The following is a 576,716-nucleotide window of genomic DNA, read 5'->3' as shown; positions in this document are numbered from 1 at the left end:
TTTACTTTCGTTAACAATATTTCTTCGCCCCTTTCCTATGTCACTTCCGGCGTGCCACAAGGTAGCGTGCTTGGGCCGCTACTATTCTTAATATACATTAACGATCTTCCTAATAACTCAACATCCCGAGTGCGAATATTCGCAGATGACTGCATTATTTACCGCCCTATAACCAGCCCTGATGACCACCTCATTCTTCAAAACGACCTTCATCTCATATTCGATTGGTGTACACTTGGTTAATGAATTTTAATTTGTCTAAATGCAAAGTAATGTCTTTCATCCGTAAACACTCAATCTCTTCTTTCCAATATAACGTAAATAATAAGCCAATTTCTGTAGCTACTTCCTACAAATACTTAGGCATTAATCTCGCACCAAGCCTTTCCTGGGCCCATCACATTACTACTATATGTGCTAATGCTTCAAAATCACTGGGGTACTTATGCCGAAACCTACGTAATTCGCCCTCTAACATCCGTAAGCTAGCTTACAGACGTTTGTTCACCCCCAGCTCGAATTCGCCTCCCCAATCTGGTCACCCCATCATAACAACCTAATCAGCTTATTAGAATCAACTTAAAATAGGACCGCCAGGTTTATCTCGCGTAACTACACCTACAATTCAAGGATCTCACAAATAAAACTTGATATTTCACTTCAGCCACTAAGTACTCGACGCGATTTTGCACTCATATCATTATTTAACAAGTATGTTCATGCGGATAGGAAATCTTTTTTACTGCTTGAAGTCGCACCTTTCACATCTCGCAGATTACATAATCACCTCAGCTTCAAACGCATCTACGGGAACACACATGCATTCAACTGGTCGGCGCTTCCTCGGTGCCATTCGATTGTGGAACGCTCTTCCTGATTTCATCGTCTCCGAACCTAATCCCGATAAATTCCCCCAGCTCATCAATTCATATTCCACCGCCCAACTTCAATGAAGTGCACAATGCCTTTTTTTCAGTTATGTGCTTTCTTGTTTATGAGTTCATTTCGCTTATTATTCTTGTATTTTTAGTATTGTTTAGTATTTGTACTGGAGTGTGTGGGGATGCGCGACTCTCACGCATCCCCTGATATATTGTTTTCCCGCACGGCTCGCATGGCCTGGCGCCCGCGGCGGTCGGAGTGGTACAAGCGTGGTGCGAGAGATGGCGCGAGTGTCGCGCCGCTGCGGGGTTACTTGGGTGCGGGTAAGACAAGGCGCTCTGTCTTGGATTCGGGACAGCGAGCGGGACGGACGTGCCGCGCGTGCGCCGACCCATGCTTCTGCGAGACCGTCTCGCGTGGCCGCCTTGGAATGCGCCACCGTTCGCGTGACAGTACGCGCGAACGACCAGGCGTTGGGATCCAGCATGGGGCGAACATATTCGCTCGCTATCCGGTCGCGGTGAGTCGGACTTCTAGATTTGTCGCGCGCCCATCGGCATGTTTTGTGGATAGGAACTCGGCTAGCTGGCATTGATCTATGAAAGGTGCAATAAATGCCCTTGTGATTGTTTGCACTACTGTGTTGTCGTTCCTTTGTCCCAAGAGCACGGAGGAGAATCCCACAAGTGGCAACATTATTTTTCATTGTTTATTAAAGGAACTGTGTCGCTTGTTTTTTTCTAACATGTACATTCCGGACCCTGTTATTTTGTACAATGCTTTAATACTTGTATAAGACGTGTATACATTTTTCCACTGTCAATTAAGAATGTACTTCTATTATGTTTTGTTATATGCTCTATATACTCTTAATCCTATTGTAACGCCTCCCTTACCCAATGCCTCATACGAGTCCTGTAAGGACATTGCTAAATAAATCAATATAAACACTGTGCTAAGGTCATAACATGCCAACAAGTCCTAGTGCGCAGGCTATGCACGACCAACTACATATGCCTTGAATTCGGACATTGCTCATTGTAACTAACCAGGATGGAGTGGACAAAAAAAAGAACAGCAGCTCCATAAATTTGGTTTCACTGGTATCAACAGTGTTCTGTAAGTGCACATTGTCATACTCCCCAATGCCTTCTTGGGTGACATCAGTAAGGACCAGCTTGAGGCAAGAGGTAAAAGACGTCTTTACAAGCTAAAAATGCATGCATGCATGGAGAGCACATTGTGTCCAAAAAGTAGGCACTTCACAGGGGCGCTGGAGAAGGAACAGATTATTAACATTGGGCAAAGACAAGCTACTAAACACCCAACACTGTTGCCATGTAATGACCTCTGAAACAATCCCTCTTAAAGAGGAAATCATCTTTGTGAATCCATAAAGAGGGCAGATGGGCAAAGCCCCTTCAGTAATGCTGCCAGCTACAAAAGCCCACTTCGCACATCCTGAATGCTTCCTTCTTACGACTTTGCTGGGTACAAGCATTCTACTGTCCAAAAGCTGTCATTGAGAGCACTGTTGGTTTGGTGGCAATACAGTTCAGAAGCGATTGCAACAAACCTCCCTTCCTAGTTGGCCTGGATGCTCACGGTGCTTATGAAGCAGCATCACGAGGCAAGCAAGGTGAACGAATGCCTCCATGCCCTTGTTTGTTTATCACACTGTTCTGTTAGTAACAACCATGAGACTTGAAACCAACAAGCTCAAGTTCGGCACTCGCGTGGTTACTGCGGAGGATCCATAAAAAGTACAAAAACAGAAAACTCACGGGAAAGGATAAAGCACCATTTAACACTTAGTATTGCTGCAGCCCACCCCCTTCTTTTATTTTGTCTGGTCGTGCTACATCTTTTTACTATAGATAGGCATGAACTTAGGTGATGTTCCTAATCAGTGTCCAATTTTTATATACACTATGTGCTGGTTCAAAGAGGCTCAAAACACTGCAATGGAAACTTCAAGTAGAAAAGGTGCCTGGAAGAAAAAAAAAGCTGTGCTGCAAACATCTCGGCAACATTTTGTCCCCTTAATAAAAATTTTGCTTTCATATCAACTTGAGCCCTCCAGTTCAGAGTAAAGTACCAGTGCACTTATGAACAATCAATGAATTCTCAAAGAGCATGTGCAGTCCAGCCAAAAGCAGGGGCAAGAATCCGCATTGTGCTCCTGCATTGAAGGTGAATAACACGTACCATAATGGCGAATGTGCTTTATTAAGCTTCCCTGCAATACGAATTTGTAATGTACAAAGAATTGTCAATGAAGCTTACCACGAGCACAGATGCACTTGCAAATTATCTAACAATTGAAAATAATGAGCACAGTGTAAACCCATGTGCCCTTTCCACTCTTAGTATGCTTTACTGCACGATGCTTATTTACACCCCTGTATTGCGGTGTAGCAAGCTACAATAGAAACGTTGCATAATTAGGCTTTTTACGATTATCTTCCTCGCAATACACTAATATTTCGCAATGAAGCCTAAGCAATGTACTGCGGCGAAGCATACTAAAAGTGAAAAGGGGCCACTGTCACTGGACATAATAAGAGTTCTTTAATTATACACTCGCGCACCCGCCGCCTCTCAGGTCGCGTAAGTGGACAAAATATGCTGGCTGATAGCGGCCCCCTCCCATTTTTAGTATGCTTCACCGCATAACTAAGCTGTACTGCGGCGAAGAAGCCGCACATTCGTAATGAGTGAATAAACAAATGGTTTTTACAACAGTACAGAAATAAACGCGCACCATGCGTCAGTCTACCACACGGACGAGCGTCGCAACATACAGTAGCTGATTCACACAGGGCGTGTAGCCCACTTATCAGTCGTAAAGGGTATTATGGGTAATTCAAAATTTCAGACACACATATGTGTTTATGTTTACGTTCGCACTCCTTGCGTAATAAGACTCCAAGAACTTCCACAATAGAAAGTGAGTTACACCACACAAACGCAAGGCACACAGACATATGTCTTGTTTTCAACTCCGCCGTCATGCAAATGACATATAGCACGGAAAAACGTGAACGTGCTGTGTGTTAGCGTCGTAAACTTCATAGTAGGCAAGGAGCTAGCACACCACAATCCCGCGACAGCCGCTAATGAGACCAAGACGGGAGCACATGTCTGTGAACGCGCAAACGGAGCCCCTAGGCCACTCTGCTCCTCCGCCACCCCCGCTGCACGGCTGCACCACTCGTTTCATGCGCAGCACACCAAACACACATTCAACGCTGAACAGTGGGCCGTCGATGCAGTTGCATTTACATGACTTGCAGCGAGCAGCACATTCCGCGATGTCCGTAAAGCGAAGTCGGACACGGCGACTCCACATCGCGGTTCGCAGAACTTCGCTTCCGAGGCGCCAGGCCACTTCGATATTTCAATTGTCACCACCGCCGAGTTCTCAAGAAAGCACGGGTCACACAACGCAGATTCTGTACTGCCAGAGCTCACCGAGGCCAAAGCCGCACTGCCACTACTCACGGCTTTCCGCCAAATAAAACAGAACCTTCAATCAACACACAAGCAACGCACGCACAATCACATGAGCAATGTTTAAGAACGCGCGGTCCAGAGAACGATCGCGTGCGTCTATTTGTCGTACAAAAATCCCTCATGTGACCTGATCCTAGGTACCTAGGGACAGCATCATTTAGGGATTTTTTAGAAGGCGCGATGGGGTAGCACACTCTCAAGTTCAACAAATGGCCACAGAGGGCGAAAAAATCGACCGCGCGCCGCTGCTAACAAAGCCGACGTCACGGAGGAAGGAAACTAAGGAGAGGCCCTGACGTCACTCTTTGTGAAGCAAAAGTGAAGCCGGAATTTGGCGTTGCTCATGGCGATGCTCCGCCTTTTGGGCCACCCTCCTCTCTTGTTTACATCTTTCGCGAAACCACGCCGCGCTGCGCGTGGTGTCGCGCGCGCTCGCGCAACATCTGGCAGAGCACGGTGCAAGTAACACAGCACAACAAGACACAGTGATTAACGCAAACCCGCCCACTCAGCGCCTTTGCCACGGCCCGAAACCTACCAGAGCAACACGTGTGAGCGCTCAAAACCATAACAACGCCGCCATTGTGACCCAAAAGGCGTGGCCATAGAACAAAAAAAATAAAAAAGCAGCAAAAAAATGAGAACCTACTACGTCATTTCCGCCACACTTTTCTCCGAGCGCGCGGAGGGGGTAGGGCCTCTACTTAGTTTCCTTCCTCCGTGGCCGACGTAGTAGCATCACTTCGGGATGCGTTCGTTAGTTCCAACATTTCCCGGTAGAGGCGTCGTAATAAGCGCAATTTTATCTTACAAACTTTCTCTTGCAATTACCGAAGCATTTTCTTTTACATAAAAACAGGGCAAAATTATCATTGCTAATTAGATATTGTACTCTTTGTTAGTAAGTTTATTGTTTCTTCGCCATTATAAACGCAAAGAGCGTTCAGCATCATCGATCTTTCACGTGACCTCTGGCCTGGATTTAAGCGTGCGTCTATTTGTCGTACAAAAATCCCTCACGTGACCTGATCCTAGGTGCCTACGGACAGCATCGTTTAGGGATTTTTGAGAAGGTGCGATGCTGGCGCCGAACGACGCCGTGGCGTGTTCGTCCTCGGCATGATCGTTCTCTGGACCGCGCGTTGTTCAACATTGCACATGTGATTGTACGTGCGTTGCTTGTGTGTTGGTTGTAGGTTCTGTGTTACTTGGCGGAAAGCCGTGAGTAGTGGTGGTGCGGCAGGGCGGCTTTGGCCTCGGTGAGCTCTGGCAGTACAGAACCTGCGTTGTGTGACCCGTGCTTTCTTGAGAACCCGGCGGTGGTGACAATTGAAATAATGAAGTGGCCTAGCGCCTTGGCAGCGAAGTTCTGTGAACCGCGATGTGGCGTCGCCGTGTCCGACTTTGCTTAACGGACACCGAGGGATGTGCTGCTCGCTGCAAGTCATGTAGATGCAACTGCGTCTACCGCCCACTGTTCAGCGCTGAATGTGTGTTTGGTGTGCTGTGCTTGAAACGAGTGGTGCAGCCGTGCAGAGGGGGTGGCGGAGTAGCAGAGCGGCTTATGGGCTCCGTTTGTGCATTCACAGACATGTGCTCCCGTCTTGGTCTCATTAGCGGCTGTTGCGGGTCTGTGGTGTGCTAGCTCCTTGCCTAGTATGAAGTGATATGAAAGCACAATTTTTATTAAGGGGACAATATGTTGCCGAGATGGTTGCAGCGCAGATTTTTTTTTTCTTCCAGGCAGCTTTTCTACTTGAAGCTTCCATTGCAGTGTTTCGAGCCTCTTTGAACCAGCGCGTAGTGTATATAAAAATTGGACACTGATTGGGAACATCACCTAAGTTCATGCCTATCTATAGTAAAAAGCTGTAGCACGACCAGACAAAATAAAAGAAGGGGGTGGGCTGCAGCAATACTAAGTGTTAAATGGTGCTTTATCCTTTCCCTGAATTTTCTGTTTTTGTGCTTTTTATGGATCCTCCGCAGTAACCACGCGAGTGCCGAACTTGAGCTTATTGGTTTCAAGTCTCATGGTTGTTACTAACAGAACAGTGTGATAAACAAACAAGGGCTTCGAGGCATCCGTTCACCTTGCTTGCCTCATGGTGCTGCTTCATAAGCACCGTGAGCATCCAGGCCAACTAGGAAAGGAGGTTTGTTGCAATTGCTTCTGAACTGTATTGCCACCAAACCAACAGTGCTCTCAATGACAGCTTTTGGACAGTAGAATGCTTGCACCCAGCAAAATCGTAAGAAGGAAGCATTCAGGATGTGCGAAGTGGGCTTTTGAAGCTGGCAGCATTACTGAAGGGGCTTTGCCCATTTGCCCTCTTTATGGATACACAAAGATGATTTCCTCTTTAAGAGGGATTGTTTCAGATGTTACATGCAACGGTGTTGGGTGTTTAGTAGCTTGTCTTTGCCCACTGTTAATAATCTGTTCCTTCTCCAGTGCCCCTGTGAAGTGCCTACTTTTTGGACACAATGTGCTCTCCATGCATGCATGCATGTTTAGCTTGTAAAGACGTCTATTACCCCTTGCCTCAAACTGGTCCTTGCTGATGTCACCCAAGAAGGCATTGGGGAGTATTGCAATGTAAACTTACAAAACACTGTTGATACCAGTGAAACCAAATTAATGGAGCTGCTGTTCTTTTTATGTCCACTCCATCCTTGTTAGTTACAATGAGCAATGTCCGAACAGAAGGCATATGTAGTTGGTCGTGCATAGCCTGCGCACTAAGACTTGTTGGCATGTTATGGCCTTAGCACAGTGTTTAGATGTAAAAACCTTCTGATGTGTTGATGACTTCCTTCTCTTTATCATACTTTGCCTGATGGAGCCAGCCAGTGGGTCAACCAGATGTTCAACAGGCTTCCCACTAGTTTTCCCAGAGTCTCCTTTACCAGGGTGCTGCTCATAGATATCTGTTTTCTTGACCTTGCACCACACTTCAACCATGGCCACACCTGCTAAACCTATGGCATGCGATTAAAAAAGTGCTATAAATCATGTTCCTCCTAACTCGTGACATGTGCTACAAGGCCTTGAGGAACACCCTCATTTATTTACGCCCTCATCATACTGTACGAAGCTTCGCATGATAAGTGCGACAATTAACATCTGCTGGTTTTTCAGTGTTATTCCTGTCCAGCTTGCTGAAAGCTATCCTGAGTGTTTCAAAAGCAAACGACCGCTACTGGCCAAGTGCTTAAAACAAGGGTCGCTATAACCACATATGTCACACGAAATGAAGAAGGCCACTGAGTATATAGGTGGTTTACTTCATATCCAACAAGCTTGGTTCTCCCTTTGCTAGTGAGTGAAGTTGCCCCGAATACATGGCCTGTGACAAACTATATACCAGATGCTGTGTCCCCTGCATAGCTGAAGATGTGTATGAGATCCTGACACCCTGCAGCACCTTCTACACTGGGCAACCAGGCTACTATAAAAACGACTGCCTTTACTAATATGCTAATAACATGAAAACGGGCAGAAATTTGGCTATTAATTGGACCCAACTGCAGGTGCAAGCCACTCTTCCACCAGATGTGTGTTGTTCACAGAAACTGCAGCTATATAAATGGAGATAAAAACAATGATGTTTGAAAGTAGCAGAGTTGAACTATATTCTGCAGACAGTGCTACCTGCAGTGCTGGTACCTTATAGCCACAATTCATGGCTGCATCACCATGCAAAGGCACTATTCTTGAATTATTAACTTCTATTGTATTTATGGTGGCCATATATAGCAATTACATATCATCCACATTGTGTGCAATATGGTTAAATGTCAATTGTGATAGCCATTCCTAATCTGAAATGCAACAAAAGAGCAAATATAGGCAACAAATTGCAATTCAAAGAGAGAACCAGTGCACAGGATAAGTGACACACTTCCTTTAATGGCAATTTTCTCATTGACACTTTTAATCTAGCAATATTTGAGAAGCTGATTAATTAATTAGGACTAATTATGTATTTAGGTAGAATGAAAAAGAAGTAATGTGAGTATCTTCAAGTGTCGGCAAACAACATTACCTTGGTTCTGTCCAGCTGTGTGGCATTCGCACATATTTAAACTCTGTCCAAAGTTAGCTGGGACACCCTATATATCAGTGAAGGGTTCAATCACAGGATTCAGCAGTGAATTGCAATTACAATAATTGGAGAGTTAGAATTGCCCCACGCAAGGCAATACTGATATAATAAATTCGGTAGGGACACTTATGACTGCTTATGTGGGAATGCGAAAGCATTAGTCCTTTTGCTGAAATGCTTTTTTTTTGTCCACATTCCTTGTCTGTGCAAGCTCTCGGCCGCTTTTCTGTGCCTTGGTGAGACCAAATGAAAATGTGGCAAGCATCTTAGTGTCCTCATATGCCCACAAGGAGTTCATAATTCAATAGACCACTCAGTGACGTTTAATTGGACATTAATGCTTTTTATTATACGCACTCACTTTATACACTCGTGACGTGGCGTCACCTCCTACCCATTGGCTGCACTGCCACGTGCACGACGCACGCACTAGCGCTGCGACGTGCACAAGGATGCACACACTGGGCGCTCATTTAGCCCATCAGAACCGTGGAGCAACCGTGGCAGTGGGGAAGTGTGCTTGTCTCGCACTCCAGAGGCCCGGGTATGATTCCCACCCATACCAAAATTTACCTAATATTCTTTTCAAGAAATGTCACATGTGTCATGCCACCAGCAGTGGGTAGCAATCTTTCAAGCTTGGTTGACAGAGGCAAAACTTAGCAAAATGCTACAATCACGCTGTAAAACGGCCTTGGACACAACAAAAAACTACATCATAGTGTACATAATGAAAGGGCAAGACTTCATCTAAGAACAGTCTATGGCACCTTATACTTGACATGGTGTAAAAAATGTTGACATGCCCTACCCATAATGAAAAAGCAACAAACACAGAAAACACGCCTTAAATGCAATGTGCAGAGTCTGAAACCAAGAATAAACAACCTGGAAAAGGCTTCGTTAAGGCTTTCAGTGATTAAAATTGTCAAACTGTCTCATCACTTCTTAATGAATCTGCACAGGTGAAAATGAAGGAAGGAAAGCCCAATAGCAGGGCTGCAGAAAATGTCACCGAATAAATATACTTTGCTTACCAACGATACCTGTGGTTTAGTTGTGGTCTGTGTATAAACTAATTGTGTATAAACTTTTCTTGTTTAGAATGGTTTAGGAGATAGGGAAAAAATGACCATAAGATCACCAGAGGTATATATGCATAGTCTACGCACGAAAAGCCACTGCTTTCTTACTTTTATTTTTTTCTCTCTACTTCTATGCATGAGTATTTAAGTGCCTTAATAGCACTGCTAACATCCTACTGCAAAACACAAAATTGGGCAAGTTGTGGCATAAAGAAAATTGCAGTTTCACTCAATGTGAAACAATGATGCAGTAGCTGGTGAAATATGCGCAGGCAGCTTACTTCATGCAGCATTTGTTAAACACTTGCCAATGCAAGTCGGTAATCTTAAAAAGTAAAATAAGTAAGAGTCGTATTTATTTGTGGGAGTTGTGCCTCCCAGTGTTGAAGTGGAAAGACTCGGCTTTTCTTCCTCCTCTTTCATATCCAGACTTGGCCACTGCTCTACACCGAAACAACCCTTCAGCTTCTTACTGGTGAATTCGTTTTGGTGTTCTTAAATCTATATTTGGGCTACCCAGTGCTAGGTCTCGCGCTTAATCAAAGAATGAATCAATCAAATGAATCATTTCTCAAAGAGCATGTGCAGTCCAGCCAAAAGCAGGGGCAAGAATCCACATTGTGCTCCTGCATTGAAGGTGAATAACACATACCATAATGGCGAATGTGCTTTAGTAAGCTTCCCTGCAATATTAATTTGTAATGTACAAAGAATTGTCAATGAAGCTTACCACGAGCACAGATGCACTTGCAAATTATGTCACAATTGAAAATAATGAGCACAGTGTAAACCTATGTGCCCTTTCCACTCTTAGTATGCTTTACTGCATGATGCTTATTTACACCCCTGTACTGCGGTGTAGCAAGGTACAAAAGAAACGTTGCATAATTAGGCTTTTTACGATTATCTTTCTCGCAATACACTAATATTTCGCGGTGAAGCCTAAGCAATGTACTGCGGTGAAACATACTAAAAGTGAAAAGGGGCCACTGTCACCGGACATAATAAGAGTTCTTTAATTATACACTCGCGCACCCGCCGCCTCTCAGGTCGCCTAAGTGGACATACTATGCTGGCTGATAGCGGCCCCCTCCCACTTTTAGTATGCTTCACCGCGTAATTAAAATGTACTGCGGCGAAGAAGCCGTACATTTTTATTGAGTGAATAAACAAATGGTTTTTACAACAGTTAAGCAATAAACGCGCACCATGCATCAGTCTACCACACGGAAGAGCGTCGCAACATACGGTAGCTGATTCACACAGACATGTGTTTATGTTTACGTTCGCACTCCTTGCGTAATAAGACTCCCAGAACTTCCACAATAGAAAGTAATTTACAACACACAAACGCAAAGAACACAGACATACGTCTCGTTTTCAACTCGGCCGTCATGCAAATGACATATAGCGCGGAAAAACGTGAACATGCTGTGTGTTAGCGTCGTAAACTTCATACTAGGCAAGGAGCTAGCACACCACAATCCCGCGACAGCCGCTATTGAGACCAAGATGGGAGCACATGTCTGTGAACACGCAAACGGAGCCCCTAAGCCACTCTGCTGCTTCGCCACCCCCTCTGCACGGCTGCATCAATCGTTTCAAGCACAGCACACCAAACACACATTCAGCGCTGAACAGTGGGCGGTCGACGCAGTTGCATTTACATGACTTGCAGCGAGCAGCACATGCCTCGATGTCCGTTAAGCAAAGTCGGACACGGCGACGCCACATCGCGGTTCGCAGAACTTCGCTGCCGAGGCGCTAGGCCACTTCGATATTTCAATCATCACCATCGCCGGTTCTCAAGAAAGCACGGGTCACACAACGCAGATTCTGTACTACCAGAGCTCACCGAGGCCAAAGCCGCACTGCCGCACCGCCACTACTCACGGCTTTCCGCCAAGTAACACAGAACCTACAACCAACACACAAGCAACGCACGTACAATCACATCAGCAATGTTGAACAACGCGCGGTCCAGAGAACGATCGCGCCGAGGACGAACACGCCACGGCGTTGCTCGGCGCCAGCATCGCGCCTTCTCAAAAATCCCTAAACGATGCTGTCCCTAGGCACCTAGGATCAGGTCACGTGAGGGATTTTTGTACGACAAATAGACGCACGCTGGATTTAAAATGTTTACCGGTATTTCCGAGTGCACGGCGGCACGGATTCATTCGTTCGTACACTCAAGACTGGTTGCTTCTTTGTTTCTAAAACTAGTTTCTTGCGCTTCGATGTCTCGCGTTATTTAACTTGGGGTGAAGTTACGTGTTTGCGAGCGGACATGTAAGCCCGGCAGTTGGGTTTCGGTCGTGAGCCATTCGGAAAAGGTCTGCATCGAAACGGGAGCTGGATTTTGCTGCGGCTGACAACGGCAATAACGGTGAGTCGTTTAACACCGCTGCTTGAATCGTTATGTAATATCCGTCTCATTACCTTCCAGGCGGGCACAAGTTAACGAACTAGATCTTGCATTACATATGGGCAGTGAGGATCTCAGTTGCTGGTTCCTAAATAAACCTTTACTTGCGACGCTGTCGTTTGGTTTACAGACACAACCAGGAAAGAAAGAGCGATATCGGAACGCGCGTCTCATTTTTCATGTTATTGTAGCCGTGGTTGTAGGTGACTGAGTAGCCTTATCAATATACATATTAAACCTTTTTTTCGAGTCGGCCGGCAACGTCTTTCGTCCACAAACCCGAAAAAGCCTTTGGTAAAATGAAGTGAAAGTACAGAATTTAATGTATTAAACAGTTGCAAGCATGATAATTCACCCATATTTCGTACTTGTTGGTTCCAAATGTTCTTGCTGTTCAGATTGGTTTACCGTAGGGTATTTATTTTTGCAGCAGTGAAGCGGTGCATCACGTTCGTGCAGAAAAATAATGCATCAGTTCTAATAGCTTCATGACTTTCATGCGTTTGCTTGTGGAACTAGCAGTGTGATCACTTCTAGTGTATAAATAAACCCACAAATGTTCTCATTTGTGATCTTAATAGTACTCGCGCTGTTGACATGCATTGCAGTTAGGCAGACATCAATTTTATGGACAATAGCAATATTTATTTAACATGCTGCTTAAGCACCCTAGAACAGACAGTGTACATTTGCATGTGTTCTGTAGTCGCAAATCATTACAACATATATGTCACACCTTTTTGCATTTCATATTGCAAAACTTTGCATTTTCAATTTCTGATTCAGTCAAAATTTCTGTTCCAGACATGCAGTAATGAGGACGGCACCAGTATAAAGCAACACACTCCACGCACTAAACAGAAGCTGCTGCCTGCTACAACAAGGTCATTGTGTGGACATTGGCTACTACTACAAGGTAAACAACACATGGTTCAGAAATAAATATGTTTGATATATGCTGTATTGGCTTGCTGTTTGCAGCAGATATGAATGTTTGTTCATATTTATGGTTCAGTATAATTGGTTCGAACATATAAAGCACACATAAATTTGGCTAATCTGTGCTGTATCTCATGTGTCACCGTTTTGCCCCAACAGTCTATGCCATGCACATCTTGGTCATCACAGGAGCTCCTATCTGCGCCAACAGGAAGGGGCTGGAGCCGAATTTGCAAGGCTTTTACACCAAGAACAAAGAAGCACATGCAGAAGAATATGAATGAGATATCAAGTCTGCAGAGGACTGTGTCAAGACTGAAAAGAGCTTCAGCCACCATTCCACCAGCACGGACATTTGGCTGAGTCATCCAGGTAACTCAAAAAGGACTTTCTAGGAATTCTTCGTCTTCAGATGCACCTGCAACATCTGACCAAGCACGGACGACGCTGGCCAAAAGATTGAGTTCCATCAGTTTGCCCTTAATCAGCTTCCTAGCCATGTTAATTCCGTTTGTGCCAAGTGTAATTTTTCTTCTATAAATGCAAGCTTTCTCATTGCCCATTTTTGTTAGAGGTCATTCATCCTCATCCAAATATAAAGGTCAACCGATTCTTCGCTGATACTTAATACCAGTCACTGTCTAGCAGCCTAACATATCTGTAGCAGTATCTTCTAGTGTATGTTGTCATGTGCAATTCCTCTCCTGAAATAGCGGATGCAGCATCGGCATGCGTCTTGCATTAACCTATGCACATGTGCTATGCACCATTTTACTTTTCTTGATGTTTTTAGCCTTCAATGCTTGCAGAGCAGAGTGGCTTCTCTCTTGAATGCAAGCTTTCTCATTTTCCATATTCCTAGTCTCGTTGATGATTGCTCCTCTTCCTTGATAGCCTGGGTCTTTGTGCAAGCTACAGTGAAGTGATTGATTGCAGAATCTGGTTTTGCTGCCACACTTGGTTGTGGTAACTGTGTTACGTTTCTCAGATGTGGGGGCCTGGTCAGTTGCATTGGTAAGCAGTCCCTCGAGGTAAGCATTTGCTCCTGCAGTCCGCAAAGCGACATAGACTCCCAGTATACACACACCGTAATTGGTGCGCCCCGTTCGTTCTGGCCTGCTGCAGCCATGGGCAAATTGTGTTTGTGGCCTACCTCGGCCATGATTTGCTCAAAACGGAGACCAGCATATGTGCTTACATGGTTCGAAGTGTATGAAGTTGATAGCCGTATGGGTGGAAAGGCCCGCAAGAATGGCTGCCGAAGGTGGTGCTCACAAGAGCGACTTGTCCACATTGCGACAAAGTGGGACACAAAGTGTGAGCCACACATAGCGGCCCCCGAAAGAAAATAAATGTGCAGGTTGGAAAGGAGTTAACGCTAAAATGCCGGGGAGTCCATGTCGCTGTGTTGGTTGCGGCAGCAGATGCCTGCGTCACCTGATTGCTTCGCAATGGAAATTGCTCATCTTCAACGGCAACTGTTGGTTCAAACAGGCTCTGTCCAATCTGTTTGTACCGCAGGTTGTCGCTCGTTACAGACCACCACATGTGACAAAGGCAAGCATTATGCCTGTAAGATGGTTCGTAGCCAATGTATAATGTATTGTCTGAACCTCATGCGGTGACTGATCGCTGTTTAATTTTGCTGTTATGCCACTTGGTTATGGTCGGAGTGTTATGTTTTTCGAATATTTCGGCCTGGTCGGTTGCACTGGGAAGCAGCCTCTCGAAGCAAGAATATGATCCTGCAGTCTGCACAGCGACATAGACTCCCAATTTACGCACACCGTGATTCGTGCTCCCCGTTCACCCTTTCCTGCTGCAGCCATGGGCAAATTGTGCCTCTGGCCTTTCTCGGCCGCGATTAGGCATGAACGGAGACCAGCATAAGTGCTTACATGGTCGGACGTGTATGAAGTTGGGTGGAAAGGCCCGCAAAAGTGGCTGATGAAGGTGATGCCCACGAAAGCGACTTGTCCATATTGAGACGATGTGGGACACCAAGTGTGAGCCACACATTAGCGGCCTCCAAAAGAAAAGAAACATGCAGGCTGGAAAGGAGTCAATGCTAAAATGATGGGTAGTCCATGTCGCTGTGTAGGCTGCGGCAGCAGATGCCTGCGTCACCCGATTGCTTTGCACTGCAAGTTGCTCATCTTTAACAGCGACTGTCGCCGCAAACAGGTGGGACACTCTGTCCAATCTGTTTCTGTTGCTGGTTGTTGCTCGTTAGTAGACCACCACGTGCGACGAAGGCAGGCACTACGCCTGTAGGTAGGCAGCTCAATGTACCCTAAGAGACCCGTGTATGTGAATGCTCACTGTTGCCATATGGTTCGTCGCCAATGTATAATGTATTGTCTGAACCTCATGCGGTGACTGATTGCTGTTTAATTTTGCTGTTATGTCACTTGGTTATGGTCGCAGCGTTATGTTTTTCGAATATTGCGGCCTGGTCGGTTGCACTGGGAAGCAGTCTCTCGAAGTAAGCATTCGCTCCTGCAGCCTGCACAGCGACATAGACTCCCAATTTACACACCGTGATTCGTGCTCCCCATTCACGTTCAGCCTTTCCTGCTGCAGCCATGGGCAAATTGTGCCTGTTGCCTTTCTCGGCTGCGATTAAGTACGAACGGAGACCGGCATACGTGCTTACATAGTCCGACGTGTGTGAAGTTGGGTGCAAAGGCCCGCAAAAGTGGCTGATGAAGGTGATGCCCACGAAAGCGACTTGTCCATATTGAGACAATGTGGGAAACCAAGTGCGAGCCACACATTAGCGGCCCCCGAAAGAAAAGAAACGTGCAGGTTGGAAAGGAGTGAACGGCTAAAATCTGGGGTAGCCCATGTCGCTGTTTAGGCTGCGGCAGCAGATGCCTGCGTCTCCCGATTGCTTCGCAATGCAATTTGGGCATTTTTAACGGCGACTGTCGCTGCAAACAAGTGGCACACTCTGTCCAATATGTTTCCGCTGCTGGTTGTTGCTCGTTAACCTGACCACCACGTGCGACGACGATGGTGGGCCGTTTACGAGCTCGCGTCAATGATTCCAGCGTATCTCGACATGCAAATTTTATTTCTGCTATTGCACGAGAATGTACACTGCTTGTCTTCTGCCAATAAAGTCGCGCGTTCTGTTCACTCACTTGTGGTTTGTTTGTATGGGCGTCAGTATAGGCTCTTGGCAATTAGAACGCACCAGCTACGCGGCAGCGAAGGCATTGAGGCATGCCGCATAGCCTGCAGGGCAAGCACGGCGCGTACCAGCGTACGCGACCGGCAAAAAACGGCCATATTGAATTTTGCTCTAAAAAAAAATTTGCACTTCCGCTTCCGGATTGAGCAACGTCATCTGGCGTCCGCCAAAGTAAGTTCCATGCGCTGCCGCTGCTTATTTTCGAACCACGGTGGAAGGTACAGTTTCCCTTCTCTAATAGCGTCCTCGATCACCTTGCCCCGGAGTTGCCCCGAAACCAGAATGGTGCGATTTGCACCGCCGTGGTGGCGCACTGCGGAGGGTCAACATCGAGGACAAAACTGCGCCCCGTGCTGGGTGCTTGCCTGCAGCGCTACATTGCCCCTGGCGCGAAAAACGTGCGCGAACACGCGCGCGCGCACATTTTATTGTTTGCAGGTGCTGAGCATCTGCGGCAAGCGCTCGAACCATGTCAAACTGCGTGCTCCGACATACCTGGTTGCAAGCAAACACCAATGGATTTTATAATTAATCCTTACGACCCGTTCCTGACGACCCGTTCAACGAACCTGTCCACTTTCGGCCGCTCTTCACCACATTGTTTTTGGACGAGGTCGATCAGCACGTCGTCTTCGCTGTCAGACGAACTTGAAAAAAGCTCATCTATTGCAGCAACTAGGAGCGCTTCCTTTCTCATTGCCGACATCTCCACTAGCTAACTCCGTCAACTTCGTTGCAACCGCAGCTTGCGCAGCTATCGGGCCAGAGCGTCCGCGGTTCTGCAGTCGGCAGTGCGCGCGCGCGTCGCACGTCCCGCAGTGCTTGCTGGGATTGCACCCCGGCGCACCGCCGATTTTCTCGGTGCGAGACGGGGCAACGGAAAACCGCTCCAACAGGGTGCGCTTCCGGTGATCGAGGATGGTCGGTGCTCACCAGTGCGGTTGATCGAGGATGAAAGTGCGCACCAAGGCGCCCCGGTGCGCACCGGTGCGGGTGATCGAGGACGCTATAAGTTTGTTCTTTATTCTATGGCGCGATGCTGGCGCCGAGCGACGCAGTGGCGTGTTCGTCCTCGGCGTGATCTTTCTCTGGACCGCGCGTTGTTCAACATTGCTCATGTAATCGTGCGTGCGTTGCTTGTGTGTTGTTTGGAGGTTCTGTGTTAAGGCTGTTTCACATGCTGCGACTGCAACGACGAAAATCGGTGCTGTCGCACGCGTCGCAATGCGATTTTTAGAGTGCTCATTTCACATGATTGCGATTTCAACAATGCGACTGGTGCGACGCCCAGGGTTGCTTACTGACAGGTTTCGTGGCACACGCTGCATAATTCTTTTATTGTAGTGAATAAAACGTTTAAACTATAATGTTATTGACTTCTCTTGATTAGAAGCAAATAATATGTACGTTTACTAATTTAAAAACGTTAGTTAAGATTTGTCTTGGGGTGCGCGACGGCGGTTTCTGTAGTTCAGTGCGACATCGCGCACGTAAACAGCTGTTCGCAGGTGGTTCAGCGGTTCTTTATTCTATGGTTCAGCGCTGTGTGTTCTCTTATCTACCTTCTATTACCGTTTCGTTCTGCCTGCGCTACAACAATCTACAACATGACCTATCGACAAGTTCATATAGCTACCCTCACCGCATATGCAGTATTCGGAATTCGGCTGCCACGAAGTTGTCGTGTCAGCCCAACAAGATCCTCGCGCTACCCGTGCTCGGCGTCAGCTTCTGGAGAAATTATGCGTGTATATTGCCCGTAATTGCGCATATGTGGTGCCTGCTCCTAGCCATATTCTTACGCCAAACGCAACAAGAAGCATCAACCCGAATGCCCGCGTGTGCCCCTGAACGAAGCCTCAAACGATCTGTGGGATTACGACGTGGAATGAAAATTGTGTTGTGAAATTCAACCTTAGCGCTAGCCTGGTTCGTCCATCGCCGTGCTTGCGCTGCGAATATATATATATGGGAGCCCTCTCTAAATATGTCTAAAGGCGCAAAAGCCGACGCATCAAATGTTTCGAGCAGTTACCGTCACTTTTGTAGAAACCTGTACGTCGTAACATAGCATTCTAAAAGACACGCTTCTCGTCCACTTCAATTGCTGTCCCGTGTCTCGCGCTGGTAGTATACTCGGAACTTCTAACAAGAAGACCATATCAATACGCGCTATTCATAATGCAGGATCGTAGGCCCACGGCAGGCGCACTTGCCGTAGAATTTTTCAGCTTTCTGCTCAGCCTCGCACGCCTCTCAAAGTTAGCCTGTTTTGTGGAAATAAACATTATTATTATATTATTAATGTTATTAGATATTATAGTTTCTTCCCTGTAATTTATAGCAATCATCCAGATTCCTTAAGCTATTCATGCATTTAACCTGTATTAGATCAACATTGTTACGACATGCTTATGGGAGTCATTTCAAACTAGATTGCTCAGCCAGAGAAAGTACAAATGCAAGCCTCAATGTTTATTCCAATTTGGTATTCCTAAACAGATTATATTGGCAGAATTTTATGCCTGCTTGCATTTCCTGCAATTCAATGTTCAGAGCTGGAAAAACTGATTCGTTTTCTTGCTGTCGAAAGGCTGTTTCAGTGTCGATAGCAAGCTATAATTATTCATTTCAAAAGCGTGAAGCAATGACTATATGTCTAAGCTTATCAATGCATTTTTGTTCCATGAACAAAATGAATGAATGACGTGCTTAAGTACTTATTTATTTATATACCTCGCAGGCTGCAAGGTTGGAGTATTATGCAAGGGGGAATAAAAAAGTTGTTACAAAAGGAACAAGGGCACTACATTAAGAAAAAAAAAACAGCAAGAAATGCAGTACCAATACATTGCACCAACTAGCCCAACGTGTTTTACTGGCACAACATTATACAATACTTAACAAACAATAACAGAAAAAGTTACTGCCCATGCACCCTGTAGAGACGGTAAACCAGCGAAGCTGAAATGTGCGGCCCCGATGTTTATCACTGGGTTAATTCCAATGGTTTATTCAAGTCTTTGTATATTATTGTTTATGTCTGTGTTTCTTAATGAGGTTATGCACATGTTTGGCTTGGATTTATCACACTGTTTATTTGGAATGCCACACATTGCACTTTGCAAGATCACCATCATGGAAAGTGCAATGAGTGGTTCATTGTGTTAATCCAGCGGGTCCATCAAAGTCTTTCGGAATTATGTTATGCACTTGTGTTTTGTAATGTGTTAATCATAATGTTTATGACTCAGTTATGCACTGTAGTTACGAAGTGACACACCGGGGCTGCACATTTCATTTAGTTAAATACAGGGACACATTTTCGAACCTATTGGGAAGTCTGAGAGACTGCTGCATGCGCGCTCTGCTGCTAGAGAGAAACGACGTCACTATCGGTCTAGCCAATGGCCCACCACACCTTTGCTGTGAGATAATAATGACATCATGATCTTGTCTTAACCCCATCCCCCTCTGTGTCCCTTCCCTGCAATAATACGCAGATAAATGTATGTTTGTAATGCATAAGCATTTCTATGTCTGCCCAACAAGAAATGTCTCCGTCCATCATGCAAGACGAAGGCAATGGCTCACACCCCCTTAAACAATGGCTCATACCCCTACACTAGGGTTTTTGGGATCGGACCATGAGTGTTTCGCCTAGGCATATACAGCTTCACTGTAAAAAGAATGAACGCCTTTCTGCTAGAGACCAAGACAATCATGAAGTGTATTAACAAATGAAAGTTTATTGAACATGCAGAGTAAATGCTGTTCGACAAGCAATAAATAGAATTTACACAAAAAGCAGAAGCAAGATCTGATGTGTGTCCATACAGATCCCCACAGGAAACGCATCCACCTCTGAAAGTGTAACAGCGGCCATGCTGACACAAGATTCTCCCAGTGTATTTGCATCTACAGCATCCATAATTTCTCTAGGCAGCCGATCTCCACAGAATGCTAGCTTCTTCCTCTACAATGCACTCTCCACATCTGAGCGTGCATTGTAGAGGAAGAAGCTAGCATTCTGTGCAGAACGGCTGCCTAGAGAAATTACGGAAGCTGTAAATCTAAAAATGCTGGGTTAATCTTGTTAGCACGGCCTCCGTTAGAAATGGATGCATTTCCTGTCAGGAAACGCACATGAATTTTTGCTTCTCCTTTTTGTGTATGTTCAGTCTATTGCTTGTCAGCGAGCATTTACTCAATGTGTACATAAAACTTTTTGTTGTTAGATCATCTTGGTTTTCTTGTTTGTCCTATGCGTTCTCTGGTGCCATTTGCAGCCAGGCTATTCATTTTTTTTAGACTGCTACAAGTCACTTTAATGGCCCTCATGATACCTTATAAAATCTTTTATTTGGCCAATGTAGCAAGAATGTACAGTGTGAAGCAGTAAGAACAGGGTATGCTAACTTCTTAGTCGTCTTTGCATCTCATATGCTAGCTGGCATAGTATCTTGGGACGAGGTTCTGAGCTCTTGAGACAAAGAATTTGTGCTGCAGGCTGCAACTCTACTCTGTCTAGGTGCTTGTTCGTTAGCTCTTTCTCATAGAGGTCTTCAAACATGGTACAGTTGGAAAGACCTGTTATTACTACCCGATGCCTGTATTCGATGAGTTGTCTTTTTTGTGTGCTGCTGGTAATTCATACCGTACCATACCTTGGACACAAGCACAGCATCTGCGATTTTCTGTAGTATCCACTCGTCCACCCCCATTATTTCGAGATTATTCTTTTCACCAGGTGTGGAAGTTGCGTCCAGGCATTGCATAATTGTTTCACCCACGTGCTGGCTCTGCCGTCATGGGCTTACACTAGCTGAGGATATGTGGATGTTGACTTGCGGGCATATTTGTCCAGCTATGTGGATCACAATGTGAAATCTGGGGTAGTTCTTGATTCTAGTCTTTCTTTTTTTTCCGACGTCGATATGAGCTGACTTATCAGAAAGCGAGAGGCCAGACTGGCCAAGAAAGCTGTTGAGGGCTTGTTGCATCATTCTTGATTTCTGTATAAGATAGCTTTCCCATAGACTGTAATACACCATAGGCTGTAGTGTTTCTTGTAGTATGCCCGTGTTGTCGGTGTGTGTGGGCCTAATGTACCTCCAACTCTCACCTGGAATTTTCTGTCTTTCAGAAAGTTACTGTTTAAGTGCTCTACCAGAAATGTTTTTGCTCATCGTTCCTCTTATTAGAGCAGCATGAGGTACTGCTGTTAAAAGCCTCTTCACTCTCTTCATTCTTTCATAAGCGGTATTACACAATGTCCTGCAATAAAGTTTCTGCTGCTTATGGCCCACTCATATCTGCCAGAAGGGACAACTCTTGAAAAAGGTTTTTTTTGTGCTATGTGTGCGACGTAGTATGAGCATTCATGCCTTGACATTTATACATCTGTAGAACCAGCTTCCTGACAGAGTACTTGCTATACTTGATCGTGCTTATTTGTGCAGTGCTGTTGAATAGTACATATTGATGCAATGAATATTTACACACTCGAATTATCACGAAAGATGGTTGTTTTACAATTCTGCCCTTTGCTTTCGATTGGTGTTAGATTTTGCATAAGCATGCCCCCCTATGCAATAGTATTTTGAAGTGTAAGGGTTCAATAAAAGGCGATGAACTAAATCTAAGTGCAAGAGGTTTTTTTCTCACCTATGACTCCCACCGAAATGCGACTTCCATGGCTGGCAAATCAACCCCTCGCCTTGTGTTAGCAGCAGATTTCTATAGCCACAGTGGCAGGTGAACAAATTGAAGAACAATATTTCTGTGTATAATTTTTTTTCTTCCCTGTATGTAAGTAGTTTGGAATAAGTTTGTCATTGCAAAAAAAACCTGTTTGTGGTCTTTTATTGAATAAACCACATATTGTGTATAGTTGAAATGCCGAAATTTGTTCTAAAATCCTCGGGTGATATATGTTCTTGCAAGTAGCATGGTATTTCATTACTCATAAAGATAGTAATCGCAGCGGATATCGTTATATGGGTTTACACACTAATGTGTGTGATCACAAACTTATTAGAAACTTACTAGAAACATGCAAGGCATCAATGTTTCTGCACACTTGATCAGCTGTGAACGTGCAAGAACTGCTTGTACTGGCTGACTTCACTGCACAGTTTTGATTTACTTTTCTTCAGCGTGTCGTTTTATACTGTTTTATTCCCACAAGAACAGGACGTTTGCCTGCTTTTCGCATTGTTGCACGAGTTCTACATAATTGTGCAGGAGGGTACGTTATCACTTTGCCACTATAGCAAGCAATTTAATTAATCTACTAGCTGTACAGTTAATTACCTTGCCGAGCAAGTGTTCATACAGATGCAGTAAGGATACAAAGTCCGCAACATAGTGTATGTTTACTGGTTTCTGTGCAAGAAAAAAAAATTCTCCAGAGAAGAGGTGCAACTTAACATGCATGTAATATTTTATTCAAGCCACGGATTTAATGCTATCGTAGCAAATTCATTACGATAGCCTACACTTTTGCTCTGTCAAATTTAATAAGAGGCAAGATAAGCTTTCAAGATGCATCGGGAAATTCATGCTTGAAAACCAACAAGAAAATGCAACTGAACGGTACCGCGTTCAGCGCAACGTTGAAACTTCGGGTACTTTGCTGTCTTGTCATTTGCCCTTGCCGAGGTTGAAATAATACAAGCTGCTCCGTAAGCGCAATTTTTGCATGCTACTCAACAAAAGAAAATTGTGACGACCTCGTCGTCTGCTGGGGATCGAACACCTGTTAGCACTGACAACTCGCAAAGGCGTACGAAGCAAACGTGAAAATGCACTTCATTTGCTGTGTAGCGTGTCAACAAACGCATAGCAATCGGAGAATGCAATCTGCGGTACAAGTTTTTTTTATTCTCCCTTCGCGTACGTACCGAATTCGACGATCCACGTCTCCGCGCATTGCACTTGTCGTACGAGACGCCATTTTCCAAAACAAACCGGCGAAATAGCTCCGTTGACAGCTCTCCGCGCAATTTCGACGGAAAATCGCAGCGATCGGTGCGACGGTGCGACTGTGCGACCAACCGGTTGGTCGCAGCCGAAAATCGGGTGGTCGGCACTGCGACGGCGATTTTCATCGCAAACGACGGAAATCGCACTTTCGGTGCGACGAAAATCGCATCATGTGAAACAGGCTTTACTTGGCGGAAAGCCGTGAGTAGTGGCGGTGCGGCAGTGCAGCTTTGGCCTCGATGAGCTCTGGCACTACAGAATCTGCGTTGTGTGACCCGTGCTTTCTTGAGAACCCGGCGGTGGTGACAATTGAAATATCGAAGTGGCCTAGCGCCTCGGCAGCCAAGTTCTGCGAACCGCGATGTGGCGTCGCCGTGTCCGACTTTGCTTAACGGACATCGAGGGATGTGCTGCTCGCTGCAAGTCATGTAAATGCAACTGCGTCGACCGCCCACTGTTCAGCGCTGAATGTGTGTTTGGTGTACTGTGCTTGAAACGAGTGGGGCAGCCGTGCAGCGGGGGTGGCGGAGGAGCAGAGTGGCTTAGGGGCTCCGTTTGCGCGTTCACAGACATGTGCTCCCGTCTTGGTCTAATAGCGGCTGTCGCGGGATTGTGGTGTGCTATCTCCTTGTCTAGTATGAAGCTTACGACGCTAACACACAGCATGTTCACGTTTTTCCGCGCTATATGTCATTTGCATGACGGCCGAGTTGGAAACGAGACATGTAGTGTTCTTTGCGTTTGTGTGTTGTAGATTACTTTATATTGTGGAAGTTCTGGGAGTCTTATTACGCAAGGGTGCGAACGTAAACATAAACACATATGTGTGTCTGAAATTTTGAATTAACCATAATACCCTTTACGACTGATAAGTGGGCTACACGGCTTGTGTGAATCAGCTACCGTATGTTGCGACGCTCTTCCGTGTGGTATACTGATGCGTGGTGCGCGTTTATTTCTGTACTGTTGTAAAAACCATTTGTTTATTCACTCAACAAAAATGTACGGCTTCTTCGCCGCAGTACATTTTAGTTACGCGGTGAAGCATACCAAAAGTGGGAGGGGGCCACTATCAGCGAGCATAGCATGTCCGCTTAGGCGACCTGAGAGGCGGCGGGTTCGCGAGTGTATGATTAAAGAACTCTTACTATGTCCAGTGACAGTGGCCCCTTTTCACTTTTAGTATGCTTCACCGCAGTACATTGCTTAGGCTTCACCGCGAAATATTAGTGTATTGCGAGAAAGATAATCCCAAAAAGCCTAATTATGCAAAGTTTCTTTTGTAGCTTGCTACACCGCAATACAGGGGTGTAAAAAAGCATCGTGCAGTAAAGCATACTAAGTGTGGAAAGGGCACATAGGTTTACACTGTGCTCATTATTTTCAATTGTGACATAATTTGCAAGTGCATCTGTGCTCGTGGTAAGCTTCATTGACAATTCTTTGTACAATACAAATTCATGTTGCAGGGAAGCTTACTAAATACATTCGCCATTACGGTATGTGTTATTCACCTTCAATGCAGGAGCACAATGCGGATTCTTGCCCCTGGTTTTGGCTGGACTGCACATGCTCTTTGAGAATTGATTCATTAATTTGTTCATAAGTGCACTGGTACTTTACTCTAAACTGGAGGGAATGGTTAATATGGAAGCACAGTTTTTATTAAAGGGACAAGATGTTGCCGAGATGGTTGCAGCACAGCTTTTTTTTTTCTTCCAGGCACCTTTTCTACTTGAAGCTTCCATTGCAGTGTGTCGAACCTCCTTGAACCAGCACATAGTGTATATAAAAATTGGACACTGATTGGGAACATCACCTAATTTCATGCCTATATATAGTAAAAAGATGTAGCACGAGCAGACAAAATAAAAGAAGAGGGTGGGATGTAGCAATACTAAGTGTTAAATGGTGCTTTATCCTTTCCCTTGAGTTTTCTGTTTTTGTGCTTTTTATGGATCCTCCGCAGTAACCATGCGAGTGCGGAGCGTGAGCTTGTTGGTTTCAAGTCTCGTGGTTGTTACTAACAGAACAGTGTGATAAACGAACAAGGGCTTGGAGGCATCCGTTCACCTTGCTTGCCTCATGGTGCTGCTTCATAAGCACCGTGAGCATCCAGGCCAACTAAGAAGGGAGGTTTGTTGCAATTGCTTCTGAACTTTATTGCCACCAAACCAACAGTGCTCTCAATGACAGCTTTTGGACAGTAAAATGCTTGCACCCAGCGAAGTCGTAAGAAGGAAGCGTTCAGGATGTGCGAAGTGGGCTTTTGAAGCTGGCAGCATTACTGAAGGGGCTTTGCCCATCTGCCCTGTTTATGGATACACAAAGATGATTTCCTCTTTAAGAGGGATTGTTTCAGAGGTCGTTACATGGCAACAGTGTTGGGTGTTTAGTAGCTTGTCTTTGCCCACTGTTAATAACCTGTTCCTTCTCCAGTGCCCCTGTGAAGTGCCTACTTTTTGGACACAATGTGCTCTCCAGGCATGCATGCATTTTAAGCTTGTAAATATGTCTATTGCCCCTTGCCTCAAGCTGGTCCTTGCTGATGTCACCCAAAAAGGCATTGGGGAGTATGGCAATGTACCCTTACAAAACACTGTTGATACCAGTGAAACCAAATTAATGGAGCTGCTGTTCTTTTTTTGTCCACTCCATCCTTGTTAGTTACAATGAGCAGTCCGAACAGAAGGCATATGTAGTTCGTCGTGCATAGCCTGCGCACTAAGACTTGCTGGCATGTTATGACCTTAGCACAGTGTTTATATGTAAAAACCTGATGTGTTGATGACTTCCTTCTCTTCATCATACTTTGCCTGATGAAGCCAGCAAGTGGGTCAACCAGATGTTCAAAAGGCTTGCCACTAGTTTTCCCAGAGTCTCCTTTACCAGGGTGCTGCTCATAGATATCTTTTTTCTTTACCTTCCACTGCACTTCAACCACTTCAACATGCTATACATCATGTTGCTCCAAACTCGTGACATCTGCTACAAGGCCTTGAGGAACACCCTCAATTATTTACGCCCACATCATACTGTACGAACCTTTGCGTGATAAGTGCGACAATTAACATCTGCTGGTTTTTAGTGTTATTCCTGTCCAGCTTGCTGAAAGCTATCCTGAGTGTTTCAAAAGCAAATGACCACTGCTGGACAAGAAGTGCTTAAAACAAGGGTCGCTATAACCACATATGTCACACGAAATGAAGGCCACTGAGTATACGGGCGGTTTACTTCATATCCGACAAGCTTGGTTCTCCCTTTGCTAGTGAGTGAAGTTGCCCCGAATACATAGCCTGTGACAAACTATATACCAGATGCTGTGTCCCCTGCAAAGCTGGAGATGTGTATGAGATCCTGACACCCTGCAGCACCTTCTACACTGGGCAAACAGGCTACTATAAGAACGCCTTTACTAATATGCTAATAACATGAAAACGGGCAGAAATTTGGCTATTCATTGGACCCAACTGCAGGTGCAAGCCACTCTTCCACCAGATGTCTGTTCACAGAAACTGGAGCTATACAAATGCAGATAAAAACAATGATGTTTGAAAGTAGTAGAGTTGAATTATATTCTGCACCAGCAGTGCTATCTGCAGCACTGGTACCTTATAGCCACAATTCATGGCTGCACCACCATGCAAAGGCACTATTCTTGAATTATTAACTTCTATTATGTTTATGGTGGCCATATATTGCAATTACATATCATCCACATTGTGTGCAATATGGTTAAATGTCAATTATGATAGCCATTCCTAATCTGAAATGCAACAAAAGAGCAAATATAGGCAACAAATTGCAATTCAAAGAGAACTAGTGCACAGGATAAGTGACAGAGTTCCTTTTATTGAAAAAGAAATGTGACATGTGTCATGCCACCAGCAGTGGGTAGCAATCTTTCAAGCTTGGGTGACAGAGGCAAAACTTAGCAAAATGCTGCAATCACGCTGTAAAACAGCCTTGGACACAAAAAACCTACATCATATTGTACAGAATGAAAGGGCAAGACTCCATCTAAGAACAGTCAATGGCACCACATAGTTGAAATGGTGTAAAAAATGTTGACATGCCCTACCCATAAAGAAAAAGGAACAAACGCAGAAAACACGCCTTAAAATGCAATGTGCAGAGTCTGAAACCAATAAAAAACAACTTGAAAAAGGTTTCGCTAAGTATTTCAACGATTAAAATTGTCAAACTGTATCATCACTTTTTAATGAACCTGCACAGCTGAAAAGGAAGGAAGGAAGGAAAGCCCAATAGCAGGGCTGCAGAAAATGTCACCGAATAAATATACTTTGCCTACCAACGATACCTGTGGGTTTGTTGTGGTCTGTGTATAAACTTTTCTTGTTTAGAATGGTTTAGCGGATAGGGAAAAATGACCATAAGAGCACCAGCTGTATGCATAGTCTATGCACAAAAAGCCACTGCTTTCTGACTTTTTTTTCTCTCTACTACTATTCATGAGTATTTAAGTGCCTTAATAGCACTGCTAACATCCTACTGCAAAACACAAAATTGGGTAAGTTGTGGCATAAAGGAAATTGCAGTTTTACTCATAATGTGAAACAATGATGCAGTAGCTGGTGAAATATGCACAGGAAGCTTACTTCATGCAGTGTTTGTTGAAGTGAACACTTGCCAATGCAAGTCAGTAATCTCCTTAAAAAAATTAAATAAGTAAGAGTCATGTTTATTTGTGGGAGTTGTGCCTCAGTGTTGAAGTGGAAGGACTCGGCTTTTCTTCCTCCTCTTTCATATCCGGACTTAGCCACTGATCTACACCAAAACAACATTTTAGCTTCTTGCTGCTGAATTCGTTTTGGTTTTCTCAAATGTATGTTTGGGCTACCCATTGCTAGGTCTCGCGCTTTGCTTGAGGAAAACAAGACACCAACAGTTCCATCCAGTAAATCTGAGAAGCCAAGCACTAGAAGAAGATTAATGAAGCAGATGCACCCAATCATTGTCATCACATGTAAAAGGAAAATTTAACATAGGACTGCCTTCACAAGCGGGAAGGTGATGTGTAAGAACTTGAAGGTGTGGATGCCAGCTCTATATACAGTACGCAGACACTGAGCAGGTGTTAGCCAATCATGGCACTTGTTGGCTAGATGTAGAAATGTAGAATTGTGGACTGCCACTCTTTTGATCGTATGTTTGAATCCTCGCAGCACAATGAGAACTTTATTTGCAATATTCTAGCAAGAAATTCGGGAATTCCAGTGACAACACCAGTAGACATCAGAACAACCAGGGCAGTTAGCCCATACCAGCTATTGCTGTAAAAAAGAAGACTGGCATAAGCACAAGAATTGAGATGGGTATACTACATGCCTTTGTTCTGGTAGTGGTCCACTACTTTGGTGCCACAGTTAATGATCTCCACTGACACTGGACATAAGAGTTCTTTAATTATACAATCGCGCACCCGCCGCCTCTCAGGTCGCCTAAGTGGACATACTATGCTGGCTGATAGCGGCCCCTCCCACATTTAGTTTGCTTCACCGCTTAACTTAAGTGTACTGCGGCGAAGAAGCCGTACATTTGTACTGAGTGAATAAACAAATGGTTTTTACAACAGTTCAGAAATAAACGCGCACCATGCATCATTCTACCACACGAAAGAGCGTCGCAACATACGGTAGCTGATTCACACAGGCCGTGTAGCCCACTTATCAGTCGTAAAGGGTATTATGGGTAATTCAAAATTTCAGACAGATTATGTGTTTATGTTTACGTTCGCACTCCTTGCGTAATAAGACTCCCAAAACTTCCACAAGAGAAAGTAACTTACAATACACAAACGCAAAGAACCACTATATGTCTCGTTTTCAACTCGGCCGTCATGCAAATGACATATAGCGCGGAAAAACGTGAACATGCTGTGTGTTAGCGTCGTAAACTTCATACTAGGCAAGGAGCTAGCACACCACAATCCCGCCACAGCCGCTAATGAGACCAAGACGGGAGCACATGTCTGTGAACGCGCAGACCCTAAGCCACTCTGCTCCTCCGCCACCCCCGCTGCACGGCTGCACCACTCGTTTCAAGCACAGCACACCAAACAGACATTCAGCGCTGAACAGTGGGCGGTCGACGCAGTTGCATTTACATGACTTGCAGCGAGCAGCACATCCCTCGATGTCCGTTAAGCAAAGTCGGACACAACGACGCCACATCGCGGTACGCAGAACTTCGCTGCCGAGGCGCTAGGCCACTTTGATATTTCAACCGTCACCACCGCCGGGTTCTCAAAAAAGCGCGGGTCACACAACGCAGATTCTGTAGTGCCAGAGCTCACCGAGGCCAAAGCCGCACTGCCGCACCGCCACTACTGACGGCTTTCCGCCAAGTAACACGGAACCTAGAACCAACACACAAGCAACGCACATACGATCACATGAGCAATGTTGAACAACGCGCGGTCCAAAGAACGATCACGCCGAGGACGAACACGCCACGGCGTCGCTCGGCGCCAGCATCGCGCCTTCTCAAAAATCCCTAAACGATGCTGTCCCTAGGCACCCCTAGGATCAGGTCACGTGAGGGATTTTTGTACGACAAATAGACGCACGCCCACTACTCACGGCTTTCCGCCAAGTAACAGAACCTACAACCAACACACAAGCAACGCACGCACGATCACATGAGCAATGTTGAACAACGCGGGGTCCAGAGAACGATCACGCCGAGGACGAACACGCCACGGCGTCGCTCGGCGCCAGCATTGCGCCTTCTCAAAAATCCCTAAACGATGCCAGGTTTAGGACCTGAACATCGGCCCCGAGGGCTCCGTGGTCGCTGCGCATGCGTTAGCTGAGAGAAGGTGAGAAAGGAGGACAAGTTGACTTTACCGGATGTGACGTCACATTGTTTGTTTTTGTTTTTATGAAGTAACTACTCTCGAACTCAGACGGCATGGCTCTCGTCTCGTTCGCGCGCGTACGTATGGATGTGGTCCGCTTATTGTTATTAGCGAATGCTTAGAAGCTTCAAGTTGCGGACACTGCGGTGGGCCAGGGCTTGATGACATTTGTTGCCCAGCTGCTGGTGCTACCGCGACGTACTTGGAGCAACGGTAAGTGTCGTGCGATTACCCGTTCTCTTGCTGACACGTAAAAAACCGGTTGCGCATTCGAGCTGTGGTCGATGTGATCTCGAAATTCGAAGCAACACTAAACGGTTGTCGCAGGTCCCGCAGTGATCGCAGGATAATTTATTCGTTCGTGCCTTCAACACTGCAGTTCCTACGCGTTGCACCGATGTAAACAAAAGAACAAAAACACAGCGACATCTTCCACGCGCCAGAAATGCATGCACTCAACTAGCGTGGATGTCGACCTTTGATGTTTATCGCGTTCCTAAGTCTATTTTTCTCTATCTCTATAGGATGACTACGCTATGCCCTTCTTATTTACCCATGCAGCGCATGGCTGCATTTAATTACCTTTCTCACTGCTGACCGCGGTATGGGCGTCAGAGGCTTTCATTCGTTGCAGTGAGATAACGATCGAAAGCGTATTTCCTTCACTTAAAGCTTCTTAGTAGCTCCTTTGCGAGCCGTGGAGTTACATCATACAATGCGTACGTTGTGAGCGAGCTGGTAAACGAACCCACTTTACTGCTGCTGCTACTATTGCTTTTACGGGAACTTTCATAATTAAACATATATTAGTATGAATTGGCTCACCAAGCTTTATATGCACGTCCGTTGCTTTCGGTCATAGATCATGTGCGTAGCTTTGCAACCGTGACCGATATTGTAAAAACAGCAAGAAGACGGATGACACAAGTAATGTGCCTGCTTTAATTGTTGTCTGTGCTGTTTTTAGAATGTCAACCAACTCCGCGAAGTCGTGCTGTTTACAGCTAAAACGTGTTTCTTCTTGTTACATGAGGAGCGTTTGCTTCTAATTGTGGCAGTAACGTTGTGAATTGTCCTCGGCCCAGATCGCTGACTGTGTGCAAACTTGTCTAATTTGTTTCACTTTGCTGCTGTCTTTACAGCTTCTGCTTATTTCCTCTGCCTACACCTTATATTTGTTGTGTTTATCGAGACCTAGCCTGTTTCTGCCTCGTTGAAGACAAATGGACACAAGTACTGATTGCTGTTGGTTTGTTTGGTTTGCTCAGTCTGAGCGTGGTATGTATATCCATTTGCTAAAAGCGTATGCTGCTGCGTCTAATGCAGGCACTGCTCATCTAAAGGTAGATTTAATTAGTAGTGGTTTGAGTGATGTATGACACCAGAGAGTTATTGTTCTAGAAAGGTGACAAAGCTGGTCCACAAATTTAAGGTATGGAGATGCTTAACCATTTAAGTGTTCTAAGTTGCCATGAAGTATTACACACATTTAAAATTTCAGTTGCAAAAGACATAGTAGAAGAAGAATCCAGAGGATTTGCTGCCAGATGTCTTGAGACAATAAATTGTAGAGAAAGCATTATAGTGTGAGCTGCCAATGATTGTCATCAGCTCTAACCAATTTTTCTATATAGTCACTGTTGCTTCATTGTCTGTTGCCATCGCATGCTTGTTATAAACAAAAATTGAGCTGCATGATTCCCCTGATTTTTCTCGCTCATAAGATACAAATGCTTTGATTTTGGCTGCCTTGGGGCCTCATGGTAGAAAACGAGTGTTTATTAGCCAGTTGCCAGCTTCTAAGATCATGTGCTTTGTAATGTGGGTGTTTTAAAGGATACTACACATCTGTCATCATAACTGTGAGCGCTGCTGCCTAGCACTCCCACGGCTATGCTTAGTACATATATGCGCAGCTATCCAAGAAAATTGACATTGGGACAACTGCCGTTGAAGCTCACTTGGTAGAGCATTGCAAGCACAAGGCAGAAAACGTGGGTTCAGCTTCGTTGTCTCTTATGCAAAGCATTATCATGAGCTGTCTCCTGGCTTCTTCGTACATCCAGACAGATAGGCTCAATAATAGTTAGTAATGTGCCTGATGGTGGGTCGTTAATCTGGGTTCTTAGTGCAGCAGCCCAATTCTTTACCCATTAGGCTAAAGATGCATGCATAGCGCGCCAGATTAATCTCATTGGTTCTCTCGTAGCAGCTAATTCTTTCAGATGTTATGTGACACAGTTTGGGATTCACCCGTTTCAGCTCAGATGCAACAAAGCAGGTGTTGTGTCTATTTCGGTGAGAAGTGTGTGCAGTTGTTTTGGTTTCTCTGTGTTGACATGTTGTACTGGCATTGGAAGTTAGGCATTACCTCAATTGCAGCTTCAATGCTGTGCCCATAAAAACAGTTGTAGGTAGGTGCTCAGGAGTAACGGGAAGCTAATTCTTCCTCATTCTTTCTTGCATACAGCAGGTAGTGCATCCAGTTTAGTGCCATGCACCTGTGTGGGGCATTTCCTTGTTCTTAGTCTACTGATGTGTTGTACATAGGGGGAAAGTCAATCCTCTACATCATGGTTGTCAGTGCCACTGAATACAGTGCAGTCTCAGTCTCGCTGCCTTGAAATTTTATAAGAGGTGACATCTGGGGGTAAAGTAGTATCTTGCTGTACCTTGTCATCGGGCAAAGCCAAGGTTGTGGTTGTGCAACCCAAGGAACCTGGAACTTTCTGTGGGACCAATGGCACCGATGTTGAAAAGTGGGTGGCTATGTATGAACGTGTGATTGGAATCAACAGATGGGACCCCACGCATGTGCTAGTTAACCTGTTGTTCTACCTAAGAGGCACAGCAAAGGTGTGGTATGAAAACCACGAAGAGGAGCTAACCAGCTGGGACCAATGCAAAGAGAAGTTGACAGAGTTGTTTGGCAAACCAGCCGGCCGTAAAATTGACGCAAAACAGGAACAGGCCTCCTGTGCCCAATCCCCCACAGAGTCCTATCTGTTGTACATTCAGGGCATGCTGGCACTTTGTCGTAAAGCAAACCCGATCACGACATGACAGAAGCTGAGAAGGTTGGGCATGTGCTTAAGGGCATTGCTGACGACGCCTTTAATCTGCTCATGTGCAAAAGCTGCTCTACAGTTGATGTTATCTTTAAAGAGTGCCGACAATTCCAGCACGCCAAATGCCGATGCGTCTTGCAACCATTTGCCAGACTTCCCACTACTGCTGCAACGCCGACGTGTGAAGATCAACCCACACAGCAGCATGCGTCGCCATTGGAGGATGTGGTGCGAATCATTGACGTGAACTGGATGCGATGGCGCCTGCATTTCTGTTCGCCTATCCCTGATGCTACAACATTTTCAGTCCCCTTCTTACAAGCCATCATTCACCAGGAACTTGAAAACATTGGCTTACGTTCTGTCTGTGCTGTTGCCAATCCCAGAGCTAACAAACGGCCTTCTACTATTTTTGCTCCACCCCGACGCTTCTCTCCGCGTTATCGCAACCCGACTGAGTAGAGAACTGCGGACGACCAGCCAATATGTTTCACCTGCTGCTGCATTGATCATGTCGCCTGATACTGTCAAACTCATGGCCCTTAACACTTCGCGTGCCAACCAACCTGAGCCGTTTTGATGAAAATGCCTGCAATGTTTCGCCCACTGCCGAATCTAACAGCGCCAACTCTGCTAGAACATGTGGTACAGTCGCTCACCATCGCCGCACGGACACTAGTCTCGTTCACCGCAAACATGTCACCCATCTTCGCGTTCGCCACAGCCACGTCGCCTTTCGTCCCCTGTGGCGTTTGGCCGCACCCGTTCGTAAAACTAAGAAATGCAGCCCTCGGAGGTGGTGCTGCATTGCCTAATGTTGCAGCAAATCCTCTGTCTATGCACACAAGGAGAAGTGTAATTGGTGTTAAAGTAGACAGCATAGCTGTCCAAGCACTCATCGACAGTAGAGCCCACATACCTGTGATGAGTGCTAGCCTTCTGTACGGCCATATTTGTACGGCTGTACATTTTCGGTCGTTACAGACCACCACGCACTCTGCCGGCTGTCTTCCCTCCGGGACCCGACAGGACGGCTTGGTCGCTGGGCTTTGTGGCTCCAGGAATTTTCATTTATTGTCAATTACAAGACTGGATGCCTCCACAAGGACACTAACTGCCTCTCGTCGCCCCGTGGATCCACCTTATCCTGCTGTGCATGATCCGGTGACCTGCGTGATGGCTTTCACTGACATGACTGACATGCGCACCGAACAACAATGCGACGAGTCCTTACAGTCCATCATTGCCGGAGTGCAATCACTCCGGCAGCACTGACGGCACATGTTGCATGTTCTTGCCGCACAACGGCATCCTCTACCACCGCAATATGAACGCTGATGGCCCTAAGTTGCTCCTTGGCCTTCCTCGTCATCTGCAATCCGTTGCTCTTGAACAACTTCACGATGCACCGACGGTGGGACACCTTGGAGTTTTGCGTACATACGATCACGTGTAACGCCGGTTCTTCTGGCCAGGTCTCTACTGCTTTGTGCACTGTTATGTCGCAGCTTGCGAATTGTGTCAGTGCGGGAAGAAACCTCCCCTACCACCTGTCGGATGACTCCATCCAGTTGAAGTTCCCTGTGAACCGTTCTCTCGCTTAGGCCTTGACTTACCTTGCACTTTTCCGACGATGAATAGAGCTAACAAGTCGATTGCCGTCGCTACTGATTACATGACATGCTATGCGATAAAGGCGTTGCCGACTAGTTGTGCAACAGACATCGTTGCTTTTTTTCCTCCACGACGTCATTCTTCACTATGGTGCACCTCGACAGTTATTACAGACCGCAGCTGCTCATTCTCATCTAGTTGTCGACGACCTCGTCCGCTCTTGTGCCACTGAGCACAAGCTGTCCACCGCCTACCACCCACAAACAAACGTTCTTATGGAATGTCTCAACCGAACAATCGCAGAGATGCTGTCGATGTAGGTCTCCAACGATCACCGCGACTGGGACACCACGCTGGCCTACATGCCGTTTGTGTATAACTTCTCCCGACGTGACACTGCAGGATAGTCACCCTTTTATCTTTTGTATGGTTGCAACCCCACTTTGCCCTTTGGCATCATCATCCCTTCTGTGCCACGTGTTGTAACTGACCATGCTCACGAAGTCATCGATCGCGCTCCCAGGGCATGTCAAGTCGCCAGATCTCGTTTATTAGCCCCACAGCAATACCAAAAGAGTTATGACTGATGCCATCGCGATGTTAAGTTCGCACCAGGTGCTTGGATGCTCCTTTGGTCAACATGTCGTCGGGTTGGCCTCTCCCAGAAGCTTCTCTCTCGCTAAACAGGGCCTTATGAAGTCCTAAGTCAAGTTACCGAGGTAAATTACGAGATTTCGCCACTGCAGTTTGATGCATCCTCAAGTCTGACGCCTGTTGACGTCGTGCATGTTTCGCGGCTGAAGCCATACTTCGCTCGCGATTCTTTGCCTACCATGAGCCGAGACGGCGCTTCACCACCCGGGGGTCCTGTTACGGAAGGACGAAAAAAGAGAGGAAGACCGCAGGACGCTGGCTGCTGCGTGCTGTTGGTGGTCAGCCATCTTAACTACTCTGCCTCATCTTGTATATTGACACGTGTACTTCTTTATTGGGCGACCACTTCTCGCCGCCTAACAAATGTTATCGCACAGCACAGGACGCGCCTGCATGTAAAAGAAGTTTCTGGAATGTTATCGATGGTTCCGTCCACTGTCTTTCACCGCAACTTGTGTTATCTGATTGCATGTGTGCGCGACGCGAATAATGTGTAACTTTGTGGAAGGCACGCGGGTCCCAGCGATTGCTCTGGAACATTCTACGACATATGTATAAAAGCCGACGCGCTTGACCCGCTCATCAGATTTTCGACGACCGCCGATCATGTTCGCCGCTACCATCCTTCTTTGAGTGTAGCCTCTTTTGAGGGCGCAAGTTCGCCCAATAACACGCTAGTTTCGTTAATCATAGTTTTGCTGCCTTTTCAACCGTCACTACCACGTGACAATATATATTGTAAATACAGTCTTTCTATACTCCCAACATCCCCGTAACAGTATGCTTTGCCTCTGGCATGTTCATGATCTCCGATGGTATATAAAACAGTGATGCAGACTAAGCTTCACAAAGAATTAATGTCCCGTCTCTTCCTTACAGGCTGCTGTGTTTCAGCTAAATCTGCTTTTCCTGTGTCCAATGGTCTTGTAGCTCAATTAGTGCTTGCCTATTTCTGTTACACTGCAACCCACTAATGTTAAAACGTGATACTTCTCCTCTCTTCCCTTGTCCTCCTGTCCTTTTACACTGCTGCAAACTTTTAGATTTCAATACTCGAATGATTAATACAAAGATTGATGCTACCATATTATATGTGACGGCTGTCATGACGGCAATAATTTAGGTGGACCTAAAACTAAATGAAAAAAGAAACAAAAACAAAACAGGCACGTGTGAGTAGGAATAAATTCCTTGTGACAAAACTGGCTCCACGCTAAACTTTGCCTCAAGGAAATTGGCTTAAAAGTCTCAAACCCATTTGCGCATACTGCATAAGCCAAGTTTTCCACTCGTCAAAACAGCAGCTGCCACAAAGTGTTAGGAAAGAGGCAAAGAAACCCTGCCTTTGCATTCGTACTCTCCTCACAAAGCTTGTGTCATATATGCAATCACTCACCATACACAAACACATTGGTCAACACTGCAATGTTTGGAAGAACCCGAACCAACACTGTGTAGCCATTTACCTGCAGTATGCCTCCTGTAACATAAATCCCCACTGTGCTTGGAATCTACATAATATTTTTTTAATTTCTCAGGCATTTGGTGGTAGAGGCCAGTACATTAGACAGAAATCCTGGTAGACTGCAACAATGTTCAGAATGTAGTATGAGGTACTCTGTCTGGCTGGAAGTTGAAGATAGAAATTATATTAGTCGTTAAAATATAGTAGCCAGTATTAAACTACACATGCACTCAAGGCTGAGCCACATCATGAGAACACGGAAGAGCAGACACACACGGTGGTCACTTGAGCTGGCATTGTGTAGCTTTACCAACAAGCCCAGCTGTACACTGAAGTAAGGCATGTTTTGGGCTAGTCAGCTCGTAGCTTCAGCAAAATTTTAAACTCTGCGAGGAAGACAAGACATGAACAAAAACATAGATGCATGCACAAAGTGTAGACTTCCGACTGGCTTTGTTTGGTGAAGGCAGAGAGTTTATAAGGTTCTTCAAAATGGCAGGACAAAGAACGTTCGCAAAGAAATTGTGCACGAGGCAGTGACGAAAAATAGCAAGGCCACCTGTGCATTAAGAGCACAGTAGAGTCCCAATGTGCCCATCTAAGAATTCTATTTATTTCCTTGATAGGGATCAAGAAGGTGAGCTAACTTAGTTGTCACACCTTTTAGCGATGTGGAATGCCTTGATGACTTCTCTTTCTGTTCTTGAGTTTGCCTTCGAAAGGAATTTATTCTGTTCCTCATAAGGCAGGCAGCTTTTGCTGTCGCAGCTCCTGCACTGCAAGAGGAGATTCTCAAGGAAAGAATTAAAGTCTTAGATGGGCACATTGACTCTCCTGCACTCTTAATGCATACATGGCCTTGATATTTTTCCTCAATGCCTCATGCACAAATTATTTACAATTGCTCCTTGTTTTGCTATATTGAAGTACCTTATATATTCTTTGCTTTCACGAAATAAAACCAGTTGGAAGCCTGTGCTTTGTGTGCGTCTATGTTTCAGTTCACGTTCTGTCTTCCTCGCGCAGTTTAAAATTTCGCCTAAACAGTTGTATAGCTTGTATATACGATGAGTAATTAATATTATGATGACTGCAGCACAGCAATTGTCTAGTGGCATAGTGTAGACATAGTATAGAGAAGGTACTAAGCTAAAAATTTGGAAATGCCATAAATTGTGCAATCAACCCTTATCCCTCGGTTTCCTACAGCTGCAGAGCACTTGACCACTGCAGCAGTCAGGCATGCTGTATATTGGGGAGTGCCAGGAATTGCGAGATCGAGACAGGCTGCCACTAGAAGTTCCTTGGGCCAGGTGATAACTCAAATACATCCAAATATTTCTATATTTCACTATATAAACCTTTGTAGAATGAGGAACTTTTCAAGGGTGAAGTTGTTTCACACAAAGGAAAACTATTACTAAATAGTACCAGTTTCTTTTGTTTTGTAAGCCAGATTGCATGTATTTGACATTGCTTACTGACTCTTAATTATTCTCGCTGTCCGATACAAGCATATGCACTCACATATGTTTTCAAACAAAACTATAGTGTGGAGCCATGTTTGTGGTGGAATAAAATTGGTCCCAATACAGAGCTTTGTGGCACACCAGATCTTACTGGCGATCGCGGAGAAGAAAGTTATTAGTAGTTACAAATTGGTACTGATTAGTTAACAATTTACTAATCCAATTCGTAGTCCTGTCAATTCGAAGTTTACTGTCGTTTGTGTATCCGACCAAGTCGATCTCTCCTGGCCTGGGCGGACCCTGGCGCTTCACCTAGTGATGGCCTTTGAAAATAGCAGTGTGGCACCAGTGGTTGCATCAGGATCTAGGCTCATGAAGATAGACAGCAACGTGCACAGGGCAAGGAGTTCGGTGGCCTGGTACTCGTCACATTTGTGGAGAACACCATAGTTTTTGCGAGTCCTAGCCCCTACCTAGGGTACCAGTCTGTGCACTGCGTGTGTGTGTGTGCGTGTGTGTATATATATATATATATATGTTGTGCAGGATTGCTCGTTGGCAGCACGTGCTCATGGAGCAGCTGATGGGCCTTCGATGAGTTTCGCCCTGGTAGTGCGGTCGTCTTTGTGGTTTCTAGAGATGCGCTGGCATTGCCCAAAAACAGGATATATCGGCATGGTGCAGAATGGCAGAGTGGGGGCGCTCCCCCCCATTCTATTCCCACTTCATTCCTTCAGAGTTGTGGTTTATGTGATTCCAGTCCTTTTAACTCGTCGGAGTTCTGACAGTTGAACCATTCCCACTCCTTGAGTGGTCAAACTAATCTACTCCAATCCTCTAATTACAGTAAATAAAGCGCTTTCTCTATAATTACTTACTACTTGCGCCCCGATGCAGTGATAGCTTAGAGGTAGAGCGTCTGCCTCACGTGCGAAAGGACTGTGGTTCAAATCCCGGTGCCACGCAATTTTCCACTGGGTAAAAGAAAATCCACATGTTGATACAGCTGTACAAACAGGCCTGGTGGCCTGACCCCGGTGACCAGAACCGGTAATGCACTCCCTCACCAGAGCAGGATTGGCCACAACCTTCTATATGAATGGAACAATCAAACCCCGGCCCTCAGTCCCCAGCAGCTGCAAAGCAACTGACCATTGCGGCGATCAGACCTGTGACGCAGCAGAGGGTGCTAAGAATCTCTGGATCCGGACAGGCCGCCATTGGAATCTGAACCTGGCAACGTTTAACGCTAGAACGTTTTCTAGTGAGGAGAGTCTAACAGTGCTATTGGAGGAATTAGCGGGCATTAAATGGGATATAATAGAGCTCAGTGAGGTTGGGAGGACAAATGAAGCATATACAGTGCTAAAAAGCGGGCACATCCTGTGCCACCAGGGCTTAGTGGAGAGACGAGAACTAGGAGTCAGATTCCTGTTTAATAATGATATAGCTGGTAACATACAGGAATTGTATAGCAGTAACGAGAGGGTGGCAGGTCTTGTAAAACTTAATAAGAGGTACAAATTGAAGGTCATACAGGTCTACGCCCCTACATCTAGTCATGATAACCAGGAAGTCGAAAGCTTCTATGAAGATGTGGAATTGGCGATAGGTACAGTCAAAACAAAGTACACTATACTGATGGGCGACTTCAATGCCAGGGTGGGCAAGAAGCAGGCTGGAGAAAAGTCAGTGGGGGAATATGGCAAAGGTTCTAGGAATAGTAGGGGAGTTATTAGTAGAGTTTGCAGAACGAAATAATTTGCGGACAATGAATACCTTCTTCCGCAAGCGGGATAACTGAAAGTGGACGTGGAGGAGCCCTAATGGCGAGACTATAAATGAAATAGACCTCATACCCTGTGCTAACCCTGGCATCATACAAGATGTGTACGTGCTCGGCAAGGTGCGCTGCAGTGACCATAGGATGGTAAGATGTCGAATTAGCCTAGACTTGAGGAGGAAATAGAAAAGACTGGTACATAAGAAGCCGATCAATGAGTTAGCGGTAAAAGGGAAAATAGAGGAATTTCGGATCAAGCTATAGAAGAGGTATAGGGCTTTAACTCGGGAAGAGAACCTTAGTGTTGAAGCAATGAACGAAAATCTTATGGGCATCATTAAGGAGTGTGCAATAGAAGTCGGTTGTAACTTTGTTAGACAGGATACCAGTAAGCTATCGCAGGAGACGAAAGATCTAATTTTAATACCAACCCTTATACATAGCTTTCATTGATTACAAGAAAGTGTTTGATTCAGTCAAAACCTCAGCAGTCATTATGGAATTGGGGTGTAGACGAGCCATATGTAAAAGTACTGAAAGATATCTACAGCGGCTCCACAGCCACCGTAGTCCTTCATAAAGAAAGCAACAAAATCCGAATAAAGAAGGGCGTCAGGCAGGAAGATACGAACTCTCCAATGCTATTCACAGGAGGTATTCAGGAGGTATGTTTACAGGAGGTATGTTTACAGGAGGTATTCAGACACCTGGATTGGGAAGAATTGGGGATAAGAGTTAATGGAGAATACTTTAGTAACTTGCGGTTCGCTGATGATATTGCCTTGCTTAGTAACTCAGGGGACCAATTGCAATGCATGCTCACTGACCTGGAGAGGCAAAGCAGAATGGTAGGTCTGAAAATTAATCTGCAGAAAACTAAAGTAATTTTTAACAGTCTCAGAAAAGAACAGCAGTTTACGATAGGTAGCGAGGCACTGGAAGTGGTAAGGGAATACATCTACTTAGGGCAGGCAGTGACCGCGGATCCGGATCATGAGACCGAAATAATCAGAAGAATAAGAATGGGCTGGGGTGCGTTTGGCAGGCATTCTCAGATCATGAACACCAGGTTGCCATTATCCCTCAAAAGGAAAATGTATAACTGGTGTGTCTTACCAGTACTCACCTACGGAGCAGAAACCTGGAGGCTTACAAAAATGGTTCTACTTAAACTGAGGACGACACATCGAGCTATGGAAAGAAGAATGATGGATGTAACGTTAAGGAGATAAGATGAGAGCAGATTGGGTGAGGGAACAAACGCGAGTTAATGATATCTTACTTGAAATCAAGAAAAATGGGCAGGGCATGTAATGAGGAGGGAAGATAACCGATGGTCATTAAGGGTTATGGACTGGATTCCAAGAGAGAGGGGAAGCGTAGCAGGGGGTGGCAGAAAGCTAGGTGGGCGGATGAGATTAAGAAGTTTGCAGGGACAGCATAGCCACAATTAGCGCATGAACGGGGTAGTTGCTGTTTATTCAAGCATTTTGCAAATGCGGCTCGCTTTTAAGCACCCCTTCCTATGCCTAAAAAAAAACAAATGAACATCCAGTATTCTTTTTTAACTTTCACTAAGTTTATCATATAGCTCAGTGTTAACATACAGGTTAACATACAGTATTTACAGGTGAGGTTACAGAAAGCAGTAATAATTGACAGTAAACACTGCTTGGATGGTGAAAACATGGGAATCAGGTCATTTTATTTTTGACAACCTTTTTTGGCATAGGAGGCTAAGCAAATGGTGATGTAGCAACACTGTAAAGACTGAATAAGATGGATGTGGAATGCCTTGATGACTTCTCTTTCTGTTTTTGATTTTGCCTTCGAAAGGAATTTATTCTGTTCCAGATAAGGGAGGCAGCTTTTGCATCTGCAACAGAACATCGGTGGATGTTGTGTGAAGCACTTTTTCCATGCTTTTTCACTACCTGAGCAAGGTAACTTTCTTGGTGCTTCATCACACAATTTATACAGTCAACTTACATTAATTCTACCCTCACGAGACTGACAGGTCGAATTAAGATGCAAAAACCTGCTGAAGCACCGTTGATTCATTTGGCAACATGTGCTTGAGTAACATGCCTCTGAAACGAACGTGCATCAAATTTCTAGTTGTCCACAGTATAAAACTAAAGTAGAAATGACTTAACTGCAAACCAAAGTAGAAACCTACGCGTACCTGATTTTTTAGAATGGCAGCTGATTTTCTAAAGCCAGCTTGGCCGTATTACAGCCATGATGTGCGGTAAAGCATATGAATGCTACAACCACAGTTTTAGTTTCGCAATCGATTGCACAGCTAGGCAATTTTTGTCTCAATGTCCTTCGAAAACAAAAAGTGTTCGTTAGAATCAGATAAGTGCCACAATCGGACATTGTCAGCTACCATTACTGCTTGAAAATCTTTCTCGGGTGGGTCAAAAATAGGCATTTCAGAGAGGAGATGGCATTTGTTTAACGCATTCACTGTCCCCTAAGCTCTACTGAGACATACGCTGCCACTAAAAGGGGTCATTATTGGGGTCTGGTCAAGTTCGCATTATCCGGCGAATGCCAGTTTTAGGATCGAAATAACAAATGTTTAATCCCATGGAAATGCATGGCCGTCGGCCAGGATCGAATTAACTGAAAAAATTAAATTAACCGGAGTCAGATTATTGGAAGTTTACTATACACCCTTTTCTGTTCTCCAAGAAGTTGCTATTTTAATATGTAGTTTTCTTCTATCAGTGTGGCAATGGTGCTAAATTTAGCATTTGTTTGAATCATCCGTTGTTCCAAGGACACGCTACAAAATAGGGGCACACTTTGAGACTTGAAACTTTTCCACATATAAAGGCAGGGCATGTTAACATCTGTACAATTAACATAAGTTGGCTGTATTGTCTACATAGCATGTGGTTGCTTTTTGGAATGTGGTCTTTCTGTAAAACAAAGTTGCATTTGTTTCAAATAAATTGCTGAACTATTGCTTGTGTGTTTTCCTGTGCTCTCTGTGCTGATTGCGCTTTTGAAAGTGCAGTGAGCAACTGCAGACTGAAATGTGCAAGGCTTCACTTTATCATGCCGGGAAGCATTTTGGCTTGACAAAGGAGCCTTAATCAACCCCTTCCATGCACACACTTTTTTGTATAAACACATCAAATGAAAGACAGTGACCTCTTCTCATGTCTTTTAAAGCCTGGCAGTGTTAAAGACAGAGTGAAGTTGTACAAATACAATTTACTGTTAAGTATTGCTGCTAAAACCTCATGCTTGTGTATAGTATGTGCATGCAGTGCTGGCTATGTCATGGTAGAGCCGTGAAACAGCTTTCACCACACTGCTTGCTATAGCATTGCTGTGTTCTGCAACCTGAGTTCAAAACTATATATCTCTAGAAGTTCAGCAGCACAACTGACAACTATTTCCGTATGTTTGATGCACTCCTGGCCAGGGACTTTTCGTCCTGTAGGCAAAATAGATGGCTGCCTCGGACGCTGTTTTGGAAAGAGCGCAGCGTACCTCGAAAGCTTCCTCACAATGCTTCACCAGCAGGTTTTGCCAGCGAGAGTGGAGGGGGGCACAATAATTTGACTTTACATGGTGCGGCACAATACCTTAAAATGCTGCTGCTTCTGGCTTCCACTTGCTATGACATGCTGGTGCACCTCAACATGGAGCAACCCCATTTTACTAAACTTCTGAATTCTTCTACCAACATGGTGTGGTGTGGCTATCTATCATCACTGTATAAAACCGGGGCAAAGAGCGTGTCTAAAAAGTACAAAAGCTGGTATAACTGTAATGAATGACCTGCAGTCATCCGAAATGTGTAAAATCGCAATTGGTCAAACTCAAACACTGCAGAGTTTTAGTCCTGGCACAATTTGTTTCTTATGCGTGTGTAGCTGTCATTCAGTTAACTACACTGCAAAACTTCAAATTCCTTCTATGCACAACAAATATATCCTTAACGAAAACATTTAAACATGTTCCAAAGGCAGTGTGGCCCCATAATCTGGTGACAACATTGCATGGTAGGTCACAAACAAATGATGCATGCTGCAGTTGTTCATGAGTAAGCCATGCCATTATTAGGTCATTGAAAACTGAGCATGTTAGGACCACTATGCAGTACAACATTGGTCTTCCTGTCTTGGTGCACACTGTGCAGTGGGTGCATGTTAAAATCCTCAGGCGATTAAAGTTAAGCCGGAGTCCGCAACTATGGCATGCCTCGTAATCTTATCGTGGTTGTGAATTATAGAACACTAGAATCAAATTAATCCTTATTTAAGAATCGTTCATTACATTAAGAATCGTTCAAAGCACATGCAGCTTTCAGTGGTATGGTGTGGTCATAAAAGCTGCCATTTGGAACCAGATTAATAAAAAAAAATTCAGTCCAAAAGTTTAATGTCAGTGCTCCTTTACATGTAAGCATGAGGGACACATCTTTAAAGGCATCATCTAAATCCTGTGTAAGTATTTATTGGTGAATATCAAATGGCCCTACATCTAAGGAAGTAGGGTGTTATAACAGGAAGCCACAAGATTCTTGGTATGCACTCTTCCTATAGAGACAATATAGGGCAGCAACAAAATAGTTGGGCCTCGTGAAGAATTCATTCAAGATCCTTGCCAATTTGGCAGGTTCACTATTACTAGAGATAATGAAGGCCAATCACCTTGAAATGCTTGCCCAAACCTCATCAGCATTGCATCTATTATTTTAAATAACTTTCATTTTGTTATTTTGCGAGACTAAAAGTTCTCAAAAACCTGCTTGACTGGTTTCAAGAACTTTTTGAGAACAGTCTGGTTCCATTCGAATGCAGCATTGTCAGTCTTTAGTGAACTAGACCCATCTTTACTGATATGCAATTAGGTAGATCAAAGCAGATGCTGTCAAAGTGCATGTGACAGAGTGTTTGTAGTGGGCATTCCTGGGTGATGTTGCCAAGAAGGGAGTTTTGAGCTTAATACACACAGCAGCTATAGCATATGAAAACCAGCACTTTACTCATTTTTTAGATACCGCAGGGCTTGCGCTAATGCTGGTCATGGTCTACTATAATTTCTAGCATATATGGCCCTTGTCATGACAAGTTATTTTTATTGTCCTACAATATATTCCCTCTGTGTACAATCAACATCTCTGTCAAGGACAACAGAAACAGTATGATTGGAAACTGCAGAATTCTCCATCTGCGGAGGTGGCTGGCTGATTGCCGTATTATATGCTTTGTGAGCTGGCATTGATGTGTAAATCTCAACTCATCTGTAAGCATACAAAATAGGCTTTGGGATACTTTTACCGCAAGAAGAGAGACTAGAATGACTATCGCCTGTGACATATGGCACATACCCATGACGAGGGATCGGCTAGGATTCTCCATGAATACAACGTCAAATAGCTTTATATTCCCACTAACTTGATAGTACATAATACTGATATGTAACAAAAATAAACAACAAAGTAACTGAAAATCGAACAGGTCTACTACGATTGAGCCACAAGGGGAAAGATGGAAACATTTGTGTTAATTGTATGAAAAAAATGTGCCTAAGATGTCATCTTCCCAGCAGCAACAATATGATCATGCACAAACTAGCATTGCTCTTCAGACACACCCCAGCCTGCTCACACAATTTTCTACAAGATTTGAAGCCCAACAGGCAGAAGGGGTGAATACCTTCAGCATAAAATAAGAAAGTTATTCTATTCCATATCCTCGCATGAAACACAGCAATATTGTTACACGCCATTTTCACACATTGAAGGCATGAGCAATGTGATGAAGACAATTGAAGAAGCACTCATGTTCTTATTTCCATTGCAATACAAACCTACACTTGGTCACATGAAAGTGCATGTGCCAAATTCAACCGTGTACTGTTATGAGGCACATGGAACAGACATTCCAAGGAAGTGAAATATTTGTAATGCAGTTACTTAATTTGTCCGGTCAGAAGGGCAATGCGCTAAATACAAAAAAAAACCTACAGGCCCACTATGCAATGCTTTTGCCGAACTATCCAAAACTTCAATGTGTGCAAGTCCACAATGACCAGGAACACAAGTAAACAAATTTCTTGGATGGAATGAAAAATAAATGTTGCGACAATTGAGAAATGAGTTCTTTACTTTCTAGTGGCACACAGATAGACAGTCGGTGGGCACAATTTGAACTTGAACTCATGGCAGTGTTGCAGGGGCAAATACCACTCATACTTCTGAGAAACGTCGGTTACAATGCTGAGTTGGAAGGGAAACTTTGCAAATACTTCTTCGGAAGTTCAAGCATCTGACCAGTAAGTAGTTGAGCATGACTAGGGGAAATATAATCAATTTCACAAATAGCGCCATTCCAAAAGAACTGGCACACTGCATTGATTTCTCAGGTGACAACTTTTTACTTTTTTTTTTTAACCCCTTGAGGAAAAAGTTTGAAATCACTTGATGTTTGTACCACTCCTGCCTGGGCTTCCAAATGGAAGCCGGCAGTATTCTGAAATAAATAAATAAATAAATAAAATTTTTCTAAAAGTCTCTGCGCGCGTTAATACAACCTGAGACAGCTTAAATCTAGGTCACATGGAATCGAAAATTAGAGCAGCGGGTGTAACACTTAAATTTGCTATCTCGTGAACATGAGCGAAAACTTCAATTTGAAAAGGTTTGCTCGAAAGGAAAACTCACGGCCGTAACGCTGCTGCCCATCGCCAGTTGTGTGAATAAAAAAAAAAAAAACATCTGCACGATCAATAGACACTTCGTCGATATTTGAAGCAGATCGTCAGTGGATATCAAGAAATGTGCACTGGATAAGAGCGAAACATCTAACCGACTGACTGACGGAAGTAAGGCTCACAGGATAAGTTTTCTCTATCTGCACCGATAATGCAGCACGTATTGTGCAATTAAATCGCCCGTAATGCGCAGCAATTACCGCACTCGATTGAAGTCGCCATCGCAACGACGCGCTATTTATTTCAGGACCACGAAAAACAAGGTATTCACCTAAGTACAGTGGCGGTTTGCCTGTCGGCAAGTCCCTAACTCGCATATGACGAAAGCAAATGTCACGGAGTCCAAGCCCACGATTGCTCAAGTCAAACTGCGCTCGCACAAATATCGCGCACGTCGACACGCACGAAAGCGCGCCAAGCGCGCGCAGAACGTCTTGCAGCCGACACGACGGCAATGGCTAATCTACGTTCGAGAGTAGCTCTTCCAAAAAAGTAAGAACAAGCAACAATGTGACGTCACATCCTGCGAAAAAGAGTTGTTCTCCTTTCTCACCTTCTCTCAGCTCACGCATGCGCAGCGATGACGGAGCCCTCGGGGGCGATGTTCAGGTGTCTTTGGCCGGCGTTGGGTGCACGCGCATGGCAGCAGACGACCCCAAGTGGAGTCCGCTGCTGCCACGCATGATGACGTCACAAAAAGAAAGCTTAATAAAAAATACATGAAATGCTAACGTTATCGTTTTTTCGGTAAATGCACTACGCCTAAATAAATAAAGCATTTATTTTATGCTGCGTTTTAAAATCGAAAATGACTGTAGGCGCCTACACACGCGTGCACGCAGTGGGAGGACCGTTGTGATTCCTTGTGGCCGTGTGGTGTGTACTGTAGTATTGGATCACTGTGTAATATCGGCGAGTACGAATAACGTTGTCGTTACGGAGCTACAGCAGCTTCGAACGAACTGTGCTGCATCCACGAAACAGCACGACATGTCGCCTCATTTGGACTGTCGGTTTCCAAGAGTCGTGGTAACACGGCGCCAACTGCATATGGTGCCGACACGGATAATGCATATTGCAGGGTGTGTCATATGTAGCGATTCTTTAAGTTGTGTTTACGCCTTCTGGCAAAGCCGGATGCCTGTTTGGCCTTGGTTTCACGTCGACACACTGCTCACGAGCTCGAAAACGCAGAAGTGGTGCGCGTCGGCATCGACGTCGATGTAGGGTGCACACACATTTCCAAATCGCTTTGCAAAGTAAGGGCGCCTTTTGTCGATGAGCAAAGTGCATTCAAACATTTCGCGTCGCCTTACGCACGCAGAAGCCTAGTAACGAAAGCCTGGACGTGAAACGCGAATCTAACAGAAAGGCCTGTTCCCGCCTGAAGGCAATGTCAGCAAGTGTCCGTGACGAGTGTCAAGTGACTCACACGAGGCTGGGCGTTGAACAGTGTGTGGAGTGCCGCTGCTTCAGACTGGCCAGGGTCCAACCCGCTTTCATGAACCATTTGAAATGCCCAGTGTATTAGTTGCTATAGATTGTGGTGCAGTGAGACAGCCATTCCATAGCAGCCATGAAAATTACCTGTGGAAGTAATAGTAATGCGATAGGCTTTCGTGGTGATTGTCATTATGTATCACATGCATCGGAGTGCGATCATTTACACCCTGTGCACGTGTTTAGATAAATGCTTTATCTTCTGAAGATACGGTACAGCACCTGGATCTTGAGTGGATCTTTCAATGTACAGGCTATACCAAAACATCTCTACCTTTGTGTGCTTCATTTTTTGCCAACTGTCTTTGCTCTACAAAGAAGGCCAAGTTTCTCTTGTGCGACTTGCAATCAACAGGGGTCAAACACATGTGGTAGAGCATTAGTGGTACAATATTCAATTGGGGGCCATTGTACATGCACCCCTAGGGAATCATTTGCTATGGCAAATACTAACGTAGTGGCATTTCTTTTTTAAATTTGTATGCCTTAATAATGTTGTTAAAATATAGAAGTATGTCTGCAAATTTAATAAATTTTGAGATCCTGATGTAATTCCTAATGCATGTTGGTACATTATATTATTCCCAACGGACGCCTCAGTATCGCTTTTATTTCTCAGCATTCTCCCATAACAGGTATAGTTCTTTCATCTTTGAAACAAACGAAAGTCCTCCCGCTTTTCAAATCTGGTGACTAAGGCATTTGTAGCTATATATAGATTGATCTCCTTAGCCCCTTATTCAAGTAAAATGTTAGAATACATAGTTTATAAGCATACTGTTGAATTCATTGAATCGCATAATGCCCATGTAAGTTCTAACATGGCTTTTTGCATGGATTTAGTACCATGTCGCAGTCAACTCATGACGTCACTCATGCTTGTGTTTTCTAGCAATGTCAATCATGATTAATAGCTTGCACTTCATTTGCTTGCTTTTTTTCACATTGCATGGTGTGTGCATATTGTTCTTGTATGTATACCTGAATAAAAAATTCAGTTGCAAGTCAGTGCTCTTGTTGCGTTTTCACTGTCCTTCATACTTTGTGCACTGTTTCTACTCTTCCAAAAACGCACTAACTCGTCCAGCTCTCAGTATGGAAGTTTAAAGTCAGCTGTTAAAATGAGAATCCAATAAACATGGAAACTGTCTGTAGGACAATATCAATGATTTTACTGTTTGCAACATGCAGTTTGTACATGTTGCTACAAGAATATTTCAAAGAGATATACAGACTGTTACAGTGTGCAAGGTTGAGTGGTCCCGTCCCTGCCATGAATACTGCAATATCATCATAAGCGTGCACAGGTCTTGCACTGCAAGCCAGAGACTTGCTCGAGGGCCTTCTTATTCTATTAAGTGTCAGCTGCTTGCATTCATAACGTGGTTGGCAAAGTGCTTACCTATTTCCCATCTAAGTTCCCTGCATTTCATTCTGCTGTATTCATCAAATTATTTTCAGCACCTTTCTTTCAATGACATTAAGGGTTACATTCATTTTGTGTCAAGGTGTTTTCTAATGCACCAAGATTAAAGATTCTGACAAGTTTTCAAAGCTGACGCAATGGCAAAAATATGCTCAGCCATAAAGTGTGCTCATTGAGACACCAGGCACCTCGTCCCACAAAACATCAATCAATTCTATTTTTAGATAAAAGCACATCAGTTTCTTACTTGTCAAGCTACATCTCTAGGCGCCACATGGTCTTTCCAAAAAGAAGGTTGCACAAGTATTTAAACGCACTGTTTAAAAGTTTACTGTTAAGACCTGTGTTTCCTTCATTTCAGTTGCAATATGTGACGTAGCAAGAGTGTTTAGCTTTAGTGCATCTGCTGTTGATAGAGCTAAGCTGACATGAAGGTGAAAGGGCATCCCTACATATATCAACCCAACGTAAAGGTATGGCTTGATAAAGACATGTTGTGCTGGAAAGGTGAATTAAAGGTCACAGGATTCTCTGGTAATGTAGCACACACAATACACCTGGGATACAATATGCAGATTACTTTGCAATTACTCATTTGCTTTCTTGGTGTTGCATGGCAGGAAAGAAAGCTACAGCGTAAGCATGCATGCTATAGTGTTATTTATCTTCATAACATCATAAAAAAATTGCAATTCATTGCTCCACCAAAGGCACCATCAGCCAGCTAAGCCATTCTTGACATAGAGCTTCTCAGCCTGGTCTCTACATATGTTAGCTTTGAGAATGTCTTTTCACACAAACTTGTCACAGGAACTCTCGAAAGGAGGTCAAGAACGCAACATAAATCTTTGGAAACTGATTTGTCCAGCCCAGTATCATTTTACGGTCCTGGCTTTCTTGATGCCAGTTTGGGACTTAAGAAGCTGCAGCTTAGCATGCAAGGTGTCGAATTATACATATTTCAGAGGAGTTAGACTTGAAAAGCCATTTTATTATCCCCCACATTAAGGTCCAAAAGGCTCTACATGAAAACTATAAGATAAGCTTGCGTAAATCCCATGCAATGTGGGAATTGATGTTATGTGAAATATTTTACAGGTAGTTGGCTATGCCAAAGTGAGGTGTTGCTATCGGTCATTCCGAAATGAACATTCGTGTGAAACTTGCTTTTCAATCTCAAATGGAGGCGACCAACAACGGGTGGGTGTGCTACTGCTGAGACACCTGGATCTTTTCATGTAAGCCATCTGGTTCCAACGCAGGTAGCGTGAAAGTTGCATGACAAAGCTGGAATGACGACAACGCAACGAACACGATGGCATCACAAACACAACACATCCACACATCTAGATAGTGGCACAAGCTAATATACAACTTGGGCTATTGGGTTGGCATAAAAAAATGTAAGAGTAACAACCCCATTATTGAAATCTTTCAATACAAACTATAACAAAAAATTTAGTGCTTTGTTGCACCTATAAAACTACATCAAAAGGTCGTACACTAACATAAGCAAATACACAATAAAAAGTCCATTACAGCAAAAGCAATATTGTATTACTTATGCGACTTTATCGATGAGGCCATGAAAGTAGAAATGCCAGGTGATAACACTTTGCCAAAGCACAAGCAAATGTCTCGTTTAGTCCACTTCCTTTTTGGTGGACTTCAATTTGCTGGTCATTGATGCTTGTACATGTTGACATACCTCCTGCCAGTCGTGGCAAAAGCTGATTTTTCATGGCATGCAGTTTTTCAACTCCAAAGTCCAGCTGCTGCTCTTTTTTTTAGCATAGCTTCCTTCAGTTGCAGCAATAACATAAAGTTAATATGTTTTGGGCCAATGTACAGATATTTCTGTACTCTTGCATGTCATCCTATCTTTTTACTTCTCCCATTTCTGCCCAGAATTATGCAGTTGATTCGATTTCCAAGGTTGCTTTTGCATTTCTTGTAATTAAGCTAGGAAGGCAGCATTCTCGACTCTTTTTCTGTCCTTGCTGGATTAAGCAACAAGCGAGAATACTGCTTCAGGTGGCGCAGTGGTTGCTTTATTTTGTCCTCCAGTGTAATAGCAGTTGCTACGAACTTAGCAAGAACCTGGTCCAGATGCCAGCAGTCCTTTCTTCACCTTCGTCACAGATGTCTGACAATGCAAATTATTGGCAGAAAATTTGCAGATCATGCACTTCAACTTGCTCACCAGCTTCAATGCATATTGCTAGGCAACGCTTGCAGTAATTTATCCAGCTGACATATTCCACTGCCAACAAAACTTGTGTGTCTGTATCAGCATCACTCTTTTCGCTGGTGTTTGGTTGGATGAAGTTCTGCAAGAGAAGAATCTGCCTAATCATCGCACGAATTCCTGAGTATACATTAACCAAAATATTAATTGAATTGGTTTAAGCAATGTAGGTAGTTGGGTGAGTTGGTTCAGCATTGCAGGCTTGTAAAAGTATATAAAATACAAAGACAAAAGAAAGGACAAGAATCAGTAGTGCATGTGCTACGTGTATGTTTTCCTTTCTTTTGTACTTGTATTTTAGGTGCATTTACACGTCTGAAATTGTTTAAGCATGTCGCATCTTAGTTTCAACAGGTATGGCTGACTAGATTTCGTGTGGTTTTTAGTTTTCCTGCATGGGGTTTACATCTGAGAGAGAAAGAAAGGAACAAGGAAGGCCGGGTAGGTTAACCAGACGTTCATCCAGTTGGCTACCCTGCATGGGGGTGAGGGTATGAGGGGTTAAAAGAAAAAAAAGGAGGCAAATCGAGACAGTTCACTTGCACAAGACAGATGGTGTCTATAAGTATCTTTTCAGATTCGTTTATTTTAGAAAGTCATAAGAGCATATATGCATAGCTTTCTTCATTAATATGGCCAAGCACCCAGGATCCTAGCCTCTGTGAAAGGTCAACTATCTAGTTGGGTGGGTACACTCTAAAAGGGCTGACATTGGACATCAAAGACTGACAGGGGAGGTGTTCAATGGTCTTTTTGCAGTTACAGTGGTCACATTTAATAACGAAGGACAGTGAATTTGTAAAGGCACTTGATCAAGTATGCCTCTAAATACCGGGGGTTACAAAGAAGGCCCACATGACATAGACAGTTCTAATAGAGCTTTCTCTCACCTCGAAAGGGAGATGGTGATGTTGCAGCAGGTGAAAGCATCTTTGAAAGTGGAGGCTAGTGAGTAACAATGGTTCTTGAAAATGTAGCCCGAGAGCTCATCACTTTCAAGCAAACAAGATGGTACTCAAGCAAGATGGTGGAATGTTGAATATGTGCTCTGAGACCTTTAGTATGTATAGCTATGTAGGCCGAGATTAGGTCTCTCTGCTGATTGCAATTGTAGCAATTCAACTGTCAACAATCGCGAGTGTATTTTACACACAGTAGATTCAAGAAAATGCTACCTCGAGACCATGGCTATATCACCAATTTAACCAGTTCAGAGCTAATCTTACATTTCAAAATGCTAAAGGTCTCGTTAACGGCCATGCGCTTAAGAGGGATTTATTTAGAATTATTTGTCCAGCATGCCATACATGTACCCACCTGTTGTGTTGACTAGGACAGGGACCATTGATTTATATTTTCAGAGGCTTTGTAACAGTGAGGGCTGTCCTTAGGAATTCAGTAGCCACACAATACACGATTTGTGGTGCAACCAAAAATATATCTGAGCTGTGCTCCACAAAGGCAATGAGAAAGTCACTTTTGTGATAGTGCATTTCGCATGGATGTAAGTGTAAGTCAGTGTGCTTTTTTCTTTTTTTTCTCACTTCCTTTCTTTAGTCCTTTGCCGTCTAACATGGAGAATAGTTTTCCAAGCCTGGGGCTGGGGCTTATCTAGATGCAATTAAATTTTCTCTCGAAAGAGAGAGAAGAGCAAGATGTTGAAGATTTCACAGCCACTGACAGTCCACAGTACACTCTAAAAAAAGTTTACGCCCTTTGGGGCTTGTCTTGTCCTACAGCGATAATCGTCATATCTGCCTTACTTGCATATTTCCTTTCTTGAAAACTCGGCGCTCTATACTTTACTGTCGAGAGGGCTGTGTCAAGCTGATTACGCACAAGCCGTTCGTCACTAGGAAGTACCGGCCTCGCAACATTAAAAAAAGGAAATGCGGGCATGACAAATGATGATTATTGTTTGGAGACAAAATACAACCCAAAAGGGGTAAACTTTTTTTAGAGTGTAGTCATAGCTTACATAAATCCACACGTGGGCAAGGTCTTGTATGCATCTCATAATGGTCGACAAATTTGCTTTAATTAGCTTCACCACAACATAGACATTTTATGGGCTCAATTGTACAAAATGCAGTGCAGGGAAGCATATTGCCACGACAAACTTGGTGACATTCAAGTTGCGCGCCCTTTGCATTGGGCACTGTGCACGCCGTACAGTGGTGTTGTTCAGCAACAACAGGAAGCGATCTTCGTGGCACGGGCAGCCAGTTGGACCCGGCTCGCATGCGGCACGCGCACGAGGTGTCACGCGAGGAGAGGAAGACGGTTCGAGCCCAGTTTGAGAACGCGACTGCCGCGGATTCCTGCACGACCGCAGTGACTTTTACTTGTGGGCACAAGTTCGCCTTTAATAAATATCCTTGTTTTACTAACATCGTTACATTTCTGGTGGAGGTGCTGGGTATGAGTCGAAGCCCCACGAACGAAAGTCAGCGTAGCCCCGACAACCCGCGAGTCCATCCCGTGGAACTGACACACACCAGCGGACCAGCCGCCGTCTTCGAGGTGACTCGCCCGAATTCGGCCCTCTTCTCTTCTTGCCAAGAGAAACTCCCACAACGGACGCCGCCACAATGACTACCCAGGTAACACCGGCACAGCTAGTCGTAAGCCAACCTCGCAAGCCGCCAACATTCCATGGTGACTCGTTCGAAGACGTGGAAGATTGGTTGGAACTGTTCGAGAGAGTGGCGAGCTTTAATGAATGGAATGAGAGACAGAAGCTCCGTAACGTATATTTCGCGTTGGAAGACTTCGCAAAAACGTGGTATGAAAACCACGAACCCTCTTTGACCTCTTGGGAGGAATTTCGACGACAACTGCTAGCAACGTACGCCAGCACGGATCGTAAAGAAAAGGCTGAAATCGCACTTCAAGCCAGGAACCAGCCCACAAACGAGAACGTGGTGATGTACATCGAGGACATGTCCCGCCTGTTCAAGCGTGCTGATCCCACCATGAGTGAAGATAAGAAGCTGCGCCATCTCATGCGTGGGGTAAAGCAGGAACTCTTCGCAGTTCTCGTCCGCAACCCACCGCGCACGGTTGCCGAGTTCAGATGTGAAGCAACGACCATCGAAAAGACGCTGGAACAGCGGGCTCGGCAATACAACCGTGAGGCAAGCTGCGCACCTGTCCATGTCTTCCCTGGAGGCCTGCCAAACGGCCTGGAAGCCCTGCGGGAGCTTGTCCGGTCAGTGATCAGGGAAGAGCTCAACAAGTTGCAGATACCTCAGGCTCCAGCTGCACTATCTATCGTCGACGTTGTCTGGGACGAACTCAGGAACGTCATACGGGATCCAGAGCGTGAGCCACAGCCGACGCGGCGCACCCCAACGTACGCCGACGTACTCAGGCAACCCGCGGTACACAGTAGTGGAGCAGTTGCGACGACCGTTCCCTACCCGTCGACAGTACGCAGTGCACCTCGTCTACTGGAACCACCGGCTGCCTATCAGCCTTCAGCACGTAGTGCACCTCGTTTTGTGGAACAAAGGCCCCGGAAAAGTGACGTCTGGCGTGACCACGAGCGCAGGCCTCTGTGTTTCCACTGCGGAGAAACGGGTCACCTGTATAGGTTCTGCCCGTACCGTCAAGTTGGGTTAAGGGGTTTTCCCTTAAGCGCACCATGCCCCCGAAACGGTGAACGGCCAGCGGAGATCGAAGAATACCTGTCGACGCGCCAAAGCCCCGTTACTCCTCGCCAACGTCAACCACGATCACCGTCGCCCATGCGCTACCGATCGCCTAGCCCACGCGCGTCTCCAAGATTGCCTAGGCGTCGTTCACCAAGCCCACACCAGGAAAACTGAAGCAAGCGACCTGTGGAGGTGAGGCCGCTGATAACCAGAGTTACGAAGATCCTCCAACGCGATTCCAGTGCGGTGACGAGATAATTCCAGTCTACAGGTGCAGGAACGAAACGATTACGTCAGATTTACGGTTGATAATAGACGGATGCGAGCTGAATGCCTTAGTCGACACCGGCGCTGATTATTCGGTAGTAAGCTTCAAGATGGCGAAGCACCTTAAAAAAGTTGTGACGAAGTGGACTGGTCCGCAGATACGCACGGCAGGCGGCCATCTTATTACGCCCCTTGGCCGATGTGCGGCAAGACTTACGATAAAAGGCTTTACTTACGTTTCTGACTTTATTGTACTGCCAGAATGTTCACGGGAACTTATATTGGGAATGGATTTTCTACAAGCTAACGGCGCCATAATTAACCTACGTAGGTCCAGTGTATCTTTCTCGACAAAACAAGCTATACCTGTGGAAGAATCGGAGGAGCGACGTCTCGCTGCACTGCGCGTCGTTGACGATGACGTAACTGTGCCGCCACGCTGCAGTATAATGGTTCTTGTGGAGAATGAAAGATTTTCCGACCACGAAAGCACAGCGGATGGAAACATAGAGCTCCTTTTCAACAAAGGTATTTGCGTGGCTCGGGGCCTTGTTCACTTAAGCGATGGCCGTGCAAATGTCGCACTTACAAATTTCGGTAATGAATTCCAACACATCGCACAAGGAACAGCTATTGCCTATTTCCACGAGTTCTGTGAAGCGACCGAATTATGCAGCCTAACTACGTCAACTGCCCTGCCAGGAACCTGCAGTGTCGACAGATCAATTACCGTCAACCCGAGACTCCCTGAAGCCCAAAAGAAACAGATATATGCCCTGATAAAGGATTTTTCTGACTGCTTCTCCACGTCCTCGAAAGTACGGCGCACGTCTGTTGCGAAGCACAGAATCATAACAGAGGACGCCACAAGACCGGTATGCCAGCACCCGTATCGAGTGTCACCAAAAGAAAGGGAGATCATCAAGAAGCAAGTAGAGGAGATGCTTTCAGATGACGTTATTCAGCCTTCCAGCAGTCCATGGGCGTCTCCGGTAGTGCTGGTTAAGAAAAAAGACAACACACTTCGATTCTGCGTCGACTACCGTAAACTGAACAGCGTAACCAAGCGAGATGTGTACCCCCTTCCGCGTATCGACGATACCTTAGATCGGCTCCGATGTGCAAAGTTTTTCTCCTCCCTGGATCTCAGGAGTGGATATTGGCAAATAGAGGTGGATGAACGGGACCGTGAAAAGACAGCATTCGTGACCCCTGATGGCCTCTACGAATTTAAAGCACTTCCATTCGGCCTCTGTTCCGCACCCGCAACGTTCCAGCGAATGATGGACTCTATGCTTGCAGGATTGAAATGGCAGTCATGCTTAGTGTATTTGGATGATGTGGTCGTATTTTCCACCACATTTGACCAACATCTAGAGCGCCTGCGACTAGTATTAGAAGCTATTCGCGCAGCAGACTTGACAATTAAGCCGGAAAAATGTCAATTCGGCTTCGATGAACTTCGCTTTCTCGGACACGTCATCAGTGCTGAAGGCGTCCGACCAGATCCCGAAAAGACAGCAGCTGTTGCGAGGTTCCCGACACCCACAGACAAAAAGTCAGTGCGACGTTTCTTGGGTTTATGCGCATACTACAGAAGATTTGTGGAAAACTTTTCAAACATTGCTGAGCCCCTTACAATACTGACAAGAGATGAGATCAACCTTTCATGTGGAAAAGCGAACAACAAGACGCCTTTGACGAGTTAAGGAAACGCCTGCAAGCTTCTCCAATCCTTGCCCATTTTGATGAGACAGCCGACACTGAAGTTCATACCGATGCGAGTAACGTCGGCCTCGGTGCCATACTAGTGCAGTGGAATAACGGCCAGGAGAAAGTAATTGCTTATGCCAGCCGTAAGCTCTCGAAAGCAGAGGCAAACTACTCCGCAACCGAGAAAGAGTGCCTTGCAGTCATTTGGGCAATATGTAAATTTCGGCCCTACGTGTATGGTAGACCATTCAGAGCAGTCAGCGATCACCATTCGCTTTGCTGGCTGGCGAATCTCAAGGATCCATCCGGACGACTAGCAAGATGGAGCCTTAGGCTTCAAGAGTATGACATTACTGTCGTATACCGATCCGGGAGGAAACACAGCGATGCCGACTGCTTGTCACGCGCACCCGTCGAGACAACTGTGTCAGAAGAAGAGGATTTCCCGTTCCTTGGCATTGTTGACGCGTCACAAATTGCTCAACAACAACGAGATGACCCGGAATTGCTTCCACTTATACAGCGCCTGGAGGGACTGGACGTTCAACTGCCGCGTATTTTCTCTAGGGGGCTATCCTCGTTCTGTCTGCGAGGAAGTGTCCTCTACAAGAGAAACTTCGAGAACAGCGAGACAAAGTTTTTACTTGTCGTACCCACATCTATGCGAGAAGAAGTTTTGCATGCATGTCACGATGAGCCGACGTCTGGACACATGGGCGTGAGCCGTACAGTCGCTAGGATTCGTCTGAAATACTACTGGCCCAAGTTATTAGCCTCAGTGCAGCACTACGTCAAGACTTGTCGCGAGTGTCAAAGGCGCAAGACTCCATCCGTAAAACCGGCCGGCCTCCTCCAGCCAATAGAGCCACCAAAAGCCCCATTCCAACAAGTCGGTATGGACCTCCTTGGACCCTTCCCAACATCATCTTTAGGCAAAAAGTGGATAGTTGTGGCCACGGACTATCTGACCCGTTACGCAGAAACTGATTCCCTGTACAATGCAACGGCTGTCGAAGTTGCAAAATTCTTTGTCCACAATATCGTGCTCAGGCATGGCGCTCCCGCAGTTATTGCCGATCGTGGAACGGCCTTTACTGCGGACCTAATGAAATGCTTGTTGCAAATGACACATACTGATCATAGGAAAACTACGGCGTACCGCCCTCAGACAAACGGTTTAACTGAACGCCTTAACAGAACACTGACCGACATGCTTTCGATGTATGTCGACGTTGAACATAGGCTGTGGGACGAAATTTTGCCATACATCACCTTCGCATATAATACGGCCGTTCAGGAAACAACACGAGTCACCCCGTTTGAACTTGTATTCGGCCGAGCAGTAACCACAACTTTGGATGCTATGTTGCCGTTAGATGAAGAAAACCATCACTCATCTGACCTAGATGATTTCTTGCAACGAGCCGAGGAGGCACGACAGATGGCAAGGTACCGAATACGCCGCCAACAACGCAGCGACACCAGCCGGTACAACCAGCGCCGTAGTGAAGCTCATTACCAGCCCGGTGACAAGGTGTGGGTATGGACCCCAGTGCGACGCCGTGGACTATCTGAAAAGCTTCTGTGCCGATACTTCGGCCCTTACGAAATACTTCGTCGTATAAGCGACGTCACTTACGAAGTGAAATCCGCTGGACACGAGAGCCCACGACGGCGCAACTCCACTGAAGTTGTGCATGTTGTCCGCATGAAACCCTACCAGGAGAGGTCATGAACAACAACAACAACAACAACAAAAAAAAGTGAGAGCCCACAGGAACCCCTACTTCCTCTCACGCATCGGGCCGATGCGGCAAGGAGGGGGATAATGCCACGACAAACTTGGTGACATTCAAGTTGCGCGCCCTTTGCATTGGGCACTGTGCACGCCGTACAGTGGTGTTGTTCAGCAACAACAGGAAGCGATCTTCGTGGCACGGGCAGCCAGTTGGACCCGGCTCACATGCGGCACGCGCACGAGGTGTCACGCGAGAAGAGGAAGACGGTTCGAGCCCAGTTTGAGAACGCGACTGCCGCGGATTCCTGCACGACCGCAGTGACTTTTACTTGTGGGCACAAGTTCGCCTTTAATAAATATCCTTGTTTTACTAACATCGTTACAATATGTTCTAATATATGTGTATACACACACACACACACACACACACACACACACACACACACACACACACACACACACACCTACACGTGGGCAAAGGTCTTGTATGTGTTTCTTAATGGTTGTTGACAGATTTGCTTTATCTTCACCACAATACAGACAAGTTATGTGGTGAGTTATACAAACTGCATTGCTGTGAAGGATATTGAGATTGCAAGGGGGCTCAGTTCAACTCTCACGGGGACTATAATAAGAGTCCCTAATTACACACGAGCGTACACGTCGCCTCCGGTCACAGTATGAGCACTGAACCATATAATATGTGTACCCACATGCATTCAGAGGTGTTTCTGGTGTGGTGTTTTAAGCCGTTGTTTTGCCTTCAGGATTCCTCTCTGTTCGCGCCCTCTTTATACACAACCACTCGCGAACAACAATAAAACCAATAAACCCAGCTATTCGCTGCAATGCATAATTATTTGTCTGCAAATGGGCTTTACAGCAGCATTAAGTATTATGCAGTGAAGCGCTGTCAGAAAAAAATTTAAACTCCGGTAAAGACATTGCGCTTCATCATGTTTTCGCAATGTTCAGTGTCTCGCAGGTAGCCAGATATATATATATATGTGCAAATCAAGTTTTTACGATATGTTCTCAGCAGTTGCAGTGGAAGCGATGAACTTTTACGCCAAAATCTATCGGCTTCATCGCATAAAATTTGTGCTGCAGTGAAAATGTATTCGACGTGTACTATACATATCCGACTGCACTGGTACAATCAACCATCCGCAAAATTAAGCCAATAGCTGTTTAGCTTGAGTTTCGTCGTTTTAGTGTCTTCGTGCGAGTGAGATGTTTCCAACTTTCTAGTTTTTTTGTCAGTGAGGTTCATCATTACGTTGTACCGCAAAGAAGCTGCATGTCAGAAGTACATATTCTTTACTCGTTGCGCAGTGACTAACAAATTAGTGGTTCTCGCCATGAACTGCTGTCCATATTCACAATGGTCACAGTGATCTGACAACTAGTCCCTGCAAATCATTACTCATTCCGCTCATACTACGTGTCTTTTGGTGTGCGCTACCAATCAGTGATTCGATCATTCTGTCTGCTGTTTTCAGTCGTCCATTAAAGCTGTATGTGCTAGTATTTAGAAACTTGGACAATGTGCAATGATTTTCTCATTTTTATGTTTTATATTTACATTTTTTTTATTTTTTCTCTTGGCTTCTTCCTGTCTCAGTACTGCAGCCATACAGAACGAAAACTCGTTACGTGCAAGGCAACTGAGATTTCCCCCGTAGCACAATGTGTGGCAACTATATAACGCAAAATGAAAATGAAAACTTGAAAAGAAGGCAGAGCCCACATTCCGAAATATCCTAAATATCCTCCGCTGACATTGCCAATGGGCTAGGTAACTGAGTGAGGTTAACGATGGAGGACTTGTAAAAGATAGCGCTGTTTTTTGAACACTCTAAACATGCATGGTTTTGAATCTGGCTTTGATTATATGTGTAAAAGGCAGGAACTGCTTTTCACAAAGGCAGCCCTGTTGGAATAACTTATTCTTATGTGAGAATAAACCAAAGTTATTGTTGAAATGTTCTTTCCCATACTCACTTGAATGACTGAGATGCCCTTGTACTTAACTAGAGATGGCCAGTTGGTAAGCACACTTAGGCAATGGCCTGGCCAACTAGGGTACCACTTTGCCAGAAATTAATGGTGGCTTTAAATTACACCTTAGTGTGCAAGGTTTTGTGTCTAGCAAGTAGAGCACCGCACAATAAATTAAATGACTGACAGTCACTGAACAAGAGAATCTTCTGCCTGGAGTCAATGTTCAAAGGGACTTGCCTTATTAACAACTGATTTCCACATAGCTCATCGCTCGCAAGGGTCGAGGCGGATAAGCAGGTGCGTAAGAGTAAAATGAAGGCTATGGAAGCTTTGAAGGCAAGGATTAGTTTACGATAGTAAAAGGGGTGTGCTAAGGGTTCTCCCAAGTGGGATGACGAAAACAACCCACAGAACTTCAAATGAACCATTACATACAAGTAGGCGTCAACCTACTGTGGCAACCTTTTAGGGAAACCTTCTAATTAAAGTAAGGCTTGCAATGTCAACTCTGTGGACAGCTGAAAGTATCTCATAATCATTTCACGTAATGTCCTGGCCATGACCAAATATAATCTGCAGCTCCTACTGTTCCACTTGCCCTTTGTATTTACTATGATATAGTGTTACCTGAAAACACATCTTTCTTGATGGACGGCTTTTAAACTTGCGAAGCCTTTGATCACTTTAACATACTCGTGCTTCTTAAGCACGATGTCAATTTTATGAGCTTTTTGTCAATGGGTAACTGTTCTAAGACCTGTGGTGTACAAAATTTATTTATCTTCCGATGGTTACTTGTTCAACATCTCCCAATATTACACATCATTTAATATTTAAGACAACAGCAGTTATAGTGGACTAAGGAGGGCTGTATTGACTGATGGAACTACCCACATGAAAATATTTCACTTTTAGTATACTCTTAAGAGTTCAGCATTTGAATTGTTGAAACATTCAAATGTGGTCAAATACACTGGGTTACAATTATTGGATTGTGTCTGCATTAGAAAGAAAAGAATGTAACTGCTGCCATGTCATGTATGGAACACCTGGCTTATAAATTAAGTCATGAACCCAAACCCTAGCAGGAACATGGATTTTGTTTTTTATACAACAATGAATTTTTCGTGGGATCATTTCTGATCACTAACTCAGCCACGCTAGCACCTATGAGTGGTATATATGACGGCTAAATTAATATTTGGTACGTTATATTTTAAGCTTGTTTTTTTAACTAGTATATGCACTTGAATTGACTTGACTTATGGTTGTGCAGCTTTGCTAATGTTCACTTCTTTATATATTGGATACGCGTTTAACGGGTTCACAGCAACTCTATTTTTATTAATCACTCTGTTGTGGCAATCTAAATGTACCAACAACCATCATCTTGCACTCATTTCTCTCCTTCCAAGTTGAAAAAGAGGCACAAAAGAAAGAACCATGGTCACTAATAAAAATGTTTTGCCCTCAGTGTACATATATGACTAAACCTGTATTCCATACATACTAATACAACTATAGGAAGACATTACAGCATGGAGCCCCTCTGGTTGCTTGAAAGTTCCGAGATTCGTGCAGCTCTAATTATTATCAATATAAGTGACCTTTCCTCTGTATACGTTCCAAGTAGTACCTAATGAACTGGATTGTGGAAATAGGCCTAATGCTGATGCTATTAAGCTAATTTGTCAAAAGACATTGCTACCTGATTTGTGTGAAGCCTGTCTGCAGCTCCTTTTTATAAATTTAGGTGTATAAAAAAGGGTAATATTATAAACCTGATGATAAAGTAGTCATTGTAGAGAGAATCTGGTTCATATTTTAATGTTTGGAACAGGAGCCAGAAATACCACCGATGTCACCTGCCATTGTTAATGATGTGTGGCAGGTCCTACATACATTATTCTTAATCTGCTACTGAGCCCCCCCCCCCCCTTTGCTTTAAATCATTGTCCAAACAGAAAGAGCATGTAGGTGGCTGTGTTAAGACTTGTTCTTCATTATTGCCTTTCACTGAAAGCCATGACCCAAGCTCTTAACAGTATTCCTTTGTCTAAGCAATGCAATTTTGTGTCATCAAGCTTAGTATTAAAAAGAACTGGTCTGCCAAAGGCATTTTCATAGTAGCCTAATAATTTACCTGCAGTTTCTTTGCAAAAGCTACCCAACATTTTTCACCGCATGCCTTGCATTCTTAGACTTTTGTCCTTGCTGTCTAGTTTTGGAATCGCTGATGTACATCATTTCAGGCGTGCTTTCTAGCAAGATTGGTAGACTTAGCTTTCCGTCAATTGCACAAGCAATACTTACCAGGTGTGCAGCTTGTGTTCCCCTACTTGATTCTGAAATGAAATACTTCTACACATTGTGGTATGTTTAACATTTTCCGTGCCTTCGATGAGCTAGGTTAGTCCGTGGCTTTTTGCTAAAAACGGCCAAAGACAAACTCAGCTCATAAACAGTACTTTGCATTCTCTAGCAATGCCATAGACAAGCCAAGATGTGTCTCAATGCTTAGTCAGGCTTTTGATCGAAGGCAATGCATAATCCATGGGACAGCACAAGAAGCAAATTTATTCTTTCTGACCAGGTAAAACACGTTGCCAACTAAGGTTTTAAATATACGTTAGCCACTTCTCGTCAGAATGAAATGAATTGTGGGGTTTTACATGTCAAAATCATGATATGATTACGAGGCACACCGAAGTGGGGGATTCCGCATTAATTATGACCATCTGGGTTTCCTTAATGTGCGCCAAATGCACAATACATGGGTGTCTGCACTTCACCCCTATCGGGGTAGCAGTGCGACATGGAAGGGGATAAAGAAGCGTTTGATAGTACATACTGCACGAGTGTGCTTAACTGAGCTGGTTAGTGCACGTTTATGATTGAATTTAACAGTGCTGAAGATGGGTGGAGTGAAGACGACAGACAGCATTAGAGGGGTGAAACCTCAAAACGCTGTAAATAATTTAATATAGTAGCTTCTTTACAGCCAATTTTGTTTGCCAGGAGGATACTATGCCCTGATGTCACGATGCAGTATATGGTCATGTGGGAACAGGACATTGCGATGTTACGACACTCGCTCTAGCTCATTCAGTCGTCCGCTATATGCTGCTACATTGGTCTTCACAATTAGCAGCGCACAAGTCGACTGAGCTAGCCGGAGGCCTCAAGAGAGTGTCAAAACGTCGCAATGTCCTTCTCCCACGTGACCACATACTGTGTTGTGATGTCACTACAGTATCCTCCTAGAAAACAAAACCGAAACCGGCTCTGGGAAAGCTAAATCACGCCACTCCAAGGTTTATTATATTTTTAGAGCTCGAAAGCCTTAATTTAACGAAAAAAAAAGGAATAATTGAAGATATCATGTCAGTACCTCTTCAAATGGAACTTTGCAGACGATGTTCGGCCTAAAGTGTATCGGGTGCTTTGAATAAGCATTTATGGTCTGAGGATGTGTTGTAAATGCCAAAGAAAAGTCGAAGGGGGATAGCCCCCGGGCATAGCTTTGTTGGTGAAGTACCTTATTTGAAAAACCTGAAGGAGCTAAGTAACATTTTCTTGGTGCAAATATTGGCTTGCATAGCTGTAACTGGCACAAGAATTGTTGAAGCTTGAAGCAGCATCGACTCTGTCATGGGCACTCAAGCAGAGGGCAATCCTTCTCTGGACAAAGACCTAGAGTGAGGGGGCAGGGTAGAACTGAAAAATATTGCCGTCCAGCATGAATGCAAGGACATTTTATTTATTTATTTACATAATACTGCAGACCTCATGTGGTGCAAGCAGGAAGAGCAGATAACAAGGCATATTTACAAACACCATAAAGTTATTACATAGACAAAAGGTTTGACACATGACACCAATGAGCGAAACAAGTCAAAGAAAATAATACATTGCACATCAATCTGCACATCAAAATTCATTGCTAAGATTTCTTTCAAAACTGTCACTTGAGACAATCTGTTCAGGCAGTGCATTCCAATCGTTTATTGTGTGCGGAAAGTATGAGTACTTAAACAAGTTTGTTTTCGCAAAATATGGTGTTAGGGCATGGGTATGTTGGTGACGTGTTTTTCGTATAGTTGAAAGTGTAACATAAGGTGAAGAAGAAATTCCAAACTTTCCCTGGATGAGTGAATGAAGAAACGTTAATCGAGCAATTTTCCGTCTCATATGAAGAGGTTTCATTTCGTTGGAGGCCATTAAAGCAGATGGGGAATCAGTTCTCTTGAATTTATTGTAAATGAAGCGCACAGCCCGTCTTTGCACGTTTTCTATTTTTGCTATATCTTTTTCGGTGTACGGCTCCCACACTATAGCCGCATACTCAAGTTTGGGCCGAATAAGAGAGTTATAGGCTAATAGCTTAACGTGACTGGGTGCTCCTTTGAGCTTGTGTTTCAAAAATACAAGTTTTTTTAACACAGATGAACAGATGTAATCAACATGGTCGCTCCAGTTAAGCTGTGAATTTATTAAAACACCTAAATATTTGTATTTTTCGACTTCCGAGATAGTAGTGCCGTAAGCAGAGTAAGTAAAGTGGATAGGACGTTTCTTTCTTGTCATGCGCAAAAGCACAGTCTTATCAGAATTGAAGACCATTCCTGATCTGTCACACCAGGCCACAATTTCGCGGAAAGCATCATACAGTAATATTTGGTAAGCCACAGAACTTATTGGGGTGTACAGCATGCAGTCATCGGCAAATAAACCAATTTTAACATTTCTATCAATGGAACACACGATGTCGTTTATATAAACCAAAAATAACAGTGGACCTAGGACACTTCCTTGAGGCACGCCAGATGTCACTGGAAGTAACGTGGAAGAGATGCCACCGATATCCACAAACTGTGTTTGATTTTGTAGGTAGGAAGCAATCCAGTTTACTAAGGTCAAGGGCACGCCTATTAATTTCAGTTTTTCAAAAAGTTTATTATGGGGAATTTTATCAAACACTTTGCTGAAGTTTAAAAAATTATGTCCAGTTGTCCAGATTTATCTAATACGGAACTAAAGTTATGGATAGCAGTAACCAACTGCGTGACAGTTGAAAAACCTTTCCTGAAGCCGTGTTGAAATGGAGACAAGCATCCTTTAGAGTTTAATATTTCAAGTATGTGGTTAGCGATAATGTGTTCGATTAGTTTGCAGCAGGTGCTCGTCAAAGAAATCGGACGGTAATTGCTTAAACATGCGCGGTCCCCTTTTTTGTGCACAGGCACAACTCTGGCTGTTAGCCAGTCGGGGGGCAATGAAAAAGACGATAAGGATAAACAGAAAATTTTTGTTAAGAAATGAGCTACTGATTCAGCATAACGGTGTAAGAAGGCGTTTGGTATGTCATCTGGACCATGCGAACTTTTGGTATCTAACCGGAGTAGGGATTCAACAACACCTTCGTAGGATACAGTGATTGATTCTTCAGGTGGAAGGTCAAACACAGGTTACTGGCACTTTCTTCAAAAAATACAGAATGAAAGTAGGCATTGAAATGCGTAGCAATTGATTGAGAACACGTAATCACGTTGTTATGCATAGTGATTTGATTTATTTGCCTGTGGGAAGTTCGAAGGTGATCCCAAAATTTATGGGGATCATTTCGCATAAATTGTGGAAGACTCTCTGTAAAGTAATGTTTTTTTTTTTGCTGATTTAATGCTAGAAGAAAGCTCTTCTGCTAAAATAGCTAACTGACTAGCACTGGCGTTCTTAGCTTTTTTCAGCCGTTTAAGCCTTCGTTTTAGGTGAATAATGTGGAGATTTACCAGGGATTTGCTTTCTTTAAGCGCTTCTTCTTATCGGGTATGAAATTTGATACGATATTTACAGTGTTCCTTGAATGTGTTCCATAACTGTGTGACACTGGTTCCCTCAAAGCTTTCATAAGCCAATTCCAAGTAATCAAGGGTGGATTCATCCAGTGCTTTTGAATAATCTTTTACGTTCTTATGCTTTGCTTTTTCTATACGTCCGTGGACTACAGGTAAAGATACGATTACTAACTTGTGATCAGATATCCCGTCATGAACAGATACTGTGTAATCACAAAAAGAGCGTTTTATGAATATTAAATCTAAGATTGACTCAGTAGAACCATATGTATTCTAGTTGGTTCGGTGACTATTTGCTGAAGGTTGTGGGACAACATTATACCATAGATAGCGTCAGCATTTTCAGAACATCCAAGGTTTTCGTTAGACCAGTTTATGGTTGGCAGATTGAAATCCCCTGCAAGTATCAATTTTTTATTTCTGTAGTTGAACAAAAAATCCTGCTGCTCATGCAGATAGTCCAGATCTGAATTAGGGGGCCTAAACCGTGCACATAAGATGAAAGTGTAGCCAAGATATGTGATTTTCAGGGCAAGGCTTTCATGGTTTTCTGGTGAATTTAGAACTGTAGCGGAAACATTCGGTTTTAGTAAAATGGCTACGCCACCTCCTCGTGACCCCCTATCATGCCTATATACAGTGTATGGTGGAGGAAAGATGCAATCATTAGTGATATCACAGAGAAGCCAAGTCTCGGTTATAACAACTATATCAGGGCTGTGAGTAAACAGAGCGATCTCAAGGGCAGTTGCCTTGTTCACTATGCTTTGGGCATTAATGTTTAATATAACAAGGTCACGAAGAGCTGGGTTATCTAAGGTGGTCTGTCAATCAGAGTTACTAGAAGAGAGGAGAAAGGCTAATCCGTTGTTCAGTTGAATCGTTCCAAGCGTACATGCTGTTGCCGATTTTGAGCTTGTCATGAACGAGATAAGCCTTCTTTCCATCCTTCCTTTCGGTTTTGCAAGATTCCCAGACCAATTTTCGTTTTCTTAGTGTCTCCTTAGAATAATCATTTTGTATGGAAAAAGCCGAACCTTTAAGTTTATGAACATTTGCATACAAGGCCTTTTTTTCATTAAAATCTTGGAAGAATGCGATTACAGGTCGGTTTGAGTTGTTATTTGCTTTTCCTATTCTATGTATACGGGCAATGGATGACGTTGAGACACCAAGGTGTTTTTCAAAGACCTCAGAAATCACCTTATTTTTAAGTTCCTCTTCAGTTTCAGAGGTATCTTCCATTATGCCATGTATAATCAAATTCGAGCGACGACTGCGATCCTCCAGGTCAGTGAGCTTTTGATGTTGCTTGGAAAATGACTGCTTTATCGAATTCATATGCTGTCCGATTGGAGCAAGTGGTTCAATACCGGCCTTGAAGTCGCCAAACAGATGTTCTATGCGATCTAATCTAGTTGCTAAGGAGCTGAGAGATATATCTAGCTTACTTTGGAAAGCTTTCAATTCCGAAATTTCCTGCTGTATGATGGTTTGGGATTTCATGATTTTATCGAACATTTCCTGAACAGGAGGGCCAGGGTTGCTTTCTACATCACCGCATAAGAGCAGTTTGCACACAATTAAGCATTCATATGCAATACACATCAAACGCCGTGGGCACGGCAGCACCAGCAACATACGGTTATCGCTTCTGCATGAGGAGTAGCAACCAACCTTGTGAGCAAATCGGGATGGCCGATTTGCTCACAAGGAACAAATTTTATTCCATCTATTTCAGGCTTTCAGGTTGAGTTTGCACAGTTATGCAATTTTGGAGCTGTTTATAATGTTTTATGTATCGTACAGTGGGGCAGTTATTTTATTATAGTGTTCAAAAGCAAATCCTTTTTTTTAACATGAAGTATTATTTTCACTCTTTTCTTGCATTCGGGTGCTTGAGTTATGTCCCGCAATTTTTCTGCATTCGAGTGCGTGACTCTGTCTGTCCAAGCTGCCAAGTGTCTTCGCTTCATCCTTTTGCTCTTCTTGATGCCTTCAGTATGATGCCTGTCTATTTGATCACACACAAAAGTGCAAAAACTCTCCTTTGACTTATCGTTCTGGTTCTGATCCTAACTGCCACACCTTATATCAAAGAATCCTTGTCTTGTTTTTCTGCAAGCTTCATCCCCCCCCCCCCGCTTTGTTTTGCGTTTTTGTCTTTAGGACAAATGTTTAACATTTCTTTAGCAGTGGTGCCAGATGGATTATCAGTCCCAGTTAAAGGAAAGCTGTCACCGTCTTCAGGGCAGACACAGCACCCATTGACCAACACAGCATAGCAGACCTGCTGACAGAGAACAGAATGGCTTTTGTAGCACAAATTCAGATTCGCCTCTGAGTTTCTGTGCTTTTGAAGCTATGACTGTTGCTCCTGCAACGCATCTATTTGCTGTGAGAATATCGCTACTCAAGTAGTGTTGAATTCTTGCAGCATTCTTTAGAGCGAGTTACTTAGCTTCATCAATGGGCATCCTCTAGTCATGTGAACAAACCCAGCTCTATCTATGGCCTGCTTATTAAAATCCCTGTTGGCATAGGGGATGTGTAACATGCTTTCTTGTCTAATTTGGTCAATCAGACCTTGAGCTTCACCTACTGCAGTAGATGTCCAATTCAATGTATTCACAAGCCTCTACGTCACTCATGTTGAAAGCAAACTAAGTTGAACTTAACAACTATTCGTGACATAGATGCAAGTATTCTATCACTTTTCTTTGATGTCAGTGTGCAAGAATATTCCCATACTTCTCAGCCACTCAATGTCCCATAATTCAGTCTTTTAGGTCCCTAGGGCACTCGTGAGTGCACAGACAAGGATGCTACATAATTCGATTCAAATCAAATCAAATCATATTTTATTCTCCAGCAAGTATCTGGATGGTCACCTGGGCTAAAAGCTGTACGAACAGCTTGATGAAGGCCCAGGAAACCATTACATGGCAGCAGCAGACAGAACGACATAACAATAGCAATACAGAAGTAGTCATCAAATCAAATCAAGTACAGCAATCAAGTACAGCAATAACACAGAAGTTCTCTTAAACGACATATGAAGAAATACGGATTACATGTGCACAAAGTATGTTTGCAGTTGTTTTCGACTAAAACCAGCAGTATCTTTATGTTTATTGAGAAAAAATGGCAGATTCTGAGCAAGGATTGCAGCTTGTAATCGGTTCTAAACTCTAGTAAGGACCAAGTGTCAGTAGAACGAGTGTTAACTATTGGTGTACGATATTCAAGGGAAGTTGTGTGAGGAAATTACTCATACCTGTGGAAGAAAAGTAATTGTAACAAACGAAATTCATATACATTATCTACACGGATCAAATTGAATGATACTATTGTGGGATTAACACTCGACGTTGGTTCAATGTTAACGATAAGGCAAATAATTTTCCTCTGCAATACAAGAAGCTTGTTCATATTTCTTTTAGGTTTTGTAGCCTATATCAGTGTGCAATAGTTAATGTGAGAAAAAAATTGGGCATAATATATTTTTAGTTTAGTGCTTGTGGGAAGAAATGTGCAGCAGTGTGAGATTACACCTGTAACTGCAGACAGTTTTCTGGAGATGTAAACAGCATGAGCGTCCCATTTTAGATGGGCAGAAAAATACACACCGAGAACCTTGTGCTCGGTGACTATTTCTATATGCTGGTCTTGTAAAATGAATTCACCGGAGGAACTGCTTTATTCTGCGCACAAAAAATAACTGCTTTGGATTTAGTTGGGTTTACTTTGATTTTATTTACTCTAGTCCATGCCGATAGTTTAGTAAGGATAGCATTGCATTTTGGCTCTAGTGTGCTAATATTACTCCCACATAATTGTTAGTAAACAGCAGTGATCCTCGCAGTTCCTCCCGTCTTTAACACTGCCATGGTGGTACTGGATGCTTGAAGGGCAAAGCTTCCAAATTTCAGATGGGATGACCTCAGCATTCCAGCCTTGCAAACCTTGGAGTACCCATCACGATGAAGGCGCAGAATATTGGCAGGCACACAGCTGGTGGTTTCAAGGGCTAGGCCTGCACGATTAGCCTTCCGATGAGACTTGCTATCCCAGCCTTGTGAGCTATGGAGCAGTCATCGTTGTGGTGGCGAGATAAGTGTGCACTCTATATGCCGTTCACTTCAAGGGCTAGACTTTCAACGTGGATGTCACTGAAAAAATTTATCGTCCCAGCCTTGCAAGCTTTGCAGTTGTCATTGCAGTTGTCCTTCGCATCGATAGGCAGGTCAGCGGCTGCTCCAAGGGATTAGCTGACAGGTTGTGTCATTCACCTCTGGGGGCATCCCGGCTTTGTGAACTTTAGGCCGTTGTGCCGTTGTGTAAATCTTCACGATTTACTTCCCCTTCCATGGGTGAATTAAACTTTTGTTGCATGTATGCGATGGCCTTATTTTCTTTTGGGTACTATGAGGTTTTGGGCAAGTCACCAATTCCAAATATAAATAACCGACATGATATCTACTGATTATTGGTAGCCATGTGGAAAGCAGGCAAATGCAGTGAATATGTAATGGCTAAAAAATCACTCCACATAGTTAGATGGTCTGTTGAGATGTTTAGGCCTGCAAAAAAGATATAAGAACACGACAGTGCAAGCCATAAAGTACTTAAATTTAGAACAATATACAAAATATTATTCGGTTATTCACTATGTTGACTGTTTATTAAATAAAGACTGGCAGATTTTATTCCGTAATGATGCTGTGAACAGCCATGCAGCTCAGTATAGTTGCAGCCGCAATGGGTCTGTGCTGCGCAGAAATGTATATTAAGTTTATTAATTAAATATTCACATAACATCTGACGAGAACTCTGTTGCCATATACATGCAGCCATGCAGGTAGGTCTGCCTGATCAATCAGTGCAAAAACAATTAGGCCATAAAAATCGCTGAGTGGCTTGTTTTATTTGAAACTGACTTTGCCCAAACTACACACAAATGAAAAATCATCACATATCTGTCTCTAACATAAATGAGGGGGAAAATGGCAAGACAAGGAGGAGAACAAAGCCAGAAAGATTGGGCTTGGTTCGAAACCTGACAGCAGCTTCAAAGCATGGTCAGAAGGTTGGCCCAGGATGCTAGAAAGTATGTGTATGTTGGGAAGAGTTCGAGGGCATTGTGGTCAGCTACATGTTTGATCCATAGTACTATTTGCAATGCGTGTCAATAATTGGCCTCCTGAAAGTTGTTTCCTATGTAAGCATGGCTGTGTATGTTTCAGCTCAAGAACAGAAGTTATAGTTACCTGCTTCTGTGCCTGAATTGACAGATGAGCACGCTTAATAAATCAGGACGTGTCAATAGTGTACCGAGTAGGCGTACGTTAGCAGGCTAGGATTTTCTTTGTCACCAGTTATATTTCACATCATTTTACCTGTTGCACAATGTAGACCGATGAAGGCCCAAGAACAAGAGGGAAGATGAAAAAGTGAATGCATACATAACTTTCTTTAATGACAAAATGAATGTTTTCTGCATTAATGTCATAATACATACCTGCCAACTTTTACAATTTCATCACAAAATGTCAGATTTCTAGAGGTTGCTTATAATTCTTCTATTGACGCAAATAATTATAATGTGGGCATTTCTTAGGCACTTCAGCATCTGCAGATGATGATCATCAGATCGTGTTCTTCATCTTCATCTCTTGTGGGGACCCATCTTAAGATTGATCTGTGCCTTCAGTGTGATCGGTCCACCATGTCTTCGGGGCGTATTAAAAGTCATGCTAAATGCTACGTCACAATAACATTTTTTCATTTGTATCCTAGTAAAGGCAAAAACTGATCTTAACAGATGCAAATATTATCAATGGGCAATTTTCAGAGCCAGACTACTCAGACCCACTCAGTTATTCAGGGTTACTGGCAGCAGTGCCACAATAAAACGGCAGGTAATATTTTGGCTGAAGTTACATGATTATTTTGCAAATAAATATCACAAACATTTGTTTTTCTATGACGCAGATTATGTTTGCTGCGAATATAGAGCAGCATGCCTTTTCATAGCACCTCTACAGAATGAAGTCATGTAAGGTTCCCAAGTGTTGCATAATTCAGTTTCCTAAAATCAGCTTCACTACAATACAGTCTTGTTATGCAGTGAAGCATATGCAATGTACGGCGGCGAAGCATATTATAGAAGTGGAAAGGGGCCACTGTCACGGGACATATAATGTGTTCCTTAAAGGGACATTAAAGAGAAAAATTATTTTTTCTGCATTAGTAAATTACCTTTCTACAACACCAAAAACACCACTCTTACCAGTATAAGACGCTTGGTAGGGCAGAAAAAGCGCAAAAACGAAAGACGGTAGGCATTGCCTTCTTGAAGTTCCCGCACCTGGTCGCTGTGAAGTCATGGATTTGTATTGTATCTTCTAGGGCCTACTTAATTACATAGCGGTACAGACTGTCTACATTGTGTTTTAAAGGAACCAAATGTGAAGTTTCGGGAATTTTTACTCAGCCAACGCCGCACAAATGCAAAAATATACTTTGGAATCTCTGATGTCACACTGACGCAGCTGCGTCAGGGTTTCGGCACGAATTTCAAATACTGATACTTCGAACTTCATTTTCACATCTAATAACCAAACTATTGTTTTAAAATGACTACCTGCAGGGTTCTAAAACAATTCTTTATTAGTCTAAACTGATTTATTGTTTCGCTTTAGTGTCCCTTTAATGATACGTGTGTGCACCCTCCAATTCCTGTCAGTAAAAGCACCAATACACCTATTAATTGTACTAGCAGGCCATCAGAGCTACTTTGGACATGGCTGTGGCAATGTGAGCTCTTATTTCAACCACCTTGAAAGGATGTAGCTAATATTCTAGAAATAATAAACACTTAAAAAACATGAACACTATAAACTTCGGCTTGATAAACAAAACGTTACTTTCTTACGAGCTAGGGCCGCACTTTTCATCCCAGAACATGGGCCTTAAATATCCACAGAAACAGCTTTGAATGGCTGCCAGTACAGTTATTACATGTGTCAGTATTTGTAGTATGACAGGGGACAGTAGGTGTGCGCATGTGTAATTAAGGAACACACATGTCCTGTGACTACGGCTGTATTACGGAAAAACTGACTTTAGGAAACCAAATTATGCAACATTTTTTAGACCCTTGCCCAAAGCCAACCAAATTTCTTGCGCGAAAAACAATTATCAGAATTTTTTACTATATTCCAGTGTTTTCTGTCTGCAATGGTAGTACGTTTTGCATATAAAGTTGAAGAGTCCAATATAAATGGTTTGTGTGTAAATTGTCTATCAGGATAGCTTAAGCGCCAAGTAGAACACAAAAGGAAGATGACATACAACACAGAAAAGCTGAAATTTGGCCTAGACAGCACAAGATAGCGCGAATTTTAGTTCTTGTGTAAATGTATTTTTTTCCATGAGTTGAAAAACCCTGTTCACTTAATGTTGAAGATAAAAGCTATAAGGAAAAGTACACAAATTCTTAAGAAATGAAAATGCACAGGGTAGGCTCATCAGAAAGTATAAGCTTTGCCTTTTAGTGAGAGTTTCTCACAAATTTAAATGTGGTTTGTAATGAGAGCTAATTTTGAATGCTGATAATTCTAAAAATTCTATCACATTGAAGTCATTTAATAAGGATCTAGCTTCTTCGCTTTTTCCTCGAAGTTTGGCGTTGGCATCTAACCAAGTAGACGTAGCAGGATACAGCTGTACAATGGACAGGGAGAACGTGAACATCTACAGGACAAAGGACTCCTGCCAGATAGACTTAGTGGAAGGGTTCTGCACTTACGTGATGGGTGTATTTAATAGCTCATGCAATTCAGAGATGCTCAAACAGTAAACATGTTTAATACCTTGTAGCGGCATGACTGTCACCTCTAACACAGGCGAAAAAGATGAGCTCACATGCAGGTAGCGCGAGAACAGATCATGCTAGCGCACTTGACCAAAGCGGCCGCGGGTCAGCCTGCCCCGAGATCCCGTGGCACCATGGCTGGCTGGCCTAAACTAAAGCCCCTCCATCCACGCGCCACCGCCGTGGCGGTGACGCGTGGATGTAGGGGCTTTAGCCTAAACAAACAGTGGCTACGGCAGCTACTTCGCTCCGCCTCCCTCAAAGTGATGACACAGCTCACCAAGCCCAGCCTTCCCACAACTTAGTGACCAGGACGACTGAGCCCTGCCATGCCAGCATCAGTGCACCAACTTTACCAAGGCGAGTAGTGACGTGGCCTCGCACGGTTTGGCAGACGTCCTGCGATTGTAGGATGCACGGGAATTCTACACTGACATGCTGGACATCTGGTTCATCCCGCTAAACAATCATTTTCTTCTCAGCAAGGTTCCAGGCTCCGGCTCTCAGCCCCTGCTCTGACTTGTACAAGGACTCGTGGGCAGCCGTCCTTGCTCACTATGTCACCTTGAGTGCTCACTCTCCTCCAGCTGGTGCTCCATCACAACAGCTCTCGCCATCTATCGTGTCATTCTGCATCTGGTCGTCCCACATTACCTGCGTCCACCCATGCCGGCCGTCCGCATGCGCCGACCCCAGCATCAAACCTCTACTTGGTCCGTGAGCTTCCTCCCCAGCTCAAAGGCAGCTGCTCGACGATTCTTTCCAAGAAATACACTGGGCTAAATGCAAGCGCTTTCGGCTACTCTACGGCTCTCCTTCCTTAGACGTTCCCACAAGCTGCCTGCTTTTCCACTCGGGGCAACTCATCATCATCATCATCATCAGCCTGGTTACGCCCACTGCAGGGCAAAGGCCTCTCCCATACTTCTCCAACTGCCCCGGTCATGTGCTAATTGTGGCCATGTTGACCCTCCAAACTTCCTAATCTCATCTGCCCACCTAACTTTCTGTCGCCCCCTGCTACGCTTCCCTTCCCTCGGAATCCAGTCCGTAACCCTTAATGACCATCGGTTATCTTCCCTCCTCATTACATGTCCTGCCCATGCCCATTTCTTTTTCTTGATTTCAACTAAGATGTCATTAACGCGCGTTTGTTCCCTCACCCAATCTGCTCTTTTCTTATCCCTTAATGTTACACCTATCATTCTTCTTTCCATAGCCCGTTGCGTCGTCCTCAATTTAAGTAGAACCCTTTTCGTAAGCCTCCAGGTTTCTGCCCCGTACGTGAGTACTGGTAAGACACAGCTGTTATAAACTTTTCTCTTGAGGGGCAACTCACTCATGGCCAATTCAGAGGCTCAGCCACCGACTCAACAAGGCACAAATTTCACTCTCGGTGGCACGGCGTTGCCACAAGCACAACCTTCGTGATGCATTGAGTGACCACTGCAACCCTGATGCTATCGGCATTCGAGATTCCACTGCAAGCAGCAGCAGGCAAGCTTTCCGATGTTGTGCTCACACCTTCCACGGATGCATGGCCTACCGAAGTTTTGCAGGAGCAACTTTGCCATCCGGTTTCTTCAGCTCGAGAATCACTTCTACGTCAACAACATGAGTGACCAACACGTGCGCTATCTCCACGCAAGCCCCGAGCTGCCAGACCGTCTTTTTTTGGAGCTCCGACTTCTACAGGCCCGTGCATCTACGAGTGCCTGGGGCAGGTTGCGATTTCACACTCTGGTATCATTGTGGCTGCGCCTCACTCACAACCTATGCTGCCGATGCTGCCTGGTGTATATCTCTCAGATTGCGTGAACCCGACACTACCAATGACGACACCGTCTGCACACTTTACCTGGGCTTTACCATTGGACTTTATTTCAATTGCACTTCGCACTAGGAGATGGGCTCTGTAGCCGCGCGACTATCGCCACCAACACAGGCAAAGAAGATGGGCTCACGCACAAGCAGAGCAAGAATAGAACATGCTAGTGCACGCGACCTGGACGGCTGCTCCCAAGATCCCGTGACACCATGGCTGGCTGGCTGGCTTGAATAAGCCGTGGCTACCTCTTCATGCTGCCTCCCATAAATTGGTGACCAGGATGACCGAACCTAGCCTTCCCACAACTTCTTTGTACATACACCTCTGCTCACAGTGCTTCTTTCGCAAGTCAGGAAAGATTGCCTTAGCCTGAAAGTCATTATTGCATTCATGTAATTAACCATGAGGACTTGTTAATTTGCATTCCAGCAGAAGGGTTAAACATTTACACAAGTTGGAAATCAAAATGGAGCGACTCCCATGCATTATGGGAACCAATGTTAGGGTAACATTTTGCTGGTAACCCAACATTGTTATGATTAACGTGAAGTGTTGCTAGGCGGACCGACATGTTTGTGCAAAATGAACTGTGTGTAACGAAAGCAAAAAGACGTCAGTGACTATGATTGTGTGACACTGACGGCATGATTTCTACTCTGGCCATTTGAAGTCAGCTTACAACACGCAGACTGTTACGTTCTACATGTGTATACTGGACGAGCATATGAAAGAGAAGCATGGATTGTGAAGTTATCAGTGATTATGTGTTATGCAATCGTACATACCTATGGCTATGTCATGTGATGTGTGTTAAAACAACGATGGCTTCATAGGTTCCTCAGCCGAAAGCAGTTTTTTAAAAACCCATAAGGGATTTCTTTGAAAAAAAAAAGCTTCATAGCTGAAAAAAATTTTCTCCAGGTCCTGGGATGGAACCCAGGACATTGTGCTAAAGTCAGGTTGATGAGAATTTTCCTTTTTGTGAACCTTCCTTGATTTTGCGGGCTTCCACAAAACTGATTTGCCATTAATTGGGCTTAGGAGCAGACAAATGGTCGACGGCCCTAACTTTGACCGCCTAAATGCCTTGGGGTAGCATACAAGAGTTTATAGGCTACTAGCCTGCTTCTAAGGTCACATGCAATTAAAATGAATTATATTAACACATGCAGGATCGTTCTAATAACATATGCCTCCATGAACTCATGCACTGCCCAAGATCATAACACGTGAAAAGCACAGTTCACATTAGTAGGCCTTGCAAAGCGTGCCAAGATGCACACCATGAAATTTATTTGAATTGTTTGAGTGCTTCATAATAAGGTCATTTAATGGGACACTAAAGGCAAATACGAAGTAGATGCGGCCAATTAAAGTAGCATTCCATAAACCTCACAGTGCTTGTTTCGTGCCAAGAAAAGACTTAGTTTACGAGAAAATTGCGTCTGAAGGGTTCGCATACCTAGAGAGCAATTCAAATCACCTGCTCCTGAGGACAGAGTGGCGACATTGTGCCATCACTGCCCTTCACTCCTACTGGTGAGTAAAACAGTACCTTACAGACGGTGCTACAGTTTTCTGCGCAAAATGCATATGCGCGGCCATGGAGCAACCGAGCAAAGACAGAACGTTGGACTCGCCGCTGCAATTGCTCTTGATCAAGTCGCATGGACTGTTCGGGAATCCCGCAACATCACATAAACATCGAATTCTCTGTAACTTGCATTTGTGTGAGTATCGTGAGCCAGAAAAGCCAGCTCAGCACTATGTGATAACGAAACTACTAAAACGTGTAAGCGTGGGCGATGCTTTCAAGGGTAACCTCAATGGGTTCTTTTTTCTAAATATCAAATAGAACTACACGAGTAGCATTTTCTTTCATCTTATAATGCAATGCAGAAATCTTTTTATTACTAGTAGATAAGTCCTAGCGACAGAACTTTAATGAGGAGTGCCTTCATCATCGGGCTGGTACTTTATTGTGCTGGGGCAGCCTCTAATTGTGTCCTGCAGTTACTTCCGTTTATCAATTACTGAAGCTCTGTTCGCAATAACAGTGATGCCTTCGACGTTCTCGAGCACTAATCTATTACTTTAGCTTGGCTTAATAATTGCCTTTAGTGTCCTTTTAGACACTAGTCCCTCTGACCTGCATAGGACTTGCCACAGCAGAGAGGTATTGTGCTGATAACCCCCACAGCACAACACACAAAGTGCTTGGCATGGTTCTTCATACATCCTTGTCTCTCAGTACTCGTGTTACAAAGACACAATTGGGCTAATCACTTCGGTGCGGGAGAAATCACTGGGGCACCATATCTACCAGCCAAGTTTTTCAATTTGTGGCTAATTCTGAGCACATATGGCACGAAGTCATATCTAGTGATATCTGTTCTTCTTATGTCCGATGGTGTGTGCTAGTGAGGAACGCTTCACCTTTCAAAGAACAGATTTGGTAACAGCATGTACAACAAATTGAGTGAAGCTGGATTTCAAATGCCTCTTCATTCAATGAAATCGCATCAACAGGCCACTTGCCCCAATTGGGCAAATGGCCAATAAACCACCGTACACCCTATCTTAGGGCATCAAGGGGCAGCCGAAGTCAGAGCCCTCGAACAGTTGCCTGCGGATGTATTTCATGATGCCTGCAGTTAAGGCGTCTGCTGCTGTGGCTGTGAGTGGTAGTGGCTTATGCCAAGGGAATGGGAGGGTGAGTGCTACAGTAGCTGAATTGGTAAGCCGCCACATGCCGAATGAAGGTGGTGTGGATTCAGCTCCTACCTACAGCAAACTATCTTTTCGTCCACTTTCATTTCCCTTTTCCATACTATTTATAAATCCCGAAAATGCACAATTAATTTACCCTATGCTTTCTCCGAGTTCATTACCTATTTTCATCATCTACTTCAGCTTGGAAGATAAGAACGTCCGAGAAGGCCAAAGGAAGTGACTTGGTCGGCAATTGTGGATACTGTTCAGAATCCGCTTTAAAAACATAGAAGGTTTTCAGCTAAACGCATAGCAAAGACAGTCAATTTGTCATAAAGGTGCTTAGAGTAAATACTCACTAGTGCACTAAACATGAAAGTTTTAGCTAAGTGTGCCCCAATTGCTGACAAGAAATGCGGAAATAAGGTTACTTGTCAATCTAGTATATGCTCCTGACAGTGCAGCTTGCCGGCGAGCGCCGCAACACCTGTCACAGCAGAAGCGCAACTAGGGGACAGATGGGGGGAATACGCACCCTGCAAGACAGTGCAGTTTGCGGCTTTGAAGCTGGTTGGTGCACAGCATGGTATTGGCGTGTTCAATAAAAGCATGAATCTTTTTAAAAGGCGGGAGCTGACGTGTACGCTTTCGATTCCGCGTTGTGGTACTTGTTAAGTGGTCAGTCCTCACATCACCGGCAACTGTGCTTTCCGTGCTCGTATGTTGACATTTCTAACGGCATTGCCGGACATTTGTGTCATTATTGTGCCTGTCCGTGAAGAGGCTTGGTTAAGATGTCTTCTTTGCCACATTAGGGCGAGGCAATTGTTCAATAAAGCAAGATTAACATAAAATACATGTTTTCTTTAGGTTGTTGCTCCGGGTGATCTAGTGCCTCACTTGATTCCCCCCTTCCCAATGCTTCATAGGCTTCATCGCCTCTCTTTGTTTCATGCTGGCGGCCAGACCAGGCTCTAGTTACTTCAGCGTTCAGTGAAGGTATGCACCTGGGAGCTGCTATTTACATGGAGCAGCAGTGCCTGCCTAACCGGACCCTTTAATCTGATTTGCAACTAGAGACAAGTTTTACATTTAAAATAGAGTGAAGCTTGTCACCAAGTTGTGATAGCACCGTGAGGCAGCCCTATTACAAAAATGCTCGTGGCATGTTTTGAAAGCATTGTAAAATCATGTATAGATCGATTTGTTCCTTTGAAAACTAAGAAGAAAAAAACAATAACCTTCCCTGGATGAACCGAGAACTGCTGCACTTATCGCGACGTGCTGGCAGACTTTGCACTAAGTGATCAAACAATCCTCAGGCATGTGTTTTGTACACTCAGGTAAAAAATGAACTGCAGAAAAAAAAGGCCAAAAATTTCTTATATAATGTTCAGTTGCCGAAACTGTTCAAGTCTAACCCCCGTAAATTCTGGTCTTTCTTATCTCCTGGCTCTTCTTCTTCCACATCTTTTAAAATCAACAACAGTGTTGTTAACGATCCATTAGAGATTTCAGAAGCGTTTAATACATATTTTCAGTCAGTGTTTGCCTCGGATGATTCCAGTCTTTCAACACTTACAACTAACGATTCTTATGCAATTGATGATATCAACATTAGCCTATGTGTTTTGAATCTCGTACTAAACTTAGATACTAAAAAACCAGCCGGCCCTGATGGAATTCCGTATTCCTTTTTAGTACGATTCTCGCTATGGATATCTAAATATCTGTTCATTATATGTCAGAAGTCCCTTAATAGCGGCGTTGTGCCTTCTTCCTGGAAAAGAGCTAAAGAGCTACCTTTATATAAACCTGGTGTCACACAGCTCTCATCTAACTATAGGCCTATTTCTTTAACCCCAACCTCATGCAAAATACTAGAACACATAATCTATAAGCATATAATAATGTTCCTTGAAAATATTACCCATTGAACATATTTCAGCATGGCTTCAGGCATGGTTTTAGTACTGTAACCCAACTTGCGGAGTTCACTCATGACCTTTCCCATTACATCGACTTAGGTAATCAGATTGACACCATTTTCATTGACTTTATAGCAAAGCTTTCGACACTGTACTACAATCTAAATTTCTTTTGAAACTCCATAATATTCTAAATAACCCTCAGTTAGTATCTTGGATTTCCAGTTTCCTTTCTATGCGTTCCCAATTCGTATGCTATGATTCTGCGGATTCATCTGTAGTCGACGTCACCTCAGGGGTCCCACAGGGATCTGTACTTGGCCCTCTACTATTCTTATTGTTTATTAACGACCTTCCAGACCACGTTACTTCAAAAATATGCCTCTATGCAGACGATTGTGTTATGTACAGCCCAGCTGACTCACTCGCTGATCATCAGCGCCTTAAAGATACCTTTGTTTCATTTTGTGACTGGTGTGCTACCTGGAAAATGAGCATCAATTTTGATAGAACTGTTATAATGTATTTTACTAACAGAAGCAGGCCCGTATGTTTTGATTATATGTGCAACGGTGTACCACTAACACGAGTTTTTCAATACAAATATTTAGGCGTCATTTTTACACCCACCTTGTCTTGGTCCAAACATATAATTACATTTGTAGTAAAGCGCTAAAAAAACTTGGTTACATCCGCCGTACTTTGTCTGCTGCTCCGAGGGACACTAAATTAGTAGCATACAAAACACTGATTCGCCCAATTTTAGGATATGCTTCCTCTGTATGGAGCCCATATAAACAATGTGAAATTAATTGTATTGAATTGGTCCAGAGGAAGGCTATTCGTTTTGTTTACCGTCGCTTCAACAGACTTTTCACCGTCAGCTGCTTTGCGGAATTAAACCTCCAGTTTCTTTCTAGACGGCGGCACATAGAATCTCAGAAGATTTTCTATTCTTATAAGAACTCTCTTTGTCACCTATCAGATCCCTCCCTTTTAACGCCTGTTTGCTCGACTTCAACTAGAGCTTATCATGCCTCTAATATTAGACCACTCCATCCAAGCACTAACACTTTCAAATAGTTTTTTCCCCCGCATGATTGAACAGTGGAATTTGTTACCTGCCGAAGTTCGTTTGTTACCCATTTCTCAATATTTGAATGCTGTTGCTGATGTATAGTTCCTTTACATTTTTCTATTTCTATGTTCCTGTTTCTGTATATCATAATTAGTTTTACTCGCATGTACATCCACTCCTGCCATAGCCCTAACATGCTGCAGTTTGCATGAAAAAAAAAATGTGTAGTTTGTATGAAAAAACAATGTGTAGCAGACTTCACCAACTTGCCCAAGACGAAGTCCTAGTCAGACTCAAAAATCTCCTTCAGAGATTTTCTTATTGTGATGAGAATTTCTGTCACTGCACGGCACTCTGTTCGAACAAGGCCTTCACTGATAAGATGGGAGAAAAGAAAGGTTATAGAGGCAAAAATTGTCACATTGTCACTCAGATATATTCCCTAACGCAATGCCTAAAAGATTTTTTTTTGTTGGACAAGAGGATCAGGCTAAGGCTCAAGACCTATGAGCATTCTATTGCACAGATGAAGGGATTAACCAAACAAGCCCTGCGAAGTCAAGGAAGATCCATACAATGGAAACTTGGCATTTGCTTGAGAGTGGCATGCATGGAGCTGCAAACCCACACCGGTCATATTAGCATGCATCTCACATCTATAACCTAATGCAGCTTCCTGCAATGAACCTACATCGTGTTTGTAAACAAGTTGCGAGGAACATTTGCGCAAACCTGGTACCTCGCATAGCGCCATCAAAAGAAGCAATACTAAATAGCAGCTTAGCAAACTAGCTGGAAGAAATGCAAGAAAATTTCTTGGTCTAGCCAAGCTTTACAACAAAATTGAGCCAGAGTAGAATTATGAGCGGCTGGGCCACGTTCTGCAATATTTGTCTTCATAGTTTACATTGGGGTTGCTCAACATGTTCCTTTTGAACTGTGGCGAGCAGGTGCTCAAGCAAGTCGCGATTCGCTAGCTGCCAAAATCTGAGATAAACAAGGGAACAGTATGAACATGAAAGACAAGAAACAGTAGAGGTAAATGCGACGTCGAGTGCGATATAAAAATTGCAACAGCTCACTTACTCAGGCAATATCTGCAACAGCAATCCTACAAAGGACGAAACAATTTTTTTTTTTCGCGATCGATGCACAGCACTAAGCGGCAACTGCGGCAACAAGCACTTGGAACGAGTTTAAACGTTTTTACCATAAGAGCAAAAAGTTCTGCCAAACTAAGAGCCCACATATGCCCCATTCACATCAGTAAATTCAACAAACAAGAGCAACAGCACTGAAAAACGTAACAGGAGCTGCACAAGATCACACTACCAACCATAAACGCGTTCCAAGGCATAAGGAAACGAGCTGCTCCAGCGTTGCGCCCAAGTGTGGCTCGAGATCGCAATCTCGAACACCATCCGGTTCTTCCAGCGCAACTAACTAGAACAACATTCTATCACACAACACAGTAAGAAACCGTAAAATTGTGCTTTAGCTAGACTGAACAGCTGAAGGAGCTCCAGCAGCGCGCGCAAAACTATAAACCGGAACACGCCATACTTGTTTGAACAACGTCATCATAACTGTGACGTCACTTCCGTGCGTGGCAGCAGCGTTTTAGTATGGCATTTCGCTTCTACCACGCGCGTGTCACCAGTTACCGCCAAGTCCGGCCATAAACGACCCTGTCCCTAGGCACTTAGGATAACGTCACGTGAGGGATTTTCGTACGACATTTACACGCAAGCCGGTCCGCGCGGCGTGCGTCTATTTGTCGCCTATGGACTTTTGAGTAGGTGCGATGGTGGCGCCAAGTGATGCCGTGGTGCCATGTGGCACGTTGAATCTCCGGCCACGGCCGCCTCGATCACGCGCGCACGGAGCAAGCCCCGCCGTGCGCGCGTGATCGAGGCGGCCGTGCTCCGGCCCACTCTGACTGCTGGTCGTGTGATCCGTATGTCTCCACATTGGGTTCAGTATTTATGGGCAAAAAGTCGTGCAGTAGTAGTGGTGTGGCATGTCGACTTTTGGTCTCGATGAACTCTGGTGGTCTGAGACCCGTATTTCTGTAGAATTCAGTGGTGCTGACGATTGAAATATTCAAGTGGCGTAGCGCCTCGGCAATGCAATTTGCGAAGCGGCGCTGTGCAGCAGCGTCATCACATGGCCCATGTTTTTACTTGACGGGCGTCGTAGGCCGAGGTATTGTACGTGTTCTTCACCACGAATTACGTTACGTAAGTAATATAATGCTTAAGGTGGTGTTTCCTCACAACTGTTCACGCGTCCTTCAAATGGGGCAGCGCATGTTTTCAATCGTGTTCAGCGCTCGTGCGCTATCCGTGACGTCATGTGATTTACTTTTATCGTGGGCTTTACGACAATCATCGCGTAGCACGTGCTGTGAACATAACGGAGCTTTAGTGTACATCACATGGTCTGCCAGAATTCCACGAACTAAAATTCAGATGTTTCATATTATTGGTACTAAGGGCACGATAACCACAGTGAGATGGCCAGCTTAATACTGTGCCCTGTGATGTTCAGCTGCATCTCTGCCCGTTTTTCGTGCTCTTAGTTTTAGCAATGGGACGCAGGGTTCTGTGCAAAGTTGGGACGAATGAATGTGTACTTGCGTCTGAAATAACTTCACCGCAACACATTTGTGTAATGCGATGAAGCAAACAGTGTATTGCGGTGACGGGATTTATGCCAGCCCTAGTCCCAGCTTTGATGTCCCCTGAAGCTACTGCTGCGCCCGCTTTACTATAATCTCAGATGCTCACGAACTCTCTATTTGCCGGTTTTTGTTTTCACATGCTTAATGGTCCCACCGCAATACATTTATGTGGTGAGGTGAAGTTCATTAACTCCATTAACTTAACTTTTAGGTTAAGTTAATGGAGAATACCTTAGTAACTTGCGATCAGACTTACTGCGATATTGGTTGCTTTACAATGAAAATGATAGTATTGGATAAGTGGATGCAAGCTACTCGTGTGCTGCTTGGTTATGCAAATCACATGGGTCCCAGAAATAGCCAAACAGGGTTTTCGTTTATGCATACTGCTTGCGTCCACTAATCTAAAGCTCTCTAATGTCAGCAGTATAAAGAGAGGCTGTAAAAATAGGGCTTTGAACTTCACAACTCCAATTTTTTTTCTTCTATACTCATACAACCTAAACATTACGCTGTCGTGACAGCATCTTCCTTGCTCATTGCCACATTTTGTGACAAAAGCAGTGATCACTCAGAGTTGCCTGTCCTAATATTACTCCAAGAATTCTTTAAACAGTTCATTTTTTAAGCATGAGGCATGTCATGCCCAACTAGAAAATTAACCAAGCAATAAGCTACTAGAAGTAACTAAAAAATCGGCAGTCTTCTGAAGTCAGCTTGATTTGCAGCTCCTAAAATTGGCTATTATCGAATTAGGGCAGGGAAAGAACAGCTTGAATAAACATATGTCTGATCAGAAAGTTGTGGTGGTGTGCTGCAGGCTAAGGCAGTGAAAGGAAGCCGTTTTGGCATTGGTCTATCTCTGTCCTAAAACCAGGCACCGCAGCCGAGGTGACTTCACTTGGCTTTGACATCTTCATTCTGCGTACGGCCAAGAGGATGCCACCTTGACGAAGCAGACTCCACAGACCTCAAATTAACAAATGACACCATCTGCCACACCCTCCATTAAAATCAGATGGGCAGTACACTCACCTAACATGGGCAACTGGGGCCTTCATCCCGAGTGTCAGTGTGACTCTGCCCCAAGAGGCAGCAACCATTATCCAATATAACTCTTGATGTAGGGGTTAAAATGTGCCACATTCACAAAATCAGGGTTTCAGGTTGGGACCATATCTGATGCACTTGAGTCTGCAGAATGTGAAGGTGTTGAAGAATCGCTAGCAACACACATCATTTACACACTGCAAAGAGCGACATGCAAACTAGAGCTTACTGGGGCAACATCCAGCCTTGACAAAGCACCTGCTGCAACTTTGGGGTGAGCAAGCCAAGCTGCATACTGCATGCTTAAATTGTGGCTGCACGCAATAAAACCTGATCAATGTTCTGCATAAGACTGAGCAGGCAAGATGTCATACCAAGAAATTTGCCAAAGACTAGTGGATGGACCACTGCACGTCATTTGAACATATATGTCTCAGTAACCTGTGACACATTCTCGGCTATAACAGGATGAATGAAATACTGTAATACTATTGAAAACATGCTGCTCGATCTTCAGTGCACATCTGAGAAATTTGAGGAACAAGCTGCAGATGCTTTCCCCGACCACCTCACAGTGACTGATCGTCACCAGAGTTGTACGCACCTTAATGACCACTTGCCAAAGAAGGAATGGAAAGCCTCTTTACGATGGCAGAACCTGTCGTTGCTCTCGACCATGTCAACACTTAAAGCGCACGTGGCAAAAATGGAGTCATTTTGCAGATGTTGAGGAATCTCGCCAAAACAAGGAAGCCAAGCACTACTGCTTGTAATCAATGAAACCTGGAACATTGAAGTTCCCCACAGAGTGGGAACACTTGGTCATGATGCCACTACTGAAACCCGGCAGGAAACCCAACATCATAGCCAACTTTTGATCAGTCTCACTCACACTGACAGTGTGCAAATTGACTGAAGGAATGTGTCTCGCGAGGCTTAACCAGCACCTGGGAAAGACAAGACTATTTCCACCTGTACCAGATTGGTTTCTGGCCTAAGGTTGACATGTGCAACAATGGCCTCTATCTGAATCAAAGCATCGCCAATACCAGCCGCTTCAGAGGAAAGATATATGGGTTCTTAGTCACAGTTGAACCAAGAAGGATGTTGAGCAACGAGATGGTACTGGTGGCCTTTCGTGAAGCCTGCCCAGGCATTAGGGTTGCCAGTGTTGCCAAAGCCTCTTATGCAACCAAATGTTTGAAATATAAACATAAAAGTAAACAGCCAAAGACTTTTACCAACTGCAAAGGTGGAAATGCAGGTAAAACCCAGACCAGCACACTTGCTTGCAGGAGTGATTTGCTGATGAGGTAAGAAGGTGACTTAACAGTTCGTGATAAGGTATACCAAATGCAGGTATGTACAGTATGCATATATACTGTTCGGCCGAAACAGATGAATTTTCTCCAAAGCAATATCAAAAGCAAATTTTTTTTCTCAGGATGCCACTCATGTGCTTTAGGTAAGTGTGGACAGGGTTATGTAAAGTTGCATAGGCAAAATGATACAACTAAATACAGCTGTTCAGCATATTTTTTCTGGGCTAAATTCTTGCTCCTTGAACTCATTCGAGATCATTAACTGTAGCACCAAAGTAGTGGACCACTACCAGAACAAAGGCATGTAGTGTGCCCATCTGAATTCTTGTGCTTATGCTAGTCTTCTTTTTTTATAGCAATAGCTGCTATGGACTAACTCCCCTGGTTGTTCTGATGTCTGCTGGTGTTGTTACTGGAATTCTCAAATCTCTTGCTAGAATATTGCAAATAAAAAAAAGTTCTCATTGTGCTGTGAGGATTCGAACTTACAACCAAAAGATTGGCAGTTCACAATTCTACATTTCAGCCACTCTGCTGAAGATGCAGCTCTGCCGAACACTGATCCTGGAGAGCACGATGTCATGATTGGCTAACAAGTGCCATGATTGGCTAACACTTTCTCAATGTCTGTATACTGTATATAGAGCTGGCATCCATGCCTTCAAGTTCTGACACGTCACCACCACTTGTGAAGGCAGTCCTATGTGAAATTTTCTTCTTACATGTAATGGTAGTGATTGGGTGCATCCGCTTCATTAATCTTCTTCTAGTGCCTGGCTTCTCAGATGTACTGGATGGGGCTGTTGCCGTCTTGTTTTCCTCAAGCACAGTGCGAGACCTAGCGATGGGTAGCCTAAATATAGATTCGAAAAAACCAAAACAAATTCAGCTAAAGGGTTGTTTTGATGGAGACCAGTGGCCAAGTCCAGATACAAAAGAGGAGGAAGAAAAGTCTTTCAACTTCAACACTGGGAGGCACAACTCTCACAAGTAGACTCTTACTTATTTTACTTCTTTAAAGGAGATTACTGACTTGCATTGGCAAGTCTGTACTTCAACAAACACCGCATGAAGCAAGCTTCCTGCGCATATTTCACCAGCTACTGCATCGTTGTTTCGCATTGAGTGAAACTGCAATTTTCTTTATGCCACAACTTGCCCAATTTTGTGTTTTGCAGTAGGATCTTAGCAGTGCTATTAAGGTGCTTAAGTACTACCGAATAGTAGCAGAGAAAAAGAAAGTAAGAAAGCAGTGGCTTTTTGTGCATAGACTATGCATACACCTGGTGCTCTTATGGTCATTTTTCACTATCTGCTAAACCATTCTAAACAAGAAATGCTTATACACAATTATTGTGCAACGTCAGACCATAATTATACCAGAGGTATCCTTGGTAAGCAAAGTATATTTATTTGGTGACATTTTCTGTGGCCCTGCTATTGGGCTTTCTTTCCTTCCTTTTCAGCTGTGCAGGTTCATTAAGAAGTGACGAGACAGTTTGACAATTTAAATCATTGCAAGACTTAGTGAAACCTTTTTGGGCTGTTTTTTCTTGGTGCCAGACTCTGCACATTGCATTTTTAGGCGTGTTTTCCGTGTTTCTTGCTTTTTTTTTATGGGTAGGGCATGTTAACATTACTTACACCATGTCAAGTATGTGGTGCCTTAGAGTTCTTGGATGGAGTAGTGCCCTTTCATTCTGTACAATATGATGTCGGTTTTTTGTGTCCAAGGCCATCTTACATTTGAGTGTGATTGTAGTATTTTGCTGAGTTCTCCCTCTGTCACCCAAGCGTGAAAGATTGCTACCCACTGCTGGTGGCATGACACGACATTTTTTTTTCAATAAAGGAAAGTCTGTCACTTCTCCTGTGCACTGGTTGTCTTTCTTCTTGAATTACAATTTGTTGCCTTTATTTGCTATTTTGTTGCATTTCAGATTAGGAATGGCTATCATAGTTGACATCATTTAACCATATTGCACACAATGTGAATGATATGTGCTTGCAATATATGGCCGCCAGAAATATAATAAATAGAAGTTAATAATTAAATATTGCCTTTGCATGGTGGTGCAGCCAAGAATTGTGGCTTTAAGGTACCATCGCTGCAGATAGCACTGCTGGTGCAGAATATAATTCAACTCTACTACTTTCAAACATCATTGTTTTTATCTGCATTTGTATAGCTCCAGTTTCTGTGAACAGACATCTGGTGGAAGAGTGGCTTGCACCTGCAGTTGGGTCCAATGAATAGCCAAATTTCTGCCCGTTTTCATGTTATTAGCATATTAGTAAAGGCGTTCTTATAGTAGCCTGTTTGCCCAGTGTAGAAGGTGCTGCAGGGTGTCAGGATCTCATACACATCTTCAGCTTTGCAGGGGACACAGCATCTGGCACACAGTTTGTCACAGGCCATGTATTCGGGGCAAGTTGAGTTTACTCACTAGCAAAGGAAGAACCAAGCTTGTTGGATATGAAGTAAACCACCTGTATACTCAGTGGCCTTCTTCATTTCGTGTGACATATGTGGTTGTAGCGACTCTTGTTTTAAGCACTTATTGTCCAGCAGTGGTCGTTTGCTTTTGAAACACTCAGGATAGCTTTCAGCAAGCTGGACAGGAATAACACTGAAAAACCAGCAGATGTTAATTGTCACACATTTCATGCAAAGCTTCATACAGTATGATGAGGGCGTAAATAAATGAGGGTGTTCCTCAAGGCCTTGTAGCACATGTCACGAGTTTGGAGCAACATGATGTACAGCACTTTTTTGACCACATACTATAGGTTCAGCAGGTGTGGCCATGGTTGAAGTGCAGCGCAAGGTCAAGAAAACATATATATGAGCAGCACCCTGGTAAAGGAGAAGCTGGGAAAACTAGCGGGAAGCCTGTTGAACATCTGGTTGACCCAGTTGCTGGTTTCATCAGGCAAAGTGTGATAAAGAGAAGGAAGTCAGCAAAAGATCGGAAGGTTTTTACATACAGGCACTGTGCTAAGGTTCTCAGGCAGGTCTCTGTCATAACACGCCCACAAGCCTTAGTGCGCAAGCTATGCACGACCAACTACATATGCCTTCTGTTCGGACAAAGAACTGCTCATTGTAACTAACGAGGATGGAGTGGACAAAAAGAACAGCAGCTCCATTAATCTGGTTTCACTGGCATCAACAGTGTTTTGTAAGTGTGCATGGCTGTACTCCCCAATGCCTTCTTGGGTGATATCAGCAAGGACCAGCTTGAGGCAAGGGGTAATAGACGTCTTTACAAGCTAAAAATGCATGCATGCATGAAGAGCACATTGCGTCCAAAATGTATGCACTTCACAGGGGCACTGGAGAAGGAACAGATTATTGACAGTGGGCAAAGACAAGCTTCTCTGCAACTAACACCTAGCACTTTTGCCACGGAATGACCTCTGAAATAATCCCCCATAAAGAAGAAATCATCTTTGTGTATCTTTGTAATCATCTTTGTGTGTAAGCCCCTTCAGCAATTTGCACATCCTGAATGCTTCCTTCTTAGACTTTGCTGGGTGCAAGCATTCTACTGTCCAAAAGTTGTCATTGAGAGCACCGTTGGTTTGGTGGCAATACAGTTAAGAAGCGATTGCAACAAACCTCCTTTCCTAGTTGGTCTGGAGACTCACGGTGCTCATGAAACAACACCATGAGACAAAGAAAATGACTGGATGCCTCCAAGCCTTTGTTCGTTTATCACACCATTCTGTTAGTAATAACCATGAGACCTGAAACCAACAAGCTAAAGTTCGGCACTCGCGTGCTTACTGTGGAGGATCCATAATCATCATTAGCAGCAGCGACCTAGCTATGCCCACTGCATGGCAAAGGCCCCTCCCCTCCAACTACCCCAGACATGTGCTAATTGTGGCCGTGTTGTCCCTGCAAACTTCTTAATCTCATCTGTCGACCCAACTTTCTGCTGCCCCCTGCTATGCTTCCCTTCTATTGGAATCCAGTCCGTAACCCTTAATGACCATCGATTATCTTCCTCATTACATGTCCTGCCTATGCCTATTTCTTTTTTTGATTTCAACTAAGATGTCATTATTTCCAGAAGAGGGTTGTAGCACCAAAAAACACAACACACAGCAAATGAGATGGGACAGGCGCATGTGTAAAAACCCTCGCTTTTTTGTAAAAACCCTGGCGCGCATGTGTCGTTTTTGCTACCCATCTTGATTTGCCCTTATATTCATTCGCATACGCGGTGAATAAACAGTTGGAAGTTGCGCCTGTCCCGTCTCGCTTGCTGTGTGTTGTGTTTTTCGGCGCTACAACCCTCTTCTGGAAACATGCACCAACTAGCCCCCCCAACAAGTATTACTAAGATGTCATTAACTCGCGTTTGTGCCCTCACCCAATCTTCTCTCTTCTTATCCCTTAATGTTACACCCACCACTCTTCTTTCCATAGCTAGTTGCGTCGTCCTCAATTTAAGTACATGTAGAACCCTTTTCGTAAGCCTCCAGGTTTCTGCCGTCTTGAGTTGCAACTCTTTCTTCTTTTCGTGGTGTTGTATTGTGAATGTGGCTTATACACAAAAGATATGTAGGCATATTCGATCGAACCTTGAATACTAATGTTCGAGCCAAATGGAATACTGAATAGCATAATGTTTGATGCAATATTCAGAGCTATCGAATATTCACACAGGCCTATTATTAAATAAAGAAACTAAGGCATCCTTACTTTACCTTGCATGTACTGCGCTACATTGACATGATAAGCCTTTCTCAAAAGCTCAGAGACGTCTAGGTATTGCTTTGTACACTCATGCCCTTTCTTACCAACACAGCATTTGATAAAATTCAGGAAGCATGAGACAACAATATAATAGTGAAGTGCCAAAGCACTCAGCAACATGCACTAAATGTTTATGCAGCTATAAGAACCGACATTCTCACAAATCACTAATTGTGTACAATATTTTGTTATTGAACAAAAAAGACAATTTATTTTGTTGTGAACAACAAGCACAGACAAACAGCATGTGGCTTTCCAGCCAATTTCGATGATGTGGGTAGTGCAGAAACCATTCATTTACAAGCCATGATGCGACCAACACAACAGTTGTCTTGCTACCTTATACATAGTGAGAAAACATGCGTTGCTGCAATGTGGTTCACTTCAATGGTTGCCACTGCTAATTAAAACACAGAATTCTGGAAACAAGCCAGAAAAGGAAATAGCCCACCAGCCATGCTTGGCTAAGAAGAACACAGCAAAACCATGCTATCTCCTGAGGTGGCAAAACACTGGCAGCAGCTTACAACACTTTACAACAGGCATCACTGCAAGGCACCACAAAAGTAAGAGCAGCTTTATAGGGTGGAGTATTGATAATTTTCTTCACACATCCTGAATACCAGGTGCATCGAACATTTGTCTTTAGGCCAAATTGAAACATTGTAAAGAAGTTGCATTCAAAGATGAGTTCTTAGACCGACAGCACCTGCTACCTGTGTCGCTTGTGGCGCCTATCACCGCTGTGTTCATGATGTGTTCGCTTGCGGCGCCTCTCGTTCATGGCATTACGCGGGTCGTCAATGCTGTACGCCTCCTCGGCATCCATCACGCTTGCGTCTCTTGCCAGCACAGGGCCTTGCTCAGCGAAATGAAGTTGGTGTGACAGCCTGCATTTCAACACAAGCACAACATAAAGTTTCTCCGTTTCCCGGCATGCTAGTGAAACTTAAAGGGTTAACAGCACACACAGATGGGGACAGTGAAGAACAGGGCAAAACGCTGAACTACAACTGGTACTTTATTGGAAGGAGCAACACATATATAGGCTGTGACAGCCAATGGGAAGGCTAACAAAGCCAAACACCAAAAAACACTAAAAAGAAATAGGACACTCATTATATCGCCCTCTGCCCTTTACATAGTGTCCCAGCTACCTCGAAGTGCTTCTCGACGGCCACGCAGTCACTGCCTTAGTCGACAAAGGAGCTGACTATTCCGTCATGAGTGGACCCATTGCCGCCCAGTTGAAGAAAGTTATGACTGCCTGCAAACGCCCTCAAATTCAGACCGCTGGAGGACACCTAATAACGCCAACTGGAATGTGCACCACTAGAATTACCGTTCCTGACTGGACCTACCCTGCCACCTTCGTTATCCTCCAACAGTGTTCATGAGACCTCATTCTCGGCAAGGACTTCCTGAACCAACATGGCACATTTATCGATCTGAAGTCGAAGTTAATAACGCTGTCAGAAGATCAAGCGATACCGCCGAAGAACTCTCGTAGTCATCACGCCATGAGTGTACTCGAAGATCAAGTGAGCATCCCGTCTTGCTCCAGCATTATTTCCGTCGGCACCAAAGCACCTGCCTATGTAGAAGGCGTCATCGAGGGTGACTAACATCTACTGCTAGACCGTGAAATTTGCACCGCAAGAGGGATTGTTCGACTGCACAGAGGAAAAATGAAAGTGTTGCCAACAAACTTCAGCCAGGAGTTCAAGCACATAAACAAGGGCACGACAATCGCATACATAGAGGAAATTGTGGAAACCAGCAATGCGTTTGTCCTCTCGGATTCTGCCACATCTACCCCGACGACCATAGTTCTCGAACCAGACTTTGACATAAATCCAAGTCTCCCCATGAGTAAACAGCGCACATCACAAGTCTGCTCTGACGATACAAAGACTGCTTATCAACGTCATCGAGGATTCGACAAACACCAGTTGCAAACCATAGCATAATAACTGAACAGTGCGCTCGACAACTCCGCCAGAGCCCTTACCGAGTTTAGATGCGAGAATGCGAAGCTAGAAGACAACAAGTCGACAAAATGCTATGCGACGACATTATCCAGTCATTGAAAAGACCATGGGCATGCCCTGTTGTCTTCGTGAAGAAAAAGGACGGAACCCTATGTTTCTACGTCGATTATTGTTGACTGAACAAGATCATCAAAAAGGACGCATAACCCCTACCACGGATAGACGACGCATTGAATCGGCTCTGCAACGCTAAATACTTCTCATCGATGGATCTCAAGTCTGGCTACTGGCAAATAGAAGTCGACAAGAGAGATCGCGAAAAGACTTTCATCATGCCAGACGGCCTCTACGAGTTAAAGGTCATACCGTTCGGACTGCGCTCGGCGCCTGCAACATTCCAGCACGTCATGGACATGGTTTTAGCAGGATTGAAGTAGCAGACCTGTCTTGTCTACTTGGAAGATGTCATCGTCTTCGTGCTATTAAGGCAGGTCTTCGCAGGAAATTTCGGCGATCACCTCAGCGGACTTGTGGCAGTACTTCAGGCCATCATGTCATCAGGGCTCACTCTGAAGCCGGAAAAGTGCCACTTCACCTAGGATGAGCTTCTGTTCCTTGGCCACGTCATCAGCAAATCTGGTGTCTGCCCTGAACCGCAGAAGACAGCTGCCATCGCAATGTTCCAGCAGCCCATTGACAAGAAAGCAGTGCATTGGTTCCTTGTCATGTGTGCTTACTACAGGCACTTTGTCAAGAATTTTTCACACATCGCTGAGCCGCTGATCCATCTAATCAAATCTGATGTCAAGTTCAAGTGGGAAACGCAGCAGGCCGATGCATTTAAAGAACTAGAACGACGCATGCAGAAACCACCGGTACCTGCGCACTTCCACGAGGACGCCAATATAGAAATCCACACTGAAATCCAGAATGCCGCTTTCTTGAGGACGTGTTTACACTGGTCAAACAGGCTGATGTATCAATGATTGCCTGTGAGAACAAGCAAACAAACTGAAGTTGAAGTCGGGCAGCAATATGGCCTTGCACTGTGCCACGTACGGGTGTTCACTTTTTCTAGACAAGGCTGTTATAATTGGGAGTTACTAGTGGCCAAGAGACTTTTGAAGCGTCTCGTATTCAATGGCTTGGCACTAGCTGCGTCAGCGCTCCTTCTGTGATGCTCTCAGGAAAGAACTCGATTATCTGCAATGCTAAGTGATACAGTGCACCAGCTTGTCCGATTAATCTTTTCTATGTTTCTTTCTAGGTCTTTCTTTCCTCTTGTTTTAGATCTTTTGCACAAGCGCTGTCTTTTTGGTGCCTAGGCTTCTTGCACTGCTTTTACCGCCTGTTCTAACTTTTATTCCCTTGGGAAGCATCTTAGCATTTCAGGGGGCTAGTTTGTTTTTATGCAGTTTATGCATTACTTTTTCCGTTCCATCTTCCTTCTTCTGATAAAATCTGCCTTTCTTTTACTTTTTGTTTTCTGGTCACTTTTTTGTTTTCTGCTGTTTTTGTTTTATACTGTTATCACGGTGCTGTTTTCTAAGTGGGCATGGTTTTTATCTGCGAGTGTGCAGCTCGGGCATCACCTCGATGGGCAATGGTGTAAGGTCAATAATCCTGATATTGAATGTTTTCTGATGCAAGCGCTGTGGCTGTACTTTGAATGGTGAATGTATATATGCGGGTTGTCATGAATAATAAATTTAGTTTAAAGTAGCACCAAGGTAAATATACCTGGTAGCGAAGCTTCCATAGAAGCCCATACATTCAAAACACGGTGGTTAATCGGTGGTTCATGGGGCTTAGCGTCATCTGGGTGATGAGGGAGCACTTCCGGAGGAAGAAAAAATAATGTGATGCCATAATAGTTAAAAACAGAAGTGATGTCATTTTGTTCTCAAAGGCATGAAATTTGTTTTTGTGGCTTGCATTAAAGCTGTATATTCAAATGCCCCGCCATTCGACTTGATGGGCATTTCGAGGTTTCAGTGCGAAAAGCTTTGCAGCAGAAGGTCAGCCGTGCGACTGTCAAAATTGCACACCCTGTACAGAAAATAATTTCTTTGGAGGCTGACTAAAGCTTTGGGTGTAGAGTACTAGTCCCATCGTCAGATGCTAAGTCAGATGCTAAGAGAACAGCTAAATTAAACAATTACCTGAAAGCTGTAACTCACTACTTTTGATTGAACACATTAACAAACGATAAAACTACCTGCGCCACCAAATTAAGACAAATGTTGACAAGCAAAACAACATAATGTGTGAAGAGACGTATAGCAACAGGTTAACTTTACGAGCGCACCTTTCCGCACACTTCAGGGGCTGCATTGCATTGCTAGTGATAGCGGCGTGCCCCCTTGTGGTGGGAGCTGAAGAAAGGTATTCATTGATAATGATAAAGTAAAATAGCATGGTTTTTTTCCCTCTGCATGCGTCTATAAAATTGATTAGTCATTTTATTTTTGTTGAATGAATCAATCTGTCTCATTTTAACAAAAAAACATTTTTTCCACATGCTTTAATAAGACAATTTCTTATTTTAATTATCAGCATTGACCTTATGGCATAATGTCTAAAACATAAGTGAAAAACTAATTTATTTTAGGATTACATTTTTGCTTGAACACCAAGACATTGTTAAGTTGCACCCCTTGCCCCACTCCCCTCCCCTTTTCACGAGTTTCGAAGAAAAAATTTGTATATAAGTCACACTGGTACATAACACACACCTATGTTAACTGCACTCGGTCTGCGCTTATTATCCTTTCTTTGCGTCTCTTCTTGTGTTGTGTTCTGTATCTCAATTTTGCACATTTCGCAATCAGTCATTAGAATGAACTAACTACCCTCTCAAGACAGTCTAATTAACTATTTTAATTCAGTTGTCATGATGAAACACAATTATGTGCACTTTTATACTGATCGCAAAATGTCGTCCTTACCCCCATATCGGGGCACTAAATTTCTCTAAACTTAACTTTTATGAACTACAAATTCTAGAAGAAAAAAAAACTTCACCCAACCTTCCTTTTAGTGCCGAAAACCAGCATTTATTGGACTTCACTCAGAGTCATTAAACGCTATGCTACTTTGGCCGGTAGTGTCGACGGCCTCTGCATACCTTTTAAGGACGTTGTAGGCACTTCGCTTGCATTTCGTCTGTGGCATGTCGTGTGTGACAAGCATGTGACGCCCACTCAGGCATCATCTTTGTTGGCCCGCCAGGCACCAGGCGTAGGCAACATTGGTCACCGCACCCAATAAACACCAAAGAGCACAGCTGAGCTGCTCGGGGTCAGTCATCGTTCATCACCACCCGGCGGCGGAGCGCCCGTCTAATGGAGGGTGCCTCGAGCCCTTCCTTGCTCACGAACCCGGGTGGATCGTGACACTGGCGACGAGTATCCACGGATCGTCCCACGCTGCCATGAGCAGTGAAACACTGCCCCCCGTTGCTGCCACCATGCCGCTGAACAGAAGGCTTGAGCTGTTCCAGGGAGATGGGTCCGCCTGGCCAATTTACGAGGAACAAGTCCACGTGTTCTTCCGGGTAAATGACACAGCTGAGGCCAAACAGCGGGACATCTTCCTGGCTAGCTGCAGGACCCGCGTCTTCAGTCTCCTGCTTGACCTTCTCAAGCCAGCCATGCCGCATGTTAAGACACTGGGTGAGCTGCTTGCCATACTGTGCTCGCATTTCAACCCAGCACCGTCCACACTAATGGAGCGTTTCCGCTTCAACAACCGGAGCCGCCGGGAAGGAGAGACCGTCGGGCAGTTCGTTGCTGCGCTACGAGGGTTAGCGAGTGCCTGCGTTTTCGGGGACCAGCTGGACTCACTGCTCCGGGTCCGTTTCGTCTGTGGCATCAACAAATGCAGACGCGACTCCTGGAGCTTCCCGACGTCTCGCTGGACGACGCCGTGAAGGCAGCGCTGGCAATGGAAGCTGCCGCCAAGGCCGCCGGTGAGATTTCCCATGCAACTGGCTCACCGTAGGCGGAAGCTGTGGTCAACGAGTTCGCGACAAAGGGCAGTACCTGCAGTCGCTGTAGTGGTGCCCACTCCCCCTCACAGTGCCAGTTCTCTCAAGCACAATGCTTTACGTGCGGGAAAACTGGGCACCTGGCAAGTGTATGCCGAAGGGGGAAGACGAACAATGGACAACAGCAGCAGCCTGGTTCAAGCCCAGCTACCACACAAGCCTGCGGCCAGGGTAGCTGTCGCAAGGGTACGCGGTGGGGGCGTGCGGCAGCGGGCTCAAGTTCTTCCGCGGCCAGGCTCCACGTGGCCGAGGACCTGCCAATTTTCGACATGTGGCACACAGGCCTTGTACCGTCGTCTGTGCCACCGTACATGCTGACCATCGAAATCTGCGGGCACCTCATTTCCATGGAGCTGGACACAGGGGCCAGCATGTTTGTCGTGGCTGGGAAACGGTTCAAGTGTACCTTCCCCGGCGTGTCCGTCGAGGCTTCGGGCATGATGCTGAGCAGCTACTCCGAGCAGCTCTCCCAGGTCCAGGGTCAGGCACAGGTCAGCGTTCGCTTTGGCGACTGGAAGGCAACCCTTCGCTTTTAATTAACCAAGAGGTCGTCGCTGACGCTGCTGGGTCGAAACTGGATTCATGCACTGGGTGTTTGTCTGCCTGAGTACCAGGAAACCAGCCTGCATGCGGTGAGACATCCCCAGCCTCCTGACCGAGTACAAGTCTCTGTTCCAGCCAGGGGTGAGCAAATTCGCAGGCACAACAGCTGGCATCTATGTACCTGAGGGAGCCCGGCCACGTTTTTTCAAGCCTCACCCACTGCCATTCGCCCTGAAGGACGGGGTCACCCAGGAGCTGCAACAGTTGCAGAGAGAGCACTTCCTGATGCCCGTCAAGACGTCTGAATAGGCTGCTCCCATCGTACCAGTCCTCAAGCGAGACGGCAGTGTCAGGATCTGTGGGGATTTTAAGGTTACCATCAACCCCGTCGCTACCGTCGAGAAGTACCCGCTGCCCCGGATTGAAGATCTCTGGTCTGCATTGTCCGGTGGACAGAAGTTTACCAAGCTCGACCTCAGAGATGCTTACCAGCAGCTGGTGGTCCAGGATGCCTCCCGGAAGTGTCACAATATCAACAACTTTGGGGCTCTTTCAGTACATGCGCTTACTGTTTGGCATGGCCTCGGCCCCAGCCATATTCGAGAGGGAGATGGACAACCTCTTCAGGGGCATGAGGCACGTGGCGGTGTACTTGGATGACATCCTGGTTACCGGCAGCGATGACGGAGACCACCTCCAAAACCTGCACAATGTCCTGGCACGACTGCAGGACGCCGGCCTCAAGCTCAAGCTTTAAAAGTGCATTTTCCTGGTGCCCAGTGTTGAGTATTTGGGGCATGTCATTTCCCAGGCTGGCCTAGCCCCGGCTCCCCGCAAAGTTGATGGTGTGCTCAAGGCGCCTAAGCCCCAAAACAAGAAGGAGCTTCAGAGCTACCTCGGCCTCATGAACTTCTACAGTAGTTGCCTGCCGACCCTGTCGGAGCATCTACAGCCGCTGCATCTTCGGCTTCGAGATGGCCAGCAATGGGTCTGGAAGAAGGAGCAGGACCGGGCTTTCCAGCGCAGCAAGGAGCTAATCACCAAGGCTCCAGTGCTGGTACACTTCGATCCTGCCAAGCCTGTCCTCCAGACCATATATGGATCACCACACGGCGTGGGAGCCGTCCTGGCACACTGGGACAAGGATGGCCAGGAACACCCTGTATCGTTTGCTTCTCGTCGGCTTCATGCTGCAGAGCAACGTTACAGCCAGATGGACAAGGAAGGTCTGGCCCTCGTGGTCAGAGTCGAACGCTTCCACCAGTATCTGTGGGGCTGGAAGTTCGAGGGGGTCACGGACCACAAGCCGCTGCTGGGGCCTGACAAGGCAGTTCCTGTGTAGGCATCATCTCCAGTGGTACGCTGGGCATTGAGGCTGGCAGCTTACAGTTACCAGCTGGTTTACCGTCCGGGAAAGGGCCTGGGACCTGCTGATGCCCTGAGCTGCCTGCCCCTGCCAGAGGTGCCAGATGCTGTTTCGGAACCTGCTGAAGTGTTCATGCTGGAGCACGTGTACTAAGAGGTGCTCTCAAGATCTCCAGAGGAATTGGTTCAGCAGGCCTATAGCCACAAGGTCGCTGAGCTGAGCTTGCAGCAGGGCTGCCTACTGTGGGGTTCCAGGTTGGTGATCACACAAAGTCTCTGGTCCAGGGTCCTGCAGTTGCTGCATGTGGGTCATCCGGCATGGAAAAGACCAAGATGGTGGCCCGGTCCCCATGTTTGGTGGCCTGGCCTGGACCAGGATATCGCTCACATGGTGCAGAGCTGCTAAATCTGCCAGGAGCATCAGCGGGCCTCACGTCATGTGGAAATCACCCCCTGGCCGTTCCCACAGAGACCATGGTCCTGCCTGCATGTGGATTTTGGGGGCCTTTCAAGGGCCACTGCTTCCTGGTGGTGGATGCCTTTTCGAAGTGGGTGGAGGTTCTACCTGTCACCACTCCATCAGCAGGCGTGACCATTGCAGCGCTACGACAGGTCTTCGCCACCCAGGGGTTGCCGGACGTCATCGTGTCCGACAATGGTCCTGCTTTCGCCAGCACAAAGTACCTGGCCTTGCTGACGAAGAACGAAATCCGCCGGATGATGGTTCCGCCGTACCACCCTGCTTCAAATGGTGCAGCCGAGCGGGTGGTGCAAACCATCAAGTACTAGCTCAAGAAGAGCCAGACTGAGAATTTCCGGATGCAGATTGCCCGGATACTGTTCGAGTACCGGACCACCCCCCACGATGTCACTGGCTGTGCCCCCTGTGAGCTGCTGCTGGGTCAGATGGGCAAGACATCCTTACGACGTCTTGCACCCGGACCTCCGATCCACAGTGCTCCTGAAGCAGCTGAAGCAGAAGCTGGCTGCTGGCCGAGGGTGCCGTCCCGGGCCTCTGCCGTAGTCGGGAACTCCAGTTCTGCCAGGAACTTCCGTCCTGACCCACCCTGGTCTGCCGGACAGGTGATGTCCAGCGCTTCATCGCTGCTCGTCTACATGTCAGATGGGCCAAGTGGCACAGAGACGCCGACCATGTTAGGCCTCGCCTCGGGACCTGGCCAGCACCCTCGACTGCCACTTCGGAGTTCCAGCCCGCAGGAGCATTAGCAGCAGCACCAGTCGCTTCCAGCGAAGCACCACCGACCTCGGAGGTGGCAAGTGTTGCCAGTGGTGCGGCACCCGTTGAGCCGGTGCCGAGCTCGGCACCTCTCACAAGGTCGACCACTGCGGACCCTCCGGATGGAGCGAGGCTGGCTCAGGCAGCACCCGGCATTGCCACACCCGGGCTGTCAACACCGGTACCCAGGTGGAGTACTCGATGGCGGAGGCCACCGGACCGTTACTCGCCTGGATAGCAGGCGCTGTCGACCCGGCTAGAACGGAGGCAGAGCCTCGTACATTGATCTTGGAAGTTTTTTTGTTGCCGACAAACAAACTGTGTGTAAGAGGGCATGACAAGCATGTGACGCCCCCTCGAGCATCATCTTCGTTGGCCCGCCAGGCTTGGTGGCCTGCCAGGCTCGGTAGGCAACATTGGTCACCGCACCCGATAAATACCGATGAGCACAGCTGCTCGGGGTCAGTTATCGTTCATCACCACCACGCTGCAGAGGGTCCGTCTAACGGAGTGTGCCTCGAGTCTTCCCTTGTTCACGAACCCAGGCAGATCATGACACGTGCTTGGGAAGAAAAAAATGCTCATAGTGGTCGTACCAGCATGCATGGCCTTATACATATACAAGGTGTCCCAGGTAACTTTAGTCAGTCTAAAAATACGCGGATGCATTCTCAGGCGACGTGACCAAATGCATGTTGCTGACTAGTGTATGGAATAAGTCATACTTTTTTTTATTCTGCTTAATTGCATAATTAGTCAATATTAGTTAGCCAACTTTTGAAGCAATGAAGTTAGGCGAAAATTCGAATTAAAAAGTTGTAGAGTGCTTTGCCAAACGTCTGATTTAACAGTTTCTAACTTTCTATCCATTAGGCATTAAAGTTTTTCCACTTACTGCACATGCCCGCGAAAAAAAAGAACAGAAATACCATGTGACATGTCCGCTTGCAGGGCGTGATATCACAGCTCCCAAGCATTTCTCATACAAACGAACATAGCATCTAGCAGGGTGTGCTGCCACTTAAAAGGCGACAGGGCAGTGATGCAGGCGTTGCCCGTTCAATTTATGCCACCGATGTGCTTCCCTTGCGACGGTTCATGACAGCGGTAAGAAGGCGCCGCGGCAGCATACTCGGCTAAATGCTATGTTCGTTTGTACGCAGAGCGTTTGGCAGCGCTGCAATCATGGCGTGCAAGCGGACATGTCATGTTTTTTTTTTGTGTTTTGCAGGCATGTGCATTAAGCAGAAAAACACTAATGCCTAATAAATAGAAAGAAACTGCCTAATCGGACATTTTGCAAAGCGCTCTACAACTTTCTAACTGCAATTTTTTGCCTAAGCTCATTGCTTCCAAAGTTGTTTAATTAATCTTGACTAATTATGCAATCAAGCAGAATAGAAAAGATAGTGTGACTTACTCCATACAATAGTCAGCAACATGCATTTGACCACGTCATTGTGGATGGCGCATCACATTGTCTGCTCACCACTATGTGTTTACAGGTGCACGTACAGTGTGCTTATTCTTTAGAGACTTCTTGTTCTATAGCAGAAGTGCGGTTGTAAATGCTGGTATGCATTTTTTTATGATGTACGGAAGCATTTGACTTTGCACTGTAGTCTTTGCACTGTAATAAGATTATCGACTGCACTTGGTGAGTGCACAATATGTGACAGTCACACCGTCCGTTCGCCACAAATAATTTTGATTTTGTTGCTGTGTCATGTTTTAGGCATGCTACAAAACTCATTTTGCATTGTTCTGAACAAATGGACTGGTCGCAGTGAGATGCGAGTGTACCACTTCATCATTTTTTTGTGGAAATGTGTTAACGATTCCACATACTTTGCAATACCGTGAAGCATGAAGGGGCATGAAGAGTAGTTAGCAGTAGGGAAAAAAATCTTTGGACTGATATCATATTGCAGAATACACTGTATCTTAGGCGTACAATTGTACGCCTAAGGTCAAATGTAGTGTTGCTGCAAACAGACAGTTAGCCCCCAAAAAGTATATGACGTACCCAAAGAATGCTAATCGCATCAAAATGTATGCAGACAACTACTTCTGCACACCCAGTTTTATGATATTGTTTCCAGCAGTCAAGGGATGAGAGACTCACCATCGGTCTGACATGTCATCTGGACTGTCTTCATCATTTCCTCTGTGGTGGGTGTCATCTTTCACTGACAGGTGCTCGGCCATCTTGGTTTGGAACTGGGCAAGGGCCTCCAGTGTCTGCACATCATAAACTAATATATTAGCCTAACGAGAGTGACAGCCTACTAAGAGGTGGCTGCTGGAGTGCACCACTAGTTACTGACAAAGAAGTGCTTCAGAGTAACCAATGCTTTTAACAGCAAGTATTTTTTACTGAGAGACACCTGAAGCCGAGTCCCTAGCAATGCGCAGCCATATATTGTGAATGATGAAAGAAAAGACTTTCACCACCATTTTGCAGCTGTGAGTCAAGCTTATCACATCTGGAAGAAAGCGACTAGTCCATGAAAGCACCTGCTTTGTGCCTGGATACATGATGCCCTTGCCCAAGTTTTTACAATTGTGTACCTTACAAGATCCAGTGGTACTGCATAGGTCAAGTTGTGGGGTTTCGCATGAGAAGAGTTCAGCCTTGCTGGCATGATTGTGTAACAGGTAATAGGCACTACAAGCAACGGAGACGAAAATGATGAGCATAAGACTAATGCCAACTTCCAACCTATGGTTTATTTGAAATCGAAGCGGACGAGCTTGCGGGTTCAGACTCCACATTTATCCCCAGCTTATCATTCCTACACTTCAATAAAAGCTACAAATAATTTTCCTTGTGATTTCCTTGGCTTCATTATCTGTTGGCTTAACTCTTTCACTGCTGCTCCCGAGTTATCTTGTGTTGCACACACGTACAATCCCCTGCTACTCCTTCAGGTGATTTTCTTCTTTTAGCTGAGCAGTGCGCTCTGTCACCCTGGCGTCTTTCGCTGCCTGCCGTGCCACCTTCAGCCGATCTTCTTCTAGCTAGGCAGCATTCATATGGACCAGAGCACAGTATAGCATGGTACGGTGTGGTGTGGTGTGCCGTTGCGAACATGCACTACACCCATTTTAAGGTTGTCATTAGTATAATCTAGAACCAATCTGCTTTGCTGGTTGCCGTTTCATGCTTACATCTACTCTTGATTATGGGAGAGTCAGCAATTTCTTTAACTCACTCCCTGCCACTCCCGTGACAAGTTGTGTAAAATAACTTGTGGCCATGTCATGCCATCTATGGAAAGGTCGCATAAACACATGGAACTTGTAGGTTAAAATTTTGGACAACAGATGAAGGGCATGTTTTCACATCTGCGTCGCTTCGTCTTCGTCTCAGTAGCACAACCATGGTGAGGCAAGCGTTCTACGTGCATCCGCCCTTTGACGGACAAAGAAATTCAGGAACTGTTGATGAATTCGGACTCGGATGAAAGTGACAACGATGAAGCAGCTCAAATAAATGGTTTGTCGCGTGAAGGTTGCCACCCAAGAATCCGAGCAAGAAGAGAAAACCCAACAAATTTCTGCTGGAAGAAGGAAGAATTCAAGCCCTCAGAGCATGCTTTCAACCGATCTTCAGGAATCTGCAATAGCATCACAGCGACATCCAGTGAGCTCAAGGTTTTTGAATGTTTGTTTACGCTGGTAGTGGGTGAGTAGAAAAACCCAGTAGGGGGTGAAAAGAAAGTTAGAAAGAAACTTGGCAGTGAAAGTGTTAATATGGCTGTGGCTAACAAAAATTGGGCACCTCAGTTCTCCTCATTGATTGCATAATGAGGATCTTGACTCCGGCAGGTTTGATGCCTTCAGGTAGCACACGAGGGTTTATTGGCCAGCTGACCACTTTGAAAAAGTTCATATGCTACGTGAAGCCAATGTTCAAAAATAATGCTCCACATTCGCTGCCGTGGCCTCGAGTGGCACTGGCTAATGCTCCCAGTGTTTTACCTCGTACCGATAGATACCCAAAAATGTGGCCGTGGGAACAACTGCGCTGCAACACAATTGGCAGTTCAATGCAGGCGTAATGTGGAGGTTGTGGGTTCATATCCCACAGGAGGTAAGTTGTTTTTTCATCCACTTTCATTTCCCTTTAGCTCATAACTACTGCACTTGAATTAAAAAGTGCAAATAAATTTCCCTGCCCTTTACTTGGCTTCATTATCTTTTGGCTTAATATAGTTGTAGCTAACAAAAATCGGGCCCCTCAGTTCCCCTTCTTTTCATTCCTTGTTCCAATGCAGCTATCCAAAATATAATTGCAGATTTGGAATCAGCTGAAGAAACTAAATAAGGTGGTCAAATTTCATTTATTTCATCTGAAAATAACAAAAATAGTTTTGAGACCCATGTTTCCTTTTAATTCAACTGGATGGGACTTGGAATGGCAATATTACATAAAGAAAGAAAGAAGAAGGCATGGGTTCCTACAAAGGTCCCTGGTTAACCCTTTCAGATGCTACTCACCATTTGGCGAGAAAAATCTATAGTTTCACAATAAGCCACCTAAGTAATGCTTCAATGAAAGTATATAGGCCAGTTGCAACCAAGAAACTACAATTGTTTATTTTTTACAGTTATTGTGTACAAATCATCATGGTGGTCACCAAATTCAACACTGCATCTCAGGCATGGAAACTGTAGAAGCAGTCATGTTTTTTTTTTTTTTTTTGTCAGACAGAGTGGCACACCCTCAATTGGCCTCTGTAGCCCTCTAACTTAAGGGGAGACGCTCCTCGAAAGAACTTGTTTTTTATTACTTGTACTAGAGGTTTCAAAAGTCAGCCAGTTTTATATGCAGATTACAAATATGTCATTACTTTTTCTGTAGCTGTTATAGTTTTTGAGTTACATGACGCACAATGGCAAAATATAGTCCTCTTTGTGGGCACTTCTTTATGTACTACATTTTCACAAAAAGCATCGTGCTGTAGCTTCAGCTCTTCATAGATTATAATGTGCCGATATCTAGCCAAACAGTGTGTACAATTACTGGAACTATGCAAAAAGATTATAGCAATTCAGCTAACTTTTCTTCTCGATTCTCGGAAATGTAACCTTGTGCTTTCACAACTACTGCTGGGAGATATTGGAATTTTAGGTAGGTATCAGCACTGTACATATCTTCAAGCGTATGTATGCCAAATTTCGTTATTACATGACTATTATAAATGTACAAGGTTATTTTCATGTGATTGTGAAAAATATTGAAGTGTCCTTAATTTTTGTTCTTTTTGCAGCTTCAGTTATTGTAGATGCTGTTTGAATAGATATTGGCACTTAGCAGTCTACAAAGAGCTAAATAAGCTACAGCACAAAGCCTTTTATGAAAACTTATTACACGATAAAGTGCCCACAAAATTACTCTATTTTTCCATTGCAATGCATTCTATTGCGGTGCATTGCAATGCATTGCATTGCATTGCACCGCGCAATTCGAGCGCCTCTCTACCACCAATACGGGCCGCAGTATACTGACGTCCCTGGGTTACAACCCCCAAGCTCCCAGCCGGCAACCGTGCGAGATCACAGATGAGGCGCGGGCCCACATTTACGTGGACCCCATCCCGAAGAACATGCACCCAGAGTACAACCAAGAACGGCGGCAGGCGTGGGCCAAGGCCCTCACCGAACAACACGCCCAAGACCTGCACGCCTGGTACGTGGACGCCGCGGAATATAAGCGGGAAGGCTTCACGGCAGTGGTCGTTGCGGCGGCTACCGGCACCACGACAACGGGTGGTGCCGGTATCCTATCCTATCCTATTGCATAGGATATAACTCAAAACTATAGTGGTCACACAGAAACTAATAACATATTTGAAATCTGCTTGTAATGCTTTATAAGTGGGCGGATTTTCAAATCTCTAGTACAAGTATTTAAAGCATAACTGCGAGTCGGCCTAGTTGGAACAGATCCACCTTAAAACTTTTTGTGCGCAAACAAACAGGGACGAAAAATAGGGGCAACTATTCTTCGTCCCCGTTTGTTTGCGCACAAAAAGTTTTAAGATGCAAGTATTTAAAAAATGTTTTTTCGAGGAGCTCTCCCCTCAGTGCTAGAGGGCCCTGAACTGGCTGTTTGTGGCAGCAATCAGCAAGCTCCTGGCCATGGTCTTCTTTTCTATGGAAGTCATGTTCATGCTCACATGATTTGTTTGACCGTTGTAAGTATTTGTCGCTTCAAAAATAACTTTTAAGATGAAGTCACGCATGTGCCCCAAGAAATCTTTGGCATTTGGGTGAAAGCCTTCCATCAACACTGAGTGCAGTGTTGATGGAAGGTTTTAAAACGTTCTTTCGCAATTTCTTGCACACTAAATATACCCGTAAATTTCCATCTTGTGTATTCTCTTCATCTGCAGAACAGGCAAAATGATCTCTGGAAAAATCATCCTCTCTGGCAACATCACCCTTTTTGTTGTCACTTGAGTCGACATCCAAGAAATTTCTGTCCATTTCTTTCAGCACCTTGTCCACACATTACTTGTGCTTATCGTCGAGATTCTTCTCATAAAACGAGGATCAAGGCAGTGCAACAAACGCTTCAAATATACTGAGCAGTTCATTAGCTAGCCTAATCGTGCCCTGATTCGTACTTCATGCTGCTTTGAGTAGAGTGTTGCGAGAACTTCCACCATTATGCTTTGTACACGTTTGGGACTATATACGTATTCTATAACTGAGGATACCCGGTGTGTGTGGCCATTGTAATTTCATCTCGAGACATTCTCATGATCATCATATCAGCGAGTAGTTTTCTTTAAAGCCATAGACAATGCTGAAAATGCAGCAGAAAAATTATATATTGTTTACTTTGTAAACATAATTTACTGACTGTACTGTTGTGAAGATGAACGCTGACCAATCATCATCACTAGCGCTAGACACAGGTTCGCTGCTCTTGGTTCTGTTCTACCATCGCATTCGCCGCTCTCAATCTCCAGTCAATCACCTCTTTAATTTTGGTGGAAGGTGTGGGGTGCCTTGAAATCGTCTCAATTAGAATATAGATCCAGCACATTGTCAACTATACCTGACGATGCATACCCGTAAGCACCTCCTTATCCATCAGTTGTGTGCTCCTGTGTGCTCTGGTGTGCCTCGCTAAAGGGAGATGTTAAAATGTTCAGCCGGGGTCGTTTATAAGATTCCTTTAAGCTGTGGCAAGGTACATCGGCCAAACTGGCCATTGTATAAAGGATCGCTTTCGAGAGCATGCATTATCGACCAGAAATGGGACAGGCTCGCATTTGCCATGTCATTGCAAAGTGTCCACGTGTGAATGTCTGCTGGAAAACGCATGCATATTCTGGAAAAGGAGATATGGTGGCACGGCAAGAAGCTGAGGCTATGTATATAAGAAAATTTGGAGACCAGTATATCAGCGTTTCGTCATTGTCGCTCTACAAGAATGTGTTTAGTTTTCTTGCTGATAGGATGTGATTAAGCTTGGTATCAATCTCATGCTAACTCATTTGTGTTGTTCTTGTGCACATTCCTGAGGGTATATGAAGCGAAGCATCGGGAAAAATAAAAGATCAGCTGCAAATGTGCGCCTGTCCATGTCTATTCTCTTGTATGTGTCTTATTTCGCACCTAAAACCTCTTCTTCCCTTATAGACTTTTCTCTCCGATTCGTCAACACAACACTCACATACTGCGTCGTCAAGCTCGCCAATTTCGCTATTCGCGATGACCTGCTTCACCGACATAATTATTACTCAGACGGTCAGCAATGGTTATTGGTAATACCACGAAGCCTGCGTCCCTAAATCTGCGCATCCTTCCATGCTGATCCACAGTATGTGCACTCGGGAGTTTTCAATTACCAACGTCTTCGACAGCAGTACTACTGGCGAGGCATGTACAGATATGTTCAAAAGGTTTATTTGCTCTTGCCCCGATTGCCAATGCCATAAATCTTCAGCTGCCCAGTCACCAGGTGTATGAGCCACTGAGTGCTATTCGATTTGCAACTGTTTACGCTGTTACTGTCTGCACACCTAGGCCGATTCAAAGACAAATAGAGAGACAAGAAATGACGAGCGGGAACGTTTGACGTAGTAGTTCTGTGGAAACCCGCAAGGTGGAGAGAAGCAATGAATAAAGGGAAAATCAGACATCCACCCGATCGTAGCTATTGCTACAAAGGACACTGATCTGAAGGCGGTAACGGACAGTATGAAATTCAAGAGGGCCAAGTTCGAGGATACGAAAAAAAAAAACTGAGGGAAGCTTGTCAGGAGAGGTCTTGAGATAAGATAATGACAGCCTCCATGCAAAGTGCAAGGAAAGTGAAGGTGAAATTCAGCAGCTGCAAAAAAGACTTCTTCAGTGTGTGCAGTATTCACACAGGTCCAACATAGTGATAAAAAGACTTGTAGTAAAGAGAAACGAAAATGTCGGTGACCTTGCGAGGGAAATTGATGTGATCGGACAGCCTATTGCTGCCTGAGACGTTGAAGTATGTCACCGAGTGCCTTCCAGGGAATCAGGTAAATCTAATGTTGTACAGTTCAGAAGCCAACAGGAGATAATGTTCCTGAAAAAGCATGAACAACAAGAATAAGCTACAGCCAAGTCGGAATTCCTGAAGATGTGCAGTTATTCATAAACAAGCATCTTTGCCCAGCTCTGAAAAAGCTTTTTTCATTGACTATAGCAAGGAAACGTGAGTCCCAGTGGTGGTTTGCATGGATGAGAAACGGAAAAATCTTAGCGCGGAAATCGGAAGCAGCTAGGGTAGTGCACGTTCGGTCAGAAAGTGACTTGCAAAAAACTGTGTACAATTACAATATCTGTGGTTGCGACTTTTCTTTTTTCAAAGCATAAACATATATCACGAATATCGTTTACCATCTGAAATCACGCTACCTGTGCGCATGCAACCCGTTGTTACTGCAATTCACATAAGTGCTTGCTCTCTTGTACGCAAGCAAGACGACATTTCTGCTTTCCTAACTGGCTTCCATTTTGCTTTCGATGTAATTATGTTTTCCGAAACTTGATACCATGAAGACAGCGACATGTTAGTGATAGATGGTTATGCACATTTTTTTGTAAACAGGAGTGACCTGAGGCGGCGGGGTGGCCAAGCACATTAAGCGCAATATGCTGTGCAATCTTCTGCACGAGTTTACATCTGTCACTACAGATTATGAAACACCCTGTGTAAGCTTTGGCAGCACTTTATTAATGGTTGTGTACCACCCACCCTCCTGAAATGCTGGGCAATTTTTGGAATATCATGAAAAAGTGCTACACTACACTGCCTTGAACTGTTAACTTCTTGGTGGTGAATGGATATTAATGTGCTCGAAACCAACTTATGCGAATTTTCCATCACGCTGAGTGCTACGGTTATTGCGGTGTTATCACCATGCCTATTCGTGTATCCATAAGGAGTCAGTCTAGTCTTGATAATTTTATGGGGGGCGTGGACACCTCGATTCATGCAGCCAGTACCATTAGTTGTGACCACTGTCCAACTTTTGTTGTGTACTGTTAATTCGTTCACAAAATTGAGTCCACCATAACATACAATACCATGTCAAGTAAAGATATCAATTCGTTTCGTGCACGTGCGACCAACTGTGACTGGTCTTCCATATCTGCAAGAACGATGCTTCTAAAGCCTACAGTCAGTTCCCATTGATTTATTGCCTGTATGACATTTCATTTCCGTACGAAACAGCGAAATCGAAAAGAAACATTTGAAAGCATTGGGTGCAATCTGAGAACTTATGGAAAAAATCACTTATCAATGAAAAAGCAAGCTACAGTTAAACTTTGATATAATGAACTTCAATATAAAGAAATTCTCTATATAACAAAGTATTTTACTTTTCATAACCTCTTGTCCATAGAACACCATGTATTTAGATGCTCAATATTAAGAGGTGTGTTTGTACGCAATTTCACAATAATGAAATTTCACTGCCGCTGCAAAGGAATGCTGAGAAAATACATGGAAACTTCCGCAAACGCAGATGGTCAAATGATTGAATTACAAGTGGCTGCTTGCAAACACACCTCTAAAATCACGTGCCGCGTGACAAGGGTGACTGCCAAAGTGGAGCCACGCCTGTGCACTGTGTGCTTTAGGCGCGAGTGAAAGTGTGCGAGGGTGAGACAAGAAAGATGGTGGCTTCAAGAGTGCCGCCTTCCCACGTGAGCAAAGGCAAAGAGGGGAAGGGGAGCGAGCTTGGGGTAATGCAATAAAGTGCAGGTGACGGGGTAGGGGAGGGGGAAATTAAGTTTCTGCATGTCTCTATTCCTGGTGCGTGTCTTGGCCATGGCTACACATGGCTGTAAGCGCGGCTGAGTGCATACACAGCCGCACACCCTGCTTTAGAGGTAATCTGCCACATGTGCAGAGTGGCCGTGCAGAAACGGAGTGGCATCATGTAAGCTCTGTTCTCGCACATCTAGTATTAGAGATTGCATAATCGCGTCTTCCAGTAACCCGCTGGAGCGAGGGGCAGATGAAGCATACGCCCCCGACTGCCAGAGCTTTCATAATAGCGCCGTCCCAGTGCGGGAGACACTATCAGCCACGGGGCCTGAGTGCACGCGAAAGCGTGGCTGGCTTCGCTTAATCCGTACCGCTAATGTGAAAATGTTGTCGACGTGGCATGAAACCGTATTTTCGTCGCTGATTCCCAAATTCATCAAAATGAATCGTTTTCTCATTTAAGTTTTTTTTCTCGATTGCCCAATCATTCAGAAAATTCTTTGGCCCCTTTCCTTGCACGAAAAATAGATCAGTGACTGTACCTATTTGCATAAAATGTCAAATTTCAATACAATGAAATTTTGATATAACGAAGCAAATTGATAATTTTACTGACTTTGTTATATCGAGGTTTAACTGTATTCAAAAAGTTTTTGCGAACACATGAGGCTTGTGACGTTGCAACATTTAAGAAATATAGAAACAAAGCAAACAAGGATTTGAAGAAAGCTAAAGAATCTTGCTATCATCAGCTCTTTTGTGATGCACACTAAAAGAAACCCCAAGAACTTGGAAAATTATTGGACACACTTAAACCAATAAACATCATCTTTGCTCAGTGTCAAATAACTATATAATGAGACAATTTCTGGAAACCCTCAAGCCGAAACCTTTAGTCAGCACTTCACAAGTATGGTAGCAACTACATTGAGGTAAACAAATACGGGGATCATAGACCAGTGCCTGAAAACTGTTTTCTTGGAGCCAACAGACAATACAGGAGTCTGCAGCACATTATTGGACTAAAATATAGCAACGCGATTGACATTGATGGGCTTCAAGTTAGTCCTGCAACATGCATCATCGATCTTATTGTACCCCACTTAACATAAATATTTAACGTGTTCCTTGAATCTGGCTCTTTCCCTGCCGCAATGAAAAAAGCCAAAGTGTCGCGGTGACAAGAATGACTTAGGCATTTACAGACTGATCTCAATACTGCTGGTATCGTCCAAAAGTTGAGCAAAAATCATGTCCTCTTGTCTAAATTGCTTCTTTTTAAAACATCATATATTCAATACATATATATTCAAAACATATAAATTCATATACTTATACTCAATAAAAAGAAAAGAAAAGAGCAGATTGGGTGAGGGAACAAACGCGAGTTAATAACATCTTAGTTGCAATCAAGAAAAAGAAATGGGCATGAGCAGGACGTAATGAGGGGGGAAGATAACCGATGGTCATTAAGGTTACGGACTGGATTCCAGGGGAAGGGAAGCGTAGCAAGGGGCGGCAGAAAGTTAGGTGGGCGGATCAGATTAGGAAGTTTGCAGGGACAACATGGCCACAATTAGTACATGACTGGGGTAGTTGAGGTATGGGAGAGGCCTTTGCCCTGCAGTGGGCGTAACCAGGCTGCTGATGATGATATTCAATAACTGTAAATGTGGATACCACCAAGGGCAATCTATCGAAACTGCACTGCTTGTTCAGAAGTTCATAATCAAAAGTTTAGAATAAGGAAACCTAATGCTCGGCATTCGGGGCGAGGCGGTTTATGCCGCCTCGCCTTTCATTTCACTCCTTTCATTGCCGGTGACCTTACGAGCAACGTTCCCAACTTCTTCACATGCTTGCCCAGTTTCGTTTTTGATGTCGCTCAGCCTACTCTGGGACACACATCAACCGTCAGCCACCACATCATCACTGGCTCCAACGCATCATTGCAGCAGCGCCCTTACCACGTCTCAGCCAAGGAGCGTCAAGGTCATCAGTGCACATGTTGACGACATGCTTCAACATGGCATCATTTGAACCTTCCAATAGTTCGTGGGCATCACTGGTGGTACTCGTCACAAAAAAAGTTCAATTTCGTTCTGCATTAACTATCATTGTCTTAATGAGATAACACGAAATGACGTGTGCCTTCTACTGCGCACTGCGAACACTCTGGACAGCTTCCAAGGCGCTGAATCCTTCTCTTTGTTGGATTTACACTCAGGCTACCGGCAGGTCTTGAAGTCAGCAACGTAAAACCATATTCATTACTCCAGACTGTTTATACGAATTTAACGTGATGCCATTTGGACTATGCAATGCGCCTGCAACATTTGGATGAATGATGAACAATATCTTGCGCAGCCTAAAATTGAGCATGCCTCTTTTCCGCTTTAGGCAAGTGTTGATATCCTTGATCAACGCAACCTCCAGGAAAAAGTGATGACTGCGACCACTGCGACTTCTACGGAAAGGGTGACACCGACTTATGTAACGCTGCTGAACCACCAAGTGCCGACAGCTTTTCAAGGCGACAAATTTGAAGACGTGGAAGACTGGCTGGTGGAGTTCGAGCGCGTGGCTGCGTTTAACCAGTGAGACAACAACGCCAAACTCAGGAACGTCTACTTCAGCCTCCAGGATGGTGCTTGCACGTGGTTTACGAAATGCGGAAGTGCCCTGTCATCCTGGCCTGAGTTCCAGCGCAAGCTACTTGTAGCAAGTATGTGACGCCCCCCAGGCATAATGTTCGTTCGCCGCCAGGCTCGGTGGCCTGCTAAAGCTCGGCAGGCAACATTGGTCACCGCACCACAATAAACACCGACGAGCACGGCTGCTCGCCGGTCAGTCATCGTTCGGTCACGATCCACCCGGGGTGGATCGTGACACTACTGGAGACTTACTCCAGCTCCGATCGCTGGGAAAAAGCGGAACAAGCCCTTCAGTTATGGGTTCAAAAGTCCAATGAGAGCGTCACAATGTTTGTGGAGAACATGACGCGTCTCTTTCAGCATGGCGATCCGAGCATGTCAGAAGAAGGTGCGTCATCTGATGAGAGGCGTAAAGGAACAGCTCTTTGGCGGTCTTGTTCGGAATACACCCAAGACTGTTGCAGAATTTCTCACCGAAGCCACCGCGATGGAGAAGACGCTTCAGCAACGGTCAAACATGCACAACCGACAAGTAAATGCCGCCTGCACTCCGGATACGCCAGTAGGCTTCGGGTGCGATGTCACCTTGCTTTCCGAGCTGATTCGCTCAGTGGTTCGCGACGAGCTGCAGAAGCACCACGGTTCGTCGCCACCTCCAGTCAGCTCCCTTGCCAGCGTCGTACGCAACGAAGTACAGCAGGCACTGCAGGCATCTTTTTCCAGCAGTGAAGCACCACCTCTGCCAAGCGAGCCCCGGTGCAAGACTTAAGCAGAAACATTACTGAGCCCGCCCAAGCATTCGCATCTACTTATGTTGCGTCGCCAGTGGCGTTGCAGTTGGCGCAAGCCGCTCCAACAACTCCACTACCGTACTTCGACGACCGCCGAACACCCATGAGGAAATCAGAGGTTTGGCGAGCACTCGACCGATGACCACTGTGCTACCACTGCAGCGAAGCTAGTCATGTGTATCGAGAGTGCCCCAACTGACGACTCGAACTGCGGGGTTTTTCTATCGATTCGCCTCGACCTAGGTTCGGCCAAAGGCCTCCCGACATCGCAGAATATCTCGAACAGCAGCACAGACCGGGCACATCGCAGAGGCAGTCACGCTCACCTTCACCATAGCGATAGTTCCCCGCTCGTGATACCACCTCAAGGACAACGCAAGGGAGATCACCAAGTCCACGCTGAGAAAACTGACGTCAGCGACCTTCCGAAGCGGGGCCGCTAATACTCGATGCGCTGAAGACCTTGTATCGTGCCAACCGCAGAACAACGAAAACACGACGCCAGAACCAGTTCCCACAAACAAGATTGCACTGGACATACCTGTGTTGATTGACGGCAGAAAAATGAGTGCACTTGTAGATACCAGCGCCGGTTACTCCATTCTTAGTGGCAAACTGGCGAGCGTTCTGAAGAAAGTTACGTTGCCCTGGAATGGGGCACCAGTTCGTACGGCAGCTGGCCACGTCATCACACCGCTCTGCTTATGCACGGCCAGAGTAGAAATTCGCAGTGCTGCTTTTCTTGCCACTTTTCTGGTTCTACACGGGTGTTCGCACAATTAAACTCGTGGCATGGACTTTCTCTGGGAATATGGCGCCATTATTGACCTCCGCTAGTGCTGCATCACTTTCTCGACACAAAGGGCAACAACACAGACTAACGCCATTGGACACAGATTCGCACTTTGCATTTCGGACGACAGCATCACCATGCCGCCGCATGTGTGTGTTCTGGTTCCGGTCAAGTCCGACGAGCTACAAGACGGTGAAGCCATTGTAGAAGGCAACATTTCTATGTTGCTGACCCAAGGTATTTGTGTAGCGTGAAGCCTTGTGGAACTTCGCGATAGCCAGACAGCGATCCTCGTTACCAACTTTACGTTTGAGCATCGGCACATTTTTCGGGGCACTGCCGTCGCCTACGCAGAACCATCAACAGACATCGTTGAGTGCTTTGCATCTGAAATGTACACAGATGACGGTTCGCTCAGAGGCATCGATGTAAACTTTGAGCTTATGGATGACCAAAAGAGCGCACTGCAGAAACTCTTGACCAAACGCCAATCACAAAGCACCGAATAACAACATCTTCCGACGCACGCCCCATCAAACAGCCTTATCATGTCTCACTGAAAGAATGTAAGGCAATTCAAGCCCAAGTCAAGGAGATGCTAGATGATGTGGTCATTCAGCCTTCGCACAGTCCGTGGTCCTCCCCCGTCAAACTGGTCAAGAAAAAAGACAGAACGCTTTGTTTCTGTGTTGATTATCGATGACTCTTTAGACAGGTTGCGGCGAGCTAAGTATTTTTCGTCTCTCAATCTAAAGAGCAGTTAGTGGCAAATTGAGGTAGATGAACGAGACTGCGAAAAAACTGCTTTCGTCACTCCAGATGGTCTTTACAAATTGAGAGCACTTCATTTTGGTCTCTGTTCGGCACCAGCAACTTTCCAGCGAATGATGGACACCATTCTCGTTGGCCTGAAGTGGCAAAGCTGCCTCGTCTACCTCGATGACGTGGTTGTTTTTTCAGCGACATTTAACGACCACCTGAAATGCCTGCAGCAAGTTCTCGAAGCCATCCAATCGGCTAACCTCAGCCTTAAGCCTGAGAAGTGTCATTTCGGCTACAAGGAGCTGATGTTTCTGGGACACGTGATCAGCGCGGAAGGCGTTAGCCCCGTTGCTGTGAGAACTGTCGCTGTAGCCACGTTTCCAGCACCGACCGACAAGAAAAGTGCCTGACGATTCCTGAGCTTTTGTGCATAGTACCGGCGTTTCATCGAAAATTTTTTGAAGATGGCGGAGCCGCTGACTCGCCTCACGAGGGACGATGTGTCGTTTGTCTGGGCCTCAGAGCAACAGACTGCTTTCACTAAGCTTCGACAGCGTCTGATGTCAGCACCAGTTTTGGCCCACTTTGACGAGGAGGCGGACACGGAAGTTCATACAGATGCCAGTAACATTGGTCTTGGTGCGGTGCTTGTACAACGGCAGGAAGGTATTGAAAGAGTGACCACCTACGCAAGTCGCACACTGTCGCGTGCAGAGACCAACTACACCACCATGGAGAAAGAGTGTCTTGGCGTCGTGTGGGCGCTGGCCAAATTCCGAGGTTGCCCAGTTTCTCATACAGAGCATTGTCCTACGGCATGGCACTCCATCGCACGTCATCACAGATCGAGGCAAAGCCTTTGCAGCACAGTTCATTGAAGAGGTTTTTAAACTCAGCTGCACGACCCATCGAAGGACAACTGCCTATCATCCGCAGACAAAACGGCTTGACCGAACGACTGAACAAAATGATGACTGACATGCTGTCTATGTACGTAGATGTACAGCACAAGACGTGGGATGAGATACTCCCTTACGTAACATTTGCCTATAACACTGCTACGCAGGAAAGAACACCCTTCAAGCCGTTTTACCTCGTTTATGGCCGTGAAGTGCAGACTATGTTAGAAGCAATGCTGCCGTGCGACAACATCGATCTCGACCTTGCCCAAGATGTCGAACTTTTCGTGCAACGCGCGGAGGAAGCCCGTCAGCTTGCCAGAGTGCACATAAAGAAACAACAGAGCATCGATGCGCACCATTACAATCTCTGCCATTGACAAGTCGAGTTCCAACCTGGTAATAAAGTTTTGGTCTAGACTCCTGTGCGCCAAAAAGGACTATCCGAGAAGCTTTTGAGTCGCTACTTCAGACCTTACAGAGTGTTGCAGCGAATTAGTGACTTGAATTACGAAGTCCTTCCTGACGTAAGCCAGCCTCCCCGAATTCAACAACCGCAATCTGAGATTGTGCATGTTGTGTGGTTCAAACCGTACTATAGCCCCCAATATTCGACGTTTTCAGTCGCTTAGGTTAGTTTTTGTTGCTGCTCGTCCCTCAGTGCCTTGTGACTATATTGCACAACACAGTGATTGCGACTATGGCATATGTGTTCGTCCTAGGCCATCTCAGCGCTCTCACGTCAAGGCTACGTATGCTTTCCTTTTTTTTTGAAGAGGGGGTAATGCGACATGGTGTGGCACAGCAAGGGGACTGAAGAAAAAGGGAATGAGGTTCGTCTTGGCATCGCGCGTTGACGCTTATGTTTCATAAAGTGCAAACACCTGGATCCTCATCCAGCGTGTATACTACAGCAGGGTATACGCACCAATATGGCCTCTATCGAAACTCTTAAGTGCTGCGAACGACCTATCCTCCTGGTTTCCTGCATGTGACACCGCATTCATGACCTTAAGCTGTCTCCTCATGTCTCTGCCTATACTGCGAGACTACAACCCAGCCGTCCCGATTGAAGTGCATACGATGCCAGTGGGCCTTGGCACATTCCTTGCACAGCGCAAACTTGGTTACTCATTGAGCCAAGCCAAGTTACTCATTTCATTGTCCGGGATAACCTCTTCTATAGACTCAACTAGCAGCCCGATGGATGGAAGTGGCTTCTTGTTATTTCGAGAACTTTGTGTTCCACTATGTGTGTGATTTTCCGCCTCTTTATACTATCGAGATTGTTTGTGAACGTAAGGTTGTTGTCATTTCTAATGCAGTAATGGATTGGAAACCTCATGTTGATGTGCTGGCAATGTTCTTGGCATCAGCAACGCATGCACTGCCCCACTGTCATCATTTCTTTCCTGGAAAAATGAAATTACAAATTTATCAGGCACTAGTTGGGTTGCACATCAACTATTGCATGCTTGTATGGGGCACCACTACGAAAACTAACACACAGAAACTTTTTTTTCTCCAGAAACCTGCACTGCAAATTATAGCTGATGCGCCTTACTTCCACAAAGCACTGCTTTTCATCAAATTTAACATTATCAAAGTGACTGATGTTTACGAATTTCGTTCATTATGGCGATAGCAATCATATCGACACTACAAGTGCATTTCTGCCGTCATCGTGATGCTCTGTATAAAGTCCAAACACAATAACATCATCACCATGAGCCGTACACTGTACCTGCGAGTGGAAGCTCGTGAGGGTCATCCGACAATCACGGCTCAATCTCGTGCGTGTGAGGGAGGAAGGTGGGCGGAAGCACGCCGTCATATGCGCACGAAGCACAGCGGGTGGCCGCCGTATCTTGAAAGCGATCTGCTCTGCGAACAAAGTGCATGCACCGAGTGCCAGCACCTTCGTATGTGCTGTGCTTTCGACATTTAATTTGTGTTGAAGTGAGAGACAAGACGAAGGTCTTTGTTCACTGCTGCTGCCATGCTTCCTAACTCTAGTGTTTTGACAGCAAGTTTCCACAGTCATCGAGCACGATGTGTTCATGTTTACCTATGTGCGCATGGCACCGTGCTTGTTAATTTAGTTAAGCAAATTTTTACAACTTTATACGCCAGATAAAACTACTATGCTCACTTTGTATAGCTGTCCACAAACTTGCTATTGCAACTGATGCTTTGCCTTTCGGGCAAAAGTGCTACAAGTGCAAAAGGGCTACAACGACAGCTAAATGACTTGCGTACCCGCAGCCAGGAAAGGTCGCTTATACAGCATAGTAGACTACAATAGTTACTCGCATAATGATCGCACCTTTTTTGTCAAAAAATTGACGCAAATTCAGGGGTGCAATCATTACGCGGGTTAAATTTTCCACGAAAAGGAACATTTTATATTTTCATCCCGCATTTGCTGCGGGATGACAAGCAGGCGGCTGCCGCTGCCGTGTGGGACACCAAAACAAAAATGGCGGCCGCTGGAGGAAGCCGAACGCGATTATTTTTCTTCTTGTGAGTACATTACGCGCATTGAAACAGTTTCTTCTGTATCAGTAATGAATAATATAATTAATATTGGCAAGTTTGTGACAATAACATAGCCATGTTCACTTTGAGGGGGCAGAAACAGAGATGGGCAGGCTTAGCTGCCAGTGACATAGAAACACATGGTGGGTATGCTGCAGAAACTGCGGCATTTGTCTTCACTGTTACCCTAATACGGCATGTTTCTGCTGAGGGTGGGCGAATATCTTAGCTGCGTTACAAGCGTCAGCATATGAATAGGGTACACTTCTAACATATCAGTGTAAACGTGGCCACTATTGTTGCTGCTAACAATTTGTTGCGTGCCCACAAGTGCAGACGAGAAGAATCGAAAGGCACCCTTATGCTGTTGTTGTTGACCAAAACCATAACGAAGCTTACTAATAATAAAACTGAGGCAAGTTTGGTAGTAGCTTTTTTTTTTCATGGAAGTGCGGAAAGTGATGAAAGGAATGAAATGGGGCATCAACTTAAGGATGTTGGGTATGTGCAAACCGCTTGGTATGTCTTCAAGAGTCATTCGCGTAGTACTCGACAGACGGCAAACGCGATCATCATTAGCTAGACTTGGCACACGACATAGCGCTGTGACAAGTTGAGGGTGCAATCAATTCACGGAAAAGAAAAAAAAACAAATTTTGACGACAACATTCAGGGGTGCGATCATTACGCTAGCGCGATAATTATGCGAGTAAATATGGTACCTTCAAGTGCATACAAACAAGGACAATGAGAGGTAGACAACACAAGTACTTACTTCCAACAGATCATTTGTTCACAAAATTGCATCGTATTGACACCTGTACTTCTTTATGTTTTTCCGGTGACCGCTTTTCACCGGCTGGCAAATGTTAAACCTAATCGCTCAGCGAAAGATATGCCTGTATGATTTGGAACTTACATGAAGATTATCGTTCATTCGATCTGTTGTGTATGTTCTCGCCGTATCATGTATTATTGAATCGCATGTGCGAAACAAATTGTGTAGTAGCTTCTGAAAGTTACGCAGGCACCAGTGATCACACTAGAACCTTCAATGAGTGATGTATAAATGCCGGCATGCTTGACACGCTGATCAGATTCTGATGATCGCCGACTGTGTTCACTGCTATCGTTGTGCTTCAAGTTAACTTGCTTTTGTGGGCACAAGTTCACCCAATAAAAATCAGTTTCATTGTTCACATTTTTGCTACTGTGTTCTTGATAGGCATTACCACGTGACACTATGAACGCTTTCCTTCACGACGTCACAATACCGAAATGCCAACATCAGGTGGCCATGTTCAGAAACTTAGTTTCTTTAGATGACAGAAAAAAAGATGCGCCGACACAACACGCTCACCTTTCTAATGCAATCTGCTTCAATTATGTCCCTAACATACTGGTTCTTATTTCTGGCTACTATCCTACACATGTTGAACGGTTTACACAGCTTCTTGTTCTTTATTCCATACTCGTGACAACGCACAGAAACATTCCCATCATGATGATTAGTGACCTACCTTTTGTGTTCTAAAAGTTTTTCATTCAGATACCTTCCAGTGTGACCGATATACACTCGAACCTTGTTATAATGAAACGGGATAAAGGAAATAACGCATATAACAAAGTAAATCAAATTCCTCTTGAGATCGGCAGAGATCCACGTATTTAAAGCCTCATTTCAACGAAGTGAAATTGGCCTACCAATGGATATAATGAACTAAATTCATCTCCGAAACAAAAAATACCAGATCGTGGCGCGCCAATTACATCGCTTTCAGCGGGGTTCGGCACTCATTTACTGCAGCAGTTCATAACTCCCGCATCAAATATGTATGTCGTCAAGCAACATTGGCCTTTTTCACCGCCGTGCGTAGCTGCACAGCTGCGCATAAGCATCAGCTCACACAGCATAATCACGCACTTCTTCACTAACCGCTCCCTCGTGCGAGCCATGCCCCGCCACGCTGCACGGCTATGCGCAGCGATGGGAAAGATTAGTGCCATAGAGTTTTTAAATAAATACCCGAGAAGGAAATGTGGCGCTAGTGTTTAAGAGGGTTCTTCTGAGCGTTGCCTCAACCTATATGGTAATGATGGGAAGTACAGGCTTCGGATTGACTTCAATATTTAACTAGTGGCGTTTGCTTGCGGCGCAGTAAACAAAGCTATATTCAAATATTATCGCGTAAGATCTAATTTTATTTCTGTAGTGTCTAATATAATGCGCAACACGTTACATAAACTTTGCATGACTGAGATTGAAGCACGGTTTACTATGGTTTACACCAGGACACACCAGCGTATGCATTCTTGTGCAATTATGTTCCCGAGTAATGCGTTACCCTTTGTCATCTATCTTTCTATTGGGTGATTTTAACTTTCTGGGCATCGACTGGTCCTCAGTGCAACCATTCTCCTCTTTGGCGCTATGCAAAGAATTCACTAATTTATGCTCACTGCTCAATCTTACCCAAATTGTTACTCAGCCTACAAGAATTACTGAAGTTACAACAACTACATTAGACCTCGTACTAACAACATGCCCAGAACTGTGCTCAGAAATAACTTACATGTCCCAGTTAAGCAACCATTCTTTACTAAATTTTTCTGTGAACATTCCCATACAAATATCTGCTAGTCACACGAAAATAATACGCATGTATCTTTCAGCGCTGATTTCAACAAAGTTAATAATGAACTAGGCTCTTTCCTGGCCACCTTTCTCGACGAATTCGACTCGCGATCGGTGAACGCAAACTGGCTCTTATTCAAGAACAAAATTTTAGATCTCACCAGCCGTTTCATACCCACTCGCGTAATATCTTACCACCTACATGCGCCATGGTATAATGCGCATCTTAAGCGCTTGTCTAACCGTAAGAAACGCTTCTTCCGTTCAGCTAAAGAATCACACACTGAACATCATTGGTCCCGTTATCGCTCTGCAGCTTACACTTACAATTCTGCGGTCAAGAATGCTAAAGAAAATACCAGAATAGCACTCTACCTGGCATGTTGCTCAATAACCCAAGAAAATTTTGGAGCGTCATTAACCCCTCTGAAACATCTAGAATAATACTAACGAATTCAAGTGATGAACCTATATCTGACACTGCCTGTGCAAATATGCTGAATGATCTTTTTTTCAAGCTTTTTTTTTTCAAGTGGTGAAACTACGGATTTCCCTCAACTGGCTCATAACAACTTTCTCCCAATGTACCCTGTGGTCATCCATAGTGACGGTATAGCTAAAATATTTGATAATCTTAAGATATCTTCCAGTGCTGGTGTTGATTGCATTACTACAAAGTTCCTGAAAAGTACTAAAATGTATTCATCGCTTGCCTTAACTAAAATATTTCAGAAATCATTGGAAAACGGTGAACTACTGGCCAATTGGTAGATAGGTAAGGTGGTTGCTGTGCATAAATCTGGTAATAAACACTCGCCTTTTAACTACCGGCCCATATCTATTACCAGCATCCCACGCAAAATCTTAGAGCACATACTCTTTTCACATATTTTCACTTTCCTTGAATCAAACTCGTTTTTTCATCCTTCTCAGCATGGTTTTAGGAAGTTCTATTCATGCGAAACACAGCTATACTCTTATTCATGCACAAACTTCACGCAATTTTAGACTGCCGCTCGATCACCGACTGCATCTTTCTAGATTTTGCGAAGGCATTTGATGTGTCTCATCAGCTTGTTTACTAAAGCTGCGCATGGTAGGATTAGGCACTAACACTCTAAAATGGCTTGAAGTGTTCCTTACCCATTGTCAGCAATTTGTTACCGTCAACAATGTTAATTCCTTCATTCACTCTGTTCTTTCCGGTGTGCCTCAAGGCACCGTCTTGGGCCCCTGCTTTTTCTTATATTCATCAATGACTTACCCAGTAACCTTTCTTCTTCCGTACATCTTTTTGCCGATGACTGCGTCCTTTTTCCGGAAAGAACAAATGGTAGTGACAAGCACATGATTCAGTGTGACCTTAACCCTATCTCAACATGGTGCACATGGTGCAAAACTTGGAGTAGGACTCTAAATGCTGAAAAGTGCAAACTTATGCACATTTCTCGCGTTAATAGTGAATTACCAGTATATAGTCTCAATGGTGTGTTACTTGATCCTGTTACAAGGTATAAGTACCTTGGAATTCATATTACGTCTAACCTTAGCTGACATGCGCACTTTGAGCACATCACTAACAAAGCTAATCGCATGCTCGGATATCTGAGACGTAACTTTCACGCAGCCCCAACTAGCATCAAACTTCTACTCTATACCACACTCGTACGTTCACAACTAGAATATGCTTCATCAATCTGGGACCCTGGTGTTAAGAGTTTGATTGACCTACTGGAGATGGCACAACACAAATCAGCACGGTTTATTCTCTCTGACTTTCGGCATACATCAAGCATAACCACTATGAAAACTACCCTGGGCCTAACTTCACTTGCATCACAACGCAAAATTGCACGCCTGGGTTGTTGGAGAAGTATGGGAGAGGCCTTTGCCCTGCAGTGGGCGTAACCAGGCTGATGATGATGATGCCTTTTTCACAAAATATTTCATCATGAGTCTATTTGCTACGAGTTACTTCTTCCCCCTTTATATATTTGACGCCGCACAGATCCCATACATAAGGTAGGCATTTCTACATGCAAAACTCATTCTCGGATTCTTTTATTCCTTGCACGTCATATTACTGGAAGCACCTTCCTTTCTCAAATGCCACAATTCCTGACCCTGTATTGTTTAGGACTGCTGTTACCGCTTCAATTGAATGATGTATTGTGTTGATCACTTATTGTAACTTACCTATGTCTTGGTAATTTATTGTTCTCTGCTGTTGTTTGTATTGAGAAGAGGTTTATTGACGGCTCCTAATGCAAAGGCGCAGCGACCGGGAACAGCAAGACAGCCCGAAGCACTGTCCAAAAAGACGCCAGCAATCAACAGCGCAAGCCGAGCTGAGCCGAGCCGCGCGTTGGCGATGCGGCTGTACCGCGAGACGCGTCTTCTTCTTTACAATCTCCCCCCGGAGAAAAAGAGCCATCCTGGCGCTTTAAGAATCGGGAGGCATAGGGTCGTGGTAGGGCTTGAGACGCGAGACGTGGACAATATCTCGTCCACGCCGGCGCAAGTCTTCAGGTGGTGACAGTGGCTCAATTAGAAAATTCACGGGGGATGTTTGCTCCAAGACTCGGTAAGGCCCTTCGAATTTGGGGACGAGTTTCGAAGAAAGCACCGGCGTTTGGAAAGGAACAGACAACCACACAAGAATGCCTGGAGCGTAGGTGGTGTGTGGAAGTGTGTCGGTGTGGTTTTCGTTCTGGCGCTGCTATTGCTCTGCTGTAAAGGAGCGCGCTAGCTGGCGGCATTCTTCGGCTTGTCGGGTGACGTCAGGCACAGGTAGACACTCGGAGGTGTCAGGACGGTATGGAAGGAGCGTGCCGATGGTATGCGTAGGCTCACAGCCATACAGGAGGAAGAAAGGTGAAAATCCCGTAGTGGCCTGGAACGTGGTGTTGTACGTGAACGTGACGAATGGGAGGATGCGCTCCCAGTTACCATGATCAGATGTCACGTACATCGAGAACATGTCACCAAGTGTGTGGTTAAATCGCTCTGTGAGCCCGTTAATCTGGGGATGGTATGCTGTGCTTGTCCGATGAATAATATGGCATTCCGAAAACAAACTTTCGACGACTTCGGAGAGGAAGGCGCTACCTCGATCTCTGAGGAGTTCTCGAGGTGTGTCGTGTCGAAGCACGCAGCGATTTAGGACGAAAGAGGCTGCATCCCGTGCTGTAGCACTTGGTAAAGCAGCAGTTTCGGCGTAGCGTGTCAAATGGTCAACAGCAACTACGATCCACCGATTGCCATCTGGCGTCATAGGAAGCGGGCCGTATAGGTCGATGCCGACGCGATCGAAGGGTGTGGCAGTGCACGGGAGTGGCTGCAAAGCACCATATGGGCGTAAGGGCGGCGATTTGCGGCGTTGACAGTCAAGACAGCACCGAACAAACTTTTGTACAAAATTGTACATGCCGCGCCAGTAGTGGCGGTGAAGAATTAGTTCGTACGTCTTGAAGACTTCGGCGTGGCCACACTGCGGATCGTTGTGGAAAGAGGCACATATTTGTGACCTTAAGCTGCGGGGAATCGCCAGAAGCCACCGACGGCCTCCAGGAGTGTAATTGCGTCAGTGGAGCAGCTGGTCACGAATGGCGAAGTGAACTGCTTGGCGTCGGAGGGTTTGGGATGCACAGATGGTCGATGATCCAGATAGATAGTCGAAAAGAGAGGCGATCCACGGGCCACGGCGTTGTGCGGTGGCAAAAGAGTCCATGTCGAGAGATGACACGGAGTGTGCGGAAGTTCGGCAGGCCGAGTCTGGAGGTAAAGGTGAAGGAGACAGGGCGTCTGCGTCTGAGTGTGTGCGTCCGCTGTGGTATACGACGCGAATATCGTACTCCTGGATGCGTAGTGCTCAACGGGCTAGGCGGCCAGTGGGATCCTTCAAGTTGGCGAGCCAACAAAGCGCATGATCTGTGACCAACTCGAATGGGCGCCTGTACAGGTATGGTCGGAATTTGCCAAGTGCCCATACTAATGCCAAGCACTCTTTTTTTTGGTAACGCTGTAATTGGCCTCAGGCTTCGCCAGCGTGCGACTTGCATAGGCGACTATGTATTCGGGGTAGCCGGGCTTTCGTTGGGCGAGGAAGGCACCGGGACCGACCCCGCTGGCATCTGTATGTACCTCAGTTGCAGCTGACGGGTCGAAATGGCGAAGAATAGGTGAGGAGGTGAGAAGACGACGCAGCGTAGCAAAGGCGGAGTCACATGCAGGGGACCAGGAGGAGAGGGCGGCATCACTGCGTAGAAGCTGAGTCAATGGCGCCATGATCGATGCGAAATTCCAAACAAAGCGCCAGAAATATGAGCATAGGCCCACAAAGCTTCAAAGTTCTTTGATGGTTTGAGGCCTCGGAAACTCTGCAACTGCTTGAAATTTTGCAGGATCCGGTAGAACGCCGTGCTTGGACACAACGTGGCCTAAAATGGTGAGCTCTAGCGCGGCACTTCTTGAGGTTGAGTTGGAGGCCAGCATTTGTTAGACAGGTCAAAACATGTCTGAGACGGAGCAGGTGAGCAGGAAAATCAGGCGAGAAAACCACGACCTTGTCGAGGTAACACAGACATATAGACCACTTAAAGCCACTAAGTGTGTTGTCCATGAGTCGTTCAAAGGTGGCAGGGGCGTTACAAAGCCCGAAAGGCATCACGTTAAATTCATATAAACAGTCAGGCCTAATGAATGTGGTTTTCTGGCGATCAGCCGCAGCCATCGGGACCTGCCAGTACCCTGAACGCGAATCAAGGGACGAGAAGAATTTTGCTCCCTGAAGACTGTCGAGGGCGTCGTCGATGTGCGGCAAAGGATAGACGTCTTTGCGCGTTAACTTATTTAACCGACGGTAGTCGATGCAAAAGCGAATAGACCCGTCATTCTTGCGAACGAGAACAGGAGATGCCCAGGGACTGTGCGAAGGTTGAATAACGTCATGGCGCAGCATATCTTCGACTTGGGTGGTAATGACACGACGCTCTTCGGCAGAGACGCGATACGGCCGTTGACATAATGGCTGATGTGAACCGGTGTCAATGTAGTGCTGCACTTCTGACGTGCGGCCCAGGTGAGGTTGTGAAATGTCGAATGAACTTCTAAACTGGTGCAGGAGATCAAGAAGATCGGCGCGTTCGGCAGGTGTGAGGGTATCGGCGATGGCACTCGAGACCGCATCCCTAGACGCCTCCTCAAGCGTGGAAATCGAAGAGGGTTGGCCGGAGTCGGAATCAAAAAAGTCTCCGGTGACGTCAACCAAAGACGAACAGTCGAGGAGTTCCACGAAGCCAAGGCATTCACCAACGAGCAACGTAATAGGTGCACAGAGGGGATTGTAAAAATATATATTGCTGCAGCTGCCGGCCATGTCAAGCGTTGCGAAGGGTAGTGGGACAGATTTACGGCTCATGAAGATGTCGGACGGTGTGAAGAGGACCGTTGCATCAGGGATGGCATCGCAAGAGACGGGTACGAGGGCGAAGGAGCCAGGTGGAATATCTGTGTCCTCGCGCACGGTAAGTTTAGAAGGGCAGTCACAATCTTCGTCCAAGGGTGCGTCACAAGGGGAAAATTCAACTTGGATGCGTGCGCAGTCGATCACTGCTTTATGACGGGATAAGAAGTCCCATCCGAGAATGACGTCATGCGAGCAGGTGGGAAGAACAATACACTCGACGATGTAAACAATGCCGTGAATAAGCACACATACAGTATAGGCTGCGTGCGGAGTGACATGCTGCACGCTTGCCGTACGAAGCGACAGTCCAGAAAGCGGCGTGGTCACCTTGTGCAGCGAACGGCACAGCTTGGCAGCTATCACAGAAACGGCTGCGCCAGTATCGACAAGGGTGAATGCAGGAACACCTTTCACACAAATTTCGAGCACGTTAGCAGGATAGGCGCGAGGACTTAGACAGTTCTAATGGGGCGCAGTTCTTGCCTCTCGAACTGCGACGTTCAGTTTTTCTGGTCAGGTGGTGCAGGTCCCTGGTGCGGGACGCTTGGGGGCGACGGCGGCAATATTGGGTGGTGTGTCCGGGAGTGCAGCAAGAATAACAGATCGGACGATTGTCAGGCTTCCTCCAAGGATTAATTCTCAGTGTGGTCTAAGATGCAGCATGGGCTTCCGGTGGCACCGGTTGGGACTGGGTCGCGAAAGACGCCGGCGGAGGCTTGCGTACTGCCTGCACATACGTAAGAGGTGCGGCTACAGGCAGCACTGGCTGTGCATAGGTGAGAGGCGTGGCGAGAGGCTGCACTGCCAGCGCAGAGTTGAGATTTGTGGCTGCAGGCGGCTGATGGTGTGCGGAAGGGACAACTTGAGCGACCTCTTCGGAAATGAGAGGGCAGAGCGTGTTTGGAAGATGGGAGGCGGGCTCCTGGGTGAAGGGGACTAAAGAAAGTTGGCGGGCAACTTCCTCACGCACGAAGTCCTTGACCCGCTGAAAGAATGAGGATGGCTTGTACATGCTGTCAAGGCTCGCCAACGAGTCGTCGCTGCCCAGAGCATGCCGAGTCGTAGCGCATTGCTTCCTTAACTCATGCTAACTTTGGCATAGGCTGACGACTTCGGACACAGTGCGCAGATTCCTGGCTAGGAGCATCTGGAATGCGCCGTCATCGATGCCTTTCAGTATATGGTGAATTCGCTCAGCTTCGGGCATTGTGGCGTTGACTCGTTTACGAAGGTCCACGACGTCTTCAATGTAGCTCATGAACGTTTCTGCCGTCTGCTGTGCTCGGGTGTGCAAGCGTTGTTCAGCGCGCAGCTTGAACAGCGGGTCGGCCGAACACTTCCGTAAAGGTTGTCTTGAAGACTGACCATGTGGGTGCGTCACTTTCGTGGTTGTGAAACCAGAGTTGGGCAACACCAGCCAGATAAAAGATGACATGGGTTAACTTCGCTGGATCATCCCACTTGTGCGCGCTCACCCATTCATATGACACAAACCAGTCTTCGACGTCTTCGTCGTCTGCACCGCTGAAGATCTTGGGGTCCTGTTGTCGTGGAACGCCGGTGCAGGTGATGGACTGTGGTGTCGGCGCCGTTTGGGATGAGCTGTCGGTCATGGCAGGCAGTAGCGTTCTTGATCGCAGCTCCAAGGTTCCAGCGCCTCCAACAATTGAGAAGAAGTTTATTGGCGGCTCCTAATGCAAAGGCGCAGCGACCGGGAACGGCGAGACAGCCCGAAGCACTGTCCAAAAAGACACCAGCAATAAACAGCGCGAGCCGAGTCGAGCCGCGCGTTGGCGATGCGGCTGTGCCACGAGACGCGTCTTCTTCTTCACAGTATTTTCAGTGTTTATGTATTACCCACTCCCCTCTGTAATGCTTTGCCCTGAGGGTAAAATAACTAAATAAATAAATAAAAAAGCAATGTGTCACTCGCACAGAAGCAAACATGAACACATCTGACTAGATGACTGGAAACTCGCAGTCAAAACGCTCGACTGAGGAAGCATGGCAGCAGCAGCAGCGAGTGAATTGACCTTCGTGGTGCCTCTTGCTTCAACGTGAACTAAGCGGGGAAAACACAGCACACATGAAGCTATCAGCACTCGCATTCTGTCCTCATCACAGATCGCTTTGAAGATAGGGCCTGTGTGGCGGCGCCATACGCAGCAGTTGTGCGAGATTAAGCCGCCGTCGTCGGCTCACCCTCACACGCTTTCAGAACGATGTTGTCGCCCCTGGACTTTGTACGGAACTTGACTGCGATGGCAGAAATGTGCCTGGAGTGTCCATATAATTGCTATCACAATAAAAACCGATTGGCATATTTTTATGTTATACCAGTGCAGCATTCATTGCTGTCCTCTGGGTCTGCGGTGACATATGGTGACCCAGAAGTTATGTTACCACATCTATTGGACCACATAATTTCAGAACATTTTCCGCTATCATCATGAGCGTCAGCGTGGGAACATACAATCTGATCGTAGTGCCACCGATGTTTGCGGCCTTACAGGAAAGCCTGCACCGTGCTGCCACTCGACCTGCTCTTCCATATTCTAGTTTGCTATAGCTACAGAGCACGCTTCTCCTTTGCGCTTCGTGTGTGTTTCATCATGGTTTCGAAGTGCATTGCCACAGTCCATTATTCTACCAAAATTCATATAGGCCTGCTCCAAATTGATCGAAAATGAAATTTAATCTGTTTCAAGCTGCTCCAAAATGAAAAATTGTCTCCCTGTCTGACCCCTTTTTTTATAGGTATCTTCCTGCTTTTCTTGTGCACAATTAAGGTAGCTGTAGAACCTCGGTAGATATTTTCCAAGGTATTTATGTAAGCATTCTGTACTCCTTGATTACGTAATGCTGCTATGACTGCTTGTATCTCTACTGAATCAACTGCCTTTTCGTAATCTATGAAAGCCATATAGAGAGGCTTATTACACTGTGCGGATTTCTCGATAACCTGATTAATGACATGGATGTGACCCATTGTAGAGTATCCCTTCCTGAAGCCAGCCTGTTCCCTTGGTTCACTAAAGTCCAGTGTTGCCCTTATTCTATTGGAGATTATTTTGGTAAATATTTTATGCAATACTACTGGGAGTAAGCTAATGGGCCTATAGTTTTTCAATTCTTTAACGTCTCCCTTTCTGTGGATTAGTATAATGTTTGCATTCTTCCAGTTTTCTGGGACCTTCGCAGTCGACAGAAACTTCGTACAAAGAACCGCCAGTTTTCGAAGCATTATGTCTCCTCCATCTTTGATTAAATGGACTGTTATTCCACCTTCTCCTGCCGCTCTTCCTCGTTGCATGTCTTGCAAGGCCCTTCTGATTTCATCGCTAGTTATAGGAGTTTCTGTACCCTGTCCATTACTGTTTCTTATTGGGGTATCCCGACTCCTCTGGGTGCTGTACAGGTCAGTATAGAATTTTTCCGCTGCTTTTACTATGTCTTTGAGATTGCTGATGATATTACCCTGCTTATCTTTCAGTGCACACATCTTGGTTTGTCCTATGCCAAGTTTCTTTTTCACTGATTTCAGGCTGTGTCCATCTTTTACAGCTTCTTCAGTCTTTCTCATGTTATAGTTTTGAATATCACTTATTTTCGCCTTGTTGATCAGTTTTGACAGTTCCGCGAATTGTATCTTATCTCTTGAGTTGGACACTTTCATTTTTTGTCGTTACTTTATTAGGTCCTTTGTTACTTGGGAGAACTTGCCTACTGGTTGCCTTGGTGCCTTGCCTCCCACTTCAATTGCTGCCTCTGAAGCCAGCCTCGTTACGGTTTCATTCATTACCTGTATGTCATCATCATCATCGCTCTGTTCTGAGGCTGCATATTTGTTTGCAAGTACCAGCCTAAATTTGTCTGCTTTTACCCTTACTGCCTCTAAGTTGTACTGTTTTTTCTTAACCAATTTTGCTCTTTCTCTCCTCAAATTGAGGTGAATCCTAGCCCTCACTAACCTATCATCACTGCACTTTACCCTACCTATCACTTCTACATCCTGCACTATGCTGGAATCAGCAGAAAGTATGAAGTCAATTTCATTTCTTGTTTCACCATTAGGGCTTTTCCAGATCCACTTTCTGTTGCTATGCTTCCTGAAAAACATGTTCATTATTCGAAGCTTATTCCTTTCTGAGAATTCTACCAGCATCTCTCCTCTAGCATTTCTAGAATCGACGCCGTAGTTGGCTATTGCCTGTTCACCCGCCTGCTTTTTCCCCAATTTTGCATTGAAGTCACCCATTACTACTCTATACCGAGTTTGCACTTTTCTCATCGCTAGTTCCCCATCTTCATAAAACTGATCTACTTCCTCATCATCATGACTGCATGTTGGAGCATAGGCTTGTACTACCTTTAATCTATACCACTTATTAAGTTTGATTACGACTACTGATACCCTCTCATTAATGCTGTAGAATTTGTCAATGTTGCCCGCTATGTCCTTATGGATTAGGAATCCTACCCCGTATTGCTTCTTATCAGGGGTACCTCTATAGCAGAGGACATGGCCGTTATTTAGCAATATATAAGCCTCACCAGTTCTTCTAATCTCACTAAGGCTGATAATTCCCAAACAACGTCTGACAGTTTCTCAATGAGTCCTGCTTAGCTAGCCTCCCTCGACAGAGTTTGGCTGTTAAAGGTTGACAGGGTCAGTTTCCATTGGCAGCCTGTCCGGACCCAGAGATTCTTAGCACCCTCTGCTACATTACAGGTCTGATCGCCACCTAAAGTTGTCAAAATCTGTAGGAGCTCTTTCACGAGGTCACCACCTGTTTCCCATGAAAGTTAAAAAAAAAAATAGTGCATCATTCATTATTTCATTCTCAAATAAGCTGCTGTCATCTTGTGTGAGGAACTGCGGCTTGCATGCACATAAACCCAACTACTATTTCTGCAAAAAAAAAAAAAAAAAGAAGCTATCTGTGTAGTTTCTGGCTCAGATTACCTAGCTACTGACCTAGCTACTGACCTTTGCCATACTTTGTGCTATGACTAACTTGAACTTACCTCGAGCAAAGTTCATAATCCAACTCTCATCAGTGACACCAACGCACACTCATACAAGTATCAGACGTAAAGAGAAATGGCATCTACCTTGGCTTCGCACATGTGGCTCCCAAATGTTGTATTTCTTGGTTCCCAACACACTTAACACTAACAAATTGTGCACAAAAAATACGGAAATAGACAATGATAAAATATCTCGTTATTCACTATGCCGGAATGCCAGACACTTTCTGAAAACAACAACAAATTATGGTAAAGAAACACTTCATATTTCTCAGCCAAGCGGTGTCATTTCTGTATCAGATTTAGGCATTATAAATGTAAGACAACGCGCAAAACTAAATGTCTTCGGTGCAGCTTTCAGTATAGGATTAAGATGAAAATGAAGTGTTAGGACAGTTGAAACTGAATTGTAATTAGGAAATTGTCTTAGAAAGTAGTTGTTTAGAAGCGTCAGTAAGCCCTGCACTTATTTATGTTGCTCGGGGTTTTGATGCAGAAACGACTAGACCAGGTATTTTGGTTCTTAATGCACAACTCTTAGTAAGAGGTTAAAATATTGTTATCACCGACCCTGATATTTTTATCATAGGCGAAAAATCGAAAAAATTAAATTAAGAAAAGTTTTATAATTCAATGGGAACAAGAAATAAAACGTATTGGTGTGGAACAACATACAAGAACGATCATTTAGTTACTGTGTAAGATAAGTGACACAGACAGCACAAAGAAGCATCTGGTCACGAATGCTCCACCATTCACAATGTCAGAACCTTGCTAAAACCATGGCACTGATATAAGAAACAGAAAGAAAGAACATCAAAACATGGGGGATATGCATTGTGGTGCAGGAAACACCAGCAAACTAATGGCAATAAATACAGAATGCATAATCAATTGTTTCTACACACAAGAAAGCGTAAAGCATAAGCATTTCATAATAAATGGCAACACAACTCTTAAACAATTAATGAATGTGTGTTGTTTAATGGCGCAAGGGCCAGATATAGCCAAAGAGTGCCATGACAGTGTTAATGAGCTCGTAGTGGAGTGATGAGTTCTATGAAGTTGATGTGATGTGGCTGTGAAGGGGCCTAAATATAGTCGCTGTGTGTAATAAGATTATGGCAATGACTAATGACGTGTATTATGCAAAAGAATGGTACAATACACAAAATGTGTCAGATGCTGAAATTGGCTGGAGCACCACTGTCTCACAAGAGCCTTTGAAACACAAGGGCCCGGAGACACGTGCTACACAAAACAACTATCACAGCGGCATAGTCTGGAAAGAGGATGCCCTTCGAATGTATTGGGCTTATAACATGCAGGACAACATCATTCAAGAAAGTGAGGACTGCTTTGGTGTTAAAAAGTCGCTCTTTACGAAGGAAACACAGCCGGAACAAGAGGGACACAATAGCAGTATACAAGAAGAAAATGTTTCTTCCTGTCTCTTTCGGCTTCCCGACACTCCACGAAGACGTGGAGGACAGCTAGCCTATCACCTCATCTACCACAGGTTGGAGACTCGTTACCAGTCAACAGAAAGTTCTGAGTGCCATATGTGTGCCCTATTCTGAGATGACACAATAGGATATCTGTCCTTCGTATTTTCCTAGTTGAGGGCCAGAAACCTAACTTTGGCTTAATCATATGAAGCTTATTGCCTGTTTCAGGATCCCATGTGTGGCCTGTGACATCGCAGTTTGCTTCGTAGGAAAGGCTTCAGATCTGTTGCAGGGGCAGCAGCAGAATGACTAATACCTTGCGATGCTATTGATTTGGCAATTTCGTCGGCAAGCACATTACCCCCGATTCCTTTGTGGCCAGGAACCCAGCATATTACTACGTGTCTATGAGATAAATAAATGTTGAGCAAGAGTGTGTAAAGTTAAATAAAAACTGAATTTGTATGCTTTTCAAAAGACATTAACGCTTTTAAAGACTTAATGAGCCTGTGAATGTTATTTTCTCAATTTTTAATTTCTTTAAGTGTTTTACCGCAGACATTACCGCGTAGGCTTCTGCAGTGAAGGCACTTGTTAGGGGGTTCAATGCATCAGATTTGGAAAAAGAGGGACCAACAGCAGCGTAAGATACGCCAGCATGTGACTTTGGCACGACGGTGTAGAATTCACAGCAAGTGTACTTCGACTGAGGTTCACGGAAATGCATTGAGATTTTGAGCTCAGGAGCATGCTTTGTGACCTCTACAAAGGATACACCACATTCTATCACATGCTACTTCCAGGGCGGTAACAGCTTAGCTGGAGGCATTAGGCGATGTTTAAGAAGTGGCACATCCCATTAAGTTCTCTCACACGTAGTGAGTAAGGTAGTCTCATAGAGGGTCGATTACGAAAAAGTGTTGCACAAGGTTAAGTTGTTAACGGTTGTAGAACACGGATGTTCTTGATTAGAGTGCACTTTGAGAAAATAGGTGAAGCTCATATATGTTTTCTGCAAATGGAGTGACCACTCATTTGATTCTACGTATAAGCATTCGACAAGGCTTGTTCTGAATGCGCCAGTGGCCAGGCGGATACCTAGATATGGTGGACGGGATCTAGCATCTTCAGAGCTTGGAGCGGCAGAGTGATATACCATGGCAGCATAGTCCAATCATGACTGCATTGGGCTCTTGCGAAGATTCATTAAACATTTCCAGTTGCTACCCCAGGATGTGCGAAAAGAAATTTTCAGTAAGTTCACTGTTTTTAGGCATTTTACTTCGAGACATTTTGTGTGTGGAAAGAAAGTCAGTTTAGAGTCAAGTATAATGCCTAAAAACTTGTGCTCTTTGTTAACAGGTGTTTGTTGCCCATGCATTTAGACAGTGGTATCAGCAGCAAGCTCTTTCTTCTTTATTGGGAAGAACTCTTGTTGGGAGTTTACTTTGAACTCGTTTTCGTCTGCCCACATGAAGAAAAAAATAACGCCATAAGGAGGCGGACTAAAAGAAGTACATGTACAACGGACAGGTGCTAACTTCCAACTAAATTTTATTTGAAGAAACAGGGTTTATATATATAAATATAGTTTAAATATATATATAGAGAGAGTATATAACTATATATATATTGTTAAGTGTAGAAAGACACAGACGGAAGAGGCTATTTACAAGCTATTTACACTGGACTGGAGCCAGAGCGCCAGGCCGACATTTTCTTGCGCCAAGGGCACAGACCCACTTTGTCGCCGTTCTCGCGGCGGCTCGTCTCTCGGGTATCTACCGATAATATCGTAACACTACCCCCCGGCGGCAAAAGTGCCGTCACGGTGCTGTTAAATATCCAAGGCACGTGGAGAGTTGTAGGGCTTGAGTCGGGTGACGTTGTCACACCGGAGGACGTAGTGGGCGTGGCTAGAACAATTTCATAGGTGACATCGGTCACTTGTCGGAGCACGCGATATGGGCCGGTACAACAGGAAAGCAGTTTCTCACGAAGGCCAACTTTACGCGATGGTGACCAAAGCAACACGAGGGTGCCGGGCGCAAAATGGACATCACGGTGATGGAGGTCGTAGCGTCGCTTCTGTTTGACTTGAGAGACTTGTAGACGAACGCGCGCAAGTTGATGAGCATGGTCAGCACGGGCAATTGCATCACGGGCATAAGCGCTAGTTGAAGCTGAGGTGGAAGGAAGCACGGTGTATAGTAGTAGCGTCGGTTCGCGGCCATACAAGAGGTAAAACGGGGAAAAGCCGGCAGTTTCGAGACGGGAAGAGTTGTATGCAAAGGTAATGTAGGGTAGAGCCAGGTCCCAGTCACGGTGGTCGTCTGAAACGTATTTGGATAGCATGTCTGTAATGGTGCGGCTCAAACGCTCAGTGAAGCCGTTCGTTTGAGGCTGGTAGGAGGTAGTAAATTTATGCTGAATGGAGCAGGCCCGCATGATGTCGTCAATGACTTTCGCCAAAAACGTACGGCCACGGTCTGTTAGCAATTGACGAGGAGCACCATGCATCAAAATTATATCATGTAGAAGGAAGTCCGCAACATCAGTTGCGCAACTGGTCGGCAGAGCGCGGGTTACGGCGTAGCGGGTCGCATAGTCAGCCACGACTGCAACCCACTTGTTTCCTCATGTAGGTTCCGGAAATGGACCGAGAAAGTCTAAGCCAACACGATGGAAGGGCTCGGCAGGGATGTCGAGCGGCTGCAGGTAACCAGAGGGTAGCTGGGAAGGCTTCTTGCGTTGTTGGCAAAGTTCACAAGCAGTGACATAACGTCATACAGAACGGGCAAGGCCCAGCCAGAAAAAGCGGCGACGTACACGGTCATAGGTTCAAGATACGCCGAGGCGTCCTGCCGTTGGTGCGTCGTGAAGCTCTTCTAGAACGGTTGAGCGGATGTGTTTAGGTATGACAAGTAGGAACTCAGAGCCGTCCAGATGAAGGTTACGACGGTACAGAGTACCGTCGCAGAGGACGAAGAGGCGTAGAGTGGCATCGGCCGGAGAGTGTTCAAAACGGTCGATGAGTGCTCTGATGTAGGCGTCACGACGTTGCTCGTCGGCGAAATGAAGCAGCTGTGATACAGAGAATACGCAAGCAGCACTGGTAATATCGGAGGAGTCAGGGTCGTCAACAGGGTAACGCGACAAGCTGTCAGCGTCTTGGTGCAGGCGGCCAGACTTGTAGACCACGGAATATGAAATTCTTGTAGCCTCAAAGCCCATCGACCAAGCCAAGTAGGACCAAGTAGGATCTTTTAGCGATGAGAGCCAGCAGAGAGCGTGATGGTCAGTGACTACGGAAAAAGGGCGACCGTAAAGGTAAGGACGGAACTTCGCAACCGCCCAGACAACAGCAAGGCACTCTCGTTCCGTAATGGAATAGTTGCGCTCCGATGGTGCTAGGAGGCGGCTCGCATAAGCAATAAGCGATCCTGGCCACACCGACGCTGGGCTAAGACGGCACCTACGCCATGACCACTGGCATCTGTACGCAATTCTGTAGGGGCATCAGGGTCGAAGCGGGCGAGAATGGGTGGTGAGGTTAAAAGAGTGACGAGATGAGAGAAGGCGGCGGCTTCTGAAGTGCCCCTCGAGAATTGTACGCCTTTCTTCAAAAGATTAGTGAGGGGTTGTGGGGTTCTCCTCCGGTGCTCTTGGGACAAAGGAACGGCAACACAGTAGTGCAAACAATCACAAGGGCATTTATTGCACCTTTCATAGATCAATGCCTGCTAGTCGAGTTGCTATCCCCAAAACATGGCGATGGGCGCGCGACAAATCTATAAGTCCAACTCACCGCGACCGGATAGCGAGCGAATAAGTTCGCCCCATGCTGGATCCCAACGCCTGGACGTTCGCATGTACGGTCACGCGAACGGTGGCGCGTTCCAAGGCGGCCACGCGAGACGGTCTCGCAGAAGCATGGATTGGCGCACGCGCGGCACGGCACCTCCGCACTGCTTGCTGTCGCGACCCCCAAGAGGAAGCGCCTTGTCTTTTGGCGCCCCAGTCGGCGCCTGTCGGCGGCGTTAGCAGCACAACACTCGCGCCATCTCTCGTACTGCGCCTCAACCACTCCGACCGGCGCGGGCGCCAGGCCACGTGCGCTGTGCGGGAAAACCAACATATCAGGGGACGCGTGAGAGTCGCGCATCCCCACAGGGTCTAGCAATTGTCGCAAAATCTGGAACAAAACGACGAAAGTACAAGCATAGTCCTACAAAACTTCGGACGTCTGTGGCTGTCTTCGGAACCGGAAAATCTCGGACAGCGCGATTTTTGTCGGGATCAGGCTGTACTCCGGAAGCGTCAACGAGATGGCCCAGAAGAGTAAGTTGACGGTGGCCAAAACGACATTTGGATGAGTTAAGTTGCAGCTTCGCCTTGCGAAATACATCAAGTATAGTTGTTAGACGCTCAAGGTGAGTGTCGAACGTTGGCGAGAAGACTATGGGTACGTTCGATTCGCCTGCACCACATGAACCAGTTCGCGAGGTGCTGCACCCTGCCATTCGTTTCAGCGGTGCAGCAATGGCGCCCGCGGAACCACGACGTTCGTTTCAAAAGGTGCAGGGCTGGTTCATGATTTTGCTGCAACCGCTCCACTGTCGGTGCCGACTTGGTGCAGGCATACAGGTGCGAAGCAGACGACGCAGCACACGGGCGCGAGCACCGTTAAAACCCCGCTTACGCACGTCTGATGTGTCTATGCAGCTGTGGTGTGTATTTACACCCCGGAAACCAATCATACCTGCAGTTCAGGACCTCTCAAACTTACGCACTCCGTGCACATTAGTCTGACATAGCATAACGCCTAAACCGCGTCTGCACCTTTGCATTTGTTTCGAGTGTTTCGCTGGGCCTGCACCTCCGGAATCGAGCTGCACAGTTTCTGAACTTTTCGTGAACCGCTGTGAACTGGTTCGCAGTGGTGCAGGCGAGTCGAACATACCCTATATGACGTCGTCGAGGTAGCAGAGGCATCAGCAACACTGGGTTCATGGCAGGTGGCATAGGGAACAGAAGGTCCAAAAGTGCGGGAATAAGTGGCGGCGTATGTCTGAGGAGGTGGTGGCCATCGGTTGTGGCAGTGATGAGCGACGTGGCCGATGCGACAGCAGTGGAAGCAAATCGGCCTCTCATCAGGGGTACGCCATTCGGACGGGTTGCAGCGAGATATGGCAGAAAAGGACTGCCGGGGATGAGGAGGTCCGGTAGAGAACTGGGGAACATTAGGTTGAGACGTTGTACACACGGAGTTCAGACCCATGTTCTCAAATTCCTGTCTGACTACGGCCTGAATCATTGCAATCGTGGTTGCTGGCGGGTCGGCAGGCGTCGCGGCGAAAGCTGGCGAACAGGTGGCCTCGAGCTCGCGGCGAACAATACGGGTGACGTCGTCACAGTTGGTAGCCTGACGTGGTCGACCCTCACATGTCGACGTAGCAGCAGTGTTGGGTAGCCGCGTGATGTAGTGTGTGATACGGCGGCTCTTAGCCTGTTTAAGGCGACGGCATTCTTTAATGATGGCGTTGATTGTCGAGACGTTGCCGAAAACAAGCAAATTGAAAGCGTCGGCGGTGATGCCTTTTAGAACATGTGACACTTTATCAGCTTAAGACATAGCGTTGTCAGCTTTTCGGCATAGAGCCAAGACGTCGAGGCTCTGTAGATGTCTGAACACGAGACGCAAGAACCTTTCTCGCGGCAACCTTGCGGCCAATGGGGTCGCCGAACAGTTCCCTGAGCTTTTCTTTGAAATTGTCCCAACTGGTTATCTCGTCGTCATGCGTCTGGTGCCACAGGCGTGGGGTGCCGCTGAGATAAAAGATGACATTGGCGAGCATAATGGTTGGGTCCCACCTGTTATTAGCGCTGGCATGTTCATATAGCTTGATCCATTCGTCAACGTCCTGTCCCTCCAGGCCAGAGAACACACCAGGGTCGCGATGTGGGGCGACCGTGACGATTGGAGCAGTCGGACCAGCCGAAGCCGTTGCAGAGGTGGGCTCGTCACCGGGAGGCATGGTGACAAGCTCGATGTACCGACCACTCCGGAGTTCCGTGGCGAGGACGGGGATCGCTGAAATGCCGTCTAGATGAATAATGTCTAAACAAATATCGGGATTATTCGTTAATACGTGCAGAAAGAAACAGACGAAAGAGGCTATTTACAGGCTATTTACACTGGATTGGAGCCAGAGCGCCAGGCCGACATTCACTCGCGCCAAGGGCACAGACCCACTTCGTCGTCGTTCTCGCAGCGGCTCGTCTCTCGAGTATCTACCGATAATATCGCAATAATATTGTTACGAAGAGTTGCACAGTATTGTCGCCTTGGCGACAATACCGTGCTATATGGCCTGTGGAACCGCAGTTGTAGCACACGGGAGGGTCGCGGTTCACAGCATCTTCCTCGAAACGGATTCTAGGCTGCTGCGGGCGGCGAGAAAGTTCGTTGTCATGTGGATAACGTGTCTCTGCGCCTCGCTGAAATCCGTTATAGCGTTCATAAGTCACGTCGTGGTAGTAGGGTCGGTGCTCTTCTTGTCGCGGCCTGACAGAAGTCACAGGGCCTCGGGGGTAAAAACGCGGCTGCTCTCGTTGTGGCCGAGCGTCATAAGTAGCGCCTCTGTCGTAGAGACGTGGCTGCTGTCGGGGCGCGAGTTCATAATCCTCGGTGCCCCTCGCCGCAGGATACGGGGAGAAGGATGCCACGTTTGGCTCGAATCTGGTGGTAGGCGAAAGCTATGAGTGCCTGAATGTGTCCCTTGCGCGTGCAGGCTGAGCTCTTCCCGACTATTTGTCGGATCGTTGATGCAAGATCGAGGGGCTGGTTGCTGTCCACGCTTGCAACTGTCGTCACATTGGCTAGCCTGCCAAACTTCGGTGTGATGCGCCTCGTTTTCAGCTGCTCGAAAGTACGACAGTGCCGAATGATGTCAGTGACGGAAGCCAGGTTGTCTTTTGCGATGAGGAAATTATAAACGTCTTCGGCAATTCCTTTCAGGATGTGGCCGACTTTGTCTTCCTCAGACATTCCAGAGTCCACCATCCTACACAGTTTTATTACCGCCTCAATGTAGGTCGTGCAGGTTTCGCCTGGCACTTGCGCACGTTGCAGTAGCGTCTGTTCTGCCCTTTTCTTTTTCGTCGCGGAGTCGCCGAATCACTCTTTGATTTCGGAAACAAATCTTCCCCATGTTGTGAACGTTTCCTCGTTATTATCGAACCACAGCAACGCAGTATCCGTTAGAAAGAACACGACGTTCGAAAGCTGAGAAGCGCTGTTCCACTTGTTGGCGGCACTCACCCGGTGATAATGGATGAGCCATTCCTCGACGTCTTCGTCTGATCTTCCGGTGAAGGGACGCGTATCTCTCAGTTGTAGAACGGAACTTGTCGGCGCAGCTGTTGGAATGGGCCGTTGTTCGTCTGCGTCGTGGGACATATTCAACTCCGGTAGATTCGGTGGGAGTCCAGCAATGCGACGGCTCCGTCGAAGAAGTTCTGGTTCAGCCTCCGTCTTCGGATGTCGATTACCCCGCACCTCCACCACAACTGTTACGAAGAGTTGTGAAGAAATGGTTTTATTTACAGGCGATGAATGATGATCATAGCGTGATAGTAGCGCAGCTCGGCCTCTCCAACTCTTCGTCCTCTTCGTCTTCTCTTCTTTCCTCTTGTCCGTGCCTTTCCTATCTGTTACAATATATATAAAATATAGTTGGAAGTTAGTGCCTATCCGTCATACGTGTACTTCTTTTAGTCCGCGTCTCTGTAGCGCCGTTTTTTCTTTAAGTATATTAAACCAACTCGCCCACATCAAGCTTTATCTGCCCATTTAGAAACTTTCTTCAAGCACTGTTGTACTTGTCTCTCACAACTTGTACTTGTCTCATAGTAAGGTTGCAGGATCTGAAACCTACTTGCATGTCGTCGACGTAGACAGAATAAAAAACAACTGGTGGTAATGATGTACGAAGCGTGTTCATCTTAACGACAAAGAGCGCGCAACTGAGTACGCCTCCCTGGGGTGCCCCAGTTTCCTTTATGATGCACCTGACAGTGCATTGCCTATTTTCATCCAGAATGTACAGTTGTGTATGTAGCTTTCTATAATGTTTAACATATTGTCACGGCTCACTTGAGACAAAGGGGGAGAGCAGTGTTTAATCTAGACAATTAGAACAAGCGTTCAGTTTAGGCTTCTTCTTCTCTAGCACCCTCGCTTGCACATACGAGGTCATCGTCTTCATTGTCAATGTTGTTGGGCACAGATGGCGTCGCGGCATTTGCCCCCCTCCAGAAGGAGCATAGTCCCGATGCTCGGCGGGTAGCATCCGGTGTCCAGCAAACCAGAGAGTGTCAATGTCATTCAGAAAAATAAGGTTTCATGCGCACCACGTGCACAGTCTCAGGTAGGTCCTGACGGCGTCTCGAGCAGGATGGGCTGTCAGGAACGACTTCATAGTTGACGTCGCTAAGGTGTCGTAGAACCTTGTACGGTCCGAAGTATCGGCGCAAAGTTTCTCCGCGAGGCCTCGGCATCGTACTGGAGCCAAAACCCAGACTCTTTGGCCGGGCTGATAGACGACGCATCGATGGTGTTGATTGTAACGTCGGGCATCACGGTCTTGCTGGCTAGCTATGTGAATGCGCGCGAGCTGTCTTGCTTCTTCAGCGCGCTCTGTAAAATCTGCGGTGTCAGTCTCAGAATCGCTGGGATCATGAGGAAGCACAGCATCCAGCATTGTAGTAATTTTTCGACCGTGTAGGAGGCTGAATGGCGTCATTCTTGTTTCTTGCCGAGCCGTATTATAAACAAACATTACGTAGGGTAATATTTGGTCCCACTTCTTGTGTTCCACATCGACATACATGCACAGCATGTCTGCGAGAGTCTTGTTGAGGTGCTCCGTAAGTCCATTGCTTTGCGGGTGATAGGCTGTCGTCCTTCTGTGTGCCGTGCCACTGAGGGCAAGTACAGTTCTCAAAAGTTCAGCCGTGAACGTGGTTCCCCTGTCGGTTACGATGACCGCTGGAGCACCGCGCCTCAGGACGACGTTTTCGATGAAGAACTGTGCGGCCTCGGCTGCTGTGCTGCTAGGAAGTGCCTTGGTTTCAGCATATTGCGTGAGGTAATCTGTCGTGACTATGATCCACTTATTTCTGGCAGCAGATATTGGGAATGGGCCCAAAAGGTCCATCCCAATTTGTGCATACGGTGTTTCCGGCACTGGAACGGGATGTAATAGTCCGGCAGGTTTTGTAGGTGGCACTTTTCGTCGCTAACAGTCAAGACACGTTCGAACGTAGTGCCTCACCTGTGGTGCGAGCCGTGGCCAGTAATACTTTTCTTTGATCCGTGCTAATGTTCTTGTGTAGCCTGAGTGACCTGAGGTAGCTTCATCGTGACAGGCCTGCAAAATTTCATTGCGGAGAGTTTTAGGCACGACTAGTAGGTATCTCTTCCCTGTTGAAGAGAAGTTCCTCCTAAAAAGAACAGTGCTGCGTAGGCAGAATAATGACAGGTGCCTTGAGAACAATCTGGGCTTGTTTGTGGTGCGGCCTTCTAAGAAATCAATTAGTGACGCAAGCTCCTGGTCCTCTTGCTGTTGTTGAGAGATGGTGGTCGCATCAACAACTCCTAAAAATCCTGCGGATTCGTCATCATCTCCGCCTGATGACTCGATCAGCAATCTGCAAAGGCATTCAGCGTCTAAGTGCTGCCTTCCCGATTTATAGACCACTGTCATGTCATACTCTTGAAGCCGTAGGCTCCAGCGTGCCAAACGTGCAGATGGATCTTTCATGTTGGTCAACCAACAGAGAGAATGGTGGTCACTTATAACTTGAAATGGGCGGCCGTATGTGTACGGGCGGAACTTGGTAACTGCCCATACTACAGCCAAGCATTCCTTCTCTGTGGTGGAGTATTTTGACTCGGCACGTGACAATGTTCTACTCCCGTAAGCGATGACTCGCTCAGCGCCATCTTGCCACTGAACAATGACCGCGCCAAGACCTACGTTGCTGACATCAGTGTGGATCATTGTCGGCGCATCCACGTCAAAGTGGGCAAGAACAGGCGGAGTTTGTAGACGGTGCTCCAACTCATTAAATGCCGCCTCCTGCTTCTCGCAAACGTAACACAAACGTAACATCTTCTCTGGTTAAGCAGGTGAGCAGTGAGGCGATGCGTGCAAAACCCGCAATAAATCGCCGGTAATATGCGCATAGGCCCAGGAAGCGTCTGACTGCCTTTTTGTCTGTAGGCCTTGAAAACTTTGCGATGGCTGCGATTTTCTCAGGATTAGGCTTCACACCTGTGTGACTTACTACGTGGCCCAAAAACTGTAGTTCTTCATAGCCAAAAACGGCACTTTTCAGGTTTTAAGGTAAGCCCAGCAGACCGTATGGATTGAAGAACCGACCGTAGCCGTCTGAGATGTTCATCAAATGTGGCAGAATAAACAATGACATCGTCTAGGTAGACTAAGCAAGTCTTCTACTTAAGGTCTGAGAGAACAGTATCCATTAGTCTTTGGAATGTGGCTGGGGCAGAACACAAACCAAAAGGGAGAACTTTGAATTCATAGAGCCCATCAGGCGTTATAAAAGCAGTCCTTTCGCGAACCCGCTCATCGACCTCTATTTGCCAGTATCCACTTTTTAAGTCCATCGATCAAAAGTACCGTGCATGCTGTAATCTGTCGAGGGAATCGTCGATGCGTGGTAAGGGATACACATTCTTTTTTGTAACCCGATTGAGCTTGCGATGATCAATACAAAACCGCAGGCTACCATCCTTCTTCTTAACGAGTACCACGGGCGATGCACAAGGGCTTTTTGACGGCTGGATGACATCATCTTCTAGTATTTTCTTGACTTGCTGCTGATTGCTTCACGCTCTTTCTCAGCCATGCGATACGGATGCTGTCGAATGGGTATTGCTGTTTCCTCCATAGTAATGCGGTGTTTCGTCATTGGTGTTTGACGCACTCGGGACGTTGTAGAGAAGCAGTCCTTAAAATCGTCAAGCAGTTCCCCGAGACTTTGTTTCTGTTGCGGAACTAAACCTGGGTCAACGTCGATGATAGGTGAATGTGGCATCGTATCGGTGGTCGATTCCTCTTTTACAGCAAAGCAGTGTTGAACGTGGTCACTTTCATCAAAGTATGCCACAGTGGTGCCTTTACTGATCTGCCGGTGTTCATTGGTGAAATTTGTCAGAAGTACCTCTGTGCGACCACTGATTAGGCTAACGATACTGCGAGCGATGGCAACACCTTGATGGAACAGAAGTGTAGTTTGTTGTTCGGCTACACCGTCCTTGTTAAACTGTTCTCCGCAACTGACGGAGACAAGACTGCATGATAGCGGTGGTATGGAGACGTCGGCGGCGGCGACACGTAATGATGTACGTTGGTGCTCTGCGCAGCCACGGTTGGTCGTGGCTCGTCGCTGTACTAGTTGACAAGGTTATTTCGCCGTCCCGTATGTTAACCACGGCACCGTACTCCCACAAGAAGTCTATTCCAAGGATGAGTGATCTGCAGCACTCTTTTAAAATCATAAAAGTGGCGAAAAAAGCTGTATTTCCTATCCGGCGTCGTGCAGTACATTTTCCTGTAGGTGTCATTATCTGGCCCCGGCATGTTCAATATAAGGGCCCGTCCATTGCGTTTTGACTTTCTTAAGCCGGTCTGCCAACTGCTCACTCATTATCGAAAAGTCTGCGCTAGTATCAACCAAAGCTGTCACGTCGTGCCCATCAATTGTTAAGAGTAGGTCGGCGCTCACAAATTCGTCAGCGTTCCGTTTCTCCGGGTTGCTCTGCTCGTTCCTCTGTAATGTTGGGGGACTTTCGGCGGTTCGACGATTTGCAACCTTCCCCCCGGAGGTCGCCGATTTCAGTTTCCCCACCGTGGGCTTGGAGAGCGGCCTCTCACCACGTCGGCGAAACTGCGACGGTTCGGCGAAGAATAATGCAACGGAGATGGCGAGCGCGACCGGAGGTTAGCTGGGCTGCCTTGTTCCCGAGTGACACTGTCGTCGAAGCGTCGATGTCTCTCTGGAAACGGTCGCGGAGTGGCAGGTGACATTTCCTGGATGCCATCCTGGCGATGAGGGCAAAAACAATAAACGTGCCCTGGTTCGCCACATTGAAAACACAATGGTCGGCGATCAGCAGTACGCCATACATCGGTCCTACGAAGCTGGGGTCGCCTGAAATGCTCCCTCTGTATCCAGGCAGCAATAGGTGGCCGCTAGTGGTACTGCTGTACCGGCACGGTAGAAAGCAGGTGACGGACAGCGTTTGCGTAGCCATATGTGCGTGGCTCGAAGTGCGGTTCGAAGCGCGGCTCGGGACACGGTTCAGGGAGTGGCTCAGGAGATGCTAATGCTTGCCGAATTTCTTGGCGAAAAACTTCAGCGACCGAAGCAACAGTAAACTCCTTCGGTGTCACAGATTGCTTCGCAATCTCCTCGCACACAATGTCTCTTATCAGTTGATGCAGCGAGGTCTCGTCTGTCACTGTGAGTACTGCGGCTCCTGCAGGCGCATCGTTAGTCAGGCGTTCGTACTGTCGACAACGCTGCTGGAGCACCCGCTCGATTGGTGTGGCTTCCTTAATGAACTCTTCCACTGTTGTAGGCAGGTTACGCACGAGACCAGCGAATAGCTGTTCTTTGACGCCACACATGAGATGGCTCAGCTTCTTTGAATCCAGCATGTTGGGATCCGCGCGGCGAAACAAACGAGACATGTCCTCGACAAACATGGAGACACTTTCGTTGGGCTTCTGAATGCGCAACTCAAGAAGGCGTGCATTACCTCGGCGATCAGTGCTTCCGAAGGTGTCATGTAGCCGACGGCAAAACTCGTCCCACGTTGTCAAATGTGCCTCGCGGTTTGTCCCTAGGCGGAGAGCAGTGTTTAATCTAGACAATTAAAACAAGCGTTCAGTTTAGGCTTCTCTAGCACCCTCGCTTGCACACACGAGGTCGTCGTCTTCATCGTCAACGTTGTTGGGCACAGATGGTGTCGCAGTAATATTGCCACAGCACCAATAGGTCGTGCAGGATTCCATAACGCCAAGCTGTATCGTATGCCTTTTCCATATGAAGAAACACGAATAAGGAGGATTTTTTATGTACGAAAGTGTCGTGAATGTTTGCTTCGATGCGCACAAGGGTCGGTTGTAGAGCGTCATTCTCTAAAACTGCATTGATATGGATCAAGAAATTAGCTTGCCTCAAGGAAGTGTAAAAGGCGACGGTTGATCATTTTTTTCAAAAAGTTTGCAAATGCAAATTGTGAGGGTGATTGGGCATTAACTTGTTACTAATGTGGGGTCTTTGCCTTGTTTCAGAATCTGAACGACAAGGGCTTTTTTCCATGCAGTACGAAGGTACCCGGCAGCTCGCATAGCATTTAAAAGTGCGAGTAGCATTATTTGAGTATCACTGGGGAGGTGTTTAATCATGTTGCATATGATCCTACCAGGTCCAGGTGCAGAGCTCTGACATGCAGTCAAGGAGGCTCTCAGCTCGACAATGTTAAAAGTCAGGTTGTAGGATTCGTTCTGTCTGAATTTGTGGTCAATGGCCTCGCGTTCTGCTACTTGGTTGTGCTTTAGGAATGCCTCAGAATAAAGATTAGAACTGGAAACATGCTAAAAATGTTTGCCAAGAGCATCAGCTCGGTTTTCCAAGCTGTTCGTTTCATCGTTCACTAGGGGCAACCAATGAATTTCTTGTCCCTTTAGCCTTCTTATCCCATCCATACTTTAGCCTCTTGAGTATACGAATTTACACCCGAAAGAAACCCTTCCCAGCTTGCCCTCTTTGCCTGTCGTCGCGTCCTTCTTCCCTCGGATTTCATCATCAGCAGCAGCAGCAGTCGATGTCTCGCAGTCGATGGCGGCGGCGGCGGCAGCAGCAGCAGCAGCAGCAGCAGCAGCCTATTCTTGTCCACTGCAGGACGAAGGCCTCTCCCTGCGATCTCCAATTACCCCTGTGCTGCGCCAACCGATTTGAACTAGCACCCGGAAATTTCCTAATTTCGTCGCACCATCCAGTCTTCTGTTGTCCTCTACTGCGCTTCCTTTCAATCATACCTGATGACTCATGTGGTCGTTCGCATCAGAGTCGAACTGCCAAAGAGCAGGACCAAGGTTTGGGCTTCATGAGATACGCTGGAAGGTCTTCAAAAATCCTTGTGGTGGCGTTAGGCTTCAGTGTCGGCTTTTCATGCTCCAGAGACATGGCGTTGCTGTTTATATTGAAATTGTAGGCAGTGATGATGTCCGAGGCGTCGAAGTGTTTCGCACACACGTGTATACTTGCATTCAAAGTTAAAACTGCCACTTTTCTGCTGCAATATGTCCCGTTTCCATTTCTCGTGCTGGTCCTTGTCACGCCAACAACACATTTCTGGTCGTTCCTTTTAGTCGGAACGGTACCCCAGCATGCAACACTTGTTCCACATCGTCGTGCCAGCCCGCGAATTCAGCTCAACGGTCAAGAACTCAAAAAAAGGCACAACACATGCACAGAACGCACCATATCAATCATTCGTGTCGCACAATGCAAGCGTTTCAGTACGCGAACGATGCCCGCTGAGGCACAGTGGTGCCATGGCATGGCAGCTTTGAGCAGTGTACGAACCTCTCCTAGAGTGTAATGGCGGAGTTTCGTGACCATAAAACATGGAAGGACTCTGCTTGAACTCGTGTGCTGCAAGTGCATACCTTAAAAGAAAATAAACACATGACAAGCTGTCACCCTCATCTGTTGGAATACTGCTTCCAAGAGACTATGAAACTGCATGTACTATGTGGCATCTGCTCCCCCCAGAAGGCAACAAGGTTCGGGATAAACATGTTACGGAAGGTTGCTGTGTGGCTGTACGTTATTTTCCCTGGCTGGCTGACAAGGCTTTGGCTGCAGTATGCTAAAATGTTGCTTGTTATTACGTAAAAATGCGTTCACTAGAACATAAGCACGGAAACTAGAATGGGCCAAAGTTGGAGGAAAGGTGTGTGCTCAACCACTTTCCACAAGAGAATCCAAAACAATGCTCACCTTCTGCTCCCTCTGAGCCCCCTTAGGGAGCACATTCTGCTTCTTCTCTGTGTACACACGCTGCTCCTGTCGGTAGGCACGCATCAGCTGGTTTGTTGGATCATCCCCCTCATCCTCCTTTGCATGACACTCTAGAGGGCACACAATAGTCACTACATTCAACCACCACAGAAACCACTCTTTCACTATTTATTTCCAAGACAAATTTCAAATGGAGGCCGAGGCAAAAAACACGTTTGTGAGTGACAAAGCTTTAGTATGGTGTACTTGAATGGGGCAATGTGTCAAAACAATGGGAGAACCGGGGACGCTTCTGCGATGACATCACCACTAGGGCGCTGCGATAGATCGCGTGCCTAGCGCGTGAAATTTAAACACGTTGTGCAACACTTTCTGCATTCATAAACTAAAATGCTCTCACACCAATTGAAATTAATATATTTCACAAAATACAAATGCTACAAACTGTTAGGATACATCAATAATGACGCCTAAGCTTGCAGGTTTCCAAACTCAGATCATGCAGTGTTCCTGATCGTCTGCTTAGTGTTTCAGTTGCACAAGACAAACAAACATTCATCTACTCGTTCCATTCGGTAAGCATGCATATGTATTTAGCATTTCGAAACACACAATAATAAAAAGCCTGGAAGGAGCACCAGGGGAGGTATTCTGTAAGAGTCGACCTAGTGGGCTGTCCATTTCGGCCGTTCCTGATTGGCTAGGGCCGCTCATCTCCTCCTCGCTCGTACAGCTGCATCCAATCAGCAGCGGCCGAAATGGACAGTCCACTAGATGGGATTCCTTTTATGTTGCACCAGCCAGAAGGGCAGGTGCCAGGTTTCACTGCAGAAAACAAACAAACGTGCACTGACACACACACACACAAACACACACAAGCACACAAAGATATTTAAAAACCCAGTGCTTCCCGTTGTGGGGTTCTCACCCTTGCTCTTGGGACAAAGGAACGACAACACAGCAGTGCAAACAATCACGAGGGCATTTATTGCACCTTTCATAGACTAATGCCTGCTAGCTGCGTTGCTACCCACAAAACATGCCGATGGGCGCGTGACTAATCGCGAAAGTCCGCCTCACCGCGACCGGATAGCGAGCGAATATGTTCGCCCCATGCTGGACACCAACACCTCGTGGTTCGCGCGTATGGTCACGCGAATGGTGGCGTGTTCGAATGATTGCGTTCGTCCTTTCCGAGGTGAGGCCTCGCGAGACGGTCTCGCAGAAGTATGGATCGGTGCACGCGTGGAACGTCTGCGCCGCTTGCCGAACCCCGAGCCAAAGAGGAAGAGCCTTCTCCTTTCTGCGCTCAAGTAACCTGCTGTTAGGTGGCGTTAGCAGAGCCACACTCGCGCCATCTCTCACGATGCGTTTCAACCACAGTGACTGCCGCGGGCATCAAGCCACGCGGCGAAGCCGGATTACAGGAGACAGGAGCTATGCGGGAAAACAACATATCAGGGGACGCGTGAGAGTCGCGCAGCGCCACATCCCCCCAACCTTAAATTACTACATATTCCGTCAAAAAATTTCACACGGTCTAACATCAACGCGTGCTTCGAACAAGGTAGTATATGCAACAGTGGCCGCGTAGAGGAAATGTCCACACGCTGTCTGTAACATGCGAGCCAACATTGTCCTTGGGGTACACCGCTGGCGTCCACTGGTCACAGCAGCAGCTCTGCAGACTCGACAGCATGATTCCCGGCCAGGACTCCGTAAACGGCGGCGCAGTTGTTGCTACGAGCAAGCGTCGCTCACACCGACGCAACCTGCTGGCAAGAGCCGCCATAGCTGTTGGTGACCGCCGGCTCTTTTCTCCGCTGCCGAGGGTTGCGAGCTGGATACAGGTGGCCGCCGAAGTCACTGCGCCGAACTGGCCACAGCATCACCATTGCCCGTGGTGGCTCAATCGTAGTCCGGGGCAGCAGCTAGTGCAGATGATGTGCAGGTGACAGCAAACCAGGGGCGACTCTACTCACGCTGCGCACAATCAACGCACTCGGCAAACACTAAAGCAGTGCAAGGGTGAAGAATTCTCCATGCGCATCGCCCACGTGGTACGATGTTCAACTCGGCTAGCAAAAGATCAGGCGCCTATTCAGATGCTAAGTTCACGTGAACGAAGCTCGCCTCCTTGAGTCGAATGAGTAATTTCAATTCGTGCGAGGCTAAATAGAATGAGGGGAGCAAAGTGCAACACCTTAACACCACGGTCCACCAGGTTGTGTCTCGCCACGTGCAACAGGCAGCTTCATAACGCCTTAGGCCTAAAGCGTCGCTACCCAACAACCGGCATCCAAAAAAACAACACCCAAAATGGGCACAAAACAGGCAGCCGCGACAAGACGTCAGCTCTGTTAGGTGTTCCTACCCCGCTCGTTGCACACAGCATCCGAGTTGACGGCGCCCACCGTCCCAGACGGTATCGGAGCGCCCGGTGCCAGGCCGTAATACCAGTCAGCCCGTAGCGGCACCCATGGCCCGCGGCCACTTGGCTCCCAGAGCCGCGACTTCATCAGAGTCAAAGAGATAGAAGAAGCTATTTACATAAGAAATTCAAACCACCCACGAGGCTTCCGTACTCACTCGCTTCGGGCTTGGCAATGCTCCGCGGGCGCTAAGCCTCGTTCTCCCAGGATGTAGACCACGTGGCTCTCGTACCGACGATTGTCATTAAAACAATCATTTGCGAAAAGGCTTAGCATGTTGAAAAGTTCAAACACACTACAGCCACCGTCGCCTCACCCATGAAAGCACGACGCCAACGCTAGCGATCGAAATCCACGCTAGCCCTACGCTTCGGTTCAAACAAAGGTCTCGAACGAAGCAAACTGTTAAAACTATCGTCCAATGCCCCAAGAGGTCCACGTTGGGCAGCCAGATCTTGGGTTCTCACCCATGCTCTTGGGACAAAGGAACGACAACACAGTAGTGCAAACAATCTTAAGGGCATTTATTGCACCTTTCGTAGACTAATGCCTGCTAGCCGAGTTGCTATCCAGAAAACATGCCAATGGGCGCGCGACAAATCGTGGAAGTCTGACACACCGCGACCGGATAACGAGCGAATATGTTCGCCCCATGCTGGACACCAACGCCTGGTCGTACGCGCGTAGTCACGCGAATGGTGGCGCGTTCGAACGAGGCCTCGCGAGACGGTCTCGCAGAAGCATGGATCGGGGCACGCTCAGAAGGGTTTGAGTGCGAGCTAGTTGGTACGGATCATTCATATTTAAAACAGCGCCAAAAAACACGGAATAGAGAGTGAAAGAAGGGGAGGGGAAGGCGAGTCATCGTCGGTCAACTACTGCTGCGCATGCGTCAATAACATTAAACAATATAAAAGAAACCATAACATGGTGGACACAGGCCAAACTGCTTAACTTCTAAGGAACTTAAGTTCCTTATCACAAAGTGCTATGGAAGGGGAACTAACACAGGTGGCTCCTAACTGACACATCGAAAATGCCTCAAAGATTTCTCTGGCCACCTGATTGCTGTACCTTTTCAACACACGTGTGTCAAGGAGTGGAGAACAGCCACACTTGGCACAATGAACAGCCAGATTACTGCCAGTCTTAATCTTGACACAGTGCACATGCCCACGCAAACGTTCATTGATACAGTGTCCTGTTTGCCCTATGTAAGTGCAGCCGCAAGAGGTGGGAATGGAATACACTACATTGGTACTGCAATCTGCAGGCTTGGCAACATGTTGCTCTTGCCACCACTCGATGTCCAGCAGCCTCGCCAATCAAGTCCAGCGGCTTAAAGCAAGTGGCTATCCTGAACAACTGTTGTCATCCTTGGCGGAAGTTTTATTGCAAGAGGCTCGTTCCTCCAAGAAACAGCGCGAAGCGGGTGATGTTTTAACCAAGACTGTTGCAATCCCGTATATACATGGTGTGTCCCATCGCATCAAGAAAGCCGCAGGCCGGGCTGGTATAAAGGTCGTGTTCACTGCGCCTAACAAGTTGGGAAGGATGTGCAAAAAAATAAACGAAAGCCGGAGAACACCTGGACCGTGCAATAAGCAACATGTCGCCAAGCCTGTAGATTGCAGTACCAATGTAGTGTATTCCATTCCCACCTCTTGCGGCTGCACTTACATAGGGCAAACAGGACGCTGTATCAATGAACGCTTGTGTGAGCATGCGCACTGTGTCAAGATTAAGACTAGCAGTAATCTGACTGTTCATTGTGCCAAGTGTGGCTGTTCTCCACTCCTTGACGACACACATGTGTTGAAAAGGTACAGCAATCAGATGGCCAGAGAAATCTTTGAGGCATTTTCAATGTGTCAGGAGCCACCTGTGTTAGTTCCCCTTCCATAGCACTTTGTGATAAAGAACTTAAGTTCCTTAGAAGTTAAGCAGTTTGGCCTGTGTCCACCATGTTATGGTTTCCTTTATATTGTTTAATGTTATTGATGCATGCGCAGCAGTAGTTGACCGACGATGACTCGCCTTCCCCTCCCCTTCTTTCACTCTCTTTATGCCTGTTGCAAATTGTATATATCTGCGCAGGCTCCAATAAAGGTGTTGTTGGCAGCCAGCGCTTGTCCTGTGTCCTTCCTTGTCCGTGTTTTTTGGCGCTGTTTTAAATATGAATGATTGGGGCACGCACTGAATGTCCGCGCCGCTTGCCGAACAACGAGCCAAAGAGGAAGAGCCTTCTTTCCGCGCCCAAGTAACCCCGCTGTTAGGTGGCGTTAGCAGAGCTACACTCGCGCCATCTCTCGCGATGCACTTCAACCACACTGACTGCCACGGACATCAAACCATGCGGCGAAGCCGGATTACAGGAGACGGGACCTACGCGGAAAAACAACATATCAAGGGACGCGCGCATCCCCACACCGTGCACGTAAGGAATGTGCGGACGGAGCTGCAAAAACCACAGCAAGTAATCAGCGAGCTCTGTACATACATGCATGAACTCCGGAACGATGGCGCTGCAATAGACCGGCGTGCTCCAGCGCCCCCGGCCGTCATCGCAAAAAGAGGCATGTTTTCACCGCCGGACGACGCACTACCCCATTCCAGTATACCATAGCTTTAGCTTGTTTAGACATTATTGTCATGTGGTTGTGACGGTTGAGGACATAGCAACAAAACTGTGAATGGCGAAACTAAATTTATTGGGCGAACCTGTGCGCAGAAAAAACAGGCTACACTCAATGCTCAACGAAAACGGCGAACACAGTCGGCGATCGTCGAAAATCTGATCATCAGGTCAAGCGCGTCGGCTTTTAAACATCAGTCGTCGAATGTTCCAGAGTAATCACTGGGACCCGCTTGTCTTCCACAAAGTTCCAGACTATTTGTGTCGCGCATACATGCAATCAGATTAAACAAGGTTCGGTGACAGACATCGGATGGAACCATTGATAACGTTCCAGAAACTTGAGATACATGCAGGCGCGTCCTGCGCTGTGCGATAACATTCGTTAGGCAGTGAACTGTGGTTGCCCGATAAAGATAAACAAGTACTGTCACGATCCACCCCGGGTCGTGAACAAGGGAGGGCTTGTGGCACCCTCCGAAAGACGGACGCTCCGCAGCGTGGTGGCGCTGACCGATGACTGACCGGCGAGCAGTCGTGCTCGTCGGTGTTTATTGTGTTGCGGTGACCAATGTTGCCTGCCGAACTTTAGCAGGCCACCGAGCTTGGCGGGCGAACAAAGATTATGCCCGTGGGGGCGTCACATACTTGCTACACCCCTTGCCCCCAGTTTGTCAAATGAAAAACAAACGTCCATGTTCACACTATGAGGCTCTGCCTCCACCCTAGCTGGGTCGATGCTGCCTGCTATCCAGGCGAGTAACGGTCCGGTGGCCTCCGCCGTCGAGTACTCCGCCTGGGCACCGGTGTTGATGGGTCGGGTGTGGCAACGCCGGGTGCTGCCTGAGCCAGCCTCGCTCCATCTGGAGGGTCCGTAGTGGTCGGCCTCGTGAGTGGTGCCGAGCTCGACACCGGTCCAACAGGTGCCGCACCACTGGTTACGGTTGCCGCCTCCGAGGTGGGTGGTACTCCTCTGGAAGCGACTGGTGCTGCCACTAGTCCTCCTGCGGGCTGGGACTCAGTGGCAGTCGAGGGTGCTGGCCAGGTCCCGAGGCGAGGCCTGACATGGTCGGCGTGTCTGTGCCAAATGGCCCCATCTGGCATGTGCACGAGCAGCGATGAGGCGCTGGCAGGGGACACCACCTGTCCGGCAGACCAGGGTGGGCCAGGACGGAAGTTCCTGGCGACAACTGGAGCTCCCGACTCTGGCAAAAGGCCTGGGACCGCACCCTTGGTCAGCAGCCAGCTTCTGCTTCAGCTTCTGCGTCTCTGATTGAGCCTCGCGCAGCTTGCGCCTGCTGCGGGAGACCTCGCTCTTGAGCTGCCTGTTGTGGCTCTGCAGGCTCGTTATAATGTGCCGCATCTCCCGGTTGATTGGCTGAGCCTGCTCGCTGGACACCGACGACGCCTCGAACTCAATGCGTAGATTCTCGTACTCGAGACGAATCTGCGCGATGTTGTCCTCGAGGTGGATGACTTCCGAGCGGACCTTCTTCTGGACAACCAGCTCCTCGCTTTCCATCTGCTCAATGTGGCGAAGGTGTGAGTTTTTGACTGTGGACAGCAAGGAGCGACACTCGTCCAGCTGAGTGTTGAGTTGCATGCTCTCGTTGTGCAGCACGGAGAACTGGCTCTGCAGGTCCTCCAAGCGCAGGGAGGCTGCTCCGCCACCACCGCCAGAGCCCCCAAAATCCACATGCAGGCAGGACCAGGGTCTCTGTGGGAATGGCCAGGGGGTGCTTTCCACATAACGCGAGGCTCGATGATGCCCCTGGCAGATTTGGCAGCTCTGCACCACATGCAGGATGGCTTCCGGGTACTCTGGCAGACGAATGCCCAGTACATGAATCCAGTTTCGGCCCAGCAGCGTCGGCAACGACCCCTTCGTTAAGTAAAGGGGAAGGGTTGCCTCCCTGTCGCCAAAACGAACGCTGACCTGTGCCTGACCCTGGACCTGGGAGAGTTGCCCGGAAGAGCTGCACAGCATCACGCCCGAAGCCTCGACGGACACGCCAGGGAAAGTACGCTTGAAGAGCTTCCCGGCCATTACAGACACGCTGGCCCCCGTGTCCAGCTCCATGGAAATGGAGTGCCCGCAGATTTCGACGGTCAGCATGTATGGCGGCACAGACGACGGTACAAAGCCTGTGTGCCACATGTCGAAAATCGGCGGGTCCTCGGCCACGACGTGGATCCTGGCCGAGGAAGAACTTGAGCTTGCTGCCGCATGCCTCCGCCGCGTACCCTTGCGACGGCTACCCTGGCCGCGGGCTTGTGTTGTACCTGGGCTTGAATCCGGCTGCTGCTTGCTGTTCATCCTCCCACTTCGGCATACACGTGCCAGGTGCCCAGTTTTCCCGCACGTAAAGCATTGTGCTTGAGAGAACTGGCACTGTGAAGGGGAGTGGGCACCACCACAGCGACCGCAGGTACTGCCCTTTGTCGCGAACTTGTTGACCGCCACTTCCGCCGACGGTGAGCCAGTCGCACGGGAAATCTCGCCGGCATCCTTGGCGGCAGCTTCCATTGCCAGCGCTGCCTTCACGGCGTCGTCCAGCGACGGGTCGGGAAGCTTCAGGAGTCGTGTCTGCATGGCGGGGTTGTTGATTACGCAGACGAAACGGTCCCGGAGCAGCGAGTCCAGTTGGTCCCCGAAGGCGCAGGCACTCGCTAACCCTCGTAGCGCAGCCACGAATTGCCCGAGGGTCTCTCCTTCCCGGCGGCTCCGGTCACTCCGGTTGTTGAAGCGGAAACGCTCCATTAGCGTGGACGGTGCTGGGTTAAAATGCGAGCGCAGTATGGCAAGCAGCTCACCCAGCGTCTTAACGTGCGGCGTGGCTGGCTTGAGAAGGTCGAGCAAGAGGCTGAAGACGCGGGTCCCGCAGCTGGCCAGGAAAATGTCCCGCTGTTTGGCCTCGGGTGTGTCGTTTGCTCGGAGGAACACGTGGGCTTATCGTAAGTTTTCCAGGCGGACCTATCTCCCTCGAACGGCTCGAGCCTTCCGTAGAGCGGCATGGCGGCAGCAATGGGGGGCGGTGTTTCGCCGCTCGCGGCGGCGTGGGACGCTCCGTAGGTACTCGTCGCCAGTGTCATGATCCACCCCGGGTCGTGAACAAGGGAGGGCTTGTGGCACCCTCCGAAAGACGGACGCTCCGCAGCGTGGTGATGCTGAACGATGACTGACCGATGACTGACCGGCGAGCAGCCGTGCTCGTCGGTGTTTATGGATGGATGGATGGATGGCGGCTATACCCTTTGTAACGGGCGGCGGCTGGCGCCACCTAGCCTTTTGCTCCCCCTCCTACTTTAGTATTCTTTTTTTCCTTTCTTTATATCCTCTTTTCCTTAACCTAGTTTTTACTCCCCTCCCCCCCCCCAATATAACTATCTAAAACAGTAGAGGAAACATTATCTCCCCGATTTATGGTATTATCTCTCCCTCGACTTCCTCCACCAATCCTCTAGCCTCCCCTTCGTTACTGCCACTCTTTTCTCGTCTATTTGCCCTCGTTCCCCGGGAAAACCTAATGCCCCTTCCATATCTGTCACTGTTCCCTCTGCCAGGGTCGGGCGAAAATCTGTGCATCTCAGCACTATATGCTCAGTGGTCTCCATTTCGGCTCCGCAAGCTGTGCACCGAAGGTCCACGTCTTCAAATTTAGCCCTGTATGTTTTCGTTCTCAAAATCCCCGTCCTAGCTTCGAATAATAGTGAGCTGCCCCGCGAGTTATCAAATAAGAGTTCTCTCTTAATCTCCTGTTTTTGTGACCTATACATTGATAGCGCTGGCTTTCCGAGCATTCTTTCTTCCCACATTTTTCTTTCCGTCTCCTTCACCTTCTTTCCCACACTAGAACCACGTTTGACCCCCTCCCTCGGCTGTAGGTATCTATTCCTCAGCTTCCTCATTCTGAGTGTCCACTTTGTGTTCAAACTTTTCATGTACAGATATTTGCACACTTTTTCTGCCCACCTTTTTTCCTCCAGTGCTGGGAGTCTCTGTTCAAATTTTAGCTTACTTATTGCCTCTCTACCTTCGGATGACGTCCATCCCATGTCCCCCTGCACTCCGTCATTAGGGGTGCTCCCGTGTGCTCCTAAGGCCAACCTGCCTACACTTCTCTGTCTCGTTTCCATGCATGCCTGAACTTCCGATTTCATGCACAGTACTGAATTTCCGAATGTGAGGCCAGGTACCATAACCCCTTTCCATAAGCCCCTAACCACCTCGTACCTATTATAGTTCCAAAGTGCCTTGTGTTTCATTACAGCTGAGTTCCTTTTCACTTTTTCAATCATAATTTTTTCCTGTTCTTCCAAGTACTTTTTGCCCTCATTTAGCCATATGCCCAAATACTTGTATTTTTCAACATGATCAATCTTAGTGCTTTGTATTTCCAATGGTTCCCCCTTTTCTTCATTGTATACTATTATCCCAGACTTCTCTCTACTGAATTGCAGTCCCAATTTTTCTCCCTCCTCTCCACATATGTTCATTAGTTCCTGTAGCCCTACTCGGGTGTCAGCAAGCAGTACAATATCATCTGCATACATCAGTCCGGCTAGTACTTGAGCTACCTTCTGCCCTTCCAGCATATAGCCTATGTCAGTTCCTATTGTGCTCTGTTCTAGTCTCTTTTCCATTTGGATCATGTAAATCATAAAAAGCAGGGGAGACAATGGACAGCCCTGCCTGAGACCTCTTCTTATTTTAGCTGGCTTTGCAGTTTCCCCCTCCCATGTTATCTCTACCTCATTATCTGTATAAACTTGTTGTAGGAACTCAATCATCTTTCTATCTAGACCATATTCCCTCAACTGGCTACATAACTTTTCTCGGTTTACATTATCATAGGCTCCTCTAATGTCTAAAAAAGCTATCCATAGCGGTTTCTGCCTGGCTGTCGCTACCTCTATGCACTGTGTTATAACAAATAAATTATCATCTAGCCTTCTGTTCCTTCTAAATCCATTCTGCAGTTCTCCCAAGATCTCTTCACGTTCTGCCCATTCCTCCATTCTCTTTTTCACCATCTGCATTGCTACTCTGTATATGACTGATGTGATAGTTATTGGCCTGTAGGATTTAATGTTGTCCTTGCTTCCCTTACCTTTGTAAACTAATATCATTCTGCTTGATTTCCAGTCCTGTGGAACATCTCCCCCTACTACTATTTGTTCAAAAAGTTGTCGTAATTTTAAGTTACTTTTCTGGCCTAATATGCTTATCAATTTCATAGGTATGCTATCAGGTCCGGTCGCTGTTCCCACGGGGAACTTGTGTTCAATTCTGTCCCATTCCTTACTTGTCATCCTTCTGTACTCCTCCTCTAATTCTGTCCTGCTGTTGTCATTGTTCTCCCTTTCGCTACCCACTTGCTCTGCGAATGCTGCCTCTATTGTTAACCTAATATATTCCTGAGCTTCCTCTCCCTCTACCTTTGTTCCTTCTGGTGTGGTCAGTGAGTGCTGAACCACCTCTGTCTTCTTACTCTGTTGCCTTATGTGTTCCCAAAATTTCTTAGAGGCATTTCTGTCTTTTTTTCGTATCTCTAACATCCACTGTACCACAACTTTTGCTATCTTGGCTTGAATTAATGCCAATGCTTCTCTTTTCATTGCAAGGTAATCCTCCCATTTTGTCTCCACCTCTTCTGGTGTGGCTCCCCTTTTCTTCGCTGCTCTGTGTTTTCTGCACGCATCTTTGCGTTGCTCTATGGCCTTCTTAACTTCTCGGTCCCACCAGCTTTTCGGTTTATATTTTCCCTGCTTACTTCCTAGTTTCCTAATCTGTCCCTTCTCTAGCTCTCGTTTAAAAATACCTAGTAACTCGTCGTATGTCCATGCCCTTTGCGGTTGCTTGGATACCATGCTTTCAATGTTTTTCGCCACTTCTTGTAGCTGCCTGTCATTCAATTTGCTCATACCTTTCCTTTCTTTAGTTTCTACCAGTGGTACTGTCCTTCCAAAACTGCTTTTGATTCGTTTGTGATCACTCCCCAGGCTTTTTGTACCTTCCTCATCAATTTCCATCCATCCCAACCGTTCATACAGCTTGTGGGACATTAGGCAGTAGTCGATTGTCGAGTGGGTGTTATTTCTTTCCCATGTTATTTTCCCGTCGCATTTAATTTCAGTATTAACTATCACAAAATCATGAGCCTCGCAAAAATCTACCAATATCTGCCCTGTTGCATCTGTCGCCCCGTCAAAGTATTCCAAATGTGCATTCATGTCCCCTAGGATGATTGTCTCCCGTTTCATAGCTAACTCCCTGATGTCCTTGGCCATACATTTGAAATGTTTTGCATTCTCCTCTTTCGACTCATTCCCCGTTTTCAGATACACAACTCCCAGGATTGTCTCAACATTCCCTACGGTGCCCTTGAGCCACATGTGCTCACTGCAGCTCTCCCTTACCCTTTCCCAGTCCTGTCCCTTCACTAGCGCCCCAAGGCCTCCTCCTCTGCGTTCTTTCCTTTTTCTGTTGCACCCAATTAACCCAGGTGCATCCCGCAATGAATGGTGGCTCTTCCTCATCTCTTAAAAGGGTTTCGGCAACTCCATACAGCTGAAAATTTTCCATTTGTAAGTGTTCTTCTATTTCGTCCCACTTAATGCGATTTCTTCCCCCCTGCATGTTGATGAACCCCACATTTACTGCCTTCTTCTTCCTCTTCCTCCTCCGTGCTCCTGTCCTGCCCCCCCTCCCCTGTCCTTCATCTTTTACGTTTTGGCTTGCAGGGTCGCCCTGCGTGCCTGTAAAAAAGCCTGAGCCCTACGACCCACCCTCGTTCCTACCTTCCATCCCGCTGGTGTAGTGTAGTGAATGCCATCCGGGCCGAAAGGGGGAAGTTTTTCCCCCCAATCATTCTGTTCACCTCCACCACATCCCACCTGAGGGCTCGCCTCAACTCCCTAATCACTACATTTGCCGCCACTACCTGTTCTTCAATGAAAGGGCCCTGTCCCCTGACCTCTGGGACAGTACACAGGGCAATGTGCACCGCCTCAGAGGTCGCCCTTAATTTCGCCACTCCCTCTTGAATCTGTCTGCCCAGCATTCGCCCCCTATTCTGCAGGACGTCATTCACCCCAGCGTGCAAAAATACCAGGTTTCTTCCCTCTCTGTTTTCACTCAGTTTGCTTTTGGCTCTCTCCGCCACAGCTTCGAATCGAGCCCCCGGCATGCATTCGACCTTCACTCGTCTGTCATACTGCACTGTTCTGAGGAGTGCTGTTTGCATTCGCAATACGTTGGAGCTTCCAACGACCCAGACCTTTTTGTCTTCAAGCAAATCTTGCCTCCCTCCTGTCTCTGTCGGCTGGGTCTTCCCTGCCTCCTCGCCTTCTCTGCCTCCTGTCGTCTCATCCCTCTGTACCTGTGTCTCTCGCGGTCCCCACGTTAACGTGTTTGCCCCCAATTCTGCTCCACTGGGTGATCCTCCTGCTTCCTTTTCCTTCAGTTCCTGCTGTGCCCCCCTCTCAGCTTCTCTCTCTCTCATCTCTTTCAATTGTTTTTCCAATTGCTGCCCTTTCTCTCGCTCCTCACTCCATTTTCGTTCTACAGCCTCCATTCTTGAGGCCCACTCCCTCTCTACCCTTTCCTCAAACTCTGCGCGTTTCGTTTTTTCTTTCTCGAGTTCCTCCTTTGTCCTCGCCATTTCACTCTTTAGCTGCTTCTCCAAATTCTCAATCACCTTACACAGCCTGCACACGAAGCCGTTCCCTTCCGCCTCCGCCACGGTGTTGAATGTCGTTTCATCCAAATAACACCACCGTTCACACCTCTCACACTGGACGAGGTCCCCACCTTCCTCCTTGGCTTTTCTAGCCGGTCGTCCCATGAATTCTCTTGTCCTACTGTTATTTAACAGTGTAAAAGCGAGGAAAAAAATTAACTATAATAAAGACCACTGGGAATCTCTAGAAGAATAAAGAGAGCTAGTAAAATAACCAAACCAATAACCAGGGGAAAAAAGAAAAAACAGAACAAAAAACACACTTTTAGCCCTAACTAATAAACCTTTAGTCCTAACTGTTATGTGTTGGCCATGACCTACTTTATCGCCCTACTTTGGCTAAGTGTTCTCCTGGCTTCGCAGTGCTCCAATTCTCTGCAACCTACGTTTCTATGCTGGCCCTATTTCCATTCAGATTTCCCGCCGCTGCAATTAGAAATAAGAATAGAAATTAAAGTTAGCTGTCGGCATCCGTCCGTCTTGGCTCGCTCCGTCTTTTGTGGTGCGGTGACCAATGTTGCATGCCGAGCTTTAGCAGGCCACCGAGCTTGGCGGGCGAACCAAGATTATGCCCGAGGGGGCGTCACATACTTGCTACAAGTAAACGTGCCATTATTAAATTTCTGCCATGTTTCCACACAACAGTTGGTGCATTCACACACATGATGCCCTGTACAGATGCTATGCTGTGAGCAGTTTGTACTAATGAAACCAGATGGTGTCACCAGTAATATGTGTGCCTCCATCCATTTCTGGCCTTGTGTGAAGCCGAAATGTGCAGATAGTGGCGGCTGGGTGCAGTGCGTACTGGTATTTGTCAGTTGTAGTGAGAAAATACAGCAAGTTGGTAGAAACACAATGTTGTATGAATAGTTGTTTGAATTGCACAGTGCAGTGCACGCAACAGTGTGGGCTTCTTCGATTTTCCACTTCTGGCTACCCGCGGGCTGCCAGAGCCAGCCAGAGCGCCTTCGTTTTTCTCGCGTTGCTCCGCCCACCGCGTGACGCACTTCCGCCGGGCGTTCGTTTTCTAGCCAACGTTTTCTAGCCAACGGTTCTAGCCAACGTTTTTAGATTAGTTGGTTCTAGCCAATGCCTCCTTTACTAGATGCCTGCCACGTGAGCCGAGAAGCTGGTTCGTGCCCCTCTCCTCTTTACTCTTCCCCACCCGGGTAAAACCGGGTCGGCTGCGAGCGCTAGCTGCGGTGGCCGCTGCAAACCTAAATCACGTAGCTCTGCCTCCGAGATTTTAGCGGCGTTTGTTGCGATCTCGGAGGCTGGACCCGCGGTGTCTCGTCAAGCCATTGGTCGAGCGCGTGCCAGCCTAATAATCGTCACTTCCTCCGCAACAGGAAGTGGGTCGGCTGCGAGCGCCGTCTCTCCGCCATTACCCTGAACTACGGGAACCTCCGCTCCAATGGGAAGACTAGCGACGCGGCAGGCATCTAGTAAAGGAGGCATTGTTCTAGCCATAGAGTTTCCTACAAAAAATTACTAGAGGGAACTCTGGCGCTGCAGTCGTTGTCCTACCATGGGAATGATGGGAAGTACATGGATTTGTCTGATTTTCGTGCTTGTGGATTCAGACGTTTTTGTGGCTTTGTATTTTACGCTATATAGATCTTATTGTATATTTCGGCGCAATCTATATTCTTCGAAGTGCAGAAGACGCCGGGAACGCAAAAAATTGCTATTAATTGCAACGATTGAGCTTGTCCAGGTGGCCAAATCGAAACGCGCCAAGCATTTCATTCGCTTGCCGATACATGCGTCCGTGGCTTAATGGTTTCAATATCAGACTTCTGTGCTAGAGTCCCTGTGTTCGAACCCTGCCGTCGGGCAATGTTAATGATGTTTATTTAATTATTTATTGCGCAATATACTGTTGAAAATGACGAGTTTACAAAGTCACAAAGCCGTTTGAAGCCAAAAGGACGAAGTTTAGGCAAATCCATGTACTTCCCATAATTCCCATGCTGGGACAACCGCTCCCATTGCAGCTCTCGTAGACACTAGCGCCAGAGTTCCCTCTAGTAATTCTTGTAGGAAACTCTATGGTTCTAGCCACCGTTTATAAAGCCACCGTTTATTTCGCCATACAAATGCGGAAGGTATGGAACGCCAGCGCCGAGATACACAGACGCTCAATTAGATTCACACGATTTATAACATTGTTTATAGATGTTTTGATCAATAAACTGATTCATAGACAACGTAGTTTTCTACAGCAGTTTTAAAGCGTTTGAACGGATTAAAAACCAAAAGCGTGAAATGTACACGCACGAAAGCGACGATTCTGCCAAAAACGAAATGTAATCGCCGATGCCCACCTTTTTCTAAATCACTGATCGTTTGTACGCATACGTGCGCTAACTCCTAAAGCTTGTACAGCGCAGATAATGACGCCGTGAAGCGTGAAGTTAAGCGCCGTGCGAAAGCACAACGGAGCACTAGGCGCCCATAGCAGACGATACGCTTCCTTGGCGCAAGCTTCGACAGCAGCGCCGCGGTGGCGGGTGCAGAGGCGGGCCGCATACTCGCTGCATGCGCGGCGAGGAGAAGCGGAACTGAAAAGTATCTATACTGTGGTTCTAGCTACCCGCGGGCTGCCAGAACCTGCCAGGACGATTTTGCTGCTCTCTGGAAGTTCTCTGGCTAGCAGACGACTAAAAGAGGCGATGGGCGCTCGCCGCCATCTTTGCTGGGATTTCACGGATTGCAACGCGGGCGCTTGAGGACTCACATTTACCTCGCTCAGCCAACTGTCTACGGTCATCTTCGGGTTTCCTTACTTCTAGCATTATCTTTTTAGGTGCTAACGCTCCGTTCCGCATCGCGAAGCGGTGTGATATGAGCCATGGTGAACCGTTTGAAGCTTCTGTGTGTGTGTATATGTGTGTGTGTCCCCTGATTGCTTCTTCGCAGCGGTGAACAGAGCGCCGCGCTCTCATGCGTGCATGTTAACTGCATCGTGTTCCACGCAAGTTGTAGACGCTCATTCACACATTGCGGTACATTTTGGATTCGTCTTTTACTGGTGGCGTTCCTTTTCACATATCTCGCGTATGTATATCTCTCCAATCTCTGCAATTAGCGAAGGCTTTGCAGCTAGCCCGTGTCCGATCCGTCTCTCCGTCGTATGCTTAGGTGGCAGCTCGAAACCGATATGTGGTCGAACTGCAGGCCGTTGATATAAGAATACACTGATTGCACTCTGTACATTATACACACGTACATTGGCTTATTGCTCTCATGATTGCGACCAATGTTTTTCGTGTGAAACGTCTCGCTGGTCACAGGCGACGTGCATTTTCATGCGCCAGCCGCGTCCCCAGCTCCTTGGGGTCAAAATGAGAAGCACCATCAGCCACAACAAACTTTCTGAAATCGAAGCCCATGCAAGCAGGTTGGCGCGAAATTTTATGCGTATGAGACGTACCCGATAACCTGCTTTTTCATGTCTTGTGATGACACAGCGCCAACTCATCAATGTCGCCGTTGGGCGACGTGATCGCTGCGAACAGGTATCCTCCAACTATCCCTTTCGAGTATACAATCACGATTTCGCGTCTTGTCATCCGCCGCGTCGGGGGCCATCTGTTGCGCTGCGCAAGGCGAGGTTGGCCCAGTACGCGTCCTGCGCCGAGACGCGTGAAATCGCGCGAAAGTGATCGTATTCCTGAATGCAATTATATTGTCACGTGGTAGTGACGTTAAAGAACACAGTAGCAGTACTGTGAAAGACAAAACTAGCTTTTATTGGGTGAACCTGTGCCCACAAAACAGGCTACACTTAACGCACAACGATAGCGGCGAACACAGTCGGCGATTGTCGAAAATCTGATCAGCGGGTCAAGCGCGTCGGCTTTTATACAACAGTCGTCGAATGTTCCAGACTAATCGTTGGGACCTGCATGCCTTCCACAAAGTTCTACAACATTCGAGTCACGCGATGAAATCAGATAATACAAGGTTCGGCGACAACAGACAGCGGATAGAAGCATCGATAACTTTCCAGAAACTTCGGATACATGCAGACGCGTCCCGCGCTGTGCGATAACATTTTGTTAGGCGGCGAAACGTGGTTGCCCGATAAAGATAAGTACACGTGTCAATATATTTTCAAGCTGGTAACGCATAAATGGGCCGACTACGCCGAGCGCGCGCTGGCCTCGCCGGGCGCTGCCATGCTGGTAGCATGTTTACATTTGGCCAGCTGTACCGGCGTTCGATTTTGCAAACTTCGGGCAGGTTCGGGTTGTCTTGGGATCCCAGCCCACGTGACTTCCTGTCAGAACCGGAACTAGCTGGCTGACATCTGGCTGCCAGCGGGCTGCCAGAACTCCGAAAATCGAAGAGGCCCAGTGGTGGTCTGCTGAAAGGGGATGGCATTGACAAACTGCGCTGGATAAATGTTGCCACCTTAAGCTGCCCGGCCTACGCTTGTGGTCCTGGGAGAGCTGAGGTACAGCATGGCCTGTTTCTGTGCTGGCCAAGCCTCTCAAAGCCCTGTTCCCAGTGTCGGGCATGCACCTTGGCCCCTCGCCTGCTGCTGCTGCAATTGTCACATCAGTGTGGGTGATGAGCCATCAGTGTGTGCTATCATCTTGCCTCCATCGGACATTGACTTCTGCGCTGTCGACACTGTGCAGCACATTAGTTCATCCACAGACTTCACTTAATTCATTTGTGTGTTGTGGGGTCTCAAATGTGCTCTTGGGACAAAGGAATGACAACGCAGTAGTGCAAACAATCAAAAGGGCATTTATTGCACCTTTCGTACCCTAATGCCAGCTAGCCAAGTTACTATCCACAGAATATGCTGATGGGTGCGCGACAAATCGAAGAAGTCTGACTCTCCGCAATCGGATAGCAAGCGAAAATTCGCCCCTATGCTGGAAACCAATGCCTAATCATTTGCATGTACGGTCACACAAATGGTAGCCCGTTTGAACGATCGTGTTCATCCATTCTGATATTCTGGTCCTAAGCCTTTTGCAGGATGGTCCTGCAAAGCAAGTCGGCACACGCACAAAAGGTTCACACCGTTCGCTGACCCCAAGTTGAAGAGGAAGAGCATACTCCCTGTTGCACCTGAGTAACTCCGCTGTTAAGTGCCGTTAGCAGCGCAACACTCATGCCATCTCTCGCACTAGTCTGCAACCACACCTACCGCTGCCAGTGCAAAGACATGCACTACAGGAGACGAGGCCATGCGGGGATAACAATATTAGGGGATGCGTGAAAGTCGAGCGTCCCCACAGTGTCCAGTTTTAATGTATGCATCAGTTCATTGTAGTCTGATCTTTGTATCATGTAAAGTCTTTCTCTGTTCGTTAAGCCATTTTAGTATCTGAGGCTTGGGAACACAGCATAAATGATGTTGTCATTTGTACAAGCAGTGATGGGCCTATGAAAGCACAGAGCTTACGTATGTGCAAAAGCCATGGTCGTTTGCTGCACAAAGATGGCCCACATGCAAAATGCAGCAAACAAACAAGCACCTCGATGAAAAAAACTCTTCTGGCCTCGCTCTGGTCAGATTTATGGTGGCTCAACTGAGGTTTGGTTCGGCCAAGCTTGACAACACAGCTTGGGGCCTGACATTGGCCGACTACCATGTGTGACCATCAGCCCCACACTCGTGTGCACGGACATCATAGCGGGGGGGGGGGGGGGGGGGGGGGGGGGGCATGAGCCGCACTGAGTGGCTTAAATTATGTGCGCCTACCAGGCACTTGGTCTGCAGGTCAGATGTGAGCCTCATAGCAGTTCCAAGAACACCCATCTTCAAGCTGCGGGTCTACTGAAGAATTACGCTGCCTTATGACTACTGCAGTTACCCATCCAGGGCCTGGTGGAAATTTCTGGCATATACCTGATCGCCAGGTTTTGTGTGGATTCGAGGTTTGTCCTTCTGCTTGCATGTGATTTTCAATTCAATTGCTTCCGTAAAACTTGACTGGAGGTCAGGTCGCAGAAGGTCTATTGCAGTCTTCAGTTTGCATCCCATCAGTAGCTGAGGTGGGCAGTGCCCTGCGACTTCATGTGGTAACGCCTTATATGTAAATATTATGCGTGAATTTCCATTCACAAATCTCCATAACCAAACTTCGATTTTCTTTTCATCGTTCGGACCGCCCGTTCTGCAGTTTCATTGAATGCTTGGCGGTAAGAAAGCGCCAACATCAGGGCTTATTTTGTCGGTGCATTCTTTGCTTCAAGGCTTTGTCGTGATGGCGGCATCTCGTTGATATGCCATCGTGATGGTCTTTTCAGCGTCTTCAGCTGGGGCAAAGGATCTTTGTCAGTTCAACAAACAGCAACCACACCTCCATCGGTTGCTGCTTTTAGTTTTCCGGATATGGGCTTGCAGACTGGCCCGGGGCTGGGCCAGTGTATGGTCGGCATTGTAGGCACATGTAGCGGCCTGGTGACAGCGAAGGGGACAGTCATCGAGGGCCCCACTGAGTGGCGGCAAGATGGTCGGCGATATCACACGGCATTTCACTTTGCTGCGGGCGCAGCATGCTAACGGCAAAACCTTGCAGTCCCGTCTTGTGACCCACTTCTCTGCAGTGGTACTAGAGTGGGCGGTGGACAGGAGTGTGCCAGACATCTGTCCTCCTTGGGTAGTTGCGCTAAGCGATAGGTGGGCGAGCTGGCGGTGGTGGACGATGGAACTGCAGTGTTACCAGGCCCTAGTGTGGTCGCGGAGGGGTACTTTGTCAGCGGGCGACAGTGGCGTAGGTCATCGCTTCAGGTTGAGGGTGTGGCTCTTCTAGCTGTACTTCGGTAACTCCCTATGACCACTGGATTTCATCTCGGACTAAGTCAGCAATCGAATTAACTTAAGGCTGCAATGCTGCGAGCATCTTCCGAAGTTCTTCGAGCACAACTTTTCTTGCTGTCTTTCAGCACAACTTGTCTGAAGTGCGATTTCAGTCACATGTGATGGAAATCGCAGTCGCAAGAGCCCCCTTCTACGGCTACAACAAACCGGTTGGTAGCACGTCCCAGCGATCGCTGCGATTTTTTGTCGAAATTGCATCGAGAACCACAAGAGCGATTTCGCGGTTTGTTTTGGGAAATGGTCTCGGTCGCTCCACAAGCCTTGAACAATGCAACTAATTCAGTGGAGCCATAGACAGTGCAAGTGGTACGTTACCATCACTATTGAGAAATGAACAAGGCAGATAAAATCTTGTAGGTCAGATTCGCTTCTGCGATTTTTATGCATTTGTTGACCCTATACATTGCTAATCAGGTGATGCATGTTTTTCTTTTCGTTCATTGGCTTCAGCTGCCAATATTATGTACTTTTGCATACCTTTACATTATTTACATGCGCTGTGAGTTGTAAGCACTACTAGGTGTCAGTCAGAGGAAGACATGGCCTTCGGATGTCGTCCCAATTTTCTGGTTTGTTGCACACAAGCTACTCATGATGTACGAAAACATCAGAGTTGTAGCACAGCATGGTATGCTTTTACAGAAGGAACAATTTAGAGAATATGCAACTACGGTCAAGACATGACAGCATAATATCCGACGTGTCAACGTCACGCTATATCCGCAATCATTTTGTTCCAGTCTGTTGGTTTTGGCTTTCACATGTATTGTCCTGGAGAATTCTCTAATTACAAGGTTCGGTAACTTCCGCTGCGAGACGCAACTGCTTTTCAAGCTCGCAAAGCGAATGTGCAAACTATATAGGTTGGCTTCAGAGGCAGGAGGCAAGGCACCAAGGCAATCAGTAGGCAAGCTCTCCCAAGTAACAAAGGACGTAATAAAGAAACCTAATAAAAAATAAAAGTGTCCACCCCAAGAGAGAGGATACAATTTGCGGAACTGTCAAAACTGATCAACAAGGCGAAAATAAGGGATATTCGAAACTATAACACGAGAAAGACTGAAGAAGCCGTAAAAAATGGACGCAGCCTGAAATCGGTGAGAAAGAAACTTGGCATAGGACAAACCAAGATGTATGCACTGAAAGATAAGCAGGGTAATATCATCAGCAATCTCGAAGATATAGTAAAAGCAGCGGAAGAATTCTATACTGACCTGTACAGTACCCAGAGCAGTCAGGATGCCTCAATTAGAGACAGAAATGAACAGGATACAGGAACTCCTCCTATAACTAGCGATGAGCTCAGAAGGGCCTTGCAAGACATGAAATGAGGAAGGGCAGCAGGAGAAGATGGAATAACAGTCGACTTAATTAAAGATGGAGGAGACATAATGCTTGAAAAACTATTGGCTCTTTATACGAAGTGTCTCTCGACTTCAAGGGTCCCAGGAAACTGGAAGAATGCAAACATTATACTAATCCACAAAAAGGGAGACATTAAAAAATTGAAAAAATCAGGCCCATTAGCTTACTCCCAGTATTATATAAAATATTTACCAAAATAATCTCCAATAGAATAAGGGCAAGGCTGTATTTTAATCAACCAAGTGAACAGGCTGGCTTCAGGAAGGGATACTCTACAATGGATCACATCCATGTCATCAATCAGGTTATCAAGAAATCCGCAGAGTACAATAAGCCTCTCTATATGGCTTTCATAGATTATGAAAAAGCATTTGACACAGTAGAGACACCAGCAGTCATAGCGGCATTACGTAATCAAGGAGTACAGAATGCTTACGTAAATACCTAGGAAAATGTCTACAGAGGTTCTACAGATACCTTAATTCCTGGCACAAAAAGTTTTAAGACAAAAAGTTTTAAGATGTACCTAAATTCTACACAAGAAAAGCAGGAAGATACCTATAAAGAAAGGGGCCAGACAGGGAGACACAATCTCTCCAATGCTATTAACTGTGTGCTTAGAAGAAGTATTCAAGCTATTAAACTGGAAAGGCTTAGGAGTAAAGATCGACGGCGAATATCTCAGCAACCTTTGGTTTGCCGATGACATTGTTCTATTCAGCAACAATGCAGACGAGTTACAACAAATGATTGAGGACCTTAACAGAGAGAGTGAAAGAGTGGGGTTGAGGATTAACATGCAGAAGACAAAGATAATATTAAATACCGGGCAAGGAACAAGGGGTAGTTCCTTGCCCGGGGTAGTGACCGGGGTAGTTGGAGAAGTATGGGAGAGGCCTTTGCCCTGCAGTGGGCGTAATCAGGCTGATGATGATGATGATGAAGGAACAAGAGTTCGGGATCGCCAGTCGGCCTCTAAAGTATGTGAAGGAGTATGTTTACCATGCTCCTTCACAAAGCAGGCAAGCACCTTTTTATAAGCAGCAGATAAAACATTAAACAAAATCAAATCAAAGTCGTGCAGTGAAGCCAGCCAATAGTATCTCTTTCTGTGAATGAGTGAATGAGAGCATCTCTTCAAATGTGGATGGTTCTTGCATGTCCACAGCTAATAAAGTGTGCAGACACATGACGACGCATGGGAAGAAGATGGATGCAATGCTGCCCATGAGTTTGCAATTACATGTATTATTGCATAAACTCGTATAACCGTATCAAGTCATTACTGCCTCTATAAAATAAGTATCACACAACTTGCAAGACATACAAAGACAGCATGACATTTGTGTATCTCAATTTTCTTTTTGTTAGATTGTAAGATGCAGCTGCTTACAGTTTTATTCAATGGTGTGATTTAATGGCACACATGTGCAGACTCCCCAAAATTCTACTCAGCCTAGCTCATGTGAACTCAGACTCCACCAAGCTTGCTTGGACTTATATAGACCTCTGAACTCGTTTATCTTTTGCGGGCGAGCGCTTTTTACCGTCTAACAAATGTTATCACTCAGTGGAGGACGCGGCTGCATGAATCCGAAGTTTCTGGAACGTTATGGATGCTTCTAACCGCTGTCTATTATCGCCGAAATTTGTGTAATCTGATAGCATATATACGCGATGCGAATGATGTAGAACTTTCTGGAAGACACGTGGGCACCAGCAATTAGTCTGGAACATTCGATGGCTCATGTATAAAAGCTGACGCTGATGAGATTTCGACGATCGCGGACTGTGTTTGCCGCTGTCACCGTTCTTTGAGTGTAGCCTGTCTTTGTGGGCACAGGTTCGTCCAATGAAAGTTAGTTCAACATTTGAAGATCCGGAAAGCTGGCTTGAGACGTACAAGAGGGCCGCTACATTTAACATCTGGAACAGCGAAGACAAACTGCGACATGTCTTTTTCGCATTGGAAGACACCGCCAAGATGTGGTTTGAGAACCGAGAAGCCACCTTAATGACGTGGGACCTGTTCCGAAGTGGCTTCCTGCAGACATTCACAAGCGTCGTACACCGAGAACGAGCCCAAACTTGACTAAAAACCTGAGTGCAGCTGCCTAATGAGACCATCGTGATCTTCACGGAGTAGATGAGCCATATATTCCGCCACACCAACCAGAAAATGTCTGAGGAGAAGAAAGTTTGCCTACTCATGCGTGGTGTGAAGAAGGAACTTCTCGCTGGAATGATACGAAGCCCACCGAAGACCGTCGACGAGTTTCTTCGTGAGGCCACCAGCTCGAAAGACACTCGAAATGCGGAACCGGCAATTCAACCGCCGCACAAACTCTGCAGCTACGCCGGAGTTCAATCGCTGGCCACCGACGATCTGCGTGAGACTATCAGAGCGGTCGTACGGGAAGAGCTGCAGAAGTTCTACTCTAGGTCGCAGCCTCAAGTGGCCTCAATCGCCGAAATAGTCAAAGAAGCGTTTCAGCGATCGCTTAGAGTTTCTGAGGTGCAAACACAATCACCACAGCCCAGCTAGAAGTAATGAGCTACACCGCCACCGCCCTCCGTCAAGGTCCCCCTCCACGACCGTGCCAGGCCGCTTTAATGCCGCCATTCTGTTGTCCACTGCCGCTGCTGCCAGCACGCCCACCCGTCGCCCAGCACAGCTACGCGAGGAAGACAGACATTTGGCGCGCCCCGACCACCGCCCGCTCTGCTACCATTGCGGGGATGCCAGCCATGTGTACCACCGATGCCCATACCATGACTTGGGACTGCGAGGGTTCGCCATCAATGCACCACACCCTCGGGAAGGTGAACGCTCTCGTGACATCGCCGACTACCTCGCTGCTACTCAGTGGAGCCCTCGACGACCGTTCCGTTCGCCGTCACCAGGCCGCTACATGTGCTCACAACGCCGACCATTACCGGCCCAGCCGCGACCCAGTCTGCAAGCCCATGTTTGGAAAACTAAACACAGCGACCGATGAAGATGCAGTTGCTGTTTATTGAACTGACAAATATCCTCCGCCGCAGCTGAAGACTGCAAAAAGACTATCACGATGGCGTATCAATGGCCGCCATCCCGACAAAGCCTACAAGCAAAGAATATGCCGAAAAAATAAGCCCTGATGTGAAGTTCCAGCTCATATGACGTACAGGTCAACACGATGCAGCCGTAATTCAACGCAAGGCCAAACTGCAACGCAAGACAAAGAACCACAGATCTAGACGTGCTTCTCGATGGCTATGCAGTCACCGCCTTAGTGGACACCGGAGCCGACTACTCCGTCATGAGTGGACCCGAGGGTCCACTCCGTCCACTCTGCAGCCCAGTTGAAGAAGGTTAAGACTGCATGGGAAGGCCCTCAAATTCAGACCGCTTGAAGACACCTAATAACGCTGACTGGAATCTGCGCCACAAGAATTACAGTTCAAGAGCGGACCTACCCTGCCACCTTCGTTATCCTCCAACAGTGTTCAAGAGATATCATTCTCAGCATGGACTTCCTGAACCAACACGGTGCAATCATCAACCTGAAGTTTAAGTCGATAATGCTGTCGGAAGATCAAGCGATACAGCCGGAGAGCTCTCGTCATCATGCCTTGAGTGTGCTCGAAGATCAAGTCAGCATCATGTCTCGCTGGCATGGCCCCTGTTTGCAGCAGTCATGATTGTGGTGCTACTGCGTGGGCTTGTACTTCTTTGAGTCTTGCAAAATATGCACCTTCGTCTCAAGCAACAGAACTTTGCGCTTTGTCGGCACCATCTTCCACTAACTGGGCTGTCCGCTGCTTCGGGGCTGCTTCCGTGGCGCATTTCCACGCTCGCTGACAGAGTGCAGAAAGGGCAGGCACTGTTTCCTTTATTACTTCTTTTTCCCTCTCTCTCCTGATGCTTGGAGCATAGTGGAGCACGATCATGGACAACGCAGACGTGAAGTGGCTGCCACCATCTGGTGGCGTGCTGCACCAACTTGCAACGCTCTCCGTTGCTTTCACATTTGGCGCACAGGCAGGACATGTTGCGCAGTAATAGAGGCGGATACAAACTTGCGTAGGCAAACTTTTCACTCTGTCTCGACATCGTTCGTTTAAGGGGAACTTAGCAATGCAAATGTCAGTTATTCTACATGGGAACCGCCATCCAGAAGGCAAAAGTTTTATAATTATATTCGATATTAGGTAAATTAAATATTCTTGCATATGGTTTTCTTTCTTATAGCCTTAATGCATAAGTTGATATCTTAAGTCAACTCTTTGTTACAGCTAATGTATCCAATCATACCTGTTCATCGCCTTTCCTTTCGCAAAGTAATTCTAAACCTGTATATCCACCACCTGTGCACCCTACTGCGCAACTCAACTGATTTTTCATTCAAACAGTGAATGATTGAAATCATTTGCCCACGAGCGCTGCGCACCACTCCAATCCTAACCACTTCAAGTCATTCATCGAAGACCTCGCACAAATGTAATACCCACCCTTCATGCAAAACCCACACCAGGGGCATTTGAGGTACAAACAAACAAACAAACAAACAAACAAACAAACAAACAAACAAACAAACAAACAAACAAACAAACAAACAAATATGTGGTATCGTTAAAAGTGGACTGCACTGTAGTACGTTTCATTACCCTCACAAATGGCAAAAAGTCATGCATTGTCAGATTGAGCAAATGAGTGTGTCACCCTAGTAAAACTATAACTCTAAAAATTATATAGATAAAATTTTCTTGAATAAATATCTTCTGGCCACCGGATATCACAGGACAGCAGCAACCGCTTGCAATTTTATGCCTTTCTTTTCTATAGAAACTGTAGCACTTAAAAACTAAGGTTCTTTTTCACCTTGTTTTTTATGGTTCTAATGTGATTTAGAAATCAAACTTTTATTGATAGAAACAATTTAGAAATGTAGGATGTTCATAGTCTTGCAGCTGACAATTGTTTGGCCTAAAAATCTTGCCGATTCACTCACGATTGCTTCCGCTTTTAACACCTATTTTCATATGTTCACACAGGATAACTTTTCACTTCCACCTTTTAGCTGTGACTCATACCCTCCTATGGAAGACATCGTCGTCTCTTGTTCAGGTGTTCTGAACATGATCCTCCATTTAGATGTTAAAAAGAGCTGCGGCCCAGATGACATACCCAATTCCTTCCTTGTTCACTACTCACTTTGGACAAGCAGATACCTCTCTGTTATCTTCCGTAAATCATTATCCACCGCCACTGTTCACTAATCCTGGAAGCTTGCTAAGGTCATTCCGATGTACAAATCTGGTAGCGCTTAACTTCTGCAGAAATACAGACCCATTTCCTTAACTGCCCATTCATGCAAGTTACTCGAACGTATAATTTTTAAACACATCAAGGAATTTCTTGAAAGCCACAATATCCTATCCAATCACCAGCACGGTTTCCATCGTGGATATAACACTACTACCCAACTAGTCGAATTCACGCACAATATTTGGCAGTCATTAGATTTAGGCGGACAGATTGATGGCATTTTTGTTGACTTATCCAAAGATTTCGATACCGTCCCACACCCAAAACTTTTCTACAAGTTTAACTCCATTCTAAATAACCCTTCTCTGGTTGGTTGGATACATAGCTTCCTAACCCAGCGTTCTCTGTTTGTGCACTTAATGGCTCTATTTCCTCTCCTGTCAGTCCGGCGTCCCACAAGGTTCCATTTTAGGCCCGCTTCTTTTCTTATTATATATTAATAACTTGCCGCATTGCGTGTCCGTTAATATTCGTCTTTACGCTGATGATTGCATCCTCCATCATAATATTATGTATTATAATATCATATTATATATTATATCATAATATTAACACACTAATGAATCATGATTTACTTAATGACTCATTTGCAAAATTTTGTAGGTGGTGCAAGGAATGGCAAATGAACATGAATTTCTCTAAATCTGTTTCCATGTCCTTTTCCAGATGCCCATCTCCATCACTTTTCACATACTTTTTCCATGGTCAAGATTTAAAAAGAGTAAGGGCCGATTTACGCTCGAGCCGCCCATCACCGCAAGCCACACCGCACGCTTGCGGTCACGCGAAAAATTGCACGTATCCAGCACTTGTGCACAAATTACCATTTACACTGTGTGCACAGTGTATACCTTACACACTGTAAACCGAAATTAGTGCACAAGTGTTTGATACGTGCAATTTTTCGCACGATGCGCGGCTCGAGCGTAAATCGGCCCTAACCGAATTTAAATACCTTGGTCTTCATTTCTCTTATGACATGTCATGGTTGAAACACATTGATATCATATGCAACAAAGCTTTTAGACATTTCAGTTACATCCATTGTTCATTGCGTAAGGCTCCAAAGGATACCAAACTGCTGACGTATAAAACACATATCCGCCCCCTTCTTGATTATGGCTGCATCATATGGAATCCTTACAAGAAATCCGATATTAAAAAATTAGAATCAGTCCAAAAGAAATCAGTGCGCTTCATTTTTCGCAACTATAGTTGAGATTTCTCCCCTTCTCATTATACAGCTACAGGTCTTACAGTTATTTCATCCCACCGCCGCTTAGAATGCATGAAATTTTTACACACGCTGGTTCATTCTGAGCGCCTTGTTACACTAAATAATTATTTGAACTTTAGTCCACCTTCTATCACTAGGAGTTCTCATAATCTCAACTTCACCCCTTTCTTTTGCCGAACGGAGATGTTCAAGCACAGCTTCTTTCCATTGGCCATTGAACTCTGGAATTCACTACCTGGAAGCATCCATTTTTTACCTATGCAAGAATTTTTGGAAACCATTGCATTTACTTGATATTCATATTTTTTTGTGCCTGTATTTGGTTTTCTTGCTTTCCTTTTTTTTCTTCATTCCCTCACTGCCCACTCCTGCAACAGCCTCACCAAGGTTGCAGCATGTGTAAATAAATAAAATAAATAAATAAAAAAACAGTTTTTATAATCGCTTAAACAGCATCGAAACAATTGTTTTCTTAAAAGCGCATACTGGCCAAAAAGTGCCTTGATCAAAAAGTGCAAACTGAGAAAAAATTATTCGAAGTCTTCAAAACATGTCATTTCATTCTCCAGGCAACGGTGCTCAATAAGATGTTTCGGCTCCATAGCTTAGGCCCCCTCCTTCAAATCAAAGCTGCTCAGTGGCAACTGCCTCAAGCTCTCTTTTCTTTTCAGCTTTCGAGCTGTCGTGCTCAGGTTTGTGCTCGTCAGATGCTGGCCTTAGTAGCTTGCACCCTGTGTTTTCTCATTTGGACACCATAGCCAAGATCCACCTGCTCTAGCACTCTCCTGATGCCCTGTACTCTTTTGCTGAACTTGAATATAGCGAAGGATGTTGCTGTTCTCAGAGATGCGAGCTCTGTCTTCGGGCAGTACTGAACGATTCATTCCCATTTCGCATCTGCATCAGCGAACGTCATGTCAGGAGTTCTGGCTTGCTGAGCCCAAAATGCACGAAAAACTAGCTTTCTAACAGGTGAATTGACTCTGCGTTAGGCTCCTCTCCCATCCTACAGCAACACCTTGAAAACAGTGCTTGTAGATGCTTTCAACAGAAAATCCATGTCATCGCCAAGTAAAGAAAAGGACAATTTTCGTTTCTATTGTGTAAATGATTACCAAACTTGGTGATGAGCTTCCTTATATGCTTAGGAATCCAAAACAAACAAAATTAGAAAATGTGTTTTTCGGTGAAAATTGTCTGGTCTAGTCATTTAGAACTCACAAGCGCAGTGCATACAATGCATTGCGCTTGTGTCTGCAAAGTATTATGGCACTACGTGTTGTGAAAAAGAGCTGAAAGTTCATGTCAAATGCCCTTGTGGGTGCCGCACTCCCAGCTGAAGAGTCGACATCAATTGCACAAGTGCACCTATGTTAATTGCAGTACTGTGACATCACTCACAGTGGCACGTGATTGAGAATTATTCGAGGCAACATTTGTTTGATCTCTTGCTTCATATGACGATTTATACTTCAGAGAAACAATAGAATGTACAAACCGAACGTCTGCATGCCTTTGTTTCACTCTGTGCTGTAGCAAGAGGAACGAACTTTCGTTTCGTCTGCTTGTTACCACATCGTGCAGTCGTGCGCGCAGAAAACAAAACTATCTACCACTTTCTACTGGGTTCCAATGCGCGATTGTGCTCTTTGATCCGCTTGCGTCTGCCTCAGTGCTTGTCACTGTGACACTAACTTATACAGATAATCAGGTGTTCTCATGCAGAGCGAACAAAATTGTGCACTGCACGATTTTGCACTGCCACTGGAAGTGCACCACTAAGCAAAAACACGTGAGAAAATAATAATAAAGAAGAGATGGTGGGGCCCGTTACATATTTATCACACAATCCTTCTGCTCTGGTATGTGAGAATGCAAGGAAGGAATTTCACTTGCGAAGGCTAGACGAGGAAAAGTGGAGAGAGTGTCTATGCAGGTGGTGAAGATTGCCACCTATCTCTTACATCTCAGAAGTGGGCAATGTTATCTGCAAGCTGCACATTGTTGAAATTTTCCCCATTGATCCTTACACCTAAGTATTCCTAAGTTGGGCAGCATATTTTGTTGGTACTTAAGCACATTATAAACTTTGTATTTTGTTTTTTCACTTTTTCTAAAAACCAACATGACTTCCAAACGGCACATATCAGTGATGCATTGTTTTGTGGTAAGGTCACTGTACCTGATGACTGTTGGTCTAGCTGCAGCTTGGCTTGTTCCTTGGACCGCATTTGGCGCTTCAGCTCTCTGAACTCTTTGCGGATCTCTCCACTGCAACAAAAGGCGACAAAGATGCAGGTACCAAATATAGCTCGTCATGTGGTTTACTGACACATGAAACACTAGCGACATAAATGAGCAGCATTTAGACAGGACAGTGCTGCAATGGGTAGTGAACCATGTCAACTATATGTGCTGGTTATTCTTTCTAAAACAAATGAGGCATTCATTTTATGCTTTTAATGTTTGAAAGGGGCCCTGCAACATGTTAGAGAAAGCTTGTTGAATGCACCGAATGGCATCGCCCTCAATGTGGCGAGCTTGGGTACTTCGTAAACGGGTTGTGACGAATGAGAGTGCCACTTTGATGATTGGTCAAAAATGTCACGTGTGATATATGTTCACACAGCATTGAGAGTACTGCGACAAAAGGTACAGCATTACATTTTTCAACCATTTTAGGCATCACAGGGCCACAGGTGAGGTGTTGCAACAACGGGAATGACACATCACATACTGAGCACTTTGGCAAGATAAGGTTGCCTCGCAGAAGCTGTTGTAACCATAAAAGTGGCACCATGGCCTCCGAAATCAGACCACGCGCCACACAATCATACAGGCCATGGGAACACCATGGAACAGCATCAGCAGGCTCAGCAGGCTTGGTAACTATGGAGTGCCGACTTCTGCCAAAGCTACGCTGCTATCAGGAAGTACCATATGCCGTCATGGGAGACTGAAATGTGCACCCTAAAGCTGACTTCCGCTTGTATTTTGAATTTTCTCTGACCATAACTTGCATTTGTGTCCGTCAATTTTTATAATTGACTTTGACTTCTGACTTTTGTTCTGTGTTCTATGCATGCTGAGAATAGATCAATAGCAAATATGATGACCTCAAAATGGCGTTGCAGGGCACCTTTAAGGCCTGTCCACACGTGCGCTTGCCTATACGTGCAAGCGCGCGTCTGGGCGTCTATGCCTGTGCAGATGGTGCTGGACGGATTGTATGCATTCAAGTGCGGTACAGATATCAGCGCTCATGCTGCCTCGTATTTCCACGTGCCTGGCTGTTAAACTACAGGGTGGTACAATCAACTCCTATATCTTTCCTTTTTGTGCTGATCTAACAGCTTTAAAGATAAATCAATTACACTTAATAATATTGTAACAGGCTTGTTCGCCTCAGCAACGTGGGCACAGTGTCTGAAAAAGGGCCACTAACACAAGGCAACCACAGTCTGAAAAACCAACAAAGCGAGACACACATGAACGTCAACGTCTTCCTCCATGCTGGCACAGAACTGGCGCCAAAGTGCTCCGGTACAACACTCCCTGGGTAGAAAGGAGCCAACCTGGAGACCTAGGCACAAGACAGCCCAGGCGGGTCGTACCACGGTTTAAGCCATGCAACATGAACTGTTTCGCACCCTTGGAAACAAATGTCGGGAGCTGGCTCGACCGGCTCGATGACATAGTTCACGGGCGACGTTTGCTCTAGGACTCTGTAAGGACCGTGGTACTTGGACAAAAGCTTGGGAGAAAGGCCAAGAGTGGTGGATAGAACCCATAGCCAAATCAGCATTCCGGGGAAATAGTGGGCAATAGATGCAGAAATGTCACGGCGAGATTTTTGATGACACTGGTCTTGCGTGGTAAACGAACGCGCTAGTTGACTACATTCTTCTGCTTAAGCAGCCGCTTCAGAAATAGGTTTCGCTTCAGAAACGTCAGGTTGGTATGGCAGAATTGTGTCTATGGAGTATGATGGTTCACGTAGAAGAGAAGAAAGGTGAGAAATCAGTGGTAGCTTGGGCCGCAATTATACGCGTAGGTTATGAGTGGAAGTACCCGGTCCCAATTTGTGTGATCGTTGGAGACGTACACTGCCAGCATGTAAGCAAGGGTACCATTGAAACGTTCTGTCATGCCGTTAGTTTGAGGATCGTAGGCTGAGGTGGTGCGATGTACAATCTGACATTCCTTTAAGAGGGCTTTGATGATGTTTAAGTGAAACACGCGGCCATGGTAGCTTAGTAGTTTTCGTGATGGACCATGTCACAGAATGGCGTGATGAAGAAGGAAGTAACGTCTTTTGCAGTAGCGGTTGGCAGCGCAGATGTTTCAGCATACCGTGTGAGGTGGTCAATGGTGACAATGACCCACTGGTTGCCATCAGGAGTCTTCGGGGGGGGAACTGAAAAGATGGATTCCAACGCGGTCGAACGGTTGGGCAGGGCAAGGCAATGGCGGTAGAGGGTCCGACGGTGCTATGAGGAGTTGTCTTGCGGCGCTGACATGTAGGGCATGACCAAACATACTGGCGAACGTAGCGATACATGCCACACCAGTAGTACTGCAGGCGAAGATGGGAGTACGTTTTGAATGTGCCAGCATGGCCACATTGGGGGTCATCGTGGAAAACACTGCAAATGTCCGAGCGCAGATGACGAGGAGTAAGCCATCTGCAGATGGTTAAGTAATTGCAACAATACAACAAGCTTTCACGAACGGCAAAGCATGGAGCTTGACGATGAAAGGTGCACGAGGGTGGGTCAGGCGAAGGTCGAGATATATGGTCAAGCAGTGAAGCAATCCAGGGATCTTTGCACTGTTCTGCCGGCATGTCGGTGATGGTAAGCAATGACGAATCGCAGGTGGAAGTTGTTGAGCAGACAGGTTCAGAAGGCAGTGGTGAACAGGAGAGGGTGTCAGGGTCTGAGTGTTTTCGTCCTGAGTGATAAATGACATGGATATTATTTTCTTGAAGGCGTAAAGCCCAGCGAGCGAGGCATCCAGTGGGATCTTTCAATGATGATGATCAAAACAGGCCATGGTGGTTAGCGACAACATCAAATTAATGACCGTAAAGGCAAGTACAAAATTTGCCAACTGCCCAAACAATGGCCAAGCACTCCTTTTCTGTTACGGAGTAGTTTTACTCTGCCTGCGTTGTATGGCTGGCATTTGCCACAACATACTCGTCAAAGCCATGCTTGCATTGGGCGAGTACGGCACCAAGTACGATACCACTAGCGCCCGTGTGTATTTCAGTGGTGCGGTAGGATCAAAGTGACACAGTGTTGGAGGGGATGTGAGGAGTCTGTGAAGCGTTGTAAATGACTCATCACACTCAGGATTTCAAGTCGGGAGGTCAGTGCTGCCGGCAAGAAGCTGCATCAAGGGAGCGATAATGGAGGCGAAATTGCGGATGAAACGCCGGAAATATGAGCACTAGCTGATGAAGCTACAGAACTCCTTTAGAGTACAGGGCTTGGGGTAGTTGGCAACCGTACGAAGCTTCGAAGGCTCTGGTAAGATGCCTTCTTTCAAGACTACGTGGCCTAAGATCACAAGTTTATGAACGCCAAAATGACATTTTTTTCAAGTTCAGCTGTAATCCTACGACAGTGAGATGAGACGCTCGAGAACTTGTTCAAGGCGAGTGGTGTGAGAGGAAAAATCTGCAAAAAATACTACTATACCGTCTAAGTAGCAGAGACAGGTCTGTCATATGAATCCTCCAAGAATAGAGTCCATCATCCTCTTAAAAGTTGCAGGCGCATTGCAAAGGCCAAAAGACATCACATTAAATTCATATTATTACGATATCATCAAGCGATGCTCAAGAAACGAGCCGCCGCGAGAACCACGACGAAGTTGGTTGGTGTGCTTGGCGCGAGCAAGTGTCGGCCTGGCCGCCTGGCACCAGTGAACATAGTCTGTAAATAGCATCTTCTGTCTGTGTCTTTCCACACGCAACATTCTGGTGGAGGTCAGCGATCCCCGTCCTCACCACGGAACTCAGAAGTGGTCGGCAGACCGAGCTTGTCCCCATGGCTCCCGGTGACGCGCCCACCTCTGCAACGGCTTGGGCTTGTCCCACTGCTCCAATCGTCACGGTCGCCCCACATCGCAACCCAGGTGTGTTCTCTGGCCTGGAGGGACAGGATGTTGACGACTGGATCAAACTCTATGAACACGCCAGTGCTAATAACAGGTGGGACCCAACGATTATGCTCACCAATGTCATCTTTTATCTCGGTGGCACCCCACGCGTGTGGCACCAAGGCATGACGACGAGATGACCAGTTGGGACAATTTCAAAGAGAAGCTACGGGAACTGTTCGGCGACCCCATTGGGCGCAAGGCTGCCGTGAGAAAGGCTCTTGCATCTCGTGTTCAGTCATCTACGGAGCCGTACGTTTCCTACATCCTCGACGCATTGGCTCTATGCCGAAAAGCTGACGACGCTATGTCTGAAGCTGATAAAGTGTCACATGTTCTGAAAGGCATCGCCGACGACGCTTTCAATTTGCTTGTTTTCTGCAACATCTCGACTATCGACGCCATCATCAAAGAATGCCGTCGCCTTGAACAAGCTAAGAGCCGCCGAATCACACACCACATCACGCGGCTACCCAACACTGCTGCTACGTCGACATGTGAGGGTCGACCACGTCAGACCACCACCTGTGACGACGTCATCCGTATTGTTCGCCGCTAACTCGAAGCCAACTGTTCGCCAGCTTTCTCCACGACGCCTCCCGATCCGCCAGCAACCACCATTGCGATGATCCAGGCCATCGTCCGACAGGAATTCGAGAACATGGGTCTGAACTCCGTGTGTTCCACGTCTCAACTCAGCGTTCCCCAGTTCTCTAGCTGCCCTCCTCGTCCTCAGCAGTCCTTTTCCGCCACATCTCGCCGCAACCCGTCCGATTGGCGTACCCCTGATGACCGGCCGATCTGCTTCCACTGCTGTCGCATCGGCCACGTTGCTCGTCACTGCCGCAACCGATGGTCACCACCTCCTCGAACATACACCACCGCTTATTCCCGCACCTTTGGACACTCCGTTCCCTATACCACCCGCCATGAATCCACTGCTGCTGATGCTCCTGCTCCGAACCTTCGGTACAGCCGCTCACCCTCACCTCGACACCATCAGTCTCGTTCGCCCCAACCCCGTCGCTTCTCTTCGCCGCCTATCGCCTCCCGAATCCAGCCGGAAAACTAGGCACTGCAGCTTCTGGAGATGAAGCTACGTTGTCGACCCTGCCCTCAAACCCTCTGCTCACGTTACCCACGAACCGAAACCTCCTTGACGTTGACGGCTATCCTGTCACGGCATTCATCGATACAGGAGCACATCTTTCAATTATGAGTGCTGCCTTCCGACGACGACTGAACAAGCTCCTCACCCCGTCCCACCGGCTTTCTTCACCTGCAGCCAAAGTCAATAGCCTACATTGAACTGTTGTCTTTCCCACCAGTTCGTGTTCGCCCCAACCTCGTCGCTTCTCTTCGCCGCCTATCGCCTCCCGTATCCAGCCGGAAAACTAGGCACTGCAGCTTCTGGAGGTGAAGCTACGTTGTCGACCCTGCCCTCAAATCCTCTGCTCACGTTACACACGAACCGAAACCTCCTTGACGTTGACGGCTATCCTGTCACGGCACTCATCGATACAGGAGCACATCTTTCAATTATGAGTGCTGCCTTCCGACGACGACTGAACAAGCTCCTCACCCCGTCCCACCGGCTTTCTTCGCCTGCAGCCAAAGTCAATAGCCTACATTGAACTGTTGTCTTTCCCACCAGTTCCTGATGGCGAGTACCTCGTCACTCCTCTGCCCGACATTCCACTACAGTATGACGTTACCGTGCCTCACAGTATACTTACTATTACTGCGAACCGCACTTTCATGCCTATCTTTAACTTTGGATTGGCAAAGCGAATTCTACCGCAAGGTATTTGCCTTGCCAACGTTGATGGTCTCGGCGACCATCACGTGGCGACTTTATCGACCGATGCTTCTTGCGAGCTTAGCAGGCCCATCGTGCCAGCCTCGGCCGCCAATCCCAAGATACAGAAAATGGTTGCGACGGACCTGTCTTCTGCGCAGGCTGAAGACCTTTATCAAGTATTATCGTCCTAAAGAAATATTTTCGATTTCGACGATCGCCCTTTAGGCCAGACGCTCGCGGTCAAACATTGGATTCGTACTGGTGATGCTACTCCTATTCACAGACGACCGTATCGAGTTTCTGTGTGGGAACGCCAAGTAATTCAAAGCGAAGTGAACAAAATGCTAGACAAAAACATAATTGAGCCTTCTTCAAGTCCCTGGGCGTCACCTGTAGTGTTGGTTAAGAAGAAGGATGGCACGTGGCGCTTCTGTGTAGACTACCGTCATCTGAACAACATTACCAAGAAGGACGTCTACCCGCTCCCACGTATAGACGACGCCCTTGACTGCCTGCACGGTTCCAGCTATTTCTTGTCTATTCATCTTCGTTCGGTATACTGGCAGATTGCTGTTGACAATATGGACAGAGAAAAAACCGCGTTCACCACACCTGATGGCCTATACCAATTTAAAGTAATGCCGCTTTGATTATGCAACGCCCCTGCCACCTTTGAGTGTATGATGGACTCCTTGCTCCGAGGTTTCAAATGGTCCACATGTCTCTGCTACCTCGACGACGTCATCATCTTCTCGCCCACGTTCGACATCTCACCTTGAGCGTCTAACAGCTATACTTGATGTATTTCGAAAGGCGAAGCTGCAACTTGCCGTATTTACACGATTGTAAGTCGACCCCTTTTTTTAAATTTGAAAGTCTGAAGTTGGGGGGTCGACTTACAATCGAAACCGAAACATGGCCCCGCCAAAAAAAAGCGATACCAATGGGAGCTACAACGTAGTTATAATTTTATGTTTGCTCTATGGCCCTACCCGTATCTTTTCGCTATCCCGTGTGTTTGTTCGCTTTTCGGAAGGGTTTTTCAACATTTTTGAGAATTTTACAGTGCATGCAACACTCATGGGGGGGTGTCGATAGTTGATGGAAGCGCCGCTGTTCCCATTTGCGGCTGCACCCTCAGAACGGCGGCGCTTGCGGGGAGTATCGGTAGTTCATGGAAGAGCAGACACCGCTCGCTGGTTTCTCTTTAAGGCATTAGTATTGGCATGGTATTGGTTTGACGCGTTCCACTTGACTGCCGGCTACGTGCTACTTCTATGCTTCCCCAGTCGTCATGAGTGCTCCAGGCCCACTAATCGTTCGGCACTCGTTCACAGCAGCGTTAAAGAGGGCTGCCATCCTTTACGCCGAAGAAACAAATCACTGCACAGCGGGCCGCAATTTCGATGTTTCTAAACGGGTGGTGCGAGAGTGGCGACTGCAGCGAAGCGAAATTTTCACCTGCGACGACAAGTGAGAAATTTCCCACGTGCCAAAGTCTGGACGCTTTCCGCAGCTGTAGGTTAAGCTTGCGGCGTACGTCGCTGAAATGCGTGATCGGTCCGTGCCAGTGAAGTGCGACGTGGTCATGAAACAAGCCCGGACCTTCGCCTTAATTTTAAGGTTCTGCTCCGCCGTGAGTACAACGAGTGGCTGGCGGCAGAAGACTGCGAAATTACGCCAACCGGACCTGTCAAAAGAGCCTCCCTGACGGCTGCGTGTGGTTGGGTGCATTTGGCGTGGGCTGCTGTTCTGCAAGATGTCCTGGTGCGGTTGTTTGCCAAATTTCAAATTTCGCTGGACCACGACGCGCTGTGGGACCGCAGCAACGATGGCGATGGCAGCACTAGTGAAGACGAGTAGCCCAGTGACCATGTCAGCTACTAATAAATTTTCGTTATCGAATGCGCCCTCGGGTACGCTCTCTTATTTCTTTTTTTTCGGTCACGCGATATGGGGGGGTCGACTTACATTCGAGTCGACTTACAATCGTGTAAATACGGTAACTCGTCCAAATGTCGTTTCGGCCGCCGCCAAATTACTGTTCTGGGCCATCTCGTACAGCCTGATCCCGACAAAACTCGCGCTGTCAGAGAGTTTCCGGTTCCGAAGACAGCCGCAGACGTGCGAAGTTTTATAGGGCTATGCTCGTACGTTCGCCGTTTTGTTCCAGATTTTGCGACAATTGCTAGACCCCTAACTAACCTTTTGAAGAAAGGCGTACAATTCTCGTGGGGCACTGGAGAGGCTGCCGCCTTCTCTCGTCTCGTCACTCTTCTAACCTCACCATCCATTTTCGCCCACTTCGACGCTGATGCCCCTACAAAATTGCGTACAGATGCCAGCGGTCATGGCGTAGGTGCCGTCTTAGCCCAGCGTCAGCATGGCCAGGATCGCATTATAGCTAATGCAAGCCGCCTCCTCGCACCATCGGAGCGCAACTATTCCATTACGGAACGAGAATGCCTTGCTGTTGTCTGGGCGGTTGCGAAGTTCCGTCCTTACCTTTACGGTCGCCCTTTTTCCGTAGTCACTGACCATCATGCTTCTGCTGGCTCTCTTCGCTAAAAGATCCGGCTTGGTCGATGGGCTTTGAGGCTACAAGAATTTTCGTATTCCGTGGTGTACAAGTCTGGCCGCCTGCACCAAGATGCTGACAGCTTGTCGCGTTACCCTGTTGACGACTCTGACTCCTCTAATATTGCCAGTGCTTCTTGTGTATTCTCTGTATCACAGCTGCTTCATTTCGCCGACGAGCAACGCCGTGACGCCTACATCAGAGCACTCATCGACCATTTTGAGCTCTCTCCGGCCGATGCTACTCTACGCCTCTTCGTCATCCGCGACGGTACTCTGTACCGTCGTACCCTTCATCTGGACGGCTCTGAGTTCCTACTTGTCATACCTAAACACATCCGCTCAACCGTTCTAGAAGAGCTTCACGACGCACCAACGTCAGGACATCTCGGCGTATCTCAAACCTACGACCGTGTACGTCGCCGTTTTTTCTGGCCGGGCCTTGCCCGTTCCGTACGACGTTACATCGCCGCTTGTGAAGTTTGCCAACGACGCAAGAAGCCTTCCCAGCTCCCTGCTCAGGGATGTCGAGCAGCCGCTCGACATCCCTGCCGAGCCCTTTCATCGTGTCGGCTTAGACCTTCTCGGCCCATTCCCGGAATCTACATCAGGGAACAAGTGGGTTGCAGTCACGGTGGACTATGCGACCCGCTACGCCGTAACCCGTGCTCTTCCGACGAGTTGTGCAACTGATGTTGCGGACTTCCTCCTACATATTATTTTGATGCATGGTGCTCCGCGTCACTTGCTAACAGACCGTGGCCGTACGTTTTTGGCCAAAGTCATCGATGACATCATGCGTGCCTGCTCAATACGGCATAAATTTACCACCTCCTACCATATCCAAACGAACGGCCTCACTGAGTGCTTGAACCACACTTTTACAGACATGCTATCCAAATACGTTTCCGACGACCACCGTGACTGGGACCAGGCTCTACCTTACATTACCTTTGCATACAACTCTTCTCGTCTCGAAACTGCTGGCTTTTCCCCGTTTTACCTCTTGTATTGCCGTGAACCAACGCTACCACTGGACACTGTGCTTCCGTCCACCACAGCTTCAACTAGCGCTTATGCCCGTGATGCAATCACCCATGCTGACCACGCTCGCCAACTTGCGCGCGCTCGTGTACAAGTGTCTCAAGACAAGCAGAAGCAATGCTACGACCTCCGTCACCGTGATGTCCATCTTGTGCCCGGCAGCCTCGTGTTGCTTTGGTCACCTTCGCGTAAAGTTGGCCTATGTGAAAAACTCCTTTCTTGTTACACAGGCCCATATCGCGTGCTCCGCAAATGGACTGATGTCACCTATGAAATCGTTCTAGCCACGCCCACTATGTCCTCCGCTGTGACAACCAGTGACATTGTCCACGTCGCCTGACTCAAGCCCTACAAGTCTCCACGCGCCTTGGATATTTAACAGCACCGCGACGGTACTTTTGCCGCCGGGGGGGTAGCATTACGATATGATCAAGTGATGCTCAAGAAACGAACCGCCGCGAGAACGACGACGAAGTTGGTCGGTGCGCTTGGCGCGAGCCAGTGTCGGCCTGGCTGCCTGGCTCAAGTGTAAATAGCCTGTAAATAGCGTCTTCTGTCTGTGTCTTTCCACACGTAACTATATAAACCGTCAGGGGTGACAAAAGCTGTTTCTGGACATTCAGATTCAGCTATGGGCACTTGCCAATAGCTGGAGAGCAGATCCGACGATGAGAAATATTCGGCTTCTTGAAGGCAATCCAGTGCGTCGTCAATATGCGGTATCGAATAGACATCCTTGCATGTAATCTTGTTTAGTCGGCGGTAATCAACGCAAAACCTGATTGCACCATCCTTTTTATGCACCAACACGACTGAAGAAGCCGGGGGACTGTAGGATTCTTGAATCACGCCACATTTCAGCATGTCATCGACGTGGTTGCAAATAACATGGTGTTCAGTCAGTGATACCCGTTAGGGATGCTGGCGCAGTGGAGCATGGTCACCATTGTCAATACAGTAACCAACCGCAGACGTGCGCACCCAAGGAAGGTTGGTCGAGATCGAAAAACGCACAAAAACGTTCAAGTCGTTGATCGACTTGGCTGCACTGGGCTTGAGTGAGCGCGTTATCTATGCTGCACAACAAGATGACTTGGTCATCTTCGGCGGGTGTGGTGGCAGAAGTGACTGCATCAAGAGGCAGTAGTGCCACATCAGGAGATGCCTGGGCTGGGAAAATGGCATGAAAAGCGTCCATATGGCCAAGACATACACCGTGTAATAAAGTTGAAGGGCAGGGAAAGGGATTGCATGCATAAATGGCACCACAACCATCAGCAAGTTCGATGACTGCAAATGGAAGTATGAGGTTCTGGCGACGAGCATAATCTTCAGACGGCATAAAAAAAGCACTTGAATAGGTGATAGAGCCACAGCGAATGGACACCAAGGCGGCCGAGAACAAAGAAATGACGATTTTGGCAGCGATGACCACATTCGGTGACAGGTATGTAGGGTCTGCGATTATCATACTGAACGGATACAGGGCCAGTTGTGCACGAGCACAATCGACTCCAGCATGATGTTTGGAAAGGAAGTCCCACTCTAGGATAACAACACATGACGCACACGAGTGGATGACAAATTCGACAACATACAGCACGTCTTCAATCAAAACACGAGCGGTGCACGCAGCCAAAGGCTTAACGTGCTGCGAGCTGGCCATACGTAATGACAGGTCAGGAACCGGTATCGTCACTTTTTTCAGTTTGCGGCACAGTAGTTCACTTATTTCAGAAACGGCAGCTATGTCGAAAATAGCTTTGGTCGCGGAACCATCTATAAACACTGTGATTTCATTAGGGGGCAAAGTATGAGGCCTTGAACATTTCAACGACAGTGCAGTTCTTGCCTCAGGAACTGCGGCAGTTAGTTTTCCCTCGGCAGAGAATTGAACCACCGAAGCATGGGGGAAATGGAGCGGCAGCAAGGTGAAGGCGACCGACATGAGCTGAAGGTGGCACGAATACTGAGGCTAATTAAAATCAATTAATGTTGAATTATTAGACCAATCAAAAGTTACTAAAGTTAAGTCAACGGAGCCTAATCAAGAATTAAGGGTACCTTGAGATTAGTTAGAATTAAGTCATCTTAATTATAATTTACAGATACAAACGTCCTCGTCATAACTTTAACTGAGGTTAATTAGATAATTAAGAACATGTCATCAATATAAATAACTAAGCCTGAATAATAAATAACAAAATAATTAAGTTTATTTACCTAAGCTAAAGGTTCACCTGAGTGCACTGCTGTCCTAAACCACTCTGAATCAGGTGTGGTCTACTCATGCTATGGGGGGAGTGGGTAGCCAGGGCTCTCCACTGCAAAAAGTATGCAGTAACTCTGCTGGAGTTGTCAAAGTGTGCATAAGCCTACCCCCAAATTTAGGTTGGCCCACCCCCAACTTTCAACTTGGCCCACTACCAAACTTAAGTTGGCCCACACTCAAATTTCAGATTAGCCCACTCCAAATTTCAAGTTGGCCCACCCCCAAAATTTAAAGCTGGTCCGCCCCCAAATTTTAAGTTGGCGGACCTTGAACTTTAAATTGGCCCATTACCAAATTTATGTTGGCCTACACCCAAATTTCAAGTTGGCCCACCACTACTATAGGCTTCCCAATGCATTTTCTGTGGACCCTATGTACGGTTACTCTCTCAAATCATTCTTTTTTTCAGTTGTTCCTCATTGCTTATAAAGCTACCAATCACCAAAATATTTACACTATTATAATGATTAAATGTTGTAACTTTGCACATTACGCATTTTTGTGCAGATACAGGGCATTACACTTTCCGTGTGGCGGACAGATCTTGCTGCGGTACTCGCCAAACAATGCTTGCGCATTAAAATACGCTAGGAGTGCATATTAACCAGCGGGCATATGTTGGTCCTTCCACGTTGCCAATGTGCTAGCGTGCCGAGTGCGGTTTGATAGCAGCAGATGGTGCGTTGCAGGCCCCGCCTGTTGCGCATCCACCTGGCGTGGGAGGCAGTCCACAGCCGCTTGCCTATCAGCCGTGCTTGCTTATTCCGGCCGCCAATAGACGACGCCACAAGCGGACGCGCTTCCCCTTGGTGCCTGTTGCTGGAGCTCTAAGCAGCCTCCGCAGAGCACAGGCCACGCGTTCGCATGTTCGTTTTCATAAAGGACCACCCTGTATTTGAACTGGCCGTACGGGACGTGACGGCGAGAAGCTGGTGACTGGGCTGCTTAGCGCTGGCGGCAGGCGCACATATGAGTGAGTGACGGCTTCAGCATAAGTGAGAGGCACTGCAACGTGCGGCAGTGCTGCAGGGGATGGCAGTGCCTCAGCGACGTGCGTCTGAATGACACGATGGAGCGAGTTGTCCGATGCGGTAGGGGTCTCGGGAACAGATGTCACAAGGGAGAGCTGGTGGTCCACTTCTTCGCGGATGTACTGCTTAATTTGCAGCAGCAGGGCAGAATATTTAGCTCCAGCACGTGCGGTTTCCAAGGCTGAAATTTTCGTGCGTTGCGTAGTGGTATGACACGTGGAAAGGCGTTCCTTACGCAGCTCATCAAAACTTTGGCGCAGTTTAATTCATCATCATCATCACTATCATCATCAGCAGCACCAGCAGCAGCAGCAGCAGCAGCAGCAGCAGCCTATTTTATGTCCACTGCAGGACGAAGGCCCCTCCCTGCGATCTCCAATTACCCCCGTCCTGCACCAACCGATTCTAACTAGCGCCCATGAATTTCCTAATTTCATCGCCCCACCTAGTCTTCTGCCATCTTCGACTGCGCTTACCTTCTCTTGGTACCCATTCTGTAACCCTAATGGACTATCGGTTATCTAAATCTGCGCATTACATGACCTGCCCAGCTCCATTTATTTTTCTTAATGTCAATTAGAATATCGGCTATACCCTTCATAGTAAAATATTTAGCGCGCACAATTGACAAGGACACAGTGAAGGGGGACACAAGAGCGCTTACTCACAACTATTTTATTTTCGGAAAGATACAGAACATATATATACCCCAGCTATCAGCGCTGAGCATGCGCAACAAGAGTGGTCAGTAAAACAGAAACAGATTAAAAACAGATTAAGAAGGTTCATCCAGTATTTAAAAAGGTAAATTCATTTTCAGTGATTGCAACCGATGGTTGGCTTATGCATTTTTCAGCGCACTTTCTTATATAAAATGCTTCTGTGATTTCCCGTGTTAGTTTGTTTTTATCTGAAAACAAAATGTCAGTGTTAAAAAATACCGGATCACAATGACATATAGTATTACAGTGGTTCGACAAGTGTGAATGGTTTTCTTTACCGAGAGAACGTTCATGTTCTTTTAGACGGGTGTTTATGCACCGACCGGTTTGTCCTATGTACATGTTGCCACAGGTCAACGGAAGCCGGTACACAACACCTATTCTGCATTTGGTGAATTATTGATCGTCTTTTAGGCCGCAGCTGCATTTTTTTACCCTATTGTCTGACTTATTGGAAATAGCTTGGCACAGTTTTTGCACCTTGTTAGAAGCACTGAAAACCACTTCAACGCCATACCGGCTGACAACATTCTTTAGGCTATGGGAAAAATAATAGACGTAAGGTACAACTGCAAGGCGCTTTTTGTTCGTGCTAAGCCTGTTCCTTGAATCTGTGGGTTGTACGCCCTTTACTATTTTAATTACCTTTTCGGCCGCTCTGACTATAATGTGTTCCGAGAATCCCACCAAAGCTAGTCTTGTTACCTGATTGGCAAAGCTTTCTTTTATTCGGTGGCAACAAGATTTTACTAAAGCAGCTCGAAGGCAAGACACCGCAATTCCGCTTTTTACAATCTTCGAATGTCCTGATTTGTACTGTAATATGGGCTTTTTTGATCTAGGGCTGTACATCCAGCATGTGTGATCGGGTAGCAATCGCAGAGGAAGATCTAGAAACTGTAGTTCGTTTTCTTTAGCAATCTCATGGGTAAACTTAAGGCCTAGGCCACATTCATAGAACACTTTCAGTACATTAACCACATTACAGCCATGTTCATTCCCATCAAAAATAACCAAAAAATCAACAAATCGGAAAAATTTTGCCAAGCTTCCTAAAGCACTGTGAATACTTTTGTCTACACGAGCTAAAAAAATGTCGCTGAGTATTGGCGCTACCTTGGAACCTATACATATACCTGATTTTTGCACATACATTGCTTCATTCCAGCCGACAAAAGTAGAACTAAGATAAAAGAATAGTATTTCCATAAAGCTTTCCATGGGTGCTCCGCTGTCATTTCTAAGTTTTATTTCATCATTATCTTCGCAAATACACATTTTAACATTTTTTAACAGCTCTGTGTGTGGAATCGAGTAAAATAGATCTTGTACGTCAACACTGAAGGTGCTGCATCCCTTTGTTTTGTTTTCCCTCAAATATAGTACAACAGCCTCAGAATTACAGATTGCTAACGGACCGGGGATTCTTAACGAGGAAAGCTGTTTCTGGATAAACGACGCTACCTGCTGCTGCCAAGTGCTTCTTTCAGTAACAATGGCTCTGAACGGCTCTCCAGGTTTGTGCGTTTTACATGAGAAAAACACTTCAAGATGCAGGCCCTAAGCTTTTTTCACTGAGGCACATAGGGGCTTTCTAAATTGAGGGAACGCAGTAATTCAATAGCGTGCTGTTTTTGTTTGGCAGGCTTAACATCAATTCTCTTGAAATATTGATCCATAGCTTTACAAGCTTTTTGAGTGAGATGTCTTTATAGTTGCTTGTGCATGCGTGACAACATGCCAGTTAATTTAGTCAGTAATCGAATGTTTACAAATTTATACTGCCAATAAAGCTACTATCCCTACTTCGTACAGCTGTCTAATAATTTGCTATCGCAATTGATGCTTTGCCTATCGGGCGAAAAAACTGCGACTCTTTATTCCAAATCTGCCATTAGCCCTTCGTTAAAGGTCAAAATGGCTCAGGCCTCGCCCATATGGGTACAAAGACATATTGGGATTGTTTTACTTATACTGGCCCTGGGGAGAGAGACACCTGGCTGCAGAAGCCACTGCAGTGCGTGCCTCCCTAATACCTATGTAGCTCGCTGGCAGTGCCCTCAACCTACTCTTCGTTGATTGGCGCCTTGGCTAGGGAGCGCCGCGCTGCTCAGCCCACCTGGCCGCATTCAGTCTAAATACAGCCACCCTGGCCGACAGCAGCAATAACATCCAGGAGTGGCTGCACAGATGCCAGCCACTTGCCAGAAGAGCCGCAAAGTCCAGTGTTATAAGCATGAAAATGACAAGACTGTGCGGGAGACATCATCGCGCGTCGTGCGGAACGTGAATGGCTGTGCTCTTTTTCAAAGAACGAATCTGCTCGCTGTTCATGGCCACTGCCAGAGCATACACACCGAATCTGTTCTGGCGCAGCATGGTGCAGGAATTTGTATTTGTATCGAAATGACGCTATTGGCGCCGGAGTCCCACCCCTGATGACATCACGTATGGCATGTCCATGTTAAGTTTGACCAATTTGGAATGGCTGGACTTGTAATTAAAAATGCCTGCTTTGATCACAGTGAGTAGGCCCAACAAATGTGTGCCCAGAGTAAGGTGATATGAAGGTATAAAAATTGAATGCAATTTCCTTTGGAAAATTCTAACTCTATCACAACACTTAAAAACCCAACTAGATAATCTACTTAGTCGAACTTCCATATACATTCCAAACCACCAGATAGTCATCTATGTACCTGACGACAGTTTTGGTACTGGTTACCCAATCTTTTTTCAATTACACAATCGCCAAAACTACGTAAAATATGGCTCAGAGAGGTCCTGAACCACCCCACGGGCTTAGTGAAACACACAGTCCCCCGATAGCATATGCCGCTGTGATATCATCTCAGCCATATTTTGCATTTGTGCATGGCGTGTGGAGCTCACAAGAGGAGCGTAAAGTCACCTTTCTCTCAAATGCTTTTTTTTAACAGAAGTAGGCTTCTTACTCTTTTCTGGATGCTTTATTTCGTTATATAGCAGATTTCCATACGCGGCTGCGTATGGAAATCTGCTATACTGACCACTGACCAATAGCTTGGGTCACACTGACCCAAGAAGCACACTGACCAATAGCTTGGGTCAGTGTGCTTCTTCATACTCTTAGTGTGTGTACTTATTGACAAAGTTGTTATATTAAAAAGGCTGAAGTAAGCAAAAATCTCCTTTCGAATTTCGATAATAATTACATACATCCAGAAGAAGTCAACTATAATCTGCTCACACTCGGCCGCGGCCCACCTGCATAGGAATTAAACTCTGGCGACCCTGCTTATCGGTGTCGTAGCCATCAGGTCTCCCTAATTTCAACAAGTTTTGAACACTCAATCAACTAGCCTCAAACCACGGGAAACAACATCAAACCACACGCACACTTGCCCACGCACGCTCACTCCTGGCCACTCGTGGTTAGACGCCTCGGCAGACTTTGCTTCGTATTGAGCTGTTGATAGCTCTTCAAAATGCACAAGTTGGATGTGGCTACCATCCATCAATCAAGCTGGTGCAAGACAAAGCCAGTTAGCACGACGTAGCATAGCAAGACTCGAACATATGAGTATGAGCATGCACTTAAGCCCTGTGTTTCACAAAGCAAACACGGTGCATACACGTAGTTGCATGTAGCTGCAGTCTGCTACGTAGCATAGATACTGCGGCAGCCGCGGTGTGCTGTGACAAGTCCCCTGGCACACTATGACTCGCTCAGGACAGAAGTGTTTGACTTACATTTGGCACATCGTAGGCGCTAATAACGGAAGTAGTGGCATCCACACAAACATCCAAAATATAGGGTGGTTGCTTGGGCTAGTTGGTAATTCATGATAAAAAATTATGCACAGTGCGAGGGACAAGGACTGCGAGAGACGACATACACAGCGCTGACTTCCAACAATATTTTGTTGCATTGCCACATCATGTGTATATGACATAATAGTTCTGCGAGAACACGCAGGGCGAAGAGAAGTAATTAATGAATGGAAAATCAGACATCCACCCGTTCATAGCAATTGCTACAAAGGAAACCCATATGGGTTCCTCGAAAGAAAAGCCTCGCAGTTGAAGAAAAATTTGTCCTGGTTCGGGACTTGAACCCGGGACCACCGCCTCTACGGGGCAGCCTCTCTACTATCTGAGCTAACCAGACGGCTAGCAGATGGTAGAGCGAAGTCGAATTTGTCAACAACTCGAAGCAAAGGCAAGAGTTTGACATAATAGTTCTGCAGAAACCCACAGGGTGGAGAGAAGTAATTAATGAAGGGAAAATCAGACATCCACCCGTTCGTAGCAATTGCTACAATGGAAACCCATACAGGCCACGTAGTTTCTCAGCCTCATTTGACTCACTGCCGAAACAGAACATGGCTGATCCGCCCACTGATCAATGCACAATGTTGCCAGTGAAAAGGAAGCGCACTACTATAGATTTGGAAACAAAGTGCTTTTAACCGATGAGGCACCATCGTGAACGTATTTGCATCGGATAGCGACAGTGATGGCCACGATGGCAGTGCTGACGCAGTAGGGCATGCTCCCTCAACACTGTTCCCACGGGAGGTCCTGTAGATGATCCAGTCCCTCATGGGCTTGTTTTCATGGGGTTTCTGCTTCACTATGTGGAGCATCGAGATGCCTTGGAGAAGGATGTCTGCAAGCTTTGCATAAAACAAACAAGGCTGACAAACATGCGGCATTCTCGTGCAAGCCAGTGGGAAGTACATAGTGAGTTGCTGGTGGCGATCTCGTCCCAGCGTTTCTTCTGTATTTCTCAAGCTGACATGCTACCACGGCAACCTTCCTGCATTCTTTAAAAGGCACCTTTTGGGGCCACCAAAGTGATGCCTCGGCGGAGCTTGTATGTCACTTGCCACCCGTGGCCCCTGTTTACAGTGGTTATAGCAGTGCCATTGTTGAATGCCGACAGCCACGGCCTGTTAACAACACGCAATCGCAGCATGCAGGAAGCAGAGTTAAACAGTTAAACGAACTAACACAATCAGAAGCCAGATGGAGAAAGGTGGTGGGGAGAGGAACTGGCCTCCCCCCCATTATAGTTTTCTCGGAACAGCTGTGCCATCCCCCATTTTGATTTCTTTTTTTCATGCAACTCGGTTATAACAAATATCGGTTATAACAATAGAATTTTCGTGGCACCTGAATATTGTTATAAGTGGGTTCGACTACAGTCAAACCTATTTATAATGATATCTGTTTTAACAATGTATTGGTTATAACAATGAGTAGCTGCTGCACTGTCAACTTTTGTATGTTTTCCATGGTGAAATAACCCGCTTACTAAAATGCCACGATGCTGCATTATCAGTTATAATGATGAAGTCTGGCTGCTCGGTGTCTGTGCTGAAAGGTAGTGAAATCCTTCAAAAGACAAAAAAAACCCCAGAAAATTCAAGCTGCTGCATGTTGGCCTGCTGCCAGAACAGCTGCCATGCCCTCATTTTCTAGCCTTCTCTATGTGCCTCTCTCCCGTCAACCTTCCAGCCCTCTGGACACGAATAAATAGCTGCACCCATAGCTCTGCACTGCGCCGCCCTTTGAAACACGAATGGACTGCGCCAAATGTGCTGCTTCCAGATTTCTTGCTGGATCCTCATTCGGCGCAGTTCTGTAAACAGCTTTAACCACTCGCATTTGTCTTTGTTGGTTGGGTCGAAATCATTTCTGGCCACGTGGTTTCTCAGCCTCGTTTGCCTCGCTGCCGAAACGAAAGATGGCTGATTTGCCCACTGATCATTGGCAATGCACGACGTTGCCAGTTAAAAGAAAGTGCACGGCTATAAATATGGAAACTAAGAGCTTCTAACCGATGAGGCGATTGTCACGAACGTTCTTGCATCGCATAGCGATGGCGACAAGGGCACCAATGACATGATAGGGCAGGCTGCCTCAACGTTGTCCTCACATGAGGGCTGGCAGACAATTCAATCCCTCCCTCTGGGACTTTGTTTTCATGGGGAATCTTCTGTGGAGCACCTGGATGCCTTGGAGAAGGACGTCGGCAAGGTTCACGCAAAGCATGCACGGCTGACGGACGTAGGGTTTTCTCATGGAAGCCAACATGGCGAGATGCTTGTGGCATCTGGCCTGAGCACTTCATCTGGATTTCACAAGCTGACAGGCTGCCGTGTCAACCTTCTCGCATTCTTTAAAAGGCCCCTTATGGGGCCACCAAAGCGATGTCTTTGTAGAGCTCGCATATCGCTTGCCGCCCATGACCCCTCTTTGCAGTTGTTATAGCAATGTCATTCTTTAACGCCAACAGCCACAGCATGTTACACGTGATTGGAGCACCCAGGAAGCAGTTAAACGAATGAACACAATCAGTAGCAGGATGGAAGGTGGTGGGGAGGGGCACTGGCCTCCCCGCCATTACAGTATTACATCAGCTCTGCCACCCCCTATTTTGATTTTTTCATGCAACCCGGTTATAACAATTATCGGTTATAACGATGGAATTTTTTCGGCATTTGAATGCTGTTTAAGTGGGTTCAACTGTATATAACGAAATGTGTCTGTATGTGTTTTTGTATAACAAAACTTCACTGCCACCGCAAACTAATGCAAAGACAACAAGTTGAAACTTCTGCCGACGCAGATGGTCACATGACGGAATTACAAGCGGCTGCTTGCAAATGCACCTCTCAAATCACGCGCTGCACAACAAGAGCAACCACCAAAGTAGAGCTGCATCATGTTCCGTATAAAGTCCAAGGGCGATAAGATCCTATCGCGCTCCACGCATTGTGGGCTTTAGGTGAGAGTGAAATTGCGCGAGGGTAAGACAAGAAAGATGGTGGCTTCACGGGTGCCGCCTTCCTGCATGAGCAAAGAAAGAGAGTGGGACGGGAGCGAGCTCGCGGTAATGCGATCAAGCAATGGAGTAATATCAAGTGCATGCAAGGGACAAGGAGGGAGTAGGGTGTAACATTGCGCACATCTCGATTTATGGTCTCAGCCGTGGTTGCGCAAGGCTGTAAGCGTGGCTGAGCACATACGCAGCCGCGCACCCTGCCTTTAGAGGTAATCTGCCGCATGTACAAAGAGTGGGCGCTCCGAGACTGCGTGGCATCATGTAAGCTGTCTAGAGCATGTTTAATATTGGAGATTGCATAATCTCAAGTTTCCACCTGTTGGAGTTAGAGGCCAACGAAGGCAGACCATAGCGTCCTCCCAGTGAAGGCAGAGCTATCAGCCACGGGGGCAGAGTGCACATGAAAGCATGGCTGGCTTTGCTTAATTGCTACCACAGACGTGAAGATATCGTCGACAAGGCATGAAACTGTATAATTCTTTCTTTCTTTCTTTCTTTATTGATTTATTTAAGACAATGAACAGATTGTCTTAGGGGACACGGCTAAAGGCAAACATTTGCCTGACTAGGCCGGGCCACCCGTACATTGGCAGCAACATGGCAGTGGCAGGCTTTCAGGAGGCCACACATGAAATTATATATTATAGTACACATTTTCAACATTTGAGTACACAATTCGCGTAAGAAGAAAGAAAAAAGGTTAAAGTTTATACAGTTTTCTAATCAATTGAAGCACAACAACAACAGGAAAAAAGAAAAAAAAGCATGTATGAAATGTTTTATACCTGTAGCTGAAAGGTTAAAGTTTACACAGTTTTCTAAAAAACAACAAGAAACATGTACAAAATTTTCTATACCTGAAGTTGAGCATTTCTATTAGTCTTCGGATAGTAACAATTCTTTTACCGTTTTCTTAAAGTTTTGCTTTGAAATTCCAGAATTTAGCAGGTCCAATACCAAGGGGTAGTCGTTTAGAAGGTTAGGAAGTTGAACTGCTAGTTTTTGATCTCCGTATTTTGTTCTGCAACGTGGTTTTCCTATCAGAGTTTTTCTGAGGTTATAGCTTGTCGTTCTGCCATGGTATGTACTTTGGAAGGAACATTACTCTTCCCAGAATTGCCGTGAAATTTCGAGGAATAATTTGTAAGTGTGAAGTTTTGATGCTGTTAATATTTTATATTTGTTATAGTATGGTTTAGTGGTATCAGTACGTTCTAAGTTACCTATCGCGCGTAGTGCGCGGTTTTGGAGTGTTTGAATTGATTTTAAGTTAGTTTGTGTAGTGGTTGACCAAACTAGAAAACAATAAGTTAATCGAGAATGTATAAGCGCGTTGTAAATAATGCGCTTCACATTTATCGGTAGCAAATATCGCAACCTATTTAGCACACCGACAGCACGAGCAATATTTTTTCTAAGAACATCTACGTACGGTGACCAGGACATATTTTCATGGAATATAATTCCTAAAAATCTGGCTGTTGGTGCCTGTTCGAGGCTGACTTTCTGAAATTGGAGTGTTAGCTGAGGGTGGATTATTGTTCCTTTTGATTTAAACACTAGATACTTAGTTTTAGTTATGTTTAATTGGAGTTTATTCGCATTTAGCCACAAGCTTAGTTGCTGTAACCAGATGTTAGCTTGCTCAAAAAGATTTCCTATTTCCCTTCCTGAGAAGAACACGTTAGTATCATCCGCGTATAATATAATATTGGAACAGCCTTGAATATTGACAATATCATTAATATAGAGTAAAAATAAAACAGGCCCCAAGACGGATCCTTGTGGCACGCCGTACTTAATGTGCTGAATTTCGGAACTAACTCCATTTATTGTTGTGTACTGTGTTCTAGAGTGTTTTTAGAGGTAAGATAGCTTTTTATTAAGGATAATGCGACACCACGAATTCCATAAAGAGGTAGCTTTTTCAAAAGGACATCATGTTGCACGCAATCGAAGGCCTTCCTAAAATCTAGAAAGATACCTAGAGTTAACATTCGGTTTTCTATGTTGTCAAGGATTTGTTCCTTTATTTCTAGTAAAGCGGTTTCTGAAGATTTAGCCTTACAGAAACCATATTGCTCCTGAGCTATTATTTTATACGTGTTTAGAAACTCACAAAGTCTTCTATTAATTACATGTTCAGCAATTTTCGCAAAGACAGAAAGAACGGATATTGGCCTGTAGTTATTCATGTCGTTAACTGGGCCACTTTTATGAATGACAGTCACTCGGGCTAGCTTCATCTTATCTGGAAACACACCGTTAGAAAGAATTAAGTTACAGATATGTGCAAGAGGCATGCTTACAATTTCACTGACGGCTTTCAACGGTTTCACTTTTATATCATCTTCACCTGAAGCACAACTGTCTTTCAACGATAAGATTATGGTCTGTATCTCGTGCTGCTCAGTAGGCGCCAAGAACACCGTAGAAGAACACCGATTTAATATATATTCCGTGCAAGAGACCGGTGTATCATTTTGTGAGGACGCACCAGCATCAATAAAATGAGAATTAAAAGTATTTGCAACCTCAATACCTGACAATTCACTATGCTGAAATGCAACTTTTCTTGCGATAGCGCCTTTGTTAATTACTTCATTGATCGCTTTCCACATGAGATTCGAATTTCCCATGATAGCAAAAAACTTGTTCGCGTAATATTCTTGTTTAGAGCGTTTAATATCAGAATTTAATTTGTTACGCTCAGATTTGAAAGACCGAAAGTCATCTTCACTTCTGCTACACAAAAAAATTTGGAAGAGCTTGTTACGACATTTTATCCTGTTATAGAGGTCACGAGTTATCCAAGGCTTTCTAGCTTTGTTGTGTTTTTTAAACTTCTTAAGTGGAAAACATCTGTTTTATAAGAACGCGAAGGTAGATATAAAAACATCGTAAGCCTTGTTTACATCAGTTTCCGCGGTCACTTCGTCCCACCGATAACCAGAGACTAGTTCAACAAATTTTTTAACACTTTGTTCTGAATAAATTCTTTTTAAGCTTTCGGGGCATATATTGGATGGCTGTTTATGAGGTAGCAGACAGTATATAGGCAAGTGATCACTAAGATCGCACATCAGGACTCCTGCTCTTACATATTCAGGAGAAAAACTCGTCACACAGAGGTCAAGTGTTGTCTGGCTTGTAGGTGTGATGCGAGTAGGCACGTTGATGACATTTGAACACCCGTACGATTCAAAAGTTTCCTGAAAACGCGTATATTCTAGGTTGTCTGGGCAAGCATCTATATTAAAATCGCCCATTAATATTGTTTCGAGTTTAAGTTCGATGCTGAGTTCTAATAATTTTTCAGTAAATTCTAAAAACTTACACATGGATCCAGATGGCGGGCGGTACACTATCGAAATCAAGGTGTTCATGCACTGAAGACCAATACATTCATAGCATTCGTTAACAATCTTGAGCTCGGGGATTATACTGTACGACAAACCAGAACGGACATAAATAGCAATTCCTCCTCCTCGTTTTTTCGTTCGATAAACAGAGATACAGTCATATCCAGAAATAGAAGCGCATTCATCCTCTGATGTAAACCACGTTTCACTAAAACAAAGCAAGTCAAAGCAGTGTTGCAGCTCAGACAGATACAAACTGACTTCATCAAACTTATTTCTCAAACTTCGCACATTAAAATGAAATATTGAAAGTGGACATTGGTTCTTTAACGACGCGACATCCCCAGAAAATTGGAATTCCAGGGTCGCCATTGTGGTTTAGTAAACATAACGCATGTTTTGCTATCACGTATGCCGCCATCACTTCGAGGCTGTAAGACTGGCCAGATCCTCCTCGCCGCGTATGACAACAGCTCGGTCACCGCTCCTTTTTCGCACCAAAACTTTACCGTTTGAGTGCCAGACGTATGCGTATCCTGAGGTCTGGGCCCATTCCTTCGTCTTTGATAAAATAGCACGCGATAGCCGTGTCATATTTTCACAAAAAAACACGTGCCCATGGTCCTTTAGTTGCTTCTTGTTAGCAAGCCAGGAATCGCGAAGTTCCTGGTGAACAAAACGGATAATGATCGCCCGTGTTTTGCCTGGCTTAGCGGGAAGTCTGTGTATAGCCATAACATCACTCTTCTTCAATAGTGGAAGCTTAATTTGCATCGCTACTTCGTTTACCTTCATCATTAGGTCTTCGATCTCGCTTTCAGTAATACCGTGTATTTCAATATTTAACCTGCGGCTGCGGCATTCAAGATTGTCCAGATCCCGTTTGATTTGGGACAATTCACTGCTCGAATCTGCATGTTCAAGTTGATCAACTCTGTTTGATAATTGCATGGTAACTTTTTCTTGAGCCTGCAGCCTCGTCTGAAATTCATCGAATTTATCAGAAATATGTTGCACAGACGATTCCAATTCCACCAGTTTGATTGGCAGAACCAAAAGGGTATCTAGCTTGTTTTCGATTGCTAGAAGTCGAACTGCTATGTCTCTCTGCGGCGTTTGCCGCTCAATTTCAACATCCGCCCCTTGTCCCACCCCCCGACATGTCTCACATTTCCATGCCTTCTTATGGCGTTTTTCACTGGTCGATCTGGAGCGGCCGCCGAAATCCTCGAGCGAGCGCTCGGGTTTCACAAATCCGAATCGGCCAGCGGAGCGCAAAAACGCTCCGCGGTGGATCACACAGGAAGTCTGCGTACACGTCGCACGCGTCGCACGAACCGGTTCCGAAAACCATGCCCGACTTCCGTTCTGTACGTTTCCACGGCAACCAAACTCGCCGTCTCCCGTGTGTAATTTGACCGTGGCAGTCGCATAGTCCGTCATTTCCATGTCGCGCCCGCAAGGATTGTGCATGGACAACGAGCATAGAAGGCTTCGTACAGCACCTGCGTCACTTCGTAATCGCTGTCGTCCGAGCTCTCATCGCTAAACGCGAGCGCTGCAGCAGCACCGAACGCAGCCATTTTGCGAAGCAACACAATGTTGTGCGTACCAACCGGGTACCGATTTCACTTGAAGACGGAAGTGACGCGAGCTATTTCCGCCCGAATTCGCACCTCGGCGGCGGAGCAAGTGAGAGCGATCCAGCGAGGAGCAAGTTGATCCGAAACGACCAGTGGAACGCACGAACCCACTCCAGATCGACCAGTGAAATTCGGATTCGTTGGCACGGAGCAAGAAATCCTGCTCCGAATCGACCAGTGAAAAACGCCATTAGACATGTCGCGCTTTCCAGTAAAAGCTTCTTCCGTTATACCGGAGCACGAACCAAAATGAAATTTGAATTTGCACTCACAGCAAGTCATGTACAAGCCATTGTCAGGCACCGCGGAGCGGCACACACAACAACGCGACATTTCAACAGGTACTAGTAACACTCGTAAATCTCAAGCAGCGTTGGCAGCAGTGGCTGGCACATACAAAAGGTAACTGATAGAAACCACCAACCTGTAATATTTCAAAAACGTGTTTCAGCAGACATGCGTCAGATGCTGCCGCTACTGCCAAAGTGCGCAGGAAAACGGTTGTCAGGACTTGATATAGCCACTGGTCCAGGGGGCGCTCCGGAAAGTGTGTTGATAGCAGATCTATGGCAGGGAAATCCACGCGGCGGTAAGGGCTCGCAGTATCGGCAATGAGGCTGCAAGTGGCAGAAGAAACCGGGAGTAAAGTTGAGTGCTTGAAACCGAGGTAGGCCACAGATGGGGTACGGGCACCACAGTCTTGCGACGAGCGCCCGACGATTCCACGGGTAAAGTTTGTAGACGAGGCAGAGGCCACCGTACCTGTAATATTTCAAAAACGTGTTTCAGCGGACATGCGTCAGATGCTGCCGCTACTGCCAAAGTGCGCAGGAAAACGGTTGTCAGGACTTGATATAGCCACTGGTCCAGGGGGCGCTCCGGAAAGTGCGTTGATAGCAGATCTATGGCAGGGAAATCCGCGCGGCGGTAAGGGCTCGCAGTATCGGCAATGAGGCTCTAATATTTCAAAAACGTGTTTCAGCGGACATGCGTCAGATGCTGCCGCTACTGCCAAAGTGCGCAGGAAAACGGTTGTCAGGACTTGATATAGCCACTGGTCCAGGGGGCGCTCCGGAAAGTGCGTTGATAGCAGATCTATGGCAGGGAAATCCGCGCGGCGGTAAGGGCTCGCAGTATCGGCAATGAGGCTGTAATATTTCAAAAACGTGTTTCAGCAGACATGCGTCAGATGCTGCCGCTACTGCCAAAGTGCCCGAACCCTAAATTCATCACCGAACCCTAAATTCATCAAAATGAATTGTTTGCTCCTTTAAATTTACTTTTTTTTCGATTGCTCGATAGTTAGGAAAATTCTGCGGCCCCTTACCAGTGGAAGAAAAATCGATCGGTGACTGAACTTGCACAAAAGGTCGAATTTCAATATAACAAAATTTCGATATAACGAAGCAAATTGCAGATTTTACTGACTTAGTTATATAGAGGTTTAATTGTATCTCAAGAGAAGCTAGGCATCAGCAGTTTGTCGATTAGTCGCATCCTTAGGCTTGGAAAGCAAGGAACAAAACGACCAATCATTTTGCATTTTGAAGACTACAGAGAAGAAGCAATGCAAAGCAATGCTTGAAATGAAAGGCACACAGATATAAAGTAGAACCTCATTGACGCGACCTCATTTCGTACGATTTTCCTGCACCAACGCTCGCGATCGAGAACACCTAGAATGTCCCAGTACAGTTACACTTCTTTTTTATTGGTTAATATCGTCGTGAATATTGACTCTCGTATATGGCAGACCATTAGGCTAGCCCCACTATTTGTCATCTTGTCATCTTGATCATCTTGTTGGCGATCATCTTCTTTGTCGCTCTCGTGGCACCGTGACAATATGTTCCCGAAAAACACAATCTTTCGGCACCAATGTTCAGTACATTGCCAAACTGTGATCTCATGATACGTTTTCCGACCACTAAATCCTATGTGCGCAAGAAAAGGCACGAGGCACACGTGATCGCGATTAATAAGCGCTCGCCTTGGCAGCTTCCTCGCAGTACTCACCTGCTCGTGTCACACGAAAATGCTGGCATGCACTTGGTTGCCTTTCCTGGTACCAGCAAATCTCCTCGCAGGTTGTTGCACATTAAATTCACAGCTATGCAATAGCCGTCTTTACCTATCTGTCTCACGGCCTGTGTGATAGTGCCATTCGAAGAGTACTGCACACTTTTGCGCTAATAAGCGCTAACCCAGACATGCCACAATTCTTTGTTGCAGGCAGAGCAAAGTGAGCGTCATGTTTTGGTCTGGAGGCACTGTACTCTGGTGCTGCTCACCAGCTCGATTTCATTTCGGTTTACCGCTGCCATCTCAAAACACTACGCAATAGAAAAATGACAACAGGAAAACAATAACACTAAAACGACTACATACGTCTGAGGCTGCTGGGGCCTCACCACCTCAGCGCGCGCCGGCATCTTGTAGGCATAAACTACTTTGGAATAGTGTGAAACCAGACAACGATGGGGGCAAAAGGTAATTTTAGGGAACAATAAAATTCGTATAAACTGTATTTGGGCTGGTTTGTTCATGACTGAGCACTTAGCTTCATTGGTCCTAATGAAGACTTCTTTCATTAGAGCAGGTGGTACTTTGTGCCTTCTGAACTCGTGCATGAATCACTGAGCATTTGCATGCTGTCGGATGAACTGACTGAAAGTCCACGTACCTATGCGCGTGGGTTGGCGTTGAGTACACACTGAAGACAAGGCTGGTGGGAGCATGCATTGCAGTTAAACCCGACTATACGGGATTATAACTTATATTGAACAATTTCTGAAGAGCATAAAATTACAGTGGGAATGTATAGCAAAAGGTATGGTTACATTTAAAAAAATCCCAGTCAATGCCGATATATCAAACTTCAAGCAATGCAAAACTCCTCCAGAAGTTGGTTTTCCCTCTGCGATGAGTGTAGTGCATGAAACAAAGTGATGTGGATGGCGAAAAGAAAAGAGGACAACAAAGAGTGCGAACACAGATGTGAATCCCGTGAAAGGCGACATTGGTTTGGGCGAAGCATGCGCTCCCAAAACCCGATGTGTTGACGCCTCTGCAATAGGTAGTGCCCAAATCCATAGCTTATAGGATGGCACCTTCTGGGTTTAAAATGCAGATTTCAAAGGCTGTGCTTTTGCTAGCCGAATGTGGCAGAAGCAGTTCTTGTAGCTGGAAACACACCATAAATGTTGGGTTTTAGACACCACCTATAGAAAAAAAGAAAGAAAAAGAAGAAAGAGAAAGAAAAAATGTCCCCTCCCAGCACTTTTTTCCTCCAGCGCCGTCTTGAGTTTTCTGAACCCATGCGCCTCGCCGTCCGCTTTTTGCGCCTTCTCGTCTGCTAGCCCACTGTTCCGGCTGCCGTATAGGATGCACAGAAATCAAAGAATCCCCAGAATTCTCAATATTAGTTCATAGTACTGACGTGTTAACATGACATGGAAACTGAATAACAATCCTATTCTGAAAAGTTCAGTATTCTAAGTTTGTAGTACTGAAATATTTTTGCACTGAAACTATAACTTCTGAAACTTGTTACACATCAAAAGTTATCTTCAAGCTAAAATACATTGGCTTTCCTTCCTTCATAATAAACTGGATTTCTGCCTACTTAGAAAACTGCACACAGTCGGTTTCTGTTAATGATCATCACTCGCATCGTTAGCCATTTACTTCCAGGATACTGCAAAGTAGCATACTGAGACCACTCTTATTTTTTATTTTTATCAATTATATTGTTAACGCTACTATTGAACCAGTACAAATTCGTTTACTTGCAGTCGACTGCATCTTGTTTTATGAGATTATTTGCCAAGAAGATTAGGAACATTTGAATACTAACCTTCATAATATTTATTCATGGTGTAAACAATAGGACATAAGGCTGAATGAAAAAAAAATAGTATACATGCAGATAACCAAAAAAGGTGGATGTTTCCCTATAGTCTTCGTACTCATCTTCTCATTGAAATAACTGAATATATTCGAATGTGACATAACTAACAACCCAAGTTGGAATTCTCATATCTCTAAAGTATGTGCTGCCTCATTTTGCAAACACTGCATTCTGCATCATAAACTAAAACAAGCGCCCCCCAAAACTAAACTTCATACATACAGATCACTCATTAGGCTGAAAATGGAACAAGCATGCACTGTCTGGTATCACCATAATAAACGTACTATTAATGCACTAGAAATGCTTCAGCAGAAAGCATGCAGTTAGGCGTACTTTTTCCAAGTACCGCATAGCCAACTTACCAACAACTATCATGCACAATCATGGTATACAGACATTACAACTACGGCGAAAAATTCAAAGGCCTAAATTTCTTTTTCTCTTCAAGAATAACAAACTCTTGATCCATCCTGCTCCATATGCATGCTCCTTATAAAACCAAGGAGGCTCACGTGACAAGCCTGCTGTTCAAAGTACAGTCCTCATCCTCTGTGCCACAGAGACATTGACGATGACTAGGAAGAAACATATCTGACTTTCCTTACACTACTTATGACATGCCTCTGACTAGAATTTTTGAGCATAAATATTCAGGTTTTACCATATCAGATGAAGTCCTATGACAAATGCATGTTAAAAAATATTACTTCCACTTTACTAATGCCACTCTTCCTTTTGAAAAGATGCCTTCATCTAGCGCCACTGGACACAAATTTATTGGCTTATTGCATGATTGTTCAACCAATCTCTGAGTGTGCTAATATGGTGTAGTGAGGGACGCTAGCATGGCTGGACAGAAGTGAATATTGCATCTCAAAGGAACAGAACAACTGACTTTATTTTCAACATTGTCCAACCTTGGCAGCTCGGTTTCGCATCCTCACACCATCCTTCTTTCCCTGCATGTAACGCAATAACATTTGAGCGATGGTGAAAGATGGGAGGGACTGTCTTGGCTTCTGCAGTGCGGCATGGCCGCCACATCACTTCCCCTCGTAGTGAGTCAGTGAACGTTTACAGAATCAATGATATTCAAAGGCGTTTACGCCGAGGCATGAAAGGTCCATATGACGGGGTGCCCTGGAAAGGCGTCCACTACATGTCCTGGTGACTTCACGTGTTTGCATTACTTGAGCCTTGGCGGATGGTGCCACAGATGCTGGAGCAGGTGAAATGCTGTCTGCGTCCTCGATGTGTGCCGGCTACATTCTTTATTTATTCTTTATTCAAGCAAAACTCGCAGTGCCATTGGCATTATTGCGAGGAGCATAATACAGAGTAAAACAACTCGACAGAGTTTTGGCTCGCAACCTCAGCCAGTAACAAATTCCACTCCAATATGGTCTGCGGAAAGAAATAAAATTTAAAGAGGTTAGCCCTGGGGACATGTCTGTCTTGACGGCTGCCCAGACTCCCAAGAGAATCAGTGGCAGTGCTTCCATCCAGCTGCACTTGTCTGTCGCAGCGACTGAAGTCTTCAGCTGGCAATGAAAACGCTCCATCATGCCATTGCTAATCAGGTTGTTGCACTGCAGTTGTTCTAATGTGTGGAGCATCGATAAAACATGTGTTGGTGGCAAAAAGTGCGAATTTGAATTGCCTTCCACGGTACATTATTATAATTGAAGGTGCACCAAAACGAGCGACCCAGTGGTGCAAAAAGGCGTGGGCAATGGTGTCAGCAGTGATGTCCACCATAGGTACGGCCTCCACCCAGCGCATGAATCTGTCGATGCATGTCAGCAAATACATACGTCCTTGGCAAAGTGGTAGCAGTCTAACAATATTGAGGTGTACATTTTCACATTGTGTGTCGGGAGGTGAGAACATTGTCAATGGTGTCACAGTATGGCGATGGATTTTGGTGTGCTGACACGATATGCATCCTCTTGCCCAGCAATAAACGTCCCAATTGATATCTGGTTAGATGGACCTTGCAGTGAGCAACTTTTGCATAGCATTTATTCCTGGATGGGAAAGCTTGTGAATCGAGAGAAAGACATGGTGACATAGATTGGTGAGCACGAAGGGGCATAGGTTGTGTCCAGCGTCCATCCATGTCTAACACCTTTTCCTTGTGTATGCGTCCCTTGTGTTTCGCTGGTACCCATTTTTCGAGTTCATCATGCACCAACTGGCCCAAGAGCTTGTGCTAATGCATAGGTTGCCTGTGGAGGTGTCGCAGCAAATCTGATCGTCTGATCCCAGAATCTGCGTCCATTGCAGCCTGACAGCGGTTTTTGTCATTAGGAGGCTTTTATAGCTCTTTGTCTTCACTCTGAGCAGCCACCAGGGTATCGAAGGTAATTCCCTCACGAGTGCTGACAGTGTAAGGACGAAGACAGCACAAGTGTTATTGCAGCCGCATGCTTCCAGAAGTGAGAAAGACAAAGACCGGTGTCGCTGTTCTTGCTTGTGCTGGCGCTTGGCTAGGATTGCTCGGCTGCTCTGTGCGCTGGACCCGACGTGGCTGCGATTCCTGCTAATAGTCAATAAACCTCGTAGCATTTGGTGGAAGTGTGGGGTACACTAACGGCTCACCCTGGAACTCTGGAGCCGTACTCTGCCCACCGCTACCACCACGACCATGCCAGACGATGCCAGTGAGCGACCCTCTTCGTCAATTGGACCAATCACTTGCAGTGCCGTTCGTCAACGAGACCCAGTTGTGTTCAGTGGCACTGCTGATGCTGACGTCGACAACTGGCTTTCATTGTATGAATGGGTGAACAACCACAAGAAATGGGACGATCCGACAAAACTCACCAACATTATTTTTATCTTGCGGATGTCACCAACCTCTGGTTCCGAAACCACGAGGCCACTATTGCGATATGAAATGACTTGTGGAGTCATTTCATATGTGGAGTCATTTCATATATTTCAAAGTGCTATCGTGGAGGTATTTGGCCGTCCGGCCGTGCAAAAACTTCACGCCGAAAAACGCCTCCACCAATGAGTGCAACAGCCGGGCGAGAATTTCACTAGTTGTATCGAGGACGTCATCAATCTCTGCAACCGAGCGAGCCGTACGATGACTGAGGAAGAGAAGATCAAACAAATCCTCAACGGCATTGAAGACGATGCTTTTCAAATGCTCCTAGCTAAGAATCCTACTACCGTTGCAGCCGTAGTCACCTACTGCCAAAGCTTCGACGAACTACGCCGGCAACGAGCCTGTCAAACTGTTTCTCGCCTAGACTCCCTTTCCAGTTTGGCAACTGCTCCCAGGCAGACCGATGACGGGTTTCTGCTGCCTCAAATCAAAGCCTTCATTCATGAAGAGGTGGCCCGCCAGCTCTCGCTGCTCCCTCTCACACAGGAGCCCGTCCAACCTTTGTCCTCGACCGTGCAGCGGGCCATTCGCAAGCAGGTTGCAGAGGCTTTTCCACCAGCCCATTGCCGCAACGCTGACTTATGGTGAAGTCCTATCGTGTTTTAGCCCGACGACGCTTCCCTACCCGACGCCGCCACCACATCCAGCACTTCTCCCTGTGCCTCAAATGCCCTCCCAGGACTTCTGGCCGCAAGATCCATGGCACACACGGGACAATCGGCCAATATGCTTCTTCTGTGGTCTCGCAGGACACGTGGCACGCTTTTGTCATCGCCGCCTGCCGCGTCCTGACGTCGTCGTTGATCCACATGTCCCTGCAGCCCACCAGGATGTTGATTCGAACCCGTTGCCGAATTTCTGCACCTCTCGTCAGAACTTTAGCAGCCCTCATTCCCCATCCCCCCGTTGCCGTTCGATATCGCCAATGCATCGTTGCCCACCTTCTAACGAGGGAAACTAAGTACTGCAGCTCTGGAGGCAAGAACTGAACCCTTGTCGAAATGCCCAAGACCTCCACTATCGCCGCAAAACATTATAGAAATACAAGTTGAAGGAGTCATTACATTCACGCTTGTCGACACGGGCGCTGCCATTTTCGTCATACGTGAGACTCTTTGCCGTAAGACCAGGAAGTTCACCACATCACTTTCTAGCCTTGTACTTCGTACTGCCACCATGGAGCATGTAGAACCTTCAGCCACATGCACCACAAAGATAGTTATTCAGGATGTACAATACACGACTGAATTCCTTGTGCTGCCTTCCTGCTCTCGTGATGTCATCCTTGGATGGGACTTTCTCTCACGCCACAGTGCTGTTATTGACTGCGATCGTGCCAAAGTTGCTCTGTCTCTCCTTAACACTCTGCCAGCCGCCTCTCCCGCCCCTTAAAGATTATCGTCGCCACCAATACTGATTTGCCACCAAGCACCTCAATACCGACCCCTTTGTTTTGTCCATCAGAGCGCGACGCCCATGTGCTGTTATCGGCCTCATCTAATTTTCTTGACTGCAAACTTCTACCGCTTCCATTTGCCATTGCTGACGCAGCCGCTGATACAATAATTATGCTCGCGCACAACCCGTTCGCATACCCGTTCCCTCTTCTTCGCAATGAGTCCCTCGGCTGTGTCGAACCCATTGACATATCAGATTGTTTGGATGTGTCGGTCTTTTCTTTTGGACTTTCGCTCGACGCCATGACACCATTTTCAAAGAACTCCTAATTGGCTACCGAGGTCTTTCATTCATGCGTTGACACCAACCTTTCCCTCGAACACCGCGACCAACTTCTGTCCCTCCTAGACAGTTTCCGCTCTTCCTTCTACTGCACGGAACACGCCTTGGGTCATACAGGCAGTGTTTCCCACCACATCGACCCCGGACCCCAGCCTCCCCTCAGACAATGCCCTGATCGCGTCTCCGCTGCGTGTAATCAATGACCAAGTGAATGACATGCTCGAGCGTGGCGTCATTCAACAATCCCAAAGTCCATTGTATTCTCCAGTTGTGCTAGTTTATAAAAAGAATGGTTCTATTCAATTCTGTGCCAATGACCGCCATCTCAACAAAGTAACACAGAAGGATCTACCTCTTACCCCGAATTGACGATGTACTTGATTGTTTACAAGGAGCCGAGTACTTCTCGTCACTGGACCCGCGATTTGGTTACTGGCAAGTTGCCATAGCTGCATGCAATTGTCCTAAGAGAGCGTTTGTCACCCCTAATGAGCTATATGAATTTAACGTCATGCCATTCGGACTCTGCAATGCACCCACAACTTTCGAGTGCATGAGGGATACCATACTTCGTGGTCTCAAATGGAACATGTCTGTGCTACGTTGATGACATCATGTTTTCTTTGGATTTCTTGATGCACCTCTCTCGTCTCCACCAAGTTTCAAGATGTCTTAAAAACATTGGTCTTCAGTTGAATATCAGAAAGTGTCATTTTGCAGCTCGCACTTTGACAATGTTGGGTCATGTTGTATCCAATGACAGCATCCTCCCTGATCCTTCAAGCTGTCACCGAATTCCCTAAACCGACATCACTGAAGAACCTCCGGAGCTTTATTGGCCTTTGTTCTTATTTTCATCAGTTTGTGCGTAATTTCACGACCGTTATCGCTCCTTCTTACCATTGGCACCAACATGTCAAACTGGTCTCCCGAATGTGATGATGCATTCCAGACGCTACACCAATAGCTCACATCTCCTCCGATACTGTGGTAGAATCCCCGGGCGCTTACAGAGGTACACACAGATGAAAGCGTTGTGGGCTTTGGTGTGATGCTCGTGCAATGCAAGCCTGACTATAACGAGTAGTATGTTGTCGCCTAAGCGAGCTGAACCCTCACAAAGGCAGAGATTAACTATTCAACCACAGAGAAAGAGTGCCTAACTATAGTCTGGGCTCTTGGGAAGTTCCGACCCAATCTTTATGGACGACCCTTTTATGTCATCACGGACCACCATGCTCTTACTGGTTGTCAGCTTTGAAAGACCCCTCGGGCCACTTTGGTCGCCGGGCTCTGCGGCTGCAAGAGTATAATATCCAAGTAGTGCACAGGTCTGGCCGCAAGCACTCCGACGCGGATACCTTTCCTAGCTTTCCACTACCCCATGATAAAGCATCTCTCTTGGCACAGTACACCACTATCTGAGCACTATCTGAGTCCATGCATTCCGAGCAACGGAAGGATCCGTGGATTGTTGCTTTGCTCGACCTTTTCTCAGATTCTACCACCATGACGCCTTCCCGGGTGCTCCGCCGTCAAGCCTCTCATTTTACAGTGCGAGACAACCTGCTCTACTGCCGCAACTATATATCGGATGGTCGCAAGTGGCTTCTCGTCATACCTTGTCATAAGCATTCCGGCATCTGCGCTGCTTTTCATGCCGGCCCACAAAGTGCTCACACAGGCGTGCTGAAAACTTGCGCAAGGTTGCACCAACGCTTCTACTGGCGCGGTATGTACTGCTTTGTCCTTAAGTATATCCGTGCTTGCGAAGCCTGCCAACAACGCAAGGCTTCTCCGAAATACCGGACTGGTGCTCTTCAGTCCTTACCTTGCCCTGCACGGCCTTTTGATCATGTCGGCATCGACCTTTACAGCCCGCTCCCGTGCACTACGTCTGGAAACGGATGGATCTAATGAATACATTGTTGCGCCAAAAAAGGAAAAATAAAGACTTGGGAGGGAGAGTACGAAACAAAAGATTGAGCGCTGAACTTCAACTGATTTTATTCTTACAGCAGGGCAGGGAGAATGAACAAATGCGCATGTGTACATCAGTGTTGCCTAGAGCGATTACAGTGACGTTTCTAAGAGTTGCAACTCGTTTTCAAACAGAAAAACAGTCGTATCACTAATACAACTCGTGCCTCTCTCTTTTATGTGATATGCCTCCAAAAGTTCTCTTGCTAACGTATCACCACTCCTGCCAAGTATCTTTATCTCATGCAGTAGCGGTGTCGGGGCGTTGTTAGGTGTTGGGGCGATGTCAAAAAAATTGCTCCAGAAGGTGAAGGGAAAAGTGCATGCCCCTAGGCCCGTCCAAAAACGATGCAAACCCGCAGTGGTGCCATACATCCACAAGTTTTCCTACAACTTGAAGAAAGTCGCTGCTAGGTTTGGTGCGCCATTTGTTTTCTCGGCGCCACGCAAGTTGGCTGGACTGTGTCCGCGGATAAGCCGCGTTGACAAAAAGTCAGGATGCCAGAAAAAGCACACTAGACAGTACGTGAAATGTGCGACGGGCGTTATTTGGGAGATACCGCTGAAACGCAAGAAATCCTACGTTGGACAAACGGGGAGAGGTGTTAATGACCGGGCCCGGGAGCATGAATTATCTGTAATCAACAAAGGCAATGCGCATTTACCTGCGCATTGCATGGTTTGCCTGGAAGGCAGATGCCAGCCATTACTGCGTGAGATAAAGATACTTGGCAGGAGTGGTGATACGTTAGCAAGATAACTTTTGGAGGCATATCACATAAAGGAGTTGCAACTGTTAAAAACGTCACTGGAATCACTCTAGGCACCACTGATGTACGCATGTGCATTTGTTCATTCTCCCTGCCCTGCTGTAAGAATAAAATCAGTTGAAGTTCAGCGCTCAATCTTTCGTTTCGTACTCTCTCTCCCAAGTCTTTATTTTTCCTTTTTTGGTGTAACAATGTATTCATTAGATCCTTACCAACTCGCCCACTAACAAATTCTACTAAACCAATGGATAATTGTTGGCGTTGACCACCTCACCCGATATGCTGAGACAGCCGCCCTTACTGCCGCTACAGCATACGTGGTTGCTTTCTTCATCCTGCCCAATTTTGTGCTTCGACATGGCGCTCCTCGAGAAGTCCTCAGTGACAAAGGGCGTGCCTTTCTTTCCCAAGTGGTTGAAGCCCTGCTTGCCAAGTGCCACATCATCCACTGCACATTGTGGGGAGCACACGCGCCCATCTTCCCCCGCGTCGTCGCGTCGAGAGCCGGCATAGACACGGGAGAGGCGCACTACGCCCGCTCCCGATTCTCCCTCGCTCTCGCGACGCGCACCCTTTCTCCTCGACTCGCGGGCAGGTAGCTGACGGGCGAGGATGACATTCCCCTCGCCCAGGTAAAAGTGTACAAAACAGAGCGACCGGGGGAGACCTGCTCTCTTGGGACGCCGGACACCTGCACCGCCTAGACGAAGCCACCTGCCGCGACCCGTGAGTGACTTCGTTTGCCTGACCCACCCAGGCAACGAGGCAAGCCTATTTATTACTTTTACTGAGAGGACGTCCCTCTGCGAGTGTTCGTTATTGCTGGCAGCAATAAACGTTGTTACAATTGACGCCGCTGGTTGCCTTATTCGTTCGAAGCCGCGATTCCCGCGCTACGGGTTGGGAGTACCACGAAGCGACTGCGTGCGGCTAGTTCCGGAGCTCGCCTTCAGCCCTAGCCGCACGCAGAGTGGAACCCCCACATTTGTCGCTACCAACGTGGACCGAATTCGGCAACACGGCTAGTCTTCGGGTGTGTGTTGGCGCTAGGACTACCCACGTTTCAGCAAACAATGGCGACTAGCTTGTCTGACCTCTCAGATTTGTTCATGTTGTCAATTGTAGCTGTAGAGGTCGCCACAGTTCAGCCTCGTTTGTTAGGCTGCCACCAGAGTGTGGCGCCCCCTGTGACCTGTGTGTGTGTCTCTATATATGTTCGGGCCCAATAAAGAAGGGGCATTCCCTTTGCGTCCAAGCAAGCGGCTGTACGTTTCGGTCCGTCCCTGCGTGCTCGTGCCCCGCGCGGCACCAACCACGCAACATGGTGTCAGAAGTGGGATCAGAAGTGTGAGAGCGCTCACGCGAGCCGTCCACATGCGAATTCTGCGGCCGCGCGCCTCATCGACGTTCAGACTGCCCGGCCCGACGCTCCGCCTGCAACTTCTGCAAAAAGAAAGGCCACTTTGCCGAAGTATGCCGCTCGCGGAAGTTCAAGCAGTACAAGCTCAGCTCCGTTCACCTGCACGCCGTCGCGACGCCCGCCTCGGCAAAGTTCGTCGACGTCACCGTTGACGACTACACGGCGCAGTTCAAGGTCGACTCCTAAGCCGAAGTATCTGCTGTTCCCAGCGACTTTCCTACCTTGCCTGCCAAACTCGACCAAGTCGACACTCTGCTCACTGTCCCGGGAGGACAGCCACTGCGCGTGCTGGGCTCGTATGTGGCACGACTTCAGTGGCAAGGGAAAGCAAGCTGTCAGCGTCTCTACGTGATCCAGTCTCTCACTGTGCCTCTTCTGGGACTGCCAGCGCTCCAAGCCCTCCAAGTAGTTCGGTTTCTTGATCAACTCAAGACTTCAAAAGCGACGCTGCACGCCGAGCTCTTTAATGGATTGGGCACTCTTAAGGACGAGTACACCATCCGGTTGAAACCCGATGCCGTACCTTTCTCGCTAAGCGTACCTCGCAGGATCCCCATCCTGCTGCTCGAGGTCGTCCGCCGCGAGCTGGACAAATTGGAAAGCGCAGGCGTGATCCGTAGGGTCGACAAGCCAACACCATGGTGCTCGGGTCTCGTCGTCGTCCGGAAAGGCGATGGTTCCTACCGCCTCTGCGTCGACTTAACACAACTCAACAAGGTCGTCCTTCGTGAAAGACATATTCTGCCAACTGTCGAGCAAGTCCTTGGCTTCCTCGGTGATGCAACAGTTTTTTCGAAGCTGGACGTGACCGCAAGCTTCCACCAGGTGAAGCTCTCTGAAGACTCCCAAGAGCTTACGACATTCATCACCCCATATGGCCGATACTGTTTCTGCCGGCTCCCCTTTAGTGTCACCTCCGCACCAGAGTACTTCCAAAAGCAGATGGCAAGAATCCTGGAGGGCCAAGAAGGAGTCGCCAATATGATAGACGATATTTTGGTTTTTGGACGCACCCGCCAGGAACATGATGCCAGACTGAGCCAGGTGCTATCTCGCCTTGCAAAAGCAGGTATCACATTGAACCAGGACAAGTGTCATTTTGGGGTACCCGAGGTCTCCTTCCTCGGAGTTGTCGTCTCAGCACAGGGCATCAGGCCAGATCCGGGCAAGGTCGAAGCAGTCAAAGCCATGGAAGCTCCAACGGACGTTGCTGGCGTTAGAAGACTGCTCGGAATGGTGAACCATCTTGCCAGGTTCTTGCCACACATCTCGGACGTCACAGCTCCCATCAGAGCCTTACTGAACAAGTCTGCGAGTTGGGTGTGGCAGCATGAGCAAAAGGCAGCATTCGAGAAAATCAAGGAACTCTTGACGTCAGACAGGTGCATGGCCAAGTACCACCCGTCGTACGCCACTACGGTGTCTGCTGACGCAAGCTCATTGGGACTCGGCGCAGTTTTGCTACAGACGCAACCCTCAGGAGAGCGCTGCCCAGTCGCGTTCGCTTCGAGGTCAATGACAGATACCGAGCAGCGTTACAGCCAGACTGAAAAAGAAGCTTTGGCAACGACGTGGGCTATCCAAAGGTTCGACAAGTTCGTCCGTGGCATCCCCTTCGACGTCGAGAGTGATCACCTGCCACTCGTTTCGCTTCTCGGCAAGATGGAACTGGACATGTTGCCGCCTCGTATCCAGAGACTACGGCTGAAGACCATGCGATACCAGTTCCGTATGCTGCACGTGCCAGGAAAGCTGCTAGCCACAGCTGATACGTTGTCGCGCATCCCCTACAAGCCACCCACTCCTCTAGACACTATCGAACTTTTTGCAGCACAGGTAGTCGGCTGCACGTCGGAAGTCTTGCCACTCAGCCCTAAAGACGTGCGACAGGCACAAGAGTCCGATGGTGAGTGCAAAGCCCTCGCTTCCTACTGCCAGAATGGTTGGCCTAAAAGGACCACGATACCACTGCACCTCTCAAAGTACGCCTCTGTGGCAGACGAGCTCTCTGTCTGCGACGGAGTTCTGCTGAAAGGCGCCCGGATAGTCATCCCATCGTCCCTTCGGCCAGCGGTCTTGACGCTGTTGCATGAAGGTCATCAGGGCATCAACAGGACCAAAGCCCTAGCTCGGGAGTCAGTTTGGTGGCCCGGTATCTCGACAGACATCACCTCTCTCGTTGCCAACTGTGAACAGTGCGCTTCCACCTGCGTGAACTTTGCCGAGCCCCTGCTCTCCACGGCCCTACCTGGACATCCCTGGGAGTTCCTTGGAATAGACTTGTTTCACCTCAACGGCCAGACGTTCATCCTGGTGGTGGACTATTACTCAAGGTTCCCTGAGGTGGTGACCCTGAGGAGCACGACAGCTCAGGCAGTCATTGACGCTCTCAAATCCATCTTTGCCCGCCATGGAATCCCGCAAGAAGTCAGGTCAGACAACGGCCCACCGTTCTCGTCGCAAGAGTTCGCGGCATTTGCAGCGTCATACGGCTTTAACCACAGGACCAGCAGTCCACACTACGCTCAATCGAACGGAGAGGCAGAGAGGATGGTGCGTACTATCAAGGACCTGTTTCGAAAGTCAAAGGATCCTTATCTGGCTCTGCTCAGCTATAGGGACACTCCAGGAGTCAACGGCTTTAGTCCAGCCCAGCTGCTGATGGGACGTCAACTCAGAACCAGAGTCCCAAAGCAAGGCTTCCAGCTATGTCCCAAGTGGCCCCCAATGAAAGAAGTTGTCGCCAAGGATGGGACTTACAAGCAGAAGCAGGCTGACAACTACAACAGGCATCATGGAGCTCGAAACTTACCGCCACTCCAAACAGGTCAGCGCGTCTGGGTGCGACCTGATCAAGTGCAGGCTACGGTCCTCAGTCCGGGGCAAAGACCAAGAAGCTACGTGGTCGAAACGGAGCGAGGTGGCACCCTACAGCGCCACCGGCGTCACCTAGTGCCTTTTGGGCCTACTGCCTCCGGAGAGGAACCACCACCATTGCAGCAAGTTCGCTGTCAGGAGCCTCAGCCTGCCAACATCGTGGAATCGACGGTCCCCCTCGGACAGTCTGTGCAACAGTCCCCTGCAGCCAAGGACCGCAGGGAATGTGTGACACGAACACGTTACGGCCGGCCTATTGTTCCGCCGCGCCGTTTGAACTTGTGAAACTTTTGATGTGTTTGGCTTGCTGAATCTCTCCCGTCTAACCTCCAATGCTTCAAGGGGGGAGATGTAGAGGTCGCCACAGTTCAGCCTCGTTTGTTAGGCTGCCACCAGAGTGTGGCGCCCCCTGTGACCTGTGTGTGTTTCTCTATATATGTTCGGGCCCAATAAAGAAGGGGCATTCCCTTTGCGTCCAAGCAAGCGGCTGTACGTTTTGGTCCGTCCCTGCGTGCTCATGCCCCGCGCGGCACCAACCACGCGACAGTAGCGACGCAAAGTCAGCAACCTATTGCTAACGCGGCGCCAGCTGCTGAACAAACGGGCAGCTTTGGTTTTGAGTGTTTCACGCGGAACAGTCAGGCTGGCGCAAATGGAACGTGGGCAGAGGCTAACCCTGATACGAGGCGTACCACGTCGAGCCCCTCGCCGCTTCGTGACGCGGACACAGAGGCACACATGCCACTAAATAACTCGACCCTGGCAGCGGAGGCATCCGGCACTTTGGGCAAGAGTTCGCCGTCGAGCGAGGCAATGTTGCAGAACGCGTTGCAAATCACGCAGAGCTTAGCCGGCGCCCTGCAAGGCACAATGCAGGCCTCGTCGCAGAGCGAGCGACCACGGATTAAGGTAGACATGCCTACCTACAGTGGGTACCACGATCGCACGAGTGCAAGTGAGTACCTCGACCATCTGCTGTATTACCAGCAGGCAACCGGGCTTTCACGCCGAACTAGTCGCGCGCGTGATCCCGGTTTCACTGACTGACCAGGCGGCCCGATGGTTCCGACTGATCGGACACCGATCACGCAGTGTAGAAGAGTTCCGCGTGAACTTCCGCGAGGAATTTCTTCCGGCCAACTATGAGTGGCGTTTGAGGAGGGAGCTGGAGCTTCGTACCCAGCATCCGGACGAGTCCCTGCTCGAATATGTTCGAGCGATGGACGAACGTACTTTATCGTCTCGCAAACCCTCTCGCCACCGATGCAGAGAAAGTTGAGCGCGTCACACGACAGGCGCACCCCACTTTCGCGGCCTACTTCAAAGGATGTAGGTTTACAGACCTAGACAAACGTGCCGCCGAGGCGAAGCGCATCCAGGGGACATCCTCGCGGCGCGAGCATACCGTCCGCCTCCACCGGCGGCGCTGTCACTCGATCGAGCCTCGCTGCGCGTGGAATGGCGACGCGATCACTTCCCACTCGTCTAGAGTCGACGCGTCGGCGTCGTTCGCGGAGCAGCAGGTCCAGCGTAGTTGGGAATTATCAGACCGCGCTTTGGACCCGTACGCCTACGCGCTGAGAACAGCACCGACTAATGCCGCACTCAGCGCGCCGCGACAGGAACGTGAGGCCAATGCGAGACTGGAGGAGTGGCACACGCCGACCTCAGTTCAAGGAAGCTACGGCGGGCCGTAGTGGAGCGATGGCCGCCCAGGCCACCGAGGCTTCCGCGGCCGTTCCTACCAATGCGGCCGCACGCCGGGCCGAGGCCGAGCGCGTGGCTCGGAAAACGTGCGAGGCCGCCGGTGATCCACCTTGGGTCCCGTGCGACGATGTCGAACACAGACGGTGGTATCGAGTTACTTGCGCCTTCGGCTTGTCGCGTAGGAGGTGTTGCGGACTCGCAGGCGCCGTTCATCGAGCTAACGATAGCCCGAAAGAAATCCGCTGCATTATTGGATACCGGAGCAAGCGCTTCATTGTTTGTTGACGAGATGTTGCATCATCTCCACGAGAACAATATCCGCTTGAGAGATAATGACAGCACCTTCCGACTTGCTTCCGGCACAGCACAATCGAGCGCCGCAGCTAGGTTAGTGATCCGTTGGGAGAAACGCGTCAGGCGACAACGCCTCGTACATCTCCCGGGTCTATCAGTGCCTGTTATTTTGGGTCGAGACTTTCTCGTCAAGTCGGGCATTGTAATAGACATCGGCAATGGAGGTTACCGAGAGAACGGAACGGGTGCGTTAAAGCTTTTCGCAAAAGCGCCCGTGTCAGCGGAGACACGCCAGTCTCCGGGCGCGGCGCGAGCGGGCCAAAGCCAAACGAGCGAACCGTAATCGGCGCATGGCGAGGAGAGAGACGGTGGCAGAACAGTGCGCCACTGTTCTGCGAGGAGTAGCGCACCCGCTCTTGTCAGAGGTCAATATACCGGAGAGAGAACGGGCACGGCTGTCGTCGCTGTTGTACGAATACGACGCGATTTTCACGAACCGTCCGGGCCGCACTACGCTAGTCAGGCACAGGATATACACGGGTGACGCTGCACCATGGAAATGTAATCCTCGGCCGATTAGCTTGACTAAGCGGAAAGCACTTGATAGCCCCTAAGACGAACTCATCGACACAGGCGTGGAGGAAAGGTCGAACAGCCCATGGGGCTTCCCGGTAGATAGTCCCGAAGAAGGTCAATACCTATCGCTTTTGTGTAGACTACCGCAGGCTGAGTGAGGTTAGGAAGAAGGATGCGTACCCATCTACTCTCCATTTCCTCTTTAGCGTCTAACCTAGGCGGGGCAAAGTACTTTACGACGCTCGATGCTAGTCGTGGATACTTCCAGGTCGAAATGGACGAGCGTGACAGAGAAAACGGCTTTCACTTGTCACCAGAGGCTCTTTCAATTTAAGAGAATGTCTTTTGGTCTGGTCGGAGCTCCCGCTACTTATCAAAGATTGATGGACCAAGTGCTAGGAGACGCGAAGTGGCAACATGCTCTCGCATATCTGGACGACATAGTGGTTTATTCGAAAACATTCGAGGAGCACTTACGCCACTTGAGAGACGTCCTAAACAGGCTGAGCTCTGCGGGTATCACACTGAACCAGAACAAAGCTCAGATAGCTGCGAGCAGAATAGCGCTGTTGAGATTCACGTTGGACAATGGCCGCATCCTGCCGAGTGAGGATAAACTCGAAGCTATACTGAGGTATCCGTCGCCGAACGATATCGGCGAACTGAGGCGCTTTCTGGGATTGGTGAACTTTTATCGCCAATTGATTCCAGACTACGCGGCAGTGCAAGCGCCTTTGACGAAGCTCTTGAGGAAAGACGAACGGTGGACTTGGGGTCAAAAGCAGGAGGCGGCACTGCGTGGCCTCACGAAGGTGCTTGCTGACACGGCCGAATTGCAGCTGCCCGATTTGAATAGGGAGTTTGTGATTCAAACAGACGCAAGCGACCTAGGCTTAGGTGCAATTTTGCTTCAGGAGCACGGAGGCACTATCCGACCAGCTGCGTTCGCGAGACGTTCGTTTACGCCGGCCGAAAGGAACTACTCAGTGGCAGAAAAGGAGTGCCTCGCGATAGTTTTCGCTCTGCGAAAGTTCGTCTATTACGTCGATGGAGTGGCATTCAAGATTGAGACTGACCACATGGCTCTCACTTGGTTGAGGCGCATGGGCGAGCCGAGTCGTCGTGGAGCGGCATAGGTACGGACAGCGCATCCAACTACCTGGGGAGACCACAGCAGCATTCGTCACGGCGTTGTGCGAGCTGGCATTGAGTTGCGACTTCGGTGAGCAAGTTGAGGATTTCATTCGTGACCAACTTGCAGCGAAGACGAGAAACCATGTTCTTCGGGAACGCCTACTTCTAAAAGGCATTTCGCTTACTCTTGAACGTGTGCTGCCTATTGCCAACAATATTGAAGAAGCTACGAAATACTCACTTGAGCTGCAGTCATTGGCTGCGAGCATTCAAAAGGTGGAAAAATGTCAAATTCCATGCCGTACAGAATCACGATTACCGCTACCGCAGCAGCACAAGTCTTGCTTTCGTTGCGGGTCTTCGCAGCATCTTGCAGATTACAAGAAATGCAAGGCGCAGAATAAGATATGCAGCAAATACGGCAAATGAGGACATTTTCAATGTGTCTGTAAGAGCGGCACGCCAAACGAGCGGGCCCTCGCGGTCCGAGAAGTCGATACCTGCAGTACACATCCAGCGACCTCGACGTCTTACTTCTCGCACGTCCGAGCAAAGCAGGAACATACATCCAAGTTCTCGTGCAAGATGTAGCCATACGTTTCCTCGTAGATATGGGCTCTGCTGTCTCGATTCTGTCCACTGTCACGTATTCAAGGTTGAAATGCCTTTCCATGCAGCCAACATCAGCTTCACTTTACAATTTTTCTAGGCAAAGGATAAGCACAGAGGGGTGTTTGACAGCGCCAGTTGTCTTCCAGGGTCGACACGCCGACATACTTTCCTGCGTCGTCAACGACACCACTGACATCCTCGGCATCGACGCCATCGAAGCACTGCGGCTGCACATCAACGGTATGTCATTGCAATGCACCCACATTACGCAAGCGCCACAAAGCCTTGATCCGAAACGTTTTTGTCAGTTTTCGCACTTGTTTGAGGGAAAGTTAGGTATGGCAAAACATTTTATTCATAACGTCAAGATAAGAAAAGGAATCACATCTATTGCTGCTAAGTTGCGGCGCATGTCATTTTCGGTGCGAGATGCTGTACGTGAAGAGCTGCAGCGCCTTGAGCATGATGACCTCATCGAAAAGGTTGATGTGTCTGAATGGGCATCGCCAATTGTAGTAGTTGCAAAAAAAAAAAACGGCAAGATAAAAATTTGTGTCGATCTGCGCGAACCAAATAAAGCGATTGTTGTTGACAAATTTCCGCTGCCGCACACGGAATAACTATTGCACAAACTTCACAGTGCAAGGTATTTTTCCAAGATTGATTTAGCAGCCGCCTACCACCAAGTATTGCCGAGTCCTGAAAGCAGAGAATTGACTACCTTCATCACCAATAGTGGATTATACAGATTCAAACGCGTCTGCTCCGGCCTTGCATCGGCCCCGTCTGCCTTTCAGAAAATGATGGTCACTATTTTGCAGAACTTCAAGAACACTTTGGGCTACATCGATGATGTCCTTGTGTATGGAAGCACACGTGAGGAACACTTCGAGAATGTGAAACAAGTCTTGCACTTGATTGCAAAGTCTGGATTGAAGCTGAATGACAAATGCATTTTCAATGTACAAGAAATAGACTTCCTTGGTCACAGGATCAGTCACAAGGGGATACGCCCCTTACAAAGCAACATTGACGCCATCGAGGCTGCACCGGCACCAACAGATATTGGCACATTGCGCTCATTCTTGGGCATGGTGGGCCATTACGCCAAGTTTGTGCCTGACTATGCGGTGCTTGTCAAGCCTCTCCGCAAGTTTCTACGTAAGAATAGCCCAGTCACTTGGAATGATGCGAGACAAGTTTGTTTCGAGCAGCTGAAAAGTTCCTTGGCCACAAGATGTTTACAGCTATTTGATCCTGCGGGTGACATTATTGTCACTACAGATGCCTCGTCCATTGGTTTGGGAGCAGTGTTGCAGCAGACGAGAAATGATGAACTTGTAACGATTGCTCTTGCTTCTCGCAGGCTTGTCCCACAGGAACAGAAGTAGTCCATTGGGGAACTGGAGGCCCTTGCTTGTTTGTGGGATGCGAACATCGGAAAGTATACCTTTGGGGTCGCCCATTCACAATGCGCACCGACCACCAGGCTCTGGTCACACTCCCGAGTACACAAGGAGTAGGTCGAAGTCCGTTCCGGATTCCATGGTGACACGCCAGGCTGATGGCATACAACTTTACTATTGAATTCCATAAGGGTGACAGGAATACTGTTGCTGATGCTCTTTCAACGATGCCCCTCCCAAGTCATGTGGAGGAGGAAGAGAGAGAGGAGAGCATTTGTGTTGTCTCAACTTGCGTTAGTCATGCGGAGTTTGTCGTTCAAACTATGCAGGAGCCTCTGCTTCAACAGGTCATAAAGTGGGCGACGTCGGGATGGCCTGCAGTGAAGATGTTGCCTCCCGAGGCAATTCCGTTCTACCGGGTGCGGACTGAGCTCTCAGTCATCGGAGACCTGCTTTGTGGAGACAAATTCGTCGTACCTTCGTCCCTTGTAGCACAGCTTCTTGACGCAGCCCACGAGTTCCATCCGGGTATAACAAGGACAAAGCAGCGACTACGTGAACAATACCGGTGGCCTACTATGTGCAAGCAGGTAGAACAATTGATTGCATCTTGCGGGGTATGCCAATCAGTTGACAAGTCTGCAAAACTGGTGACACCACCCCGAAGCCAGTTGAATTCCCATCGGCACCATGGCAGAAGCTAGGAATCGATATCGTGAGCCCTTTTTCCAATGTGCCTGCAGATTGCTGTTTTGCTATTACAACCAGTGATTATTTCAGCAAGTGGCCATAGGTTTGTTTCTCGGCAAAAGTGACTACCGCAGCAGTCATCTCCTTTCTGCGAAGCACCTTCAGCAGGGAAGGATATCCTGGCGAGATTGTTAGTGACCACGGTCCTCATCTCTGGCAGTAACTCCATCCACTCACTCACCATCGAAACGTCCACAGAAGTGCTTTCTCCGCAGGAGCGGCTGTACGCTCGATGCCCAGATGCAATGCCACAAGGTCCGTTTTGTCTTTTAGATGGCGCCGTCAATGTTGATAGCAGTGCTTCGTGTATGATGCAGCCACTTGACGAGAACGTTTTCTAACTTCTCATGCTGTCCTTTTGCCGCTTTCCGCTTGAGCCCGAACTTGTTGGCATTCTGCAATATCACCGCTTTGTTTGCCAGGATTGTCTTAAGCGAAGATTCGGGTATCTTAAGGTCCCAGGCAATGCTGGCATTCGTGGCTCCATGCCGCTTTTCTGCTTCCTCGATAATATTGTCGCAGTACAACGCGGACAGTAGACAGGGAGACGTTCAAGAGCCGCAGGACAACTTATTCAAATACAAAACAGGCCAGAGACACGTCTTCTTCGTCCACGCCGAATCCCACTGACCCACTAGACGAAATCCGTTAATGTCCCTATCTTCGTTGCCGTCTGCATAGAAGAATAGACGCACGCGTCATTTGTCCCTCCCTAAGAGAGCATCGTCCCGATGCTAGACCAAAAGTGTCACTTGCGGAATTAAGGGTCTCTCGCATAGTTATTCGCTCACGTACGGCTTCACGCGGACAACGTGCACAAGTTCAGGACGGTGCGTGCGGCGCCGCGTACAATTGGGACTATCGGGGACGACCTCGTACGTGATGTCACTGAATCGGCGGAATACTCGATATGGACCGAAGTATCGCCTTAACAGCTTCTCGGAGAGGCCTCGTTTTCGTATGGGTGTCCAAACCCACACTCTGTCGCCGACGTCGTAGATTACTATTCGGCGGTGAAGGTCATAGCGCCCGGCGTCGTAGTCTTGCTGCTGGCAGACCCGCAAGCGCGCGAGTTGCCGAGCCTCTTCTGCACGTTGCGTAAACACAGCGGCGTCCGTATCAGTGTCGTCAAAGTCATGTGGAAGCATAGCATCTAACATCGTTTGTACATTCCGCCCATGAACAAGGGTGAACGGAGTCATGCGCGTCGTCTCTTGTTTCGCCGTGTTATATGCAAAGGTGATATACGGTAGGATGTCGTCCCAATTTTTATGTTCAACATCCACGTACATGAAGAGCATGTCTTCAATTGTTAATCCGTTGGTTTGTGGATGGTAGGCGGTTGATTTCCGATGCACCGTTCCACTTAGCAGCAATACGTGATCTAAAAGCGCAGACGTGAATGCGGTTCCTCGGTCTGTTATTACGACGGTTGGTGCGCCGTGTCGCAACACAATGTGCTCAATGAAAAAGCCCGCCACCTCTTCCGCTGTGCTTCTCTGGATTGCCTTTGTTTCAGCGTAACGTGTGAGATAGTCGGTTGCTACGATAACAAAGCGATTCCCGGCAGTAGAAGTAGGAAGCGGACCCAATATATCCATTCCGATTTGGTCAAATGGCCTTCGAGGAACCTGGACGGGTTGCAGGAGGCCGGCTGGTTTCGATGGAGGCGACTTGCGCCTCTGGCAGTCGAGGCAAGTGCGGACGTGATGGTGGTGTTAAGTCTTGGCCAGTAGTACCTCTGCTTCACTCTGACCAACGTTCTCGTGTAGCCTAAGTGACCAGAAGTCACCTCGTTGTGACAGGCTTGAAGTACTTCCATACGAAGAGCTGCAGGAATGACGAGCAGATAGGGGGACCCGGTCGAAGAAAAGTTTCTTTTGTAGAGGACTTTGGCCCGCAAACAAAACGACAACAGGCCTCTTGCGAAAACTCTAGGCGGTTTCGCAGATGTGCCCTCTAAGTAACTGATGAGCTCAAGCAACTCAGGGTCGTCCCGTTGTTGTTGGGCGATGGTGGATGTGTCCAGAACACAAAGAAATGCCGAGTCTTCTTCGGGTGGAGTAGACGACTCTATCGGCGATCGAGACAGGCAGTCAGCATCCGTATGTCGTTTCCCCGACTTGTACTTGACAGTCATGTCAAACTCTTGCAACCGTAGGCTCCAACGCGCCAGTCATCCCGAAGGGTCTTTAAGGTTTGTCAACCAACATAGTGAATGGTGGTCGCTGATAACTGTGAAGTGGCGGCCATACAAATATGGGCGAAATTTCATAACAGCCCATACTACGGCGAGGCATTCCTTCTCAGTTGTGGAGTAATTGGCCTCTGTGCGTGAGAGTGTTCTGCTTGCATAGGCAAGTACTCTTTCTGTTCCCTCCTGCCACTGCACAAGAACAGCTCTCAAGCTGACATTGCTGGCATCAGTGTGGAGCAATGTAGGAGCGGTCTCATCAAAGTGAGCAAGCACTGGAGGTGTCTGGAGACGTTCCCGCAAGTCAGTGAATGCACCTTGCTCTTTGTCGCCCCATACAAAAGCAACGTCGTCTCTCGTCAGGCGAATTAACGGCGACGCAATGTGAGCAAAGTCCGCAATAAACCGCCGGTAACAGGCACAGAGGCCCAGAAAGCGCCTGAAAGCCTTTTTATCGGTTGGTACTGGAAACTGTGCTACCGCCGCAATTTTTTCAGGATCTGGGCGAACACCTGCATGGCTGACGACGTGACCGAGAAACTGTAGTTCCCCGAAGCCAAAGTGTCACTTCTCCGGCTTCAGGGTGAGGGCGGCGGACCGGATGGACTGCAGAACCGCTTCAAGCCGTTGGAGGTGTTCTTCAAAAGTTGCGGAGACCACGATGACGTCGTCCAGGTACACTAAGCAGGTTTTCCACTTTAGACCCGAAAGCACAGTATCCATGAGGCGTTGGAATGTAGCAGGGGCAGACCACAAGCCGAAAGGCAAGACTTTAAATTCGCATAGGCCGTCTGGCGTCACAAAAGCAGTTTTTTCACGGTCTCTCGGATCTACCTCGATTTGCCAATATCCGCTCTTTAAGTCCATTGAAGAGAAGTAACACGCGTGACGAAGCCTGTCGAGTGAATCATCTATACGGGGAAGCGGGTACACGTCTTTCTTTGTCACTTGATTTAGTTTTCGGTAGTCCACGCAGAAACGCAAGCTGCCGTCTTTTTTCTTAAGGGGGGACACGGGTTGTGGCGACCAAAAATCGCGAAAAAAACTCGATTTTTTTTCTTGCATTTTTGGAATGTACAGCTATTATTGCATCTATATTGTTAATTTCATACCGATAACATCAGTATTTTAGCCGCAGTGACGCCTTATACGACATGTACTAGCTGAATTTCAGGCGGAACTTACGCTGAAACGGCATATTTTCCGAAACGCGCGCCTGCTCTTCCACGTGTGCTAGCGCGGACATCTTGGTCTCATTTGAAAGAGGCGACTTTTCCCTTCAAATTCCCGCCAGAACGGGCCCCATTCAGCCATTGGCCACTTATAAAATGCGCGGCAAAGAAAGGTACTAGAACGCCTTCCTATTCGTCACTCGGTGCACGTGACTTGAGCTTGCTTCCCGATTGGCGGAACTGCATGGCCATCGTCTGCTCCGCGCTTGGAGCCGCGCACTGAGGTGCGGCATCTTGCCCCAGTGTCAACGCGATATCTGAAACGAAACGCAAATTTCGAACGCGGCACAAGTTTGGTGCGCAAAAAGTGGGACGGACACTCATCGAAAACTTCAAAAAACGCTGCTCAACACTGCAAAACGCTCAGGACGCCACAACCTCAGCGACCGATGCCGAAATCGTCGATGCAGCAACGGCAGGCCTAACGACCGCATCGGCTGCTGCGGATACTGTGACAAGTCCGCCTGCCGTTGACCCTTCGACCCAGCGCTCGCGTACGGCAAGATACGATCTACCGGCAACCCTCCAAGCGGGAGGAGGAGGTAGCGAAAGCCAAAGCAAAGCTATCGGAGTTGTCTTCCGCTCCAGCGACGGAGAGGAAACGCGAGTGAGGGTGACAGTACCGACGATGCACTTCGCCCGCCTGATGGGACTACGTTTACGATTGTGGATTTGAGTGCCGTGAACACTTTATTAACATTTGCGAACTGCAACATCTGCAGTGGTGCCTTATAAATCGTCCGAGACGAGCGGGAATACGGACTCGCAGTGAAGCTGCGTTTTATGTGCGCAAATTGTGGAGAGATTGCGTCGGTGTGGAGCTCGCCGCGCGTTCACAGTGCTGAACGAATGAAACCCTTTGCTGTGAACCTTTTGGCTACGCGTGCCATGCAGGCAACGGAGAACCGACAGACCGCGTTCAATGACGTTTGTCTCGTTGATGGGCATCAGCCGTCGGGCTCTTCACACGAAAACGTGCCAGAGCTACGTGAAGACGAAGTTGACGCCAGCGGCCGATCGCGCGGCGCGTAATCTGACGAGCGACTGCGCGCGGTTGGTTCGCGAACTTTACGCCGAACTGAACATGGGTCATACTGGGAACATCATTGTGTGCAAGGGCAAGGGCCTCAAAGGACATAATGAAAGAACTATGTCTAAATCCGAGCGAGTAAAGTCGCACCCTCACGGCCGAGAAAGATAGGCGTCAAATGACAGCATCAGCCAAGAAATGCAAAGCATCAGAAAATTTGCGCCAGTCCCTCAAAAAGCGGCACACCGAGGCTGGGAGTCAGCAGGACTGCATGCCTGGTGCCTACTGAGCTGTTACAGCTGTAAATTTGTAAATAAAGTAGGGTTTTGCACGTTTTCTCACTTTTCTCAAAACATGTTTTTGGGTCACTTCACTAGACTGTTGAAGTGATATCTCATGATCTAGAACAGCTAGAGCACTAATTCTTTCTTTAGCAGAAAGCCTAATCTACATATTACAAAGTGCTGAGAGCAGAATTTCAAATTTGTGCGTATGTATATTTCCATTTTATGAATTTTCTTTTGGTGTGGTAGCCTTAGGTCAAGGAAAGAATTTTGATCACCTGCAGAATGGCTAATTAAAATTTCATTTGAAAACTTTTTGCAGCATTGCAGTTATTCCACATTATAGTATCTAGCTATGCAATAATATTCACTTTCTGCTGAGCAGTTTTTTTTCCATTGTCTCCGGAAACAATAGAGTGGCAGCACCGTCAATCTCCTGAACTAATGAACCTACAAGAAAGATTATTGCATATTTGAAATCAGCACGAAAAACTAAGTAAGCTTGTATATTTTCATCAGATTTGGCCATAAGATGCAGGTAATAATCTCCACAACCAATGTCCCCCCTTAACTAGAACTACAGGAGATGCCCAGGGACTCGTTGATGGTTGAATTACGTCGTCTTCCAGCATTTTTGTCACTTGTTGTTGTATGGCTTCACCACGCAGTGGCGTAGCTAGGTTGTCTGGCACCCGGGGCCCATGGGTCTTCTGTCACGCCCCCCCCCCCGGATTTAGTCGAGGAAGGCGAGGATATCGACAATTTCCGGAAGTCTTCAGACGTATATGACACCCCCCCCCCCCCCCCCCCCCTGGCCCCTTGCACACGGGGCCCACGGCCCCCCGGCCCCCCCCTGTTGCTACGCCACTGGCTTCACGTTCTCTGGGAGCCACACGATAAGGATTTTGGTGAATTGGTCTTGCCGTATCCTCTGTAATTATCCGATGCTTTGTTAGAGGCGTCCGTCCGACGCTGGACGTCGACGCAAAGCAGTCATTGAACTTCGACAATAGCGTGAGAAGCCGCTCTCGTTCGTGCTGCGACAAAGCAGTGCTGACGTCGAGTGCAGAAGCTGGGCCTTGCGTAGGTGCTTTTTCGAGTAACGAACAGCAGCCTCGAACATCCGCAACACTATCAAAATAAGCCACAGCCGTGCCCTTTGGAAGGTACCGTCGCTCTGTGCTAAAATTGGTTAGTAACAAGTTAGTGCGCCCGTCGGTGATATTTACGATTCCTCGTGCGACAGAGATACCGTGAGTCAGCAACAACGTGGTTATTTGGTCGGCAACTCCCTCGCAATGAAACGGTGTGTCCCATGCTACCGCAACAAGGGTGCATGATCGAGGTGGGATGACGACGTCGTCTTCTGCTAGACGAAAGGAGTTGCGTTGCGGCGATAAGCAATGGACTAAACCAGGGCTCTTATAAAACGTCACCATGCGGTCCAGAATGTTAATTACGGCGCCGTATTCTTTAAGGAAATCCATTCCAATAATCAAATCCTTGCAGCACACAGGAAGAACGATGAAAGCGGCCACGAAAGAAGAATCCCGGATACTAATTCTAGCAGTACATCTTCCAATAGGCATCAGTAATTGCCCGCCTGCCGTCCTTATGTGGGGTCCCATCCATGGCGTCTTTACTTTCTTCAAACGGAGGACGAGTTCCTGACTCATTATAGAGAAGTCGGCACCAGTGTCGACTAACGCTGTCGCCGGCTGTCCATCCACCAAAACATCAATGTCGGCGCTCACAATTTCTTCGGTGTCGGGGTTTATCGGCTTCATGTCGTTCTGCGGCGAGAGTGTCGGGGGCTTTTTATTGTCTTGCGGTTGGCCTGCAACCTTACTCCCAGAGGTGGCCGCCTTCAGTTTCCCCGGCGTGGGCTGGGCGACCTTCGTCCTCGGAGGTCAGCAAAAGTACGTCCAGAAAGGGGAAGGCATCTGACGTGGAGGGGTTGGAGAGCGCGACCGACGGCCGAAATCGGACTGAACATGCGGCACAGATTCGTCATTCGGGTCTATTGGAGGTCCCTGAAAAGCAGTTTGGTCGCGGTGTAGCATGGAGTCGTCAGTTGCACGTCGACCATAGGACCACGGACGAAAAGGTCGAAATGATGTGTCGCGATGCCAGCAATGACGCGAAATGTGGCCGACACCTCTGCAGTGAAAACAGAGTGGGCGCCTATTGACGGTGCACCATGCGTCGGTTCTCCGAAATTGCGGCCGTCCCATAGTGTCGTTTTGCGGCGTTGGACAAGGCGCTGTGAACGGCGGCTGGTGGTATGACTGTAGCTGCGTGACGGGTGCGCGCCTCGAAGCCTCCTCTTGCGGCGGCGACCAAGGAGCGACTGTCGGAGACTGGTGGTACGGCGGTGTGGTTGTAACGGGTGGTGGACATCGGACAGCGGCTGCGTAGGTCATGGGACGCTGGTGATCTTGCAGATCGGCTGCCGGTAACACCTGCCTGATTTCTTCACGCACCACTCCGGCGATTGACGCTACGGGTCTATCCACTGTCGCTGTCAGAATCTTTTGAATTTCTTCTCTGACGAGTTCTCTGATCAATTCCCGCAAGGGGTTCTGATACTCGCCAGTCACTGCGGCGGCATTGATTGTGGTGCTGGTGGACAGTCGATCGTACTGTCTGCATCTCTGATGAAGGGCCCGCTCAATAGCGGTAGCCTCCTTGATAAAGTCAGCGACGGTGACTGGTGGATTCCGCACAAGTCCCGCGAACAACTGCTCTTTTACACCTCGCATGAGGTAGCGCAACTTTCTTTCGGCAGTCATGTTCGGGTGGGCTCTACGAAAGAGGCGGGCCATGTCCTCGGCGAACATTGTTACCGACTCATTAGGTTGTTGTACGCGTAGCTCCATCATCTGCTGGGCACGGTCGCTTCGGTCGACACTCGCAAAAGTATCTGTGATTTTCTGACGAAAGTCATTCCATGTCGTTATGCTAGCTTCGCGGTTTTCGTACCAAGTACGGCCGCTGTCGTCAAGGGCGAAATGGACGTGGGAGAGCTTTTGCTGCTCAGTCCACTGATTAATCTGTGCGACGCGTTCATATTTGTCAAGCCAGTCTTCAATGTCTTCAAAGACTGCTCCGCGATAGCGATTGGGAACCAGAGGATGCAGAACGGTTACTTGCTGTGGACTGGAAAACCGGCTGCTTTGGGGTGCTTGAGTTGGCCTGGTTTCGACCATTGCGAGATGTGTGGAGCTCCTAGAGAGAGGTGGTTGAAGAGGGGAGAACTCCGGGGCAAGGCCTAGCAGTCGACGACTAAAGCGATGCACCGGTGTTGAAACTGGTGATAACGCGTCCGGGCTAGAGGAGCGACTCCCAGAAGGACTCCTGAGCATCAGGCGCGGTCAGTACCCCGCACCTCCACCAGTGTCGCAGTACAACGCGGACAGTAGACAGGGAGACGTTCAAGAGCCGCAGGATTACTTGTTCAAATACAAAACAGGCCAGAGACACGTCTTCTTCGTCCACGCCGAATCCCACTGACCCACTAGACGAAATCCGTTAATGTCCCCATCTTCGTTGTCGTCTGCATAGAAGAATAGACGCACGTGTCAATATTCAGCTTATTGCCGAATGATAGAACTGTCCACTTTCGTGACATCGTGCATCGCGTTGCTCCACACAACTCAAAACCTCCGCTGAATGCTGGTCGCTAGGATTACGATGAAGAACATGTGCGATAAACCTAGGCTTTTCCGCGCTACCTTGTCGGCGATCTGCTGCTGGGAAACTGGAAGGAGAAACACGCTTCCTCAATGCGATGAGAGGCGACGCCGCCAAGAAGAGAGGGAGAAAGTGATTGTGGAGAAGAAAAGACTGAGACAGAGTGAGGAAAGAGACCCGCGGCACTTTTCTTCTTTCCGCCGTTCCGTCCTGCCCTTTGCGAGCGTCATCGTATAAAGCGCGTCAGCCGTAAGATTGCGTCAGATAATCGAGGTTTTTAATGCATTGCTTCTACGGGGACTTCGCTGGGACTGCGCTAATCAGTCGTAAAACCCGGGTCGTCGCAAAACCGGGCGACGTACAACCGGGGTTCCATTGCACTGAGACACAATCTAAGGCACAAGAAAAGACATGACACCGTCAATGTCCTGTCTTTTCTTGTGCTTTAGCTTGTGTCCCAGTAGTTCGCACTCTGAATTTAGCCATGTTTCAATACACGTTAGTTTAGGCTGGGGAGGAGAAAACATAAACATCTTATTAGCAACAGTTCAATAGGACAGAACACACCACTGAGTGTAAAGGTTTACTTATTTTGTGGCTTTTCCCTTCTGCGTCTGGGCAACCTGAAACCTTCGCATGTGGAAGCTGCGTTGATTCAGCATCTGTTCTGAGCACGGTGTAAGAAGTATACCATGGTTCTGAGCAACCACAAGCCCTGTCAAATGCTGTCAGACTACTTGGCGTGGTAACACATGCACAGCAGCCGCGCATGCATAGCTTTCGATTCATAGCCACAGAAAGTTGTCAGCGAGTATAGTACACCTATGTTTACAAGTTTATATGGCCAATAAAGCTACTATCCTCACTTCATATCACTGTCGCAATTAGCTATCGCAATCAATGCTTCGCCTTTTGGGTGAAACTGCAACTTTGTTCGTTTCTTTTTCTTGGTCTCCTGTTTCAAGATCGGGCCCCTCAGTTCCCTTTCTTCTCGTTCATTCCATTAAGAGGGTTTCAAATTCGGCAACAACGATGCCTTCAGGTAGCATGTGCGGGTTTACTAACCAGTTGCCATCACCCAAATAGATTGCATACTCACGACAACTGCGGCAGAAAGGATGCTCCACATCCGCTGCCTCAGTTTTGTGAGTCGTGGCACTGGCTAACACTCCCAGGATTAGTTCTAGTAGTAAAACATAAATACCCCAGAAAGTAGATGAGAGATCAGTGCCGTGGTAGCTCAAATGGTAAGAGCAACGCAAGCATAATGTGAAGACTTGGGTTCATATCCCCACCTGATTTATCACTTCTTTAATTCAATTAGTAAGTACAAGTAATTTCCTTTATGTTGTCCTTGGTCTCCTTGTTGGCTTCTTATGATATAATTAATAAATATCAGGCCCCTCGGTTGCCTTTTCTCTCGTAATTATGTTTTGTCGCAATTTACTTGATGTATAGTTATTGTAACACTGTATTGCATTGTGTTTTACAATATTTATATTAAACCCATTTTCACTGTACATGCCCTCCATGCTTGTGAGAATAGCAGCACTATGTACATCTGGAATCACTTATTTCATCAATACTCCTGAAATGATGTTGAAATATTGAGGAATAATCGAGCAAAGCCTAAAGAGCTAAAATCCCAGTACTCACATGCGCTGCGCAGAGGCCTTCTGGCGTTCCTCCTCGAAGTAGTTTTGCTCTGCCACAGATGAGGTAGATGCAAGAGCAGCCTGGCGCATCCGCTGCCGTACCAAGTCAACTGCACTTTCAGGCTCGACAGGCCGCTTGAACTCGCCTACTGCAGGCACTGAGCTCAAGCTAGCATCATCTGTCAGGTCATGGCTGCTCTTGCTGCGCCCTTTGTTATCCTGCACAACACAATACTACACATGAGCACTAGTTCTATGCACTACCGTACTTGTTTCTTGTGCCACCTTAAACTCTGCTACTACGCTGCACTTGGTAACTTTTGTGCAGCTCAATTTTCTGGACAAATGCCGAATAAGTGCTTAATCACATTGTTGCTGTCGTAGTGCCAGAGATGGCCTATTATATATATGGCTAGATCAGGCCTGCTACCAGATTCTCTTGTTGGTGCCACCAATAAGAGAAACGACCAACCAGTTTCTGCTGCGAGTGTCAGAGATGGTTTATATATATATATATATATGTATGTATGGCTAGATGAAGCCTCCTACCAGTTTCAGTTGTTGACACCAGCAAGAGAGACCACCAACCAGTTTCTCTTGTCATAGTGTCAGAGATGGCATATATATATATATATATATATAATGTGTGTGTGCGTGTGACGAACCGCACAATAGTACGGTACGGCGCTATATTCGGGTGACCATGTTTGTCTCCATCCACAACCTCCTGCTCACATCACACAAGTCGACAGGATAAAGACCTGGCAGTCACCTCATCGTCCTCACATCATCATGCAAGTACTCAACACCATGGCGTGAACCCAGAGCACACAGCTCCATCACTGACACCGACCAGCATCATGACCGCATCACTGCAAGCCTCATCAGTGACCGCAGTATCCTCATCAGGATCAGCGGACGATGGGCCCGTGGAAGATTGCTTTTGCCTCTTTGAGTTGTGCGTGTTCGCTGCATCATGGTCGCAACAGGATATGGTAAAAAATTTCAATGATTACGTCACTGGTAAGGCATTTTGCTTCTACTTCACGCACATACTTGAAAACGATGAATCATGGAATATAATCAAAGACGAAATGATCAGCCAATTTAAAGTTTATGACCCCTCCATTATACACGAGCTGCAGACATTTCAACTGGCTCACCGCAGTCCCACACAGTTTCCACATAGCGATCATCATCATTCCGAAACAAAGCCCCATTTTAGCAGATCCTCGGCGAATTTTCCTTGCCACGATTTTCCCACGAAGAGGACGCACAATTGCATGTGTAGCATAAACATGACATTCCCAATAAAAGAAAAGCCACTGCGCACCAAATGATCCGCACGCCTATTCGTTCCTTCGAAACCCAACATTGAAGCAGGTTTGACCGCCACACATCAGTCAACAATATGTACGTCTTCAGCAAGCTGCAGTGCTGATGTCCTTTCTTTGGCCTTTCTTTGATGACCTTTCTTTGAGAGAACATGATCGAGCCACATCCGCTGCAACATCGTCCAGCACTCAATAACCAGGAATTCTAAACAGCATGGACACAAACCTCTATATCAGCAACATGAATCAAGAAAATACCGCAACAGTCAGTTGTTCTCATGAAACGAAGCCAAACTGCTTACTGCCAAGACGAAACCAGAATATAAGTACCAGCACCAACACATGTAACTTTAAAGGTGAAGACAACTTGGAGCAACGTACACATAGAGATCAAGGTGCTCCATAACACTCAAGCCTTCTTCTGCGTACTACACCTCAACAAGCCACTGCCACTTCAGGAGCTTTGCACGTGCCGAGCAGCATCGCACACTGTCAAATGATAAAAGCGTTCATTCCGAATGACGTCGCAGGAGTCTTGGAAAAGTCTTTTGAGAAGCCTGGGACACTGTACTCGCCACCAGACAAGTCTCGCAAGAAGGAGCAGTATGCAAGCTACACATCATCTCTACGTCAATTTGCTCAAGCAGTCAAAGGCATATACCAATAGAGAAGCTACATCAACAACTGTCGCAGCAACATCACAAAGATCAATATCAACAACATCAAGAACAGTTGCAACGAGGAAAACATCAGTGCACAAGTCAACTAAACCCACGGCTGACTCAACAAACATGATGTTTCGCGAGAAGGAAACATCATCGAGTGCACCTTGAGCGCCACCTATAAGGACTGCTCCCACCGCAAGGATTCCTGTGACAACACTGTGCATGACGACGAAAACAGCACGGGCACTTCCCTGGCATACCGGACAAACTAAGATTTTGCCTCCACTACTCAGACCACCCAATGTTCGGGCAGGAGATTCCGCGTGTCCACAGGACGCGAAGAGTAAGCCGACGCCTACTACATCCGAGTAACCACAGCTTCCATGTGTCCAAACCTTCCTTCATTGTGGCATGCATATGTCGTCCGGAGTGCAACAGCTAGCCTCGGCCCCTTGAGCTCGGCTGGACGTCACCGGACTGCCTGACTGACATCGTTCATGTGAGAAGTATGACGCTATCATTGGCCCCTGTAGCTACGACTCTCTCAGGGGGAGGAAGCGTGTGATGAACCACACAATAGTATGGTACGGTGCAATAGTGGAGAAAGAGGTAGACGAGAAATAAAGGCAGTGTTCGGGTGACCATGTTTGCTTCCGTCTGTAGCCTTCTGCTCGCGTCACACTCACTCACACACACACACACACACACACACACACACACACACACACACACACACACACACACACACACACACACGTAATGCAGGAGATATGGCGGTCGTGCGAAGCTCGGTTTATTGCAGACCTTGTCTTCCTCCTTCACCACTATTGCACCGCACCGTCCTGTTGCGGTTCGTCACGCGCTTCTCCCTTCCCCCGAGAGAGTCATAGGTGTAAGGGCGGGTGATATCGTCTTAATCTCCCCACATGAACGATGTCAGTCTGCCGACCAAGTAGGGTCACGCTGCAGTCGATCTCGTAATTTACAGCAGATATTTTGTGTATGATCGTATACGGTCCTTCCATTATTGTCCTGTATGATCATATACGGTCCTTCCACCGCGGTTGGGAGGCCAGGGTGTCTCATACAGAACACAGTCCCCCACTTGAAGCTCTGAGGGAAGAAATTTTTTGTCATATATGAGTTTATTTTTCTCGTGATATGCCAGGGAATTGCAGGCCACGTTTGCGCGAGTTTCCTGCAGGTTCTCGGTAATGTTGGAGAGGAACTGGGGGTAAGATGGTGCGCCATACATAAGGAAGCAGGGTGGGCAGTCCGTGACCTCGTCGGGTTTTGTTGTACTCGTCGACAATGTCAGAGAGGAGGTGCGTCCATGGTTTTTCAGGGTTCATCGTAGATCTTGCAGCGGAGACGAGTGACTCTGGACTGATTAGTACGCTCATTTAAGCCATTACACTGTGGGTGTTGTGAGCTTATATAAAACTGATGAATGTTGTGTTTGAGGAATTGCTTGAATTTACCAGCGGTGAATCCTGTGCCACAGTCAGAAAGGAACTTCCGAGGCTTTCCAGCAGTGAAGATACTCTTTAGACAGGAAATGTAGGCATTGAAGGTCTTACTACATGTTATGTGTGAGGGTATGTGGTGGTTATGTTTGTGCAAAAGCCCATACATAACTGGTGGCATGGTCAACGGCCAAGTGGATGAATCTCTTGGAGGAACCGTAGTTGGCAAAACCTCCGATAGTGTCCGTGGCCAGAAGATCAAATGGTTGCTCTGCGGGTGCTAATGATCCCAAGGAACCAAAACATTTGGTTTTTGTTTTCTTGCAGCGCTGGCAAGTATCGCAGTGTCGAACGTATTCGGCAACATCGGTGACGATGTTAGGCTAATAATATCGTGAAGAGAGAAGTCGCAATGTCTTCTCTACTCTGACATGACCGAAAGCACCATGAGCTTTCTGAAGAAGAGAAGACTGGAGAGTGAAAGGAATGTAGAATTTTCATATCCTCTGCGCATCACTATTGGTCATTCCATTCTAAATGGTATGCTTGCAAGGCGGTTTGTTGTGGTGGTGCTCTCGTAGTTGTTCAGCAGATAGGAGCTGAATGATAGGGTTTCTAGACACTGCATCGGCTTCGATGTTGTTAATGCCCTTTTGGTGCATGATGTTTACGGCGTACATGGTGAGCTTCAAGGACCATCGGAACAGGTGGCCTCGAGCATTTTTGATGTTTTTAAGCCTCTGCAATGCCACGTGATCGGTGATCACAGTGAAAGGTTTTCCATGTAGATAACTACGCCATTTATTGATGGAATCAATAATTGCTAAACATTCAAGTTCTGTGAAGGCGTAATTCCTTTCATGTTTTAGCAGCTTGCATGAATAGTATGCAACTGGATGCTCTTGACCTTCATCATCAGCATGCTTCAAGATGGCGCCGATACCTTTATTGGATACATCGCAGTAGAGCACCCAAGGTTTGGTGGTATCGTAGATGGCAAGAATGGGCTCTACCGTAACACATTTCTTAAGCTGAGTAAAAGCCAGTTCACAGTCAGGGTCTCAGTTCCAGGTGGTGTCTTAGCCGAGTAGGCGTGTCAGTGGATCAACAATTTCACTGAAGCAGGTGATGTATCAACAGTAAACATTGACGGTGCCAAGAAAACACTTTAACTCTTTAGGGCGTGATAGCGTGGGAAACCGCAGGATTGCCTCCACTTTGCTTTGCTTTGAAGTGACTGTGCCATTTGAAACTTGTGTCCCAGGTACACGAAGGATGTTTGTGCAAACTGACATTTCTTCAATTTCAGTTTAACGCATTCACTTCGAAAAGCATTTAGAGTGGCATCTAGATGCTTCAAATGGTCTGGGAAAGTGTCAGAATAGGCGACAATGTGATCAAAGTAGTTTGTGACGTGCGTCAAGTGGTGTTTGGTCAAGATGGACTTGACAGCCCATTCGAAAGTGGCTGGAGTGTTCCGGGGACCAAAAGGCATGACAAGCCATTCGTAGCGACTGGTACGTGTGACAAAGGCCGTTTTCGGAATGTCTTCCAGATGTATCCTCACGTGCCAGTAACCTGACGTTATGTCTAAACGCCGAGAATTACGTTGATTTCCCGAGATAGTCAAGAATGCCGTCGATGCGAGGGATGGGTTGGTAGTTGGGCACCGTCACTGCGTTTAGCTTGCGGTAATCTATGCAGAAACACGTGCGTCCTTCTCCTTTTTTTCTCGGCCAGAAGCGCTGCTGCAGCGTATGGTGATGTACATAGTCATATTGTTAAAAATTAAATTATGGGGTTTTACGTGCCAAAACCATTTCCGATTATGAGGCACGCCGCAGTGGAGGACTCCAGATATTTCGGCCACCTGGGGTTCTTTAACGTGCACCTAAATCTAAGTACACGGGTGTTTTCGCATTTAGCCTCCATCCAAATGCGGCCACCATGGCCGGGATTCGATCCCGTGACCTTGTGCTCAGAAGCCTAACACCATAGGCACTGAGCAAATCATATTGTTACGTAGGAAGATGCAGACAAAAAGCTATATACAAGTATATTTACAAGGGAATACGCTGCACTTGGCCAAGATGCAACAGCCCGCACTAGCCTCTAATCGTCGTCGTCGTCTTCTCACTGCTCGCCTCTTCGTCATTGTAAACACTGTTCCTTAGCACTACCCCCGTCGGCAAAAGCGTCGTCCCGAAGCGACTAAAGGTCGGACTCGGAAGCAGTGTAGTAGGCCTTGAACCTACTGACGTGCACGACATCACTAGAGGCCAGAGTAGAGGACGACGTTGAACTCACAGGAGAAATTTCGTACGTCACAGGCGTGACCTGGCGCAGCACGTGGTAGAGCCCTGTGCATTACGAAAGGAGCTTTTCTGAAAGTCCGACGTGATGAGAGGGCGACCACAGGAGCCCGAGCGCACCAGGCGAAAACTGTACGTCACGGTGGCGGGTGTTGTACTGACGCTGCTGAGTGGTTTGCGAGGCCGTCAGTCGAGCACGGGCAAGCTGGCGTGCATGGTTGGTGAGGGCAATGGCGTCGCGCGCATACTCGCTTGTTGAGATCGCAGCAGGAGGGAGTGCCGTGTCAAGGGGCAAGGTCGGTTCGCGACTGTACAGTAGGTAAAATGGAGAAAATCCGGCGGTGTCGTGCCGGGAGGAATTGTACGCAAATGTGACGTAAGGAAGGGCAATGTCCCAGTCGTGGTGGTCCTTGGAAACGTACTTGGAGAGCATATCTGTAAGAGTACGGTTTAACCGCTCTGTCAGGCCACTTGTTTGAGGATGGTATGAGGTAGCCAGCTTGTGTTGAGTGGAGCAGGAATGCACAATGTCGACGATAACTTTCGAGAGGAAGTTACGACCACGGTCAGTAAGCAGCTGTCTCGGGGTGCCATGAAGTAAGATAATGTCACGCAAGAAAAAGTCCGCGACGTCAGTGGCGCAACTGGTAGGGAGAGCCCGTGTGATAGCATATCGGGTGGCGTAATCAGTTGCGACGGCTACCCATTTGTTCCCAGAGGATGACGTGGGAAAGGGAACGGAAGGTCTAATCCAACACGAAAGAACGGTTCCACAGGGACGGTGATCGGCTGGAGATGATCGGCAGGTAGCACCTGAGGTGTTTTCCGACGCTGGCAGGGATCACAGGCAGCAACATAGTGTCGGATGGAGCGAGCGAGACCAGGCGAATAGAAGCGGCGGTGGATGTGGTCCTACGTGCGGGTTACCCCAAGATGTCCCGCAGTGGGTGCGTCATGCATCTCAAAGAGCACAGTCTGTCGTAGATGTTTTGGCACGACAAGAAGATTAGATCCGCCAGGGATGAAGTTCCTTCAGTACAGAATGCCGCCCTGAAGGACATATCGGCGAATGGATGCGTCGGTAGGTGTAGAGCGCAGACGCTCGATGAGTGCTCGCAGCGATAGGTCTTGGTACAGCTCATCGGCGATGTTAGCAAAAGCAGACACAGAGAAAATGCCGTTGGCGGTACTACCATCAACGTCGTCAGGCTCGTCTACTGGGTAGCGAGACAGGCAGTCAGGGTCCTTGTGTAGTCGGCCAGATTTGTAGGTAACAGTATACGAATATTCTTGGAGGCTCAAGGCCCAGCGACCAAGCCTTCCTGCAGGATCTTTCCATAAGCATAACCAGCAAAGCGCGTGATGGTCTGTGACAACGGAAAAAGGTCAGCCATATAAGTATGGGCGGAACTTCGCAACCACCCAAACTAGGGCCAGACACTCACGCTCAGTGATGGAATAGTTGCGTTCCGAGGGTGAGAGGAGCCTGCTGGCGTAAGCGATAACACGGCCGTTGCCACGCTGGCGTTGGGCCAGTACTGCGCCAATTCCATGACCGCTGGCATCAGCACAGACTTCGGTAGGTGCAGAAGGATCGAAATGGGCCAGAACGGGAGGCGACAGCGCTCATCTCTGAAATGTCTCTCCCTTTATAACCAACCACCACCGACAACAACCGCATGTGACGTCACTGCACTAACCCTTTAAAACTAACATGCCGAGGATGACGAGGCCGCCTTTGATGAAGACAGGCCCTCCTATCGAAATGTGGGCCAGCCTTTCTGAGGCATCTTATCCCTGTTTACAAACTTTATACCACAGTGTGCTATTCCATCTGTCAGCCCCTTTCTTGATTTTGGACTTCAATGCCTCTAGGAGAAATTCAGGTACACCTGCAGAGTTCTATCTTGCAGCCTTTATTTCTATGCTTACAGCAACCATTTTTAAACTGTTCTGTTCCTTTGAATGCCATGTTAACAGGCAACAGGCCCCACAGTACCCAGTTAATTCCTCGTGGTTCTCAGATATAACAAACACTCTGATCCTACCATTACATTTTATGCAACTACTGTTCTGTTGCTTCTGCGATCTGCGCAGCACAGCTCAATTAGTAATACTTTGACAGCTTCTTTGTCTCTCCCTGTATCTTTGCAACATCTCCAGCATGTGTGGCAAAGTAGCCTTCATTAAGCATGGATGCCTGGCCTGCACTCACTTTTCTGCCTGCTCAGCTGTGAAAGGCTTACCTTGGAGACGACAGCCATAAGCTCTTCCTCCTCCTCCTCAGCCTCATCACCAAAGGAAAGCAGCTTGTAGTTCCTGTGCAAAGGTCATTTGCTTTCATTCTCTTATAACACAAAACAAAGGACACATGCTGATTAGCTGCTCTTAATCCATAACTTCCACTTTTAGTGCCTAACTGCATTCCTCCTCCACTTGCATGCAACAACATGATGACAGCAATAACAGCAGCATAAGAACACTTTGTTGACGACAATGAAGAACTGTTTAAGAGAAAGAAACACTCTAGTATGTACGACCACGTATGGTATATTTTTCAGGTATGGCATGTACCATTCTGTGCTCTGCTATGTCGCCGCTTGTGAACGCTGCCAAAGTCACAAGCACACTTTAGCGCTGGCCAGCTACATCCTGTTGCTATATCAGCAGAACCATTTTTCGGGTTGGCCTTCACCTCCTAGACCTCTTCCTTATGTACTCCTTGCGACGGACTACACCATGTGCTTCGCCATCACCCAGGCAGCACCCAGCAAGCTGTTCTACACTCCTCCATGATGTCACTGTCCATCATGGTGCTCCTTGGCAGCTCCTCACCGATCATGGGAGCTACTTCCTCCAAATAATAATGGATGACATCCTCAGTTCCTGTTTCACTGAACATAAGCTCACCCCCATTTATTATCCACAGATGAATGGATTACCGAGCACCTAAATTGAGCTGAGATAGACATGTTTTTTGCCGCAAGCTAAAACACACAAAAGGAAGACACATAAAGACAACACAGGCCCGCACTGCCTTTATGTGTCTTCCTTTTGCGTGTGTTTTAACTTGCCGCAAAAAACATGTCTTTTAGCAAGCACCAACTAGGCCAACAAGCAGTTCTGAGCTGAGATGCTGTCTATGAATGTTTCACCTGGTGCCCATGACTGGGACAGCACACTACCATTTTTTAACCTTGCGTATAATTCGTCACAGTATGACGCCACTGAATATTCACCGTTTTATTTACTGTTTGGCCAACACCACGTTTTGCCATTCGAGACTCTCCTTCCTTCGGCTGCTCACTTATTTACTGTACGTGCCAGTGACGACATTGCTTGAGCCTGTGCACCTTGTCAACTTGCCCATGACCGACTCTCTGCATCCAGCCCATGAAACGTGCTACAACAGCAAGCACGGAATATTTCAGGTCTTCCTCTGGCCACCATGCTACCACATTAGCCTATCAGAGAGGCTTCATTATGCAAAAAAGAAGAGGCGTGCAGACAGCACACAAGAGTAGAGATGTGGACAACACGAACGGCGTTCGTACTGTCCACTTCTCTACTCTTGTGTCCTGTCTGCACGCCTCTTCTTTTTTGCATAATGAATCCTTACCAATTAGCTCAGCTTTCTGTCATTCAGAGAGGCTTCTCTCTCGTTGCATATTGCATCAGCTTGGTGACCTCAATTACCCCTGGGCCTTGCTTGTTCTGCCGACTGATGTTGCGAGACTAAAAGCACATCACAGCAAGCGCCGCGACAGTGATTCTGCTACCATGTACCAATGTGCATACTTGGATAAACTCAGTGAGCAATGAAAACTACGATTTTGGGGAACGCTTGGTGTGTGGCCCTTCAGCCATTTGTGTTGTTTTTCACTGTAAATATTGAGTAAATACTTTTCGTCTATGTCTTGCCTGCGTCACAATATATAAGTGGATATGTAAGTTTAGAAATAGAGGCATAAGAATGTAAGGTAAACGGTTTTTGCGAACTGGGTCTCAGTTGTGACCATATTTAGAAAAACATATTGCAGTTGCAGCATTGTGGATTACACTTTAACTTTAGGGCATACAATCAAGCTTCGTCATAATGAAATGGGACATAACAAAGTTGTGGATATAATAATGTAAGTAGAATTCCCCTTGAAATTTCCACAGAGATTCTTCTATTTAAAACCTTGTTTTAACCCAGTAAAACTGTGCTACCAATGGATATTGGGAACTAGATTGGTCCCCACAGCCCAAAAATACCAGATTCTTGCATGTCGAACACATTGCACTTTTTACGGGGTTCGGCACACATTCAGTGCCAAAATTCATAACTCCTGCATCCCCATGTTGGACACACCGTCAGACACTGGTGCGTAAGCAGCCGCTCACTATCACCATTGCACTTCTTTCTCTCACTGCGGTGCCATGCAAGCTGGTGCAGCTAAGTGTGACCTGTGAAACTGCAGTGGTGCAACCTCAGAGGCCATGCCCAGCTGCTCTCAATTTGTGACAGCCTGCATGACGTGCCACATTCAGAAAGTGAAGTGTGATGGCAATAGTGAGCCGCTGCTTGAACGTGGCAGTGAGAAAGACCAGTGTATCATCCACTCCTCTGTTTTACTTTGGTGCACCGCACAGGCTGGTTCCAATAGATGTAGCCTCTAAGATCACACTCGCACCAGTGCAATCTCAGAGGCCACAAGTCATTGAAGGTAAGCCAGCACGACGGGGCATGTCAGACTTCTTACACACAGCAGAGCCACATGACAGCTGCAGATTATCCTGGATCAGCTGTGTAGTCGGCGCACAGTGCTCGACCACAACACATTTTGTTTGCATTGTGGCATGCAAGCTTTTTTTCTTTGACCGCATAGCTGTTTTGCCAGTTTCACAATGCTATGGACAATTGAAGTGGAAACAAAACTCCAATAGCACACTCCCGTCTCACTCCCAAATCCCAGTGCTAGCAGAAGTATGGTGCCCTCTGTGTGTCGTGGACAAAAACCGGCACTCCAAAGGACTAAGTGTCCCAGGTTTCCCTCCTCCAGGTCCGACATATGGGGTCAACAGAAGGGTCAAAGTGGCGCCAGCATGTGCAGTGCTCCCGCTCGTGCCTCAAAGAGGAACACACTGCCACTGCCGTACAGCTCCTCCATTTTAATGTTGGTTTTGTGAGTGTTGTACGTCCACAAGGTAGATTCAGCCACCATTGCATTCCGCCATCTCATGGTCTCCTCTTCAAACACCTGTGTCTTTAGGGCCACTGTCCACTTGGACTCCTGGTCCTCGCATGCTGGTTTTGCAAGAAATCCATATTATGTCTGCCTGTTATGCAGATGTTTACCTGCATAACAGGCTAACAAACCCCGTGGTGCAAGTGGGTTCGATTTCTGCGCCGCAAATATGGATTTCTTGCAAAACCGGTATGCGGGGACTGACGCACGAGAACCTATGCAAAACATCACAGAGAGCAGCAAAGATTCTACGTCGGAAAAGCCTGTGGGGATGTAACTGCTTATTGTCTGAGACATCTGGAAATCTGTGCATTTCCCTGGCCTGACTTTTGCAAATTCAGCTGTCTGCCTCAGAGCAAAAACTAGAGAGTGGTTGGAGTGAGGGCTTTTTCTCTGTGACTGAGAAATTAGCCTCAACCTTTGTCAGAGTTTGGCTGGCGTAGACAACGATATTGTGAGCATTATATTACTCCTTTATCTTCTTCATCTGTATATATTCATCATCATGGCCAGCGTCATCACCATGGCCAGCGGCATCATCTTCAGCGCGCGACCTGCTAAATCGAGGTTTAACAGCTGTCTCGCAAGTGATGGAGGCTGCTCTCGATTCCTTGGTCCTCTACGCCTTCAAGTTTCCCTGGAGCTTCGTTCAGGTTGCCGCTTGCTCCGCCTTTCTACCACCACACCCAAGAAGATCCTCCAGGAGCCTCCGGCGTCACCGTCTCTGCCCCACCAGCCATTCCTTCATGGACCGTCAGCACGCGGCAGTGCGATCCCACCATGATTGTTGGCCTTCGCAGTGACGGCGTTGATGACTGGCTGGACAATTATGAGCGCATGAGTGACTCTAACCGGTGGGATGACATGCACAAGCTTCGCAACTCGCATTCTACCTCACTGACATTGCCAGAACTTGGTTTCTGAACCACGAGAGCACCTTGCCTGACTGGGCAGCATTCAAACACCAGCTTCGGCAGATTTTTGGCACTCCTAATGTTCGCTCTGAGGTCGCCAAGAAAAAGCTTGATGGATGCACGCAACTTCCCGGGGAAACATACACCTCTTATATCGAGGACGTCCTCGCCCTTTGTCGCCATGTTGACGCCACAATGACGGAACCTGATCGTGTTCGTCACATCCTAAATGGCATTGCCCATGTCGTGTTCAACGCACTGGCGATCAAGAATCCAAATACTGTAAACGATGTGATCGCAACTTGCCAACACCTGGATGCACTGCAGGCCATCCGTTTACAACCTGTCGCCTGTGACATGCCTCCTTCCTCGGATACGGACTTGCACATGCTGATTCAAACTCTCATACGCAAAGAGCTCCAAGCGTGTGGCCTGCTCAGTCTTCCTGTTTTCCAGCCTCAACCTTCGGTTCCTGGCCTTCGCGACATCATCAAAGAGGAGCTGTCCTCCATGACCTGCGCTGCAAGCTGTGCCCCTCCTTCGCCGTCAACCTCGTATGCTCAGGTTGCGGCTATGCAACCACTGTTCGTTCAGACTGCTCCTCCTGCTCCTGCTACTGCTCCCAACCATCTGGCGACTCTAGCACCCTGTCCGCCTGCCACAGCATTTTACACTACCCGGCCTACGCACCGCCCATTTGTTATTATTGAGGTATTCGCAGGCAAATATCGCGTTTTTGCCGAAGACAACAACGGGACAAACGCCGTGGCTTCGGCATCTGCCTTCATCTCGTGCCGTCAACGGATCAATAACTTGACAGAGACCGACAGTTCCGACGATGTGTACGAACCGTGCCTTCACTTACGAACTGCTGACGATTGTATGCTGGCACCTGGCTGCAAACAACTCCTTGTAGATAACTCTGACATCACCGATGGTGATGTTTTAGTTGTACTGTCAGCCCGTTGCCTATCCAAAGGGATTGCTCTGGCATTCAGGCTTGTTCGCTTCACCAACGGCATGGCCACTTTGGCTGTACTCAACACAACCACTGAGCCAGTACTGCTTCCTAATGGCGCTGTTGTCATATATGCCTTGGACACTCAGCCTGTCTCTGTGCTTACCACAACTACTGCTGTTTCCCAACCACCCACAGCTATAGATCTGTGTGGTGTTGACCGAAGGTGGAAGTCAGACTCCAGCCGTCCCGAAGTAAAAGCCGTTTATTTAACATATACAACCAATATATATAATGAAGAACAGAAGCGCCCCCTGGGGAATAAAGAACCGAAATGAATAACGTAACTGAATATAACATACTCCTTCCCTTATATTTAGTAGTTAGTTGTTAGTAAGTATTAGTAACGAAAACCCCAAAGCATGCACACTGTACTTATTTACACATATTTACAACCTATGTACACAATGACAGACCACGAACTAATTGGTCTGATAGTCTTTGAGCCAGGCCGGTGGCCGGCGCTCTCGGGTCGGCCGCGTTGGACGTCGCACTGGCGACGGGCTCGTTGACTGCTGCTGCGGTATGCCAGGACACAGTGCCTGCGTCCTGGGAGAAGGAGGCTGTAGCACGGCAGGCTGCAGCACATCGGGAGACAGCGGCTGCGGCGTGGCAGGCTGTAGCGCCTCAGGAGACCGCGGCTGCGGCGTGGCAGGTTGCAGCGCCTCAGGAGACCGCGGCTGCGGCGTGGCAGGTGGGCCTGGTCCCCAGGTGCCCCTCTCCGGAACCCTGGAAAGCTTGGAGGCATTCCACGTACGGCCGTCTCCAAGTCGGAAAGAGGCTGGTCCCCTCCTCTTGATCACCTCAGTGGGTGAAGAAAAGGCGCAGTCTCCCTTGAACCGAACGGACGGTTTTTTGACACGGACAAAATCGCCTACGGCTACCTTCGTCTTCTTGGCGGCTCTTCTTTTGTCCGTGTAGTGCTTGCTGCTTTGCTGCTGACGCCGAACCCTTTGACGAAGTCGCGCCAACTCCTTGGCTGGATCTTCCGCAAATGCTGGTGCCGAGAAACCCACGATATCCAGCCTGGTTCGGGGCATTCTACCATGCAGCAGAACTGCTGGGGCGACTCCGGTGGTGGCGTGCGGAGTACAGCGGTAAATGGCAAGGTATTCTGTGACAGCTTGCCGGAGTGGTCGTCTTTCGAGGAGTGAGACTTGAATGAAGTTTTTCAATGTGCGATTGAAACGTTCTATTTGCCCATTGGCTTGGGGGTAGTATACTGAAGAATGTGAAAGACTGATGCCTCTGTGTTGCAGGAAAGTTATGAACTCACGCGAAGTGAACTGAGGTCCATTGTCACAAACGATCTCTTCCGGGTAGCCTTCCCGGGCAAAAACACTTCTTAAAAAGTCTTTCACGGTGCTCGTGGACACTTCGCTGCAAAAATACACCTCTGGCCATTTCGAATGGTAGTCAACAAGCGTTACAGCAAATCTGCTGTTGTAGGCTGCATGCTCCAAGGGACCAACAATGTCTAGGCCAAGCTTTTGCCACGGTCGCTCAGGCCATTCAACAGGTTGCAACGGTGCTGGTGATGTTTTGGCGGACTTATCTGCCTCCAGGCAGATATGGCAGTTATTTACTGCCGTTTCCACTTGCTTATCCATTCGTGGCCACCAGAACCGCTCACGCAGTCGCGCCTTCGTGCGCGTGATACCCGGATGTGTCTCGTGCGCGATGCCGATGATCTGAGCAGTGAGGGAGGACGGAACAACGAGGCGCTCTCCACGCAGAAGCAGGTTATCGACAACAGAAAGTTCTTCCCGAATGGCGTAGAATGGTTTCGCCTCTTCTGGTATGGACTTCTTTGGCGGCCAGGAACTCAGCACGAATGACTTGACGGTTTCCAGGCAACTGTCGTCGAGGGCGGCCTGCCTGAACTTCTCCTTAGTCACGCAGGCTGGCTCAATGAACGAGACAATTTCTTCCTCCTTAGCAATCTCTGCCTCCGAGGTAGGTGCTGGTAGCCGAGAAAGTGCATCTGCTACAGTGTTTGTGGACCCCTTGCGGTATTCAACAGTGAAATTGTAGCAAAGCAGTCGTGCACTCCAGCGTGCGATTCGAAGTGGGCGTCTTCCATGTCCTTGTGACGACAGCAAGGACACCAGTGCCTGGTGGTCTGTTCGAATTGTGAAATGGCGACCCCACAGGTACGTGTGCCATCGCTCACACGCCCAAATGCACGCAAGTGCTTCTCGTTCACCGACTGAATATTTTCTCTCTGCAGGCGACAGTGTACGAGAGGCGAAAGCGACTGTGCGGAGCTCGTGGCCACTTTGTTGCTGCAGGACTGCTCCCAGCCCACAGTCGGACGCGTCGGTCGACACAATTACTGGCAATGACGGATCGAACATCTGGAGGACTGTACTTGACGAAAGTATTTCCTTGACCCTCCGGAAACTGCTGTCTGCTTCGGCAGACCAGATGAATGGCTCATTTTTGCGAAGTAAGACTCTCATAGGCTCAACCACTTGTGCCAAGTGTGGAACAAACTTGGAGTAGTATTCTACGAGGCCCAGGAACGAACGAAGGGCGGCCACATCAGTTGGCACTGGTGTGTTAACTATGGAGTCTACTTTCTCTGGAAGTGGCAAGATACCACGTGCAGTGACCTTGTGCCCTAGAAAGGCAAGTTCTGGAACGTCGAAAAGGCATTTGTCGTTCAGTTTCAGACCTGCGTTCTTGATCTTTTGCAGCACGGTCTTCAAGTTTGAAAGGTGTTGTTCTGCGGTCTTGCCAAAAATGATGACATCATCAATGTAGAACAACATGCCAGGGCAGCGGTCAAGGATTTTCGCCATCATCTTCTGAAATGCCGCTGGGGCAGAAACCAACCCAAAGCAAACTCTTTTAAAACGGAAAAGGCCATCATGGGTGATGAAAGCTGTCAGATCCCTGCTGTCAGGGTGCAAGAGAACCTGATGGTAAGCAGAAGCCAAGTCAAGTTTGGAGAAGTGTGTAGCGCCTACCAAAGCGTGAAGCAGCTCCTCTGTATGGGGCAATGGGAAACTGTCTGGAACAATAGCTTTGTTCGGCTCTCGAAGATCTACACAGATCCTGATGCTACCATCTTTCTTGTTAACAACAACAATGGGGGACACCCATTCAGAAGCATCGATCCGCTCGATGATGTCAAGGCTCAGCAACCTATGAAGCTCATTTGATACTGGTGAACGGAGAGAATACGGCAGACGGCGAAGCTTCGAAGTTACAGGCTGCACGCCTTGCCGTGTCTTGATGCGATGCGTGAATCCCTTAGCAAGACCCAACTCGGGACTGAAAAGTGAACTGAACTCATGTGCTAAGGCTGGCGGAAGAGCTTTGTTACGGGGCTGCGTGCTTGACGATGTGGAAATAGAACAGGATAGCGGGTCAACAACAGTCGGCTGCGGAGTAACGGACGTGTATAGGCACTTGAGAGCAGAACCCTCAATGCGAAGATCCAAGGCTTTAATGCCGTCTAGACCGATCAGAGAAGTGCCTCGGTGAACAACATAAAAACGTAGCGACGCTGTGCGGCCTTTAAATCGAACGTCTGCCTGGAAACAACCTAGCACTGGAATCAGCCGTTGAGAGTAGTCAAACAGACTAACATGCGGAGCAGGCAGGAGCGGAACGCTCTGAAAATATCGACTGAAGTCTTGTTCCGACAGGATTGAAACAGACGACCCTGAATCAACAAGGAATGTCAAAGTGAAATTCGCGACTTGCAATTGAATATGAATTCCGCTACGCGCGGAACGTTGCACAGTCAAAACTTCCTCAGCACTGCTGGATGACGAAACATCTTCATGAAATTCAACTTCACGGACTCGGCCTTGCATTTGGGTTAGCTTGCGGTTGCATACCCTTTGAAAGTGGCCCTTGTGACCACAAAACGAACAAGTCTTGCCATGCGCTGGGCACTGTGGCGCTGACGCGATGTGGTCCCGCGAACCGCATCGGAAACAATGTGGCGAGCCGGAGCGGCTACTCTGTTCTCGGTACCGCTGAGGGGGGCGGTTCCGCTGCGGCGCACGTGAGCCGCTCGCGCTCCTCGTTAAATTCTGCTCTACGGTGGCTGCCGGTCGTGAATTCCTTTTTTTTTCGAAGAATGCGACGATGGTTTTCGACGCTGCCGCAATGAAATTGCTTCGACCGAAGCAGAAAGCTCTTTTAGCTCTTCAGCAGCCTGCTCAAACTGAAGTGCAATTCGAACAGAATTCTCGAATGAAAGTGTGGAACCCTCGAGCAGTAACCGCTCACGTACGCGAGGGGAAGCTACGCCGGCAACGAATTGGTCCCGCAAAGCATCATCTTGCGAGGCAAACGAGCAATGTGACGCTAGCTCCCGTAGAGCGGCAACAAAGTCATGAACGGACTCGCCTGTGTGTTGGCTGCGGCGGTGAAAGCGATGACGCTCGATGATAACGTTGCGCGACGTCGAAAACTGTAGCCGTAATGCGGCGAGTGCAGAGTCGTATTCGTCAGGAGGGGCCACGGCAGACTTGTCATCGGCGCGTGCTGCGGCACTTGGCGCGGCCGGTGCTGCGGCGCTCATCCCTGCATGTAGCGTCTGATAAATACGCTGGCCCTCCGCCCCCAAACAATGCAAAAGAATAGCCTTGCGTTGCTCCGGCTTGAATGCGGCGGCTCCGGATGCAAGCAAGTACACGTTGAACATCTGCTCCCACTGCTCCCATGGCAATGAGGGACGGCCGGGCGTCGGAAGGAAAAACGGCGGCGGAGCAAGCCCGGTGAAGCTCATGGTGGCGGATACGGACGGCGCAGCGGGGCTGGGGGTACGTTCAAGACATCCTCGTCGCCAATGTGGTGTTGACCGAAGGTGGAAGTCAGACTCCAGCCGTCCCGAAGTAAAAGCCGTTTATTTAACATATACAACCAATATATATAATGAAGAACAGAAGCGCCCCCTGGGGAATAAAGAACCGAAATGAATAACGTAACTGAATATAACAATCTGGTCCCTGCTTCTGTTCTCACTAGTGCCATCAGCACCGATCTAATGCCACAGCAGGCAGGGGAGTTACTGGCATTGTTATCCAAGCATAACGACTCCTTCAACACCCACTCTCATCTTCTGGGACAGACTTCTACGCAGCGCATCGCATACACACAGATGGAACTTCCATCGTGCGCTGGTGGCCATATCGCGTTTCTTCTGCCTAATGCCAGGTCATCAATATCCCCGTTGCCAACATGCTGAAAGGTAGCATAATCCGCCCTTCCTCAAGGCCTTGGTTGTCACCTGTCGTTTGTTTTGGTGCGTAACAAAGACGGCCCAGCGCGATTTTGCATAGACTATTGTGCCTTGAACAAAATAACCCGCAAAGATGTATATCCACTGCCCCGAATCGATGATGCGTTAGATTCATTACAAGGAATGAAGTATTCCTGCAGCCTTGTTCTACGCTCCGGATAGTGGCAGATCTCCATGCACGAAGCAGACAAGGAGAAAGCTGCCTTTTGCACATCCGATGGACTTTACGAATTTAACGTAATGATTTTCGGCCTGTGTAATGCTCCCGCCACATTTGAGCAGATGATTGACACCGTACTATGGGGACTAAAGTAGAAGACTTGCTTATGCTACCTTGATACCACGATCATATTTTTGTCGACCTTCCATCAGCACTTGCAGCGCCTCGCTCAAGTCCTGACATGCCTCTCGGCTGCTCCCATTCAGCTGAATACAAAAAGTGCCACTTCACCAGCAAAACCATTAAAGTACTCGGACACCTTGTCAGCAAGGAGGGCCTTCGACCTGACCCCAATAAGATTACCGCTGTCCTCCGTTTCCCCAGGCCTCAACGCGCCAAAGACTTGCGTAGCTTCCTTGGCCTAGCTTCGTATTTCCGGTGCATCATACGTAACTTTCCCACCGTTGTGGCGTCACTCCATCAACTCCTTCCTTCTGGAGCTCCCTACGTATGGTCGCACGAATGCGAAACGGCTTTTGACATCCTTATGCGTGCCCTCACATCCAGACCTCTGCTCTGTCATTTCGACAACACAGCATCCACTCTTCTACATACTGACACCAGCGGCCACGGTATCGGCGCTGTTCTTCTGCAATGTCAGCAAAATTCCGAAGAATGTTGGCTGCATACGCAAGTCGCACGCTAAAAGCTGCAGAGAAAAATTATATTATTACTGAGCAAGAGCGTCTCGCCTTTTGGTACGTTCCAAAATTTCGGCCTTATCTGCATGGTCGCCACTTTAGGGTCGTTACTGATCACCACGCCTTGTGCTGGTTGGCAACGCTAAAGAATTTCATGAGACATCTCGGCCGTTGGGTACTTTGTTTACAAGAATATGACTTCGAGGTTACGTGCAAGTCTGGAAAGAAACACCAGGATGCCCTATGCTCTCTCTCGTCCCCTACTACCATCTTCAAACGCTGCATGCTTACCACCGTCCGTGAACAAACCATCATCTGCATTCTCTTTGCTCGCAGCTCTCGACCGACTACCATCCAGCCATTCTCATACGTTTGCATCTTGCCAACGTAGTGACTCCTACTCCCACTCCGTTATGGAACGCATTCGCGGATCACCTCGCACACTTAACGCTCGGCTCCGTCGGCAGTTTAAGAACTTCAAGATCGAAAATTCGATATTATACCGATACGTGCTTCATCCCGAAGGACACCGTTGGGTTCCTGTCGTTCCCCGATCACTTCGGGCCCAGATATTGGAGACCTTTCATGACGATCCCACTGCCGGTCACATTGGTTTCCATAAAACCTATGGGCAAATTCGCAGCCGCTTCTCTTGGCGTGGACTTGCAACCAGCGTAGCGAAATACGTGGCTTCCTGTTCGCTCTGCCAACATCGCAAACGACTGACCTCACCTCTGGCTGGACTGCTCCAACCTGTCCCGTGTCCTGAAGCTCCTTTCGCAGTCGTTGGTATCGACATCTATGGACCGCTACCCTTAACCACCGGCGGTAAACGATGGATCGTCACAGCTGTAGACCACTTGACACGGTATGCTGAAACAGCCGCACTATCTTCCGGATCCACAGAGGAGGTTGCACCTTTTTCTTGGAAGCCATCTTTTTATGGCACGGAGCCCCACGTGTCCTTTTGAGTGACCGCGACGGGACCTTTCTCTTTAAACTTCTCGAAGATGTTCTCCGTGTGTCCAATACCATGCATAAGACGACTTCCAGCTACCACCCTCAAACTAATGGTCTCACAGAGCGCTTTCATCGCACGCTGTCCAACATGATATCTTTGTACATCAATCCTGACCACACCAATTGGGATGTCAGTCTACCATTCGTCACTTTCGCATACAACATGGCCGTCCAACACAATATGGGGTACTCGCCCTTTTTCCTTGTGTATGGTCGCCAACCGCTCACTATCCTCGACGTTCCTTTCTTCGATGTCCCCGTGCCTTCGTCCACATCAGTGTGTGAGCAGTTCGTTTTGCGCATTGCCCGGTGTCGCGAATGTGCCCGCCTCAACATCGACACCAGTCAACAAGACCGAAAAATTCCCTATGATGCATCTCACCGTGTCATTTCCTTCCACCCTGGAGACGAAGTGTTACTGTGGACCCCAGTTCGCGCTCCTGGATTGTGTGAGAAATTACAGTCCCGTTTTATCAGGCCCTACATTGTTCAGGAACAGACTTCAGGAACAGACATTTCAGGAACAGACTGTTCAGGAACAGACATTGTTCAGGAACAGTGAACTATCGTGTCACTCCAGTTGTTCCGCCTTCGGACGGCCGCTGCCGTGCCACAGAGATTGTGCATGTTTCACGTTTAAAGCCTTTCATACGGCGTTTGCCGCCCTAACCAGCGGCCATGTTGGCCGCTTCCACGTGCGGGGGAAATTGTGTGAGCATTATATTACTCCTTCACCTTCTTCATCTGCCTATATTCATCATCATGGCCAGCATCATCGTCTTAAGTGCGCAACCTGCTAAATAAGCCATCGCGATTTAAGAGCTGTCTTGCAATATATTCATCGAACCCCGCTTTTCGTTGCGCAAGTACGGAGCTGAGTCCAACGCCAATGGCATTGGTGTGGAGCTCGGTAGGGGCTGCAGGATCGTAGTGGTGGAGGATAGGTGGCGAAGTTGAAAGGCAGCACAATGTCGTGAAGGTGTTATTGCAGGCGAATGAACAAGCTGAAAATTCTTTGTCGCCGATTAGAAGGTCTGTCAGGGGTGCACTTATAGAGGCGAAATTTCTCATGGAACGGCGGAAATACAAACATAAACCAAGGAAACTTTGAAGCTCCTTTAATTTCTTTGGTTCCAGAAAGTCACCGACGGCGCAGAGCTTGGCTGGATCCGGAAGAATGCAGTCTCGCTATACAACATGGCAAAGAGTGGTGAGCTTTTGGGCACCAAAACGACATTGTTTTTATGTTGCGTTGAAGTCCCGCATCAGTGAGGCACTTCAGAACGTGCTCGAGACGGCTGAGACATGTGCGGAAATGAGCAGAAAAGAAGCCTATGTCATCCAGGTAGCATAAACATGTGTTTCATTTGAGGCCACGTAAAATATTATCCATCATCTTCCCAAAAGTGGCTGGAGCGTTACACAGGCCGAAAGGCAGCACAGTGAATTCGTATAATCCATCAGGTGTTACAAACACTGTTTTAGATCGATCACATGGTGCCATGGGGCCTTGCCAGTATCTGGAATGTAAATCGAGCGAAGAAAATAACTCCGCTGCCTGCAAACAGTCGAGGATGTTGACGATGCGTGGTAACGGGTAAACGTCCTTGCACATTATCTTGTTCAGACAGCGGTAGTTGACGCACAGCCGAATAGAGCCATCCTTTTTCTTAATAAGTATGACGAGTGATGCCCAGGGAATGTTTGAAGGCTGCACAAGGCCATGCTTCAGCATGTGAGTAACCTGGTCGTCAATGACACAGCGCTCCGAGCAGCATACGCGGTAAGGGTGTTGTCGTAGAGGTGCCTGACTGCTTGTATTTATCTGGTAAAAACCGGTCTATGTGCGACCCAAACCAGGAGCATGGCTGTCAAAAGAAGCGCGGAACTTCTGCAGGAGAGTGATAAGCTGGCTTCGTTCTCAATATGACACTTCATTGGCAATGGAGCGGTGGAAATCGTCGAGTGACTGATCAACAGCAGCGTCACAAGTAAGTCCGCTATGGTCTGTAGAAGTAGAAGCGGCAGGAGTGTCAAAGATGCAAAAGGTGTAGATCGGTTGAATGAGGCCTAGGCATTCAATATGAAATAAAGGTAAAGGGCACGCCATGGGATTGACGATGAGCATCTTCGTGCCGCCACCGTGAAGAGTAAGGAGAGCAAAGGGCAGCGCAGAACATCTGCGGTGAATGAACACGTCAGAGGGCATAAAGAGAACAGGGCCATCAGAAATAGCCGTGGACAACACAGGTACAAGCAGGGAAGATCACGGAGGGACGGCATTGTCTTCGGAAACAAGCAGTTTATCACTAGAAGGGCAGTTTTTGAAAGTCTCAAGGTTGGGAAGTGCAGAAAGCTTGAGCTTGGCATGACCACAGTCACTAACGGTGTTATTATTTGCAAGGAAGTCCCAGCCTAATATAATGTCACTGAAACACAAGGGCAGCACGATGAATTCGACAGTACACAGAAGGCCTTGAATGTACAATTTAGCAGTACAGGCAGCAAGAGGCATAAAGTTTTGAGCATTCGTGGTTCAAAAGGAGAGGTCAGAGAGAGGCGTCAAAACCTTTCTTAGTATGTGACAGAATTCAGTGAAAATTACGAATACGGCGGCTCCTGTATCAACAAGTGCCAAAACGGCAATTCCTTCAAGAGCTACTTCAATTACGTTGGCTGGGGAGGGACAAAGACTTGGGCATTGCAACGTTTACCTGTTTGCAAACAATGTTCTCCATATACCTTGTGAAATTCTCTTTGATCTCTTGGGATCGCATATGCAAACATTGTTCTTCACGAAACTTTCGTACTGCTGGCCAACCAAAAACTTGGGTAAAGCTGGCCTTGAAGACCAGCCACACAGTTAGGTTGGCTTTATGATTTAGAAGCCATAGTTTTGCAAAGTTTGACGTAGTAGTTCTGCAGAAACCCGCAAGGTGGAGAGAAGTAATGAATAAAGGGAAAATCAGACATCCACCCGTTCGTAGCAATTGCTACAACGGAAAACCATACGGGTTCCTCGAAAGAAAAGCCTCATAGTAGTTGAAGAAAAATTCGTTCTGGTCCGGGACTCGAATTCGTCCTGAACCAGGACAAATTTTTCTTCAACTATGAGGCTTTTCTTTCGAGGAACCTGTATGGGTTTCCGTTGTAGCAATTGCTACGAACGGGTGGATGTCTGATTTTCCCTTTATTCAGTTTTGCAAAGTCCGTGAGATAGAATGCTACATTTCACAACTTGCTAACATCATCCCACTAGTTATGGGCACTCACTCGCTCGTAAGAGGAGATCCAGTATTCAATGTTTTTGTCATCTGTGCCAGAGAAGATAGGAGGATCTCACTGACACAAAGCACTGGCACAAACAAGTGCGGGCGGTGCCATTGGAGGAGTTGGAAGAGTCTGTGCGTCGTCGGGCATAATGGGGGGTAGAATGCGACTCCGAAGTTTCAGGGTGGTCGAAACCCAGCAAACTTCCCCACTTGCTATGAGATTTATTAGCACTGAATACAGGTAAATGGGCAGCAGTCACAAGCATTTTGCAAAGGACAGCAACCACAAGCTCATGCCAGTGGTGATGCTGCTGAGGCGCAGACTACTCTTGTCCATTACAAATCTGACAAATAAAAAGACCTGATAAATAAGGGCTTGTTTGTCTCACTTGCCATCGACTCGTAGTTGCACTGATTACGTCGGCAAGTAAGTTGCAGTTCGGCGTTCAACTGTGAGCCATGACAGAAGGCTTACAACTGCTTCAAAATTGCAAACGTTTTCGTTTGTCAGTGTGCCAGAAGATGACGAGACATACAGAACGTCAGAGCAGAGTTTCTCAGCCTCTTCCCTTGCCCCACCCCCGAGGCGACTTCGAAGCCCCCTCCCCCTACACACAACTCCTAAAGTGCCATTACAAGAGCTTTGTCACCCACATCATTTGAGGTTTCTTTTGACTTTCCTCGACCTTTTCACTTGAAATTTTACTGGAGCTAATAGCTTACAGCATCATTGTTGGCGCGGACGTGCACGGCTTTTAATTCATACTTTCGCTTTATTTCTGCAAATCCTGACAACAGGGGGACACAAGCATTAAAATCACTAGCGGCGGCTGCCTTATCCGCATTTTCTCTCTTCAACATTGTTTTAAATTTCCACTTTAAAAACCCTGCACATGCACAATATATTTAAATATATACACAGGACAAAGTTCGTTATATTTTTGAAAGAGATGGAAGTAGCCAACTGAAATTTATTTCTAAAGGTATGGATAGCCTATGCCTAAAGAATGAATATGTTGCTGTATGTTCATCACGCTTCAAATTGCTTTGCATGCTTTTTTGACCATGAAAAAAACCTATAGACTTCAGTGACCCCTTCGGCAGAGTCTTTTATCAATGGCTTGTGAAATGCATGTGAATGTTGTGTGTCTCAGTATTGCTTCTCTTTCCAGTAAATACTAACAACTCGTGAAAAAAAAAACATTTCTAATAATTTACAACATTTATTAGGGATGGAAACATTGTCACTTGCATGCAAAGGTAATAAATATATACAGGGTGTCCCAATAGACTACCATGCACTAAGATTTAAAAAAAGAGCAATGCGTTACTCGCAGAAAACCTAGTGCATATTGTTTACAGTACAGTGTCAGGGTGTCTACCAAGTTGACATTTCCAAATTCCCTGAGTTTTCCAGGTTTTCCCTGAGTGCCATTGCACACTTCCCTGAGTGATGCAAAACTATGTTTTATGTCAAGACGGGCTGAAACCATATCGCCTGGTGCTGTCACTCTCTAGTAAGCACATGAAAAAAATAAAAAAGCTACTTAATCCAATTTAAATACTAAGGAGTAGTGTTTATGTTATTCAAAAAGAGAATAGAACGCAGGGGTTAGTAAAATGCACAGCAAATAAAGTGTCTTCGAAAAAAATTGCAAATGAAGTCGGACATTCACAAATACGAATAAAAAGGAGATGCACATAGAAGCAAATATATTCGAATATGAGCTATTTCTATCAACTGATAGCAAGCTCAGTGGTATGAGGCCCGAACTCTGTCACAATTGAGATTCTCTCTCAACCGCTCGTAAGTCAACCTCAACTGTCCTGACATACTCTCAGCGCGCGCACGACGCCCGAGTGTTGTGTTTCACTGCTTTAAAGAGTTTATTTTGGTTTGGATGAGGGACACCTGCATCTTGGCATCAGCCAAAATTTTGTTTTTTGAGCTCAAACTTCTTCAAAATGGCGGCAGCAAGCTTCCTTTCCCGTTTATTCCTCAATGCATACATCATTTCTGTTCTTGTCCTCCTTCTGCCACTCGTTCACCCCAAGGACCATTTGAAGCATCTTGGTCACTTCCACAGTCCACGACCGATTTTTAGAACTCCCTAGGGGTCGGGAAAACGCTAGAAAAATCGGCCAGTTGGAAACAAATAAATGCGTGTCATTTACTGCCCTTAGGGGCTCAAACCGCGACAGGCACGTTCGAAAACGCTCTGAAGGCCTGTCGGTACACATATTAGGCATATCGGCGCTCGTACTGTGACAGGAAATACAGGGTGCACGCGTGTATAATTAAGGAATGCATACTGTGTTCCGTGGCAATAGCGCCTTCCCACGCTTGTTATGCTTCACTGCAATACTTTTGCGTATGCTTCACCATGTAACATTTCTGTACAGAGGCGAAGCTGACTTTCGGGAACCGGCATCATGCAACGCACCGTGTTTTCTAAGTTCCTAAGCCAATCACGAGGACCACAAATTTGGAGTCCGCGCCACTGCTGACAGCAGCTAATCTTTAAATAAAAACTCGGCACTTAACGGCAAGAAGCTTCATAGCGAACTTCGAAGCAGCTAGGTCTAGCGTTGCCGCAGTGGTGGCAACGGCTGCCAGCGGATCTGCGTGCGAGAGTGCCGGTTCTAGGTGGCGAAGTAATCAAAACGGCAGCGGTGGTACCTTTGATTATTGCCGTTTCGGACCCGCGGTCACGGCAAAACGTCCGGAAAATCGGACGGCGAAGAGTTCTTGCGTCCGAATTTTCACACGTTCTGATACGTTAACTCTATGGGTTACGTGGCGGTGCCGCGAAGCCGTCCAAATTATCGGGAATCCGGAAAGTCGGTCGTTGACTGCACACTGGCAACTCCTCCAGCCGACGACAGCGCGTCAAAGACGATTCATTACGATTCCTGTCTGTTGCTCAAGCCAGCATTACCGCGACTTCCCACCCTTTCAATAAAATTGGCGCTAATTTTCCCTGATAGAGGCCCAAATTCCCTGAGTTTTCCCTGACTTCTTCCAGACTACTCAATATCCCTGAGAATTCCCGGTTTTCCCGGTTGGTAGACACCCTGAGTGTAGTAGCTACCAGTAATTTTTTGTTTACTGAGATTTAATTAGGTAAATGTAATTAATTATCCAACTCGAGACATACTATCCTAATTATCAAAGCATCAATGAGGCATATGAAGGCACAGCCAAGGAAATCTAACTGTGGCATTTTCAGCGATGTACTAATGGCATACTAATTTTTTCCGACTGATAAATAAATCCCATGAAATATAGAGAATACCACGTGACTCCACTCCCATCCGGGTCATAAAGCAGTACCCTCGAACAGGCTCTCTCTGAGTTATTCAGAACAAAATAAAGGAAATAAAGAAAAACATTGTGATCGAGCTATAGTAGGACACAACTTTAAAAAAAACAGCAGTTGGTAACCAAGGCACATGGACCGCACGGCGTTGTGTGACTTCGCTAGCCAATCACAGAAGCTTTTCAAAATGGCGTCGTACTTGGTACCTTTGCACCGTCTGCTGTTCTTGAAGTCTTTTCATCGGCGGAAGTGATGAGGTGTGCAACAGACATGGACAAAGTGTATGGAGTCTGAGCATTTCACTCTTCAAAAGTCCTTGGTACAGTTCATTTCATTGCTGAGCCCATTTTACTCGTGAAACTTCACTGCCAACTGAAGTGAAACTTGACAGCAAATAGCTGTAGCGAAGCAATCATTTTATTTCAGTTCAATAAAGAATTAGGCTTTCGCCGTTCCACTATAATAGATGGGTGAAAACGTATAAAATTACGTGCTTATAATTTTGTTTTTGTGTTACCGTCTTATTTAGGTAACAGGAAAAATACGAACTATTTGCAGCCTCATGGAGGAACAGTGACTGGCGGTTATGGGGCATGGGCGGGGTTTCACTGCAGACTTAAGTTGTATCCGACTATAGTTCCCTTCTGCTGTGCCATGGCCAAAGTAACATGCCACGTTTTGTGTTAGCTGGAAACAAGATGTGATAGCTGTTGTCTTAGCGTAGACAAAGTGCATATATGTTTTATTTATTTATTTTTTTGCCACAAAACCTATCACCACAAAAGCGAATTGACAACGTCAGTGCAAAGATTTAAAGGTGCGTTTTGTTTCGTTCGAGTCCCCATGTCTTCCTCTAATGAGCAGAAGGTAAACATGATCCTTGCCTTGGGATCTGAAAATGGCAACAAGAAGAAGGCCGCAAATATATACAGTAACAGTCCATTTAATCAAAGATGGAGGAGATATTAGCCTTGAAAAGCTTTGGGCCCTTTATACATGATGCCTCACGACTTCAAGTGTACCAAAGAGCAGGAAGAATGCCAACATTATACTAATCTATAAGAAGGTAGACGTTAAGGAACTGAAGAATTATGGGCCCGTTAGCTTGCTTTCAGTATTGTATAAAATATTCACCAAGATAGTTTCCAATAGAACAGGGTGGCATTTAATTTCGATCCACCAAGAGAACAGGCTGGCTTCAGGAAAGAATACCATATTTACTCGAATCTAACGCAAACTTTTTTCCTCATAAAACAGGTCCAAAAATTGCGTGCGCGTTAGAATCGAGTACGACCCTAAACCTGTGTTACCATATCGCCATCGGCATTTCGAAATGGCAGCAACGTACATGCTTCGAGCCTAGCTGCCATATCTTCCTCCATGTGCTGTATAGTTCGTATGCTTAGGTTAGTTCACCGTCTGTCTTCCTGTTTTCTGTGTGCCGACTGCGAAGACACGCAGAGTTTTCATCATGATGCCGCAATTAAAAGGAAAGTGATCACATGTGTGGAGACGAGCAGAAATCAGGCTGCATCACGGGTGTTCAGAGTTCCCAGAATTTGCCTGCGGGACTGGCGTAGAGAGGAGAGGCATTCTACTCTGGTGGCTGCTCCATAGGCACAGCCGTGTGGCCCCTATCTTGAAAGCGATCTGCAATGGAGACAATCTATGCATCTAGGTGCACCACACTGCATTCTCGTCGCTTAGTTCATGTTGAAGCGAGAGGCCGGACAAAGGTCAATTTACTCGCTCCTGCTACCTCATTTTCTTACTCCAGTATTCTGATAAAAAGTTTTTGCAGCCATTGAGTGAAATGTGTTCGTGTTTGCTGGTGTGCGCGTGACACCAGGCTTGTTAATTTAGTTAGCAAGCAAATGTTTAAAAGTTTATATGGCCGATAAAACTGCTAACCTTACTTTTCGTATAGCTGTCTGCTAATTTGCTATAGCAATCAATGCTTCGCCTTTCGGGCGAAACTGCGACTTTTTTTATTTATCGCAACTTTAGTGCATTGGGAGTAAATCGTTGTTTTTCCAAATGAGAGACAGTTGTGTTTCTGTATAAAATAATGAGGTGCGCGGTATTGTAAAGGACTTTTCTTTTTTAGGCCACAGTAAACGGGTGCGGGTAACTATAGGGGGAGTTCTTTTTTTCTTCCTTCTTTTGTCACGGAAAACGGGTGTGCATTACAGTCAAGGGCACGTTAGAATCGAGTATATACAGTATCCTACAATGGATCCCATGCACGCCATGAATCAGGTAATAGAGCAATCTGAAGAGTACCATCAACCTTTCTGTATGGCTTTCACAAATTATGAAAAGGCATTTGATGCAAAAGAGATGCCAGTAGTCATGGAGGCATGCATAATCAAGGACTACAGGAGGCATCCGTGAATATCTTGGAAAATGCCTACAAAGATTGCACAGCTACCTTGATTCTCCACAAGTGAAGAAATACCTATCAAGAACGGTGTCAGGCAAGGAGATAATCTTTCCAATGCATCTTAAAGGGGTGTACGGCAGCGCGAGTAAAAGACGGGACAAAAGAAGACACACAGGGACACACACAGCGCTAGGGACACAGGGACACACACATAGCGCTGTGTGTGTCCCTGTGTGTCTTCTTTTGTCCCGTCTTTTAATTGCGCTACCGTACACCCTTTGAGGATGCATTACCAACAAGTCCACATTGCAACTCTCCAAAGCTACTCACTGCATGCTTAGAAGTATTGAAGCCATTAGACTGGGAAGGCTTAACAGTCAGGATCAATGGAGAATATCTCAACAACCTTCAGTCTGCAGATGACATTGTCCTGTTCGGCAAATCTGGGGATGAACTGTCACAAGTGATTAAGGATTTTAACCAAGAAAGTGTAAGAGTAGGGTTGAAGATTAATGTGCAGAAGACAAAGTTGATGTTCAACAGCCTGGCAAGGGAACAAGAATTCTTTATTGCCAGTCAGCCTCTAGAGCCTGTGCAGTATGTTTATTTAGGTGAATTACTCACAAGGGACCTGGATCCCGAGAAGGAAATTTACAGAAGCAGGATGTCTACCGAGTTGACATTTCCAAATTCGCCGAGTTTTCCCGGTTTTCCCTGAGTGCCTTTGCAAAATTCCCTGAGTGGCTGAGAACTTTGTTTTATGTCAAGACGGGCTGACACCATGTCGCCCGATGCTGTCACTTTCTGGTAAGCATGTTAAAAATAAAAAAAAACCCTTAATCCAGTTTTAATTAAGGAGTAGTGTTTATTTTATTCCAAAGGAAAACAGAAGGGAGGGGTTAGTAAAATGCACAGTGAATAATATATCTTCAAAAAATGGTAAAACCCATTGCAGATAGAGTTGAACATTCTCAAATACGAATAAAAAGGAGTTGCATACAGAAGCAAATATTTGTGAATATGAGTTATTTCTATCACCTGATAGCAAACTCATTGGTATGAGGCCTGAACTTTGTCACAAGTGAGATTCTCTCACAACAGCTTGTAAGTCAAGTCAACCTCAACTGTCCTGACATACTCTAGGCCCACGCAAAATGCCTCAGTGATGCGTTTCGCTGCTTTAAAGAGTTTATTTTGGTATGGATGAGGGTCACCTGCATCTCGGCGTCAGCCAACACCTTGTTTTTTGAGCTCAAGCTCCTTCAAAGAAGCGGCAGCATGCTTTCCTTCATGCTCATTCATTCCTCAATGTGTGCGTTCTTAATGAACGGTTTGCAAAAATACTGTTGCACATGGGCGAACATGGCTGCCATGAGTGCCCCCTACATGGTTAGATACAAGAAGCAGATGAACAACCAATACAGCCCTAGCGAGCCTTCAGATGCCGGTTTGTGGTGGTTTTGATCGCGATATTTTCGTGAAAAGGCCGGCTAGTTGTGTTGCTTACTGTGCATAAATTGCTTTACTAGCGAACGGAGCACAAGTTTATTTCGGTTTCCATCTGAGAAGAGCTATACGGTGAGGAAAGCAGCATGGATAAGCGACAGCCGGAGATGCCATCACAGCACACAACTTGCTTGCTCCTCACAGAGCCAATTCTCATTGCACTACTTGCGGCTACTGAAGTGTCATATGTCAGCGCTGTGAGGTTATTTTGGCCTAAAAGCTTCGAGATGCCCTTAAATGCAGCCGCATTTTGCTGGAATGTGGAAAGCTCAAGGTGGACAGGATGGACAGCGCTTGCAAAAGTGCAGTGGTGTCACTCAGTTGTCCCTGACATGTAATTATAATAAATATTGTAAAGTGATGTCGAAAGTGCACCTCATATGACAATCAGCACCCAGTACTACCCCACTGAAGTGATCGAAACACAGCATTCGAGGGTAGCTGGTGCCTCCAACGGGCAGCACGGAGCGACCATCCTGCGACAGAGTTCGCCTGGTTTGCTCTTTTCTGCCAACAGTGTACAGATATCCAAATGTATTTTTCATTTAGTCTCTTAATCATATTCATCATCACCGTCATCATCATCATCATCATCCTATTCATGTCCACTGCAGGACGAAGGCCTTTCCCTGCGATCTCCAATTACCCCTGTCCTGCGCCAACCGATTCCAACAAGCACCTGCAAGTTTCCTAATTTCGTCGCACCATCTAGTCTTCTGCTGTCCCCTACTGCGCTTCCCTTCTCTTGGTACCCATTCTGTCACCCTAATAGATAACCCTAACGGTTATCTAGCCTGTGCATTACATTACCTGCCCAGTGCCATTTCTTTCTTTAATGTCTATTAGAATATCATCTATACCCGTTCGCTCTCTGATCCAAACCGCTCTCTTTCTGTCTCTTAAAGTTATGCCTATCATTCTTCGTTCCATCGCTCTTTGCACGGTCCTTAACTTGTTCTTAAGCTTCTTTGTCAGCCTCCAAGTCTCTGCGCCGTATGTCAGCACCGGTAAAATGCACTGATTGTATACTTTCCTTTTCAATGATACTTTCCTTTTCAAGTTCCCAGTCAGGAGCTCATGATGTCTGCCGTATGCAATCCAACCCATTTTTATTCTTCTGTGAATTTCCTTCTCATGGTCTGGGTTCCCTGTGATTAGTTGACCTAGGTAAACGTACTCCTCCGCAGACTCTAGAGGCTGACTTGCGATCTTGAACTCTTGTTCCATTGCCAGGTTATTTATCATTATCTTTGTCTTCTGCATACTAATCTTCATCCCCACTCTTACACTCTCCCTGTTAAGGTCATCAATCATTTGTTGCAACTCGTCTGCATTGTTGCTGAATAGAACAATGTCATCGGCAAACCAAAGGTTGTTCAGATATTCGCCGTCGATATTTACACTTTAGTCTTCCCAGTTTTATAGCTTGAATACTTCTTCTAAGCACGCAGTGAGTAGCATTGGAGAGATTGTGTCTCCTTGTCTGACCCCTTTCTTTATAGGTATCTTCCTACTTTTCTTGTTTAAAATTAAGGTGGCTGTGGAATCTCTAGAAATTTTCCACGGTATTTATGTAAGTGGTTTGTACTCCTTGATTACGCAATGCCTCTATGACTGCTGGTATCTCTAATGAATCAAATGCTTTTTCGTAATCTATGAAAGCCATATAGAAAGGCTTATTGTACTCTGCAGATTTCTCAATAACCTGGTTAATGACATGGATGTGATCCATTGTAGAGTAACTTTTCCTGAAGCCAGCCTGCTCCCTTGGTTGACTAAAGCCCAGTGTTGCCCTTATTCTATTGGAGATTATTTTGGTAAATATTTTATATAATACTGGGAGTAAGCTAATGGGCCTATAATTTTTTAGTTCTTTAAAGTCGCCCTTTTTGTGGATTAGTATAATGTTTGCATTCCTCCAGTTTTCTGGGACCCTTGCAGTTGCCAGACACTTCGTATAGAGAGCCACCAGTTTTCCTAGCATTGTGTCTCCTCCATCTTTGACTAAATCGACTGTTATTCCATCCTCTCTTGTTGCTTTCATGCATGCATTAAACAGTTCACAAAAAACTATGCTTTCAATTGCTAGCAGAAGCTTCTCCATAACTGGCGACACCCACGGCCAGCAACTAAAGCCTACCGTCTTCATTGGTGGCAGTCAGTGCATACAGTCGAGAGATCAGCATGCCATTTGAGACTTTCTCGTATTTACCGTATGCAAAAAAGGACCGTCGTAATAAGACAGACAGCGTTATGAAACTTTGCTTTGCTGCAGATGGACCATATCAGTACGGTAAACTCTCCTAATACGGTCGGCGCACTGACTTTGTCGGTAGCCGCCAATCGCTTAAGTCAGTAGGCCTAGCTCCTGGTATTCAAAGCAGCAGCCGACAGCGCTTGCAATGAAAACGCCGCAAGCCATGAAGCGTTCATTTTCATGAGCATTTTGGCGTCTGGACAATTATGTCACAGTTAAATAACCAGAGAGTTGGTTCTCTCTATACTCTGTTGGCAGCAAGGAGCAAATAAGGCGAGCCGCCTTGCACAGTGGTAACTGCGCGTGGCCAGTCTACGAAACCAAGTGTGGACACTCGGCGACACATCGGCAGCGTGTTTTGACGATGTACACTCCGTTTTTCATTGAACAAGTGCATGTCGCTCACATCAGTCCCGTGCTGGCATCAGCAGCCTCCGAAAATACAATATTTTTAATGTGATTTTCTCCCTTCAGTGCTGAGCCTCGATGAGCCAGGCGAATAGTGGTAGTTGTAGAAAGTAGATATTGCCACATGTGATCAGTTTGAATGGTACGCTTCGAGAAGTCAGAGGTCCATGTCATGTACGAAAACTGGAATGGAGTGACGGCGTCTTCAATAATTTTTGCCACAGTGAACATATGCGGTTGCCACGGCAGAGGCCAGGCAGAAGCCAAGAAACAAAACTCGCTTTCTAACCACATACTTTCACACACAGAGTGCTGCAGCTCTCCCTGTTGTGCACCAGATGGCGCTCGCTATTTTACAAACCGTTTAATATCGGGTTTAATCTCTCATACAGACAGGCGGGTACAGTAGCAGAGCAGCAGCTTTAAGGTTTATTTTATGCGGACGACATTGTGTTGCTAGCTAACAAGCAAAGTGATTCGCAACATCTGACTAATATCAAGGACAGGAAGGCGAGAATTTAGGTTTGAAATTTTAGCGTTAGAAAATCAGGTGTTATGGAATTCAACGAAAGCAGTGAACAGACACAGTCGCAATACAGGGCCAGGAAATACCTCGGGTAAAAGAATATAAATCTCTTGGTATATGGATAAACGAAGGCAATAAATATATGGAAACACAGGAAAAAGCAATAACAGTAAAAGGGAAGAGAAATGCAGCCATAATGAAACACAGAGCACAATGAGGATACAATAGGTACGAGGTGCTACGGGGTACATGGAAAGGTATAATGGTTCCAGGACTTACTTTTGAAAATGTGGTTGTTTGCTTGAAATCAAGACTTGATGGCAACCAAAGGTCAGTGGGACGCCTCACATTGGGCGCTCACAGGAAGATTACAAATGAAGCTGTGCAGGGTGATATGGGCTGGACAAGTTTTGAAGTAGGGAAGCTGAGAGTAAAATTGATTTCGAAAAACAATTGACAAATATAAAATGAAGTTGGAACAAAGGTTGCGAGAGTGTACAGGAAAAACATTGACTCACAGTGGAGGAAAAGAACTAGGAAGTTTACCAGCAAGTGTGCGGCCTGTATGGTGGGCAACACAGCAACACAGAAGGTCAAGTGGAAAGTCCGAGAGGCTGAAATAATCTCACGGGTGGTGGCAATGGAAAGGAAACCTGCCTTGAGTAACTACTTCACAGGAAAAAATGAAATCAGGAAGGAAATAATTTATGGAAACTCAAAGGGAAGCTCATTATTTCTCGAAGCTAGATCGGGATGCCTTAGAATGCGCACCTATAAAGCGAGATAAAAGAAGGAAGAATGAATGAATGTTTATTTTGACAGAAAAAAATACAAAGAATCTACGAGGTTGACAAAAAGGCCCGAATGCCTGACTGTCAGTCCCCTTGCCCGACCCGTTCCCACTGCACAAAACCCTCAAGCACACAGGGCAAGCATGGCACACGAAGTGGATGCATACACGAAAAAATGAAAAGTACATGAAATACGTAACAGAAATATTGAATGCAATTTGAGTACAAAAGAATGAACAGTCATACCTGTAGTGACAGCAAATACATGTTTACTTTTTTTTTTTTTAATGTGCTTAGGGACGGTGATTCATTTATTATAGTGAGTAAGCCAGGATTCAGAAAATCTGCAACTATGAATGCCTGCTTTTGCATGCCTTAATTTGTACGGATCTTGCCCTTGTTGTAAGTTAATTGCTTTGTGTTGTATTTATGTTCATTTGGGAGGTATGCTGTAAAAAAAGGCGCTTTCATTGAGTCTTACCTCTTTAAATATTGCATGGCTGTTTTTTTGTTAATAAGGTTTTCTAATGTTAAAATACAATTCTTCTTGAAAACCAGAGCGGAGTGGCTTCTATAGGACGCATTCTCAATTACCCGAATCAAGCATTTCTGCAAGGTTAGTAAACTATGGATGTTGGTTTTCGACGTGGTACACCAGACAGATAAACAATATTGGAGGCGTGAATGCACTAGGCACTAGGTATAATTGTTTTTTTAATCTAGAAGGTAATAGACGCTTTAATTTATTAATAACACTGATGGATCTTTCAATGCTGGTTTTAATGTTGCCGACATGACTGGACCAGTTTAAGTTATCTTCAAACGTAACACCCAGGTACCTCTGGGACGTAGAACATATAATGACTTCATCACGGAATCGTAATACTAAGCTATCATCAATACCCTTGTTGCGAGGCCGAAAAATATTGCATTTTGTCTTTTTAGTGTTTAATTCCAACTTATTTGCTCCAAGCCAGTCTGAAAGATTACTGAGCCAAATATTTGCTTCTTGCTCGAGAGTAAGCAAGTTTCCACCAGGAAAGAAGATATTAGTGCCATCAGCATACATGATTATATCAGGTGTTAGAGGCACATTTGTGATGTCATTAATGTATAATAAATAAAGAAGTGGCCCTAGGATGGACCCCTGCGGAACACCGTATTTGATTTCACCCATTGCTGATTTGGAATGACTAATGTATGTGTACTGTAGTCAGTTGGTTAAATAATTTTTAATTATTGAAAGACTTGAAAAATACTTCAAAAATTATAGACCGATCAGTTTACTGTCCGTTGCCTACAAAGTATTTACTAAGGTAATTGCAAATAGAATCAGGAACACCTTAGATTTCCGTCAACCAAAGGACCAGGCAGGATTCCGTAAAGGCTACTCAACAATAGACCATATTCACACTATCAATCAGATGATAGAAAAATGTGCGGAATATAACCAACCTTTATATATAGCTTTCATTGATTACGAGAAAGCGTTTGATTCAGTCGAAACCTCAGCAGTCATGGAGGCATTGCGTAATCAGGGTGTAGACGAGCCGTATGTAAAAATACTGAAAGATATCTATAGCGGCTCCATAGCCACTGTAGTCCTCCGTAAAGAAAGCAACAAAATCCCAATAAAGAAAGGCGTCAGGCAGGGAGATACGATCTCTACGATGCTATTCACAGCGTGTTTACAGGAGGTATTCAGAGACCTGGATTGGGAAGAATCAGGGATAAGAGTTAATGGAGAATACCTTAGTAACTTGCGATTCGCTGATGATATTGCCTTGCTTAGTAACTCAGGGGACCAACTGCAATGCATGCTCACTGACCTGGAGAGGCAAAGCCAAAGGGTGGGTCTAAAAATTAATCTGCAGAAAACTAAAGTAATGTTTAACAGTCTCGGAAGGGAACAGAAGTTTACTATAGGTAGTGAGGCACTGGAAGTGGTAAGGGAATACATCTACTTAGGACAGGTAGTGACTGCGGATCCGGATCATGAGACTGAAATAATCAGAAGAATAAGAATGGGCTGGGGTGCGTTTGGCAGACATTCTCAGATCATGAACAGCAGGTTGCCATTATCCCTCAAGAGAAAAGTGTATAACAGCTGTGTCTTACCAGCACTCACGTACGGGGCAGAAACCTGGAGGCTTACAAAAAGGGTTCTACTTAAATTGAGGACGACGCAACGAGCTATGGAATGAAGAATGATAGGTGTAACGTCAAGGGATAAGAAAAGAGGAGATTGGGTGAGGGAACAAACGCGAGTTAATGATATCCTAGTTGAAATCAAGAAAAAGAAATGGGCGTGGGCAGGACACGTAATGAGGAGGGAAGATAACCGATGGTCATTAAGAGTTACGGAATGGATTCCAAGGGAAGGAAAGCGTAGCAGAGGGCGGCAGAATGTTAGGTGGGCAGATGAGATTAAGAAGTTTGCAGGGACAACATGGCCACAATTAGTACATGACCGGGGTAGTTGGAGAAGTATGGGAGAGGCCTTTGCCCTGCAGTGGGCATAACCAGGCTGCTGATGATGATGATGAATTAGGTTAGGAGCAGTTCCCCTAGTGCCACACTCATTTAACTTTTGTAACAAGATATCATGTTTAATGGAATCGAATGCCTTTTTAAAGTCAAGAAATATTGCTATTGTGTACAGCTTGTCCTCAAAGTTACTTATTATTATTATTTTTTTATCTTTAGCAATGCCAGTTCAGTACATTGGCGTTTTCGGAAACCGTATTGCTTTTCTGTTATAATATTATTTTGAGTGCAGAAATTTAAAATTCTTTCATTAATGAACTGCTCTACTAATTTGGAAAAGATTGGGAGAACTGAAATCGGTCTGTAGTTGCTCACGTCATTCCTGTCTCCCCTTTAAACAACTACCGATACCCTTGCAATCTTTAATTCATCAGGAAATGCGCCGGTGCACAAAATTAAATTGCAAATGTGTGACATCACAGGTATGCAGCACCATAGCTTTTATTGGTTCTGCCTTTATGCCATCCACACCACATGCTGTGGAATTCTTATAACCTCAGAAATAAGCTACTTACTTCAGCCTCAAGTGCTGGCGCAAGAAATAGCGATCTGCTCATACTACATGGAATATAAGACCTGTAAGTTGGACTATCAGCATCAAACGCATCAGACGCGCCACATTGTAAGAAATGCTGATTAAACTTATCAGCCAGTGCAGCCCCTGTGAAAGATTCGCCTTTATCCATAACCTCAAAAACAGGATTACGGTCACTGTTCAGAAGCAGATCATTCAATGTTTTCCAAGCTTTTTTTTGGATCATTGAGAATGTGAGTGAACTTGTTCTCATAATACCTCTCCCTTGCCAGCTTTATATCACGGCCTAACTTATTCCTGACCTTTTTGTATTTCATTAAGTACTCTGGTTGCCTTGTCTTTATAAAAGTAGCAAAAAGTCTATCACATTCCTTTATTCATTTTAGAAGCGCGGTGTCAACCCACGGTTTCCTACATTTCTTGCTTCTTCTAGCTTCTCTTAGAGGGTGCGCTTTGTGATAAAGGTCTTTGATTATGCCGAGAAAGCGATTGAATGCCTTGACAGGATCTGTCAATGCGTATATTTCGGACCATTCCGCTTTGCAGAGTGACGCTTCAAAATCAGCAATCGTGTTCTTGGTTATCAATGCGTACTATGAGCACCTGTCACTTTTGCGCTGTCGGCACAGTTTTGTCTCACGTGTAAAAAACAGGAAAATAGGCATGTGATCACTTACATCAGAGATGAGGACACCCGACTGTAAGCCAATTAATCACGTTGTAAAACACAAGTCAAGTAGGCTTTCAGAATTGTTCGTCACCCTGGTTGGAACATTATTAAACTTTTTCGTAGCCAAACGAAAAGAAAACATGCAGAAATGCTTGTTTGGATCGGTCCATTGAGAGCAGGGTCAGTATTAAAATCGCTCGTTACAATGAGGAGAGTGCCAAGCTGTGTACAAAAATCCAACATTCATTCAATGAAATCTAACAACATGGATACAACACCGGATGGAGGCTTGTAAATAACCACAAATATAGTATTTTCACACTTGATCATGAGGGATTCATAGTGCTTGTGCATTACAGAAAACTCAGAAATCACATCAAAGCATAGATTGTGTTTTAAATAAAAAGCAACACCACCCCCTTTCTTATGTTTTCGGGAGAGTGAACAACACTTATAGCCCGAGAAGTGTACAGCATCGTACTCATCACAGAACCATGTCTCAGAGGATGCTAAAATAACAAATTCATGCTGTAATTCATGTAGAAGCATGCAGACAGATTCGCGTTTGCTTTTTAAGCTTTGTGCATTCAAATGAAACAAAACAGCAAAGAAGAAGCATGTGCTTTCTGCAGTAAAGCTAGGGAAACAATAGAGCATGTTTTATTAGAATGTGAAGGTGTCTGCCCAGCGGTCAAGTTAGGCACCACTGGACTTCTTGAAGCCCTTGGGTTCAATGAGAGCAGGGTGAAAGTAAACATGTCCGCAATAGAGATTAGTAAGAGGCGATTGGAAGATTGGTGGAAGAAAAGTATGGAAAAAAAAAAAAAAACGGAGACATACAAAAACAAAGTTCGCAATAGGGGATCAGAAAATTTGGTTATGGGAATTCACCATGTGCTTTTCTTTTTCTTTCCTTCTTTTTTAAACTAGGTAGGACATTAGGCAGTATAATAGCAAGCGCTGGGTGGCGCGACCCACCACCCTGTTCTAAAGGGGACGCTAATAACAACCATCCATCCATTCCCCGCCCATTGTCTTCTTCTTACGCCGCGCGTTTGCCACACGGATCATTTGAAGTGTCCTCTTGGACAGTTGTGCAGGCAACGTCCAATTTTTTCGGACTCCCTAGGGGCCGCAAAAACGTCTGAAAATCGGGCAGTTCCAAAAAATGAATGCATGTCTTTTACTGCCCTTAAGGGCTCAAATCGTCACATGCACATCAGAAAAAGCTCTGAAGACCTACCAGTACCCTTATTAGGCATATTGGTGCTCGTACTAATAGGAGATGGTGTGGTCATTTCAGTGACGCAGGCGGCGCCCCGCAGCTCTCCTCCAGAGCAGTCACCCGGTAATAGAAATCTGCGATGCAGTTTGGCGGTCCGGTCTCGCGGTAGTCAAGGACGCGCAGAAGAGGAAAAAAGCGAATAGTAATCGCATGTGCTGCATGCTGCAGTGCTCAAACCGTGCCGCTAGTCAAACAACTACGCTAAGTTTCAGTTTATTTGCTCCGCTGTACGCTGCTCGAGGCTCTGGATGAGTGTGATCACACCTGTGCATTACGAGTTTCGTAAATTGTTGTTTTTTACAGTCGTTTCTTTTTTTAAATTTACATTTGGAAATGCGCTAAAGTTTGTTTCTTACTGCACAGCATTATATTTTGTTGAAAACAGGAGTGCTTGAAAAACAATTGTCTGTTACCGGCATGCACTTGCGCTTACTAACTGTTTGCGAAAACACAAATATATGGCCTCATGCCCGTGAGCATTTTCAATGCTAGTAACGACATACTGACCTTTCAGAGCTTGTATCTTCACGTACTATGACGTGAACGCAGTGCGGCAGGCCCTTGGTTACGCTCGTCTGCAGGCAGAGCGATTCGACACTGATTTCGGCGTCTGCAATGGACTTGACGCCGCAGCATATGATGTGACCGGCGCTGAACGTAGCTGCGGCTTCATTTACGCACCTTTGCGTCTCTTTAGCAAGAGAAAGTATGGTCTGCAGCAAAACCAGAGGGTCTGACATGCTTTGCTGCTCGAGATGCAAACGCTTGCGAGATCGCCTTATCACCGTCTCGGCAGCCATTTTGACCTACCGTCGCGCCACCTATAGTCGCTGGAATGATACCGTGTCCCTTTACAATTGCCCCTTCCCATGCTTATTATCACTGCAAATACTTTGCAATATGCTTCACAGCGCAATGATGTATTGGGGCAAAGTTGACTTTTAGAAACCGGCATTATGCAACGCGTCGTGCTTTCCGAGCTTCGAAGCCAATCGCGAGGACCACAAAGGCAATGTTCAGTGCCATTGCTGACAGCGGCGAATTATTTCTATGAAAAACACAGTACCAAGTGGCAAGAAGCTTAATAGCGAATGTCGAAGCAGCTAGGCCTAAGGCGACGAAGTAATAAAAATGGCGGCGGTGGTGGCTTTGATTAATGCTGTTTCAGGCCTGCGATCACGGCAAAATGTCCAGAAAATCAGACGGTGAAGGGTTCTTGCATCCAAAATTTCAGAAGTTCTTATCCACTGAACCGATTGGGTACGTGGTGGTGACGTGAAGCCGTCCGTTGACTTCACACTGGCAACTCCTCCAGCTGACGACGTGGCGTCAAAGACCATTTGTTACGATTCCTCTCTGTTACTCGAGCCAGCATCACTGCCACTTTTGTTCCCTTTCAATAAAATTACAGCAAATTTTCCCTGATAGAAGAACAAGCTCCCCGAGTTTTCCGAGAGTATTTCCAGACTCGCAAGTTTCCAGAGACTAGCAAGTATTTCCAGAGGTGCAAGCTAGAATCAGCTAGCATAAGACAGAGGTAATTGGAGATCACTGGGAGAGGTCTTCACTCGTGCTAGTGGACATAAAAATAGGCTGATGATGATGTGTCTTGTCTGTCCTGATGGGCAATGTGCCATGTTTACTGCTCATATTTACATTAACTTGAGACCTGTAGGCTTATGAAAAACCACAATCGAGCAACCCCACGGAGTGCCTTCATATCTGCACATTTCCTTACCATACATCCTTTACTTGGAAAACAAACCACCTCGCAGCTTGTGGCTGCTTAGTAAAATGTTTGGTATTGTAGGGCTGACTACAATTTGCAAAGTTCGAACTCTAGAGGACAAGAACTCATACAAGTTAAGTACACAGAAAAGAGCAACACACTCACAGGTGCCCTTCTGTGCACTTCGTCTAAGCACTTGTCCTATAGAATTTGAACTATGCTACACTAAATGGCTAAAGTTCCTACCCTACTGAAGTCCCATTTGCACATCTGAATATAGACGTGCAAGTGTAATAGATGTTACGCCGATGTCAGTGTAAGGATAAGGTCAAAGCAAATCAGCTTCAACCTTTTAAATGATGTCATGGAAAAAAAAATAATGAAGTGGATATTGTGAAGACTGCCATAACTAAAAGAGGAAGGGGCCATGCTTGCCTGGTTGCAGCAGCTGTGGAAACAGCAGGTGCCGGCTGCTCCTCAGCTGTGTCCTGCAGAGCCTTGCGGGGAATGATGTCATCAAATGGGTTCACTAGAACCTGCAGACAAAATTCCCAACTTACACAACTCACTTTAGCGAAATAGTTGCATTCTCAAAAGATGAATAATGTGAGTGGTCACAAATAACAGCAGATGAACAAACAAAGACTCGGCCAAAGCCAACAAGAGCCTTCATCATCTGGGCTGATGCTTGCTCTGCACCGGATCAGAACAGAAGCCATTGTGTGGATCGCAAAAATGCGGTCTTACTTTTGCTTAGTGTGTTTCTATGATTAGCAAAGTCCATAGTTAGAGAGTGTTTTGAATGCATGAGTTGTAGCCCACGTGTGCTCGACTTTGATGGTCAATTTGCTAGAATCAGCATGGAGACACTAAGAGTGTGTCGTAATGTTTAGAACTGCCATAAACAGCCAAGCTCATTTTGCCCTTTCCACTCTCATCAACAGGCGCATTTCAAGATGAGGCCAAATCGGCAGTGTTTTGTGTATCGCGTAACCATTATCCTTTATGGTCCTTTGGCCCTATACACCAAGTGTCATTTTCACGAACGTCATCTTTTACAATCGTTTTATCATATTTTGCCTGGTTACCATGCGATTTTCGACAACGTGTGAGTTGTGCTGCCAGATTTGCGTATATATTGTGTGTTTTTGACAATAAAGCATCAGTTGTTAGTAAGCGCTCGTCCGTGTCTCTTCTTGTGTCGTCTGTTTGGCGCTTTAATACTTCAGTAACTTGTAAAAACCTCAAAACTACTCTACTGTCAAAGAATGGTTCTATGCCGAGGAACATTGCAGGGTGAAAAGGAAAGTTGTCTGTGTGCTGGGGCAAAATACTTTTTCCTTTAACCTTCCAATTCCGGACACTCTAACAAGATGTGAAGGACCATCAGCATCTTGCCACATCTATCACAGACAGGAGATGCGTCCCTGGTCAACAGGAAAGAGTGGGTGCCATATGTGTGCCCTATCCAAAGATGACAGAAAATAACCTCAGTTCGTCATATTTTTGTTATAGGTAGCCAATTACCTAAGTTTGGTTTAATAACACAGAAAACTGGGGTTACTGCGCTAAGACACATGGACAAGAGAAATAGAAAAGGACAGGATGCGCACAGAGTTACAACTTAAGATTATTGGGTGAAAGATGACACACATATATACAATGATCAAAATGACGTCATCATGCTGATAGGCCCTCCACAATCGCTGCTGTCACAATCTTGCATCCAGAAATTGCACCTCCCAATCAGCAAGCACAATGGAAAGCACAACAGTTTTACAAGATGAACTTCCATCAACTAGCCCAACTGGCCGCTCTGCTGTAATATCAAGGGTTTCAGTGTCTCACGTGTGTTGTCCATACGACCTAAGTTTCTTCCATAGGAAAGGTTTCAAGTCTGTGCAAGAGACCGTTAGGGTAGAGTTGCTTGGTTATGTTATTATGGATGTAGCAATATGGTTGGAGAGCGTATTACCCTCGATGTTTCTGCATCCAGGCACCCACCATATGACATGCTGGTTAGGCATATGTTGTGTACAGGACTGAATAAAGCTCATTGATTATAGGATTCTTGCATTTATAGAATCTCATGAAGGACCTTACGATGCTTAAAAAGTGTGTAAATATTGTCACATAGTAGTGACGGTGAATAATAAAACGACCAACCTCTGAATGATGAAACTAACTTCTATTGGGCGAGTTTGTGTCCATAAAATCAAGCTACACTCAAAGCACTGTGATAGCGGCGAACACGGTCAGCAATCGTCGACATCTGATCTGCCAGTCAAGCGCGTTAGCTTTTATACAAGAGTCATCGAAGGTTCCAGAGATGTCACTGGAGCCTATGTATCTTCCAGAAGGTTCTACACAATTCCCGTTGCACACGCAGTCAGATTACACAAGCTTCAGTGACAACAGATAGCAGACAGAACCATCGGTAACATTCAAGATTCTTATACGTGCAGCTGTCTCGTATGCTGAGCGATAACATTTGTTAGACGGTTAAAAGTGGTCACCCGAAAAAGATAAACAAGTAGATGTGTCAAGCCTCTTAGAAAGCATTGTCCCGATATTAAACATAACAGGAGAGCGAAAAAGAAAAGGACAGTTATTAAAAAAAAGTAATAAAGCAACAAAGAAACCAAGTTCAAAGTCACACAGTCAAAAAAAAAAAAAAAAAGAAAGTCCAAAGTTCAGCTATGCAACCTCCCCAACTTCGTTAACGCTGGTAGAACGGCTTAAGTCGCACATGGACTATGGTCATCAGTGGCGCCGTGTGATATCGTAATGCCGTCTGGCATGACCTCATAGTCGTGTGTGCCAATGCGTTGCATGATCTTGTAGGGTCTAAAAAAAAGGCGTAAAAGCTTCTCGCTAAGTCCTCGTTAGCTTATTGCGGTCTAAACCCAAACACGGTCACCGGGCTGGTACTCAACGTAGCATCGTCGAAGGTTGTAGTGCCGGCTGTCGGTCCTCTGCTGGTTCTTCATCCGCAGTCAGGCGAGCTTCCAGCTTCTCCAGCACACTGGAGATGGGCGGCGACAGATAGGTGGCGATAGGTCCTCGGTGACATATGGCAGCATGGCATCGAGAGTCGTTGTCGAGCTCCTTCCATAAACCAGCTTGAACAGCATCATTTGAGTTGTTTCTTGCAATGCATTGTTATAAGCGAAGGTTATGTACGGCAGGACCGCATCCCATGTCTTGTGTTCGACGTTGACGTACATTGCTAGCATGTTGGCGATGGTGTTGTTGAAGCGCTCCATAAGACCATTCGTCTGCGCGTGGTAGGCAGTTGTCCTCCTGTGGCTTGTCTGGCTGCGTTGCAGGATGGCTTGGGTAAGTTCTGCTGTAAAGGCCATTCCACTATGAGTGATGAGGACTTCTGGGGCACCATGTCGCAAGAGGATGTTCTCGATGAAAAATTTCGTCACTTCAGCTGCGCTACCTTTTGGCAGAGCTTTCATTTCAGCAAAGAGGATGAGGTAGTCCGTCTCCACGACAATCCATTTATTTCCGGTTGTTGACGTCGGAAAGGGTCCCAACAAATCCATTCCGATCTACTGAAATGGTCGGCAGGGAGGCTTGATCGGCTGATCGCCTGCTTGATCGGAGGAGGCTTGATCGCCTGCTGGCTTTGTCGGTGGTGTCTTGCATCGCTGACAGTTTCGGCATGTCTTGACATAACGGGCGACATCAGCAGTCAGGCGCGGCCAGTAGTATCTTTACTGTATTCTCGATAGCATCCGGGAGAATCCGAGGTGCCCAGCGGTTGGATCATCCCGTAGGGCATGCAGTACTTCTGGACGCCGTCCTGAGGAAACATCAAGGAGGCGCCTTGATGCCTTGCACAGAGTGCAAGACATTACGCGCAATGCGAGTGTGAACCTCATCTCTGCAGACTTCCACCATGCAGATGGAGCACAACGGCCACTCTAAGCGCCGCCGAGACGACTCGGCGGCGGGAAGCTCTCCCTTTGAGGAGTCCAGATAAGGGCCTTCGACCCACCAGAGCATTGCCAGGCCTCACCCCGGATGCCTGCAAGGCTGGCCCGTCAGGCACCATGGCACCGTTTCCCCACCGGCCCATCACCTCGCTGCCTGGCCTCTCCGTCCGAGGCCCAGTCGATCCCACAGAGGGAGCCCGGCCCGAAGACCCCCATGCAACCAGGCAACCAGGCAGTGGCACCCAGGACGTGGCAACATGGACGCCCCAGGATGGTGTGGATCTGTCAGCAACATATGTATAGCCAGCCACGAAGATGACGGCCGGCATAATGCCCAAGGACACGGTGGCGGTGATTGACAACGGCGGCAGGTGTAGAGGTTGCCACCTGTGTATATAAGGTGGCGCTACAATGTGAAAGGACCTTGTACATAAGGGATTTTGGGGAGTGGGAAGAAACATTGTTTTGGTTTATGCCTTACTGGTAGTCTACCTCGTCCCTCGGCTCCTGTGCAGAACAGGGGGAAGGCAGCATCAGAGGCAGCGGCGGCAACAACCCCGGACACATCACTGCAGCCGGAGGCACCACAAGAAATGGATGTGGAGGCTGCCTTTTGGGCCATTCTGGAGGAATTAACATGTGTCCGAGTATTTTGCGTCGGAGGGCCTTCTTAAGGGGAGGAGGATGTGGGGAACACTGCTCACATTTCCTCCCACATACTCACGTCATCTTTTTCGCATGTTGCGGACGCATCGAGAGCGGGTGTAGACACGAGATAGAGGCACTATGCACCCATTCTCCGTCACTCTTGTGACATTCGTACTCCTTTCCCCCACCCTGCTCACAGGAAAAGGAAAGGTATCCAATGGGTGTGGACGATATTCCCCTCGCAAAAGGTAAAAAGGAAGAGGTATAAAATTACGCCATCGGTGGAGACTCTCTTTCTTGTGGCTGACCTCTAACATGCTGGTCTTACCTGCTGTAACCTGTGAGTGACCACGTTTGCCTAATTATGCCAGGCAACGAGGCAAACTAATAATCACTTATAATAATAATAATAATAATAATAATAATAATAATGTTAGCATTATATTACCTCTTCATCTTCTTCATCTGTATATATGCATCATCATGGCCAGCGTCACCTTCAGCGCGCGAGCTGCGAAATAAGCCGTTGAGGCTTAACAGCTGTCTCGCAAGTGGTGGAGGCTGCTTTTGATCCCTTGGTCCTCTACGCCTTCGAGTTTCCCTGGAGCTTCGTTCAGGCCACCGCTTGCTCCACCTTTCCACCAGCATGCCCCAAGAAGATCCTCCAGGAGCCTCCGGCGTCATCGTCTCTGCCCCACCGGCCGTTCCTTCATGGACCGTCAGCACGCGGCAGTGCGATCCCACCATGATTGTTGGCCTTCGCAGTGACAGCGTTGATGACTGGCTGGACAATTATGAGCGCGTGAGTGACTCTAACCGGTGGGATGACATGCACAAGCTTCGCAACTCGCATTCTACCTCACTGACATTGCCAGAACTTGGTTTCTGAACCACGAGAGCACCTTGCCTGACTGGGCGGCATTCAAACACCAGCTTCGGCAGATTTTTGGCACTCCTAATGTTCGCTCTGAGGTCGCTAAGAAAAAGCTTGATGGATGCACGCAACTTCCCGGGGAAACATACACCTCTTATATCGAGGACGTCCTCGCCCTTTGTCGCCATGTTGACGCCACAATGACGGAATCTGATCGTGTTCGTCACATCCTAAATGGCATTGCCCATGTCGTGTTCAACGCACTGGCGATCAAGAATCCAAATACCGTAAACGATGTGATCGTGACTTGCCAACACCTGGATGCACTGCAGGCCATCCGTTTACAACCTGTCGCCTGTGATGCACCTCCTTCCTCGGATACGGACTTGCACATGCTGATTCAAACTCTCATACGCAAAGAGCTCCAAGCGTGTGGCCTGCTCAGTCTTCCTGTTTTCCAGCCTCAACCTTCGGTTCCTGGCCTGCGCGACATCATCAAAGAGGAGCTGTCCTCCATGACCTGCGCTGCGAGCTGTGGCCCTCCTTCACCATCCACCTCGTATGCTCAGGTTGCGGCTATGCAACCAGCGCTCGTTCGGACAGCGTCTCCTGCTCCTACTACTAGCCCCAACCATCTGGCGACTCTACCACCCCGTCCGCCTGCCACAGGATTTTACACTACCCGGCCTATGCCTCGCCCCATTTGTTATTATTGCGGTATTCGGGTGCACATATCGCGTTTTTGCCGAAGACGACAACAGGACGAACACCGTGGCTACGATATTTATGAGAGAGACCCGTTGCTTCCTCCGAGTCCATACCAGCGCCGGCTCTCCCCACGCTCACTTTCTCCACCTCCCGAGGCGCCTCCTAACTACCGTCCAGGTCGCCAACGCTCGACTTCACCCCTGCAACCGGCCCCGCACTCCTGACTACCGTTCGGAAAACTAGATGGTGCAGTTTTTGGAGGGAAAGCTGCATGGCTCACAAACACTAGGATTCCTCCAGCGTAAGCGGCCAATACTTTATTCGTGTGTGTAGAAGGTGTACCAGTCCTAACATTGCTTGATACGGGAGCAGCTATTTCCATTATTCACGCTGGCTTGTGCGCCCGTCTACGCAAAGTTACTACACCTTACAGTGGAGCTCTTTTTCGTGGTGCAAATAATGTTGTGATTCGGCCATCGGCGCAATGCACCGTTACAGTTTTGATCGACGGGATACGCCACCATATCCAATTCGCAGTGTTGACTTCCTGTGCTCACATGCTTACACTAGGGTGGGACTTTCTCTCTTAGGCGTCTGCTTTCATCTTGTGCCGTCAACGCCTCGTTAAATTGACAGAGACCGACCATTCCGACGACGTGCACGAACCACGCCTTCGCTCACGATCTGCTGACAATTGTATGGTGCCCCCTGGTCGCGAGCAACTCCTTGTAGATAACTCTGACATCGCCGATGGTGACGTTTTAGTTGTAGCGTCAGCCTGTTGCTTATCCAAAGGGATTGCTCTGGCACCCAGCCTCGTTCGCTTTACTAACGGCACGGCCACTTTGGCTGTACTCAACACAACGAATCACCCAGTTCTGCTTTCTAAAGGCGCCCCTTTCATGTGCGTCTTGGACACACAGCCTGTCTCTGTGCTTACCTCGACTACTGCTGTTTCACAACCACCCACAGCTATGGATCCGGTCCCTGCTTCTGTTCTCGCTAGTACCATCAGCTCCGATTTAACGCCACAGCAGAAGCAGACGGGGGAGTTACTGGCGTTGTTATCCAAGCATAAAGACTCCTTCGACGTACACTCTCCTCTTCTGGGACAGACTTCTACGATGGTTCATCGCATACACACAGATGGAACTTCCATCGTGCGCCGGCGGCCATATCGCGTTTCTTCCGCTGAACGCCAGATCATCGATACCCACATTGCCGACATGCTGAAACGTAGCATAATATGACCATCCTCAAGCCCTTGGTTGTCACCTGTCGTTTTGGTGTGTAAGAAAGACAGCTCAGTGCGATTTTGCGTAGAGTACCAAGCCTTGAACAAAATAACCCGCAAAGATGTATATCCACTGCCCCGAATCGATGATGCGTTAGATTCATTACAAGGCGTGGAGGATTTTTCCAGCCTTGATCTATGCTCCGGATACTGGCAGATACCCATGCATGAAGCAGACAAGGAGAAAACCGCCTTTGCTACACCCGACGGACTTTATGAATTTAATGTAATGCCGTTCGGCCTGTGTAATGCTCCCGCCACATTTGAGCGAATGATAGACACCATACTACGGGGCCTAAAGTGGAAGACTTGCTTATGCTACCTTGACGACATCATCATATTTTCGTCGACCTTCCATCAGCACTTGCAGCGCCTCAACGAAGTCCTGACATGCCTCTCAGCTGCTGGCCTTCAGCTGAATACAAAAAAGTGCTACTTCACCAGCAAAACCATTCAAGTGCTCGGACACCTTGTCAGCAAGGACGGCCTTCGACCCGACCCCGACAAGATTACCGCCGTCCTCTGCTTCCCCAGGCCTCAAGGTGCCTAAGACTTGCGTAGCTTCCTTGGCCTAGCTTCGTATTTCCGGCGCTTCATACGTAACTTTGCCACCATTGCGGCGCCGCTCCACCCACTCCTTCCTTCTGGAGCTCCCTACGTATGGTCGGACGAATGCCAAACTGCTTTTGACGCCCTCAAGCGTGCCCTCATGTCCGGACCTGTGCTTTGTCGTTTCGACAACACCGCACCCACTCTTCTACATACTGACACCAGCGGACACGGTATCGGTGCAGTTCTTCTGCAACATCAGCAAAATTCTGAAGAACATGTGGTTGCATATGCAAGTCGCACGCTAACAGCCGCAGAGAAAAATTATACGATTACCGAGCAAGAGTGTCTCGCTGTTGTTTTGTCCGTCCAAAAATTTCGGCCTTATCTGCACGGCCGCCACTTTACGGTCGTTACTGACCACCACGCCTTGTGCTGGTTGGCAACGCTAAAGAATTTAACGGGACGTCTCGGCCGTTGGATACTTTGTTTACAAGAATACGACTTCGACGTCACCTGCAAGTCTGGAAAGAAACACCAGGATGCCAATGCTCTCTCTCATTGTCCCCTACCAACGTCTTCTTACCCTGCTTGCTTACCACCATGTGTGAGCAGACCGCAGGGCGTGTCGCCTGCATTCCCTTCGCTCGCTGCTCTTGATTGGCTCCCATCCAGCTATTCTCATACATTTGCATCTAGCCAACGTAATGACTCCTACTGCCACTCCATTATGGAACGTATTCACGGATCATGTCGCACAGCGAACGCTCGGCTCCATCGGCAGTTGAAGAACTTCAAGATCAAAAATTCGATATTATACCGGTACGTGTTTCATCCCAAAGCACACTGTTGGGTTCCTGTCGTTCCCCGATCAATTCGGGCCCAGATATTGGAGACCTTTCACAACGATCCCAGTGCCGGTCACTTTGGTTTCCATAAAACCTATGAGCGAATTCGCAGCCGCTTCTCTTGGCCTGGACTTGCAACCAGCGTAGCGAAATACGTGGCTTCCTGTTCGCTCTGCCAACACCGCAAACGACTGACCTCACCTCCGGCTGGACTGCTCCAACCTGTCCCGTGTCCTGAAGCTCCTTTCGCAGTAGTTGGTATCAACCTCTATGGACTGCTACCCTTAACCACCGGCGGTAAACGATGGATCGTCACAGCTGTAGACCACTTGACACGGAACGCTGAAACGGCCGCACTATCTTTGGGATCCGCAGAGGAGGTTGCACCTTTTTCTTGGAAGCCATCTTTTTACGGCACGAAGCCCCACGTGTCCTTTTGAGTGACCGCGGCGGGACCTTTCTCTTTAAACTTCTCGACGATGTTCTCCGTGCGTCCAATAACATCCACAAAACGACTTCCAGCTGCCACCCTCAAACTAATGGTCTCACAGAGCACTTTCATCGCACGCTGTCCGACATGATATCTATGTACATCAACTCTGACCACACCAATTGGGATGTCATTCTACCATTCAACACTGTCGCATACAACACGGCTGTCCAACGCAATACGGGGTACTCGCCCTTTTTCCTTGTGTATGGTCGCCAACCACTCACTATCCTCGACGTTTCTTTCTTCGATGTCCCCGTGCCTTTGTCCACATCAGTGTGTGAGCAGTTCGTTTCGTGCATTGCCCGGTGTCGCGAACATGCTCGCCTCAACATTCGCGCCAGTCAACAAGACCGAAAAATTCGCTATGATGCATCTCACCGTGTCGTTTCCTTCCTCCCTGGAGAGGAAGTGTTACTGTGGACCCCAGTTCGTGCTCCTTGATTGTGCGAGAAATTTCAGTCCCGTTTTATCGGGCCCTACATTGTTCAGGAACAGACTTCGCCAGTGAACTATCGTGTCGCTCCAGTTGTTCCGCCTTTGGACGGCCGCTGCCATGCCACAGAGATTGTGCATGTTTCGCGTTTAAAGCCTTTCACACGGCGTTTCCCGCCATAACCAGCGGCCAGGTTGGCCGCTTCCGCGCACGGGGGAAATTGTGTGAGCATTATATTACCCCTTCATCTTCTTCATCTGTATATATTCATCATCATGGTCAGTGTCATCTTCTTCAGCGTGCGAGCTGCGAAATAAACCGTTGAGGCTTAACAACTGTCTCACAATAATAATAATAATGTGGGAACTTATAAGCTATTCTTTATCACCTGTACATGATCATCATCATATGGGGTTCTTCTTCATCATCGCTTGTGGGGGTGGCTCTCGTGTGTGCTCCGTGCTGTGGGCGTGGTCAGTTCGCCTAATTTTTTGACGCGGAATAAATGCCGTGATAACTGCTGCGTCACAAGTGGTGGAGTGTGCTCTTCGGTCCCCCGTCCTCTGACTCCCCGCTCAATCTCCTGGAGCTTCGATCGGGTCGCCGATTGTGCCAGCTGTCCGCCAGCATGTCGCAGGACGAGCCAACAGGCACTTCCACTTCGTATTCGTATTTATACGATGTCCCAGAAATTCAACTTCTGCTTGTCGGAACTTGCATTTCCGCGGATTCAGCTTGACACCGTGTTGCCGGAAACGTCTGAAAACTTCACGCAGCGTCTCGCAGTTGCCGCGTTTCTCCGCGACTACCACATCGTCCAGGTACACTTGAATGCCCAGAATGCCTTGCAGGATGCCGTCCACACGTCTCTGAAAAATCGCAGGAGCAGAGGCTACACCAAAAGGAAGCCTATTAAAGCAAAACAGGCCTTTCGGAGGGTTTACGACCAATATCTTCTTCGTTTCCTCGTCAAGCGGCAACTGACTGTAAGCATCCTTCAAGTCGATGGTGCTGAACACTTCACCACAGTTTAGGTTTGCAAAGATATCCCTTATTTTTGGCAATAGGGACTGCTCCGTGACACATGCAGCATTTGCGGTCACCTTAATATCGCCACACAACCGAATGGAACCATTCTTTTTGATAACGGGAACCAAAGGCGTGGCCCACTCTGCACTGTCGACAGGCGAGAGACTGCCATGCTTAACAAGTCTGTCTATTTCATTTGACACTTGCTCCCGCATTGCATACGGCACAGAACGTGCTTTGCAGAACCATGGCATCGCATTTTACCGCAACCGCAAATGGACTGCGGGGCCATCAATTAGCCCTAGACCTGGCGTAAACAAATCGCCGAACTCCTCTAAGAGTCCGCTAACCAAAGTACTGTCAGGGACATTTTGCTCACCGGAGGTTTCCTCGCCGAGAATGCTGAAGACGGGCCTTCCGCTACGCTCAAATGCGCTGATGACATCTCGCCCGCACAAGTTCAGGCCATCGCATTGCAGTACGGTTAGAGTTGCATCTAGGGCCTTTCCCGCGTACGAGACCGGAAGTTTCAGCTGACCCCACACGGGAAGCTTGCCAAGAAAGCAGGACAACTGCAAGGACGTCTCGCGGAGCGCAGGCCAGGCATGCCGATGCTTGCAGTATGTTTTCCACGTAATGATGGAGACAGGCGATCCGGTGTCCACTTGCATTGTCAGCGGAATTCCGCTCCAGCAGAGGGTGCGAACCACAGGTTTGACCAAGTTTACCGACGTAGTATACAAACTCAGTAGACAAAGTTCGTTGCCGTCGCTCTCTGAAGAATGCTCCTCACAAAGGGCCACCCCTTGTTTCCATACACACATCTTAGCTAGGTGTCCTTTACGTCGGCAGCGAAAACACTCCGCCCCGCGAAACTTGCACTTTGCTGCCTTGTGCTTAGTGCTACCACAGCACGGGCAAACGACGTCTTCGCTTGGTCGAGAAGTGCTCAGATGAGTCCTGTGGTAATACGGTTGACCTTGCACCTTGCTCCTCACGGCATGGACGTCGCCATAATCCTGTGTCCTCTCCATGTGATCAACGTTGAGAGCTGCCATCTCTGCTGCTAACGCTATATCTTCGGCTTCTTTCAGCGTCAGCGAAGGTCTGGCCAAAAGCTTCCGACGAACGCCGGCATCACGTAGACCACAAACAAGTCTGTCTCGTAGCATCCTGTCCCGTGCCTCGCCAAAGTTGCAACTGCAGGCCTTCTTCCGAATTTCCACAATGAAGTCCTTCGTTGCCTCGTCGGGACGCTGGCATCTGGTGAAGAACTTGTAGGACTCCGCTATTTCGTTGCCCTGTGGCGCAAAGTGTTCTGCCAGCAGTTCAAGCAGCTTCTCATAGGTAAGGTCTTGAATCTTCACCGGCGCGCACCGTACCGTTATTATGCCGACTGTTGCCGTGCTTAAGGCTGCCGTTAGCAGGGCTCGTCGTTTCTTCGAGTCGACGATATCGTAAGCTTCAAAGTAGGACTGCAGACGCACCTGGTAGGCGTCCCAACTGTCTTCCGTTTCGTCGAAACCCAGTGGTCCCGTGTGGGCCGCCATGGAGCAGGCACGGCCCGGTGGTGGGCAGCCTCGTCGCCACTGAAGTAACTCGAGAAGCAGTTGGCAAAGAACGAACGCTTTATTAAAGGTTAGTGTAGCTTTTATAGTGTTTATCTTGTGACGTCAGCCGCAGCCACTGCCGATTCACCAGAGGCAAGGCCGGTGAATCTAACCAAACAAACACGTGTCAGCGGCGCATGCTGATTCACAACACAACTGCAACCGTTTCCTTGTCCGTCGCAACCATTTGAGGTCGTTGGCGTTGACTTGTATGGCCCTCTTCCTGTGACTCTCACCGGTAAACGATGGATTGTGACAGCCGTTGATCACTTGACACGCTACGCCGAAACAACTTGTGTGAGTTCTGCCTCAGCCTCTGAAGTTGCTGCATTCATACTTCAATCCTTAATACTGCGTCACGGTGCTCCTCGCGTCCTCCTGAGCGACCGTAGAAAAGCATTCCTCTCGCAACTACTAGACGAAGTACTCAGAGCCTCCGGAACCCCCCACAAGACTACCTCCAGTTACCATCCGCAAACCAACGGCCTCACAGAGCGATTTCATCGCACGCTGTCAGACATGTTAGCCATATACATCGACTCGGATCACAGAAACTGGGACGCAATTTTACCATTCGTGTCCTTTGCATATAATACCGCCATTCAACGCACGACCGGTTACTCGCCATTCTACCTTGTCTATGGTCGTTCGCCCTCTTCCTGTCTTGACGTCTCTTTCTTCGCGCCAACTGTCCATCAATGTCCTTCCTCCTGCGAAGAATATGTGTCCCGCGTTCTGCGTTGTCGCCAGCTCGCCCGCATCAACACCGAAGCACGGAAAGAGGACCGCAAGCAGCATTACGACGCCTCTCATCGCGTCGTGTGCTTCCGCCCTGGCGAGGAAGTGCTACTCCGGACACCAGTTCGTACTCCTGGCTTGTGTGACAAGTTTCAGCTTTGGTTCATCAGCCCCTACAAAGTCTTGGAGCAGACTTCTCCAGTGAACTATCGCGTGGAACCAGTTATTGTTCCAAATGACCGCCGCTGCCGCGCCGCTGAGATTGTCCACGTTTCCCGTATGAAGCCTTTCCCGAGACGTTCACCGCCCCTTTGAATTGCGGCCAGGATGGCCGCTCTCGTGCGAGGGGACATTAGTGTGGGAATTTATAAGCTATTCTTTGTCATCTGTACATGATCATCGTCATATGGGGTTCATATGGGGTTCTTCTTCGTCATCGCTTGTGGGGCTGGCTCTCGTGTGTGCTCCGTGCTGTGGGCATGGTCGGTTCGCCTAATTTTTTGACACGGAATAAATGCCGTGATAACTGCTGTGTCACACTAATAATAATTACTTATTAGAGAGAGGATTTCCCTACCAGTGTTCTTTATTGCTCAAAGCAATAAATGTTGCTACAGTTGCCGCTGCTGATTGCCTTATTTGTTCGAACCTGATGTAACTGCGAATACAAGCGCTACAGGTTGGGGAATACCACGGAATGACGATGTGTGTGGCCAGATCCGCAGCTCGCCTTCACCCTAGCAGCAGGCAGAGCGTACCCCCCACGTTTCGGCAGTTATATGGCCTTGTCCGCTTATGGAGCGTCTTCTCAATGGTTGTGGCTTCGGAGACAAATTCAGCAATAGTCTTGGGCGAGTTGCGTATCAAGCTGGCAAAGAGCTCTTGCTTGACACCCCTCATCAAGAAGCGAACTTTTTTCTGTTCTGACATTTCTGGGTCAACACGCTAGAAGAGATGGGCCATCTCCTCCGTGAAGATGGCGATGATCTCATTGGGCAGCTGCACTCGAGTTTCTAGTAGAGCTTGGGCTCGCTCGTTGCATAAAACACTTGTGAATGTCTGCCTGGAGGAAGCCGCTCTGAAACAGGTCCCACGTCGTCAAGGTGGTTTCTCGATTCTCGAACCATGTCCTGGCAGCGTCTTTCAATATGAAAAAGACATGTCGGAACTTGTCGTTGCTGTTCCAGCTGTTAAATGTAGCAACCCTCTCATACGTCTCCAGGCAGCTTTCCAGGCCCTCGAATGTTGAACCGTGGAACGTAGGTAGCTGCCTGGGCCACTGCAGCATGATTGGTGGTGGCACTAGGGCTGTCATTGTAGCTGCTGTCATGGCCGTGCGCTTCCTGGTCTTCTCAGGCAAAAGTCCATGCTACGGGGGCAGCCCTTGCAGCCTGCAACTAGTTCGCTGGTCCTTGGCAACGTCAGTGTCATCTTCGTGGCTCGCGCTTGGCTCACAGCATTGTGGGGTGTTCAGTACAGGAACGTACTAGCACCTCCATCAGATGTTGCGTAGTAGTGACAGTGAATAATATAGCAGCCAACCTCTGAATAAAGAAACTAACTTTTATTGTGCGAACTTGTGCCCACAAAAGCAGGCACAGCAATAGCAAAGCACAGCAATAGCAAAGCACAGCGATAGCGGCGAACACAGTTGGCGATCATCAAAATCTGATCAGCCGGTCAAGCACGTCGGCTTTTATACACGCGTCATTGTAGGTTCCAGAGTAGTCGCTAGTGCCTGCATGCCTTCCAGAAAGTTCTGCACAATTCGTGTCACGCATACATGCAATCAGATTACACAAGTCTGCCAGGGCGGCCAAATACTGCCACCCCTAGCGCCTTCTGGTACGTAAGAACGCTAGTAACTGCCGAGTCCATTGTTCTGTGCATGGGCGTGGTGTGCAGCCTCGTCAAAATAAAGCTAGGGTGGCGACTAGGGTGAACGGATGTTTTAACGCGAGAGCGTTAGAGCGCAAGCTTGAAGAAAAATCCATCTGCATCAAAACTGGAAAGAAATCACAGCTTTTTTTACTCATTTATTTCTGGAAAAACTTCTTTAAATCGGGTTTAATGCAAGCTAGTTTCATTAATTTGGGTTGATGACAACAGTGAACCTTATAAGTTCAATGCCTTGTACTTGTATTTGTTGTACAATATACTTGCCATGGAATGGAAATTTCTTTGTTAGATCAGGAAGTTCGTACAATCAGGTCCCATTAGATCGAGCTTAACTGCACTTGTTTCCGGGTGCAAAACATTAGACTCCAAAAATGATATATCGAAGGCTGCATAACAAATGAAAGTATGAACCTTAGATGTGTCAATAAAACTCTGGCACAAATATTTTGAGTGAAGTTTGAGAAAATGCATTAGACTATATGCTTCTGGAGCACGTTTTGAAATGCCTATAAACAATGTGTCACATTCTATAACCCAACAGTGCCATGGTGGCAACGGCTTTGCTGAAGCCATTAAGTGATGATCGAGGAGTGGGACACCAATTTCTTCACTGAGCTCCCTCATACAGGGAAAACAGTTGGCTCTCGGTAGGTAGGAGTATTGCACCTGATGTATCGTTTATGGCGGAATATGAAACGTGTGCAATTTGAATGCAGTTTTAGAAAATATGTAAAACTGGAATAGGATCTGTGCAGATGGATCTCGTGTCAACTGATTATTTATTTATTTATTTATTTATTTACATCATACTGCAGGCTGTGTGGCCCAAGCAGGAGGGGCAGGGTAACAACTAAAAAATACGCGTACAAAAGGCAGAATTGCAAGAATATGAAATTCATGAAATGAAACAATATAGCACGAAACAGCAATGTTAGTTAGGAAATACTAATAATATGAGTTTGAATTGATTCAGGGGAGTTCAGATGATGGAAAGGGATGAAGTTCCATTCTTCTATAGATCAAGGAAAGAATGAAAATTTAAAGAGGTTTGTCTTGGCAACGTAAGGAGAGAGAGCGAGGGGGTGGGAATGACAGGTTTTCCTGGATGCAGAAAGAGTTATGTAAGGACTAGGATCTAAAGAAAATTTACGGTTTATCAAGGAGTAAAGGAACTTCAGGCATATTATTTTTCACCGCGTTTGAAGGGTGTGAAAACCATTGATGCCACTGGTATGGACCTGTTAGTTCACATATCTCGTTAACTCTGTTATAGACAAATTGCTTCCACTTGGTTGCTGAGCTTTGTATCCCACAAAGCGTTGCAGCTGAGTGCACCCACAGGTGCTTGTCTATTTTCCAGTGCCTCGACTCTAGAGCCTCTCGCAAGAACTTTAGGACTCTAGAATCCAGAATTGCGGCTACCAATTCCAAACATGGTAATGTGTTCTGTTTGATTGGAGGTACTCTACACTACAAAAACAGAAACTGAACGTCAACATTACCGTGCAGATCTTCAACTCTCAGATAATCTACTAAAATTGGCATCCGCAAACGCATGAAGCTGTGAGCTTGTAGGCTTGCCATTTAATAACTTTAGCTCACACCTGGAGAGTGAAAACACCTGACAGCATTTCAGCTTATTGGACCAATGTAGTTTAAAAGAACTTGTTGGGCGAGTTGGTACATATTAGCGAACATTGTTAAACTGCGTGAACAAATGGACCACAGAGACAGCATGGGACAAGGACGGGCGCAGTCCTTGTCCGGTCATGGGACAAGGACTGCGCCCGTCCTTGTCCCATGCTGTCTCTGTGGTCCGTTTGTTCGCGTAGTTTAACAATGTTCGCTTATTGGACCAAGTTTCCTATTCGTGTCTAAGTGGCTCAGGCATAACTTCTTCCCACGCTGTGCCATGCTCCCACAATCTTTAAAAGAGGACTTTTATCGTAACAAAGAATGGTGATACCCAACCTAATGGATAGAAAAACGGTGTGGTTGTCTGAAGGACACATCTCTTGGTGTCACTTTTTTTTACAAGAAGCTGCAACGATTCAATGTTTAAAATAAGCTTGTCAGCTGCTGTTTCCAATAGCACATCAAGAACCTTGGTAGGAGCCACTGCTGGGACAGAGTACAATCCATCAGTGATGTGCCGCCTTAGCTCATCATCATTTGTGGGACACTTTTGCAGCTTCATGCCCGCTTTGCTCATCATGAGATTCGCTTCTTTATAAAGACAGAAAGCTTTTGAAGGAGGAACTCCTGCGATGAGGTCGTCAACATGAAATTCTGAGCAAGTTGCATTGCAGTTGATCTCAGCACAGATTTGATGCACTTGAATGATGAAGGAGTGTGCAATGGAAGTCGGTGGTAACTCCGTTAGGCAGGATACCAGTAAACTATCGCAGGAGACGAAAGTTCTGATCAAGAAACGCCAATGTATGAAAGCCTCTAACCCTACAGCTAGAATAGAACTGGCAGAACTTTCGAAGTTAATCAACAAGCGTAAGACAGCTGACATAAGGAAGTATAATATGGATAGAATCGAACATGCTCTCAGGAACGGAGGAAGCCTAAAAGCAGTGAAGAAGAAACTAGGAATTGGCAAGAATCAGATGTATGCATTAAGAGACAAAGCCGGCAATATCATTACTAATATGGATGAGGTAGTTCAAGTGGCTGAGGAGTTCTATAGAGATTTATACAGTACCAGTGGCACCCACGACAATAATGAGAGAGAAAATAGTCTAGAGGAATTCCAAATCCGACAGGCAATGCCGGAAGAAGTAAAGAAAGCCTTGGGAGATATGCAAAGGGGGAAGGCAGCTGGGGAGGATCAGGTAACAGCAGATTTGTTGAAGGATGGTGGGCACATTGTTCTAGAGAAACTGGCCACCCTGTATACGCAATGCCTCATGACCTCGAGCGTACCGGAATCTTGGAAGAACGCTAATATAATTCTAATCCATAAGAAAGGGGACGCCAAAGACTTGAAAAATTATAGACCGATCAGCTTACTGTGAGTTGCCTACAGACTATTTACTAAGGTAATCGCAAATAGAATCAGGAACACCTTAGACTTCTGTCAAGCAAAGGACCAGGCAGGATTCCATAAAGGGTACTCAACAACAGACCATATTCACACTATCAATCAGGTGATAGAGAAATGTGCGGAACATAACCAACCCTTATATATAGCTTTCATTGATTACGAGAAAGCGTTTGATTCTGTCAAAACCTCAGCAGTCATGGAAGCATTACGGAATCAGGGTGTAGACGAGCCGTACGTAAAAATACTGAAAGATATCTATAGCGGGTCCACAGCCACCGTAGTCCTCCATAAAGAAAGCAACAAAATCCCAATAAAGAAAGGTGTCAGGCAGGGAGATACGATCTCTCCAATGCTATTCACAGCGTGTTTACAGGAGGTATTCAGAGACCTGGATTGGGAAGAATTGGGGATAAAAGTTAATGGAGAATACCTTAGTAACTTGCGATTCGCTGACGATATTGCCTTGCTTAGTAACTCAGGGGACCAATTGCAATGCATGCTCGCTGACCTGGAAAGGCAAAGCAGAAGAGTGGGTCTAAAAATTAATCTGCAGAAAACTAAAGTAATGTTTAACAGTCTCGGAAGAGAACAGCAATTTACAATAGGTAGCGAGGCACTGGAAGTGGTAAGGGAATACATCTACTTAGGGCAGGCAGGTAGTGACGGCAGATCCGGATCGTGAGACGGAAATAATCAGAAGAATAAGAATGGGCTGGGGTGCGTTTGGCAGGCATTCTCAGATCATGAACAGCAGGTTGCCATTATCCCTCAAGAGAAAAGTGTATAATAGCTGTGTCTTACCAGTACTCACCTACGGGGAAGAAACCTGGAGGCTTACGAAAAGAGTTCTACTCAAATTGAGGACGACGCAACGAGCTATGGAAAGAAGAATGATGGGTGTAACGTTAAGGGATAAGAAAAGAGCAGATTGGGTGAGGGAACAACGCGAGTTAATGACATCTTAGTTGAAATCAAGAAAAAGAAATGGGCTTGGGCAGGACATGTAATGAGGAGGGAAGATAACCGATGGTCATTAAGGGTTACGGACTGGATTCCAAGGGAAGGGAAGCGTAGCAGGGGGCGGCAGAAGGTTAGGTGGGCGGATGAGATTAAGAAGTTTGCAGGGACGACACGGCCACAATTAGTACATGACCGGGGTTGTTGTAGAAGTATGGGAGAGGCCTTTGCCCTGCAGTGGGCGTAACCAGGCTGATGATGATGATGATTAATGATACTGGAGCGCTGGTGACAAAGGTGACTTGGTGTACTTACAAATGGCACTCGTGTCATCCTATACTTTCCTTTCCTATCCTATTTTTGGCACAGGTTCGCTTGGCATCGGCATGCTGTCAAAACATAAAAACTGCAAGTGTCGCGATCAGGCTTTGAATGCCGATTTGAATAAACTATTTTTGGACATTGGCAGTAATTTCAATCTTGTGTAGTCTGAAATATACAAGCATTTTAACCATGTTGTTGTTGATCTTGCATCCTTATTCTAATAAGTCATTCAGAGACGCTGCTCCACATATGCCAGGAGGCATCAAAGACTACCGTCAGCCATGTCATCGAGGATGATCCTCTGATAATGGCATGCTGTGGCATGTAATAACACCTCTCTGCTGCATCTTGTCCATTGATTTTTTCAGCGTGATCACCCATTTCATACTGTCTGACTGCTTTGTAATACTGCTGAAGAAGCTCCTCATTAGTGCCAAATTACCGAAATAAACCTTGAAGGCGTCTAAGTGTAACACTTCAGTTGTCTGCTAGATTTGTGATGACAGGCTTCCATGGAAGCGCTACTTTGTAAATCCCATTCTTGAATGCTATTTTCTCTGTGAATTGTTGGACACTTTATTTCCATGCTCGTCATTGGAAGAAGGGTGAGGAATGCCTATGCTGTCTGAAGTGAAGGCACATCCTGGCCATATGCTTAGACTCCTGGACACATGCGACTTTTTGATATACATGTTTAGCACATGCACAACCTTTGGAAAATGTTTCGCTTATAGTGCGGTCCATCTTATAGTGTAGAAATACGTGACTGCAGCAACTTATGTTATGAGCAGTCTATGCCATAGTCACAAGATAACAGTTTTGGGCTAGAAACCAAACTTAAGAATGCCAGCCTTTTGTAGTCTGCCCAGAACAAGCACGTGTACACTGGTACAAGGCAACTTCGCATGCAGAAAGGCTACCTTTTTTTTCTAACAATGCAAATGAGGGCATATTTATGTTTTGGCTTTTTTAAGCAGAATGCTCCTGCTATTGCTTCCTTTTTTCTCTTTTTTAAAAACTTGGCCTTCTAGGTTTTAGCACATGCACTCCATTGCCCAGCATTTCTAAGAATAAAACTGAATTGGCAGTCAGCACTTGTCCTGTATGGTGTGTCCCCATTTTTGTCTCGCTGTTCCAGCTTATATTAAGGACACTCACCTGTGTGGCGATAACCCGGTGCGGATGTAGTGGCCGGTCTTCTGCATCCACTAGGCTTTCCTCAAGGCGCAGCATGTTGTACAGTGTTTCCCCAACCACCTGGGAACATCGCCAACCATCACTGAGGGTATGCCCAGCCGTTGAACTACTAAGGCAAACATGTGCACAATAAAACTTCCCAGTGAACCTGGGTGACCATGTCTTATTGAACTGAGGGTTTTTGCTGTACCTGTATGGCTGATCCGACCCACATGCACACATATGGCACTGATCTGCTTATTCAACACAACTGGTTGTTGAGAGGTGCTGCCATTTTTATGGAGTTGTCTAAAATCAATTGAAATTTTGTTTTTGCAAGTGGGGCGCATAACTCGACTTGTTTACTTCCAAGCACTTGTTCATGTGGCCATGTCACGTCGTCTGCTACCTCCAAAGGGTGCATGAAGGCTATAATTATTAACAGCCACCCTTATCATGTTTCCTGTAGCTTAACGGGACTGACAACCAATTTTCATCGTACCCATATTTTTTTTTTTTGTGTAATGGAAAGCTTACCAGTCAGAAAACACCCATGGAACATTTTTTATTAGAATCTTTCAATCTGCAATGAGCATGTAGTCGTTCCAACGGAAGCATGCTGAAAACAGTGATAAGTAAGTGTGATATCGATTATACGGCAACATTTGACAGGCAGACGATAGGTGTGGCCGTAGCTGTGAGAAAGTATTATTTTGTTTATGAAGTCGATGTTCCTGTGATTCATGTTTTCTGAAGTGTTAAAGTATTTCTGCAATAATAGCCATGTCTTTTCATGGTCTCCTGTCCAACTGCTTTGGTACTTAACTAGTCAAAACGAAACCAATAGGATCGAAAATGAAACGACACTTTCACACGTGATACACAGTTCAGCGTGTTGCCGCAGCCATGCGTGCGCTTTTGATTTCCGAAGCACAAAATAAAGTGCGAGTGTCTAATAATATATCAACTGCAATTTTATGCAATAGTTATGCTATACTTAATAAGAGTCGACTTACGTACAGTGATCTCATAGAATACATCCAAACTACTAAGATTTCACCACCAGGCCTCGCCACTTCCTGGTTTTTGAGACTTTGTTTGCCAATTTAAAATTACAATTCCTACTTAAATTGTAAACAGCGTGTTGGATTTAATCACTATAAATCATGGTCCTTTCATCTCCATAAACATCTTGCAACACATTCTGGCCAGTCGTCAGTCCCTTTAAATATGGCCCCACGCGACTGAAGTTCAGAATTATTATCATTTTTTTTTTTTTTTGGCCTTTGGTTGTGTTTCCTCTTTCAGTTGCGGTTTGTGAATTTCTGTACACTGGGGTGCACGCAGTCATAATTTCAGTATGGCCACATGCGGTTTCTCTTCTCGAGGCGACTGCTCAGTCGTTTTTTTCTCTATCTCATTTCTGATGTGTTCCTTTTTCTGATGAAACACAGTGTTACGCTAAAGCTACACAGAGAACAGAGGAAGAGGAGAACAAAGTGCGCTTGTCTTTGCAGCGGCTCGGTGTCAGCGTGGCCCCTTTTCACCAATTCATCTTTAAATAAACGCACCCCATCGTAACCGTTTCGGTGGAGGTGCGGGGTAAAACAATGGCGCCCCCGAAGAACGACGACAAACCACCCGCAGAAGCGCAATCCATGGAGCTTCGCCGAAGTTGCTGAATTGCTGGTCTGCCACCACAGATGGCTTCTGACGGTGACAACCTGCCACCTTCTTCAAGCTACCCAAAGCAGCCCTACATCGAACCACGAACCTTCACCAGAAAAGCTGGGGAAGACGTGGACGAATGGCTCAGCTTTTACCAACGTGCAAGCCCGTTCAATGGCTGGAACGCTTAAAAGCACTTCTTGTTGGGCTAGTTGGCAGCTGTTCATTATAATATATAAAGACGTCAAATAAACGGACACACACAAGAGAAGATAATGGGACAGGGCGCCACTCACAACTGCTTTATTCACAGAACACAGGCACATGTATAATGTCAGTCAACGCATACGCATGGAGCAAACTTACAACCACACATCTAATCAAACATTTATGATACACACCACTCAAGAAACTTCTTCTCGGCCTTATATAATGATAACAAAGTTTCGCTAACGCACAAGCTGCCTTTCTTGCCTATGTTGGTTGGTTGGTCTCTAAGACCCGTCTGGCCGCCTTGCTCGATGGGCGCTACGTTTGCAGGAATTTGACTTTGCAGTCTGTTACAAGAGTGGCTGACATCATGCAGATGCCGACTGTTTTTCGAGCCTCCCTCTACAAACAAGTGCATGTGACACCAAGAATTTCGATGAGTTTCTGGCTGCCATCGACAACAATCTTTTTCCCGACCTGGCCATTTTCCAGGAAGAGCAGCGTGACGACCGCAGCCTGGATGCCCTCTTCGCCTCAGCTGCTTAACCAACAGGTAAAAATGGCTTTGTCATCCAAGATGGCCTGCTCTACAAGAAGAATTATGCGGCTGATGGCGCCCGTCTCCTCTTAGTGGTCCCTAAGAATTTGAGAACCCACATACTCCATGATATGCATGACTCGACCGCTGGGCACCTAGGTTTCACTAGAACATACCACCGAATTCAGAGTCGATTCTACTGGACTAGTATGCGACGGGATATAGAAAAGTATGTGGCCAGTTGTAACAAGTTACAGCAATTCAAGTGGCCTAATACTCCTCCAGTCGGACTCCTTCACCCTGTGGCGCCATAATCAGCTCCTTTCGAAATGGTTGGAGTGGACCTTCTCGGCCCATTCCCACGCTCAACAAACGACAACCATTGGATTATAGTCTTCATCGACCATCTGACGCGTTATGCTGAAACCGCAGCGATGCCAACAGCCACGGCTCATGATGTTTCGAGCTTCCTCCTGTCCTCTGTTATACACTCCATGCGGGACCTATAGGGGGCGCCTTGAAAGCCGCACGCCGCGCCGCTTGCAGTGCAACTCGTGTGCAATATTGAGAATTGTAGCAGATGGTACTGGCTCCTTGCATAGGAAACTATGGCGGTGCAAGTGCCTGTGGCTGGCGCATTAGTCCTTCGAGCTGGCTTTAAAGATATTGTAGTGGGATCATTCTTCCACAATACCACTATGAAAAAAGGCGAAAAACTGCATCAAAGCGGGCATGTTTTTGACGTGCACGAACGGTTTGCTACGGTGACGTCGGTATTGAAGGACAAATACGTGCGTCTGGCGTGCATCTCGCCATAACGATCGAGGTAATTTATCATTCTTTCATGCTTCGAATATGATTGGTGCGTACCCATACCCGTGTATTTGCAAAATATTGAGACTATTCAGAATTATCGATGGCTTAGATGAGATCATGGCCACTGGCTAGGCGGCATTCCTTTGTTGTGACCGCGGCTTCGGGTCATGACAATTCGCAGCCAAGTCGCCGCATCTTGCGCAGTGTATCGCTTAAATTTGTCGCTCGGTGTAACGACCCGTTTCTTTGTTTATGTTTTCCAAAAGAAGAAAAAAGCTTTGTAATGTGCAAACAAGGGATACGGCACAAAAGTAAGGTCAAAAACAGGACAGGTACTACTTTCAACTGTTTATTCCACAATGTCGTCGTAAAATATATTCGAGAAATGCACAGAAGCGTGTATGTTTATGCACTTCTGTCATTACAGGGTCTGCACGGCTTACTTACGCGGGCTGGAAAGCCACACTTTGTTTTTTTCCTGCAGACCCTACAGTTCTGGTAGCCTAGCTACTCTTCATCCAAGCTTAATTCTAGAGTAGCTGTAGCGCGGTGCCGTGCCGCTAGGTGTGTTTACATTAATATGCTAGGCAACTCAGTTCACTGCTTCATGTTCCTAACAAACAAACAAATCGTGTACAGCTCTAGCTGACCTCGCATTGCATTCCCAAATTTTGTGAAAGGTAGAAGGTGAGCTAATAATGTTTATTAAATTGTTCCCTCATTTTTGTGCAGTATTAAAATGCCTTGCATACATTTCTTTTCTCATCAGCTGGATGCCAGCAGGAACATCACACAAGCTCACTGCACCTGTAGAGGTGGTGTTTCAGGGCAGTGCAAGCATTCAGCGGCAGTGACACCAGCAGTGATTACATATGTCAATCAAGAGGACACATCAACGAAGACGTCCATAGCAAATGTGTGGAAACGGCCACCGGCGAAGCAGCTTGGGATGTATGACAAGGGAGTCTTGTTTTCGGAAATGTACCCACCTAAGCGTCCAGATGACATGCTGGTGGAGCAACCTGTGCCCAGAGCCATCATCAATTCAAACTGCCCCTTGGGCATAATGCTCCGCCAAGAGGAGCAAGTAAAGGAAAATCTAGCAAGCTTGGACAGACTGCTCGAACGCCTGGGTCAGCCCAACGAAATATTTGCAGACACACTCCAATTGAAGAAGTGAGTGACGACTTCCTTCTTGACGTAGTGGTGACAGAGGACGAACGCAACATCATTGCAAGACAAACGATTCTACAGAGTGGATGCCCACAGTGGTATTGTGAGAGGGCACTGAGAATTTCAGTGAGTTCCAAGGCTCACAGGATAAAGACACATCAAGCAGACTTTGAGCCACATCAAGCCACACTCCTTTAAAAGCGCTGCATCTGCATACGGTGTGGCAAAAGAGCCAGTCGCATGGCAAGAGCACATATCCGAAGAGGGCCGCAAGGTAATTCAAGTGGGACATGTCATCAGCAATGTGCAGCCATGGTTGTGCTGTAGCCCAGATGGTTTGGTGGATGAAAAGCAAGGAATCTGCTTGCTGGAGATCAAGGCCCCTTCCAGGTGCGGGACACAGCCCGTTGTCAATGAGAACATAAATGTGAACTATCTCCACCATGAAGAACAAAAGCTGCAACTACGGGAAAGTCACGTCTACTACACACATGTTCAAATAAGCATGTATGTTGTAGGTGCGAGCATATGTGACTTCTACGTGTACTCGCCAAAGGGGTCGAACTGTGTAGAAGTAAGAAGGAACGGCTCCTTTCTGAAAAAAAGTTGTGCTGAAATTAGAGTGGTTTTTTTAGGCACTACTTCCCAGCTGTGCTGCGGTGCCGAAGTCTGTATTAAACTTCAGCAGTGTTTACATCCGAATCATGTTCTTTTTTTATTGAACGAAATGTGGGCACGCTTGCACAATACAGCAAAACTAAAAAGAGCTGTCCAAACATTTGCTTATGTCCAAAGCACTCACACAGTCTTGATGACAGGACCTTGTAGGTGAGCCAGCACGCTGCACACATGCACTATCTTGTCGATGTGATACATGAGTTCTTGGGGTAGCCTTTCATTCAAGATCGTAAAAATCTTGATGCGTTGAATGCACCTCTCCACATGAATGCGGCGAGATGCAACCTTATCTTCCATCTCCGCTTTGGTAAACTGCTCATTGGCCTTTGCAAATGGTGGCATGACAAGTGTGACGTCCTTACTCTATAAGTCTCACTTTACTTGGGGAAAACCTCTGTCCGCCATCACCATATCCCCCGGTTCCAGCAGGTTAATCCATCCAGAGTCAGCGATGATGTACGTGTCGCTCGACCTGCCACCAAACAAATCCGAAATGAATGTTATGTAACCGGATGGCGTGATCCCAACTAGAAATTTCAGTGTAATGTCCCTCTTGATGTTGCTCCAGCAGTTTACCCTATCAGCAACGTTAACTGGCTTCTCAATTCTGATTTCCAAACAGTCTACAATAACCCTACAATTGGGATAGTTCAGGCGGAAAGAGGAAGGCATCAGTGCTTGTACCACATCCCTCGAAAACCACTTGATCCAACCTCCGGTGCTGACGGAAAATGCGCGACACGCTATCGATGTATGCCGAACAAAACGCCTAACGCAGAGAATGTGAGGCCATGCTTGATCTTCAAGAAAAACAGCAGAAGCTTGCTGTACACCGCCAAGTCCAAGTATCTCTCGCCACACACCTGCAAAATGAGAGGTATCTTGTGAGCACAACGTTTACAGTAGTGATGAAACCAACCTTCAAAGCTTTTTTGTTCTTACTAATTCAGAAATTTCCACAATTTCGCAACGCATGTTCAGCTGATTTAGTGCTTTAAGTGTAAAGCCAGCATTTGAACCCAGCAAGAACAGACACCATTTCACGGCTGTCGTCTGGTGAAATGAACGCTTTCCAAAGGCTGACTTTCTCCAGCGCCTATGTTTATGCACCTCATACGAACAGCTTGTTTTAAGATTTGAGTTTGGGCATGTGGTTTTCTATTGAGAGCATGGTCCTAAACTGTCAATGTGCTAAAAACAATTCTCCTTCACTAACCTTAAATAAATATTGTCAGACCAGGAAGACAGTTTTTTGTTTTAGTTGTGATCAATATCTCACTCAGCTTGCACTGAGGTAGATGAAATCTCGTTAGCAGATGCACTGTCTGCTATTGCATGTGAAAACGAGGAGAAATACCACCATGCTGCAGTACCATATGCTCCGACAAATTCCACGGCATGTTAAAATGGAAAGAAAGCCCTAGTCCATTAGACATCTTGTACACATCTGTGCGGTTCATTATCCATAACCAGAAAAAACTGTGCATCAGGTGGTTGTCAAATTCCTAAGGGACAACATCAAATATAAAGAAAGGCTGCACCTTTAGATGAACGTGCATGACATCAGCATATCTATTTTTCAGTTCAATTTAAATTCAGCAACTTGTGAATATACTCTTATTGGTGTCATTTGGAAGCTGATCTAACATTTACCTGTGGCAAGAGGCTAGAAACACTGTAACTGTCACCCCAATCAGGTCTCTGAGGGCATAGTCATTTTCCTTGTCCACCAAAGACAGGTAGCCTTAGAAACCCTTTGGTTGGTGGTCTTACAAACGCAATGCAGTGACACTTGCGTCAGCCGTTGCAGGCTGTTCAGGTGCAAAGAATTCGACCTGGGTGGATGTCTCGCATGCACCGGCGAACAGGGTGCAGGAAATCATCAGGACTCTTTGCTGTGGGCTTACGGTGTCTCTAGCGTCTGAGTTGAGACCTGCATAAAATTGATGGCATGTTATAATTTTCAGACAAGAGAACAAGGTGTTTTCTAGCTTTATCTTACCCTAGAATACCGATTGTATGCCATGTCAAGAAGCCCTAAGCAGGCCCACCAAGACACAAAAGCCCATGAGAGGCTCACCACAGTACCCCTGGGAAACTAGGTGAAACTGAATGAACGTTCATTGTGATGAATGAGAAGAGAACTACCATCGCAGGTTTTTAATAGGGATAACAACAGCAAGGACTGGACCCTACAAGAGTGTTCGTTGCCTGAGGGACTCGAACTATGAAGTGCCGGCTGACAAAACCCAGCTTTTTTCACACAGCCGTTTGCGACCCGAGGTGGTTCACATTATTCTTCTCAAGCCATTTTACACTCGATAGGACTGTGCAGGTTTCATGTTCCAGATTGCTCTTCCACGTACCATTATTTTGTTTTGTGTGGCATCGGGGTGATGTGCTTTTAACGGAGGCAGTAAAGGCTGCATTTCATTTGTTTTTGGCACAAGTTTGCCACAATAAACATTCAGTTTGTTATTCACTGCTGCATCATTTGTCATTAATGACAATATGTCTGTTCTGCCTTTTAGCTTTCAAACACCAGAAGCACCCACCCTGCACTCCTTTTTTTTATAATCTGCAAATTTTGAATGGGCACTTACTCAGTACTTTATGGTAGTACAGTAGAACCTACCTCAACTCCTTGCAGTTGTTTGGGTTCGTTATTCCGATCGGTGCCTTCAGGTTCCTCCAGCAGTAGTGTGACTGCTGGTGCTGGAGAAGCTGGCACGTCCATGGTGGCTGTGGGTGGTCCAACTTGCACCAGGTTTGGCAAAGATGTTGAGGAGCAGGCGAGATCTGCAGCAGTTGTTGCGGCTGTTCTCTGCTTCTTAATTCTAAGAAGGAAAATGCGCACCGTAACTTCTCTAGATAATCGCAATGCAGGCTGGCATTGAACGAGAAAATGTCTGTCTATATAGGGGGCGGGGGGGGGGGGGGAGGGCACTGCTACTGTAAGTTTTGAACAGTTGCAATCGGCAACGTTTGACTCACACTGACAGCACACACAGACTGAGGTGCTGCAGTAGAACTGCTTTAGATTGGAGCAATCTCGTTTACAGCCAACAGGTCCATATCATGAATCTGGTCCCCCTTCTCTCCCTGTCAGGCTCTGGGGAAAGACCAAAACAAACAAAAACTAACGACTGCCAGATCTCTTAAGACGAGAATAAATATACTCAATTTTTGTTCCTCATGCAAATTTGTCTCCATGCTGCACACTTTGCGCATTTAATCACCCCCGGAATGACTACATGCACTGCTGTTTACTCCCAAGTATGCACCACTCAAAGTGCATGTGCACTTTGCCATCTTGTCTGTGTGAAGTCACTGTGCTTTTCTTTTTTGCGGGAATTATGGTGTAAGCCAAGCAATGCTCTAGCGACCTCTCAAAGCTTCCGAATGCCATATGGCTACCCCGCTGTACTATTTCTGCGTTAATTATGGGAGCTCTTCGAGGAGCCGCAACCTCCCTCAGAGGGGAGTTTCGACCCCCAGTTTGCGCACCACTGCTCTAGCGGCTGTGCCTTTGCCAGCACTAGAGTGAAATCGGTCACACAAACCATCGAGCACACACACTGACGAAATCTTGGCTCGGGTGTTGCCAAGAAATTATCGCATCTAAAGATGTCAACATCTAACGGCTAGCTTAAAAAGAAAGTGCCTATTTCGCGGAGTTCTCACCTTTCATAGCGTCCAGCCTTATCTTCCGTAAGCACGAACTGCTTACGATACTCGTCAAGAAATATTGTTGGCATGTACGACGGGGACGACACATCCTTGGACGGCGCACCCCCAACGAAATGGCATATCTTCATGTGCCGAGAAGGCTCCCAGTTTTTTCTGTCGGCACTGAAATGTGCAGATGTTAGTGGCACAAGAAAACAAATGCAGAACGCGAGACGGCCAAGAGAGAAGACACGGTCACGGGCATTTGTTCAGTGGTGGTGGCAACGGACGGAACGGCTCTACATTGATCGCTATCCTCTGCTTTTGCAGTTACTGCATTGGAACACTTCACTGTCTTCAAAATCACCGCTTGCCTGCTGCAGCTTCCCGATAGCGGCTACTACCACGTGTCAGCTACAGCTCTACGTCATGAGCCACGTCACCACCGTGCTCAATTAAAGACGACGGCAAGCCTTCGACAAGTGCATTTGTTCAGTGGTGGTGGCAACGGACGGAACGGCTCTACAGTGATCGCTATCCTCTGCTTTTGCAGGTTGCTTTAATTTCTCACTATTTTCATTCATTCATTCAAAAATCAGTTTATTCAAACGACTAATAAGAAATACATGTGAACCATCTGGGCCCTTAGCCTTCTCGGCTAGACTTGGGCCCATGCAGGAAGTGCGAAAAAAAAAAATCGTTATAGCGAGACAACTCAGTATTTTACACATACTATATTGCTTCTGCCCCCACCACTGCTGCATATACTTCCTTTACATTTTGGCACTGAAGTGTTTTGTAGCTTTTGTTCTGTGAACCGAAATGTCGGAGTTGTGTTTGGTTTGTAATGAGCTGCTCCCAGATAATTGAGTGAATCCAACATGTTCTGAATGTAACTACAGTTACCATTTGGGAACATGCTCAGTCATAAGCAAAACCGCCTTCGAAGCTAAAGATGACACGTCAAAAAGAACATGAAAATGCCAAACATGTCTTGTCTTAGCTGCCCGCGGCACTCAATGTGCAAGTGGTAACTTGCGGGATGAAAAAGCACTGGAGAAGGTGCTTATTGAAATTAATCGAGAATTGACTCAGTTACCTACAATTCAGAATAGGGTGGATGCCCTTTTTTCAATTAAGAAAACGGTTGACAAAATAGAACACCCCATTGAGCATCTGTCTGAACAGTACGACATGGTACTTGCAGAAATGAAAAGACAATCTTCAGAAATCCTAGGCCTTGGGAAAAGAATCGATGTGGTGGAATCCTCTAACAACAATCAGGAAGTGTCTGAATTAAAGAAACATGTCGCCGCCCTCGAACAATACAGTAGAAGACAGAATCTAGAAATTCAGGGACTGCCAGATGTTGAAAACGAGAATTTGCTCGCTAGGGTGAATGAACTGGCAAATAAACTTCACCTTCCTCAGTTGACCCATACCAACTCTGAGGCCTTACACAGACTGCCTGCCAAGCCTGGCAAAACCTCGGTAATATTAGTTCATTTCACATCACGTGTCATGCGTGATGAATGGATGGCAAAGAAAAACGAGCTGACAGGTGCTCAATTGGCAATACATTTCAGAGACAGTTTGACACCACAGAATAAGAAACTTCTGTGGATGATGAAAGCAAAGGCCCGGGAAATGCACTACGAGTTCGCATGGCAAAAGGATGGCAAGCTTTTCATGCGTAGGGCATCTGGCCAGCGGGCAGTGCGCATCAATTGCGAAGCTGATCTTGATAAGATTCGTTGAGCGGCCACAAGATTGCACCGCCTATAATTTTCCTTGTTATGATTGCTGCTTTCGATGGCTGACTTCACTAAAGTTATGTACCACGATGTTTCTTCTTTTAAACCCTTAATACATACCCTGCGCAGAAAAAGCGATAACATGTCAGTTTTCCACGCAAATATAAGAAGCTTGAGGAACAAGCAACATGAAACAGAGGCATTTTTTTAATCCCTTGATTACAATTTTAACTTCGTAGCATTTACGGGAACTTGGTTTCAGAATGTTCAAGATGTTGTCCACTTTTCCGGCTATAGGTCTGAGGGTGTTTATAGATCAGGTTGTAGAGGTGGAGGAACTTCACTGTATGTTAAGGAGGACATTGCCTATGATGTCTTGTGGGTAGTTTTCTGGTATTACCGTGCATTATGAATCAATCGTTGTTAAGAGTGCTGGAACAGTCATTGCTTCAATTTATCGCCCACCTTCTGGTGAAGCTAAAGCATTCTTTGAATATATTACGCCTGTTTTTGAATATGTGTCCTCTGCAATGCTTCCTATTGTCCTGGTTGGCGATTTTAACATTGACTTACTAACAGACACTTCACAATCTGGACAATTTTTAGACATAATTGAGTCATTCTCTTGTACAAATGTTATACTGTCACGTGGTGGTGACGTTAAGAACACAGTAGCAATACTGTGAAAGGCAAAACTAGATTTTATTGGGCGAACCTGTGCCCACAAAACAGGCTACACTTATAGCACAACGAAAGCAGCGAACACAGTCGGCGATCGTCGGAAATCTGATCAGCGAGGCAAGCGCGTCGGCTTTTATACAGCAGGCGTCGAATGTTCCAGACTAATCGTTCGGACCCGCGCGCCTTCCACAATGTTCTACACCATTCGCGTCACACGATGAAATCAGATAACACAACGTTCGGCGACAACAGACAGCCGGGTAGAAGCATCGATAACTTTCCAGAAACTTCGGATACATGCAAGCGCGTCCCGCGCTGTGCGATTACATTTGTTAGGTGGCGAAACGTGGTCGCCAGATAAGTACACGTGTCAATACCCCCCTCTTAAAAAGCATCGACCCGATGCTGCAAACAAACGAAGTTAATAAACAGAAGCACTCGTAGCAAAGAAAAGAACAAAAATGACGAAGTTCGTCAGCGTCCGTAAAAGGGTTTAAGGCGCACCACGTGGACCACTTCAGATCGTGCGCGGCGCCGCTGTGAATGCGAAATGCCGTCTGGCACGACCTCATAATCCAGAGCGCCAATACGTCGGATGACCTTGTAGGGTCCGAAATAGCGTCGGAGTAGCTTCTCACTGAGTCCTCGTCGGCGTATCGGGGTCCAGACCCAAACACGGTCGCCAGGCTGGTACTCGACGAAGCGTCGTCGGAGGTTGTAGTGTCGGCTGTCGGTCCTCTGCTGGCTCTTGATTCGCAGGCGGGCGAGCTGTCGGGCTTCTTCGGCGCGCTGGAGATAGCTAGCGACGTCAACATTCTCTTCGTCAGTTACGTGCGGCAGCATGGCGTCAAGCGTCGTCGTCGGGTTCCTGCCGTAGACCAGCTTGAACGGCGTGATCTGTGTTGTTTCTTGCACCGCCGTGTTGTACGCAAAGGTTACGTACGGCAGGACCGCGTCCCACGTCTTGTGTTCGACGTCGACGTACATTGCTAGCATGTCGGCGAGGGTCTTGTTCAGGCGCTCCGTGAGACCATTCGTCTGCGGATGGTAGGCAGTTGTCCTCCTGTGGCTTGTCTGGCTGTACTGCAGAATGGCTTGGGTGAGCTCTGCTGTAAAAGCCGTTCCTCTGTCGGTGATGAGGACTTCTGGGGCACCATGTCGCAGCAGGATGTTTTCGACGAAAAATTTCGCCACTTCGGCTGCGCTGCCTTTTGGTAGAGCTTTAGTTTCAGCAAAGCGGGTGAGATAGTCCGTCGCCACGACGATCCACTTATTCCCGGATGTTGACATCGGAAACGGCCCCAACAAATCCATCCCAATCTGCTGGAATGGTCGGCGAGGAGGTTCGATCGGCTGTAGTAATCCAGCTGGCCTTGTCGGTGGTGTCTTGCGTCGTTGACAATCTCGGCATGTCTTGACGTAACGGGCGACGTCGGCGGTCAGACGCGGCCAGTAATACCTTTCCTGTATTCTCGACAGCGTACGGGAGTATCCGAGGTGCCCAGCGGTTGGATCGTCGTGTAGGGCGTGCAGTATCTCTGGACGCAGCGCTGACGGTACAACAAGGAGGTAGCTGGCGCGGACTGGTGAGAAGTTCTTCTTCACGAGTAGGTTGTTTTGAAGCGTGAACGAAGATAATCCACGCTTAAATGCCCTAGGGACAACGTCGGTGTGCCCTTCCAAATACTCGACTAGGGCTTTTAGCTCCGGGTCCCCTCGTTGTTGTTCGGCGAAGTCTTCCGCGCTTATTATGCCAAGGAAGGCGTCGTCATCCTCGTCATCGTGCGGCGGTGGGTCAATGGGGGCGCGGGATAGGCAATCGGCATCTGAGTGTTTTCTTCCGGACTTGTATGTTACAGTGATGTCGTATTCTTGTAGTCTGAGGCTCCACCGCGCCAGCCGTCCTGAAGGGTCCTTTAAGTTAGCTAGCCAACACAACGCGTGATGATCGCTGACCACTTTGAATGGCCTGCCATAGAGGTAAGGGCGAAATTTCGCTGTAGCCCAAACGATGGCGAGGCATTCCTTTTCGGTTGTAGAATAATTGCCTTCCGCTTTTGACAACGACCGGCTAGCGTAAGCTATCACGTGTTCATGTCCATCTTTTCTCTGGACTAGGACGGCACCGAGGCCTAGGCTACTGGCGTCAGTGTGTATTTCGGTATCGGCGTGCTCGTCGAAGTGCGCAAGTACGGGCGGCGACTGCATGCGTCGTTTGAGTTCTTGAAATGCGCCGGCCTGCGGCGTTTCCCACTTGAACTCGACGTCACATTTAGTTAGCTTTGTCAGCGGCTCAGCGATGCGTGAAAAGTCCTTGACAAAGCGCCTATAGTAGGCACACATGCCAAGGAATCTGCGCACTGCCTTCTTGTCGGTTGGCTGCGGGAACTTTGCGATGGCAGCTGTCTTCTGTGGGTCGGGGCGTACTCCTGATTTGCTGATCACGTGGCCTAGGAACAAAAGCTCATCGTAAGCGAAACGGCACTTTTCCGGCTTCAGAGTGAGCCCTGATAACTTGATGGCTTCCAACACTGTCGAGAGCCGCCTAAGGTGATCGTCGAAATTTCTGGCGAAGACAACGACGTCATCCAGGTAAACAAGGCACGTCTGCCACTTCAGTCCGGCTAACACCGTGTCCATGACGCGCTGAAACGTTGCAGGCGCCGAGCACAGTCCGAATGGCATGACCTTGAACTCGTAGAGGCCGTCTGGCGTGATGAAGGCAGTCTTTTCGCGATCTCTCTCGTCGACTTCTATTTGCCAGTAGCCAGACTTGAGGTCCATCGACGAGAAGTATTTAGCGTTGCAGAGCCGATCCAATGCGTCGTCTATCCGTGGAAGGGGGTATACGTCTTTCTTCGTGATTTTGTTCAGTCGACGATAATCGACGCAGAAACGTAGGGTTCCGTCCTTTTTCTTCACTAAAACAACTGGAGACGCCCACGGGCTTTTCGATGGCTGGATGATGTCGTCGCGCAGCATTTCCTCGACTTGTTGTCTTATAGCTTCGCGTTCTCGCGTCGAAACTCGGTAAGGGCTCTGGCGGAGTGGTCGAGCGCACTCTTCGGTTATTATGCGATGCTTTGCGACTGGTGTTTGTCGAATCCTCGATGACGTCGAAAAGCAGTCTTTGTATCGTCGAAGCAGACTTCTGAGCTGTTGCTGCTTAATCACGGGGAGACTTGGATTTATGTCGAAGTCTGGCTCGGGAACTACGGTCGTCGGGGTAGATGCAACAGAATCCGAGAGGACAAAGGCATCGCTGGTTTCCTGAATTTCCTCGATGTATGCGATCGTCGTGCCCTTGTTGATGTGCTTGAACTCCTTGCTGAAGTTTGTCAGCAACACTTTCGTGTTTCCTCCGTGGAGTCGAGCGATCCCTCTTGCGACGCAAATTTCACGGTCGAGCAGTAGATGTTGGTCGCCTTCGATGACCCCTTCTACGTCAGCGGGTGTTTCGGTGCCGACCGAAATAACGATGCTGCAGCGAGGCGGGATGCTCACTTGATCTTCGAGCACACTCAAGGCGTGGTGACTACGAGGGCTCTCCGACGGTATCGCTTGATCTTCCGACAGCGTTACTGACTGCGACTTCAGGTCGATGATTGCGCCGTGTTGGTTCAGGAAGTCCATGCCGAGAATGACGTCTCGTGAACACTGTTGCAGGATAACGAAGGTGGCAGGATAAGTCCGGTCATGAATGGTTATTCTTGCCGTGCAGATTCCAGTCGGCGTGATGAGGTGTCCTCCAGCGGTCCGAATTTGAGGGCCTTCCCATGCGGTCTTAACTTTCTTCAACTGGGCGGCGATGTGTCCACTCATTACGGAGTAATCAGCCCCTGTGTCCACTAAGGCGGTAACTGCGTGGCCGTCCAGAAGCACCTTGAGGTCGGTGGTTCTTTGTCTGGCGTTGCAGTTAGGTCTTGGCGTCGGATCACGGCTGCGTCGCGTTGACCTGTGGCTGGTATGTGACGTCGTCAGGTCGTCTTTCGTCGTCGCATTCTTTCTTTCCAGACTTCGTCGGGACGGCGGCGTGTCGTTATGTTGTCGAGGTAGTTTCTTCGGCGTCTTCGTCGGCGGCGGAGGGTCTTCGTCAGTTCGACGGACAGCAACCGCACCTCCATCGGTTGCTGCTTTTAGTTTTCCGGATATGGGCTTGCTGACCGGCCCCGGGCTGGGCCAGTGAATGGTCGGCGCTGCGGCGACAGGTAGCGGCCTGGTGATGGCGAACGCGACGGTCGTCGAGAGCTCCACTGAGTAGCCGCGAGGTAGTCAGCGATATCGCGAGGGCGTTCACCTTGCTGCGGGCGCGGAGCGTTGACGGCGAAACCTCGCAGTCCCATCTCCCGGTATGGACATCGTCGGTAGACGTGACCCGCTTCTCCGCAGTGGTAGCACAGCGGGCGGTGGTCAGGAGCGCGCCATACGTCTGTCTTCCTCGGGTAGCTGCGCTGGGCGACGGGTGGGCGTGCTGGCGGCGGGGGTGGTCGACGGAATTGCGGCGTTACAGGGCGCTGTCGCGGTCGCGGAGGAGGACCTTGACGGCGTGCGACGGCGGCGTAGGTCATCGCTTCTGGCTGGGGTTGCGGTAATTGAGGTTGCACCTCCGGAACCCCAAGCGACCGCTGAACCTCATCTTTGACGATGTCAGCGATCGAGGCCACTTGAGGCTGTGACGACGGGAAGATCTTCTGGAGCTCCTCTCGTACGACTGCCCTGATAGCCTCGCGCAGGTCGTCGGAGGCCAGCGATTGAACGCCGGCATAGTTTGTAGAGTTGGTGCGGCGGTCGAATTGCCGGTTGCGCATCTCGAGTGTCTTCTCGATGCTAGTGGCCTCGCGAAGAAACTCGTCGACGGTCTTCGGTGGGCTTCGTACCATACCGGCGAAAAGTTCCTCCTTTACACCACGCATCAGTAGCCGGACTTTCTTTTCCTCGGACATTTCCGGGTCGGCGTGGCGGAATAGGCGGCTCATTTCTTCCGTAAAGATGGTAACGTTCTCGTTTGGTAGCTGCACTCGGGCGTCCAGCATAGCTTCAGCCCTTTCCTTGCGCACGACGCTTGTAAAGGTGCGCAGGAAGCCGCTACGGAACAGGTCCCACGTTGTCAAGGTCGATTCCCTGTTCTCAAACCAAGTTCTGGCGGCGTCTTCTAAAGCGAAGTAGACATGCCGCAGCTTGTCGTCGGAGTCCCAGTTGTTGAACGTCGCGATGCGTTCGTAGGTCTCCAGCCATGATTCCGGGTCTTCAGTCGCTGCTCCATGGAAGGTTGGTGGGTCCCGAGGTTGTTGTAGGATAACGGGGGACGCTGGGGCAGCCATTGGGGTTGTTTTGACCACGATCTTCTTTGTCGACTCAGGTAGAAGTCCGTGCTCTGGGGGCAGTCCTTGAAGTCTGCGGCTAGCACGCTGGTCTTGGGCGATGTTGGTTTTGTCCTCGGGCTTCGGGCTTGGATCGCGGCTTTGCGGGGGCGTTCGGTACATGAACGCACTAGCACCTCCACCAGATGTCACGTGGTGGTGACGTTAAGAACACAGTAGCAATACTGTGAAAGGCAAAACTAGATTTTATTGGGCGAACCTGTGCCCACAAAACAGGCTACACTTATAGCACAACGAAAGCAGCGAACACAGTCGGCGATCGTCGGAAATCTGATCAGCGAGGCAAGCGCGTCGGCTTTTATACAGCAGGCGTCGAATGTTCCAGACTAATCGTTCGGACCCGCGCGCCTTCCACAATGTTCTACACCATTCGCGTCACACGATGAAATCAGATAACACAACGTTCGGCGACAACAGACAGCCGGGTAGAAGCATCGATAACTTTCCAGAAACTTCGGATACATGCAAGCGCGTCCCGCGCTGTGCGATTACATTTGTTAGGTGGCGAAACGTGGTCGCCAGATAAGTACACGTGTCAATACGTTCGTCAACAACAGTAACAGGATTAAGTGAAACTCTGATTGATCTGTGTGTAATTAGTCATGATGAAAGTGATGTTATTCCTGGCAAGTGATGTTACCTGTATTCTGTATCTTTGCTGTTCCTAAAACAAAATACACCCCGCTTGCATTCCCCCAGTACCTTATCGTAGTTTTAATCAAATGAGTCTCTCTGCTTTTCACTCGATGATCGAGTGTGTTGACTGGTCGGATGTTTACGTGGAAGAAAACGCAAGCATTTCATACGACATCTTTCTACAAAAAGTTAAAGGTTGCTAGGATGAAGCTTTTCCTTTGCGTTATGCAAAAAAAAGCACATAACAAATGTAGGAAACCACGGACAACAAAAGAGTTATTTCAGAGAATAAAAGCCCGTGATATCATGTACCGTCAATTTATTAATCTAAAAGATATTTCTCTTCTAATTGAATATAAGAAAATTCGAAACAAGTTATACTCTGATCTCAAGAAAGCTCGATGTGAATATTACAAGAATAGGTTTATTGCTGTTTCTGATGACCCCAAAAAGATTTGGAACACAGTACGATTGCTTATTGGTCAACAGCAGAACAGCATCCCTGGTACACTAATTACTGATGGTGTCAAATACAGTAAAGAGACTTTGTCGGATAAATTCAATTCCCACTTTTTATCTTCAGGCGCATATTCATCTTCCATCACTCAGCTAGATGCACAGAAATATATATTTTCTTGCATTATGAATTCTATATTTATGTCTCCTTGCAGTAAATTAGAGGTAAACTCTTTTCTTAAGAAGCTAAATAAAAATACTGCTGCCGGTAATGATGACATTAAAGCTACTCCAATTATTTTCATCGCTAACCTTTTATCAGCACGGTTAAGCATGATATACTGTTTGAAAAATTACCACATTACGGCAGCTGAGGGGTAGCTCTACAATTAGTACGCAGTTATTTAACAGACAGGCTGCAGTATACGTTTCTTCACGGGTATAAATCTCAGCTACAGCCTTTGAAATTCGGTGTACCACAAGGTTCTATACTCGGTCCACTATTTTTTATTATCTACATAAATGATATCGTGCCGGAACCACAAACTTCCTCTATAGTTTTGTATGCGGACGATACCAGCTTGTTTTTTTCTGGCAGCCGTTTAAAAGATTTAGAAAAGGCGGCGAACGAGTGGTTGATCTCGCTTTCATACTGGCTTGAGTGTAACCAGCTAGAATTAAACATTAGTAAAACTAAATATATTTTATTAAAAGGCAGAAATAAGTGCTAAGATTATACCATTTCTGTTCGATTTAAAGATAATGACATCAAGCGTGTCCCGTTGTTTAAATTCTTAGGTGTACTTTTTCATGAAAACCTCAGTTGGACATCGCAAATCAACAAAGTACATGCCAGTAGGTCTAGATCAATTTCTGTCTTATATAAACTTAGGTCTCTGGTACCAAACTGGCTAAAGCTCCAGTTATACTATTCACTAGTTCATTCTCATCTCCATTAATGTCTTTTAATCTGGGGTACGACTTCAGGAACGAACCTTGAAAGGTTAAAAATTGTACAAAAGAAAGCTGTTCCCTGCATAGAAAATCAGGAACCAACTGAACACACTGTGGCATTTTTTAACAAGCTTAAAGTGCTTACCAAGTACCAACCAAGTTTACAACCTGAAGCTCGCCTTGTATATTCGCAAGGAAATTGGAAATGAATTGAGTAGTTATATGTCTCAGTGCTACCCTACTAATGTTCCCTATAATCTCAGACACAAGCGATTTAGAATACCGTTATTCAGAACCATTCATGGTAATCAAACATTGCTCTACCTTATACCCAACCTTCTCCGCAACAATAGTTATATCCACGAACTCATTGAAAAATGTACTTCTATACACAGTTTAAAGAAAAATGTTACAATGTACTTACTATCTGGTACTGTGTCCTGAATAAGTTCCTGGGTTATAAAAAAAACTTTTTTATTGTACTATAATCCCTCTACTCTGCTGCATTTTCGAACAGTTATACATTGGTAGTAACGGTTATGTTACATCTTGTATAACGCTTGCACAAACTCTGTACTCTTTATCATGTTGCCATTTATATATGCATTTGTTCTTGTATGGGTTATTGCTGCTGCATTATTGTGTGATTCTGTTACTCAATTTAAGATGCCTAATCGCGATGTTACTTCTGTTCTTTAAATTTTTTTTGTGGGGCTTTAATGTACAAAGCCATTGTTTTTCTTTATTTTTTATTCTCACTGCTTCTGAGCAAATGTATGGGTGGAGGGACCTTAGTCAGGCAGAGTTCATCTACCTTTAGTCCTTTCAACCCAGGCAATGTATGTCTGAATAAACTGAAACTGAAACTGAAACCAAACTTACTGTTTTCGTCGCACAGCCATGATCCACTGTTGCCGCTGCCCGACAAAGCATGGACGAGTTGAGAAACCGTGAAACGTCGTCCCCACTGGGCACAACGTGTAGCTGTTGGTACAGCCAACTACGCAGCAATTCATTATTCCAATCAACTACGCGTTAACGACACGTCTCCACAGCAGCATGGATTCGTATTCCGGTGGCAGCACGGAGACGTTCCCTTCTGCTCGAGTTCTCAACGAGTGTCTCCTCTGACAGCGGCGCGGCGGTGCACCAGTCGCAGCGCACGGAGCATATACTGCGTCATGGACCCCCTCGTGTTATTGTGAGCGATCGGGGTCGCCAGTTCGTGGCTGACCTAGTCGAAGAGCTGTTGCATCTCTGTGCTTGCCAGTTTCGCCACACAACCCCGTATCACCCGCAGACAAATGGTCTCGTCGAGCGCACTAACAGAACTTTGACCAACATGCTTTCGATGTACGTCAATTCCAGACACAAACATTGGGATGATATCTTGCCTTTTATCACGTACACCTACAACACTCCAAAGCATGAAACTACCGGCTACAGTACTTGCTATCTTCTTTATGTCAGACCACCCCACAACTTCCTTGACACCATTCTACCTTTTACTCCTCATGCGGACTCTTCTATTACCCAGACTCTCTGCCGCGCTGAGGAAGCTTGCCGCTTAGCTCAGCTCCATACGTTGGCATCCCAGGAACACTCCAAGATCAGTTACGATTCACGCCATAAGAATGTGTCCTGCGACAAAGGGGACGTAGTATGGCTTTGGACACCACTTCGCAAGCGCAGCCCGTGCCAGAAGTTTCTGGCTCATTACACCCGGCCTTTTGTCATTACCGATTGCCTAAGTGATGTGACCTATTCAATTGCTTGTCTCCTTTCGAATGGCTACCGGTCTAAGAAGACGCAGCTTGTTCACGTGGCCCGCCTGAAACGCTGTCATCCCCGTGACTCCGAGTGGACGTAACAGTTACTCGCCTAGCGGGCTTCATCTGTGAACAGAGGAGTGTTATGCTAAAGCTACAGAGAGAACGGAGAAAGAGGGGAACGAAGTGCGCTTGTCTTTGCAGTGGCTCGGTGTCGGCGCAGCCCCTTTTCACCAATTCATGTTTAAATAAATGCACCCCATTGTAACAGTTTATTGGGGACAACATACCGATAGTCATAAATCCTGCTGGACATTTTTCCTGATCTCTTACTGTATAGCGTGTGTATACAGTAAAACCTCGTTGATGCAATCCCATTACAGTATCCCTGTGTCAATTTTCACCATCGAGAACACAAAAAATGACTCAGTACAGATGCGCTCCTTTTTTACTGGTTATACGTTCCCAGAAACATGATCTTTCGGCAGCAACGTTCAATAAATTGCAAAACTGTGGTTGTATTATTCGTTTTCCGGTCACTCGATCCCATGTAAACAAGAAAAGGCCTGAGGCACATGCAATCAGGAACAGTGGCTGCCTGCGGCAGCAATATTTGCCCACCCATCTCATGTGAAAACGCCACCGAGTGCTCAGTTTCAAATTCTGGTACCAGCAAGTTTCCTCCCGGGTCATCGTACGCTGCATTCACAGCTTATCACCACCAACCCTACTGCGATAAGCATCCTTACCTATCTATTTCACAGCCCATAGGGCATAGTGCCACTGGGCAATAACCTAATATTTGGGTTATTGCCTAATAGGCAATAACCCAAATGTACCACCGTTTCCTCCTGCAGGCGGCATGAAGGGAGTGATCAACCTATTTGCTACCAACCCTATTGTGATAAGTATGAACTTCACCTATCTGTTTCACATTGCTTGGGGTATAGTGCCACTGGAAGAGTACCGCACGCTAATCGATAGCCCAAATGCGCCACCATTCCCTGCGACAGGCAGTACAAAGTGAGCCGTGTAGACGGCATCATAGGCATTCTATTTTGGTGTCCCACACTAGCTACATTTTGTTATGGTTTCCCGTCACCACACTAAAAGGCTACGCAATAGAAAAATGACTATGTGCATCTCAGGTCGTTCGAGCCTCATCAGCTCAACATGCGTTGGCATCTCTAGTTGCAACAATTCACACCACGTGGGCACATCAAAATTTCCCGCCAAAATGACTTGCTCGAAGAAGCTGCCGACTCAGGTTGAATTCAAGAAGCGCAAATGTAAGCTTGCCAAGGCTGTAAAAACCCCAACGCTCGTTTCAGGCCATTTCATCCTTAGCAGTGTGGCACGTGTCGGCCTCTTGTGCCGCAAGGTTTCGCGCAACGCTTGGCATTACATAGAGATGAACTACAGTTGAGTCTGTGAAATTTTTGAGGGACATCGGATGGTATGATTTCTCAGTTAGTATTGTATTTTTCTGCGTATAACCCGCACCCCCAATTACAACAGCCAGGAAAGAAAATAAAATATCTGTGGGTTATACGCGCGAAAATAGCTGCATACAACAACACTCAAAACTTTGCAAAAACACTCCATTCACAGATGCATGACTTGTCCACGTTGTATCTTCGGTCAGCGGCTCTGTACAGCTCCCCCCTCCCCTCTTCGGCAATGCTGATAAAGCTGGGTTCACACGACAGACATGATCGGGGACGTATCACTCATGCGACATCTGACGTGGATCGGATCACTTCGCAGGCGCAGCTAGCATTCACGCGAGAGGATGACAGTGCGGTTCGGAGCAGCCCTCGCATGGGCAACATCAATTTCACTCTCCGCCGTATATGGGCGCATCGCAAAGTGCTTTGCATGGATGGACTGAGGGAACGCCGCGGGAACGGGTGACACATGCATTTGCCGGCACCACGTGCACTATTCGCTATGCGCAAAATGCCGACCCATAAAGAGGAAGAAAATGGACGACCATGAGGGAGGGGAGAAGGGAGCTTCAACACACAGTGGTGGGAAAAAGGTGGGATTCCCTAGGAGATAACGAAACTACATAGGCAAGAACTTTGCCTCAAGATATGACTACATGGCAGTGTGCTCCACATTGCCATGAAGCCATACCTTCAAATAAAGTTTGCGCATAACCTGCACTCCAACTTGACGGTTAACTTTTTCAAATTTTTTATACAGGTTTTACGCATGAAAATACGGTATGTTTCTTTGTTGCAATTTTTCCGAAAACGTATGAACAAAGTTCTACTGTACTGTTGATGTGAGCGAAGCGTTAATGAGAGAAAATATTACTTTCAATAAATTTTTGTTGTATTCACAAGTTTTCGATTGTCCCCTGCTATGAGAAACTGCAATAGAAGATATTAACCAGAGCGACACAGGTTTTGTGAAAAAATTCGACACTCATAGGGTTAAAACAGAATATGAATGACACAGCAAACAACCAAGTCTCGCAATACCATTGTAAAATACTTTGAAGGTGCCCATGCACATCATCAGTCTTGGCAAGTCTCTTATCTCCAGCTTTTCAAGCACCATGAAGCATGGCAAAGATACCAACATGAAAGCTTCCTTGTCTTCTACATTTTGCAGGAGAAATTTCAGACGAGAGATTAAGAGATCCAGTTTGTTGAAGTGACAATATCAAGCTATAGAACGTTTTATTGGAGAGGAGGAATGTAGCCTCGAACCAGCGAGCGTTCTGCTCTCCTCTTCACACTGGTATGTACGGTTTCCGTTTTCTCCCAGCGGCAGCTTGGAAAGGGTGTGGTTTAATTGCGAATTAGTGCAATTGTAACATGTTCTGTCTGGGATTTCTGCAATGTCAGATGGCTCAAGGTCGACGGGCTACCCCTATGCTTTATGTGGCTGCAAAAGCAACTTTCGGAAGCAAGCGTAAAGTGCATCTTCAGCTGCAGCAACTTTGTGGACACTGCTGCTGCGATAGCAGAGACCGCTTTGTATTGCCAGCGTGAACAGAAAGGACTTGATGCCATCGCATGTATGTTCGGAAGGTTTTGTACCCAGCGAGCGCTTGGCCGACAAACTCTGAACTCGACACCCATGATCAAACTGGGATATGAAAGAAAGGTGCATATTCGAGTCGGTCAACTATTGCGAATAGATGAAGTTAACTATTTTTTCATGCACGCACATTAAACTTATTCTGTTTAAACATGTTCTATGATTATCATGCTTGGCAACCAACATTCTGGTGGAAGTTGACCGAGGGGGTATTATGAAAACAGTACGTGCCGACTAAGAAATGAAGGCACGTTCTTTTCCATTCTGCATCCAGAGCCATGGCTACCGTGTTCTGGCCGGCCCTAGTTCACATCAGCTCTCTGTACTTTCAAATCTCGCCGACAAGCTGTCGACGCCGCTCGTCGCGCACAGTAATACTGCAGAAAATAAAGTTGCTGCTGCAAAGTGTAGTTGTTCGTTTTTCAGCTCTCTTGTATAGGCGAGGTGCCCTTGCATGCACAGGCACCATTCTAGACCTAAGAGCGCATAATCTTTCAACGCGTCGCATGCCTCTTGGCTGATCATGGCATATTCGCGGCCACTATCATAAGCTCATTTTATCCATGTTAACAGCCCTTTCTATCGAGTCATTTTACAGTTCTTTATTTTGTAAAGCTTGATGTCCAGGTGCCAGATAAACAATGTTTAGAAAATCATACCGCAAAAATTTTAGGGCCATGAAATCTAGCAAAACGTGTTTTCTTGGAGCATCGCAGTTACCTGAAATGGCATGTACACTTGGCGGCACGCCGCGTGACACATGGAGACACCTCTGATTGTTGTCGCCTGAGTGATACCTTAATAGCGTTCAAGGCTAGACTTACGATAATAACACATTACATGTGCACGTGATATATCGACAATTTTCAGACTTGAACTGTTTCCTATTTCAATCATGGGCAGAGCTGCGGGAGCGCCTTTAGGACCGTCGCCATTCGACATTGCGGCTATATTGAAGCTAAAAGCTTAGTGACGACATGCTAAGTTTTCCAATCCAAACAACTCGTTGACACCTCTTGGGAAAGCGCGAAAACTTGCCACTCGTCATCAACAGCATGTTCGCCGTGCACCCTCCAGCGCGATCCCACATACCAGCATGGCATCGGACAATAGACGGCGCTGTGATCGCAAAATTTCAGTGCCCTCGATAAAACTATCTATACTGAAAGTGTGTAAAAGAGGACCAATGGCTTGGTAAGCCAGAAACAATGTAAAACTAAGACAGGTGGCACACTAAAATTTTCACAATAGCTTGCCATAACTATGGAGATTTTGGCAGTGTCTGGTCAAAGTAGTTAACAAATTAAATATTTTTAAGAATGGTTACATGATCAAAAATTCACAAACTGATTTGGACTTTCTCTGCAAGAAGGTCATGGGTACGATGACTTACTGAGAGGTCTGTGACATATCAACCAGATATCATCCGCGTTTTTGAGAACAGAAGGTGACGCCAGTCCCATCTTGTGCACATATCATCATCATTATCATCATCATCATCATGGAGATTGAAGTTCCATTACAAGAGGAAAAAGGGGCCAAACCATGGCATCAGTATTCGTTTTTCCATTTGGTGCCAAAACCCTGGACCGGCGCCATCTGTTCTTTGCTTGTGTCTGCTTCTGGATGAGGACACAATGTATGCTGTCCTTAACAAAGAGCAAGAACTTCATTAGGGAAGGATATATCTTGCACAATCTGCAGCGAGTTGTGATCAACATGCGACAATTCTTTCGCTGTCAGAGGTTCGTTGGTCGACAAGAACCATCGTGAAGCGTTGTGGATGAAATGCTGGACTCAGTCATTGACATTTAAAGGCCTCGGCAGAGAGTCGTGGTCCTCCCCACCGACAACAACTTCTGAGGATGTCTTGTCTGAAGGCGAGTCCCAAGTTCCGTTTGTTCACTCTTATGCATGCATACATGGGTTCACCTCTGATGTGTCGATGCCTGCGGTCCCAAAAGCTTTTTATGGCGTAAGCTCTTATGGGCTCATTCCAATAGCCATTTCAGTTGGTGATGTCTGCCGCCAGTGCCCGTCACAGCTATCGCCAGGCTATGGTATGCTATGATCTCATTATGGGAGATTTGCCAAGAAATAATTCATGTGTGCTGAGGAATAAAAAGAACATTAAGGAATTGTATAAAAGGTGCTAGAATGAAAAACATGTATGGCATACCTGATTAAATCAAGTAGGCGAGGCGATTGTTTGTCACTACCCCGTTTCAAAGGGGATGCCAGTAAATCATCATCAGCAGCTGCGTCGTATTGCGCCACTTGTTACACAATGTGAGATGCGTGCCACGTAACGTCAATATGTGCGCACTTTGCATCGCAGTTGCATATTATTACACCAGTTGACATGCCATACAGCAGTTGGATAGGTACAAGGTAGTTTGTGTTTACTATCATGCATGTGGCTCCTACCATCTATGGGGTATGGCCAAGAAATTAATGAATTGTCTTGAGGAAGAAAAAGAAGATTAAGGAGATGTATACAAAAATACTAGAATGAAAAACATGAATAGCATACCTGATCAGATCAAACAGGCTAGGTGACTGCATGTCACTGTCCTGTTTCAAATGGGATGCCAAAAGATCACCATCATCATCAGCAGCAGCACCGAATCATACCACTTGTCATGTTATGTGACATGAGCACTGCGTAACGTCAATACCTGTGTTTACTCGTCAATACCCTTCATGGTGCCTCCTCGCAAGGTCTCCAAGTTTCTGCCCCATATGTTAGCACCGGTAGAATGCACTGATTGTACACCTTTTTTTTGTGTGTGTGATAATGACAAGCTTCCAGTAACGATCTGAGTATGCCTACACATTTCGGAGCCAGAGAGAAACTGCTGCGCACATGCTACGCTGCAACAGAGACAACAACGACATTACTGGCGCGGCCAATCACACAGTTCTCTCTCTCTCTCTCTTTTTTTTTTTTTTTTTTTTTCACGCATGCACATGGGGTTGCACCAGACGAGTTTTTGGCATACAGGCGTAAGACAGATGGACAAATCAGCTAGCCATATACAGCTTTGCTGTAAAAAAATAACTTGGTGCCGATTCTACCGCGCTCATCAAGTAACGAAACCTGAGTCGATGCGTACGTGTTGAAACAATGTTATGGAAGACACAAACACACACAGACATGCGCGAAGCTGAGCCTTAGTGGCTAGTGCCTATCACAGTCCAACGACACCTCCTTTTCGTTGTCTACCGACCACAGAAAGTCATCTTCAGTTCCATTTATTGCATTAGAAATGCCCCTTACGGAGGCTTGCACAACCATTGTCTGCAGGAGTGCATTGCACACACCCCGGAGCCACCTCGCAATGTCTCCAAGCGTCGCTTTCTTCAGACAACTTGTTCGATGGCTAGCTACCTTGCACTGAGCTTTTTTATCTTTCTTTTTTTTCTTTTTTCATTTTGGATCTTGAGCAGAATCAGTGATGATGATTGTAACATGCATGAAAATTTGAACAATCTTTTATTTAAGGAAGTGTGCGTTAGAATCATGCAAATATAGTATACTGCTATAAGGCATACGCGTGCACAGCGTGCAAAATTGTGCGCTGCACGAAACAAAAAAAATGGAACAGCTCGCGCGAGAGACCGTCAGCAGAAATGCGCTGCTCAGCAAAAAGCAACGGGGAAAAATAAAAAAGAAGGTGGGGCCCATAATGTATGCGTCAAGTGATCCTCTATGGGAGAATGCAGGGAAGGAACTTCACTTGCAGAGGCTGAAGAGGGCAAGTGGAGAGGGTTTTAGGCTGGCGGTGAAGCTGACCTCCAGAAATCGTGGGTTCGTGGCACTGAAATATTTTTATCGCAGCTATTCATGAACCAATCTGAAAAATTCTTGTGAGAGAACGTTCCCTAGACAGTACATAACTGCCAGCCTATAACCGAAATTTGCTCGGTGGCCTGGTGAGGGGCTCTTTAAAGCAAAGAAAATGACAGCCTCATCACTTAAACATTTGCCATCATGAACTCACCCATGACATGACCCAATGGTGTTAATGATTATGCAAGGTGTCTGCAAACGTGTTTAGTACGTGTACACATAACACTTTTTTTTAACATGTGACTGCATTCTTTTTTGTTTAAATGCTGCCACTTGCACCGAAATAAATGTTTCTTCAGTCATGAAAGCACTACGTTCTTGCAGTACCTTGCTGGTGCAGTCTTTCTTTTGCACATTGTTTATAATATCTGCAGCAACTACTGGGCAAGCTTACCTTTCCAAAAATGGTGTGCTTGTTCTGCAGGTCAGGGCAGGAGCCAAGTGTGAAGAAGAACTGGCTGCCATTGTCGTCAGCACCACCCGATGCCATGGCCACCAGGCCACGACGGACAAAGCGCAGCCGAGAGTGGAACTCATCCTGTGCACAACAATGTCAAACACATCAGGCATTTTCCACTTCATTTTACAATGCTGTTTGCACTTATATTGACATGCATGCGCTGAGCAAGGGAAGAAAATGTCACTAGTTTACTAGGGGCACTCGCGCAAAAAGGTGAAAAATTATGCAGGTCCCTCCCACATGTTCGGATCTATGTAAAGCGAAGCTGTTAATTAAATCTTACACAACTAAAAGAGGTGCATACAATGGTCTTTACTTTCAAGCTGTGTAATCTTTTGCAATGAGCAACAAGAATACGGTGATCTAAGGGGCATATTTTTTTTGGTCCTAACCATACAAAGTAACAGACATCCAAGTTGAAGAAAGCACAGGGAAAGTTCATTGTCATGTTTAATTTAAATAATAAGGTAATGGAAATTGAAAGTAGGTGACCTGTGTGCTGCTTCACCCTCCTCACTCCCACTTTCTTCTTGGGTACAAAATTAGCCCTGCAATAATGTTCGCCACTCCCATGTAAGCTAGCAACTGCTACTGCCAAATTCAAGGCCCTTGTTATACACTGAGTAAGAAGGTGATCCAAGGGGCTTGTTTTTTATTAGTCGTTACACATCCTAGTGTTCATAGCGTTGGCAAGTTTTGGCCATTACACTGCTCTTTGTGAAGCGCTATTTTTAAAAGCACACATGGAGCATTAGGAACAAGTAAGCAGTTAGTTCACATACATAGGCCTCCTTGGGGAGAGTGCAAATGATTGTTTAGCCAGTCAAGTTTGGCTCCCTGAGCAACGTAGCTTGCTCTACATTGTAAGTTCTGATATTTCATGCTGAAACCACCACGATTTCATAAGAAATGTTTTGTTCAAGCGAATCTTCAGCTGCCATGACTTGCGCCAGACACAGAACTGTGCAAATTCATCATTAAAGTGGTCGTAACACACAAGTAATGGTGTCATACAATACACAGTGTTGCAACAGCCACTGGACCTTTTGGCGCAGTGTCCAACGTACATCTATATACCAGATATGGTATCAATTTTAACTGAGACCGTCAATATACATAGCAGAGCCAGCTTTATGCACATCACGAGATTGGTTAAAACACGTTGGCGGGCTAGTTGGCCTGGGACATGTGCGACTAAACCGAAGTTACGATAAAGTGAAGACATCCACAGGATTCATTGCACTGCTTTAAAAGGTCCCTCTCCAAGCCACATAGCAAATTTTCGTTATGCATTGGAAGTTGTTACGTACCCTCTGTGGAGCATTCTACTGCAATAATCTTTCAAATTAGTTCAATAATAACCGAGATAGGAATATTTCAGTGCCATGAACCCATGATTTCAGGATGCAAGTGTCACCGCCAACATAAGACATTCTCTCCACTTGACCCTGTCTAGCCTCCACAAGCGAAATTCATTCTCTGCATTCTCCTATACTGGAGCTAGAGGATCGCGTGATGCACACATCACAGGCCCCACCTTTCTTCTTTTTACTCTCACTTTTTTGCTGTGTGGTCACTTCTGCTGACAGATCAAACAAATAACTGCTGTTGCCTTGAATAATTCTCAAAGTCACATGCCACTGTGAGTGACGTCACAGCACAACGAACTACGTAGGCACGCTTCTGCAATTGACGTCAACTCTCCGGCTGGGAGCACAGTGCCTGTAAGGAGAAGGGCACAGGGTGTATGAAATTTCTGCTCTTTTCGCAGCATGTAGCAGTGTAATACTTTGCAGGCACAATCGTTATCAGGCATTGTATGCACTGCACTTGCCCATTCGAAATGGCCTGACCTGGTGAGCAGCCGTTTAAGCATGTTGTGACAAGCTCATTGATTTTTGTATTTCCTCAACCACTGTAATCAAATTTTTAGGTATGTAGATGGTTCTTCACTTGTTTTTAATCCTCCTAAAACTGGTAATTGCAGCCCTGTGGTCGAAGTTGTTGTAGGCTTTTTGAAAAGCATTCCTCATGCCTCAAATTCACACACAAGGTGCCAAGAAGGGGACGTTTGCAGTTTCTTGGCATCTCTCTCATCTTAAATAACGAGCATGTATGTTGGATGTATCAGCCACATTCCAAAAAAGAGATTCTGCCAATTCAGAAGTGGTAGAAAGAGGGATCACTCTGGGTTGCTTGTGTGCCGTTCTCAGCAAATCAGGCTGGCACAAGGTAGCCATGAGTGCAACTGGCCAGCTAGAATGCCTGAAAAAGGCTGGCTGCTCGCAAAAAAATGGTTGCAGCAGGCGTTGAAAGCCTCATCAAAGAGCTTAAGGTGGCCAGGAAAGGAGGGGAGGCTGTGACAAGGCAGCCTAATAAGTGGCCTTTGGTTGTGTCCTGCGTGCACAACCCCTCGCACTGTCCAAAGACAGTGAATGCGAAGTGCGGTGTTGCCATAGTCCTATCCCCACAGTATGGCTACAGCCACATCCTTGACTTGCAGGATGATTATGATGAGTACTGTTATGATCGACCTGTCAATTGGGAGAGACATTCAGACATACGTTCCCATGACAAGATGATTTGCCTCGTCCCAGCAAAGGCAGAAAAGCCTGGACATCGACCAAGGGGGTGTCCCCATTTTGACATAATTGCCCTCTTCTCCAGAGTTCTTGAATTCACAGTTCTGGAATTCCAAAACTGTAAAAAGAGCTATAGCGTCGCAATGTTTGAAATTATCTCTTCAGAAGTCGTGCCCGCACCTAATGCAGAAAAGTTTTGAGAATCAGGCCAGCCGACTTTTGGCGGCGGGGTTCCCCTATTCGGTCTTGATTGCTGTGTCCGAGACCCTCCTTCAGAAGCCAAAACTAGGAACACAAAGAAAAGATGACTGTCGGAAGACCAAGAAGCCTTTGGTTGTGCGTACCTGCACAAGACTTCGCACAGTCTGAAGAAGGTAGCCAACAGGCATGGGGCGTCCGTTGTTTTTTCAGCACCCAACAAGCTGGCACAGTTATGCCCACACATCTGCAACTCTAAAGAAAGAGGTTGTCAGCTAAAACATAAGAAGCCATTCATCAAGTGTTCCACAGGAGTGGTCTACGCCATTCCCCTGAAGTGTGGAAAGGCTTATGTCAGCCAAACCGGCCGCTGCATTAATGAACGCTTGGGGGGACATGCCTGAAACTTAAGTAACTTATAGGACAAGTACACACATTTGGTCGCACACGTAATTGAATGCACAGGTTGCGAGGCTTGATTAGGAGAGACGAAGATTCTCGGTAAGAGTGCTGACACGACGGCGCACGTCAGTTTGGAAGCGTTCCACATACAGAAATATGGCAGCAAGTGTGTAAGCACCCCCTCTGTATCGCCTTTTGCTGCAGAGCTTCAATTTTTGGAAGCGACTGCTTACTGATTTGATTGTATTTTAGTATCCCTCGCCTTTTTTCGAGTGTTTTTCTAGTTTTCTTGTTTTTCTTGCGTCTGTTTCCGTTGGCTGCCGGCACGTTCGTTCCTCGATGCGCAATGTCATTTTCCCCGATTGTATTTCCCCCTTCCCTTCTGCCTTTCCCCTTATATAAGGTATCCGTCTTCTGTCAATAAAACTTTGTTGACAATCAGCACTTGTGTCTCATCCTTGTTACTTTGTGGATGCATGTGTTGGTACTGTTACAATTTTTATGTCAAGTATGCACCAACTCGCCCAGAAAGAAGTTTTAATGAGTGAAAGCGTGCGAGAGTGAGCCGGCAAATGCTGTTCAATCTCGCGTGTGTGAGCGAGGAACGTGCCCTCTCCTGTGTCGCGCGAGGCCAGGGTGTCAGGCAAGGGAGGAGGGGCATCCTTGTCCAGTAACTGCTAGGGTGCCTCGATGTCTTCCTCGCCCACCGCCCTGTAGAGAGTGGAGACAATTGCAGCCTTCACTACAGCATTGGCCACGGAAATCACAAACTCCATAGTAAATGCATTTGGTGGACGCTGAAGGGACGCGTTGCTGGCGCTCATATGTCTTGAAAGCCATCTGCGACATGGCGAAAGTGTGCACATGCATGGGCCTCATCGTCAAAGCGATCTGCAATGCTAGCTGAGCGCATGCAGTGCCAGTAGCTTCATATGCGCTGTGCTTTCGACGTTTCGTTCGTGTTGAAGTGACAGATGCCCGGAGGTCAATTGGCTCGCGGCTGCTGCTGCGATTTTCAACTCCAGTGTTCTTACAGACAGTTTCCACTGTCATCGAGCAAGACGTGTTCATGTTTACCTGGGCGTGCTTGACGCCATGCCACCACAGTGCATTCCGTTGATAAATCACCTTTCATGGCAGTGCCACCGCACCTTCGTCATCGTCGTGGGTTGAAGGTCGTCTCTGCAGAGCCCCACCCGCCTGCACCAGCATTTCCCCACTAGTACTATCTCCAGTAGTAGCTGCCGGGTGGCCGGTCTTTCTGCAGCCTTGCAGTGTGTCCCTCACGTGCTGCTTTGCACTGTCATGCCCCCGCTTGTCAGAAGAGCAGCTGAACAGCTCCAACAAAATGCTAGTCGCGCTGAAGCAAGGCGGACTCGCATACGTGCCCAGACGCAGGAATTACATGCTGCTGCGCATGCAACGCACGCTGCAGCTCAGCGCGAGAGGCACCAAGACGCAGCCCTGCGGGAACACAAGGCGGAGGCAAGGCGAAAACGTCGACAGGACCCTGCAGTTCTCGAGCACAAAGCCAACGCACAACGTGACCACCGTGAGGATGCTGGAACGCGAGGCCATCGTGAGGCGACAACGTTCACAGGACTGTGCAGTTTGGGAGCACAGAGCAGACGCACATCGTGCTTGCCGTGAGGATGCCGCAGTGCTGGAACATGAGGCCGGCCCGAACCGGCAACGCTGACAAGACCCTGCAGTTCTCGAGCATGAAGCAGACCCGCATCGTGCCCGCCATGAGGATGACGCAGTGAGAGAACACAAAGCTGACGTAAGGCAACAGCAGCGCTTGACCCAAGTGACCACCTCCTGCCCACAGACACATTTAGCGGCAGCTACCGTGCATTTCGAAAGGCAGTTCTGCAATAACCCATTCAGATATGCAGGTGATGTTTGTGATCATCTTTGGTTTAAAGTTGACCTGTCCCTTATCCGCATTGCTCACGTGCCCCTGCTCACTGATGAGTTTCCAAAGGAAGACGTGCATTCCTTTGAGTTATGCTCAACATGCCATGGTGCACTGCAAAGCGGCTTGGACTTAATCATGTGCGGTGACTTGCGCCAACTGCCCCTGGCCGCACCAGCGAACTGTACAAACGCAGTAAAACGAGCATCATCTTCAACACCAACGTCACTTGGCATTACCTTTCCTACTTCCTGCCTGTGCAAGTCATCCACCAGAGTGATGCCAGATTCTCCACCGCACTGTCAAAGATCGGCAATGGTCGTGTACTGGAAATGGAAGAAGTCGACATGTTTCAGGCCCACTTCGTTTCCAAATACAATGCGAACTGCAGCTGTCTTCACACCGTGAGGCTGTTCTACTCCAACAAGGTCACCGAGGTGTACAACACGCAGGACGCTGTCCAAGATGTGGACACTATTCATGAGGCAAATGCAGATGCTGACTGTAATAGCGATGCTGACTGTGAGAGCACAAACGTCGGCTACAGTTGCTTACCACTGCTGAAGTTGGTAAACTCTCATGAAAAGGCATATTATGCTTAGGAAAGCTCTACATACTTACCCTCAACATTGACGTGTTCGACGGCTTGGTTAATGGAGCGGTGGGTTAATGGAGCGGTGGGTTAATGGAGCGGTGGGTTAATGGAGCGCGGACAGGGACTCGCCCCAAATCTTCTGCATACGACGGCCGCTGCAACTGTGCTGTCACAGGCGGCACATTGCTGCTTGGAACGGGGCCTTGGATCGCTTGCTGCACTTCACTTCTCACGAGGGCAGAAATCGAACCCAGCGTGGCCTGAGGCGGGCAGCTGAGCCGTTGAAGCTCATCACGCACCACAGAGCGGATAAGGTCTCGGAGAACGTCCAGGTTTCCAAAGGCAACTGCGTCTGTTGGTGAAGCAGCATTCGCGTGCCTGTCATATGTAGCTGAGCGCTGGTCCGAAGGTGAAGTAGCGTTCATTTGCCTTTCATAGAAAGCTGAGCGCTGGTGCAGTATCTTTTCCATCGTGGTGGCTTCGGCTAAGAATTCAGCCACGGTCTTTGACGGGCTTCAAACCAGGCCAGCAAATAGCTGTTCTTTAACTCCCCACATTAGATGGCGCAGCTTCTTTTCCTCTGACATGCTAGGGTCTACCCGACGGAAGAGGCGCGTCATATCCTCTACGTACGATGTCATGCTCTCATTCGGCAGATGAATGCGGGAGTGGAGCACCCGCTCAGCTCGTTCACGGCGATCAGCATTGGTGTATGTCTCCAGCAAGGCACGGCAGAACTCAAGCCACGATTTGAGGAGCCCTTCTCGGTTCTCGTACCAAGTGCGAGCACTGTCTTCCAAGCTGACGTAGACGTTTCTTAACTTCACCGCATTGCTCCATTCGTGTATCTTGGCACCACCATAATGGTCGATAGGGACGTCGATGTTTCTTCCATACTGGTCCGTGGGGGCGTCAATGTTGTTGCGGAGAGATGATCAAGCTCCGGAGGCAATCCTCGGATTCTCCTGCTGGCCCGGTGAACAGGGGTGTCCACTAGTATAGGACTGGTACTCCTGCTACCAGGAGGGTTTTGTGGCATTGGATGAACCGTACCCCGCACCTCCACCAGTTTTGTCATGAAAAGACAATTGAAGATGTACCCTGTGTCGGCGAGACAGACAGTCGTACAAGATGGCATACAAAAAACTCAAGACGGCGTCCTCAGCCTCTACTTCTTCAGCGCCCACCTCTTGCCGAGCACGCGTCCCAGTCACTTCTTTCTCAGTGCTGGCGCATTGACACCTAGCGGCAATATGCCTTTGTTACCTCGACGACGTCATCATGTTCTCGCCAACCTTCGCAACAAACCTGGAACGCCTTTCGTCTATTCTTTCCGTCTTCCGTGCTGTTGGACTACAATTAAATTCTTCGAAGTGCCACTTTGGTCGCCGCCAAATTACTACCCTCGGTCATCTCGTTGACTCATCTGGCGTCTGCTCCGATCCCGCAAAAGTTCGTGCTGTTCTCGATTTTCCAGTGCCGACCTGTGCCAAAGACATCAGCAGCACTGTAGGCTTATGCTCTTATTTCCGTCGATTTGTCAGAAATCTTGCGTACATTGCTCGGCCTCTGACTGAACTTCTGAAGAACAGTGCCCCCTTTTCATGGGGTCCTGACCAAGCTGCTGCCTTCATGTGCCTTATCACCCTGCTCACTACTCCACCAATTCTTGCCCACTTCGACCCATCTGCCCCAACAGAGGTCCGTACAGATGCTAGTGGCTATGGAATTGGCGCAGTTTTAGCTCAGTGTCAACGTGAGCGTGACAAAGTTATTGCGTACGCAAGTCACCTGCTTTCACACGCTAAACGCAATCATTACAGAGCGCAAGTGCCTTGCACTTGTATGGGCAGTGAGCAAATTCCGGCCGTACTTATACGGTTGACCTTTCACTGTTACCAAGAAACATCACGCCCTCAACACTTGTGGATCCAACGGGTCATCTAGGTCGCTGGGCACTACTTCTTCAAGAATCCACCTACACAGTGGTGTACAAGTCCAGTAGGCTACATCAGGATGCCGATTGTTCATCTTGGCACCCCGTCGACGCTCCCGACTCCAGTGATACAACTGCCAGAATATTCACGCTCTCCCCCTTCCACCAAATCGGTGAGGAGCAAGCACGTGATACACCCCTGCGCAACCTTATCAGCCGCCTTTGTTTTGACTAGTCAGACCCCTCGCTTAGCTTGTTCCTCGTTTTGGACGGCATCTTATGCCGCCGAAATATACACACAGAAGTACATGAACTGCTGATAGTAGTCGTTCCTTCTCATCTCCGGGCAACTGTACTTGCGCAACTCCATCATGTCCCCCACTGCTGGCCACTTGGGTGTTCCCAGGACCTACAACCGTGTCCAGCGACAATTTTTCTGGCCTGGACTCTACTGTGCCGAGTGACGTTATGTCGCTGCTTGTGAACCATGTCAACACGTCGTAAGAAGCCTGCTTTGCGTCCACTTGATTACCCACCGAACCGTTTTATCATGTTGGCCTCGGCCTGTTGGGCCCTTTCCCTACCTCCAGAGCTGGCAATAAGTACATCACCGTTGCAACGGATTATTCAACCCGCTATGCCGTCACACGAGCCATCCCGACCAGTTGTGCTACCAACGTCATAGACTTCCTGCTTCAAGACATCATGTTACACCACGGAGATCCTCGCCAGCTTGTCACAAACAGAGGCCGCTACTTTTTATCTCGGGTTATTGACGACCTACTTCGCTCTTGTGCCATGAAACACAAGTTCATAACAGCATACCACCCTCAAACGAACGGCCTCACTGAACACCTGAACCAAACACTTACAGATATGCTCGCGATGTATGTCTCCTCAGATCATCGTGACTGGGACACCGCACTTCCATTTATGATGTTCGCGTACAACTCGTCACGTCACGACACTGCTCACTACTCCCCCTTCTATGTCATGGCCTGACATTGCCTTTCGACACGCTCCTGCCACTGCTCTCGAGTCCCTGTCTGAGTATGCTCGCGACACTATAGCTATAGTTGCCCAGGCACGCCAGATTGCCCACCGTCGCCTTTCTGAGTCACAGGCAAGACAGAAGTCTCCTTATGACAATCGTCATCGTGATGTCCAATTCTCTCCCAGCGACCTCGTCCTCCTTTGGATTCCTTCACGGCATGTGGACCTATTGGAAAAACTGCTCTCCCGGTACTCTGGCTTTTACCGCGTCATCTGACAGCTCAGTGATGAGACTTATGAAGTAGCTCTAGCCGATGCTTCCCTGTCGTCCACATCAACTGATATCGTCCACGTGGGTCGTCTCAAGCCCTATCATGCAGCTGCCATATAGAAGGCGCCGGGTCGGCACTTTCGCCGCCGGGGGTTATGTCACGGTGCCACGATAGCGACAAAGACGACGATCACCCACAAGATGAAAGAGACGACATAACGGGGCTAACCTAACGTTCGGCCATACTGGTTGTACCAACCATATCTTCTGCAGAGTAAACACGGTCCCATTTAACCTTATATCTCTGCCCGTTTCAATATGACTGAAATTTTACATACTCTGCAATTTGTTGAGGCTAGTGCAAAACTCAGCTCAGACTTTAATTGCACTCAGTGAAAAAAAATGTAAGGCTCTCTCACCTTGAAGGGCGCACCGTAAATGGACTCCCCGCCATTCCCAGTGCCTGTGGGGTCACCTCCCTGCGCAATAAAGCCCTTGACTATGCGGTGGAAGATGGTGCCATCGTAGTAGCCTTCAAGACAGAGCTGCACGAAGTTGCGGCACGCACGTGGTGCCTCCTTAGACCACAGCTCAATTTCGATGTCGCCAACAGATGTCACCAGCAAAACCTGCATGTTTTAAAACACTCAATGCTTCTTTATAAATTGGCTCACATTATTTGAGGACAGGGTCAAGCTGAGCTTTTATTCGATTCTTTCAGCATACAGAAATGGCAGCAATAAATAAAGGCAAAAGTGCTTGACAAAGGCTTCTGCTTCACAAACAGGCACGTATTCACCCCAAGTTGGCATCAGCAGTGCATCTACCATGTGCAGATGACACAAGCCTCAGTGGCTCTTGTGCTGATGAAATAAAAGAACACTGTGCTCAGTGCACAGCTCAGCTGGTCTAACACTAAGAAAACTAAAAGGGCCATCTCCCATACACTAGGTAAACAACTTCATTACAAGCACCAAATAGAAATTATTGATAATTTTAAATAATTGGGGGTTGTTGTGAGCTCACACACAAAATGTGTTAGGCATATGTCCTATCAAAACGGCAAAAATGCACTATTTATCATACAGCCTATTATTGTTAAGCATATGCGTTTAGTCCTTTTTGAACAAGCTGTATAAGTGGCTGTGGAACTTATTGTCCATTATTAACTGTCGTAGTTTGCGGGCTGGTCTGTTCATATCCTGGCACCAAAACTAAAGCTTACAATTTATCATGTCATATTTCAAATGTATACTGACTATTGTCACGCTATCACAAGAACCAAATAAAAGACCAACACCACACACCCATTAACCCTGCAGAAGAAAGTGCTAACACTTTTTGCTGGCGTTACTTACACAGCACATGCACAGAATTTATTCCCACAATACAACATTCCACATATAGGTGCTACGTATGAATACCACTTACTTTATCACCTCAAGTTTTCTCCACAATAGGTTTCCGATTTCATTAAAACAATTGTCAAGTATTCGTGGCAATAGCAAATTATTACACAGCTATACACAGTAGGGTTACACAGCTATACACAAGCAAACAAAAACACATCTCACTCAATGACCGTGCACACTCACTGTCAGAATGCTAGAGTGATGAAGAGTAGCAGCAGCGACGAGCGTATTCCACTTGCTACTGCCTCTTGCTTCAATGTGAACCAGGCACGTGAGAACACAGTGCGAACAAAGCCATCTCTTGTTGGCTAGCCTTCGAACCTGCCACAGATTACTTCCAAGATAGGACACTCGCAGCAACACCATGCACAGCCGGAGCAGAAGCACTACTTTGCCCCCCCCCCCCCCCTCCCCTCCACCTCCTCCCGCAGCTCCCCTTGTGCGCATGAAGGGATGGTGTGCACCGTCTCCATCTTCCTCCCTTCCGTGAGGCCAGACATGTTAGGCCAGAACATGCAAAGTTCACAGGAAGAACTGTCAACTATAGTTACACCTGTTGCGCTTTCATTCCACTCCACTAAGGCAAGCGAAAGCTGCACTGCGAATCTTTATGACGTCGCGCACACTACCAAGAAACGATGTTCTCTCTCCAGTTGCTCATTGGTCTGGCTTGTTGTTAAAAGCTGCAACACTGTTGCTACCTGTGTCTTGGCTTTTCGTTGTTTCTTCTGGTCGGCCAGTAGGCCGCATTAAATGCTGCTCCATGTTCCCAGAGTTGTCTTGACCCAGCTTTGCTCGGTCAGCCCCTGTACCGGAGGAGGATCTGCTCCTTTCGTGGTTTTACAGACAGTTGGCAGCTCATATAAACTCTGCATTACAGGAGTAATAAGCTACGCTGCCCCTCATGCCACCCTCCCCTGCTCTTTCTATTCGTACAAGGCGTCTTTTTTCCGATTGTTAACAGAATGTTTAAAAATCCCCCATTGCACATAGCACAATTCTACTTCTTGAGCTAGATTACTCTCTGAGGTAGGCACTATTTGCATGAGTAAGCAAAGGGAATATTTGACTAATTAACAAATAATAACAAATACATTTGCTAAGTAACTTCTAAATGAATTACTTTATGGTGTATATTGCAAATGGCAAGGGAGTACCTTGTATATTGCAGTGGGGGAGCACCTGTAGGATGCAGTCGCGGCTAAAGTGGCTCCTCTTTTTTGTACAGGCTTTCTTGCATGCCACGGTTCCTGGTTCCATGAGGCTGTCATCACCCCGGATTTCCTGCTGCGTACCTACCAGCCTGCAAATCACGCTCCCGTTTCGACTATCTTCAAGCATCACAGTCATATGCCGAGTACCAGCGAAGTTTGTTTATCGGAACCTTTTCCTACTCCTCGTAGGCACAGCCGAGTGACATCAACACCGTGGAATCCATCGAGCACCAGCCCCCAAGCATTTTTCGTCAGTGGAAAAAGGAGCAACTGTAGGACATGGTCGCAGCTAAAGTGGTTTGTCTTATTTTTGTGCAGGTCAGTAGAAAACTCCACTACCTTGAATTCAAGAACATTTCCTTATGTTTGATGGTGCTCCCTTGGCCAGAAGTGCTATGCAATTGTGTTGTGGGATGTCTTGAATAGTTTTGTCTTGTGCTCATGCTGAGTGGGGACATTGAAACCAACCCAGGTCCCAGTGACGCTGAACAGCTGGAAATTATCACTGAAAATCAGAAATCATCCTCGCTTGATTTAAAATCTATTCGGAAGAGGTTAGAACGTCATATCACAGAATCAAACCAAAGGTTGGCTTCTATTGAGCAATGATTGAATCTTTCGCGCAAACAATAAAACGGGTAGATGACTGTGAGAGTTCTGTTTTGAAGCTACAGAATTTATTGTGACACTGTCGAGCAAGGTTGACAAACTAAAAAATCGTAGTCGGCGTAGTAGCTTGATAGTCTATAGGGTAAAGGAGCATGACAAAGAAACCTCTAATAGCCTCAGAAGTGTTGTGTTGACAGAAGTGTTTGAAGGAAAACTGGGAGTTAAAGTAGGAAGCATTGAACGCATTCCCCGCTTGGGCCAGAAATCAGCGAATAAGACACAGCCAGTGATAATGCAATTCTTTGACTTCAATGAAAAAATTAACCTTCTCAGGAATGCAAAGAGACTCAAGCTTACAAAAATGTCGATATCGGAAGACTATTCTCCTCGAATTCAGAACATAAGAAAACACCTTTGGTCTACCGCCAAAGATATTCACAAACCCGAGGATAAGGTGTATATAAAATTTGACAAGTTGGTCTTCAATGGAGACACATATTTGGGATGAGGCGAGGAATGAAAGACAGAAGCTTAACAGGTTTATTGAAGATAGCGGCAGTAGCGCAGGCAAAGATAGTGATAGCGATCGAGTTGCTTCGGCGTCGAGCCATACGGTCACCCAACGAAAGTATGGCAAAACTCAGGACTGACGAGTAGATAATAGCCGGCCGTTACAGCTTGTTTCTTTCAATGCCCAAAGCATCCGGAATAAGACTACTGAATTAGAGGCGCTCCTTTATGATCTCGACCCGCACATAAGGTTTTTGACCGAGACTTGGTTGCGCCTTGATGTTCCTGATGGGCAAATTGTGCCACCTGCCTAAAGAATACTATGATGTGATAGACCTTCCTGAGGAGGAGGAGTAACGATTGTCCTGAGGAAAAGCATGAACACTGCAGTGTTGCCGGATGTTCCTAACCATGAGAGCCTTTTTTGTAAGATAAATTTCTGTGGCAACACTATCGTATTGGGCCTGGTCTATCGACCTCTTAATTCTGGTCTTGCTTTTCTTCAGGAGTTGAGCAATTATATTTAACGTTATTGGGGTGACTGAGTGAAGCTTATCTTTGGAGGCGATTTTAACTTGCCCAATATCGACTGGCTTCGTATGAATACTATGGTGCTCCTTCTAGGCATTGTGAGCTTCTTCTGGACATAGCTTTTTCGTGCAACCTTACACAGATCATTGAGGTGCCAACTAGAACCTGTTCATCAGTCTCCCACATTCTTGACTTAGTGTTCATCAGAACTGCTCTTAGGTGCATTTCTGTTGATGTGATGAACGGTGTTTCGGACCATAACCTCGTTTTCTAAGTCTTTTCACTCTCAGCGCATGTTTGCACTAAAAACAACCCATTGTTGTGAAAGACTTCAATAGAGCTGATGACATAGAAATTTTGGATTTTCTAGAAAGTCACTTTGATGGCTTCAGCCCTGAAGAGAATGTAAATGGTTTGGGGTACTCATTTAAAAAGATTTGCCTTGACTGTTTGTCAATGTTTGTTCCGAATGTTACAAAGAAAAAGAAAAAACGCAACCCATGGATCACGCGGGACATAATTCACATGAAAAGAAGGCTAAAGCGGATGCGAAGGTCTGGTTGACGTAATGAAACTAGCATGAGCATACTAAGTAGTCAGTTAAGGAACAAGATCAAGCTAGCTAAGAACTTTTTTATACCGTTAGTTTAGACAACTTTCTCAGTGAAGCACCCGAAAAGTTCTGGAAATACATTACTGGTAATAAACTAAGTAGTATCTCCTTAATAGTTAACAATTCGCTTCTTAGAGATCCAAAAGCTGTTGTAGATATCTTTAATGAGTATTTTCATTCAATGTATGCTGACAATGATGTCAGTTCTTGTTCTAAACCAGAAGGCTACCCTTCTATGCCTGATGTTATTTCCCGCAAGGTATTTTTAATCTACTCCTGAAGCTTGACATTAAGAAGTCGAATGGTCCTGATAACATCCCTGCAGCTTTCCTGCGCCGATACACAGAATGGATATTCTATTAACCGTATGTGATTTTTAAGACCTGTTTGGCGCAGTGCTCTGTCCCATCTGAAAGGAAAACCGCTTATGCTATACCCATCTTTAAGGCTAACAATCGTTCCTGCGTGTCCAACTACCACCCAATATCCTTGATTGCAACCAGCTGCAAAATCTTTGAACATGTAATCTGCTGATCCTTGACTGAGTTCCTAGAGGAGACTCATTTCTTATCTGATGTGCAACATGGTTTTAGACGCGGTTTATCAATTGTCTCTCAGTTGGTTACTTCTTGCCATGACTTTTTCATCGCAGTTAACAATAGAGAGCAAATGAATGCAGTATTTCTGGACTTCACCAAAGCCTTTGATAAGGTTCCCCATAGTAAACTCATAGAAAAGCTTTACGCAGACGGAATCTCTTCCAACCATATTGATCTTATTAGAGCATGTTGTTACATGTAGCTGATGCCCAATGCTATTTACAATTTATTTACAGGGGAGCTAACGGAGGCCAAAATGGCGATGCTATATCAAGCGGGCACACCGTCCCGGTGCTTAATCTACACATTTATGGTGAAAAGAGTGCGGTATGGCTTCAGTCTCGCCACGTGAACGATGTCACTTGCAGCTGACGATGACGCTGAGATGTCGGTGGGGATGATTTCATACGGGACATCAGTCACTTGTCGCATTACACGGTATGGGCCAGTGTAGCGCGACAGCAGCTTTTCGGAAAGGCCCACACATCAAATGGGTGACCAGAGAAGCACCAGACAACCCGGAGAAAAATGCACGTCGCGATGGTGGCAATCATAGAGGCGTCTCTGATGCTCCTGTGAGGCCTTGAGACGGGTGCGGGCAAGCTGGTGTGCGTGGTTGGCGTGTGCGATCATGTCGCGGGCATATTCAGTGGCTGAACGTGTGGCGGAGGGCAGCAAAGTGTCCAAGGGCAATGCGGGTACTCAGCCACATAGGAGATAGAATGGTGAATAGCCGGCAGTGCCGTGACACGATGAATTACACGCAAATGTCATATATGGTAAGTGAAGATCCCAGTTGTGGCGGTCGGTCGCAACATACTTCGAAAGCATGTCGGTGATGGTCCGGTTGAGGCGCTCCGTGAGGCCATTGGTCTGTGGGTGATAGGACGTGCTGAACTTGTGCTTTGTCGAGCAGGAGCGGAGGATGTCCTCGACGACTGCTGAGAGAAAGCTGCGGCCACGGTCAGTGAGTAATTGGTGCGGAGCACCGTGCACTAAAATGATGTCATAGAGAAGAAAGTCAGCAACATCAGTGGACAACTTATCGGGAGGGCTCTGGTGATTGCGTACCGCGTAGCATAATCAGCAGCGGCAGCGACCCGTTTATTTCTGGAGCCCGAGACAGGAAATGGTCCAAGAAGGTCTAGACCAAGACGGAAAATAGGTTCGGGTGGGATGTCGATCGGCTGGAGACATCCAGCTGGAAGTGTGGAGGGCTTCTTCCGGCACTGACAGGGCTCACAAGCGGCAACGTAGCACCGCACAGGGCGGGCGAGAACCGGCCAAAAGAATCGACGGCATACATGGTCGTATGTGCGCGAGATGCCCAAGTGTCCAGCTGAGGGAGCGTCGTGAAGTTGGTGGAGGACAGTCGAACGAAGGTGTGATGGAATGACGAGCAAAAGGTCAAGGCTGTGAGGATCGAAATTGCGGCAGTATAATGTCCCCTCCTTGAGGAGAAACATTTGGAGAGAGGCGCCACCAGGCGTTGACTCCAGATGATCGATGAGGGCTCGTAATGAAGGATTGCGGTGTTGCTCGTTGCCGATTTGAAGCAACTGGGACACAGAGAAAACGCAAGAGAGCGTCCGCATCAGCCAGTGCGTCGACGGGGTAGCGAGACAAACAATCGGCATCCTGGTGCAAGCGTACCTTCTTTTATACCACGGAGAAGGTATATTCCTGCAGGCGTAACGCCCAGCAAGCGAGCCGTCCCGTGGGGTCTTTGAGCGAGGATAGCTAGCAGAGAGCGTGGTGATCAGTGATGACACAGAATGGGCGTCCTACAAGTGTAGACGAAACTTGGCAACAGTCCACACAAGAGCAAGGCACTCGCGCTCTGTGATTGAATAATTGCGCTTGGCGGGTGATAGAAGTCGGCTGGCATAGGCTATAATGCGATCATGTCCACGCTGGCGTTGCACTAACACTGCTCTTATGCCGTGACCACTGGCATCAGTTCTAACTTCCGTTGAGGCAGACGGGTGAAAGTGGGCCAGAATTGGATGCGTGGTAAGGAGAGTAGTGAGCTGCGAAAAAAATGCGGCCCAAGAAAAAGGGGCGTCTTTCTTCAAGAGGTCGGTAAGGGGACATGTGATGGTTGCAAAATCCTTCACAAAGTGTCGGAAATAAGAGCACAGCCCTACGAAACTACGAACGTCCTTGGTAGACTTCCGAACAGGAAAGTTCGTAACGGCGCAAATTGTGTCCGGATCAGGTCGCATGTTTCTGGCATCCACGAGGTGTCCAAGGACGGTGATTTGGCAGCGAGCGAAGTGACATTTTGACGAGTTCAACTGGAGACCGGCACGGTAGAACATGTCAAGAATAGCTCAAAGACGGTCTAGATGCGTGTCAAATGTGGGCGAATAAACGATGATGTCGTCCAGATAGCATAAACAGGTGGACCACTTGAACTCCTGAAGCAAAGAGTCCATCATTCGTTCGAAGGTGGGGCACCTTACAGAGACCGAAAGGCGTCACCTTGAATTGATAAAGGCCGTCAGGGGTAACAAATGCAGTCCTCTCTCAGTCCATGTCATTGCCGGATGTCTGCCAGTAGCCGGACTGTAAGTCGATAGTAGAAAAATAGGTGGCACCATACAGGCAGTCTAGAGCGTCATCAATACATGGCAAAGGATACACGTCCTTTTTTGTGATTTTGTTCAGGTGGCGATAATCTGCACAAAAGAACCACATTCCATCCTTCTTTTTGACAAGTACAACGGGAGAAGCCCAGGGACTACAGGAAGGCTCGATAATGTCCTTTTCAAGCATCTTTTTTACTTCCTGTTGGATAACAGCTCGTTCCAACGAAGAAACACGATATGGATGTTGGTGAATAGGGTTCGCATCGCCAGCATTTATGTGATGGGTCACAACAGACGTTTGACCTAAGGGTCGATTGTCAAAGTAAAAAATGTAGCGATAGCTTTCAAGAACACGGCAAAGGTAGGTGTAAGGTCAGAGAAAACAATCTTCTCAATGTCGACGTCAGTGCCGTGGGATGATGTCATGGTATGGGCTGAGGTGTAACCATCTTCCACTGTGAATGGCTCGACCTCATCATCCTGCAAAGCGCTAATTACAGCTTGGACCGCTTATAACTTTAAATCAGGTGATAAACTTATTCCTAACAATTACAAGAGCACACGTTGTAAGCTCTTGGAGCATATTATCACTAATCACATATCTAACCACTTGTAAGCGAATAATTCTTTTGTTGAATTTCAGCATGGCTTTCGTAGAAAGTTTTCAACCTCAACTCAATTGTTATCCAATGTACATGACTTTGCCAGTGCCATTGATGACCGCCTGCAGATTGACGCAATTTTCCTAGACTTGTCAAAGGCATTTGACCGTGTGCCACATGCAAATCTAATTGAAATTCTTAAATCACTTGGACTACCAGAAAATATAGTGCATTGAATTCAAGCTTATTTAGCGAATCGTGTTCAGTTTGTGGAAATCGATGGTGTGAAACCTAATAGCCTGCCTGTTTTATCCGGTGTACCACAGGGGTCAGTGTTGGGACCCCTGTTGTTTCTTATCTATGTAAATGATATTGCTAAAAATTTGGATCCTAATGTCAAGGGGAAATTGTTTGCTGATGATTGTGTCATTTATTCCACTGTAAGGAGTTCTTCATGCCAGGATACACTTAACAATAGTCTTTGTAAACTCGTGGACTGGTGCGACAACAGAGGAATGCAAATAAACTTTTCCAAAACTGTGTCAATGACAATAACATTGAAACGAAAACCATTACTTTATACTTACCACATTGGCAATCGGAACCTTGAATCTATTACCTCTGTTAAATATTTAGGCATAACAATTAACAGTAACCTCAAATGGGACACCCATATTAACAACATATGCAACAAAGCTTTCAAAAAACTTTGTTTCCTGCGTAGACAGCTAAAGAAATCCCCTTCATCTGTCAAGCTGCAGGCTTATCATTACCTTGTACGCCCAGTCCTAGAGTAAGCTTCTATAGTGTGGGACCTGTTCATTAATAAGGAAATTGACAAACCTTAACGAATTCAGCGCTTGGCTGCATGGTTTATTTGCTCCGATTACAAAACATCTTCATCAGTTTGGACTGGATCCGCTCCATGTGCGCCATAAAATCTCCAGGCTGAAATTTTTTTACTCATTGTTTCATAGTCAAACAGGTTTAGCAAATGCCACATATATTACCCATGCTCCACAAAGGTCGTCGCATATTTTTCATTCTAAAGTAGTTCGGTCATACTTTGCTCGAACTAAAATCTTTCAGAAATAATTTTTTCCACTTACGAGCGAAGAATGGAATCATTTACCGGAATGTGTTGTTGAATGCACTTCTTTTGTTTTATTTGTCTCATTTGAAAATTTGTTTCAATGTTTCATTGGAAAATATGTTGACAAAGCATCTTTTGTAAACCCACTCCTGCTTGGGCAGCATTGCTGCCTGCAGTATTGCGCAAATAAATAAATAACGTAGGTCGCGGTAGTCAGGAAAATCCACATTATAAGTGGTACTGCACTATATCAAATACACCATTTTTAGACTCTTATTCACAAGCAAATATAGTCAACCCACCTTTTATTATGTATTTTACAACTTAACGCGCAATAAAGCACCAGAATTGGACACTAAACAAAAAGTTTTTTTTTCTTCATCAATGAAAAAATGCCGTTATCTTTGTCTGGTGCTGAACCTTCACCGCATTATGCACCATCTCATCTTCAACAGTGATCAGACGCTGGGAAGCTTTCTCGCTCAAGCCCTTCTGCGCGCAGTACATCCTGAGCTTGTTGATGTAATCCAGTGCATCCCTGTGCGAAAGTTCCAGTGTGCTGTCTCCTTCGTCGTCGTCATCGTCCGATACACTGTCACACGATCACGTAATGCTGCTACAATTGCTTCGTCTGTGCCTGCTTCTTCGCAGACAAAGTCATCGCAATCCTCGTTCACGAAGCCTTCGAATGTGTCATCCTGTCCAACAATGTTCTTTTTCACCAGATCCGACCATACATCATCCGCGTTGAGGACTTCATCGACATCGTTGCCGCGGTGTCTATCGTCGCTCCTCACATCAGGATCGCTGACCACGGCGTTGCGCACAAACCCCGCCTTTGCGAAACACTTGGAGATGGTTGATGCTTTTATCTGCCACCAAGATGCCGTGATCATGTCGATGGCACTCCACAGGTTTACCTTCATTGCTTCGTCTCGCTGAAGGTTAATCAGCACTCTTTCGCATACGCGCCTCTTATAATGCGCTTTCACTGCGGCAATTACGCCTTGGTCCATCGGCTGGCTCTTGGCTGTCGTATTTGCAGGCAAGAACTTGAGGCTCACTGCACTGAGCTTTTAACTTACATGATGGGCACTGCAGTTGTCAAGAACAAGGACAACTTGTCGCTTTTCTGATGCCATGTCCTCGTCAAATTTTTGAAGCCAAGTTGCAAATAGCTCCCAAGTCATCCATGACTTTTTGTTGGCCTTATATGTAATCGGCAGGCACTCTCTTTTTTTGAGACAGCGCAGCCGCGCAGACCTTCCGATCACAAATAAGCGCCTCATGTCGCTGCCATCCATATTGGCGCAGAACAGAATGGTAAACCGCTCCTTCAAAGCCTTTCTACCGGAGCAGCGTTCATGGGACAGTGCGAGTGTGCAGTGTGGGAGCAAACTGTAAAACACGCCAGCCTCATACGCATTATAAATGCCCTGCTCCGCATAGTTCGCCAGCATGGTCTCAATGTTTATACTGAGCCAGGCCTGAACAGTAGAATCATCAACTTGTGTGCTCTGCCCGGAGATAACATGGTAGCTTATTTCGTGCCGGTCCTTAAACCGCTGAATCCACCCATTTAATGGGTTGAAACTATCGTGGCCCAACAAGTTTGCAAATGACCTGGCCTCACGGGCCAGATCATTTGGACTCACGGGCACATTCTGGGCTCGCACCTCGCAGAACCACTTGAACAAAGCGGCGTCGACATCTTCATACTTTGATGAACGTATCCGCTCCCTTGCTAGTGATCCACAATTTTCTTGCAGTTGCTGTTGCACCTTATCCCTGTTTTTCCATATTGCCGGCACTGTTGTGTCGGCGATGCCATACTTCTGTGCAACAGAAACCTTCTTTAGGCCACTTTCGACATCTTTAATAATGCTTTGCTTCATCTCCAGGGATAAAGCTTGCCGTTTTCTTGAGTTGGAAGGATCAGGCGGCATGGCAACTTAGTCAAGCATGACACAAACGCAAGACAAGGAAACACGTTTTCTGGTAGCTAGGCCCATGACGCTGGCAGCGCACTTCGGTATCGCAAGACGACGACTCGCGCGCACCCACACAGGAGAAAAGGCAGAAGACTGGCGCCTGTGCAAAGCCAGCCTGTCAACCGACCACCCCCAGCAAATGGACCTTCCCAACGTTTCCCCTTCTCGCCCTCTGAATGGGACCCACCCCGTTACGACGACGGCGCGGGTGCTCGGTCTGGCTCGGCCCTGCCCTCGCGGCGCTGCACAAAGAAAAGCAAAAGATAAGGCCACTACTTGCACTTCTTTCTTCGCACGCTGTACAGTCTCTCTCTCCTCTATTTTTCTCCCCTCTTGCGATGGGTTTCGTGGCTTTCTTCTCTCTTTTTGTAGAGGGCGCGGGCTTCGTAGTGCTGGGGGGTGTGCTCCCTTCTCTTCGGAGAAACCGCACTATACCCGGTCTTCCATCGTGCGCGACCGTGCACTAAGCGGTAGGCTGACACATTAAACTCTATGGGAGGCGTACTGGTGGTCACATAAAGCTGCATTATATGCGGTCCCGCACTATAGGCGGTTACGTTATAAATGGTCTATGCTGTATAGCCAATGAGATCCCCTGAGGCAGAACTTGCGCGGTTAGCGCGAAATTGACAAGGGGAAGGCAGGTGCGGTTGCCAGTAATTGTCAGCACAGTGTGCAGCACGGTAACACCCTGTGTAAGTATAACGGCCAGAATTGGTGTGACCACTTAATTGCCGTCAGGTACAGCTGGTGAGGACAAGTCAACATGTGTCATAGAGTGAAACGGTAGGCGAAATAAAATTCATGCAGCTCAAATGGCTTGGAGGCAGGTTCACAGGGTGGGCAAGAGGAGGCAAGTCAAGGCGAAGTGAGCCGGCCGAACAGCCAATAAAGGCAGAATGATTGGCGAGAAAATCCAGACCGCGAATGAGTTCGTGAGGGCAATGCTCGATGGCGGTGAACAGAACAATGGTGTGTCTCTCACCAATGGTGAGTCGGGCAGAACACACGCCAACAATAGCGATCGTCCCTTCAACGGCGACTTGTACAATTCGGTTCGGGGCAGGCGTCGGAACTTTCTTGAGCCGATGGCGAAGAGCAGCACTCATAATGGACACATGCGCCCCGGTGTCAATCAACGCGCACACAGGAACATTGTCGACGAGAACGTCCAAAAGATTCTTGTTCGTGGGTAAGGTGAAGCTAGGATTTCGTGCCAATGTCGTCAGTGCAGCTTCACCTCCAGAAGCTGCACTGTCTAGTTTTCCGGTCGGGGGTGCGGCAAGTAGGTCGGAGAAGGAGCACGGCGTGACGGGGGCGAGTGAGATTGGCGGCGGGAGGGAGAAGGCGAGTGGGAGTAGCGGGGTCGTGTCAAAGGTGTCGTAGGGCCAGATGATGGAGCGGGCATAGAAGGGGCGAAGGAAAAGGATGCGCTAGAGGGGCAAGGGGGTAATCAGGATAATAGCGCGTCGGAGAAGTCCAGCGGCTGTGGCAGTGGCGAGCAACATGTCCAATGCGTCAGCAGTTAAAACAGATCGGCTTGTCGTCCATGGTTCGCCATTCGGAGGGGTCGCGCTGTCCATAAGAGGAGTAAGAAGAGCGCGGTAGGGACGTGCGTGAAGACAAAGGTTCCGAGCATACGGAACGAATGGATTGCAGGCCGACGTTGGACAACTCTTGACGGACGAGTTGTCCAACGAGTTGACGGACAATCTCCTTGATAGATCAAGGAGATTGTCACCGGAGAATGATTAGGTAACGGGAATGAAGGGGCCGCCAGTTGTGCTGCTTCAACCTCACAACAAATGATGTGGGTCAAGTTGTCACATTGCGACGGCTGGTGGAAGAGGTCATCACAAGATGACATAGCAGCTGTGTTGGGAAGTCGTGTGATATGCTGGGATACCCAGCGGCTTTTAGCATACTCAAGACGGCGGCACTTCTTGAGGATTGTATTAATGCTGGTGATATTCGTAAACACCTGTAAATTGAAGGCGTCATCAGCAATGCCTTTGAGGACGTGATTAAACTTATCATCCTCAGACATGTTCGGGTCAGCCACGGCACAAAGGGCCAAGACGTCGAGAATGTACGACACGTAGGACTCGGTCGACGTCTGTACACGTGTGGCAAGGGCTTTCTTGGCATTGACTTGGCGACCGAATGGATTGCCAAAAAGGTCGCAAAGCTGCTCTTTGAAGAGATCCCAGCTCGAGATCTCCTCTTTGTGAGTCGGGAACCATGCTAGTGGAGCTCCGTCGAGGTAGAAAAGAATGTTGGCAAGCACAATAGTCGGTTCCCACCTGTGACTGGTGCCGACACGTTCATATAAGCGGAGCCAGTCGTCAACATCAGGACTGCCAACTCCGGTGAAAACACCAGGATCCCGAGGGGGAAACGGCGATGTAGGTCGGGGCTGCAGGTGGAGATGCTTGCATAGATGAACTGCCGCCAGCAGCAGCCGAAGTTGCACTGTAGCAGCTGCGACAGCTGCGGAGCACTATGACGCGTACGGGGAACGTCCGCCTCCACCAAATTAATGTTATGTGTAGCTGATGCCCAATGCTATTTACAATTTATTTACAGGGAAGCTAATGGAGGCCAAAATGGCGGCGCTACATCAAGTGGGCACACGTCGTCTAATTCCTCCTCAGTGCAGCCACACTGTGGCGGCTGTTCCATATCATCATCTTGATAACAGATTTCAATACGTCCAAATCGATAACCACTGTTCAGATGCCCTTCCTGTCTCATCTGGTGTCCCTCAGGGATCGGTACTGGGGCCTATTCTATTTTTAATCTATATAAATGACATAGTGAATGTGGGAGATTCTGAAGTTAAAATTAAACTTTTTGGAGACGACTGTTTTCTGCACTGATCATGAGAAGGAAATTCATAGAAGAATAAAAATGGGTTGGATCGCATATGGCAGACATTGACTGGAAGCTTGCCGTTATCATTGAAAAGGATTCAGTGCAGTACAATCAGTGCATTTTACCAGTGCTGACATATGGGGCAGAGACTTGGAGACTGACAAAGAAGCTTGAGGACAAGTTGAGGACTGCGCAAAGAGCGATGGAATGAAGAATACTAGGCATAACTTTAAGAGACAGAAAGAGAGTGGTTTGGATCAGAGAGCAAACAGGTATAGCCGATATTCTAATTAACATTAAGAGAAAAAAATGAAGCTGGGCAGGTGATGTAATGCGCAGGTTAGACAACTGTTGGACCATTAGGGTCACGGAATGGGTACCAAGGGAAGGGAAGCGTAATAGAGGACGGCAGAAGACTAGGTGGAGCAATGAAATTAGGAAATCCACGGGCGCTTGTTGGAATCGGTTGGCACAAGACAGGGCTGATTGGAGATCACAGGGAGAGGCCTTTGTCCTGCAGTGAACATAAAATAGGCTGCTGCTGATGATGATGATGTGTTCTGTATACAACAGTGAATTCCACAGAGGATCAAAACAGGCTAAACAATAATGTATGTAAAATATCGAGCTGGTGCTCTGAATGGGGCATGTTTCTTAACCCTGAGAGGTGCTTAGTACTCCGAATATGTAAAAAGAAAACAGTTCTGCAATATCCATACACTATAGGTGGAGTGAAGCCCAGAGAATCACCAGTTGTAAAATACCTCGGAGTTTAAATCACTAACAGCCTGAACTGGGATATACATATTGACACTATTTGTGCGAGTGCCCTTAAGCAGGGTGTCAACCAAATTGACATTTCCAAATTCCCTGAGTTTTCCAGGTTTTCCCTGAGTGGCTTCGTAAAATTCCCCAAGTGACAGAGAACTTTGTTTTATTTCAAGATATGCAGACACCGTGTCACCTGATGCTGTCACTCTCTAGTAAGTATCTTAAAAACAAAGAAAAACTACTTAATCCAGTTTTAATAGTAAGGTGTAGTGTAAACAGGAGGGAGGGGTTAGTGAAATACATAGCAAATAAAACACCTTCGAAAAAAGAAGATAAATTCCATTGCAAATCGACTTGAGCATTCTAAAATTCAAATAAAAAGGAGATGCATGTAGAAGCAAATATTTTCAATACGAGCCATTTCTAACAATTGATAGAAAGCTCATTCGTATGAGGCCAGAACTTTCTCACAAGTAATATTCTCTCTCACAACAGCTTTTAAGTAAACCTCAACTGTTCTCGCATACTATCAGCCTGCGCAGAGCGCCTCAGTGTTGCTTTTCACTGCTTTAAAGAGTTTATTTTGTTTTCACGAAGGGCACCTGCCATCTCGACATCAGCCAACACTTTATTTTTCTTTTGTGAGCTCAAGCTCCTTCAAAGAAGCAGTGGCACGCTTCCTTTCCTGTTCATTCTTCAATGCGTATGTCCTCTCTGTTCTCGTCTTCCTTCTGCCACGAGTTGCTCCCCACAGACCATTTGAAGCATCCTCTTGGTCAGCTGTACAGTCAATGTCCGATTTCTCGGACTCCCTAGGCGCCGTGAAAACATCAGAAAAATAGGGCAGTTCGAAAAAAATGAATGCATGTATTTTACTGCCCTTAGAGGGCCCCTCACCAGGCCCCCATGACAAATTTTGGTTATATGCTGGAAGTTGTCACGTGTCCTCTAGAGAGCATTCTGCAGGGAAAAAATTCAAATCGGCTCATTAATAGCCGAGATAGAAATATTTCAGTGCTGCCAACCCATGATTTCAGGAGGTGAGCTCCACTGCCAAGCAAGACACTCTCTCTACTTGCCCCGTCTAACCTCCGCAAGCGAAATTCCTTCCCTGCGTCCTCCCACACCAGACCTCGAGGATCACGTGACACGTACAACACGGGCTCCGCCTTCATTTTTCTTTTCTCCTAGCTTTTTTTTTTTTTTTGTGACACTGCGCACTTGCGCTGATGGCATCGCACACGAGCTGTTGTGATTGTCTTGTTTCGCACAGCGCACGATTTTTCACACTATGTACGAGGACACTTGACTAGCTATGTAAGTCAGTGCTACACAAATACTGAGGCAGACACAAGCGGATCACAGAGCATGATCCCGCCGCGCTTTCAGTACCTGCACACGTGACTGCAAGACCATGTGAACAAGCAGACAAAGCGGAAGTACCATCTGTCTTCCTTCGGTGCGAAGTAAAACAAAAAACACGCAGACATTCAATTTGTGTGTTTTATTATTTCTAAGCTTTATTTCATCTATTCAAGCAACATAATACACAAATAACAGATGTTGCCTTGAATAATCAGGGTGTCTACCAAGTCGATATTTCCAAATTCTCTGTTTCCCAGGTTTTCCCTGGGTGCCTTTGCACAATTCCCTGAGTGATGCAGAACTATGATTTATGTCAAGACGGCCTGAAACCATATCGCCCGATGCTGTCACTCTCTAATTAAGCATATTAAAAAAATTTAAAAAGAAACAATTTAATCCAATTTGAATACCAAGGAGGTTTATGTTATTCAAAAAGAAAATATAAGGGAGGGGTTAAAAAATGCACAGCAGATAAATGTCTTCGAAAAAAAATTGCAAATGGAGTCAGACATTCTCAAATACGAATAAAAAGGAGATGCATACAGAAGCAAATATTTTCGAATACGAACTATTTCTATCAACTGATAGCAAGCTCAGTGGTATGAAGCCCAAACTTTGTCACAATTGAGATTCTCTCTCAACAGCTCGTAATTAAGTCAATCTCAACTGTCCTGACATACTCGCAAACCGGGCACGACGCCTTAGTGCTGTGTTTCACTGCCTTAAAAAGTTTATTTTGGTTTGGATGAGGGACACCTGCATCTCGGCATCAGCCAACACTGTTTTTTGAGCTCGAGCTTCTTCAAAACGAGTGCAGCACGCTTCCTTTCCCGTTCATTCCTCAATGCGTAGACCCTTTCTGTTGTCCTCCTTCCGCCACTCCTTTGCCCGACGGACAATTTGAAGCATCACGGATGAAACTGACATGGTGGCGCTGACGGCTGAGCCGATCAGAACAACAGCGTGGGACGTAGCTTGAGACTCTGAGGCGGATGGACGTGCCTTTCAGGGCTCCGTGGTGGCAACGAAATCAAAGTTTTTGTACATGCTTTGAGCTTGCTTCTGTTTTTGCTTTGCTGATTTTTTTAGCCTTTAAATAATAATTGGGTAGTTTTTTCTTTTAGCTCTATTTTTTTGTGCGCGCGAGTACGTTTCGTGCACATTTGGTTTTGCAGGATAGTAAGAGCGTCCTTTCGTGCCGCGTGCTTCAGCATGTTTAACCGGTTGGGACGTTGAGTCTTTAAAGCCTTTAAATAGTAACTTGGAAGTGGCAAGACTAATATCTATTAGCGGTTTTACTGTGTGTGTTTTGATAGGAAAGTGAGAGCGTGGCCGCGTGGTTGTGCGCGTGCAAGAGCATGTCATACCTTGGGTCTCCGCAGTATTGATTGCTTTTCAAATATTGGTGAGTTGCTTTGCGACATTTTGAGGATTTGGATCCTGTGCGTATTATTTTTTTCTAAAAAGCATGTGCTCTGCATTATTTTAGTATTATAGTATTTGCATCAGAAAAAGCCGTGCAATCATCGCAAGAAAGCGGGCAGGGTGTGAGGGGTCCCTCAAGGCAGATGAGGGGACGGATGAGAATAGAGAGGGAATCGAGTCAATCAGCACACACTGTGATGTCGATACTAGGCTGCAGAAAATGGAGGCTTTCCAGGAACAGCTTGTCAAGCAGGTGGAAGAGCTCAAAAATAAGCTAAATAGAGAGCATGATGCACGAAAGATAGTTGAAAAGACTTGGAGCAGCCGAGGAAAAGCTGACCAGGGCCACCATTGTGAACAAGAACGGTCGTGACAATGGAATGCAGTCACCCGAAGTGACAGGAGAGGGAGGGCCAGCAAAGTATGTGGAATGTGTGCAACGTTGTGAGGGGTTAGCTGGAAAGAGCAGCACCTACCTTGAGGCCGCCACGCAGAAAAAGCAGGAGCACATGGGTCAATGCCCCTTTTCAAGTCCGAATCACGAGCAAAAGGACAAAGGGAAGCAGATAAAGGTAGGAGAGAGTGAAAGGGTGATTATCGCTGGCGACTCAAACATGGCTAGTTGCTCAAAAGCAATTGTGGAGAGGGTGGAAGGCGATAAAAGAGTGGCGGTAGGGACATTTCTAGGGCGGACACTGGGTTCTGTCATGGAGCGAGCAAAAGAAAAGCTAACAGAAAATGCCCATGTGTGCAACCTTGTGATAGTAGCAGGTGGGCTAAATGACATCCTCAACAGGAAAGGGACAGGACTAGCCCAGCGCTTGAAGGGGTGGATCACTTGCACGAGCTGTCCCCTCAGGTGCAGATCGTGGTGGGCACGGTGCCGGAGGTGCCTGTACAGAGTCACATACAAAGAGCCATACTAGCTGCTAATGAGGCGATATGGAAAATGAGCCAAGAGAAAGGCTGAGCCAAGAGAAAGGCTTCGAGGTTGTCGAAGTAAACAGGGAAGTGAGAAGGTGTGGTGGTCTTCAACGACACGGGATCCACTTCAATTAAAGGCTTGCACGAGAAGTGGGCTGGCGACTTGCTGGTCGCGCTGTTGCTTTTTAGGAGGCCCACGGGTGCTCAGGAGGCCAGAGTAGGTAGTAATGAAGTAGGTCCCCTAAGGGAACCTCAGTATAGCATCGCCATCGATAACAGAAAAAGGAGGAAAGCAAGAAAGAGCTCACCATGCAAAAGGCTACATAAACATGCAGGGCAGCAGAAGAAAGGAAAAGTGGGCAGAGATTGAGGAGCAGTTGAACAGAGACCAAATAGGCGTTTATGCAGTTACAGAAATGCACCTTAGAGACTCGGAAGAGCCACCAGTGATTGAGAATAATGTTTGGGAAGGGTGCAACAGAACTAAGTCGGAAAGAAAGGGAGGGGGAGTCGGAATGCTCATCCATCAGGGAGCCAAATGGAAAAGAGTAAATTCAAAATGTCAAGAGCATCTTTGGTTATCAGGTACGAGTGGGGAAAAAACTTGCCTGGGCGTTATGTATTTGTGGACAGGAAATAATTGCACAGAGAAGAATAAAGAGTTAGAGAATGCATAAGCGCAAAAATATTAAGAGTTATTAAGGGATATTAAGGGTTTCGGGAATGGTGCTGAAATGGTCCTATTAGGTGACATGAATGCAAACATACAGGATTTAGATGGCTAAACCGACAACAACGGGAAGTCAATGCTAGACCTTTGTGAGCAACATAACCTCGTTATTGTGAATACAGGTCCAAAATATGAAAGGCAGATCACGTGGGAAATGGGAAACTGGCAATCAACCATCGATTACTGTCTGATGAAAAAAGGAATTCATGATAAGTTGAGAGAAATGGTCATTGATGAGAAAGGGTATACCAGCGTAGGGCGTGACCATAAACACATAATTTTGAAAATGGGATATGTAGTTGGGAAAGAGAGCAAGGAGTGCACAGTGTAATGATGACAGAAATACGGAAAGAGAAACATGTTTGTTGGAAAGGAAAAAGAAAGTGAAAAGCTGGTGGAACAGGGAGATACAAGGAGTGATCGCCGAACGACAGAAAGCATCCCGAGAGCACAGGCAGGCAAAGAAGGTGCAGTTGCCGCAGGATGAAGTAGCCAGTAAATGGGAAATATACCGGGAGAAAAAGTCTATGGTTCAAATACTGGCGCAAGCAAAGATAAAAGGTGAAAGTGAACGTTGGTTGTCAGAAATACGTGAGAAAAAGAAAGCTGCACCTAGAATATTTTGGAACCACATAAAATTATTAGGCAGGAAGTCAACAACAATACAACAACATATCCTAGACGAAGATGGAAACAAACTGGAAGGGGAAGCGGCAATAAATTACATCCGAAAAATAACACTCAAACCTTTCCAAGGCAATGACGAGGATGTATTTGAAGAAAAAAAGAGCATGAAAGAGACCCAGGTGAGAAAGGTGCTGGCGCTGACAAATTTCAACTGGACGAAAGCCGAAGAGAAAATTCTTAAGCCCACAGCCATAGGGCTAGACAAGGTTCCCATTAGGCTGATTATTGAACTAGAACCAAAAAGTAAGGAAGCTCTGGTGAAATCAGTGGAAAAAACTTTAAAAGATAGACGAATACAAGACAGTTGGCGACAAAGTAGAATGAATTTAATAAATAAAGGTAAGGGAGAGAAAGATAGTATTCACTCGTATAGGCCTTTGACCATTACATCGGTAATATACAGGCTAGCAATGCAGGCAATCAAATTAAAGCTTCAAGCATTGGCAGAGAATAATGGCATTTTAGGAGAACTTCAGAATGGCTTCAGAATAGGTAGGCGTTCAGATGGCAACTTGTTTGTTCTCACTCAGTGTATTGAAATATCAAAAGTAGAAAGCAGACCATCATATGTGGCCTTTTCAGACATTACAGGAGCCTATGACAACGTAGACTGCAATGTTTTGTGGGATATTCTGGAAGGGGAAGGCCTAGGTGACAATTGTCTACAGCTTTTGAGAGAGATTTACCTAGAAAATACTGTTTGCGTTGAATGGGAAGAGATGAGGAGCGAGAAGATAGTTGGTATCAACAAGGGACTGAGGCAGGGGTGTCCTTTATCCCGACTGCTGTTTATGATGTACATGGTGAGGATGGAAAGGGCGCTAGCAGGAAGTAATTTTGGGTTTAATCTCTCATGCCAACAGGCAGGTACAGAAGAAGAGCAGCAGCTTCCAGGTTTATTTTATGCGGACAACATTGTGTTGCTAGCTAACAAGCAAAGTGATTTGCAACATCTGGCTAATATCTGTGGACAGGAAGGCAACAATTTAGGTTTGAAATTTGGTGTTAGAAAATAAGGTGTTATGGTATTAAATGAAAACAGTGAACAGACAGTGGCGATACAGGGCCAGGAAATACCTCGGGTAACTGAATATAAATACCTTGGTATATGGATAAACGAAGGATATAGATGTATGGAAACACAGGAACAAACAATAACAGTGAAGGGGAAGAGAAATGCAGTCATAATGAAGCACTGAGCGCTATGGGGATACAATAGGTACGAGGTGCTTCGGGGTATGTGGAAAGGTGTAATGGTTCCAGGTCTTACTTTTGGGAAAGCGATTGTTTGCTTTAAATCAAGGGAACAATCAGGACTTGATGGGAACCAAAGGTCAGTGGGACGCCTCGCATTGGGCACTCACAGGAAGACCACAAATGAAGCTGTGCAGGGTGATATGGGCTGGACTAGTTTTGAAGTGAGGGAAGCTTGCAGTAAAATTGAGTATGAAGAACGACTGAGGACTACAGAAGAAGGCAAATGGGCTGGGACAGTGTTGAGGTATCTGTACAGGAAAAACATTGATTCACAGTGGAGGAAAAGAACTAGGAAGCTTACCAGCAAGTGCGCGGCCTGTAGGGTGGGCAACACAGCAACAAAGAATGTCAAGCGGAAAGTCAGAGAGGCTGAAATAATCTCATGGGTGGCGGCAATGGAAAAGCAACCTGCCATGAGTAACTACTTAAGAGGAAAAAACGAAATCAGGAAAGAAACAATTTATGATAACTCAAAGGGAAGCTCATTACTTTTCGAAGCGAGATTGGGATGCCTTAGAACACGCACCTATAAAGCGAGATATAAAGCCTGGGATACATGGAGCGAAAAACCGGCGTCCAGGCGGCGAAAAACGCCCGGCGTCGAACGCTCGCCCCTCGACGTCCAAAAATTTGACTCCCGCCGGCTATCCGGACCGATCGGAAAAACCGACGCCCGGCGATCGACGCCGGCGGAAGTCGCGGGAGTGCCTCTCGTGCTCACCAGGCGTCGCGACGATCGAACTCCCACCGACTTCCGGTGGCCGCCGAACGCTTTGTGTGTTTCTCCTTTTTAGCTGGTGCCTCTGTGGGAGCGTCCGTCGCGCGGCCGCGCGGAGTGACGGAATGTGGGCGTTTGCGCTTGTTTGGACGCGCACTTTTGGTCTCTCTGCGCGTGCAAAGGACACCATCGATCGTTGCAGCCGAATATTGAATGTTTCAGAGCATTAAATGAAGAGTACAAATTTGTGTATACATATTTTTTGTCTACAAACTTAAGTGGCGTGCTCACGAAAGAGATAATTATATATGCGGTACAGTTTTCTTACCAACCCTTTCAAAAATTGCAATTACTGTGAAATATCCTGCTTAAAACCTTTATTCTGCGTAAGTGTTGATTATTACTCGAAATGCAGGAAAATAAGTGACAGCAAAGGTAAACTTTGCCCATATTTACAACGTCAAATTGCAGTAAACTCGGCGGACTCCAATAAGTACATCATGGAAGTCTAAAAAAAAAAAAATTGGTGCCGATGTGCTCAATAACATTTCCTCGTTTTAAGAAGTTAACTTTCGTCGTGGGTGATGGGGCATTATACTCTTTGAATTTACTGGTGACGCCAGCGTCACTATAACCGTCGCGTGGGTGCTATGAGCTAGCACTGGCTAATGTGAACAATATTTCGTCTTTTCGAAACTCTTGGTGGTGCTTGATTACACAGATTGCGCTCTTCTCTTTTCCAAGTAGTAGGCTTCCATTCATACTCTGGAACATCGGGAAAGATTGTTGATGGCCCCGCATCGTTTTTCGACTGAGGCACATCATCAAAAATGGCCGGTAGCAAGAACGAGAAAAGAAATTAAACGTACGAAAGCAAATAAAAAAAAATGCGTACACTAAATAAAGTAACTTTTATAAATTGCTGACTTCCGCGTCACAGCTTGCACATGCTGTTGTCGGCGTACGTATAGAAAAAGCGACGCTAGCAAAGATAGCATACAAAGGGACAACTGAAACTGCTACGCTAAAAGCCTAATGAAATCCAGAAGGGTACACGGCAAGCTGTATGCTCTGAGGTGAGCGGCAGACGAAACTAATGAGACACACACGGTGACGCACGGCACCGGGGAGCGTCCAAGGAGCGCACATGTGGAGATACCGAAGGATTCTGCTTCCACGTGAAATGCCGAAAGGCGTGAGAATAGTTTACAGAGAAAGCGGGTGTTCCAGACAAGCCAAGCGTTGGTACGAAGAGAAAGCGCCCACTCGGTATACGGTTGTCGCGGATACAAGAGGTGCGCGGAGGCTGCACAATATCCAAGTGCTCTAGGGACAGCACTGCAACCATGGCAAAGTCATCGAAAGCAGCGAGACTAGAATACAATGATAAGCTCATTTCAGCAGTGCAAATACGTGGCATAATTTGGGATTGTGGTCGCCAGGACTACAAGGACCAGCGAAAGAAAGCTGCGGCATGGACAAAGATCATCGCCGATATCGGAACCGATCCGGAAGGTAAGTTCACAATGTTGGTACTGATGAAAACAAATTCATATGCGGAAGTGATCACCCGATGATACCACCCTTTGTGCTTTCGGTACACGACTGCGTTGATTTATATATTCGTCGCGCCAACTTATTGTCGTTCTAATTGTAGGATAGTTATATAATTCTTGCGCCCTTGATGTCCCATCAAACTCATTCCTCCTGCTTTCCTGTTGTTGTTTTATTTCTTTTTCATTCCCCTTTATCTCAGTATATAGTTTTCAAAACCAGTGCGCGATCTATGTGTGCGTGCACACACGGAATGTTTTGGGCGCCAGGACGCGTGTTTGGGTGCAGCAGCTACAGGCGCTGTTTACACCGCGCGTTTAGAATAGCAAGTATTCTAATTTTTTCTTTTTTACCAAGTTACTTTAGGATCACGCTCAGAACGAGAGCCGCCCATTTCACGCCAAATATCGATAATTCTATCCTCTCCAGCTGCAGTACAAAACGCTAGTTCTTGGAGGAGGCTTTAAAACAGGAACTGACATTGAAGTAAACATCAATAACCACAATTTATTTTTACGCAAAGTAAACGTCGCTCTTGGAGATCCACAAAACCTTCTGCAACGCCTGCACTCCGCGGTGATCGCAGGTGCCCGCTCACTCAACGTAGCCAGACCCGCCAGACGGCGCAAAGCCAGCCCGCTAAAATGCTCACAGCTAAATGAAATGTGTAGAAATCGTTGGTAAGCGCCTCTATGAAACTTTTTTCGAAGTTGTTTAGTCATTAACAACTAATAATACAATAAAAATTCAGCTTATTCTTTTTTTGTTATCCAGAAACACATTCGCAAAGTCTGGCAACAATGCGGCGGGCGCGCGGCGGCATCCGCCCGTTTGTCGCTGCATGTAAGCGAAGCCAGCGAACCACCGGCGTCGTCCCGCCGCGTCTATTTCCGCCGCGCGATGTTCGCCGTGAAAGAACGCTCCATGTATCCCGCGCTTAAGAAGAAAGAAGTAACGTGTGCTTGCTGCGGCAAAGCTAGGGAAACGATGGAGCATGTTTTATTAGAATGTGAAGACGTCTGCCAAGGGGTCGATTTAGGTACCACTGGCCTCCTTGAAGCCCTTGGGTTCAGCGAGAGCAGGGGAAAAGTAAACTTTCCCGCAATAGAGATTAGTAAGAGGAGATTGGAAGATTGGTGGAAGTAGGGAAACGACAAAAAACAGAGACGTACAATAGCACAGTTCGCAATAGGGGATCAGAAAATTTGTTTGTGGGAGTTCATAGTGTTCATTCTTTCTTTCTTAAGCTAGGTAGGACATTAAGTCGTATAATAGCCAGAGCCTGGTGGCGCGACCCACTGCCCCGTTCCAAAGGGGATGCTCATAACATCCATCCACATCTATCCATCCATCACTGTGCCACCTGACCATTGAAGGGAGCCAATATAGGTGCGCTTACTTGCCCTACATCATCGGTCAGAATACAGAATAGGTTATAAGCTCGTCCACCCATACTTTTATTCGATGCACACATAACCTTAAAAAAAATTTTAATGTATGGGGTTTTACGTGCTAAAACCATTTTCTGATTATGAGGCACGCCGTAGTGGAGGACTCCGGAAATTCAACCCCCTGGGGTTCTTTAACGTGCACCTAAATTACAGTGTACTAGAATATTGTCACGTGGTCGTGACGGCAAAGAACACAGTAGCAATACTGTGAAAGGGTAAACTAGCTTTTATTGGGCGAACCTGTGCCCACAAAACAGGCTACACTTAAAGCACAACGAGAGCGGCGAACACAGTCGGCGATCGTCGAAAATCTGATCAGCGGGTCAAGCGCGTCGGCTTTTATAGAGCAGTCGTCGAATGTTCCAGACTAATCGTTTGGACCCGCGTGCCTTCCACAAAGTTCTACACCATTCGCGTTACGCGATGAAATCAGATAACACAAGGTTCGGCGACTACAGACAGCCGGGTAGAAGCATCGATAACTTGCCAGAAACGTCGGATACATGCAGGCGCGTCCGTCGCTGTGCGATTACAGTTAAGCGGCGAAACGTGGTCGCCCGATAAAGATAAGTACACGTGTCAATACCCCCCTCTTAAAAAGCATCGGCCCGATGCTGCAAACAAACGAAGTTAATAAACAAAAGCACTCGTAGCAAAGAAAAGAACAAAAATGACGAAGTTCGTCAGCGTCCGTAAAAGGGTTTAAGGCGCACCACGTGGACCACTTCAGATCGTGCGCGGCGCCGCTGTGAATGCGAAATGCCGTCTGGCACGACCTCATAGTCGAGAGCGCCAATACGTCGGATGACCTTGTAGGGTCCGAAATAGCGTCGGAGTAGCTTCTCACTGAGTCCTCGTCGGCGTATCGGGGTCCATACCCAAACGCGGTCGCCGGGTTGGTACTCGACGAAGCGTCGTCGCAGGTTGTACTGTCGGCTGTCGGTACGCTGCTGGTTCTTGATCCGTAAGTGGGCGAGCTGTCGAGCTTCTTCGGCGCGCTGGAGATAGGAAGCGACGTCAAGATTTCCCTCGTCAGTGACGTGCGGCAGCATAGCGTCGAGCGTCGTCGTCGGGTTCCTGCCGTAAACCAGCTTAAATGGCGTGATCTGTGTTGTTTCTTGTACCGCCGTGTTATAAGCGAATGTTACGTACGGCAGGACCGCATCCCAGGTCTTGTGCTCGACGTCGACGTACATTGCTAGCATGTCGGCGAGGGTCTTGTTCAGGCGCTCCGTGAGACCATTCGTCTGCGGATGGTAGGCAGTTGTCCTCCTGTGACTTGTCTGGCTGTATTGCAGAATGGCTTGCGTGAGCTCTGCTGTAAAAGCCGTTCCTCTGTCGGTGATGAGGACTTCTGGAGCACCATGTCGCAGCAGGATGTTCTCGACGAAAAATTTCGCCACTTCGGCTGCGCTGCCTTTCGGTAGAGCTTTAGTTTCAGCGAAGCGGGTGAGATAGTGCGTCGCCACGATGATCCACTTATTTCCGGAAGTCGATGTCGGAAACGGTCCCAACAAGTCCATCCCGATCTGCTGAAAAGGTCGGTGAGGAGGCTTGATCGGCTGTAGTAATCCCGCTGGCCTTGTCGGCGGTGTCTTGCGTCGCTGACAGTCTCGGCATGTCTTTACGTAACGGGCGACATCGGCGGTTAGGCGCGGCCAGTAATACTTTTCTTGTATCCTCGATAGCGTTCTGGAGAAACCGAGGTGCCCAGCGGTCGGATCGTCATGTAGGGCGTGCAGTACTTCTGGACGCAGCGCCGACGGAACAACAAGAAGGTAGTTGGCGCGGACTGGTGAGAAGTTCTTCTTCACGAGTAGGTTGTTTTGAAGCGTGAACGAAGATAATCCACGCTTAAATGCCCTAGGGACAACGTCGGTGTGCCCTTCCAAATACTCGACTAGGGCTTTTAGCTCCGGGTCCCCTCGTTGTTGTTCGGCGAAGTCTTCCGCGCTTATTATGCCAAGGAAGGCGTCGTCATCCTCGTCATCTTGCGGCGGCGGGTCAATGGGGGCGCGTGATAGGCAATCGGCACCTGAGTGTTTTCATCCGGACTTGTATGTTACAGTGATGTCATATTCTTGTAGTCCGAGGCTCCACCGTGCCAGCCGTCCTGAAGGGTCCTTTAAGTTAGCTAGCCAACACAACGCGTGATGGTCGCTGACCACTTTGAATGGCCTGCCATATAGGTAAGGGCGAAATTTCGCTGTAGCCCAAACGATGGCGAGGCATTCCTTTTCGGTTGTAGAATAATTGCCTTCCGCTTTTGACAACGACCGGCTAGTGTAAGCTATCACGTGTTCATGTCCATCTTTTCTCTGGACTAGGACGGCACCGAGGCCTAGGCTACTGGCGTCAGTGTGGATTTCAGTATCGGCGTCCTCGTCGAAGTGTGCAAGTACGGGCGGCGACTGCATGCGTCGTTTGAGTTCTTGAAATGCGTCGGCCTGCGGCGTTTCCCACTTGAACTCGACATCACATTTGGTTAGATGTGTTAGCGGCTCCGCGATGCGTGAAAAGTCCTTGACAAAGCACCTGTAGTAGGCACACATGCCAAGGAATCTACGCACTGCCTTCTTGTCGATGGGCTGCGGGAACTTTGCGATGGCAGCTGTCTTCTGCGGGTCGGGGCGGACTCCAGATTTGCTGATGACGTGGCCTAAAAATAGAAGCTCCTGGTAAGCGAAGTGGCACTTTTCCGGCTTCAGAGTAAGTCCTGATGACATGATGGCCTCTAGTACTGTTGCAAGCCGCCTAAGGTGATCGTCGAAATTGCCGGCGAAGACAACGACGTCATCCAAGTAAACGAGACAGGTCTGCCACTTCAATCCTGCTAAAACCGTGTCCATCACCCGTTGGAACGTTGCGGGCGCCGAGCACAGTCCAAATGGCATAACCTTGAACTCGTAGAGGCCGTCCGGGGTGATGAAGGCGGTCTTTTCGCGATCTCTTTCGTCGACTTCTATTTGCCAATAGCCAGACTTGAGGTCCATCGACGAGAAGTATTTAGCGTTGCAGAGCCGATCCAATGCGTCGTCTATCCGTGGGAGGGGGTATACGTCCTTCTTCGTGATCTTGTTCAGACGACGATAATCGACGCAGAAACGTAGGGTTCCGTCCTTTTTCTTCACCAGGACAACAGGGGACGCCCACGGGCTTTTCGACGGCTGGATGATGTCGTCGCGCAGCATTTCGTCGACTTGTTCTCTTATAGCTTCACGTTCTCGCGGCGAAACTCGGTAAGGGCTCTGGCGGAGTGGTCGAGTGCACTCCTCGGTGATTATGCGATGCTTGGCGACTGGTGTTTGTCGAATCCTCGATGATGTCGAAAAGCAGGCATTGTATCGTCGGAGCAGACTTCTGAGCTGTTGCTGCTTGCCCATGGGGAGACTTGGATTAATGTCGTATTTTGGTTCGGGAACCATGGTCGTCGGGGCAGATGCGGCGGAATCCGAGAGGACAAACGCATTACTGGTTTCCAGAATTTCCTCAATGTACCCGATCGTCATGTCCTTGTTGATGTGCTTGAACTCCTGGCTGAAGTTTGTCAGCAACACTTCAGTTTTCCCTCCATGCAGTCGAGCGATCCCTCTTGCGACGCAAATTTCACGGTCTAGCAGTAGACGTTGGTCGCCTTCGATGACGCCTTCTACGTCAGCGGGTGTTTCTGTGCCGACCGAAATAACAATGCTGGAGCGAGGCGGGATGCTCACTTGATCTTCGAGCACACTCAAGGCGTGGCGACTACGAGAGCTCTCCGGCGGTGTCGCTTTATCTTCCGACAGCGTTATAGACTTCGACTGCAGGTCGATGATTGCGCCGTGTTGGTTCACGAAGTCCACACCGAGAATGACGTCTCGTGAACACTGTTGGAGGATAACGAAGGTGGCAGGGTAAGTCCGGTCATGAATGGTTATTCTTGCCGTGCATATTCCAGTCGGCGTGATGAGGTGTCCTCCAGCGGTCCGAATTTGAGGGCCTTCCCATGCAGTCTTAACCTTCTTCAACTGGGCGGCGATGTGTCCACTCATGACGGAGTAATCAGCGCCTGTGTGCACTAAGGCGGTAACAGCGTGGCCGTCGAGAAGCACGTCGAGGTCGGTGGTTCTTTGTCTGGCGTTGCAGTTAGGCCTTGGCGTCGGATCACGGCTGCGTCGTGTTGAACTGAAGCTGGAACGTCGCGTCGTCAAGTCGTCTTTCGTCGGTATAGTCTTGGCTTCCTGACTTCGTCGGGACGGCGGCGGGTCCTTATTATGTCGTCGAGGTGGTCCCTTCGTCATTTTCGTCGGCGGCGGAGGATCTTCGTCAGTTCGACGAACAGCAACCGCACCTCCATCGGTTGCTGCTTTTAGTTTTCCGGATATGGGCTCGCAGACCGGCCCCGGGCTGGGCCAGTGTATGGTCGGCGCTGCGGCGACAGGTAACGGCCTGGTGACGGCGAACGGGACGGTCGTCGAGGGCTCCACTGAGTGGCGGCGAGGTAGTCGGCGATATCGCGAGGTCGTTCGCCAATCTGTGGTCGCGGCGCGTTCACGGCGAACCCTCGGAGTCCCATCTCCCGGTATGGGCATCGGCGGTAGATGTGCCCGGCTTCTCCGCAGTGATAGCAAAGCGGGCGATGGTCAGGGGCGCGCCAAATGTCAGTCTTCCTTGGAATGCCGCGTGGGGTGACGGGCTGGCGTGCTGGCGGCGGGGTTGGTGGTGGACGACGGAACTGTGCCGTCACTGGGCCCTGCCGTGGGCGCGGAGGGGGAACGTGACGGCGGGCTACAGCGGCGTATGTCATCGCTTGCGGCTGAGGCTGCGGCGATTCAGGGGCTACTCCGAGTTGTTGGAGATCCTCACGTACGGCGTCGGCAATCGAAGCCACTTGAGGCTGCGATGACGGGAACAGCTTTTGTAGTTCCTCCCGCACGACCGCTCGGATAGTCTCGTGCAGGTCGTCGCTGGCCAGTGACTGAATTCCTATGTAGTTGGTATAGTTCGTGCGGCGGTTGAATTGCCGGTTCCGCATATCGAGTCTCTTCTCGATGCTGGTGGCCTCGCGAAGAAACTCTTCTACGGTCTTCGGTGGACTTCGTATCATTGCGCCGAAAAGTTCTTCCTTCACGCCACGCATGAGAAGGCGGACTTTCTTCTCTTCGGCGTGGCGGAACAGGCGGTTCATTTCTTCCGTGAATATGGCGACGTTCTCGTTAGGTAGCTGCACTCGGGCGTCCAGCATGGCTTCGGCCCTTTCCTTGCGCACGACGCTCGTAAAGGTGCGCAGGAAGCTGCTACGGAACAGGTCCCACATTGTCAAGGTCGATTCCCTGTTCTCAAACCAAGTTCTGGCGGCGTCTTCTAAGGCGAAGTAGACATGCCGCAGCTTGTCGTCGGAGTCCCAGTTGTTGAACGTCGCGATGCGTTCGTAGGTCTCCAGCCATGATTCCGGGTCTTCAGTCGCTGCTCCATGGAAGGTCGGTGGGTCCCGAGGTTGTTGCAGGACAACGGGGGACGCTGGGGCAGCCATTGGGGTTGTCTTGGCCACGATCTTCTTGGTCTTCTCAGGTAGAAGTCCGTGTTCCGGGGGCAGCTGTTGTAGACGACGGCTTATTCGATGGTCCGTGACTACGTTGCTGCTCTCTTTACGGTCCGGGCTTGGATCACGGCTTGTCGGGGGCGTCCGGTACATGGATCAAAAGCACCTCCACCAGATGTCACGTGGTCGTGACGGCAAAGAACACAGTAGCAATACTGTGAAAGGGTAAACTAGCTTTTATTGGGCGAACCTGTGCCCACAAAACAGGCTACACTTAAAGCACAACGAGAGCGGCGAACACAGTCGGCGATCGTCGAAAATCTGATCAGCGGGTCAAGCGCGTCGGCTTTTATAGAGCAGTCGTCGAATGTTCCAGACTAATCGTTTGGACCCGCGTGCCTTCCACAAACTTCTACACCATTCGCGTTACGCGATGAAATCAGACAACACAAGGTTCGGCGACTACAGACAGCCGGGTAGAAGCATCGATAACTTTCCAGAAACGTCGGATACATGCAGGCGCGTCCGTCGCTGTGCGATTACAGTTAAGCGGCGAAACGTGGTCGCCCGATAAAGATAAGTACACGTGTCAATATTCTAGCACACTGTAACCTAAATCTAAGTACACGGGTTTTTTCGCATTTCGCCCCCATCGAAATGCGGCCGCCGTGGCCACACAACCTTTCTATCCACATCCACAAATACGTATATCTGCCGAAATATTGACCGACCCAGCACACGGCTTTGCTTTAAAATAATGTAATAATGACTGCGCATTTCTTGGTTCTCTGTGTATTGATTGATTACCTGTCTTTGCTATAATAACCAGTCTAACATATTTTAATGCTTAATGTATTGTGCTCCTACTTTAAAAACTTTCTATAACCTCCTTCCGTTCCCCTACTCAAAGCTCCCTCGGTGGGTCATGTAAGGAACTGCAAATACATAAAATAAGTGATACAAGTCGAACTCCGATCGACCGAAACCTAGACCTCGCGGTGGAATGGCCCAAGATAACAACATGAGAAGGCAAAATTGCAAGTTGACACGCAAAGAACTGCAAGAAAAGAGCAATCACTCGGGAATGAGCAGAAAAGTAAATTAACGTGAAAGCTAGTTGGTTATTCATATTCAGGCGGGACGGTCAAACTGAAGAACACGACACGTTGCTCTGACAAGACGATTTCTACGCGACTTCACTCATGTCCTTGGCGCTGCTTTTACCTGATTAGGTAAAGCAATACAAAAAAAAGGGGGGGGGGGGGAGGGGGGCGCTTAATGCAAATCGATTACTCTTCACATTGGCGTTGTTCCCGAGACGACCAGCAACAGCCGAGCCTCCACGACGACTCTATCGACACGTTAGCACAGCTTACCTTTCCGCTTGTTGGTGGTTCTTGTATGTATATGTTGCTCATTTTAACACATGCAAGTAATCAGAGTTTACACGCCAGTAAGAACACAGACGACTAATTACGACGCTCCCCTACTTCTGGCGCTGCCACAGAGTTTCAAATTAGCATAACCACGACCTACTGGAACTCCAGACCTGCACAGACATCCGGTTCTATGGGAGCCACTTGCGCCCACTCTCGTTCAACCATTGGCCGTTGGTGTCGCTTCTATAACCTGTTCGTCCGACCGTTTACCCAGCGTGTTAACCGACCGTCTACCCAGCGGTCGATTTAGGCACCACTGGCCTCCTTGAAGCCCTTTGGTTCAGCGGGGGCAGTGGTAAAGCAAACAGGTCCGCAATAGACATAAGAGGCGATTGGAGGATTGGTGGAAGAAAAGTAGGGAAACGACAAAAGACGGAGACGTACAAAAACACAGTTCGCAATAGGAGATCAGAAAATTTGGACGTGTTAGTTCATAGCGTTTTTTTTCTTTTCTTTTTTCATTGGTTAACCTAGGTAGGATATCGGGCAGCATAGTAGCAAGAGCTTGGTGGCGCAACCCACTGCCCCGTTCCAAAGGGGACGCTCATAACGTTCATCCATCCATCCATCATATGCTGTTCATTTCACTGATCTCCACTAGTGGAGATCAGTGGGTTCAGTTGTCAAACTCTCCGTAGGCGCTGTACATCGCGGGTGCCCCCGTTTCTTGGTTTGCCGCCAGAGGGCGGGAGCACCGCAGGTAGCTCTACGCGGGCGCAGCTCTGCGTTTGCGAAGGGGTTCGGGTCCTCCGACCTCGCAACTTACGTACTCAGCAAGTGTTTTCACCGATGCGTCTTTAAGTGTTTGCATAGTGTCGCGTTTACCGCTCAAGGACTTCGGCAATCCGCCCAATGATCATGTCTACAGTGTGCCAGCACCAGAAACAACAGCACTACTATTTATCTGGTTATGTTGCATTCAAGGTAAACAAAACTGCACGTTGTATGGACTGCAAAAAGGATGCAATAGGCTCATAGGATTCCCTTCCTCCTCAGGCACTCCTGGCAATTGAGCGTGCACACGTATCAGGTTGTCTTGTGCACCCATCAAAAAAATTATTTGCGTGTGTAAGCACTGTAGAGAAGGCTATCGATCAGCAAAGCCAGCAAACTAGCTGCATTTGGCGACCTTTTTTGGAAGGTTTTAGACAGCCTCAATGAAAATGGCACCAACACTGTTGGCTGCTCACAGTACTGTAATGAATTCACTGCTGAAGTGATCCATTTTTATTTAGTTATTCGTATGCCCTTCTTTGCAAGAGCAAAGTGCCAAGAGAATGACTGTGCAGTGAAGGCACAAAGAGAGAGGAAAAAGGCAAAGCTTGTCTAAGAATGCTCAAAGACTGTTCTTTTCAGCAAATGTGTTAATAATGTGATTTTCATTTTGAATACAATTCACCCAGTTCTTGTTGTCGTGTTTCTTGGTACATTATGTACATTGGTGTTGTAAAGTGTGGAAGAAGCTGCACAGTAGAGACTACAGAACGAAGGTGGGCTGCGGAGGTCGTCAGCTGCAAGGCATTCCACTTCGCCGACTTACACCTCGCCTTGAGCGCCTTGAAGTTGCGCGCGCTTGCGGTCAGTGCAAACGGAGGGCGAATGGTGCACGGTATCAATATGAAATTCTCGCTGCGCATTTCTTCAGGTGAGCGGGAATGGATGCAACAAGCGCTGCGTTTGGAAGAAACATAATTTTAAGCGCACTACGAGCCAGAAGAGCGGTACTTTAAAGATTGTAGGAAACAAAACGGACGCAGACAAGTCCGCCATCCTGTATACGCTGGCGCGACGCGCTTAATGAGCGGCACGGCTTTTAGCGACGATAAAGCGTAAACCTACCGCGGCTTTGAAGTCGCAGGACAGTTGTTCGGCACTAGGCCACGATTCGCATCGTCGCATGCTCGTACATAACCACTCATTCAATAGCCAACGCGCTGGCAAACGCACCGAGCGCGCTCCACTACGACGAAGGCTGGAACGCGTGGATGTGGAAGACAGAAAAGTTCGAACTTTTCGCCGCATGATAAAATTACCGCAAATCGAAAAGATTAGCGAACAAAAGTCATTTGTACAAGCAATCTAGGAGCGCACTGCACAGGCAAAACACTGGGCGCTAGCAGACGACGCTTGCTTCCATAGCTCAACCTTCGACCGCAGCGCCGCGGTGGCAGGAACCGCGGCGGGCCGGCTCCTGCCAATGGGCGCGGCGGAGAGTTTCGAAACTTAAGTGTATCTACAAACGTTGGTTGGAGCGGTTTTCCGTTGCCCCGTCAGGCCCCGCACTAGGGTGGCTAGCCATGTTGCTACGCGCCGAGGTTGCCAGCTCCTGAGACGCTTGCTAGACTTGGTGACAGTAGTCAGTTTTAATCCGGCAACCGTAGCAGCGTAGCAGCATGGCGCCTCGCTAGTAGTGTCGTGATGTGTGCGTGCAGCCGTGTGTTTGGGCTTTATAAGTTGGTTCTTTATTCTATGTTGCAGGACGGTGTGGGTGTGGTCCATGTTGGCCGTACAGGTGGCAGTTATGCAATCGAGGGATGATCCTGTTGAAGTTTCCGGCGGTATGCGGTTTTCAGCGGTCATGCCTGTTGCAGGAGTGTCACGTACTCGACGAGGTTACGAGCTCGAAGCTGTGGTCAGATTCTTCGTTGGCGTTCCGTAGTTCTCTTCGCACGGGCGCGGTATGTTGCAAAAGCCGCTTTCGCGATCTGTCGTAGCGACGATTGATCGGGTTTCTTTATTATTATAAGTACTGATCCAGCTGTAGGGCACATGTAGCCGACAAACGGAAGTCTCAGGAGAGCACCTGAGATTATAATAAAGCAGGCGGCACAGGAACTCCAGGGCACCCAAGGGACAGTGGGGAGATCGAAGCTCGAAGCAGAACGGTACGTAGGTTGGGGCCGCCGAGGCAGGTGTGTGCCAGGGAGTGTTCGCACGGACAGCTCACCTGGCACGCGCAGCAGTGCCTCGCAAGGTCGAGATACTTTAAAGGCACCTGCGCCCATGATCTTTCTTTTGCCTCGGTGCAGTTAGCACGATTAATGAGAATAATATGGAGGGCAGCTGGTGCAGTCGCGAATGCGTCATGGCAAACGTAGCTCGCGTCGCCTGGCGTGTGTATTAATATCAGAGTTGGTTGTATGAACTTCATCATATTAATGCGCTTTGTTACGGTACCTTAACGGAATAGGTCTAGAGGACGGTGTTGGTACATTTTTTCCGTACCGCCCTAATCCTGTTATACCCCCCCCCCCCCTTTTTATTTTTATGTATACATACAATTCCTTGCCATGATGGATCATAGCCTCCTTTATTTTTGAAAAATAGAGGAAGCTATGGACGGATTGACCAGTTCAAGTTGTCAACTTGTCAGTAACTGTCATAGGAATGACTGTAATAAACACGATTCCACGATCGGATTGTTTACTTTCATTTTTTGTTGTAACACTGAGGACTACATAGAACTTTATTTTGTATATGTGAGAGAAGTATGTGGATATCACGAGCTTAAGCCAATGTGCGATACACAGACAAAACATCTGCTACAACTGAACTGAATTGAGGGCCACACAACACATACGTAATTAAAGGTGCAAAATACAGAGGGAAGCTTCAAAATACGCTCTGTAGCACTGCAAAGTATAACATATATTGTATGTGTACAACAAATGTTCAAAAAAAAACAACAATGCAGCAATGTCCCATTTGCCTTCAAGTTTGTTATCAAGTTCAAGTTTACTGAAGTTTATTATGAGCATATGTACAACAGGAATCTACTAACACACCCGCAGTTAAGGTGGCTGTTCGAGGTGTGCTGGCTGCCTCAGTGTAGGAAAAAAAAATTGGGCGAATGTCGACACCAGTGCCACTGCTTCTTGCCTCTGACCTGCACGTGCCTCCGCGGCATCTTTGTGCACAAGTGTGCTGGCGTGGAGAACGTAGGAGTCATCCGAGAGAAAGAGTATCGTTTACATGGAGAAGTGGCTGTTCACATTGCCTGTCGCTTTCCCTCAAATGTTTCCTTGGCGACTAGGGTGACACACCCGCAGTCAAGGTGGCTGTTCGAGGTGTGCTGGCTGTCTAAACGAAAGAAAAAGAAAGAAATTAGATTAATGTCGATACCAGTGCTATTGCTTCTTGCCTCTTACCTGCATTTGCCTCCACGGCCTCTTGGCTTGCGGAGTCTGTATGAGGGAGCTGCTGTGGCTAGGCGAAGGCATTGTCGAAGGAAAAAGAAAAGGCCATTCAAATGGGGAATTATAGAAATAAATGCAGTTCTTATGTCTGTTTCTTGCACTGTTCTTGCCTAAAAGTTTTCAAAGACAGTGTCCAGAATACACCAGCACTTTGACTGCTTTTGCTGTTTACCTGCAAGTGTTGCTGTGAGATCCTTAGTATGGCTGCGTGCAGCATTGTAACACTTAGTGGAGGCATTTGAAGTGGCAGCCAAAAATATAAAGAATCATCCTTGTCTGCATGAATGCTTTAAATTTCTAGATGCAGTGGTAACTATTACTATTGCTGCAAGGCCCCCCACATCTATGCGGCAAGTGCCATAGCTCGACACTGAATTTTTCCTTTAGTGTTTCACAAGGTGTCTGATATGTCCACATTAGACGTGATCCGTTTCTTATTATTTATCCCAGTGTGGAGAGAGCATCATTAAATAGTTTTTTTTCTGAATTTATCAAACAGCAGTCTCATGATGCTAAAGTGACTCATGATATGACAGTCATCAGCTTTAGTTTTTCAGAAAAACAACGCATTTCCTGACCCATTGTGTGCTATCCCATTACTCGCATAATTTCTCAGAGTATTCTACCTATACTGACTTGCTTGATTTCCACTAAAGAATCTTGCATCTTCAAATACCATTCTTTCCTTAAAATCATTCGACACTTCTCATAATTTCTGTACCTTGGGCTTCTGATACTCTGCATTCACCATTTTTGCTTGTTTCTGACTAGAAATGTCTTCTTTAATTTCGAGCTTAAATTTTACCTTTGGAACACACGGAAGGGCTTGCCATTGCATATCTGCATAAAAGGGAAACATGTTTCATGCGAAATCCAATTGAAGATTGATGAATGCAGCTTGCAGTGTGATATGACTGAATGATCCATAAAAGTAACTCATCTCACTTGGTAAATTAAAGCACTTATTAGTGTGATGTACAAGATACGTTACACTAACGTGGTGTGTTCTCTTGCTTATACAGCAAATGAATCGGTGCGCGAGAAAAAAATTATTTTTGCATACTCCTTGTACACACTGATTTAAGGAAAATGTGCTGGAGCTGTCCGCATATTCTACTTATTTTACCTGCGAGTATGGTCAGCAAAAATGTGTCCCAGCTGCTTAGTGGTATTTGAGATTATGTCAGTATTGCATATGTGCCTGTTGTCTAAAATAACTGAATTTTGAAAATGCTCGCAGGGATCTGATGTGCATATCTGCAGTTTATGGATACATGTAAAAGACTCAGCATCAAGTGCAAGTGAACGGACCTACAGGCCCGAAGTCGATCATGCAAATAGATTCGCTGCACAAATTTGTGACCAAAAAGGATATTCCACATGAAATGGCATGCAAGGAAGTGTTGAAAATATTGCACAGTTAATAAAACGCCTACGCTATTAATATGTGGGTTGATACACTCGTTATGCAAAACGGAGGTGAGGCGTGCAGACAGGACACAAGAATAGAGTATTTACAAGCAAACATGCAACACGAGCGCCGCCCACTTCTCTACTCTTGTGTCCTGTCTGCACGCCTCACCTCTGTTTTGCATAATTAATCCTTACCAACTAGCTCAGCTTTCTGTCGTTCTAAGTCTCGATGCACTCGATTTCGTCCGCATTAGGCACTCGCCTCTTGATTACTTCGTGGCACAGAAATACTCGGCATCAGGCTGTTTTTCTGCTGTGGCCTTTGTAGAAGCATGATTGTTCAAAGTGCAACAATTAAACAGATTCTTTGAGTTGCTTGTGGCTTCGCCAGTACAATTCCGGTGCGCTGGTCCGCCTGTCCAGCAATTTCCTACTGAAGGGAAACCTGCAAATAAAAACGCCGCTCCGCATGTAGAAAAATGCTTTACTGTGACGCTTCTCAAACGATTGTGATGGCCCACAAGAGCTGCCTACTCGCGTGATATTCTCAACAAGGAGATACATTCGTTTACTTACATGTGAAGGTATATGCCTGGGCACTTCCGGGCTTCGGTGGCACAGAAGGCACGAGTGTGCCATAGCGTCCGATGTCGACGCGCGATCGGATGTCAAACCTAAACTGTACGAAACTACTACGCTTCCAAAAAACAGATTCGAAACCGGAATTCGCGTCATCCTTTATTAAATGAATGCGTAGTTCGTGATTTACATAAGTCACGGACTTAGTGATCGCTTTCTGTAAACTTACTATTAACCCACCACCTTCATAAAACCTCAGGTATGCGTTTTTAGATGACAAAGCATACGGTGACCTGTACTTGTTTTCAGCTCTTTCAATAGTAATTGCGCTTCCCATATTGATCAGTAGCAACAGGGCGGCGCCCTAGAGCATAGAGTTAGTAGAACAACTCTAGAGGAAAAGCTGGGCCGGAAAAGTGGGAACCTCTAGGGCGCCGCCCTGTACTGGATCAGTACTTATAATAATAAAGAAACCCGATCTATCGTCGCTACGATAGATCGCGAAAGCGGCTTTTGCAACATACCGCGCCCGTGCGAAGAGAATTACGGAACGCCAACGAAGAATCTGACCTCAGCTTCGAGCTCGTAACCTCGTCGAGTACGTGACACTTCTGCCACAGGCATGACCGCTGAAAACCGCATACCGCCGGAAACTTCAACAGGATCATCCCTCGGTTGCATAACTGCCACCTGTACGGCCAACATGGACCACACCCACACCGTCCCGCAACATAGAATAAAGAACCAACTTATAAAGCCCAAACACACGGCTGCACGCACACATCACGACACTACTAGCGAGGCGCCATGCTGCTACGCTGCTACGGTTGCCGGATTAAAACTGACTACTGTCACCAAGTCTAGCAAGCGTCTCAGGAGCTGGCAACCTCGGCGCGTAGCAACATGGCGGCGCTCTTGCGGTTCCCGATTTCAATGCATGGGCCCTATGGGTAGCTTGTCCTCTAGAGTCGGTATAGTAACTCTATGCCCTAAAGGTTCCCACTTTTCCGGCTCAGCTTTTCCTCTAGAGTTGTTCTACTAACTCTATGAATGGAACCGATTTTCGTAGGCGACGCTAGCGCCGCCTGGATTCTAACGGTAGTTGCACTGATACCAGAAAAATGTTTACTTGCTAATAATAGATAATGTTTTGAATATTATTCCCTTTCAATCTAAATTTAATAATGAAAGGCGACGTCTGAATAATTTCTAGCTGCTTAGAAAGTTACATGTGTATTGAAAGCGCTATGACGCTTGCGAGGAATACCGCACAGCAGACGACCGACACCGGCGTCGTCTGCTTCTGCTATCGCTTTTGCGCTGCCCTCTTGCTTTGGCCAGGTGTATCCCACTTTATATATATTCTTATTTAGGACTCAAAATTAGCTTGTACATTTACCTTTGAAGGTTGGCACTGCTGCATTGGCCAAGAGAAATCACGACGCTAATCACACTAACTTGCTGCCAATAAACAGCTTTATTAGAACATCACCGATGTTTACATGAAATAAAAAGCACGTGAATAGCGTTTCAGAAGGTATACTGGTGCGTAACATGCATAGTGGTTTATGTGCAAAACGATACTACGTACAGTCTCACCACACATTTCTGGTGAACACAAGCTGTCCGCCGCTGAGTGAAGGATTACATCCGACCGCATAAAGCCGTCCCACGCTGGTACGTTGCTAAAGTAGGTGAAGATGTCACGCCAATTTCACAATATTCATAAACTGCACCTTGATTTGAGCGAGTGCCTCCTGTTTGAGCAGAAACACGTAGCTTTCACAAGGGCGAATAATGTCGCGACTGTTCGTCTTGTGGTCCAGAATGCCTGCTCTCTCTCTCTCTCTCTCTCGCAGTTAACCATTCAGAGGTGCTATTCTCGACACGCATGGCGGCTGCACGGCCGCCATTATCCGCCATGTTGACTCTCTGATTGGCTGTGGCGAGCTCACGTGTCTTGAAATTCGTGCCGGGAAACGGAAGTTTTGCGAAATATCATTTTGCGTTTTCATCAAGATGACGAAACGTGACGTGGTGCTGCAAAATTTATGGACTAATACATTTTTTTGGTCCTTGGCAGATATATTGTGATGTTAGCGCTTCAAAAAGAATGTGAGCGGTAGCGTGCAGAAGCCAGTGCAATGCATCTGCAATTGCGCGAAATAGTGGTGGCGATCCAAGATATGCGCCATGCCAGCTTGCTGATTGGCTGAAGGAATATCTCGTGAGGAGCGTCACACGAAGGGCTGTTTCGTAAACGTCATTTTTACGATGCGTGACGTTGCGCTGGGCCGCCATTGCTGAGATTTTCCGCCATAATTTTTGCGGCGACGAGCCGCGCGAATTATGCTAATGAGCAGCCATATGCAATGACAGCCGAGAGGAATGCGTATCGCCACATTTTTCCCGCCATTTGGCGCCACGAAAATCTTTTGTTCGTAACGCGTGCTCACAGTCTTTGCATCGCTCTCGGGTAGTGTTGGCATTTGTGTTTGGGGCCATCATTTTTTAAAAGAACACGTTTATACGAAATAATATTGGTTGAACATAAAAAAAAATTAAATTATGGGGTTTTACGTGACAAAACCACTTTCTGATTATGAGGCACGCCGTAGTGGGGGACTCCGGAAATTTCGACCACCTGGGGTTCTTTAACGTGCACCCAAATCTAAGTACACGGGTGTTTTCGCATTTCGCCCCCACCGAAATGCGGCCGCCGTGGCCGGGATTCGATCCCACGACCTCGTGCTCAGCAGCCCAACACCATAGCCACTGAGCAACCACGGCGGGTTTGGTTGAACATAGCAAACTTTCGACAATGTTGTCCACTTTTCACTGCTGCATTTGTATTGTAATCAAGATTAATGCCTTTTCGCACAATCAAAAGTTATGACAACGGCCTCTTTCTAATTTATAAAAAGAAATGTACGCAAGAAATGTACTTGAAGTTTCCTCCCACGGTGCGAGTAACCGGCGAAATGAACAAGAGATGGCAGCGCCGGCGCTTGCATCGTAAAACCCCTTGATAATTTGAAAGTAGCGACACTCTCCTCCTCACAGCGCTTTCCTCCTCGATTCTCCTCGCCCGTCGGCTGCGCACGGCGCGCTTTTCCTCCTGGGCTCCCGCGGACGGGCCGTAGGATTCTATAGAGGCGTGTTATTTTGGGCCAGTTGCGCGCCCCAGTGGGGTTGAAAATTTTGAGAAATGCTAATGACAGCATCGATAATGCTGGAGGCAACGTTTATGAGGAGGTTGGTTCTTTCTTAAAGCCGTATGACGGGGTATACCGATGTAAAGGGAAATTTGAGGCGAGTTCTATACTCCAGACAATTTTTCTGCCACATGATCAGATGCTTTACTTCGTGCGTCTGATCTTGTATTGCTTGTGACACATCCCTTTGTGTATGGCTGATTAAGCGAAAGCCTTAGACCTCTGTTTCAAGGTCCCGTTGTGAGCTACAGAAAATATCACGGGACCGAACGAAGGCGGGGCGCGAACCAAAGCATGTGCAGCCGTGTATAGGAGATGATTAATGATTACCAAAGTAATGATTGATTACTGATTGGATTAAGATGAATTCGGGTGTTAAGGTGGATTAAGGATTAAGGTGGATTAAAGTCGATGAAGGTCATTAGCGTGAATGAAGGTGCATAAAGGAGGACTACGTTGGATTACGGTTGATGAAGATGAATAGGGTGGATGAAGGTGCGTTGAGGTGCATTAAGGACGATAATAGTAGATTAGGGTGGATTAAAGCGCACGAGGGAGGATAAGGGTGGATTAAGAAGGATTAAGATGCATTAAGGAGGATTATGGTCGGCTAGGGTGAATCAAAGTGAATGAAGGAGGATTAGGGTGGATTACGGTGGACTAAGGTAGATGAATGTTGATTCGGGTGGATTAAGGACAATTATAGTGGATTAGGGTGGTATAAAGTGAATGAGGAAGCATTAGGGTTGATTAAGGAGGATTAAAGTGCATTAAGGTGGGTTAGAGTAGATTAAGGTCGATGAAGGTGTATTCGGTGGAATAATTTTCATTAGGAGGATTATGGTAGACTAACCGGTCTTAACACTCAATGAACGCTAATTCATCTTAGTCCACCCTAATCCACCTTAATGCTCCCAATCCACCTTAATACAACCTAATCAACCAACATCGCCCCTAACGCACCTTAGCCTACCCTATGCGGCATGCTAAGGTGCAATGGCGGCCTGTCCGGTAGGTTCCGGACAGGCCGCCATTGGAATATGAACCTGGCAACGTTTAACGCTAGAACGTTATCTAGTGAGGCGAGTCTAGCAGTGCTATTGGAGGAATTAGAGGGCAGTAAATGGGATATAATAGGGCTCAGTGAAGTTAGGAGGCCAAAAGAAGCATATACAGTGCTAAACAGCGGGCACGTCCTGTGCTACCGGGGCTTAGCGGAGAGACGAGAACTAGGAGTCGGATTCCTGATTAATAAGAACATAGCTGGTAACATACAGGAATTCTATAGCAATAACGAGAGGGTGGCAGGTCTTGTTGTGAAACTTAATAAGATGTACAAAATGAAGGTTGCACAGGTCTACGCCCCTACATCCAGTCATGATGACCAGGAAGTCGAAAGCTTCTATGAAGACGTGGAATCAGCGATGGGTAAAGTCAAAACAAAATACAGTATACTGATGGGCGACTTCAATGCCAAGGTAGGCAAGAAGCAGGCTGGAGACAAGGCAGTGGGGAAATATGGCATAGGCACTAGGAATAGCAGGGGAGAGTTATTAGTAGAGTTTGCGGAACAGAATAATATGCGGATAATGAATACCTTCTTCCGCAAGCGAGATAGCCGAAAGTGGACGTGGAGGAGTCCGAACAGCGAGACTAGAAATGAAATAACTTCATACTCTGCGCTAACCCTGGCATCATACAAGATGTGGACGTGCTCAGCAAGGTGCACTGCAGTGACCATAGAATGGTAAGTGCTCGAATTGGCCTAGACCTGAGGAGGAAACGGAAGCAACTGGTACATAAGAAGTCGATCAATGAGTTAGCGGTAAGAGGGAAAATAGAGGAATTCCAGGTCAAGCTACAGAACAGGTATCTGGCTTTAACTGAGGAAGAGGACGTTAGTGTTGAAGCAATGAACGACAATCTTGTGGGCATCATTAAGGAGTGTGCAATAGAAGTCGGTGGTAACTCCGTTAGACAGGATACCAGTAAGCTATCACAGGAGACGAAAGATCTGATCAAGAAACGCCAATGTATGAAAGCCTCTAACCCTACAGCTAGAATAGAACTGGCAGAACTTTCGAAGTTAATCAACAAGCGTAAGACAGCGGACATAAGGAAGTATAATATGGATAGAATTGAACATGCTCTCAGGAACGGAGGAAGCCTAAAAGCAGTGAAGAAGAAACTAGGAATTGGCAAGAATCAGATGTATGCGTTAACAGACAAAGACGGCAATATTATTACTCATATGGATGAGATAGTTCAAGTGGCTGAGGAGTTCTATAGAGATTTATACAGTACCAGTGGCACCCACGACGATAATGGAAGAGAGAATAGTCTAGAGGAATTTGAAATCCCACAGGTAACACCGGAAGAAGTAAAGAAAGCCTTGGGAGCTATGCAAAGGGGGAAGGCAGCTGGGGAGGATCAGGTAACAGCAGATTTGTTGAAGGATGGTGGGCAGATTGTTCTAGAGAAACTGGCCACCCTGTATGCGCAATGACTCATGACTTCGAGCGTACTGGAATCTTGGAAAAACGCTAACATAATCCTAATCCATAACAAAGGGGACGCCAAAGACTTGAAAATTATAGACCGATCAGTTTACTGTCCGTTGCCTACAATGTATTCACTAAGGTAATTGCAAATAGAATCAGGAACACCTTAGACTTCCGTCAACCAAAGGACCAGGCAGGATTCCGTAAAGGCTACTCAACAATAGACCATATTCACACTATCAATGAGGTGTTAGAAAAATGTGCGGAATATAACCAACCTTTATATGTAGCTTTCATTGATTACGAGAAAGCGTTTGATTCAGTCGAAACCTCAGCAGTCATGGAGGCATTGCGGAATCAGGGTGTAGACGAGCCGTATGTAAATATACTGAAAGATATCTATAGCGGCTCCACAGCCACCGTAGTCCTCCATAAAGAAAGCAACAAAATCCCAATAAAGAAAGGCGTCAGGCAGGGAGATACGATATCTCTGATGCTATTCATAGCGTGTTTACAGGAGGTATTCAGAGACCTGGATAGGAAAGAATTGGGGATAAGAGTTAATGGAGAATACCATAGTAACTTGCGATTCGCTGATGATATTGCCTTGCTTAGTAACTCAGGGGATCAACTGCAATGCATGCTCACTGACCTGGAGAGGCAAAGCCGAAGGGTGCGTCCAAAAATTAATCTGCAGAAAACTAAAGTAATGTTTAACAGTCTCGGAAGGGAACAGCAGTTTTCAATAGGTAGTGAGGCACTGGAAGTGGTAAGGGAATACATCTACTTAGGACAGGTAGTGACTGCGGATCCGGATCATGTGACTGAAATAATCAGAAGAATGAGAATGGGCTGGGGTGCGTTTGGCAGGCATTCTCAAATCATGAACAGCAGGTTGCCATTATCCCTCAAGAGAAAAGTTTATAACAGCTGTGTCTTACCAGTACTCACGTACGGGGCAGAAACCTGGAGGCTTACGAAAAGGGTTCTACTTAAATTGAGGACGACGCAACGAGCTATGGAAAGAAGAATCATAGGTGTAACGTTAAGGGATAAGAAAAGAGCAGATTGGGTGAGGGAACAAACGCGAGTTGATGATATCTCAGTTGAAATCAAGAAAAAGAAATGGGCATGGGCAGGACACGTAATGAGGAGAGAAGATAACCGATGGTCATTAAGAGTTACGGAATGGATTCCAAGGGAAGGAAAGCGTAGCAGAGGGCGGCAGAAAGTTAGGTGGGCAGATGAGATTAAGAAGTTTGCAGGCACAACATGGCCACAATTAGTACATGACCGGGGTAGTTGGAGAAGTATGGGAGAGGCCTTTGCCCTGCAGTGGGCATAACCAGGCTGATGATGATGATGATGCGGTATTAATCCTCCTTTATCAACCCTAATCCATCATAATCCGCCTTAGGCCTCCTCCATCCACCTTAATCCTCATTCACGCACCTTAATCCAACTTAATCCTGCCTTATAGTCCCAATCTGCCTTAATACACCCTAATCCACCTCTATCAAACATAATCCAGCTACATGGTGCCTAATCCACCTTAATCAAGCCTAATCAGCCTTAATCCCTCTTTATCAACCCTAGTTCACCTTAATCCACATTAATCGACTTTAATATTCCTTTATCCACCTTAATCCTCCCTAATCCTTGTTCATGCACCCTAATCGGTCTTAATACCCTTTCACCAACCTTTCACCTTAATCCACCATAATCCTCCTCCACCCACCTTAATCTTTATTCATGCATCTCGATCCTTAATGCAATCTAATCCACCTTAATCGTCTTTATTACTCTCTAGTAAACCTTAATCCTCCCTAATCCACCTTATGTCAATCACTAATGATTCATTAATTGGGTAATCATTCTGTTATACAGGGGTGGATATGCTTTGGGTCACCTCTGGCCTTCCTTGGGTCACGTGATACTTCCAGTTTACAACGCGACCTTGAAACATAGAGATCTAAAGGCTTTCGCCTTAAAACTTAAAAGAAACTCAATGTTGACTAGCTAACGCGCATCACCGGCAATACCACGGGTATACTTGCCACTAATTTTTTCAGGGCGTAAAGCGGAATCTATAATGCTGTACTTCCGACTGAATAACAACAGATAGCGAAGTGCGAGGTGATGGAGCCGCCCCAGAATATTAAGCATACTGAGGACAACCGTAACAAAAACGCTCGTGAGCAGGCCGGAAGAATGAAAAAAAAAAAAAATGGAGCATTACGGGATGCTTTGCTACGAGCTATAAGAAAGACGCCTCAGCTCGCAAACAACGCTGTTCTTTGTCAGCACAAAGTTCTTTCGGCCAATGTCATGCAGCCACTGCTTCCTGCGCAAGCCGTCACGCTTTCCTTGTGGTATCATAAAAACGGCAAACTATCTTCAGGCTTCTTGCGGCAGTTATATGCGCAACAGCCCGGCATAGCGCTAGCACATAGAGCTGGAAACACAGCGTACAACGTTCGCTACGCCGAGCTAAAGCGCCGAGCCAACCGTGCTCAGGAGGAAAATGGTGCGAACGAAAAAGAAAAACGCAAGCAAAACTCAAGATCCGCGCGTTTCCAAGGGCAACGGCAGGGAGACCAATCGTCGTGCAGAAAAACGGCGGCAAAACTGGTTGCCGCTGGGGAACGCGCAAGGGGCGAGGAGGAGGCGAGGAGGTCGCGCGGCGGCGGCAGAGTTCAAAGAGTGTCGCTACTTTCAAATTATCAAGGAACTTTAATGCATCGCGCTAGTGGATATCTCTGGCGCGCGCAGCGCTATCGGTGATACTCGGCCGTTTCTCAGCCAGCCGAGTCGGGCTGAGTCACTTGCGTTTCACGAGATAGCGATAACGTGGGCAGCGTCTCGTGCAACGCGGTGCTCCCCAGACGACTCCACTCAGCATCGACTCCTGCAACTTAAGGAAGTTACGTCACTTTAATAAATTAAACTAAAAACAATGTAAATATATCAAATCTTACCAAACAATGCGTTTAACTTGCAAAGATATGAAAGTTGTCTCATGTGTTCATTAATGTACACATTTTGATTAAAGACATCAACGCAAAATGATTTTGGGTTTCTCTATAATAATAGTCAGCGTTCAATATTACAAGGCAGAAAAATATTATGCTGTCTATCAGGTGCCCGCAGAGATGGAAAGCAATATTTTTGAGCGTCTCGTGCGTCACCCGAGAGCCCTAGGAATGTGGTGGGGCCGCAAGCACACGCACGCTTCTCCCCCGTTTCCTCTCTGGAGCAGCAGACGACAAGCGCTGCAAGCGTACATGCCCACGTTTACGTCGCCACACGCTGTGTTTACAGCAGTCTCCGAACGCCGCAATATGGATTTATATACAGTGTGACGCATACGTGAAACTGCAGTCTTTGCACTGTCACTCGAATGTTTTCTCAAAGGGTCGGGCCCATACGAGTTCTTTGCTAGCTGTATACCACAAAAGTCGGTCATCACGATTCGTTTCCGAGATCGAAGCAACCAGTGACCCCGTTTTGACACCCCTTTTCCTGCGGCGCCGTGCGTCTTAATGTCATCATAGCTGCGCAAATATTACTGACTGGGATCGCGGAGAAACCGATGCGGCCGCCACCATTGTGCTCAATTATAAACAGAACTTTAAAAATCGGCCCTTATTTTCCTGCGTTCCCGGGATTAGCCGCGTCCTCGTGCTTATCGTCGAGTAAATTGAGCGGATCCTTGAAAGAGTAATAGTAAACTGGGCCGGTCCCGAAGATCTTGAATATGTATTCAAGATAATGTATAATGAAAGGTACGGTGACCCAGTCGTGGTTGCTTGTTGAGCTTGGAAGGCTTAAACAGAAGCAAACCCATGCTTTGCCATTGGCCAATTATCAATTAAGGGAACACATTACGAGGTCAGGCAAAGAATGCACCTGGGGAGGGTGGGAGCTTCACATTTCGAACCTATTTCCTATAGTGATGCACATTAATAAGATTCTTTTATGTGAAATTGCTGAACGAAAACAAGTAAACTTCAACTATGCTCCACATTATAGCTATTATCATTCTGAGCTTAAAGCCTCCTTAAATTTCTGTAATAAGTCTGCCCCTGGCACTTGATGGAATTATACATACACAAGATATTAAAACACTTGCATCCTGAAACACTAATGATTCTTTAAATTATAAAACAAAATCTGTCATTTCAGGCATCTTCGTTCTGCATAAAAAAGAAAGCCATTGTAATCCCTCTTTTCAAGGAGCAAGATTAGGATCCATCTTTGGCAGCTAGCAACAGGTCTGTGATACTTACTGTAGCTGTCTATGCAAAGTCTTCAAGAAAATGATAAATCGCATCATTTCCTACACTCTCTAGAAAGCTAAATAAGCCATATCAATGCGGCTTTAGGGGGGGCAAGTTGACGATCAATGACAATCGGTATACACTGAGCCCATCAGGTTCTTTCTAACTACATATTTGCAGACATAAAAAAATCTTGTTACACAACATGGCACTATGGAATCTTGTGAGGCTTACCAGAAATAAGCATCTGTGACATGCTGAGCACAACAAAACTATGTGAGCCCATCTCACCCCGCTATTGGGTTTTTCGTCATGGACAAGGCAGAAACGCCCAACTCACCATACTACTTGAATTGCATTGCAAGCCTCTCATGATGCCATCTAGTCCATCTGTACAGCACCCAACATAACAATAGTGCAAGTCCCTCTCTATCACTTACGGTAAAAGGTTCAGTCACTTACTGCAGTGAAGCAGCTCAAACAAGTTACAGTTAAGAATGCTACAAATCTGTCAATAAATTCACAGACTCTACACTTCCTTACATCTCAGTATTGAGGTGCACTGAGTACAAGGGCACAGATGGAATTGGTTCAACCATTTGGGCAGACCAATTGGCTCAATCAACTGCCTCATTTGTGACACCTAACTGTATTCCTCCATCTAACCTAACTGTAATCCCCATGCTCTTCACCACGCACTGGAATCTTGCCTCTGGTGGGACACGTATATATGTGCCTTACTTCCCCGATAAGTCTGCTCCTTGCCTGTGACCTTACCGGGACACAGGAAATATCTCTTCAGAGATTTTGTCCTGGAGCAGCCCTTAGACAATCCATCACTTGGGCTTAGGGATCGCCTAAAGCTGACTAAGACATGTGCCCCAAGTGCTCAACTCCTGTAGCAACATCAGTGGCATATACAGAGGGGGAGGGGGCCACGAAGAACACATCCCCCCTTCCCCAAGAGGTCTGTATGTGGCTGGCAAAGCTCCGACCCCCCCACCTCCCCTCTACTCCATCAATCTCTGCATCCCCAGTCAAGTGCGCCACTTAGTAGCCTCATGCTAACATTCACTCAGATTCTGAACACTGTTGCCACACTGTAGTAGATGGCATGTCAAATACTCTGAGCTATTTACACGGCCAACATGCAGACTGCAACATTCACAATGCATGTTAAGAGCATTGTTGCCAGATCTTGGACAGATCGATCCTTGGAAATCGTTTAATGACCCATGCTAAGCATTTGCTACCTCAACAGTAACAATGCAAAGAGTGCGACACCTCATTCCTTAAGCTTCCAAGCATGTGCTAGGTGTGCATATATGCAACTGCAATACTTAGAACTGAAATAGAAGTATACATGCTCAGAGTTCTTCACTGACGCCTCAAAATCACAAGCAAGAGTATTGTTTGCAGCACTGGGACCTTCTTTTAATGCATGTGAGGCTGTTAATCTGCAAACAAGCATCCTTACAAGCAAAGCACTAACAGTTATTTTCCCCATAAAATATATTATAGGCACAAGCATTCATAAAGCTGTATTACTACACATTGACTGCCTTAGCACAGTGAAAGTAATAAAAACATATAAAAAGCACAAAAACGTGGTACTAATCTAGTTACACAAGTATCTGTGCATGGCCTAATTGCATATGGTGCCTACTTGCCGTGGCTTAGAATGAAATGAGCTTGCAGCACCGGCAGAGTCCCAGTCCTGAGGGTCCAGGCTTCCCCTGAGAATGCTGGCATTTTAGCGCTCATAGTGTGCAGTGAGGTCCCCCTCCTCTTTTGCAAATTTTGACGTGGGCCTCCCTGTAGAGGCTGCCGAGGATACATCTCTCTTTTTTTTATTTCGAATACTGTTAGCCCTTTTCGGGCTGGTACAGGGTGGGAGGATTGACACATTTTGTCAACACATCAAGCAATGAAACAAAATAAATACATCACGAGAGGTACATTTCCAGCTTCCGTTCAAATGATTGTACAGTCATTGTGTCATCAAAAATCTGTACATCAAGGCCATTCCAGTCTTCAATTGTCTTAACAAGGGGAGAATATTTAAAAACATCAATTCTGGCATTGTAAGGCATAAAAACATAAGGGTGATTCACACGGGGGGAGACTCTGCCAGGACGTAACAAGTAGCGCGACTGATCTAAGTTTAATTTATTAGTAGAAAGCTGGTACAAAAACTTCAGTCGTGCGATTTTTCTGCGTGTTGCCAGTGTCGATGAATTTGCCCTAGCGAGCAGAGTGGTCACGGACTGTGTTTTACGATACGCTGAAAATATAAACCGTACTTCAAGTCTCTGAATGCGTTCAAGTTGGTTAATCTGATATTGCTGGTGAGGATCCCATATAACACTAGCATATTCCAAAGAAGGACGTACAACAGCTGTATATGCCTTAAGTTTAACTGCAGGCGTTGCATGTGACAATTTTCTTTTCAAAAATCCAAGTTTTCGCTGAGCAGATCCACATATGTTGTTTACATGATTCTTCCAATTGAGGTTATTTGAGATGGTGACACCAAGATACTTTAGTTTTGTCGTGCGGGCTATTTGTTTGTTGCTTACAAAGTAATTAAAACACAGTGGTATTTTCTTGTTCGAGACAGTCATACACGCGGTCTTTTCAAAATTATTTCCATGTTCCATTTGGAGCACCAATTGTGGATTCCTTCCAAGGATTTATTCAGTAATTTTTGATCATCTATTGATTTCACTGGGCAGTACAATATACAATCGTCCGCAAATAAGCGAACCTCAACACTAGTATCTATATGCTCGGCTATATCCTTAATGTAAATCAAGAATAATATCGGCCCCAACACAGACCCTTGCGGTAGACCAGAAGAAACGGGTAAACTTTGGGAGTGTTGGCCATTAATTTCAACAAATTGCAGCCTATTTGTCAAGTACGCCTGAATCCAATTAATGATTTGTTCGTTGACTCCAAAGTGACAAAGCTTGCTGATCAGTTTGCTGTGACAGACCTTATCGAATGCCTTTGATATGTCAATTGAAATTACGTCAACTTGCGCTTTCGAGTTGACTGCCTCAGCAAAGCTGTCGATAGTTTCAAACAGTTGGGTCACAGTTGATAGATTTCTTGGAAAGCCATGCTGCTTACTGTAGAAAAGATTATTATTTTCTATGTACTGAACTAACTCCTTAGCAATTATATGTTCCAGGACCTTGCATATTGTGCACTTAATAGAAATCGGGCGATTATTCCCAATGGCAAGCTTGCTTCCAGATTTGAAAGTTGGTTTCACCCTTGCCATCAGCCAGTCAGTAGGTATAATACCGCTATGAAGCGATAACGAAAAAAACTTTTCGAGAAAGCATGCCACCCACTCAAAATAACGTTTAAGAAAAGCGTTTGGAATCATATCCGGGCCTGGTGACTTTTTGTTGTGTAGTCTTAGCAAGGCAGCAATTATACCTTCTTTGGTGATAACAATGTCGTTGCTGAAAAGATTTATGTCCGAGTGTTTTATGACAGTACTATCATCTTTTGAAGTGAATACAGAGCAGAAGTACTTGTTAAATGCTTCAGCTAGGAGGGAGGGTTCAGAACACGACATACCATCTACAAGAACGGCTTCGGTTGTGTCTCTGCTCCTTGACATGTATCGCCAAAATTTCTGCGGCGATTCTTGCATATATTTAGTTAACGTATTGGAAAGGGAAAAGATTTTAGCTTTTTTTAACTCGCAACGCACTTGCGCACTGAGGTTACTGATAGCTGTCGCGTCTCTTTGTATTCTCTGACGTGCACGGCGCAGTCGCCGTTTTAGATGAATAATATCTCGTGTAATCCATGGGTTTGGCCTATCTGTCTTTTTTGTTTTTTGGGGAACATATTTGAGCAAGCAATCATTTACGACTGCTAGGAAATGACGCCAGAGCACATTTACGTCTTCATGATGTGGCGTTTCATCGACACCGATTTCCAATCGGTGGAGAATTGATGTGTCATCGGCTCGAAAAAAATCAAATACTTTACTAGCCGATTTCTTAATTAAGAGTTTATTGCTGACTTTAAGAGACGAAATTACTGCTTTGTGGTCGGATATTCCTTCTTCCACATCAATTTCATAATCAAACGTTCCCTCGGATAGAAACAATAAGTCCAACGTCGTCGAACTTGCCGCACGTACTCGCGTTGGAGACGAGACCACCTGAATAAGACCGAGCTTAGCCATTGTTTCTAACATACTGTCTGCATGAATCCTATCAGTGGAACTTGGGATTCTTGCCTCCCAATCTACACCAGGCAAATTGAAGTCACCAGTGATTATTATTCTCGCTTTCTTACTTAACGCTGTTAGGTAATTATCAAGGCTTTCAAAGAATTCCACAGAGCTGCCAGGAGGCCTGTAGATGACGCCCACTAACAATACGGTATTACCAAGAAATAGTCGGCACCAAGCGTTTTCATGCCCTTCAAATGACGGTAAGGGCTCGTATTTTAGTGGTTTCTTTAACAATAGCGCAACGCCCCCACCTCTTGTTAATCTGTCATTTCGCAAGACATTATAAGAACAAGGAAAAACTTCATCACTCGCAATATCATCTCTCAACCATGTTTCTGTAATAGCTATTATGTCAGGGTCATGCGTTAAAGCCAATCCCTCAAGCAACTCAGTCTTATTCACAATGCTTTGGGCATTCAAATTCACGAGCCGTATTTCATGCTGCTTCTCTTGTCAATCACGGTTCAGCGAAGGGTTTCCTTTGCTACCGCGCATCTTTACCCGCATGCCAGACTGTTCATCCCACAAGTAGGCCTCATCACCCACAAAAAGCCTATCATGCACGAGTTTAACTTTGGCTCCTCGACTTTTATCGGCCTTAGCCGTTTCCCAAAGGCGTGTTCGCTTTCTGAGTGTTTCCGGCGAGTAATCATCAGAAATGCTTATTTTTGAGCCTTTCAGTTTATGGCAGTTCTTGAAAAGTGCTACCTTTTCATTGAAGTTATAAAGCTTCATGATGACTGGCCGATCCCGGTCATCTTTCTTCTTCCCAAGCCTGTGAATTCGCTCTACTGACGACACGTCAACATCAAGGCGGTTCAAAAAAATGTCTTTTAACACTTTGCGTTCAATATCGTCACTTGTTTCTTTCGCGTTTTCTTTGACACCGTAAACTATGACGTTATTCCGCCTTGATCTGTCCTCTAAGTCAGTTATCCTTTCTTGTTGGTTTCTGATCGTCCGCTCAAGATCTCTAACTGTACTTTCAAGTTCTTGCACCTTATTGCACACATCTTTGAGGCTATCGACCTTTTCTTCAAGGCTTATAAGCTTAGCCTCTGCTTTTGTTTGGTTGGCTAATATTTCTTTAAGCATTTCCTCAACAATAGGACCCGGGTTAGTTTCCACATCCCCGGCAAGCAAAATTTCAAAGTACAACCATAACATACTCAAAATTTCACGACACTTCACTGGGAGCGGCAGCACAATAATGCAAGGATCGTCTGAACGAAAACATGATACGCAAGGATAGTAACGAACCTGTAAAATAATCCAGGCATATTTAGGCGACATGGTCGCTCCAGCGCTGCCGCTCCCACTGAAGGTTGTCGGCTGCGGAACAGGCTTTACATGATTCCAGGCCGTCGGTGACGTCCCTGCGGTTGGATGATGCCATGGGGTGGCGCTGTTCTCTTGAAGGTCAGCCGGCGTTTCCAGCAAAAAGGCAGTTCCGTTGCTTGTGCTGACGCAACTTGTAATCAGCGGCAATATCTGTAAAATAATCCAGGCATATTTAGGCGACATGGTCGCTCCAGCGCTGCCGCTCCCACTGAAGGTTGTCGGCTGCGGAACAGGCTTTATATGATTCCAGGCCGTCGGTGACGTCCCTGCGGTTGGGTGATGCCATGGGGTGGCGCTGTTCTCTTGAAGGTCAGCCGGCGTTTCCAGCAAAAAGGCAGTTCCGTTGCTTGTGCTGACGTAACTTGTAATCAGCGGCAATATCTGTAAAATAATCCAGGCATATTTAGGCAACATGGTCGCTCCAGCGCTGCCGCTCCCACTGAAGGTTGTCGGCTGCGGAACAGGCTTTACATGATTCCAGGCCGTCGGTGACGTCCCTGCGGTTGGATGATGCCATGGGGTGGCGCTGTTCTCTTGAAGGTCAGCCGGCGTTTCCAGCAAAAAGGCAGTTCCGTTGCTTGTGCTGACGCAACTTGTAATCAGCGGCAATATCTGTAAAATAATCCAGGCATATTTAGGCGACATGGTCGCTCCAGCGCTGCCGCTCCCACTGAAGGTTGTCGGCTGCGGAACAGGCTTTATATGATTCCAGGCCGTCGGTGACGTCCCTGCGGTTGGGTGATGCCATGGGGTGGCGCTGTTCTCTTGAAGGTCAGCCGGCGTTTCCAGCAAAAAGGCAGTTCCGTTGCTTGTGCTGACGTAACTTGTAATCAGCGGCAATATCTGTAAAATAATCCAGGCATATTTAGGCAACATGGTCGCTCCAGCGCTGCCGCTCCCACTGAAGGTTGTCGGCTGCGGAACAGGCTTTACATGATTCCAGGCCGTCGGTGACGTCCCTGCGGTTGGATGATGCCATGGGGTGGCGCTGTTCTCTTGAAGGTCAGCCGGCGTTTCCAGCAAAAAGGCAGTTCCGTTGCTTGTGCTGACGCAACTTGTAATCAGCGGCAATATCTGTAAAATAATCCAGGCATATTTAGGCGACATGGTCGCTCCAGCGCTGCCGCTCCCACTGAAGGTTGTCGGCTGCGGAACAGGCTTTACATGATTCCAGGCCGTCGGTGACGTCCCTGCGGTTGGATGATGCCATGGGGTGGCGCTGTTCTCTTGAAGGTCAGCCGGCGTTTCCAGCAAAAAGGCAGTTCCGTTGCTTGTGCTGACGCAACTTGTAATCAGCGGCAATATCTGTAAAATAATCCAGGCATATTTAGGCGACATGGTCGCTCCAGCGCTGCCGCTCCCACTGAAGGTTGTCGGCTGCGGAACAGGCTTTATATGATTCCAGGCCGTCGGTAACGTCCCTGCGGTTGGGTGATGCCATGGGGTGGCGCTGTTCTCTTGAAGGTCAGCCGGCGTTTCCAGCAAAAAGGCAGTTCCGTTGCTTGTGCTGACGTAACTTGTAATCAGCGGCAATATCTGTAAAATAATCCAGGCATATTTAGGCGACATGGTCGCTCCAGCGCTGCCGCTCCCACTGAAGGTTGTCGGCTGCGGAACAGGCTTTACATGATTCCAGGCCGTCGGTGACGTCCCTGCGGTTGGATGATGCCATGGGGTGGCGCTGTTCTCTTGAAGGTCAGCCGGCGTTTCCAGCAAAAAGGCAGTTCCGTTGCTTGTGCTGACGCAACTTGTAATCAGCGGCAATATCTGTAAAATAATCCAGGCATATTTAGGCGACATGGTCGCTCCAGCGCTGCCGCTCCCACTGAAGGTTGTCGGCTGCGGAACAGGCTTTATATGATTCCAGGCCGTCGGTAACGTCCCTGCGGTTGGGTGATGCCATGGGGTGGCGCTGTTCTCTTGAAGGTCAGCCGGCGTTTCCAGCAAAAAGGCAGTTCCGTTGCTTGTGCTGACGTAACTTGTAATCAGCGGCAATATCTGTAAAATAATCCAGGCATATTTAGGCGACATGGTCGCTCCAGCGCTGCCGCTCCCACTGAAGGTTGTCGGCTGCGGAACAGGCTTTATATGATTCCAGGCCGTCGGTGACGTCCCTGCGGTTGGGTGATGCCATGGGGTGGCGCTGTTCTCTTGAAGGTCAGCCGGCGTTTCCAGCAAAAAGGCAGTTCCGTTGCTTGTGCTGACGTAACTTGTAATCAGCGGCAATATCTGTAAAATAATCCAGGCATATTTAGGCGACATGGTCGCTCCAGCGCTGCCGCTCCCACTGAAGGTTGTCGGCTGCGGAACAGGCTTTACATGATTCCAGGCCGTCGGTGACGTCCCTGCGGTTGGATGATGCCGTAGGGTGGCGCTGTTCTCTTGAAGGTCAGCCGGCGTTTCCAGCAAAAAGGCAGTTCCGTTGCTTGTGCTGACGCAACTTGTAATCAGCGGCAATATCTGTAAAATAATCCAGGCATATTTAGGCGACATGGTCGCTCCAGCGCTGCCGCTCCCACTGACGGTTGTCGGCTGCGGAACAGGCTTTATATGATTCCAGGCCGTCGGTGACGTCCCTGCGGTTGGGTGATGCCATGGGGTGGCGCTGTTCTCTTGAAGATCAGCCGGCGTTTCCAGCAAAAAGGCAGTTCCGTTGCTTGTGCTGACGTAACTTGTAATCAGCGGCAATATCTGTAAAATAATCCAGGCATATTTAGGCGACATGGTCGCTCCAGCGCTGCCGCTCCCACTGAAGGTTGTCGGCTGCGGAACAGGCTTTATATGATTCCAGGCCGTCGGTGACGTCCCTGCGGTTGGGTGATGCCATGGGGTGGCGCTGTTCTCTTGAAGGTCAGCCGGCGTTTCCAGCAAAAAGGCAGTTCCGTTGCTTGTGCTGACGCAACTTGTAATCAGCGGCAATATCTGTAAAATAATCCAGGCATATTTAGGCGACATGGTCGCTCCAGCGCTGCCGCTCCCACTGAAGGCTGTCGGCTGCGGAAGAGGCTTTATATGATTCCAGTCGTCGGTGACGTCCCTGCGGTTGGGTGATGCCATGGGGTGGCGCTGTTCTCTTGAAGGTCAGCCGGCGTTTCCAGCAAAAAGGCAGTTCCGTTGCTTGTGCTGACGCAACTTGTAATCAGCGGCAATATCTGTAAAATAATCCAGGCATATTTAGGCGACATGGTCGCTCCAGCGCTGCCGCTCCCACTGAAGGTTGTCGGCTGCGGAACAGGCTTTACATGATTCCAGGCCGTCGGTGACGTCCCTGCGGTTGGATGATGCCATGGGGTGGCGCTGTTCTCTTGAAGGTCAGCCGGCGTTTCCAGCAAAAAGGCAGTTCCGTTGCTTGTGCTGACGCAACTTGTAATCAGCGGCAATATCTGTAAAATAATCCAGGCATATTTAGGCGACATGGTCGCTCCAGCGCTGCCGCTCCCACTGAAGGTTGTCGGCTGCGGAACAGGCTTTATATGATTCCAGGCCGTCGGTAACGTCCCTGCGGTTGGGTGATGCCATGGGGTGGCGCTGTTCTTTTGAAGGTCAGCCGGCGTTTCCAGCAAAAAGGCAGTTCCGTTGCTTGTGCTGACGTAACTTGTAATCAGCGGCAATATCTGTAAAATAATCCAGGCATATTTAGGCGACATGGTCGCTCCAGCGCTGCCGCTCCCACTGAAGGTTGTCGGCTGCGGAACAGGCTTTATATGATTCCAGGCCGTCGGTAACGTCCCTGCGGTTGGGTGATGCCATGGGGTGGCGCTGTTCTCTTGAAGGTCAGCCGGCGTTTCCAGCAAAAAGGCAGTTCCGTTGCTTGTGCTGACGTAACTTGTAATCAGCGGCAATATCTGTAAAATAATCCAGGCATATTTAGGCGACATGGTCGCTCCAGCGCTGCCGCTCCCACTGAAGGTTGTCGGCTGCGGAACAGGCTTTATATGATTCCAGGCCGTCGGTGACGTCCCTGCGGTTGGGTGATGCCATGGGGTGGCGCTGTTCTCTTGAAGGTCAGCCGGCGTTTCCAGCAAAAAGGCAGTTCCGTTGCTTGTGCTGACGTAACTTGTAATCAGCGGCAATATCTGTAAAATAATCCAGGCATATTTAGGCGACATGGTCGCTCCAGCGCTGCCGCTCCCACTGAAGGTTGTCGGCTGCGGAACAGGCTTTACATGATTCCAGGCCGTCGGTGACGTCCCTGCGGTTGGATGATGCCGTAGGGTGGCGCTGTTTTCTTGAAGGTCAGCCGGCGTTTCCAGCAAAAAGGCAGTTCCGTTGCTTGTGCTGACGCAACTTGTAATCAGCGGCAATATCTGTAAAATAATCCAGGCATATTTAGGCGACATGGTCGCTCCAGCACTGCCGCTCCCACTGAAGGTTGTCGGCTGCGGAACAGGCTTTATATGATTCCAGGCCGTCGGTGACGTCCCTGCGGTTGGGTGATGCCATGGGGTGGCGCTGTTCTCTTGAAGATCAGCCGGCGTTTCCAGCAAAAAGGCAGTTCCGTTGCTTGTGCTGACGTAACTTGTAATCAGCGGCAATATCTGTAAAATAATCCAGGCATATTTAGGCGACATGGTCGCTCCAGCGCTGCCGCTCCCACTGAAGGTTGTCGGCTGCGGAACAGGCTTTATATGATTCCAGGCCGTCCGTGACGTCCCTGCGGTTGGGTGATGCCATGGGGTGGCGCTGTTCTCTTGAAGGTCAGCCGGCGTTTCCAGCAAAAAGGCAGGTCCGTTGCTTGTGCTGACGTAACTTGTAATCAGCGGCAATATCTGTAAAATAATCCAGGCATATTTAGGCGACATGGTCGCTCCAGCGCTGCCGCTCCCACTGAAGGTTGTCGGCTGCGGAACAGGCTTTATATGATTCGAGGCCGTCGGTAACGTCCCTGCGGTTGGATGATGCCATGGGGTGGCGCTGTTCTCTTGAAGGTCAGCCGGCGTTTCCAGCAAAAAGGCAGTTCCGTTGCTTTTGCTGACGCAACTTGTAATCAGCGGCAATATCTGTAAAATAATCCAGGCATATTTAGGCGACATGGTCGCTCCAGCGCTGCCGCTCCCACTGAAGGTTGTCGGCTGCGGAACAGGCTTTATATGATTCCAGGCCGTCGGTAACGTCCCTGCGGTTGGGTGATGCCATGGGGTGGCGCTGTTCTCTTGAAGGTCAGCCGGCGTTTCCAGCAAAAAGGCAGTTCCGTTGCTTGTGCTGACGTAACTTGTAATCAGCGGCAATATCTGTAAAATAATCCAGGCATATTTAGGCGACATGGTCGCTCCAGCGCTGCCGCTCCCACTGAAGGTTGTCGGCTGCGGAACAGGCTTTATATGATTCCAGGCCGTCGGTGACGTCCCTGCGGTTGGGTGATGCCATGGGGTGGCGCTGTTCTCTTGAAGGTCAGCCGGCGTTTCCAGCAAAAAGGCAGTTCCGTTGCTTGTGCTGACGTAACTTGTAATCAGCGGCAATATCTGTAAAATAATCCAGGCATATTTAGGCGACATGGTCGCTCCAGCGCTGCCGCTCCCACTGAAGGTTGTCGGCTGCGGAACAGGCTTTACATGATTCCAGGCCGTCGGTGACGTCCCTGCGGTTGGATGATGCCGTAGGGTGGCGCTGTTCTCTTGAAGGTCAGCCGGCGTTTCCAGCAAAAAGGCAGTTCCGTTGCTTGTGCTGACGCAACTTGTAATCAGCGGCAATATCTGTAAAATAATCCAGGCATATTTAGGCGACATGGTCGCTCCAGCGCTGCCGCTCCCACTGACGGTTGTCGGCTGCGGAACAGGCTTTATATGATTCCAGGCCGTCGGTGACGTCCCTGCGGTTGGGTGATGCCATGGGGTGGCGCTGTTCTCTTGAAGATCAGCCGGCGTTTCCAGCAAAAAGGCAGTTCCGTTGCTTGTGCTGACGTAACTTGTAATCAGCGGCAATATCTGTAAAATAATCCAGGCATATTTAGGCGACATGGTCGCTCCAGCGCTGCCGCTCCCACTGAAGGTTGTCGGCTGCGGAACAGGCTTTATATGATTCCAGGCCGTCGGTGACGTCCCTGCGGTTGGGTGATGCCATGGGGTGGCGCTGTTCTCTTGAAGGTCAGCCGGCGTTTCCAGCAAAAAGGCAGTTCCGTTGCTTGTGCTGACGCAACTTGTAATCAGCGGCAATATCTGTAAAATAATCCAGGCATATTTAGGCGACATGGTCGCTCCAGCGCTGCCGCTCCCACTGAAGGCTGTCGGCTGCGGAAGAGGCTTTATATGATTCCAGTCGTCGGTGACGTCCCTGCGGTTGGGTGATGCCATGGGGTGGCGCTGTTCTCTTGAAGGTCAGCCGGCGTTTCCAGCAAAAAGGCAGTTCCGTTGCTTGTGCTGACGCAACTTGTAATCAGCGGCAATATCTGTAAAATAATCCAGGCATATTTAGGCGACATGGTCGCTCCAGCGCTGCCGCTCCCACTGAAGGTTGTCGGCTGCGGAACAGGCTTTACATGATTCCAGGCCGTCGGTGACGTCCCTGCGGTTGGATGATGCCATGGGGTGGCGCTGTTCTCTTGAAGGTCAGCCGGCGTTTCCAGCAAAAAGGCAGTTCCGTTGCTTGTGCTGACGCAACTTGTAATCAGCGGCAATATCTGTAAAATAATCCAGGCATATTTAGGCGACATGGTCGCTCCAGCGCTGCCGCTCCCACTGAAGGTTGTCGGCTGCGGAACAGGCTTTATATGATTCCAGGCCGTCGGTAACGTCCCTGCGGTTGGGTGATGCCATGGGGTGGCGCTGTTCTTTTGAAGGTCAGCCGGCGTTTCCAGCAAAAAGGCAGTTCCGTTGCTTGTGCTGACGTAACTTGTAATCAGCGGCAATATCTGTAAAATAATCCAGGCATATTTAGGCGACATGGTCGCTCCAGCGCTGCCGCTCCCACTGAAGGTTGTCGGCTGCGGAACAGGCTTTACATGATTCCAGGCCGTCGGTGACGTCCCTGCGGTTGGATGATGCCGTAGGGTGGCGCTGTTCTCTTGAAGGTCAGCCGGCGTTTCCAGCAAAAAGGCAGTTCCGTTGCTTGTGCTGACGCAACTTGTAATCAGCGGCAATATCTGTAAAATAATCCAGGCATATTTAGGCGACATGGTCGCTCCAGCGCTGCCGCTCCCACTGAAGGTTGTCGGCTGCGGAACAGGCTTTACATGATTCCAGGCCGTCGGTGACGTCCCTGCGGTTGGATGATGCCATGGGGTGGCGCTGTTCTCTTGAAGGTCAGCCGGCGTTTCCAGCAAAAAGGCAGTTCCGTTGCTTGTGCTGACGCAACTTGTAATCAGCGGCAATATCTGTAAAATAATCCAGACATATTTAGGCGACATGGTCGCTCCAGCGCTGCCGCTCCCACTGAAGGTTGTCGGCTGCGGAACAGGCTTTATATGATTCCAGGCCGTCGGTAACGTCCCTGCGGTTGGGTGATGCCATGGGGTGGCGCTGTTCTCTTGAAGGTCAGCCGGCGTTTCCAGCAAAAAGGCAGTTCCGTTGCTTGTGCTGACGTAACTTGTAATCAGCGGCAATATCTGTAAAATAATCCAGGCATATTTAGGCGACATGGTCGCTCCAGCGCTGCCGCTCCCACTGAAGGTTGTCGGCTGCGGAACAGGCTTTATATGATTCCAGGCCGTCGGTGACGTCCCTGCGGTTGGGTGATGCCATGGGGTGGCGCTGTTCTCTTGAAGGTCAGCCGGCGTTTCCAGCAAAAAGGCAGTTCCGTTGCTTGTGCTGACGTAACTTGTAATCAGCGGCAATATCTGTAAAATAATCCAGGCATATTTAGGCGACATGGTCGCTCCAGCGCTGCCGCTCCCACTGAAGGTTGTCGGCTGCGGAACAGGCTTTACATGATTCCAGGCCGTCGGTGACGTCCCTGCGGTTGGATGATGCCGTAGGGTGGCGCTGTTTTCTTGAAGGTCAGCCGGCGTTTCCAGCAAAAAGGCAGTTCCGTTGCTTGTGCTGACGCAACTTGTAATCAGCGGCAATATCTGTAAAATAATCCAGGCATATTTAGGCGACATGGTCGCTCCAGCACTGCCGCTCCCACTGAAGGTTGTCGGCTGCGGAACAGGCTTTATATGATTCCAGGCCGTCGGTGACGTCCCTGCGGTTGGGTGATGCCATGGGGTGGCGCTGTTCTCTTGAAGATCAGCCGGCGTTTCCAGCAAAAAGGCAGTTCCGTTGCTTGTGCTGACGTAACTTGTAATCAGCGGCAATATCTGTAAAATAATCCAGGCATATTTAGGCGACATGGTCGCTCCAGCGCTGCCGCTCCCACTGAAGGTTGTCGGCTGCGGAACAGGCTTTATATGATTCCAGGCCGTCCGTGACGTCCCTGCGGTTGGGTGATGCCATGGGTTGGCGCTGTTCTCTTGAAGGTCAGCCGGCGTTTCCAGCAAAAAGGCAGTTCCGTTGCTTGTGCTGACGTAACTTGTAATCAGCGGCAATATCTGTAAAATAATCCAGGCATATTTAGGCGACATGGTCGCTCCAGCGCTGCCGCTCCCACTGAAGGTTGTCGGCTGCGGAACAGGCTTTATATGATTCGAGGCCGTCGGTAACGTCCCTGCGGTTGGGTGATGCCATGGGGTGGCGCTGTTCTCTTGAAGGTCAGCCGGCGTTTCCAGCAAAAAGGCAGTTCCGTTGCTTGTGCTGACGTAACTTGTAATCAGCGGCAATATCTGTAAAATAATCCAGGCATATTTAGGCGACATGGTCGCTCCAGCGCTGCCGCTCCCACTGAAGGTTGTCGGCTGCGGAACAGGCTTTATATGATTCCAGGCCGTCGGTGACGTCCCTGCGGTTGGGTGATGCCATGGGGTGGCGCTGTTCTCTTGAAGGTCAGCCGGCGTTTCCAGCAAAAAGGCAGTTCCGTTGCTTGTGCTGACGCAACTTGTAATCAGCGGCAATATCTGTAAAATAATCCAGGCATATTTAGGCGACATGGTCGCTCCAGCGCTGCCGCTCCCACTGAAGGTTGTCGGCTGCGGAACAGGCTTTATATGATTCCAGGCCGTCGGTGACGTCCCTGCGGTTGGGTGATGCCATGGGGTGGCGCTGTTCTCTTGAAGATCAGCCGGCGTTTCCAGCAAAAAGGCAGTTCCGTTGCTTGTGCTGACGTAACTTGTAATCAGCGGCAATATCTGTAAAATAATCCAGGCATATTTAGGCGACATGGTCGCTCCAGCGCTGCCGCTCCCACTGAAGGTTGTCGGCTGCGGAACAGGCTTTATATGATTCCAGGCCGTCGGTGACGTCCCTGCGGTTGGGTGATGCCATGGGGTGGCGCTGTTCTCTTGAAGGTCAGCCGGCGTTTCCAGCAAAAAGGCAGTTCCGTTGCTTGTGCTGACGTAACTTGTAATCAGCGGCAATATCTGTAAAATAATCCAGGCATATTTAGGCGACATGGTCGCTCCAGCGCTGCCGCTCCCACTGAAGGTTGTCGGCTGCGGAACAGGCTTTATATGATTCCAGGCCGTCGGTGACGTCCCTGCGGTTGGGTGATGCCATGGGGTGGCGCTGTTCTCTTGAAGGTCAGCCGGCGTTTCCAGCAAAAAGGCAGTTCCGTTGCTTGTGCTGACGCAACTTGTAATCAGCGGCAATATCTGTAAAATAATCCAGGCATATTTAGGCGACATGGTCGCTCCAGCGCTGCCGCTCCCACTGAAGGTTGTCGGCTGCGGAACAGGCTTTATATGATTCCAGGCCGTCGGTGACGTCCCTGCGGTTGGGTGATGCCATGGGGTGGCGCTGTTCTCTTGAAGGTCAGCCGGCGTTTCCAGCAAAAAGGCAGTTCCGTTGCTTGTGCTGACGTAACTTGTAATCAGCGGCAATATCTGTAAAATAATCCAGGCATATTTAGGCGACATGGTCGCTCCAGCGCTGCCGCTCCCACTGAAGGTTGTCGGCTGCGGAACAGGCTTTATATGATTCCAGGCCGTCGGTGACGTCCCTGCGGTTGGGTGATGCCATGGGGTGGCGCTGTTCTCTTGAAGGTCAGCCGGCGTTTCCAGCAAAAAGGCAGTTCCGTTGCTTGTGCTCACGTAACTTGTAATCAGCGGCAATATCTGTAAAATAATCCAGGCATATTTAGGCGACATGGTCGCTCCAGCGCTGCCGCTCCCACTGAAGGTTGTCGGCTGCGGAACAGGCTTTATATGATTCCAGGCCGTCGGTGACGTCCCTGCGGTTGGATGATGCCATGGGGTGGCGCTGTTCCCTTGAAGGTCAGCCGGCGTTTCCAGTAAAATGGCAGTTCCGTTGCTTGTGCTGACGTAACTTGTAATCAGCGGCAATATCTGTAAAATAATCCAGGCATATTTAGGCGACATGGTCGCTCCAGCGCTGCCGCTCCCACTCGCTCCTTCTTCCTAATTTGGCTCACAGATTAGGAAGAAGCATCCATCACTTATAGAGGCCCTGAAAGTGGAGCTCATGTTTCATTCACGGACCTAAAGCTTTTCTTGCGTAAAATGTTCAGAAGCAATTTGCAAGATACATGGAATATATAAAGGTCAGTAATGAATTACACACAGTGCAGAATAACTGAAAGATGGGCAAGGGGGTGCAGATTTATAGCGATGCCTTGCTTGGCAGCATGATGTAACACAGACAAAAGAAGAGATGTGAAGAAAGTAAAGACTTGGCACTGTACACACAAGAAAAATATTTGTTTAAGGAAAACGCTAATATATACATAGATATATATATGTCCTGAAGCAAAAGTATACACAACGAGAAAAATAAATCACAAAAGTAGATTCACAAAGCCACGTGATAACAGAACAATGTTAGAAAATGGTAGACATGTACAAAAATAAAAACGTAACAATTATTCATTTCACTCTAGGACACACAACTAGATAATTGCATTTCTTGGTCACAAGGGTCACAATTTAAGCCTGGCTAATACATTTGTCTCGTAATTTGTTGATACAAAATGTTTCAATTATTTCACTCATAAATTTGTTACAATGATGGGAAAGCATAAGTGTGTGATTGAGCATGGGGTTACATCCACATGAGTGACAGTAACTGGCCAAATAGTAAGGCAGTCGAGACGAAGTGAATGGATGGTGATGCTTCTGCACTCTCGTGTTACACCTCGTCACAAAATAACGGGATCAGGTATACCAAGTCTAGTTAGCAGCATACGCACTTGGACACATGTTTTGTTTGGCAATCAGATTTTGCTTTTTTGTTTTTACCTTTTTACACTTAGTGCAGCCTGATTCCAATGGAAAGACAAGCAAGGTGGCTGGAATTTGGAATGTGGAGAATAAAAACGGATGGCATGTACACATTCTTACCTTCTGATGAGCAGTGAGTCGTCAACATGCAACAAGTTTGGAGGGTCCACTTGTTCTCCATGTCTTTATGGAGAACAGGTAGTCTAGCCATAAGACATGTCTATAAAATAGGTCTATCCATAAAACAGCATAACAACAATGTATTATTACATTATATTTTTGTTTTTATTTATTTATTTGGAAAATACTATCAGCCTTGCATAGGCTGTGACAGGAAGTGCGATATAATGTGCACCTGTTGACCTTTCAGTAAAGCCCTTTTCCTCGGAAACAATCTACTTTTCAATAACAAAACTGTGAGGTACTTTTCTCAGTGGTGTAGGTATGCTGGATATATATACAGTGTCTTCAAAGTCTTAAATCATAGCACTGCCTCCAGTTGAAGGCTTAAGCTGCAATGCTGCAGTGCACATGGAGTGCCAGCTTCCAAACTATTGTGTGTAATGGCTGTGGAATGGCCCAGAGTGCTTGGTAAAAGACCACACCAGTTCAAATGCTTTATCTTCTCATCTCCTCATGCATTTTAGCAAAGACAAACATCACTTATAGGCTTGTAACTTTAACAGCAGATATATTTTACACTCCTATACAGCTAGTAATTTTAAGCCTGTATACAGCCAATATTTATTATTTATAGCAATCCATTTTTAAGTGTTAAATGCATCATGCAACATTCATGGCATTCTTTATAGTCATTCCAGGCCCTTGTACTACTAAACATCAGACTTAATCAGACAAAAAAGGGACATCAGCATAAAAAGAATATGCTTAAGGCTCTGACTTGCCTAAACTTGACCATGATTGCTACAGAAAGGTAGTTTTGGCAGTTTTAGGCACCTGGCAGCTGGAACTATGTGCCAGCTAACACTGCCCTAACCAGCACCATTGCCACTCCCACCACCGCATCTTAGGTTATATAACGACGTTTATATAATGACCAGTGCGACATTTTTAGCGGCATTCACCTGCCGTACATTCTGTTACCTGTGCACATTCACAGAGAGCTAACAGTTAATTCTGTAGCACGCAAAGAAATACAAACCTTCGTTAAAAATTATCTATGCCATAAGCTGCGCACATATGCTGTTAAATAAAAGAGCCACGTAAAGGTTATATTGAAGCTTCTTTATTCCCGTTAAAGCAAATAATGATTACAGTAAACGCACTTTTATGTATATGTATTAACCATAAGGCCAAAACTGCCTTTCTGTCCCAATCATGGTCAAGTTTAGGCAAGTCAGAGCCTTGTGCATGTTTTTTTTACCCCGATGTCCCTTTTTCTTAGCACATTGCTGTGTTCTGGCGAAGCTTTCATTTCTACAACCTGTAGTATTGTCCTCACAAACAAAATAATGCAACTTGTTTTTAATTTACAATGTTCTTTCTTTATTTTGCTTTTATATCGCATTCATTTTCGTCAAAACTTCACATTTGAAGTGAATTGTAAAACTGATAATTTCTGATACAACAACAATATTGCGCAAAGTTGTTGGATAGGTTAAGGTCTCACAGTCCACCAAATTTCAACAGGCTCCACGAATTGGTATAGTTGATAAAAAACCGTAGATATAGCAACTTTTGAAAATTGTATCAAATTAAGCAGTTATGCTAAAACACTTCCGTTTTGCACGGCTAGCTAGCCCTTCTTTACGTCTATGTTTTACAGACAAAAATATATTCTTTGTAGCTGTAATATATTGTATTTCACATTTGAATTTCCGAGAATGCCTTGTGCATGAAATAGGCGCCTCCACACTGAGGAATTTCCCAATTTCCCTTTCCTCCTCGATATTCATTTGGCATAGAAGTCATGTTCACTTTCATGCTACTGAGTGATATGTGCATAAAATATAAAATATTCTATCGAATCTAAAATATAAATTTTTTGACCCGTGTTGATCTCTCGTGTGGTCACCCAGCATGGAGACGATGGAAACTGACACAATTTAAACATCAGTACGTGAGACAGGTTTTCAAAGTTGTCTGCATTCCTGCACGCTTGACTGCAAAAGATGTCTAAATGTGTAGGCATGGTGCTGCCACATCAGTACACAGCATAGACATTAGTGGTGGCCAAGGCTTTACTAGCTATCGAAATAAAGCTTTACATGTTGCCTTAGATATGATGTGTATCTTATAAGTATGCAGCACTTTCCTGTGAAAATTCTTTCAAGAGAGAAAGATACATTTTGCCAACAGTTGAAGCAAAACAAGTAGCCTCAAGTCAGCTTTTGTAGGCTAAAATAGCTTCACTTGTTCAGGGAACATGCTGGTTTACCCACGCAGGTACTAATGCAGCCTATACTTTCTAATAAAGAACATATCATAGCAGCTGACATCCTTGCCTAACTTCTTTCTTTTCTCATCACAAAGACATCACATATGAACCTCGAGTATCCTCATAGTAATAAATGAGAGCACAAAAGTACACATTAGCCTGCCCGTAGTTTCGAGGCCTCAATTTTTCTTCTCTTCAATGCTGTCTAGAATCTTCGCCAACTTTCCTAGATGATTTAGTGTGGCAGGATCTGATAGCATGCATAATTAGTGTCTCACAGTCTTGCAATAAGCCTTTTCTTCGTGTCAAATGGACAGGTGTGTGCATATAAAAGAAAAATAATTTTTAATGCTGTAAATGGGATTTACCCTACAAAGTATTTACTAAGGTAATTGCAAATAGAATCAGGAACACCTTAGACTTCTGTCAACCAAAGGACCAGGCAGGATTCCGTAAAGGCTACTCAACAATAGACCATATTCACACTATCAATGAGGTGATAGAAAAATGTGCGGAATATAACCAACCTTTATATATAGCTTTCATTGATTACGAGAAAGCGTTTGATTCAGTCGAAACCTCAGCAGTCATGGAGGCATTGCGGAATCAGGGTGTAGACGAGCCGTATGTAAAAATACTGAAAGATATCTATAGTGGCTCCACAGCCACTGTAGTCCTCCATAAAGAAAGCAACAAAATTCTAATAAAGAAAGGCGTCAGGCAGGGAGATACGATCTCTCCAATGCTATTCACAGCGTGTTTACAGGAGGTATTCAGATACCTGGATTGGGAGGAATTGGGGATAAGAGTAAATGGAGAATACCTTAGTAACTTGCGCTTCGCTGATGATATTGCCTTGCTTAGTAACTCAGGGGACCAACTGCTATGCATGCTCACTGACCTGGAGAGGCAGAGCAGAAGGGTGGGACTAAAAAATAATCTGCAGAAAACTAAAGTAATGTTTAACAGTCTCGGACGGGAACAGCAGTTCACGATAGGTAGCGAGGCACTGGAAGTGGTAAGGGAATACATCTACTTAGGACAGGTAGTGACTGCTGATCCGGATCATGAGAGTGAAATAATCAGAAGAATAAGAATGGGCTGGGGTGCGTTTGGCAGGCATTCGCATATCATGAACAGCAGGTTGCCATTATCCTTCAAGAGAAAAGTGTATAACAGCTGTGTCTTACCAGTACTCAGGTACGGGGCAGAAACCTGAAGGCTTACGAAAAGGGTTCTACTTAAATTGAGGACGACGCAACGAGCTATGGAAAGAAGAATGATAGGTGTAACGTTAAGGGATAAAAAAAGAGCAGATTGGGTGAGGGAACAAACGCGCGTTAATGACATCTTAGTTGAAATAAAGAAAAAGAAATGGGCATGGGCAGGACATGTAATGAGGAGGGAAGATAACCGATGGTCATTAAGGGTTACGGACTGGATTCCGAGGGAAGGGAAGCGTAGCAGGGGGCGACCGAACGTTAGGTGGACAGATGAGATCAGGAAGTTTGGAGGGTCAACATGGCCACAATTAGTACATGACCGGGGCAGTTGGAGGAGTATGGGAGAGGTCTTTGCCCTGCAGTGGGCGTAGCCAGGCTGATGATGATGATGATGAAATGCGATGATGACGGCGATCTATCCTATGTTGCCCTGAAAATCATAGCCTGGGTAAATCCTCTAGGCATCCTGATATCTCACGTAAGAAATAGCTGCATAATTACTTCTCCTAAACATTATTCTTGTATTGGTGCTAATATAAGCACAGTGCCATACAGCAGGAGGTCAGAAAATGTCATTATCATAGGAGGATCTCAGTATAAATGAGAAGAGAGAGCTGCAACTAATAGAGAGATCACTTATCGTAGCTGTCTTACATGCTTGCACAGAATGACAAGTTCCATAATTGTGCTAAGCTGGGCACGCAATTTAAGCATTTGGATTGAGATAAGACATGATTCAGTACCATTATTGCCCTCACTTCTCAGATGGTGGAATCTAGTATAGCCCACTGCTGAGCACTCGGTCAACGAAACTGTGCTTGATAGGTGATACATGGTGAAATTAAAAAAAACTTGCAAGTTGCTGTATCACCTCAGTGTGAGCTCTACCAGCACTTGGTTGGATTCCGTATACTAAGTCCAAAGTCAAGGTCGATGACTTCCAGACTGGCTTAGGCTAGTTTGAGCCTGAACCAGAAAGATGAATTCCAAGGCTAAGGAGAGGTAGCTCATTCATTCCTAGCATGACTGATGGGTTGATTCCTACCTCAAAGTCAGTTTTGAAGACTGACCTTACTTTTCCTTATCTTAATGGGCGTCTTGCGCTGGAGTTTGAGGTATAGTAGCGGCGCCTGGTGGCGGCGCGGGAAACGACATCTGGGTCGTACCAGCTTGGGTCGTATTGAGCCCTGGCTGTGGCGAAGCACGTTTCTAGGCCGAGTTTTGCGTCGATTCGCACTTTTTTCTGCCCTGTTGCGAGTGCGAAAAGGCTCGTCACTTCTCACAGACCACGTCGACCACGCTGCGAGCTGGTCGCAGCCTATAGTTTAACGAAAACGGACTCTCCGTGTGCCGTGGGACGTAATGCTGGAAGCAGAAGGAATCGGCGACGCCGATCCGGAGGGACCTAGCTCAGCATCGAAAAAGCGTCACCGTCGATACTGCTGCGTCGTGGGCTCCCATGAACAAGAAGGCCTGAATCCCAACATCCGATTCTATCGTTTCCCTTCAAGGCCTCACGAAGCGGAACGTCGGGCGCGCTGTATAACTGCAGTTCGTCGCGCTGGGTAAGCGAAACTTCGCGCCATGCTGACTGCTTCACCTGTCTTGAAGCTTGCTTAATTATAGATCTGCGTTCTAAAATTCGGTCTTTTGCACCTACAGTCCCGACGGCATACCGACATAGCAGCAGGCATGGCTGGTGATTTACGATTCGAAACCCGGCCACAGCGACAATTAACAGTTCGACCGGTGCGAAGAGGTGAAGTGCCCAGGTGTGTGCAAATGACCTCAAATGGCCGGGTTGATTCGGTGATAATTCACTACCCCACTACGAGCAGCACAGGTTAGAGAGTTAAATGTGCTCATACTTGACCTCAAGCCAGCATGTTGAGGCAGCGCAGCAAGATAGTATTGATTACAGCAGATCGATTTTTGAGCGTTGTCATTAAAAGCTACATCAAGCGAGCAGCGCACGAGCTCGCGCTGCGCGATTCGCACGTACGTGCGAGCTCATACGCATTGCATCAGTTATTACCAGTTACTAAAAGGAACAGATGGCCGCTACTACAAAGCAGGCCTAACTACTTGTTTAGCGGCATGCAGTCAACAAAGATTGCAGGAGACCCGCCGTTTCGCGCCATGTCGAAAGACCGCTGCCGTCGCGGCGCGTACGATCGTGTGCTCGAGCAGTTCGTACATCGCGGCATGCTGAAAGACCGCTGCCGTCGCGGCGCATACCGTCGTGTGCTCGAGCAGTTCCGTACACATGATGTATGCTTATCGCTGCTGTGGATTCATTTATAGCAAGCATTTCCTCGCGTTTGTGCGCCTGAATCTAGCAGCGTGCAAACCTTACCTGAAGTTCCACTTCGTACGCGACTCGCTTCACTTGCGATTGACACCGCGCTAAAACTTCGCCGCTTAATTCTTGAACGGCCTACACGTATTCGGCACTGCATAATTTCTTGCCTTTACGCAGCGTGCCACTCCTGAAAAAATCTTCGGCGCCCGATATTCGCTGCAGGCCGTGATACAACACCACCGAAAGTGGCGGGTCCATATTGTGAACGTGCTTTCCGAAGCAGACGACCGAGCTTGGTACGACCCATTTTAGGACAGAGGGCGCTTTTTAGCACCGTTTTTCGTAGCGCCCCCTGGGCAATGCAAGAGCCCCATTGTTAGTAACATGAATGCAGCAGGATTTTCTTATATATAGTTGGGGACCAACAGTCTGCATATTCAGTGAGTATGTCAAGAGCATTTTGCAGCTGTTAAATTGCATATCAAGATTCCCATACGTTGATCAAATCGTCATGTCATCAGCATAAATAAAGAACTCGATGCTTGTGATGTCTTGAAGCCTCCATGCAGGACGAATGATGAACAGCAAGGGGGCCAGAACAGAGCCATGTGGCACACTGTGGTTTGAAACACAGCTAGGATCCAATATGAAAACAATTTACATGCACACTAATTGAGTACTCACTAAAATATGAGTACCACTTTTGTTACCTGCTTTGGTAGACAAAAGTCTTCCATGTTTCAAAAATTACCTAAATTATGTTCTGCATTATTGCATGCATTGGTTGTATCAGTTGCCACCACCGTCAACAACTAGTGGCTGTGAGGGGAGACAAGCAGGACACCACCTGGCAGGAGAGACAGGCCATCCTCTGTGCCTAAGTACAATCTGAATCCAATCTGTGCTGCTGGGTACATTTAATTTTTATATTCAAGCTCCAAGGTTTTTCAAGGTGCATACATGGCCATCATTAACTTCATTAACCAATTTATGTCTGCTTCAGGATTGAAAGCTTCAGTCATATCCTTGCCTTGCATTAGCTGACTCTATTCTAGGCCAGTGAATTATGCTATCTCGAATTACACCTCCCAATCCTCTGCTGCACATTACTGCCCTCCTTTCCTTTAGCACCGATTTTGGTACTCTTATATATTATCAGTTAACTGTCTTGCATATTATATATGATAACTGATAATTTCTAGTATCATCTATTCCTTGTTAATATATAGGATATTATACGTCATGCTGCAGATAAAATTGATATGTCCAGTAGCAAGTATTATCAGTGCAAATGTGGCAATGTATAAAAGACAGAGTGAACAGCAGCAACGCAAGGAAATTAAGTGATGGTTGATTGGCTGTGAAATGAGATGCATGCGGGGGCTAACCCACATTTTTTTAATAGAAAATTTGCCACGTATATTGCGATTACAAGCCAATCTTACAATTTCATAATAGGAGTGTGCAAATATTCAAAATTTCGAATATGAATCAAATAGTCTTTGCTATTCAATTCGTATTCGATTCGAGAATTCACTATTTGAAGTTGTCGAATAGTACATTTGTTTTGTTCGAATACTGTAAGGGACAACAACACTTCTTGCAGTCTACAAGGAGGAAGTCTGATATAAATGAAGAATCGTTGAATGGTTATAGTGCAGGAGAACTGTGATTGTTGCGCAGATGATCCAGTTTCTCAACAAAGATATGGAGGAGGTCATTTACATGCTATAGTTGAGTAAGCATGTCCTGCCTTAGGAAGACTTTGCATTTGCTCTGTCTAATTAGACAAAGCAATTTATTGTTTGGTCAATCTCTCCATATGCTTGGATTCCTTCAAAATGATATGCAGGGCTGCAGTATTGCCCTTAACTTCTTCACTGAGCTGTATACTCTACTATACTCTACTACATGTGTCTGGGACATGCTGTTCATTTTCTTTTATTTGTGTCATGGTCATTGTGCACCAGATATGATTGTGCTTTGCTTTGCTTCTCATTTACAAGCTTCCTAGTTGACTTGACATCTAGTTATTAATGGCACTATACGCATCCAAAAAGGCCAGCAAGTCTTTTTTTTCCCTAACAGACTCTATGGCATTTTTCATTTCATTACTTTAGAAATTGGGAATATTCAATATTTGATTCGATATTCAGAGGTAATTTTTCCTGAATATTGCTATCGATTCAATGAGAAAATTTCACTATCCAAGCATGCCTATTCAATATTAAAACTGCAACAATAAAAAGCTTAGGTTTCAGTGTATGAGAATAATGTCACTTAACATTGCTGAATGTTGTGGCTTACATACTGTGTGCATAACTTTTCCGCTTATATTATAAGCAAGAAAGGCGCAAAAAGATTGCTTGGAGGCAGGGGACAGCTGAAAAGTGAAGCTTGCTTGACATCATGTCAAGCATTGGGGCCCCTTAGATGGTAGTGATGACTGGCAGCCAGCTCAGGTATAAAATTGGTTTTGTCTTATTTTTTTCTCCACAGTGGCTTTGACGAAGTGACATCGGAGCGCTGCGCCAAGAAGGCTGCAGCAGAGAGAGCTCACAGTGCTTTGCACAAAGAGAGTGACAGACTGTAAGGAGTTGAAAGATACTTCTTAATTTTGACAGCTGTCTATCTGTTTGCTATCTTGGCATACATGCTATTATCTGAAAGTTGCACATATCTACTAGGAGTTCCTTGAGATTTTCAGTTTTTTTATACATGATGTGATTTGTGTGCAAAAAGGCATGGAATGTTTTCGTTCATCTCATGAATAAAAACACTTTTTATTGATTCACTATCTTTGTATTTTGAGTTAGCACACAAGCCCTAGAATCCTTAAGTTTTGCAGTGACGTGTGTAAATATTGATAGAACTAATATTGCACTGCACAGCACTTCCTTCGTTTCAAGCAGCTATGCACAGACATGCGTGCAATGACAGAATGAATGTTTGCATTCACCATCGGCGCTCAGCGTTGCCCATGTATTAATTAAATTTACTAATACCTTAGCTACTTGGATGAAGTTGAGAGTATGACGGAAGCCCGTCTGGTCGGGATGATGCATACTTAAAAGGAAGAGGTCTGGACACCGACCAAAAATGGTTTAAAAGAGTCATTTACGTTTCGGCTCCCCCACGGGAGCCTTGTTCACAAGGTCTGGACACCGACCAAAAATGGTTTAAAAGAGTTATTTACGTTTCGGCTCCCCCACGGGAGCCTTGTTCACAATTTTTCATTGTGAACAAGGCTCCCGTGGGGGAGCCGAAACGTAAATGACTCTTTTAAACCATTTTTGGTCGGTGTCCAGACCTCTTCCTTTTAAGTACCTTAGCTACTTCTGCTGCCGTGAAGTTCGACAAGCTTGTAATTATGTCGCACGATATGACCGAATTTCACGCTTTGAGACGGCATCTTGAGCGGAGCGGCAGCAAATGGTTACATTCACCTTAAGCACAAGCGCACTGTGGAGTTACTCGTTCGATTCCACGATATGCTTGCGTCTTTCGAGGGCTTTACCTCAACGCTTGGGCAGTGCCGTGAAGTTCGACAAGTTTGTAATTATGTCGCACGATATGACCGAATTTCACGCTTTGAGACGGCATCTTGAGCGGAGCGGCAGCAAATTTTACCTTAACATTCACCTTAAGCACAAGCGCACTGTGGAGTTACTCGTTCGATTCCACGATATGCTTGCGTCTGTCGAGGGCTTTACCTCAACGCTTGGGCAGTGCCGTGAAGTTCGACAAGTTGGTAATTATGTCGCACGATATGACCGAATTTCGCGCTTTGAGACGGCATCTTGAGCGGAGCGGCAGCAAATGGTTACATTCACCTTAAGCACCAGCGCACTGTGGAGCTACTCGTTCGATTCCACGATATGCTTGCGTCTGTAGAGGGCTTCAACGCTTGGGCAGTGCCGTGAAGTTCGACAAGCTTGTAATTATGTCGCACGATATGACCGAATTTCACGCTTTGAGACGGCATCTTGAGCGGAGCGGCAGCAAATGGTTACATTCACCTTAAGCACAAGCGCACTGTGGAATTACTCGTTCGATTCCACGATATGCTTGCGTCTGTCGAGGGCTTTACCTCAACACTTGGGCAGTGCCGTGAAGTTCGACAAGCTTGTAATTATGTCGCACGATATGACCGAATTTCACGCTTTGAGACGGCATCTTGAGCGGAGCGGCAGCAAATGGTTACATTCACCTTAAGCACAAGCGCACTGTGGAGTTACTCGTTCGATTCCACAATATGCTTGCGTCTGTCGAGGGCTTTACCTCAACACTTGGGCAGTGCCGTGAAGTTCGACAAGCTTGTAATTATGTCGCACGATATGACCGAATTTCACGCTTTGAGACGGCATCTTGAGCGGAGCGGCAGCAAATGGTTACATTCACCTTAAGCACAAGCGCACTGTGGAGTTACTCGTTCGATTCCACGATATGCTTGCGTCTTTCGAGGGCTTTACCTCAACGCTTGGGCAGTGCCGTGAAGTTCGACAAGTTTGTAATTATGTCGCACGATATGACCGAATTTCACGCTTTGAGACGGCATCTTGAGCGGAGCGGCAGCAAATTTTACCTTAACATTCACCTTAAGCACAAGCGCACTGTGGAGTTACTCGTTCGATTCCACGATATGCTTGCGTCTGTCGAGGGCTTTACCTCAACGCTTGGGCAGTGCCGTGAAGTTCGACAAGTTGGTAATTATGTCGCACGATATGACCGAATTTCACGCTTTGAGACGGCATCTTGAGCGGAGCGGCAGCAAATGGTTACATTCACCTTAAGCACCAGCGCACTGTGGAGCTACTCGTTCGATTCCACGATATGCTTGCGTCTGTAGAGGGCTTCAACGCTTGGGCAGTGCCGTGAAGTTCGACAAGTTTGTAATTATGTCGCACGATATGACCGAATTTCACGCTTTGAGACGGCATCTTGAGCGGAGCGGCAGCAAATGGTTACATTCACCTTAAGCACAAGCGCACTGTGGAGTTACTCGTTCGATTCCACGATATGCTTGCGTCTTTCGAGGGCTTTACCTCAACGCTTGGGCAGTGCCGTGGAGTTCGACAAGCTTGTAATTATGTCGCACGATATGACCGAATTTCACGCTTTGAGACGGCATCTTGAGCGGAGCGGCAGCAAATTTTACCTTAACATTCACCTTAAGCACAAGCGCACTGTGGAGTTACTCGTTCGATTCCACGATATGCTTGCGTCTGTCGAGGGCTTTACCTCAAGACTTGGGCAGTGCCGTGAAGTTCGACAAGCTTGTAATTATGTCGCACGATATGACCGAATTTCACGCTTTGAGACGGCATCTTGAGCGGAGCGGCAGCAAATGGTTACATTCACCTTAAGCACAAGCGCACTGTGGAGTTACTCGTTCGATTCCACGATATGCTTGCGTCTGTAGAGGGCTTTACCTCAACGCTTGGGCAGTGCCGTGAAGTTCGACAAGCTTGTAATTATGTCGCACGATATGACCGAATTTCACGCTTTGAGACGGCATCTTGAGCGGAGCGGCAGCAAATTTTACCTTAACATTCACCTTAAGCACAAGCGCACTGTGGAGTTACTCGTTCGATTCCACGATATGCTTGCGTCTTTCGAGGGCTTTACCTCAACGCTTGGGCAGTGCCGTGAAGTTCGACAAGTTTGTAATTATGTCGCACGATATGACCGAATTTCACGCTTTGAGACGGCATCTTGAGCGGAGCGGCAGCAAATTTTACCTTAACTTTCACCTTAAGCACAAGCGCACTGTGGAGTTACTCGTTCGATTCCACGATATGCTTGCGTCTGTCGAGGGCTTTACCTCAACGCTTGGGCAGTGCCGTGAAGTTCGACAAGTTGGTAATTATGTCGCACGATATGACCGCATTTCACGCTTTGAGACGGCATCTTGAGCGGAGCGGCAGCAAATGGTTACATTCACCTTAAGCACCAGCGCACTGTGGAGCTGCTGGTTCGATTCCACGATATGCTTGCGTCTGTCGAGGGCTTCAACGCTTGGGCAGTGCCGTGAAGTTCGACAAGTTTGTAATTATGTCGCACGATATGACCGAATTTCACGCTTTGAGACGGCATCTTGAGCGGAGCGACAGCAAATGCTTACATTCACCTTAAGCACAAGCGCACTATGGAGTCATTCGTTCGATTCCACGATGTGTTTGCGTCTGTCGAGGGCTTTACCTCAACGCTTGTGTAAGGCTGTGAAGCTTCATAAATTCTAATAACATCGCATGGTCTGATAGAATTTCATGCACTAAAGCGTTGAATTATGTGTGGAGAGGCAATGAAACTTCATACTGAGCTCGCAGCTTCACAGGCATAGGCTATTTTTTAGATCAATGATAATGGTGTGCAGGTTTCTTTTGATGAATGAATGAGGGCTCTTTACAGAATGAATGGTAAGCATGCTGTGAAGCGTGCAGCAGCAGTCATCAGCCATAGCCGGCGCTTTTTCGAATGTTTTATTATGCTTCTGTAAATTGAGCCTGTACGTTCGAGTTTACGCTTCACACAAGACTTGAGTGTGATTCTCTCACAGGAAAAGCATTTAGCAGGCATGTGCGTTGAAAATCCGTGAACAATGACTGACCTAGAGGGAACGTAATGTATGATGTGCATTGGCGCGGTGCATCGTACGTAGCTCACCGAGCATTGGATATGCAAAGCGGGTAGGGATATCGCAGAACTTTCGCTTGACACCGCTTCTAGCAGAACCGGCGCGTAATAATTAACAAATGAAATGCTGAAACCAGCGGTAACACCCACATTGTTCAGGTACGAAAGAGATCCGGGCAAGCATTGCAAGTCAATCCAATCCTCTTATGTCCTAGCGAATCGTAGTGTTTGTGAGTTCGCGTCTCTTATGCGCGTTGTTAAATTTCAAGCGTGAGAGTCGCTTCTTAATGCTTTTCAACAATGATCAGTCTGACGGTGAGTTTTACGATGCGGTTACGAGTTTTACAATGTTTGTATCTAAACAAGTGCGTCTGCTTTCGGCTTGCTATAACTGTTCCGCGTCTGGATGGACAAGTAGCGCGTTTTGCAAACAGCATTTCTAGTGCGGGATTGGGCACTGCGTCCGAGAAAATTTGCACTTATTATGTACTAACGAATAGTTATTGCTGCTCCCAAACAATGAGTGCACAGCGCCGCCACTGCAAACTAACATCGAATTTACGCGCGTTGGGTGTTCGTACTGAAATGTGTGCCGATGTGTGGTGCAAGGGAAGTCCCTGCACTCAGTTTAGTAGGAAACTCCATGCTCTTGCTGATGGCTGAGTTCTTTCATAGTATGGGGCATGCCGCCCCAGATGGTGCAACGTGTTCATTTCTAGTATCCGTAACCGGAGAACACCGAGGCAGCTTGCCCTAGAGGCGGGTGCGCTCAGCCGCTGTTTTTGCTCCATCACGATGCAACCGAGTAATCCTTCGTTGAACCGTTTTCTTCTGTATCAAGCCACTTCCTCCTGCCCACAATGGCACCATTTCATACAGCATGATGCAGCAACTCATTTCTCTGTTCTGCTTGCACTCAGCACCCTGTCATGTCTTTCCCAGTGAAAGTTGCATTAATTGATGCACTAGGCATACTTGAACTCGGTTTTAGCTCTGCTGAAACTTTGCTCAAGCAAAGTGGTATCATGACTGTTCTACTACTATTCTTCCACTTCGCACCCTGCCATCCATTCTGAAAGTGTGACACCTGATTTAGTGTGAACACATTTTGATGAAGGAGTTTTTAATACATTGATGAATTAACAAGACCTTGCCCCACTAAGCTTGAGCAGGCTAAGTTAGGTGTGCCAGTAGAGTGAGCATGATTTCTTCTCTGCTCACAATGCCGACATACATGATTGGCAGACAGGTGAAAGGTTGGACTTAGAGAACATAGTGGTGTCACTTCTAGGTGCTTGACACATTAAGAGATAGCATGACATATTATGAGCATGACACATTAATGCATAATATAAACAGCTGCAAGGACCCACTAATGGGATTTTACTGGGACAATGTTAGTTTATTACTTTGAATGTGATAGCATTGTAGGCGAACTTCAACCGCTTTGAAGGATCTAGCAGAAAATGTAGCCTGATCCCAAAGGCAGTGCAGTCTAACACATCATCTCAAAACTCAAAATACCAGCTGTCAAGAGGGAAGAATGCGAGAAACTGGCACGTTTTGCACGCACCAGATGTTTCAAAGAGTGTCTTTGGCACAAGAGAAGTATATGTGCAATTATGGGTTAACGGTTAGAACATTGGGCCGCTTTGCTAGAAGACGAATTCAATCCCACCAACAGTCACACACTGCTTTATAGCCTTATGGATGTTCTTCACCCACTTTGGAGGTGGGTTGAGTGTGTACGATTGTGTCACAGTGTGCATGAAATCACAAGTTTGTGAGAGGTACAAGTTATAGGAACGTCACTTTGATAAATGGGTATGTGCAAGATTGCACATGCATAGAAATGTCACAATCATCACAACCTATTGCATACTTAGACAGTTAGCAGTGCTATGTTTTAGTCTAGTTTTATAAATTTACTTATGCTCAATGGCTGGAGAAACATTAGCACATGCAAAGAATCCTCGAAATAGAATTATGTGACACTCTGCACATGACCTATGCGGTTAGGCACGGGGGAAAGGGGGTGGGTCAAGTGCATAGTTTCACCGCAGCATGGTAGCATTTTTAGTGGGGCAGTCGAAGAATAAATTTTTGCGCTACGTGTATGTTTAGTGTGCTCTACCAACTCTGAAATGCCAAGGAAAGAAGTGTGTAGTAACTTTCACATGATTATTTACATTTCTTTCTTGGTGCAGAGAAAAGGCACTTTAAGCCACATGGGTTCACTTTATGGTGGAAGCCTTAGAGTACCTAGAACAGCTACTCGTGACCTGAAGCATCCAAACAACAGGGTGATATGAATTTCAATGTGGCAAAGCATGCTGTGTAAGTCTTAGTCTTTATTGGTTAGCTTAGCCTGCAGCGAAATAATAAAAACTTATAAAGTTCTAATAGCTTAATCACGAAATGCTTAAGTTGTGCATGTTTACGTGTTTTCTTCACACCGCATTTCATTTGTAGCTTTTCCTCTAGATGTTTAATACAAATGAGCTTTCACTTTGCTACTTATTTAATTGAAAATTGTTGCATGCTCAACAGTGTTATAGTGTAGTGGAAGTCAGTATGTGAAAAAAGCATGGAAAGGTTTATTTAGTGAGTGCTCTACACCAAGTTTTACCAATTGTGAACTTGAAATTATTTTTATCCCTCAGATATGATATATCACCTTTTCATGCCCATTTCATGTAGTGAAGCAGGTTACCTTTATATAGCTCTTTTAATCAGCACAGATTTCTCTGCTACATTAAAGTAACATTTAGATGGGCTATACTGTCGTACACCATAAAAATGTGCTGTATTATTTCAGTCAAACAAACTAAGAATAACTTTGAATTAATATTGAGGCTGTGTTCAGGTAACATTCAAAATGCCTTTTTCTAGACGTTCACTGAACATCCATGTAATACGCACAAGTCTTGCAGCGAAATGTCTATGCGATACCCAGAAAATGTTCTAAAAAATGTATGCATACTGCATGCAAAAATGTAATCTGGATGATTGAATTCTGTTACAATTCTTTAAAGTATGCTCAGATTAGGTACAGGGACCCAATACTTGATCATCTATGCAACAGTGAAAGACAATCGAACAGTAAATGTGTGTTGTGCTTTTCAAGTGAGTTCATTGCAAAACTGTAATCTGGACTTGAGTGTTGGGTTGTTATAGAGTGCTGCCCTTTAGCATGAATTTTTTAAATGCTGTCTCTGTTCATTTGTGTTCATGACCAATAAAAATTGTAGACAAAGCTATACCTTGCCTCAATTTTGACAGTGACAAGCACCTGATCAAGGAGGAGTATTTAAGAAGACTCGCCTAGGAATTAATTGGCACATACTTAACGTAGTTAGTGCAAAAAGAAACTTGTGTGTAGGCTAGTTTGTTCTTGAACATGGAAGCCAAGTTGTGCTGCATAGCTGATGCAAAATACTCCTAAATAAGAATGTGAAGGCACTCAACATGGTGCACAATCATCTTCTGTGTTTCATATTAACTATGCAGTGCAAGTTGGTTTCATAGCAGGTGAGTGTTATGCATCTGCAAAAAAAAAGAAGTTATAGCTTATATGCTGCACTGGCCTGTTACATACACAATGCCAGCTTTGCAAGAAAATAAATATGTGTAATCAATATTTTATTGGCAGAACCATTACAGCAAAATATACAAGTCTGATTTTCCATCTTAGACAATAGTGTAATACTTAGATAGAGGTACAGACGCTCCTGATGACTTACAAGAGGAAAAAAACACAGGTGAAGTACAAAGGATTAAAAAGAATCTGTAACTTGCACTCTGAGATGAACATGTCACTGTGACAACCTGAGTGCTGCTGTTGAGGATTTTCTTAGCCTGTTGATCCGCGGGCACAAGTGCCTGTCTTGCATGAAGGTGCTTAGCGCAACTTCATGACAAGAGTTTTCTCTATCCGCCACCCGAGAACGCACTCTGTAGCGGTCAGGCTCCGCCGAGAGACTTGCGGCAACGGGAAGGTAATGGGGCAATGTCAGTACAGATTTCGGTTGCTAAAGCAGTACCAGACCGATGGCAAGCAAATTTTGTAACACAGTTGAATATCCAAAATACTTGCTACTACTTAGAAGCAGATTGATCAGGTTTTCAAATTGAATAATACAAAGTGAACCTGCCCACATTAAAGCTTCAACCACAAGAAACACAATCCTGATGGATTGTTGACGCCAGCTGCCATCGTCAAGAACGATGAGATGCTGGGGTTGATGCTCTAGATGCTGAATTGTGCCCACGTCAAATCAAATAGCCGGCCAAAAATATGTTGGAAACTTGTTCCTTGTGGTTGGGCCTTAGCTATCCCGATGCCGCAGGTAACCATAAAGCAGTTGCACAGCTGCTAATGGATCTAAGTTAATGCATCGATAATGAAGAAATAAACCTCTTAACAGCATTGAAGTATACAGGCATATTGCTAACGGGGCTCTGGAACAATAAAAGTTTCACGTCACCGGTTTGTGTCAGTGTTTACTGGTAGCTTGTAGATACACTGAAACCTGATTATAACAAACTGGCCTATGCACGAAAAATAGGTTCATTATATCAGGTAATTCTTTAAACCCAAACGCGCCTATAACGAAAGGAAACAAACTTTTGTATTGTGTTTGTCCTACATGAATTTGTTGTCCTCAGTGGAAAAATTAAGTCAGAGTTACCTGCATTTTTGTAAACAAAACCATGCATAGTAGACAGCAATTTTTAGCCTTAAACAGCTTGCCAGTCACTCAAAATAGAGACTCGATAGGAGCTTGCTTGAAGTACACTGCTGGTATGTTTCCGAGTATTCTAACATTTAGGCACAATTTTTTAAAAAAGTACGAAAAAAAAGGCCTCTGTTACAAGTGAGTGTTTTGCATGAGTATCAGTCAGGAAGTTTCGTGTGTGCAATATACAGGATAATTCACTTTATGCTGGTTTGTTATACTCAGGTTTGGCTAAAGCTGTACAAACAGAAAAATGCTACGTACTACAAGTGTGGATTTTTTCCTTGGCACTAGCCAAACATGAGTTAGAGCACACAATTACTTTTTTATCCATATTATCTGGTAAAAGGCGAAGGCATTCCCTGTGAAAGGTTTTTGAACAATATGCACAAGAAATGTCCAGTACTTTTCTGCCATACAGCGGTTGCCTGCATACACAATGCAACTCATAAATACAATCTTTTGGCCGCACAAGAATAGTGGGGGAGCTTGTGAGTGGAAAATCTTCCATGTTGCCTTTTTGTATGCATTTCAGCAAATGTCTGCGCAGCATACTCTGACTAAGGTTTAAATTTTCTGGTCCCCTATCTGATGCTAAATAATACATAGTTGCAATTGCAAACAAGCCACAGTCAAGCGTGTTGCACTGGTTTTGTGCCCCTTTAGTGCAAATGGTCAGCGTTGGTGACTGCAATTTTAGCATGTGACAGATTTGCCTGATTGCATCAGATGGAGTACCTTGGTCAATTGAGTCATATACAAAGACTGTGTTTTCATCAGCGTCAACATTGGTTACCGTAAGCCAGTGATCGGGATTTCGGACGTGCAAGATTTGAATAAAAGGGGCTTTCTACTTTAGTAAATAGTAAACGATGGCCAAGTAGCACATCTTGAAAGCCATCCCAGTGAGGAAACTTTTCATGAATCAAGTATTGTGCTACGTTAATCACGCTCTCTGATATTGAGGTGCCCTGTACTAAAGCATTTAAATCGGCATCTGAAAGAGAGTAGCGTTTGCGGACATTTAACATGTCTGCTGTCAACATTGCAAGGCTTGCCATTTGCTTTTGCGATGGCAAAAACTTGCGCTTAACAGCTTTGACTTTCTTTGGCCGTCCTCTTCTTGCTTTTACCAAAGGTACAACAAGTTTTGTACCATTCGAATGCCTGCAACTGCTTGTAGCAGTCAATTGAGGTAATGGAGCTGGTGTACCTTGTAAGCTAACTGTAATTTGATTAATAGGAAAGGTGGTTAAGTTTCTGAAGAATGCCTCGCATGATGCAAGTTTTTCCATTAGCTCCTTCTCACCACAATTAGATAATACATTAGCCACAGTCTTGGACATTTCACAAAGCCTCTTGTAGGTGTAAGAATACTTTTCTTGAGCAGTGTCGAGCTTCACAGATGGCAGCAGCTGAATGCTGCTTGTTACCACTGGTGTGGCACTTGAGACCATGCAGCTGTCACTCAGGAAATGATCCTTACACCACCTGTCCGGTATGCATGCTTTGTCAAAAAGGTCTTGCTGGGCAAAATGGCGAGCTGCTATAATGTGTGCACAAGGCAAACTGTACTGATTATAAAAAGCACACATGCAATGCGTCAGGCATAATGAAACACTGTGCTCAGAACTTGCTGAAGCCACTACATAAGAATTAGCAGTGGAAGTAACCAGATAACCTACTTTTTTAAACCGTTCATACTGCTCAAGTACTTTACTTGTGGCCTCAGAAGTGCAATTATGGGCCAAGTCTAGTTGAAATGGCTCACTGACATCATTTACATTTAGGTTCAGCTTCATTTCCTTAAACTTGGAAAATTTTAGAGATAAGAAATCCTTCTCAATATAACTTACTAATGCTTCTATGGCTTGAACCAAATGCATGCTTGAAGTGAGATAACTTTTAATTTTTTGATTGTGACACTAAATGCGATTATTCGTGTTATTACCAAATGTAGGAAGTTTCTGCCGATATGCATGTACCCACATTTCTTTACAGGAGTGCCAGTTCTGCATGTAATAAGAAATAAAATCTTTAGACGCCATAGCTTCGAGCTCAGCAAGCCTGTCTAAGTAGTCCTGCACAGTGAAGGAATAAACATTTTTTTTAACAGAGGGAGTAACTGATCACGCTGCAGTCTAGCTTTCTCATTGACTTTTTGCTGAAAGCATTGCAGCACATGCCATGTACACAACAAAATTTCAGAATTAGGAAGAATCTTGGTCAAAATGCGTAGCTCGTTCATGTCTTTATCTATCATGACTACTCTGCAAGCAGATACAATGAACGGGTTAAACTCTGCAAACTTGGCAAACATAGCCTGCACAATTTCAGTCGTTTCATTTTGCAAAAAGGCATAACACACAGGTCTCCCACGACCTCCACCATCTTCAACCAATATAGAGTACAAGATATAGCCTTCAAGGTTTACTTTATATGTTCTATCAATGAATAAAATCTCTGGGTACTTTTCCAAAATCTCACGCATGTGCGTTGTCTGAAGTAGCACAAATTGCAGGTTATTACTTTGATTCTTTTCATAGTGAATGACCCAGTTTGGATTATTTGCTAACAAGGTGGCTATTTTTTCTAAAACCATTTCTCCGTGAGCCTGCTCGTTGCGAATGGGAATAGAAAACCTTTGCTTGTAATTGTTAACATCTTTTGTAGTTAATTTCTTGCCCGTTTTCTGCTCGACCAAATTTTTAAAATACTTTGGGCCAATATTACATTTGGCAAAATCAAAGAATTCTACCTTCTCTGCATTGTTTAGAAGCCTGCTTTGAGGATACAAGTCATAATACTTCGTGGCGTGATTATGCTTAGCTTGCAGCTTGGTTATTTTGTAGTGAAGAGTAGGTGATTTGCACAGGCTTACTCAAACTGCCATTTCACAACCAGTACCATTGTATGCTTGCTTGGGTCGCTTTCCTGTGCCTCTTGGTTTTATAGCACGACCATGAACACAGTTATATGAAATCCTGATATACTCAAACTCTTTAGATTCTGTTGCGAATGGACTTCTATGAGACCTATTTATTGTGACTATGTGCTTGCCCTCCCTGCACCATTCATCAAAGCTTTGCCTAAAAGAAATAAAATTATCAAATGTTCCATTTAAATAAACTTTGCTGCCTCCACCATGCAATAAAGTGACAGTGTTAGGAACTCTGGTTGTGTTAGCACCAGCTCCTTCACAAACAGCCTGGGCATCAGAGCTGGCAGGCCTGCAGCTGGATGTCAAAGCAGCCTCACAACACCTACGTCGCGTGGGAGCAATGCACGCAGCTTTGTCAAGGTCACCAGCCAATGTGCCAGGATTGCTCGTCATCTGCCCTCCATCTTGCATTGTTTCTGACCTACAGCATTTGCAGACGATGACCTCATTTGGAACACCATTTATGACAGGTTTGCACTCAGCCATAGCAACTACCAAGCAGTCTTTATTCTGCCAGCTAGCCACATGCTGCACCTTGCCAAAACTATCACAAATGGCGTCATGAGGGGCACTGGCTTGTCCTTCAAGCTTGCTACCAGAGACAGCAGAAGGAGCAGACTCAGACTTTATACTGTCAATGCATGTCTGTTTCTGGCTTACAACTGCTCTAAAAGGTGAAGCGAACTTCAAGAACTTGGCAGCTGTCACAGCAAGAACTTTGCCTTTCCTGTCTGCAGCCAGGACATAGCTCCATTCTTGCTTGTGCAGTGCTGCAGCCTTCCGCCTCCTCCTCGATACTACCAGTTTCCACTCCCTGTCGCCACAGTGGGAGACAGCCTCTGGCACAGCTGCTTCTTGAGCACTGGCCTCTCCTTCCCCCACAGGTGAGCACACAACAGGAGCACTCTCATGCTTTTGTGTGGCTCTCCTAGTTTTCCAGACACAAGTGGTGTTTGCACCTCGACCAGGGATCATTGGCTCAGCAGACCTCCCCTCGGCTTTTCCCCTACTTGGTACACTTCTGCCATGGAAAGTGGGGGAAGACAGGCTGTCCCAGGTGAACCAAGCCTTGCTTCCCTTGCAACGGTCACGGACACCGCCAACAAGTGAAAATCCAGCACCTTGAAGGGTTCTGGTAGGCTGGTTGGTGCCCCTGCCTCTGCAAGGGAGCAGTGCTGGCTTTCCAGACAGGAGCTGGTGCTGTGGAAGGTCCACTTGCTGCTTGCGAAGAAATTAAAATATGCAAACCAAGCGGGGGAAAGTCAGCCTCGGAGATGGCAGGGATGCTGTCCTGCCGAGTCCAACTGGTCCATGAAGAAGGTGCCTGGGTCTCCTTGTAGGACTGCTGGATGCAGCTTCTCTCCAGATGGATGGACAGGGTGCAGGCCCCTTGGTACAGGAAGTCTGCCAGCACCTTGTTACCAAAGCGGCTCGGGTGGACACCATCTCTGCTCAGGCAACTGGGCCAGTTGTCCACGAGACCACCGAGGAATGTGTAGCCGCACTCGTGGCAGTACTGCATCAGGGCAGTGTTAATCTTTTTGTAGTTGTCATTCAGGTCACGCAACCATGAGGACTGAGCATCCCATGAGCTGTACTGATTCTGCCCCCGAGGAAGAATGGCAGAAAAAGCTACATGCACCATGGGATTTCTCTCAATGATCCCCTGAGCGAGCTGGCGATACTTGTCCATGCACACGCTGACACTGTCAACAGTGTTGTTAGTGCCAACGTGCACAATGACAACATCAAAACCAGCTAGCTTGTCAGCAATCATTGACAGCAAATGCTCAATCCTTACTCCTCTATGCGCGGCAACACTGACTGACAAACTACGACGCGATGGGAAATACTGGTCTGAGTATTTCACCATCGAGTCACCGGCAACCAAAACACGTGTCATGTTGCAAGCAGTGCAATCTAAAATGACACCTAGAAAAAAAAGACTGCAAGAAAATAAATCTGAGCTTTTTCACAAACGAAAGGAGGCTACCTTCTAGTCAGCACTATATATACGTTGAATCCTAGAAATCCGCGCTAGGGTTGAACAAAGCAAGCGGTCGCGAACAAGGACAGCAAGATCGGCAAATACGCGACAAACATTCAAAATACCATCAAAATACTTATTAGAATATATATAAATAACGCTAGCAAATATAAAATAACCCTGCAAAGCAGCTTTCGCGTATATAAAAGGATGATGTCAAAGGCTTGCGAGGATGTAGCAGAACCAGGCCTTGGGTCCAGCACCAGCGGCAGCAGAAAAGCACGACCCGCAAGCGCGGCTGACGGGATGCGTACTGAATGTCACGTGCGAACAAGCAATCAAACCACGCGCCCTCGTAAAAACGGAAATACGCGTGCATGTGACGTTGACATTTAGTGACGTCACTTCCGTGCGTTGTAGGAGTCGATTCTGTGTGGAGTCGTCTGGGGAGAACCGCGTTGCACCAGTCTTTGCCAATAATCATACGCTTTGAGATAGCTGCTTTATTTTTACTGCGGAGGAAAACTGTTTTGCTTTGCCGATAACGCTATAATCAGTGCCTTCATTTCAATTTCTTAGGCGAAACGTCAAGTTGGCGTCACGTTACGTAAGCAAAACGGGGCTACCAGCGCCATTTTGTTTGCGTCGCGCCTACGTCACGCATCGAAGAAAATGGCGGAATGTCCAGAATAGCGCCCCTGAATATCGCCCCCATAGAGTTTCTCACTATAACACCTAGAGGGTAATCTGGCGCCACCGTCTATGGGAGTTTCTTAAGGGGGCACCGTGCCGTTATGGGAATGACGGTGTTATGTGTCTGCGAGGCTCGTGTTGGCTAGTGTTGTAAGAGGCTTCGTCTAAAACGTGGATATGGCTATGCAAATAGCGCGTTCTCAAAGTAAAATCTTCATAAAATGATTCCATTCACGCATATTACATCTTTACTCACCCACGATGCATGACCAAGCGAAGAAAAGCAAGAACAGACGACCAACTGTTTCAAAGCGAGCGCAAACCTTGTCGTCTGTCCTCCAACTTTAGCGGCCCGCAGATACTTTTTACGTAACATGTAGTCGTACACACAATAACAAGTTCTCATAGTTAAAACATGTTTTCGCGTAATAATAAAGCTAAAACAGCTTTTCACGTGCTGTTCTAGTAGAAAATCAATCATTGTGACAGACGGAACGGTACTTGCCAAGCGCGTCTTCAAGGTGTCCTGTCTCTACGAGAACGATGCCAATCCGAATCCACAGCATACCGGCATTCCTATGCATACCACAGCGCCGCAGCGCCAGATTTCCCTCTAGGTAATGTAGTGAGAAACTCTATGATCGCCCCGGAGGGCTCCGTGATCGCTGCGCATGCGTGAGCTGAGAGAAGGTGAGAAAGGAGAACAACTCTTTTTCGCAGGATGTGACGTCAGATTGTTGCTTGTTCTTACTTTTTTGAGGCCGTGTCTGCTGTGACTGGGGCACAGCAGACGTAAGGTGCCCGAAATGTCTACGTTCACCTATGACGTCACGTCCGCTATAACCCATGATGTCACATCCGCTCATTTCCATGGCTCATTTCCTCAGCCGGCTGCGCTGCGAAGCGGACCGTATTCCGTGCCCACTTAGAGCGTGAGTAATTCATCTTTCCACGCTATATGCGTGTAATAAAGGATTAGGGCTGTGAGCTGTTTGATGCGTTGCCATTAGGTACCTTGTGCGCGTATTTTCCCTCCTGGCCGCGTCAAATTGCAGCCGGCATGTGGAATGGGCCGTGGAATCTTATAGCGTCCTCGATCACCTTGCCCCAGGGTTGCACCGAAACCAGAATGGTGCGCTTTGCACCGCCGTGGTGGCGCACTGCGGAGGGTCAATATCGAGGACAAAACTGCACCCCGTGCAGGGTGCTTGCAGGCAGCGCTACTTTGCCCTTGGCGCGCAATACGTGCGCGAACACGCGCGCGCGCACATGTTATTGTTTGCAGGTGCTGAGCATCTGCGGCAAGCGCTCGAACCTTGTCAAACTGCGTGCTCCGACATACCTGGTTGCAAGCAAACACCAATGGATTTTATAATTAATCCTGACGACCCGTTCCTGACGACCCGTTAAACGAACCTGTCCACTTTCGGCCACTCTTCAATACATTGTTTTTGGACGAGGTCGATCAGCATGCTGTCTTCGCTGTCAGACGAACTTGAAAAAAGCTCATCGATTGCGGCAATTAGCAGCGCTTCCTTTCTCATTGCCGACATCTCCACTGGCTAACTCCGTCAATTCCGTTGCAACCGCAGCTATCGGGCCAGAGCATCCGCGGTTCTGCAGTCGGCAGTGCGCGCGCGCTTCCCGCAGTGCTTGCTGGGATTGCACCCCGGTGCACCGCCGATTTTCTCGGTGCGAGACGGGGCAATGGAAAAACCGCTCCAACAGGGTGCGCTTCTGGTGATCGAGGATGGTCGGTGCGCACCGGTGCGGTTGCTCCAGGATGAAAGTGCGCACCAAGGCGCCCCGGTGCGCACCGGTGCGGGTGATCGAGGACGCTATTATATGGAGCTGCATGTGAGTGGTATTGCCTCCGTCAGGATCTTCAGTGCGTGCACAGAATCATTCAGTAGTCTGGTTCAGGGGAGGATGCGCGAAAGAACGAGGACGTAAGAAAACACTGGCATGACGAGCTGTTCCGTCAGATCGCGTTACATCGCGCTTTTTTTTCTAAGACCATCTCGCTCGAGTGAGAGGATCTTAGAACAGCATTACTACTGCTTTTTTACAGCTTTGCTGCGGCTCATTTAATCGTCACCTGCATTCTTTTAATAATACAAATGACATCGCCGCGCGGAAGAGTGTCTCTTGAAGTTTCCAAACAAGAGCCAATGCCGCCGTGCCTGCTGCATACACGCTTACCTTTCCTAACGCAGTTAAGACGTGGCACTAGCTCTTCTACTGCGTGATACATGGTCACTGTGATAAGAAAATTAAAAAGAACAAACGAAATTAATGCAGAAAATGTCAAACGTTGCCACGCGTGATAAACGGACCTGCTTCACTAGATGAGTTGAAGAAATCATCGTCCTGAAGTCAGCTTCGCCGCAGTAGACTAGTGTTACGCGGTGAAGCGTGTCAGAACTGAAGAGTGACCACTTTCACCGACATATATAATATGTGTTCCTTAATGATGTACGCGTGCACCTGCCGTCTCCTGTTATATTACGCGCGCCGAGGCACCTAAGTGTACTGGCCGGCCTTCAGTGCTATTTCGGACTGATCTAGCAAACTAATATGAATAGACTATTACACTAATCAAGAGAATACACTAGTAGACTTGTACAAGCAGAATAGCACAGATACGTCTAGAATAGAACTAAAAGTAATTTTATCAGTGTATCAGTTGTATCGTTTCATAATGCAATAGAAAAAAACTGATATAATTTTTATTAGGTTGCCCTATCAGATTTTTTGCTAGTGATCTTTCAGTGTAAATGCATAACTTTTTGACTAATGCTAATAACTGAACACATGGCTTTTTGTGCTGCAAGTTTTCTTGGATTCCTGCTTCCCTTAAACTTATACTGTATAATATGCTTGCAAGATCAAAACTGGAGTATGCTTCATCAATCCGGGATTCACCGACAAAAAACACAACTCTCATATTTTGTTGAAGCCATAAAAAACCAACCTGTAAATTTTATTGTAGCTGCTTATTCCCATACCGCAAGCATATCAACAATTAAAACTTCCTGCAAAATATAATCAGTTTAAAACAGTAATTCACTCTGCAGGTAAATGATGTACTAACTTAATTAAAAAGTTAAATAGCATTTTAAATTTTTGAACTAAAAGCAAGTTTGGCATGTTGCGCTGCCTAGCTGTTGCCTTTCTTTCAAACTTAAACATGACAGTACACAGTAAGCAGGTAGCGTGCAAAGGAGGACTGGTGATAAAGTGTTGTTCCAAAGCAACACTCCTAGCTGGATCAATCACTTTTGTTGATATATTTTCATGTGACCCTAATTGGATTAGGGCAATACCTCACACAAATGATGCAACACCTTGGATGATGCGTCATACAAAACTGAAAGTATCTCATGATGTGATCAAACGATAACACTGCCCACTGTCTTGGAAGTGTTAACATGCTGTTTGCGCAAGAAAGTGCAAAGTTATTTATATAGGTAGCAAATTCATCAGTGCATCTATAGCCTCAGGTAATTCCGAGAATCTATCTTGACTCGCAATTGAGAAGCCACTGCACACAAAAAGGTGTATTCAAGTAATGGTCCATGCTGAATAATTTCCCACCTAGTGAAAAGGCAAATGTGGCAGGCTAATGGGCTAGGGCAAATAGAGTGCTAAATTCTGATAACACCTTCAATGATATTATTCAAATAGGTGATAAAAAACAGCACAGGTAAAATTGCAGTTATGGAAAATTTTTAAAAGCACCTCAGCAAACTGCTGGAACCCTCAGCATCATGCCTGTTCTACATGCACATATGTTGCAGCGCAATCTACATCTCAGACGCAGGCGCCTCCACACATCACTTTGTGATCTCCTCACAATAAGGTTAAAAACAGTCTGGCACAAGCTACCTGATGTGATTCATTTTGCAAGCGCCGGCCAAGTGCTGATGGTGGAAGAGCGAAATTGAAGTTTGTCCTTGTATGGAAGCCTCGGCCCATGTTTTATCAATTCTAGCTGCAAAGCACACCTTTTACAGCACACATAAATCTTAAATTAGACTGCTTGCTCATGCTGTACAGTAAATTCCCGTAAAGAAACTAAATCACACAGAAAACATTTAGAATACCAAACTAATCAAATACTGGCTTGAATACATTTGTGCATTAGGGAAGCAAGGTGTAATGTACAATGCTGTAGCAAATTTTTACTTATGTATGGTATACTTGTATGACACAGCAGACTTAATTTTTGAGTTCTTACATAGCAATGACTACTTACAGGAACATTTTGTAAGGCTTAGGGAAACTAATTATTACTACAACTGCGTATGTACACTGGCACTGAGAAATTGGTTATAATAGTGGCAGTGTATAATGGACCAGTGCAAAAAAAATGCCCGTTTGTGAGACACCAACTAGCTATTTTACCACGAAGCGCTACCTGGCCTTAAACCCATATAAAAAGCACTGGGAGGACCAGAGAGGGTACAGTACATTGGCTTACACTGATCATGATGAGGTCCCGTCATCCAGCTAGCGCCAAGGTACAAGAAGGATGTCCAGCCGTCTATAGAGTGAAAGGAACAAAATAATATAGCATCAACTCAGTTGAAAGGCAGATTTGCAATTACAAATAAGGTGACCCAGCCACAGTCATTCATTAATAAATGCCAAGCTGTCGTGTTTTCACTCCCAGATGAAGCACCTACTAGGTTAAAGGTTTTGCTGCTTATTTAGAACACAAGTGAAATTTGTACATCAGCAGACGATTTAATTTGGAATTGTATAGATGAAGTAAACATTGCAGTTATATTTTTGTTTTGCTATAAAGTGGGAACGCTACAAACTGCATAGTCACTGACACACACGCGCGCACACGCAAGAACAAAAGGACACAAAATAGGGCGAGTTCAGTCTGGTTCAGCATTACTGCCAGCGCGTCGTCTTCGAATGTACTCCTTTCGGTTGGTTCGTGCTACGTTAACCGCAAAGACTAATAAGCAGGGCAAAGTTCTGACTGGTGTTGCGAAAGTCGTGGAGCGCGGTAGTGCTGAACGGCTAAACACAAGAAGAACCCTCGTATAAAAGTAATGACGAAAACTCGCAGGGCAGAAGAGCCCATATATCAAGAATTGTCGCGGGTAACACCTAAAAATATTCACATTGTTGACGAAAAACGAAGTGCAATGTATTTCACTTACCGGAAAAAGTGTTGTCCGAACATGCGACGTGTACAAAGACGCACCGAGACACGAAGGCGGCGAACGCAGATCACGCCATTGTGGTAGTAAGCCGTCGGCGAAAACACGCAATACAGCCGAGGTCACGAAACACTGATGCAAAACACACATCAAGCAGAATCAGTACAGCTAAATGACTCCAATTAATATCCAGTATAAATGTACAGAACGGCTTAGAATGACGCACAAGTGGCATAACGAACCCACGACCGAGATATAACCGAGATATTGGGGGCGGCAGTGGCCGTTTTTTCAAACTTCCTGCCTCCCAGTGTTTCCAGAACAGAATGAGATGTCCGACAAATTTGGATTGTGTCGCCGAAGTGATCGCAGCGCGGTGGCTCTGACACCGCTGTGCAACGCCGGCGTTTCGCTCCTGCTGCTATCAGTATACCTGCTGCGCGAGCATAGAAGGGCTTCCTGGCGTCGTGTGCGCGCCCCGTATGGAAAACAATAACACGCCCTTGATTGTTGAAGTTCTGATGTGAAATTATTTAATATCAAAGCCAATTAACTTATGTTGCTTCCAACGAGTTCGATTTGTCTGTGGCGTCTTTTATTCGCTAAGGCCGACGGCCGACGGTAACCGCACTTTTAACACGTCGTTTGGCATTTTATGCACTTTTAGACAAAAAGATCTAGAAAAGTTCTTGAGTTAGACATTCTGAATGTGTTTACCAAAACACACTCTAGTGACACCAGTAGTGGGTTTTGCCGCATATAGAATATATACTAGCATATTCCAAGTGCGGAGGTTATGTTTAGAAGAAATTCTATTTTCAGTCTTGTCATAGACCAAGACGTCTATAGCCGTTTGTCGCCGCTTCAAGAAGTTTTTAAGAGGTTCTGTGTTTCGTGGGATGCATCTGACAAGATTTCATTGTGGCAAGAAGACATGTCAGACATGATGTGATCTTTCTAATTATTGTGCACAGAGTTATCAGCATGATAATATTCTTAATTCTATAAAGAGTACCTCCAGCAAGCAGTCTCTATGCTTATGCTTTTTTATTGCTTATGGGAACAAAATCCAACATCCTTTGAAACATGCTCACTTGCTGTCTGATGCACAAAATGAACAACGCTGCCTTCTCTAAATTTATTAGCAACAAGAAAGCCACTCTGGAAGCAATTATATACATACGCAGCAACACACACTAAAACCTACAAATGGGAGAAAAAACACAAACTAGGCTAACAATAAAAGAAACCTGACACCCAACAAGTGTTACATGTTACTCAAGTATGCACATTCAACCTGAGTTAGAGATAGATGGTCGACTCCCGCACTCCTGTGCATGCATGTGGATAAGTTAAGCCTCAGCTACTCTTTCTATATAACTATCCCCATGTTTGTGAAATCTGGTGTACAACCGCAAGAACAATGATGGCTTCACAGGTGGTTCACCTTTCATTGAGTTCTATAAGGAGGATGCGTCAACTCTTTCAGCCAATGTACACATTACCACATGAAAGCAGGAGCTTATAAACAGCACAACACCATACAGCACAAATTTTATATTTGCCACGTGTTATTAAACTTACATCATTAAAGCACATTAGAATTGGTGCTAAGGCTGGTGCACAATATATGCATATACTTTAAACAATCATAAATATGCAGGAGCTTGGAATATGATTGACTATTCTCGGAACTGCTTTGATAATACAAATGTCAAGGCTTTGTTTTTGGCATCACCCACTCCAATTCATTTTCTTTTTTTTCCAATTGAAGCATTGGCAAGGTTTGTGCCATGCGCTTCGACCGTGATTCTTCCTTGTTCGCGCACGGCCATGATCATAATACAAGAAAATCGCCCCAGTAACGCAGTGGTCCCTGCCTACTTTTTTATATACTTTACCGCAATACATTACGGATGCTTCGCCGCATAACATGACTGTATTGCGGCAAGGCTGATTTTATGGAACTGACATGTAACGGACCTTTTGTCCTTCTGCTGCTCGCATGAGCATAAGCTCGAAAAACCACAAAATACAGACTTGGTTGCTGCTGGTTGATTTCTAGCTAACATTTCGAGACGTCCACGTTGTTTACAAAAAATTCGGTGAAGTTTCTCGCGCTCGGACGCGCTTCAAAAGGCAGTTATGACCTATAATTAAGGCAGTCATAAGCGGCAACGAAATCCACACAAGGTACATCAACTTCCACAAAGCTACTGGGCAACGCCATCAATAACTGGCACAGGGGCCACCCAGGAGCTGGCAAGAGCTGCGATGACATCCACACAAACCACGTCGCTTTCCACAAAGCTATTGGGCAACACGATCAGTCACAGGCACAGGTGAAGTCCGCAAAACACTACATGGGCAGAACTACTACGGCCATACCTTTGCCTCGTGTGTGTCGACAAATTCGACTTCGCCCTGCCATCTGCTAGCCGCCTGGTTAGCTCAGATGGTAGAGCGGCTGCCCCGGAAAGGCGGTGGTCCCGGGTTCGAGTCCCGGACCAGGACGAATTTTTCTTCAACTATGAGGCTTTTCTTTCGAGGAACCCGTATAGGGTTCCTTTGTAGCAATTGCTACGAACGGGTGGATGTCTGATTTTCCCTTTATTCATTACTTCTCTCCACCTTGCGGGTTTCCGCAGAACTACTACGTCAAACTCTTGCCTTTGCCTCGTGTGTTGTCGACAAATTCGACTTCGCCCTGCCATCTGCTAGCCGCCTGGTTAGCTCAGATGGTAGAGCGGGCTGCCCCGGAAAGGCGGTGGTCCCGGGTTCGAGTCCCGGACCAGGACGAATTTTTCTTCAACTATGAGGCTCTTCTTTCGAGGAACCCGTATGGGTTTCCTTTGTAGCAATTGCTACGAACGGGTGGATGTCTGATTTTCCTTTTATTCATTACTTCTCTCCACCTTGCGGGTTTCCGCAGAACTACTACGTCATACTCAATCACTTCGCCACAAGCTCTCACATTTAACGACATCAAACAACTACAATCACTTCTCCACAGCCACGGACACAGGCGAAGACCGCACGGGCAGAACGGAAGCACCGATTCGGGGCTCTCGTCGCGTTCATCGCTTTAGCGCCACCTATTTAAAAATAACATACGGAGCCAAGCCAAACCATTATTTAGCGTCTGTTTGGGTGAACCTAACGCTTTCGGGCCCTAAGCGTTCGAACGACCAGGGCACTATAACGCTTACCCCCCCTTTCCACTCCGTCGACCGGGTCGCAGGAACGGCGGCCACCTGCCGTTCCATGATGATCAACGAACAAGCCTACATTGCCACCCCCGTGTAGAGAACAGGAAATTTCTTTATACACTTAAACCTTGATATAACAAAGTAGGTAAAATCGGCAACTCGCTTCGTTACATAGAAATTTCCTTGTATTGAAATTCGATCTGTTATGCAAATGAGTACAGTCGCCGATCGTTTTTGTTGCACGGAAAGGGGCCATGCAATTTTCCGAATTATTGGGCAATAAAAAAAAGCAAGTTTGAATGAGGAAACATTTTATATTGACGAATATAAGAGTCAGCGATGAATGATACGGTTTCATATGCCACGTTGATATCTTTACATCAGCGGTACGAATTGAGTGGCGCCATGCTTTCGCGTGCACTCCGCCCCCAAAGCGTCGCCCGGTCGCACTGCGACGACGCTATCATGAAAAGCGCCGGCAGCTGGGAGCGAATGCTTCATCTGCTTCTCGTTCCAACGGGTCATCAAAACTCGAGATTGCGCAACCTTCAATACTAAACGTGCGGGAAAACAGCTTACATGATGACACGCCGTCTTGGCATGCCCGCTCTTTCCACACGCAGCAGATTACCTCTAGAGCAGGGTGCGCGGCTGCGTATGCGCTCAGCCGCGTCTCGGCCAGTCATGGCCGAAACGCGCGCCAACTTACCCCACCCCCCACTCCGCCCCCTCGCGCGCGCTTGATCGCGTTACCGCGAGCTCGCTTTCCTTCCCCACTTTGCCATTGCTCGCGTGGGAAGGCCGCACTTATGAAGCCACCATCTTTCTTGTCTCACCCTCGCACACTTTCACGCGCACCTAAAGCACAAGTGCGCGGGGCGCGATAGGATCTGATCGCACTTGGACTTAATTTATACGGTACATGATGCGGCTCCAAGCTGTTGTTCTTGTCGCGCTGCACGCAGTTTGAGAGGTGCGTTTGCAAGGAGCCGCTTGTAATTCAGTCATTTGACTATCTGCGTCCGCGGAAGTTACCATTGTCTCAATTGGCACTCCTCTGCGGCAGAAGCGAAATTTCGTTATATTGAAATTGCACACACACTTCTTTATATTGAGGCTCTAAATGCATGGTGTTCTATGGAGAAGAGGTTATGAAAAGTTAAATTCTTCGTTATGTCGAGAATTTCGTTATACTGAGGTTTAACTGTATAGAGATTTGAATTTATATACCTTGTTGTGCAGCTCCTTGGGTCATGGTTTCTATGACTATGACTCATATGACTCTGTATCTGTTGCGTAGGAAACCTCTCTCACCCCGTTTCCCTACGGTTCACCTTTTGGAGGAGGCCCCCTTTTGATGCTATCCTTGTTCCACTCTTGGCCCACATCATTTCATAATCGAGGCATCTAAGGCCACAGTTCCTTATGCTATGCAGCTCTGACATCATGCGTACCATACGGAATTGTACATGAGCCTGAGCCCATGCATAACCATTCTTCTGATCAAATGTTAATTTTTAGACTGACGTCCTTTCCTCTTGCATGACAGTTATCTCTGCTGTATTGTTGCTGCTCTCTCATGTACGTATACCAATAAATTATCTTAGTCAATTTCTTCTTGAACATTGAGTCCAATCTTTGCCAACTTAAGTGTGTGTTGAATGTTAATTTTTTACGACCTGCCTTCACAATCTGCCTCCACCTCATCCATTTTAGCATCCTCAATTCAGTCACTTCTCCATCCTGAATTCTAGATGACTTTATTAAACTTGTTTAGGTTCCATACAGTATTGCTGGCCATGTATTGTCTTATAACTTTATTAGACAGTGAAAATCTTCAACTTGACTGGAACCTGTGTAACATAAATATCATAATGCATCTTTTCAGTTTTTCCAAACTATGTCAATTCTGCTGATTCTGTGGGCTGTCCAAATTTTCCATGTTGGTGTTGTCAGTTATCATTGAACCAAGGTATCCGTCTTCTGTATGGTTTACCCTCAAGGCTTCCCTTTCATCTACTCTGAGAAATTGGCATGCGGCTACCAGATGTGGGCAGCTTGCCTCACAACACATGCACATGCTCAGCTACTTTCGCCAACCTTTGTGCTAGATGTCAATCAGCATGAGCGAAGCAGTGAGAATGGGGAATTATGAAATTAAGGCAGAGGTTCGAGCATTAAGGGAAGTCATACTTATGAGGTGAGTACATGTGAAGAAAAGTATTCAGAAATGTTGGGAATTTGCAGTTTCCTGTTTATTGGTCTATTAAACTCTCCCTAGCTATTTCAGTTATTTCATCACGTGCTGCAATTTTTAGTTGCAATAAGTTTTTCTTAAGTGCTGCCACACTTACTACTAGAAGTTTGAGAACCTATATTTCTTATTCACTTGGTTCATTCATACCTACAAGCAGCAGTTTTTTCACTTTACATCAGCTATTGAATGCAATGCCCAGATATGTTCTCAGTCTACTTCAGTGGGAGTCACTGACACAGTGAATGATCATGAAGCATGTGTGTTCTTAGAAAGTGCCTTCACGTGATGCAGCTGTAAGTTAAGGTAGGGGATGCTTTGGAAAGCATGTTATGTGGCTTACATGATAATTATTTTATGCCAGAAAGCACACAAATATTCGTGTTTATTTCTGGTGTTCTTCCTTAATTACCTTCTTGATTCAGCGCATATATATGAAGCAAGAGATCCTGGCTTGTTCTTTCTTTACATTAGCAAATTACATTAATCATATAATAGCACACTTTACATAATTGAGCACACTAAAAGTCACTTGGCGAGCAAAACATGTACTTGTCTTTTTGAATATCCCAGCTTAATGTTTTAGTGTGTGCAGTTTGGATGTGATTCTTCAGAAGCACTACATCTGCTTCAAGTATATGAGGTATAATTACTTTTGCTTAAAAATAATCCTAATCTTCCTTGATAGCTGTCCTTTTTTTACTAGACAATGTAAGCACGGTGCTTAATTCCAAGATAAATATGCCTGCTGTAACTGTATGCATCAGTGTTTGACTATTCGTTACCTACTATTCCTATTAGAAAAATGTATTTGCCAACCTCCAATTATTTGCATTGAAGAAGTGAAGAGTTTGATGGCAGCCTGTCTGGTTTGGTCAAAAGAGGCACGGTAGGTAGTTTAAAATTAGATGCCAGCCATAAAAATGAAAAATAAGAACTGGTTCAACTGGAGCTTTGTTTACAATGTTTGTGAACAAGGCTTTCAAGTGGGAGCCGAAACATCTATCTTGTATGCCTGATCTTCATTTGCTTATTATTATTATTTGATTTCATCTAGCCCTAAAGAGGTGGCAATTTATTTCGAATACTACTCTTTGCATTTTGTTTCCATTGCTGAGTTGTTTTTTTTAAAGTAACTTCATGCACCACACAAGTACAACTCAAACATTTTCATTCTTTCAAGGACGTCACAACTAGTGGAAGGTATTCTGCACTAACATAATTATTTTGAGATTTCCAGTAAATATGTAGTCCTCATAAAAAGTATCTAAATAATTTTGGCCTAAGCGGTTTTACATTAACCATGTAGGCTTCATCAACTTCTGATATCACTTGGTCTTGGCAAACTTGTAAGCTGACAAGTTTGAGCATGCAGTCACTTCCCTCCATATTTGTTTTGATGAAGGCTTGCCCTTTGGTGCTACTCTGGATCCACCCCCGTTTCCTGTGATTACCACTACGGGCTTCAAGGCACACACCCTCAGGAAAACTTTTCATCCACAAACCTGGTTCTTTCACACTTTTACCAAGACAGACATTGAAAGCAAGGATGGCATAGCAGGCATGTTGGTTACAGAAGTACTTTATTAAATAGCTTTGTAAGTATTCATCTAGTGGACATGTCCATACCCTCTTCTGCTGAAGTGCAAATTAGTTGGGGGAGCATGTCTCCTTCTCATGCATACCCCAGCCCAGCCAATCAGAACTTCAGGAGCGGATGAAAAGGACATTTCTACTAGGTGGACACAGAATACATCCCCTGTTCTCTGTCCTGTCTTTCCACCCTTCTCCATGTATTTTACTCAGTAAACTACTGGTTCAGCATGTTGGTCACCTTAATCAATCTTCCAGTAGCTCAGCACTTGAAAGGTATACAATACAAATAAGGCACTGTAAACCCAAGCAGTTAGGCTGGCGATTGCTGCTGTTATGCACCATAAAGGCTGAAGCAATGGCTTCACCGTAGCTTTCTAAGTTAACTTTACTGAACTTTGAATTTAGAGAAAACAGAATATAAAAACAGACTAGCATTGTTTTACGTGCTTCACCACTCTGCTTTTTTGTGTTACTAAAATAAGTATATTGAATCTAAATGAAGTAAAAAGACAAGGAAATTGTGTCACTAATTTCATTTCACTGTCTTTTTAAAAGTATAGCAAGATTTTTTAATTGCAATACGAGTTGTTACTTATGTTTCGATCTTAATGTTCATTTCTCATGCTCCAAATAGGGCTACAACCGTTCCCTCATCCACAGCTATCAAGGCCTTATGGCAACTTTGGAAGCTCTCTGAACTGAGTAAATGCTATGCATTGCATAATTTCTTAATACATTTTCATGGCTGCCTTTAACCTCTATAATTCCTCATTAAAGCCAGCATCTCTCTTGTGGCCACCTTTAAAGACCTTGTAGTAATGTATGCCTAACAAGAAAGATGGGTGCTTTGTAGGGCTAGCATGCTCTAAGTAAATCGTTTTATGCAAAAATTGCTGACATAATTGTCTGACAAATACTGCATCATGTTTGCTATTTTGCCTTCTGTTTCAATTTCACTGCATCTATACATTTTACCAGTGCATGAGTAGGGTTCAAGGCTGTTTTTTAACATGCTCATGAGCACTTATCATGATCAGTTCCCCATATAAGTGGTTTTTCTGAAGAGAATACAGGAATATGAGCAAAATTGACATGGAACCAGCATATAGATAACGTCTGTATGACTGCCTATCAAAAGTTACATTTTCTTAGAAAAAAATACTGGAACGTGCATCGCGTAATGTAAAACTTATTGCATACACCGCCTTCATTAGGATGATACTAGAATATTCAGCGTTGTTTGGAGTCCCCATCAAGTGACGCTTAAGAGGAAGTTGGAAAGAGTGTGGTGGCGCGTTTTATTTGTTCGACATACCGAAGGAAGGAATCGGTCACGCTTATGTTACAGCGTTGCAACTTCGATCTTCTTGAGGTACGTAGGAAAAAATATAGGCTGAAGGTGCTTTATCAAATAATGCAGGATCAACTTAAGATTGATAAGCTCAAATATCTACATGCTCCAGGCAAAAGATACCCGCGAACTAACCACGACTACGTCATAAAGCCGGACCATACCAACAGTGATACATATCGATACTCATTTTTCCTGGATGCGATAGAAATGTGGAACCAATTGCCAAACGCTATTGTTAGCCTAAAAGATGTCACCGACTTTGAAAATGCTGCTGAGGCATATTTATGGGAGTTTTCGATTTAGTTTTGAAGTGCCAAGTGATATGTGCGACTTGATATTCATTGTATGTATTTTGATAAATGTCAGAAGTGTGCTGAACAGCATTAAAGTGAACATCTTATTAACTGTGAATTGACAAGTGTTAAGCAACTTTACGTACGTTGACATTTTCCATATTTGATTTATGTAATTGTATTGTCCTCTCTGTTATGACCCTCTGTGAGGGTAGACAGTATTAATAAATAAATAGACAATGAGGAATGTGGGTAAGAACACTTTATTTTCAGCACACATGTTTTTTTAATGAACTGCTGTTATACTGCTAAAATCTGCACATTTAATAAAAGTACACTGCTTTGCTTCATCACTCCATGCTAAGTGCAAGTATCCTGTACCAGGAAGTCAAACCAAGTCGTGGGATGTTCAGTCTGTGAAAATAAAAACGAGTTTGAAACATTAACGTGCAAAAACTAAAGCACACTCAAGAAAATAAACACAGCACAGGAACATATCCAATGAATCAGAATTACCTTTGAGAGCAAACATATAGTTTCTATGGCACAGTGAAGAAACCTTATTCCTCCGGCTTTTTTTGTGCTCGAGAAAATATGAAAGTGCATGCGTTCTCCCCATATTGTGTATCTGTCACCTTTTCACACACAACAAAGATGTTGTCTCAATGGGCCCAACTGTCTTTGCATATCCATTTCTCTGCTCTCATACCATGATACCTACAGTTAAAGGCTGTAGCAATGCTTAGCTTGAATGAACCAACACAAGCTACATGCACTGTGCTGTTGAACATGGATTGTAAGTTAGATTCATGCACAGCACATTCATGTGCCATAAACATTTGATTGTGACTGTAGGCGAGATAACTAAAAAGAAGGTATGTAAATAAGAATATTCCCTAATAAGCTGTGCAGAAGTGCTCTCCCGTTTGGACAGAAGCCGAGCACAGCTGCAGTGAACAAAAAGCCAACTTATACAGCATTTAAAATCTAGGTTCTAAATGTGCTACAGATTTTTCTGAATTCATGGTCGAAAATCTAGTTGTTAAAGGTGACAAACATTTAAACAGGTCTCTATTTGGACTGGTAATGCTATGTGTCACCTAGTTTGATAAAATATGCCATATCACTGGTCTCCCAAGCTACGGCTGCTGTCCAGTTGCAAGTGCAAATCACTCAATTATGTCTAGGGCACGTTTGAGCAAAAGGCAGCCAAGATTACTGTGCCATTGAGATCTGTTTCCTGACATCTGATTTCTTCTCAGAAAGCTACCTCTAAAAAAAACCTTCACAACAACATAACCCAAACCTTTCTTGAGTAAAGCCATCACACTGGTCCTTGAACACTGATTACACAGTGGCTCTTTGTGATGTAATGTTATGTACGTCAGCACCTAACGAAGTACAGGAAAATTTAATAATGGCAGCGTGACAGGTACACAAAAAAGTAAAGGGATAAAACATCACACAAGCTGCCATCAGTGTTCATATCTCCATTTCAATGTGGATGTTTTTAGCAGTGAATACATGTTCTCATTAAACTGAGTCATATTATTACAAAAGCGAAGGGCAAGGGTGTTTACATTCTAAACTGACAAATCTGCTTTATTACGGTTCACCGCAATACAGGAGGTGTTTTGCAGTGCACCATCACATAAGGTTTTGGCTAACTACGGCGGGCGTGTCCTACAGCGGGGCCTCTTGTGTATTGCGATAAAGCGTATTATTGTGACAAGAGCTAACCTGGCATGTATGGCTTTAGCCAACAAAAGTTCTCAAGACATCATGCATCCTGCCACGAAAATCTGCTTTGATGAGAGTAGAACATTAGGTTAGTCGCTGACAGAAACCATACATTCCAGATTCACGTAAATCTTTCCCAATATCGGCATGCTTCACCGCAACACACAAATATGTCGCGGTGATAACGGTGGTCGAACAGGCTGGTGCAAATGTTTCGACAGGGGAGCGTGCCTTCATCAGGGCAACTGCTTTCTTTGGCAGTTTTCATATACGTGAGTCCCCCCAACCCCCAACAGGGGAGATTTACCTGGACCTTTGCCAAGAGACGTACCGACAAGCGTTTGGTAGGAGCTGGTAGAGATGCAGGAGTCTAAAAAGCATTGTGAAATTCGGTTCCGTAAGGTTAGCTTCACCGCAATACAAATATGTTAAGCGTTTAGACATACAAAATATGTTGCGGTGAATCATAGCAAGGGTACCTGGCCTTTGATGCAAAGCAGCTTCCCAAGAGGCACGGTAATCCCGTGGCTAGTTATGCAGTTCCCCGCATGCGAGTGAGTTCCCTGCGTTCGGCGGTTTCCCAGTGACATACAAAATTACATTGATTGACTGTGTTGTAAATGGGCGACGGCACTATATGCTGATGCAAAAGCGTCGTTTCGCTTTCGAAAACTGCGCTCGGCTAAAGAGAACAACCTTGACTCGCATATGACCAAAGCAGTTGAACAGGAAACTACGAAATTACGTAGCTATTATGGAAGAAATCAACAGCTCAGAAAAAAATGGCCGTGTAAACATTAACTGGTTTACGAGATTGACAAACCAACGGTTCAAAGCATCACAGCCACGTCCGAAATAGCACTGAAGGCCGGCCAGTACACTTAGGTGCCTCGGCGCGCGTAATATAACAGGAGACGGCAGGTGCACGCGTACATCATTAAGGAACACATATTATATATGTCGGTGAAAGTGGTCACTCTTCAGTTCTGACACGCTTCACCGCGTAACACTAGTCTACTGCGGCGAAGCTGACTTCAGGACGATGATTTCTTCAACTCATCTAGTGAAGCAGGTCCGTTTATCACGCGTGGCAACGTTTGACATTTTCTGCATTAATTTCGTTTGTTCTTTTTAATTTTCTTATCACAGTGACCCTGTATCAAGCAGTAGCAGAGCTAGTGCCGCGTCTTAACTGCGTTAGGAAAGGCAAGCGTGTATGCAGCAGGCACGGCGGCATTGGCTCTTGTTTGGAAACTTCAAGAGACGCTCTTCCGCGCAGCGATGTCATTTGTATTATTAAAGGAATGCAGGTGACGATTAAATGAGCCGCAGCAAAGCTGTAAAAAAGCAGTAGTAATGCTGTTCTAAGATCCTCTCGCTCGAGCGAGATGGTCTTAGAAAAAAAAGCGCGATGTAACGCCATCTGACGGAACAGCTCGTCATGCCAGTGTTTTCTTACGTCCTCGTTCTTTCGCGCATCCTCCCCTGAACCAGACTACTGAATGGTTCTGTGCACGCACTGACGATCCTGACGGAGGCAATACCACTCACATGAGCAGCTCCATATAATATGCCACGGCCCATTCCACATGCCGGCTGGAATTTGACGCGGCCACGAGGCAAAATATGCGCACAAGGTACCTAATGGTAACGCATCAAACTGCTCACAGCCCCAATCCTTTATTACACGCATATAGCGTGGAAAGATGAATTACTCACGCTCTAAGTGGGCACGGAATACGGACCGTTTCGCAGCGCAGCCGGCTCCGTGAGACGGCCGCCATGGAAATGAGCGGATGTGACATCATGGGTTATAGCGGACGTGACGTCATGGGTGAACGTAGACATTTCGGGCACCTTTCGTCTGCTGTGCCCCGGGCACAGCAGACACGGCCAACGGCATGTAGTGTAGCGCAGCAAAAACAAGAACACAAGAAGAAATGAAGCACAGACACAAGCGCCTATTTATGTCTGTGTTTTCCTTTTTCTTGTGTCCTTGTTTTCGTTGCATTACACTACATGACATTCAATACTTTCACTGTCACATTCATGAGCACTGAAAACCTAGAATCAACTAATATCTTGCCTGATTTGCCATAATTAAAAAGAAAAATGTGGGTATAGTAGGTCTAATTGAGTTCTGGGGATTTTAGTATCACTGACATATAGCTTTTAAGAATGTTTAATCGTTTCTTCTGTTAAGGCAGAGTACATGCTCAACTGCTACAATAAGTGTGAACGTAGGCAAAAACGACATTTTCGGACCTTGCATCAATTTTATGGCATGTGGCGTGATCTAATCAAGTGGTTTCAATTTGACGAAGTTCTCGATTTAACAAAATAAAACCTCACATCCCAATAAAATTTATTAACTAGGCGTACTGTACTTTATAACCAAAGTACTGTATAACTATAAGCGGCTACAGCCGCCATGAGTGGCGAGCAGAATTGAAATGAAATTGCTTTAGTCGAAACACGCCGAGCACTGCTGCTAAAGTGTGCGCCACATGCATTGGGCAACTGTGGGAACCGCGGTACCACACGCAGTTATTCAAAGCAGCACATAAAAGTGCCGTGGACTCAAATTGGTTAGTAAATGCATTCGGAACCAGTCTTTCGATTACTCAATTAATATATCAGCCACACACTCGCATAGCACGGCCACGTGGCAAACGCGGCCATGCGGACGCTTCACTATGCGCGGATCGGCTTGTTGCAATATTGGAGCACTCTATGGGTGCATGTTTAAAGCACAGCGTTTTTTGCCTATCGTGTGATCGTTGCGGGTGCTCCATGGCTGAGTGTATTGCATGGTACAGAATTGGCCCCAGTACCAAAGGTACACAGGTAAGGCGGTCCGTGCAGATGAAGCGTGAACGCGAGCTCAACATAACCACGTCGTCATTATTCTGTAGCGATTATTTATGCGAAAGCGTCAAATGGCCCATTGAGCAAAAAAGCCGGCGTCTGTCGTCTCAGCGAAACAGCGCCTCAAATCCCATTGGCTGCGACCACGTCACGAGCGCGCCTCGACAAAACAGAGCAGGTGAAAGGGTACACCTGCTGTCGCTATAGTGCACCAGGTGTTGCATGAGGGGAGAGGGCATCGCCGTGATGCCACGTCTTCCTTGCTCTCGCAAGCCGCCGCCCGGTCCGTATCTCCCCCTTCCACTGGGCTTAGTTGCTGCGCGTGCCTGCCGGCCTTGGTGGCCACTGCTGTTTCCTGGTCTCTGGTCACGCAGCACGTCGGTGGCATGCGGTGTTGGCACCGCAGGCTGCTGCTGCTTGCTATCTCGGGCCCAATGTAGCTCTAGGGTGCATCACTTGCAGCGTAAAACTCGAAGGACTGCTCAGTGGCGTTCAATTGGGCATTAGGCACGTTCACACCGAAGGCGGAGCGGACAAGCGGCCAAGCGGATCCGGCCAAGCGGCCGCGGATTTTCCGCTTTGCGGAAAATACGCGGCCGCTTGGCCGGATCGCGCCCGGACCGATTTTTTCCGCGCGGACAAGTTGGCTGCTTTGGCCGCAGCCAATCAGAGCCCGACGCTGAGGAAGCGCTGGTGAACGGATGTAAACAAATGCGTTTCTCTGGGCTTTTCGCTTATGTTCTTGAAAAGCGTAAAAAAGGCAAGTTGGGCCAGTTGGTTGGGATTCATAGTAAGGTTTGTTACAGCTAAACACACTACAAGGACAAAAGAAGATATAAAACGACGACACGGCGCCGTGTCGTCACTTTATACTTTTTTCTTGGCCCTTGTCTTGTGTTGTCGCTTTTCAATATTTGTAACAGCGCTACGCAAGGGGCGAGTAAAATGCCAACGATCTCGTCTTCTTCGTCTGAGCTCATCATTTTGCAGAAGTAGATAGCGGACGGGAGCGTGCCAACCCACGGCGAAAAAAATATCGAAAGTGCGCGTACAAACAGAAAGTGCCGCGAGATGGCGGCACATCCCTGACATTGCTAAAGAAATTGCGAGATGCCCCGCCTTCCGTGCGACACGGGACGCCAGGCAAGCTTATCCGGTCTGAACAGGCGTACGCGCTCACCGCCTCGCCGCGTTGAAAACCCGCTTGGCCGCTTAGACGCGCCGTTTTCGGTGTGAATGTGCCTTTAATGCTTTCGCAATCACAACTCAGATAAGACATGCTTAGCTGTCCTCATATGTTTTTCTTTAGTTGCCAAGTGGACGCATCATTGTTCACCATTCACAGTCTTCAATCTGTCGTCATCATTGCATTGTCATTTCAAATTAGTTGTAATATCACGCCGTTGGATGCTGCCGCCTTCACGCTGTGTAGTAGATACGCAGTCATTGCCATGCATGCACTCATCATCCCAAAGTCGTTATGCCTCAATCGTGATGACTCTAGAATTGTCATCCCATCGTCGATCATGCCATCGTTGTCACCATCAGCATCATACTGTCGTCGGCATTCGACAGATGCATTACACAGATTAGCATTACCTTTTGAGCTTCTAGGACAGAATGCACGTGGTGATCTGCCGCAGTAATATTATAAGAGACACTTGGGCGGAACAATTGCTGGCCTCAATCGCCAAGCCTCCCTAACACCATTTATTTCAATCTCCATAATAATCCTAAATTGTGTCACAAAACTTCTACAACAAATGTCAACATGTTTGCCATAAGACCTTGTCTCTCATGAAAAACATAACTATATTGTCATTTTCACTAACTTGATCTCCTCCATTGAACTTAGTTCTTGCGTTGAATGGATGCTTCTAGCGTTTTAAATTCTGCTACTTTGTGCCACTGCCTCCTTCTCCTGAATAAGCTAACTTAATATTGATCCACATGCAATTACTAAAATTCACTGAATGCTTTCTTCATGACTAAACACAATTTGTATGATGACAACTGCAATTCACAAATCTGTCTTTTGTCACTTCTGGCATGCCAGAATGCTGAGTGTTTAGGCCCTTGATTTTTCTCATTTTATATCTCGCAAAGAACTTAATGTAGAAAACTAAACTTTCTGTTGATGTCTGTGTGTTTTGTCGTGAAACAACCAAACTCTGGCAGCTCCGTTTCTGTTCAAACAGGCTAAACAAATGGCCCACTGAGTAAAAAAGCCAGCGTCTGTCGTCTCAGCGAAATGGAACCTCAAATCCCAATGGTTGTGACCACATTGCGAGCGTGCCTCTACGGAGCAGATCGGGTGAAAGGGTACATCTGCCATCACTCTAGCGCGCCAGGTGTTGCGTGAGGGGAGAGGGCGCCGCCGCAATGCCACGTCATCCTTGCTCTCGCAAGCCGGCGCCCAGTCCATATCCCCCCCCCCCCCCACTGGGCTTAGCTGCTGCACGTGCCCAGTGAGGCAATGTCTCCACTAATGTCTCTTCGGAGTGCCATCACTAGTTTAAAACCTAATATCAGTACCCTAGCAAAAAAACTGATAGAAGTTTCTACAAGTCTCTTAGGAATATCTATAGGTTGTATGGGTCCTTCTAAGAGTGATATATATTTCTACCTGACCCATAGAACTCTTTACCAGACTGGCAGGCAGCAGGTAGATCTCACTGTGCTGCCTACAAGACCAAATAGCATGATGTATCAGTCTTTTAAACCCAGATAGAGATCATCATATGACATACAGGAATCTGATTGAGGCACTGATAAAGCATGTTAGAAATAGCACACATGGCGGTGCCCACACGCCTGAAGAGACGTTTTTAAAATGAACTGAATATACAACCCTGAATGCATTGCCTGCCATGTGAATAGATTAACAAACACAGTTGGGATATTAGAGTATCAAATAAAAATGAAGTGTGTAAACTGCACAATTATCAAAACGTTTTACAGCTTGTATGCAGATATATTATCCTAAACATGTTTCAACATAAATTAAAGCACATGTTTTCAAAGCACAGCAGCGTTACTTAGCCCGTGAAACTACATTGGGGAATTTGCATGCGAAAAGTATCAGTCCATCTTTGTAGCAGGTGTGCTCCAGTTCTTTTAATACAAAATTACATTTACTGATTTTGCGAGACAGATGTGCAACATTTAATGCATATTCAAAACAGAATTACTGTCATCATCATCATCACCATCATCATCATATTTATGTCCACTGCAGGACGAAAGCCTCTCTCTTCGATCTCTAATTACCTCTGTCCTGCGCCAACCGATTCCAACTAGCACCCGCAAATTTCCTAATTTTGGCGCACCACCTAGACTTCTGCCATCCTCTACTGCACTTCCCTTCTCTTGGTACCCATTCTGTCACCCTAATGGTCCAACTGTTATCTAATCTGCGCATTACATGACCTGTCCAGCGCCATTTTTTTCTCTTAATGTCTATTAGAATATCATCTATACCCGTTTGCTCTCTTGTCCAAACTGCTCTATTTCTGTCTCTTAAAGTTATACTTAGCATTCTTCGTTCCATCACTCTTTGCACGGTCCTTAACTTGTTCTCAAGCTTCTTTGTCAGTCTCCAAATCTCTGCGCCATATGTCAGCACCCGTAAAATGCACTGATTGTATACTTTCCTTTTCAATGATAATGGTAAGCTCCCAGTCAGGAGCTCACAATGCCTGCCGTATGCGATCCAGCCCATTTTTATTCTTCTGTGAATTTCCTTCTCATGGTCAGGGTTTCCTGTGAATAGTTGAACTGGGTAGACGTACACCTTCACAGACTCTAGAGGCTGACTAGCGATCTGGAACTCTTGTTCCTTTGCCCGGTTATTTATCATTATCTTTGTCTTCTGCATATTAATCTTCAGCCCCACTCTTACACTCTCCCTGTTAAGGTCCTCAATCATTTGTTGTAACTCGTCCGCAGTGTTGCTGAATAGAACAATGTCATCGGCAAACCGAATGTTGCTGAAGTGTTCGCCGTCGATCCCTACTCCTAAACCTTTCCAGTTTAATAGCTTGAATACTTCTTCCAAGCACGCTGTGAGTAGCATTGCAGAGATTGTGTCTCCTTGTCTGATTCCTTTCGTCATAGGTATCTTCCTACTGTTGTAATAAAGCTTATTTACAAAAGCAAAACAAAGCACTTTCAAGACTGTGGATACTAACTGTAGGTCTAACATGTCAGGCTGAGTTTGTGAATGCCATAAATTAGACACTACCAACGTGATTTCATTAAAGCTACTTTCTGGGCTAGTTGGTGCATACTTGATTTGAAAATTATGACAACGCTAATGCATCCATCCACAAAGGAACAAGGACAAGACACAAGAAACATGACTACAAACATGACTAGGGTTTATTTTACACTCCATTATCTAAAGAATAAGCAAGCAACTTTAGCCACACTTAAACAAGCACATAAGAGGAAGAACACAGAGTGAAGTACCAACTTCACCATGCCCATTTGTGCTCACAGATGCTGGATAGAACGCCAGGTCTAATTGGCACATGCTTTTATCATATTACAACTTCATATGAAGCTATTTTCTTTAGACTATGCACTTTTGCATTCATCCCAAAAGTGTTGTGATATGTGACAGAACACAAGTGAGCTTGTGCAAAAGATCAAACTGGCATGGCACACTGACAGGAAGCAAGGAAACAGGACAAGCATCGCTATTGGTACAAGATCTACAGCAATATATCAGAACATGACAACACAGCAATATTATTTAAGCAAAAGTGAGTACAGATCTGAGAATTTATTCAAGTAAGAACATGGATTTACCATTTTCAAAACCACATATTCATGAACAAAAACAGCTAAACATCAGTGCACATATTGCAAAATCACAAGACACAATTCTTCACTGGGTGCTAGTTCAACCACCGCACGTCGAAATGTGTTAAAGTAGTTTAACCTGTGTAGCTTTCCGCACGCGACAGCAAAGAAGACTATCAGAACAGGCTTAATATATAGTGTTTGGAGTCTGATTCAAACCGTAATACACTGTTAAAATAAAATTTCAGAGTTTGCTTGTTTCATTCAGAAAAAAGATAGTGTCTTAGTCATGCCGCCACAGTTAACGGATAAACTTGCACCAGCTACATTGAGTCAAAGGAGAAAATAAAGTGAGGAAGACAGATACATGGTGTGAAAATGATGCTGTTGTATCAAGTAGCATAACTGCTCACTTAACATTCAGCTGCTTTCTATGCCTCTGCATACAGACTGAGAAGCTTTACCTCTTCACCATCTGCTAGTGAAGCACTGTTTGTTCACTGTGATTACCCACTCAAGGCAGTCACGTGGTTAAGTAGGGCCCTTCGCTGCATGTAAGGACACCGACCCGAAACTGTGCATAAGTCCTATAAAATATTGTCATGTTTTGGCTACTGCAACTGTTCATCAGCAGCTGCATCACTACTGCCAACATGCAGACCATGCAATTCCCCAAGCACTTAATCAACAAGAGTACAATAATGAAGAGTGGCAAATTGGGCTAGCTGGTTAATTAGGAAAACAAGAAGCTATCGCAAGAAAAAATAAACACTCTAGAATTTTGATGGCTCTGGCTTGTGTTATATATTCAAACATCAAAAAGCTGATTATTACAGAACGCCATAAAGCGTGGTGCACTGTTACCAACTGTTGTTTTTTAAAGCTATAACCTGTTATTACCAGACATTCATGTACCATGGCTGAAGACATACTGTTCATCGCTGCCATGTCTTGAGCACGGGAATTAGTCTCTTTCATAATGGTTTCATATTTTTCATTCAAAAATATAGTTGTCTATTTCTATAAACACATAAAGGCGCATAACTTCGCTGGGTGTTAAGTAAACTAGTGACTCCTCTCTTCTGACGCAGACTGAAAGGTGCTTTGCATGGAGAATTTCAACAGGAAATAGTTTCTTGCATTTCAGAATTATACAAGAATTCGCTCCAGTAAGAATTCTACAAATGAGAGAAAACGCACCTGAGAAGCTGACAAATGCACTGTTTTTAGTCTTTATAGTTCAAGTGTACTGGAGAGAGTGGAATGTTTGTTGGTTGATGACCATTCGGTAATATTCAGTGACACTTGTTGAGTCACCGCCACGGTTGTGGACTACAGCCTGTTTTTCACTTTCATCCAAGTTCAGGCACAGCTTTCCAGTGCCTAACAAAACTGTCTGCTGACCAGCTCTCCTCTCCTGTTCACCAAAAAAACTCGCTGCTTCTGGTGAAAGATTTAAACTAGCTTTAGCTGCCTGTAACTTTCGAGCAAGTACATAACATTCCAATATTTGTAAAGGAACATCATTAGCTCCGCGTACCAATTTCACAAGAAGTTCATTTCCGCCTTCAAATACAAATGATGAATGCGACCAATGAGGTCCTAGTTTAGCCGCACTCTTAAGAAGATGCAGGATTCGGTGTACATTGTATGTCATTGCACCCAATCCATACAAAGACTGTGCTCTCACAACAAACTCCGAGAGAAGATCAGATGATCTCATTATGGTCATCTGAAGTGACGGCGTCCAGTAGAAGTATATAGACACCCTCCACATGCAAACTGGAATGTCTGACATACTTATCCGGCAAAAAGCCATGAAGGCATGGTAATGAATAATGAAGAACCCACCACTTCCATTCACTAGCTTTCCAGATTTTGAAGTCTGATAATCTTCGTGGTGTACGTGTGAACCAATTCGGTGGCTTGACTGCCAATAACCTCCTGTTTAAAGGGGCTAAACTTTGTTGTGAACCAATGTAAACATCTTTTCTCTTTTAAATGTGATCACATTTTCATTCTTTTTAAGCTGTGGTATGGTGTATAGTTGTTCCAACAGTCTTTCCTTTCTGAATCGTGCACTTCATATTTGATTTGTATGTATTGTCTTTTGTGATAATATAAATGCATTATTTCTGACTCATTTTTTGGGCAAATGAGAAAGCTTGCTTCTCCTTGAAGCACATTACACCTATACAACACATATAGATACTGATAGACTATAGATCTCGCAAACTAATATGAATACATTATTACACTAATAAAAAGAATACACTAGTAGACTGGTACAAGCAGAATAGCACAAATACGTCCAGAATAGAAGTAAAAGTAATTTTATCAGTGTATCAGTTGTATCGTTTCATAATGCAATAGAAAAAAAAACTGATATAATTTTTATTAGGTTGCCCTATCATATTTTTTGCTAGTGATCTTTCAGTGTAAATGCATATCAACTTTTTGACGAATGCTAATAACTGAACACATGGCTTTTTGTGCTGCAAGTTTTCTTGGACTCCTGCTTCCCTTAAACTTATACTGCATAATATGCTTGCAAGATCAAAACTGGACTATGATTCATCAATCCGGGATACACCGACAAAAAACACAACTCTCATATTTTGTTGAAGCCATACAAAACCAACCTGTAAATTTTATTGTAGCTGCTTATTCCCATACCGCAAGCATATCAGCAATTAAAACTTGCCTTGATTGGCCAGGCTTGTCAACAAAAAACTTACCCATTTATTTCACAAATTCTCAATTGAAACGTATGTTATTACCTCCTTGTATCTCATTGAGAATGAACTACAACCTCAAGGTACAGGTGCCAACTTGCCAAACCAATCTTTACTATTCCTGTAAAAGACAGCCTCAGAACATACACACGCACACACGTATATATCAATGAGCTACAAGGAGGTAATAAAAACATGTTTCAATTTAGAATTTGTGAAATAAACAGGTAAGTTTTCTTGTTGCCTAGCCAATCAAGGCAACTTTTAATTGTTGATATGCTTGCGGTATGGGAATAAGCAGCTACAATAAAATGTACAGGTTGCTTTTGTATGGCTTCAACTAAATATGAGAGTTGTATTTTTTGTAGGTATATCCCGGATTGATGAAGCATACTCCAGTTTTGATCTTACAAGCATATTATACAGTATAAGTTTAAGGGAAGCAGGAGTCCAAGAAAACTTGCAGCACAAAAAGCCATGTGTTCAGTTATTAGCATTACTCAAAAAGTTGATATGCATTTGCATTGAAAGATTATTAGTAATATGAATACCTATGTACAAGGTGCTTAATAAGAGCAGGGTGTTTAATTTTGTAGGTAACTGTGTTAAAAGGACTAGTCATGATGTGAAAATCTCTTCATTTTACTTTTACCACCCCACCTTACCACCATTTTACCTTTACACACACACACACACACACACACACACACACACACACACACACACACACACACATATATATATATACACATATATATACCATGGCATCCATTCCGTAACTCTAATGCTCCATACGATAGAAAATATGATAGAAAATTGGGCAAGTTGTTGAAGCTTCATGGCAGCTACTGCATGACAGATGCCGACAAAAGTAATAGAACGGGACAGGATACAGCACTATCAAATGAAGTTTATTGAAAGAAAACAACCAATATATAACACACACCACGTGACCAACACCTGGCCCCCTAGCTTATGCAGAAACATACCAAAACAACCTTCACATCACCGAATGCACATGTTTTGACGGCAACACACATGTCACGGCTGATTAATCAACGTAAAAAAACAATTACTAAGGCACAATGCAACTCAGTGGCTTTACTTAAGATCTAACACGGCACCCTCGCTATCTTGCAGCGAGATGGATGGCTGGCTAACACATAGTGAGCCTTTCTTTCTAATGTGATAAGTCTCCATTAATTCATGTGAGAGCTTTTCACAGTGTGTGAACAGCAGAATAGTACTTTCAAAAACTGGATGATGCCCAATGCTGCAACAATGCACAGAAAAGTGTGGATGCGCAAAAACCCTTAAAAAAACTATGGTACTTCCTTAGTTGAATGTTTAAGCACCTTCCAGTCTGACTGATATATATTTTGTAGGCTTCAAGAAAAAGGAATCCAATAAACAACATTTCGTGTGCAAGAGACAAACTGTACGCTATATTTCACTTTGCAGTAATCCCTGCTCAGACACCCGTTGTGAAGAATGTGCTTGTTTATTGCTTCACATATTCCCTTCAGCTTATCTTTAAATGAAAACTTAATCCTCTCCTGGAACTTGGAAGCCACCTTTTTCTGCCTGTGCGACAATTATTAGAGGGGATAATGGCAACTTTGATCCACTCTTGCTCCTTAAGCTTCTTCCACCCTGGTTGCACCTTATGTTCCTTAATTAACGTGTTTCAAGATAAAAAAACCACTGAAACTGAATAACCTGCCTCATTAATCCTTGTCACCAGATTCCTTACACTTTCAAGGATACGGTGAGGATAGCTCTTGGTTGGGGCATCTCTAATTGTGTGAGTGGCAATACTGTACTTAATAAGTTTTGAATGGCTAGACCTATAATCAAGAAGGGGCTTAGAAGTTCTCGACTGATATCCCCAGCATACGTGATCCCACATAAAAGTAAGCCTGATATAAGAAGTTGCAGCACATTTTTTTTCTGGAACTTCTAAAGTGAAGTTGAAACCTTGCTATTGTTCTCTAAATAGCTTCAGTACTTCGATGACAGCTCTGCGAAAGTTATCATTTGCTCATGAAAAACAAATAATCATCCATGTATTGGAAAATTTTAAGAGTAAGCCCACTCAGGTTTTGATTATTTTCTGGTCAACATAACTTAATATATTACTGAGCACTGGTGCAACACCGGAACCTATGCAGGTGCCAGCATTCTGGACAGATATTTTACCTTCCCACCAGACCAAAATTGACCTTAAATAGAAATCAAGAAGCTCCAGAAAGTTTGCAACAAGAATTTTACACCTTTCAGCAAATTCCAGCTAACCTGTTTGATTGTGTATGCAGTCCTTAACAAACTGCAAGAGACGCACCTGCGGCAAAGAATTGTATAGATCTTCTGCATCTATACTAAAGCCTGTCCATTTTCCCAGATTATGCTCCTGCAGGAAGTGTACAACAGTCTGAGAGCTGGCAGCAAGAACTTGGTTGTTGATTCCCAGCCTGTCAAGGTGTGTCTGCAGAAATTCTGAAACATGAAGCCATGATTTATATTACGACACAATGGTTCTGAAATGGATTCCCTAAGCTTGTGTGTTTTGCACTGAAGAAGGCGCATAAAAGAAGACCTTTTTCTACCTTAACATCATTTGAGACTGTTGTCAAACTAAACTGATTCAACTTTGTGACAGCTCAACACTTTGTCAGCTATATTGGTATAAATTTCATTAAAATTTATGTCAGTGGCTGACACACCCTCCTCCGAAAAAGTGCTTTCCAACATGACAACACAATGATGCCCTTTTTTGTCTCCAAGAAACCTCCAAGTTTCTGCCCCGTACGTTAGCACAGGTAGAAGGCAATGATTCTATGCTTGATTGTACACAACTATATATATATATATATATATATTGCAACGGGGTGTCCGCCTAGCAGCACTAGCTCAAGGTTGCAGCAGCAGGCTTAAAACAGGTCGGTGCTATCTCGAAACGGGGAAGCCAGCACACCTCGTCGTCTTCTTCTCATTCACTAGCACCATGCCCACTGCCCAGTGCCTTCAGCACAATCACTCCCCACCGAAAGAATAGCCATCCTGGCGACCTAAGCGCACGAAAACACAGAAGGGTCATGGCACTGCTTGAGCCGGGAGACGTGCACGATTTCGTGGCCGCGACGACGCTGGTCGGAAGGCGCTTCCGTTGGCTCGATGAGGTAGTTGACCGCGGATGTTTTTTTCAGCACCCGATAAGGACCGTGGTACTTGGAGAGCAGCTTAGAGGAAAGGCCTGGAGGAGTAGAGGGCACCCACAACCAGACCAGCGAGCCAGGAGCAAAGGACGTAGCCGCAGTAGATGAATCATGGCGATGCTTTTGGCGCCACTGGTCCTGGGATGTCAACGAACGAGCGACCTGGCGACATTGTTCGGCGTAAGCAGCCGCTCTAGAAACAGTCGTCCACTCCGAAGCATCTGGTCGGTAAGGCAGAATCCTGTCCATAGTGCATGAAGGTTCGTGTCCGTAAAGGAGCAAGAAAGGGGAGAACCCAGTGGTGCTTTGCGTGGCGGTATTATAAGCGTAGGTGACGAAAGGCAGAATGCGATCCCAATTCGAGTGGTCAGATGAAGCATACATGGCCAACATGTCGCCAAGGGTGCGGTTGAAACGCTCTGTCATCCCATTAGTTTGAGGATGATATGCCGTGGTGGTGCGGTGAATGATGCGACACTCCTTTAGCGATGCTGCAATGACGTCGGAGAGAAAAACGCGACCGCGGTCGCTCAGTATTTCTCCAGGTGCTCCATGGCGTAAAATCAGGTTTCGAAGGATAAAACTGGCGACGTCTTTTGCTGTGGCAGATGCTAGGGCTGAAGTTTCGGCGTACCGCGTGAAGTGGTCGATAGCGACAATAACCCAGCGGTTGCCACTTGGAGTGTTGGGAAGCGGACCGTATAGGTCAATGCCGACACGGTCGAACGCGCGCGCGGGGCATGGTAAAGGTTGCAAGGGGCCGGTGGCATGTTGAGGTGGCGTCTTGCGTCGTTGGCATATGAGGCAGGACCGGACGTACTGGCGAACGAAGCGGTACATACCGCGCCAGTAGTACCGAAGCTGGATGCGAGAGTATGTCTTTAAGACACCAGCGTGGCCGCATTGGGGATCGTCGTGGAACGTGGCGCAGATGTCAGGGCGCAGGTGTCGGGGTATAACAAGCAACCACTTGCGACCGCTCGAATTGTAGTTACGGCGGTACAGCAGGTTATCCCGAATGATGAAGTGCGCGGCTTGACGACGGAGCGTCCGAGAAATTGGCGCTGGCGACTGGATAGACAGGAAGTCAATAAGCGAAGAGATCCATGGGTCCTTGCGCTGCTCTGATGGCATGTCGGTAATGTTGAGGGCGAAGGCTCCATGTGTGGAAATAGACGAGTGGACAGGACCGCAGGGCAGGGGTGACCGGGATAGAGCGTCTGCGTCTGAATGTTTTCGGCCGGAGCGATAAACAACACGGATGTCGTACTCTTGTAGGCGCAATGCCCAACGGGCGAGCCGACCAGTTGGATCTTTTAATGAAGATAACCAGCATAGGGCATGATGTCAAATGGACGCCCGTACACATAAGGACGAAATTTTCCGATTGCCCAAATGATGGCCAGACATTCCTTTTCAGTAACCGAGTAGTTCGCCTCGGCTTTGGTAAGGGTGCGGCTGGCATACGCGACGACGTACTCTTCGAAGCCATCCTTGCATTGTGCAAGAACAGCGCCGAGCCCGACACCACTAGCGTCCGTATGGATCTCAGTTGGTGCAGAGGGATCGAAGTGTCGCAGTACTGGAAGAGAAGTGAGAACGCGTCGCAGTTCTTGGAATGCGTCGTCGCATGCCGGGGACCAGGCTGATAGGTCAGAACTGCCGGTGAGAAGCTGCGTCAAGGGGGCGATGATAGAGGCAAAGTTACGGATGAAGCGCCGGAAATATGAGCACAAGCCGATGAAACTGCGAAGCTCTTTCATGGTGGTCGGTTTAGGGAACTCGGTTACGGCGCTAAGTTTCGTGGGGTCCGGGAGGATACCGTCTTTGGAAACTACATGACCGAGAATAGTAAGCGTGCGAGCGCCGAAATGGCATTTCTTCAAATTTAGTTGCAGTCCTGCAGTGGAGAGGCACGCAAGGACTTGCTCGAGGCGGCTGAGGGGCGTCGCAAAGTCGGTGGAAAAAACCACAATGTCATCCAAATAACAGAGGCATGTTTTCCACTTCAGCCCTCGAAGAATGCTATCCATCATTCGCTCGAAAGTGGCAGGCGCGTTGCAGAGGCCGAACGGCATGACGGTGAATTCATATAGCTCATCAGGAGTTACAAAGGCTGTCTTTTGGCGATCGGCCTCTGCCATTGGCACTTGCCAATAACCGGAGCGTAGATCCAGCGAGGAAAAGTATTCCGCTCCCTGCAGACTGTCCAAGGCATCGTCGATGCGCGGCAGAGGATAGACATCTTTGCGCGTTATTCGGTTAAGGCGGCGATAGTCGACGCAGAACCGAATGGAGCCGTCTTTTTTTTTAACGAGGACAACCGGAGATGCCCAGGGACTGTTAGAGGGCTGGATGATGCCACGCTCCAGCATGTCGTCAACGTGCTGGTCGATGGCACGGCGTTCAGCGGCCGACACACGATACGGACGCTGGCGCAATGGTGTTTGTTGGCCGGTGTCGATACGGTGAACCACTGCGGACGCCCGGCCCAAGGATGGTTGGCCAATGTCAAATGAGGCACGAAAACGCTGGAGGAGCTTGATGATTTCGGTGTGCTGCGCAGGTGTGAGTTCTGCGTCGACGGCACGAGCGAAGACGTCTACAGGGGCATCGGTCGCGGCGGGAGGAGTTACGGCACAAATCGGAAGTGGTGCCGTATCACCAAACATGGTGGCCGGGAGAATGCTATCGAAAGCTTCAGCGGTACCCAGGCACTCGTCGCGGAGTAGGGATGATGGGCAGGCGGACGGATTGCACACATAAAGGGCAGCAGAACCTTCGCAAAAAGTGACGACAGCAAACGGAAGCAGAAAGTTCCGGCGGCGCGCACAAGTGGTCGACGGCGTAAACAGAACAGATGAGTTCGCAGCAGAGCTACATAACACAGGAACCAGAGCGGCGGAGAAAGGTGCGATATCGATGTCAGAGGCGGCAACAACTTTAGGAGAATAATGGTCGTCAGTGTCAAAACACGGCACTGATAACGTAAGTTCGCAACGAGCGCAGTCGATAAGAGCTTGATTGACAGATAGGAAGTTCCAACCAAGAATAACGTCGTGCGAGGAACGAGGCAGGACGACAAATTCGATAACATGCCTAACGCCTTGAATGACAACCCGGGCTGTGCACGACGCTGAAGGCCGAATGCGATGCGAGGTTGCCGTACGCAGAGAAAGAGAGGTAAGGGGAATGGTCACTTTGTTCAAATTGCGGCAGAGGTTCTCGCTAATTATAGAAACGGCGGCTCCGGTGTCGATAAGTGCGTGTACGGTGACGCCGTCTACGGACAGTTCAATTTCGTTCGCCGGCGCAGAATGAGGCCTTGAAATGTTCGACGGAAACGCAGTTCTTGCCTCTGGAACTGCGACTGCTAGTTTTCCTCTCGGGCTGGGCTGGGTCGGCGAACCATCGGGGAAATGGATCGGCGACGTGGGGAAGGCGACCGGCGTGAATCGAAGGGGAGGCGACTGTAAGATGAGTCCGGAGGAAGGCTAGATGGGTCCTGACGCGGAAGTCGAGCAGGCCTGTAGCTTGAGGCGCCCCCACTGTCAGGTAAACGGGGGCTGCGACGGCGGCAGAATCGTGCTACGTGGCCCGGAAAATGGCATGAATAACATATTGGCCGGTTATCAGGTGTTCGCCACGGGTTGACGACAGGGGCTCCAGCAGCCGCGTAAGGAACGACTATCGGACGCGAAGGTGGAGGCGGTACATGGAAGGTGCCGGTGGCCCGGTAGGAATCAGGAGCCGGAGGAGTGTAAGGCCGCGCGACAACGTCAGCGTACGTTAGCGGTCCAGCTGCAGGCTGCGGAGGAGGGGCAGATGGCAGCGCCGCGGCAACTTGCGTCTGAATGACGTGACGAAGCGAAGGAGCCAGGGTTGTCGACGGCTTGGGTGCGCTATTCGCCAGAGAGAGTTGGCGTGCGACTTCCTGGCGGATGAACTGCTTTATCTCCGGCATTAAAGCAGAGATGTCGGCAGCGTCGCGACCGAAGTCCAACGGGGATAGATCCGCAGTGTCCTGCTGAGCAGCGCCTGTTGATGCACGTTGCTTGCGCAGCTCGTCGTACTGCTGGCAAAGCTGTATGACCTCGGCAATAGTCCGGGGACTCTTCGCGACGAGCATCTGAAAGGCATGCTCACCGATGCCTTTCATGACGTGCTTGATCTTGTCTGCTTCATCCATGGATGAGTTGACGCGCTTGCAGAGCGAGAGCACGTCTTCAATATAACTGGTGAAGGTCTCGTCCTGGCGTTGAGCTCGACCATGCAAGCGCTGCTCAGCGCGAAGCCGGCGAACTGCGGGACGGCCGAAGACCTCAGCCAAAGTCGCCGTGAAAGCGGACCAGGTGGTAAAATCGGCTTCATGATTGCGGAACCATAGGTTGGCCACGTCAGTCAAATAAAATATGACATTTGTGAGCTTGGCGTGGTCGTCCCACTTATTATAGGCGCTTACACGGTCATATTCGGCGAGCCAGTCTTCCACGTCGTGGTCGTCTGTGCCGCTAAATATAGCCGGATCGCGCTGGCGGATAACACCAGAGCAGACGATGGCCGGGGGCACGGGAGCAGCAGCCTGGGACGGTCCCGGTTCATCCATTGTAACAGCTGGTGGTAGCGTGCGACTGCGGAGTTCCAGGATGTTGAAGAGAAACCCAGCAGCTCCACCAAATGGAACGGGGGTGTTCGCTTAGCAGCACTAGCTCTAGGTTGCAGCAGTAGGCTTAAAACAGGTCGGTGCTATCTCGAAACGGGGAAGCCAGCACACCTCGTCGTCTTCTTCTCATTCACTAGCACCATGCCCACTGCCCAGTGCCTTCAGTACAATATATATATATATATATATATATATATATATATATATATATATATATATATATATATATATATATATATATGTACTTTGTATTCACCATCCAGGGCCAGGGAACAAGAGAAGCCAGACACCACTGACCAATTTCTGACTAAAAGAATTAATTTTTGACCTTATACATCTTGTTTTTACTGTACATGTCCCTCACCTCTATCCAGGTTCCCAACATTTATATCTAAAAAGCTTGTCTATCCCCACATACAGGGTCTGTCCTGAAAGTAATGTCCGTAAATTTATTGTGATGTGACTGTATGTCAGAGCGGTCTAACTGGTTGAAACTAGTAGTGACAGAATCCAGCTAAGCAGCGGTCCGTCACTCACTGTGCTCCGAACATCGGGGAGTGTTGGACGGGCCTGTCCGTGAGAGCTGTTTTTTATTCTTGTGCAAGTGAAAATGTAGCGCTCATTAGAACAAAGATTTGCGATCAAGTTTTGTGTGAAACTTGGCAATACCGCTGCGGAAACTGTTACTATGCTCAAGAGTGCTTATAAAGAACATGCCCTGTCAGATCGGCAAGTGTTTCGGTGGCACAAGGCCTTTTGGAAGGCCGGGAAGAGGGCGACGACAAGGACTGCGCCGGATGCATATCCACGACCACTACGACTGACAATGTGACACGAGCGAGGGAACTGTTGAACTCAGACCAACGATTAAGTGTTCGTTTAATGGCCGACATGTCAAACATTCCGAAAACTCAAGTTCATGAAATTGTTACTAACGATATTGGCATGCGGAAGGCGTGCACAAAAATGGTTCCAAAAGTGCTAACTGAAAACGAAAAGTCACGCCGTGTTGAAACGTGCCAAGAAAATCTCAACATGTGCAAACGTGAGCGAAAATTTTTGGACGTCATTACAGAAGACGAGACTTGGGTATTTGAATATGACCTGGAGACCAAAAGGCAATCATCTGAGTGGCACACACACTCGTCCCCTCCCCAGAAGAAAGCCAGGATGAGCAAATCAAAGATCAAGATCATGCTCATCGTTTTTTTTTTTGACATCCACGGACTGGTTCATCATGAGTTTGAAGAACCTGGAACCACTGTGAACTCCAAATTTTATGTGGATGTCCTCGAAAGACTGAAACACAGGATTCAACACATCCGGCCGGATATTGCACACAACTGGAAGTTGCACCACGATAATGTGCTGGCCCACAGTGCCTTCATCGTCACCGACTACCTGGTTAAAGCAGGGGTGTCAACGATCCCCCAGCCCCCGTACAGCCCGGGCTTGGCTCCCCCCCCCCCCCCCCCGACTTTTTTCTGTTTCCATGCCTCAAAACACCCCTGAAAGGCAATCATTTTGGGACAGCGGACGTGATCAAAGCAGCTAGCACCACAGCATTAAAGGCCATTCTGGAGGAGGACTACCGCAACGCATTCGAGAGCTGCAAGCCTCGCTGGAGCCGATGTATTGACGCAAAAGGACAGTATTTTGAAGATTTTTAAACTTTTTGTAACAACAAATTGAATAAATGATTTTTAATCGCCTTACTGACACTACTCTCAGGACAGACCCTGTACATGCACCTTGAAGGTATGTATGTGGAAAGTATTTCAACCTATGCTTGCTTTTCTGGCATGGAATAAAACGGCCTTTTGTCTCTAAACCACTTACTTTTAAACTATTCCATTTAGTTCATTTTTCTAACTTCTCCAGAGTTGCATTCACAACTTTCATAGTTAACCGGCTCCGTTTTGATTCTTGCTTCCTAAAATATGCCCTCCTGTCATGCATAATTCGGAAGGCCTTCTGTTAGCAATGAGTTTTGTATTTCAAGACTATCAGTGCAATGTTGCATGAAGAAACCTATTCTTGGAGTGAATTATTGTTCAGCTTGATATCATGATACTGCTGCATGGTTGTTATTTAACTCTGCAAGAGAATGGTCCTGCCATCCTACCAAGAGTGCATTTCATGGGTATTACTCTCTTCCTTTTGACATTAGTTTATGAGGCTCACAGATATGTATCTGTCAACAATAACACCTGACATATAATTTTGTGCAACATGCACTACATTTAATCAGATAAAAGTTGCATGTTTTGTCTCTTGGACCAGTCTGCTCAGTGGTAGGAGGTCGAGACCACAAATGAGAATGGCTGGCCAAGATCTGTGGTGTATGTCCCGTGTTATGCATCTGACAAGATTTCATGGTGGCAAGAAGAAATGTCAGACATGATGTGATCTTTCTAGTTATTGTGCACAGAGTTATCAGCATGATAATATCCTTAATGCTATTAAAGAGTACCTCCAGCAAGCAGCCTATATGCTTATGCCTTATTGTTGCTTATGGCGACAAAATCCAACATCCTTTGAAACATGCGCACTTGCTGTCTGATGCACAAAATGAAGAACGCTGCCTTCTCTAAATTTATTAACAACAAGAAAGCCACTCTGGAAGCAATTACATACATACACAGCAACACACACTAAAACCTACAAATGGGAGAAAAAACACAAACTAGGCTAACAATAAAAGAAACCTAACACCCAACAAGTGTTACATGTTACTCAAGTATGCTCATTCAACCTGAGTTAGAGAGATAGATGGTCGACTCCCGCACTCCTGTGCATGCATGTGGATAAGTTAAGCCTCAGCTACTCTTTCTATATAACTATCCCCATGTTTGTGAAATCTGGTGTACAACCGCAAGAACAATGATGGCTTGACAGGTGGTTCACCTTTCAATGAGTTCTATAAGGAGGATGCATCAACTCTTCCAGCTAATGTACACATTACCACATGAAAGCAGCAGCTTATAAACAGCACAACACCATACAGCACAAATTTTATATTTGCCACGTGTTATTGAACTTACATCATTAAAGTACATTAGAATTGGTGCTAAGGCTGGTGCACAATATATGCATATACTTTAAACAATCATAAAAATGCAGGAGCTTGGAATATGATTGACTATTCTCGGAACTGCTTTGATAATACAAAAGTCAAGGCTTTGTTTTTGGCATCACCCACTCCAATTCGTTTTCTTTTTTTTTTCCAATTGAAGCATTGGCAAGGTTTGTGCCATGCGCTTCGACTGTGATTCTTCCTTGTTCCCGCACGGCCATGATCATAATACAAAAAAGTCGCCCCAGTAACGCAGTCGTCCCTGCCTACTTTTTCATATACTTTACCGCAATACATTACGTATGCTTCACCGCATATTATGGCTGTATTGCGGCAAAGCTAATTTTACGGAACTGACTATATGTAACGGATCTTTTGTCCTGCTGCTCGCATGAGCATAAGCTCGAAAAACCACAAAATACAGACTTGGTTGCTGCTGGTTGATTTCTAGCTAACATTTCGAGACGTCTACGTTGTTTACAAAAAATTCGGTGAAGTTTCTCGCGCTCGGACGCGCTTCAAAACGCGGCGTGACCACCTATAATTAAGGCAGTCATAAGCGCCAACGAAATCCACACAAGGTACAAAACTTCCACAAAGCTACTGCGCAACGACATCAACAACTGGCACAGGGGCCACCCAGGAGCTGGCAAACGCTGCGATGACATCCACACAAACCACGTCGCTTTCCACAAAGCTATTGGGCAACACGATCAGTCACAGGCACAGGTGAAGTCCGCAAAACACTATATGGGCAGAACTACTACGGCCATACTCAATGACTTTGCCACAAGCTCTCACATTTAGCGACATCAAACAGCTACAATCATTTCTCCACAGCCACGGACACAAGCGAAGACCGCAGCATACCGCACGGGCAGAACGGAAGCACCAATTCAGGGCTCTCGTCGCGTTCATCGCTTTAGCGCCACCTATTTAAAAATAATATACGGAGCCAAGCCAAACCATTATTTAGCGTCTATTTGGGTGAACCAGGGCACTATAACGGACTTCACGGTGTCTGTGCACTATCGGCGCTGCAGTTTCGTATCTCTCACGCAGCGCGCGCCGTCTACTCCTGCGATGTGATCTCTGCGGTGTGTCGTTTTCCCCAACTGACCTATGCCGTTCGATCTTTGACTACTGTGTGTTGGCTGCCCGCACAATATTTTATGCCAAGGACCCTCGAATGACATGTCGAGCTACTGTTTAGAGGCTGCAACTACACCGCAAATGAGCGGTCGTGCACTGCGATTCCGCTTTTCAACCAACTTTTTCCCTATAAAAGCGCCACGGTGCTCCCTTCAGCGGGGGCTTTATTTTTTGCTGCCTATTCTTAAGATGTCTCGTAATTAAAGACGGCGAGCGCCTGTGCAGACGTAGGGACATTAACGCATCACTCCCAGCAGTCACTTGAGACAACGCTGTGGTGAATAGATCCACCCTCGTTAACGCTTCTTCGCCTAATAAATTTAATTGACACATGTATTTTTATAGTTGTCCGCGGATATTATGGGACGTGCAAATGCGTTGGAAGTGATCTGCGAGCAGTGGCAAGAATGAAGTTAGATACTATGAACATATTTAGGTCAAAGCTTAATTCATTTTCTTTTTGACGAACAAATTTAAACAAACAGAGTGACACTTTTTTTACTTTGTGCACAAAAAAGTAATTTTGAGCAACTTTTGCTCAAAGCAATTTTGCCTTCTTTCTGTCTGCTTCCACCTGCTCTTTTCATTTTTTTGGAAAAGAAGTGCATGCGCATGACAATATCGAACTTGATGACATTAGCATGTCACCTCCTCATGATGATTATCACATCCTAGTGCCGGCACAGATGCTTTGTCTAGCCCGTCCAGGATGCTCCAAAATAAGTCACCAAAAACTGCGTTACTGTCGAGTGTGTGACGAATTATTTCTTTTGTGTTTGATGAGGGTGAACACTCTGAAAGACCATGGCTTGAATGACCTCAGCTCTGTCAAAAGATTACGCGATGGTCGTGGGTCACGCGCACTTGGTGGCACAGAAGCACTTTCCAGTGATTCAACACACCATTCGCAAGACACGGATTTGGTTACTTTCTTCACTGTATATCCAGCCAGGTAGTATAGACAACCATTTCTTGTGTTCCTGCTTTCTGGTACCCGTGGTCGCCCAAGTCATCCATGTGGCCTACTGAAAGACTCATCCCACAGAGCTTCTTGTATAGCTTTGCTTCAACTGCACCTTTCAGCTCAGCGGCAGTCTTTGCCTTTTGCCACAGGCTGTTGTGAAGAGACACTAGAACACCACCGGGAGCACCAGAGCAATTTCCTCTCACTGTATTTTCCACAGGTGTGAACAACGACAACAATATAAATCTGGCTGATTTGAACTACGGATGGGTGGTTGGTCATCGTCGCCATGAAATGAACGGACAAGACCGAAAAATTTCTGAAATGAATAAAGAAAGCATTTTGTGAGTGATTTTGCCTACGCACTTTTTAATTTAATGGTCCTATAGCGTGCAGTAATAAAAGAAATCACGATAAAACAAACTTTGCATTTGCAGTTTGTGCATGCATTAAAAATTCAACAGCTCTCCACATTTTCAACAAGCATTTGCGCATTACCTCTAGAGGATCTTGGTTGAGCTTCACTGTCAGTTTGTAGGGTACACCAGCTTCATGGAGCTCATCAATTATGTCGAGCACTGACATTACCGCTAACACGCAAAGCTTCGGTTGTCTGCCGCGAAGAAAACATAAGCATGTTTTGGTGGTGGTAGTTGTGTTGCATGACGTTGAGCAGGTCTCGAAACTTAATTCTTGATTATCTGCGCACATAAATTAATTTATAGTTTGCACTAGACTGTAGGGCTTCCATTGAAATATTATTACACTGAGTTGGACGCATGTACACTGGCTTAAAGCGTACCTCAATCTTCGGTGAGCCCCTTCGTATTCCATCTGCAGGATGTTTTGTGTTGAGTGCATCAAAGTCGTCATTCATTGTCATTGTAAACGCTTTTGTTCCCTCCGAGTCTTGGGGGCCTTCTACGCTTTCTGTCCTGTATAACTGGAATCCAATAGCAGTATTACAGCTGAACAGCTGTGGAAGGCAAACAAAGTGTAACAGTTGTAATTGAAAAAACGTACAAAGCAACAAATAGCCACCTTCCATATTTAGGCATATTATTATTTTTAATAGCTATCCTGTGCAGCGAGTCGCACGTTCATTCTCTGCAAGTTTGTGGGGCTTATGTGTGCTGCTGAGAACTTGGGTACGACTTTGAGATGATCGTGAGGCTTATAGCGCGTGAAAAAGACAAGGACGAAAGGAAGACGTGACACACACAGGCGCTAACTTGCAACAATTTTTATTTCGAGCAAGGGACCCATACATATCTAAAGCAATTTCGCGTACATCATACATGCGCTGTTTGCAAAAATTCCTTACGCATGCACCATTGCGCAGGTAAGATAACTCTTTGCGGGAAAGGGCAATTGATGGTTTTGACGCATAGTTATCCCCAAGCCTATCAGTTATTTCTGCTTCTATAATTTCGCGAGTTATCCTACCTCGGGCTCTTCCCACAATGGAGCAGTCTCTGTATGCTGGAGCACACGTCGAGTGGTCACCATCATCCACCCCGGCAACAGCGCACTTGCAATGCCTGCAGTGAGCGTCAAGGAACCCACCCCGCTTTTCTGCTACATTATACCGGTGTTCCTTTAAACGCTTGTTGAGGCACCTTCCACTTTGCCCCACGTAGTTCTTCCCACACTTTAAAGGAAGGTTGTAAACAACTGCTTCCACACATTCAACAAACGCTTCGTGGTGTTTCTTTTTGCACGTGCACTTGTCAGAGAGGCCTGGCCTGGTTAGTCTGCACAGACATTGCAATTTTGTAGAAGCTGAAAACACAACCCTAACATTCGCACGTTGACCTAATTTCTTTAAATGGTGCGATAAGCCATGGATATATGGGATGACAGCAACGCTCCTCTTATCTACACAAGGCAGGCTGGCGGAATTCTTTGATAGCTTCGAGTTGAGCAGACCCTCAACAACGCTAATAAGTACATGTGTAGGGTAACCTGCCAATCAAAGACGGAGGATCTGATCGTTGATGCTTTGGGTCATCAGCTCCGGGCATGACTTACATAATGCGTTTGACAAGCATGTAAGTTAGCCTGAAAAAAAGTTATCGACGCCAATCAGCACAGGTTATTATGAAATAAACTACGCTAGCCCACCTGTCCATATTTGTGCTTGAGCAAGTGGTTGCGTACACACTTCAGGGCATGTGGCACATCACACATGAAATAAAGGTACGCGCGCTCAGGCAGGCATGGATGTATGGATGTGGAATCTTGTGAGAAGGTGAGATTGCGCTGCCGCGCTGATTGCCATCTGCTGCCACATAGAGCGATTGTTCTCAGCCCCGTCACTGACTACGGCGTTTACCATAGCACCGTGTTTATGCAATTGCATTACTGCTTGCAACACCAGCTCTGCTAAAATCCTGCCAGGTGCAGCACCTTTTGTGGCAAAGGTGGCAATCGGTTGCACCCAGCTCTCCAGAAGTGGTACGAATATCATTACGAACGTATGATCTGCAAGTTGGTCAGTTCCTTCATTTGAAATGCCACAGTAGTCCACAAAACCATCAAGTTTGAAGGTTGACTTGTTGAAATCGTACGCCTGGCGTAACTTAATTTCATCCAAAATCAGTGTGCCGAACTTCTTCCCGTCTGCTCTGTTGCCCAGCTGTTTTCCAATAGCTTCCTTACAGAGAGGATTGAAACCATACCTGCATGTTATTCCTTTCAGAATTTGTGTGAGACGGCTCAGGAAGGGCAAGGGCAGCATGTTCATGTCAAATAAAAGCTTTATGCTCGAGGGCTCGCTATTCTCAGCATTAAACAATTCCGAAGCCAGTCCGCATTGTACCGCGTGCAACACGGAGACTTTGCTTTCAACTGTTTAAACGATGTCATAAATGCAAGTCACTGCATGTAAAGGCGGAAGTTTGACCAACGCTTCCTCGATTCTGTTATCGGACATTTCAGAAACCCTTTTCTTCAGAGACAAAATTTCCTTCTTTTGCTTTTGATGTGCAGCAGCCGCACTATAGAAGCAGCCTTTTCTTCACATTGCGTAGTTTCTGATATCGCTTGAGCGTTGCGCTCGGAGCCTTAATGCTCAGTCGAAGTTTCCTCTGTAGATGGAGACAACGCGGGCAGACTAGTTAATTGCTTTGTAAGTACATTGCACTGCTTGTGGCATCGCTACTAGATACTTTTCATTTGTAAAACTCGGCCTGGGAGCGGCGCGAGAACGTGACTTCAGTGAACTAGAAGTGCACTATAACGTCACCCTCTACCGCATCCTCTAGCGAGGTGGCGCTGCCGCCATGGTTGGCGGCAGGCATAGAGTTTCTCACTATAACACCTAGAGGGTAATCTGGCGCCACCGTCTATGGAAGTTTCTTAAGGGGGCACCGTGCCGTCATGGGAATGACGGTATATGTGTCTGCGAGGCTCGTGTTGGCTGGTGTTGTAAGAGGCTTCGTCTAAAACGTGGATATGGCTACGCAAATAACGCGTTCTCACAGTAAAATCTTCATAAAACGTTTTCATTCACGCATATTACATCTTTACTCACTCACAATGCATGACCAAGCGAAGAAAAGCAAGAACAGGCGACCAACTGTTTCAAAGCGAGCGCGAACCTTGTCCTCTGTCCTCCAACTTTAGCGGCCCGCTGATACTTTTTACATAACATGTAGTCGTACACATAATAACAAGTTCTTATAGTTAAACAAAACATGTTTTCGCGTAATAATAAAGCTAAAACAGCTTTTTATGTGCTGTTCAAGTAGAAAATGAATCATTGTGACAGACGGAACGGTACTTGCCAAGCGCGTCTTCAAGGTGTCCTGTCTCTACGAGAACGATGCCAATCCGAATCCACAATATACCGGCATTCCCATGCATACCACAGCGCAACAGCGCCAGATTTCCCTCTAGGTAATATAGTGAGAAACCCTATGGCGGCAGGAAACAGGCGGCAAGTACAGCAGGAAACGGACGCTCCTGTGCACGAGGCTTCAGCGACTTCGTTCGTAGCTAAGTACTCTTTTATCTTTATTAGCTAGTGTTTTGAAGTGTTTTCTTTTGCATGGAGTAGGGGCGCAAATTTTGAATTCTTGGTAGGAATAGCAAGCGTACCGGTTTGTCTCGGTCTGGCGGCTCCCCCGTTAGGCCTAAGTAGTCGGAAGGACCTATTTGATATGCTTATTTAATTATTTCAGCTAGCTCTTCGGATTCTTACATGGAGTAGGGAGTGATAATTCTTTATTTTTGTTTGGGATAGCGGACTTGCGAACTTGCTCGTTGGGTCTAGGGACGTAGGCCTAGCGATGAAATCAAAGAACGTGAAGGCCGCGGGGGACAGTGCAGTGCACTGCGACGAGCGCCTGCGATGGTGCTTCCTCGACGAGACTAAATTCCAGAATTCAGCAGACGCGGAGGGGTCTAGCTTCACGTGCAGGTCGTGCGAGGGCGTCAGGGAAGCCGTCCAAAAACTGGAAGGGAATTGGGCGGCTAAGTTCGAAGAGCTTAAGGCAAACCTGAGGGAGGAGCAGGAGAAGCGGGTTGCACTGCAGGCGAAAGTTGAAAATTTCGTCAAGGTGGAGGCGGCCCAGGCCGCGCAGTTAGTAAGGACTGTGGCCGAGCTTGAGGAAGAGAAAGAAAGGAGCGCCGAACTGAAAAAGGGGCTCGACGCGCTTGAGACGCGGGCAGCGGAGAATGTCGGGTCAGGACACCAAAGTGGTGGCAAAGACTGAGAAAGTAGGGTAGACCCTACAGGCGAAGTGGGAGGCAGGGAGCCAAAGCAAGCGGTCGCCAGCTCGCCGCCGGTGAATCGGCGTAGCTATAGTGAAGCAGCGCAACACGCCCCGAGTGAGGCGACGCTGCAGCCACAGGAAGCTGGAAAGAGCGGCACCTACCTTCAGGTCGCCACGCGGAAAAAGCAGGAGCCCAGGGGACAATGTCCTTTGTCGAGTCCGAATCACGCGGAAAAGGACACGGAAGCAGGGAGAGGTAGGAGAGAAGGAAAGGGTGATTATCGCTGGCGACTCAAACATGGCTGGGTGCTCAAAAGCAATTGTGGAGAGGGTGAAAGGCGACAAAAGAGTGGCGGTAGGGACATTTCCAGGGCGTACACTGAATTCTGTCATGGAGCGAGCAAAAGAAAAGCTCACGGAAAATGCCCACGTGTGCAACCTTGTCGTAGTAGCAGGTGGGCTAATTGACGTCCTAAACAGGAAAGGGCCAGGGCTAGCCCAGCGCTTGGCGAAGGGGGTGGACGACTTGCGTGAGCTATCCCCTCAGGTGCAGATCGTGGTGTGCACGGTGCCGGAGGTGCCTGTATGTGACAGTCACGTACAAAGAGCCGTAATGGCTGCTAATGAGGCAATATGGAAAATGAGCCGAGAGAAGGGCTTCGAGGTTGTCGAAGTAAACAGGGAAGTGAGAAGTTGTGGTGGTTTTAAACGAGATGGCATCCACTTCAATTACAGGCCAGCACGAGAAGTGGGCTGGCGACTTGGGGGTCGCGCTGTTGCTTGTTTAGGGGGCTCGCGGGCGCTCAGTAGGTCAGAGTAGGTAGTAATGAAGAAGGTCCCCTAGGGGAACATCAGAAGAGCATCGCCGTCGATAACAGAAAATGGAGGAGAGCAAGAACAAGAGCTTGTCATGCATTAGGCTACATAAACATGCAGGGCGGCAGAAGAAAGGAAAAGTGGGCAGAGTTTGAGGAGCAGTTACATAGAAAACAAATAGGGGTGTATGCGGTTACAGAAACGCACCTTAGAGACTCAGAAGAGCCGCCAGTTATTGAGAATTATGTATGGGAAGGGTGCAACAGAACTAAGTCGGAAAGAAAGGGAGGGGGAGTCGGAATGCTCATCTATCAGGGAGCCAAATGGAAAAGAGTAAAGTCACAATGTCAACAGCATCTTTGGTTATCAGGTACAATGAGTGGGAAAGAAACTTGGCTGGGAGTTACGTATTTGTGCACCGGAAAAAATTGCACAGAGAAGAATAAAATGGCCAGGCTTAGCTTGGTTAAGCCAAGAATGCGTTGCATATTGCGCGGTCTTGATTGGGTGGATGGATGGACGTTATGAGCGTCCCCTTTGGAACGGGGCGGTGGGTTGCGCCACCAAGCTCTTGCAACTATGCTGCCTAATATCCTACCTAGGTTAACCAATGAAAAAAGAAAAAAAAACACTATGAACTACCACGTCCAAACTTTCTCATCCCCTATTGCGAATTGTGCTTTTGTACGTCTCCGTCTTTTGTCGTTTCCCTACTTTTCTTCCACCAATCCTCCAATCGCCTCTTACTAATGTCTATTGCGGACCTGTTTGCTTTACCACTGCTCCCGCTGAACCCAAGGGCTTCAAGGAGGCCAGTGGTGCCTAAATCGACCACTGGGTAGACGTCTTCACATTCTAATAAAATATGCTCTGTCGTTTCCCTAGCTTTACCGCAGCAAGCGCATGCTTCTTCTTCCACGCGCCGGCGCACCGCCCCTAGCGGGAGGAGCGGGAGTCAGGTGGTGGCTGCGGCCGCGCGCGACCGCGCGAGTTGGGGCCCAGCTTTTCCTCCGGCTGTCGTGACGTCACGTTACGTGGTTGCGCTAAAGGTGAATGGTGGCTGCCGGCCGCGCCCAAGGGCTGAACTGAGTGATTGCAATATGCAACGCATAAAAGAGTTAGTGGAATGCATAAGCGCTGATATTAAGGGTTTCGGGAATGGTGCTGAGATTATCATATTAGGTGACATGAATGCCCACATACAGGATTTAGATGGCTATACCGACAATAACGGGAAGTCAAAGCTAGACCTTTGCGAGCAACATAACCTCGTGATCGTGAATACAGGGCCTAAGTGTGAAGGACAGATCACGTGGGAAGTGGGAAACCGGCAATCGACCATTGGTTACTGTCTGATGACAGAAGGAATTCATCATAAGTTGAGGGGAATGGTCATCGATGAGGAAGGGTTTAGCAACATAGGGAGTGACTATAAACGCATCATTTTGAAAATGGGATATGTAGTTGGGAAAGAGAGCAAGGAAAGCACAATGGCCCGTCCAAATTTGAACGCTGAACAAATAGCAAATATAGCTCACTAGAGTTGAGGAAGAACTTGGCAAGTGGCCAAGTAAGGAGTGGGAATATGGTGAGCTTCTAAGTGTAATAACGGCAAAGAGAAATAACGGAAAGAGAAACAACATGTTCGTTGGAAAGGAAAAAAGAAACCGAAAAGCTGGTGGAACAAGGAGATACGAGAAGCGATCGCTGAATGACAGAAAGCATCTCGAGAGCACAGGCAGGCAAAGAAGGCGCAGTTGCCGCAGGATGAATTAACCAGTAAATGGGAAATATACCGGGAGAAAAAGTCTATGGTTCAAATACTGGTGCAAGCAAAATTAAATGGTGAAAGTGAACGTTGGTTGTCAGAAATACGTGAGAAAAAGAAGGCCGCACCTAGAATATTTTGGAATCACATAAAATTATTAGGCAGGAAGTTAACAACAATAATAGAACATATCCTAGACGAAGATGAAAACAGACTGGAAGGAGAAGCGGCAATAAAATACATACAAAAAGTAACAGCCGAATCTTTCCAAGGCAAGGACGAGGTTGTATTTGAAGAAAAAAAGAGCATGAAAGAGACCCAATTGGAAAAGGAGCTGGTGCTGACAAATTTAGATTGGAAGAAAGCGGAAGAGAAAATTCCTAAGCGCACAGCCACAGGGCTAGACGAGGTTCCCGTTAGGCTGATAAATGAACTGGGACCAAAAAGTAAGGAAGTTCTGGTGAAAGCAGTTGAAAAAACTCTAAAAGATAGACGAATACCAGACAGTTGGCGACAAAGTAGAATGAATTTAATTTATAAAGATAAGGGGGAGAAAGACAGAATTCACTCGTATAGACCGTTGACCATTATATCGGTAATATACAGGCTAGCAATGCAGGCAATCAAATTAAAGCTTCAAGCATGGGCAGAGAATAAGTGGCATTTTGGGAGAGCTTCAGAATGGCTTTAGAATATGTAGGCGTTTGGATGATAACTTGTTTGTTCTTACTCAGTGTATTGAAATATCAAAAGCAGAAAGCAGACCGTTGTATGTGGCCTTTTTGGACATTACAGGAGCCTACGACAACGTAGACCGCAACATTTTGTGGCATATTCTGGAAGGGGAAGGCTTAGGTAACGACATAGAATAAAGAACCAACTTAGAGAAGGGAAACTGTACCTTTCGCCGTGGTTCGAAAATAAGCAGCGGCAGCGCATGGAACTTACTTAGGTGGACGCCAGATGTCGTTGCTCAATCCGGAAGCGGAAGTACACTTTTTTTTTTAGAACAAAATTCAATATGGCCGTTTTTCGCCGGTCGCGTACGCTGGTACGCGCCGTGCTTGCCCTGCCAGCTATGCAGCATGCCTCAATGCCTTCGCTGCCGCGTAGCTGGTGCGTTCTAGTTGCCAAGAGCCTCTACTGACGCCCATACAAACAAGCCACAAGTGAGTGAACAGAACGTGCGACTTTATTGGCAGAAGACAAGCAGTGTACATTCTCGTGCAATAGCAGAAATAAAATTTGCGTGTCGAGATACGCTGAAATCATTGACTCGAGCTCGTAAACGGCTCACCGTTGTCGTCGCACGTGTCAGGTTAACGAGCGACAACCAGCAGCGGAAACAGATTGGACAGAGTGTGCCACCTGTTTGCAGCGACAGTCGCCGTTAAAAATGCCCAAATTGCATTGCGAAGCAATCGGGTGACGCAGGCATCTGCTGTCGCAGCCTACACAGCGACATGGACTATCCCGGATTTTAGCCGTTCACTCCTTTCCAACCTGCACGTTTCTTTTCTTTTGGGGGCCGCTAATGTGTGGCTCACACTTGGTGTCTCACATTGTCTGAATATGGACAAGTCGCTTTCGTGGGCATCGCTTTCATCATCTACTTTTTGGGGCTTTTCGAACCATGTGGTTATCAACTTCATACACATCGGACTATGTAAGCACGTATGCTGGTCTCCGTTCATGCCTAATTGCGGCCGAGAAAGGCCAGAGGCATAATTTACCCATGGCTGCAGCAGGAAAGGGTGAACGGCGAGCACGAATCACGGTGCATGAAAATTGGGAGTCTATGTTGCTGTGCAGGCTGCAGGAGCGAGTGCTTACTTCGAGAGACTGCTTCCCAATGCAACTGACCAGGCCGCCACATTCGACAAGCATAACACGGCGACCATAACCAAGTAAGATAACATCGAAATTAAACAGCACTCAATCAACACATAAGTTTCAGACAATACATTATACATTGGCTACAAACCATATGGGGAACAGTGAGCATTCACATACACGGGTCTCTTACGGTACATTCAGCCGCCCACCTACAGGCGTAATGCTTGCTTTCATCGCACGTGGTGGTCTAGTAACGATCGACAACCAGCAGCAGAAACAGATTGGACAGAGTGTCCCACCTGTTTGCAGCGACAGTCGCTGTTAAAGATGAGCAACTTGCAGTGCGAAGCAATCGGGTGACGCAGGCATCTGCAGCCGCAGCCTACAGCGACATGGACTACCCATCATTTTAGCATTGACTCCTTTCCAACCTGCACGTTTCTTTTCTTTCGGAGGCCGCTAATGTGTGGCTCACGCTTGGTGTCCCACATTGTCTCAATATGGACAAGTCACTTTCGTGGGCATCACCTTCATCAGCCACTTTTGCGGGCCTTTCCACCCAATTTCATGCACGTCCGACCATGTAAGCAAGTATTCTGGTCTCCGTTCGTGCTTAATCGCAGCCGAGAAAGGACAGAGGCACAATTTGCCCATGGCTGCAGCAGGAAAGGGTGAACGAGGAGCACAAATCACGGTGTGTGTAAATTTGGAGTCTATGTCGCTGTGCAGGCTGCAGGAGCAAATGCTTACTTCGAGAGACTGCTTGCCAGTGCAACCGACCAGGCCGCAATATTAAAGAAAGATAACACTGCAACCGTAACCAAGTGACATAACAGCAAAATTAAACAGCAATCAGTCACCGCATGAGGTTCAGACAATACATTATACATTGGCTACGAACCATCTTACAGGCATAATGCTTGCCTTTGTTGCAAGTGGTGGTCTGGTAACGTGCAACAACCAGCTGTACAAACAGATTGGACAGAGCCTCGCACCTATTTGAACCAAAAGTTGCCATTGAAGGTGAGTAACTTCCATTGCGAAGCAATCAGGTGACGCAGGCATCTGCTGCCACAACCAACACAGCGGCATGGACTACCCGGCATTTTATTTCGAGGGCCGCTCATGTGTGGCTCACACTTTGTGTTCCACTTTGTCTCAATGTGGACAAGTCGCTTTTGTGGGCATCACCTTCGGCAGCCATTTTGCGGGCCTTTCCACCCATACGGCTATCAACTTCATACACTTCGAACCATGTAAGCACATATGCTGGTCTCCGTTTTGAGCAAATCATGGCCGAGGTAGGCCACAAGCACAATTCGCCCATGGCTGCAGCAGGCAAGAACGAACGGGGAGCACCAGTTACGGTGTGTGTATGCTGGGAGTCCATGTCGCTTTGCGGACTCCAGGAGCAAATGCTTACCTCGAGCGACTGCTTACCTATGCAACTGACCAGGCACCCACATCCGAGAAACGTAACACAGTTACCACAACCAAGTGGGGCAGCAAAACCAGATTCTGCAATCAATCACTTCAGTGTAGCTTGCGCAAAGACCCAGGCTATTGAGGAAGAAGAGCAATCATCAAAGAGACTAGGAATATGGAAAATGAGAAAGCTTGCATTCAAGAGAGAAGCCACTCTGCTCTGCAGGCATTGAAGGCTAAAAACATAAAGAAAAGTTAAATGGTGCATAGCACATGGTGCATAGGTTAATGCAAGACACATGCCGATGCTGCATCAGCTATTTCAGGAGAGGAATTGTGCATGACAACATACGCTAGAAGATACTGCTACAGATATGTTAGGCTACTAGACAGTGACTGGTATTAAGTATTATAAAGGAGGTTTATTGGGGTTCGCAGCGACCACCGGTTCTACGATGCACCGAGCCCAGTCCACGAGGTCGAGCTTTTGTTGCGCGCTTGATGCTGCCAATGCTGCTGACTGCGCGCACGTTCATCATCTTCCTTACAATGGCCCCGCGGAAATAAAGGAGCCATCCTGGCGACTTAGTTTTCTGGAAGGACGGTAGAATTGTGATACGGCTTGAGACGCTGAACGTGAACGACTTCGCGGTTACGACGTCGCATGTCGGACGGCGGCGTTAGCGGCTCAACCAGGTAATTAACGGTTGATGTTCTCTCGAGAACGCGGTGTGGACCGTCGTACTTCGGAAGGAGCTTTGAAGCGAGCCCAGGCGTGCGGTGTGGCACTAACAACCGTGGTACCGTTAGTCTGTGGGTGATAAGCAGTGCATTTACGATGAACAATAGCGCATTCAGCAAGCAGTTGTTCGATGACTTCAGATAAGAAGGCGCGGCCTCTATCGCTTAAAAGTTCACTCGACCTCCATGACGAAGGAGAAATCGGCGAAGTAGGAAATTGGCGACCTCCTGCGCAGTAGCATTTGGTAGAGCAGTAGTCTCCGAATAACGGGTTAAGTGGTCTACCGCAACGATTATCCACCTGTTGCCGGCAGGAGTCAACGGAAGTGGCCCGTAGAGATCTATGCCCACGCGATCAAAGGGTCGGGATGGGCATTGTAACGGCTGGAGTTCACCGGCGGAGTTGTGCGGTGGGGCTTTCCGGCCTTGGCACTCATGACAAGAGCGGACGAACTTTCGAACGAAATTATACATTCCGCGCCAGTAATAGCGGTGTCGAAGTCTTTCGTAGGTCTTGAAGACTCCCGCATGGCCACACTGAGGGTCGACGTGGAACGAGGAGCAGAGCTCTGATCGCAAGATTCGCGGAATGACGAGTAACCAGGTGCGTCCCTCTGGGGCATAGTTGCGTCGATATAGTCGCTGGTCGCGAATCGCAAAATGAGGCACTTGGCGCCGAAGCGTGCGTGACGCTGGAACTTTCGACGTATCCGAGAGAAGGTCGAGCAGAGATGCAGCCCAGGGATCATTACGCTGTGCAGCAGCGATAGTGTCAACGTCCAGAGAGGATAATGTGCACTCGCAGGGGGAGTCGTGACTGGCCTTCGGGGGAAGCGGTGATCGGGATAGCGCGTCAGCGTCGGAGTGCTTTCGCGCGGAACGGTACACCACGCGGATGTCATATTCTTGGATTCGCAATGCCCAGCGGGCAAGGCGGCCCGATGGATCTTTGAGCGTCGACAGCCAACATAGTGCGTGTTGGTCGGTCACTACGTCAAAAGATCGGCCGTATAAATATGGGCGAAACTTGCCAAGCGCCCACACAATGGCCAAACACTCCTTTTCGGTAACGCTGTAATTGGTCTCCGCCTTGGTTAACGTGCGACTCGCGTATGCGACGATGTATTCTGGGTGGCCAGGTAGACGCTGTGCCAACACAGCGCCAAGGCCTACACCGCTTGCATCGGTATGGATTTCGGTTGGCGCTTGTGGGTCAAAATGGCGAAGAATGGGTGGCGTCGTGAGAAGACGGCGCAAGGTTGTGAAGGCGTCGTCACACTCTGGAGACCATGATGAGATATCTCTGGCGCCACCAAGGAGCTGCGTGAGAGGCGATATAATTGACGCAAAGTTTCGAACGAATCGCCGGAAGTAAGAGCAGAGGCCGATAAAACTGCGAAGCTCTTTCATAGTAGCAGGTTTTGGGAACGCAGTAACAGCACGTAGCTTCTCGGGATCCGGGCGAATGCCCTCCTTTGAGACATGGCCTAAAATTGTTAGCTGACGAACAGCAAATCGACACTTCTTCATGTTAAGTTGCAACCCGGCGTTGGTCAAGCAAGTGAGTACGTGCTGGAGGCGGAGCAGGTGGGTTGGGAAATCAGGGGCGAACACTACAATGTCGTCAAGATAGCAAAGACATATTTTCCATTTGATGCCACGTAGCACATTATCCATCATTATTTCGAACGTAGCAGGCGCGTTGCAAAGTCCGAAAGGCATGACAGTGAATTCATACAAGCCGTCTGGTGTAACAAAGGCAGTTTTCGGGCGATCGGCCTCTGCCATCGGAACCTGCCAGTAGCCTGACCGCAAATCCAGCGAAGAAAAGAACTCGGCTCCCTGCAAACAGTCCAGAGCATCATCGATGCGTGGTAATGGGTAGACGTCCTTCAGCTTGATCTTGTTCGACCATCGAAAGTCAACACAGAAGCGGATGGAACCGTCTTTCTTTGTGACGAGGACCACGGGAGAGGCCCATGGGCTTTGGGAAGGTTGAATGACGCCTCGACGGAGCATGTCATCGTCCTGGTCTGCAATGACGCGACGTTCCGTTGCGGACACGCGATATGGTCTTTGTCGCAGGGGTGAGTGAGTTCCAGTGTCGATATAATGCTTGACTGTCGATGCACGGCCAAGGGAGGTTTGCGCAACGTCGAAAGAAAGGCGGAAGTGCTGAAGGATTGCGATAAGTTGAGATCGCTGCGAAGGCGTCAGATCTTCGTCGATGAATGGGCTGAACACACCAGTCGATGTTGAGTCTGGTACGGAGAGTGCACTCAGTTCATGGGCAGCAGTAGAAGACACTTCGTCGAGGACGGAGACAATTCGTGTGGAATCGACCGACTCGACGTAACCAAGGCATTCGCGGCGGAGCAGTGATAGCGGCGATGAAAGATGATTGTAAATGGGCATCGTGCTCACACCGGCGGCAAGGTCAAGAGCTGCAAAGGGCAAAGGAAGCGCTTTTCGGGTAACAAAGTGATGAGAGGGCATGAAGAAGACCGTCCCATCGGATATGGTACTAAAGAAGACTGGTACGAATGCTGACGAGCACGGGGGGATACAGGTGTCTTGTGTCACGACAATTTTAGCGGCAGGATGAGCATCGACCGAGGCCAGGTCACCAAGGTGGAAAAGTTCAATCTCAGCCCGAGCGCAATTGATGATGGCATTGTGGCGTGAGAGAAAATCCCATCCTAGAATAACGGCGTGGGAGCACGATGAAAGAACTATGAATTCAATCGTGTACAAAACGTCCTGTATGATCACACGGGCAGTACAAGCAGCGGTAGGGCGAATGGGTTGAGCACTCGCCGTTCGGAGCGACAATCCAGACAGAGACGTCGTCACTTTGCGAAGCGAACGGCAAAACCTGGCATCCATAACTGAAATAGCGGCACCGGTATCGACTAAGGCCACTGTAGCGACATCTTCGATAAACACATCAATGACATTGGCAGGTAAAGGAGGAGGACTTCGGCATGTCGACACTTGCGCAGTTCTTGCCTCAGGAACTGCGTCGTCTAGTTTCCCTCTTCGTTAGAGACGGGTCGTCGCCGCATAGGGAAAGCGATCGACGACGTGGGGAGGGTGACCGGAGGCGTTCGAAGCGAGGACGGCGATCAGTCGGGGAGCGAGCTGGTGATGGGCCGAAGGGTTCGTAAGGCGCATTTGCATCATCGGCGATCGTCGTCGAACGCCTGCGATCGGCGGCGGCAGAACCTTGCGACATGACCGGGATACCTACATGCGAAGCATATAGGGCGATTGTCCGGCGTACGCCACGGGTTAGCGACGGCAGTGGTGGTCCGGGGGACGGGAGGGGGAGGGTGGTGCACAGGCTGCTGGAAGCGACGCACGGGCACACTGCGAGGTGCCATTGCAGCAACCGTAACATAAGTGACAGGTGTAGTCACGACATCCTGCTGGTGAACAGCCGGCAGCGCTTCCGCGACCTCTTCATGGATCACGTTACGGATATGAGACGGCAAAGTGCTGGCAGACTCCTGAGTGACGGGCACCAGAGATAGCTGTCGTGCGACTTCTTCGTGGACGAAATCCTTGATTTCTTGATTTGCGTTATCAGGGAGGCTTGTTCTGGGCCGGTGGTAAGGCTGCAGAGTGATGCCGCATTTGGTGTGGGATGTCGCCTTGTCAGAGCTCGCTGCTTACGCAATTCATCATAGCTCTGGCACAAGCTGATGACGTCGCCAACAGTGCGCGGGTCCTTGGCCAGAAGCATTTGGAACGCGTCATCGTCGATTCCCTTCATGACGTGCTTGATCTTTTCCGCTTCCGTCATGGCAGCGTTCACGCGCCTGCACAAATCGAGAACGTCTTCTATATAGCTGGTGAATGTCTCACCCGTGTCCCGTGCGCGTTTACGCAAACGCTGCTCGGCTCGGAGTTTCCTGACGGCGGGTCGGTCAAATACTTCTGTAATGGACGTCTTGAGCCCCGATCACGTTCGGATATCCCTTTCATGATTTCTGAACCAGAGACTGGCCACGCCCGCGAGGTAGAATGAGACGTAAGCCAGCTTGTCCGAGTCATTCCATTTGTTGTGAATGCTCACCCGTTCGTAGGACGACAGCCACACCTCAATGTCGTTGTCGTCGGTTCCGCTGAAGATGGGAGGCTCCCGCTGGCGAACGGTGCCAGCGCAAGGGACGGGTGGCGATGGAAGCGTCTGCTGGTCGGCGTCCGGCATGGCGGAGGGTAGCGTCCGAGAACGGAGTTCCAGGATGGTAGAGTGGAACGTTACCCCGCACGGCTCCACCAATTATAAAGGAGGTTTATTGGGGTTCGCAGCGACCGCCGGTTCTACGATGCACCGAGCACAGTCCCCGAGCTCGAGCTTCTGCTGCGCGCTTGATGCTGCCAATGCTGCTGACTGCGCGCACGTTCGTCATCTTCCTTACAGTATCAGCGAAGAATCGCTTGACCTTTATGTTTGGATGAGGATTAATGATCTTTAACAAAAATGGGCAATGAAAAAGCTTGCATGTATAGAAGAAAAAATACACTTGGCACAAGCTGAATTGACGTGGCTAGGAAGCTGATTAAGGGCAAACTGACGGAATTTGATCTTTTGGCCAGCGTCGTCCGTGCTTGGCCGGATGTTGCAGGTGCATCTGAAGACGAAGAATTTCTAGAAAGTCCTTTTTGAGTTACCTGGATGACTCAGCCAAATGTCCGTGCTGGTGGAATGGTGGCTGAAGCTCTTTTCAGTTTTAACACAGTCCTCTGCAGACTTGATATCTCATCCATATTCTTCTGCATGCCCTTCTTTGTTTGTGGTGTAAAAGCCTTGCAAATTCGGGTCCAGCCCCTTCCTGTTGGTGCAGATAGGAGCTCCTGTGATGACCAAGATGTGCTTGACATAGACTCTGTTGGGGCAGAACGGTGACACATGAGATACAGCACAGATTAGCCAAACTCATGTGTGTTTTCTTTTATTTTCGAACCAATTATACTGAACCATAAATATGAGCAAACATTCATATCTGCTGCAACCAGCAAGCCAATACAGCATATATCAAACATATTGACACCTGTACTTATATTTATCGGGCGACCACGTTTCGCCACCTAACAAATCTTATCGCACGGCGCGGGACGCGCTTGCATGTGTCCGAATTTTCTGGAAAGTTATCGATGCTTCTATCCGCAGTCTGTTGTCGCCGAACCTTGTGTTATCTGATTTATTCGCCTGACGCGAATGGTGTAGAACTTTGTGGAAGGCACGGGGGTCCCAACGATTAGTCTGGAATATTCGACGATTCTGTATAAAAGCCGACGCGCTTGACCCGCTGATCAGATTTTCGACGATCGCCGACTGTGTTCGCCGCTTTCGTTGTGCTATAAGTGTAGCCTGTTTTGTGGGCACAGGTTCGCCCAATAAAATCTATTTTTGCCTTTCACAGTATTGCTACTGTGTTCCTAACGTCACCACCACGTGACATCTGGTGGAGGTGCTTTACGTTCATGTACCGGACGCCCCCGACAAGCCGTAATCCAAGCCCGGACCGCAAAGACAACACAAGCGCCGTCCCGGAACATCGAGCAAGTCGCCGTCTTTAACAGCTGCCCCCGGAGCACGGACTTCTACCTGAGAAGACCAAGAAGATTGTGGCCAAGGAAACCCCAATGGCAGCCCCAGCGTCCCCCATCGTGCTGCAGCAGCCCACGGAGCCTCCGACGTTCCGCGGTTCAACATTCGCGGACCCGGAAACCTGGCTCGAGACGTATGAGAGGGTCGCCGCATTTAACAGCTGGAACAGCGACGACAAACTGCGTCATGTCTATTTCGCATTGGAGGACGCCGCCAGGACGTGGTTCGAGAATCGAGAAGCCACCTTGACGACGTGGGATCTGTTCCGAAGCGGCTTCCTGCAAACATTTACAAGCGTCGTGCGAAAAGAGCGAGCCCAAGCTCTACTGGAGACCAGAACGCAGCTGCCGAATGAGACGATCGCAATCTTCACTGAGGAAATGAGCCGTCTGTTCCGCCACGCCGACCCAGAAATGTCCGAGAAGAAAGTACGCCTACTGATGCGTGGTGTCAAGCAGGAACTTTTCGCCGGAATGGTAAGAAGTCCACCGAAGACCGTCGACGAGTTTCTTCGTGAGGCGAGGAGCATCGAGAAGACACTGGAATTGCGGAATCGGCAATTCGACCGACGCACCAAGCCGACAAGCTACGCCGGAATTCAATCACTGGCCACGGACGATCTGTGCGAGACCATCAGGGCCATTGTGCGCGAAGAACTGCTGTTCGTCGAACTGACGAAGATCCTCCGCCGCCGACGAAGACGCCGAAAAGACTACCTCGACGACATAACAACGACGTCACACCGCCGTCCCGAGAAAGTCTGGCAGGAAAGAACACGCCGACGAAAGACCACCTGACGACGCCACGTACCAACCACAGGTCAACTCGACGCAGCCGTGATCCGACGCCGAGGCCTAACTGTAACGCAAGACAAAGAACCACCGACCTCGACGTGCTTCTCGACGGCCACGCAGTTACCGCCTTAGTAGACACAGGAGCCGATTACTCGGTCATGAGTGGACCCATCGCAGCCCAATTGAAGAAAGTTAAGACTGCATGGGAAGGCCCGTTAATTCGGACCACTGGAGGACACCTCATCACGCCGAGTGGAATCTGCACGGCAAGAATTACCATTCATGACCGGACTTACCCTGCCACCTTCGTTATCCTGCAACAGTGTTCACGAGACGTCATTCTCGGCATGGACTTCCTGAACCAACACGGCGCAATCATCGACCTGAAGTCGAAGTCAATAACGCTGTCGGAAGATCAAGCGATACCGCCGGAGAGCCCTCGTAGTCACCACGCCTTGAGTGTGCTCGAAGATCAAGTGAGCATCCCGCCTCGCTCCAGCATTGTTATTTCGGTCGGCACCGAAACACCCGCTGACGTAGAAGGCGTTATCGAAGGCGACCAATGTTTACTGCTCGACCGGGAAATTTGCATCGCAAGAGGGATCGCTCGACTGCACGGAGGGATAACTGAAGTGTTGCTGACAAACTTCAGCCAGGAGTTCAAGCACATCAACAAGGGCACGACGATCGCGTACATCGAGGAAATTCAGGAAACCAACGATGCCTTTGTCCTCTCGGATTCTGTTGCATCTACCCCGACGACCGTAGTTCCCGAGCCAGACTTCGACATAAATCCAAGTCTCCCCGTGATTAAGCAGCAACAGCTCAGAAGTCTGCTTCGACGATACAAAGACTGCTTTTCGACGTCATCGAGGATTCGACAAACACCAGTCGCAAAGCATCGCCTAATAACCGAAGAGTGCGCTCGACCACTACGCCAGAGCCCTTACCGAGTTTCGACGGGAGAACGCGATGCTATAAGACAACAAGTCGACGAAACGCTGCGCGACGACATCATCCAGCCGTCGAAAAGCCCGTGGGCGTCTCCAGTTGTTTTAGTGAAGAAAAAGGACGGAACCCTACGTTTCTGCGCCGATTATCGTCGACTGAACAAAATCACGAAGAAAGACGTATACCCCCTCCCACGGATAGACGACGCATTGGATCGGCTCTGCAATGCTAAATACTTCTCATCGATGGACCTCAAGTCTGGCTACTGGCAAATAGAAGTCGACGAAAGGGATCGCGAAAAGACCGCCTTCATCACGCCAGACGGCCTCTATGAATTCAAAGTTGTGCCACTTGGACTGTGCTCGGCGCCTGCAACGTTCCAGCGCGTGATGGACACGGTTTTAGCAGGATTGAAGTGGCACACCTGTCTTGTTTACTTGGATGACGTCGTCGTCTTCGCCGGAAATTTTGACGATCACCTTAAGCGGCTTGCGACAGTATTAGAGGCCATCAAGTCATCAGGGCTCACTCTGAAGCCGGAAATGTGTCGCTTCGCTTACGATGAGCTTCTATTCCTAGGCCACGTCATCAGCAAATCTGGAGTACGCCCCGACCCGCAGAAGACAGCTGCCATCGCAAAGTTCCCGCAGCCAATCGACAAGAAGGCAGTGCGCAGATTCCTTGGCATGTGTGCCTACTATAGGCGCTTTGTCAAGGACTTTTCACGCATCGCGGAGCCGCTAACACATCTAACGAAATGTGATGTCGAGTTCAAGTGGGAAACGCCGCAGGCCGACGCATTTCAAGAACTCAAACGACGCATGCAGTCGCCGCCGGTACTTGCACACTTCGACGAGAACGCCGATACTGAAACCCACACTGACGCCAGTAGCCTAGGCCTCGGTGCCGTCCTAGTCCAGAGGAAAGACGGACTTGAACGGGTGGTATCTTATGCTAGTCGGTCGCTGTCAAAAGCGGAAGGCAATTATTCTACGACTCAAAAGGAATGCCTCGCCATCATTTGGGCTACAGCAAAATTCCGCCCTTACCTCTATGGCAGGCCATTCAAAGTCGTCAGCGACCATCACGCGTTGTGTTGGCTAGCTAACTTAAAGGACCCTTCAGGGCGGCTGGCCCGGTGGAGCGTCAGACTACAAGAATATGACGTCACGGTAATATACAAATCCGGAAGAAAACACTCCGACGCCGACTGCTTATTACGTGCCCCCATCGATCGCCCGCCGCAAGACGACGAGGACGACGACGACGCCTTCCTTGGAATAATAAGCGCGGAAGACTTCACTAAACAGCAGCGAGCAGACCCGGAGTTAGAAGGCCTCGTCGAGTACTTGGAAGGGAACACCGACGTTGTCCCTAGGGCATTTAAGAGAGGGTTGTCTTCGTTCACGCTACAAAACAACCTGCTCGTGAAGAAGAACTTCTCACCAGTCCGCGCCAGCTACCTTCTTGTTGTACCGTCAGCGCTGCGTCCAGAAGTACTGCACGCCCTACACGACGACCCAACCGCTGGGCACCTCGGATTCTCCCGGACGCTGTCGAGAATACAGGAAAGGTATTACTGGCCGCGTCTCACCGCCGACGTCGCCCGTTACGTCAAGACATGCCGAGACTGTCAGCGGCGCAAGACACCACCGACAAGGCCAGCAGGATTACTACAGCCGATCGAACCTCCTTGTCGACCATTCCAGCAGATTGGGTTGGATTTGTTGGGGCCGTTTCCGACGTCAACATCCGGGAATAAGTGGATCGTCGTGGCGACGGACTACCTCACCCGCTTCGCTGAAACTAAAGCTCTACCAAAAGGCAGCGCAGCCGAAGTGGCGAAATTTTTCGTCGAGCACATCCTGCTGCGACATGGTGCCCCAGAAGTCCTCATCACCGACAGAGGAACGGCTTTTACAGCAGAGCTCACCCAAGCCATTCTGCAATACAGCCAGACAAGCCACAGGAGGACCACTGCCTACCATCCGCAGACGAATGGTCTCACGGAGCGCCTGAACAAGACCCTCGCCGATATGCTAGCAATGTACGTCGACGTCGAACACAAGACCTGGGATGCCGTCCTGCCGTACGTAACATTCGCTTACAACACGGCGGTGCGAGAAACAACACAGATCACGCCGTTTAAGCTGGTTTACGGCAGGAATCCGACGACGACGCTCGACGCCATGCTGCCGCAAGTCACTGACGAGGAAAATCTTGACGTCGCTAGCTATCTCCAGCGCGCCGAAGAAGCCCGACAGCACGCCCGCCTGCGGATCAAGAACCAGCAGAGGACCGACAGCCGATACTACAACCTCCGACGACGCTTTGTCGAGTATCAGCCCGGTGACCGTGTTTGGGTTTGGACCCCTATACGCCGACGAGGACTGAGCGAGAAGCTCTTACGTCGCTATTTCGGACCATACAAGATTCGTATTGGCGCACTGGACTATGAGGTTGTGCCAGACGGCATTTCGCTGTCACAGCGGCGCCGCTCACGACCTGAAATTGTCTACGTTGTGCGACTCAAGCCATACCACCAGCGTTGACGAACTTTGGGACTTCGCGTAACTGACCTTTGGACTTGATTTCTTTTCGTTGTTTTGTTACTTATGTTTAATAAGTGTCCTTTTGTTTCGCTCTCTTATATTTGTAGCATCGGGACGATGCTTTTTAAGAGGGGGGTATTGACACGTGTACTTATATTCATCGGGCGACCACGTTTCGCCGGCTAACAAATCTTATCGCACAGCGCGGGACGCGCTTGCATGTGTCCGAATTCTCTGGAAAGTTATCGATGCTTCTATCCGCAGTCTGTTGTCGCCGAACCTTGGGTTATCTGATTTATTCGTCTGACGCGAATGGTGTAGAGCTTTGTGGAAGGCACGCGGGTCCCAACGATTAGTCTGGAACATTCGACGATTCTGTATAAAAGCCGACGCGCTTGACCCGCTGATCAGATTTTCGACGATCGCCGACTGTGTTGGCCGCTTTCGTTGTGCTATAAGTGTAGCCTGGTTTGTGGGCACAGGTTCGCCCAATAAAATCTAGTTTTGCCTTTCATAGTATTGCTACTGTGTTCTTAACGTCACCACCACGTGACAATATTTATTTCTGAACCATGTGTTGTTTACCTTGTAGTAGTAGCCAACATCCACACAACGACCTTGTTGTAGCAGGCAGCTGCTTCTGTTTAGTGCGTGGAGTGTGTTGCTTTATACTGGTGCCGTCCTCATTACTGCATGTCTGGAACAGAAATTTTGACTGAATCAGAAATTGAAAAAGCAACATTTTGCAATATGAAATGCAAAAAGGTGTGACATATATATTGTGTAGGTGTGACATATACAATTGTAATGGTTTGCGACTACAGAACACATGCAAATGTACACTGTCTGTTCTAGGGTGCTTAGGCAGCATGTTAAATAAATATTGCTATTGTCCATAAAATTGATGTCTGCCTAACTACAATGCATGTCAACAGCTTAAGTATTATTAAGATCACAAATGAGAACATTTGTGCGTTCATTTATACTCTAAAAGAGATCGCACTGCTGGTCCCACAAGCAAATGCATGAAAGTCATGAAGCTATTAGAACTGATGCATTAATTTTCTGCACGAACGTGATGCACCGCTTCACTACTGTGAAAATAAATGCCCTATGGTAAACCAAACTGAACAACAAGAACATTTGGAACCAACAAGTACGAAATATGGGTGAATTACCATGCTTGCAACTGTTTAATACATTACATTCTGTACTTTCACTTCATTTTGCCAAAGGATTATTCGGTTTTGTGGACGAAAGAAGTTGCCGGCGGACTCGAAAAAAAAAGTTTAATATGTATGTTGATAAGGCTGCTCAGTCACCTACGACCACGCCTACAATAAGATGAAAAATGAGACGTGCGTTCCGATATCGCTGTTTCTTTCCTGCTTGTGTGTGTATAACGACAGCCTCGCAAGTAAAGGTTTATTTAGGAAACAGCAACTGAGATCTTGACTGCCCATATGTAATGCAGGATCTAGTTCATTAACTTGTGCCCGCCTGGAAGGCAATGAGACGGATGTTACATAACAATTCAAGCAGCGGTGTTAAACGACTCACCGTTATTGCCATTGTCAGCCGCAGCAAAATCCAGCTCCCGTTTCGATGCAGACGTGTTCCGAATGGCTCACGACCGAAACCCAACTTCCGGGCTTAGATGTCCGCTTGCAAACACGTAACTTCACCCCAAGTTAAATAACGCGAGACATCGAAGTGCAAGAAACTAGCTTTAGAAACAAAGAAGCAGCCAGTCTGAGTGTACGAACGAATGAATCCGTGCCGCCGTGCACTCGAAAATACCGGTAAAAATTTTAAATCCAGGCCAGAGATTACGTGAAAGATCGATGATGCTGAACGCTATTTGCGTTTATAATGACGCAGAAACAATAAACTTACTAACAAAGAGTACAATATCTAATTAGCACTGATAATTTTGCCCTGTTTTTTTATGTAACAAAAATGCTTCGGTAATTGTAAGAGAAAGTTTGTAAGATAATATTGCACTTATTACAAGCCCTCTATCGGGAAATGTTGGAACTAACGTAAGCATACCAAAGTGATGTTACTACGCTGGCTTTGTTAGCAGCGGCGCGCTGTCGATTTTTTCGCCCTCTGTGGCCTTTTGTTGAACTTGAGAGTGTGCTACCCCTGGTAACGATTGTCTACAGCTTTTGAGAGAGATTTACACGAGACGGTCATTTGAGGAATCGCCAGTTCACGGGATTGGCCAGTCGTTTCAGCGGGTGCGAGAGAGAAAATCTGGGGGCGTTTTGCGCCTGAAATTTCTCCCTTTGCCTAGGTACCACGGAGGAGCAGTGTCTTTGCTCGTTCTATATGCGTTTGTTCCTAGGCGTGCCGGCATTTTGCCGTGTGTCGGCTGGCGATCCTTCACATCAATGTCTCCTTCCTTGACTAAGCTGCGCGGGCCGTGCGTCGTCTACAAGTTTTCCTCGTGCGTCTCCTTGGGTGTTGCTGGCGCAGTGCACTGGCGCGAACGATTGTTGTCGTTTGGTCAGTGGTCTCCCGTGAAGGCGAGTATGATATGGCGTTGCCCTGTCACTACCAGTGTCACACGTATACTTCTGATCGCGATCGGCACCGATCCGGATTGAAATTCTCGACTGCGATTGGGTCTCTCGCTCATTTTGTCCAAAGGAGGCAATCACGACCGCGAAATTCCATCAGGATCGGGTGTGATCGCGATGAGCAGTGCGCCGGAACACAAGATACACACACAGCGCACACTGTCAACAATTTCATTGCGAAAGCATTGCGACCTTTGAAGATTAGTGCATGGCACTAGTCACTTGATAGATATAGCATGTATTACATATATAGCAAAATATATAGCATCTTCACAGTTTGCCCTGTGTGTGCGTTTTCGTTCCTTGCTTGTGCCCCTGTCACACTGGTATCCTACCGTCCTCGCGAATTTTTCCATGCGTCGAACGCTTGGAGAGGGCTCAGTTGCGCGTTATTCAATTGCCATAATTTAAACTTTAAAATACTACTAACTTGTAGCGTGGGGTCTCTTTTTCATGTTTCTGTGTCTTCGTCCGCTTCCGCTGCTGCCTTAGTATGTCAAACGGCAAACTTCTGACTGCTGTTGCAGAAGTCTTAGCGTCACAAGTTGGCGGCTGGACGTAATAATATTTATTTTAAGTCCGGCACGCTTAGGCCTCCGCCACTCCAATCTACGGGCCACCCTGCTTCCAGCTTTGACCTCCCCACTACCCCTTGGGTGCCCTGGGGATCCTGCGCCGCCTGCTTTATTATAACCTCAGGTCCTCTCCTGAGGCCTGCCGTAGCATGTGCCCTCTTGGAGCAGTGCTTGTAAAAAATCCAATCTATCGTCGCGAGTTAAAAAGCGACCCGCGACTTATACAACACCAGTCAGAACTTTGCCTGTCGAACCAAGTCATTCTCACCTAATTATTTAAACGATTAGGCGACTTCTGTAGGTGTCGGTCAATGTCATATTAAGCCACTGGCAAATTTGTTCCCTTTACTGGACGGATCCTGCATCTCGGCATGCATTTTATGGCTGTGTATTCTTATAGATGTAGGAGCTTGGTCGGAGATCTCTATTAGTGCAGGCAGCATGCGCTAACACCATGTGGCAGATACTGCTTGATGATTTCTAGTATACCATACCTGCGCGCAGCTATCGTGTGCGCTACGGCCTTTATAAGTAACTTGGCTCAGCCATAAGTTCCAGCTTTGCTCCGACACCACTTAAGTGCTGGTTTCCCATGTCTGTCTGTCCACCCAGTTCTTTAAGCTGACAACGACTGCTGTCATCATTGATTTTCATTTTTCGTTGCCAGGATCGTGATCCCCATCTTCACATTGCATTAGTACAAATAATAAGAAAACTTTGACTACTATTGTCACCACTTTTATTAAAGTTCAGGTCCCTGCAATAATGTGCATTTCACTGTTCAGCTACCCACAGCACTAGCTATTAAGCAGTTTTGTTCCATTGTGTATCTATCATGAAAAACTAGCATCAACATACATAATTACGGACACTATGATAAAGTTATGCACTCAGCATCTCTGTAAACTTGCAACAATCACTCTCTCAGGCATAAAGCGCACCCTAAAGGGCCATCATAAAACAATATGTATACATTTCTTTTCTTGGGAGTTCTTCGAAAGTATATTTTTTTCAATGGAAGGTTGGTAACAATGAGCACCTCACCGTCATGGGCTAACAGTTTGGTGCAATGTCCCACTCATTATAAAACAAACGGTCCATTCTGTGTTATGGTTCTACCTACCTGTCTTCTACAAGCTGTGCATTCACATAAGAAAGAACTGTATATAATGATAGTGATGAAGCGGTGCATCTGAAATAACCTTTGACATCATCACAGGAACTTGAAAACACGTACCACATAGTGATAACTTTGATAATCATTAATCATGTCTTATACATGTCTGCACATGTTTTCGTTCGCTTCTGGCCTTCCTTGGGTCACATGATATTTTCTGTACCTCACTATGGGACCTTGAAGCATAGGCATCTAAGGCTCTAACCTTAAAATAGGACACAAAATTGATTGCTTCAATGTTGCTTACCATGAAAATGAACTACTTGTACTTTGTTTAATTTATTCACTTGAGAAATGTACATATAATACCATCCATGTTAACATAGCAGCATAGGTGGCGACTATGTGGGGGGCTCCGGGGCCCGAGCCCCCTCCGGAGATTTCCAGGGGGGTGGTGGCTGAGCCCCCCCACCCCAGGCGAGGCCAAAGCCTCCCTCCCCCTTCCCCCCCACACACACCTAAAGTGCCAATACCAGTGCTTTGTCACCCACATCATTTGAGGTTTCTTTTCACTTTCCTCGACCTTTTCCCTTAAAATTTTACTGAGGCTAATAGCTTACTGCATCCTTGTTGGCGCAGACTTGAACGGCTTTTAATTCATATTTTCGATTATTCCTGCAAAAAAAATTTAATTATGCGGTTTTATGTGCCGAAACCACGATCTCATTGTGAGGCACCCCTTAGTGGGGGACTCCGAAAACTTGGACCACGGGGGGGCTCTTTAACATGTACCTAAATCTAAGTACATTGGTGTTTTCACATTTCGCCCCCATCGAAATGCGGCCGCCGTGGCCGGGATTGGATGTGGCGAGCTCGAGCTTAGCAGCCCAACACCATAGCCACAAAGCAATCACGGCGGGTCACTTTATTTCTTCAAGTCGTGAGAATAGGGGGACGCGCCCATCAGAAGCACTCGCGGTGGCTGCCTCATCCATACTTTCTTACTTTAACATTATTTTAAATTTCCACTGTAAACATCATGCACATATACAATATATTTAAATATACACACAGGACAAGGTTTATAATATTTTTGAAAGAGATGGAGGTAGCCAATTAAGAATTATTTCTAATGGTATGGATAGCCTGTGCCTAGAGAATGAATATGTTGTTGTATGCTCACGACGCTTCAAATTGTTTTGAGTGGTTTTTTGATCATGAATAAAACCTATAGACTTCAGTGACCCCTTCAGCAGACTCTTTTATCAACGGCGTGTGAAATGCACATAAATGTTGTGTGTCTCGGTATTGCTTCTCTTTACAGTAAGCAATGTCAACAACTCATGAAAAAAAGAACATTTCTAATAATTTACAACATTTATTATGGATGGGAACATCGTCACTTACATTCAAACGTAAATATATACAGGGTGTCCCAATTAATTATAATGCACTAAGATTTAAAAAGAGCAATGCGTTACTCGAAGAAAACCTAGTGCATATTGTTTACAGTACATTGCAGTAGCTGCCAGTAATTTTTTCGTTATAGAGATTTAATTTGATCATTGTAATTAATCATCTAAGTCAAGATGTACTATCCTAATTATCAAATTATCAATGAGGCATCTGAAGGCACAGCCAAGAGACATCTAACTGCGATATTTTCAGCGACATACTAATTGCGTACTAATTTTTTATGATAGATAAATAAACCCTGCAAAATATGGAGAATACCACGTGACTGTGCTCCCACCCGCATCATAAAGCAGCGCACCGCACTCGAACATGCTCCCTCTGAGTTATCCAGGACGAAATAAAGGAAATAAAGAAAAACATTGTGATCGACCTAATGCCTTATCTGCCGCATCCCTGCCGAAGTAACACGTCTCGCTTGGTGTTACCTGGAAAAAAGTTGTGATAGCTGTTGTCTTAGCGTAGATAAAGTGCACTGATGCATTTTTTTTTTTTTTTTTTTTTGCTACAGAACCTGTCACCACAAAAGTGAATTGACGTCAGTGCAAAGATTTAAAGGTGCGTTTTGTTCCATCCCATTTGCCATGTGTTTCTCTAATGAGCACCCGGTAAGCATGATCCTTGCCTTGGCATCTGCAAATGGCAACAAGAAAAAGACTGCAAATATGTATATCACTCATGGAAGTGTGGTGGTAGACCAAATGTATCGACTATCATCAGAAATTGTGAAAACCTGAGACAAACCGGCAGCTTCAACAAACCGGCGGAGGACTCCATCTTTGAGTCCTAGCCTTCGCAGGGATGTTCTAGCATTTATAGCCTCAAACCCTCATGCTAGCATGCGGGACATGGCCGCCCTGGTACCAAAATGACAGCCTTTCACCCATCCCACCTTAACCAGCAACAATGCTTGGAAGATAGGGTCCCGTAGAATCGTTTATATTTCTCACAAAAGCCCATGAGTCACCATACTTTTTGGGCTCCAAACACGCACCTTACCCTCCCCTTATATACGCTCGCACTATCACCACGTCCACACCGACCCCTCCTGTACCCTCTGCCACCACCCCAAAGCCACTCTCGATCACATTCTTTTCCTCTGCCCGGCGGATCCTCCCCCGCGGGGCCTGGAGCACCTTACTACTTGGGAGGCTTGGGAGACTCTACTGCGCTCCGAGGACCTGGCCAAGCAAGCCATCGCCACAGGCCGGGCTGCCAGCGTCATGAGCCTCCGGGACATGAACGTTTGAGTGCAGTGGGGCCGTGTGGGGGCCCAAGGACCTGTGTGTCCGCAACTCCCCTGTGTGCAATAAAGTTATCACCACCACCACCAGCAACATCATGTGCACAGATGAAGCCAATTTTCGCCGAAACGCCTAGGTACATTTGCATAATGCACACTAGTGGAGGGACTCCAATCCATGATGTGTGAAGTGCAATAGGCACCAGTACCAGTAGTCGCCCAAATTGTGGTTCAGAATTTATGCTGGTGCTATAATCGGTCCCATTTTCTTTGATCACATACTCACTGGACAGTGTTACATCAACAAAATCCTTGAAGGAGTGGTGGATGAGTTTCTCTGTGAAGTCCCGCTGTCACCTCTTCCGCTTCTGTGGTACCAGCAAGATGGGGCGCCCGCACACAGCAGCAGCCAAGTACGAAACTGGCTGGATGCGACTTTCAGTGCGCAATAGATTGGAAGGCACGGGCCTGTGAATTGGCCCGCTAGGTCATCTGACCTCTCTCCACTCGATTTCTTTCTTTGGGGTTATTTATGCGAATGATCGTGCTTACGTAATTGAGATGGAGGTCAGATTAGTTCAAGGCAAGGATAATGGATGTCTGCCATAGAATTCCGGCGTCGGTCATCAAGAAAGCCACTAAAGATGTTTCATATTTAAAAGAGCGCCAAAAAACACGGACAAGGAAGAACACAGAACGAGCGCTGACTGCCGACAATACAATTCGCAATGGGCATAAAGAGAGTAAAAGAAGAAAGGGAAGGTGAGTCATCGTCGTTCAACTCCTGCTGCGCATGCGTCAATAACATTAAACTTGAGCAATGTTAGTGACATGTTCGTCGCACATTCAGCCACACAAACTATAAACAAAAATAGTGACCTATTTCACTAAGTGTCCCTTAATTCATAGAATAAGGGTTCTCTCTTCTTTAACATGTCCAGCCTGCTCCATTGTTAGCGGCGGTATGGTGTACAATCTTTACAACGAAGTGACCAGTATTACAAACGATTTTGGAGGTCCCAGGCATTTTCTTATGTCTTTGACTGTACATGTCAATGCCCATCTATCTGTCACCCTGAAGGTCCAAGCCAAGTAGGTCCACTTGCTAAGTTTCTGTTACTGAGTAAGATGCATGCCAATGAACCAGCAACAAGTGCAACATTTTCTTTTTCTCAAAGTATAGATCAGAAGTCACTTCTTGAAGCAAACCAGCTTGGTGCCTTTATACATATGCTGCTTAGTCACTAAAATTCGTACCATAACATGTTTGAGGAAAATCAATTAGAACATTGATGCTTTAATGCAGTGCTGCTGTCGTGCTTAACACTGCACTGTAAGTCAATTATAACGCAGTATTTTCTCATTCCAGTTACAGTGGAATCTTGTTAATCCCATTGACTCCTGCTAAGCTTGTGCAATTTTTCCTCCATGCAAGCATGGACTGATTTATCTCCTGTTTGGGAGACAGTCGTAGTTTGTCCAGTGACCCACTGGGCTATGTGAATAATGTACACAATGATGCCATTTCAGACTTTTCTATCATCATGATGTCGATGGCACTGTCTACAAGACTATCACCACTGTATTGCCCCTCTTCAGCGGGCAAGGTAGCAGCAGCACTAATAGGTGTGGTACCATGATAAAGCTTACTGCCTATGTTCTGACCATCCCTTCATAGCTTTATTGCCCACATAGTCAGTGCCTTAATTTTATTCCTACATATGCACAGGTGGTGTCCCAATCCTGTAGCCCTCTGGTGAATGGGGGTATTGAGATGAGCCATTGCCCTATTAGACCAACTAAAAGTTCACAGGATAAAAATTGTAAACTTGGTCCCCCACTTGATGAATGGCTAACGTCATGAACTATTGTAGTGTTGATAGCTCAGATATGTTGAGATAATTTTTGCTCTTCAAAATGAAAAAAACACGTGACATTGCTGAACTGTGGCTGTTCGTCAACTCTTGATATTAAACAATAGAAAATCTTCTTACTGCCCTCAAATAGTTTGTGCGCGGTTTACAAGCTGGAACATACATTCAACAAACTTTCTCCTCAAAACTTTATAACTGCTTCTCAGAATTAAAATATTGAAAATTGTTCATGGCAGAACAGCTCTTTTTGCATCATTTTGTGGAGTCTTGATAATAGCGATCCCTTGCTATTGAAAGTTGTAACATTCTTTTCATTGACATTGAAGTTCGAAAGCTTTCAAGTCCTCTTAAATAAAGAAAAAAAAATAGGAGGCTTGGGACATATTGTGATATAGGGCCTATCCAGACATTTTTAAACTGCTGGAATAAGAAGTGAACATTCACGAATGTTTGTACTGAGAAAAAGGTACCGAGTTCCATTTATCTAAGCAGTGGTTCATAAACACCTTTAACACCACCCCAGGAGGAGCCAGACACTGCCAAATTTTTTCCAATATACACCCCCCCCCCCTCCTTACTTTCTCCCGCACGCAAGAGATATTCGCCAAATGCCAGTTAGGTTGGAAGAGACAAAATATAAAGGCGTCTTTTTGCGCCTCTTGTTCATCGAGCAATGTTTCAGAAAAAATGAGGACATACAAGGCACTGTTTCCAACTAAATTTTTTATCCAAGAATACCAATATACAGTAAACTACCACTTGAACGTCACTTAAACAAATTATTCAGCTGTACAAACTTTTTTATATCCCCCATCGAAACACCATTCAACCCAATTCAAATGCCTTTCAGTTTAACAAAATTCAGTACAGTGGCATTTCAGTTCTGTGACCATATTCTGCTACATCATCATCATCATGATTTTTATTTTCACCACTGGATACAAGGTGAAAAAGGGAGAGCCGGAAAAAAGCCGCAATCTCTTCGGCTTGACAAAGCTCCGGTCTCCCAGACAGGCAGGAAAGCGGCTGGTGTAGCAATACAATCACGCATAAAGTGTGGATATAAGAGTATTTCTAAACACAAATACATATAGAAATTTTCATGTTATTACATAGAAACTAGTTGTAATACAGTTGTGTCAAATGACTCCCAGTATACATATATAATCTGTTATCTTGCATATTATTATTTAACACAGACTCAGTCGCATATATCATAAGAATGCAAAAGCAATGTATGTATACATATATATACATATATACATACTTGAACGAAAAAAACCAGTCAAAAACACAAAGGACAAGAGGAGAGGTTCACACCACAACGACTGGACTATCAACTGAGGTTTATTAGAATCGGTGTAGTCCCAGCAAGGCCAGCAGAGCATGCGCAACTGCATCATCGCTAATCAAATAGCATAAAAAGACAAGACTCCTCTTGTCCTTTGTGCTTTTGACTGGTTTTTTCGTTCAAGTATGTACCAACTGGCCCAGATTTCAACCCTTCTATATACATACACACACATACATAAATATAACAAATTTCACAGAACTGTACAATAAACACAAGTTACCATCAGGAAATGTTCTTTTGTTTAGAAATTATTTTACATACTTGCAAATATATATGTGCATCTATGTTAAAAAAAATATCTGCATATAGGCTGCTGCTTTCACAACAGACATCTCGGCAACATAGCCCAGGGCGTCGTCACATCCTTGAATTTTAACAAACGCGAAGACGCCCTTTGCAGCGTCCAGTTTACAACGCAGAACCCTGCCACGTAGTCTGGGCACAATCACTGCAGCGGAAACCTGGATTCTAGGAATAATAGTTACAAGTGTGAACGTATAAACACAACGAGAGTATATGATAAGTTCTGCGGAACTGTTAGAGCAGTTAACAATACACATCTATAAGAACAAATCCAATATTTTAGTTTTGTTTAGAGATAACACATCAACATGTTGTTGGTTAAAATAGTTAAGTAGGGAAGGTAGTGTATGTTTAAGGCATTGGCAGCCATAATTAGTATGTGTGTGGTGCCTGGTGACGATATGAATATGCACTTCTAGTCTGTTGTAGAGTTGCCAGGGCTAGGAATGAATCGAGCTTTCCCAGCATAGCATTTCTATAGCTTAGTAATGTTTTGAATTTATATATGTCACGGGCTCTGATTATTCTGTTTTATTGGAAAAGCTCTTGCGTATGCTCGAAAAAAAGAAACTTTCGCTATCGCCCGAATTGCTTTCTTTTGAAGTATTTCCAGCATTTGAATATTTTGCGCTGTAGTGTTACCCCATATAAGTGAACAGTAACTGAGGTGTGAATGGAAAAGAGCATGAAATGAGACGCTTAACTTTAAAAGGTAATGCACTTCTATTGCAATTTAACACACCAACAACTTTTCGTACCTTTGAGCAAACATGACTAACGTGTTCATTCCAAGACATATGCACTGTGAATATTACGCCTACGGTTTTTATGGATGACGTAATGGTAATTTTATACGTACCCCACACAATGTTATCTGGCAATGTAGTAGAACTTCCCGGAGCATGAAAAATAACACATTTTGTTTTGCTTTCATTGTGGATGAGGCCGTTTGCCTTAGACCATGCTCGAAGTCCATAACAAACGTTGCTTGCTATAGGCGTTATTTCTTTTAAATCTTTACCTATAAAGAAAACAGAGCGATCATCTGCATACACGACAAATTTACACATATCGCTCACTTGTACAATATCATTAATGTAATACAGGAAAAGTATCGGGCCAAGAATGCTAACTTGGGGCACACCCGCCGTCAAAGGTTTTATCTGCGATCTGTTCTCATTAATTTCAACAAACTGATGTCGGCTTTCTAAATAAGATCAGATAAGTTCAATTGTTATTCCTCGGAAGCCATATTTTTCCAGCTTTATCAGCAGCAATTTCTGGTTGACCCTATCAAAGGCTTTGCTGAAGTCTAAGCATAACCCTAAAGTCAGACATTTTTTTTTTCAGTGTTCTCTAGAAGAAGCTCCTTCTGTATACTTAAAGCAGTTTCCGTAGACCGCTTTTTCTTAAACCTGTGTTGACAGTCGGTTAGCAGGCTATGTTTTTGGTTAAAATTATCAATACGAAAGTTAAGAATTTTTTCGAGTCCCTTTGATAGCACAGGAAGTATAGATACTGGCCGATAATTGCCCATATTATTTTTGTCACCTCCTTTGTGAACTATTACTCTCACTACCTGCATATTACGCGGGAAAACTCCGGTTGACAGGGAAATATTAAAAATGTGCATTACTGCAGGTGCAAGTAAGTCTATGACGCACTTAATTGGCCTAATTTCTAAATCATCTAGGTCTCGACTATGGCTATTTTTCAAGGATGAAAATGTTGTAATCACCTCAGGGATGCTAGTAGGCTTTAGGAATAAAGATTCTTTTAATGAAGCGGCATGCATTGTATCATGAATGTTGTGATCTATGCATCCTACTTTAACAAAAAAGTTGTTAAAACGGTCCGCAAGTTCCGTACCATCTACAAGAGTGCCATCAATGTTCAACGTATCTGTTTGTGTATCGACTGACTTCCGATTTAGTGTTTCGTTTATTTTTTTTCCATACTTTTTCACTTCTGCTAGTACCTCCATAGGGTTGTTAGTTGAGTTTTCTTCTCTACTAGTTGCAGGTGTGCCTAATACAGTGTTTTCACTTTAACCTCCTTATTTGCCTTTCTTCACTCTCATTTCCACTTGATAATTTTGAACTTTAAGTGCCTACAACCCATATTAGGAAGTAACCGCTAGCAACACTTGGGAAGCAATGTTCTTTTTTATTTTAAGCATGAATGACATTGTCATTCACTGTATTTTTTGTGTAGTGCACAAAGTATCACATGGCAATAATTCCTTTGTTAAAAGAACTGTAAAAGACAGACTGGCAAAAATTACTGCATATTTCATTTGGGATAGGTAAGTTGAAAACCCTGTATTTTTTTTTTTAGAATGCTTTTCTTCCCAATTAGATGTTTTACTGGAAAACATTTTGCAGCAGAAATTATGTTCCTGTGTCGTTCTTCCAAAAGACATAGTGAAAGTTGTGAGGCCACTTAGTGTCTGAAAAACTGAATGAATTGGTTTTATGTGCAAGATTAGATTGCCCAAATTATATAGAAATTTTTATGTTAATTATTAAGCTCAAGGATGTAATTAATGCTTTGAAACATTCGTTCTATGCTTCCATATATGTAAATGTAAGCTTTCACACAGTGAACACACTAAATTAGAAATATGCCTGCCATCCATGCTTTTTGCGCGTTAAAGGAACTTGCATGCTTTTGCATGTTTAGGAAATTGCCTTTTATTCTGTTTATACGGCATAATTTTCTCATGTATACTAGTAGCTACAGTGTACTGAGGTTGAGTGCCAAGGCAAGGGACCCGGAAGTTTTACGGGAATAACTACCCAAAATTACTGTGGATGGATCTGGCAGAGGGAGCGGTTCAGGAAGCGCACTGAAACTTGGAAATTGATGTTCAGTGTGACCGCAGCATTCTGGAGTGAGGGTCTGTGCTGGAAGGAAACTATGAAATATGTTAGCAACTAGTCAAACATTGTTTTAACCCCAATGAGTGCTTTTAATGGTGCATAATGGGAAAGGACAACCTGTGACATCGATGCGAGCCTTCCGACTCTAAAGTTTGCTCTATGCATTCCTCTGCGTCATTTCATCAATGGCAACAGAGCAGGCGTGTACCCAGTAATTTCTTTCAGGGGGGGGGGGGGCAACCATAGGTCTCTTTCCTATGCAAATTAGGGGGGGGTACCTTTATTATACAAATATGAATAATGCCCACCATTCACCATAAAGACACATAAACCCGAAAAGAGAAATGAAATTAAGGTGCATCTCACAGGTAGGCCTGTGAAATGCACTTCTACTTTACATGGCAAACAAGGAACCACATCAAATGGACTCACGCTGGAAAGAACCACAGGAAGAACACTGCCAAGAACAAGTAAACAAGTGAAAATGTAAATTAAAGATTTCTATAGTAGAATACATAGCAACCATGGCACATGAACCACGCGGGGTTGTGTTACTTAGCCAGCCAATCACAAAAGCAAACAAAATCAACGTCATGTGGCCTTTTCAACAATGCGTTGTGCTTGATAGATCCGGAGAGCCTGCTGTTCTTGAAGAGCCTTTTCATTGGCGGAAGCAATGAGGTGTGCAACAGACACGGACAAAGTGTATGGAGTCTGAGCATTTCACTCTTCAAAAGTCTGCGGTACAGTTCATTTCACCGCTGAACCCGTTTTACTCATGAAACTTCACTGCCAACTGCACTGAAACTTGAAAACAAATAGTTGCAGCAAAGCAAGCATTTGATAATTTTCAGTTCAATAAAGAATTCGACTTTTGCCATTATACTTTAATAGGCGAGGGAAAATGTATAAAATTACGCGCTAATAATTTTATTTTTGTGGTTACTGCCTTATTTGCCTAACAGGAAAAGTTTGAAGTATCAATTATTTGCAGCCTCACAGAGGAACAGTGGCTGGCAGTTATGAGGCCATGGGCGGAGCTTCGCTGCATACTTAGGTTGCATCCGACTATAGTTGCGTTTTTTGAATTACCTCTAGAAGAATTATAGAGAAATATGTATTTGCGGAACAATCACATTTCTTTTAGATCCCTCGTTTACTACTCTACCAAGTGCCAGAACTGACTCTTATTGTTATTTGGGAAGTTGTGTAACGATGCGTGGCCGCCAGTCCCGTGCAACTGCATAGAGCGCAGGACACTGGGGTTCTAGACATGCTGCACCCACTGTGAAAGGTTAGAAAAAAGCCCACATAAGCACAGCAGAGAAGTGGCAACATCAGGCGGTTTGACTGGTAGCTGTAGAAGCGTCATTCAAGACACACGGAATTGTTCCCTACTTCTGGTGGCGTTTACTCTACTTCTTTTTTAAATAAAAAGATGTTTATCCATAATTATTTTCATAAACGGTTAAATTTGTTAATTTTTGCTTTATTTTCCTCTTTGGCTGTTGCCTTGGCTCTCTCTCTTAGTAGATTGTTTAATTTCTCAGCTCCTTATGACTCTTGTTTCCAGTTGCCAATTTTGCACGAAAAGTGCTGTACAATTAGGGAAAAACCAGATGAGGTTACGCATGAGTCATATTGCTTATGGGTTTAAGGGTTATTGCAGGGTTTCATGATTGACGCTGTTTCGCATTATTTTATCTTCCACTTTATCTAACCCATATCGCGGGTATATTGTTTCAGCTTGCCAGCGTTGCGGCGAGCCGCCACGCGAGGAAATAATGAAGCAAAGGGAAAAGTTAAATGCAATTGGTGTTTTCTCTGACTGCAACTCGTTCCACGAGCATACAGACCAGCTGACTAAGAAATGAATCCCTTTCCTGGTCCATGTATCAGTCTAAACAAAGAAGGTTGAACTAACGAAGCAACAGCGATGCACGTGACTGTTGAATAGATGGTGAAAACTAAAGGCATCTTGAATTCATCACACAGGCACCGAATCTATGAGAAAACTGGCCTTCACACCCCAAGAAATGCCGATAACTACCATCATCCAAATGGAGTGAAAAGGGCAGCAAAATGGCAGCTCAATAGCTGTAAAATATCAAAATTCATTTGGTGATGCTTTAGGAATGTGTGAGGAGTGGTGGCGAGGAGGGGGCGGGCAGGGCTCCCACCACCTGGGTTCGTGCCTGCAAGAGAGGAATACTTAATGTGTTGGAACGAGCTTAAATGGAACCTGGCCTTTACACAAGCAAAATAGTCTTGCAAATCACCAGATGCTAACTGTGAAGGCCTGCAGTTACCATGCTGATAGTGCAAAACAAGCTGACAAGAATTAAAATCAGAAGGAGACAAGGTACCTATGAATCTTGAGAATTTTTAGCTCTGCTCATGTTTTTTGTAAGCACTGCCGGCATTTCAATTTTTTTTTCTCTGGACACGTGTTATTGCATTTCCTTTAAGTACCAACAAGCATATGAGCAACATTATTCAAAAGACTAGCGCAAAATAGAAGGGCATTTTCTACAATAGCACTTTCTACAATAGCATTTTCTACAATAGCAATAGCACTTTCTACAATTATTCTTAACATAGTTGGTTATTCAATGAACTGCCAAGATTGCATGACTTTTTATAAGACTCCATTTTATAGAAAGGCATATTTATCGGAAGAGCACATCTTTATGATGCTGGATGGTGGTGACATGCTTAACGGACGCAGGAGAACAGTTCATTACAAATGTGGTGGAGTATGAAATAGTTTTGATAGTCAAGCACTGTTATTGTACATGTCTATAAACTAGGTTTTACTGTATTTCTTTTTCTTTCTTTTTTGCACAATATGCCTAATGACAATTCTCTATTTCAGTAGACTCTGTTTCTATGCTGAAGTGCATGGAACTGCTACACTTTTATATACACCCTTTCGGTTGTATTTTGACCCCAAACAATAATCATCATCTGTGTCGCCCGTATTTCCTTTCTTTAACACTGCGAGCTCGGTACTTCCTAGTCACGAACGGATGCGCTTTATAAGCTTGACAAAGCATTCTCGACAGGAAACCACAGAGTTTTCAAGGGAGGAAACGCAAGCAATGCAGACGACGATTGTCGTTATGGGACAAGATAAGCTCCAAAGGGTGTAAACTTTTTTTAAGAGAGTAGACCTGTGTCACACGGCCACTTTCGATCTCGATCAAGTCCCATCCGCATCGAAATTCACTACCCCGATGGCTTCCCTCCCGCAGATGCCTCAAAGGAGCCATTCACGACTGAGAAATTCTATCGCGATCGAAAGTGTGTCCTACACTCCAAAGGGTGTAACTTTGCCTGAGAGTGTAAGCTCTAAGAAAAGTTTACACCCTTTGGAGTATATATTTGCCACAACAATAATTGTCATCTGTCTTGCCCGCATTTCCTTGAAAACGCTGCGCTCGTTACTTTCCTGTTGGGAATGCTATGTCATGCTGATAACGTGCATGCTGTTCGTTACTGGAAAGTACCGGGCTCGCCGCGTTAGAGGAAATGCGTACAAAACAAATGACGATTATCGTTGTGTGGCAAATATACACCCCAAAGGGTGCAACTGTTTTTAGAGTGTAAGAGTGACGATTATTGTTGTGTGGCAGAGATAACCCTTTGGAGCGTACCTCTGCCACACAACGATAATCGTCATCTGCCTTGCTTGCGTTTCCTTTCTTCAAAGCGCCGCGCCCGCTACTTTCCAGTCGGGAATGCCATGTCATTCTGATAACGCGCATGCCGTTCGTTACAGGAAAGTACCGGGCTCGCCGCGTTAAAGACAGGAAATGCGGACAAGACAGATGACGATTATCGTTGTGACAAAAGGGTGTAATTATGCTTAAGAGTGCATGCTAGCCACCATACCTTTACGATAAACATATCTTCTCTGTAAAAAAAAAAAAAACTAAAAAGTTTAACACAGCGATTTTTAGTAAAAAAAAGTTCGTCTGGCAACAACAACAAAAAGTCGCTTCCAAAGATTGTGCGCATGTATAGCCAAGCCGATCCATGCCTAAAACTTCCCAAAATGGCCGACTGCATCGTCAACATCGTTAATACACACTAAGCGTTCACTTGATTTTTCGCTGCATTGGAAATGCAAGCGGTTAATTTCGCCGAATGAACTGTCTCGATGCTTTACAGCGCCCGTCTCGTGCTTCTGAAAAGAGCTTGCGGTATTGGCGTGAACAGACAGGCAAGTGGACGTCTTTATTCTACAGTTATTGAACCGTTACTTATCGATACATCTTGAAGTTAGCCTACAAGCTGTCGTTAAAAGTTCCGTCTTTCAGTAGACCTTGTGCAGCGTACTTTCAGCTCAGTGCGAAATTCTTGACTGCGTTCTCGAGTTTTGTTTAACGGTAATGAGAAGGAGTTAGATAATGCACAGAGGCAAGGTTTTGTCTGGTCTTGCAGAAGTCCCAGGTGCATTTTCCGCCGCGTACACTGTCGCAATCGTTACACGTCTGAGGAACCAGACTGGCGGCGCATAGGTAAAGCCGGCTGCCAGTGCAAGCCACAGTCCCCTACCTTGTCGCTATAAAAAGGAAATTTGTGCGTGTACTAAGCGTACGCAACGTTTGTTTGTTTAGTATAATTTGGCGGTGCCTCCAGCAGACAAAATGTGGATCCCGTACTGCTCCGTCGGTTTGGGCTCGGCAATGCCTCCGCGTTATGGTGTCAAGATAGGCTTCTAGACACCATATCCGTGTGGCGGGCGCGTTTAAGAGGAAGCTTTAGCTCGGGTGTTCCGATCTAAATACATGTAAACGGAGTATTCGTTTTTCTCGGCAACCACTGCACCAAATTTGACGAGGTTCGTTACATTTAAAACAAAAGCTTAGAATCTAGAATTTCTGCATGGTACACAAAAGCAAAGCGGGGCATGGTGCTTTCAGTGCCAATTTTTTATAAAACGTAGTTTTCCATTATAAAGGGGACTGTAATGCGATGTCTTGAAGTAAGGGGTTGTCTTATATTCAGAGTCAACTTATGTTTCAATATGAACGAAATTTCTTTTAACGAAATTTACCCCTGCTGTTTAGTTCCATATTGTGCGTAGAAGCAACAGTGCGTGCACTTTCAGCTGCTCAGTTTCTCTTCACTGCTGCTCTCATTTTGTAGAGTTCATCACTTGTGCATGTGCAACACATTGGCGGAGGCAATACGAACTGCATTTCTCGCTAGCTGGACAAATCGGAATGGCAATGCATCTTGGAGAACAAGACTCGAATTGTGAAAGTCTGGTGGTAAGTCTGAAGTAATATATTTTCATTTATATTTGGTGTCAACTTTCCATCGCAAACTTTCTATCCTATTGAAGAAACATTTAGCCCCGTTTGGCCTGTTTTTTGAGGGCCTTACATCAGGCCCCCTAGCAAGATTTAGTTTACACTGCAATTTAAAGCTTCTTGAGACCCGAATACAGCCATGGGACATAATTACTTTTCAAGGTGATTATTGCCGCTTGGCATGTTACGAACATGAAAGATGTTATTTTTTTTAAATAATAACACAGTTTTAAATAACTGGCATCCTTTTTAAATATCACAGTCACGTAGGCAGGCTAAGAGCTGCATCTCCAACAAGTAAACATCTCATGTTCGCTATGGTAAAAACTGCATTTCATTGCCTGAACGCAGAGGTGAAGATGGAGAGATGGAGTTATGTGTAGTAGACTGTTACTTTGCTGCTGCATCCTGGATTTTCATGCATTAATGAGGAATTCAACAGACTTCAAGGTTGATTCCTGCTGTCTGTGACAATGCAGAGGTCTAGGTCAATTTAGAGTGAAATTTCTTGAAAGTAGATGAGAAGAATATGAGTGAACCACTTTTGACAGTTCCACATGCATTGGACTTCATATCCACAATGAATGTTTTGAGTAATGACTTCAGACTTCTCGCATTGCTTTACCGAAATAATCTTTTAAACTGGTTTATTATAAGAGGAGACAGAAGAAATTGAATGCCCTCTTAGCATACCACCATGAGGTGAGCATGACTGCCAACAGAGACACTCTCTCCCTCTACCTGGAGTAGCATCCGCAAGCGATGTTCCTTCCTTGCCTTGTCACATACTTGAGCCGAAGAACCACATCGGGTTCACGTGATTAGCACCACCCATTTTTTTTTTCTTATCCAGTTTTGTTGGGTGGCAAATTTTCCACCATGGCATTGCGCATTCTGAATTGGGCGATTTACTGAAGTAATGCGTCATGGTGAGCGACACTTTTCAGACTGTGTTTTGCGTCGCACTCTTTGTTTGTGTTGCCTTGACCCTGGCTGGGTGTCGCACTTTCTCGAAAGGGAGGAAAGTGGTGTTTCATTTGAAATTTCAGCTGTCTCTATGACATGCACAGATTTGTCATGAATACCTGTGTCATGTGCTGCAAGGCTGTAAACTTAAGAACAGCATTAAATATGTTCCATTAGTGGTGAATGCAACGCATACTTATCTTTTGCGCTCAAAGAAAATGTGAACAGTGTACAGTGCTCCCACTTCTGCGTCAGTCTGATAAAAAGGCCAACAAAGAGTGATACTGCACTAAATCAAGTATCTTGAAATTTGTAGACATCCTAGGGATGCTTCTGCAGCAGACATGATTGACCAGAGAGGTTAACAATGTACAGCTGCTTGCGGTGACCAAATGCACAGCACCATCAGCTTTGTGCCATGCTATAATTCTATCAAAACTGCCTAAAATTCTTGCAGCTTTTTAGGAAAGGATTAGTGGCACATAACAGTGTGCCTTTTTTTCCAGTTTTTTTTAATGTATATTTTGCTCCCACGTAGCTGATGCGACTCAAAGGTTTATAGTCCTGAAAGCTTGTTTGCTTTGTTATGAATGTTACCAAAAACGTCCGTGTTCAAGCTTACCCCTGCCCACACCGAGCGCAGACCCAGTGAGTTTATTTAGTATAGAAAGCTAAAACAATGTAGTGGCAGCACTATTGTTATGAATCTGTCGTAATGATAGATGTTGCTGATTTTATGTATTGCTTGTTTTCATCACTCAGGATATCACCCAAAATGCTAGGAGGTGAAAAAAAAAGATGTATATAATGTTCACAAGATATGGTTATGTGATGAGTAGGGACTGGGTGCTGGCAGCCGATTGAGGGAACGAGCTCGCCTGCGGATCTTGCAACCACAAGAGAGAGGTTCAAGTAGATTTTATCGCATAAAAGTGCAACAAGTGACTAGAAAAAAAAAAGCCTGAGCATGTCATCAAAAGATACCGTTGGGAACAAAAGTCTATGAATCTACACGCACCATGATATACCCAATTTTTTTTCTTACTTGCCATGTTGGCATACACTGGTCCACAGTAAAGTTGCAGAATGGGGCACGGCCCTCCATTTCATTCCTACTTGACAGAGTTGAGATCTCTTAATTCCACTCTTTTTAACTCCTCAGAATGCGAAGAGTTGTACCATTCCTCCAACTTTAAATGAAATTCTTACTATAGTTGTTTACTAGTTGTGCCTTACAACAAAAAATTTATTTTTGAAGTTCTAACAACATTGCAAATAATGTTATACTTTTTTCACGAGAACAAATTCGCTTTGTGACCTTTTACTTTTGCAGTACGTTGCTAGCTGTATAATCTCTCTCAAATCTACTCTTTTTGACGGTACATACATGTTACCTGCGCAAGTTTAATTCATGAATAATGTGATTGCAGAATATATTCAGTAATGTTAATCTATAATGGCATCAGTTGGGCAGATGTAGTTGGAATGAAACGGGCACACAGTCCTGTAGCGCTAAACCTTCACTTAGAATAAGACTGCAAAAACAGGTATTTTTGCCAATTACTCTAAACTAGACTAGGCCAAATTTGTTTACATTTATAAGTTTTTACTGAATACTGGCTCTCTCAGTATCTGCCTATAGGTGACTACCTCTGCCATAGTACTTGCCAACAAAATGGTATTCTACATATTGTGAAATTCTGAACTCCTGGAAACTGTTCCATGGACGAGCTTTAATTGCACTTAAACACTATCTTTTAGTTGCCAAGAATGATTCTATTTAGCAAGAGCATGCTTGGACTGACAGAAGGATGGAGGCCAAAAAAGTTACTGCCCTTCCACTGCTGTGAAGCGGGGTGCAAGCGAAGCTTGGGATCTGCGGCACTTTGTAACGCCTCACGGCGAGGTCGGCACGTCATTGTCGACCTCTTTTTCGAGCGAGTTCCTGGTGGCATCAATCAAACACTGCCTGTTCTTTGGCCAAACGCACAACACGTGGCCTGATCCCACTGCCATTCCTTCAACGCAGCCTGCTCTTCGGCAGAACAGACCAAACGCGGCCTCCCCATCTGACTGCTGGGCCTGAACTGGTGTGGGAAACTGCAGGTGTCAGGCGAGCGAACACACCCTTTCCCTCCTCTGGAGGAAGGGTACGCCCATGATTGGCTCATGCCTTGCGCGGCTTCTACTTACCCTCCTTAAAGGCAGTGTCTGATGAACTGACAGTGGCCGAATCGGTTAGCGTGGTGGTCTCGCAACCCGGGGATCGGTGGTTCGAATCCGCAGCCTGATAAGCAATTTCTATTTTTCCGCAGCTTGGGTTTTTTCGTGCAGTAACACCGACACCAGTGAGGCAATACAAGCTTCTGTTAAAAAGGTCGCAAATGGTTGCATCTTATGCCAGTTCCTGTTGATGTGGACATTCACAATGTTATTTTTCACTGTCAGAGGTATCCTTGAAGAAAAAAGGGGGGGGGTGTCAACAAAGTATCAACACTACAGAAGCAACATCGACGTACATGGTAGCTGAAATAAATTGATGATTAAATGTTGATTATGCTGTCATGTACGACGCACAAATTAAGGTGATGGATCTGGCGAGCTTCAAGATCACGTGTCAGCACTCTCATTGGCTTGTTGAGCATGTGCAGCGTCGGTAAGATTAGCATTTTTTCTCTTCAGTGTTGACTGCTGCATTGTGACGTGGTGGAGCATTGCCATTACGTATCCCCTCACAAACTATGAGCTACCAAGCTGCACTGAGACCAGTGCACCAGTTTCACGTCTGTGCGCACTCAAGGATGACAGCGCGCATGCATTGTTGGATCTGGAGGACAATTCCAGTTGCTGTCCCCCAGATTTTGGACCTTGCCGTTGGGTGCGGGAGTTGGCCGAGGTTGAGGAGAACTTTGAGATGAAAACTGGAGCTTTATTTACATTATTTACATTGAGAGTACAAAGAAATTAAGTCATAAAGTCATTACGGGCCGGCAGCAACTCAGACGCTGCGGCCCGTGACAAGAAGCTTGAAAGAAATGAATGAAGGAATGCTCTGGTGCTCCCAATCTCTGGCTTTTAACCCCTTCGGTGTCTCGAAGTCACGTCACGTTCGGCCAATCAGCGAGCCCGCTCAGGTGGCGTCATTTTCGGCCAATGGTAGGTGCCCGTGCAAGTGCAAGTCACATTCGGCTCAGAGGGTCGCTCCTTGGGCTCCAGTTGTCGGAGGGACTACTTGTCTGCGGTATTGCCTTCCTGGTCTGCAACTGCCGCCACAAAGGTGGACGGGGGGGATTGCTCCCAGGGCTTCACGGTGCATTACGGCCATGGTTGCCTCGCGGCTTGCAAGCACCGTCACAATAGGCGGAGACTGGTTGTCTTCGAGCGACCTTTCAGAGCTGCAAAGCAGCTTTGCTCGGGACCTACGTTACCTGGAACCGTGCTAGGCTCCCGCTACACTTTCAGGAAGAGTCAAGCAGTGGGTTTGGACATGCCGCGCCTCGGGAATGTGGTAGATGTGCTTCTGCGCTCCTTAATTAGGTGTGGCGCGATTCGATGTGGTCTGGTGAACTCGAAGTAGGCTCAGGAAAACGTCCCATATCTAACAGCATGCGCACTCAAATGTGCATACATACAAATTCTTGATTACATCTCTCATTGTACTGTTACACTAAGGTACGTTTTAATACTGCATAAAATTACTGCTTAATTTGCATATCACCTAGCATTAATTATAAAAAATTCAGCATGTGCATCATATAGCCGGCTATAAAGAAAAAAAAGTTACAGGGCTCCTTCCAACACATCATGCTACGTTTCGCAAGCTGTTCCAACAATGAAATAGATGATTGCACAATGGTGGCCGCTTTTCATAAGTTAGCATCGCTGGAATACATCCGTGTTAGTGGCAAAGCATACAAATTTGGTTTCGTGTCTTGGTGAACTGTGCAAGCTATTTCCGGCCCAAATTTCTTTTTAAAGAGTTGCACGCATTCATCATCCTATTTTAAAGTTCAATTCAGGATGAAGGCGCCTCCCTGCAATCTCCAATTATCATTGTCTTGCACTAGCTGATGCGAACTTGTGCTTTCAAATTTCATCCTTGATGGAACTTCCCTTCCCTTGGCACCCATTCTGCGACTCTAATGGTCCACTGGTTATCTACCCTATGCATTATATGGCCTGCCCAGATTCATTTTTTCCTCTTAATGTCTACTAGAATATCGACCATCCCCGTTTGCTCTTTGATCCACACCGCTCTCTTCCTGTCTCTTAACATTTATCATTGCATTGCTCTTTGTGCGGTCCTTAACATGTTCTCGAGATTCTTTGTTAACCTCCAAGCTTATGTGCCATACTGCATGCTTAGAAGAACGTGTCTACCAAGTTGACATTTTCAAATTCCCTGATTTTTTCAGGTTTTCGCGAAGTTTCACAGAACTTTGTTTTATGTCAAGATGGGCTAACACCATGTCACCTGATGCTGTCACTCTCTGGTAAGCATTTTAAAAAAATAAAAACAACAATCCAGTTTGAACAGTAAGGAGTAGTGTTTATTTTATTCAAAATAGAAAACTGAAAAGAGGGGTTTGTAAAATGCACAGCTACTAAAATATCTTCGAAAAAAACTTGGTGCCTTTTTACTCTGTGAAGGATGACCAGCGAAGCTGTGTATGTGGGCCCCTTAATGGTGAACTGCACCTCCGCCGCGGGTCGGCCTGGTATTGCACTACCTATGGGATTGGCCCGTGTGTGGGGAGTGCTTAAAGCCTGCTTCATCTCCGCCGCAGGTTGGACTGGCATTTCACGACCTTCGGGATCAGCCCACATATGGGGAGTGCTTAAGGCCTGCTTCACTTCTGCCTCGGATCCGCCTGATATTGCACTATCTTCAGGATCGGCCCACCGTATGAAAAATTGTTGGTCTATGCGCGGATGCGATCCGCCAGATCCTAGCCATAGACAGCTTTGCTGTAAAAAAAGTGGTCTAGCTCACGGCAAATAGAGTCGAACATATTAAAATGCGAATAAAAAGAGATGCTGTTAGGAATGGCCGTATGGGGTGGCAACGTGCCAGCTATTTCAGCCCGCTGCACGTGTTCCAATCCAACCAGATGGGGCGCACTTCAGAGAACTGCGGATAACCGGCAGCCACGTGGCGCGGGGTCAGCTCAGGAATGTGGTACTTGACCGAGCAGAGTTCTACGAAGCCCTCTGACGTCGGCTCCGGACCTTTACACCTGTGTGTGTGCGGCACTGAAACCTGTGCAACACGTGTTTGTGAGCCCTCCTCCAAAAGGGCGGGTCATCTACGGTGATGTCGAACGATGACTGGACGAACGTTTCCGTTCACTGGGAATCAAGGGGGGAACAAGTGCTTATAAGCAGCGTCTGCCGGCTGCTAGGGTGTGCTTGTCGTCATGAGCTGAGTGCTCGTAAGCTGTTTGCTGTGCGTCGTCTTGCGTGCTCCATGTGGGAGTCACGCTAGACTGGCGATGTATATCATGTTTTAAATATAAATCCTGCAAATAAACCCTGTCGTCCCAAGGTCCTCCCGACAACTACGACCACTCCAATCCCGATAATGCATACAAAAGCAAATAGAGCTATTTGTATCAACTGATCGCAAGCTCATTGGTATTATGCCCGAGCTTTGTCACAAGTGAGATTCTCCAAACAACTGGAAAGTCAACCTCAACTGTCCTGACATACTCTCAGCCTGTGCATGCCTCAGTGTTGCGTTTCACTGCTTTAAGGGGTTTATTTTGGTTTGGATGTGGGTAACCTGCATCTCAGCGTCAGCCAACACTTTGCTTTTTGAGCTCAAGCTCCTTCAAAGAGGCGGTGGCACTGTTCCTTTCCTGGTCATTCCTCAATGCAATGGTCTTTCCTATTCTTGTCCTGGCTTTGATTAAGGCCATTTCAAATCTGCAGTTGCAGCACATTCGGAATGCGGATCAATGGTGAATATCTCAGCAACAGTGGGGACAAATTATTAGTGATTGAGGACCTTAACCAAAAAAGTGTTAGTGGGTTTGAAGAATAATATGCAGAAGACAATGTTCAAGAATTCACATCACCAGTCAGCCTTTAGAGTCTGTACAGGAGTAATTTTACCTAGGTCAGTTGCTCGCAAGGGACCCTGACCATGAAAAGGAAATTTACTTAAGAATAAAAATGGGTTGGAATGCATATGGCAGGCATTACCGAATCATGGCTGGGAGCTTACCACTGTAATTGAAAAGAAAAGTGTACAATTCTTGCATTCTACTAGTGCTAACATATGAGGCACACATTAGAATCGGGTAAAAACCGTAATTAAATGTTGTAATATACGGTTCTTGCTTGAAAAGTTTCCTAGGGCAGGCATAAATGGGAGTTGTCGACACGCGATCACAGGTGTTGAATGCATACATTGTTTCCTAAGCATTGCCGAGGTAGACGTGCTGCCACTAAAGGGGTCGTTATTGGGTTCACCATAGGGGTCAACAGCGAGTCATTGCTCAAGTTCAAACTATCCCGCGAAGGCCAATTTTACAATGAAAATAAGAGATTCGGGACTGTAGAAATGTATGACCGCCGGCCAGGATTGAATTACCCGGAGTCAAATTAACAGAAGTCGACTGTACCATACGGCAGTGGACTTTGCAGCAAGAATGTATCTCCTACTACACATAGCAGAATATTGGCATGCTGCAGTGCTCAGTGGCTGCAGAACAGTAGACTCCTATTAATTTGATCCCGGCTTAAAGTCCCAGCCGGCACACGTGCATTTCTATAGGTCCAAACTTTAGTTATTTTGATACTAGAATAGGCCTTCACCCAATAATTCCAACTTGAGCAGTCAGCATGCATGCTGACCCCTACAGTGAACCCAATAAGCGACCCCTTTGGTGACATACCTTAGAGGACAGTAGATGTGTTAAACGGACTTTATCTCCTGCTGGAAATGCCTATTTTTTGCCCGCCCAGGAGGAGCTCCCAGCAATAATCACAGATCAAAACGTCTGATTGCGGTATTTACCCATTTCTAATGTGTCGTGCTTAACTAAACTTCCTTGGCGATTTTCGTATGCTTTACCGCATAACACGGATGTACTGCGGCGAAGCTCACTTTGGAAAACTGGTTGCAATGCGCAACACATCAGACCCTTCTCCATTTTTTTAAATAAAAATTGTGTGCGCATTTGATTTCTCTTTCATTTTAGGGGCTTTTGTCCTTTCTATGCTAGTTTACACTTTGGACACACAGACAGCGGGCGTGTGTTTCACTTTGGGGCATGTTAGAATCTGTACGTAAACCATGGCAAATAAATCAGTCGTGTGTGTCGGCATTTCTTCTGCACCTTCTTAAATTTGACCCACCAGATAATTCAGTCTGTCTCGTCGGTCCTGTCACAGTCGAATTAACGGAATGAAGTCAACTGCATTTTGCTTGCTGCTCAGACGTATGAGCTTGAATAAAGAACATGACACACAGGACATAAGGAGACAAATGAAGTGCTGCAACATTTGCCAACTGCATTAAGATTGTGATAAAATGTCAAATCGCATGTGTTGAACTCAGTAGGTTGGTTTTCCTTCTTGAAAAAGTGTTGCAGAGTGCCTGTTAAGGATTCACTGAATGATGCTGTCAAACTGTCCACAAGGCTGCCAAAAAATTATTCTTAATACAACCCTTTCATGGACACAGCAAGGTAACAAATTGTTTTGTGTGTGAAGCATTAAGAGTATATTCGTGATCAGATATTGTTCTTAAAAAGTGAACTTTGAAAGCAAACAAGCATTATGTATGAATAAAAAAAGTGGGAGATATATGTCTCACTGTCTAGATACACTATATTTATCAAGGAGACGGTTACATGATCTAGTCACCCGCTTCTACCTTCTCATGGCTGCCTGTAAAATGGTAAGAAGCAGCATGTGCATGTTTGCATGCTTTTGTGGTTTTTACTGGACAGCCTTTACGCCAGCAGCATATTTTGTGATTACCCATTCCGGTGGTCGGTCACATCAAGATGTTGGGCATGACAATAGAGGTGAACGGCTCGAACACCATCGCAGTCGCTGAGCTCACCACGAAGGCTGAGAACGCCACACGCCTTCTGAGACGAGTAGCCAACCGGCATCACGGGCTCAAGGAGGACAGCCTGCTTAGACTTGCACAGGCCTTTGTAATCAGTCACTTCATGTACATTGTGGCCATGCACTATTGGTCCAAAGTGGAGAGAGACTAGCTTGAAACGCTCCTGCGTAAGGTCGCCAAGAGAGCCATGGGTCTACCCATGCACACAAGCACTGGACGCATTAAGCATGTACAACACGCCGAGCGACATAGCGGAGGCACAGGAACGGGCACAGATCACCAGGCTGTCCAGCACACTTGCGGGCAGGTGGATCCTACGAGAAATTGGTGTTGCGCTTCGGCAGATCGAGTGTAACAGCCACGGGCTTACACCCGACAAGAGGAAAATGATCAGGGCAGCCCTTCTGCCCAGAAATATGAACCCAGAGCACAACATCGACAGAATACTTGGTCGAGCCAAAGCACTCCTCCGACAGGCAGCTGCCTCCGGGCAAGCATGCTGCTTTACAGACGCAGCTAAATATCCTGGCAAACGAGCCTATGTAGCAGCGGTGGTCAACAAAGATGGCATGGTCATCAACGCGTGCACGGTCCGCACTGATAGTCCTAAGGTGGCCAAGCAGGCGGCCATCAACCTTGCACTTCTAGAATTCTGTCCTTCGAAACCGGGAGCATATCCTGGACCGTCGGCAGAATACTTGGTACTCATCACCTCACCCCACACTATGTCAACTGGTTCCCGGCACACATGGGACCATTCCTCCAATGGCTGCTCCCTAACCTCAACGAGACAGCACACGAGACCGCACGAGCTCTAACTCACCGTGCGAGCCCGGACTCCCTCTCGGCAGGATGGGCAAGCGAGCGCGATCCCCTCGTCACTTACAACGATCTCACCCAGCATTATAAGTTAGTCAAGAGAACCGTGCCGCTACCGCACAAAGCACTCAATAAAGCACAAGAAGTCACGTACAGGTCGCTTCAGACAGGCACCTACCCATGCCTGGCGTTCCTGCACAAAATCTTTCCGGATGCACACCCTCACAATGCGAGTCGCTACTGTAAGGATATAGCTAGCCTTGATCACATGCTCTGGGCTTGCCCCCTGGCGCCGGAACCACAGGGGTGAGTGGGACCGAGCTCTACACAGCTCGGACCTTGAAGCACAGCTCTGGGCTGTCCATCAGGCCCGCGAGGCAGCGGAGAGGCATGGCCTCTGTCCCGACGTGGGAGCGGCCCGCTGCATAGTAATCGCGCGTACCGACGGACCTCAAGAAAGTTATCCATCCATCCATTATCACAGCAGTTGTCAGAAAACATTCTGCAGGGAACAGCTAAAACACTATGCATTTCTCATTATAGTGCTATTTTGTGTGCGTGAGTTTAATAAATAGATAATTTGCAGGTGTGTGTATGGCAAATTGAGATGCTAACTTCACCAAAATCATAAAAGCACACAGCACTCTACTTAAAATAATCTGAGCATTTGGCCACTGTTGTGTCACTAATGTGCACTGTCCTAGCCGTCTTCATTACCAAGCAGAAATACAACCAACAAACTATTTTTCGGGTATGCATGAGAATTCGGGTATCTTTGCAACACTGCCACGTACCCCATAGAGGCAATTAATTATAAGGACAGCTGAAATTTCGGATGCTGAAATGCTTTGCCTTCAAAGTGCGGAAGGCACGACCATTGTCAAAAATGTTGTATAATGCCGGTTTTCAAGCGTCAACTTTGCTGCAATATAGCTTGCTACAGGAAGAAGCTTATGCAATGTATTGTGGTGAAGCATACCAGCAGTGGAAAGGGGCCACTGTAACATTGCATGATATGTATTTCTTTATTTACACACATACATACTCTCTCCTGTTACAGCACAAGCACCAAGAAGCCTAATAAGTGTTGTGGTTTGTTTACAAAATTAAGAAAAATTAAATTATGGGGTCTTACGTGCCAAAACCACTTTCTGATTATGAGGCATGCAGTAGTGTGGGACTCCGAAAATTTCGACCAACTGGGGTCTTTAACATGCACCTAAATCTAAGTACATGGGTGTTTTCGCCTTTTGCCCCCCTCGAAATGCAGCGGCCGTGGCCGAGATTCGATCCTGCGACCTCGTGCTTAGCAGCCCAACACCACAGCTACTAAGTAACTAGGGCGGGTACAAAATTAAGTTCCTTGCCTACCCAAATAAAGATGTTTGCAACATGATGTGCATGGTATACCGTCCTTGGGAAGACAAGCTTAATTGGTTGCTGTTGGCTTTGTGTCTTGCTTCACTCTTGAGCAGCACTTACTGACTGCACAGTAATAACAAGCTCCACCAAATGGCTACAGATTACTTCTGTACTACTCCAAGTGTTCCAAAAAGACTTTTCGAACACGAAGTAGAAAAAAAATTTTCTGCTCCTAGACTGCTCCAGAATGACAACTTTCTGCTTGAAATCCTAAACTGTCTTGACCACCACTGAGGGGTGGATCTTCAACATCACTTATATACTTAAGATAAAATCTCGAGTAACACTTACTGGTTGTCTAAACATTTTGAAATGGTTTCACAGGTACTAATTTAACACTTCTTATATGCACTTTTTAAAACATAACAGTGCATAACAATTTCGGTAACATATTTCAGTATTCTACAGTTGATTTGGAGGATTATGCGCCATCACTGGTCTGCAATTATGGAAGTGTAGAGATAAAAAATTGGGGGCAAGTATGCCTACGTTTTACACATTGTCGTTTACAGAACAAAACCTATGCAACTTGCTATAAAACTGATTTATATAGTATTTGAAATTACCAAAAAAAAGTATGTAAACAGCTGGGGTTTCATAGTTCTAGATTCTTATGTTTTCGACTAGCACGTCCCTTTAAATGGCAGTAAAAGGCATGCATAAATTGTTTTTTTGGACTGCCTGATTTTTTAAATGTTTTGTTTTCGCAGTCCTCAGGGAACCACCCCTAAGAAAAAGCACCTTTGACTGTAGCAGTAATCAGTGGTTTGCCTAATTTGCAAACAGTTCAGGATGCCAAACAGCCTCGAGACAGCTGTACCTCTGATAGAAGGCACTAATACACAGTGCAATGCACTGTTTCTGCACTCTGGACAACTGTGATAAGAGCTGTATTATGTTACCTATTATAACTGCGTGGTGACAATACAGACAGGATATGCAGGGCATGCAGCGATGAGGACAGTAGCAATGGAATGATATCACCAGTGTACAGAGCGCTGAATTCATTCTTGCTCTGTTTACTGATAACTGAGAACTGCATGAAATAAACAATGCGAGAAAAATTACGAGAAAAATCCTAAGTGTGAAGGAATACTACTCATTATATCTATTGCAATTATTCTCAAACAGCATTCCCTCTTTTTTGCTTTTATTATTAATGCATTTATATAGTAATGCTCACCTGCTGTTCCATGTGTTCCATCGACACATACACAATCAGTTGTGGTGTGGTCATAATGACTAGCATAAAATCTCTGATCCAAAAGGTCCTCATTTTTTCTCTCAAAAATTTCACTTTTGTAAGGTTGTCCTTGGTAGATCCTGCTTGCTTAACAGGTTAATGCAGTGGAACGTCTCATCCACGTTGGACCGCACATTATCCAGTACTGCATCCATGGACACGCCTTCTCGCAGCTTGTCTTGAGAGAGTAAAGAGAAAGTGTATATTAGTTGAAGCATAAGTAAATATTACCGAGCACGTAAGGAAATGAAATGGGCACTGATGAACATTTTTAATATCATTATTTAGAATTCCTTTAATTGACTAATGAGTTACATTCACTTACAAAAACCTTTTGCAATGGTGTGTAGTAAATAGTTCAAGCTGTCGCAATTTTTGTTCTTTTTACGTCAACTCTTTGCAAGGACATGGTGCTATGCAGCCTTCAGCTGCAGAAGAGGCAAGATTACATATTTAAGTGTTTCAATGTCTGGTGTCATTGATAAACGGTCATAGGGATCATCTGCACCCGTGTTATCAGGTACGTAAGCGAAGAAATTTGTGTGTACCAAGTTTACAGCTAGGCTGCCAATTTCATCCTTCACTGTTGGTAACCTTGTTCGAACGAAAGACATTACTGAACCATTGTGAAAGCATTGCACTGGACTGGACATGTGAAGATTGTGGTTCAGATCCTACCCAGGGCAAAAATGTCTTCCAACGTTTATTTCCTTTGCTAAATATTGCCATTATTTACAATTTCTATTCTTCAGTTAGAACTTCATTTTCCAATTACATTCCATAGCATAAGTTATTGCCACTTCCATAGTGGCATGCCACCATAGAAGGGCAAAACAGGGTCGGCAATCGAAAACGTGTAGCATTTCCAGATTAACTTAAACATAAACATCACTGTTACTGATTGCATTGATGCACATAATTTTATTAATGTCAATATATATATATATATATAATGAATTAAAGCTTTCAGCAATTATTTATATAGTTGATTTATCAGTCATTCATCCATATTTACAAGGAGCAGACACACCTGTGAACGTATGCTTTGAAGGCTATGCAGTCATGTGGGTTTTTGAGTTAAAGGTATTATTTCAGTCAAGTAGAGTACTGACTGGACACTTGAAGCTGTTTTACGGGTTCATGTCTAAGCCTAATTATCGTCATCATTCCAATCATGTTTCATTCATGTAGCTGATTCATGAGCATTTAAAATATTTAGGTACCATATTTTCCAAACCATAGGTGCCACCTTAATTTTCGTCCAAGCATATTGTACAACAGTGCAACTTATATATGCAAGACCAACATGAGACATTCTTTTTCTCCAGCAATGTACTTGCAGTTTATTTTGTCTGCTGGAATGTGCAGCTCATAAAAATTTTTTTTTACTGAAGTTTAGTGCCCTGAAATGGGTAAGTATGACATTTTAGGATAAGTGTATAAACATGCACAATCGCATTTCACGATGCTGACCCAAGTTAAAATAGATGCATCTTATACAATGAGTTATATATACATTTTTTTCTTTGAAAGTTGTGAAAAGAGGGGGGAAAGGGGGTGACTTGTACAACAGTTATTAGTCCAGAAAATATGGCACATGGTTTGTGAGCCCTGCATATAGTAGAGTAAAATACAACTTGAGCTGATGAAAGTTTCACATGGACAGTACATCTGCTGTGGATGACCTACAGTAGTGGCGAGAGGTCGCAGTTTCATCGATGTCTGTAATAGTTGCACTTCAATTTAGGCAAAATGGCAGACATAGTTATGTACAATGCACCTTAAGTAAACCCAAGTGGAAATGATTCCAGCTTACTGCTGTTTGAGACATTGAATCCCACTAGGATCATAAGCCATATCAATCCAGGTAACTGCAAGCCTGAAAGATAAAGCAGAAAGGGAAAAAGCCACAGTCTGCTGCGTGGCATACAGTGCACCAGGAGGCACTACACCTTCCTGCTTGGTACATGAAGTGATGCAAACAAGTATAAACAATAACTAAAGTCGTTGCCTGCAATAAGAATAGCCATATAGGTCAAATAAAGGCCACTGGCTGTGCCAAGGTAGTTGTTACCACTGTGAAATTGGAGAACGGTTCCATTTTCTCTCTCTCTCTCTCTGAACCCTTCAGGCATTGATACAATGTAGCAAAATGATAAACATGTTTATGATGTCATTAACTACAATGCCCTGCAGTAAGTAAAGGTGGCCTCGAATTATGTGGACATGAATTTCAAATGCACTAACATGTGCTCCAAGTTCATTGCATGGTCTGGCATGAGTATTGCCTTGTATTTGTGATGTTGAAAACTCGACAACCACACTTGATGTATTATAAAGCAGAGCAAAAGCGGTTTCTTACCAGCAATAGCAGCTCTTTCCGACTTGGACAGAAAAACACCACCCAGTTCAAAGTCGTGGCCTCTGTGCTTGGATTGGAAAACCACATACACACCTGTGTTGTCTTCAGTCACAGCCATTGCCGCAAAACACCTTTTTCCACACTTAACACTTGAAGGCCGCTTCAGCTTTTGTTTACTTGTAGCTGTGGAAAAAGATAACCAGGCGGTTTATTCTAACTTAAGCACTGGACTTCCAACACATGCTTAGTGGTGGTTCTACTGCGCCATTTACACCGTTTAGCTACAATTCAACTTGCCTGAAACCTGGCTACGCAAACTGCGCAAAGGTGCGGTATTTTCACGCTTTCAGGGCAACGCAGCGTTTTCAGCAGGGGTATGAGAAGACTTAAATATAGGAATCAAATAGTGAATGTGCAAGTAATTCAGTTTGAGATACATCATCTACTAGACTTTTCAAATATTCAGTAATATTTGCAGTGGTGCAATGGATTGCCCGACATCAATGCATTGCATGCAGCATTGCAAGGGCACTTGGTTTGTCTCGGAACAAGCACACAAATAAAACAAATCTGGGTTTTGACATGCCAATACCACGATCTGATTATCAGGCATGCCTCTCTCAGTGAAAGCTTCGTCCTGGCTGTCAACACCAATCGAAGCAATTACTATATGCAATGCTAACAGGGTATGGTGACAAAAGCAGCATTTATAGCAAGCACAATGGCATGCGCTAAGATAAGACCCATTGAACACTGGAAGGCACACAGTTTGCATTGCATACATGTGTTCTTGCACGTGGTTCAGAACTGTATGACACTTTGTCATCTTTTAAGTACAGGAACTAACTTCTGTGCACACTTGTGATAGTTGCTGACTTGTGAAAAGAGCGGGAGGTTACTTGTGCCAGGTTCAAATTATTGTCCAGAAAATATCGTATATGGTTTGTGAGCCCTGCATATAGTAGAATAGTATACAAGTTAAAGTGATGAAAGCTTCACGTGGAAAGCACATCTGCTGTGGATCTTGTGGACTCGTACAGCAGTGCTTCATCAGTTATCAAAAACCTGTACGAATGATCTCAGAACCAATCGCCAATTAGCCAATCGTACCAATATATTAGCGCCAAGCTTTCTGCGACGGCTTGCAGCCCATATCACAATCGCCAAAAGCTAATTTCATGGCACACTACCCTGACCTTTGGCCCTAATCAGCACTGCTTCGTCAGGTCGGTTGGATATCAGCAACTAAAGCTACAGTTAGCTGATTAATCGACTCATATCTATTTGCAGAGGCCAGCAAACCACCTCGCAACAAAATTGAGTGCATGGAATGGTAGCAATGTTGTTCGTGCCCACTACCGCCATCTTTGCATCCATTTGTGCTATGGCACCTCCTTCTGGACGCCGTTCATAGACTCGCGGCAGTCTCTTGTCGAGCTTCTTGCGTTGTTATCGGGTGTAATACACTTGTGCATATTGCCATAGTGCTTGTGAAAGCACACATGTCATTTGCAATGCACATAAGACATTCACCTTTACTTGTTTTGTTGTGTGACAGAGCAAATTGTTCTAGTGCAGTTGTAATTTCTTGGCTCTCTGACGCCTAGGCACACAGCTGCTTTCATTAGCCCACAAAATTTTTATTTGTTTACAATGGCTTTCTACCTACTCAAATAAATGTATTTGCAACATAATGGCATGGTACTAATTGGCTGGTTCTAGGTGTTAAAATTTTCTTAAATGTGTAAGCATTTCTATGCTTACCCAACGTCCATCATGCAAGATAAAAATGTGGGCCGATCGCAGAGATAGAGCAATACTGGGCCGACCCACAGCGGAGGTGAACAGCCTTCAAGCACTCAACAAAGTGAAAAGTGCATACAATATAGATAGAGCATGCAGCAGCGAGTGGCTTTACCTTTGTTCTGCCTGTTGCTACCACGAGATCGAAGCAGCGCTCACAAATCTCTCAGCACATACCGCACCCTGCCCCTTTCGCAGATCGCTTTCACGATATGGGCCCACTCTTCAAGGCAAAGCTACGAGAACACGGTGTTCAAGATATGGTGCACGCGGCGCATAATAATTTGACATGGACGGATAAGGCACTAAAGAGCAGTACCAGCTTATGATCAGAACGTCGTCAGCACACCTGGTGCCACCATCCGCAGCAGTCCATGTTGCTGCGATGCTGCTGTTTATACCGGTCATATTAACTTCCATAACACTCTTTTTTGTTCAAGTACCCTAAAGAGTCCAGGAGGCATAGGGGGGGGGGATGTTACGATTGGCCAGCGGGGATAGTGACCTTCTGGCTTCGCTGCAATGAATCGCTTCGTGAAGCCAACAACACGCCCCCTTCGAGTAGCCCTACGGAGCCAGTAAGGCTAGACACGTTTGGCGCACAGGATTGTTAGCTGGTTCGCTGTCACCTTCAGGGACCAATTGGAGCAAGAAAACTCCTGGAAAAGTTTGTTCTATGGCGTTCCCCCATATACTCTGGTAATAGTCACGGTCGTTTGACAGATTCAGCAGCTAACTGCAGAGTCAGCTCAGGAACCAAGACGTGCCAGCTTGAGTCAAGCGTGACAACATCTGTCTACGAGGCCCCACTCGTTTCGGTGTGTTCAGTGAAACAAAAGTGCAAGAGAGTATGTTAACCTTCGCCCTTAAAGGCGGGTACTTCGACGACTTTGAATGCTTTGATTGGATGAAGGTTGGATGGCAGCTTTCCCTGGCATGGGATCTAGTAAGGACAGAGTGTGTTTAAGCAGACATTTTCGGCTGTTCAGTGTGCATTTCAGTCGTGCTAGACCCCTACTCCTCGTTCTTAATGAGAACAAGTTCCTCCCTTCAACAACATCCTTAGCATTGAATGAGTCGGACGACGGTATGGGCCAGGTATCCCTTTTTTCATGGCAGACACCAACTCATTATCAGATCTCGGCTTTGGCACGTGAAGTGTCAAAATTTGAATGTTTGATTTAACTACAGGTACGGCGGCTGCCTAGTTCCTGCGTCATTTTAGATTACCTTTATCGTTCATTTCTATCTTCGTTTTCTGTTTGGGCTCCCTGGGGCTAGACCATAGCAGTTATGGCTAGACGCGGCGATGAAAAAATAGGCGAGTCTAGAAGCGTTGCCAATTTTGGTTCCTCAAAGTCAACTTTGCCGTAATACACTGCGGTGAAGTATACCACGAATGCAAAGAGGCCACTGTGAGGGGACACAGCACGAATTCCTTAATTATACACGTGCGTTCCAGTTTTCTGTCAGTACGAGCACGGAGACAACTAATAACCAGAACTTTATTTCTAACAAGTTGTTACAATTTGTTGGGGTTCTTCAAGCGAGAAGCTGTTGCAAACAGCTTGAACGTCCTTGACAGCACAGCAGTCAGTGTAGAAGAAAATAAAGCATGTATATAATCATATATATAGTGATATACTACACACTATATTAGATCGTGCTTAACAATGGTAATTGCACAGTTATAAAATAGTAAAGAGGGTGGACAGTGCAACTCTATGTCTCAACGGAAACTAACATGAACACAGTATATATATATGTATATACATATATATATAAAGAGAGATAGAACAGCGCATTAGTAACTCCAGTTACGGATATCCATACATTTGTTCCCGCGCACAGGCATCATGTAACGAACGATTGTAGACCAAAAATTATTTCGCGTTTCTTTCCGGATAAAGACATGAACATTAATAATGCCTTGGTTTTCATACTTATTTGGAAGTTAAGGAACATTACAGCTTAGCGATTGCATTAGATAAATTGTTAGCCTTTTTGGCACGAGCCATCTATTCTGGCGGGCTAGTTGGTGCGAATCCATGAGTACTTTGTTTAGCGCAAAAGAACAGACACAAGAAAGACGATAGGACAAGGCGCAGCACCTTGTCCTGTCGTCTTTCTTGTGTCTGTTGTTTTGCACTAAACAAAGTATCCATCTATCCTGGCTGTAGTCCCGACAGTGACTTTACAAGTGAAGAGAATTTGTTAGAGGAAAAAAAAATATGAATGCAGTAAAGGAAGACCATATACATCTGGCAGTTTGATAGCGTTAAATTTGGTAAAAAGTGGTGATGTTGCGTGGAGGTATCGAACGTTGGCAATAATTTGACGTGCACGTTTCTGAAGAAAAAGCTTGTGTGTGTTAGTGTTCACAGTGGTGCCCCACACACGCATGCAGTAGTTAATGTGAGACGCAAATAGTGCCTGGTAAATTTGTAATTTCAACTTTTCTGGAAAGAAATAATTATTTTAAGGCCGTTGTGGCTGGACCATCCCAATGAAGTGGAAAGGAGCGCGTTCGCTTTAGGAATGACATTGCAAGCCTCCAGACCAGAGACAAAGAGGTTGATATCATCTGCATATAGAATGGTTGTTGCCTCGCTTTCTGCGAGGGTTCATCGAGCAATAAGGTTCCCAAAGAGCTCCAGCCACACTGGAAGGTGTGAGGTGAAATTCGGCAACACTGATGCACGCGGATGTTCCCCCACTCTCTATTCCCCCCAGCCGCAATTTGCCTCGCTGCACCGCTCATTCTTGGCCCAGCACCCGTCCGATATGGAGGTTCCCATTGTTGATCCCGCCAAGTACGAGATTCGTTCCGTAATTCACTTTTTGCACGCCAAAGTGACTCCACCCATGGATATTCATCATCAGTTGACAGAGGTGTATGGCGACAAGTGCATGTCCGTTCAACACGTCCGAAAGTGGTTCAGGGAGTTTAGTGCCAGTTGAAAGAAAGTCCACGATGATGAACGGAGTGGAAGACCGTCAGTTTCGGTTATCAAGATGGCCCAATGCAAAGTGCTTCAGAAGAGGAGGATCAACATCTGTGAACTTGTTGCTCAGATTCCTGGGAGTTCTTACGGTACAGTAGAAAGAGCTTTGACTGAAAAATTGGAGTATCATAAGTGTTGTGCTCAATGGATGCTGCGGCTATTGACATCAGACTACAAGGAGAAACGCCTTGACTGTGCTGGCCAGTTTCTTCAAAATTGTCAAGAAGATAAGAAAGGATTGTTGGGCTCCATTTTTATGGGAGACGAATGAAACAAAAATCCTGATATGAAACAAAAATCCAAAGAGTGGCGTCACCCAGAGTCACCAGTCGCAAAGAAATTCAAACTCCTGCTGGCAAAGTTATGGCCACTGTTTTTTGGGATCGTAAGGGAGTACTGCTGATCGATTTAATGGAACGTGGGACAACAATCAACTCTGCGAGTTATTGTGCAACACTATGAAAACTCAGGCAAGCTATCCAGAACCGCCGGCGAGGACGACTGGCAGCCACTGTAACACTGCTTCACGACAACGCCCGACCTGACGTCTCCCGTCAAACCCGGGAACGTTTGACAAACTTTGGCTCGACTGTCACGCCCCACCCACCGTACAGTCCGGACCTCGCGCCTAGTGATTATCACTTGTTCCCCAAGCTAAAGGAACATTTGAGTGGCCAACGCTTCCGGAGCGATGAAGAAGTCGAAGAGGTGAAACGCTTAATCAATGGGTCGGCGGCAGACTTCTACGACGCTGGGATACAGAAATTGGAGCACTGTATACAAAAATGCGTAGAAAAAGATGGCGATTATGTAAGTTTCATCTTTCCAATAATGTAAATTGCTATGAGAATAAACAGTGTTGTCTCTTTCTAAAATTGATGGGAACCTTATTTCTGGATCAACCCTCGTATGTCCATCCATCATGTCATTAATGTAAATGTCGAAGGGGACCTAAAATGCTGCCCTGTGGGACACCTAACAATATTGCCCTGTTGGAGGAAATACTATTTCCGATGACGATGCATTGCCTGCAATCAAGCAGATACGAACACAACAAAAGAATATGCCATTCCGTGTACACCGTTGGCAATCAACTCTGTTAATAGAATCTTGTGTCGCAGACGGTCAAAAGCCTTGCTGTAGTCAATAAATATCCAGACTACTAGGTTTCATTTTTGCAGCTTCTTGATTAACACCTGCTGAACAAGCAGTGCAGTTTCGGTATAGAGCAGGTCATCAAAGCTGTTTCGCCATCGCCAGGGTTCGTGCCACGCTCCAACCATGATTCCTCGCTCCTTTGTGCCCTCCAGAAGGGCACGGTCATGGCCCCCCAAACAAGGGGCTTAAATCACCACTGCAACATAATTGCAATTTTTCGCTTTTAAATATGCTTCAACGCAATACATTGCATAAGCTTCCCTGCTTAACTCAACTGTAATGCCGCAGAGGTGACTTTAGGAACACTTTCTAGACGTGCCAAACAATATGCGCATTCTGGTCGGAACTACACCTGACTTAACATTCCGACATGTAGACATGGCTGGCCCTTGTGCAGTTTAAGAGCATGGATACGCATGCTGGTTGTGGCTTGAGAAGATGCAATTTCTTAAACAAGTTTCAATGCCAATGCCCTAGACTGAGCTTCACCGCAATGCAGTTGTGTTATGCACTAGAGCTTCCGTAATGTATTGCGGTCCATCACTGCAGCAATGCCAGAACCAGCTTTGAATGGGTGCCAGATGAGTTATTAGATGTCTCGGTGCGCATACTGTGACAGATGACGGCGCGTGTGCGCATGTATAGTCGGGAACATGTGCAAGGCTGCGTTGCAGTCTCGTATTGGAGCTTGCAAGATGGGCGAAGCAAGGCCCAAATCACCACAACCCTGCCGGAAGTAGCTCTAAATCCCTGCCTGTACACTTCTTAGGGGTCTCGGGGCTTTTGCAGTGATCGTAGATTGCACATATAATATTATATTTTCAAAACTGAGCTCATTGGAACATCTTCCTGTTCGTGCTACGCACACAAAAACGAGGAATAAGAAAAAAATTGTGCAGATCCCACACACCGTGGGAATCGATGTAAGTGAAGCATTCCATGCTGGATGCTCTGACTGATGATATTTAGCAGTGTTGACGGCTTAAGCTTAATTTCTTGCAACGTTTAGGCTAACACGAGATTGGTGAATTGATGTTAAACGTTACCTTGCGTGCACCACTGCTGTTTGTCTGCGTAATAGGCAGAACACACAGGGAGAGGTGTTTGCATGAGGTGTTATTGTGCACCATATCTTATAACCTCTGAGATGGTTGAGCGTTGTCATTTCCTCACATGGCACATCACATTATGGCAGAAGTATTAAACGAATTGGATTATGGGGCTGTACGTGCCAAAACGACACTCAGATTATGAAGCACGGCATAGTGGCAGACTCCAGATTAATTTTGACACCGTGATGTTCTTTCATCATCATCATCATCATCAGCCTAGTTACGCCCACTGCAGGGCAAAGGCCTCTCCCATACTTCTCCAACTACCCCGGTCATGTACTAATTGTGGCCATGTTGTCCCTGCAAACGTCTTAATGTCATCTGCCCACCTAACTTTCTGCCGCCCCCTGCTACGCTTCCCTTCTCTTGGAATCCAGTCCGTAGCTCTTAGTGACCATCGGTTATCTTCCCTCCTCATTACATGTCCGGCCCATGCCCATTTCTTTTTCTTGATTTCAACTAAGAGGTCGTTTACCCGCGTTTGTTGCCTCACCCAATCTGCTCTTTTCTTATCCCTTAACGTTACACCCATCATTCTTCTTTCCATAGCTCGTTGCGTCGTTCTCAATTTCAGCAGAACCCTTTTCGTAAGCCTCCAGGTTTCTGCCCCATATGTGAGTACTGGTAACACACAGCTGTTGTACACTTTCCTTTTGAGGGATAGTGGCAACCTACTGTTCATGATTTGAGAATGCCTGCCAAACGCACCCCAACCCATTGTTATTCTTCTGGTTATTTCAGTCTCATGATCCGGATCCGTGGTCATTACCTGCCCTAAGTAGATGTATTCCCTTACCACTTCCAGTGTTTCGCTACCTATCGTAAACTGCTGTTCTCTTCCGAGACTGTTAAACAGTACTTTAGTTTTCTGCAGATTAATTTTCAGACCCACCCTTCTGCTTTGCCTCTCCAGGTCAGTGAGCATGCATTGCAATTGGTCTCCTGAGTTACTAAGCAAGGCAATATCATCAGCGAATCGCAAGTTGCTAAGGTATTCTCCATCAACTTTTATCCCCAATTCTTCCCACTCCAGGCCTCTGAATACCTCCTGTAAACATGCTGTGAATAGCATTGGAGATATCGTATCTCCCTGTCTGACGCCTTTCTTTATAGGGATTTTGTTGCTTTCTTTGTGGAGGACTACGGTGGCTGTGGAGCCGCTATAGATATCTTCCAGTATTTTTACATATGGCTCATCTACACCCTGATTCCGTAATGCCTCCATGACTGCTGAGGTTTCGACTGAATCAAACGCTTTCTCGTAATCAATGAAAGCTATATATAAGGGTTGGTTATATTCTGCACATTTCTCTATCACTTGATTGATAGTGTGAATATGATCTATTGTTGAGTAGCCTTTACGGAATCCTGCCTGGTCCTTTGGTTGACAGAAGTCTAAGGTGTTCCTGATTCTATTTGCGATTACCTTAGTAAATACTTTGTAGGCAACGGACCGTAAGCTGATCGGTCTATAATTTTTCAAGTCCTTGGCGTCCCCTTTCTTATGGATTAGGATTATGTTAGCGTTCTTCCAAGATTCCGGTACGCTCGAGGTTATCAGGCATTGCGTATACAGGGTGGCCAGTTTCTCTAGAACAATGTGACCACCATCCTTCAACAAATCTGCTGTTACCTGATCCTCCCCAGCTGCCTTCCCCCTTTGCATAGCTCCTAAGGCTTTCTTTACTTCTTCTGGCGTTACCTGTGGGATTTCGAATTCCATTAGGGTATTCTCTCTTCCACTATCGTCGTGGGTGCCACTGGTACTGTATAAATCTCTATAGAACTCCTCAGCCACTTGAACTATCTCGTCCATATTAGTAACGATATTGCCGGCTTTGTCTCTTAACGCACACATCTGATTCTTGCCTATTCCTAGTTTCTTCTTCACTGTTTTTAGGCTTCCTCCGGTCCTGAGAGCCTGTTCAATTCTATCCATATTATAGTTCCTGATGTCCGCTGTCTTACGCTTGTTGATTAACTTAGAAAGTTCTGCCAGTTCTATTCTAGCTGTAGGATTAGAGGCTTTCATACATTGGCGTTTCTTGATCAGATCTTTCGTCTCCTGCGATAGCTTACTGGTTTCCTGTCTAACGGCGTTACCACCGACTTCTATTGCGCACTCCTTAATGATGCCCATGAGATTGTCGTTCATTGCTTCAACACTAAGGTCCTCTTCCTGAGTTAAAGCCGAATACCTGTTCTGTAGTTTGATCCGGAATTCCTCTAGTTTCCCTCTTACCGCTAACTCATTGATTGGCTTCTTGTGTACCAGTTTCTTTCGTTCCCTCCTCAAGTCTAGGCTAATTCGAGTTCTTACCATCCTGTGGTCACTGCAGCGTACCTTGCCGAGCACGTCTACATCTTGAATGATGCCAGGGTTCGCGCAGAGTATGAAGTCGATTTCATTTCTAGTCTCACCATTCGGGCTCCTCCAGTCCACTTTCGGCTAACCCGTTTGCGGAAAAAGGTATTCATTATCCGCATATTATTCTGTTCTGCAAACTCTACTAATAATTCTCCTCTACTATTCCTAGAGCCTATGCCATATTCCCCCACTGACTTGTCTCCAGCCTGCTTCTTGCCTACCCTGGCATTGAAGTCGCCCATCAGTATAGTGTATTTTGTTTTGACTTTACCCATCGCCGATTCTACGTCTTCATAAAAGCTTTCGACTTCCTGGTCATCATGACTAGATGTAGGAGCGTAGACCTGTACAACCTTCATTTTGTACCTCTTATTAAGTTTCACAACAAGACATGCCACCCTCTCGTTAATGCTATAGAATTCCTGTATGTTACCAGCTATTTCCTTATTAATCAGGAATCCGACTCCTAGTTCTCGTCTCTCCGCTAAGCCCCGGTAACACAGTACATGCCCGCTTTTTAGCACTGTATATGCTTCTTTTGTCCTCCTAACCTCACTGAGCCCTATTATATCCCATTTACTACCCTCTAATTCCTCCAATAACACTTCTAGACTCGCCTCACTAGATAGCGTTCTAACGTTAAACGTTGCCAGGTTCAGATTCCAATGGCGGCCTGTCCGGATGTTCTTTAATGTGTCCCAAATCTAATTGCACATGGGTTTTCTATTTTTTCCCCATCGAAATGTGGCTCCTGCGATTGGGATCAAATCCATGACCTCTAGTAATGCCATAGCCGCAGAGCTAATGCGGCGGGCACAGAAGTGTTGATTTCACAGTCAACCACTTCTGTAGTGTTTCCTGGACGCTGCGGTGCACGTTAATTAATGCAGCTCTGCTTCTGCACGCCCTGTGTGAGTTGCCCGCTTGACATACTTGCATGGCGTTTATTTTTCATAAATAGCAGCAACGTATTGTATCGTGCCGTGAACTTAGGCACCCTGCAACCGCTGTTGTATAGTAGTGGAGTTTCCTTGCCTTCTCAAGTCGCTTCCCCCGTCTTATATGGGAACTGCCTCTTCTCCCTCTTCGTCTCCTCTCTACAGTTCTATCTGCATCCCCTCTCGTCTCACACGTAAGCCTCCCTGCAGTTTCTGCAGTGCTTCTGAGGGGAGTCACGGATAATTGCAGCTGTCAAGTGGCTAATGTGACAACGGCCAGGGAGCTCCAGAGGGCATTGTGCACACTCGATGCGGTGGGGTGAAAACAAGTTTCTCCCATGTCCTTTCCTCTTTTACTTGTGCCTGTCAAGTATATACACACACTGAACACCCTCCCCCCCCCCCCCCGACGTGGTGTGTGTGACATCAGCAGCAGCCCACAGCAGCTGCTGGAGTGGGAAAGTCAAAGGAAAAGACAAAGAAAGCTTCACTTTAAAACAAAATGCGTAGAGGTTTCTATGCTTACCCAATGAGGAAACCCGTCCGTCACGTAAGATGGTTGCTTTCAAGATAAGGCCCACATGAGCGAGCGAATTGTAAGATCGGGCCTGCGCAGCCGCGCCATACGCAGCGGCGGCTGGTGTACAGTTGATAATGGTTTGCATTGAGAGGAGGCAGCGTCATCGACCACATCTACGTATGACGTCTACTTAACTTGACACTGTTCAATTACGTCACGTAGAACAGCACGCATTGGCCAATGCTCATCTTCCACGAAGCAGCAACATCATCCAAACGCACCATGATATAAAAGGAGTGAACAGTGCTACTACTGGCCTCTGCTTCATACTCATGATGGTCTCAGTTTAACATTTCAGTGTTGCAACTGCGCTTCTCCATTTTATGATTTTTTCGTGGCATTTCTCGCAATTATATGAAACACAGCAGCATATGACGACAAAACAGTAGGTGATCAGTAGCAAATGCTTATGCATCATTTAGATAAATCCCACAGGATATTCTGCATGTAATTTTATCTTTTTCCACTTTCAGTATGCTTCACCGCTATGGTATGCTTGACTGCGTAACATTGCTATGTCCAGTGTCTCTGACCCTCTCCCACTGTTGGTATACTTCATCACAATGCTAAGTGCGTGGTTGAATGTGTAACACTACTGTATTGGGATGAAGCTAACTTATGGGTCTCACATTAGACAGTTTTAATTTGGCGTACGCTATATGCTATAGTATAGCGTATGCTAAGCAGCGCAAATTTTTTTTAGTTCAGTTGGCCTGTGAGATGTTCGGATCTCAGAGGCCATGTGCCGTCATTGCGGCTATCTCCCGACTGTAGCTATAGGTGGTGCTAACATGTTGAATGTTTCTTTCATTAGGCTTCGACTCGTTCGAAATGAGAAGCGATCTCAAAAACACCACACGGTTATCCAGAATACTCTGTCGTCGAAGCAGCCTGAGACTAAGCGAAAGCCAATTTACACAGTCATTTGCTAAGAACAAAGTGCATTTTACAAAAGCAACGCCAAATTCAATTCGAAGTGGGCAGCCGGGCCGCCGCCATGTTTCACACAAACTCCGCAAACCACGCAAAGACGCTAACGCTAAATCTGAGAAATAGAGTGCGTACACTATACGCGATAGGTCGTTTAGCGTTCTGCGCATGCGCAGTGATGACCCACTATTTTATAGCGTACACTAAACTAAAAGTGTCTATTATGCAGCATGTTTTAGATGCTTGCTAGTTTTAAAGTCCAAAAGCCGAGATACAACAGCGTCACACACTATCATGTGAGGAAGACGAACCGCTGCATGCAGCAAGTAGCATCAGCATAAGCACTAGATTACAGTCGAACAGCTCTACAATGAAGACCACAATGAATTTGCCTGTACAACAAAGAAACATGCGTCCCTGGCGGCTGATTTATGTTTATAAAACGAATGCCACACCAGCGCCGCCACTGCCCTGTGAAGATTTCACCAGGGTAGGCTGTGCGCTAGTGCTAACAGCAGCGTATTTGAAGAGCGTGCTAATATTACTAGTCCTGTTGCCCTGCTCCAGGATCCACTCAACTCGTATGCTACTTGTTGTAACGCATCAACGGCTGACGAATGCATGGAAAGGCCACGAATGTCAATGAAGGCGACCAAAAATTTTGACAGCAAGGGAGGCTTAGTGGCACTAGACAATCGGGGGCTTTGCTTTGCATGGCTCCTGCATTTGGTTGGAGAGCAAGCTGGGAACCTCAATGGAGCATAGGGTGGCTACAGTAGAACATGCTGTCAGGGATATTGTGCGGAGAAAAATTATCAGCCTATCTCGTTAAGTCTTTCTTGAATTCTTGTTAAAGATTTTCTTTTGTTGAAAGTGCTTAGCTATTGTGAACAGTGAGCTGCGCAACCTTTTGCACAACGTGACCTGCGTAACGAAGGATTTTGAAGGTGCGAGCACTTTGTTCAAAAAGGCGTTTGACTACATAGATACATTCAGAGCAGCGCCTTCTACCCTTTAGCCCATGCAGAATTTGTAGGTCCTATGTTTGTAGGTCCTAGGTTCTGCTGATGTACTGCAGTGAAGCCTTTAATATGTGTCCCAATGTCCGATGCTGCGGAGTTCAATATATCCATTTAATGTCAGAACGAGTTTGATGTATGAAGTTTCATATACATGCAATTCTCTTGGTGATTCACCACCTGTTATTTAAGCAATAATTCCATTTATCATTGTTTCATATAACAAGGTTCAATTGTAATGAATTATTGCTATATGACATTCTTTCCATTACTATAACTAATACTCTCAAGCTTGGAACCTCCCAGCTTCCTCATACAGTTGGCCAATGTGACACCACACCTGACGCAACAAGCCATGTCGTACACTTACTCTGTGCATATTCACAGCCCATGCAAGCTTGTGCTGAAAGCTTGTTGCTGCTTGCAGAGGTAAACATTTCACTTGACTGTTGTAATGATCTTGTTGACTATGTGATGGAATAAACAGTTACTCCACAATAAAACAGTATCAGGCCATTTTGTAAACATGAGTTTGAAGTAAAACTGTGCCATGCATCGTCGAAAAAGGAAAACAACATTACAGGGATGAGCATAGTCATCGTGGGCTTGTCTCTATAGCTTTTATGTCTTGCTTTGTCCACATTATGCTGCACAGTTTTGGTTGAAGCGGTTATTGGCTGGCAGACGTCTTCCCATCATGTTACTACGAGTTTTGATGAAAGCAGTCTTGGCCAGCCTCTCTACCCCTGGTTCTCTGGCTTAGGTGGTGGTGCCTCCAGTGGTTCAGATTTGAATGGGTGCAAATTAATTTTCCCTCTCAGTGAAATCATACCAACTTTCCCAGGTTACCTGGCTTCTACAATTCCTCCTAAGTTGGACTTGTTCAACAGCTTTACCGAGTACTTTAAGTAGGCAATGTATTCTATGTCGTAGGGCAAACAGAAAATTAGCATAAGCACTCTTGCTTTCAGGCTGCCATAGACTTCGAGTTAATAGTGCAGTCCAGATCAACATGTCCTACCTTGATCCCTCCAGCCTATGTGCTAGCCTTCCCTATGAGCCACTACTTGTGCAGGTGAACATACCTTCTTTGTTCCATGCAAAACATTTTGTTAACTGTTTTCAGGAAAAAGTAGTTCAAGCATAAATGGCTAACACATGCTCTTCATACCAGGGTGCCATGGATAATGGAGAAGATAGGGAAGTACAGGCTAGCATCGCTGTCCAAGATCCATCCGGCAGCTTCTCTGTCACAGGTCCATGTGTCCTAACTGCTGGTCTTCAATGGGAGTTGACACTAGGAGGTAAACGCACCTCGTCTGTAAAAGAAGACTGTGCAAACATACCCAGGACTTTCTAGTTATGTCTGTGGTTTCAATGTTGTGATCAGAAGTCATGTATGAAGCGAACCCAGCTTACAGTATTATAGCCAGAATACAATGGTTTAGTAAACATTGAAGTTGTTCTGTCATTTTTTTAGCTTGGTCAGAATCACAACATAACTGAAGGCAGCAGAATTGTGCACCAAAGGCGCAAGTAATTTTTGATAAATCCAATGCTTAAGGTGACCATGAGCTTATTCAACCTAAGTTCCTAACGTCTACTTAACATGTCACAAGATGTTAGTGGAAATGAAAAGACCGCCATTTATAGTGATAGAACCAAGCACGCTGTTTGTAGTTCAAGTAGGAATGATAGTTTTGAATTGGCACAGAAAGTTGCAAAAAAGTGGCCATGAAAGCTTTTTACTTGAGATTTAGTCCATGAGGTCACTGTGTAAGTCACCTGTTATGAAGAGTAGCATACTTATTGCTTAATATTGCAGCCTTTATATTACATATATGTTCCTGCTTTATTGTATGCATATTAGGAAGTAAATAAAAAGTTCATACTAACAAGCGGCACTGCCTTCAGGGCAACGAGTGGAAGGGCAGAGTGCTGATGTTCCTCACTGCATGGTGGCGAACGTGAGTGTTTTTGTATGAGCAGGAGTTTGCAGCTGAATACCCCGAGTACTGTGCCACAGATGGCTGGCAGCACTAGAGTAATAGCACTACTGGCATACTACTCAGGTTAGCTTGATTAAATAAAATGAAAAAGCTTTCACTTGTACATGATGAAAGCAGTTGGATGGGAAACCATAAAAGGATGTACCTATTATTGTAGAAATACTTCAATACTTCTGAAAACATGAACAGCAAGAGCATTGGCTCTACACAAAGATTACTTTCTTACAGCTATAAACACTATAAATTGGGAAGGGCCCATTTCCTCCCAGCACAATCCTCGCTAAGTAGACGGCAAGCAACGGCATGGCGCCTCTTAAAAACGGATACATATTCAAACCCAATGGCCTACCACTGCTACTACCCGGACCTTTACACGAATTGATGTAGATTCTGTCAAGAAAGGGCAGACCTACACCATATGGTTTAGGCTTATACTCAGATGCCCACGCAGAATAAAATACACAAGACCAGAAAGCAGTGGAAGACCGCGTAGCTCAGTTGTGCACCGGAAGACCAACTTAAGCGAATCCAGCAGGCCGAAGATGCCGCCATGGTCCAGGGGCTCGAGGCCATCATCTAGGTAGAGAGGCCTAGGTCTGAAATCTGCTGTCCTAAAATAGTTTATTCCTCCTCCTCCTTAGATCTAGGGCTGCACTTGTCTGCTTTCCACCAATGCCAGCGTATAAGTTCTATTATGCCCACCTATCACTGTTTCTGGCAGGTTCCCAGATAAAAAAAAATTTATGTCAAGAATTTTCCACAGCATTTTCCACGTTACCTCTGTATGGTTGTATACACTGACCGGTAAGCTTTCCATTGCATTTTTAAAAAATGAGTTCCACAAAAACTGGTGTTCAGTCCGTTTTACTAAATCTATAGGTCGCTGTTACCAATTATAGTTAGCAGGCACGAGTAAGTGTGGTTGGTATTCTAGCAAGGTCATATAAACAAGCTTACAGAACTGTTTTAAATACACGACTGCTTTCTGATGTTTTACTGGCATTTCCATTTTCTTTCTTTTCTTTTTCAAGAACTAAACTTAGGATGAAGTTTTCATAGTACGATCATGCTTTTGGAGATTAATAATAGGTAAAATACTGTAAAGTACTGGTGTTTCCAGCAAACTTCCTCATTTTCAGCCACGGTGCTACCTTGAGGTGCGTGGCCCACATGATGACTAGTGTAGTGCATTTATTGTGTTAGTGCGAGTAGTGTAACCTGTTATGATATGACATGCTAGTCTTGAGTATTTTCTTACAATGTGCCAGCACGCAACATGGTAATATTTACTGTGAGGCAATTCGCTACAAAGCTCGTCCTGGTCCAGGACTCGAACCCGGGATTACCGCCTTTCCGGGGCAGCCACTCTAACATCTGAGCTAACCAGGCAGCTAGCAGATGGCAGGGCAAAGTCAAATTGCCTTTGCATCGAGTTGTCAACAAATTCAACTTCGCCCTGCCATCTGCTAGCTGCCTGGTTAGCCCAGATGGTAGAGTGGCTGCTTCAGAAAGGTGGTGGTCCCGGGTCCGAGTCACGAACCAGGTCGAATTTTCTTCAACTACGAGGCTTTTCTTTGGAGGAACCCGTATGGGTTTCCTTTGTAGCAGTTGCTATGATTGGGTGGATGTCTCATTTTTCCCTTAATGAATTACTAATAGCTAAAGCTAATTACTAATTACTAAAGACGGCTAATAGCTGTACTGGCAGCCATTCAGTCTCACATTTCTGTGAGCCAAAAAAAAGGGTGATTTCATCATTTTATTGTCGGTGGCCCCCCTCCCCACCTTTGGTTGGCGAATTTTCTTTCGAGGTCCCAAAGTTGGGAGGTTTGATTAACATGGATATCGACAGGAAAGAGAGAAGAATGCAGCCCAATATGTCCCCTGGCTTATTTATAGCATTAACAGAAGTTTAAATTTGCACAGATATGAAAGCATACTGACTGATAAGTTAGCATTTCTTTTTTCACTTGGTTTTATATCGTAGGTCGACACCCCTGAGAAGGCTTCCTTGCAAGCTCATGCAGCAAGACTTGCCTCTAAGCAGCAAAAGCAAAGAAAGGAGATGAAAAGCCTGCAGCAGTCAAGGTGGCATTTTCAAAAAGGAATGCTAAACTGAAATCCGTTCTGAAAAGACAAAACACACAATATATTTTATTCAGAGAGCAGGTTTTTGTGCTTGATATTCTTGGTGCTGCAAATCAGTTGTTTTTGCAACAACGAATGGGTAAGCAGGCAAGAGAACAAACACCAACAGACTGCTTGCTTAAGCCGAGATATTTTTCTCTTACTTTAAACTTTACTCTGAACAGGCATACAGGTACACGAGGAAAGTGTTTGATGCATGTTTGCCACATCCTTGAACTTTAGGCAATTGGACAATAGCGGTAATAGAAAAGCAGGATTTTCCAAGGAGGGTGTAAGTGCGCTTAAGTTGCTCAAAGAATAGCAAGCGAGACCATCAAAATATGTGGAGCCTTGTAGTTAACAAGATGTCCATTAAACAGCAGGTAGTGTGGCAAGAGGGACATTTTGAAAGCTATATGGACATGAGCAAAGGAGCCACAGGTGACTGCTTGCCACAGGCAAAAGCTGCCTTTGTAAGAATGGCTGTATGCATGAGCCACCGTAATTGTTCACTGGAGTCTGATCACATGACCTAAACTCGCCACTCTGATGTGTCTGTGTCTGCTCAATGTTTTTCAAACCAAGCATAACAAGTACGGCCGCATACAGGTTGCACAGTGTATTGCATATTTTAAAAGAGAGTCATGCAAGTCATACAAGTCATGCAACTACGTCATACCTGCCTTGTTGAGTAGGTGCGTGGATCACGTTTAGGGCTCACTGTCATCTGGTAGAGAAAAACTGCAAAACTCAAATATTAAACAGTACCGGGTGGCACAGTTCTTTCCTTCTTTCTAACCATGCTATTCATTTCATTCAGTGGAATTACACCAGAATGGGCTTTTGTGTGAACTGCACATTATATATCTTTTTACAGGTTTGTCAAATGGACAGTGCAGGAACATACACACAGATTACCACATATATCTGCTGGGCAAGGCAAACAGCTGAACATTGGCCTGACAGTGACTTGTTTTTGCCTTGGGAATTATTATGGGTGTGTTGACAAGTTTGGCCGGACTTGTCCTAGGAGCATTCTTAATTTTGATGATTAAAATGAATTTTTTGTGCCTCATAACCGAGAAAACTTACATAATAATAGTTTTATGAAAAACAATAATGTCTTCACAAAATAAAGTAGAAAAGAAAGCAGGAGTGCCCAGTCAGTCACAAGTGCTTTTTGCAAATTTTGCTGAGCCTGCATTTTGTTAGCCCCTAAAGAAAGAAGTGCTGTCGCTAGAGTTTTAAGAATATTATCTGAGTACCACATGAAGAATAAAACAATCACAAAAAGGAAACATTGAAAAAGATTGACGAAAGTTCACATTTTTGCTTCCACATGTACAAAGAAGATGCCTTAAAATTTTTCCAGCCTGTTTCGATAAGAGCCATCAAGTTTGAGGAAAATACATTTGCTCTTGTCGGAGCTGAAAATTCACAAGTGCTCCATGTTCAGCATGTTTGAATTAGTGCTATGTTAAATACCTTTTTTTTCAAAAAGAAAAGCTTTCCTTAATTTTACAAAATTACATGTATTGACATAATTACGCAATCTGGAAAAACATGTTCCTATATTTGTTTGCAAGTGCATTTACAAAGCAAGTAGTGTGACTGAATAAATGCCACCACTGCTGTGACATACAGTGTTTGTAGGTGCTTGATGCAGGTTCTTTTCCTTTAAGACACCAGAACACTTCATGATGGCTCAAAGATCGCCTAAACAGAAAATTTATGATTGAGAGCTTTTGGAACATTCCTGGGCAGGGGTCGCAAAACAGTGCATGGGTGCAGTGAGAGAAGAATGGTGGGGCATTGTCACGGGGTTTTAGAGGGCCTGTTCCTGATATCAAGCAATAAAGTGCATCTCTTGCATGTGGAGAGCATCCAAGAACAGTGTACTCTGTTGAATGCAGAGCTATCACTTTATGAATGAGTGTGCAGTGGAACTTGCGGCACCGAAGTGAAGTAAAAAGACACTAATGGAAATGAGATTTCATCCTCCCAGTGCCTGCTTAAAGACTTGGCCATTCTCCACCAGAAGTTCATCTATTTGTTTGTGAAATAAATTTTTTTTCCGGCAGAACTAAGATTCTTTTCGTTGTCCTGAACACTAGGGTGGTAAAATACACTTTTTGAAATCAAAATTAAAAATTGTCGCCATATGTGGCTGGCTTAAGTTATCTGAACACACCCTTATGCAAGACATAAATAAGTCACACAGATAGACATCTTTAATGCTGTGCTGCAACAGTAAAATAGTAGCCTCAGATGAGACTACACCTTTTAATTGTTAATATCCTCTGAATACAGGTGCACTTTTCAGCAGCAATCTGAAAAGTAACGGGAGACAGAGACCAGGACTATGTGCGCCAGCATTGAACAGGTGCAGCGGGGTAAAAAAAACGTGTTTTTGGAATAAGGCTTCTGCCTTGATGCCATACACTAGGCCATGCCATAGGTTTGGGCAAGAAGTGGTGCCTCTCTGCCCATTTCCTCCCGCGTCGAGATCCAGCAGGCAGCATGACAATTGCATAATACACTCGTCTTCTGGTTTCCCTGTCACTCTCGCAATGCGTACTGCCCTTCCCCAGACTTTAGAGTTAAGGAAAGTATCTCTCTCTGCGGAAGAGACACTGGCTCCCTGACTTTGGCCATGACTGGATTCGATGAATACTTGCCACAACCTATGAGTGACCCATGCCCAACTATCGCAAACAAGGCAAGGCTATTTACTATGTTTTTAGAAAGTGAACCTTCTCTGTGCAAGTGCTACTTATTGCTCTCCAGAATAAATAATGTTGTAGCTGGCACCACTGGTTACCCAATTTGTCAAAACCCAATGTAGCTATGATTACCTGCAGTACGGGTAGCGGAGTACTAGGGAATGCGGGTGTGTGGCTAGATCAGGAGCTTGCCTTCAGCCCTCCGTTTCTTCAGCCCTGTTCAGAGATGGGTAACATTTTGTTTATTGACAGTGGCGTACAGATTCAACTTCGAATTTGTTCATTTCGTAGTACTCACTGCTTGCCCTTCCTTCGTTTCTGTGCGAGTGGATGCATGTGCATGTTTTCCCTTTCTCTCTTCTTTTGATCTCTTGGTATATAAACATGCCAACTACTTGGCTATTGCCAACAACTTGGCAATAGCATGCCAAGTCTGCTCAGCTAACTTCTCCACCTACCATTACAATTTCTTGCGAGTGCAGACATATACTGACATACTGGTTGATGTGTATGGTTTGCTTGTGATAAAGTTTTTAAATTTTCACCTTTGTAATAGTCAGTAAGGCTCTGGAACAAGTTGCCCAATACAATGGTAGAGGATTTTAATGAAGCTGTAAGGGCTCTTGATTTTGCCAAAATGTGGTATGTTGCAAAACAGTGTGTTGTATATTTTATGACCTTTTCTTTTTGCTGAATTTTTTGTCGCATTTCACTCATTAGTTATAATATTGGAATAGCCTGTTACAACACTTATACATATTAAGCCTCTTGTTTTCTTCTATTCTTTTGTTTTCAATACTATGTTATTTGCTTCACATTAGTTAAAGTGCACGTATGGGCAATTTCAGGAAAATAAACATGGAATTAAATACATTCTCAGAACATGCAAGTTTTGTGCACAGTGGGTGAGCTGAGGAGTGTGAATAGTGCAACGTGCAGTGCATGTTAAGAGAAAATTGCCCTAGGCTAGTGGTATGGCATAAAGCAGCACCAAGATTCTTAGGAATTCAGCGCACTGGAACCAAAATGCAAAATATACCTTTTCGTTCACTATTGTACCTAGTGCGCAATGAAAGACTATAATTAAAATGTACAGAGGAAATTTTTCACCTGATCACAGGACAGAAAACCAGTGATTCCCTTATTTCACAGAAAAAAAACATGATTTTCATCTCTTTATATAAAAAGTGGGGACAATCAAAACAATCCATGGCACATAATGCAAGATAGCTCCATCTCTTCTTCAATCATTTCAAAATTAAATTAGGGGATTTGAAATCCTGCAAATGCCCAGTGGAATGCTATAATGGGTGATTACGGATTAATTTTGCTCATCTGAGGTTTAACATGCACCCAAAGCATGTTATTCAAGCATCTTTGCATTCCATCCCCTGCAGCTACCATGGCCATAATCGAAGCTGCAACCTCTTAGCCAGCAGGAACATTGGACATCCTCTAAGCCACTAGAACGGGTCCCGAAATGTATACCTTGACCTATGCCCATGAGCAAGAAGTATATGGACCAGGGATCGTGCAATAAACTCAATTTTCTCATTCGCCTGTAAATTGAACTTGAAATTTGAGAAGCTAATCCCACAGGTGAAAAATTTTTTTGGAACTAATATATCTATACACGTAGATAAATACAAGGTTTCTAGAGACTGATACTAAGCTGGCAGAAAAATGTGTGTTGGAACTATTAAGCATATTCTAACATGTCTTGTTTCGATCTCAGGCAATGCATGATGAGCATGTTGAAAATGCAATTAAGTATTTACATCTGAAGCTTCAAATCACCAGAAATCATCTGAGTTAGAGATATGAAACACATGGGAAAAAAAGAAACAAATTCTGCCCTACAATTCAGCCCACTGCAAATTGCTTCATGAAAAGATTGTGCAGTTGTGCCATAGCAACAATCTCGCCAAGTGCCATTAACAAATGGTTCAAACTAGGGGTGGAGGAGACAATGCCCGGTCACTTCCGGAAAGGCGCAGTATATATATTTTTTATTTCTGTTTTAAAGATTCATGCAAAGGCTTAAAATATTGAAGATTCCAGTTTTACGGGAAATGATGAGACATGATAGCCTCTTCATTCCATAGCAGTCAACACTCTTGTACAGGATCATTCATAGTAGATGCTGCATCCAACATTAGCTTTAATGATAGAGTACACAGAACACAAACGGAGCCACTAGCACGACTATCTGAAAGTGCGGCACGTCAGCATGCTGCATCAGCACCCCACCTTTTCTTTCATTGGTGGCGGAGGGCTCTCCTGGATCAGGAGCAAATGATGTATGACGCATGCTTCCTCCTTTCCCCTCCAGCCATGCTGAATCTGTGCTCCCATCCCCATGGCACACTTTCTCCTGTCCCATCAGGTGCCTCCTCAGTTCGCAACTGCATCGTCCTCCTCTCCAGGTTTTCCCCTTTCTTGCTGTACACAAGGTGACAGATGGGTTTTCCTTCTCATGAACGCTCTAATGCTAAGACATCACAAAAAAAAGAACAGAAAGCCATAATATCTATGCAGCTGCCAAAATTAGAAGTAATATGTCGTACATTACATGGAAGGCAAACCATGTTGTACAAGATCCTGCTTTTGTGCAGCAAATACTGTTGGGCAAAGCTGGAAACAGCTGGCTGTGTGAACATAAAAATGCAAGGTGCATGATAGAAGAGCATTTGATCTCAGTAATTTATGCAGTAATGGCAAGAGGACAACAAGGGAAATGATTCAGGTAGCCCAGATGGCGCAATAAGACAATGTATAAGTATGCCATCAATTGGTCTCACTATAAAAGAAATGTGAATATGACATCGGCCTTTAGTAGGACAAAGAATCAGTGGTTCCATGTAGCATGACTTAGGGACAAAGTTGCTTCTGTACATTTTGGTTTTGGTGGTACACTGCACAGTAGTTATATAACTGTTCCTTCTGCGAATTATACATTAAATTGGAAAAAAAATTCAATTGCGCTGTTTTTAGGTGCCAAAACCACGCACGATGTGATTATGAGGCATGTTGTAGTGGGCAACTCTGGAAATTTGGAGCACCTGGGTTTCTTTAAGATACACCTAAATCTAAGTACACAGGTGTTTTCGCATTTTTCCCCCATTGAAATGTGGCTGCCGTGGCCAGGATTTGATCCCGCGACGTCGTGCTTAGGAGCCCAACACCATAGCCACTAAGCAACCATGGCGGGTAAATTCAGTTAGAAGTCAGGGTTATCAGTGCTGTTTGTTGCTTACATCTTTTGTTTTACGCTGTATGTACACTGGATTTATGACGCGGTTTGTACTTCAAGAGGTTGTGAAACGGTTGTGTGACTGGCCCAAGTTTATTATTGCAAGAGTAAAGGTCTAACATGGTCATAGAGACAAACATAACGGCTCTCAGCACATATTATACGAGTTGTGAAAATAGAGTGCATCTTTATAAACTTGATTGAATACATAATAAAGAGAAAACTAATTGACATTTCATATTCTTTATTTCATGTAATATCCATTGACACTCAGTATTTTCATAATACAATGTACACTGACCCACAAAATATTATGGGGTGCGCGAGCACGTGGCGAAACGGCCCTCCTCCGCTTCTAGCGGGGCACCCCTGGTGTCGAGACTGACGCCTGCGCACATGCGCCCCTCCGAGACTGCAAGCGTGCATGTTTCCACGCTTACTCCTTGCACCAGCGATATGCGAATGTAGCCGCGAGGTGCCCCTCTTGTGATTGGCACTGTGGCGGCTTCGACGGGCAAAACCTTGTTTATACAATGGAAATTGAGAGTTCATTTTCTTCTCGCCGGTCTCCTTCTATAGGGGGCGTTTTCTGACATGCTCTTCTTTGGGAGAATGCCCCGTTCATAAAAAGAAACAACAAAGATTGGACACGAAATGGTGCAGCTCAGAAAAAAAAAAATTACTTGGGTTCGCCACCGGGCCGTATGTGTCGGCGCTCCTGACTCGATAAAAAGCAGCCGCAGCAGCACGCACAAGCTCAGGCTTCACATAGTTTTGCGCCAATCGCAAGAGGGGCACCTCACGGCTACATTCGGATATCATCGGCGCACGAGGAGGAAGTGCAGAAACATGCACGCTTGCAGTCTCGGAGGGACGTGCATGCGTGCAGGCTCGATACCATGGGTGCACAGCTAGAAGGGGAGAAGGGTCGTTTTGCCACACGCTCGTGCACCCTGTAATATTTTGTGGTCGAGTGTACATACCAGACATGTTGTCTGTAGTGTTTATTTCTGAAATATGATCTTTTGGGATGTATAATACATATAATAGGCATCTTAGCTTTGTTGCACATTAAGAGGAATTTATTTTATAAATACTATATAATTATCTGAAAAGATCAATGTTTCTTTAGGTTTCACACATTTCTTCTGCTACATTGTAAATGTATATCCTAATAGATTAGTGTTTTGTATGTTATACGTTTGCCGATAGGAGACTTACTGCTGCCATGCGAGGGCCTTCAGGCACATTAAAGCTGTATGTTGCAGCTTTTCGCCTGGAGGACACTCAACAAAGTTTGTTGGAAATAAAACCATTTCTGGTATGTTAAGTCGAAAATTCTATTTCAAGTCGCTGCCTTTAGACACTTCGTGCCAACCGCCATTTTGGCAAGGCTGTGTGATGTCGGGGAATAAGGCTGCTTCGATGGATTTCAAGACCAGATAGCAGCCTTCCTTCACACACTCTGGCACCAAAAAGGGCAGCACAGGTGTCAGTGTTACTTTTGCTACAATTCCTTCACTCGTGCTATAAATAGCAGCAGCAAACTGCCGAGAGATGCACATGCAAAAGCAAAACAACGCATGAGGGCCATAACATATTTCCCAGCTCCTGAAATCAGTTCCAGTGTTTGCAGTAGGCAAAAGCATGGCCTTCAAGATCAGATTACCAGTGGGAACAGTTTCCGAGGGTGCCAATTCATTTCATCAAGACTCAGTGTTGCCACACTGCTTTTGATACAAGTGTGAGAAAAAAAAAATTTAAGTGAACATTTTCTAACACATTGAATGCAGTCAAATTTTCTTTCTGTTATGCTTTCCTTTTATTTGAAAGCAAAAAAAAATTAAGAAAACAAGACGCAAAACAGAAAGAAAAATACCTCAGTATAGGGCGAGCATCATTACACAGTGTGTGAAACCAGATGTGCACGCCTGTGAGGGTGATGATTGGCCAAGTGTGTGCACTATACATTCAGTGATGCTACAGGCACGCGCTCTGCTGTTTGCGTTTCATTTGACGCTGATAGTACATCCACACAATGTAGCCACAGGGACAAGTGAGCAGTCAAGTGAAGCTTTTTGAGATTATGTTTAGCTGGATCATGAAAATAAAATGTATTAATTAATCATATGCCATGGAAGATACAAGCACAAGTACACAAATTACTGTGCATGACAGGAGTGGCTGCGAAGATGTATAAGGCCTCACACAAAGGCTGGACAGCAGACAAGGGACGATGATATTTAACTAATTTCACCAGGAAAAATGACTTCGAAGTTTCTGCATTAAGTACAAAGAAAATCCGAAGACACCTAAGCACTTCTTACGAGTTGTGAATACTTTGATGTCCAACTGAACGCCACTGCCGAGTTATGAACTCCTCGCGGGCAAGCGGGCACGTTAAGACGCTTGGCACATATTGATTTAGCCTTACCGAGGCGCAGTTAGAACGCACACAAGAGCTTGAGCAGACAAGGAACACAGGCTTGCGAGAGGGAAGGTGATGTGTTGTCGTAGCAATGCACTCTCCCCTCGCGAAGTAGCGTGGCAGCAGATGTTCCCCTTCGCTCGCTTTCCTCTGCTTAGACACGAGCCAGCAAGTGCAAGCTAAAGTCATGAGCGCGCCTCGTGTGCTCACATGGTGTCACAGTCAATGGCAAATTAGGCACCGTTTTGCTGCTACAGATGCTGCCGGCTTTTTCACTGAAGGATCAATTTAACACTCTCGCATAAAAAAAATCCTGTCACTGACCACATAATAAACAGCAATAAAGAAATTCCATTAAAAGTATTGCATCAAACCAGCTCAGAGCACAAAAGATTGACCAAAACTGTCAGGCTTGGCTGCTGAAAATTAATGTCTTGTAGCAAGGTTTAACGAGCACAAATTATATGCAAGAATACTCGGAATGATGCGAATGCTCAGATGCTGAGCTCTGCTCTTGTGCAAGAGCTTGGCAATGCAGCTGGCATAACTGACTACTACTCTGATTTCATGAAAAGTAGGTTATTCTGGCAAGAGTATAGGACAACATCACTGCAGTACACTTTTACTTCACCGTGTCAGATCAAAAAGTCAACAGACGTCTGAAGTGGTTCAACCACAATTCACAGCCGGAGAACAGGATAGCAACTATAGAATTTGGCGAGATGATTAGACAACAGCCAAAGGAGAGTGGACGAAAGTTAGAGGTGAAAGCTGTTCTGTTTGACTGTGTCGAGGTGTATTGGAGTCGTCAAGCAACAGGCAATAGCGATGGTGGTTCCTAGCGTGCCGATATTGTTCTGGCTGCAAGGCACATAATGGTGATTATTGCATTTTATAGTGTCCCATTCTTCTTTAGAGGACAAAGTATTTAAATTTGTGTATTGGTTACATTTGCAGTGACGTCCAAAATCTAGATTTGTACTGGGCAAAGACAATACTTAAAAATTAAGCTCAGTGGTTTTACATGCCAAAATCACTAAATGATGATGAGGGATGCAATAGTGAGAAACTCTGGATTAATTCTGAGCACCTGGGTTTAACGTGCACCCAACGCATGGCGCACAGCATGTTTTGCATTTTGCCCCGATCGAAATGTCGCCGCAGGGGCTTGGATTTGATCCCACGGCCTTGGGCTTAGCAGCCAACACCAAAGCCACAGCACCAGTAACATTAAAACAAAGCAGCGATTTGATAAAGCGTGTAAGAGCACAACGGTTTTAAGCATTGCTTCATGCTAAGGTCCAAGTCATAAGTTCGGTACTGTCACACAACAGCCACATTAATGAGATGAACAATGGGGGTAAAATGCGAAATTAAGCTGCAAAATCATGAAGCAAAAGCCTTTGAAGCTGTGAAGTTCTTTCGGAACTTGGAAGGTGTGGACATTTGGACATGCAGAGCATGCAGTCTTTGGAAACAACTTGCCAAGTTAATTAGTTGTTTTTACCAAAGCAATATTTCATCACAAAGCAAATAGCTATAATTTCAGTATGCTCCAAGATTGAAGGCCCTATGACGAAAATTTCTATTGCATTTCTAGCAAGTTATATGGAGCAACCAAAGGTAAGAGACATTTGATGCTAGTATTCAATAAATTTCAGTTATTAGAAAGCACTCGTCCTGTGCCCTTCTGTGTGTCTTCCGTTGTTTCCGCACTGATTAGTAAGTATGACGCTAGTGACTGCAATAGTACGTGAAGGCCGAGAAAATAGCAATGGCAATGAAGAGCTATTGCTTGAAAAAAAAAAAAAGCACAGGTGTAGTGCCAAAGCAGAAAGGAAACGAAAAGTATGTGCAAAGCCATGCATGACAAGAGAAAGCAGTAGGCAAGGAGATGTGGTGAGCAGGGGAGGGGGGGTATTCTGTAAGAGCCCACCTAGTGGACTCCATTTCGGCCGCTACTGATTGGCTAGGGCTGCTCGTCTCCTCCTCTCTCACACAGCTGCATCCAATCAGCAGTGGCCGAAATGGGCAGTACACTAGGTGTACTCTTACAGAATACCCCCCCAGGAGAAAATGATGAGATGGATTCTTGCCTTGTGAAGTGCAGCAACTGTTTTTTTTCTGTTCAGAGCGAACGTGAGCGAGACTGGAGATATAATGGTGATATGAGGCCTTGATGTGGAGATAAGCTGTGGTCTAGGATGAAGCACAATTTCGGTTTCCAGCTGTGGATGAATTTCCAGGAGACCCTGCATATACAAGTTTTTTTTAGCAATTAATAATTCACGTATCTGGCGAAGGAAATCATTACAGTGAACATGCGGCATAAGCAATAGTCAGGCACATATAGCAAAATACAGTGCCACTGTAGAGGAAAGGCGACAGGCAAGAGCAACAAAAAGTGATCAAGCATGTGCAGGGAGGAGGGTACAGAAAAAGTACGAGGGATCGCACAAAGGAGATCAGTTTGACAGTGACGACAAGAGCAGTACTTATGAGCACAACTTTCGGAAGAAAGTAAGTAGCAAATTAATTGGGTCATCAGTTGCCAAAGAGCAAGCATTTTTTGTCACAAATGCTACGACGCCAAGCGTCATGTCCTGGCGCTGTTAAGGAAGTGAAGGCGCAGTTGTGGCAAGGGATAGCAGCAGCAGGTGTGTCATAATAATGGCAGTACCAGGCAGTACTGGGCTACAGTGAGCCAACTGTACCAGCCTGTGCTTCTGGAAATCTGTCACCTATGTCGAGTTGAAATGTACTACTAAAGTGGGTGTACGTCGGAAAGACTTTCTCGCCCGTGCGGCGCTCGTGCCGAGTCGGTGATTGCGGATTATTGATTTAATGAGCAATCTTTCGTCTCATTAAAGATGTTTTGTGCCTCTTCCCGGGGGAGGAGTAGGGGCCATAGTGTAGACCAGGCATGCCCTCCTGGAGCAGTACCTTCGCTCGTGCAAGGCTTTTTGTATGCTGCTCTCCGTGACTTTTAAATGGCATTTTTGAATGGTCCCCTTCGATATAAATAAAGGTTCTTCAGCAAAACCATGTGCAATAAATCTGTAAGCGGGAGCCGCAGAGTTAGCGAAACGGAAGCAAAGCAGGCACGTCGGACGTACATTTAGACTGAGCGTTATTATAAGCTCAGGTGCTCTAGTGAGGGCTCCGTTTGCCGGTGACGTATGCCATCTTGTTGCAGTACTGGTAAAAATCCATTATATCGTCGGGACGAAAAAAGCACCCCGCCACTTCTATATAACACCAGTAGGAACACTGCGGCCGCCATCACCTTTTAGAGTGGTCTACGGCCATAAATTGCATAACGACTTTCGCTTTTACCAGCTACAGGGTGCTAAATCTGTTTCAACATGCAGACATGCATGTTCACGCGAATCTCTTGAAGGGTGCAGTATGCACCGATAACCAACATACGATGGACACGGCGTAATGCTTTGGCATTAAAGTTATCCGATTGGTCCTCGATATCACAGGTTCACTGATCCCGTCGCACGTTCCGTATGTTAACGTTGCGACATAAAGCGCAACAAACCTACCAGCAACATCCAAGGAGACGCAGGAGGAAAACTTGCGGACGACACACGGCTTCGTCAAGAAAAAAATTTGAAGCATGACCAGCCGACACACGGCAAAATGCGCGCCTAGGGACAAACGCATACAAAACAAGCAAATCAACTTCTCCTCCATGGTACCTAGACAAAGGGGGAAATTCAAGGCGCAAACGCCCCCAGATTTTCCCTCTTGCACCCGACAAACGACTGGCGATTCCTCAAATGACCGTCTCGTGAGATTTACCTAGTGTAGTATAGTGTCGCCCCCTGCCAGATTTCTGTGTTATCATACATTTATGTTTCGTAGTAGTTTAGCTAGATGGCGCACCCCCTTCTCTCATGTGACGAGCTGGGACCAATCAGGAGGTGTCATCTGGCGTGTGAAGTCCTTTTTAGCAATAAGCAGCCGCGAGCCGGCTCAGTCCGTGTCCGGTTTTCATCAGGAGCAGTTAGCTCCGTGTCTCCCTCTCTGCGTCGGCGCTTGCCTGCCGCTGCCGACACAACACCTAGAAAATACCGTTTGCGTTGAATGGGAAGGGATGAGGAGCGCGGAGAAAGTTCATATCAACAAGGGACTGAGGCAGGGGTGCCCTTTATCCCCGCTGCTGTTTATGATGTACATGGTGAGGATGGAGAGGGCGCTAGAAGGAAGTACTATCGGGTTTAATCTCTCATACAAACAGGCAGGTACAGTAATAGAGCAGCAACTCCCAGGTTTATTTTATGCGGACGACACTGTGTTGCTCGCTAACAAGCAAAGTGATTTGCAACGTCTGGCTAATAAGGCAACAATTTAGGTTAGAAATTCAGTGTTAGAAAATCAGGTGTTATGGTATTCAATGAAAACAGTGAACAGACAGTGGAGATGCAGGGCCAAGAAATACCTCGGGTAACAGAATATAAATACCTTGGTATATGGATAAACGAAGGCAATGGATATATGGAAACACAGGAAAAAACCATAACAGTCAAGGGGAAGAGAAATGCAGCCATAATGAAGCACTGAGCGCTATGGGGATACAATGGGTACGAGGTTCTCCGAGGTATGTGGAAAGGGGTAATGGTTCCAGGACTTACTTTTGGAAGTGCGGTTGTTTGCTTTAAATCAGGGGTACAATCAGGACTCGACAGGAACCAAAGGTCAGTGGGTCGCCTCGCATTGGACGCTCACGGGAAGACTACAAATGAAGCTGTGCAGGGGGATATGGGCTGGACTAGTTTTGAAGTGAGGGAAGCTCGCAGTAAAATTGAGTATGAAGAACGGCTGAGGAATATGGAAGAAAGTGAATGGGCTGGGAGAGTGTTCAGGTATCTGTACAGGCAAAACATTGATTCACAGGGGGGGAAAATAACTAGGAAGCTTACCAGCAAGTATGCGGCCTGTGGGGTGGGCAACACAGCAACAAAGAAGGTCAAGCGGAAAGTTAGAGAGGCTGAATTAATCTCATGGGTGGCGGCAATTTTAAAAGAAACCTGCCATGAGGAATTAACACAAGAGGAAAAAACGAAATCAGGAAAGAAACTATTTATGATAACTCAAAGGGAAGCTCATTACTTTCCGAAGCGAGATCGGGATGCCTTAGAACACGCACCTACACTCTTAGGCAAACTTACACCCTTTGGCTTGCCCCTTCTGCCACACAACAATAATCGTTATCTGCCTTGATGCGTTTCCTTTCTTTAACGCTGCGAGCCCGGTACTTTCCAGTAACGAACGGCACGCCCGTTATCAGCATAGAACAGTTTACACCCTTTGAATTGCCCCTTCTGACAGCGCGCGTGCCGTTCGTTACTGGAAAGTTCCGGGGTCGCAGCGTTAAAGAAAGGAAACGCATCAAGGCAGATAACGATTATTGTTGTGTGGCAGAAGGGGCAAGCCGCAGGGTGTAACTTTGCCTAAGAGTGTATAAAGCGAAATATAAAAAGGAAGAAGAAGCATGTGTTTGCTGCGGTAAAACTAGGGAAACGACGGAGCATATTTTATTAGAATGTGAAGACGTCTACCCAGCGGTCGATTTAGGCACCACTGACCTCCTTGAAGCCCTTGGGTTCAGCGGGAGCAGTGGTAAAGCAAACAGGTCCGCAATAGACATTAGTAAGAGGCGATTGGAGGATTGGTGGAAGAAAAGTAGGGAAACGACAAAAGACGGAGACGTACAAAAGCACAGTTCGCAATAGGGCATCAGAAAATTTGGACGTGGTAGTTCATAGTGTTTTTTTTTCTTTTTCTTTGGTTAACCTAGGTAGGATATTAGGCAGCATAGTAGCAAGAGCCTGGTGGCGCAACCCTCCGCCCCGTTCCAAAGGGGACGCTCATAACATCCATCCATCCATCCAGCCTGTACAACGCCGGTAGAGCAACGCCGGTAGAGTAACGAACAACGCCGGTAGAGCAACAACTACCGGGTTTAATGTATGCGGACGATATTGTACTGTTAGTAGATAGCCAGGAAGATTTGCAAACTCTGGTTAATTACTGTGGAGACGAAGGAGAGAGTTTAGGTTTCAGTTTTAGTGCAGCTAAGTCCGGGGGGATTTTTTTCAACGATACAACTGATCAGGAGCTTACAATACAAGGCCATGAAATACCCCGAGTGGCCGAATACAAATATCTCGGGGCACGTATAAACAAAGGGCAGATGTACACGGAAAAGCACAAACAGTCTCTCATAGCAAAAGGGCGCGAAGAGGTGCCGGGATAATGAAGCATAGGTCATTGTGAGGGTACAACAGGTATGAGGTACTGAGAGATATTTGGAAGGGAGTAATGGTGCCGGGGCTTACTTTCGGGAATGCGGTCCTGTGTTTAAGGGTCGAGACTAGAAGTAAATCAGAGAGCTGTGGGAAGGTTAGCACTAGGTGACCACGGGAAAACCACAAACGAAGCAGTACAGGGAGATATGGGCTGGGCATCGTTCGAAGTACGGGAAGCTCAGACTAAAATCCTATACGAAAAACGTCTGAGCATATTGGACGATAACAGGTGGGCTGCTAAGGTATGTAAATACCTATACAGAAAGAAAGTTGACTCACAATGGCGGAAAAGAACTAGGAAGCTAACCAGTAAGTATGCCAGACACGAGGACGAAGAAAGACAGAGCATTAAAAGACAGGTAAAAATTGGATAAATTCAATGGAAAAGAAGCATAGTGTGGAACTATATCGATACTGGAAACAGCAGATCAGGACGAAAGCGGTTTATGATAACTCAAGAGGCAGTGCCCTACTCTTTGAAGCTAGATCAGGATGTCTTAGAATGCGGCGCTATAAAAATAAATTTAACGAACAAGAAGACACATGTACTGTGTGTGGTAAATATGTAGAAACAATGGAACACCTCATACTAAAATGTGATGGTATCAAGCCCGATGTCGATGCGGCCACAGTCACCCTTCCTGAGGCCCTAGGGTTCAGGAATAATAATAGTCATGTAAATAAGTATGCGGTGGAAATTAGCAAAAGGCGATTGGAGGATTGGTGGCTCAAAAGCAGAGAGGTGGCATAAGGTTAAAAGGGTAGGAAGACGTATTTAAAGAAAATCGAAAAATTCAATAACACACAACACAGATAAAAATAAAAGGCAAAATAAAAATCTCAGCATGGTGGCAACTGCCATCACCCCGTTTCAATGGGGACGCTCCTACCTTCCATCCATCAATCCATCCAGCCTAGGGCATAGAGTTTCGTACAAAACTCTATGGCCTAGGGTGCCTCAATGCGCGCGCTCCCCTCCGACGCCGAGGGGGCGCGCGCATCGAGGCACCCTAGGTTGGCCCCATAGAGTTGTTGGCCCGGTTGGCTACGGAAGCTTCCAAAGGCAGCAGCGCGCCGCCGACTCAATGCCAGTTTTTTTTTTTCTGCTCTCTGTGGGGCTAAATATTAAAAAAATAGCCTTTTTACATCGTGCACTCTGTAAAAAGCAGCTAATATGTGAATGAAGAGGACAGTGAGGCTTTTCGTTTGTGGCATGTTGTTTTATGTACACATGAAGAAAAGAATAGGACCGGTACAACGCCAGATTGATTGATTGATTGATTGATTGATTGATCGATTTATCCCTGTAGTAAAAATACATCCTCATAACAATGAAGAAATTCAGTACTTTGCACGTGAACGCGAACATATGCTCTGCACAACCAAGAAGAGGGAGGCAGCACCCCTCTAGATCATCTAAAACCTTCCAAAATATCTCTCCGCAAAGGCTTGCCTCACCCAGGCAAGCTGACACACTTTTGTTAGCAGTCTTCATAAAGTCCAGCATTTTTGGCGCCGGGTGCTTTAAGGAACCTTGCTTGAGACTTCTGCACTTAATTAACTGTCGCAGCCAACTGCTGGGATTTCAAAGCTTATGTCCGCTATGCGTAGATCACATGGTGCGTCCTTTCTGATTTTATGAATGACATATTCACAGAGATAATAAACAAAGTTGTCCTCTATGTTTCCTCGAGCATAAGTGTGCTCATCGCAAGCACATTCTGGGGAGCTGCTTGGCTCCAGGTAACTTATCAACGTCGCCTCAATGGCATTGGGAATACTTTTTCTTTATTTTTTTACTTGCAGGCTTCTCTATCGTCTGCTTGAATGTGTCGTTGACGCCGACGAGCACAAGGCTTGGCATACCTTGCACACTACCACGTAGCGCTGTTTAACAGTTGTATACAGGTTTAGAAGGCGGAATATCTGCGTGAAGTTGATTATAGTAGGATGGGACTCATCTAAACCGAAGGAACGCACTGGTCCAATGAACTGTTGAAAAAAACATGAGTGAGGGAATCTCCCAGCAGACAGTGCAATGTGAATGCAGTCACAACAAATGTGAAACGTGTGCCTTACCTCCAGTGGATCTTGATTTAACTTGGCTGTCGAAACACCGAGCGCATCTGGACGCGGCAGATCATCGACAATGTCTACATCAGAGTTACTCGCAGCGACTTTGTCGTTTGTTGTGATGCAAAAAGCTTCAGGTTCTTTTGAATTGCATTCTGTTTTGTCAAGTTTAGCAGTTCAAAAATATCTTTGATGACCTAAAATGATTGGTGTAACAAGTTTATAGCCCTAAGGAAATGCGCACGAAGTTCAAAGGCGGTGGTCTGGTACACTATTTCGTCGTAGAATGCTCGCAAGTTTTTAATAACGCACACAAAAGAAAAACAGGAGTGAAAACAGACAAAGTGATAGTCAGGAAGGGCGCTGCACCCTCCCTAGTTATCACTTTGTCTCTTTCTCGTGGTTTTTCTTGTTTCATTGCCGTTTCATTGTTCCATTGCAGGCATGTTTGCTCACAAGGCGAGCAGTATTGTCCTGGCACACAAATAAGAAACACGAGCAAAACGTGGTACGCTGCTGCACGCATCGGCGTCTCTGTCCGCCCGCACAAACGTTGCTCGCACCGCCCGCCTTCGGGCCGACATTAGGGCCGACAGTGTCGTGCGCGCCACCCCGAGGGCGCGACAGAAAGGGGCCAGGTGCCGCGGCGGAGTTCGACGACTGAAAATAATCTTAACATTGGCTTGTGGTGCATATTATCTGATGTCGCCGTGTCACGCTGGTCTGCTTTCACGCCCGCGTATATGTTCAAGCTGTCTGCTACTCCCAGGATTCTTTCCACTCTTGCAATGCTAGTCGTAGCATGAAATAGCCTCTTGTGAATTTTGCTGTAGCCGTTTATGCCAGTAAGTACCATCCTCTTCAAGCACAACAGTTTTCATTACTCGCAGATGCCCGGTTACCAGTTGCCTCATATAAAATGCTCCACATCGCTTCTGTGTTACGTCGTACTCAACAGTTTCGAACTTCCAGAGCGCAGAAGGCAGTGTCACGTTCGTGAGCTCGTTGAGCACAAAGTGTGTAGCCCCCGCATATTTCATAAGTTCCTTCTTCCAAGCCCAACTATGCTGGCCTCGCGGATCGCACTTGACGGGATCAAAGCGTCCGCTGTCCAGCTAGATAACGGGTCGAACGCAGTTGAACATTTAAAACAAACTTTAATTACACTGAGGAGGTCAAAAAAGCAAATTAGAAATACACAAAACGTTCAGTTTTAGCCCCGTAAAAAAGTGGTCCGGTCTCTAGGGCTGGTGGGGCGAGTCTGCCCGTCCCGCGCTTTTCCAACCGCAGTTTCCATCCCCGTCGCCGCCCCCAGGCCCGGGAAACAACACCCGACACCCCGAAGCGTCGTCACTGGGTCACTTCCAGGAACCGAACGGAGGGAGCGGTCCCTTTCTTTCGCGCACAGCTGGGAGTCCGCGGGGGGCCAGTGAAAGAGAAAGCAATAAAAGTAACGAAGGCTGGCTCCCCTCTTGAAAGAAAAGTCCGGCCGTGCATTCGCGATGCGCACAGAACACTCCCCGTCTGGTGTCTTTCGTTGTTAAGACGCCACCACTATATCACGGTCACAGCAAACGCACGACTTCTGTTGTTGGTCGGAAGAATGTTTTCACAACCCCGTCTTTGGCTGTTTTCAGCTCGACCTTGCGCACCCTTCCATCTGCGCTGGGCAGGCTTCGTGTAATCACTCCAACGGGCCAGTCGTTGCGGGTTGCTTCTTTAGCCCTAAGTAGAACGACGTCGCCTTCTTTGAGGTTGGGTTTTGCTGCTTGCCATTTTCGGCGTTGCTGCAAAGTAGTGACATACGTTGTGCGCCAGCGCTTCCAGAACTCGTCAGCCAGGTTTTGCACGAGACGCCAATGCCGTTTGTAGAGGTTGCTTGTATCTAACTGCCCAGTTGTTACAGATGCGCTTCCGTGTTTTTGGGTTAAGAGTGTCGCCGGAGTTAGGATTGTGGGATCTTCGGGGTCAGACGAAGTAGGAGTTATGGGCCTGGCATTAATGATGGCCGCAACTTCTGCCAAAAAAGTTGCGAGAATGTCATGCGTGAGTCGTTGATGACGTGACTGCATGAGCATTGAGTCAAGAATGCGGCGTGCAATGCCGATCATCCGCTCCCACGCACCACCCATATGGGACGCGTGCGGTGGATTGAATATCCATTTGCAGCCGTTTCCGCTGAGGAACCTGCCTATTTGTGAGCGATGAATGCCCTCTGCGCTGATTCCAAGTTCTCTGCAAGCTCCGATAAAATTGGTCCCGCAGTCAGAGCGTATTAGCTTGATGGGCCCTCGCACGGCTAGGAACCTTCGCAAGGCATTAATGAAACTCGACGTATCCATTGATTCGATCAGCTCAATGTGCACTGCGCGAATGCCTAAGCAAGTGAACATAACTGCCCAGCGTTTGCTGTTTGCAACACCACCTCTCGTTCGGCGAGAGGCAATCATCCAGGGACCGAAAACATCGATTCCAACATTCGTGAAAGGAGGATCTGTGCTGATTCGGTCTGCCGGAAGGTCAGCCATCTTCTGGTCGTGAAAGCGCCCTCGCAGCTTCTTGCATGAAATGCATGCTTGCAGCACAGATGAGATGCACCTTTTACCTCCGACGATCCAATACCCAGCAGCTCGTACGGCTCCTTCTGTGAAGTGTCGGCCCTGGTGTTGCACGCATTCATGGTGGTGGCGCACGAGAAGCGTCGCCACATGGTGCCGACCCGGCAATAAGAGAGGGTGTTTCTCATCGTCTGGAAGGTCGCTTCTGTTCAAGCGGCCGCCGACGCGGATCAAGCCGTTGGCGTCTAAGAATGGGTCAAGCCTTCGAAGCGAGCTTGTCTTGTGAACCTGCTCTCCTCTCTGGATACAGCATATCTCTTCATAAAATGCGTCCTGCTGTACTGCGCGAATGATGACGAGCCTGGCTTTGGAGAGCGCCTCAACGGGAGCTACCTCTCCCTGTGATGCGTTCTTTGCTCGATGGGCAACCTGGATCAGACTTGCTACAGCACGAGTGAGAGATTTCCAGTTCGAGAGCCTACGAAAGCGTTCCGCTCCGAGTCGCTGTCGCTTGCTCACCTCCGTCGCCAGAGTGCAGACTTCAGGGCGTATTTCTTTGTCTTCGTCAGGATTTAGGAGGATGAAGCTCGACGACCGTGCTTCCTCTTCTCGTCGTGAGAGAAAATCAGGTCCGGACAACCAGTTCGTGCTCTTAAGCTGTGCCGCTGGAATCGCTCTAGTGGCGTGGTCTGCAGGATTTTCGTCAGTGTGAACGTATTTCCATTGTTCAGGTTGCGTGCTGCTACGTATCCGCTGCACCCTGTTGGCCACATACACGTAGAACCTTCTTGTTTCGTTGTATATGTAACCCAAGACCACTTTGCTATCCGTGTAGAACGTGACCGAGTTCGGCTGGAAGTCCAATTCTCGTAGTATAGAATCGGTCATCTCTGCAGCAAGCACTGCTGCACACAACTCAAGCCTTGGGATGGTGTGTTCTGGTTGTGGAGCAAGTTTGGCCTTTCCCATGACAAATCCGACGTGTCTGTTTCCTTGCTTGTCAGTCACGCGTAGGTATGCCACCGCTGCGACGGCCCTTGTGGACGCGTCTGAAAATACATGAATGTCCCTACGTTCGGCTTCAAGCGTCGAGACTGGCGCATACGTTCTTCGCACGTGAAGGTGCTGTAGTGTCTGGAGAGTGTTCTTCCACTCGTCCCATCTCTGCTTCTTCTCGTCCGAAAGCGGCGTGTCCCAGTCATAACCCTTCGTTACGAGGTCACGGAGAAGGTCCTTGCCTTGAACCGTTATTGGAGCCACAAACCCTAGTAGATCGTAAAGGCTGTTGACGGTCGACAGCACTCCTCGCCGCGTATATGGCCTGTCCTGACGAGGAGCCCTGAAGACGAAGCTGTCGTCGCCTATGTCCCACAGTAGACCGAGACTTCTCTGCGTAAGCGACGCGTCTGTGCCGAAGTCGAGGTTCTTCAGTCCTTGGGCGTGGTCCTCTCGAGGAAATGCATTCAGCACATTCTGCTTATTCGAAGCTATCTTGTGCAGCCTTATGTTAGCTGTTGCAAGCATTTTCTGCGTTCTTTGCAGCAGACTAATGGCATCTTCTTCGCTCGGAAGAGACTTAAGCGCATCATCGACGTAGAAATCTCTGTCAACGAACTTCCTGGCATCTTCACCAAATCGTGGGGCAGCTTGTTGGGCAGTCCGTCGAAGGCCATACGTTGAAACAGCTGGCGATGGGCTGTTGCCGAAAACGTGAACCTTCATTCGGCACTCTATGATTTCTCTGGAGATATCGTTGCCCTTAAACCAGAGGAACCTCAGGTAGTTCTGATGGTCCTCGCGAACCATGAAACTGTAGAACATTTGCTGGACGTCCGCTGTAACCGCAACTGGTTCTTGCCGGAAGCGTATCAAGATCCCCACAAGGTTATTCGTCAGGTCAGGGCCGGTCAGGAGAACGTTGTTCAGAGATACCCCTTCATACTGAGCGCTGGAGTCAAATACGACTCGGATTTGATCAGGCTTCTGGGGGTGGTGAACGCTGAATATGGGCAGGTACCAACATTCTTCGTCCACGTGAAGTGGTGGAGCTTCCTCTGCATGACCCTTGATGAATAGCTCGTTCATGAAGTTCACAAAACGTTCCCTTGTTTCAGGATTTTTTCGCAGGGTACGCCGTAGCGAGAGCAGACGAGACAGAGCTTGTTCTCTGTTGTTCGGAAGCCGACTTCTCGGTGTGCGAAAGGGGAGAGGGGCGACCCAATTGTTTAATTTGTCATGGGTGAATTCACTATTCATTATCTCGAGGAATGTCTTGTCTTCCATGGAGAGAGCACGCTGGTTGTCAAGTTCTGTTGTCTCGAAAAGATTCGGGGCCAGGGTGTCATCCAATGTTGCTGCCAATCGTAAATCTTTTGAGACCTTATCCGCAGAGTAGAGGATCGGCGCCTCCCTAACAAAGAAATGTCTTTGGCACGGCTCAAAAAGAGATGGTCGCCCACTGTCCAGCACATGGGTCTTAAACACGTTGACGCTGCCCGTTTTCCGCGTTCGACCAACGCAAACGTCGCCGACAATGACCCATCCGAGGTCGAGCTTCTGAGCATACGGCGCGTCGTGGGGTCCGTTGATTGTCTGACGAACCTTGTGAGCTCTTAGGATGTCCCGGCCAAGGAGGAGCAGTATTCCAGCCTCCTCAAGAGGCGGAATGCGATTTGCTACAGACTTCAAGTGCGGGTAGTGCTTTGCAGCGTCAGGCGTTGGAATTTCATCTCTGTTTTCTGGAATTGCCTTGCACTCGAGGAGAGGCGCAAGAGGGAACTTAATTTCGCCTGAAATGCTCTGCACGAAAAAACCATGAGCGACTCTTCCAACCACTTCTGTACTGCCGGAGCAAGTGCGGAGCGTGTATTGCGTAGGTGTCCCCTTCACTCCGAAATCGTTGAGGAGTTCTGGCCTAACCAACGAGCGATTACTCTGATCGTCAAGAATCGCGTACGCTCTGACTGTCTTCTCAGGCTGAGTCTCATGGGTCACCTCTACAAGGCAGATTTTAGCACACGACTTTGTGCTGTTGCCAGCGTTTGCCACTTCAGTACGCCTAGATGTGACTCTTTTTTCTGAGTCATCTATGGTACTGTCATCAGACCCACTAGCCCTTGACGGCTCTGAGGTTGGTGATGCTGGGTGAAGCGCTGTGGCGTGGTCGGCGCTGTCGCATATGAGGCATATCACAACTGCCTGACATTGCCACTGCATGTGGTTCTTGGATGAGCAGCATCGTAGGCAGATCCCTTGCTTCTTTATGAAAGATTGCCGCTCTTCCAAGGTTTTGTCACGGAAGGCGCGACACCTTTCCAAAGGGTGAGGTTTCTTGTGATATGGACACCACCTCTTCAAGTCCTTCGATTCAGGTTGCTGTTGGTTAGCAGTGGCATATTGATTAATCTTGGCAGAAGCAGGATCCACTTCTGTTTTTCTCGCTGATACAGATGATCTTTGCCGCGTGGTCTTGGTAGCATTGTCTTCCTTCCTTTGATTTAATTCAGACGAGGCATCTTGTGGATGCAAGATGAAACTCGGGTCGTTCCTCATGCTGGCCTGATCTCTAACAAATTCGCTAAAGAAAGAAAAGGGTGGGAATGCAGTGTCGTGATCTTTCTTGTATTTCGACCCCGCCGACATCCAATTTTCTTGAAGTCCAGATGGCAACTTCGAGACAATATTGTTGACCCCTCTTGCGGTATCCAAATAGCCAAGACCGGCAAGATACGGGTCAGTTTTCGCAGCCTCGAGTTCTAGCAGGAGGTCGCCAAGTTCCTGGAGTCTGGTATTTTCCCGGTAAGATATCTTCGGGAAGTCTTCCAGCCGCTTCAGTAGTGCATCCTCAATTGCCTCAGGGCGCCCGAAGACGTCGTCGAGCCGTTTCCACACAACGTTCAAGCCGGTTGAAAAGTCATCGACATGCACTGATTTCAACCTCCGAGCCTGACGTGACGATTCAGGGCCAAGCCATTTGATGAGAAGGTCTAGCTCTTCTTGGGCAGAAAGACCTAGATCTCTGACAACACCCTTGAACGATGATTTCCAAGCATGAAAGTTCTCAGGTCGATCATCAAACTTGATAAGACCGCTTGAAACAAGATTTTTGCGGCACAGGAATTTAAGCACACCGGCTAGCTCGGAGCTTGAACTGTTGTGTGCCGGGGCGTACACAGGCGGCTGCGGATCAGCTCGTAAGTCCATAGGACGACTCGTAGCTCCAGCATGCTTATAACGTGGGTTGTTAGGGGCAGCATGGTAGTCAGGTGGCCGTTCATCAGCTCGCAGACACATTGAATTATACGCAGCTGTGTGGGCACCCGGCGCCGTGTGAGCATTGTTTACGTCACCGCTAGAGTTGGTGACAGCCACCTCAGTTAACACAAGCGCAGAGTTGCGTAGGGCTTGCTGCTCATCGATATAACAACTAGTCTGCAGCGTTCGGTCCACAGGAGGGAGCGTGCGCATGCTCTCCCCGCCATCCTGCTCCACGGCTGCCTCGAGCGCATTCGCCTGTGCGTTTGCAGCTGCCGCTTCTTTTTCATGCTGCAAAATATCCAATTCAGCCTCAATCCTTGCCTTCTCGATACGCATAGCGGCCTCTCTGCAACCAAACTCTGCTCTGGCCCGGACGGCTTCAGCTTGTGCGCGTGCTTGTACGGCGGCTAGGCTGATTGTTGACGAGCCCGATCGTCGTGACCTCGAAGAAACGCTTGAGTGGGCCGATAGAGAATGCTGCGACATTACCTCTTGTAAGCGGTCGCGTTCTCGTTCTGTCGCCTCACGTAATTTGTCGCTCACAGTCACATAACGATCTGCGTCGATTGCTTTCTGAAGTTCTAATTCCTGCTGGGCTTCAGATCTGCTCGTTTTGGCGAGGAAGGTAGCGTATCTGGCGGCGACGTGCTCGTAGCGCTCATAGCTTGCGCGAAGCTGCGTTGCGGCGTTGTTAACGTCTTCCTCTTTTGCACATGACACTTTGAAAATAGCTGTCTCCACGTTCCTCCAGGCAGCGTCTATTCTCCGGCAGTGCTCTTCGCGGCTCGTTTCATACGTTTCTTTAGCTTTCATAGAAAACGTAGTTGCTCTATGGGATCGAATGTTTGCCGTAGAAGCTTCATGCTCTCCTGTCATAACTTGAGACGTTTCAGGCGTCAGCTTGTCCTGATCCATTTTGGCGTGCGTGCTTCACGACGTATCTCACTCAAAGCGGACGTATGTGGTGAAGCCTGCTAAACTGCGCGATGAAATTTGAAACGAGCCCACCTTGTCGTTGCCCTGTGTGCCGTCAGCTGCTCAACTTGTAGGCGATGCCATGTCCTTGCAGTAGGCGGATGTCATGGTCAAACCGAAGGTCTTGCCGTGCGACGTATTCCACTGCAGCGGGCTTTGAGTTGGCGGCCGATGGCAGTCGACTTCACTTTTTTACTATGCTGGCCTCGCGGATCGCACTTGACGGGATCAAAGCGTCCGCTGTCCAGCTAGATAACGGGTCGAACGCAGTTGAACATTTAAAACAAACTTTAATTACACTGAGGAGGTCAAAAAAGCAAATTAGAAATACACAAAACGTTCAGTTTTAGCCCCGTAAAAAAGTGGTCCGGTCTCTAGGGCTGGTGGGGCGAGTCTGCCCGTCCCGCGCTTTTCCAACCGCAGTGTCCATCCCCGTCGCCGCCCCCAGGCCCGGGAAACAACACCCGACACCCCGAAGCGTCGTCACTGGGTCACTTCCAGGAACCGAACGGAGGGAGCTGTCCCTTTCTTTCGCGCACAGCTGGGAGTCCGCGGGGGACCAGTGAAAGAGAAAGCAATAAAAGTAACGAAGGCTGGCTCCCCTCTTGAAAGAAAAGTCCGGCCGTGCATTCGCGATGCGCACAGAACACCAACAGCAGGTTTGAAGTTGAAGCGCTGTCACTACAAGCTTCGCCCGATGTACTTGCCGGTACTTGCGCTCGTTCTTTTGGTGGACGTCGCTTTCGCTTCACATTTTTTGGCTTTCAGATGTGCTCAGGCAGCCCAGGAAAGAGCCGAGGAAGTGCGCCGGGAACAAGCATCCATTTCCCATGAGAGAGAGAGAGAGAACGAAACTTTTATTTTCCGAAACGGTAAACCGAGTCAGAACCCGGTTCACCCTAGGTGGGAGGATTCCTTATTCCAAGAACCCTCTGGCTTGGGCTGCCTCCTTGGCCCGGGCGACGAGACTGCGTTGGTCGTCCAGGTCATCGGAGGAAAGCTGGGCCTCTCACGTTTCAGTTGTATGGATCTGAGGTGAACTGGGGCGCTCTTTTATTGCTTCTATGGGGCGGCTTTCTTTGGAGTCGTCTTGTGGAGCTTGTGAGGTAGGGTCTGCGGCTTTGTCACGCAGTGGGCAATCCTGGACCATATGTTGCAGGGTGTCTGGAACGTTGCAATGGGGGCATGTGTACGAGTACTGCGTAGGATAGTCTGTGCATGATTATTCCGTGCACGTAGGTGTTGGTCTGTAGGCGGGGCAGGATGACTTCTTCCTCTTTGCTCAGATTCTTGTGTGGTGAAGCGTACGTTCTTCTGCTGAGTCGGTGGTGTTGCAGAAGCTCCGAGTACTTCAGGTTGATGTCATCAACGTTGGTGGCCGGCCTAGTGTGGGATGGCAGGAAAGCCCGGCTGGTATGCTTGCGGGCAGCGGCGTGTGCCGCCTCATTTCCTGTCATGCCCTGATGGCCTGGGACCCAGTTGATGTGGGTGTCGGGGAGCGGGGCGCGTGCGATGTGATTTCTTATTATTTTGAGCGCGGTTTCTGATACGCGTCCTTTTTGATAGTTGCGCGCTGCTGCTTGGGAGTCTGTTAGTATTACTGCTACTTCAGGGCATGTTGTCATTGCCAGAGCGATTGCCGCTTCCTCTGCAGTCTCGGAGGCTCTTGCTCGGATGGTGACAGCTGCAAGTTCTTTGCCTTGGTGATCCGTGACGCTTAGGGCAAAGGCGTTTCGTTTAATATACCGGGCAGCATCGGTGCACCTTGTATCAGGGTCTCTCCCGTATTTCTTGCTGAGTGCGCGGATTCTGCTTTGCCGACGCTCCTTATGATAAGTTGGATGCATATTGCGCGGTATACTTGCAACGCTGATACAGTCCCGGACTGCAGGTGGGATTCTTGCTTTCTGGTCTGTGTCTGCAATGAAGCTTTCACTGTAGTTGAGGTAGCGCGAAACTGCACGTCCGGTCGGTGTGAGCTTGAGCTGCTCTAGTTGGCTGATCTTATGAGCCTCGACAAGCTCTTCCCACGTATTGTGGAAGCCGAGCTTGAGGAGTTTCTCCGTTGATGCCATGGGTGGGAGGGTCAAGGCTACTTTGATTGCCTTTCGAATGACAACATTGAGTTTCTTGATTTCTGCCGGCTTGAGCGTCAAGTAGGGAGTTCCGTAGGTGATACGGCTAGTTAGGAGAGCTTGAATTATGCTTAGTGTGTCGTGCTCCTTAGGTCCGCTTCTTTGGTTTGAGATTCTCTTGACGAGGTGCGTAACTTGTGACAGTGTGCGTTGGAGACGCGGGAGAGTGGCCGCCCCTGATCCGTCCTTGTGGATGTGAAGTCCGAGTACGCGAAGAGAGTCTACTATAGGGATCTTGGTTCTGTTGAGCGAGACGCTAGGATCGGGTTCGATATAGTTAGGTGGTCTTCCTCGTGTCCGTGCTCTCAGGACGAGAAGTTCCGACTTTTCGGGTGCGCATTGGAGACCGCAGTGTCGGAGGTATCTTTCGATAGTATCGACGGCTTCTTGTAGATTGCGTTCTTGTTGTCCAGTAGTAGGTGCTTTGGTCTAGAGCATGACGTCGTCGGCGTAAAGGGCATGTCATAGGTTTGGGATGGCGTTCAGTTGTTTCGGTAGCTTCATCATTGCGATATTGAAAAGGAGGGGTGACATAACTGATCCTTGAGGGGTTCCTTTGTTGGGTAGCCGAAATTCATCGCTGCGGAGGTTGCAGACGCCTACCGTTGCTGTTCGGTGTATCAAAAAGCTGCTGATGTAGTTATAGGTCCGGGCTCCACAGCCTGTATCTTTGAGGTTGCGGAGAATGACTTCGTGGCTCACGTTGTCGAATGCGCCCTTTACATAGATTGCCAGGATTGATGATTTGCGTCTGTGATTGAGGTAATCAAGCAAGTCTTCTTTGAGGAGCAGGAGTACGTCCTGCGTGGACAGATGCTGTCGGAATCCGAACATGGTGTGCGGCAAGTGTCCGTTGTCCTCGAGGTATGTTGTTAACCGGTCGTGCACGATGTGCTCGAGGAGTTTGCCCACGCAAGATGTGAGAGAAATGGGACGTAGGTTTTCGATGAGAAGGGGTTTGTTGGGTTTGGGGATCATGGTGACCTCCGAATGCTTCCAGGCTGCTGGTAGGTCCCCCTTTTCCCAGCAGTCGTTGTAGTACTGTAGCAGTGCTGTAGTGGCAGATTGCGGGAGGTTGCGTAGGAGCTTATTAGTTATTCTGTCCTTGCCGGGACTGGTGTTTCTAGTGAGTTTGGCTAATGCTGCGTGGAGCTCTGCCTGGGTGAATGGTCGATCGAGATCTGGGTTTGGTGCACCGTCGTACGTCTTTCCGCTCGCTGATGAAGTGGGCTTGTCGCTGCTAAGTTTTTGCTGAAGCTCACGAAGGAGATCATGCTCCGATCCAGCATGATTGTGGATCAGTCTGCGCAGATCTTGCCTCTGTTGAGTTTTGGTGCGATCGGTAGCTAAGAGAGCGCGTAGGAGATGCCAGGTTTTCTTGGTGCTGAGTGTCCCTTGTATGCTGTCACAAAAGGTGTGCCAATTTTGCCTGCTAAGTTGCTCCGCGTAATCTTGGGCCTGTATGGTGAGAAGGGCGATTCGTTGCTTGAGTTTTCTATTGAGCTTTTGTCTCTTCCACCTCTTCAGGAGGCTTCAGGAGACTTCTTTTGGCCTCCCAGAGATGAAGGAGATGCGGGTCGACTGCGGGGATGTTGGTGCTTAGCTGGATGCTCTTGGTGTGGTTTTCTGCGGTGATGAGAAGGCCCTTGATCCAATGGTCGATGTCGTCGATTGTTGTGCTGCCGCTGAAGTTGTCTCTGAAGGACTTCCAGTCTGTTAGTCGAGCAACTCCAGTCTTGGTTGGTTTCCGGTTGTGCGCGATGTCAAGTTGGATAATGTGGTGGTCGCTTCAGAGCGTCTCCGAGAGTCGACTCTACTCGGCCCAGTGGACGTTAGCTGTGAACGTAAGGTCCGGGTTGGTGTCCCTGGAGACACTGTTCCCGACTCTCGTGGCCTGCAGTGGGCCGTTCCAGAGTGTCAGCCTGTGTTGCTGAGCAGTGTCGTGCACTCGCGCTCCCTTCTTGGTGGTGTTTGGATAAGCCCATGCTGTATGTGGGGCGTTGAAATCTCCCATTATGACAACTTGATGGCCTTTCGTGCGTTTCCTGAGTTCACGGACAAAGTGGTCGAATTCCGCAAGTTGATCACGAAGAAGGCTGTATATGCTGGCGATAAAGAGGCTTTGCTGCGTTTTTCTGTCTGGTATAATCTCCACTAGGGTGTGCTCGATGGGGATGTCTTCTATTTCGTGTTGCTGCGTTGTAAGAGTTTTCTTGGTAAGGATGGCTGTGCGTTCAGTTTATGCATGAGCGGTGTATCCTTGAAGTCAGACGTTGCGGGTATTGGTTTCCTGTAGGGCAATTACATCAGGGTGGTCCATTTGACGAGTTCTTGTAGGTTTGCATACCGGGGACGGAAGGATCGACAGTTCCATTGCCAGATGCGCAGAGTATTTTGCGGACTCTTTGTTGTGGTTTTAGGTGTCGCCATCATGAGACACTTCAGCTTCACAGTCAGCTTCATGGTTGGGTGAGATCAAGCGGGAGGCATTGCGACTGTTCGTGCGAGCCTTCTTTCTACCCTGCTCGGTCGTGTTGAGAAGGCTGTCGAGGTAGGACTTGGTGACATAATTGTTCTTCGCGTGTGCTATGAAATTGTTGACCTGGGCTTAACCTGGCTTGTGAGAGTGCCGACTTGATTTGCGAGGGTGGTGACTTGGGTGTTAAGGGTCGCAATCTTCTCGACGATAGGCTTGGTGAAGTTTTCAATCAGGGCAAGGATGTTCTTTGTGAAGACGTCCTCGAAAGCCTGGAGGTGCTTTTGAACTCTAGCTTCGATCGCGGAATCAACTGCCTCCGTGGTTAGCGCTGTGAATGGTTGCTTGCTTCCATGTTCGTATTCTTTGCATCTTTGAAATAGTCTGTCTATGAGACTGTTGATTTTGTAGCTTGCTCTCGAGGGCTGTTACGGCTACCGCTTCTGCCGATCCGACGCTGGCACTGCCTGAGCTGCCGGCCACTTCAGCGTAATTCACGCGTTTTCGGGAACGCGATCTTGATCGTGCTCTTGACATGGGTCTGCTAGTTCTTGCGGTGCTACTGGAGGTGTCACTAGAGTTGGCGGTGCATCCATTGGCAGCGCCTAGTTCAGGGAACTCATCGCGGTTGGAGCTCCATCGACTGTCTCGCTCTTGGATCCTGTTTTGCCATTGCTGTCTTACTTGGTAAGGCGGTGGGTTGGGCTTGAGCTTTTTTCTGCATTCTTTCCCAGCCGTTTCGTGTCCTTCTCCGCAAATCTTGCACGTGGGATGGCAGTCATGGTTCGGGGGTTGGTTTGTTTTGCCACATTTGTAGCAGAAATTTGGGGTTGGTTTTGGGCAAACGTCTTGACGATGTCCGAGGTTGCCACAGGTTCAGCAATACTGAACTGATTTGCGGTAGGGCTTGCATCAGTAGTCGCCACTCTGATAACTGATGCTGTAGGGGACGTGTGGGCCCTCAAAATAGATGACCGCCGCCGTGGACTGTCCGAGCATGCGGACGTTGAGGACTGTATAGCGTGCTGGCACTCGAATTCCATCCATTAGTTCCGCACTACAAGTCCCAGGCGTGATACCGTAGATAACGCCTTTGCTGACATCTTCGGGTAGACGACAGTTGGTTTTTACGTTGTAAATGTTGCCTCCAAGCTGTATCTTAGTGACCTTGGCTAAGTTTTGAGCATAGTTCTTGTTTGCTGTACTTGCAATGATGAGGTTTTCTTCTTTTTGCATTTGTACTCGCACGTTGTCGTGGAATTCCTTTTGCAGTATTCCGCTGGATTTTCCGACTGCGTGAGTGACTGCGACGAGTGACCATTTGGCGAGTTCAAGGCCAGCTTGTGGGCAGTAGACAATCTTGATGTCGTCCAAAGGTAGCGGTGGCATTCTGGATTTGCGCGGCGGCGGCGGCATGGCTGGCTGTCGTGTGGATTGGGTCACTGCGGGGGCTTTGATGCGCGTGATTTCGTTCTTGCCTTTCATTTCCCATGTCAGCCATTGGTCGTTGAGGTCTATAGTTCTGCCGCTGTTTTTATCGTAGGTCCAAGATTGAGCGACGTCGGCTTCTTCCGCTGAGTCTGTATGCATTGCGCGGGTTTATTCTTGTCGTTCGCTTGACGTAGCGCCCGTCGCGGGTGTTTCTTGGCTCATCTCAAAGTCTGCTTGTCAGCCGCAGCGCCTGCGAGCGCCGAGCCTCCTCTTCGGCTCATAGTGCACGTGCCACGCACGTGCGGCAGCGAGCGCTGTCGGCCTCCTTCCACGCGCACCATGTGCCTGTTGCACGATCGATGGCGGTTCTCCCCGGCGGGCCGGTGCGGTCTCGCGCGGCGTTAGGCTTAGCAAGGCGCGGGATGGTCGGTGAAGATGAAGCTCGAGATCTTGACAAAAACGCACTCACTTTTAAAGTAGGTGGTATCCGCTGGTTCCTTGTTGCTTGCCGATTCTGTCGGTGCAAAATGAAAGGGGTGAGTGGCCTTTCTGTAGATATGAGCGCAAGACGCAGGAGCCCACATGTGAGGCACGTCAGTACTTCACGGCCCCCTAGCGGAGACTCCATTTCCACGAGGAATCGATATTTCTTTGTTACCCACAATATGCTTGTAGTATTTCAAAATGTCGTCGTCCTCAAAGTGGCGTTCACACACTTTTCATTTGTTTGTGAGGCGTTTGTCTTTTCGGTGTAGCATGCGTTCCCAACTTTTAAGCTCTCCAGCGTCTTGCGGCGGTGCGAAAAGTGATGATCAGTGGCATCCTGTCTCAGGCCGCTGGTGCAGCCGGGGGCAAAACAGCACGGCATAGGGAACTTCTTGCTGTCATGAGACGCGGAAACGCTTCTTCAAGAAGCGCAAATCGCGACACATCGCGCACCTACAAAACGGAGAAGGATAGCGGCAGACAATGCAGCGCAACCAACATGAAACCAGAAGTGAAAGCAGAAGTCAAGTTTCAAGTTCATTACCAGAAACGCAGTTACAATACATAGCTCAGATACGACAAATTTTCACAAAGAGGCTCTAAATTAAGAACTGTGAAATAACTACTTCTCAAAATGAAAACAGGAAATCTACCAGAAATGAAACAACTTCTATCAGAAGCGAAACAAAAAGTGACAAAAGGCGCGATCACATCGCCGCTAGTTCGCGTGACCACCACGTCGGCCACCTCCCGAGCGAAGCTGTGAAACCATAGAGTTAATTAACCAACTCTTGAGAAAAAGCTGGCCCGAAAAAGTGACCTAAATATATATTAATTAATGTGCACATCTTGATTAAAGACATCATCGCAAAATGATTTCAACTATACTGTCATGCGTTTCTCTATAATAATAGTCAGCGTTCAATATTACAAGGCAGAAAAATATACTATCTATTAGGTGCCTCCAGAGATGGAAAGCAATTTTTTTGAGGGTCTCGTGCGTCACCCGAGAGCCCGAGGAAATGTGGTTGGACCGCAAGCACACGCACGCTTCTCCCCCGTTTGCTCTCTGGAGGAGCTGACGACAAGCGCTGCAAGCGCAGATGCCCACGTTTACGTCGCCACACGCTGTGTTTACAGCAGTCACCGAACGCTGCAATATGGACAGTGTGACGATGGCAATATACAATGGCAATATAATACAGTGTGACGGATACGTGAAACTGCAGTCTTCGCACTGTCACTCAAATGTTTCCTCAAAGGGTCGGGCCCATACGAGTTCTTTGCTAGCTGTCTACCACAAAAGTCCGTCACCGCGATTCGTTTTCGAGATAGAAGCAACCAGTGAACCAGTGTGGCCGCCACCATTGTGCTCAATTATAAACAGAAGCTTTCTTTTCCTGCGTTCCCGGGATTAGCCGCGTCCTCGTGCGTATCGTCGAGTAAAATGAGCGGATCCTTGAAAGAGTAATAGTAACCTGGGCCGGTCCCGAAGATCTTGAAAATGTATTCAAGAGAATGTATAATGAAAGGTGACCCAGTCGTAGGCCTTGCTTGTTGGGCTTGGAAGGCTTAAACAGAAGCAAACCCATGCTTCAATTGCCATTGGCTAATTATCAATTAAGGGAACACATTACGAGGTCAGGCAAGGAATGCACCTGAGGAGGGGAGCTTCACATTTCGAACCTATTTTCTATAGTGATGCACATTATTAAGATTCTTTTATGTGAAATGGCTGAACGAAAACAAGTAAACTTCAAGTATGCTCCACATTATAGCTATTATCATTCTGAGCTTAAAGCCTCCTTGCCTTGTTTAACTTCCGCGCCAAGACAAATTTCTGATTATGAGGCATGCCGTAGTGGTGGACTCCGGCAATTTCGACCACCTGGGTTTCCTTAACGTGCACCTAAATCTACGTACACAGAGGTGTTTTCGCCCCCATCGATATGCGGCCGCCGTGGCCGGGATTTGATTCCGCGACCTCGTACTCAGCAGCCCAACACCGTAGCCAGGTCGTGGATCAAGATGATTACATTCGTCAATTTTCCACGTCGTTTGTTTTTGATTGCGCCATGCAGCCGATCCGGCGTTTCACAATATCGGAAACGATTGATAGTCTCTCGGGCTTTAGCGAGTTCTATCAGTAATGGCCCCTGATCGAAAAAAGAAGTCAACAACACCTTTCTGGCGGAATGATGGTCGTTGCTTTCTTTTGTGGTGGTGAATTCGAATGTTTACATGTAAGTTTTGCCGTCGTGTTTTAGGCTTGTAGTAGTGGCACCATGGTTCGTCCCCGATCACAATTGCAGACAAGAAGTTGTCACCCTCATTGTGATACCGGATCAGATGAGTCAAGGCAGCGCCGAACTTCTCCATCTTCTGGCGGTGGTTCAAAATATTTGGCATCCATTGCGCATACAAGAGTCGATAACCGAGATGCTCATGAATTATGGTGTGAACCGAACCATGACTGTTGTTCACATGCTCTGCCAGTTCTTCGATGCTTATCCTCCATTCTTGTCTCATCAGCTCATCAACCTTTGCAATATTGTTGGGGGTGGTTGCACGATGGCTTTGGCCCGGTCTTCGATCGTCTTTGCAACTTTCACGTCCTTCTTTCAACCGTTTGCTCCAACGCGTCACAGTGGCCAATGAAATGCAATGTTCAACGTACACGGCAGTCATACGGCGACTAATTTCTTTTTGGCAAACACCTTTAGCTGTCAAAAACCTCACGGCACCACGCTGCTCAACTTCTGAAGCGTCTATTACGTAACGCAACCATGTTCAACCCAGTTTATGAGAGCATGAAAGAACGTTTACCCTCACGCCTGCGTGTCACTTTTGTAAATGAGAGATGCTTGTGTGCTACGCGCATGCCTCGCAGATAATGAACCGAACCATTATTGCACGGGATGGGTAGGCTCAATTTCACTTGACTCGCCCTCGTTCATTAGAAATGCGAAGCTACAATCGAACATACAAATGCTTGATAAAGGGCAAAAAAGTGTCACTGGAAAGAAAGTTCACTGCACGTACACACAAAACCTCGCCACAAGATATTTAAATATACGTACAAGTCTCCAATAAATCTACGTATCTAAGAAAAAGTCACTGTATATAATGCGTCAAACAAGGCAAATAAACATGTTGCCCAATCACAGGTTCACAAAATCCTAGATCCCGGCCGCATTCCATCCACTCCCCTCAATGTATCGCGCGCGACGGAAGGCGGCGCACTTGCTCCCCGCTTTAGACTTCATACGAAACACGAGGGCGACGCCGACAGCAGGAATGCGCTTGGAGTGTTCATATAGTTGCTATCGCAATAATATAATAATAGTATCCGGCAACTGAAGCGTGCCGTGGTTGATTACTTTCCACAAAAAAAGTAACAAGCTGTCACCATGCGAGAATTCGCTGCGCCGCAACAATGTACATTTTTTTTCTTTTGTGGGGCGGGGGCGCCGAAATGAAAAAAGAAAGAAACGCAAAGGGGAGTATGTTGGCCACAGTCGAATGCCTACTTTGGCCACTTAATGTGGATACCGAATGAATATCGAAGAAAACGTGAGACATTTGGTCCACCGAGAACCATACGCATATATTGCTCGGTATCCTACACCGGCGAGACAAGACTTTCCGGAGAGGTTGTGTTCAAGCGAACGCGGTGCAATTCGTCGAGTCTTCAAAGTGATGGCGGTGGGCGACTGTCATATGTAAGTGCCGCGCGTCGCCCCTAGAAGATCGAAGCCGCCAGCAGGTGCCGTGAACGACGAGGAAGACAACGGGTGCACGAGCACGGCAGCACCAGGGCGCGCTCGCGGTGTTCGATCCAGGCGGGCAGCAGCTCCGAGCTCCTGGGCGGAACGAGGCGACGGCTCCTGCCAGGCGAGACGTCCGTGGCAAGGTGCGGAGGACCGCGGAGCCGTTGAGAATCTTGTCTGAACCACCGTTGGAAGAGGTCACGCCGGAACGTGCGCTGCTATTTCACTTCCCTCTTCGCGACGCCAGTCGCGTCCGCGCTCTCTCTGTGCGCGGTGTTTCCACCGCACCCTTCGAGCTGCCAACTAGTGGAACAGTCGACCACACGCGAACTATTGCTTTTTGATCGACGCTAGCGCATAGTGCCACTTCTTCGGTCACAGCGATGGAGCCGGACACATCCACCCCGCCGGTATCAACTACTGAAGGAACACGGCGCTCCGGCACGCGTTCCCCGCATCACAAGCGCTCGGTGAGCCTTGCGTGCCCTCGGTCTCTTCGGCACATGATTGCCCAGTGCGAAGAGACCCTTCAACGCCAGGAGCAGGCACGGCGGCTCTGCGCGGCCGCCAACTGGCCCAGGCGTCCACGCGGATCACCCGCTACCGACGCGATTACCGGGGCGATGCCGCAGTCTGCTCTGGCTGCGTCGATGGCTTACGACACCGGGGCACGAGAGACGCCAGCCACGACCGAGTGCCAAGCTTCACCACCGGACGCCAACTCCCACAACGCGGCCGCGGACGCCGGTGCAGACACTGCCTCGATGGTCCCGCCCGCTGCTGCGTCGGTTCTCGCGCCGCGTGAGACGCCGAACACTCCAGTTGTTCTGCCGAACTCCGTAACTTCCGCCGCCATTGTGAGTGCTACCGTTAGCGCTTACCCAGCTGCGGCAATCAGCGAGCTATCGAGCGCTCCACTCCCGGATTCGGATGACGATAACGACGCGATGGACACCTCGTCCTCGCGCAAGCGCTCGCGCCCGAGCGAGTCCTGCAGCGACGATGAAGCCCCGCGCAAGCTAGCGGCGACAGGTTCTGACGAATCATCGCCCCCTCCTGTGACGCCCGTCTGCGAAAACGCCGTGATACAGGCGGCGGACTCTGCAGAGCATTCAGACGACGGCACGGCCAACACAACGCAGAACCAGAGCAGCCCACGTGCCACGGAGCTCCACGATGAAGAGATCTTCACAAATGTGATCTCACGCAAGCAAAAACGCCGCCTGCTTGCATCAACACGAGAGGGGATCGCCGCTAGTGTGGCCCCTGCCGCCCACCTCCCGGGACCCGCTGCGGCACCAATGCCTGCTGCCGACGCTGGTTCCTGCTTACCGACAGCTCCTGCTGCTGCTGGGACCACAGGGGCTGGCGCCTCTGCACCCAGCGTCACTGGCACGGTCCTCTTCAAGCCGGCATCCGCGGCAGCTTCGTTACACCGAACATCTCGCCTCGCCATCGCGCAAGCGCTCTCCGCGTTGCCTGGAGTCGAGGAGGTGCGCGTGAATACGAAAAAGAACATTGTGGCGGCTGACTCCGCAACACCCGCGCGGCTACAGTTCCTGCTGGCTACCACCGAGCTGGCTGGGATCGCTGCCACTGCTCGTCTTCCTGCAGACCGTTCCCAGAGCACGGGCACGGTACATGGCGTCGACGGTGACTTCTCCGACGAGGCACTGTTGGCGGCAGTGACCTCAGTCGTGCCGGTGACTGCGGTCAAGTGGAGCGGTCGCACCCTGACCCTGCGCTTTGCCGCCCCGAGCCCACCGGCCCGCATCCTCCTGTTCCGGTTGCCTTTTGATGTGCGACCATCGCGGCCTCGGCCCTTGCAGTGCCGGCGGTGTGGGCGCTATGGCCACGCGACGGCGGCGTGCAAATGGCCGGAGTGGTGTCTGCGCTGTGGCGGTCAGCATGCGAGGGATTACCAGTGCACAGCCAAGCCAAAGTGGTTCCACTGTGGAGGGGCACACGCTGCCGACGCCCCTACAAGCAAGCTGTGGCAGGCTGAGAGGCGCATAGCCACGATAAAGGCTACAGCGCCGACCCACATGCCTCATCGGGAAGCTCGAGCAGCTATGTGTGCCTCCGCCAAGACACAAGCCTCTCCCATCGCTTCGGGAGTCCATGCACTGGAGACGGCGGCGCGCCCCAGCTATGCAGCTGTGGCCACCGGCTCCGCCAAAAGCACCTCGTCGCAAGGAACCCGGCGAGGCCAAGAGAAGCTGGGGTGCAAGGCGGCCCCGGTAAATGCAGCAGGCGCACCCCCAGCCGCAACTGACATGGCGCCGTCCAGTCACACTACTGAGCAGCAGTCGGAGGCCACCAGCCTGAGGCTTCTACTGCGGGCCGTTGCTGACCTACTGCCAGCCGACAACAAGTTACGCTCAATCTGCCTCCAGGCAGGTGGGCTGCCTCCACAGCAGAGCCACCATGGCTAACGCCCCAGCTGGGAACCACCGCCGCCGGCCGAGCGTGCTTCAGTGGAACGCGCACTCGTTGCGGCGGCGACAAGCAGATCTCACCTTGCACCTCCTGCAGAGCGACTACGACGTACTTGCTTTGCAGGAGGTGTACGCGACTACAGATGATTTGCGCCTACCTGGCTACGTAGGTTACAGCAGCCGCACTTCATGCACGCTGCAACCCTGTACGGCGACCCCATGTCTCTACAAAGAACATCCACAGGGACCTCCCCGCTGTGCGGTGTACGTGCGGGCGGGTGTGCTGCAAGCTGAGGTCGATGTGGCAGATCTGACTGGAGGACCGCTCGAATGCTGTGCTGTTCGTGTGCGTCTTGGAGACGTTGACACCACTGTGGCCAGCGTGTATATCCGACCGTGCCGGCCCTGGGATCCCTCGTGCCTGCTACAGCTAGCCCGACGTCTCGGCAGAGACTTCGTCCTCTGCGGAGACATCAATGCTCACCACACCATCTGGGGCAGTCGCCGCTGCTGCGGGCGAGGTAGCAGAGAGTTGTGGACGTTGTTAACCAGCTGGCCCTGAAGGTTCTAAACACCGGGGCTCCCACTTTCGTCCGGCGCACATCCCGTGCCATCAGCACGGCAATTGACGTGAGCCTGGTCACTGAGGGCTGCCGATACACTTGGACACCGCAACTGGACACCTGGGGGTCCGACCACTTCCCTATCGTGCTGGCGCCGTTCAGGGGCAAGACACCCAGGACGCGCGTGTACGCCACTGTCGATTGGAGTGCTTTCCGTAAGCTGTGCCAGCAGGACACCAGTACCACGGACTTCCTGCAGCTCGTTGTGGACAGCGGCCGGGCAGCCACAGTCTGGTCCACTGTGCAGGAGATCCAACCAGCACCAGACATTCGGCACCTCCAGCTACGAGCTGCCAGGCGCAGGGCTGAACGTAGAGCACTGCGAACCAATCATGCGGAGCACTGGACGGAACATCGTCGCATCGACGCCACCTGCAGACGACACTCCCGGCAACGCAGGCGCCAAAGCTGGCAGGGCATCTGTGCCACGATCATCAGGGCATCGGATGGAGCTCGTGCCTGGCGCCTGCTGAGGGCCTTGCTGATAGGACCTCGTGTACAACGACAGGTGCTCTCAGCAGCCATTTCCCTGGGCATCTCCGCATCTACTCTGGCGGAGTTACTAGCCGACCGGTTTACCGCCCGGCCCCTGGTACAGCGGGTCCTGCCTCCGCCAGCTACTGGGCCTCGGCACCTTCCCCCCACCTGTCACCATACGGAATGGGTGCTCGAGCAGATTTATGCTCTTTGCTGTGAGCCCATCCGGGTGCACGAGCTGAAGGCCACCCTAGGACAAAGCAAGCGACGGAGCGCTCCAGGAGCGGATGCAATCACGTTCCAGATGCTTCGGAACCTGCAAGATGCAGAGCAACACCGTCTCCTGGAGTACTTCAACACCATTTGGAGCACTGGGGCTCTCCCAGACAGCTGGCTCACCACGTGGTGGCGTCAGTCCTTAAGCCACGGAAACCTGCGGCGGCACCCTCCTCGTACAGGCCGGTGTCTCTCACCTCTGCCGCTTGTAAGGTGATGGAGAGGATTGTCCTGGCACGCATGGAGTGGATCGCCGCGCAGGTGCACTACTTCCCGGAGCAGCAGACCAGCTTCAGGCGCTACGGCTGCACTGCCGACTCCATCGCCGATGTCGTGGCCACACGGGAGGATGCAAAGAACAGTGGTGACGTGGCTTTTCTCGTGCTGCTTGACGTGCAGAGCGCCTTTGACAGCCTGCCCCACGAGGTCATCGAGGGCTTCTTGGATGACTTTGGGATCACTGGCAGCCTCAGGCGCTTTGTCTCTGCCTTTCTTGCGGGAAGAACGTTCAGAGTACGAGTGGGCCAGGCGCTCAGCACCCCTCGAGTCATCGCCACCGGCGTGCCGCAGGGATCGGTGCTGAGCCCGTTTCTGTTCAATGCAGCCCTGGCAGGTCTGCCAGCCGCACTACCGGCAGACACCCGGTACCACACACAGTGCTCCATCTACGCTGATGATGTGGCGCTCTGGGTCCGGGGACCAAGGCGGTGCTTTCCAGCCGTCCGGAGATCACTGCAGGGGGCCCTGGACGCAGTGACAACATTCCTCGGGAGAGTCGGCTTAACCGTCTCTCCTGCAAAGACGGAGGCCTTACTGATACACCCGAGGGCTGCCTCCCGCCTCAGCGTCCACCAGTTGAGAATCGGCACCGACCCCCTTCCGTGGAAGCAGACAGTGACGTACCTTGGCCTCACCATAGACCACCGGCTGACGTGGATCCCGGCTACTAAAGCCCTCAGCGCCAAGGTTCGCCGTGTTCATGCAGCCGTGGGCCGACTCCTTCAACGAGACCGAGGATGCTCCACCAAGTGGGCCCTACGCCTGAACAAGGCTGCAGCAACATCGTCTTTGTTGTATGCCCTGCCGCTGGTTTCCCTGACGCATGCCAGGAAAGCACAGCTAGAGGTTCTGCACAGGACGGCCATCAGAAATGTCCTGGGGCTTCCTAGGCACTCCAAGATCGCCGCAACACTGGCTGAGGCCGGCGAATGGCCACTGTCACTGCTCATGTTGCAACGGGGACTGGGGCATACTGACAGGCTACATCGCGCACCAGACGGCCAGGCTCTCCTAGACCGGCTTTGGAGCCTGCCGGCTTCACGTATGGGCAACCTGTGTCGCCTCTATGAGGAGACAGTTCCCCAACTACCTGTGGCAGTGGCTCTTCCTCCTCCCCATCACGGACCTCCGGATGTGCACCTCTCCCTCAAAGGGATAGCCAAGCGGAGAGCACCAGCCGCAGCCCTGCAGCAGGCGGCAGCCTGCAAGCTCCAGGAGGAGATGGAAGGACACCTGCTGGTGTTCACGGATGGTTCAGTCCTCCCCAGCGGGTAGGCAGCAGCGGCATGCACAGTTCCAACTCTCGCCTGTCACAGGCAGTGTAGGCTCCCGTTTGCAGCAAGCTCTACTGCAGCTGAGCTCGCGGGGCTGCATCTGGCTGCCGACCTCCTTGCTGAGCACCTTCCCCAGCAGCCGGTGGCGGTGGTGTGCGACTCCAAGCCAGTGCTCCAGGCCCTCGCCAACCTTCGGCGGGCAGGACTTACAGTGGTGCTGCTGCTTGCCAAGTTAACGGCTCTAACCACCGCCGGAATCCCAATATCCTTCCTCTGGCTGCCCTCACATGTCGGGGTAGCCGGTAACGAGGAGGCGGATACCTACGCCAAAGCTGCCCATCATGATGTAGTCCCGGTTACCAGAGCGGTAGCGGCTTCGGACTGCACGAGACATCGGCTACGGTGCCTGCTCACCTCCATTCACCCGGACCCCCGAGTCGCTAGTGGCAGGGCCCCCAAGCCACTTCCAGAGAACGGCCTCTCCAGAAGAGACCGTTCCACACTCCTGCGCTTGCGGACTGGCTGCACCTGGACTGCGGCCCGGCTGTACTCCAAGGGCCGCGCCACGTCGCCTGTATGCAAGAGGTGCGGGGACCCCGAGACTCTGGAGCACCTTCTCTGTGCTTGCCCATCCTTGGCGCAGGAACGCTCCACAGTGATCAACACCTACAGACGCCACGACCTTCCAGCGGCCACAGAGACTGACCTGCTGTTCCCAGTGTGTCCACAGCTCCCTGCGCTGCGAAGCCTGCTGGAGTTTATAAGTTCCACGGGAATAGACACCCTATAAGCGTCCGCTACAACGCTGGCAACTTTGCTGAGGACTGCCACCTGTCGCACATAATGGAGTCTATTAGGCCACATCCTCCCTCTTTCTCTATCATCTTTCACTACCCACTCCCCCTCCCCTGATGACGCTTCGCCGTGCTCCCTGACGGGTTGCAAAATCAAGCGTCCTTCCTTTCCTTAGATCACTATCATCCGCGGAGCCCAGCGTGGACGTCCCAGGGCCCCTGCTGCCAGTGCTCGAGACGCTGGCGGACCCGAGGGCCGCCAGTCCCTGAGCTGCCGCACCTGAGCTGTGCCGAGCAGCGTTTCAGTCCGGCACAGATGTTGCTGTGCTAGACGAGGTCCTCACGTGCGACCGCCGCACGTGGATTGCGAGCGGCGGACGAGCTGGGCACCGAGGTCGTGCTGGAAGTGTGACTGTAGCACATTGGTCGCGAGCGGTGTCCGAGCCGGACATCGAGGACGTGTGGAACAAGGCGTCCCCTGGCTT

General features: G+C 46.7%; 3 protein-coding genes, 7 long non-coding RNA genes and 1 pseudogene across 16 annotated transcripts; 4 read left to right on the top strand and 7 right to left on the bottom strand.

The window, feature by feature from the left end:
• Nucleotides 1–70,067: 70,067 nt before the first annotated feature.
• LOC129386658 (uncharacterized) lies at nucleotides 70,068–84,425 on the bottom strand. Its single transcript, XR_008613957.2, has 2 exons — nucleotides 83,985–84,425; nucleotides 70,068–71,806 (listed from the first exon to the last, which is right to left on the bottom strand). It is a non-coding gene; the product is annotated as an uncharacterized lncRNA (long non-coding RNA).
• An 8,214-nt stretch (nucleotides 84,426–92,639) lies between these two features.
• Nucleotides 92,640–368,397, bottom strand: LOC126538397 (spliceosome-associated protein CWC27 homolog). Of its 5 annotated transcripts, none has more exons than XM_055074766.2 (11): nucleotides 368,218–368,397; nucleotides 336,219–336,428; nucleotides 326,839–326,982; nucleotides 299,137–299,235; nucleotides 279,011–279,111; nucleotides 245,286–245,358; nucleotides 237,264–237,481; nucleotides 179,830–179,918; nucleotides 150,052–150,182; nucleotides 103,781–103,896; nucleotides 92,640–93,361 (listed from the first exon to the last, which is right to left on the bottom strand). In XM_055074766.2, exons 1-11 carry the CDS (start codon nucleotides 368,257–368,259, stop codon nucleotides 93,184–93,186), a joined length of 1,401 nt encoding a protein of 466 aa, XP_054930741.1. In that variant the 5' UTR covers nucleotides 368,260–368,397; the 3' UTR covers nucleotides 92,640–93,183. The 5 variants fall into 5 exon arrangements, 4 of the variants coding, with proteins under 4 accessions (XP_054930741.1, XP_054930743.1, XP_054930740.1 ...); XM_055074768.2 differs by having other exon boundaries at nucleotides 336,219–336,278; XM_055074765.2 differs by lacking the exon at nucleotides 368,218–368,397 and adding an exon at nucleotides 337,395–337,589.
• LOC140217440 (uncharacterized) lies at nucleotides 299,275–304,237 on the top strand (annotated as a pseudogene).
• Nucleotides 304,262–310,296, bottom strand: LOC126538396 (uncharacterized). Of its 2 annotated transcripts, none has more exons than XM_072288039.1 (3): nucleotides 307,922–310,296; nucleotides 306,873–307,074; nucleotides 304,262–306,170 (listed from the first exon to the last, which is right to left on the bottom strand). In XM_072288039.1, the coding sequence occupies exons 1-3, from the start codon at nucleotides 308,053–308,055 to the stop codon at nucleotides 306,141–306,143; spliced, it is 366 nt and encodes a 121-aa protein (XP_072144140.1). In that variant the 5' UTR covers nucleotides 308,056–310,296; the 3' UTR covers nucleotides 304,262–306,140. The 2 variants fall into 2 exon arrangements, with proteins under 2 accessions (XP_072144140.1, XP_072144139.1); XM_072288038.1 differs by having other exon boundaries at nucleotides 304,262–305,100.
• A 2,181-nt stretch (nucleotides 368,398–370,578) lies between the features above and the next one.
• LOC140217439 (uncharacterized) lies at nucleotides 370,579–373,920 on the top strand. Its single transcript, XR_011894018.1, has 2 exons — nucleotides 370,579–371,165; nucleotides 373,717–373,920. It is a non-coding gene; the product is annotated as an uncharacterized lncRNA (long non-coding RNA).
• Nucleotides 371,980–375,400, bottom strand: LOC129386659 (uncharacterized). The gene is made up of 3 exons (XR_008613959.2): nucleotides 374,466–375,400; nucleotides 372,429–374,334; nucleotides 371,980–372,360 (listed from the first exon to the last, which is right to left on the bottom strand). It is a non-coding gene; the product is annotated as an uncharacterized lncRNA (long non-coding RNA).
• Nucleotides 375,401–438,324: 62,924 nt separating this feature from the next.
• Nucleotides 438,325–441,702, bottom strand: LOC140217216 (uncharacterized). Its single transcript, XR_011893745.1, has 2 exons — nucleotides 441,537–441,702; nucleotides 438,325–438,491 (listed from the first exon to the last, which is right to left on the bottom strand). It is a non-coding gene; the product is annotated as an uncharacterized lncRNA (long non-coding RNA).
• Nucleotides 441,703–486,869: 45,167 nt separating this feature from the next.
• Nucleotides 486,870–532,500, top strand: LOC140217438 (uncharacterized). The gene is made up of 2 exons (XR_011894016.1): nucleotides 486,870–487,045; nucleotides 532,224–532,500. It is a non-coding gene; the product is annotated as an uncharacterized lncRNA (long non-coding RNA).
• Nucleotides 501,310–511,126, top strand: LOC129386695 (uncharacterized). Its single transcript, XR_011894017.1, has 4 exons — nucleotides 501,310–502,145; nucleotides 503,075–503,199; nucleotides 508,623–508,700; nucleotides 509,319–511,126. It is a non-coding gene; the product is annotated as an uncharacterized lncRNA (long non-coding RNA).
• Nucleotides 515,408–531,601, bottom strand: LOC129386660 (uncharacterized). 2 transcript variants are annotated; one of them, XR_011894015.1, is made up of 4 exons: nucleotides 531,420–531,601; nucleotides 518,137–518,319; nucleotides 515,715–515,952; nucleotides 515,408–515,567 (listed from the first exon to the last, which is right to left on the bottom strand). It is a non-coding gene; the product is annotated as an uncharacterized lncRNA (long non-coding RNA). The 2 variants fall into 2 exon arrangements; XR_008613960.2 differs by lacking the exon at nucleotides 515,408–515,567 and having other exon boundaries at nucleotides 515,634–515,952.
• Nucleotides 532,501–553,547: 21,047 nt separating the features above from the next.
• LOC126538347 (uncharacterized) lies at nucleotides 553,548–559,133 on the bottom strand. Its single transcript, XM_050185203.2, has 2 exons — nucleotides 555,060–559,133; nucleotides 553,548–553,769 (listed from the first exon to the last, which is right to left on the bottom strand). Exons 1-2 carry the CDS (start codon nucleotides 559,131–559,133, stop codon nucleotides 553,548–553,550), a joined length of 4,296 nt encoding a protein of 1,431 aa, XP_050041160.2.
• Nucleotides 559,134–576,716: the final 17,583 nt, after the last annotated feature.

The sequence above is a fragment of the Dermacentor andersoni genome, chromosome 4, assembly GCF_023375885.2.
Source record: "Dermacentor andersoni chromosome 4, qqDerAnde1_hic_scaffold, whole genome shotgun sequence".
NCBI classification, from domain to species: Eukaryota; Metazoa; Arthropoda; class Arachnida; order Ixodida; family Ixodidae; genus Dermacentor; species Dermacentor andersoni.
This window is presented reverse-complemented; position numbering and strand designations above follow the sequence as displayed.

Bases quoted from the DNA above. Each gene is read 5' to 3' on its own strand.
- LOC126538396 (XM_072288038.1), bottom strand. From the start codon at position 308,055: ATGAAGATATGCCATTTCGTTGGGGGTGCGCCGTCCAAGGATGTGTCG. The intron at 307,075-307,921 runs GTGAGAACTCCG...TTTCCTTCTTAG, and splicing joins AAGGCTGGACGCTATGAAAG to AATTAAGAAGCAGAGAACAG. The intron at 305,101-306,872 runs GTAGGTTCTACT...CTCATTTTGCAG, and splicing joins AACAACTGCAAGGAGTTGAG to GTGTGTGGCGAGAGATACTT.
- LOC126538397 (XM_055074765.2), bottom strand. From the start codon at position 337,577: ATGGTGTTGCTGCGAGTGTCCTATCTTGGAAGTAATCTGTGGCAGGTT. The intron at 237,482-245,285 runs GTAAGCCTTTCA...TGTGTTGTGCAG, and splicing joins TTATGGCTGTCGTCTCCAAG to GATAACAAAGGGCGCAGCAA. The intron at 150,183-179,829 runs GTACAGTGACCT...TGTGCCCTCTAG, and splicing joins GCTAGACCAACAGTCATCAG to AGTGTCATGCAAAGGAGGAT.
- LOC126538347 (XM_050185203.2), bottom strand. From the start codon at position 559,133: ATGCGTATCGAGAAGGCAAGGATTGAGGCTGAATTGGATATTTTGCAG. The intron at 553,770-555,059 runs GTGAGCAAGCGA...ACTACTTTGCAG, and splicing joins TCTGCACTCTGGCGACGGAG to CAACGCCGAAAATGGCAAGC.